Below are 573,705 nucleotides of genomic sequence, written 5' to 3' on the forward strand. Positions count from 1 at the left end.
TAGCTGGAGAACATTTCGTGAGGAGGCAGTGTATAAGTTAATTTGGGTAAGAAGAAGGGCATTTGGGAAGAGCAATGAGAATGAACAATGGGAATGAGGTAGATTGGATATTATGATGTTATTGAGAAAAGGGACAGTACTCCATCTACAACAGAGTATTTCCTTAGGGGACTAGCTAGAGATGATGCTGGAGAGGTAGGAGAGGATAGATTACAGACGGCTTTAAAATCTCTGTAGACCTTAAGCTCCATGTAGACATTTCTATCTTGTTCACCATTATAACTCTAGTACTTACCATAGAGAATGGTACATAGTATATTTCAATGAAATTCTGTTGAATGGATTCATTGTGTAGATGAAGACACTGTGAATGTTGAGGCTTTATCTGGAGATCAGTGGGAATGCACTGGAGGTTTTAGAATATGAAGATGCCATAGTATAAATAGTGTTTTAGGAAAACTGTTCTCAAGGTAATAGGCAGAATGACCTGGAGGAGGTGCAGACCAGATGTGGGGAGAGCAGCTGGGCTATTTGTGTAATCATCCTTTGGGTGAGAAGGGTTAATAATGGACTGAGGATAGCCGGAAAGAAGAGTTATTTTGAGACTGAACCAACTGGATTGTGATTTATTGGCAAGTCTTTCGCCTAGAATCCAGTGAAAAGATGTTGTCAAGATGGATAAATGAGTTAATTTTTGTAGTTGGTAGTTGAATTTGAGAATTTCTATTTTTATTACTTATCTTTTTTCTCGTATTTCCTTCCCCACATGATCATCTGATTCGGCTTTCTTTGATGATGCTCAATTATCCACCAATTTATTATTTTTTCTAGAGCTATTATGTTCATGTGTTCTTTGAATACTTCTGGATTGTCAGACTTATTATACATATCAGGATGGATTTGGGAAGTGCCTACACAGAAAATAACTAGAATATGTATTGTGAGCGTGTACAGAGGACTAGCTAACAGAGAAGGGAGTGAGTGTGAATTGCTGAAACTTGGAATTCTTCTGCCAGTCTTACAGGTTAAATAAGATACTGTGATTGTTCTCAAAGTTTAAAATTCCACCTCTTCAGTTTATAACTTCTGGATCTGGTGGTTTTTGTTATATTGCTTACTACCATCAAGCTCTACCATCAACGTTTATCTTTTGGGCACTAGAAGACTGTTTTTGTATTTTCTCGTTTTTACCCTGGCATATTGAAAAAGTGGATTTGTTTGGAGTGCTCGCCCTGGTGTCCATTCCAGCCCAGCTCTGACACTTCAGAGTAGAAACAGTGAATCAAATGTGTCTACAGGCATTCCTTGAGTGTCTGTTCACCCAAGACGCCAAGTAGGCTCAGCCCTGCTTTGCAGGGCTTTACCTCAAAGGTCGCGGAAGAAAAGTCCATCTCACCCGGACGACTTCGAAGGGGCTCGCTGGTCGCTAATTTTGCTTTGACCGCCGAGCGTGAGCTGCCCAAGGCCTTCTTCCCACTAAGGGCCAAGCCCCCCGGGGCAGTCGTGGTCTTCCTCTCCGGCCACGGGCACCACTTAGGGGAGGGAGCAGAACAGCTCTTTCTTGCTTTCTTTCTCTGGGACCAAAAGCAGGAGGCTGTAAAGCCACTAATAAGAGCAACAATATTATTATTAATTATTTTAAATTAAGAATCCCAGTCGGGGGAGGGGAAGACGCAGACCCTTACTGCACGCCCCACCTCGCTCGGGGACAAAAGCCCCGCCTGGCGCCGCAGCCGAGCCGGCGGCGCGTCCCCAGCAGCCGCTGGACAGGGTGGGCCCGGCCGGGGCGGGGGAGGCGGGGGAGGCCCGGGAGGCCGGGAGGCGGGGGAGGCTGGAGAGGCGGGCCCCGCCCAGCGCGGGCCGCGGGCTGTCAGCGTTGCCGCGCCCGGCGGCGGGTCTCCACGGTCGCAGCGTCCCCGCCTGCCCGCCGCGCTGCGCCCAGCGGGCGGCCAGGTGTCCTGCGGGCGGCGTCCCCGCGCTGCCAGCCACCTCCCCACGGCAGGCGGCGGGCGTGTGCGCTGGTGTGCGTTTCGGGGATATTTTCCTCCCCACGCCCTGCCGGGTTTCTCCTCTGCCCTCCCTGCTTCGGCTCCTGCTGCCTGAACCATGTCTGCAAGGGGTGAGTGGGGACCAGGTGGGCACCGTCCCCCGACCCCGCGCCAGGCCCGGCGGGGCAGGGCGCGGACCAGGGCGGGCCGGGCAGGTGCGGAAGGGCGAGGGGCTGCGGGAGCCGCGCTGGCCCCAACCCGGCCTGAAACTTTGGCAGCGGATCCCTGGGCTCTGGGCGGCGGGGGGTGGAGGGGGGCGTAGAAGGAAGCCCTCGCCCTTGACCTTGATCCCCGGATGTGGGCGAAGCCTGAGGGCCAAGGTCGGTGCCTGGCTCACCTGTGCGAGCCGCACGGCTGGGTTGGGAGGGCGTGGGGGATGGGCTTCCCGTTGCTTGTCCTGCTGGGGAGCCGCCTGAAGGGCTGTCCAGGAGAGAGGAAGAGGTATTTTTTTCCTCCTTTTTGTTACCATTTTGCAGCTTGATTATGGAAGGAATCCAGGGCTTGATGCAGTAAGATTTAAAGCTGCAGTGCTTATACCCCACTAAAAAAAGTAAATTCCCTCTACCTGTACTCCTCTTAGCATTAATCTTCATCCCCCACCCATTTTCTTTCTGGAGTGAAACAATTACTGCAGGTAAAACTGGGTGAAAGTAAAAAAAAAAAAAAAAAAAAAAAAATCCAAATTGCTTTTCAGGCAAGAGTGAGGGGAATGTATTTCTTGCCATCTGGAGCCAGTGGTGATGCTGGTGAGAGTGGGTTAGTCATAGCTCAGTGGCTGCTACTATGAGTGAAATATTAAAGAGATCAAGTCATTGTGCAGTTTGCTAGCAATTAAAATGAGTGACTCGATTGCTTTGCCATAAGCATTTAAGGAAAATATTGATTATCTTTAGAAAGGGTATTTGCAAAGCAATAAGTACCACCCTTTTGATACCCTAAAACTTGTAAGAGGAGTTGCAGAGTTGTTTTTGTCTCTCTCTCTTTTTTTTTTTTTTTTTTTGACTCTGAAGGGTTAACCCTGCTTTTGGAGGGGGGCAGTTAAGGAATTTAATAACATCTGTTGGATGATTTAGTGCTGCTTTTCAGGGTTCGCTCTGGGGCATGTAATGAATAGACTAATTTCTAATGTTTAAATTCCTTTTTAAGGAGACTGGTCTTTGTTGATCTGGCCATATGGTTGGTTGGTTCCATACCTGGAAATGGGGTGGTAAAGGTTAGGTGGAATGACAGAATTTACATTTGTAAATACTGGGCTCCAGAGGTGACGCGAGGCCCCCAGATACTACCTGCCTAATGTTGCCTAATGATTTGTGATTAAAGAAAGAAAAAGGAGGGTGGGACAGGTATGTTTATAGGACTCTGGGTGTGTGTATGGATCTTCCAAGCGACCCCAGCTGTATAATCTCTGAACTGTGTTCTAACACCGAGGCTTTTGGTCCTGAGCTCTGTCCTAAGTACAACAAGGAACATGGGAGGAATATCGCTCATAGGTTGTAAAGCTCTCTGTGGTCAGAGTCCACTTCTGACCCAGCTTTACATCACCCAAACCCCTTAGTACGGTACCTTGCCTACCATAGGAGCCACATAACTACTGGGAACCTGGTATGTCCTAGGAAGCATCAAGTTGATTAAGAAACCAATTCCCCCCACCCCCACCCCCACATACACGTACCTGGAAGTTTCGCCTTGTCTCTGGCCCCTTCTATTATGGGGTCTCTGTGGTTTATCTGAGGATATGAATGAGGATGGCCCCAGGGATTCAGAGGGCTAGAGCCCTGGGTTGGGTTTAGATATTTCCCAATATTTCTCAACTATTTCTTCTTGAACCTTGTTTCAAGAAGGATGATTTGGAGTCAGACATAGACATGTGACCCAGTTGTCTTGTTTTCTCTTCAACTCTGTTAATAATTTTGCATTTAACAGTTAAAAATCTGACTAATAATATTTTTGCAGGGGCAAAAACCCATGATAATTAATATCAGTTATTGCATACTTACTATGTTAGGTACTTTACATGTATTAAATCATTTAATTTTCACAATAACTGTCAAGTAGATACATTATTACCTCCCCATTTCACAGATGAAGGAACTGAGGTATTGAGAGATTGTGTAATTTGCCTGAGCTCAAATAGTTTGTAAGTGGCCGGTCCTGATTTCCATCCAGGTCTGTCTGACTTCTGATCACATCACTTTGTTTTACTGCCTTTTCATTATTAGTCCTTTGAATATTATAGTAAACATCCCAATCATTGATTTACCAAGAAGAGAGAGAAAATGCCCTATACTTGAGTTTAAAGGAGATGGCCTTTGTAAGGAAGTTGGAATTCCCAATACATTCATGGGCATTTGGTAATCACAGAGTGAAGGAAAAAAGGCCACTTGATCCGTGCTATTATTAACTTGCTATTCCCATTCTGTTTCCTCCTACTTCAGTTTTGAGGACCAGAACACCAGAACTTCTTACGTATTACCAACAACTCAGGATTTTTCTAATGTTTTTATGAAGCACTTTTATTTTTATGAATTTATAAAAACAACAACAAAAACTACCAACCAATCAACCAAACAAACAAAAAAAAAACAGTTCTAAGTGATTAGCAGAGTACCTAGTAGAGTAGCTGTTGAATTGAGCTGGTGTGGAAAAATGTCTATTTGCCATTTATTTTTTACAAAAGATGTTAAAACTCTGAACTTTGCTGTGGTTTTCTAATTCAGTATCTGCTCTCACCTATACTCCTGAAAGAAGAGATAAAGCTTCAGGGTCAGAAAGTTAATATGTCTATTTAAATACCTAATTTATAAGTGGGAAGGTCTTTAGACATTTGGAAAGATAAATTTCATTGATCTAAGAAATGATCTCTGCTTATTTCTAATATCTAGGCTTATAGGTTATGGTGGGGTAGAACTATTTTTTAAACATTGAAAACTATTGAATTTCATAAAAAAGTGATTTTATTAAAAATTTTAGAGAGAAAAGATCATTCTTTAATTCATCTGGCCTTTAAGATAGAAACAAGGTCCTAAAATTCAATTCACCATTCAAGCTAACAATAAAAAATATTCTTTAATTTCGTGATAGGGCAAGTTAAGACATTCCCATCTTGTGGTCTTTTAGAATATTTTCATCAAAGGCTTTTAATTTGGTGTTGTATTTTTACTACTAAAGGCCTAAATGGAGCCATCATATCTTGATTTTTGGGTTGCCAACTAGAGGAAATTACCACACTTAGAATAGAGTTTCCCAAACTGGAGAAAATAGTCTAGGTAATCTTTTTAAAATGTTGATTCCCAGGCCTCATTCCAGATCTAATGACTCATAAACTCTGAAGGCAGAGCCCCCAAATCCATGTATGTGAAAAGCTCCCCAGGTTATTCTAAAAACCGTTACAATACAGCAATAAAATCATCTGGAATATTTGACATACTGATGTGAGGGCTCTGTTTCAGATCTACTGAGTCAGAATATTCATGGAGAGGCCTGGGAATCTGAATGTTTAATCGGCCCCCAATGGATTCTTATGTACACGCAGATTTGGCAGCAGCCACTGAATTAGAACTTGTTTCTTCTAATTCAGGGTTCTGTATCATCCAGCAAGTTTTGAAAAAAAGCTGCATATGAATTATAAAAGTAATGTATTACAATTCATTAGTAATATATTAATATAATAAAAATATTTTATATTAGCAAGTTAATGGATATACTAAATATTTAAATTATAAAGTAATATATTATAAATTCAAACAAATATATAAAGTTAAGAATGAGGCATGGCAAGCAGTATGTACTGTGCATACTGCCTGGAAGTTTCTATCTAGTTAGATTTGGTTAAATATAATAAATATTAAGTACCTAGTCTGTACAAGACACGTGGCAGTGTACACATAAGAGATCACATAAGAGATCATGAGCCCACTAGCTTTTCAGAAGCTTGAGTCTTGAGAAGAAAGGTGCAGGTGTGTGTGGGTAGAGTCCATTGCACTGGCAGAGAAAGACCTCAAAGTATGTATGCTCTAGAAATGTTAGATCATAATCTTTGCTTTCAGAACTTCCATAAAACTGGAAGAAATCTGAATGTTCATCCACTGGGGAACGAGTGACTAAGTTATGGTACATCCATATGATGGACTATTATGCAACTATTAGAAAGAATGAGTTAGATCCATAAAGTGTTTGGTCTGGAGCGAGGGCCATGATACATTGTTAAGTGAAAAAGGGCAAGTTTTAGAATAAAGTGTATGTAATACATTATCCCAGTTTTATAAACTGAGAAGAATCCATACGTGTGCATATGTGTGTGCTCGGTGAGCACAGAGAATACCATAGAGCGGTACACACCAAGGTTACCTCAAAGGCAAGGGTGGGGAGAGGAGACAGCTGGCTTTTCTTTGAGTACATCATTGTGTTGTTTTCTAACAAGTAGACATAGTTTGAGAGAAAAATCCAATAAAGAAAAAATGTACAGTTCCTCCCCATTCATTCATTTTTTTCAAGTCAGGAACATAGGTTTTTATTCATTTATTCAACATTTATCGAACACCGTTACATGCCAGCAACTGGTGAACAGGACCCAGTATACATTGTCAAGGAGCTCACAGTTTTATGGAAGAGACAAATACATAAATACTTATAATAATAGGATATGCTGAGAGCAGAGAGAAAGAGAAAGATAATATGGGATATATACAGTATTATGGTGATACAAAAGAGTGGCCCTGAATACAGCTGTGGGGGTAAGGACTGTGAGATCTTGAAGAAAACAGACTTGTGTTCTTGGAGAATGAGCTGGATTCTTAGATGAGCCAGATGACAAAGGATGGGATTGAGGGATGGGCTTTTTCGGGACGGGGCATAGAAAGGAAACAGTACGATGTGTGTTGACCTGGAAAGCATGTTGGTGCAGGATGGCATGCTTGCCAGGGAGAGGAGAGCCAAATCTCAGCTGAGTCAGCAGATGGAAGAGGGTACTTCAGGGAAAGGCCAAGGATGTAGGGAGTTTTGTTTACAAGGAACTGTGGTTCCAGACAGCACAGTGGAAGGTTGTAAGTGGTGGAAGATGTGCAGTCAGAGGGAAGAAGCACAAGACGGAAGGGGATGAGAGGGGAGAGGAAATGAACAGGGATGGGGGCTCTTCATTGTTTCCATGAGTCAGACTGCAGGAATGAGAGAGAGTCGGATGCAGTTGGCCTCAAGTGTCCTCACTTTGGCATTAGGGGCTTTGGTTGCAGACGATGCTGAGTCCTGGGCAGTATCTGCTGAGGGCCGAGAGGCAGTGAGGGCTGCCATCAGCTTTCTAGAGTAGCAGTAAAGCCCTCTGCTGGACAGTGGTTCCTCCACGGTGTTGGGGTGCAGGGGGACTATAAGAATCAGAGCTATACTCTTTTTGCTGACTTCTTCCGCTTCCATGTTTATGGTGGGGCTCAACCAACTTGTCTCTGTTCATTGATAAAGGGGGGACTTCCGTCCTGTTTCTTCTTTCTCTCTCTTACTTCTTCCTGGAATTGGATGGCTGTTATAACTACCAGTTGCATCACCTTTATCAGTTTCTCATGGTGATGCTATAAAGATTAATGCATGGAGGGTTTTTATTTGGTGTCATATAGGGTCCATTTTTCTGGCCTGTATTAGCTAAGTTTTTCTCCTCTGAGTTACAGAGCCTCAAGCGGTTTATCAAACTGAAGACAAGACATTTTTGAAAGCCAAGTTTAGCCATTATTAGTTTTGATATGAAAAAAAATCAAAAGAGCAACACATTACACTTCTAGCACTTGTATTTAAAACAAATGGGTTGTAATTCAATAAATAGATTTTTTTTTTACATAAGAGAAATAGTTTTTGACATCAGTATCTCATAAGTGGGAGAATCATGTTTCAGAAAAGATTTTCAGAAGATTAAATTGTTCCCACATTGTATCTGTAAATAGCATTACCTTTTATTTATTTATTTATTTTTAGTTTTGAGACCTCAGGTAGAAAAGTTTGAGTTAATCATATTTTCTCAGGTTATGGCTCATTGTCATCATCAGTTCGTCCGACTGATGAACTGATCTATCTATCTATTTATTTATTTTATTTTATTTTTTTAAGATTTTATTTATTTACCTGACAGAAAGAGAGAGAGCGAGAGAGGGAACACAAACAGAGGGAGTGGGAGAGGGAGAAGCAGGCTTCCCACGGAGCAGGGAGCCCGATGCGGGGCTCGATCCCAGGACCCTGAGATCATGACCTGAGCCGAAGGCAGACGCTTAACGACTGAGCCACCCAGGTGCCCCTCTATTTATTTATTCTAAAGTTTATTTATTTTTTTAGTAATCTCTAAACCCAATGTGGGGCTTGAACTCACAACCCTGAGATCAAGAGTTGCATGCTCCTCTGACTGGCCCAGCAGGCGCCTCTCCCACTCCTTTTTTTCCACGTAGGCAACTATTCTAATACACTTGATATGCGTGTTCTTGAATTTTATGGATGTTCTGTTTGTATTATGTCTGTGTGTTTCTGAGGATTAGTCAAATTCTTAAATAACTGATTTGATGAACACGTACATGTTTCTGATCTTATTTGGAAGCTTACATCACTTAATATGATAGCATGCCTTATTCTGTTAGGGACTAGTTATATCCAATGAAAAAAGGTTAGTCCTCATCTCAGAAGAACATAAACTGAGTTAGGGGTGTGCGTGTGTATGTGTGTGTGTGTGTGTGTGTGTGTGTGTGTGTGTAAAGTTATGTACACAGCTGACAAGAATAGGATGTGATAAAGATTATCATTTAGGAGTAATCACGCTGGTATGGGAGGGTCAACTAATTGTGGCTGCTGATAACCAGAGCAGCTTCGCTTCACAGAAGAGATAGGATCTGGGTTGGACCCTGGAGGATGAGTATGAATTTGGCAGGCAGAAAATAATGATGCGCATTCCTTCCAGAAGGGACAGCACAGGTGGAAACATGGAGGAGTGAGAGTGCAGTGTATGCGGGGAGGAAGAAGTCTGGGGAATAGGGGGCACGAGATTTGTGGTGAGGGGAGGAAGAAGAACAGGGAGACAAGGGGATGATGTATGAAACTAGTAAGCCTTTACATCAAAGTCTTTTCCTAAATAGAGAACTGCAAATGCAGAGAAGGGAAGTGAGAGGTCTGTTCCTGGTAGCATTTAGGTAACAACTCATCCCTGGTTGTGCAACTGCCCACAATACACATTAGAAATGGTATTTTTTCACCAAATAATGCTGCAGGGAGTTACATTTTCTCCTGACCGCAGTTCTCATTGAGGTAGAAATCTTGCCAAAAGCCCACTCTTGTGTTTCCTTTTATATGGCAGCTTAGGCTGTCATCCTTATCCTTAGCTTCATACTTGCCGCCAGAACATCCCAGTGCTAAGAATGCTGGCACATGGGAAGGTTGAATACAGAAGAGCCAAACAACATGCTCGTCTATAGCAAGGGGAAGGATGAGGCCATTCCCCCGGGAGAAGTGTGTGTTCTTAACTTGATCCTATTTTTATATGCACCTTACCAGCTCCCTCAGTTCGAGGGAAGAACAAAACAGCACTAATTAATGGAGCCCATTAAAATGAAAGATGAAATTTTGTAAAATTTATGGAATATTTCCTTTGAGATGGTAAATTAGTCTTTATCGTCTTTTATGGGAGAAATATTTCTTTTTCATGAGCCTATGGTTTCAGGTTCTTCTCTAACTTCATCTATATTAGTATTCATTGATATAAGTAGTACTAATCACTTGATGCACTTTGACATTCCAGTCACAAATGCTACTTAGTAAGACCTCAAATGTACTTCACTTGTGGCTGCCCATTATCTGCTTAATCCCTGGTTTCCAATGTACTTGGATAGAGAAAGGAAAAGGAATGTGAGTGGTTAGCATTTCACCCTGGTTAAAGTAGCTGTCTCTAGGAATATCATCCTTCCGTCCGTCCGCCCATCCATCCATCCATCCATCCCATAAACATCTGTTGAGCCTTCCTAGAGTTCATAACCATACATAAATCATTGAAAACCCAGCTGTCTAGATTTGTTGTCTTCTGTAGCCCATCTTGTCTACCCATCTTGGAGACAGCATGGCAAGGTTCCACAGGTACCTATGACTCTAGCCTATGGAAAGAACAAGCCCTCCGTTTCCTGCAGGCTCACCTGAGGCACTTCCATTCTTATCTCTTGTTTTCTCACATGCACGTTAGGGGATGCTCTTTGCTGCCTTTGTGAATACCTCATGGTCTAGAGCACAAGTATCATCATTCTGTCACAGACAGAATCACAAACCTGAGGCCAGAACCAACTCACATACAAACTGGAGAGGAAACTGTTTTAAGGGTAAAAAAAAAAGATAGAGAGGGACAGAGAATGATAGAGGAAGAGAGAGAGAGGGAGAATATATGAGAGCAATAGAGGGATTGATGTAGCTACAATAAGATTATTAAAAATTGAAAATAGATTGGATTTGAGTAAAAAAAAAAGGAAGTATTTGCTAGTATAAATTAATTATTACATTTGTTCTTTATTGAGAAGAGAAGCCAGTGGAGTTGCATTTTATGTTAGTTATAAAAGGGAATTCCATTTAAGAAAATATATGCTTTCTTCTCTCCTCTTCCCCCAAGAACAGAAATGTCAACCATTTATCTGTAAATTTCTTGACAGCAAGCAAGAAGATTGTGATGGGCAGTAGTTAACTCTTTTGGCCTTTTGACCTTTCTCACTGATAATCAATCAGATAATATTTATTCAACCTTTCTCCCAAAGTAGCCAGATTTATTCCAATTCTCATCCATTTCTGGACTGATGATACTGATATATTAATTAATGAAGTAATTTAACAAATATTTAATGAACACTCTGGGATAAGGATTGTCATGATTTGGGGGTAGAAAAATATTAAAGGGGGTTGGAATTTGTGATTGAATGAGGCTGGGGCAGTGAGGGGCTGATCAACATTTATTGCTCACATTTAAATATATACTGTGTTTTGCATGTACCAAATAAGTCATCAGACAAATGGGATATTTCTGTGTAGGACAAATGCTAAACCTATGGGATACCGGACAACAGTCAGACAGTAGGGCTATCCCAGGCAAACTGGGACCATGGCTTTCCTAACTGATAGTTTCTAGCCAGAACATGCTTTGGTGAGGTTGTATTCTTTTGTCTCAGAAGATACAATTTTGGTCAATTTCTGAATATCTATTTGTAATATTAGCTACATTGTATATTATCAGCATCAAAATTTAAATTAAATACTGGGCTGGCTATTTCTTCCCCATAAATCTAGCACTTATCTGGGCTGTTCCCTTTCATGGCAACTTGGTATGTTCAGATGTAATTACTACTAGAGACAAACAATAACATTTAGTACAAAGTCAAACCCAAATGAATTTTTGGTGTATTTGTGTTTTCTTTGGGGGGGGTGGTAATTCACATTCTAAAATAGAATTTACCTTCTATTGGGGTAAATTATCTAGTGCAGAGCTATTATGGAATGGAAATGTTTAGTGTCTTTGGTCCCTCTATAGTCATTTTATTTATTTTAATTTTTTTATTTTTTAGAGGGGGGAGGGGCAGGGGAGAGGGAGAGAGAGAATCTTGGAGCCCAACGTGGGCCTTGGTCTTACAACCCTGAGATCATGACCTGAGCTGAAATCAAGAGTCAGACACGTAACCTACTGAGCCACCCACGTGCCCCCACCCACAGTCATTTTAAATGAACGGTTCTTTTTTTCCAGTTAATGCAGTTTCAAAGCAGCTTTAAAATGTTTGATTTACCTATGATTATCTTTGGACTCACTCCCTACTTGATGACTCTCTCCAATGTATTGGAGATGTATTTCCCTAGTACGTTGCATTATTTTATTGGGAAAATTATGTAATATGCATTTACTACTCTAAGGAATTTGTTCATATTTTGTTTTACGATAACTGGATGGGCAAGTCCTTATTTAGTAGATGTACATATAAAATCCTTTGTCTTACTGAGCCCTCCATTAGAATAAAAGAGAAAGCAGGAGTTGTGGGTCAAGCACTCAAAAATTACTTGCTGATTAATTAGAGATCATATGACTTTGGTCCTTTGTTAGATAATTCTTTTTTTCGGGCTTATAAGAGGAAGCACTCTACATACAAAATGATTACTGTTCACATTTTAATAAATTAAAGTTCTTCATACAGTGTGTTCTTTCTGTAGCTCTATGGTATCATTACATATGAAAATAATACTTTGATGGTATATATAAAACTGTTACTCAATTCATAGTTTTTCCTAAAGAAAATACCCTGTCATATGTTTTGCTTAAGACTGTGTCCATGGTCTTTACTCATGCTTTTCTTCTCCAACTTATTGAGAATTCATTTACAAAACACATCCACCACAGGGTAGCCACCAGAGAACTGAATGGTAACAATGCAGGGAAATGAGGATAATGAAGTAAACAGCTATTTCTGGCTTTCAGCTCCAAATAGGAATGAACAGAAGGAGAGGAGTCCCAGAGTCTGGGGGAAGGAGGGAGGGGGGAAAGCCATAATTTTTAAATGTTACAAAAAATGTAGAAAAGAGGTTTAGGTTGGCAATCTCTAATGGATTCCAGGGAGACTTTTGTTGTTGTTGTTCTGTGTAAAACAAGGGAATCTTTATTTTGATTCATTTAAGCAATTGGGTTAAGTAATGAGCATGAGCGTCCGTGATGGTTTAGTTTTCTCACCAGCTCCTTAGTTACTGTTTATTTGAGGAGAATCTATTCTGTGGCTAGACTTTATAGAAATTGTAGAAATATAGTTATAAATCATGTATTCGTGTGTCCAGTCATTCAATAAGTATTAGCTGAACACCTGCTAAGTGCTCAGGTTGTTCTAGGTATTGGGGTAAGACAGCCACTTACCAAATAAACATATAATATGACAGGTGGTGATAAAGGGCTATAAAGAAAAACAAAGAACAAGTAGAAGAGAGAATGCTAGGGAAATGAGAGCAGGGAAGGTGCTTTTTTATATGGGATGATAGTGGGCAGCCTCTGATAAAGTGACATTTGAGCAGGGACCCAAAGGAAATGAGGAGGGTCATGCAAATTTCTAGACAGTGTGTTTTCTAGACAGAGGGTTTTCTAGACAGTGAGACAAATAATGCAAAGGCTTGAGGTCTATCTTGGGGACCAGCAGGGAGGCCAGTATGGGTGGGTCAGAGAGGACAGACGAGAAGGAGGAAGATGAAGTTGCAGAGATGGGGGGGGGGAGGGGATTGTCATCCTTGCAGGTTACTGTGAGGACCTGAGTTTTCCTCTAAGTGAGACTGACTGAGATAGGAGAGCCTTGGGTAGTTCTCAGCAGAGTTGTGACTTGATTTGATGGAATTTAAAAGGATTGCTTGGTCAACAATGTGGAGAATAGGTGGTAGTGAGCAGGAAGACCAGTGAGGAGGCTACTGACCATTATTGACCATTTTTGTAATGGTCAGAACAAGAGAAGATGGTGACTTAGACCAGATAGTAGGAGAGCAGCTGGTGAGAAGTCACTGGGTTCTGCAACTATTTCTAAGGAAGTGCTTATAGGACTTGCTGGTGGGTTGGAAGCATGGAATGAAAGGGAGAGAATTGAGGATGCTTCCTTTTTTCTGTCCCTTTCTTCTCTTTTCTCCCTCTCCTTCCCTCCTCCCCTCCTCCTCCTCCTTCTCCTCTTCCTTCTTCTTCTTCTTCTTCTTCCTCTTCTTCTTCATCTTCTTCTCCTTCTTCTCCTTCTTCCTCTTCCTTTTCCTCTTCCTCCTCCTCCTCCTCCTCCTCTTCTTCTTCTTCTTCTTCTTCTTCTTCTTCTTCTTCTTCTTCATCTTAGCACTTGTGAGTATGGCATGTAATTAACTGTAAGTAGAGGAGCTAGGACCTACAGAGGGATGGGGAAGAGTATAGAAGCAGCAGGTTTGAGGAGCAGGAAATCAAGCACTCTGCTTGGACAAAACATTCTATTATGAGGACATTTATTGTGCCCATTTTACAGAAGAGGAAATGAGGCAGAGAAGAAGTAACTTGCCTGAGACCATCTAGCTAATAAGTGGTTGATCCAAGATTTAAATTCAGGTCTTGTTAAAGCCACAGTATGCTCTACCCACCATAACACTGCCTCTTTATATTAGGCTGAAATATATGCCAAGAAAATAATGTATCTAGTATTTATTTCTTAATTATTTATGATTTCTCATGAGATAATTTTCTGCATTTTTAAACATGGCTTGTATTTAAGGAAAAAAACCTGTTATCACATTGTTGCAAATTTTACTATGTGTCAACATTATCGTTAGCACTGCAAAAATGCTACTGAAACATGAAGAAGCATATGGCATTCATTCATTCATTCATTCACTCATTCACTTTGATGTAATCACTGAGTGCTTGCTATGAGCCAGGCTTAGGGGGGTGGGGGGAGTGGGGGGTCCTAGCTCCTCTACTTACAGAGCTCTCTGACTAGGGAAGGTGAGCGAGCTATGTACAGAAGCTGCAAGGGGCCAATGATGTGATGGTGGTACATGTAAGATGTTGAAGGAGCACAGAGGAAGGACATTGGTCCATCCTGGTGGATATTGGGCCAAAGAAAACTTTACAAGCAAGTGATATTGGAACAGGGCCTTGAAAAATGAGTGGAGTTTGCAAAATGGAGAAGTGGTAGAGAAGTATTCCAAAACAGGAAACAGCATGTTATTAGAATTTTAAAAAATGGTAATTAAGCATACTAAGCATTAAGAAGAAGACATTTGAAGTGAAGTGTAACATACAGGAATGCTATGAGGAAAATTTAAAAATTACCTTCGGGAACATGAAATGTTTAAGCCATTAGAGAGAGCTACCGTGCTCTCGGATAACAAAACACCATCTTGTAAAAATGTTCATTTCCCCTAAATCTCTCTGTAAAAGAAGGGAAATCCCGATTAAAATACCAGCAGACTCTTTTTAAGAGATATGGCAAAATGGTACTGTTCTTCATTTTGCACAGTGAAATATATGAACTTCTGAAACAGAAGTATAATTAAGAGAGATTAGCCTAACTGAATATTAAAATGATATGACACTACAATAATTAAACCAATTTAGTTTGGAGAAAAAATCGAGTCGTGGAAAAAGATCAGTGAACACATCTATATGGAATTTAGTTATAGTAAAGTGGCATTTTTTTTTAAGATTTTATTTATTTATTTGAGAGAGAATGAGATAGAGCATGAGAGGGGGGAGGGTCAGAGGGAGAAGTAGACTCCCTGCTGAGCAGGGAGCCCAATGTGGGACTCGATCCCGGGACTCCAGGATCATGACCTGAGCCGAAGGCAGTCGCTTAACCAACTGAGCCACCCAGGCGCCCCGTAAAGTGGCATTTTAAGATCTGTGTGAAAAGAGAGATTATTCCTTAAATAATGTGGGTACAACTGGCTGTTTAGAAAAAGTCAATATGGACCCCTCTCTTACTCCATATGCACATAAATTCCTAATGTATTAAGTAATTAAGTCTAAAATAAATGAAGCAATAGATGCCCTGGAAGAAGACACAGGTGGTTTATGACCCAAGAATGTTAGAAGGCTCCTGACTGTTTATCAGGATACAAAGCCTTAAAGTCATAAAAGGAAAGGTAGATACATTTAGCTACATAAAAATAAAAGACTTCTGTGTGGTTAAAAATACCACATTCTTCATTCTGGCTTGCGATGCTCACAAGACACCAGCAGAGCTGACCTGAACCCGGCCTCCTGCACCAGAAAAATCCAGCCAGCAGGTAACAAGGAAAGAGGCAGAGACAGGCATGGGATCCCACCAAGGGTCTTTTTGAAAGCTTGGCAAGTGCTTTGACAGCGTTATTAGTGTGAGAGATCACCTGAGGGCCTCACTGAAGTTTCACTCTGTGCACAAAGCAGGCTGGACAAGTCGTGAGGATGGCATTCACTTATTCATTCCATAAACACGTAGGGAGAGTTTGCAGCACTGAAGGGTATAGAGCAAGACTGTAAGGCACAGTCCCTGCCTCAGGAGGCCACGTTGGATCAGGGATTGATATCCCTTTGTGATTGGAAAGTCATGGTCATGTCCTGCCTTCCGGAACATTCACACTCCTTAGGCTAGTCTGGTCTGAGGCCTGAACCCTTTTCCAGACAGTTATAGGAAGGACACTAAGTGGTTGTCTATGTTAAGGTTCATATCAGGCTTCTGTGATCCCGGCATACCTTCATCGTAGAAAGAGAGGTAGCAAGGTGGGAGTGTTCTACTCCTGGAAAAGGTGACAAAGGAGCAGGGGGAGCTGGCCAGAAGTGGCAGGCTAATGAAATCATTTAGCTCAGCCTTCTCTCCTGCCACAGCAGAGCTGTGTAAAGGCGTAAAGGATATTTATTCGCTGGTGTTCAGAACATTGGCTCTAAGTGAGCATCCTACTCGTGTCTCTTGAAGATGAGCCTGCCCTGGTTCCCTGAATCCCTTTGATTAAATCAGGGCCTTGCTTTGGAGGCATCCTTTTGCCCTGACTTCTCTGCTAATAAACATAATTCGAACGTGGTGGTACAACTCTGCTTATCCTCCAACAGCTATGCTCCCCCACCCCAACACCAGACTCTTTCACTTTGGCGTCTGTTAACTGAGCAGAATTGTCTGTAATTGGTGTCTGTTAACTGAGCAAAATTGTCTGTAAATTCTGAGGAGCCAAGGACCACGTGTTACACACCTTTTCCCAGATCCTAGCCCACCTGAGAACCTGAAGCTGAGTACACGTTTACTAAGTAGTTATTGAGAGCATTGGGAGAAACGGGTTGCCATGCACGCAGTCCACAGCTTGGTGGGACAGACACGTGACGGGGGTGGCTGGAGAAGGTTTTGTCCCGGAAATTTCTCAGTACTTCGAGCTGAACTCCTGTAAGTTGGACATGATTTGGAAGTTCATTTCCTCATACGCCTCTGCTCTTAAACCTGACCGAGACACAGCTGTGTTTTTCCCACTTGGGTAGGGAGTGTTTGACATGCAGCTTCTAACGTGATGCGTCGTGTTCTTTGGTGGGCTGCATCCTAGAAGGAGTGAGCCTAGGCACGTCAATGTGGCTGCTGTGGTGGGCAGTCACTGCTCCTGGCCGTGCATTCCGTCTCACTACGTTACATGTACACCAGGCATCCTGAACCTCTCCCCTTGCCCCTGCTCACACCCACCCTCCTCATTCCCACCCATCAGCAGGTGCCAGGATGGGGCGGGGATGCCGGGGTACACATTCGTTATGTTGTGGTGCCCGCTGCATTTCAGCTGTCCTAGCCCCCCTCACAGTGTCCCTCAGCTATTTGTAAGAGTATCCTAAGGCATTGTCTCCCGTGGGTCTGGGAGAAGGTTATGTTCAAACATCCAGCTTGGCTAAAATCCTGCTGCCTTGGTGTACACAGCTTTCTTGGGAACTGCTGTTTTGAGGGGGCCTCTGGTCACTTCTCCCACTCCCGCCCATCTGGCCACTAGTCTCCCTGAACTGGTTTGAGCTAAGCATGGCCAGAGGCTCTTCACCACGGCATAACCAAGACCAAGGTGTAACTTAGAAAACTAACTAAAAGCTTTTTTTTATTATTTAAAAATAATTAACATATAGTGTATTATTAGTTCCAGAGGTAGAGTTTAGTGATTCATCAGTCTTATATAATACCCAGCACTCATTCCATCACGTGCCTTCCTTAATGCCCATCACCCAGTTACCCCATCCCCCCAGCCACCTCCCCTCCAGCAACCCCCAGTTTGTTTCCTATGATTAAGAGTCTCTTATGGTTTATCTCCCTCTCTGATTTCGTCTTATTTTATTTTTCCTCCCTTCCCCTCTGTTCATCTGTTTTGTTTCTTAAATTCCACATATGAGTGAAATCATACGATAGTTGTCTTTCTCTGACTGACTTAGCTCAGCATAATACCTTCTAGTTCCATCCACGTCGTTGCAAACAGTAAGATTTCATTTTTTTTGATGGCTGAGTAATATTCCATTGTACCTATATACCATATCTTTATCCATTCATCTGTCCAGAAAACTAACTAAAAGCATTTTTAGGGGTGCCTGGGTGGCTCAGTCATTAAGCGTCTGCCTTAGGCTCAGGTCATGATCCCAGAGTCCTGGGATTGAGCCCCGCATTAGGCTCCCTGCTCAGCGGGAAGCCTGCTTCTCCCTCTCCCACTCCCCCTGCTTGTGTTCCCTCTCTCGCTGTGTCTCTCTCTGTCAAATAAATAAATAAAATCTTTAAAAAAATAAATAAATAAATAAAAGCATTTTTAATCCTAAAATCTCTAATCTTAACGATCCAGAGAAAGTCTTTTTTTTTTTTTAAAGATTTTATTTATTTATTTGAGACAGAATGAGAGAGAGAGAGAGAGCACATGAGGGGGGGAGGGTCAGAGGGAGAAGCAGGCTCCCCGCCGAGCAGGGAGCCCGATGCGGGACTCAATCCGGGGACTCCAGGATCATGACCTGAGCCGAAGGCAGTCGCTTAACCAACTGAGCCACCCAGGCGCCCCAGAGAAAGTCTTTTTGACATAAAAAAGGAATATACACATATACTTAAATTCAAACAAAAATTTTAATAACAAAATGAGAAGTGATAGGTCCCCACCCCCTAAAGGAACTACTATTATATTCTCTTGAGATTCTCTTCTAGAAAAAAGTTATGTATTTACTAGGACACTAAAATCAATCCATCGATTACCTATAAAACTATGATCTACCTGCCTACTTCCTTAAAAAAAAAACCACTTTGCCTTTTTACATAATATATCTTGAGATCTTTCCATATTAGTACATACAGATATAGCTCATTTTTATGACTGCGTGATGTTCAAGCACATGGTTGTACCTGTACCTGATTTAAGAGTCCTTTATCGATAGATACTTTGCTTGTTTGCTTTAATAGGCTATGCTACACCGAACATCTTTGTGCATATATCTTGTTGAGATTTTTTTTAGAACAGTCAGAGGTATTAGACTGTAACTTTTAATGAGGCTTTACTGATAGTTCAGAGAAACTGGAAAACGAGCATGGTCCAGGGAAGACCTCAAATCCTCCTCTGTGGTTGACTCACCCTGTGCTCTTTCCTGGGCTGCCTCTTGCCTCCCTCCCCCACTCAGCCTCTGCCCAGCTAGGAGCACCTTATTTCTTCAGCGCTAGAAAATGTTACAGACATTTCCTTCATTTATACCAAGGCACAGACAACTTCTAGCCCTGAGGAAAAAATATTTATTTCTCCTTGCTTCATCTAAAGCCAACCTCATAGCATCTTCTGTGATTAATTTCCCCAGAATGATTGACAGCAAGAGATCAATTGCTTTTAGGACAAGATCATCACAGAATAGTCTGGTGCCGATATATTTCTCAAAGGCTGGATTGTTTATTCTTATTCATGGTCTCTTATTACACTCCATCAAAAAAAAAATCTGAAAATTAATTCTTTTTAAGGTTGACTCCAAATGTGCCCCCTTAAAAATTATCCAAATGGCAGGCCCTCTACAATAGGCAGTACAAACCCATGGAAGGATTGGTGATGAAGTGGGGGACCTGCATTCTTCCTTGAGCTCTGTTCTCCTGCTATGTGATGTGATCATGGGCACAGCATACATCAGACCCCCTCTTAGAGCCCTATTCCCTATTCCTTTCTGTTCCCTAGATGACCTTGAAAGACTCTTCCACTTCCAAGTCCTGAAACCAAAAATGAATTTCCAAATCCAATGACTCAATTTTACTTTGACTCAATTCCTGTAATGCTTAACTCTCTGCTGGGGTTTCAGCCCACAGGAGCAGAGTCTGGAAGCATCTTAGGGAATGTTACTTGGGCAGAGGGGTTGGGGAAGGGGCTGACTGTCATTGTGAGTCATGGCACTGAAGTTTTAGGCTCTTTATCACTTTCACTTTTGCAAGAGGTGACTCCTAGTTTACCAGAAACTTCTGAGAGGTCTGTGATGGGTTGGGTGTTTTCAAGACAACAGCAATGAGAAGTTTGTTAGTGAAAGGAGAACATCCTTCTTGAGTCTGGTTGTCTTATACCATTTCAAATGATGATTATAGGGTCATTTGGTCATTTGGGTCAAGGATCCCAAACATAAAACTAACAGAGAGCCTGCTTTGCTCTTTGAAAGGGTCATGTGATGTTCATTAGGTTTGCTGGATGCATTTATTTGGATGCATTGATGGATAAGGCTTAACATAAGAATATCCTTTCTAACTTATAAAAGATTTTGAATGCCAATGTTGTATGGAGTAGAAAGAACCAGCAAAATGTCATCATCTCCTTGGTTTTTTTTTTTTTTTTTACATGCCTCCTACTGTTATTTTTGCTGTAAATCGAACAAACAAAAAATACCAAAGATGTATTTGGCAAAGAGGAAATGCAAATTTGGGAAATGAGGATTGCCTATTTGAGTGTCCATTCAGAACAGTGCTTCTTTACCTCATACAGCTCCTTGACTTTGCAGCAAAGCATCAGTGCCTGAACATTTTTCTTTCTGGAATCAGAATGAATTTGGTAGTAAAGAAAGGGTCTCCACCAAGCACTTCAGTCTTCGGGATCATGATAGTCAAATTATACAACATCTTTCTCAATTACAAAAAGGAGGCATTGATGGATAAGTAAGGGAAGGAAGGCTCTTACACACTTATTGGCTGTGTTATGGTAAACACAATGATTTCTACTTTTGTATTATTCATTGCAAAAGAAAATATCTCTCATGAAATTGATGTTGGGTTGCTAAGTGAAATTTGTAAAATATGACTTTAATGCCAGTTAGGACACATTTATTTTGAAAAAGTATTTTTTACTATCCTATTGATGAGATCATAAAAAAGAGATGACATTTAGTGGAAATATATTTCATTAATAGAATGCCAGAAGAAAATGTTTTATTGGGAATTGTTATCATATGCAATATACTTCTAAAATTTAGCAGAATCCTTCTGGAGGTCATAAATATCGACAACATGAACTATGGCTAAAGGGATGTGCTCTGCCTTCAGCTTTGTTGAGAATATTATCAACAACATTTTAACGTTCCAAACTGTCTCTTTTCAAATATATTTCCTAGTCTTTCTTTGGGTTTTGTATTCTGCTTAAACTAGATTATGCATATATGTGCACTTATTATGGAGAGTGTTTACATTGGCTTTTCTAAAGAAGTTTTGATATTGATTTAATAAGGTTAACAACATCACCAGACTGACAGAGCCCCTCGTGGAGATAATTTGGCAGGCTTTACTTTATTTGGGGAGCAATATTCATGGATACTCTTATCACCCCAATAGTAAAAACAATATCTTGCTTAAACCTGTCCGCCTAGCACCCAGTGCATTCATTCCACAAAAATTTATTAAGCACCTGCTATTTTGGAGTGGTAGATGCAGCATTGCACAAAACATTAAAAAAAAAAAAATCCTTGCCACTGGGAACTTACGAGGAAGCATACATCTTGAGTTGTGTTATTTCATTTATGTAAAAATGGTATTTATGAAATATAAGTAAATTAGGTAGTGAATATCATATGGTGATGAGTGCTCTGGAGAAAATGAAGTAGGGGTGGTGGTAGGGGGCAGAAAGGGCAGGATGGGAGAGATCAGAGAAGGCTTTGTTGAGAAGATGGCATTTAAACAAAGAGGAGGAGAGAGCGCAAGCCATGTGAGAATGTGCAGTAAGGGTTTTCTAGGTGGAGGGAGCAGCCATTGCAACCCCAAGCAGGAATGTGCTGGGAGTGTTCCAGGCACAGTGAGGGGGCTGTAGAGAGATGGTGGGGGTCTGGGGGACAGGTCATGTGCTGTCTTGTGACCCACCATAAGGACTTTGGCTTTTACTCTGAGTGAGATGCGAACACTTGGAGAGTGTTGAGTGGACCAACACGCCAGTTAAACATTGACCTGAACAGAACAGACCTGATCTGTGGCTTTAGGCTTGTTTACTTATATAATAGTTGGTCATCTTTGGGTTTTGTGGTGTGTGTATCTGTGCACGCACCCAGAGCCAGCACGAGGGTGAGGGGTGTAAGCCACGACCATGAGAGTGATACCTTCTTCTCTTTTGTACTCTAGACACCTAACTCCCCTCACCGTCCCCCTGCCCTGCGTGTGTGTTGTTTTAATTTGTGAATAACTGTGTGAATAAAACTTAGCTCTGGCTACTGTTACAATTTGTAGCTAGCAAACAGAGTGTATATCCTGTATTGCAAATCACTTCCATTGTGGGAACAAGAAAGAAGCAAACGTAGCCAACGGATAATGGGCAGCCATTGCCAAACATTTGGCTTAGAGTGCTTGATATAGTCCAGAAGAATAGCTACAAGAGGAAGACAAACCCCTTCCTTCTGTGGTTTCAGAAAGGAAAAGCTGTAAAACTAGATAACCATGCTGTGAAGGGTGTGACTAAGCTTAGAAATCAAGATGTGTGATGATAAATCACTATATTCTCGATATACCCATGGATTTTGGAATGGTACACCAGTGAAATTACTAGGCAGTCTTAATTCTAGCATGTGGTTTGAGCTCGAGACTAATCCCCTGGGACAGAGATTACAGGCAGGTGTGACTGCTGTCAACATCTCAGCTGCCATCCTTGCCTGGTCTTTTGTGATATGCACCAGGGTGTCTTAATTTTTTTTTTTTTTTCCGAATGCAAACAAAATGGAGGGAACAGATGAATTTATTGGACGTGCATACACATCGAACAGAGCACAAGACGGGCACACACAGCAGATATGACTTCTGAAGCTCTGGGGCTATATTAAAACATGCTCAGATAACATTTTCATTGCTGCCTTTTGCATCTGTCTCTGCATATCTGACAGTAGAAGCATAATTTCAGGACTGAGCCGCATTTTCCCCTCTGGATCGCTTTTTTCGTATAGATTGCATGTTGTAACCTGGTCAGCCAGAGACAGTAGCTAATTTCATGTCTGTTTACTACTATGTGTGTTTTCTAAGAACTGAAAGATAACAGAGACAAATGATAGCTAAAAATATAATCAGCCCAATTCTCCAAACTTAGTTCATGACTCCCATTAAAATGAGAGTTATTTGAGGACAGGACTTCACTTGGTCTATAATTTTCCCCCCCATTGTTTTGGCAGTTCAGCAGCTCAAGTGCAATCTTGTCATGGTTTCCAGTGTCTGCTAAAGCTTACTAAGTGATTAAGTTCAGGTAACGCTCTTCCTAAATTTTGACAATGTGTAAAGAAAACAATCGGAACATATGGACAGCAGTTATCAATATCAGTTATATCCTCTTTCTACTTCATTCTGTGTATCATGGCTATTAATTTTCTACAACTTGGCCTTGATTGCATGGCTTCCCTATCAAAAGCTTCCATGACCCCCATTGCCTCTTGAATTACCTTTAGATTCCTCGACCACTGTAATCAAGGCTCCCTTGTGATAACTACCAGAATGTTTTAACTTTTTGGAGGGAAGAGATGAATTTATTTGGCATGTCGACACATTGAGCAAAGTAGAGAGACAGGCACAGACAGCAAAAAACGACTTCCAGATTAATTAATTTTCTGTAGCTTGATTGCATGATTGCAATGACCTCCTTATTGCCTCTTGAATTGCCTTCAGATTCCTCTCACGTGGCATTGAAGGCTTTTCATGACCTGGATAGCTCACTTCACTTTTCTGTCTTTGAAACCTTTGCTTAGATCAAGTTAGATTGTTCATCTTTTCCAAACACAACTATGCTTTTGACTCTGTTTCCACCTGGAATGCCCTTTTTTTCACCCGTTTCTGACAAAATGGTGACTATTTTTTAAGGTCCATTTTATATGCTATGAAGACTTTTCTTTTGAGAGAGACTTCCTCTGCTTTTTTGGTCTCCTGAGTAACAATCTTCCTTACATTATGAAGATTCGTGTGCTTGTTTTAATTGTATTCCTTGTATTTAGAAAGGGAACACTTTTTTTTAAGTAGACTCCACACCCAGCGTGGAGCCCTTTGCAGGGCTTGAGCTCATGACCCTGAGATCAAGATCTGAGCTGAGATCGAGAGTTGGATGCTTAACTGACTAAACCACCCAGGTGCCCCTAGAAAGGAAACATTTTTTAAAAGATTTTATTTATTTATTTATTTATTTGGGGGGGGGTGTGGCAGAGGGGGAAGGAGAGGGACAAGCAGATTCCTCGCTGAGCATGGAGCCCCACATGGGGTTTGATCTCACAACCCTGAGATCATGACCTGAGCCGAAATCAAGAGTCAGATGCTCAACCGACTCCACCACCCAGGTACCCCTAGAAAGGAAACATTTTTAAAGCTACTACTTATTGAGTGCTCACTATGTGCCAGGCAGAGGGGCATTATAGCACTGTAGTTAAGACGAGTCTAGAGCCAGACTGCCTGGGTTCAAATCCCAGCACTGATGCTTACAGCTGGGTGACCCTGGACAAATGCCCTCCACTCTCTGTGCCTTTTTCCTCATAAATAGCAAGTGTCTGATAGGATTGTTGAGAGAATTACATGAATTCACACCAAAAAAGGATTTAGGACAGTGTTTAGCACATAGTAAACACTCATTTAATATTAGTGATTACTGTTCGCAAACATCATAATATTTCATCCTAAGAAAAATTCCAGGGGGTTTATATTATCCCCATTTTCAAGGTAAGTGAGAGTAAAGATTCAGCTAGTAAATGGCAGAGCCAGGATTTGGACCTTGGTTTGTTTGAGTGCACTATGGGTTTTACCCACTTAAAAAAATTTTAACATGGTGCTGTGTACCTCAAAGGTGCTTAATAAATATTTCTTGAGTTGAAATTATGGAGCAACAGAGTATACAAAAAAGAACACGGGTTTTTGAGTTCAGATTTTGCTTCTGCCTCCTACCGGCTGTGTGAATTTCAGGACATACTTAAATCTTCCCTGCCTCAGATTCTCCTCCTTTGTAAAAGGATGGGAATAATAGTTACTCCATAGAGTTAGGGGAGTAAATGTGCAGATTAAGTGAGATAATCAGCATTAGCTGCCTAATGTATGGAAAGTGCTTGATGACTATGTGTTCTTTCCCTCACTTCTATTATTATTATTACTGTTATTATTAAATTATTATCATTGTATTAGCAAGTTAAAATACCACGAGAGACATAATTCTGATAAGACGCATCAACCTTTCAAAAAAAAAGTGCTGGTCATTGTTATTCTAGTAATGGCCATGAAACAGGAGAGGGGGCAGTCTTATGTTAGGGGGCATGATTTAGAAGTTTGGGGTAGGGTTAACCAATATCCTCTTTCAAAATGCAGTGACATGGAAAGGTCTTACAAATGAGTTCCTTTTATCTGATTGTGTTTCTTCTGTTGTGTTTAAAGCAGCCAGCACTGAGGAGAAAAGGGCTTTAGTTTGGAGGAGGAAGCATGAGGGAAAAGTAGTTTTTAAGTTACAAGGACAAACCTAAGCAGGAACTAAAGTTCCATAAAGGAGCCTGGCTAACTGGAGGACTATATGAGGGATGAGAGATAATTTACAGTCAGAATCACCCCAAGATTGGACCATTAACCTTTTAATAACATTTGGGGCACCTGGGTGGCTCAGTCGTTAAGCGTCTGCCTTCGACTCCGGTTATGCTCCCAGGGTCCTGAGATCGAGCCCCGCATCGGGCTCCCTGCTCTGTGGGAAGCCTGCTTCTCCCTCTCCTACTTCCCCTGCTTGTGTTCCCTCTCTCGCTGTGTCTCTCTCTGTCAAATAAATAAAATCTTAAAAAAAAAAATAACATTTGACTGCAACACTGAGCTTCTTTTTCCACCTGCTATCATGGGACAAATCCATCTAACAAAAAAAAAAAGCTTCTCCTTATAATAGGGCCATAAAGTATTTGTGATTAAAATATGCTGCTTTCTAAAAATTCGTAACAACATGGAGTTGATGATCAGTTGATGCCTTAGTCTAGACTTCAGTTTTATTTTCACTCAACTAAAAAATAGCAGTGGAAGAGTTTGGATAATATCTCCATCCTTCTTCTTGGAATCCACCCATTTGGTAACAATTCTACTGTATTATACCCATGTTCCCATTTCATACGGTATCTTCTGATTTAACATGTCAAGCACTAACTTTTTATGAACCAACAGGGCCAGTGTTTCCCTCTGTCTGATGTGCCTCTGGGGTTGAAGACGGAAGGCCTGGGCCTGGCTCTCTGGGTATCTGATCTAGCTGAATCAATCATGTTGTAGTGCCAAGACTGGGAGGCTGAAATGCAGTTTGTTGAAATAATAAGCCCTGCAGTAACAATTTTTACAAATGCTCATAATTTCCCACTCACTTTTCTTCAGGCACGAAAAAAACCCAACCAGCCTGCACAGATGCACGCCCATTTCCTGTACTCCCGTGCTCGTGTAACCCCCCTACTTATCAAGCAAGGGGACCAATAAGAGAAGCGTCAGCATGCCAGGCAAATTTTTTAAATAGTGGTCATCATCCCTTCTCTAATATCCTTGATGTATTTTTAGGGACCACATTAGCTAGGGACTTCTAATCCGGTTTAATTCCCTATTCATTCAACTAAAATTAGTGATGAACGCAGATTTACAAAAGCATCACAAAAATATTCCAAAGAACAAAAGAAAAGTAGGTCATTTTAAGGGTGGGGTGTCCCTGAATGAGAAAAGCTAGCCATTGGTCAGACATACTCTTGGTGGGTGGCCGGATCAGGGGGTTGAGGAAGGCATGAGTTCATAATAACGTTAGAGTGACGCGTAGTACTCTTGGTGAGATGCAGTGATGTGATGCTCCAGCACTCTGAATTTTATGAAAGAATGAATCGAGGGAACTGATTGTAGAGTACATGCGTTCTATTTTCCCTGCTGCTTTTAGTGTAATTTGGATGTTACAGAAAAAAAAAAGCATGATTGTTTATCACCCGCTTCCCTTGAAAAAGATTCCAAAATCCGAGTCATATTTCTATATTGGCCCACTTGAGAAAAATGGGAGGTTGTCAAGTAAGGTTCCTTCTAGATATAAAATTAAATGAAATTTCCAGGTTCTCTCCAGACGTCTGCAAACCTAGGTTGGTATTTTAGCATGAGAGATGTATAAATGCAAATGCATGCCACGTTCCCCCAGGGCCCACCAGCCAGTGAGTACAAATGAGCACGTATTTGTGTAAGTACCCAGATTGTGCTGGCCTGGTGGCCCTCACCTGAAAAACTGGAAGAACTGAGCATTTCCCTCCCCGAATGTTTCTCTCTCCACCTTTCCTGGCAGAGCAAGGGGGTGTCTTACACGTGCTGTGAAGGAGCTTACCGTGTTCTAGTGCAGCCCCTTCTCGATGGCCGATGCACGCGGTACACTTCGTAGCCACCATTGACAGAACGCTCCTGCCACGCCCCGTGCTCAGTGCTTTACACATACTACTTCATTTATGAATGAACGAATTCTCACAGCCACCTCATGGGGTAGGCATTACTATTTCTGTTTTACAGATGAAGAAACAGGCATTGGGATGAAAGATTTACAGGGTTATTCAGTGGCATTTGTCAGAATCACTCCTTTATTGATTCAACAAGTATTTTGGGGGGGAAACCCACTTGGTTCCAGGCAGTGTTCAAGTGTTGGGCCATAGCAGGGAACAGCGCAGTTAGGGGGTCCGCTGTTCCCAGGTTTGTAACCTGTTGGGAGCCGGGGGGTGGAAATTCCACAAAATTCCACAAAAAGTGGGATTTCAGACTGTGATGAAGGGCTATGGTGGAAGTAAGCAGGGTTATGTGTGAGAGAGTGGTAAGTCCTTTTACTGCTTTTTGCAACATTATCATTCATCCGTGGATTGGGCGTCTTTGGAGGTGCCCGGGAAGCCGTGTTGAGAAGGAGCCTGGGAGCTGAGATTGAGGGGAGAAGAAGGAGCTAGCCACCCGAAGATCTTGAGAGCAGTGTTTCAGGCCCAGGAGCAGCAAATGTAAAGGTCCCGACGCAGAGAGGAGCTGGGCTTGTTTCAGGAACAGAAGGTCTGTGTAGCGAGCATACGGTTGCCCGTGGGGAAATCAGAGAGAAGCCTGGAGCAGAAGCAGAACCCAGGCCAGGTCAGGGAGGCCGGGTCAGGTCTTGTGTGCTGGAATACCAGACTTTGATTTTATTCTGGCAGTCATGAAAACCCACTGGAGGGTTTTAAGCAGGGGCCTGCTGTGATCTGACTCATATGGTCAACCTTCCCTTTCGTGGCTACGTGGATTGTGAGTTGCAGGGAGGCAGGCGAGAAATCAGGGATGTAGGGGAGAGAGGATGGTGGCTTGGAGGCAGGGCAGTGGAGGGAGGACAGGCGGACAGATTCGGGGCCTATTTGAGACAGGAATTACTGACGGAGTGGAGTTACAGTCTAGTGAGAGAGAGGCACCTGGAGGAGTGAGGGTTCTGTTTAGGGAGGGGAGAGAACAGGTTTTGGGGTGGGGATAACATCACAGGTTCTGTTAGCACCTTAATTTGAGATGCCCCGAGACTTCCAAGAGGAATAGTCGGGCAGGCAGCAAGACACCCGAGTCTCTGCTGTAGGGAAGCAAGAACTTTAAATTGGGGATTTGTCATTATAAAGTTTGGGCACATTACCCAGGAAGGGCATGTAGATGGAGAACTGCGTCATCTAGAGCCATGCTACTCAAACGTGGTCCACAGCCTGGTGCCTGCCCACACCCTCTTACTGGTCCCCAGTGAGGTAGAAACAGAATGGAGAGGCAATTTTTGGAACTTCAGTAGGGATTACAGCAAAGGCCTGGTCAGTGGCTTGTATTCTGTTTGCCTCTTGCTTTCGTTATTTTGATGATCTATTTTTTTTTTATCACATTTTACAATAGTATTAGTCTGCAGTGTATTGGAAATTAAAACAAAAAACACCTGGTCCTTCTCCCCAGACAGTTGAGGTACACTGCTATGAAGTTTAGAAGTTGAGCAGAGAAGGGAGACATAGAAACAAAGCCTGAGAATAAATGGCCAGTGAGGTAGAAAGAAAACTGATTTTCCTTTGATTTGAACCCAGTCTGTCTGTCTGCCAAGGGCAGGTGATTCACTGCAGTTTCATACTGCCTTCTTCGCTAGGCAGGGACCATAGCCAGGCCCATATATCACCCCAATGGAGCTGTGAGCCCATCAAGAAACTTCTGCTTCCATGTCCAAGTGATGTCTCTTGGTCTCCACACTGGTCCTTCTCCCCAACTTTTTATTTATTTTTTTTAGATTTTATTTATTTATTTGTCGGGGGGCAGAGGGAGAGAGAGAATCTCAAGCAGACTGCCCACTAGGAACAGAGCCCAATACTGGGCTCAATGTCACGACCCTGAGGTCATGCCCTAAGCTGAAATCAAGAGTCAGACGCTTAACTGACTGAGCCACCCAGGTGCCCCCCTGAGACCCAGGTGCCCCCTTCTCCCCAACTTCTTGTCTCACTTTGTCACATGGATCTCCAGAGAAACCCTATTTATACTTGAGGTTTTTTAATGTTTTATAAAGTCCCTGAAGAAAGCAGCTTTTTTCTTCTTTTACTTCAGCCCCTCTTTTTAGGGAGCTCAGACCTTGTCAGTGTGGCACAGCTGAGAACGGGGCCACCCTGTCTCCATTCCCCAGGACTCATCCTCTCCCTGGCATATGGGCCTCTGCACATGAGGCCCATGATGGGGAGCAGGAGGCTGAGGCTCAGCCTGGCCTGATCCTTTACACAAACTGAAGGGTTTGTGTTTTCCAAATATGTTATTGACTAATACAGTTACCAACACGGTTACTAATATAGTTGACCAATAGTTTTAAAAAGGACAGATTTGATTTTTGGAGGTTTAAGAATTCCTCATGCTTTGGAAAAAGGAATAAAAGAGAAGAAGAACTAAAAAAATGTACTATCTTACCTCTTGCAGTGATTTAAAATCAAGTTTAAGAACATTATTATTTCACAGAAAGATCCATGATGATTTTATCTAATTTATGCACGAAATCTGGCAGTGTATCTGAGTTTGGCAATTTGAACTTAAAAAAGTACAAGTGGTTCTACTATTGACTTTTGGTTTCCCTGAGTTCTAAAATATGACACCTTTAATAGCTAATTGAGTCACTTATTCTGAGAATGCTCCCATACGGATGCCCAGGACACGTTGTCCACAAGCTGAATACTATCGAGGTTTCATTGCTTCTAAGTCAACACCAATGGAATATAAATCCTTCATTCTAGAAGCTATTCTAAATCTTCATTTTTGGGCAAAATTTTCTAATGGCTTTAATTGTGCTTTAACCACATTACTGCTATTCCTTATATCCTCACATATAGTAGTAGTAGTAGTAATAATAATTTTAAAAGTGAACTATTTCTTAGTAGTAGCCGTAATGGTAATAATTACAAAAACTAATGTCAACTACACTTCAACTAAAAATAATAATAATAATTATGAAAACCACCATTTCTTTATGTACTTATTTATTTTGAAAACTAACATTTATTGAAGTGCTATATGCCAGACAAGGTTGTAAGATTTTTACCTGGTTAATGAGTTGATCATCCTTGAGGTATGGCTGAGTCTGTTGGAGCTGCTGTTACAAAATACTACAGACAGGGTGGCTTATAGACAACTGAAACGTGTTACCCACCGTTCTGGAGGCTGGGAAGTCCAAGACCAGGGTGCCAGCATGGTCATGTTTTGGTAAGGGGCCTCTTCCTGATTGATAGCCAGCATCCTCACAACTTGGAAAGGAGTTCATTGAGGTCTCTTTCTATAGGAGCACTACTCCCATCATGAGGACCCCACCCTCATGACCTAATCAGCTCCCCAAAGTCCTACCTACTAACACTATCACCTTTGGGGGTTTGGATTTAAACATATGAATTCGGGGGTGGGACACAAGCATTTCCACTGTGGCAAGGTAGGTATGACTCCTTTAGTTAGACGAGGAAACTGAGGCACAGCAAGGTTAAGTAACTGGCTCAAAATCACTGAGTCAGGAGGGTTTTTTCCATATTCACCTTGCTGCTCTGGATGTTTTACTTGAGGAAGTAGGTCATGTGTAGAGGGCAGATGGTAGTATTTTTGTTTTGTTTCACTTGTTAATGGTTGGAAATAAATAATACAGTGAAGGGACCCAAAGATAAATTGTACCTCTCCACATTTTTTGGTGGAACCAAATTGGGCTTTTGGCAGTTGTTAATCATTAGAGATACTTAGGCATTTTGCAATTAACTAACTGATCTGATAAAGTTAATAAACACACCAAATAAGAATATGCAAGGACTTTTGAAGAATGCTTAGCAGAACATTTGCTTTATAATGCAAAATATAAAAATTGAGTACTTTCTTGTTTCTTAGAGCATTCATATTTCATAAGGAGGGAATCAGCTTGAGATAAGCTAGCTTTCTACCAAAATCTATGGGAATGATAGGTAGAAGCAATCTGCTTTGTTCTAATAGTAACCCTGACCGTTCTTATTAAATATAAAAAGTCTACAAGTTATGAATACGTTGTGTTCATGTGTTTGACAACAAGGTAATTTTTCTGTACTTATGTTTTGTTATAGTTTTCCCTACATAATTTTCCATGTTTATAAAAACTTCTAGAGGATTCTTTTCATGACTGCATAGTATTGCAGTGAATGAATGTACCATAATTTGAAGACATATTGCCAACTTGTTTTCCTGAAAGGCTGTATCATTTTAGACATCCATTAACAGTGTATAATAGTGCCCTCACAGTTTCTGGATTTTTAATTTATAATAATCTTTGTCAGTTACTTTCAGGGAACAAAAAAAATTTCATTCGAACTTACATGATTTTGATTAAGAAGGACTCTGACCTTTTCCCATATACTACATTTTGTGAATTGCCTAATTTTTTTTTATGGTGGGGTGTTCATGAGGATGGGGTGGACACTGGAGGATGTCCCTCCATTTCTCTTCCTAAAGAAAAGAAATCAACCATTAAAATTAACCATTTTTTCCCTGATACATGTTGTGCATATATCTTCTCAGTTATTGGCAGGCCTTTTGATTTTAAATCTAGGGCTCTTTCATTATTTTAAAGGATTCATATTAAGAGTAAGCCTATCAAGCTCTTTGTCTCATAGAATTCTTTAGGGTGATTTGAAAGTAGTACACCTTTATTGTTAAGTGGTTTCCAAGATGCTGAGACAGCATCTTCCCTGGTTTGCAATCTGCGTATCACCTCAGAAAGCAGAACCTTTTCTTATTTCAAAAGTCTGTTTCTATATCAGCTCGGTCCAAGAGACTATCCACTTCTAATTGGTATAGTACTAATTTTCTTGTAAGTTTAAAGTTGAAGCTATAGTCACTTCCTTTCCATACCCACAATTTTCCATCTTAACAAGTCCCCTAGGAGGATGCGTGGGAGTTGAGATTTAATCATGCCCGGGTAGATTTCCTCCTGGGTAGAATAAGAAAGACTTCCAGGGGAAGTGATGAAGTCCCCGAGGATTACTTATTTCTACACAGTCCTAAGCAAAGCCACAACAAATTTCCCTAAGAGAATGTAGGGAGGAGGTAAAGCTGCTGAAATCTGTGACTGTCCATTTGTGTTAGTGTTCCTGCTTTTCTTACATATGGGATGAGCTACATGTACAAAAAGCTTAAAATCTCTATTCTTAAAAGGAATTCTTCCTAATAACTAACAAAATGGGTATTTGTAAAAATTTGAGGCACATACTAGCATTTGCCAGGTTTAGTTAAAAATCCTGTAAATGTGGGAGCACCTGCGTGGCTCAGTGGGTTAATCAGGTCGTGATCCTGGGGTCCTGGGATCAAGCCCTGTGTTGGGCTCCTTGCTCAGCAGGGAGTCTGCTTCTCCCTTTCCCACTGCCCCTCCCCCTATCCCCCCTCTTATAAATAAATAAAATCTTTAAAAAATTATCATGTAAATGTGTATTAAACTATCTACTACATCATAAGGGATTCTCCATTTATTGCCTGGAAACACTGTTAAATCATTTTGGTGACAATTCTTTTACTATGTGCTATAATTGCACATTGTATGCTCAGATTAACACTTTAACACATTGGTGCTACCAGGTTTGTTGTTATTTCAGAAATGGCTATCCTTATCCTAGCGGAAAACAGGGAGTCCGTCCGTTATACTCAAGGCCAGTGCATTTACTGCTTCTTTTTACTTTATTTTTTTACCAATAGAAATATGCCTTACCAAGAAAATACCTTGGTTGAACTTCCTTTGAGCCCGTTAGCCTGTATTCAGTTTATTTTCTAGTGTTGAAGCAGGGACCTAACATCGTCTGAATGCCAGCCAAGTTGGCATTTGACCGTCTGCACCGAAGTGGGAAATTGCCATATCCAGTGGATTCATGGGTTTAATGGCAAAAATCTCTTCACTGTGCCAGTTGTTATGCAGATCATTGTTCCCCTTGATTCTGTGACTTAAGAATCAAGAAATTATTATAAAAGCAATGTATGTATAATGCAAAAAGAAAAAAAAAAAAACCACCAAGCAGTACTGAGTGGTATTAAGTAAAAAGAAAAAATATCCCAGCCCATTTGCTCTACCCATCAGCAGTAACAACCTTAAACACTGTTGTTCTGGTGGTAACACCTAAAAACAATGTTGCTCTTTTTTCATTCCCTAACTTTAGACTCCTCAGTAAGAAAGATAAAAGATTTAGTGTACTTCTACCTCGCTTTGCCCTACCTGGTGTTTTATTATTTTTATTGTAAGAGAAACTGTTTTTAATTTGAGAAATTATGCCTTTATCCCAACTTCTTGTTCTGTCAACTAAACTCTGTGAACTCACTAGGATATAAGTGGAAGGACTAGTACTTATAAATCACTCACGGCATTTTTACTCCAACTCCTGAACTCCATCAGCTCTATCACCATTTTCACATTATCAAAATTTGACATTTACATTCTGATGTTATTAAACATACCCTGTTTTGTCTACAGGCTTGTTCTGTCCATTGCAGCCTAGAGAAGGAAATCAACTCCACGTAACCAAATATGTGCTTCTTAAAGAATGTTCAAAGCATTAAGATCAATGGATTTCCTTTTCTTGCAGTCCGCAGTTACTCAAAGTGACACCGCCTTTTTAATTGGTTTCTATTCACATAAGGACTTTCTTGTACCTTCTCTGCCTATCCTGGAGGTTTTAGGAGCCTATTTATTTATTTATTTATTTATTTATTTAGCAAGAGTGGGGGAGGGGGGCGGGGCAGAGGGAGAGAGAGAATCCCAAGCGGACTCCTCGCTGAGCCCAGAGCCCCACGTGGGCTCGACCCCAGGACCCTGAGATCATGACCTGGGTCGAAATCAAGAGTCAGACGCTTAACTGACTGAGCCACCCAGGTGCCCCTAGGTGCCTTTCTTTTTTGCAATTAGAATGTTAGTGATCAGTAAGTCTCTCTTCCCTTCGTTGTCCAGCTATCCCGATTTTACTTACTATGCTTTAGTTTCTGTTTCTTATAGAACCGAGTAGGAGTTTATTTATGAAATTGTTTTTTTTCCTTTTCAGTTTTGAGGTAAAACCCAGCTACAAAAGGGTAAAGGGGCTAGAGAAGACCCTGTGTATCCCTATAAAGTCACCAAAAGCTATTGGCTATCTCTTGAACTCTGTTTTGGTGCAGTCTCTGCATTTTTCCTTTTTAAACCAAGAGACTGAAAGGATTTTGTAATTATTCTTTCTCTTTCATTGAATGCCTGGAGGGGATAAAGTGCTGCATTAGGTTTTGTCCACATTTGCACATTTTTCCATGGATATCCTATTTGGCTTTAAACAAATGACTTTGTTTCTCCAGATGCCTCAAATTTCTCCCATCTCTGATCTGGGAAGCATAATGCTTTATTTTTTTTCCCTATTGAGATATAATTCACATATCATAAAATTCACCATTTTAAAGTGTACAGTTTGGTTATTTTTAGTCAAGTCACGAGATTATGCAACTTAACTACTTTTGGTAAGATATTTTAATATCCATAAAAGTGGATAAAATAGTAGTGTGACTATGTATCCATTATCCAGGATGAGCAGCTATAATTGTGCCTTTTTTTATGAGAACAGTTCTGAGGCTGAACTACTCTTGAGGAAACATTAGCTTTTGAGAAGTGCATTTCCTTTAAAAATGCAAAGTCTTTTATTGTGTGGATATGCAAGTATGAAATCATTCCGTTTTTGGCCAGTGTCTCCTAAGATTATAATCATTCAGATCTGTTTGAGTGTTCTCTGCATTGTGTGGCAACATATTTAGAGATTTTCTTACTGGGTGGCTTTGACCTCTATTTTTTGTGTCTTTAGCACTTCATCTTCAGAATTCTTGGAAAAAGATAAAATTGTGAGATAAAATTCTTAGAAAAAAAATTAAGTGATATTTGTATGTGTTGATCATACAAGGGTAGGATCTTCTTTCATTTAGGATAAGGATTCAGCAGGATATGAACAGGCCCCTTTACAGGGTCAGGATTTGGGGTCCGGGGGATAGCAAGGTTCAGGTTAGGAGTGGTTTGGATTTAGAACTGCCATTGTATTGAAACCAGGAAGTCAGGAAGCACTGAGGGTGACGTAAGTCTCGAAGATCAAGGTAGACTAGCACCTAGAGTTGAAGGGGTCAGATTGGAAAAAGTGGCTCCCCCAAAATAATTAGGGACTGTCCATTTTAGGCCCCATTTTATTTCCTGTGGACGGTAGCTGCCACATCCCACAGATGGATCAGGGACATGCCAGTGTGTCTTCTTTTTCTGGAGTTACTAGATGTTCAACAACATGCAGTTTGAAACTTATTTCAGATATAGATATTTTAAGCATCACTGCATTAAATCAGCTTTTTAAAAGCACAAAGTGGTAAAGTAATATTTCTAGCTACATGTCGATCACTAGATTTAAGGGCATTTTATATTTTTTATAGACTACCCTGTCCAGTGTACTGCTCATCTCAATGCTGTCCCCAAATTCGTGTTTAGATAGCAGTCACTGGATGTACCATTTATATCTTTCCCTGCACAAATATCTCCTTTATTATTTATAGAAAATGGTAAATGAATACATATATTTGTCAATTTTATTGCTTTTTAAGCAGGGACTAAAATAGCACCTTAGAGTTGTTGTTCTTTAATGTACAAGCCAGTTAGCCAACACATTCATCTAATTCTTTGTCTCTGTTTGGCTTGGCTTGATCATCAAACCCCAAAGGGCAATGAGGATTAAATCACTATGGCCCAGTTATTACATTCTTATTTATGAGTTCTTTGCTTAATGCAAATGGTATCTTTGTTTTAGCTCACATCCCAGGGCCAGGCTATTCTTCACAGGTGACAGTCTAATAGTCAACTTCAAAACCAGCGTCTTCTGGTTCTTAGGGGTCACCTTAGGCTTAGAGAAATGGTTGTAGAAAAACACTACCACCTGTCAAAATCTCTTGCAGAAACTCTCACTCTCTGTGTGGGTGCATTATGTAAAAACATTTCTTTGCCAGCAAGTTCAGATGACATACTCCTCCACAGATAGTGAGGCAGGAAGATCTCTGGCCCTCTGTTGGTAAAGAATGTGTGGTTTGATTTTCGAGAGTAATAGAGAGATTTGTGATTACCCATCCATAATTTCTTCACCTAGTCCCCTTAGTGACAGAGGCACACAGACTATGTTGTAATATTTGACTATTGGACTCCTGTTTCAGCTTTGCGAATACAACTTTGACTTGACCACACAGTTTTACTAAAATATCTTTTATTCTAAGACCAATTATTTATATTTATTAATATAATAAAAACTATAAATGAAAAAATAAATGGGATTCCAACTGGCTTCCAAATCCCTGGAACATATTGAAAATGGAAATTTTTTTATTTATCTGTGTCCAAAGGAAATTAAGGACAGTACTTTATTGGCTCTACAGATAACAAAATAAATACTCTTAGATACCTGGGGAAATCATTGCTAGTCAGGCTGAGACCGTTCAGTATTACTCTAAGGAGCCTGCCTTTCTCCCTTCATGCAATTCCCTCTACCTGGAACACAGATACAGGAGGTAACTGGGGGCTTGAACAAGCTTACTAGATATCAAACTTCTTGAGGTCAGGGACTCCAGGATTTATGGTATCTCGGTAAACCTTTGCAGTTTACAATTGCATTGGTGGGGAGAAAAATAAAAAGAATTCCAAAGTTGTACTTGCTAACTTGCCATATTTTATGCAGTCCCATGAACTGCTTTAAATCCCTTCCAGAACCCATGTAAATAGCATGTCCTCACTGAAAAACTATTCCAGGCAAGAACTTTCTAAACTTCTTGAGTATATTTACTTAATTATTAGATATTTACTAAGTTTTTACCAGATGAAAGGCATACTGAAAAGACCTTACCCTCAGGAAACTTAGCGTTTAGCTGTAAAGAGAAGACTTAACCCTTTTGAAAATTCAGGAATCCACGTAACATGACCTGTTGAGGATTTGATGCCATGATAAGTTAAGTCATGGACAAGAAAGCACATAACTCTATTATGTGCCCAGTGGTCAGGGAAGGATTCCCCCCACAGGGAATTGAGCTGGATCTCAATGGGTTGGATGGATTTGGAAGACACATGTGTGAGGAGGGCCTTCCAGAGAAGGAAGAGGAAGGGAGCAAAATGTGGTAGTTGGGGAGAGTAGACCATGTGTTTGGGAGAAACTGAAGACCAATTTGACCAGAATGGAGACTTTCGGAGAGTGAACCATTATAGAAGATTGGGAAAGTGGGTTAGGACCATATTACAGAGGTCCATGAGTGTAATAAGGTTATGCATTTTGGACTTTGTTGTGTAGACAAAAAAACATTTGAAAGGTTTTTGAACAAGAGACTGATGATCTAAGTGGTATTCTAGATTTGGTGGGGAGCTGGCTACAGGATGAATTAAATTAGGTGGTGGGGGGCTGGGGCAAGGAAGAGGTAGGAAGACCAGTTAGAGTTACTGCATCCACCTATTAAAGTCCCAAGGTCCTAAAATAGGGAGTTAGTGGCGAAGAATACAAAGGAGGAAGGAGATGCCAAAACCATTTTACTAGAACATGGTAGCAGCAGGAGTGTTTCTGATATAGGTGGTAGTTGGCAGAAGTACCGGGGCTCCTACTTACTGGGAGCAGACGAGTCCTTTATCTAATTATAAGGAGACTGAATTTGGGTGTTGTAAATCAGTTCTCCCATGCACCACTTGTGTTCCTTGGGTCCTGAAGAAAATGGGGTGTGACATCTCTAAGGATTTATCTCAGCAGGTTCCAGTTTGGTACATAAATAAATAACTTCAGCCCAGCGTGCTACAAGAAGGCTGACTTTTAAATTGTTTAGTATGGCTGATTAAATTAATTCCAGAGACTAAACTTTAGATCTTCAAAGAGCATGTTTTTGCTTGGGGTACAGCATTGCAGTGGCCGAATTACCTACGATCCAGCCACATGAGCATTGGGTTACAATAGTTTTGTTCTAAAGGGCCATTTGTTGGACCTGCTTTGCCTTGTTAGACATACTCAGTCCAAGTATTTGGAATAGTTGCAGTTTTCCTTGCGTTCTTATTTAGAACTCTCCTCCCTCTCTTCCCCACCCTAGCTCCACACCTATATCTACCTCACCCTGTGCCTGGCAGCCCACCAGATCTTCCTAAAATACCACTGAGATTGTGTCCCTCCCTGGCTCAAAAACCTAAATGGTTTTGTTTGCACAGCAGAGTCCAAACTCTGTAACCTCACACACATGGCCCTCTGCAACATGGTCCTAATCCAGTTTTAGGATATATAATATGGGATCCGTGATTCTGGCATATTCTTCATCATTTTATTTATACTAAATGAACACAATAATATAGACTAGAGAATCTGAACGTTAAATGAGATTTATATCACCTGAAGTTCAAATGGAGCCCAAGTCAGTGTAAAAAATTCACTTCCAGGGGCGCCTGGGTGGCTCAGTCGTTAAGCGTCTGCCTTCGGCTCGGGTCATGATCCCGGGGTCCCGGGATCGAGTCCCACATCGGGCTCCCTGCTCGGCGGGAAGCCTGCTTCTCCCTCTCCCACTCCCCCTGCTTGTGTTCCTGCTCTCGCTGTGTCTCTCTCTGTCAAATAAATAAAATCTTTAAAAAAAAAAAAAAAAATTCACTTCCATATTTTGAGTTGTAGATTTTTTTAGTTTTTTTTTTTTTAACTTTTTAAAAAAAGATTTTATTTATTTATCTGAGAGGGAGAGAGAGAAAGAGAAAGCATGAGCAGGAGGAGGGACAGAGGGAGAAGCAGGCTCCCTGCTGAGCAGGGGCTGATCTCAGGTCCCTGGGATCATGACCTGAGCTGAAGGCAGAAGCTTAACCGACCGAACCACCCAGGTGCCCCTAGATTTTTTAGTTTTTTGTTTAAGTATTTGTTACAGATATTTCCGTATATTAAGATAATTAACATAGTTGTATTTTTCAGTGACTGTAACTTCTTAAAAAATTAACTCATTAATAGGTTTCTTTTTTCTAGGAGTAATTTAAAGCAGTTTATAATGATATATAAAATATACTCAAGTAGCATAATTTAAAGTAGGTGAGATAGAAGAACATAGGCGTAAATCTTCATGACCTTAGATTGGGCAACAGTTTTTTAGATATGACACCAAAAGCATGAGCATCTGGGGAAAAATAAATAAAATGGACTTCATCAAAATTAGAATCTTTTATGTTTCAAAGGGCATTATCAAGAAAGTGAAAATTCAACCCACAAAGGGGGAGAAATATATGCAAATCATGTATCTGATAAGGGTCAATTAATCAGAATGTATAAGGAGCTCTTACAACTCAACCAAAGAAACACAAGTAACCTAATTTTAAAATGTTCAAAGGGTTTGAATAGGCCTTTCTCCAAAGGAGATATACAAATGGCCAATAAATGCATGAAAAGGTGCTCAATATCATTAGTCATTAGGGAAGTGCAAATCAAAACAACAAGATACCACTTCACACCCACTAGGATGGCTATAATAGAAAACTTAGAAGAGTGTTGGTAAAGATGAGGAAAAATTGGAACCCTAATGCACTGCTAGGAGACATGTAAAATGGTGCAGCCACTTTGGAAAACAGTTTGGCAGTTTCTCAAAAAGTTAAATACAGAATTACCATATGATCTAGCCATTCCACTCCAAGCTATATAACCAAGAGGACTGAAAATGTATGTCCACACAAAAACCTGTACATGAATGTGCATAGCAGCATTATCACAATAGCCAAAAAGTGCAAACAACTCAAATATACATCAACTGATGAAGTGATAAAGGAAATGCAGTCTACCCATACCATGGGATATTTTTCAGCAATAAAAAGAATAACGTGTTGAAACATGCTACAGCATGGATTAATCTTGAAAACATGCTAAGTGAAAGAAACCGGACATAAAAGTTCACATATTGTGTGATTCCATTTATATGAAATATTCAGAATAGGTAAATTCGCAGAGACAGCAGATCAGTCATTGCCAGGGAGAGGAAGAAATGGTGCAGGACTGCTAACAAATATGGGGGTGTTTTTTGGATGATGAAAATGTTCTGGAATTAGATGTGATGGTTGCACAACTTTTTGAATATACTAAAAACCACTGATTTGTACACTTTAAAAGAGTGAATTACTTTCGGCATATGTATTATATCTCACAAACAAAGTAGGTGAGAGGATTGAGACAAGCCTATAGATATAAATTGGATCTGGGAATAAAATTGGCATTATCCTGTAAAGGTCCATATACTTGCTATTGGTTGGCTATGAGCTTAGCTCTAATTTGTGTGAATTATGGATCAGTTACATAATCCATAGTGTCGTTAGTCCAATGGCTCAGGATTTTATCATGGTGACTGATCAGCCATTGCACTCTAGGTGGAATTTTGTACTTCTTTAGAGGAAACAGCACTCCAGCTATTTATATTCCACGTTTTTCTTCAAGGAATACATTTTTTTGTTTACGTATTATTTTAGAAAAGAAACATAACCCAGCAGTATGAATAGCAAAGCAGTTTTTGAATGAAGAATGAAAAGCCACTGAATTAGGCTGATTTGTTTGTATGAATGTTTACTGATATAATAATACCTCTATTCTCAAAATGTTTATATTCTTGTGGAGTGGCTGAAAGAGAGGAAACTGTTACTTTTTAATTGGCTAATAGTTTTACACAATAATTGTGCTGACCGAGCCAAATAGCATGGCTTTTAACGAGCACAATAGACCCTAAAGCAAAACGATCAGAAAGGAGTTTTGCATAGCAAACTCCTGTTCCATCCAGTGTTGTCTTTTTCCTTATTTCCAATAACTCTGTAGTACAGTCTCATTTTCTCAGGCCTGGGTGTAAGAAACACCCTGGATTTATGTTCAGACTCCATTCCTTAGGCATGCCACATAGTTTCCTATGCTCTATGTCCTGAGGACTTAAAAACTCATTCAGCAGTTTCTGTTACAATCAGGGAATCAGACTCTGCAGGCTACTTCAAGGTTTGCTCCTTTCGGCTGTTTTTATACCCTAGGTAATTAGCTCTGGCTACGATAGACCAGAGTTCTTATACTTCTTCAGATTTTTAAAGAAATAAAAAAATGTTGTAAATAGAGTTGAATTCCCCTTGGCACCCCTCCCAAATCTCTTTAATCCCCTCTCCCCAGAGATCATTGCAATCATGAATGTGTTGCGGCCACCATGCTTTTAGAGTACTCCTGCATATCTTGGTAAATGAACAACCTACAGGACAGCTTCTTCTGTTTCACTCTTTCTATCTAAGTTGGCTAATTGAAGTTAAATTTTTTAAAAAAGCATTTTGTACTATTCTGTAGCTTGCTTTTTTTTGGCTTACTATTATGTCTTTGAAATTAATTCATGTTGATACAGGTTGCTATAGTTCATTCGTTTTTGTTTTTTTTCTGCTTTATAGTATTTTATGACTGTATCAATTTATATATCCATCCTTGGTGTTGATGGACATTTAGGTTTCCCTTCTCCCCAATTTCTTGCTATTATAACATTAATAAACATTCTCATATGTGTCCTTCTGATGCAGTGTGCATCCACAGAAGAGGAACTACCAGGACTTTGGGCTTGTGTCTCTTCGATTTTAATAGATATTAACGATTTGCTCTCCTAAGTGCTTGTCTGGGTTTATATTACCAGCATCGTAAGAGCATTCCCATTTCTTCACAAATTTGCCAACATTTGTCACAGTCAGGTTTGAGTATGAAATAACTCACGTTAGTTTTAACTTGCATTTTCCTGATTACTGATGAATCTGAACAACACTTTTCATACATTTATATAAGATCGTTGGTTTTCCCTCAACTGTGAATTGCCTGTGAATATATTTATCCGCTTTTCAGTGAATTTCTATGTCGTCGTCGTCTTCTTCTTCTTCTTCTTCTTCTTCTTCTTCTTCTTAATTTGTAGGTGTTGTTTATAAATTCTGGGTACTAATATTTATCATATTTTTTTTCAAATCTCTCAACTTGTTTACAGTGGTTGTTTTTGAGCAGAAATTTTAAATTTCCATGTTTTTTTAAACTTTTCCTTTATGGCTTGTGCTCTTGAACCCCTGCTTTAGAAATTCTTTCTTACCCTGAGCTCATTAAAACTGTATTCTCTTCCAAAAGTTTTACAGTTTGGGAGTGTCTGGGTGACTCATTCAGTTAAGGGTACAACTCTTGATTTTGGCTCAGGTCATGATCTTGGGGTCATGGGACATGGGATTGAGCCCTGCGTCAGGCTCCATGCTCCGCGGGGAGTCTGCTTGGATTCTCCCTCTCCCTCTGCCTGTCCCTCTCCAACTCACTCTCTCTCAAATAAATAAATGAATCTTAAAAAAAAAACACAAAGTTTTACAGTTTTGCTTTTCTTATTAGGATTTTTAATCCATTTGGGGGATTACTTGTGTTTATATTATAAAATAGGCATCTAGCTTTTTTTTTTTCCTTTATGCGGGCAACCAACTGACAGGAGACCATTTTATTTAACACTGGGGGAATTCTCAATTCATGGATGGTAGAAAGAAATACTTTTCTGCGTTTGTTTTAGATGTTTGACAAGGTTCAGGACATGCTACCCCAAAATATGACACCTATTTTTATAAGATCATTTTTTTCTTAAGATTTTATTTTATTTGATGTTCCCTAAAACTTCTTACAGATTGCACTCTATCTCATTCTCTCTCTCAAATAAATAAAAAGATTTTATTTTATTTGAGAGAGAGAGAGAGAAACAGCATGAGAGAGGGGAGGGTCAGAGAGAGAAGCAGGCTCCCCGCCCAGCCGGGAGCCCAGTGTGGGACTCAATCCCAGGACTCCAGGATCATGATCTGAGCCGAAGGCAGTCACTTAACCAACTGAGCCACCCAGGCGCCCCAATATGGCACCTTGACATACTATCTTAAGCTGAAAGAATTTGAGAAATGGCAGGTACAGGAAGGACTTTCTGGCCTTCCCTTGAAGCAGGTCACAGGACCTTCGTGTGAGAGGTGTCTCCCTGATACCCAGATGAAAGGAGCATCCTTCTTTCCGAGACAAGGGATGCTGAGAGGAATCGGAACGAAAAAGTCTTGCTGTTTCCTCATTTCCTACACTTAGCTCATAACCTTTGTTCTATTATATTTTCACACAGCCTTCCACTCTTCATCAAACCTAGCAAAAATACGAAACTCATAAATACAGAGAGCAGATAGGTGGTTGCTAAAGGCAGGGAGTGGTGGGCGGGTGAAATAGGTGAAGGGGGTCAAAAGGTACAGACTTTCAATTATAAAGTAAGCAAGTCCTACAGATGTAATGTACAGCCTGGTGACTTAGTTAATAATAATGTATTGTATATTTGATGGTTGCTAAGAGAGTAAATCTTAAATGTTCTTATCACAAGAAAAAATTTGTAACTATTGACGTTAACTAGACTCATTGTACTGGTCCATTTGCAATATGTGCAAATTTCAATTCATTATGTTGTACACCGGAAACTAACATGTAATATTATGTGTCAGTTATACCTCTGTAACAAAGGCAACCTAGTATAAAAAACACTCAGGTTTAACCATTTGGGGAGGTCTCCATTTCCTTATTGAAGGCTCCTGTGTCATGGAGAACTTATGTTAAATGAACCTGTATGCTTTCGTCTTGTTAATCTGGCTTTTGTTATAGAGGCTCAACCAAGAACCTAAGATAGGTAGAACAAAGATGTTTTTCCTCCCTCATATATTTGAAAATCCCATATTCTACTTTTTTGATATTGTATCAAAACACAAACAGAAACTTTTGAATCGTCACTTGAAATTTTGTTGTTCCTAGGGTGAAACTCTTCTTTCCTGGTGAAAGCTTTTAAAATATGTGTTTGTTTGTTTTGGCAGGTGACACCGTGCTTTTATCTTAGTATGCTATCATGTTAGAAAAGATGGCAAGGCAGTGAAATGGGTCTCTTGATTTGTTGATGCCCTGGGACATGGCACCCTCTCAAAGGGAGATAAATATCTTTGATGATGATACTTTGAGATTCTTTAGAATTTGGGGGGGTTGCTTTACTGCTGTTATTTGTATGAATTCACATTTAACGTTTCTGCAAGGTAGACAGAGTTGAATTGGTATAGCTCACAAAAACCTTTTGCCCACTGGCAAAATGAAGCATTTTTGTAAAAACTGCAGAAAATAGCTTTGCAACATACTTGTAACAGCTGTTTTGTTTTGTAACCACAACAACAAATCTCTCAGCCTGTTCCCTAAAACTTCTTACAGATTGCACACTCATATTCTTTGGAGGTATAAAAAAACAACAATTAAATATGGAAATGCACAAAAAAGAAAGGGAACTCAAGTCACACAATCCAGATAGTGCCTGTGGACATTTAAAAACAAGAAATGTGACGTACATACGTGACTTACATCTCAACAGTACTTGCTGAGACTTCTTCCTTCCCTGACATGCAGTGCATTTCCTCCAAGAGAGTTGCTTTGTCTTCTTCCAGAAGAAGGGCACTTCATGTCTCATAAGGGATCACACCCAACACACTAATTTGTTCTTCAGTTTTTAAATGTGATAATCTATCTTGGGGATGTGTCACACATATCTGCGTGTACAGACGTGCTGGGTCCTCATTAATGGCGGTACAATATTTATTGTATGGATGGTCTCCATTTTTTAAAAGATTTTATTTATTTACTTCAGAGAGAGAGAGAGAGCAGGAGTTGGTGGGGGAGAGGGGCAGAGGCAGAGGGAGAAGCAGACTCCCCGCTGAGCAGGGAGCCCAACGTGGGGCTCGATCCCAGGATCTGGGATCATGACCTGAGCTGAAGGCAGACACCTAACCGACTGAGCCACCCAGGCGCCCCGATGGTCTCCATTTTTTTTTTTTTTAAACTGGTTCTGTAGTCCCTATTAATGGGTATTTCTAAGATTTTGTTTCTGTTTTTCTTTTGCTTTTTACATGTCAGGCTGCAGGAAACATCCTTGTACATGTATCTTTGGCCTATCTTTTCTGGTATATCTGAAGGTCAGTTGCCAGTGGTGGGATTTGTTAGTTTACTGGTTATGTGCTTTTTAAAATTCTTCAGTTGTAATACTGGAGACTTAAAAAAATACATTCCCAAATGCTAATTTTGGATTGACGGCCTAAGGCTCATTGAGGAAGCTTCCTTCTTTTTAAAAAAAAATAGCATTGAGTTATTTTGTGTGGTTGGGAGTGGAGGGAGAGAAGAGGAACGAGAAACATAATTTTATTCATGGTGTATCTAAATATATGAAAATGTGAAGCATGTTTTCACTTGATCTGCTGCACTTTGCAGAAAGAGTGCACAGGCTCGTTTGCTGGCAGGAGCATGGCAGGCGTTGGGTATCTGGTGGCTGATTCCTGGTATGGTTCAGGGGCACACTGAGGCCCCACTGCCTGTCTCTCCTGGTGAGGTAACTGCCTTCGCTGCATCTCTGGCCCCACAGCCCTCTGTGAGTCTCTCCTTAGGGCTGAACAGTCCAGGTGAGGGTCTGGCCCTAGAAGGTCTTTGTAAAATGGTCCTGCTGGGCTCCTGGAGGAAGGCAGGACTTCTCACGGCTTCCCAGGCTCTGTTGTGTTAACTGGGGGGGAATACTCTTCACCTTGAAAGGCCTTGAGTGAGTTAAGTACAAAATAGAAACCTTTCAGGGGCGCCTGGGCGGCTCAGTCGGTTAAGCGTCTGCCTTTGGCTCAGGTCATGATCCCAGGGGCCTGGGATCGAGTTCCGAGTAGGGTTCCCTGCTCAGCGGGGAGCCTGCTTCTCCCTCTCCCACTCCCCCTGCTTGTGTTTTCTCTCTCTCTCTCTCAAATAAATAAATAAAAACTTTAAAAAAATAATAGATAGCTTTCAGGGATTGAAGGGAAGGAGAAGGGATCCCTAGGGGATGTCTATTGCCAAAGGCAATTTTACCTGCTTTGTCCTTAGACGGAAACAGGAGGGAAGCTGAGTTTTTCCAGTTTTAAGAATTCCTTGCTTCCAAACAATGTCCACAATAGCCAAAATATGGAAAGAGCCAAGATGTCCATCAACAGATGAGTAGATAAAGAAGATGTGGTATATATATACAATGGAATATTATGCAGCCATCAAAAAAACAAAACAAAAATGAAATCTTGCATTTGCAATGATGTGGATGGAACTGGAGGGTATTATGCTGAGCGAAATAAGTCAATCAGAGAAAGATGTGTATCATATGATGTAACTGATATGAGGAATTCTTAATCTCAGGAAACAAACTGAGGGTTGCTGGAGTGGTGGGGTGTGGGAGGGATGGGGTGGCTGGGTGATAGACATTGGGGAGGGTATGTGCTATGGTGAACGCTGTGAACTGTGTAAGACTGATGAATCACAGACCCGTACCTCTGAAACAAATAATACATTATATGTTTAAAAAAAAAAAAGAAGATAGTAGGAAGGGAAAAATGAAGGGGGGGAATCGGAGGGGGAGACAAACCATGAGAGACTATGGACTCTGAGAAACAAACTGAGGGTTCTAGAGGGGAGGGGGTGGGGGGATGGGTTAGCCTGGAGATGGGTATTAAAGAGGGCACATATTGAATGGAGCACTGGGTGTTATATGCAAACAATGAATCATGGAACACTACATCAAAAACTAATGATGTAATGTATGGTGATTAACATAACATAATAAAATAAAATAAAATAAAAGAAATAGAATGGTGACCTATTTCTTAAATAATTAAACCAAATTTCCTGTAAAAAAAAAAAAAAAAAAAGAATTCCTTGCTTCCAGAAAGATGGTGATAGCTCCCATTTGCAGTGCTTTATACATGGGCTCATGCTCTCATACGCACTTCTCCTTGGATCCTACCCCTGACTCTGTTTTACAGATGAAGAAACTGAGACCCAAAGACATCAACTGACTTACTCAGGGACACACAAGAAGCAAGTGGCGGAACCAGGAGGAATCTCTTATCAAGGACTCTTTCTGCTGGGCAGTAATAAAGACCATGCAATTTCAATACCATCAATAACCCTCCAGAGGTGAAGTGAGGGGTCTTCCTGTTCACAAGTGACTGGAATTTTGAGTAGAGACAACAGCAATTGTTAAAAGATAGTTTTTAGGAAAGAGTAAAATCATGACCCTCCTACAGATCTCAAAATGAACACAGGTCAGAGGTTTTATTTTACTCACTAATTGACAGAGGAACCATGCAGATGTTATAACCAATCTAAAAGAGAGTTGAAAACCAGACAAATTTCTGGATTCCAGGAATACTGAAATGAATATGTTAATGGAGGTGAACTGAGTTTTCCACAGAGTGGGAGGGAAGATAACTGAAGCTCTACCGAACAAGATTGCGTGTCTCTCGGTCACCTGTAACACAAAGAGGTTCAGAAGGACTGAAAGACAATGAGTGGGGCTGGAATCAAAGAACTCTTGCTTGTGTTGTACATAACCAATGCCTCAGTCTTCCAGTGAAACACAAATCCACCTCTGCACAATTTCTGTAGGCATGTCAGATGGGCTGGAAAAGCAGAGGGCTGCCTCCCTGGTAGGTTGGTGATAAGAAGGAGGATGGGCAAGAGTCAGCCGAAGGTAGATTGATGATGCTTTTCAAGACTTTGAAAAGGTCAAGATGCACGCTGACCTTTCCCTCCAGTCCTTTCATGCTTGTCTGGTTCAGCCTTACAATGTAATCCCATCCGAACATGCCCTCCTGGGTGGTGGCCTGGGCTTTCATTTATTCCTGTTTCAGCCATTGACATTTGCTTGCCCTGCGTTCCATTTCCAGAGACCCCAGCTTTCAGCCAGGTTACAGCTTGCTCTTAGATAACCCGAGTATTTTCAATCGGGACCTGTCCCTGGTCATTGTATGTCCCTCCTGGCACCCATAGCTGTCCTCTGCCCATGGTGGCCCGGGTCGTCTCCTGAGCTTGCGTCTCCTGGGACGTCCTGTCCTTTGGATCTGTCACTCTCTCTTCCCCACCAAAATCTGGTCAGACACTTAGAACTACCGAATAGGCGAACCACATTAGAGATGTGTTCTGCTGCCCTGGGGCTGTGCACTGTGCAAGGTGCTGGAGGACCAAGAGCTCGGGCAGGAATTCATGGTCCACTGGCGAGGCGGCCACATCAATAGTCATTACAGCACCGTGGGCTCCATGCTGCGGCCGAGCTTTGTATGCCTCAAGCTATGATTACGGAAGACAGAGGGATTGGCTCAGCCTGAACGAGTCCTAAAGCATGACTGGGAGTTTGCTGGTCAGAAAAGGAGGAGAAGAGATCCAGGTGCTGAGCTCCCCGTCCTCCTGGCCAGCCAGAGACAGGCTGTTGGCCATTCCCTCAGCTCTGCCTCCACCCAAGGATGAAGCATCTCTGCTCCGAGAGGCCTCTTTGGGCACCAGTGGGATTCCTGTAAGCAAACTGATATGGAGATAAAAGAAATCCCAGGAAAATAAGTTGTCTTCCTCCTGTTGTCCCTCAAAATGTGTGTGTGTGTGTGTGTGTGTGTGTGTGTAAATAAATAGGGGAGGGAGCTGTGAGTAAATGACAAGTACTTTTTTTTTAAAGATTATTTATTTATTTATTTGAGAGAGAGAGAGTGCGTGAGCAGGTGGGTGAGGGGGAGAGGGAAAGGATCCCAAGCAGACTCCATACCCAGCGTGGACCCTGATGCAGGGCTCAATCTCGTGACCCTGAGATCATGACCTGAGCTGAAATCAAGAGTCAGACACTCATCCAACTGAGCTACCCAGGCGCCCCTACTTTTTATTTCTTAATTAAGGCTTGTGGATTGATTTAGAAGTTAGATATCTGAAATTTTATCTTTCTGGACTTTTATCAGGAAAAAAAAGATGTGATTGGTTATTGAGATCTGATTATGAGACTTAAAAGTTATCGTCTAAGGTCATGTAGTTATTCTCAGGGCCTGCTTGCCCATTCACTGAGAATGCTCCTCCAGACTGATTTGTCTGCAGAAAGTGGGGAGATACCACTTAGACACCTCCATAGACGTGAGTGCTCAGTGGGGTCCTGCTGGCCAGGTGGAGTCTACCAGCCATCATTCCCGGAACTGTAAAAGTGCTTATTCCTGAGACCCAGGAGATTCCCTTGTGTAGCCTCCATTCCCACGGGTGAAGGTCACCTGTAAGGGAGTTACTGCTAACTGAGAAAGCTGTCCCAAAAGGGATCAGACCAGTAACGTGCTTGGAAAAGAGCACAGTTAATCCCCATTGCCACCAAACCAGACTTTGAAAAGCTACTTGATCTATTAATAAACAGTGTGGCGTCCCTCCTTATCGTAACTGAGCACAATTTCCGGTTAATTTCCAGAACAGCCTTTTATAGGGTAATTGACATATGGTGTGAACCAGATTTATCAGGTGGGCTGACCCTGGCTCAGGACCCTTGAGGAACAGAGTAAGGATTGGGGTCTCAGACATTCTGTGTTTGGTTTAGGCCACTGATGGGAAAAGGTTTTCATTTAGACATACTGTTCATTATCCTTGTTTGTTTCTTTGCACAGTTGGAACTGAAGGTTGAAGGTAAGTGACAGGCAAATGTTCGTGTTGTGTGGAAAGTGGATTTGGTTGTCTTATTTTCTTTAAGATTGAAGTTTTTCATGCTTGCTGTTTTTGATCTGAATGCCTTTCCCTGGTCTTTCCACCTCCTCAAGGAACTGGGGAGAAGGAGTCAACAAAGAGGTTTCAGGATGAGTAGGCATTGTCATTCAGTGTGTACTAGAAGTTGATCTTTCCTAAAGATACCTCCTTGCACTTGCTCATTGACCAGAATGGCCTTTAAGTCACCAAGAAGTCCTGTGAAAGTACATTACTGAAGAAAGGTTAGTTGGACATATCGTGTGGACATTTCATAGACACTTCTTCATGGCTTAATTTATAGGATTCATCATTGAGAATTATTCTGAAGGAATGGAAGATAAGGCAGATAAGTTTGATTAAAGAGTAAAGATTTTGAAAATATGAACCATTGGAAAATGAGATTATTCCCAGAAACGATCAGAATGCTAGAGCAGGGAGGCCCAGACCTCAGCTAGAATGGCCAGCACAGAGCTGCTGGCCTGGTCCCACAGAAGATGGGAGTATGATGAACACAAATATCAACCTCTCTGTTTCCTGCGTTCTGCCCTACCACATACAGACTGACGCAAGGGTGGACGCTCTCCTATCTGCAATACTTAGAATTAGACCGTGTGCCTGATTCCAGCCATGAAAAGACCACTAATCACTCAAAAATACTCAAAGGAGGGGTGAGCTCAATGGCTTGGATAGATTATGTTCACCTAATACTCTGAAGATGTGTGGTGAAGTAGAAAGACAGGATTTGGCCTCAAGCTCAAGGCTCACTGTGGCCATTGAACTAAGTGACCTTGGGCAAAGTCCTGCAGTTCATATGAGAGTAGAGATTCTTCTTCTTGGGGTTGGTTAAGGCTCAACTGAGATCGTTTATGTAAATTGCCCGGTACAATATCGTGGGCATAGTCGGTAGTCAAAAATTGTTTATTAGGCTTTTTATGGAGAAAGCCTAGATATTTAATTGTCAGACTCCGTGGAACTATAGCCAACAGAAATTCTGTCATTTAAAGCAGGGAGATCAATGGCCTTTGCAGGGGGGGTAGGGGGTTAAGGAATCCATTGGTTTTCCATTATCTTACCTACTTTTCATTATATCCCAGGCTGTTCTTGCCAAGTTTGCCCCATGACGGTTGGTCATTATTATTTAATAGCATATGCGTGTGAACAAAAGTTCAAACAGCATGAAAGCCTATTCAGTGAAATGAGCTTCCTGTGACCCCACTTATGCTCCTTGGAGGTAGCCATGTTAACACTTTCCTTTGTTTCCTTCCAAACATTTTTTCCGGTTATTTGTGCACATATGGGCCTTATTCTTTATACAAATGAGAACAGCCCAAACACTCTTCTGTACCTTTGGGTTGTTGGTGTGTTGTTTTTTTTTTAACTTTACATTATTCAATATTGAGTAACACAAAGCTAGATTATTTGGAAAATCTTGGACAAAAAATGGGAAGAGAACTCGTGGTTCAAGGCAAAGAATGAGTGTTGTTTAGAATCTAGGACTTGAGCACCTTTAAAACAGCAAGGGATTTAATTATATTCCTTTGGCTTCTAGTCTGAATCCCTCTGGAAGACCTTCTGGGTTAATTATGGGTCCCAGGGACACTTGGCAGACACAGCTGCTGCTTTGCTGTTCCACAGAAGTAATTAATCATCCAGTCTGAATCAGGAGAGAATGCTCCATTCTTTGCCCTCATTACCAATAGATTTTGGAGAAGGAAAAATTTCTTACAAAATGGAACCACATGTGATTCTTTTTAGAATATACAGCAGGTTATAAAAAAGGAGTTTCCATATTGGGCTTCCTATCATAAAGTAGAGGACAAAAAAGGTGTTGGGGTAGGGTAAATGGTAAATCACTTAAATCGTTGGGGTCATCTATTGATAATTTGGACATTTTATCCAAAGGGATTCCATGTGCATTTTACCTTTTTCCAGTGTCTTATCATAAAATCCTAATTTCAAGAGATAGTACTGGTTCTCTGTTTCAGTGATACTCAACTGGAGGCAGGTTTACCCCCTAGGTGACATATGACAATGTCTGAAGACAATTTTGGTTTTCACAACTAGAGGAAGGGTGCTGCTGGCATCCAGTGGGCAGAGGCCAGGGATGTGGCTTACCATCCTACAATGCACAGAAATCCCCCACAACACAGAATTATCTGGCCCAAAGTGTCAAAGGTGCTAAGGGTGAAGACTCCTAGTTGATGGATCCAGTTCAATGCTCTCTCTGCATGATTTCAACTTTGTTGTTGAGTTTATTTCTTTTTTTTTTAAATTGAGGTATAATGGACTTATAACATTATATTAGCTTCAGGTGTATAACATACTAGTTCAATATTTGTACATATTGCAAAGTAATCACCACAATAATTCTAGTTAATATCTGTCACCATACATAATTATAGAATTTTTTTCTTATGATGAAGACTTTTAAGATCTACTTTCTTACGGTATTATTAACTATACTCACTATGCCACAGATTATATCTTCATGACTTATTTATTTCATAAGTGGAAATTTGTACCTTTTGACGCCCTTCACCCATTTCTCCCACCCTCAACCCCCATCTCTGATAACCACCAATCTGTTCTCTATATCTATGAGCTTGTTTTGTTGTTGTTTTTAAATTCCACATATAAATGAGATCATATGGTATTCACCTTTCTCTATCTGACTTATTTTCATTTAGCATAATGTCCTTAGGTCCATCTATCTTGTTACAAATGGCAAGATCTCATTCTTTTTCATGGACGAATAGTATGCCACTGTGTGTGTTAAAATAATATATATATATTCATCCATCGATAGACATTTAGATTGTTTCCATATCTTGGCTATGATATGGGAGTGCATATATCGTCAAGGATTAGTGTTTTCATTTTGTTCAGATGAATACCCAGAGGTGGAATTGCTGGATCATATGGCAATTCTATTTTTAATTATTTGAGGAACCTCCATACCATCTTCTATAGTGGCTATACCAATTTACATTTCCATCAACAGTGCACAAGGTTTCCCTTTTCTCTATATCCTCACCAACACTTGTTATTTCTTGTCTTTTTAATAATAGTCATTCTAACAGGTGTGAGGTTTTATCTCATTGTGATTTTGATTTGCATTTCACTGATGATTAGTGATGTTGAGTATCTTTTCATATACCTGTTGGCCTTCTGTATGTCTCCTTTGGAAAAATGGTTATTTAGGTCCTCTGCCTATTTTTAATCAGGTTGTTTTTCTTGCTGTTGAATTGTATGAATTCTTTATATATTTTGGCTGTTAACCCCTTATCAGATATATAATTTGGAAGTATTTTCTCCCATTCAGTAGGTTACCTTTTCATTTTGTTGATGGTTTGCTTTGCTGTGCAGAATCAAGTTTGTTGTTTTTGCATATTTCTTAGGACTGCAAACATCCCTTCCAGGTGTAAGATTCTCAGAATCTCTTCATTATCAGTAGATAAAGACATTCGTCCAGAGCACTTCACTTGCTCCTAACAAACGTTGATGGAAAGAATCACAGATGAGGCCTCTCATTTGCTGTAATGTCCCCAGTGCCAGGTCCTACTAGGGTGTCAGTCAACATTGATTTGAATGAATGAATGAGATATTATGATGCTTTGGCATCAGCTAATGGGCTTGCAAAAGTGACCTGAGCAGAAACTTGGCCCTAGCACATACTTGGCTTCGTGGTGACTGTGACTTCCTTGACGACTGTGTTCATCTGGTAGTTTCCATTAATGGAGCTGACCATTTCTCCTCTATTTTCCTGCCATTCCTGTTGACTAACAGCTCCAACCAGTGCAAGCAATTACAGAAGAAATCTATACATAACTGGGTTCTGCCAAAGTAGCAAGTACGTAATGAACTTGTTGTTGAAGACTTACGTAAACACCACTCAGGTAGAAGATCATTTATTCTTGGACTTCTAAAGGATTCAATTTTCCCTTGGATTCCCAAATCATTGATATCATTCTAACTTGGAAAGTTTGCATGACCTTAACAGTTAGCATGTGTGTTCAAGATGAAGTCCATCAACCAGAAGAAAAGTGATTATCCTTAAGAAAACCTCCCTTATAAATTCAGGAGGTAGTGGTTCCCATATAAGAAAATCAGAAGGACATATCTACCTTGGCATCATTTCTTTTTTCTTTTTGAGACCATGGGGAGTTTTTGTTTGTTTGTTCTCTCTTTTTACCAATTTTAGACCCTATCTATGAAAAACCATTAAAGTTTGAATGTATCTACCCTCCTTCCTTACTAGCTTAAGAATGGCAACCAGAGCCAGAGAAACAATTCTAATACCATATGGCCATAAAAGATAGAAGAAGCAAATTGTTTTCCTATTGAAGGACATGCTGGATGATGATGAAAGGTTCTATGTTTTCTCCACTTCTCCTTGGATAGCTACCCCCACCCTCAGCCTAGAGGACTCCAGAAGATTGTCCAAGACAGAAAATAGTGACTCTTGGGGTTGGTGGAAAATGCACTTCTAATGGCACCAGAGACATTTTGTGCTTTGTCCTCACCGTATCCCTGTGTGGAAACACTTGATTCTTTGGGTTGGTAAATAGAGGGAGAAGTGGGGCCAGACAGAACTTCTTTGACCTGACTCCATAGGGAGATGTAGTAGAATTTGACTGCTCTGACCTGTGTTCCTCACTCTTAGGACTAGTTTCAAAGGCAATCTATAACATGTTCATTTTGTTTATGTGTCTTTCCGTATTATATTTCTGTTAACGTTTCCTTGTGCTTGGTATGCAAATGAAAGAATTCAGAAGTATAATATTTGGGTGGAAATGAAAATAGTGTTCAGAAGATATGTTTTCTTTTAGATGTATGTACTTGAATTTTAAGCTTAACTAGCCCCCAACGTCTAAGTATTAAGTATGTTACTGGATGTTTCTTATGGAAAGGAAAGGTCAGAGAGAGGGTAGAAGTCAAGAAGGATGGGGTCCCCTCCGCACTTTGTCTGCCTAGGAGAAATAGCTGTGTGTGAGCAGCCAGGCAGTCTTCCCCACTGGGCTGAGCGGCCGAGAGATCGCAGGTCAGCCGCACTGCTAGCCTGGCTCACTTATCAGGGAGGAGGCATCATTAGGAAATACGTGTCTTTGAAGGAATGCAACTTGTTTTTTGTTTTGTTTTACTAAATATGTTCTTACTAGGGAAAGAGCAGAAGATTCCCAAATTCCCAGGCTTGTCCTTTCCTAAGCAAGTGATTTTACTTGGAAAGAATTGAAGGAAGAGGGTTGGATACTTATTCTAGGTGTGTTTGTAAAAATCAATGGTGTTTGGCTAGCTAATTAGGAGGAAAGGGCAATGCTCCCTAATTACAGCAGCAAAGATGACTGGAATTTTCATTCTTGGCTCTCTCTTCTAGTTCCCTTGGCCTTCAGCCTGTCTGGGAAATCTTTTCACCTTTTCCCTCGTATCACATAAGAAAGTCTGTGCTTCCATGAAAGTTAATAAGTTCATTAAGAACAATATTATCTTAAACATAGGTGACTTTTCAAAGTATTGCAATTTTAGTTGTGGTTTCAGCTTTGGTTTTCATGGGGTTTTTTCTTTCATTTTCCTTTCTTTCTTTCCTGCTTTCTGTCTTTCTTTAGGAATACTCAAAAGTCAACGTTGGAATACTTCTGCCTTCATGGCATAATAGGGAAACAGAGAGGGAGAGAAAGGCAGAGGGAGAGAGAAAGAGAATTTTGAGTATTTTTTAAATTGTTAAATAACCATCCTTTTTCTCTCTACATGATAAACACATAACATGGGGTCAGTTTGTTGACTTCTTATTATAGCAGATGGATAATTGCCTTCTTAAAGGCTTTCCCTCTGTTTTCAGAACCTGTAAAAAGTTTACATAAACTAATCTACTATTGACTGCTCTGCAGGCTGCCTTAAAACAAACCCAAACAAACTCCTCCACATGGGGGTGAAATTCCAAGATAAACGGACGGAGCATTTTATATTCTGTGGTGCTATGTGCGCGGGAGAATGGCACAGTATCCGTAGTCGTTGGGCATGTCCCACTCCGACTCAGGAATCTTTGGGTAACATTAGTCACAAGGATGTCAAACCTCAAGAGTTCCCAAATCTTTTTCAAGTGCGGCTTTGAGCTTCAGATGCCAGGATCGCTGACTTCTTTCAATGCTGGTCGTGGATGGCCTCTCTTTTGAATGGCTATGTTTGGCTCGGGATCCAGAAGTGTTACCATGGAAAAAGCCCTTGAGTCCGTGTCCAAAGACCTGTGTTCTGGGCGCACTGTGATTAGCTGTCTGATCGGCAGCAAGTCACTTAACCACAGCGAACTTTAGTTTTCTCATCTGTAACATGAGATGTAAAGTCTGAGGTCCCAAATGGATGATTTCATGATCTAAATGAAGTTAATTAAAAAACCAGCTCCAACGCTGTGATTCATAAACAGGAAGAGAAGGCACCCAATTGCAGGCTAAACAGCACAGAACAAACCCACTTTAGAGAATGTTCTTTTGGGAAGAATGTTCTGGAAACGTAAAATGTTTGTGAGGGCTCATTATGCTATACTTATAGGACATTTCCCCATAGACATTTCTGGGAGATGATTTTCAGGTCCAAGCTGGTGTGTAGACTAAACACCTTCCAGAACAGAGGGCGGTTAACACAGAGTGGGTGGAAGGCAGCTTCCCATTTTTGTCTCATTTGAGTCCCTTTTGGCTGTCACTCAATCCATTGTGTGTATTTTTTTTTAAGCAGGAAGACACGATGTTCTGTGCAATAATGATATTTATCAATTACTATTGTTTGCATTTAGAGAAAGATGTGTGTGAATTGCTCACTGTTTTTATTACTTTTACCGAAAGGAATGAAGTTTTCTTCAAAGCTGCGCATGGAGGGGAAACAGTCCTGTTGAATGAAGCTGGCTGGTTGAAACAGGAAGCAAGTTATGACTCCCTGAAAGTTCTTTAGTGTTACTCAAAAAAAGATGAACAGAAATGAAAATACTGTGCTTTCTCTAAGAAAATGCCAGTGGTAGGAAAGGTGAGGTTAGAAGCCATATCATTCCCTCCAAGGAGCGGTGGCTTCTTGACAATTTCCTTTTTTACCTTCCCTTTCTCGTCATCTTGCACTTGGTTTTGATTTCTCTGGGATGTGTAGTTTATCGCCAGGTCTTATTTTGGGTACTTAAATAACACCGTCCCATGGCCCTCTTGTTTCTTCATGACAGAGTAAACAGTTGTATAACACCCCTAAAAATGCAAAGGATTTTCGTGGGATCTTGGGCATTCTATCTGAAGGGGCAATAACATGGAAAACCAAACCAGGAAAGCCAGCATGACATTGGGGAGGCCAGCCAATAGAAGGTACACTTAAGTGCAACCAGTCTGACTGAATGTGGCCTATGATAAGCTGCAGTCTTTTTGTTTTAAAATTTCCTATCTTGTGCATTTATTAGATTGGTTTAAAAATCATCTTATACCTCTACATTATAATTTTTAGGTCTTATGAAGGAACTACTGTAGCTTTTAATCATAGCATTAATGCACTTTGTAATTAACATTTTTCCTCTCGTTCTGAAGGAGTGCTGCCTATATTCCTTGTGGTCCTTCAACTCCACTCTCTCTACCCTTTGCCCTGCTTTGTGCTCCCAAAGACTGACCTCTACACTGGCCAGCTTTGGCTCCCCTGACTTCTGCTTCGATCTGGGTCCAGCAAGAGCCCTGAGAGTGGCAGGAAAATATGGTTGGGGTGTTTATCCCCCCTGACCCCTTCCCCAGCAAGCCACCAGTGGTTGTCTGTCCCTCCCTTAAAGGCCACAGCTCCTGTGGGAGGTAGCCCTCTCCATTCAGCTACCCACTTCACATTCTAGCAACTACTCCACCTCTTGCCTCTTTAGGCCTAGAAGTAGTGACATTGTTCCACTGTGGCTGGCCTCTGTGCGGTGCATGTCCCTTGTTAGGTTCACCTAAACCCTTCCCATACCTTGGTAAATATGCCCTTTGTTCACCTCTCTTCAGATGATCCAATTTGAATGTTCCATCTATTTCCTGCCGGGACCCTGGCTGCTATGCAAGTCTAGCATCAGGGCTGGCCGCCCCTGGTCCTAAGAGTGCTGTGTGGGACTTGGGTCCATCGTAAGCTTTACCCTTGGCTTCTGCAGTGGCCCTCACACTGTCACCATGGAAACTGAACATCAAAAGACAGGGAACATACCCAGCTCCTATAAAAGCCATCATTATAGCAACAGAAGGGCTCATGGTAAGTTGAAATGGGATGACTGCAAACAAGAAAATCAACAAAATAAAATATGCAAAACCCTAGTAAAACCAAATTTCGAATGGGAAGCTGGATCGCAGTATCCATTGCCTTGCTTTTAACAACCAGAAATAAGATGATTTTTGTTACTGTTGTTCTTGTGACAGTTGAATATATGATGTCTTGTGGCAGAGACACCATATAGGGGCTAGCGACTCCAAAACGGAAGAGGAATAGTCTGAATATTATCATAATCACTGGTCTGTTCAGCTATGAGCTTACGGGTCATCTTTGAGGAGGACACATCAAAATGTCTTTGGAATGTTATGGAGAGAATGAGGGACAAGCAAACGTTCCAGAGCCTCGCCTTTTCTGTGGAGATCATGGAACCCAAACAGGGTGCAAATAATGGACTCGTGTATTTCCTTCTGTGAAGCCAACGTGTGTATTTTGTCAAGATTGCATTTTAATACAAACCTGATAGTTTCCGAAGGCCAACTGAGTCACTCTAGCTCTGGATCAATTGAGCAGCAGAATCTGTGAAGGGAGTGGATACAGTGGGTATCCTTGACCTGGATAAACCATTACTTTAGAGAGTCACAGATTTTGGTTACTTGATAGTTTTTCTTGCCCAAGGAGATATGTGTGCGTACGTGTGCGTGTGTGCGTTCATGTGTATACATACCTGTGCACACGGTGGAGGTGATGGTATGTGTAGTTATTTTTGCTAAGTCGAGAGAGATCCAGGTTTTATGAAGCCTGAAGCTTATGTAATTTGAGGAGCCTCCTTTAGGTAAGAGGGTGGAAAATTAGGAATACCAAGTTAAGCATATAAGTGAATGTTTATTTAGGATGAGAAAAAAAAAAACCCACAAGAAATGCCAAATTTTTAGAAATGACAATTACCAAATGTCAGAAAATATAGAATAACAGGCAGTTAATAAACATTATATCTTTTTTGAAGATTTTATCTATTTATTTAGGGGAGAGAGAGAGTGCGCGAGCAAGAGTTGGGGGAGGGGCAGAGAGTGAGGGAGAAGCAGGCTCCCCGCTGAGCAGGGGGTCTGATGGGAGGCTTGATCCTAGGCCCCTGAGATCATGACCTGAGCCTAAGACAGACCCTCAATCGACTGAGCCACCCAGGTGCCCCTAATGACAAATTTTTATAATACTTTTCTCCTTACATTTTTGATGGCATACTCTTTGATTCCCTCTTCACGTGACAACAGTTTTCCAATATTTTCCATATACACAAAAGAAAAATACTTTTATCCTTCTTCTAACGTAGTTTGTTCGTTTTATGTGTTGTTACTGCTAGCCGGGATACATAAAACAAGCAATTTCATAGACAGTTGCATTCACTGCTATAGTTTGGGATCTACCCAAAGCGGAATTTTGATAAACTCTGTTTCACGTGTGCCCACTTAAAAATGTCTGCTACATTTATAATTCTATCTGTTTCATTACCGACTATATTCATGATAGGAAAGAACCTCTGATGTTGATGAGGACTGAATCCTTTGCTTCTGATTTTACATGTCTGGTGGTTGGAAGATATTTTCCATAGACCATTTTTCTCCTTTGTACAATTCAAACTTTGTTTCTTTTCTAGTACCCCCATAATTCTTGTGCTGGATGCCATGGGACACATTCTTATCATATAACCTCTAGGCTCATCTCTTCGTGTCATGACAGTGAGAGTCATAAGCATCATAAGCAGTGAGGGTGTTCCTGGAAGTCATTCTTATACTTTGCAACAATAGCTAGCAAAAATGTAACTATACATGGTAGTGACCATGAGCCCTATAAATATATTCCATGAAACTCCAAACTAAATGTTTCTGACTCAGCTGCTCCTTAGCCAGATTCTTAAAATATACCCTGTGCACTTCAATACTAACCTACAGAAGGGGTGTGGGTGGGGGACAAAATGCAGAAAGATGACAGTCTTTTTTTTTTATTGAAGATTTTATTTTTAAGTAATCTCTACACCCAACATGGAGCTCAAATTCACAACCCTGAGATCAAGAGTCCCACACTCTACCAACTGAGCTAGCCAGGAGCCCCAAGAGATGACAGTCGTAAAAGATTCTGATTAAAATATCTTTGAGTATGTGCATGTGTGTGTATTTTTGTGCAAATTTTGTGGGCATATGGCCATGTGAAAAATATTAGGGGTCCTCCCAGGATTTTGAAAGGGGTCTTGCAAGCAAGGGTCCCTGAAGCTTAAGCATAATTAGCTTCATGATAAATCCACTTCTGTTAATTATATTAGAAAGCTTGTCTGCAGGGCGCCTGGGTGGCTCAGTCGTTAAGCGTCTGCCTTCGGCTCAGGTCATGATCCCGGGGTCCTGGGATCAAGCCCCACATCGGGCTCTCTGCTCAGCTGGGAGCCTGCTTCTCCCTCTCCCTCTGCTCCTCCCACTGCTTGTGCTCTCTCTCTCCCAAATAAATAAATAAAATCTTTTAAAAAAATTAAAAAAAAAAAAGAAAGCTTGTCTGCTACCTCACTCACGCATTAAGAAAGTGACCCTAGATTTTATTATTACGTAGAGTTGACTTTTAGGATAGGTGGATTTTATTACCTGTTTATTACTCCAGTTCCTTCTTCCCTTTCTCCCTTCCTTCCTCTCCTTCTTCCCCAAATATAGGAGGAGAATAAGTGTTTAACTCATTTGATGTTCTTTCATTCTCTCTCTCTCTCTCTTTTTTCTTTTTTTTTTTGCATTTTCTCACTGTTTTCTTGTACACCCTCTTGACCTCTTTCTTCTTTCACCAGAAATACACCATTTCATGGGTTTTGTCATTTCTGCCTCTCCTTACCAGTCCCCTGGGGTTTGGGGTCCCTTTCCCTGACCTCACACGTGGCCAGGAGAGGTTTGTGGCAGAGAGAGCGCAGAGAGAGGACTTGATGGGTAGGTGGTGGCCCTTGCAGGGAACTCCCCACTGGTTTTTCGGCAGGGAGGTTTTGTGCCCACGTCAGAGGGGAGCGTGGTGGCCTCCCCAGCACAGGACAGCCTTGGAACGGTACCCGTTGACATCGTTTTGTTGAAGAATGTGCCAGTGGTTGGGTCACGTTAGAGATAGCCCAGCGTGCGTTTCACCCCTGCCATCCTTCTCTGGGTCATTCCTTACGGCTAAGGAAGGTTTTCCTCAGGTTTCCCATCACTGAGACAGTTTTGTCTGCAGCGCCACATGGGGACAAATGCAAGACCCACCCTTAAAGCAGACTTTGAAGGAGGGCCATCGGCGAAGTAGCTTAGTGAAACGTTGAAATCAGGTTGGTAGTCAGTTTGCAGTGACTAGAATTCAGGAGGCCCAGAGTAGTTTCGGAGATTTGTCATCAAAAGCAAAACCAAATCCTGACAACTGGAGAACTTTGAGATCTTATGGTCTCTGACCGCAGCGGCCCTATAATAGCCCCTAGCCGCATGTGGCTTTGAGTACTTGGTGAAGGGCTAGTGTATTTTGATACGTTGCGTTATATGAAGTCATTGTTATTAATTTCACTTGTTTCCTTTTACTTTTTAAATGCAGTTACTAGGAAGATTTATTTATTTTTATTTATTTATTTTTTAGATTTTATTTATTTATTCGACAGAGAGAGAGAGAGAGAGCGTAAGCACAAGCAGGGGGAGCGGCCGGCAGAGGGAGAAGGAGAAGCAGGCTCCCCGCTGAGCAGGGAGCCCCACGCGGGGCTCGATCCCAGGACCCTGGTATCATGACTTGAGCCAAAGGGAGATGCCTCACCGACTGAGCCACGCACACACCCCGCTAGGAAGATTTAAATGACATCAGCGGCTCACATCATATTTCTATCGGCAGAGCTGGCCTCTCATGTGCTGTTCTGTGTGGATGCAAGTATATAGGCTTCCTGGAAGTCTAGGGAGAGGCTGTTTTGGTTTTCCACAGGACTGGGCAGGGTTTTAAATTTTTTTGCTGTTGAACAAAACTCTGAAACATAACGTATCAGAGTAGTAGGTCATTCTTTTTGTATCCAGTTAGGATAAGGAAACCCCGTGGGGGATATTGCACGTCAAACACCAGAACAAATTCTCTGCTTTTAGGAAAATATTTCCCCCCAAAGCTTATCTCTTGTGACCCTTCTTCTGCCGATCATAATTCAGCAGTTGCCTTGGATGTCTGTAGTCTCAGGCTTCATCACACTGGTGTCTGGAAATGGTTCTCTCTCCGCCTCTAGACTGCAAGCTGTACTTGGTCTACCAGGAGAAAAGTAATAGGCGTTGGGATTTGTAATTGCCTGTTGTTTGTGCTTCCAGCATATTGGCAGGTGCATTGACTTGTTTCTCAGGGTCAACTTTGGTATCAGCATTGTCGGGGAACCTGTGTGATAAGAACCCATGGTATAGGATTTACTGATTGATAAGGGTAACCCACAAAACTTTGACAACCAGTTGGTGACTGAGTTGGTATTGCTACTGCTAATATAATATTATTTATGTGACTCAGACAATAGAATGAGCCTTTAAAGAAACAATATGAAGTCTGTCCTAGAAAGAGAGCCTGTGCCTAAATCTGTTTAACTCCCCAAAGGCTTTCTAATCCTTTAGCCTTTGCTGTATTTATTTGTATGTAGTTAGTTTTCTTGTCTCCTTACCTAATTATATGTTGGTTCAGATTCTGGTTGATTGATCGTCAGATTCTAGGGTGACATCAAGAAGGCATATGGTCTTGCACTTGAGATTCAGGTTTGAGGATTTGAGTTTGACTTGGTGACTTTTAAATGGATCTAGTCCTTTTTGGTAAGAATGGTGATTGCCTTGTATTCGAGGTAGCAGGGTAAACCTGACCCACTGGCTATTTGTCTTGGTAAACAACCTGAAGAAATATATTTACAAGCAATTTGATCAACAGCTGTATCCCACCACCCACACCACGGCCCTTGGGCTGCAGTGTTGTGTACACAAAACAAGGTATTTCAAACAATTTCAAATTTTTGTTATGATTTTGAGTTAATCTTAATTTATGGCAAGATCCTAATGGGTGCCCACATTTGACTTCGGGCTATAGGATGATGTCTAGCAAGTATACTTGTTGGCTTCATATCCTGATCTTAAGCCTTTGTCAGTAACCTATTGCTTTAAAACACAGCTCAGGCTGGTATGTTCTAGTGAAGTCAGGATTCTGTCTGTTACCTTGTTTTAGCATTTAAAGAATTCCTACGCTCTCGCCCAGAAGTCTTGAGCATGACATTCCTGCCTAGAGGTCATGGCATGAACCAGACATTTCTCAGCTGATTTTTGAGCTGACTCTGTGCGTGTTTAGTTTAAGAACCAGACGTGGTGCTAAGGAAAAAGGGGAGCTCAAACTTCTATTTCTTATTCCCTCACCATATTGTTTAAGGTCCTTCAGTGAGCTCAAAAATGTTTGGCACAATTACCCAATCTTTTGAAAAAGTCTTAAGACTAGTATACATGAAAGGAATTATAAAGCAGCTTTCCTACTTCGGCTTATGAACTATTCATGAATTTGTCTTTGAGAATCAGAACTCACTGAAGTTGGACTTGATTCCTTATTAGAGTTGGTGATCCACTAAATCTTTATCCTTGGAAACAATTTGTGGATTCTCTTTGTAGAAAGAGCCTATAACAAAGTGTACTTTCACATTCCCAGGCATGCCAGAAAAAAAGACATTGGACCCCACAGCCATTCAGGAAGGGGGAGACTGATTTGCCCTGCCATTAAGTTATCTTTTTCCCCCTCGGACTGACCAAAGGCAGGCCTTGCCAGTGAATCACTTTATTGAAAATAATACAAAAAATAAATGAGCTATAATCAATTTAAGGAAAACTTGAAACTGGGCATTCGGAAATCTCTGACAATGTGTAATGCACATCCTAACTTGTAGTTTAGTAGCTGGCTAAAGCAAATTTATAACCTCCCTTTTTGAAAATATTCTACTGAGAAGCACTATACAGTTACTTTTTCATAGTTTATATGGTAACAATTTAAGCTCTTGTTACTCACTCCAAGGTATCTTAGAGATGTAAGGTTATGAGAGAGAATGTATGTGGCAGAGAGATAGAGAGGGAGAGAGCAGGAGAAGGGAGGGGGGTGGAGAATGGGAAATTGTTTGAATCACCAAGTAACTAGAAAAGCCAAACCACAAAAATGCCAAGTAAACTACAGATGGCAGGTGGCAGCCTGAATTTAGGCATAGAGTCTCACAGGCATAGAATATCCCTATTATTCAAAAGTCGGTCCTTGCTGTTCTAAACACACTGTTGTGAAGTGGGTCATGTTTCATGGGTGCATAAGTCCAATAGCTTTTATTTTCTGGCATTTCTGGGCACGTAAGTATACACTTTACACATTATTTCTACAAAGAGAATCCACAGATTTCTCAGGAGATAAAGATTGAGTACATTGACTCTAAACAGGAGTCAAGCTCATTCTGGTGAGAAGGCATTCAAGTTTCATGTGAGAAACTGATTCTCCAGTAGAGGGTGGTGGTGGACCATGCCCCCAGCCCAGGTTTGGAGCCTTCTGAACTCTTGTTCAAACGAATGAACTGATAAGCTATTTTAATTGAATGTCTTATTATCACAGTACTTCGTGTAAACTAAGACCAAATTCAACGTATAGAGTGTGTAACGTGTAAAGCACAGACCAGGTACTTTGGAGGCGATGAAGATGACTGAATCGTGAGCTGCTTAGGTGGCTCTGAGAGCAGTCTTCCTGTGGTCTTTAAGAGCGTGGGCTCGGGACACAGTTTGTCCCCTGAAGGCAATGGGACCCGAGGGGAAGTTGTTTCATCTTTCTCAGTTTTTGGTTTATCATCTGTAGAATGGGTATAATAATACCTACCCCTTCTTCCACCATTACTAAAAACCTACATCTGTTGGAAAACACACACAGAGACAAACGATCCTATGACGTCAATGTGTTGTAATCGAGGTTAGGTAAACTGCTGTAATAGCAGAGGGTAGAGTGACGAATTAGACTAGGATCTGAAGGGACAGCTTCAAGGAAGAAGGGGTCTGGAGCTGAGTGTCCAAGGTGACTAAAATCCTTTGGATCAGTAGGTAGAGAGTATGTCTGTGAGGGGGTATGAAGGGCATTCCAGGCTGAAGGTACATAGATGATTTTATTTTGTTTATATCTAAGATTGTAGAACTCCTAGTATTTCATGAAGGCTGTTTCATGCATCATAACAATCAAGCTTTACTCAGCATAGATTATTTGTGGTAGAATTTCCCTTATTAGGGTTTACAGATGTCTGAATTAATTTCTCTAGATACTCCTTGAGTTCATGTATTTAAAAGTAATAATGGTATCAGATATAACTTCTGTTTAAGAAATCAACAAATGAAGTAATCATTTAAATAATATTTTTAAGAATGAGTGGTTTGAGAGCTTCTGAATGCCTAGTAGGTGAAAGTGTATTTTAATTGGTGAGGTTGACTTATTATTTATGTGAACATTTCTAGTGATACGGGGTGTTATGCTATTTTACAATGTTTTTATTCTTTCTCATATATTGTTCAATGCATAGTTATGACAGACCATTAAAGACAAGAAATATAGAAAACATTGGTGTTAATATATAAGCGATTGTTTTTATCATTAAAATTTGTAATTCTGCAAACTCTATTCTCAAGTTGATATTCACTAGACCCATAAGTTTTATTCATCTAATTAAAATTCTCCTATAACTCATTGAAATATCTATGGTATTTCAAAAGCCAATATTTTAGAAAGGTCATATATTAGTGATTATCTGTAATTTGTGTTTTTGATTACTAGCAATAAAGACTTCTCTCACGTACAATGTGGCATTTAGAGAGCTTGATAACAGAACACTGAAATTTTTTTTATTTTTTTCTTGCCATTCAAAAAGAAAGAATGAAAAGAATAGAAATCAGCCAGTTGAATTTCTTAAGCTCAAAATATTAGAATTCTAAACATCTGATCTTGAATTGCTGTAATACAAAGTTAAAATTCAGTGTACATTCTTTACTCTGCCTATGTTTGAAGATTTCGGTCATAAACGTGACCAAAATAGTATAATGAACCATCACAGATCCCTGTGTTTGCCCTTTTATAACAGATATAACTGCCTTTGAAAAGTTTATTTTTTACTTTTGGTGGGTACCACTGTAATTCTAAATAATACTTGCACTTTTTTCAACAATATCTCTTAACTACCTTTAATACTCAAGTCCAGAGTTTCATTAGTTTTAAATCTATGATTGGTTGTCTTTTTAACTCTCAATGATAAACTGTTTTTCATCTGGCTTTAAATAATACCTCTCAACTCCCTGTGATATAAAATGAGGGAATTATCCCCTCACTTTCTCCTCTGACCCATTTGTCCTGCCTTCCCACTGCTCTGGGCTGTGCCTCACTTTTATACTGTCAAGGTTTATAATATTTGAAATCTGCTAACTTGTATGCTTTCATATTTATTGTAAGCTGATTTTTAGCTCCAAAAACCAGTAAAAGCATTTATAATATTGAAATTATGTAAATATTCCCAACTGCACAAGTGATATGTGATTGGACCCATAGAAAATGAATTACGATTTTGTGCACTAAGTCTGTTTTACTCTAAGGGAATGTTCTGGCATTTATCAAAACATCATCATCAAAGTGCCCTTTTTTCAAAAATCTTTTTTTTTTTCTCAAAATTATGTTTTTAGTTTGCTTCACATTTGGACTGTGATTTTCTTATACAGATTTTTTAATTTACATAAAGCTTTTAATTCCAATTCTTTTTTTTTTCCTAAGCAAAATGTATGTATCAATAGCATCACCAAGATCTTCCATCCTCTTAATCATACTAACTTGTTGAATGAAATATACTTTCTTGAAGATGCTTTCTTGGAACCCTCTGAACATGTTCTAATTTGGACTCACTGGATTCTAGATCTGTCATAACTGCCATTATGGGATACTCCACCACCCCCATTTGATTCTTAAACTAATTCTACATTTTCTTGGAATCAGTAGCTTTATGTTTGAGGATTAATTTTTCCTTCCTTTTTTTTTTTAAACTTTTTTTTTTTAAGTAGGCTCCACGCCTAGTGTGGAGCCCAATGTGGGGCTTGAACTCACAACCCTGAGATCAAGATCTGAGCTGAGATGAAGAGTTGGAGGCTTAAGACTGAGCCACCCAGGTGCCCCTCATTTTTCCATCTGTTTGAGTTAGTCTTCAAGTGACTTTTTCAGTAAGGGTGCATGAGAGGTAAATTGAATCCTTGCATGTCTGAAAATGCCTTATTATGCCCATGTGCTTGATGGGCCTGGTATAGATATCCAGATTCAAAGCTGTGTTTTCCTTAAAACTCAAAGGGCTTTGTTCTATTATCTTCTGACATCCACAGGGTCTGCCAAGTCTGCTGGCGGCTAGAATCCTTTTACTTTCTTGGTAGCCTGATTTGGTCTCTGATAGATACTCTTGATCTCTTTGTAGATCTTCTCTGTGTCTTCAGAGTTTTGAAATTCCACCAGGACATGTCTTGCTGTTTGTCTTTTACCTTATTTGTCCTGTTCCATATAAAGACCGGTGTCTTCAGATGTGAGGGATTTTCCCTCTACTTTGTTCTCTCTTGCTGAGACTCCTATTATATGGATGCTAGACATCTTCTATCTCTCTTAATTCTTCTTTCATATTTTCAATGTCTTTTTTGTTTTGCTCTACCTTGTTGGCGGTCTTGACATTTTTTCCTAGCCTGTCTGTTGAATTTCTTTTTATTTTCATAATGATTTTTATTTTTATTTATTTATTTTAAGTAGGCTCCACGCTGGCCTCACATCCCTGAGATCAAGACCTGAGTTGAAATCAAGAGTCAGACGCTTAAGTGACTGAGCCACCCAGGCACCCCTAATAATGATTTTTAATTTCCCAAAACTCTCTTTTTCTCTGGCTCCTTTAATTTTTTTCTCATTTTTATTTCATGGGTACAATGCGTTCTCAAATACCTTAAAGGATATGAACTGAGTTTGAGTTTGTGTTTAGGTCCTCTTCTGTTGCATGAATTATATGTTTTCTCTAGAATCCTATGTTTGTATTTTTGTCTTGATCCCACTTTGTGCTGGTTGTTTTCCTTAAATATCTAGTAATTCTTAGTTGTTTCTTCATCTGCGTTAATGAACTAATAAGGAAATTTCTATTTGGGGGATTTATTTTTTCTTTTGTTTCCTTGCTGGTATAATTTCCCATGATAGTTATGTTGGTCTGCATGTACAAGAAGTCTCTAAGATATAATCTTTAATATATTTAGTATATGGATCTAAAATAATTTTTACTTTAAATCGCTTACGTACCAAGCAAAATGGCAAAAATGACCTTTTAAAACCCTAAGGGAGATTATAGAATTTTATATTCATATGAATAGGCTTTGAGAACCAGGTTTAAACATTAATGATGTAAAGATGATGATGATGAGGATAGCCGAATTCCTAAAATTGAAATGTAGGGCAATCTAAATGAAGGAGGTTTATTAGATTGAATGATGCGTGTGGGGTTTCTCTTTCATAGTAATGTGCCACTCTCTCACTTTCATCTGGCTCTGTTCCTGTGACCTCATGGCTTAGGTGCCCATGAACACATCACGTCCAGCCCATCGTTAGAAGCCATTTGCACACACTCGTGTGAAGCCAAAACCTCCTGACACGCTCACTCTGTGTTGCTGTGCCTCCCTCCTACTCGCTGACATTTGCCGGGGCTGGCTCTTGCCTCCTGGCTGTCCTGCTGTACGGGACAACTGTCTGGGAAGCCCGGGGCTGGCTCCGTAGGACCCATCCGCCCCACACTCAGGAGCGTTTGCCCCCAGGCCCCAGACGCTTTGCGGGCCGCCAGATTGCAGCTCTTCATTCCAGCTCGTACCTCTCAGCAGCCGTTCATCTCTGACTCAGACTGTTTTATAAGTGGCACTTAAATTTTTTAAAAAACCCACCTCCGAGTGACCTTACAGAAGCGCATGAGTCGGGGTGGGGAAGAAGACAGGCTGTCTTGGTGGACAGTGAGGCGGAGAGTTGCTCATCTCTGATAGCATGGACCAGAAAAGCCAAGGTCTGACCTGGAACCCCGTTCGCCTCCTTCCTCCTCAGGTTGCCCTGAGTCGTGGGCCTGCGAGATTCAGATTATTAGGAGTTCTTGTTCTTAGTGAACCCAGACTGGATGAGTCCACTTAGCACTAGCACTTAGTGATGATGAATGACAAGATCCAGTCAGCGTGTGTTACAGGTTGAATTGTGTCCTCCCAAGATTCACATGTTGAAGCCCTACCCCCCAGTCCCTCAGAATGTGACCGTTTTGGGAAATTGGGTCTTTAATTTAAGAGGTAATTAAGTTAAAATGAGATCATTGGGGTGGGCCCTAATCTCGTGTGACTGGTGTCCTTGCAAGAGGAGGATATTTGGACACAGAGGAAGAGACAGCAGACACATACAGCAGAAGGACAGCAGAAGGACGACCATGTGAGGACAGAGTGAGCAGGTGGGCGTCTGCAAGCCAAGGAGAGAGGCCTCTGGAGCCAAACCTGCCAGCCAACACCTTGATCTTGGACTTCTGGCCTCCAGAACTGGGAGAAAAGAAATTTCTGTTGCTTAAGCACCCCGGTCTGCGGTATTTTGTTGTGGCAGCCCTCACAAACTAATACAGAATCTTCAGCCAACAAATTCTGATGCTTTCCCTGCTGCCCTCAGGGATGAGAATGGAAGGCATTCTCTGGGGCCTGGGCAAGTAGCCCCAACCTCTTGATTCTAAAACCTGCATCTTTGACTTCAGGATGCTGGTGCTGTCAAGGAAAGACTGTAACTAATCTTGCTGAGTTCTGAACTATTTGGTATCAAACACGGATCTAGATGTCACGAGGGAAATCAGAGAGACTGTAACTGGGAGAATTTCACAGGTGTGTGAGAATAATTGCGTGGGATGTTCGCTGCGATACGCTGATGAGGCCCGGCTGCCACAGGTGATGGCAGTAAAAATCTGGATGTTCTGGTTTGCCAAAGAATCTGACACCCCAGTGAGCTCTTGACCGCTGAGATTAAAATTTGAAGGCCCTTGGTTTGGTTGTGCAAAGCTTCATGAATGGAAAGCATATGGGATTTTCCTCTCCAGCTCTTTGTTCAAAGCATTATCATTGGCATTTCTTTCTTTCTTTTTTTTTTTTTTGAGAGCGGGGGGAGGGGGGCACAGGGAGAGAGAAAGAGGGAATCTCAAGCAGGCTCCACGCCCAGTGCAGAGCCCAGTGTGGGGCTCGATCTCATGACCCTGAGATCATGCCCTGAGCCGAAACCAAGAGTCGGATGCTTAACCTACTGCGCCACCTAGGTGCCCCTATCGCTGGCATTTCTGGCAGCAGAATTCTTTTTTTTTTTAAGATTTTATGTATTTTATTTGACAGAGAGAGAAAGCACAAGCAGGGGGAGCGGCAGGCAGAGGGAGAAAGAGAAGCAGACTCCCCGCTGAGCAGGGAGCCCGATGCAGAGCTCGATCCCAGGACCCTGGGATCATGACCTGAGCCGAAGGCAGACGCTTAACCCACTGAGCCACCCAGGTGTCCCCAGAATTCTTTAATTTGAAAAACTTGAACCCTGACAGACCGAGTTCTGACCTGAGTCTCAGGTGGTTGATTCTAGATAGTTCTGTCACTCTGTGGACTCAGTTTTCCTCACAAAGGGAGATAATCACTATTCCCCATTTCACAGAAATAATTTGGATGTTGTAGGCATTAATTTGTAATAAGAGAGTGGACTTCCGAAGGCCCTTTTTCAGCTTGGCTTTGAGAAAGTGATGTTGCCTCCCTGAGCCTCAGTTCCCTCCTCTGTAAAATGGGGATAGTAATGCCTACTTGAAAGGGTATTGTGAGTACACAGTGAGACATCTGGAAAGTGTTAACCTTGCATTGATCCTTGCATATTTTAAGAGCTCAATAAATGTTAGCCCTTTGATGGTTGATCATGATGATGACATTTTTAAATCTTTGACATTACTAACAAGAGGTGACTTTGTGGCTTCGGATGTCCTCCTGAACTATTATTCTGTCCTATAAAAGGAGCATCTGCCTTAAGACTCAGGTTAGTGAAACTATGTAACCTGAGGGCTAATGGAAAGGGGTGTAGGACTTAGGATAATGTGTGGAGATGAACTATAGAATGAGGTCTTATTCCAGGCGCCTGGGTGGCTCAGTCGATGAAGCGTCTGTCTTTGGCTCAGGTCATGATCCCAGGGTCCTGGGATTGAGTCCCACATCAGGCTCCCTGCTCAGCCTGCTTTTCCCTCTGCCCCTCGCCCTCCCCCTACCCCACTCCTGCTAGTGTGCTCATGCGCTTGCTCACTCGCTCTCTCGCAAAAATAAAATCTTTAAAAAAAAGAAAAGAATGAGGTCTCATTTCTTTCCCCTACAAACAGGGAAATCTCAGTATATGCCACAAAGCAGCCTTTCTCCAGCTTTTATAGGCATGGAAATTGCCTAGAGACCTTGTTAAAAGGCAGATCCTGATTTGGTAGGTGGGAGTGGGGGTGGGCGCAGAGGTTCTGCAGTTCTAAGGAGTTCCCAGGTGATGGCGATGTTGTTGTCCCAGGTGGGCTTGAAGCAGCAAGACCCTAGAATAGACGGTGAGGCTGACCAGGGTCTGGATTTGTAAATTCCACTATTATCAACCAATGGTTATTTTCTGTTGATTTACATTAAACTTCAGAACAATTTTGTTTTCATTTCTCATTTTATCTTATTTTTATTTTTTGAAGATTTAATTTATTTATTTGGGAGAGAGAGAGAGAAATCACAAGTGAGGGTGGAGAGGAACAGAGGGAGAGGAAGAGGGAGAAGCAGACTCCCCTCTGAGCAGGGAACCCAATGTGGGGCTTGATCCCAGGACCCCGAGATCATGACCTGAGCCAAAGGCAGACACCCAACTGACTGAGCCACCCAGGCACCCCTCATTTCTCATTTTAAATTGGCAGGTCTCTTGCTACTTTCCTGTCCCTGGTCTCTCTGTCTAGTACTTAAATGTGTGTTTTTTTTTTTTTAATAAGAAGAATAACTGATAACTAGTATTTATATAAAGGTTACTATGTACCAGGAACTGTTTCCTTAAATTCTCACAACACCCCATAAAGTAGGTGCTATAATTATCCCCATCTTATAGGTGAGAAAACTGAGACACATATAGATAAAATAACTTGCTCAGACCGCTCACCTAGGGGATAGCAACCAGGATCATTTTAGGAGTTATTAAAAGGAACCCTGTGTAAATCAGAGACCCCAGGGATAGCTGGAATAGTTCACTCTAATTTATCAGTTTTTGTTACTTCCACTTTGGTCTCATCATGTTTTACAAAATGCAGCGCTCACCCTCCTGGACCCAGTGACTGTGGTATCTGGAATGCGGTCCCAGATGAACTGCAGAGGCTTGGAATCGTGGAGGGCACCTGGGGCTAGACCCCACACTGAAAGCTCAGCTGTGCTTTGTTAAGCAACCAAACATTGAGAATGAAGGTCACAGCAAGCAGGACACATCCTGCTTCCATCCTAATTTGAGTATAAATTCAACTTTAGCAACCAAATATTATTTTCTATGATTGACATAAAACTTCAGAAAGTTTCATTTTTCACCTTCCATTGGCAGGACTCTCGCTACCGTGCTGCCCCTATCTAGTACTCTAAAAATGCAAAAATAAGAAGGATAAAGATAAGAATAAGAACAAGAATCAGACCACCACAACAACTGCAAGCCTGCACTGTAGGGCTGTGGGTAGTTCTGGTAGGAGCCACATTGTGTAGTCCTGAGCGCGCTCAAGGACAAGGACAGGGGACCTGTTTGTTGGGGACTGTGTACTTGGCAGTTTGGGGAAAGTATGTGCACTGGAGTGCACTGCTCAGAGCCCGTGGCTGGTATAACCCTGCCTTGGCTGCTCACTCATCCTGGGACCCGGGACTAGTCAGTAACTCACTGGCCTTCCTTTTCCTCCTTTGTAAAATGAAAAGATCAGACAGGATGGGAATTTTTGGAAGAGTATGTTTCATTTTTAGCTATGGAACCCTTTCTTCAAATAAAGGTTCATCTGGAAGCTTAGAAAAGGAAGCAGATGAGCCACAGTTTCTTTGGTGGAAGTTGGGGTGGAAACCAGAATCAACCCTTCACCCCCAGTCCCTGAAAAGCCTGATTACTCTGTATATGAGCTTCAAAACACCCAGACTAGATGATCTAAAGCCCCCACCCTCTACCCCCACCAGCTTCCACACCCTCCATGTCTTTGCGCTCAAAGGAATGGAACACAGAGTATCTGGAGGCTTCTGTTTGCAAGAGATACTTGACTGCTAGAGGCGATTTTGTCCTTGACCCCAGTGGTTGGTTTTTAGGAAGCCTAAAAATGTTTAGCAAGACATCCTCAGGTTGACTTATTTTGAAAGTCTTAATGCATGTTCTTGTTTTTGTTGTATCATTAAATTCCCTTACACTCGACTTATCCTCTTGAATTTGGAACAGGGTAGAAAGATTTTTGTTTTGATTTTTTTATTAAATTTATAAAGTTGTGATATATGTAGTTACAAACTAGTCCAACTCCCTTTGGATCGTCAAAGTGGAAAGCAGGCAGAGACAAACCATTAAGATTTTCAAAAGTCAATAGGAAAGTCTTTGGAATAATTGGTTTGCATATGACCATAAGTAAATGGTTGCTTACATTAGAGACTAAGTGTGAATATTTTACTGTCAGTAAACTGTTAATTAGGCAGGGTCATACAGAATGTTAAACTTAAAGTCCCCCAAAGTGAGCTGAAAGTCCCCCAAAGTGAGCTGGGAAGTTGAATCTGAGTCGATGGTTTAAGGGACCATTCTCGTCCTCATTGAAATGCGCCATATTTTCTCTTCCCACTAACTTTGAATGCCGCTTCCAAAGAGGTGGTGGACGTTGAGGTTCCAAAGAGGTTGGTAGAGGTACACGTGGCAAAAGGTATAGGCGAGATGGAATGATGTAGTAACATTGCTGGGGCAGGTGTGGGTCTTCTAGGTGTTTATTCTGTTTTCCTATCCTCCCAACAACAAAAAATTCCATCCAAAATGCAGCCCTCTTGTTTCTAACACAGTAATAAATATCCTCCCTTCTCTAGGGGTGAAGCTATGTGTGCAGTACTTCGCAGTTGCCGTGGTCATCTATCCCTTGTGAGCCAAATGGTAATTAATGTAGAAATCATAAAAATCCAGACTCTAGTAAATCATTATGATTTAACCTAACATTTGATCCTCTTACAATGAAAGTGAGGTAGAATCTTCTCATTCTGCAGTCATTTTCTTCCTTGTAGACTTTATCCTCACCGCTTTTTCAAAAGCACAGGAAGATTGGAATCCCCCCGTTCCTACAGCTTATTTGTGTCAAATGAGTCACTGAAGAGAAATGCTTGTTGTTTTTGCAGGGAATACAGAATGCCCTTTAATCCCCCATAGCCCAGCGAAGGCAGGTGGGAGCGAGAGTCAAAGCAGACAAAGTGGATAGGGAGTGAGGAGGTAACAAGTCCACTGCTTTCAACTCCTTAGCTATGGGGCTGGGGGGATGCAAAAGGCTTCTGATGGCAACCACTAAGTACATTCTGTTTCTACTTCTTCCCTCTTTGTTTGAAAAGGTTTGCATGAATGACGTCTTAGATATTGGTTAATTGGTAATTGTGGATTCTTTCAGCAGGACAACAGGAAGAAGGCTTGAAGATGTTCACACTGAGTCATTGTATCACACCTCACTATAACATGGTGAATACGACACAGAACTGAGTTTGAGTCTCCGCTCCTCTTCCTGTGAGCTGTGACCTTGAGAAAAGTTGCTTTCTCTCTAGCCTTCATTTCCTCATCTATTAAAGAGGGATTAATAACACCCTTCTTCTAAGTACTTAACTTCTAAGATTGCTGTGGGGAATCCAGTTTCTGTGTGCTGGAGATTTCATCTCAAATCCTTTTTGACAAACACTGGCCGAAAAAAAAATAAAGAGAAAATAAAAAGAAACAGAAAGAGAAAAGAAAGAAAGGAGGGAGGGAGAGAGAAAGAGAAGAGGAGAGGAGAAAAAGCTGACAGAAAATACGGGTGAGTTTTGTTATCTCTCAGCTCTTCTGATGTAGACAGAGCAGCTGTTAGTGGCTCATTTTATAGATTTAGAAGACAGCTTGGCAATTTGCCTAGGATCACTGGTGAGCTAGAGCCAGGTCAAGAACTTGGGTCTTCTGCCTCTCCCTGGTCTAGTCAGTGTTGGTTGGCAACTCCCACCCGAACATGGAACACTGCCCTGTACAATGGGCATGAGGCAGGGGGAGCAGTCTGCCATGATGGTTTTCCCCTCATCACCGCCTTAGTGCAGACCAGCGCTAGCCAACGGCTGGGTCTCTTTGTGAATGAGATTAATTCAGAAGAATCTCATGAAAACAGAAAATGACTCAGAAAAAATAATTCTTTACCATCGATAATAAGTGCTTCTCCCCCACCCCCCCATGCACACACAGTTTTCAGTATTTTAGACTTTTTGCAAAAAAGCGTTAGCGGTTTTTGGGTATGCGATAACTCTTATACTGCTAAACTCATGTTTTGCATCAACTCATCATAATTTCAGGTGTGGAGATGGCTTTGGCATTTTCTCTGATATAATGATTCTCCCTGAGCTGTTTTAATGTCTTGGGTAAGTTTTAGCTTCCCGGGCATGGCCTCTGATTCTGACTGCTTGGGCCCAAGCCACAGCTATATCTCTCACATGGGGAGTGATCTTGGGCAATTTCTTTAACTTCTCTCTACTTCAGTTGCCTCATCTTTAAGATGGAGATCATAATGGTGCGTGCCTCAGAGGGTTATAAGAAATCAGCGAGGGAATCTTTGTTCAATGCCTGCAGAGAGTGAGTGCTCAGTACAGGTGGGCTATGAATAGTGATGAGGCTGTTCTGTTTGCAGTTCACGAAGCTGATAGACGTGACCATATGTAATAGGCATTGATATTATCTTAGTAAAGTTGATAAAATTTCATTTCCAGTCATAAAAATAATTACCTGGGATCCACCAGAAACTAGTTCTGCTAGCACAGAGATACTTGGGTGCTATAAAGACCCTTCTAGATTCAGCCACCATCAAGAGCGCTTTGTGTTTAAGAGCGGGGTGAATTCCAAATTCTTCCAGTACTTAAAGTTGATCCTTCCAATGGAGTCACAACTGAGCTTGGATTGGTGCCAACCATCTGGGCTTATAATGAAGTATCAACAGAACATAAGTTCAAAGGGAATGACAAATCAGTTCTTTGCTTTTTACCTTTCTAGTTAAGGTCTGGAAGGGTCTTCTTCCTTATTGAATACGACCTTTTAAGAAATGTAGGTTTCATCTTTCCCAAGGGAATCATTTTTCTTATGGAATTCAATTTGCTTTAAGTTTCTTTCTCTTCTGCTGACTTTGAAAGGTGAGGCCAGGGCCCCGGGGCATGTTTTGTTACTGACACCTGCTATTTCTCTCTCTCAGCTCTGTCAAATATCCCATTATGGTAGGCCTCATCTCCTAGGCCAGGTCTCAACCTGATCTGTTATAAGATGTGCCGTTTGCCTAAGAACATGTAGCATCTCTGGTCCCCGTGTGGCAGCATCACTGGGGACCATACCGTTCCTGCAGATCGAGCCAGGCGCTGTGGCCCATCGAAGCCCCCCAAACAGCAGAACCAAACGTTGCCAGGCAGAATTGACCCACTTCTGCATTGTGTGCGGCCTTGGGCAAGTCCCGAACTTCCTCTGGCTTTAAGATGTTTCATCTCTGACACTACGAAGTGAATTATGTCAAAAATCCCATCTAGTATTCTCCTTCCCTTGATCAGGAGTTTGTGCTAAGTTACTATTTGTGCTGGGGTTAGGGTTCTCTGACCAAATAAATTTAGGAAATGCTTCTTATCTTATTCTTCTCTTACAGAGTCACAAGAAACACGTGCATGTTCATGTCCCTGAGAAGTCCATGGTTAAGAAACCTGTCTAACAATGCTTAATCCAGTATTTCTCAAATATAGGTGAATATGCAAATTAAAGCATTTTTATTCATTAATATTGCTGACTGACAATTGCTTTACTGGGAAGAGTTCCAAAGGGTTCTGAGGGAGAGACTTGTGTTCCAGGGTTCCTAGATGATTGGGTTATGTAAGGCAAAGAACACACAGCAGTATCTCTGGATTTTTTTTTTTTTTTTTTTTTTTTTGAGAACGAGAGCAGGCACGCGGGTTGGGGGTAGGAGGGACAGAGGGAGAGGGAGAGAGAGATTCTTAAGCAGGCTCCAAACCCTGCACAGAGCCGACTTGGGGCTCCATCTCATGACTCTGAAATCATGACTTGAGCTGAAATCAAGAGTCGGATGCTTAACCGACTGAGCCTCCCAGGTACTCCAGTATCTCTGATTTTAAATGACCTTGCAGAAGTACCATTGCCATGTAATTAGAAAATGTTTGTATGTTTTAAACAGTTTTTTGAGCAATTGGTTTGTGGAGTCTAATAAATCACCAGAGTATTCATGCTTCAACTAACAGAAGGCAAATCTGGGGGGTCGTGGCTTGGAAGGAGCTACTTTACTGGCTGACTCCTCACAAAGTCAAAGTTTCAATATCAGCTTGCCCTCGACCCCCGGCAGTCCTGCCTTATGAAAGGCAAGGAACCCGTGCAAGCTGCTTTTCACTAGAGTCCTGGGTTAGCTCCAGGAAATAGTGGCAGCACTACACATGGTTTCTTCCTCCCCCTTTCATGTCAAATCCGCTAGGAATCATAATCTGAGATTTCAAGGGAGTAGGAAAAACTAGCTTCCATTACATTTGAAATGGGGCTAATGAGAATAAAAAAACGCAGTTGTGAAAGGCTTCTATTCCATCGTTCGGTAAGACTCCCGAGACACTAACGGAAAAACATTAGGGTAAAGCATGAAATCACTGTCATGAGAATGTTAGGCATTAGGCGTAAGCAGAAGATTTCAATCAACGTGACTGGCCTTTTGGCAGCAGCTGACATAAGACAGTTCTGCAGATGCCAAGCATTTTATCAATGAGTGGTCCAGTTGGGATCCTTTGTCTGGCGCCTGGTGCTTCGGCCAAGTCAGGAGGACGTTATCAGAGGCACAAAGTTTCAGGCAGTGGCCTGGGCTAGGAGGAGGGCGGATGGGGTAATCCAGGAGTATGGCTGTCCCCAGAGCCACTTCAAAACAAAACAAAAAAAGCCACCTAGACAAGGAAGAGAGTAAGCCAGGGAGGTGCAATTAATCAAACTTGATATTAAACAGTGTGATCATGTAGTCTTTCCTTCCAGCGGGTAGGTTATGGGCTTTATATTAAATTAATATCTCAGAATGGGCGCTGGTGCTTGTGTCTTAATTACAGGAATTAAATTATTTACCCTCACACTTAAAACAATTTATGCCGGTTTCCTCCGACTGCTTGGCCAGTAAATGTATCTGAGGCTGGGGATCTTTGTCCTAAGTGTCTTTTCCCATTTAAACTGTATCTTCGTAATGTTTCCAATTTGCAAAAGCCCTGGTGTTCAAAAATAACTGGGAGAAACGCCGGACTGTGGGTGGCGGGTAATCCAACCCAGCATCAGGGCATTCCTGACCAAAGGGAAAAAATGCCTCTTTCCTGAGCCTTTCCGGATGAGGTCATTGTTTTCAGACAGCCTGTACCTAATATAAACGGGCTCAAAGTCCACGGCTTGCCTCAGACCAGTGTTTTGTCAGGGAACCACATCCAAAGCCATGAGGACTAGTCGGGCTGATAGTAAAAGGAACCTGCTCAGAGTTATAGTATTTTTGTTAAATCCTTGTTTTCAAAAAAGCAATAAGTGCCCATCTGGTGAGACAATAATTCATTAAGTGAAAAAAGGAAGCAGAAGGCTTGGGAAGATCAATCTCTTCTTTTTTGCCTCACGTGTTTGAGTTATTGTGAAATGACAGGACCAAAATCTGGATTCTGGATTGTGCAGAGTGGAGGAAAATCCGAGGAACATTCTGGGCGTGTTTTAATGGCGGCTTCCCAGAAAGGATGATATTCTGCAGGTGTGATGTCAATGAACTGGTGTGTTCTTAGGAGTGGTCTTCAGAATCGGTAGGAGACAGAGTGGAGAGAAGGGGGTGAAGACTCTGTGCACGAGGAAGGAGGTAGAATCATGCAGGAAACTTCTCGTTCTTCCTGAGTTGGCTGGGGCACACCCTCTGGGTGGCACACCCCTCTCTGGAGTCCAGCTCAGCCCACGAACTCCTGGGAGGAAAGCCAGGGCCCAAGACTTCCCTTTGAGGAGTGGATGCAGTCCTTCCATGTGTGCCCAGCCCCCTGGTGAAGAAAAGCTGAAATCTTAGCTCTAAGATTTGTGTGTTTAGTTAATGACCTGGGAACAGACTGAGTTCATGGAGCCTCATCACATGGTTGAAGACAACCAAGGTTTGTTTGTTCATTTTGTAAACTGTGCTGCCTGGGCTAGACCATGTCTTTAAAGATGGGGAGAGTGCAGGCGCATTTCCGGTAGTTGAAATAGTTTTATGCTTATTATAATACGTTAATACTCTATGCACATATTTTTTGTTTAAAATATGTATCTTCGATAGCAACATATTTAAAGATATTATTAATGGGGTTTTAAAATCAACAGGACTGTTTTGTAGTGGGAATCCAGCTAAATTAAATTAAATTAGGAGCGCCTGGGTGGCTCAGTTGGTCAAGGGTCTGCCTTCAGCTCAGGTCATGATCCCAGGGTCCTGGGATCGAGCCCCACATCGGGCTCCCTGCTCAGCGGGGAGTCTGCTTCTTCCTCTCCCTCTGCCCCTCCCCCCATGCTCTTTCTCTCTCTCTCCCTCTCAAATAAAATCTTTTTAAAAAATAAATTAATTAAATTTAGATTGGTCTGTTGGAGCACTTTAAAAAGTGTCTTCAGTGACTGTGAGTGAACCCTGTGATCCCATTTCTGCTCCTGTGCTCTCTTTTTCTTTTATACCCCATTTCCATGACAATACTTCTCTGTTAACATAGCTCTGAGATGAATTCTTTCCTCCTTGGGATGTAGTTTTTGTGCCCCTGCATGGGGTATGCAGGTGCTTTGAGTTTGGATGTGTCCCTCATCCGTCGAATACTTCCCTGATAGTTGTGTTTTGTGGAAGTTTGCTCCCTAGATAGGCTGGCTTCAGGAGGGGGCCAGCGTATCCTGCTCAGCATCCCAGGAACTGGCAGACAGCACCCCAACTTCAGAGGCGGCCCGGCACAGTCTTGCGGGCTACTCCACTGAAACCAGCAGACGGTGTCAGTTCATGCTGCTTCTTTTGATACTGGGCCCTTTAAGATAAGAGATTGTAACTTACTTTGATTTCGGGAGAACAGGCTAGCGCATAATTCCACGTAAGGCAGGTGCGCTCTGTACCGTCCCTTCCAAGCACTCTGCCCGCCGCCGTTTACCGGGACCTCCAGGGAGCTGGCGTTTGCCTTCCTCCCCAGGACAGGTAAGACCGGGGAGCCGAGCTCTGCTGTGCCTCACGTGTTCACACTTGTCGAGAGGGACAGAGGAACTGCAGGTTGGCACCCTCCGTGACTGATGAATAGTTCATGGTGACTTCTTGTGCCAGAAAACTTTCTCTGCAAATGAACCTTATTTTGAAAGAACGCTGATTTAGAACTCCGCGAATGTTCCATATGCTTTATTGACCTGCTTTAGACATTTACTGGGAAGACAAAAGTTGACAAACTTCAGAATAACAAAACGTAAAGCGGAGAGGGGCCCCGTGTGGGCAGTCAGCCGACTCTGTCGAAACTTGTTCCCTCTTATTCTTTCTAAAATGTAACATCACCTGATGTTATAAAAGGCCTCTAGAATGCTCTAATAATCTCTGGGCTCTCCTCAAAGATAGAATCTGAATTTTAATGATAATACTGTGCATCTTAATTAGTATTAATGTATTACTAGTATTTAGAGTTGGAAACTCTGATTCGATGGCTTTTCCTAAGTGAAAGGGATAAAATTAGAATATCTCAAGATGTCTGCATGTCTCTATTTGAATAAAGCCCTCTGTTTTCCCTGCACTGTAAAAAGAGTGGATTTTGGTTTTGATTTTCAGGAAAGATAGGGCAGGTTTTAGAAAGTCTTACATGACAGATTATAAGTAAACAGAGTAAGCCATATATCTGATTATATTCTTTTGAGGTCAAACTGGAAAAAAATAATCTTTCAAAAGAATTTCATTTCTTTTTTCCGTTTTTCGACTACTCGTTCTTTCTACTCCATGGCATATTTTTAAGGGATTTGGAGTCTTTCCACTCGCTTCCAGCTGGAATTTACAGAGAGTGTATCTCTAGAACATTCAACAGTTGACTTGAATCTCGGTCATAATTAAATTGGAAGGCTGGCAGATTATTCTGAGACTCAAAAACAGGCACACCTTATGTTTGGAGCATAAGGACTTTCACTACTCTGCATTGTTTTAAAAGTATTCTCCGTTGGGAAAATTGACGACATGTTTCAATTACCTACTTTTTAAATAGAAAGATATTCTGAATGGATCTATAATGAACAAATTTGACCACTCTTAAATTTTGTCTCTTATTCCTGTAGCTGGGTCCCTGATGCTTTAAAGCTTTAACAAAGCTTTCCCTGCTCCCCCGTCCCTCTTTAAGGAGTACATCATTCTGTCCTTTCTCTCCTCGCACATCTTGAAAGCATTAGCTACTAAGATGACTGTTGATTTACTACCTTCTGCTCTAAACGATATGCTTAGAGCTGGTGTTTGCATATAATTAATAGTAATTTAGGCGTACGAGACACCCAGCCTTCTCCTTTATATTAAAATCTAACTGCTGGGGCGCCTGGCTGGCTCAGCTGGTGGAGCATGCGATTCTTGATCTCAGGGTTGTGGGTTCCAGCCCCACGTTGGGTGTGGAGGTTACTTAGAAATAAAATCTTTAAAAAAAATCTGATGGTTGACATGTACTTCTCCGTCGTAACATACACTTTAAGGGTTGGGGTGACCATCAGGATACCAACTCAGAATACTGGGACTGGGATTTTGCAAGACTTACCTCTAAATGCCATTCCCTTCCAAAAAGGGGGGGGAAATGCAACGTGCTGACGAGCACTCCTTTTAGATTTCATCTGAGAGAATGGAATGCTGGACAGGTTTTTCTGCTTTAAGAGGCCGTCGCAGCTGCCACTGTAAATGAGCTCTGCCAAGGTCAGTGACCAGTGGGTCAATTAGAGCATGACATTGCCAGGGACATGCCCAAGCAGTGGGAGCAGGCTGCGGGAGCACTGGCTACCGGGTTTTCACAGAACAGTCAACAATAGAATGAGCTTTGAGAGGGCTTGTCCCCATCTCCCCTCCTTGTCCCTGTCTCCCCCCGCCCCCCACTGCAGTCGATGCTTGCAGGCTCCCTCTCCTTCTGACTGCACCACGGTACCTTGACCACCCTCAAAGAGCACGTATCTTGAAGATCTTAATGGAATAGAAACTCCCTGAGCCTGGTATTACTCTTCTTTATAATACTTTTCATGGGACTCACACCTCACGCTGACACGTGAATTGAAGTGGTAGACAGCTAGAAGGTGAACTGGACTGCACAGTGCCCTTAGGAAATAGGTCACCACATTAGGGGAGTGTTATTATTTTGTGGAAAGCCCATCTCTTGACTCTTTTTAAATGATTTATTTTTTTTTTTTTTAAAGATTTTATCCATTTATTTGAGACAGAGAGAATGAGAGAGAGAGAGCACATGAGAGGGGGGAGGGTCAGAGGGAGAAGCAGGCTCCTCGCTGAGCAGGGAGCCCGATGCGGGACTCGATCCAGGGACTCCAGGATCATGACCTGAGCCGAAGGCAGTCGCTTAACCAACTGAGCCACCCAGGCGCCCTTTTTAAATGATTTAAATGGTCTGTTTTCCCGATTTTTCCTATGTAAGGTGGTGTTGGCGACGTGAACCCTCAAATGCAGGTACAGATGCATGAGTTTAATTAGCCATTTTACTTCTGAGGCTCGTGGCCTCACCCAAGTCTTTATTATTATTATTTTTTTAACTTTAAAGGAACACTCTAATACTGTGCCTCTCTAATTGGTAACTTCCTCAGGGAGGGTCTGCTGATGTGTCCTAGAGCCCTCCCTGGACTTGGCATTAAAGCAGCTCATTAATGTTCTGTTTGTTATCATTAATTTACTAAGCATCTTTCAGCAGGTGGCAGGCACTGTGCTAGGTACCGTGCAGAATAAGTCTCTGTCATTTGGAAACCATAATCTCGGAAGGATCACTGGCATTATGTGCCAAAGATGAGCTGAGCAAGTCACCTACATGACAAGTTAATAAGCTCCTGAGCAGGGTGAAGAATGCAAGTATAGGACTATAAGATGTTAGGGGAGATAGTCACCACAGGAGACAAGGATGCTGGCGAGGGAAGGCCCAGGGCTCCTTGGGATAGAGATAGAGCCCAGTGGTTTCAAGGGGCACAATCTGACCACCGATCATATCTCACCGTGGCTCCAGCGTGGAGGAAGGTTGCCTCTTGTTCTTCGGAACCATCTCCACAGGGGCCACAAGGGATTGGGGATTTATTTTCCCTTGCTAAAATGGTATTCTCCAGTGAATTTCAAAGTTATTTTTTCTAATGTAAACCTATCATTTCAGACTTGCAGAAGGAAAGCAGGACCCCTCTGGACACGGTGTCAAGCTCTTAAGCTCTAGAGGAAGAGAGATTTGGTTCCCATCACGGCTTTGATATCTACTAGCTGTGTAAACTTGGGCAAGTGTCTTAAGTTCTCCAAGCCCGTTTCCACATCTGTAAAATGGAGCTAATAGTACTGCCTGCTTTACAAGATCATGAGTATTAAATGAGTAGGTTTATGTTTATAAAATCCACAACACAATACCTTATAGCTCCACCTGAGAAGTGTAGATGCTTCCAAATTATTTATTTTGTCGAATAGTGCCTTGGAATCCAAGACCTTGATTCTAGTTTGCTTATTTTTATTTTTTTAATTTTTATGTGTGTATTTTATTTTTAATTATACAAATCATAAGAATAAGATTTCGCCGTAAAATTTCAAACAGTATATTAATGGCAAAAACTTCCTTTGACCACCATCCAAACCTACGGGGTACTACTATTATCAGTTTTATTTATTCATTTTATTTTCATTAAAGTAATTCATGTTCCTAGTTTTACGAATGAAATAGTGTCTTCTCCCATGAACAGGAGACAAAGGAATGAAAGCCAAGGATTCTAGAGTTTTTCTGGCCTGACTCCCTAAGATGACCTGTCCCTCCCTGTTGCTCAGTGTGGCTCTTTATTTATCTATTTCGTAGTTTCTTCTGACACATGACACATTACGGTTTTTGAAAGTTTGGGGTGCCACTTCTAACCTTTATGTTTTAGATATTATCTATTGTCAAGAGCAAAGAAGAGTTAATTAAATCCTGACCTTCCTTTGTAGTAAATCAATAGATAACGTCTACCATGAAAAAAAATATCAAGAGATGGCCACTGAAGCATCTTATTTAGGGAGATGGAATTAAGTACCAGAATAAACAGCTAAAAAAAGTTGAAGGAGGTTGCCTCCTCTGTCTTATTCCATTTCCACCTACAGGCAAAGGGACCTTCCCGCTTGGCACAGCACCTCATGTCATTTTCAGCAGGCATCCATGAGGATTAGTCTCCGGGCAGAGAGAAGATGAGGAGGGGAATGGAAGTGTAACTCCTTCTTGTAAAGACTGTCAGTCCTGTTCAGTCTTATCCTTCATCCCTGCCTTCAGTGGTACCTGGTGCCCCCAATACCAGATCCTTCCTGGTTTGCCCCAGTAGACACCTCTCCCTCCAGCTTAACTTACAGCCTTCCCACTCCTTGCAGGTATCATCCATTCACTTTCTAGCTTCCAAAACTGCATCCACATCTCATGTCTGCAGGTATTCCTCTCTTATTCTTTTGGAGTTTTGTGAAGATGCAGAGATAAACACATGATCAAAGCACTATGTTTAACCAGAAGCTTGAAGTTTTGGCACTCAGTTACTGCCTTATACTCTAATTATCCCCCATTTTATTTCCTTTCCTTCAGCAGAATTATAAGTTCTTTGATATTAGAAACTATGATTTTTATATCTTTCAGAAATTTCCATCATGAGTACGTGGTAGGTGCTCACTAAATCAAATTGATTAGCTATTTATCTTTTGTTCTTTGGCTGGCAAGGGACATTTATATATACTATCTTTAGCAATATAGTCGCGTTTAAACCATGTCACTAAAAAAATTCCAACTTTTTCATTTTTGCCTTTAAGATTTCAAGGAAATATAAGAATTAGCAGTCAGTATTTTCAGGCAGGGTAAACTTGTATCAATTACCTATTGCTGCCTTATACCCATCCCAATTCAGAAACTTAAAACAATGATCATTTATTATGTTTCATGAGTCTGCATACCGAGGGTCAGTTGCTTTCTATGCCATTAGTGGGCAGTGTGGCAGACTTACTCACGTGTTTGGAGGTAGCTCTGCTCCATGCATCTCTCCTCCTCCTCTTGGGACCAGCAGGTTGTCCCAGGCATGTCCTCATCACGGGAAAAGAGAAGGATGAGAGAGCAAGCACAAACATGCATGATCTCTTGAGGCCTAAGCTCAGAACTGACACACGGACACGTCCTCCTTACTCTTCAGGCCAGAGCAAGTCACGTGGTCAAGCCCAGTCTCAAAGTAAGCGGACATCGGAAAGTGACATGGCAAAGGACTTGGCTACAAGGAGGGATTAGTTAGGGTTACTGATGCAGTCTGTCCTATTGTAGCAGTAGCATTGGTAAGAATGAGCCCTTCCTGACACCCAAATAAAGGTCTATGCCCCGTTAACCTGACAGAACTTTTTATTTTTTTATTTTTAAGAAGAGAAAGATAATTTTAACCCACAGGGACCTTACTAACCATACTTGAGGAAATGATCTACAGATGAAGCCAATGAATAAGATGTATGTAGAGCAAAAAAGCTAAGAAAGAGAAGTTTGAATACTTTGTGTGACGAGCCTAAAGCAAACTCTTTGTAAACGACAAGATAACTATTTTAGCCTTTGTCAGCCAAATGGTCTTTCTTGCAACTCACCGTGATTGTAACACAGGAACAGCTGTGGATAATACATAAATGAATGGAAATGACTGGGTTCTAGTAAAACTTTGCAAAGACAGACGGTAGGCATTAGTGTAGGGACCACTGTAGAGCTAGAATATTGAAGGAAATAAGAAGGAGTCAGCTAAGGAAGGCTTTTTGAAAAAGGAACGACTATCTTGAAGGCAGTAAAGATTAATTTAGCTTAACAAGATATGTTTTAGAGAAGTCAGTAAAACCTGTATGGTCATTCAATAGATACATTTCCCAACAGGTTAATGTGGCTCAGGCAGAGTGAAAAGTCCACACTCGTCCACGGTATTACTCGCTACAAATCATTTCTGCCTCTAAAAGCCTGTTTGAAAACATGCTTACTAGGAATGTTAATGTTTTTGTTTAGCTGGAGAATGGGGGGGGGAGGTTTAGAAATAAAGTACAAGAAATACCTAATTAAAATGATTTGATTTTATGCCACTTTAAAAATTGTATTTGACCGATGTGACCCAGATTTGTATAAGGGAACTAAGGGGATTAATAAGGATGATTTATTTTTAACTGTTAAGAATATGCAGGATACAAGTGGGCATTTTTCCACCTCAGTTGTATTTCACTTAGAATTACTTAGCAATCTTCATGGTTTTTTCCCCCTATATTTGAAGATAGAAAAAAAAAAACCTCAGAATACTGTTGGGAAATAAAGGGTCTTTCTTCCTCAAAATCTTCAGTACCTGTTTATTCATTTACATTCAGCCTGTCAGTAGCCTGTACTTGGGTAGATTTCTGCTCATTAAACCCAGATACAGAAGTTTGGAGTGTAGCTTTTTGGAAGGTGGGAAGAAAGAATGCCCTTTGGATAAGAGTCTCAATTCTATTAAATGTTTCCTAAAGCTTCATATCTTTCTTGAGTGTTTGTTTCTTGTTTTTTCTGTCCTTGTGGAAGATGTCAAAATATACATGGAAGGTGGGGACTGGAAGGTATTGTTCGATTTCGCTCATTTCACAGTTATTTTTTGAGCTCTTGCTTCATGCCAGTTACTGTCCTAGGACCTGGAGTTACCACAGTTGAAAGAGCTGATCCCTCCCTTCATGGCACGCACGGGCTGGCTACGGACACGTGGACCACAGCATGTCAGCGTGCCCCCCCGGGAATCCCAGGGGGGAGGGAACCAACCTCCTTCAGAAGTTAAAGAGGGATTTTTTCCCAAGGTAAATGAGCTCCCTCCTGATTTTATATACCTTTGATTAAAATCAAACTGCACCTTAAAAGGATCTAGAATTCTCTTCATAGTCATTATACCTGAGGTTGGCAATAAAATTAAAAGAAATCCTTGGGAGGTTTTGAGAACACAATCATTAAAATTCCCTGAGTTTCTTGGAAAAACACCATTTTCCCAGGTAACATAATCATGTAAGTTCACTCTCACTGTTTCTGATTATTATCTTACATCCTTATGTAAGATACATTTGTATACATGTTTTCCTTCTTTCCTTGGAAAGTTCTCTTTCCTCTATGTCAGTTACTTTCCTAATGTTTTGTGTTGAATTGTCCCCTGCAAAACATGTTGAGTCCTAACCCTCAGCGCCTGTGAATGTAACTCTATTTGGCTGTAGGGTCTTTGCAGATGATCAAGATAAGTTCAGGTCACGGGGTGGGCCCTGATTCAGGATGACTGATGTCCTTATAAAAATGGGAAATTTGGACACAGAGAGAGACACAGAAGTAAAATGATGTGAAGACTCAGGGAGAAGACAGCCATCTACGAGCCAAGGAACACCTGAGGCCACCAGGAGCCAGGGGTGAGGTGGGGTACAGATTGTCCCTCTCAGCTCTCGGAAGGAACGAACCATGCTGACACCTTGAGCTCAGACTTCTAGCCTCCAGAACTGGAAGGCAATACATTTCTGTCATTTAAGCGAATCAATTTGTGCTACTCTGTTAAGGCAGCCCCAGGAAGCGAAAACATTTACCTAATGCATAAAGTCGTTGTGAGCATTACAGAGCTGACGTATATAAATAAATGTGCACCATAGTGACTGTCACACAGGATTGTTTTATGACAGTGTGGGCTTCAGCCTGGGTGGTACCAACGTGGGGCCATCTACCCAATGATGACAGCTCTCCAATGACCATGGATACCTAGGTACCCCTGAGACACAGGGAACATCTGGTTATCACCAAGCAGATAAAGAGGACTTGCTATGGTCACGTGAGAACCACGGAGAGAGCTGTGTGTTCACATGGCAAGGGAGCCACAGAGAAGCTACAAGAAGGATCGGGGCCAGGACATGCCAAGAAACTTTCTAGGATCCAGCCTTCCCATTAACTTGCAGATGTTCTCTCTCTTTATGAAGAAGAACTATTTATGTTTAGTCCCTTTATATTTAGCCTTCAGAGCATTCATATAAATTTCTGACTTGGAAGATTTGGTTGTTGTTTTCCTCCCTCTTTCATACCCATATTCACATTAAGACTAACAATAATTAAGATAGCTAAAAATATATAGATATACATCCTACATGCTGCAATGTATATATATGTATACATTCTACATCCTACAAAAGCTGTTAATCCATACTTTATATAAAGACATATACTTCACAAAAGAGGATATCCAAAATGGCCAATAAGCATATGGAAAAAGTCTCACCATCATGAGTCCTCAAAATGCAAGTTAAAACCCCAATGAGATACCATTATTCATCTATCAGAATGGCTAAAATTAGAAGGACTGATAGCACTAAGTCTTGGTGAGGATATGCAACGACTGGAATTCTGCAGTGCTGGTGGGAGTCTGAACCGAACCAATCACTTTGGAAAAGTGTTGGCTAGTACCTTCAAAAGCTAACACATGCCTACTCTACCCTAGGTGTATACTCAAGAGAAATGAGTGTGTATGTCCACGAGTGGACACATACAGTAATATTCATAGCAGTTTTATTCATAATAGGCCCAACCTGGAAAAACCCAAATGTCCCAAAACAGGATGGATAAATTAGTTGTGGTGTACTGTTTAAAGGGATATTACCCAGGGTGGGAAGAGCTACTGATACACACAACATGGATGAATCGAACAGGCATAATGCTGAGCAAAAGGAGCCACAGAAGAAGAGTACATACTGTGTGAATTATCTCGAGGTTCAAAAGCAAGCAAAACGTCTCCTATGATAAGTCAGAATAGCGGTTACCTGGAGGAAGGGGGTTGCAGTATTGACTAAATACAAAGGAACATACTGGGATGTTAAGAATGTTCTAGATCTTGATCTGGGAGGCAGTTACATGGTTGTACACATGTAAAAATTCACTGAGCTCTGTTCATGAGATTTGTGAACTTTACCATAGATGTATTTCAATAAAAAATTTAACATTAGAAAGTACATTTCTAATTTAAATGACATGGGAAAAATTCTGATAAACAAAAGTTGTGAATTGCACATGTAATGTGATATGAACTGTATAAAAAATTTCATGGGAGAAAACTGAAAGACTATACTGACATATTAACAGTGGTTTATGGATGGTAGGATCGTGTTACTTTATAGTTTTCAGTGTTTCTCAAATTTTCTCTAATGAAATATATCAGAAATGGAAATATCAGAAAATCAAATGGAAGAAACTATAGCTAAGAAAATATGTGACATAACTTGACCCTCAATTATATATCAAGTTTGCAATTTTAGGGGTGAATTAGCAACTCAGACGGGTGAATTCACAGGGTCGTGGAGTTACAGAGGGCTTTGCGGGGCAGTAAACCCAAGGGGGAGGGACAGTGTGGAGGGAAGGATGGTTGAAATCAGGAATGGTGGGTGGTCAGTTAAGCTAGTGTGATGTTTCTTTCAGCCTGGTCTGACTTTGTTTCTATCCACTCTATGGATTCTCTGGACCTTCAAGTTATCTAATTGCTTTTTCTATGACTCTAACATGATGATCTTTTAAACCATTTGTAATTTGTATTTTTCAAAAGCTCCTTTTCTATCCTTTTACATCCTTAGGCATTACCATTTGCTCGGTTCTCTATTTTGAGGCTGCCTTCCCCCCACCCTCCGCTCTGCTTCTCCATATGCCAGTGTGAGTTTAAAAATTGTGCCAAGCAATTCTCTCCTTCTGAAAAAATAAATAAATAAGAGAACCACAGAAACACACACACACACACACACCTCCAAATGATCCATCTGTCCTGTTGAAGACATCCACCACCCACTTCATCCTGGTACAGGCTATTTTTGTTTGCTTTGTCTTGAGAGCTCCTATATTGGAAGCCTTTATAGAGTACTTTGGTTTCCACCAGAAAATGAAAAGCAAGGCACTTTGTTTTTCTATTTTATACCTATTGCAAGGCTGTGCACAAAGAGATATTCAATAAATGCTGATTGAATTGCCTTTATACAGATCATGGTCTATGCTACATTCGGATTTTCCTGGGCACAGTTTTACTGATGGGTGCATATTTATAATTATGAAGTGGATTGTGGAAAGGGTAATATTCTTTAGAATCCAATATTTTTCTAAATCTGTTCTCTGCAAACCTGTATCCTCTTAGGTGAGTTTAATTACTAGATTTTCAAATTATCTGTGATGAATTGGAGGATGAATTGAAGCCTTCTGTGAGTTTTTTTTTTTTTTTTAACTGCTTCTCTTCTTGGCAAGATAAGTAATAGCATTATGCTACGTTACTGGAAATTTTAATCAATAAAATGCATGTGTCTTTAATTAGAATGCTAGGAAATACTGCTGAGTTGGATCATTTTGTTAATGCAATGAGCTGAGACGTTCAAGCATTTATGCACAAAGGGTCAGTTAGAGTAAATTGAGTCTAGATGGGCAATTCCAATATTTTCCCCAGATAACCTACAAGAAGATTCGTTTCAAGGTCCAATGTTCATAAATATTTGTGAAGCATCTCCCCTGAAGCAAACACAGAAATGGAGAAGGCCACCTTTGCTTTCAAGAAATTCATGGTCCAGTGATTTTTTTTTCTCTTCCATCTATTCCTATGGCTCCAGCCTTCACTTTGGTGGACCCTGCCAAAGGTACAGCTCCAGCTTTGACGTTTCCACTGAGACTCAGAGGAACATCCCATTTGCCTGCTAGACACTACTTTGTAGATATTATGATGACATCTTAAACTCATTATTTCAGCTGAAATTAGTTCATTATCAACAAAACTCAATCTCTTTCCTGTGTCTCTTGTCTCAATGGCTGTACTTTCTTTTTCCCTAGTCACTCAGGCTCTATTCTTTGGAGTTCTAACCAAACCCCTCATATCACAGATTTATTTCCTCCTTAGTAAGTATCCACATCTTTGTATTCTGGCCATTTGTCCTTTGGAGTCAGCTGGTATAAACACTGTTCATCCTCAGTGTGGTTGGGTGTATGAATCCATGCAAGAAAGGGATGGCTCCATGAGGTACTCTCTATTTGTGGGAAGATGTTAGAACTGTCTTGTGTTCCTTATCTACTAACAACTTTGTCTTACTCCACTTGCCCCATGGTTAGTCAAGCTTATCTATCTCTCTTCCTATCTCAACCTGGGCTAGGTGCTCTCCTTGTCTTCCTTCTCCCACATGCTGATGCATAATTGACTCCTTTCCCATTCCCACTTCCCTTTTTGATTCAGTCCTTCCAGAGACAGACAGCTCTTCTTCCCCCAAGAACTGCCCCTTCTAATTTGGCACAGTCTGAAGTCTTCCTATCAATACTGCCCACCCAGGCAGCCCCCCAAATCATGGCCTGCCCCAATCAATGACATGGTATCAACAGCAGTAAGCTTTCAGACTCCAAAAGTAGGTATTGCATTTGCTGTCAGTTCCAAAGTTTATGGAATGGGTGTTTACCGTGAGGTAATAACACCCAGATTATGATTGATAGCATATTAGAGAGAAGCTATGCTTCTTGCATCGGGGGAAGTATTAGAGGTAAGACTTAACAGGGAAACATGGATGAATTTCAAAAACATGCTGAGCAGAAGAAGCTAGAGGCGAAGGGGTACAACCTGGATAATCTGTTTATGAAGTTCTAGAATGTGCCAAAATGGTGATCAGAACAGTGGTTGTCTCTGGTGTGGAGGTGGGCATAACTGGGAAGGAGCACAAAGAACTTTCTGTGGGTATGGAAGTATTCTATATCTTGATAGAGATGTGGGTTACACGGGTGAATGCATTTGTCAAAACTCATTGACTTGTACACCTAGGATCTATGCTTTTCACGGTATGTAAATTAGACCTTAATTTTATAAAAGAAAAAGTTTAGGGAAAAATTACAGAGTAGTATGTATAATAGGATCCTACTAGTGATTAAAGATAAAAGATTATATAATGTGGATATAAACAATAATATAATGGAGAAAGGACATGTTCTTCTATTTGTGGCATGGAAGAAAATGTGAGAGACTTTGCTCTGAAAGTGCTACTGGTGTTACACACTTAATTGTTGGGGAACACACGGACGCTTATGTGGTGGCTCAGAGCAGAGATGCCATAATTAAAACCCGATTTTACAAATGAGAAGGTATGACTCTTTTATGTGAAAACTGCCAACGCTTCTCAAAATCTTGCACCCCACCACCTTCTGCCAGGTCCTGAAATAAATCATAACTGTTTGGTTTAAGCTCAGTGGGTGGAGGCTTTACACCAAGGTTTGAAATAACTTATACACAGGTCCCAGACTGCTGACCCACAGGCATGGTCGGCCTGTAAGCATGTGTGTGTGTGTTGGGGGGGGGGGAGCAATAGAGACGGTTGGGCTTTTTTTTTGTTTGTTTGTTTTTTAGCTAGTTGCAAATGTTTGAAATTTGGGAGATTTCACATAAAAATCTGAACATCTGGCAATACTTGGCCTGCATTCCAAACTAGCAATAATTGTCTGGATCTGAGTAGTGGCTTCTTCTTTAGGGAGGGACTGTACTTTACACATATCCTAACACTCACAAGTATCTCAGGATCAACATACGGCCTCAAATGTTGTTTTAATTTCTATTTTTAGTCCTATGAGTCTGATTTCCAGCCTTTGAGTTAGTATGTATAGAGCCCCTCCTAGGGACTAGGAACTGCTAAGGGCTTTAGTAGATACATAGAGGAGATACTATTATTATATCCATTTACAGACAAAGTAATCAAGGTTGAAATCAGTGAAAAACTCACCTGAGGTTACCCAGTAGTAAGTAGTGGAACCAGGATCTGAATGAGGTTTTCTTACTCCAGAGCCCAGGCATGCATTTACCCACCACATTGTTGTTCTTCTTTATGTATTTTTAACTTTGGTTCATCCATTATTTAGTACTTACCTCTGGTTAGTTGAGTTCTTATTAGTTTCCTTATGATTTATTTTGATAGACTAATCCCCGGTCTCCAAACTCTCTTGATTTTGCATCCTAGAGTTAAAAAAGTAAAACAACACATATTTATGTATATTATTTGCTGATAAACAATATACTTGACCTGTATTAATGTGTACATTCTAAAGCATGTGCATACTTTAAAATGTTAAAGAATGAGACCGTATATATATGATCTAGAATTTTCTTTCCACATTGCAATAGATTATCTTTTAGCTATTGCATACCCTATTTTGACAAACGTAGATGAAATGATGCCTAGATGATGATTCTTCTTGAAAGCATCTTTCACATCAGAGACTCCCAATATTGCATCCAGTATATTGTTCCTTCCAGATCAAGGGTGCCGTGAAAGTTACCAGACCATCTCAGACTATGGAGAGACAAGGGTATGTTCCCCTTTGTTAGAAAAATCGTTGTCCGTCTGTAGCCACATTTAAAACACCGTGTTCTAAAACCTTTTATAGCCCTGAAATTCCAAATAGTCAGAGGCATCTTTTATTCATATTACGTTCTTGGATCTGCCTTTGGGGAATTTAGGTTCTCTTCACACATCGAGTTCTGACTGTGGGTTTCGTTTCAAGGGGAGCAATGACCCTTGGGTCTCAGTTTCTCAGTCCGAGATGTGGGGGCTTTGTGTGGCATGTGTCACCCCCTCACCTCTCAGGATGGCTGCCATGATGAACACATTTATGGTTATAAAGTACTTGGACAAAAACAAGTGCTGAGAGAGGCAGTTAATACTGAACCAGGGTAAAAGGTTCCTGTGGCTGTGTGCCAAGTTTTCCCGGTGTTCTGACCCTCTGAAGAAAGAATGGCAGTCAGCAGACTGGAGGCATTTATTTTGTTCTTGCTCAAAGGTAATGCCATTTTATTTCTCTAAATAGAGTTGTTTATAGGTGGATGGTTGGGCTCTTCCTTCCAAGACCTTCCCTGTCTCTTGACCTCCCTTCCCATCATCAGGTGTGTGATCTGAATGAAGCATTCTTCCAGAGCATCCTCTCTTTGGATTGTTCTTTTCTGCCTTCCCCTAATCTGCTTATTTTCTTGGTAAATTTTTTCCTTGAGGTTAGATCGAACTTCGTATTTTCCGTAACCCCACCAGCACCAGGCTGACTCAGTCTTTCCCTCCCATGCACTTTCATAATATCAGAGCATGGCATTGAGAGCATACTGGGGGAACAGGTCTGCCCCCCTTTGCCCTCCCCCCACGGACTCCCTAAGGGAAATGCGTTTTTGTGTGCCGCTGTTGGGAACGGAATAGAAATACATGATAATTGTCCATGTCAGAGGCGAAACCCAAGCCACTTGTCTTTTGGAAACACATTTTAAGACAGAAAATTAAGACGTGCCACTCACCATATCCAGAATCTCTAAGCCAAGCCCCCAACGTCTTACTGCTCTAACTCTACCCTGGGGTGGTATTTACCAAGTTGGGCTACAGTTGGGCAAATACACGCGTGCATCACCTGCTAATTTACGTGCCCTTTGAGGGCCCCTGTCTCATTCACTGTGAAGGCGGCTAACACCTGACCTGTTGTATTGTAGGTGCTCAGGAAATATTTGTAGCATGAAGATAGATCCCTTAAACGAAGGACGGTGAAAAGCCTGACACTGATTTTAATCAGGTGTCCTGTTCCTTATCTATCTTGCATATTTCTTGTGACCATAAAGTACAAGGAGTTCCTCTTTGAAGCCCAAGTTTAAGTCCAGAGGTGAATGATGGCAAAAGACCTCAGTGAGCAGGAGGCCCTGCTTGCAGCACAGTCAGGAAATAGATTATTTGGGGATTGTTGACGTTTTCTAGTAAACTGACAGTGAGCATGAGGTTTGCCAGAGTGAGTCGGAGCTATTCTGTGGTGAGATAGATGAATTATAAATACTTCAAACTGTGTCACTGGAAACACTTCCCTCTGCATTTTTCCTCTGGGAGGGCTGGGAGGGGAGGCTGGGGCAGGCAGGCGCCACACACCTGCTCTGGGGCCCCTCCATCAGCGGACGTGCTGAGAAACGCTGACACCGGGGTTTCCGGGTCCACATTCAGCTATTTATCCCACCAGCAAGGACGGCTTGTCTCCTAATGACCAACCACCGGGACAGCTTCTTGTGGCCTCACCTGGCTTGGGCCTCATGGGCATGTGCCTGTCACTTTGTGCCTTCCAGGTCAGTGGCACTTAGATCAGCTCTGACCTGCAGGAAGAGAATCCCATCCCGCATATGTAGGAATAGGAGATCTCAGGCTCATCACTATAAAAGGTCTTTATTGTCCTCTCCCATTGAAGCAGTTAAGAATGACCAAAGTGTGTGTTTTGTCTTTGATAACCTGCCTTTTGCCCAGGTATTAGATACTCATTTTTCACACTGAGTTCTTACCGGGAATGGTCAAATTCTCTTTACAAGGCATTGAGTACCTAGTATGTGTGGGAGATATGTTGGATATAGGGTGACAAAGGCAAGACTCCTGCCCCCCAGAAGCTTCGCAGCTAGCAGAGGAAATAAAAGTCTACAGATAACCATATCACAGAGCAGGATATAAGAAATACCATGGGAGAGCTGCTACTTTGGGACAAGACAGGCAGGAATTGATTCTAGCTGGAGTAATTCTGGACACCTGGAGGGGGGAGGTCAGAGTTGAGCTGCACTTTTAAGCACAGGTGGCTTTTCAGAAGGATCAGATAGGAGAAGGTTGAGAAATGTCAGGAAAAGAGAAAGAAGCATAGGAATGATTAAGGGTCAGGATATGTTCAGGGTAGAGAGAAGTTTAGAAACTGATCAAGACCAAAGCTGGTGGGTTGTGATATGTGGTCAGAAATGTAGTGCTGGAACCCTATGGAACAGATTCGTGGGGCAGCCTTTTCTAACATACGGGGCTTGGGCTTCTGGATGCCTGTGACCCTCCCAGAGCCTATCCCCGTCTGCGGCTTCTTCCTTGAAGGCATTCCAAGCCTGGCTCTCACCGCCATTTGGAAATCTTGCCTATGGAGAGTATTGTCAGAGAGTAATCTGAGACGCTTGCTGTCTGTTAAACTAATTATGCTTCAGTCCTCATAGTGCCTTGGTGCTCTCAATCCTGAAGGCTCAGCAGATTTTATGTAGTATCTGAATTATTAATGGAGATGATATGGATGAGGGGGCTTGGCTGCTTGTCCTGTTTTGAGCAGGTCTCGGGCGGGTGACATTACGGGAAGAGAGACCGCTGCTTGCTGAGTGATGGACGAAGCAGGCTTTCCCGAGGAGCCCTACCCAGGGGGGAGCCTGTGCCAGTATGCTCAGAAAATCACAGCCTGCTTTGGAGGAAAGGGTAAGACCCCTTAAACAGTGAGCTTTGCAGAAGAGATGCCCAGGGTTGACCATGCAGGCGAAGAGAAGGGCTAAGCTTGAGGCTTGCTGGTCACAGCAAGAGGTGTAGCTGCTAGAGTGGGAGAACCTCCAAGGGGCCGAGGCGCATCTGAAAGTCCGACTGTGCCCCTTGCACTGATCTTTCCCACTTAGAAAGCTGTTTCTCTGCTTCCTCCGTTCTGCTCAGCAGCAGGGATCATCCCGATAACTGGGAGCTACTGCAGGCACTTGCCATGTACTTGCTGAGCTCCTTTGTTTGGTCATTTCTGATTAAAACCAGAACCCAAACTGAAAAGCCAGGAACCCCATTATCACTGATAAAGCCACAGGCTGTAAATTCAGACCATTCCCTTAGAAAACTAAATGCCATAAAGATTCACATTTTAAGGTGGTGGTTTTCTCTCTTAAAATGTTTTTTCTTAGCAAGAAGCAGATAGATCGCAGCAGATATTTTAAAGGGAGAGGTAGGCCTTTGTCTGGGGGAGGAAAAACCTAAATCATAACATAGAATAAAATTAAAGAAAAGTCAGAGTGCATTTCTGGAAAAAATCGCTGCAGGAATTGACCTGTGACTGGTGCATTAAGAAGTAGTGAAGGCATCCAACCTCTGAACACTATGTCACCTCAGAATGCCTGGCTCTGAGGTTGGGGTTCATCTCATCATCGAGCTCCTGCAGCGTGCAGAGTGCTCGGGCCTCTCGGTGCGAGGTGAAGCCACTTGGTGAATTTGTCCACTGATGGTTTCTTTTCACATCCTAGAAGAGCTTGTGCAGGTGCAGTGGAATTGTTACTAGCAGAATTAGGACTGTCCTACCTGATGAGATATGCAGGCCACCAAAATCTGTGGTGAATGTTGCATTTGTAATTAGCATTAGCTTTGTAGTGTAATGCATTCTGATACTTCATCATACAACCCTATAAACTGTCCCCAAACCCACTACACTTCTTTGAAAATGCTATGCCTGTCTTTTTATGGGCCGTGGCAAGAGGCTGATATTCATGTAGCAGTGGGAGAAATGGGTCCATTGAAGGTTCTTTAGGGATCTTCTCCATACTGTGCTTTCATGACTGAAGAGATTGCTCTCAGGCAGATCCCCCTGAAAGCATATCTTTAAGATTGGAGGCTTGGCAGAGGGGACGGGGGTAGGGAAATGGCAGAATGGGGGGAGGGGATTAACAGGTACAAGCTTCCAGTTATAAGACACAGGATGCAATGTACAGCATTATAGGGAATATAGTTAATACTGCAAAAACGTCGTATGGTGACAGGTGTTCGCTAGATTTATTGTGATTACCTCGTAATATATATAAATGTTGACTCACTATGTTGTACTCCTGAAACTAATATTGTATGTCAACTGCACTTCAATAGCAAAATGCAAGGGTCTTTGTTTAAAAAAAAATGATAGGAGGCTTGTCCTCTGCTGGGTGTTTACCCTGAACTGTGTGGAAGAGGTTAAAGAACTCTGGACATCCTGGCGAGCAGAACTTAGTGTCCATTGTCAGTGCTGGCTCCAGCTCCCAAGCAACTGGTGTCTGAGCTTTATCTCTCTCCACCGCCTGAGAAGAGAGCCACCCCTCACATCTCTGTGTAGTCAGATTGTCTTTAAAAGCAAACAAACCTCTGTTATTTTCATCAGCCTTGTCTACGGTCCACATGTAGCTCACTTTCCATCCTGATCTAAAATTCATAAAATAGATCAAACTTCTTAATATAATCCTTTTATTGAAAAATTTAATTTTTCCTTTATTTAAGCTATTGGAACACAATTGCTTCTTGAACTGAATATACGGATCTCTAATCTTGTCAAAAAATTTAGGGGTGGCCTGATTATCTACTGATAACAACAGCTAAGTGTTGAGGTGGAGTCCATGCTATAGAATTCGTTTCAGTGGGCAATGCTTGACAAGTTTGGGGACCCAAAAGGCATACCAGCTTTGCCATGGAATAGTTACACTTTGGCTTGGTCAGGAAGAGGCTGGATTCGAAGAAAATAATCATCTGATCTGTCCGAAGTCTATGTTTGTACATTGTTAATGTATACTAGAGCCCATGTTTAAAGTGGCTGCATCCAGCCTCTCTATAAACACACACACACATTTCACAAATGAGCCATGTGAACACACATAAGCAGATAGAGCTGCTCAGGTGCTTAGTTTGCAAAGAGCAGGTCTATGGGAACCCAACCAGAGGAAGAAATAGAACACATACAGATTATTTCACCCGCTTTGTAAACTGTTTGTAGAGGAAGACCTTGGAAGGATTTATTGTCTGGGGGCAGTAGTGGTCTAGGGCTTAATTCCCCAAATCTGAGAACAGAAATTTCACCATGTGACTGTGGTAGTAGAAAGGCTCCCCTATTTCCACCTTCCCCAGCTCCATCCCAATCTGGAAGGCCTCTGGACAGAATCTACTCCTCCAGTCCCACCGTGCTTCCCATTGGGCTAGAGTCATTCTAGCACATGTGGATTCTCTGGATCTTGAGCTCTGTTGCCAAGTCTTGCATTAAAGATTAGAAACTAGTTTCCTTTCTCTGCTTCATCTGTCTGTAGGTTTTGTGGAAGGACCTGATGACTATTGTAGGAAGAGTCATAACCTAGGAGTCAGGAGACCTGGATCCGCCATGGGCTTGCTGTGTTGTCCTGGGATCCGCCATGGGCTTACTGTGTTGTCCTGGGAAAGTCACTTAACATGTCTGAGACACCTGCCTCATCTTACAGTTAAAGGCCTGGAGGAGATCAGTGCTTCCTGAGTGCTAGTCCTGGTCTGGGGAACTTTGAGGAATATAAGTTCCTGGGCCTCAGCCCCCAACAGGATCGCATTTGGAGGTCCGGGCTAGTGTTCCATAGTCGAGTGCTTCAACAGAAGATTCTTAGGCACAGCGTTATTTGGGAAGCACTGGACTAGATTAGCTCTGAAGGCCTTTCCAGCTCTCTAATTCTGTTCTAAGTGTGTACAGGTTTTAATGAAAGGAAAATGGTATCAGAACATAATGGTCCAGTGACAGGAGAAGGCAGAATGGGTTTTTTCACTCTGACTTTTGACTGTTGTGTCATTTCAGACGGTCATATATTGTGCTTAACCTTCCTGAGTGGGTGTCAGAGGGCAAACGCTCACGGCTAGGGTCGCCCTTGGTATGTCAGCACCCTAGTTGAGTGAGGGTCCTGCTAGCTTGTAACTTTGTGAAAACACGCAGCTACCCTCATGGTAATTCTGCTTCCATCATGTGATTCTGCACTGGCAGAAACCCCACGAAACAACATTAAGAATATTATTCGCATTGGATTAATGGAATAAGGCAAAAAGATTGGCACTAGGAGGAGGGGTTTCCCTCTAGAAGGTGGAAAGGAACGTTGACTGTGGCCTGGAGCTGGATTTATTGCTGGTTGAAGCTGAAGACCTCTCTTGAGGTCTCTCCCGTGAGATCTGAAATACTGAAGAACTTGGAATTATTATCTGAGTTTCTTCTGCTCTACATAAAATATGTGTAGATATCCTTAGAGCTGTTCGCGGTGCTCCTGCCAGGTGATATTAATATATGAGGACTATTGGCAGGTGAATTCTTTTAGATACCGCAGGTATATCCTTCCTCTTGCTCTGGATATTAATCTGGTTTTTGAATATGCATTCACCTCTCAGACTGACATAAGCCTCAGTTCCTGGTAGCTACTGTTTCTATACCCGATCCTCTGTCTATATGGAGCCCTAAGCTCTTGAGGCTAATCACTTAAATACATCTTCCCTAATCTTCTTTACCGGGTGGTGAAGAAGAAAAAAACAAGGAGGAGCCCGGAGAGTTGAAGGGAAAGCATAACCTCTTGGGCTCCTTGGTGTCCGTTTCTCCGTTGTTTGCAATCCATGCCAAGATGCCATCCTTCCTCGGTTTAAAGTGTCTGGGGAAACTGTGCAGCTCTGAGAAAAGCAGAGTGTCCTCTTGTGAGAGAGCCAGCCCGACGGGCTCGTACAGAAGGAGGCTGGTCGTGGAGGACGTGAGCATCACTGGGACCCCCCCAGCTGCTCACAGGCAGGCCACCATCACCCACTTGTTGTATCTGCATCCCGAGGCCTACTGCACCCTGGAGCACTTGTTTAGCTGCTTGGATCCTCCCGGTAAGTGAAGGAGCCCAGTCTGCACACGGCTTTGTGTTTTGTGATTGGCCTCTGAAGTACCATCTAAAGTCATTCTTCCATGCTTCATTCCTCAAAAGAAACACTATCCCTTACACATAATTAACAGGGGGAGGGTAGGAGGAAAGGAGACTGCAACCTGAGTAGAGCTATGGAGCTAAGTTCTGACGATATTTTCATCGATGATTTTATAATCTCAGCAGCCAGTGTTTGCTCTTTCCAAACTAGGAAGCGTGATGAAAAGGAAAGATCTCTAGCCATACTTGCTGTTCTTTCATATGTTAAAGCGTGGATTGAAAAGATATGTTCAAGGCAGGCTCTTGACGGTAGTAAAGAATGACCTCTGGAAAGGCGAGATTTCAATTGTGTTCCCGCCTAGGGTGCAGTCATCTTGTGCGATATTTACAAAAGAAAAAAGAAAAAGAGTTGTAATACTTGGAGAACTGGTTGAAGCTTCTTTTCGGTGAAGCTCATTAGAACATGGTCACCTGTCCATCTGCCCGGGACAGAGAGGGAGAAAGCCCAGCCTGTGGGCAAGAGTGACCACACTGGGGAGTTTGTACACTTTGAATTTATAATTAATGAAGATGATACTTAACTGCTCGCTCCTTGTCCAAATCAGGCTAAAATCAGTACAGGAGGCAAAGGCTAATTAGACATGGTCCCTGAAAAGGAGGAACATGAGCCAAAGGAGCCAGAAAGTTGATGGACATTTGGGTGGTTTTCACCTTTTTGGCTGTTATGAATAATGCTGCTATGACATTCACATACACGTTTTTGTGTGGACATGTCTTTTCATTTCTCTTGGGTCTACTGATAGGAGAGAGGTTGGCAGGTCACATGGTGACTATGTTTAACCTTCTGAGAAGCTTCCAGACTGTTTTCCAAAGCAGCTGCACTTTAACACTCTCATGGGCAGCATATGAAGGTTACGGTTTCTCCACATCCTCGCCGGCTCTTGTTGTTATCTGACTTGTGATTCTGCCCGTCCCAATGGGGATGAAGTAGAAGCTCACTGTGGCTATCCGGAGCTTTGACGGGGACGAGGAGGAGTGGCTGGCCGATCACCGCTAAGGCAGGACGGGGTGGGGAACCTGACAGCTCCTTAGTCCTCGCATTCCCCAACAGTCTCTGCTTCATCCTTTTTGGGGGAGCCTGGAGTGGGCATGGAGAAGCCATGACATCTGCTCCCAGCCACCTTGTAAGCTACCCTACAACTGTCTTCAGAACCAGCTGACCACACCTACCGCTCAAGTATCACGTTTCCATGCTGGTGGAAACCTAAATCCTTTTATTGAGGAGAAAAAGTTTATTCCACATGGGCGCCTGGGTGGCTCAGTTGGTTAAGCGACTGCCTTCGGCTCAGGTCATGATCCTGGAGTCCCTGGATCGAGTCCCGCATCGGGCTCCCTGCTCGGCAGGGAGTCTGCTTCTCCCTCTGACCCTCCCCCCTCTCATGTACTCGCTCTCTCTCATTCTCTCTCTCTCAAATAAATAAATAAAATCTTTAAAAAAAAAAAAAAGTTTATTCCACAGTTAGGGATACAAACTAAACACAAGCACTGGGTATTATATGAAAACAATGAATCATAGAACACTACATCAAAAACTTATGATGTACTGTATGGTGACTAACATAAAATAATAAAATTAAATTAAAAAAAAAACTAAACACTCAGGTTTCTGCTGGAGCTAACACTTTCTTGTGAGTGCTTCCACTGAAAGAGATTCAAATCAGATGTTTTTGGACTGAGCTGTTGATGCTCGTGAAAGAGATAAGGTCTGCCGGTAGGAGAAGGCAGGAAGTCAAGGGGAGACCAGTAAACCGTGGTTGAATGAGAGTGTGCTGGACAATGGCTTGTCAGTAGGTTCAATAACAAGAGAACAAACAGTATCAAAGAGAGCCCTGGCTAGAGGAAAGAGTAACCATTATTGGGGTCTCCATACCTCAGTGAAGACAGATAAGGAAATCTGGGGGATTAGTTTAGTGTGTGGCTTTGGAGTTGGACGTTCCAGAATTTCAGTACCAGCTCTTCTACTTACTAAATGTGTTATTTGGGGAAGTTAGTGTCTCTAAGTCACGGTTTCTCCAACCATAAGGTATGCAGAAGAATGCGTACCTTCTATGATTGCTGTGACCAGGTCCACCTCTAGGATATATGCATCCCTGGGCAAATTTTTTTTTGTGGGGCCCCTGTGTATATGAACAGTTTGAGTCACCCGAAATCAATGTGTCAACAGCCTGATCTTGTACCGTCCTGAGAGAGAAATATCATGCCAGCCTGAGGGAGTGATCACTCACCAAAATCCCCTCTTGGAATCGAGTCAGTTCCAGGGCCCTGAGATAATCCCATCGACAGGAGTCCTGGAGCTTCTCAGGGCATCTGGTCAACCCTCTGCACAGCATGGGAGAGACATAGAGGATCATCAGAGAGAGTTCCAAGGAGCAGGCTGCAGTGCTCCACCTACACATCACTGCTGGCTCTAGCTGGTCCCAGGCACCAGAAGGGGACTTAGACATTTTTGAAGAAGGTATGGTTTAGGGCCAGGAGCCCAGCCAAAGGGCAATATCGATTATGAGGATTAAATGAGAACATGCCTATCAAAACGGTACAGTACAGGGGCACATGTGAGCATCCACTAAATTTTAGCTATAATAGTAATACAATAACATAGTTTATTATTTTAAAAAATAATTATTTCTATTGTTTAGCTTCCACTGCTGTGAAGCAATGAAGGCCCAGGCTTTGTGCCACCGGGGCCCAGAACAATACAGAAAGTAGGATTCCCAGGAAGCCAGCATGTGTGCTCGGAGTATCCTGTTTGGGACAGGTGCTTGGAGGAAGTGCACCCTCCTGCAGCCGTGCATGTTCCTGGACTAGCAAAGCCGAGTGCTCAGGAGCAGCTCCTGGCAGGATGCTCGGAGATATTTGGCAAAGGCCTCCTGCAGCTGCCAGGAAGACTTCAAGATGCTACCAGCTTCCTGTTGTCGTCTGGTGTCAACTCCTACTCTGAGTTGTGCAGGCCTCCATGCTCTTCAAAGTGTCCCTACACAGATCTTTCCTTGGTCGTGCTCAAAACAACCCTCGCAAGTTGATAAGGAAGGAACTATTTTCTCCTTTTAAGAACAGGAAGGGAATTGGCAAAAAGTGGGGACATGGCGACAAAGCCAACATGGAAGCCAATACACAAAATAGCTTCTGCATGTGAATGTAATTCTGTAATTCTGTCTGTGACGGCAGTACCATTCTAGAAGAACCGCTGTCGTTCACTGAGGGCCTGCTATGTCTCAGACATTGTGTCCACTGCTTTATATTTTTTCCCCATTAAATATTCATAATAACTCGACAAAGGGAGGACTCCTTTTAGCCTCATTTTGTAGATAAAGAAACTGAGGCATAGGCTGCTACAAGAAACCTGCCAAAAGTCACATAGGTAGTGAGTGGAAGAGCTAGATTTGGACTTGATGCCAGTTTGGCTCAATACTCAAGTTTAGGGTCTTACTCATGTTGCTGTATGGCCTCAGCCCTACGAGCAGAAGGATAGATCATCCCTGAGATCTGCTGAGCATTGGCACACTTATCATTTTTAAGTAGTAGGACTAATTGAGTACTCTAGCAACTCAAATTTGAGGACTCTCATAAGATAAATTGTTTTCCCCAAGAAAATGAGCAAACATTTCTTTTCCCTGGTTCACAAACACAAGCTATCTATATGGGGTTTTCTCTTGGCTTTACCGTAGAAACTTAGATAAGTTTTTGAACCTGGGTTTCTTTCTGTCTCTGAGCTGCTGTGACTAGTGAAAACGAAAGAGCATATTTAGGGCAAATATCTTCTTGACAAACAAACAAGGAGAGACTGGCACTGTTATCAAACGCCCAAAGGATATCTGGAAAGTGTTCAGTGATTATGTTGTCAGCTGAATCCAAATCCCAAAGCAGAATGTTCTGGACTGGAGACCAGGGACCAAAGTAGACTTGGCAGTCCCCTCCCTGGAAAAATAATTCATATCCCTGAAGATAGGTGTTTTTGCTTCGTTTCAAGCACCTGCTGTGTCCTCCTTATTATGTTTAGTACACCCCTAGGGACTGTCTTCACTTGGGGTGGTCTCCCCAAGACTCAAATACTCAGATTTACCACATGACTGAGGGAACCTCATGGGTGTTTGTGCATTGTTGATTCTTAAAGTGATATCAACCTGTTTTCAAACTCACCATAACATAACACTATGATTCTGTAACTTTCCTTTTCATGTCCCCTTCTCACTCTATTCACTGTCACTAATCCCAATCCCACAGATAGACTTGTATGGCAAAGGGCCAGGGGAAGGGCTTCGATATCAAGGGACTTTGTTGTCTCCTTCAAAGGGCTAGTCTTCAGGACTCTGTGGAGCTTTTCTATCAAATCTTCCTGGTGGCATTGAGATGCTATGTTGGGAAAATGTTTTTAATACTTTGCAAACCTCGGACTCAGTTGTAAAGACCCTCCCTTAAATTTGAGAGAAGTGTTTGATCTGGCCATGAGAAACAATGTATCCCGAGAGATACTGCAAGAAAGAACCTCTGGTTCCTCCCTTCAGCCCTGCTGTCCTGACTGGAGGCTTAGACTCGTGTCTGTCCTGAACACAAAGCAGTAACAGGAATCTGGGGCTTGGGAGGGGCTGGCCTCAGTTTCTCCAGAATACTGGAGTCAAAAGCTTTGACTTTTATTCTACTGGGAATGGAAATGATGGGTGGTGGACAGTTTCCTCCTAAGTCTTGGGAAGGCACCGAAGGAGACAAATGAGAGATTTCATCTGTGTGGTAAATCTTTAGATCATTCGCACTTTTTTTTTCATTCACAGTTAGCAATGACCCCTGTTAGCTTCCCAAGGCTTCCTCTTCCATTAGTTTAATCATATTTCCCAGAATCATAGTTTCAAGCTCTTGACGGTCAGGCCCTGCCTTTCTATCACGTCCTACTGGTAACCCCCAAACGCCCACATCAGGCTTCTTTGTCACAGATATTTGAAGGCCCTTTTCCCCATGGGTCTCTCTCTGCATGACTGTTCTGCTGCCTGGCATAGGCTTCCTGCTTCCTCTGACTCTGAGGCAGGATTCAGTTTAAGCTTTTCCTCCTTTCGTCAGGCTTACCTTCCTTCTCGCCTCATCGTCCTCTGTGCTTCCGCAGCATCCTGGGCATATTTCTGTTAGAGTCGCCCATTTCTAAGCCTCTCTTCTAATGCACTGTGAGTTCCTCTCTCAGGGTATGGAGAGAGCCGCATTCATATATTTTTTTAAAGATTTAATTTATTTGACAGAGACACAGGGGCGCCTGGGTGGCTCAGTCGTTAAGCGTCTGCCTTCGGCTCAGGTCGTGATCCCAGGGTCCTGGGATCAAGCCCCGCATCGGGCTCCCTGCTTCGCGGGAAGCCTGCTTCTCCCTCTCCCATTCCCCCTGCTTGTATTCCCTCTCTCGCTGTGTCTCTCTCTGTCAAATAAATAAATAAAATCTTTAGAGAGAGACACAGCGAGAGAGGGAGCACAAGCAGGGGGAATGGGAGAGGGAGAAGCAGGCTTCCCGCAGAGCAAGGAGCCCAATGAGGGGCTCGATCCCAGGACCCTGGGATCATGACCTGAGCCTAAAGCAGATGCTTAATGACTGAGCCACCCAGGCGCCCCCGCATTCATATTTTTATTTGATTCTAGTACCTCGCTCGGAAAAGCCTGTAAATGTGCAAGTAAATGAATGAATGAATGTTTGCAGAAATCAGATCACTGTGTTAGAACACAAAGGGCATAAAATTGCCCCCCTGCCTTCCAGTAACTGAGGCTGGGTGAGGCTGCGTGGTACAGTGGCTGTGAGTGTCAGGCTATGGGGTCAGACCGCCCTGCCATGTTCAAAGTCCAACACCACTCCTTATTAGCTGTGTGACCTGGACGTGTTACTTAATATCTCTGAGCCTTGGTTTTATCACATGTCAAACGTGGGTGATACAGAAATATTATGAGGACTAAAAGAAAATATAGATATAGAAGAAGAAAATATACCAGCATTTAGTGTAGGTTAGAGTAGGTTCTCAGTCAGTGTGATGCCCCCATTTCTGCTTCTCTCCACCCCCAAAGTGGGAGAAGCCAAATAAATGGTTAGGTAATAAATACCATTAGTTTTCAAGGAAGGAAAGGTAACTTAGCAAGAGAAATTAGGATTTGAGCTGGAAAACAGAGAAGGTATCGAGAAAATACGAACAGAAGGGAAGGATCTCAGTAATATGAAAATAAAAAGAAAAAAATAGAAGACATTTTTCACTTGGTTTCCTTGCCTGACCATGCTTAGTCCACCCTTGTTATTTTGTTTCCTTGTTATTTATTTATTTATTTGGATCCAGGAATGTGGACAAGTAACTATTTTCAAAGGAAATGTTCCCATCTAATTTACTTCCTTGAGTAACTAAAAATGCTGAAATGCTCCACTAGTTTTAATTATATATGCTTGAAAACTAATCTTATTTAGTTGGTTAAGCATCCGACACTTGGTTTCAGCTCAGGTGGTGATCTCAGGGTTATGAGATGGAGCCCCAACTCAGGCTCCATGCTTAGTGCAGAGTCTGCTTGAGATTCTCTCTCCTTCTTTCTGCTCCTCCCACTTGTGCACTCTCTCCCCCCCCCCAAAAATAAATAAACAGATCTTTAAAAAAAACTAATCTTATTTAAAGTCAGAGGGTAAGGCAGTCTGTTTAAATTTATTGTCTGGCATTGTTTTTATCCTGGCTTTACAGAAACCCCTAATTTAGCATCATTTGATCCTAATGATTGTGGAGTATGGCCCTGGGCTCGGGACTATAGACTCCTGTTAACTGAGTGAGTCAGACATGAGTCTGGAATGGCCTTGGGATGCAAGACAAAGGCTGCCAATGGGAAGGTAGCACAGTGTGTGTGCTATTCCTTAGGATGTAGCAGCAGCCAGGAGGGCGAGGACCCCTTTCTCAGCCTTCGGAAGGCCCCACACCAAGAATGCATTCGAGGAATCCTTTGCAGAGTCAGAATTCATGGGCCCTTCAAATTTAAATATGCTAGAACTCCAGATGGACTATGGTATGCCTTAGAATTCTAGATGTTTCTTTTTTTTTTTTTTTTTTTTTATTTATTTGACAGAGAGAGACACAGCAAGAGAGGGAACACAAGCAGGGGGAGTGGGAGAGGGAGAAGCAGGCTTCCCGCGGAGCAGGGAGCCCGATGCGGGGCTCGATCCCAGGACCCTGGGATCATGACCTGAGCTGAAGGCAGACGCTTAACGACTGAGCCACCCAGGCGCCCCGAATTCTAGATGTTTCTTAAAGGGAGAAATAAAGCTTTGATATCGACACCCTCCTAAGGGAGTGGGAGATTGAGGCTCAGAGAAGTAAAATGACTTTCCCAGGGTCCGTCATATCATTCAGAAGTGAGAAAAATTAGGCTTCTTTCTCCCCCATTAACATTGCAGAAGAGAAGATCAAAGTGTTCTCAAATACTGTTTTTAGTTTAGCTTGAGATTCAGCTCAGGTGAAACGTTGCTGGGAAGCCTCTCCAGACTTCCCCTCTTTGGGGGCCCTTCCTGTACCACACAATTGCTGATTCATGGATGGACATATGTGTCTACATGTCTCCCCCTACCAAGTAGTAAGGTTTCTATGAGCAGGAACATGGCCTTGTTTCTCCAGCGTATAACACAGTGCTTGATAAATGAAGGCACTTCATACATTTTAAAAATTCAGACATAATTCACACGCCATAAAAACATACCATTTTAAAATGTACAATTCTGTGGCTTGTTTGGTATATTCACAGGGTTGTATAACCATCATTTCTATCTGTCTAATCCCAGGGCATTTTTATCACCCCTAAAACAACCCTGTATCCATTGGCAGTCACGCCCTGTTATCAGCACCGCCCCTCCCACCCTACCCCCCCCCGCCCAGCCCCCGGCAGCTACCCGTCTACTTTCTGTCTCTGTCTATGGATTTGCCCCTTCTGGAATTTCGTAGCAGTGGAATCATACAACATGTGGCCTTTTGTGTCTGGCTTCTTTCACTGCGCTTAGTATTTTCACAGTTCATCAGTGTCGTATCGCGTGTCTGTACCTCATTCCTTTTTATGGTCAAACAATATTTCATGGTATTGGATAGACCACGTTTTGGTTATGTATTTATTGAATGATGGACATTTGAGTTGTTTCTGCTTTTGGGGCATTGTGAATCTGCTATGAACATGGGAGTACAAGTTTTTGTATGGACGTATGTTTTCAATTCTCTTGGGTATGTACCTAGGAGTGGGATTGCTGGGTCATATGGTCACTCTATGTTTAACTTTTTGAGGAACTGCCAAGGCATTTTCCCCAGTGACTGCACTATTTTGCATTAAAATAGCACTTAATACAATTCTAAATTAAGTCAAAGCTCTTCTGCAAAAGTAGAATAACCAGTTTTCACTAAAATAAAAAATCCCAGACCTTCACCTCTGTTTATATCCTGTATCTTGGCCCTAATATCCCTATTACTTAAAGGTCTGCAAACACATTATGTATGGGAAGGTAGGACCATTACTCTGAGATAGTAATTGGCTGGTTTCCTTATTATGCTGCAGGTGCCCCCGAGTTTTGTTTGGTTGCTGTTTAGAGATCTTTCCTCACCCAAGTTCGGTAGCCAGAGATAGCAACTGAAATGAATCAGAGGACGTCAGAAATGATCTGACTCACAGGGCTCAGAAAAATCCAGCTCACAAAGGTCTACGTGCGGCCCAGTGGAGAGGGAGAATTCTCATGACAGAAAATGGGTCCCCACAGGAAAAAGATAAGCTTGGGAAGAAGAGCCAAATACTTGGAGCCTCCGCCACTCACCCTCCTCCCTTTCTGTCCGTCACTACTCAGATCATTTTGTAAGGTCATTTTTGTCATTGCCAGAATATTCCGGGGTGCTTAACATTTGCTCCTCTTGTGGGACAATTCCCAGTTCTGTTTCATATCACCCTTTTCCCTGAAGTGCTATCATGTGATTCTAGTAAGTAGCTGGATACGTTCATCTGTCATCTTTCCCTCAGGCAGGACCTGTCCTTGAAGGGTACAAACTCTGTAATCACTTGGGAGTCAGCCCTGCTGCCTGATTGTTCAGGTCATCAATAGATCCAGGATTATCCTTGATGAAAATACCATGTGATGTTAATTTGTTTAGTAATACTTCAACTGAGCTTGCTCTAACGTAGATCATGGTAAATTGGTTTACTTTTAAGAGTTTAGAGAGGATACAAGCAGCTGGTTCTAACACATGTTTGGTTAGCTTCTCTGTCTAGGTACCAGGAGTGGTCTAGATCATTTTCTGTCTGAGCAGCTGGTGAGAAGTGGTGAGCCCAATGCAGCAAGCATCCCTTCCCTCAAACCTTTATGGCATTTTCTCAGTATTTCTGATTCCAACCCCCCACTACCTCTTTAGCATGATTTAGGTACTTGGACCGTTCACTGAACTCAAATGTAAGCTCATCGAGGGCTTCCTTAATCTCTAGACCACTTTCAGCTTCTCAGCGGTGATGTTATGCATATTGTAGATGCTCAGTGAATATTTGTTGGCATAATTGATGAGTCAACTGTAATTTATTTCTCTTCACGATTCCCTGATTTTTGCCCACTTTGCTTTCAGTTGCGTGATGCTATGACTTACTGCCATTCTTGGGGCTTTAGTGCTCTTTCCTGGGTGTAAACGTAATAGCCAGCGAAGCGTGCTGGTTAAGGCTCAGCACTCTTACTGTATTTTATTCAGGAAGAGAAAAACTATATTGTGTAATCCAGATCCAAAGCCAAGAACAATTTAAGTTCTAAATATTTCTCTTCCTGTCCTCCCTCTAATCTTCCCAAACCCTAACAAATCCAATACCTATGCAGAGTGTTTTCTATCTTGCTGGGGACTGGTGAGGAGGGAGGAAGAATACCTTCTACCTCTTCAGAAACACAGCCAACCTGACACATGGCGTCTTGTAGTACCAGCACAGTCTCCAGTTGGATTGTAGAAATGTTCATCTCATGGATATGTGTAAATACAATAGGATGTCATTGTAAAATGACTCATTGCCATAGAACTTGATAAATGTTATAAATCACATCCTTCCCCCTAAAACAGAATGCAGGCTAACGGACATTTGGGGTCCTATTTGTTTATGAGGCGGTTGTTAGTTCTCACCCCTGTCCCCAGAGTTAATCCAAGTAGGTTCATTTACATATTCTAAAGGAAGAAGCATTAGCACAGTGTGTGTGCATACAAATTCCATTATGTTTGTACAGTAAAATCCAATGAATCATTGATTCTCTTGAGAAAAAAAAGAGTATATTATGTCTGATGAGCACATTTGGTGACTTCAGAGTATTCTATTTAGAATCTGTCTCTGATTTCAAGTAAAGGACTGTTTGAAAGTGATCAGAGGAGGAGCACCTGGGTGGCTCAGTCGTTAAGCATCTGCCTTCAGCTCAGGTCATGATCCCAGGGTTCTGGGATCGAGCCCCGCATCGGGGTCCCTTCTCGTCGGGAAGCCTGCTTCTCCCTCTCCCACTCCCCCTGCTTGTGTTCCTGCTCTAGCTATCTCTTTCTCTGTCGAATAAATAAATAAAATCTTTAAAAAAAAAAAAAGTGATCAGAGGATTGAGACCAATTTTTCTTTTGTATCATAAAAATATGAATAATTTATATACTCTTTTGTTTTGAACTCCCCCAAAAGCAGACCCTGAGACAAGGATTTGAGGCCAAGTTACTTATTTAGAAGGTGATCCCAGGAAACACTGGTAGGGGAGTGAAGCTAATAAAAGGTGAATTATCAAACTAGTTAACAGTGTGGGAAGCCCAAACTGAACTACTTGGGAACTGGGGGAGATGATGTAGGATATGCCTCAGAGATATCCCAGCTGGGGCATTGATCTACCCACCACCTCCCCATCTGTCATTGCCTGAAAGCAGCTTCTAGGTACATTAACTCACCCATCGCGATGTTTCTAGTAACCAGGTTTGAATTGTAGAAGTGAATGCCAAGGAGATATGAGCAAACAACAGAGGGGAGAATGGATAGTCTAAGAACATAAAGAAGTTTCAAAGGAACCCAGGAAATGCTGAACAGCCAGGCCTCCGGAAGTATAAAATTCCAGTCCCTTCCAGGACCATCGGTTCAGTTTTAGGGAATATCCTATTCTTCTCCCTCCCAGTTGGCTTCCTCTGACACTCTACCCCTCAGAATTTTGGTATCCACATGGCTCTGCGAGGTGGGTCCCTGGCCTGGCCTTACTTGACCTTTTAATACAGGGACCCATCACGGACTGGGACTTTTCTCTATGTCTCTCAGTTCAGATTCCCAAAAGTGAAAACCTATTGGCCCAGCCCATCTTTTTCAAGGCAGAATATAAATTGTAAGTGTTTGGCCAGCTGATGTATGGGTTTCCCAATCCCCCCACCTCTCTTCCAGTGTCTACTAATGATCCAGTCAGCCATGGCCAAGGCGAGCAGTCATATGGCTCAGTGCCTATGCAAAAGGGGGAGAATGGGAACAGAAGAGGGATGGATGGGGCAGGGTCCCCCAAGGCATATGGTTACATCTGGACAAGACTCTGTGTTGATACATGAAAGTCTTGTCATGAGGAATTTCATGCCATTTTCATGAATATATAGACTAAATAACTATAAAGATAAAGTAAAACCCTATGTAGCTAGCCTCTGAACCAGTGTATCATCTTTCTGCAGGAAAGATGCTGTGGAAATCCTAGATAAGAATAAAATAGCAACAATTTCAGTTCTTGAACTAAGAATCTGGAAAAAAATCAGTAAAAAGGCAAAGGTATGTCATCTCCCTTTTCTTAAAGAATGCTGGAGATACATTTGCCTTAACAAGTCTAAGAAACGAGAGCAGACGTATAAAAACAATGATGAGATTGTGCATCATTTCTAAGCAAAGATGAAGCAACTGGGTGATGTGCTTTCAGACTCTTCTAAGAGATGCCAACACTGAGAATCTTGGCCCATCTGGTGCAGGTCACTCTCTTCCTGCTGTGAAAACCAGGACAGTAGCCCTCTGGGACTTGTCTCCTACCCACATCCTGATTTTTGTCAGTCATAATATTGTTTTCACACTGCTCTTTGCCTTCTTTGCTCAGGACATTCCCATTTTCTTCTAGAACCATAACCCAGTAATTGTGGTATCAGGTCCATATTTAATAGAATTCGCTGCTCCTATTAGTGCCTTTACAAGAGCTGCACTCCTGAGTGCATGTTGACTCATTTCGTAATTGGCTAGATGTTGTTGTTAAGCTGTTTTCCCAAGAAGGGTGTGTGGATGTGTATTTCCTGAACCCCCTTGTGTTTGTGGTGGTTTGCCTGTTGCCCGTCTGAACATTTTGACTGCATGTAAGGTTCTTGAGAACCTTTCCTTCTCAAGATTTCCAAGTATTGCCCCATGGTCTTCTACACATCAGTGTTGCTGTTGAGAAGTTGGAGGTAAGCCTGAGCTTTTCTCTTTTTATGGGTTATAGGTTTTTTCTGCCTGGATAATTGGAAAATGATACCCTTTGAAGTTCAGAAGTTCAGGCTAGGACTTGGACTTAGCATTCTACGTCAAATTTTGCCAAGATATTGTATCTATACCCTTTAAATCTGCAAGTTCAAACTTACTTTCTTTTGTTTTTAAGATTTTATTTATTTATTTAAGAGAGGAAAAAGAGCACAAGCTGGGGGAGTGGCAGAGAGAGAGGGAGAAGCAGACTCTCCGCTGAGCAGGGAGCCTGATGCAGGACTCAATCCCAGGACCCCAGAATCATGACCTGAGCCAAAGTCAGTTGCTTAACCGGTTGAGCCACCCAGGCTCATTTCCAGGAAGTTCTTGTGGATTAATCTTTGAATATAGCTTCTGCTTCTTACGTTCTCCACATCTAGGACATAAGGGTTTTTTTAAAAGTCTTATTTTGAACATCTGTTGACTTCTTCTCATTGTTTGAGGTGCTTTGTTCTGCATTCACTGAGATCATTTCAAGCTCGTTCCTATTCTAGGAAATGGATATTGTATCAGTGTCTGTTCTGTTCTTTGGTGTTTCATTTATTGCTGTTGATACCATCTTGGTCCTCAGTGTTCATTCCTTATTTTTATCCTCTTTTCCTTCACCTCATTTTGTCGTGCCTTCATCTCACTCTGAAGCTCTTTTTTTTTCTTTTTTTTTTAATTTCATGCACCAATGCAACATTCTGCATCCATGCCCACTCCCCTTTCCTCTGGTCACCACACAGAAGCCAGGACAATCCTGGCCAGGAAAAGGGCATCAGATAGTACACCTTTCTCTGCTCAAAACCTCCAGGGGCTTCCTGCCTCACTCACTTATAAAACCCAAGGTCTTTGCCAGGACCTGTGGGCCCCAGCACCTCCAGCCTCTCTGGCCCCTATGGGGCCTTGAACATACCAGGTGAGCTCCACCTTATGACCTTCACTCTTACCGTTCACTCTGTCTGGGGTGCTCTTTCCTCAGATGTCACGGTGCTGGCGCTCCCACCCCCACCAGGCCTACTCAGATGACACTTCCTCAAAGAGGCTTTCCTGGGCCACCTGCTTACATTGTAAGTTAAGTCCCCCAGATTCAGTATTTTCAAAAGGCCCCTGATATCCTAAAATGGTTTTGAAAACTGGGGTTTTACCGTATTCAAGCCTGTCCTATTTTGTTGTAAACTGATGAAGAAGTAAGAAGCTAAACCATTACAATCGTTACTGCCTTTCCTCGTACTCGGTCTCAGTGTGGGGCAATTTCATCTCAGATGGAGCATCTCTCATCCTCACCCTGTGCCTGGCACAGAATTTGCAGGGCCCTCTGCAAAAGGAAAATGTGGGACACCTTGTTTAAAGTGCAGAAATCAAATACCATTAAATGTACTAAAATATAGGGGTTCCTGGGTGGCTCAGTTGGTTAGGGGTGCCTGGGTGGTTCAGTTGGTTAAGTGTCTGCCTTTAGCTCAGGTCATGATCCCAGAGTCCCGGGATGGAGCCCTGCATCAAACTCCCTACTCAGCGGGAGTCTGCTTCTCTTTCTCCCTCTGTGTGCTCTCTCTCTTGCTCTCGCTTTCAAATAAAAATAAATAAAATCCTAAAAATAAAAAGGTACTAAAATATAAAGCCTTTTTCCTTAGTCCACACTCTTTCTCACCTTGTCATAGTGTTTTTATTTGCTCCCAAATAAAGTAAAATTTTATTTTTTAATTTCTGAAAAAAATTTTATTTATTAGAGAGAGAGAGAACATGAGTGGGGGGGCAGAGAGAGAGGGAGAGAGAATCTGAAGCAGACTCCATGCCCGACGTGGGGCTCGATCTCACAACCCTGAGATCACGACCTAGCTGAAACCAAGAGTGGGCAGCCCAACCGACTGTGCCACCCAGGCACCCCTAAAGTAAAATTTTAAATTATTAACATGAATTGGACCATTCATGTTTATATTGTGCAGTGCTCATTTTAAATGCAAATAGAAGAGCATTTAGCTCATATGTGGAATCACTGAAATTACACAATCTCATAGATTGTAGATCCATATGTATTTCATTCTTTAAAGAAGAGTGGGATTCTACACACAGCTAACTCAACTATTTTAATTTTGCCTCTTGATGCACGCACATTCTGCCAGGGTGCTCTGTCTCTGCTTGCCGATGGAAGGAAGGGGGCAGTGGATTGTCCTACCTTCCTTTTCTTCTGTGTCATCATTTTCAGTATAAGTGGTTGCCTAATACAAGGAGGTAACATGAGTCAGAAAGGATAGGATAGGGTTCCTTGGTTGGTTGTTTTCCAGAACACCACTGCCTTCTTTTTGCATTTGAAGCAAGTATTCCAATTTGAATAGAAATTGACCTCTCACCACCCCTGTTTATCCAGTGGTAGATGTAACTGCACTTTACCTTGCCTTTGCCCAGAGTCTCCCTGAACTGCATGCATCGTGGGTCCACTGGAGTTCTGTGCTCATGGCGCCCTGTAAACACCATCTGCAGATGGGGCGGCAGGAATGACATCACACGTCCTGCATCTGTCTCATCTGCTCACATGCATGCTCCGTTGTCCCAGCGGATGTCATCTACAAAACACAAGTTCAGAGATAAAATTCTTACAAATATCAATGTGACAAGAGCAAAGCATTAAACCAAATGGAGGACCCTTCTGAGCACGGGTCCTGCATAACCACACAGGTTGCATGCCCTTGAAGCAGCCCGGTCCCCACCACCTCACAAGTGGAGCGTATTATTACTGTTCACAGAGGAGACTGCTGAAACCCAGAGACAGCAAATGGGCCCAAGTTTACTCAGACTATATGGCGGAGCTGGGATTCAAACCCTGCTGTGTTTGATCAGGCTGCCTGTGTGGCCAGTGTGAGAGTGGCGTAACCTACTGGGTAGAGGTAAGACATCAGGAGTTTTGACCCATTTCTAAGTAATTGCGTAACCTTGGACAAGTCTGCCTTAGGGCTTACTTTTCATCTTACATATACATCTTACAGGAAATTGATGCCTATTTTTTCCCCACATGTTCTAGTGTTTTCCAAACAGTGTTGGGTGCACAGCCCCTTCTCTCCTTGCACCGAGAACTGGAGAAACACACTGAGACATGTGTTGAGTGACAGGGGCGCCCTTCTGGTGGCAGCAAATGTGCTAATGGCTGGGCATGTGGCATGCTTCATTTGGCCTGTCCTACAGAGGATGGCTGAAATGTCAGAGGAGAATGAGAGAGAAGTTATTTTCTGGGAGTGTGCCAGAGTGGGCGTGGGCATAATTAGAGTTGTAAGGCTAAAAATGAGGGAGACGAACACAGGCTTTGTAAACCCTGCAACAATTCTTTGATCCAACTCCCCCAATTTTCAGCTTGTCTTCCTATGTAAACCGTAGAAATGCTAGTCCTTGAGAAGGATTCCACAGGATGGGTGATTGAATTGTATTTTAAAAGACGCAATATGTAGATCTGGTATACCATCCTCCCCTGTCCAGCCAAGCATGAGTCCAACAGGCCAAGGTTATGATGCTGTTTACCTAGCAGGGCCTATCATAAGAAGTCCAAGAACTAATGAAGGATAAGGTATCGAGAGAAGATTGTTCTATACAAACAAGGCGAAATGCAACATCATATCTATGATGCCAGGTTTTTTGGAAATGCCAGAGAAGTCAATGTGCATTGAGTGCATCTTGACTCAAAAAGCGTGTGTGTGTGTGTTGAGGGGGGGTGTGGTACAGGGAAAGAGAGGCTCTTTCATGACCTCCATGAAAGGGAAGGCCCAACAGAGCAAAGGGAGGGCCCGTGGTTTTGGATCTTTCCTTGTGTGTGAGTATAATATTATCTCATCCGATTGGTATGGGGATTAAATGAGGTGATAAATGTAAACAGACCAGAATGGTGGCTGACACATTATAAACATTCTGTAAATGGTGACAAAAGTAGTATTGAGAGTTAGTTAAGATGACTACCTGGTTACATTTCTTTTCAGCTTGCTTTCTCTCCAAGGTGAATTATGAGTTTGCATCTTGGCAAATACTTTCAAGCAACTGCTAAATTGACTTACGTATGAGACCGAATTTACTTTTATTTTATTTGAATTAGATTTTTAAATCAGTCTATTTGACTATAAAAAATGAAAAAAAAATGAACACTTATCTGGTATTTTGACTTACTATGATGAGCTAGGGACATTTATTGTTAATATTCATCAAATATTGCATTCCTACTTTGTGCCTATCACTATGTGACTACAGATACTCAAATGTGATCCCTTCCCTCGGAAAGCCTGGAGCCTTTTGCAAAAATAAACATGTAAATATTCAATGCACTGTAGTCAAGCCCAGAGCACTGGTGGCCCTAAGGACCAGGAAAAAGGGAGTGTCGCTAGGGAAACCATCCCAGTTCCAGATGACAGAAAGTGACCGTTGTTCTTCCCCACTACCTGTATTTCTACCTAGAAAATACTAAAGAAAAAAGATAAAGCTAATAATAAGCTTTTTTAAAGGGCCTTTTCCCAAGTAATTCAGAACTATTTCTGTATTTCTTGTGAACTTCTCACATGCCTCCAATTAGGCTAAAATCTGTGAAACTCTTTACTATCAAGAGATCCTTTGAATTCGGGTAATAGGTTCCAGTACACGTGTAGGGAAATGGCTTCTTTCATGCTCACTCTGCAGTTTATATCTTTAGTGGATTATTCATAGGAAGCTTTAAATATACCTTAGTAATTTTTCTTAAGCTGCAAACTATTGCTCAGGTCTAAATTCAGATCTGGCTTCTGAGAAGGACTGGGGGAAGTTTTGCATACAAATGTGAAATAATTCTACTTGAAGAATTCATGGAAAAGAACTTTGCTGGGCATCGATTCCGTGAGATTCATATGGAAAAAATCCTAGGAATTCTCTGTTGAGGACATGAGAGTAGGATCAAGAGGGCTCAGACATTTAGGAATTGGTCTCAGGCTGTATGAAACTCTGGAATCATCACTTGCAATAAATTTCCATTAAGGTCGCAGTGAATGTCCGGATGGTTGTTATTTTAGCCAGCTGAGAGGGGTTGCTTCTCAGATGTGGCAGCATGGTTTATAGCTGTGTTGTACATCTCATATTCATTCACCTCCTGCTTTACAGTCCAGTGGGCTAGGCCTGTGGTCCTTAGTCACTTAAAGAGCTGGCGGCAGCTCCAGCCTCCTCTGCAGAGAATCTGCAACATCAGATCTTGGGTGGGAACCAGGTATCTGCATTTAAAGCACCCCTAGTATATTCATCCCTGGAGATCTGCAAACTATACCCTTAGCGGTCTAGAAAATTGTGAAACCCTACTTGCCTTCATGGAACTCATAGCCTAGTGGTGAGCATGAAGCCATCACCACAATCCCAGATGGTTGGAGTTACTTAAAATGCTGTGTGGGATGTACATGGCTAGCATTTTATTCTATGTATCAGGGAAATATTTAAGTAAACTAATAAACATAGACACTTCCTGGACATGCCTACACCAACCCACCTAATTTGGAGGAAGGAGGCAATATCATTGGAAACAGACCATGGCAGACTTTGAGATGAAGCCAAAGTCTTCCGAACTTAATTTGGATTGGAAAGAAATGGTAGCTCAGGTTTGAGACTCTAACCATATCAGTTCTAGGGTCCTGCCTCCTTGATGTGGCATTCAGAGCCCTCTGTGACCTACCACCCAGGCCTTAGCTTGAGACTTTCCCTCTTCCCTATGAACCATGAGCTTCTTGACACCTTCTCACTCCCTATTACCTCTGCTTGGAATGAATGATCTTTCCGCCTTTCTTCACTGGGCAGCCCTTGCTTGTCCTCTCACTCCTCCCAGAAGCCTTTCCTGGCTCCCAGTTTTGGGTTCAGCACCACCTGGAACCCAAGGCACCCTACTTCTGTCTTTAACACCTTCCTAATTTCATTGAGCACATTCGCGTGTATGCATCCCCTCCGCTAGATGTTAAGCAACTCCGGAGCAGTGGTTTCTCTCTTCTCGTGTTCGAACTGCCAGCACAGTAGGACCTGGCACGCAGTAGATGCTCCAGGCATGTCTGCAGTGAGGGTGATTGATGTAAACATGACATGGAAAGCAAATAAGGAACTCATTCTTGGATTTTCTTTCAGCTGAATTCTGCTAGAAAGGATTTTGCATGCTCTTTTGCCAGTGGGTCCAAATGCATTGAGGGATGTGTGATACCTGGAAACCTGGGGTCCTGAAATTCCTTTTGTACAGGTGCACAAGCAGTAGGCAGTCTGTGGAAGGGAGAGGACAGTGAGGGAGTGGACTCTGCCAGGTGGCTTGTTCTGGTTGCAACATTCCTGTCTCCTTTGGCATCGCTTCTATTGAAATGATGTACTCTTGAGTTTTGGCCAAGAGTGGTTGTATGCTAGCAAAGCTTTTCTCTCCCACAAGATGGTTCCTGTCCTTCAGTCACTTGTGGACAACCCTGGCTTCATTTTGTGAGTGAATGAAAAAGGCGGCAGGGAGTCCGTTTGAGTGAATAAAACAACAAATAAAACCTTGGGCTGGTGTCTATATTGTGAAGTCTTATCTCATTTGGGTGGAATGAGATGGAGATAAGTTCTTTGGAAATCATCTCTAAAAATAGGAATAAAAAGTCCTGCCATCTTGTGAACCTTACATTTTTCAGATTTTTCTTGATTTCTTTTGCTGCACTGTAAAGTAAAAAAAAAAAAAAGTAGAAAATATCAACATTTTGGTTCTGTTCCCTAAGCTTTGAACTATTCGGCCAGAGGCAAGGAGACAAAAACAATTTAGTTTTACTCTCCCACATTCCAAAAATAACTTTAGTAATACCCTCTTTGGTTATCTTAAAAGTGCCGAGTGGGTGCTTTTATCCTAAAGTAGCAGTGTCTGATTGTTGGGGGAACTTTAGCCATATGACTGTTATTTAGCAACTAAATGCTGGTGACTCATTCACTTTGTGGTGCAGGAAAATTCTTTCCATGGAAAATGCAGGAGGGAGGGAATCTCTCTGAACCACTATGTAGTATTTTCCTTTAGAAAAGGCTTCTCTGAAAATGAATAGGCACCGACTGTCACTCAGCGAGCTTAGTCTCTAAAGCTTCCAGAGAGCCTTTCTAAATCAGGGTTTCTGGGCACTTTATCCACCAAGGTATACAAGTAGGTTCAGAAGTAATAAGGGACCAGCTTGGTTAATAAATCTCAGGATTAAAAATTGTCATGCCGAGTAAAAGGGAAATTAAACTAATTGCATTGATAGTATCTGGAACACTTACGTAGGATTGGATTTGGGCTAGAAACCCAATGGTGTTTTCCTGTCATGTACCAATTGGGAGAGGGAAGAAGGGAGAAAGACGAGAGAGCACTGTTCCCTTAGCTTTGAGCTGAATAACACAAAAGCCTTGGAGACAAGTGCCTCAGAGCCTATGCAGCAAAAATATAATAAAATAAATTCACCTGCTAGGCTCACAGCACCAAACCTAATTCCACTTCCCTGAGGTTAATTTTGCTTGTCAGCATCCCTTTATGAGCTCTGAGAGTGATTAGGGGTGGGAGAAGCAGACGAGTGCAGTTTTAGTGCATGAAAATCTGGGAATTTGTAAAGGGCTCGTGCCCTCCGTGCTCTCGAGCCCTGCCCACCTCTCTGGACTTGCGGTGTTGCTCTAACACTCGGCTCGTATGTATGAATGGAGGCTGGAAAAGCTGTTCCAAGGCTCTTCGGCACTTACACTCCAGCTGGCTGCTGACTTAGAAAAAACCTGACCTGTGGGGCTACAGTGGGGGCGGGGAGCAGTGTGGGCAGAAAATGTTTCATAGAAAAGACGATTCAGGGGTTGGAGGGGACTTAGCCCTTACAGTCTGAGACACTCAGGCTATTAATAGTAAAGCCCTGAGTCACAGATGTAGGAATGTCACAGCTGCTTGAGATCTGCTACTGTTACCCATCAGAAAACCAGCAGTAAAGGGCCTCCTAACCCCACTAAACCTCATTCGGGCTATAAACACCCTCCCAGTCAAAGATGAGGCAGGGTGATGGACTGCATTCCTTTCTGTTACCCCGGCTCTCTCAGACCCAACATGTTACAATATTTGCAGTAAATACGGTGTAATACCGGCTGCGAATTCTGGTTGGGAGAGATGCGTGGGCCATCTGCGGCGCTGCTGGAGGGGGCTACGTCTGTCTTTTTGTCTCCTGCTCATCACATTTCTCCCACAGGGTGGGTGTATGTGACGTGTGGCCGGCCGAATGATCTGGGTTCCGGAGACAGGTGCTGGAATGGGGTGGGCGTGGGCTTTGCGAACCCAGAAGTCCTCTGCTCCCCGGAGACCGACCTGTGACCCCGTGGGTCAGAAATCAAAAGCCTTGTCAGCAGCCACTGCGGCTGCGCCAGGCTCAGGGGGGTGCGTGGTGAGGGTGAGGCTGTGAGCCCCCTACTTTGTGGCTAGGGTTCCTCCCTCATACAGACATATCCAAGGGGCTTGTCTAGAAAACTCCAATGAAGCAGAGAGAAAGTGGATGGCGGGAATCCTACCTAACTGGATAAGTCAGATTTTTTGCTTTGATCTGAATTTGATCCTGGAAGGAGCTGAATCCTGAAAGATCCTCTTCCCAGGCTGGCTCTCGTTGTCTCAGTCCCCTCCGGCTTCTCCCCCCATTCAGGAAAACTGTGTTGGGTGGGCCGGAGGTGAGCGCCAGGCCAATCTTTATTCATTATAATTGAGCCTCAAAAGTTGAAGAAAATGAACTTGGAGTCACTGGCATTATTTTTCTCTTTTTCTACTATGGTTAATTTTATTTCTTCAGTGTGTCCGAAAGAAACTGGAATAAGAATTGGGATCTGCAGTAATAGGAAACTAATGAGCTAACAATTGACTAGTTTTATTTATCGAAACAGCCCCTCGGCTGTTCCTCGGCCCCCCTCTTCTGGCAATCATTTATCAGACTCCGGGAGGGAGCGTTCTGCTGCCCGTTTTCCCGGCCTCGGTGCGAGGAATGCAAAGTGGTGTCAGTGACCAGAGATTAGGACAGCGGAATTTTGCATTTGTTACAGCGGCAGCTGTAGCGAGTGGTTTCGGCCCAAGGGCAGAGTCCCCGAGCAGGGCGCGGCCGCCACTCGGCGGCGATCGCGGGGCGGGCGCGGGAGCTCGGCCTCCCGGGATGGGGGCGGGATTTTAGAAAGCAGCCCCGGACTTCGCGAGTGGATGCGGGGGGGCTTTTCCTCGCAGCGTCTACAGCGCGGATCTGTCCGCCCAGGAGCGCTCCCACTCGTAGACTTTATTCCTCTTTCCTTCTGCGCTGCTCGCCAGAGGACCCGGTTGCCATGGTGAAGGAGAAAGGTAATTATAAATATCGATCCCCGTGCATGGTTGCAGAAGTTGCAATGGTGCTGCAGGGCTTGGCCACCTAATGGGGGATGATCAATTGAAAGCCAGGCAGACATATTCTTGGTGTGAGAACCTCCGTATTGTGAAGTCATTAAGAACCTTTAATTTAGCCACGGCGTCTGAAGCACATCCTATTTTCTGGAGTGTTTGCACAGCTGAGCTCCTGGATGTGTGTGTCTTTTGATGGTTATTGCATCTTGAAATTTTTGTTGTGTTTGAGTTGCCTTCCTGCCCCCATCCTAGCCTTCATTCTCTTCCTTACCCCCACTCGAGTCAGTAAGTTAATGAGGATGTGTAATGAAAAGGGTCCTTCTACCAGATTTCTGCTGCGCTGGGACATGCCCAAGCCCAGCTGGGATGGGCTGAAAAGAGAAGCGAGCTGTTTTGAAGGTTTGGGGTGTGCTGTTTTGATCACCTGGCATTTCAGCGGCATCCCTAATCACCCCACCAAACACCTTTATAAAGGATGCGGTGTGTGTCAAAGCTGGCAAATCAAGTGGCAAGGAGAATGTCAAAAGGGGGAGGGTGGGGCACTTTGCGCAGGTGTACATTATTTATGAACTGGGCGTGGTCCTGAAATTCGAGTTAAATCTTTCAGAATTGAATTATAGTTTAAATTATTAGTTTATCTGGAACATGTCAAGGAACACAACAATCCTTGATTTTAATTATCCAGGTTATATATAAAATGTATCTTAAGAAAGTGAAATGTGCAGAACAGAGAGCAGAAAGCGAAAGCCCCTAGTCCCTACTGTGTTGACCTCAATTCCCCCCTCTCTCTGGAGGTAAAATTGTTAATATTGTGTACCTTTCTAGACAGGAATAAGATAGTCAGGAGGAGTATAAAAATGGGACCATTCTATCATTTTTCTGTGACTTGATTTTTTTTTCCTCTTAATAATATGTCTTAGGGACCTTCACCACATGATTTTATGATGTGAGTAGCCACCCTTTAATTTTGCTCTTTGGTAAGGTTGGATTTATTCTGCCACACTTTCTTACTGTGGGACATAATTTCCTCCATAAACACTGATGTCTGTTCTTTGGGGGCTGTCCTGAACCATTTCAATGATTTATCTGTATCTATTTTCACTTAAAGCCCCTATGGGGAATAACTTTTAGGTGAACATGCTGAACTCAAATTGATCCTTGTTGCTGGAAACTCAGTTTGGCTTTATTATACTAATGGATGGCTGAAGAGATAGGATCATGACAGCTCACAGTGCTAAGGCTGCACCTTAGGACAAAGAGAAAGGTGGTTCTGCTCGATCCATTCTGCTCCTGTGTATCTTTCATAAGCACGTGCATTAGCTTTGGTCTTTCACCGAGTAAGTGGTAATTGAGTGAAGTGTTCAGGTGCAAATAAAGATGCTTCTAATGATGTGCCCTCTCTTTTGGGGGATATTTTCAGGAACCCTCAGAGTAACAAATACAGATGTTGATGTTTAATAAAGGCCTCATTTCTTCATTTGTACTTTCTTCTCAACTAGAACAACCCAGCCCTGATTTCCGTTGCTAATGGATTTGAGTATGTGTCCCCAATAGAAGTAATTTGTGCCCAATGAGAAAGGGAATTACAAAAGCCACTTCTTGAGGCCATTCCTGTGGGGCCCGGGAAAGCCCCAGACTTTCGCTGTGTGGTGGATAGATCACAGATCAGTGGTCCCCAAAGAGCAGCTCTCTTTCTAAGTCATTGCAGATGCTTAAAAACTCAGACCGATTGCCCAGGTTCACATTTGCTTCATAACTCAGTAGCCACTCTCCTACTGGAACATTGGCATGGGCCACCAAGGGGTCACATACTAATGTTATCTTAGCCCTTAGCTGCTGATTAAAGGCTGTTCCTTTTTTATTTTGAGGTCGGTGCCAGCCCATGCTGCTGCCTCCCAGCTCTCTAATTGCACCAACCTCAGCCAGCAAGAGAGGTAGGCAGGATTTGGGGCAGGCACACAAGAGCTTCTGTGGAAAGAAAGGAATTCCATCATAGCTTTTAAAAGTGAGAGGGGCCCAGGGGAGCTCGTAGTCCAGGCATTCACCCTAGAGATGAGAAAACAGGTTCAGAAAGGGTAAGTGAATTGTTGGAGGTCACACGGTGGCTCATTGGACCCAGTGTTCATCCTCTGTGTTCCATCAGTGGTGTGAATGGGTCAGTGCCTGCACTTGCCACAGTGTGTTGACATCCACGGGCTCTCTGGCTAGAAGGTGAGCCTCTCAGAAGCAGCACTGTGTCTGCATCTGTAATTCTCCAGTGCACAGCTTACTCAGTACCCGCCCATCGCAGATGCTCAACAGTTAAAACAGGTTGGCTTGTACTCAGAGCTGGGACCTGAACCTGTGTCTTCTCAATCCCGAGACTCTTCTGGTCCTCTCCATTTCTCTTGCTCCCAGAGACGCCTAGCTTCTTCCTCCTGGAGCTGACACAAATCACCCTTGAGCGGGCTCAGATCATGGTAACCTCCCTCCCGAGGAACATGGGGGGCCTTGTGAAGGAGGGACGTAGATTCCCTGTTGTGCTCACCACCTAGAGATGGCTTAGCTCACACTGGTTTGAGGCATCCTTTTGTCTTGCATGCATCTGTCTGCTTTGGGGTGGGCCCTGGCTGGAGAGCGAGCTCGCTGGCAGCTCACACCTCTGCTAGTGTGGAACGCCATTGGCCTACATATTCTGACCCTCACAATCTTTTCTTCTCCTAACCGGTCGCCCATCCCCTTCCTGTTGCAGACACTTATTGATCCAGGAATCTTGATGAAACGGTTATTTCTCTGATGTGTTCAAGGACATCTTACCCTTGCTGTATCCTGTAACAAATAAGTAGGAGAGACTTTTGTGGGTTTATCAGTCAATATCTGTCTTCCTGAATATGCTCTCATCGACCTAAACTCCAGAGGCCCACTATACTCATTTAAAAGCTATAATTGTCTAGCTTATGTGTGTGTTCTAGTGCAAGCCTTAAAAGTACAAGAGGGATTTATTATTTTTGTTAGAGAAAACAAGAATAAACAAATACTAGAGATCAAGTTATGTGAGCACTCATCTAATTTAAATAATGAGGGATACTTATGGTCTGGAAACCATGTGAAAAAATAAGAATTTAGCTGTGAGGGAGACACATCAAGGTAAAGAGGATTTTACATTTAGGGCACACCATTTTTGTTTTGTTTTGTGTCCTGGAAGCTTTTTGAGACTGTTGGATGGCCCGACTTGCTTTTAAGGGAGAGTGGGATCCAATGAAACTCATTCCAGTCCACCCTCAAGGGAGAGATGTTCACCCTCCACCTGACATTCAGGTGAATCTCTCTCTCTTCTCTCTCTCTCTCTCTCTCTCTCTCTCTCTCTCACACACACACACACACACACACGGCAATCTTGTTTCTTGGTAGCTGCTGAGAACAGTGGTGTATTGTGCCTCAAATGTGTCCTACAGACTGGCACCAAAGTAATCCTCTTAGGACACTGATGTCATCATATTTCCAGCTCCAAAACCTTGTTGAGTGACAAGGTAAAGTTCAAGGCTTCCTGCTGATCATTGAGGATTCCTTAAGTCCTGCGCTTACCTCCTCCCCACCCCTATCTAAGCCCATCTTGTTTTATTTTTATTTTTAATGTTATTAAATCTGCCAGTTATTGAACACATACTAAATGACAGGCTTTGTGTTGAGAGCTTTACATACCTTGTCTCTAATCTTTGACCCAGCAAGGTCAGTGGTGTTCCTCCCCTCTAATAGATGAGGAAGAAGAGGCTTGTAGGAATTTAGAAACCTGCCAGAGATCACTAAGCTGGAAAGTAGAGGAGCTGATTTTCTACCCAGGCCTCCCTGGCTCCCAAATCTGTGCTAATTGTACTTCTGCTCCCCTCGCCCCACATTTGTCCTGCTTGAATCATCATGGAGGATATTTCCTATCTCCAGCCTCGGTCACGCTGCCCCTCCTGCCCTCATGGGAAATACCTATATTCTCCTTTTCTGTATTTGTCAAAGACCTAACTCAAGTTCAGCTTCCTTATAATGCTTCTCAAAGGCCCATCCCTTCTGTAAATTCTTCTAGAATTACTCTGTCCACCTAAGTAAACACGAGGGAAATTAAACAACAGTTGAGTCACCGGTGCAACTTAAGAAAGCGCTCTCTCCTCAAGTATTTGTTGACTTCACATCCAGTCTTGTAGAACAACCTTTCCAGGTGTGAAGTGTTGCTGCCTCTCATGGGATCTGCCTCCCTCGATCCCACTCCTCCCAACACACACACAGCCCCCCCTCAGGGGCATGCACACTGCCTGACGTAATTGAAACCCATTTCTGTTCCATCTTTGGGGAGGTCTGGGGACAGTAGATCTCTCTCTGTGGTGTCGTGATTCCTCATGTCCGAGTCACCCCTCAGGCCCCTTTTTAGTGTCTAACAGCCTCTCCTAGATTCAGTTTTCCAACCCTGCTTCCCAGATTAATGCTTCATGCCCTACCCACTCCTGGGCTTGTCTCAGTCCTTCATCTTTTCCTTAACTCGAAAAGCCCCAAGATTTTCAAGGGGATACCAATGACCAGGACATTTTCTAAAGAAGGCCTAAAGAGAAGCTATCCATTAAAGGAGACACCATAATGCTACGGGTTTCAGAATAAATTGTCTTGATTGGTGACTTACACACACAACTCCGTTCTGAACTTTGCATCTTTGGAGGGAAGGGAGCTCCAGTTTTTATCATGTTCTTCTTGAGAGGGGAAAAAAAATCCAAGTGTGAATAGCTCTTACTATGTTATAAATGCAAGTGCTACTCTCCTCGGAAGTATGACTCTGCCCAGCTTACCTTCACTATAGGAGGGCTGTCCAGATAATGGGATTTTCAAAGCTAAGGGAAGGAATTTCACATTAAAAAATAATCCCTTTCCCTGAGCCATCTACTCACTAATGTCTACAAAATGTTTATCCAAAAATGAAAGAAGACTTCATCTGTACACCTAGAGTTAAGGCTGAATGTATAAGTAAATCTGAGAGAAGGAATACTGACTTAAATTTACCTGGAGCTCTTGAGAGCAATTTTTGATGAGGGAGTGAACTCAAGAGCATGGAGACAGTGAGGATCTAAGCTGGAGGTTGAGCCAGCTTCTCCCGGACTTTGAGAGGTGGCTCTGCCTCTTGTCTCTCTGATTACCTGCTCAGGTGACCAGAAAGGATGAAATTACCTGTGCTGATTCACAGAAACCCTCTTTTACAGAACAGCGAATTGACTTTTCCAAATACCCGCAGAAAAGACATCCTAAGGTAGACTCACCCTACCAAGAGGAAAATCTCGGCATCTGATTCACTTTGAGGAGGGGACCCCTCTGTGACATCATGTTCACAGCCCTTGGGGGGCAAGAAAGAGAGTCCTGATATTGTTTGCCTCTAGTATGCTGAAGTCAAAATGCCGAGTGTTTTCCTGAGCCAGCGTTAGAGAGTCAGAGAACTTTTCAGAAGGTTCAGTGATCGGTGAGTGGTGCAGATTTCTCCCATTGTGGTTGAGCCTGATCTGGCCACACCGCAGTAGAAACCAGCCAGCTTCCTATTTCATTGTGTGTTGGTCTGATGGTGACTCATACTGAGAGGTATGTTTATCCCAAATTGGCAGGAGCTGTGTATTCAAGGGCAAATTTTGTTAACACTGGGGAGGGCTTATATTTGTATGCATGACCTCTTTTTTCTGCAACATTGTATTTGTGTTCACACTGACATGATTAATGCTATTATGGTCCAGTGTGCCCTGGGTGGTGGGGGGGGGCACAAGAGGCTCGTGTCTATACCCCATTTCAGTCAAACAGGCTGACTTGTTTGAATACTTGGACTTAACCGTGAAGATGCTGGCTTTCTGAATACTTCCAGGGAAATTACTGTCTGGGGCAGTCATCCTCAAACATCAGTAAGCATCAGAACCACCTGGAGGGCTTGTTAAAACACGGATTTCTGGGCCCTGCTCCCAGAGTTTCTGATTCAGTAGGTCTGGGGAAAGGCCTGAGGTTTTGCATTTCGAGCCATTTCCAGGTGGTATTGATGCTCTTGGTCCAGGGACATGATCTAGGCAATCCATTCTTTCTGTGGGTAAAATGATCGCCCTTTAAGCAGATAAGTGAGAACTTTTATGTAAGTAGCCTCTCCATTCCATTTGACTAACTTTATCTTGTTTACAATGCACAGAAGTCAAAGAGAAAGCAAAGAGCGTTATTTTCATGGACTCTCCCACGGTGTAGAATGAGCCTATAGTTCATAATAAAGCAGACCTTCTGTGAGGCCTTGGCCTTGAGGGGTCTGTAAGTTTCGTATGGTTAGGGATGGCCAGAAACTGCTGTCAACATAGGACACTAGGTGTGCAGAGAGTGGGTAAGGTGGGTGTGGGACGAAAATACAAAGCATCTCTTCCCAGGAGTGACTGGGGCTCAGCCTGGCTTGGAGAAGGCAGCACTAATCTGGAGTCAAGGCAGAGGTGTACCACTCTCTAGGCATCATTCCTAATTCTCGAAGGGTTAAATGAGCCTTTTTACTGGGGTTCACAGAGCTCTTTAGAATCCTTTGGTGAGAGAGGGTTTCAGTAGATATCTTGGCTCACAAAGGCTACAATTCCCTCTTTAGTCTTTGAGGAGCTAAAATATATTATGCATACTTGGAGTGTTTTACTACTACTATATCCAGTCTATCTGTGTTCTTTCTGTTGTTGTTCATTATTTGAGACATTGTGAAGAAAGAAGTTTAAGAAAAATTAAGAAAAACAGAATGGTAGAAAAAGATAGCAAGGTCCTTCCATACTGGACTGTCTGATGGGAAATGGAAGGCTGAGTACCCCTCAGAAAAATGGTGGGGGTGGTGGGTTCCCAGGTCCATGGAAGGTCCCATAAGTAACACATGGCTGGATGAGTGACTGCTCCCTATGTGCGACTCATGGAAACCCTGTGCAGATAGCCATTGAGGAATAGAGTTTGGGGGCCAATGATGGGAATGGTATCAGCTGGAGCCCAGTTATGCTGTACCTGCTCATCTGGAAAACACAAGTAGTTCTGCCATATGTAAAGGTCCCAACCTGAAATGATAAACCATAGCAATGGGCTTAATGATCATATCGTAGATTTTGGGAGGTCTACTCTCTGCAAGGCATTTTGGGGGTAGCCTGAGACTGTGAAAAATTCCTACCTTCAGTAGGTTATTGAATTAACCAGTGTAGAAAGGGGTGCTGACTGAGAATGTGAATCAAGGAGACATAAGGCAGTAGAAAGGGTATAAACAATATTCTGTGGGGCTTCAAAGGAAGAGTTAGTGTCTCAAAGGAATTTTTTTTAAAAAGGCTGTCTAGAAGAGGGTGTATTTAAGATTGGCTTTGAGGGGTCTGTAAGTTTCGTATGGTTAGGGATGGTATTTGATTCAACTGGTATCCATAAGACAGTATCTTCTCCATAGTAACTGCTCAGTGATGCTGAATGAACTAATATGTGAATAAATGATATGTACTGGTTGGGGAGGTAGTTATACTTACTTAAATGTGTGTTCAGAATCCAATAAGAGATAAGCAATCTAGGTATAGAAACAAATAAAATACAGTTCTTGACCCGAATGCACTCATATTCTAGCAAGGAACAGAGACACATAAAGAAGTAGTTATGGTATAATGTGAAATGTATTGGACAGAGAACTGTTAAAGTAATATGGGACACAGTGCAGGGAGTGATTAATTCTGCGGCGAGGTCATGGCAGGCTAGGCTTTGAAGGACGAATAGGAGTGCAACAAGTGGCTAAAGAGGAAATGAGAGAGCGAGGTGGTCAAATTGGCAAAACATAAGCAGTGAAATACAGCCTCTATCTGAGGAAAAACAGCCAGCCACGTTTGGCACGAGCTTCTAGTTGGCCACTTAATACAGCAGTGGATACAAGGAAGGCTAAAGAGAGGGCTTTTGGGTCAGAATGAGTTGAGGATGGTTAGACCTGAAGGTTGCACATACAGATGCCTCCAACAGCCAGGCGGGTGACCTACATGAGTGGAGACGAGGGCAAACTGGACGGTGTGTGGCCCTCGAAAGACAGAAGCTACTCTCTGGCTCCAACCTAGTTCTCACGAAGGGACATGCGCCAAAGCCAGAGCTTCCGATTTTCAAGAGTGACTAGAAATAGGAATTTTTATGTAAACTCTCCAGATGTTTAAATGTTGGCAAATGATTCAACTCTCTCTTCAAAAAAATCTTTGTGTAGGCCAAACAAAACATGTCTGTGGGCAGAACTCAGCCTTGGGGCCTCCAGACTGTGGTCTGGGGCTTAATGCAGCACTCCCCACACCTACCCACAGCAAGGATTCCATCCTCACACATCAAGACCCAGGACTTGTGCATGTATGCATATAAATGGCTGAAATAAAAGTCACAGGCAGCAATGCATTTACTCTATTTTCTATTCTCTTCTATTTTTAAAATATGCTGGCCATGATCCATTGAACTGATTTCATGTTTCAATAGGTCAAACCCAAGTTTGAAAACCATTGGTTTAGAACATCTACACTAAAGTTTTATTGGATGAAAACAGAATGAGGTACTTTCCTGGGCAACCATGCTTCTCTCCTGGGTACTCTTACAGTAGAGCTTAATGGGTATGTTTTGGTTAAGCTGGGTTACTTCCCTTGCAACTGGAGAAGTTTTTTGTTTTGTTTTTTAATTTTTTAATTTTTTTAAATTTAAATTCACTAAACAGAGCATATTATTAATTTCACAGAGGTAGAGGTCAGTGATTCATCAGTTGTATATCACACCCAGTGCTCATCACATCACGTGCCCTCCTTAATGCTGATCACCCAGTTACCCCATCCCTCCACCGCCCCCCCTCCGGCAACCCTGGAGAAGTTTTGACAAAATCATTGTAGAAGCTTTTAGTGATTATTTTATCCTAAACAGAAGTTGGCCAGAGTTTGGTGTCCTCTTTTTGGGTGCTTGATACAATTAAGAACGGACTTAGCTGCTAAACTGAGTAATATGCTACTTAGGTGAAGTTCAGCAGAAAAGCCAAAGGAAACCCCCCATTCAGCCCTCATCAGCTTCTAGGCCTGGTATTTCTGGAACTACTTTTTCATTTAGAAGAATTTTTCCCCCTGATTCTGCATCACCACTTCCTGTCACCATGCTTAGCGGGTTTCCTGCCTTTTGCATCTCAGCCAAGCAGAGAAGGACAAGTTCAGGCTTTGGGCAGTCTGTCATGCATCATGTCACCCCACCAGCCATGCAGAAGCTCCTCCCCTCAGTCTGTTGGGGACCGCGTGCTATATATAGCATTCATTTTTGACCTATCAGAGCATTTACAGAAATATTGCAATTTAGGGGCTTTGAAGAGACTTCACTGTGTCCCATATTACTTTAACAGTTCCTTGTATCCACTGCTGTATTGCTCAGGAATGTCTGAGGGCTGAGCTGTCCTAGCCAGCCTCCGGTGCAGCAGGAAAGGCATGGCCTTGGGTTCGGGGCATGTCTGCCATCACTCCCGTCTTGAGTGAGAGGCACCCCAGCAGTGCACAACAGGACTCTACGTGAGCTTGGACTCTTGAAACAAGAGGCCAAGAGGGGCATCTTGCCATGGAAGGAACTGGTGTGAGGGAGACACCCTCAGGGAAAGGCCATGCCTGCCAGGAAAGCCATGCACCCACAGGGGGGCAGCACTAATATTGTGGTTTTGCATAATAAGTAGGCAGAAAAGGCAGATACTAAACCTGAATCAAGCCAACAAGGCCAGACAGAGAGGGGCAGCTTGCTGGGACAGAGAGCAGCAGATGCAGACTATCAGGGGTCGGGGGCCAGTGCCGGGCAGGACGACTGGGCAGTGTTTGGAGACGAGATGCGAAGGCCCCTTCTTTACAGAGCCTGTGCTTTGCTTCCCTCCAGGGCCCTGTTCTCACCCTCCTATAGCAAAGCAGCCCCTCTGGAGCTGTGTGGCCCGTAGCCTGCGCATCTGCTCTACCCAGAGGCCATGTGCTGCCAGGGGCTGAATGCTGGGATTGGTGTCAGATGCACCACATCTCTGCCCCTTCCCAGAGGACAGAGAGCCAAGCTCTTACCCTGCCGGAGATTCCCCCCCCTTCTCTTTTCCAGTAAAAATCGTACTGAGAACACCCGCTTTTCTCTCCAGGTGGGGGAAGTTTGGTAAGTTATCGGATGAGTTTGAGCATTGGGCAGAATTATTGCTAGATCTACAACAAAAACTGATTAAAAAAATCCATAATAACCATGACAGATTGTTTATCAGAAAGTATGGTGAGCAGGAGAAAAGGAAATGATTAAGTCTGGGAGACAAAATATTGTACAAGAGAGGGAATCTACTCACAGGATGCACCCCAGAGTTTAGGAGAACGATAATTGCATTCTTAAACACTGACCACAGATTTAACTGAAAATTGTGGTATCACCATATTGGTGATGTTTAAAAAGTACTGGCTGAGCTGGTGTAAGCAGTGTTAAGAAACGTAGCGCTGAAGGCCAGAAAAACACCAAACATTGTGGGCTGGCGGGAGGAGTGGAGGGGGCAATTGCCATCATGCGTTATAAGCATACTCTTTTTTTACGCATATAGGCCTATTTAGTTTCTTAAACTTTGATAAAAATAAAAACATGGGAGAAAAACCATACAACCATCTCCGTATTTTATTGTCAGGGTTAATGTAAATGAGATCAGATTTGTAAAAGCTTCAAATGTGGATCTTGCCATGCCGTAAGTAGTCCATAAAGTTAGTTGAAGGTCAGCTGATCTGTAGAGTTTTTTTTTTTTTAAAGTAATAGGGTAGGTGCACAGCCCAGAGCCAAAGGGAATGGCCCAAGATCCCTCTCAGAGAAAATAAGATGAAAATGTAGGTGGTTAGAGAATGAGATCTGTAACAGATGGAGGGCAGCGTTAAAATTCCCTCAGCTGGGATTTCCGGTAGAGACAGGTTCAAAGCCTGAACTTGTGAAGCCCTTTCCTGGATGTGTCCATTTCTCTCTCATTCGTCCCTTGTGGTACAATTATCATTCCATTCGCCTCGGTGGCTTTGTAAAATTATCCCCTAAGCCTTCAGGGTTTTGTAGGTTTACCTGAAAAACAAGTTGTGTTTATGAGGGGAGAACTCTGCAGCCCGACTGTCTGAGTTCAAATCCCAGCTCTATGGTTTACCAGTTGTGTGACCTTGGGCAAGTCATTTAACTTCCCCGTGCCTCAATTTCCTCATCAGAAAATAAGGGTGTTAATAGTACCAACTCCATAGGACTGTTATAAGAATGGAATCAATTAATGAATGTCATGCATTCAAAACAATGCCTGGCATACAGCAAGAGCCCAGTGATTGTTTGCCCTTGTTGCTATGACTACCACTATCCCTCCTGGCTGAGGGAAAGCAGGGGTGACATGTTCACTGTTGTGGAGTTGGGCAATCAGATTAGTTTCAGGACTCAGGCAAGTAAATCAAGCTGAGAGAGATGAGTTAAGGAACCAGGGAAGGCCCACCCGTGTGTGCTGGGCAGTCTCCGTAGTTTACCTGAAGCCGAGCAAGACTGTGAACCTCGGGCGTGCCAAGCTACTCCAGGACCACCCGAGTGGCTTCCCGTGGCCAGTAATTCCTACTGTCCGCTGATAGAACTTCACCAAGGAATTCTTCCGGCTGGGTTCGTGATGCCCACGTCCCCTGGGCAAGCAAGCTGACGACTCCACTTCATCTCTCTCTGCTGTGCAATGAAACGAGATGTCTGATGATGACTTGGTGCCGGAATGTGTAGACCTACCTGGTAAAAGCATGGTTCCAAAGTGCTTCAGGCTGGAAGCTGCATGTGTTCAGGATTCTCACGGGAGGAAGCAGGCCACCTACCAGCAGGTGCCTGCCCACTTCTCCGCATCATCATGTCATGCCCTGGGGACTCTGTAGTTAGCATTTCCGAGGTTCTGGTGCCACTCTCGCTCCTCCGCACAGGTCAGCTCAACTGGAAATTGTGCTTTGTTGTGTGGTTCCCAATCAGAGAGAAATTTAGCCAGATTTGATCTGAGACTGGGCCGTCAGTAAGCTCATGCCTTCAGCTTTTGTTTGTTTTCTGAGTCAGAGACTTAGGCAAGCGTTGTTTCGTATGTCATTCGTTGAGTTTATTGACATCATCAGAATTACCTAATGGATAGACACTATCGTGAACCCAAGATCTTCAGCCCGCTCGCAGTTTCCCTGGAGGCTGTTGCTAAGAAAGAAAACCAGACTCGTGTTCAATGAATGCATGTATTGAACACACATTTATGGAGCACAGACCTGGTGCTGGGACTGGGTGAGACCCTGGGGATATACAGAGAGAAACAGAATGTTTAGATTGTGAATATAAAGAAAGTAAACAGAGATGGGGTGGTGCAAAAGCAGGGAGACTGCCGTTCCTTAGATGCGTTGGGGAAAGTGCTCCGAGAGACGGCATGTAAGCTGCTTTCGGGTGAGACCAGAAGGAGTGGCAGCCGGCCTGGCACGTGGAGATCCTGGAGCCAAGGGAACTGGAGCCTGGAGGCTGGAGGGAGAGCTCCTGGGAACACTGGAGAGGTAGTCAGGGCTCTGGGGCCACCGGGGGGATCCTGGGTTGTGCAAGGAAAGTGCTTGGAGCGATGTGCTCGAATTTTGTCCTAAACGATCATTCTGGTTGCTGTGTGGCAAAGCGATCAAACGGGTGAGTCCCAAGCCCACACTGTTTGAAGATACAGACTCCCTGCGTTCCTCCTGACTGCTCTGTAAACACCCCCTAACACCCAGCTTGGTGAGGGGATCAATCACTTCTAGGCATGTCCCATTGTTTCTAATTTTCTGGGGCCGACATTTCTAAATCTCTGGGGCCGACACTGGAGTTGACGTACCTCTAGGTAAGTGGTGATCGTGAAAGCTCCTACGTAAGCCATGAATGGAGTCTGATGGTGTCTTGATAAAAAAACATTTTTTTTCTTTTTTATGGTCTCTTTCCCAGGAAGGCAGCAGAGATGAAAGGATAATGAGGGCATTTTTTAGGGTGAGGATGTGCTGGTGAAAAACCAGTATATACCTTAGTGGGGAGGATTTTATGCGTTAATAAGGTGAGAGGCATGGGGAGGTTTTGGGTGGTTCCTATCTCCTTGTGTGTATATGGTTGTTCCCTTTGATTGCTGAGCAAACATTGAAAAGCCGAGACTAACAGACACTAGTCAAACCTGCTGGTTAAAATCTATAGAGACAGAAATAGATTGGTGGTTGCCAAGGACTGAATAGGGGAAGGATCGAGGAGTGGCTGCTAATGGGCATGAGGTTTCTTTTGGGGGCGATGAAAATGTTCCAAAATTAGATTGTGATGATGATCACACAACTCTGTGAAAATACCCAGTCACTGAACCGTACACTTTAAATAGGTAAATTGCATGGTATATGAATTTAATAAAGCTATTAAAATAAAACCTGTTTACAGCCCAGTGGGATAAGCTGGAATGGTACACTGAAAGTCATAAGGTTCATTGGATGAATTGACCATTCACTGGGTAGTACCCAGCAGAAAAGCAGGTGTCTGTTGCCAATAGTCTCAGAAGACAACACAACTGGAAATTCAACATATTTGAGTTTGAGGTAGAGCGCATGGGTATTTATGATCAAAGACCTTAAACTGTGTCCCACCATATTCCTGTATTGAAGCACCATGGAAACAGTAATGGCTTCCATTTCTCAAACACTCACTTGGGCTGTTGGGAAAGGTGCTGAGCACTTTACATGCATTAACTCATGTATCCTCCCAAGTATCAAGGTAGGATTTATCCCCATTTTACAGAAGAGGAAATTGAGGCTTAGGGAAGAATGGTAACTTGTTTCAAAATCACGGAGCTTAAGAGGGGTGCAGCCAGGATTCGCACCAAGACTGTCTGACCGGAACACACAGTGACTGGCTCACCACTGGGGGTGACCCCTCCCCGCACACCATCATGTGAGAGCAGAGGGCTCCCAATTTGCCTACATGGTGAGCTGAAAAATAGTGCTCTCTCAGCTCCTAAGAGATAAGCTAGACTATACTCTGGTTCTGTCACTCCTTTCAAGCCCTCCACCTGGGTGGGGGCAGGGGGATAAGGAAGTTTAAAGTTTGTTCCTCAGCCTGTCCTTGGAGGAGGCACAAGGGCAAACCTCTTCCACTGTCTTCTGTTCTGTGATGCCCTTCACTTCCTCTGTGCTTCAACTAAACCAGATTTCCTGATGGTCCCCAAACACACCCCATCCCACCCCTCAGTGTCTAAGAGGCCGTCCCCTTCCTTCCATTCATTTAAGTCCTACCCTTCCTTTGAGGTACAGCTGAAAGGGTCCTTCCTTCTCGAAGCCTTTTTTCTGGTTTCTCTTTCCCCATTTTACAGTTTTCTTCTGGCATGTGATCTGTTCTCTACCTTGTATTCATATTCATTCATTCTCATTCACTTTCTCTGTCTCCGTCTCTCCACCTTCCCTCCACCTCCCTCTATCTACCCAACTAAACGGTAAGCTCTGTGAGGGCAGGACCTGGGGTGTAAGGGAATGTCAAGGGAGAAACTCTGCCCCTTTCCCCTTCTGTTGCTCTTGTCCACGAAGAGACAGCTGTTGTTTCAGAAGACAACAGCTGACTTACCATCACACCCCCCCCAGATGTGTCCCGGGCTCTCCCCCGCTTCAGGCCCTCAGGGCTCAGGGTGCCCCAGCTCTCTGAACTATCCTCCCTGTCACCCTTTCACCTGCAGCCTGCCCCCTAGGGTCAAATCCCACTCTCTCCTCCCTAGAGGAACTTTCTCTACCCCTTTGTCCCAGCTTACTGTTTGCTTCCCTCTTCAGAAGTCCTCCCATAGTGTCTGTGCCTGTCCTATATTCTTCACCTCCCAGGAAAGATCCTGAGTGGTTTTCTCTCTGTGTTGATCAACTCCCCAGGTAGGGTTTCCTGTGGGCTGTGCACATCCCTGGGATGCCCCCCTTCAGAGGCAGGGACGGCATGGCTAGTCTGTCTCTGGAGTCCCCATAGAGCCTGAATGATACGGCACGTGCAGCGGCACTCACTTGGTCAGTATTTGTTCACTCTGTTGATAAATTACGTCCCAAGGACTGGAAGGTTGCATTTAGTTTTCATGGAGGCATATTTTTAATGTCTCTCTGTTCCCTCTCCCCCAATCCCATGTTGGATTTCAAACATATTTTTTCTTTCCCAGTGATGGACTTCACTAAATCTAAATGTTCTTGAACTTCAAGAGATAATCTCTTCTCTCGCACTCAGGCAGATGAACCCCTGAAGTTAAATAAGAGAATGGTCAAACCGCCCAGAGTTGTGCCGGCACCTGGATGACTAGGAGAACGCCTGGCCAGGTGACAAGTGTAGATTATGATGCATGTTTGCCTTTTCTTGCAAAGGTAGCAGGCGAAGTCATGTCCTACGGAAAGCTTGAACGGACCAGAACCTCAGCCCTGGGAGGAGCTCACGTACCGAGAGAGGAGTGCTAGCAGTTGTAAAATCATGCCTGATTCTGCATGTTGGATGCTGGGAACTCAAACTCTTTGCTTTTGTCTCCCCACGGGGCGTGCAGACACCAGAGAGATCCAGGGGAAGGCGAGTTGGTGTGTTTCTTCACAGAGCAGGAGTGGGAGTGCCTTTTTCAAATTCTTATTTCTGAAATTTGGAATTTTCCTGAACTAAGAGGCTCATTTTGCTGTTTACTAGTGTTGTAACCTCAGCGCACTGGTGTGCTGGTGAACGCTTAACAACAGCTCTGGGAGGGGAACGGGGGAAGGCCCTGAGGTGTAAAGTCTGCCAGTTTCCATGGCGTCAGTGCCCCCCGCACCAGCACCCCCCATGGCCTATTTTAAAGGACTAAGGCGGAGTCACTGGCCGCACGGTCGGGCCGGGCTGTGCAGAATGGGCCCTCCACAGCAAGAGCCCGCTCCAGCTCCCCGCTCGTGGGGCAAGTCCCTCAGCATCTCTGAAGCTCAGTTTTCATAGTTGCAGGGTGAGGATAATTTGAAGTTGATGGGATCAAGGGAGATATTGTATTTGAACACCTTGTATAAATTGTGAAGTACCATACCCATATTCATCATTTTCCTTAGTTTGTCTAAAATGATATTTTTAAACTAGTTGGTATTTCCCAGAGTGTCCTGAGCAGTGGGTAGAAGCTGCCAAAAAGAAAAGGCACAGACAGCCGGGAGCTTCGTTACCAGACTTGGGTGTGTACCTCACAAGGACACTTTGACCTATGTCTTGTGTCTTTCTTTTTTTAACCCCTCTAAGGTGTCTGGATTTGGAACTGGGGGGTAGAAGACATTATTGGCACCATGCCTAAGCTGAACCCTGTCCCAGGACCTTAGGCCCAGATGCTAATAGATGGTGATCTTATCTCTAAACTTGCATTCCCAAAATGGCTCCAGGGGGACCTGGTCCCTCCCAGTCTTGAGCAGCCTGTAAAGATGTGGTGTTCTGACAGCAGGGTTCAGACTGAAGCCACTGCCCAGTTGCTTGACTTGATCCATTTCTAAATGGAATTTCTAGCGCAGGGACAATGTGAGATCCCTGGATGACCTTAAAAGGCTCCGTCAGCTCTTAGAAGGGATTTCTGTTACACTTGAGACATGCCTGCTCATACAGGTTAGTGACCATCCCTGCTGACATGAGCCTCTGTGTCATCTGGGAGATGGGACCTGTATTCTTAGTCTCTCTTTACCAAAGCACATGGCAGGAAAGCCGGCCTGGGAGTTAGGGAGCCTACCTCCTAATCTGAAGTCCTTTCTGATTCCTGTGAGGTAGAGGAGCTGGGACTCTAAGCAAATGACTGTGGTCCAAAGTAAAATTACTGACTGTGTCAGAGAAAGGCTAGGAGAGGTCACAGAAGGGTGTGCCTCAATGAGTCATCTCAGCCCGGGGTGTGTCTCGGGAGTCACTCTTGAGAAGGAGGGACCAAGTTGGTTTTATATCCCTTTCCGAGACTCACCTTCCTATAGAGAAGGCAGGTGCAACACATCAGGGCAAAAGCGTCATGTAATTTACAAGGAGGAAATTTCCTGGCCGAATTATTGTAATCCTAGGACTTCTTTGCCTTGTGAGAATCAGATTAACCAGATTTGCGCCTGGGCTGTTTCTATAATCAGGAGCCCAGCTGACCGACTGCCTTTTATGTTTAGAGGAAGAGCGAAGACCTGTTGCACGGCCTCAGAAGGGCAAATCAAGTACCGGGACATCTTACAAGTGGAAAGTGGCAGAGCAGCTAGAACATAGCCGTCCTGCTGCCCGCACCCCCCCTCCCCCGCCACCTGCTGGGAGTGTGTGTGCCAAGGCAGCCCTGCGCTTTGTGCCACGTAATAATCCTGATTAACAAACTAACATGGTATAAAAAAATTAGGTCGTGGAAGCCAATTAAAGAGAAAGATCATTTTGGACAACTAATGAAGGGGTTACAATGTGTAGCTTCAAGTAACTACCACTTGCCACAGCAGGAAATGGACTTTTAGGTAAACTACAAATTAAGCACTCTATGCATTCATTTAAAGTCTGGAGTTTCTTGTTTCCCGGGCTCAATACCAGTGCCGTTTTCTAGCACAAAGAAGGGGAGTAGGAGGTGGAGAGAAGCTGGAGCAGGGAGAAATCGTCTTTGTGATGTGTGTTTACAAGCAAATGGGAACTAAGGGAGTAGAAGCCTAGAAAAGATTCTAGGTAATCCAACAGTTTCTGAAATGTAGACTCCCAGGAGAACAGGATTCCCACCTTGAAGCAGAAACCAACCTTACCAGCAGAATATCATTTCGTGATTGCAAATCCAGATGGATCCTAACCAGAGACCAATCCAGGCCTGTGCTCGGGGTGGAGGCTGCGGGGAGGGCAGACTCCTGAGGGCAGACTGCGTTTCCTCCCTGGATCACCCTTACCCTGGGAGTGTTCTTTTCCCAGAAATTGCTGCAGCCTGGAATAATTTCCTTTTATATGTGAAGTGCTATTTCCCATCTGCTTATTTACTAGCAGGTGTTACCTTTGGGATTACGATGCAGCTGGGTGTTCAGTGCTTCTGAGCTGTGTAATCAGATTTTAGCGAGTACATCACACTAGATTGATTTCCTTCTGTGCTGGGTAAGACTTTCCTGTGGAAATCCCCTACACAGTGCTTCAGAGCATGGGCTTTGGAGTCAGACTATGTCTTAGCTGTGTGATCTTGAACAAGGGATCCAGTTCAGCTATGGTGTTCTCCTTAGCACTACAGGATAATAGGACAGCACCCCCCATAAGGCATTTGTGAGAATTATCTGTGGTCGTGGGTATTAATTGGTTATCTTAATGCCTGGAAACATAGTCAATGTTCAATAAATTGTACCTGCTATAATAATAGAATGGTGCTAGAGAGTTATTTACTGAGATGCCGTAAGTTCAGAATTCTGTGGCTTCATGTGGGAGATGCTCCAAGAATGGTCTTGGGTGGTAACCATGTTTTCCCCTGATCCAGAAATTGAGCTGAGAAGCACAGAGATAACAACTCAGATTATTCGATGTGTGAAATCAGAAGTATGCCAGAAATTTGGAGGAATTAACCATTGCATCGGGCCAGCGTTGATACATTGTGAAACAAAAGCAAAGCCCAAAACAAGAGAAAATCAAATGCTGGGTGACAGTACAGGTTATTTAGTGCAGAAGGATGTGTGGGAGAATGAAATATTTGAACAATATAGCCCAAAGTGAAAGCTTCAGAGAAGAGCCAGGAGCTAGGCTGGGCCCCATGGGTCAGGTTGGATTTGGGCAGGTGGGAAAAGAAGAAACCATTCCAGGTGAGGCACAGAGCTGTGTGTGGAGGCTCTGGGGACGCTGAAGATCATAGATCAGGGAGTGGCCAGAAGGCCCAACCAAAGGGGTATTTGTATATTTACATAAACAAATAATAGAGTATTTTAATGTGCATTCTTTGGGGTTGGACTGCCTGAGTTCAAAACCACTTAGCACAGTGCTAAGTACTCGGCAAATGTAGCTCCTTCTTAGATATCTAAATAGCTAGTGTGGACCGTGTTATTGAAGATCCCTGCAGCTAGACAGACAACTTTAGACTTGATGGGTTGGGACTGAGAGAGCTATTGGAAGTTCTTTTTGTTTTTACGTTAATAAACTTTATTTTGGGGGGGGGCCTGGGTGGCTCAGTCGTTAAGCGGCTGCCTTCGGCTCAAGGTCATGATCCCAGGGTCCTGGAATTGAGGCCCGCGTCGGGCTCCCTGCTCCGCGGGAAGCCTGCTTCTCCCTCTCCCACTCCCCCTGCTTGTGTTCCCTCTCTCGCTGTGTCTCTTTCTGTCAAATAAATAAATGAAATCTTTAAAAAAAAAAATTTTATTTTTTTTAGAACAGTTTTAGATTTATAGAAAATTTGAGAAGTTCGTACAGGGAATTTCCATATACTTGACAATTTCCCACATTAGTAACATCTTCCATTAATATAAAACTTCTGTTATAATTAATGAACCAATATTGATGCAGTATTAACTAAAGTCAATACTTTATTCGTATTTCCTTAGTTTTTATCTGATATCCTTTTTCTGTTCTGGGATATCATCAGGGCACCACATTACGTTTAGTTACCATGTCATCTCAGGCTCTTTATAGCTATGACAAGAGGACTTTCCTCCTTGTTTTCGGTGACCTTGACAATTTTGAAGGGTCCTGGGCAGCTTTTTGTAGAATGTCCCTCAATTTGGGAGTTTTCTCATGATTAGGCTAGGATTATGGGGGTTTTTGGAAGGAAGATCACAGAGGCAAAATGCCAGTTTTGCCCACATCATCTCAGCGTGGCCGTCACTGTTGATGTTGACCTTGAGCACCAGTTTGGGGTAGTGCTCATCAGATTTGCCCACTGTTAAGTCACTCTTTTTCCCCCTGTCCATACTGTCCTCTTCAGAAGAAGTGACCAAGAACAGCCCACACTTAGGGAATGGGGACTTACATGCCACCTCTTCGAGTGGACTACTCTTTGCGGGTTGCATTGGAGAAGAAGGAGCCAGGGAGTAGGAAACTCTCCACACTCTGGGGAAAAGGGGTTGAGGGCAGGATTCGTGTAGCAAAAGAAGGGGGAGCTCAGTTATGTGACAGTGGGCAGAATTTAGTGGGGGAGGAAAAGAGGGCGGAATCAAGGAGGACGGCAAGGTTCCCAGCGGCAGTGATTAGGGGATTGTCTGAGTGTAGACAGCACTGCGGGCACTGACTGCCAACTCCATTTCTTGGCTGTGTCACCTTGGAGGAGTCACTTTGTTCCTCTGAGTCTCCATTTGCCCGTTGTTACCTGGGGTTGACGGTCCCTGTTCTTCCTGCCTCCTGGGTCTCTGAGAGTGAAATGAGAAAAAGCAGTTGTGAGCACTTGGAAAACCATCAGGCACAAAGCACTGCAGTTTTGAAGGCTGGCTAAGGGAGTGCTGGGGTCTTTGGGAGAGGAGGGGGATCTGACTATCTCAGATAACCGGGGGCAAGTTATAACTCACACTGCATACTCTGTCATGGGTTTGTGATGGTTACCTGCTAAGGAGATTTTTGCTTTCTCAGATGTTCTGTTCCTAGGGGTCTAGTTCCATGGTCTGTTGGGCAAGATGAGGCTGGTTCTGGATTGGAAGGAAGGGCTTCGCCTAATCTTTGTGGTGTTCTTACCGCTTGTAGTGGCCCCTGCTTGGGGGCGCTGAAGGTTTCTGGGATTTCCTTACTGATCTCAGTCCCCCAGTCTTATCACCTGCCCTACTTCGTAGGCATTTCAAAAGTAATGCATCCAAAATGGCGCTTTTGACTTCCATCCTTGACTGCAGTTTCAGAGATGTGACTGGCCTTGCTTGCCTGTGACAGTGTGAAACTTTCCAGCTTGCAATGGGCTGCTTATCTGAGTAGTTGGAATCCCTCCAAACTGGATATTACAAGGTGGAGGAATCCCTTTACCTTTCTGGGCAAATGGACTTCTAGCTCTTCATATATATTTCCTCAGTATTCAGAAAGTATGCAACCATGCTTTTGGGATTTCATTGTACTACTCTTATTTTAGCAATGAATTGTTGAACCATGAAAGATTTTGAGCTTGTCTATGCAAGTTCCAGGGCAAATCACTGACTACTTGGTACAGTAGAAAGAGTCAGGAAGCCTGACTGTTAAATGTACGTCTGCCAATAACTTGCTAGTAACTTGGGGCAAGGAACGTAAGCTCTTCACCCCTCAGTCTCCCTATCAGTAGAATAAGTGGGGACCACCCAGGCTTTGAAAGATGGAGGAGTTGTGTAAAAATTAGCAACAGAGCTAGCTGGCGATAAGAGGAGTATGGAATTTACTCTCATAGCCGCATTATAACTGACTCAGCATATTTCAAAAATGTAAAATTGAGCCAATGAACATACATTTGGTATTAACCAAACTGCCAAACGCACTATGTAAAACGAACCTCTTTATTAATCTTTAAAAAGGAAAGAGATTCTTTTGTTGACACTGTTGAGATGAAATGAGCGCTCTCGTTTGGTCTTTGGATTCTGTCAATTCTCTAATAAGAAAAGCCCATTCCAGGGCACCTGGGTGGCTCAGTCGGTTAAGGCTCAGGTTATGATCCCAGGGTCCTGGGATCAAATTCCGCATCAGGCTCCTTTGCTCAGCAGGGAGCCTGCTTCTCCCTCTGCTTCTCCCCATTCCTCCCCCTGCTTGTGCGCACGCTCTCTCTCTCTGACAAAGAAATAAATAATATCTTAAAAAAAAAAAGCCCATTCCTTCACAAGGGGGTGGTTCTGATACATGTTTTCCTGGGCTGATGTATGATGGAGAGTCAAGTAAACGCAAGAGAGGCTCTGCTCATCTCTGGGTGAGAACAAAGGTCACCTCAGGGCATGGAGGACTTTGGAGTGTAATATATATTTCCAAAGGGAAATGCTTGCAAAATGCAAATGCTGATCCCAATTCTGACCTTTGCGACTGGTGCCAGTTGAGACAAAGGGAAAAGCCAAGAAGTGAAATGATATTTTCCTTCCCTCATCATTACTCAGCATGGCTTACTTGCTTAGCTATAAAGAATTCAAGTGTCAAGAGAAACTGCAGTGCAGTTTTCTGATTCAAAAAATGCATTCTTCCTTCTGGCCAAGAGGTCCACTGTGCTCCAATATTGTTTCTGAGGAGGACAGCCTTGTGGATTGCTTCCTTCACTCTAACGTTCCTATAACTTGCTTATCCATACTGTTTGAATTTTAAAGGAAAATAGTTCTTAAACTATCGTATGCATAAGAATCATCTAAGGAGAGTGCCTGGGTGGCTCAGTCGGTTAAGCGTCTGCCTTTAGCTCTGGTCATGATCCCAGGGTCCTGGGATCAAGCCCCACATTGGGCTCCCTGCTCAGCGGGGAGTCTGCTTCTGCCCCTCCCTCCGCCCCTCCCCCCTGCCCGTTCTCGATCTGTCTCTCTCACTCTGCACTCTCTCTCTCTCAAATAAATAAAATCTTTAAAAAAAAAAAAAAATCATCTGGGGAGCTTACGAAAATGATAGAACCCTGATTCCCACCCCGAGTTCAGTGGGGCTGAGGAATCAGCATTTTTAATCTATGGCACGGGGGTTCTGATTCAGGGGATCAACAGAGCTACTTGGAGGAGTATCACTGGGTGTCAAGACCACAAGCGATACTTTATCACACACATGGTGTGTGTTCCCTTCGTCAGTCGTCCTAGCTGTTGCTTTTAGAACTGCACTGGAGCTTGGCTCAATCAGTTATTGCTTGACTTACAACAATTTGTGATTGAGACAAATAGCATGGGAGAAGCCTAAGTTTGGGAGTCAGAAAGACCTGGGTGTAGATCTTCAAGCTTCTACTTATCGTTCCTTGGGTAGGTTGCTCAAGAACTTTTTCTATTTACTTACCTGTCAAGTGGGAATAATATTACCCACATCACCAAGAGGGGGAGGTGGTGGTGAGGAGGGGATAGAATGACTTACAGGTAAGCACTTAGCACCATGCCTGGCATTTAGTAGAGGCTCAATAAATACCACTTTCCTCCATTCTCACAGGCAGCAGGAATTAACTTAAAAAAAAAAAAAATAGAAAAGAAACTCATATTCTCCTCCAGCACTTAAAGCAGATATTGTAAAGATAAACTTTTTTTTCTAAAGATTTATTTATTGGGGCACCTGGGTGGCTCAGATGGTTAAGCGTCTGCCTTCAGCTCAGGTCATGATCCCGGGGTCCTGGGATCGAGTTCCGCGTTGGGCTCCCTGCGAGCAGGGAGCCTGCTTCTCCCTCTCCCTCTGCTGCGCCCCCTGCTTGTGCTCTTTCACTCTCTCTCTCAAACAAATAAAATCTTTAAAAATAAAGATTTATTTGAGAGAGAGAGCACACGTGCACAGGGTGGGGGGACAGAGGGAGAGAGAGAACCTTAAGCAGACTCCCTGCTGAGTGCAGAGCCCGACTCAGGGCTCCATCCCATGACCCTGAGATCATGACCTGAGCCGAAACCAAGAGTCAGATGCTTAGCCGACTGAGCCACCCAGGCGCCCCAAGAGAAACTTTTTTTTTAATGTCCAGGCAAATAGATTTGGGGCCTCGTTACACATCATTTAAAAGTCAATGGTTTTTTAGCAATCTTGAAAGGATGCCCCTCCTTAGTTCCTTTAGGTAATACTGACTTCTGTTTAACCTCTTCTCCGAGAGGTTAAATGAGTTGCCAAATGAAGATCAGGGGTGACTCTCTGGTAGACTAGACGAGCCACTGGCCAGTGCATGCTACCTAACGAGTCAAGAAACATTTGCTGAGCTCCTTTGGTGCATAAATACACATTACCAAGAGAGGTCCCAGGGGGCAGGTAAGGACATGCAGGTGGGTCACAGTGTTGGTATCTTTGGTGGACACTCCCCAGAGCCAGTGCAGAGAACCTGTGGATCAGGTGTGTTTAACCCGAAACCACACCTGTTCCTAGTCAAAATCTCACAAGGACCACCTTGTTTCTCAGAATTTAGCTAGTAATGGATTATTTGGACCGCGTTGTTCAGACTCTTTCCAGGTGAAACGAGAACATCACAGGGGTCTGAGAGAAACAATGCACCATTATACCTGGGGTGTCCAGTGAGCTCCTTGCTGGAACAGGCTTTCTAAATTGAGTCTCAGCATATCGCCCCACATCTCCCCCCGTCCAACCTGGTTTTACTGTTGCAGGAAAAAAAAAAAATCATCTTTGTTCTTTGTGTTGGTTGATTAATTTTAGGTTCACTGTTCTTATCCCATTTTGCGCTCATGAGGATACTTATGTAATACATTTCTGTGTATCACATGGTTCCTCCTCCTGAGGACCCAAATCAGGGAAAAAAAAAAAAATAGTACAAAGTGCCTATCTGCCTTCTCTGGCTGGAGGAACTGCAAGTTAAATGAAGAGCTTTGGTCAGCTGAAAGCCACAATGTCCTCTCCTAGCCTTGCTCAGTCTTTATAAAGGAGAGGCTGTAAATCTTACCCCTGGGGCAGGGTGGTCACAAGAACTTCCATTTTCTAAAGGCTAACCTCTGGAAACTCAAAGAATAAGGCCAGTAAGCCCCATCCTATGATTTTAGAGCCTGATCCAATCCCCTTTGTTTTATAGGAAAAGAAGCTGAGGTTCAGAGAGCTCCACATAGTTATTAGGAACTTCTTTTAAAAAAAAAATTACTGCCCACATTGTGTGTATGAGGAAATGTGCACACAACACGAGGCTCATCCTAGGCCTCCGAGAGGTTAAATGAGTTGCCAGATGAAGATCAGGGGTGACTCTCTGGTAGACGAGACGAGCCACTGGCCAGTGCATGCTACCTAACGAGTCAAGAAACATTTGCTGAGCTCCTTTGGTGCATGAGCATTCTGCTATGTTCTGAGAAGCTGGGGGATGGAAGGAGAAGTACAAATGGGGAGAAAAATATGAACTTTAAGAAATTGCCCCCAGCTTTGAGGAACTTACAGTCTACAGTGAACTCCTTACTGAAAGGTGTTTCTAAACCAAAATAAAGACATATTACAAATACATATTACAAAATATTGAACCAAACAGTATCATATATTTAACAGCCCAATTATGTAATCCTAGAGAAGTTTGGGAGGAAGAAAGAGGGTTGCTGGCTCTCAGAGGAGCAAGCCCAGTGTTTTCTCCACTGGACTGTTAAAGCCACAATTCTCTTATTTATTGTTTATCCTCATGATTATGGCACAGGGAAGGGGCTCAATTCATCCTTCTTGAATCAGTGTGTGGCTCCTTAGATAACATAATTATGGGGCTATTTCTGTATGCCCCTCATGACCCCTTTTGTAGGAATGCTTTCTACTCACATGCATCTCTTGTTGTTTTTTTTTCCAGTGGCCCACCCTCAGGACCCCCACCACCCATCGGAGAAGCCTGTCATTCACTGCCATAAATGTGGGGAGCCGTGCAAGGGTGAAGTACTTCGGGTCCAGACCAAACATTTCCATATCAAATGTTTCACCTGCAAAGGTATGCTGCCTCCAGCTTCCTGCTTTCATGGCATGTCACCATCTCTGTTCACCTCGGGGTCCATCCCTTGAACCCCATGCCAGGCCACCAGGTGATAAGTGAATGTGCTCAGAAGCCCTGGCATCACTTTCCTTCTCTGGTTTGGGTGGGATTAGACTCAAGGGGGAGGCCGATTCCCCCAAAGACCGATGGCCCATACGCCTTCGGTGTTTATTGAGGGTCCTGATCCTGGGAGGAGCGAGAACAGTAAAAACAATGCAGTTTTGTGTTTTGTACTTTATATTTATTTCCCCCCGAAATGAAGGACTCTCATCCCAAAGTCACCTTGTCCCAACAGCCATTATTTATAGAAGGGCTGGCAAGTTTATAAGATTAGGGTTCTAAGTCACTGGATGCTGTGGGGTGATTGGGGAACATGTGCGTGCACGAGCATGTGTGTGTGTGTGCATGCACGTGTGTATTCAGAAGTGAGAATTAATCAACAACACTTGGAAGGTCTCCAAGAAGCTAACAAGTTGAGATTGATTGCCATTAACAAGCCTCCTTTTTGGGGTTTGTAACTGTTGGCATCCTGGCATGAAATACGCTGACCTGTTATTCTGGAGGTAGGGCGGGGCTGAGTGGGAAAAGAGAGGAAGAAGAAAGTGGTTTGTGTATTTATTTGAGGAACAGGTTACTTGAGCTGAGGTCATGTGGGGAGCTCAGGCTGGGTTGAGGGATCCAGGAGGAGAGGTGGAAGGAGAGACAAGATGATGAGCCTGCTTTGTAGCTCACTCTGCCCTCTGCGTGTGTTGGGCACTCTCATCCCTGGGAACTGCATTCCTTCTCAGTGCCTTAGTTTGTGAACTCAGCGTTGCCATCTTAAGCCATCCATCCCTGGCCAGGGAGGCTTTCAAGGAGATGCTACCTACGGACCGTCAAAAACATAAAAATAGGAGGGGCGGGGGCCTATCTGTTTGTTTCAGTGAGGGTAAACTCTTCTGAGAAAGAGCATTAACATATGGCTCAGGTGAGAAGACTTAAGGGGAGGGGAGGACATCAGTTTAGTTCCCATTGAGCATGACAGAAGGCTGTGATGCACATTTTATAGAAAGGGATTCTTTAGTTTTTCCACAAACCGGTAGGAGTAAGTACCAGAAATCTTGTTTTCCAACAACTCAAGTTGGCCATCAAGAAACATAAGAGTCTCATCCAGGGTCCTAACTGCTCTGCCATTCTCTGTGGCTTGAATCCTGCCCTTGCCACTAAGTCGCTCTGTGATCTCAGGCAAGTTACCTGTCCCTCGGTGGCCCCATGTCCTTATCTGGACAATAAAGAGACTAGACCATGTGATACTTAAGTCATCCCGGGTCTGAAGTTTGCTGATTCCATATACACAGAACAATGTCTGTGTATAATAGAGAACCCAGAGGCACTGAATTAGAGCCTCTTAGCATGTAAGAGAAAAATGTTTTCTGGTTACATCCAGATTGGTTAACTTAGAGTTAGGCATTACATTCCGTTTTATTTTTTGCTCATAAATTTCCTGCGACATGGCTCAAGGGGTCGATTTGGTCTGCAATAGATACACAGTCCACAAGCAATGGGGGCCTTGCATGTATTCTGTATTTCTAATTGAAAGTACAAAATGTTAGTCTCAGATGTGGGTAGTCACTGTTCGGCACACTAAGGAATTAGAAGACGTGTTTGTTTATCCCTCATGGGTGGAAGCTTCCTTGCTATTTTTCTCTTCTAGTGTAAATCTAAGGACTGAATGTAAATTATTTATGTTAGAACGTTTTCCCATAGACTTTGTTTCATGCTATGAATGTGCCCCTGAAAAGTCAAATGTTTGTATAAATTGAATCATATTGTAGGAGCGCTTGCTATTTGTAGCAACTATTTTGAATTTAACAAAACTTTACTAAAATAAATGTCTTTTATTCCTGTTTATTTTTTCTCACACTTAATCTATCAATATCTGTTATCTTATGTCCTTTTCTTTAATATCCAAAGAAAGTGACTTAACCTCCTCATTCCTTATACCCTGGCAAGTTCATTCCTTTTCCCCAAGATTCTAGAGTGATGTTGTCCAAGTAGAAATACGGTGCAAACCATGTATATAATTTCTATATTTTTGAATAGCTATATTAAAAAGGTATAAAGGGGTAGGTGCAATTAATTTTCATAATGTCTCTAATCTCTATATATCCAAAATATCATTTCAACATATAATTAATGTAAAAATTATTGAGATATTTGACATTTTTTTCATACTAGCTTAATAGCACATCTCAGGTTGGACTAGTCACATTTCAAGTACTCAAAAGCCCTTTGTAGGGGCACCTGGGTGGCTCAGTCAGTTAAGTGTCTGACCCTTGATTTGGCTCAGGTCATGATCGCGGGGTCATGAGATCAAGCCCCGCATCAGGCTCTGTGCTCAGTGGGGAGTCGGCTTAAGGTTCTCTCTCTCCCCTCTCCCTTTGCCCCTCTCCCCTCTTGCATGCTCTCTCTCTCTAAAATAAATAAATAAATCTTTTTTTAAAAAGCCCTTGGGGGTGCCTGGGTGGCTCAGTCGTTAAACGTCTGCCTTCAGCTCAGGTCTTGATCTCAGGGTCCTGGGATCGAGCCCCGCATCAGACTTCCTGCTCGGCGGGGAGCCTGCTTCTCCCTCTCCCACTCCCCCTGCTTGTGTTCCCTCTCTCACTGTGTCTCTCTCTGTCAATAAATAAAATCTTAAAAAAAAAAAAAAAGGCTTTAATTTTTTGTGCGGTTTTAGGTTTACAGGAAAAGTGAACAGAAAGTCCAGACCAGGGCCATTTCTCATACGTATTCAGACTCCACCTGCCACCATCTTGGTACGTCTTCCTCTCCCTACAAAGACTCTTCTCCCCTTCATCCCTTGGACCTCAATTTCCTGTTCCCTCACTGTCCTGACTCTAAATTTTCATAGAGTCTCTACTTTTTATGAATCCATTAGGATGGTTTCCCAGAGGAAACAAAAGTCTTCTTGAGGAATGCTGTCTTCCTCTTAGCCCACATGGCCCAGACTGCAGCTCAGTCTGAAAACAACAGTTTTGTTTCCTGCCTGTTCCATCTAAAGCAGAGGTATCATGTCCAGATAGTGAGCTAATATCCTGGGAGAAAGGATTTGGGGTGGAGAGCAGTTGCTAGAACAAGCCTGGGCTTTGGGATAAGAGCTGGCCAAGTGCAGAGGAAGAACATTCAGGTTCTGACTCTGATTTCAGAGCCAGACAGCGTTTCTCCCTCAAATTCTCTCCCCTGCCTCCCCCTCTACCCTCCTGCACTCATACATCTTGTTGCCAAAGCCTCATAGTTCTTGAATGGGACCAGAGGCTACTTTCCATAATTAGAAAGAACATCCTAAAATTCAAACACCTACGGGAATAAAAAGCAGAGATGAACTCTTTTACTAGGAATGGGTTTTGAAAGGAGAGGGAGAAAGAGGACAGCGAACATCTTCCATGAGAACCAGACATGTATGAAGGTAGGAAAGGGTCGCTTCGGAGGAACCTAGGGTTCAGAGCACAAACTTAAACCAGTGATCAGTCTCTGAGTTCACAGGATCCAGGGGTGGTGAGCAGGAATTTTGTTGGTGAACCCATCTCCCTAAAATGTCTGACATCTTGGGATCTGATGGTGTAGGAGTTATTTACCCAATTAGTAAATGTTAATTGGACACATACTCCTTGTGGGATATTATGCTAAGTGCTAATAATAGGAAGAGACAGCACACCATGTTTGTCCTCAAAGGACCCATAGGGTATTTGGAGAGACATATAAATAAGCAACATTTATGATATTGGGTAATAAGCACTGTGATGGAGAAATCTATAGGATGCTGCCTGGAGGCAGGGAGACTCCTAGGGGAGATATAAGCATCGTCCTGGTAGAAATAATGTAAGGTAGCAGCAGGTATGATAGAGAATCAGGGGCATATCTAAGAGACATTTAAAGTTAAGGTTGATAGGATTTGGTGGCCGTATGTGAGGAATGAAGAGGATGCAGGTTTCCAGTTGGCCTGCCTGTGTGGACAGATGGTTGCCACCCACTAAGGAAGAACAAGAGCACTGCACAGGGTCGTTCCAGGAGGAGAGTTCAGCTTGGGATACATCGAGGCTGAGGACACATGGTATATTCAGAGTCCAAAAGGTTTAGCACTCAAGAGACAGATACTGGTCTGTGTTGGGAAGAAGGGTGATTTTTAATTTTTTTTTTTTTTATTAAGTTAACTCTACCCCCACCATGGGGCTCAAACTCAGGACCCTGAGGTCAAAAGTCACATGCTTTACTGGCTGAGCCAGCCAGGAGTTCCAGGAAGAAGGGTTTGAAAGTGTTTTGGCATCTAGATAGCAGCTGAAGCTAGATGATGGTGTGTGACATTGCCCTAGGAAAGGACAAAAGGCAGGAAATGAGTAATAAAGAATGCCAAGGATCTGAAGGAGGTAGAACCCAATTTCCATTTGTAACCTTGGGAAACGTACCCACCTGCTAATGAGATGAGGAGAGTGGGAAAGTGTTTCAATTAACACTGGGTTCTATAATTAAAAGAAAGGGAAATCCCAAAAGCTTCTGTTATTCTTTGCAATAACCCAGTGGGAGTAAAATATGACTGCGGGGTTCTGGACGGAGCAGTGTCTTGAGCACTCAGTAGCTTTGTTTCTCATCTTTTCCAATTAGCAGCAATCATCCCAGGTAAGGAGTTTTTCCCTTAATCCTCTCTGTTCATTCTGATATTGATCCAGGGATGTGATTTAATTATCACCTTGTCCTCATCATACTTGTAATAATGCTCAATGAGAGAATAAGAAATCCGTTTTAAATATTATGCAGTTAATATTTAATTAACTATGTATTTAATAATTGATTATTTAATATTTAATTGTAATATATGGCTCATCATATTGATACATTACATTGTTTGTTATAGTTTTTATTATTTATCTTGACCATTTATTTTCAAAATAATGCCCTAGATTCATTTTTCTGCCAAAAAGTTCTAGAGCATTTAGAAAAGATCAGGGACCAAAAAACATAGATAGATAGATAGATCGAATGAACGAACGAAAGAATGAACAAACCAGGGACCAGAGAGAGAGAGAGGATCAAGAAGGGCTGTTGGGCAAATATTTTGTTTTCAGTGAGCCTTTCCTGGACTATCCTGTATAAGATTTTAACTCCTCCCTACATCACATTTATCCCTGCTTTATCTTTTTTTCCTTAACATTTACCATTATATAACATTTTATTCATTTATCTTCACCCTCTACTAGAGAATAAGCTCCTTGAGGGCAGAGACTTTTGTCTGTTTTGTTCACTACTATATGTCCAGTGCCTAGAACAATGCCCAGCATTCAATAAGGTGAATGACTGACTGACTGAATGAATGAATGAACAATAACTGTGTATTTCTTTGGAACTTGAATATTAGTAAATGTTCCTAATGGCATAGCTAGTCAACAAGATTTAACAAGTGCTTAAGGTAATATATGTCCTCCTATGGTTACTAGACAGTAACATCATCTTCCGAAATGGAGGAGTGTAAGGAAAGCTTTCTGTCGTTGATGACAGAGCTGCGTGTCTGCCTGGCAGGTAGAAGAGTTAAGAGATAGTGCTGGGAGCTGTTGGTGAGGATCTTGCTGTTGCTTAGTTTTTTATACTGGTTTAGACCCTGAGCTTTCTCCTTTGGGCTTGCATGGGCAGACTGGATATGGGTTATTTGGGGTCTCAAGAAATAAATTGATAAAACTCCAGTAAAATGGAAGTGGTTTCTTAGATCTCCTAAGAGCTGAGCTTGGGCTTTTAATACCTATTTAGAGAATATTAGTCATTCAGAAATTGATTAAAAGGCAGAATGAACCAGAATACAAGGAAAAGAAGTTTTTTATAAATGTGGTCCCTTCTCGGCAAATGAGAAACCACTTTCATGCCATCTTTTGTTTATAAAGGATAATCCTTTTGAATTTTGTACCATGTTAAAGTGTTACCCAGTCAAATAAACACGATTTAGATTTTTAAATAGTTGAAGTTTTGAATGAAAGCTGGAACAGAGCAAGGGCTCATAAATTCTCCAAAATATACTGCTTAACAGTTCTCTTACTGGGAACTAATTATCCATGGGTCTCTTTTTGTGAGCAGAGATGCTAGTAGCCATTTGTTCTGAATTTTCTTTTCAAGGTAGTTTGTAGAGCCAACAGCCTTGGAAGATAGTGTGTCCCTCTGGAGTAGAGGGTAGGTTTGTTTGCTGTCTAGTATATTAGAAATAATACCTGCCTCTGAAGCAAAAGTTGGACAGATTTGCTTGTGGCTCATTATAAAAGTTTGGGGTTTCCCAAGCTCAGGGTTCTTCAGCTGTGAAACAAACTCATTGCACACGCATGTACTTCTCTTGCCCCTGGGGACTTACGGGGCATGGAAAACCAGTAACAAATACGGAGCTCATGTCACCTGCTGTTAGTAGTAAAGTCTTTCGCTTCTGACCCAGGGCTTTCTGTCTTCTGCCAGCACCTGTAAAACTAGGGCAGGCTCACTTGTTAGCTTGCAAGTAAAATCTCAGGTTCTTTACGGTTCTTGACACCTCTTAGTCCATGTCCTTGAAAGCTTATTTCTTGAGAAAATGTATGCTGAAGTTTACCCAACTTGATCGAGGACGTACACGTTTTCTAAGAAAATGATTTCTACAACAAAGTTGTGGGAGTGTTTATACGGTAGAGGATGGGAAGCTGAGACTGTCCGCAGGCATTTTCAAAGCAAACATTGAACCAGTTATACTGCTGGTTCTTTTCATCTCCTGACCCTGACCCCTTGGAGTGCCCCAGGCTCACTCAGACCTCACCTCAGTGTCCACTTCGTTGGACTTTCTAGCCTGCATACTGCTGTATATAAGTCACCTAGTCTACGGGTTGGTTGGTTGGTTGGTTTTTGCTAGAGCAGCCTGAATGGACTAGACGGCACATTAATCAGATGTTCAAATAATCATACAACTATGACTTACCAACTGTGATCAGTGCAATAAAGGGAAAATAAAAAGCTGCCTGAACAAAGATGTGAGCTTGCAGCAGGAGGATCTTGGTGTGTTTATGGTGGGGAGAGGGGCAGGTGGTCAGGAAAGGTCCTCCCGCCCCCACCTCTCTAAAAAGAGTTTAGGCAGCAAATAAAGGCTAAAATACAACCACCACTATTCTTCCTAGTAATAAAAGTCAACTAAATAGACTCCATTGTTCCAAAGAATAGATTTGTATTCTTTTCTTCCTAAAAGTCACTTGATTTTTGCATAAATCAACCTGGGAATATCAATGCTTGATGGCCTTCAAATCTTTACCATGTGAAATGTTTACAGAGCATCTATCATCTATCATTCACTGTGCCAGTCTTTGGAGGATTGGAAGGGATATATGACATGGGACCTAGTTCTGAAGAACCTGTGATCGGGTGGCAAGCAATGTACTTTCTAGCGGAACCATTGCTGGCAGCAGACAAGTGCCGGCCAATGGTCCAGAGCCCAGGGGTGCTGAGTCAGAGGCTGAGAAGCCACCTAGAGCTCAGTGGTCTGGGGATGTTGCCAGGGCGGGGGAAGCAGCATATGAGAAAGCATGGATGCTCCAGAAAACTCAATAACCTTCCCAGGACTGGAAAGGGGGTGCGTGTTAGTTGTGGTCAGGGGTAGGGGCTGCATTGTTCAAGGCAGCAGATGGTGAAGACAAGGGTATGGCTGGACTTGACATTGGCCTTCGTTCAGGCAAACAACTTCCTACAAAAGTGAATGGAACCATGATGTTCCCATTGTCATTTGAAAGATGGCATTTTAAACATTAATTATAGCAGCTATTCCTTTTCAAAAATGGAATTAGTGTTATATGTTATTTATAGTCACATAGTTTTAAAAAGACTTCTGAACATTGGGTATCTGTGGAAAATTTTAAAAATCATGTAAACTCTTCCCTCAAGATAGCATTGGCAGAGATCGTTATATTGAATTATGTTTTAATAGAGACTGTTGCTACTTAGCGATGTCAGTCTCGGCGATGTGTTAGAGGATGTGGAAAATGTCACCTTTTGATGGCTTTGAAAAAACCCCTTGTCCTCTATAATGTTCAATCATCAAGAGAACCCATGAACATCAAACTTATTTTTAAGGAGTGTATGTAAAACCATTAGAAAATTCAGGGTATAATTTTTACTAATGTCAATGAATTACAGTACGTTTTTCAAGAATTACTCTTCAAAGACTGAGTTTTGTAAAGGGGCTTGGGATAAACATCCTATCTCTAACAGCATCTTCTATATTTGCTATCTTAGGGTCTGGAGGATGTTCACCAGGTCAGGATCATTCCATGTAGAATATGTGCATTTATAAAATGCAAGGATTGTATGGAGTAAGATGCATGAAAATTGTAAGGTGGTGAGTTGGATATACAGATTAAGGATTTTCTGTATTTAGGTTTTTCTAAATTTTTTTTATTAGTTTCAGAAGTAGAATTTAGTGATTCATCGGTTGCATCTAACACCCACAGTTCATCACATCACATGCCCTCCTTAATGCCCATCACCCAATTATCCCTTCCCCCAAACCCCCTTCCCTCCAGCAAACCTCAGTTTGTTTCCTAGAGTTCAACATCTCTTATGGTTTGCCTTCCTCTCAATTTTCATCTTATTTTTCCTTCTCTTCTCCTCTGTTCATCTGCTTTGTTTCTTAAATTCCACAGATAGTGAAATCATATGGTATTTATTTTTTTCTCTGACTTATTTCACTTAGCATAATACCCTCTAGTTCCATCCACGTCACTGCAAATGGCAAGATTTCATTCTTTTGGTGGCCGAGTAATAGTACATTGTGTATACATACCACATCTTCTTTATCCATTCATCTATTGATGGACATCTAGGCTCTTTCCATATTTTGGCTATTGTGGACATTGCTGCTAACTGTTTTCAGTTTTTTAAAAGTAAAATTGTAGGGGCACCTGGGTGGCTCAGTCAATTAAGCCTCTGCCTTTGGCTCAGATCATGATCCCAGAGTCCTGGGATCGAGCCCCACGTTGGGCTCCCTGTTCAGCGGGGAGTCTGCTTCTCCCTCTCCCTGCCACTCCTGCTCTCTCACCCGCACTCTCTCTCAAATAAATAAATAAAATCTTTAAAAAAAATAATAAATAATAAAAGTAAAATTGTATTCTCTAATTTATATGCTATAAGAACTAAGTCTTTATTTTTATATCCCATTTCCAAAGTAAAACTTTAGAACATGGTAAAATTATGAGTTCGATTTTCTTTTCGTTGCAATGTAATCCTGTGATTTGACCTAGACAAAAAAGATCAAGAAAGTAATATTATCACATTGTCCATATCCAAAGAATAAGTGTGCTTGCTATCCTGGATAGAAAAGCCATTTATTCTATCATAAATATCCAAACCATAGATAACATACAGCCTCCTTTGGCTGTACTACGGCTATAATCACCTCTGTGGGTATAGCTGTGAGCTTATCTAACCTACATCTCTTGGTACGTATAAAACAAACTTTTCTCCACTTTGTCCTCCTTAGCTGGAAAAGAGCTGATTATTGATTTCCTTAAAATGACTCACTGTACACTTAAAGACCATTATTACCTTGACCTCTTTTTCTCTGGTCTAATCCCAATCTCATCTACTATTTTTTTTTCCTTAAGTGTTCTCTCTCAGCCCCTTAATTATTCCTGTTGCTACCCTGTGAACCCATTCTGGTTCCTTCTCTTGCACCTAAGATGATGGAGTTCTTAACCAACCACAGCCTTAGTCTCTGTACTTGGGTCCTTCTTGGTACTGCTAAATACAAAGCGCAGCATAGTCTGACCCCGTTATGTAGCACTTGTGCATGGGAATGGTCTCCAGAGTTGTTGAGTTGCAATTAATTTCAATTGCTAATAAAGTTCTGAGTCTTAAAAGACTTGAGAGATTGGGGGAGGGTGGAGTTACTACTTGGCACCACTATCTTGATGCCAATTAGGTGCTTTCAGAAGGAGGGAGGGTTACTGGCTCAAGGTCATGCTGAAATGCTCTTTCTTTATGCTTGCCAAAGGCACTTGGCTCTGCCTACACTGTCTAGACACGAGCAGTATGAAATAGAAGGAAAGGGACAAGAATTTGCCATCTCTCTAAATATTGTGGGAGACATGAAATAGCATGAAAGGTGATCTTTGCCTTCAATAAGCTTACAATTGAGATAAGGAGAAAATCACAATGGTGGTATAAGGTCGAGGACAACATATACTAAATAGGGGTCAAATGTCAGTAATTGTTCTTAGCCCTAAGGAAGTAGAGCTGTAGGGGACTGAGGAGACTGTAGCTTCATCAGGGGGTCGGGCCTAAGTGGGGCCAGGGAAGCAGGGCGGGGTTGGCAGGAGGTGAGTGGAGGTGTCCATCCTGCAGGGCCGTGGGGGGCTCAGTTGGGAGTAAAGCGCTGGTGCAGAGACTGAGATGAACGTTTGGTAGATGTTGAGTGAGAAATATTATTCTCAGTAATACCTTTGTTATTTGAGCTTGTTATAGTTAATATTGTTTGCACATGGAATTTGACAAGTGTTAAACAAACTTACTATATGGTCAAAGATTTTTATTAATAAAAAAGGTTCCGGGGCGCCTGGGTGGCTCAGTCGTTAAGCGTCTGCCTTCAGCTCAGGTCATGATCCCGGAGTCCTGGGATCGAGCCCCGCATCGGGCTCCCTGCTCGGCGGGAAGCCTGCTTTTCCAAAACTCTCTCACTCCCCCTGCTTGTGTTCCCTCTCTCACTGTGTCTCTCTCTATCAAATAAATAAAATCTTTAAAAAAAATAAAAATAAAAAAATAAAAAAATAAAAAAGGTTCCAAAGTGATTCCTTTCCATCTAAAGCTCTTGACCTATTGTTATAAATTCAAACTCTGAATTCAATACAAGCCCCTCAGGTGCCTTCCATTGGGGGCACATTCTGCCATCTGGATGGACCTCTAACTGTCTTCTTTCACAGAAATGATCATTGATTTTGATGAGCATGTAGAAGTGAATGTGAAAAACTATTTAAATATGTTTTTGAAGCTTAGTATTTGCTTCCAGGATGATGCATTAGCAAATAGTTATTTCTGGTGAGTATCTGCCCCCTCACATTATTGTTTGGGTCTCTGCTCTGCTATTTTGAGCTCTGGGCTACGGCAGATGGTACTTTTCAGCTTCAGTGTATGATACTTTCAAACACATTGCTCTCGGTTTCAGAGCAAAAGCAGATTCAATGAGACCCCCACACTGTAATGGAATTTTTGTGGTTTAGGAAGGCCCTATGTCAAAGTCGACCTTTATATTTTCTATGAAGAAACGATTTGAGGAAATGAATAGAATAACAGCTTTGATGAAATAAGATTTTTTTAAAATGTAGTTGGAGGGGCATCTGGGTGGCTCAGTCGTTAAGCGTCTGCCTTTGGCTCAGGTCATAATCCCAGAGTTCTGGGATCCAGCCCCGCATCGGGCTCCCTGCTCCGCAGGAAACCTGCTTCTCCTTCTCCCACTCCCCCTGCTTGTGTTCCCTCTCTCGCTGAGTCTCTCTCTGTCAAATAAATAAATAAAATCTTAAAAAATAAAAATAAAAAAATAAAATGTAGTTGGATAGAGGATGGAGGCAGAGAATAGGACGTATTTGGTATTCACACTACTAATCCACCAGGAAGTGCTTGGGAGCTCCGTACCCTGCATCCATCCCACCCCCAGCTCTAGAGCTTGGTGCCTAGGAGGAGGTAGGCGAGTTGCTGGCCCAGGCAGGGTAGAGTAGGGTTTTGAGCTGGCTAAGGGTAAAGTAGTACTTTTGGAGCACATGGCCCTCATCACCAGAACTGAGCAGGTGCAACCCAGGTCCCAGCCAAGCAGGGCCTCCACCTCACGGTGCGAGTTCAGAAGGGCTCCTCATAGCCTGTGATGGGTTGACCACCTGGCTGAGTGCCAGAGACAAAACCCCGTGCCTGCCCCAAAAAAGAGAAGGAAGGACCCCCCCCCCCCCACTGAGGCTCCTGGCCCCCAGTTAAAGTTCTTGTGTTACTCAAAACCAAATTGAAAACATTGATCACATTTGCTTAGCGTCCCTCCCTCTCTTGCTGGCAGGAATTGATTAAAACACCCACACGAGCAGTAACCCCCGCAGAGATGTTCAGTTCTGATAGAAAAGAAGAAAACATCGTTTGCATTTTCGCCCCAAGCCCATCTCTGGGCAGAGTTTTAAGTATTACCTATTCTGCTCAGTGTTTGGCAATGTGAACCAATCACTGAAATGAACTTGCTGTAACATAAAATGTTATCCGCTGTTTTCAGAAAGTTGGAGAAATAGTTGACACCCCATCCCTGTTCGTGCTGCTAAAATACTGTGCTGTTTTCACCCTTGTTTGACACCTCTGTACTTTGTTCCCCTCCTACTCCATGCTGTTTACAACCCAGGCAGCTCCTGTTAATTTTTTTTTTTTTTTAAGATTTAAGATTTTAAAACATGTCTGTTTCTAATTTCACAGCTTTTATATAACACTGCTGGGACATACATGTTCTTACTTACCCAGATCATGGTTCTCAGTGGTTTGCAGACAATGAGATCAAGAGCATACCGTCAATAAGGCATATGGCTGATGCCTGCCTCGGTGACGGCAAAGCAGGCAAGATTCAGTGGGGCCTTGAGTGGGGCATGTTTTCAATAATTGATCATTGAGAAGAAAGCAATTAATCTCTTCCAATGGCAGCTCTCTCTCCTTTTTTAAGGAAAGGAGGCTGTGCTTTTTCCTGGGCATACGTTAACTATCAACTAGAGCAGAGACAAATGGAGCACCCGAAGTTAAAAATCTAAATATACCCTACTGAAGTTTGACCTCACTCATGGAGATTTTGTGATCATTTAGATGTGAAAGTTTTGCTTTGTGCCACCAGTTAGAAGTATTTGCTAAGCTGTTAATATGAAACCGACCAAAGGTTCCTTAAACCTTTAGATATTTTTGGTTAAAGAGAGTAGCCCCTTTGTCAAAGTGTAATTTTCAAAGGTTAAATATATGACACACAAATATAGAATGAACATGTAGCAAAGATTGATTTAATACATTAATGAGGGAGCCAGCAGGATGGCAAAGCTGGTTCAAAGGAGAACGAAAGGAACAAGTTATAAAGGCATTCAAGAAGGAATGTCAGGATAAGATGTCAGGGTTAGGTGTAAACTGATTAGCAGTCCAATGGGACAACAAAACCTGACACAAATCATTTACATCTCCACTGGACAAAAATCTATAAGTTACCCTTAACTTTATAGGCTGGGCCTTTAATCCATAGTAAAGAGCTTGTCAAACACAAAGCCAGTGCCCTGAGTAATGAAATAATCCTTGTGTGAGCTGTTAATGCTCAGCAGGACATTGGAAGAACATGCTCCTTTCCCTTACCTTGTTTACAAGTTTTGGTTAATTTTTCTTAACTTCTTATTATCTGAGTGACCTTCCACTTACATGAGGTTCCTGGAGTAGTCAGATTTGTAGAGATAGAAGTAGAATGGTGCTTGCCAGGGACTGAGGGAGGGAGAATGGGGAGTTAGTGTTGAATGGGGACAGAGTTTCAGTTTTTTAAGATGAAAAATGTTCTGTGGGTGGATGGTGGTGCTGGTTGCACAATGCAAATACTTAATACCACTGAACCGTACATTGAAAAATGATTAAGATGGCAAGTTTTATGTTATGTGTATTTTACCACAAGTTTAAACAGTTAAATGAGCTGACACATAGGTATATGAAGAAAGACTTAACAATTCTTCATCCTCATCCTCCGTCCTCATTACTAACTTAGTAATCCTATGTTTGTGTTAACTTTTCCTTATTCATAAAAACATACGTGGACCTTCTTTTAAAAAGGAGGTTATTAAAATTCTTTACTCTGTGACATTTGTTCTTTTCACTTAAGGATATATCAAGGACGGGCCTCTGGGTTATAGATATTGATCTAATCCATTCTCTTTAACACCAGCTCCATAGACTGGTTGTGCCATAATTTATTCAACTGTTGTTCTACTGATGGAAATTCAGTTGTCTCCAGTTGTGTTTTGTTTTGTTTGCCAGGATAAACACTATTAGTATAAAAATGTTGTAATACAGGACAGTGAAGCTGAAGGCCAGGATCTCAGTGGTGACAACAAGAAGGCAGAGGACGGAATTGTTCAAAGGAATGTTTTGTTGGGAAAATGGATTGGATTTAGGGGCGAGTTGAAAATTTTGGAGCAAGAGCAGAGAATGAATAGTGCTGGCGTGTTACTGAAAGAGGGAGTTGAAGAAGAACAAGGTTATAGAGGGATGGCACAGAAGCAAGAGGATAATGTTTGTTTCTAAAATGCCAAGCTTGGGGGACCTGGGGGGCTCATTGGTAGGCAATTGATTTTTGGTTTTGGGTCAGGTCATGATCTCACAGTCACAAGATCAAGCCCCTTGTTGGGCTCTGTGCTGAGCATGGAGTCTGCTTGAGATTCTCTCTCTCCCTCTCTCTCTGCCCCTTCCCCGACACATGTATGCTCCCTCTCTCTCTCTCTCTAAAAAAATAAAAAATAAAAAAAATAAAATGCCAGGCTTAAGATAGGCATGCTGTCTGTGCCCGCTGGGCAGCGAAAAATAAGGATCTAAGGCTTGGGGAAGACATCACAGATAGAGACATTGATCATAGTTGATGATAGACAAAGTCATAGTTGAAGCTATGGGAGTAGGGGAGATCTGTTCCTAGGGGCAGCCTTATTCTAGAGGAAGGAGGTAGCGTTCATGGCAGTTACCTGTGTTTAAGAGTCTGGCTAGGGAGACTGAGACGCTGTGATTCGAGAAGGAGGAGGAATGGTGAGTAAAGACCTTTAATGAGCTCTGCGTCTGAGACGTTCTTCAAACGGGGATTTCCTTGTGTATAAACCACCAAAAACAATGGTACAATTGGATAAGCCAATTTGGGCCCCTGCTTTGAACTTATGGACTAGGCCAAATGAAATCTCAGAGGGGCAGAGTTCAATTGTAGTTTGACAACTCTCAACAGCAGTTACAAGGTCATTTTTTAAGACTATATTCGGGGGGCGCCTGGGTGGCTCAGTCGGTTAGGCGGCTGCCTTCGGCTCAGGTCATGATCCCAGGGTACTGGGATCGAGCCCCGCATCGGGCTCCCTGCTCGGCGGAGAGCCTGCTTCTCCCTCTCCCTCTGTCTGCCGCTCTGCCTACTTGTGCTCTCTCTCTCTGTTAAATAAATGAAAATCTTAAAAAAAAAAAAAAAAAAAAAGACTATATTCGGTTTATATAAACCAGGACTTAAAGGAGAGGATACGTCAGTGTCACAATCCTGTGTAAGCAAAACGTCTGCCCAGAGGTGCCCGCGGAAGCAGCGAATAACAGGGAATCTCTAAAACATTACAGCGAGCACTGCTGCTGTCTCCACAATCTACATTAGCTTAAAGATGACCCTGTTGCCACCAGATCTTTTTATAAAGGATCTGTGAACTTTTAAACATACCCATTGATTGGAGGGGGCAATAAAGGCAATTACTGGTAATCCAAATGCATTATTTTGTCCCTTCTCATGGCTTTAAGAAATACCCATGTTTGGAAAAGCAACAGAGTCATCAAAACTGCTGATGTCACTGAGGAGTGACATCCCGGGGAGCCTGCCAAGTTTGACGCTGGATTCAACTTAATTCACACGCTGTGTTCTTAGTCATACCCTAGATACCAGAAGAAGAAGAATCCAAAGAAGTAAAGATGAGGACTCTCACCACAAAGTGCTTTGTCATCTTGTGGGGAAATAAGATACGTTCTCTGGGTATTCTGTGACCCCCACCACCACCAGGGTTGTGTTTGTTGCTGTTGAAGGAATTTGCGGTCCGAGTGCAGTCAGTCCATACCTGACTTCCCCCACCTGCAGGACCCATTTGTTAAGGAAGAGGCAGGTGTGTGCACAGTGGGGGCACTGGCAGGTTAGAGGAGGCAGCAGGTGGTGGATGAGCTGTTTTCCAGGTAATGTGATCGGAGTCGTATTTATAGGGTGGTCATTTTCAGGCGTGATGGACTCAGGCCATCATCTTGGGTTACTTGATTATAAATTGCAAAGAAGGAGATCATAGCTGTGGAGTGTTGATGTAAACAAAGGCTGATGAATCCACAGTGGAAGGCTTGTTTGTAGGTTCGGTGTCACCTTGGATATCTCTAATGGCTTGCAATAGGGAACACTGCCAACAGAGGGTGGGAGAGTTGTCAAAGTATTCAGTCAGTACCTTACTGTGCCCAGCACCAGATCATCCAGAGGCACTGATGAGTCACGGGAACTAATTAGAGGAACACTGGAGGTGTTCCAGTAGGATTCTTAGGAAAGCAAGTTAGTGGTGGAGCTCACCTTCCCCCTGCCCACTGGGTGCCTAGTCCAGCTGTTTGCAGGAAGAATCAGGAAGAATCCGGGATTCTTTGCCTAAGGCCCTTCGGTGTATAGGAGTCACCCAAGCCTGGGCATCGGGAGGGCAAGACTGGAAGTTCCCAGCTGTGTCTGCTGCTTCCCAGTCCTTTGGCAGTGGAAACGCGTTATTCTCAGGGTCTGCCTTAGGCTTTAGTTTTGGACAAGTTGCTGTGCCCTCCTCTGGTCTTGTCTGAACATGTAGGCCACGCCCAAGCCCCTGACACGCTGGGACCTTTGCACTATCTCCATAATCCACAGCTGCACAGTTTCGAAAGAGACACCAAAATCCAGACGCAGCAAGGCATTCCCTTTTGCAGGTACTGAGGTCCCGAATGACAGTTTTCTCTTGGACACGTTCCCTTTTCTTTCCTCTTTTGTCTGTTCATTTTTCTCTCTCCCTATAATATATGAATAATTGGCTTGTCCTATTTGCTGCCCACAGAGAAAATTAAACGTCTGAATTTTTCATAGCTATGGGAAAGTGTTTCCAGAGTGGGGAAAAAATGGACATTGGGCATTTCAGCTCCTGCTTTCGGTATAGTGGGAATTTATTACTCAGCTCAGTAATAGTCTCGGCCCAAACCAAGTAGTTGTGTGGGCAAGCAGTGGATACCTTTCCTAAATCACGCTGCCAGGGATACCTTTGTTCATAACTGAGACAGCACATACCAAGGGCATCTTTCCATCAAAGACTGATTATCTCTGAATCTTAGACATACCACAAAAGTCACTGAGCCCCAGCCAATGGATTTTCCTTGTATGAGATATTGCGTCGCTCCCAAAAGGAGGGAAACAGAAGGGGAGGGAGGCAAGAGAGAACTCAGAGCCCAACAATAAATAGCTCTTTGTACCAGTCCCCTCCCCTCATCCCAAGCCACTGAGATCATGGAGTAAGTTCCCAGCATGCAGGGGAAGGCAGCGGTGCCCAGCAGCTTAGCAGATGTTGACCAAAGGCGAACTTGTCTTTCCACAGTGTGTGGCTGTGACCTGGCACAAGGGGGCTTCTTCATAAAGAACGGGGAGTATCTCTGCACCCTGGACTACCAGAGGATGTACGGGACACGCTGCCACGGCTGTGGGGAGTTCGTGGAAGGAGAGGTGGTGACTGCCCTGGGCAAGACTTATCATCCCAACTGCTTTGCTTGTACCATCTGCAAGTAAGTGGTGCCCTCCCCCAACAGAGAAGCGCTGGGTTCTGCTCTTGAGGCCTGGGATGTACACCTTTTGTCTTGAGTTGCACTGTCTTGAAATATTCTTCTTCTGATGCGCCCTTAGATTTTTAAAAAAATGTTCCTATTGTTTTATCAGTCTTAGTCAAAAAGTAATTTAGTTGGGAAACTTTACACACGAGGTCCTCTACTAAATAATACGACTGATCTTATGTGGCTTGAAACCAAGTGTGAAAGCAGCTCTGGGTCTTGAAACAGTTTGAGCAATGAAAACCTTAGGAGGAAATGGCTTAACTGCTTGGAAGGATAAAGCTTCTTTGGAAGTATACGTTCATATGTGTGTGTTTAAAAACAGTCTCGTTTAGGGGCGCCTGGGTGGCTCAGTCGTTAAGCGTCTGCCTTTGGCTCAGGTCATGATCCCAGGGTCCTGGGATCGAGTCCCACATCGGGCTCCCTGCTCTGCAGGAAGCTTGCTTCTCCCTCTCCCACTCCCCCTGCTTGTGTTCCCTCTCTCGCTGTGTCTCTCTCTGTCAAATAAATAAATAAAATCTTTAAAAAAAAAAAATAGTCTCGTTTACTCTGTAGCAGAGCTGGGCAAACTCTAACCCCATGGCCCAAATTAGCCCCAATACCTGTCTTTGTAAATAAAGTTTTATTGGGACACAGTCACACGCATTTGTTCACATACGGCTGCTTGTGGCTTCTTTTGAGCTACAGCGGCAGAGTTGAGCAGTCGTGACAGACATCGTATGGTCCGCAAAGTCTAAAAAAAAATACTTAAGTCTGAACTCTCGGGGGGAACAGTTGACCCACCTCTGCTCTCTAGGCTTCTATCCTCTAGCAAGGTTAAATCTTAACTGCACAAACCAGCTTGGTTAAAATGATCAGTCAGAGAGAAGAAGGGGAAAGTATGTGAAGTGTGAGTGGGGAAAGGTGGTGGTTTCATCGTTGCTGTGTTTCGCAGACTACACATTACAGAACTTAAGATGGCTTCGCTTGCCGTAACAAGGAGAGTCGCCAACAAGGCTCAGCTGCTTGACTGATCCACCCTAATCGGGCAGTCCGTTCCTTTTGGTGTCCTGTTGCTGGCTCTGTGCTCCATTTGGCTGTAGCTTTGTAAAAATGATGGTTCAGAGGAGGTGTTTTGCTTTGTTTTTCAGCATTTCGTATTTCTAGACCAGAGAGATGTAAACTCTAGAAAGGTAAACTTCATTTTATCTAATTAGCTAACAAGGTAATACTCACAGATGAACCACATAAGATTTAGATGGAGTATTCATGGTAAAATTATTGTAATACTATTTTATGGTTATTAGTCCATTTCTCAAATATATCTTTTTAAATCCTAATTTTAAAATGCTGGATTATTGAGCTGACAATTTTTCTGTATTTAATCCAAAGTAAAGTTTCCTCTTGACCTCTCCCCTTGCCGGCTGTGGCCCACTGCCTGCTTAAAAGCCCTTGGCTGGCATTCGAGAGTCCCAAGTTCTAGTCCTGCTTCCTGGACTATGTGAATTAAGTTTTTCCACAGCAGTTGCTTCATCCATAAGATAGGAGGCTGTGGACTAGATCCCAGTGATTCCCCAAACAAGGATGAGCAGTGGACTCCTCCCCTGGGAAAGGTCTCTTTACAAATGTCTGTTTCTAGCATTTTCCCCCAAACTCTCCTGCTGATCTAGTAGTTTCTAGAGGGCTCCCAAGTATGGGGCTACTCAGCCAGGTGGGAAGGCCCTGGCCCAGATAAACTCTTAAGAGCCCTCCTGATTCTGGCTTTGAGAGATCATTGTTTTAAAGTCGGTGATGATGAATAAACGTCTATTAGTGATAGTCCTCTCTCCGGACGTTTGGGCCAGCGAAGAGGTACTCACTGTTGTTACTAGCATGCTGCTGCTGAAGATGATGATATTCTACCTGAAGTGGAGGCCTCCTTTATGGCTGACGAGCTGCATTCATGTCGAATCTACGTTAACCCTCTTAGCAATTCCGTGAAGTCAGCCAGGAATTAGTGTCCCTAATTATTAGTGACTCTGGGTCTCAGAGTTTAAGGGACTTTCCCCAGACTAACACTGCAAGGCTAAGATTTGAACTCAGGTTTCCTGACTCCAAATCCAGTTCTCTTGATTACACACATTCACACAAATGGCAGAAGGAAGTGAAGCCATGTGGGCAGAGGACACAGTGGACTGAAGGGGGAAAGAACTGAAGAGGGTCATTTATAAAATCACACAAGCCGAAGTTCAAAAGACCTGGCCCCATGTTAAGAACTGGACTCTGGTTTATCCCCTAGTGGATCCAGGTGGGATTCAAGTCTAAACATACAAACTTGGCTCAGAGGCAAGAGAGGAGGCTAGCATGCATTGCAGGGTCTACACCTGAGAGTTAGGGCCTCCTTAAATGCTGAGCCCCAGGTGCCCCAGGTGCCTCACTGGCCTCAACCTAGTCCTGGCCCCGATCAGAGGCAAAAAGCTCGTGCTTGTGCTTCTGGCCCCCTAATTCCTGATGTCCCCTCACAGAGCAGACTGGGGCCTCGTTCAGGTTTCATGGATGAAGCAATAGGCCCACTGGCATCCACCAGAGCATGATTTTTTATTGTTAAAGATAGAGAAGTCCTGTATTGGTGGGTGCCACCTGCACCTGCCTGGGGCCCAGTCTCCTGAGCTGGTGAGTCCAGGCAGGTCACTTAACCTCTCTGGGCCTTATCTGAACAATGGAAAGTAACACAGCACCAGCACCCAGAGAGGAGAAGAGAGGGCCTCAGCTCAGCATTTGTAAAAGGAGGGGGCGGGGGAGAGTAAGACTGTAACTCTCCTTGAGGACCAGCACAAAGCACAGCTGTGGAGTTGTTTTAAGTCCAAATTTACTACCTATGTGTGTGTTATGGTTAATTACCAACCGTTAGGCAGCGGAAGGGCCACTTAAAGGAGGGTTAGCAGCTGTGAAAGTAAAACTCCTGTCAAAGAGCCGGTGTTTGTTCTCAAGTAATTGCTTCTGACTCAGATGTGTGGGGATGTTTTGCGTGTGAGTTTTTCATTTCCTAACAGAATCACACATTTGAAAGCTCATGTTAATGAAGAGTATTGGCAAATTGCCAATTACAAGTAAGCAGACGTGGAAATTGTCCTGTGTGTCTTTGTTAATGACTTTTCTTTTTGAAAAACTACCTGCCCGCTGAACTGGCCAGAGAAGAAACGAGTAACACACATGCAGAGGCAGTATTTTTGCAAACTGTTGTTGACGAATGACGCAAAAGGAAATGATCTCTCTAAAAAGAAGCTAATAGTTTTGTGTTTTGTTTTTTTTTTTTAAGTTTTTAGAAGCTAATCGTTTTTAAATAGGTATTTACAGCACTGTTGTGTTTCTCCACCAGGGATTGGGTCTCCAGCCCTGAAACACCCCGTTCACCCACTCAGATGTCCAGAACAAAGTCTCATTAGGTGCACAAATACCATGTAGGCCTAGGGAAGTGAAGGAGTTAATGCTTGACCTGTAACCAGTTCTCCTGGGGAGGGGCCTTAAGCTTGAATAGGAATTTATGGCATTTAAAATATTCCTTCTTGAAGGGTTTTCCATTTGGAAAATGGAAAATTTTCCTGTGTGTACCTGGCTAAGTGACTTGTTGGAACAATCCCTCCACTAATGAGTAGAGGTAAATCATTCCATTTTACTGTCTGGTTGCTGGTAGAAGCAGTGCGTTCTCCCTTCTCAAAATGAGGCATGTTTATTTGTTTGGACTATATCCAGCTGGCTGGCTTGGTTAGTAAGACTGCATTTCAGACATTCTGGCTAGTGCTCCTCAAAGAAATGGATTGGCACCCGGGGGCAACGAGCAGAAGGAGTAAGGAAAAGAAATTAAATTGCTGGAATAACCTTGAGGGCAATGTCTTTCTATCTCCAGGCGCCCGTTTCCACCCGGAGACCGAGTCACGTTCAATGGGAGAGACTGCCTTTGCCAACTGTGCGCACAGCCGATGTCGTCCAGCCCTAAAGAAGCCGCCTGCTCCAGCAGTAAGTGCCCCAGCCACCCGTTGACATGAGTTCCTCGTAGCTCAAAGGTCGCTTAGGCAAGTGCCTTCCTTCCTGTGAAGCTCTTAGCTAATGCTGAGCGTAGTCGCATCTAAGGCGTTTGTGATTGTAAAACCTGAAGCCTTTGCTAAAACCCGTGCAGTGAGAAGCATCTCCCTTCTGTCAAAAAGGCGTAAATAGGATTGGACATCAAACTGTGCATTTTGAGAGTAAATGAAGGAAGAAGAATGATCAAACTTTCTGTGAGAAATGCCCATTCCCTCATCATGGTGGTTGAGATGTGCAGACATTTGGTGGTGAAGGGATTGATAGCTCTGTGTATTAAAAAAGCTGTCCCCACTGTGCCTAGGGCAAGTGCGGTGATTTATACTTACCCTTAATTCTCTATATCTGTTATCCTTAAATATTTATTCACTTGGAGGGTTTCTGACACTTATTTATTGAACAGATAGTTTGCTGAGCACCTACAATGTGTGATGTTGTTCCTACTGGAGATCCAGGCATGAACAAAAACTCAGCATCCCCAGGAAGCTTACTTTCTAGCAGGAACAGGCAGACCATAAATGCAGACACCAAAATATCTAATATTTAAATTAAAGTAGGAAGAAAATGCAGGGTAAAGGGACTGCATTTATAGGGGGCAATCAAGGGAGACCTCTCTCAAAAGGTGACACTTAGGGAGAATCTGAAGTGTGGGAACAAGATATATATATGCCAGGGGATTTGTCATTCTTTATGGAGAGGTCTTGTGTGACCTGTAGGAATCCAGAGAAAACTAACTTGCTCCCAAACCTTCCCCCTGCTAACTTCCCTCATAGTGTCAGTTGCACTGTTTCTCCTAGTAAATAACATTGGGTAAGTCAGTTACCTTTTAAGTGAGATGTAGTCTGATCTCTGGCACCAAACAATGACGCTCTACTTCCGTTTCCTCCCTGGGGGCATTAGGAAGTAGACCAGAGGTTTGCCTTGGTTTCTGTGGATTTTGCCAATCTTTGGGAGATCTGCAACAAATTCCATTAAGCTCCTCCAGTCTCTCAGTACATAAGAATGAAATAAGACACTTCTGCTCTGGAGGAATTCTGTGCAAGCCATCACAGTGATTCCAAATCTTTTTGTTAAAGAAGAAGAATCCTTATACCTTTGTTCAAAAAGAATGTTCTGACCAAAGCATTTGCATAGAAATTGGATTTGACCTCTGGGAGGAAAGAATAAAATAGATGTATTAGTGCATCTTATTCAACACGACCGGATCCTTAGCATGTGAATTTATATGCCCTGCTGATAAATGCTAGCAGCCTGAGTAGGGCAAGAGCTACAAAGTAAGGCCCAGTCCTAGACCCCTAGGAGGGTTTCAAGTGCTTCACCCTTCTTACCTACCCTGCCCCAAGCAGGTCACTGGGGAGGTGAGCTGGGGTGGGAATAGTCACCCCACTGTGTGGGAGGGCCTACTTCGAAAGTACATTACCAAAAACTTTGGAGGAGTTTTTCAATCTAGTTAAGAAAAAGAGGATTTTGTGAATCCCAGGAAAGAATGATAGCTGCTAATAGGGGATCATGTCCAGAGGCCTATAATAGAAATGGCTATGTCCTCAAATTCTGTAGAGTCCTTTAGTCCAACTTTCTTTTTTTTTTTTTAAGATTTTATTTATTTGACAGAGAGACACACAGCGAGAGAGGGAACACAAGCAGTGGGAGAGGGAGAAGCAGGCTCCCCGCCGAGCGGGGAGCCCGATGCGGGGCTCGATCCCAGGAATCTGGAAGGCAGCTATGCTCACCACTATACCACCAACGCTCGATCCCAGGAACCTGGGATCGTGACCTGAGCTGAAGGCAGACGCTTAACAACTGAGCCACGCAGGCACCCCCCGCCTTTGTTTTTTTAAGTAAACTCTACACCCAGCGTGGGGCTTGAACTCACGACCCTGAGATCAAGAGTCACATGCTCTGCCGACAGAGCCAGCCCAGCACGCCATAACTTTCTTGATAGGTGAGGAATTTAGGGCCCACGGGCATACTTAAGGTCACAGAAGCTGTCCGTTAATAAGGCAGGATTACAGGCAAGCCTTTGGAGTCCTGGTTTTGGGCTCTCTTTTGTTTCATCTCATACTCTTCATTGTTTGATTTGAGAAACAGCAGTGGATCTTTTTAAAGGCTTCCTGTCCTGCCACGCATGCAATTTGGGAACGGGTTTTCTCCTCACAGCGTTACCGAAATGATTATTCCAATTTTTATTAAATGTGTTTTTGCTTTCACTGTATTTTCCATTTTATATGACATACATGTAGACATAAGGAAAAAATAAAAATTGTAAGTGTAAAAATGTATCCTACCCAAATTCATGATACCTTTAATGCTATATGTAATAACAATTGCATGTGCACACATTGTTGGACCAAATCCTATTTTCTCCTTTGCTTTCAATGGATGAAATCTCTTTTCTATGCAACTGTTTTGGTCAGGACAGTTTTATTTTCAACAAGTACTTGTCTGTTTAGATCAGTACTCAACTAACATTTATGGGGCATGTGGGGTGTTAAAAGGAGCTCTTATATATGGACGCACACATGCAAAATGCCCAAGCTGGGCAGGCACACAAATACTAGAGCAAGGGAATTCTCAGCAAGTTGCTGAAATTCACTGGAGCATAATTAGAAAACACTTGGTTGTTATTTGTAATTCTGTGAGAATTGCCCTATACATGAAAACTATCCTGATGTGACTTTAATTCTTATTTTAAAAATGTCTGAAACTTGGCAAATTGCCCTAAATCAAAACGAAAAATGAAATGCCTCTTTGATACCGTTCACAGAGTCGGTGAAACGTATCAGAGAGTCAAGGTCCTCTTTCTCCTTTGGAATGTTCTTTCAAAAAACAAATTTGCTCTTAACTGCAATTTTATTTCACATTCGGTGGCTGGTTTCCCATCTTCACTGCCTAGAGGTGAAAGACAGTGTGAGAGGAAGAGAAGTGAAGGGTGGTCAACAGATCTAAATCAGTGATGGGGTGAGAATTCGCACAAAACAGTGTCTGCTCGAGCTTCCTGGATGGAGGTGCGGTTTCTACTATAGCGGATCGGGGGCTACCCCGTCTGTACTGGTCTGGCTTAAAGAGGACTCCCAGGGACGTGCCTGTGGCGTCACGATGCTTCCTTCCACCATACAATCATTCCTTTAACCTTTATATGTAGTCTTCTTTATCAAGCACTCATACAGTGCTCACTGTGGGTCAGGTCCTATATAACTGGTCCACGAATTTTAACTCAGTTAATTCACAGAGCCACCCACTAGCTTGGTACTAAAACTATCTCCTTCTCACAGAAGAAGAAACAAAGGGCCATAGAGGTTAATTTGCCCAAGATTACACAGACAGTAAGCAGTGGAGCTGAGTTACAGACTGTCTGGCTCCAGGTGCCATCCTGATGTCCCTGATGTCTGTTTCACAAGGTGGGCGTCACTCTCTGCGGAGCCTCAAGCGATGGCCTGGCTTGTCCGCACGTTAACCCGAGTGTCCAGCCTCCAAGGGCTGTGCCCTTTCTACACACCACAGCTGCCTTCCCTTTGTCCCCAGGTTTGATGAATGGAAACCATGAGGAAGTTATTCCTAGAAACTACTTCCATTAAAGATGATCGCCCCTGAATTAGTTAAAACTCTGGCTGCATCTGTGGCTGATGCAATTTGAATTCAATAAGCAATGAACCTTCTATAACATGGAAATCATAGGGGCGCCTGGGTGGCTCAGTCATTAAGTGTCTGCCTTCGGCTCAGGTCATGGTCCCAGGGTCCTGGGATCGAGCCCCACATCGGGCTCCCTGCTTGGCGGGAAGCCTGCTTCTCCCTCTCCCACTCCCCCTGCTTGTGTTCCCTCTCTCGCTGTGTCTCTGTCAAATAAATAAAATCTTTAAAAAAAAAAAAAAAACATGGAAATCATAGTAAAAATTACCTCAAAGGGTTGTGATGAACATTAATTAAACTGCTTTTACTATTAAAAAAAATCAGTTGCCTATGTCCAGCTGATCCATACCTTAAAGATAAAAATTGACGCCCAGGTGGCGCCTGGGTGGCTCAGTCAGTTAAGCGTCTGCCTTCCGCTCAGGTCATGATCCCAGGAGGATCGAGCCCCGCATCGGGCTCCCGGCTCAGCAGGAAGCCTGCTTCTCCCTCTCCTACTCCCCCTGCTTGTGTTCCCTCTCTCGCTGTGTCTCTCTCTGTCAAATAAATAAATAAAATCTTTAAAAAAAAATTTGACGCCCAGAAAACATTAAGTCCAACCAGAAGGTTACGGGCACTCCTCTAAAGCTCGGTTCTTCTCCAGTCTTTGCCAGCAGTTGAACTGGATTCCCATGGGATAAGGAGCCGTGCGAGGGGAGAAATATGTGTGTGGCAACCTTGAGCGTAGGGAATCAGGGTTTGGATTGTCGTTTTCCGCACGGCTCCTTTCTGTTTCAGGCACCTGAGCAGGAGTGGGCTGCTGTCTACAGTTACCCTTCCCATTTCAAAGGGTGTCTGACTGGTGTCTGATTGTGTGTGGGTTTGGTGGATTGACGCGATGACCACCCACACACAAATACATCCAAACCCATCTTCCTCCCTCCTCCCCCTCTGCACAGCATTGTCATTATTCCAACTGCAATTGGAACTCCTACAGGTAGCAGGGCAAGTGCTCGACTTGGCCTGAATTTAAATCATTTCAGATAATCATGTGCATGCTTTCAAAGGGGAGGAAGAACTCTTCTATTATTTTATGTTTCCTTTTATAGTTGCAAGATAATTTTTATCTTATCTTTATATTCCCTCCCCAGAAATCACCTGCAGGTTGAGTGGGATTTGTCTGCTGAGACACCTAAAAGTGGGTGGGGTGGCGATGATCTGACGCTGGTGTCTGAGTGCCCTGGTCAGGCTCCTCTGCCACTTGCTGGCATTCTCTCTACCTTTCCAGCCTCCATTGCCTTATCTGTAAAATGGGATGGTAATCATTACCTTGTAGGATTAAATGAGCCCATATATAGAAATGCTGTATACTTATAAAATAAGATAACTTCCTGTTCAGCAATTAATTTTTGAGTGTTTGTGGGAGACCATCACTGCTTCCTGTGCCTCTTCTTTTTTCACTCTGCTGTTCATGATAGTTGTCTTTATCTGCTCCTTTGATATTTTCCACCAGTATAAAAACCAATGAAGGCAGAACACATCCACACATTATAGCCCATGGATTGTTGGACTTTGACTCATGGGGATGGGTTTTATGGCAGGGTTTCCAACACCAGATCTGCTCCTCCTTGTTTGGACACTTTCTTCCTGTGGGAGAGGATGTATGGGTTTCAGACAGGCTGTGGCTGGTTCTGATCCCAGTTCCACCATGCACAGGCTGTATGGCCTCGAGAGCTCAATCTCTGCCTCCATTTCTTTGCCTACAAAATGGGAAACAATAATAGTTCGTTTTTCAATGGGCTGTTGGGGGGGATTTGTATGAGTAATGTGTTTGAAAGATTCGTGACGTCTAATAAGCTCATCTGTACATTAACCATTATTCTTTATGGAAGTTACAAGACTAGAACTTGAGCTTAGAGATATTTAGAGCCACAAAGGAACAAAAGAAGAAGGCATAGCATGATGGTTAAAAAGATGGCCTCTAGGGGCGCCTGGGTGGCTCAGTCGGTTAAGCGTCTGCCTTCAGCTCAGGTCGTGATCTCAGAGTCCTGGGATCGAGTCCTGCATCAGACTCCCTGCTCAGCAGGAAGCTTGCTTCTTCCTCTCCCGCTCCCCTGCTTGTGACCTCTCCCTCTCTCTCTGTCAAATAAATAAAATCTTAAGAAGATGGCCTCTACATGTCAGAAAGCCTGGGTCAGAATCCTAATCCTCCCTCTTCCTAGCCAGGGAGCCTCGGGCAAGTTATTTGATGTTTTAGAATCTTACTGCCCTCATCTAAAAATTGGAAAATAGCTAGAAGAACCATGAGAGACGATGGACTCTGAAAAACAAACTGAGGGTTCTAGAGGGGAGGGGGGTGGGAGGATGGGTTAGCCTGGTGATGGGTATTGAGGAGGGCACGTTCTGCATGGAGCACTGGGTGTTATGCACAAACAATGAATCATGGAACACTATATCTAAAACTAATGATGTAATGTATGGGGATCAACATAACAATAAAAAAATTAAAAAAATAAATAAATAAAAAATAAAAAAAAAATGGAAATAACTACTTCCAAGGGTTGTAATGAGAGGTGAATGAGATACTGCAAGAGAGGACAGTCTAAATGTGGAGAGGGTTCTTGGAAAAGTGGTACAGGGGAAACATGAATAAACCAAAGGCCTTGTTGTTCAGTGTCCTGAGACATGAACCTGGAAAGGTAGAGTGACAGGGCCAGGGCTCGGGAGGCCTTGAGGAGTTTGACAACGTGGAGCTCCCGAGGATAGCTTTTAATCTGGAGGATGACCAGATGAAAGCCATGTTCTAGAAAGATTAAGGTGGTAATGGTAGTAATGCTATGCAAAATCAATGATTTGGGATCAGGGATCAGGGTTGGGGAGATCACTGATTGTGGGCAGAGGTAATAGCAGAGAGAAAAGATGAAGAATGTGAATGTCCAAGAAAGACTATAGGATGTCATTCTTTCATTCATTCCACAAACATTTCTTTGAGTACCAACGATGTTTCAGCCACCAGCCAAATTCTTTATAGTTAACATAATATATTATTGTGAGACAGTTGTCACAACTGAGAAACTAACATTGGTACGTAACCTATTGCATTTTAGTTGTGTAGGTGTGTGTCCACCTCTACCATCAAGATAATGACCTCATTAATATAAGGACCCTATTTTCTCTCTCTTTCACAAGGTCTAGCACAGAAAGCCCTACATCAGCATTCTGGAAATGGAATCAAAGCCATCTCTTTCTCTAAGTGGGCTAATAACCATCTTCTCTTTTTAGTGGGTCTAGGTGTTCACTGTAAAATAATACAAATATTACAGAAAAGTTCAAAGAAGGAGGTGAAAATCACCTGAGATCTCATCACCAAGATAGCATCTCTATGAACATTTTGGTGAACATTCTTCTGGATTTTGCTAAGTGCTATAGATGTGTACATAAATTCTTCCCATAGCATTCTGTTCACTTATCTTCTTTTCAAAAATCATTTATTGTTTTGAGTGTCACACAAAAGACTGAAAGCCTTGAATTTGCTTAGGCCCCTTGGCAACAGGGCCCGTGCACCCGGTGTCTTGCCAGAGAGCTGTGCTCTGCATTTCTATTAAGGCAATGATTATCCTGTACTTGTGCTAGTTCTTTGCATGTTTCTCTCTCCCGCCAGACTATGAGCTACTTAATAACAAGGACTGTATATATATTTTTTGGTCCTCATGAATCTCACCGTGCACATAGCAAGTACAGGAATGTTCGTTTAGCGAGTGAATTAATGCCATCCCTGGAGGGCCTTTGAGGGACTAAATCTCAGCTCCCAGGTCCAGAATGTTGAGTTCCGACTACTGTTTGAATGAGTGAGTGAAGAAGAGGAATGCAGATGGCTGTTGTGGTTTTGTGAAATCATACAGGCACAGCTCAGGTGCACGGGCGGTAAGGGGGATTGGCATGTTTAAAATCACCTTTATTTTCTTATTTACCAGATTTCTCCCTTATTTAATAAAAGGGGAAGCAGTTATTGCTTCAGATAAATTTGTTGATGACAGTATCACAGATTGGTGTTTTGTTTTAAAGATTTTATTTATTTATTTGAGAGAGTGAGAGAGAGAGTGCGGGAGCGAGCACAAGCAGGGGGAGCAGCAAGCAGTGGGAGAGGGAGAAGCAGACTCCCAGCTGAGCAGGGAGCCCAATGCAGGACTCGATCCCAGGACCCTGGGATCATGACCTAGGCCAAAGGCAGACACTTAACCAAACTGAGCCACCCAGGCGCCCCATGTTTTGTTTTGTTTTGTTTTAAGTAGAAGTGCCAAGGAAGGTATTTCCCCAACTTGAAGTGTGAGGTTGGAGGGAGGGCTCACCGCTCTGGGCATCTCAGGTGCGAGCCCCTGGCCGGGAGGGGCAGGGCTCTAACCTGGTGTGTCAGTTCCAATACTGTGGTCCAGGCTGTGGAGTAGGGTGTTGAGAGAGTTTGGAATATATATAGTAGCCAGAGGGTCATTGCAGAGCAACATTTATATGCAGATTTTTTTTCACACTGAAATCCATAACAATTAGGAGTCAGACATAAAGATCCCAGAGTGACACATTTTTTCACTTCACCAGAGACTCGATCGATCGTCTCGGTTGTAGGAAAGGAACAAAAGTTTCTGCTTTAATAGGGAATGGGTATGATTTATGGGGAAGAAAGTACAAGTGAATACAAAAAGTGCCTTAGCGAATGGAAAGTTAATGACATTTTGTTATTTGCTTTGTTTCACTAGACATGCCTCTTACATAATAAGACCCACACCTTCTAACAACATAGCGGTAAAACCAGGATTTTAATGATTGGACCAGCATTCTTCAGTTGAATTTTAGTTTTTCAGTAGCAGTAAAAATCTAACTATGTATATCAAGAGTTGTATGGCCCTATAGATTGTCCCAGAAGGATATTTGAGAAACTGCTATTACTTGTAGTACTTGTCTCCAGCAGGGAGGGAGAGAAGGAAATTATTTTTACTATATGAAAAAAAAATTTAACTGTATATATATGAATTGCCTATTTAAAACAAAAGTAGATTACAAATAAAATAATGTGGGGTGCCTGGGTGGCTCAGTCTGTTAAGCATCTGCCTTTGGCTCAGCTCATGATCCCAGGGTCCTAGGATTGAGCCCCAGTCCGGCTCCCCGCTCAGGAGGGGAGTCTGCTTCTCCCTCTCCCACTCCCCCTGCTTGTGCTCTCTCTCTCTCTCTCTCTGTGTGTGTCAAATAAATAAATAAAATCTTTTTTAAAAAATAAATAAAATAATGCTAATTTTACAAAATAAAATGAAAGGTCTATTCCAGACTAAAGTCTCAGTGCACTTTGCCCTTTCTGTGACCTTCAGTGTGTGCATATTAAGTGTTTGGTCACATGATGAAAGTCCTGAACGGACTTTCTACCCCTTCTCTTCTTCCCGTCTCTGGAAGGGAGTTAATGAGCTGATGTTTGCTAATGAGTATAGAACCTGAGAAACTGATGTTGAGCTCAAGTGTGATTTCCCCTTTGGCAAGAGCTCATGTATGCTGAGTGACCATAGCCAGTTAAAGATTTATCATACAACTCTTCACCAGGTTAAAGTTTACTACTAAATTAGGGAAACAAGAACGTTAACCCTTCCTGGTACATTTTTTCGTTGAAGTGTAGTTCACATAACAAAACGAACAATTTTAATGTGAACATTCTAGTACATTCACCAGGTTGCAGAACCACAAACTCTATCTAGTTCCAAAACGTTCTCATCCCCCCAAAAGAAAACCCCATGCCCATAAAGCAGCTACTCCCTATTCCCTCCTCCCAGTCTCTGGCAACTACCAATCTGCTTCCATTTCTGCGTTATTTACGGATTCTGAATATTTCATATAAATGGGATACATAAGTAGCCCATTGTGTCTGTCTTCTCCCACTTAGCATGTTTTCAAGGTTCACACAGGTTGTAGCATGTATCAGTACTCCATTCCTTTTTATGGCTGAATAATATTCCATTATGTGGATAAAACATAATTTGTTTATCCGTTCATCTGAATGAACCTTTAGGTCATATCCATCTTCTGGCTGTTATGAATAGTGCTGATGTGCATATGCATGGACAAGTGTTGGTTTGAGCCCCTGTTTTTAATTCATTTGGTCCTGGTACAATTTTAAGAGGGGTTTCCCAAGGGCTATCCCAAATCTCAAAAGCAGGGACTACCAGTTTTCTGAATCTCCCCCAGAAACTGTTGGGCTGGTGTCCACTAATGTTCACAGTGTGGCATGCTGTGGCATGAGCGCCATTGGATGGCCCCAGGTAGCAGCCTTCATTTGGAGCACCTGCCTGCTCCCTTTCCTACTCTTCCTTCCTTCCGCTTTTCTACCTGTTTTCCTTCTCCATTGGTGGCCATAACTTGAGCAGAGGACTACTTAGTCCTGCTGGTAGAAGTCTGACCCCCAGTTTTCTTCACCTTGTCCAGCAGAGTATCTGCAGTGCTGAGGACTCAGGTTTTGAACTTTGACACGTTAGTTCTGTTTTCCTGCACAAATACATGTAACAGTTTCCCTTTTGAGGGATGGCTCAGGGATTAAGCAATGTTTACGAGGCATATATGGATTATACACTGTAAGGAGAAAGAAGAACTGCTCCAAGCCCACAGAGACGTGTGGGTGGAGCCGTGTCCTAGGTGCATAGTCATTCACTCTACCTGTGGGAGGCCCCATGGCAAGGATGCCCAGGCCACTGAGGCTATGGCCTGACTCCTCAGCCATGCAGGTTGGGAATCAGTCTCCTTGAGGCTTCCATGTGGCCACAGCCTTTTCCAAGAGCATCCCATGATTGGGCAGTATTTGGCTTTGTTTCCATGACTCCCAGCTTCTTCTTGCTGTCCTGGTGGCATTTTCAGTCAAAAGAGAATCCTACTTTTGATCTCTGGTGAATCTCTGTGATGTGTGCATCATCAGAAATGATGCTGAGCAACCATGTGAAGCAAATTCAGACTGACAGTTGCAGGGGAGTGGCCCGAAAAGTAGCCTTTGGGCCTGTCCTCCACCGGCTGGGGTTTTGAAATTGTTAGTTGGGAATTTGGCAGTTGTGATTGTACTTATTAGGATGGTGGTTTATTCCATGAATGTAGCCTGCCTCCATTTTTTAGTTATGGTTCTAGAAACATGCACATGAACATGCCTGCGTGCGCACACACACACACACACACACACACGAGTTCTCCTTGATAGGACCTTAAACCTGAAAATGAGAGCAGATGACAAAATAGTGCTAATGTTTTATGCTAATATTTTTTATTTCCCATCAAATAATCTCATCACATCTCCAGGAGATACAAGCATGTTATAATTTTTATTTATGATTTATTTGAGAGAGAGAGAGCAGGGGAAGGAGCCGAGGGAAAGGGACAAGCAGACTCCATGCTGAGCACGGAACCCAGTGCAGGGCTTGATCCCATGACCCTGAGATCATGACCTGAGCTGAAATCAAGAGTCAGACACTCAACTGACTGAGCCACCCAGGCACCCCAGCATGTTAGAATTTTTATTTGTAGTTTATTTGTAGTTCAGAGAGTAGAAGAGTTCAGTATTCAAAGTGCTGCCCTTGTAAGCTCCAGAAAGAGTTCAGGAGATTCTTATGCAAGGCAGTGGACACTGTCTTTAAGCAGATGTTAATGTTCCCAATTTTTATCAGTTTTTAATATCCTTTCCAAAGTACACGTTCTGTTCCATAATGCACAGTCTTAAGTATCTGGCATCCTCACTGCATATAAGGCCCCCATATCATTCACCCTTTTGCAAGCAGGTCATGGGAGACTCAGTGAGAAATAAGGCCTGCTGGAATCAATATCAAGTCCAGTGCTGGGTGCTGTGGCATGTTTATGGGCCATTCAAAGCCATCATCCAAAGGCAACGGGCAGAGATTCTCAGACTCTCCATTCTAATGCTTTCAGGGTGCAGGTCTGGGTAGGTACCAAGTCCATGACAGACTGTCTTCTATTTCTTTGATGTTTATCATCCTGCCTAACATTAGCCATGACGTTCCTGCATAGTGCATAGTGATTTCACAGTCAGTTAATGCAGAGGAAAGGCAAACAATCTGGCTCCTTTTAATTTTCCATTAAGATCCTGGTCATGAATATGGGAAAAACACACAATACTAGTTGAAGGAGAGGACTTCTTGACCTTGAGAATTCATAATAACTCCTAACAGAATTCTGTGAGTACTGGGTTTAGGGATTAGAATTGGAAGTTTCAAATGTGTAAATGGTCTATATTTATAAAAATTATGACCAATGTAACTGAAATTCTGCAAGTATATACGATACACGGTTTAAAAGAAGGAAAGATAGGATTTGGAAGACTTGGAGAAAGGCTTGCTGCCAGGCCTGCCTTCCACTTTCCTGATGAAGGCTGATAATCTGTTGCTATTATGGCCCACGAAAACTTGTTTGTTGCACAGTATTGTTTTCCAAAGATAACAAGAACCTTCATTTAAAAATAGCAGGTCCAAGTCTGCTCTGGCTTGTGATGTTTCCATCGCGGCCATCAAGACAGCAAAGGAAGCAGCTGACCTAAGCAGGGACATGAGCTATTATGGAAAAGTCTGGTTCAAGGTTACATATTTAAGCAGCACATAACCTTTGAAAAGAATTCATTTTTAGTGTTTTGAGATATGAAGTACTTACAGCATTGAGACCCCCTTTTGCCATAGAATGGCAAGTACACTGTACCTGCGTGAACACCCCCCCCACTTCCCCACCCCTGCCAATATTTATCTTGTGACTTCATATTGCTTTTTGGCTGATGGCAGACTAGAATTTCAGAACAGAAAGTGCTTTTTAAAACTCATTCTTTCTTTTTTATTTATTTATTTATTTATTTATTTATTTATTTATTTATTTGACAGAGAGAGAGAATAAGTAGGGGGAGCAGCAGAGGGAGAGGGAGAAGCAGGCCCCCTGCTGAGCAAGGAGCCCAATGTAGGGCTCGATCCCAGGACCCTGGGATCATGACCTGAGCCGAAGGGAGACGCTTAACCGACTGAGCCACCCAGGCGCCCCTTTAAAATGAATTCTTGAGAAGTGCTTAGCCCAGCACGTTTGCAGTTTCACATTGTGTTTTGGTCCTTCTCTATCCTTTCGGATGGTGACCCCACACCCGTGCTATTTGCCATGACATGCTAAAAAAGAACTTGGTGACTTTGTTTTAAATTAAAAAAAAAAAACTGGACTGTGGACTGTCAATATTTGTCAACTCATAAAGGTCTGATTTGGAATCTGACCACACTGAACAGCACAGATGATGAAAGGAAGTTTACATTCAACCATATCCTCTTGTTAGATCGATATTCCTATCACTACTAAATATGATGTGGCCTTTCTGGTCAAGGAAAGGCTTTCAAATACCCAAATCCTTTATATCTTAAAGACCTTAAAACTCTAGGCCAACTCTTATTAAAAAATTAATAATAACATAAGGAGAGTCTAGATTTTTTTTTTTTAATCTATGGGTTGCAAACTGAAGGGCCTACAGAAAAGGCCAGGCTAGTCCCCTGAGTGCACAGGTCAGTTCCAAAGTGACAACAAGTAGCAGTTGACATTTAGACTCTGTGGAGGGATGGGAACCCTAGCAAACTGGAACTATCAGTCCTGTATAAAGTGGGCAACCACCCTGGGCCTCCAAACTGTTATTCCCATGAAGGAATCCACGTGTCCGAGGCTGAGCTGACATGGGTTGAAGGCTTGTGTCCAAGGCAGCTTGTTAACCTGAAAGAATCAGCTTACTCTGCTCTTGTGTCCGTTTTTTCCCTCTCATTTGGATAGAACAGCTATTCTCCCGCATTCTACCTTCACCATTTTATCCCACAGATAATGAGAAATCCATGTCCTGTAGGAAGAGTTGAATGCCAAGATCCGACATCATTAAATTCAGGATCTCAAGTGAGCCAAACTCTGGAACTTAAATTTGGTTTTGGTTTTGATTTGTTTTTTTTCTTGAAGCTCTTTAGATTGAGTCCCGGTCAGGGATAAAGTGCCTGTAGTTAACGGTCTATTAAAAGGATGCCACTTGAATATTTTATAGGATCTCCAAAGTCTTACTCTACTTTCTAATAATAACAATCTAAATATGAAATGATTTTCTTCTGTTTATTTTTCATCCCCATGCATAGCCATGACCTTGTACGCTAATCTCCAGTGATGACAAATAGAGTTTCTGTTTCATTATTATTTTTAAAAAAGGGTTCCAGGGAAAGCTGAAATTTTCTGGAGCTTATAAGGGCAGCAGTTTGAATACTGAAACTTGATTTCTTTTTATTCTTAATTTTTAAAATTTTTTTCAGGGGTGCCTGGGTGGCTCAGTCGTTAAGTGTCTGCCTTTGGCTCAGGTCATGATCCCAGGGTCCTGGGATCGAGCCCCGCATCGGGCTCCCTGCTTGGCAGGAAGCCTGCCTCTCCCTCTCCCACTCCCCCTGCTTGTGTTCCCTCTCTTGCTGTGTCTCTCTCTGTCAAATAAATAAAATCTTAAAAAAAAAAAAATTTTTTTTTTTTTTCAGCAAAGTAAGGAAATACTCAGAACTGACTCAAAATCCCTGGGGACATTTTATAACATCCCAGGACATCAGCAAGCATCAATTACAGGAGGAAAGTCTCTCTCTGGTCCCTTTTACAATTTACATGACAATGATTTATTATTATTAATAAATATTTATTATTTATTTTCACAACAATTCTCTACTTTCACAGTCTCTCTACCCCAGTGAACGCCTTGTGCTCCGGTGCCATCTTTTGCTCATGGACAGCACAAGGGATGACAATCAGGAAGACAGACCTGCGAGTGGAGGTTTAGGTTCAGAGAAGCCCTGTAAGCTGTAAAGGCCCGAGTCCATGTGCCCTTGAGAACAGGAGATTACCGCTGTGCAGTTAATTGGACACCATTCAGCTGTGTGGCTGCGTGCAAAGCTGAGGTCCACCCTAGGCCTGAGTATCCTGAGTGGAAAGTGAAGCATTTGCATCAAACAGTCTTGAAGGTCCCTCTGGCTCTCCGATGTTCTGTGGTCTGTAAAATGCAGATAATCACTGCCCTTCCAGGTTAGCGGGAGCCCCGAGAGTGTGGGCAGGGAGAACGGATGCACCAGACCTTTCAAAAGTTAAAATCTGGAGAGTAACTATAATAATAGTTACGGTAATGTGATGATGATGATGATGATGGAACCACAGAGACCAAAATGCCTTCCCTGGGGGCTGACAGTGGGCCTTGCCTGTTTGTTAAGGGGAGGAGGAAATGCAGGTTTTGTGAGATGATTGCACCTGTGAGAACAGACACTGAGTGTGTACCTACACCCACACTCCGTCCAGTCCTCGTGGCAGCCCAGGAAGTTGGGTCCTGCCAACCTACCCATTCTACAGATGAAGACACTGAAACCCAGTGGTTACCTAGCCTGCCCAAGGCCCCTCGGCTCAGTGTCAGAGCTGGATTTCCACTCCAGGTCTCTTTGCTTCCAGAGTCCTCAACTGCTGGGAAATGCACAATTTGTATATACAACAGGCCAAAGCACACGTGGGACATAACAGTGAACAGCCTTATTTTTCCCTTTTGTTACTTGTATTATCCTTGATCAGAGTTCCCTTTCCCACCTGAGGCGGATCCCATAGCTTTCTGGTCACCTTCAGCTCGTAGAGAAGTCTGGACCAGTTGAAAACTTGATCCTCACATCTGTTTCAGAGCCACACCCTGGCCCAGCTCAGACCCGACCCAAACCAGAGACTGACAGTGGGCACAACATCTTCTTTCGCTCTTTCTTTACCTCCTTCCTGTCCTGTGGCTCCTTTGTGGGCCAGGCAGGGACAAGGGTGATTGGAGGTAGAAGGGAAGAGGTGTTAGGAACCTGGCATTGTCATGCTGCTCTCTCAGCTAACACTGGCTGGAGACAATTTTTATGGGGGTGCACTTTGAGTTCCTTGACAAAAGCATGCAATTTCTGGTTAACCTCTTGCAACAAACTCCCCCCACCTCCCAGCCTCAGGTCCTGCTCCCTTGTAGTCTCCTATGCTCTTACTAATGAAGTCCCCCACCCTCAGTAGACAGCTTTGTTCAGTGGGTTCATTCTAGATGCTTGGGCATGGGTACCAGCCACAAGACATAAGTGCATCCCCCAGTGAGCCAAATGGTGGAAGTGAATGCCATTCCCACTCCATCCTCTCCTTAGCCTGCCATTTCTGCCTCCAGCCAGCTTCCTGCCTTCCAAATCTTCCAAATTCAGCAGGCTCAAGATTTTTCTGTTTATGAGTGCTTCCAAGCTCTAGGACATTAAAATCAGTTTGTTCCAAGAACTCTAACATCAAGCTTCTCTTGGACCCATAGCAGTCCTAGGGCCTGAGATTCCCCACTCAGTAAACTTCTCGGTTCTTCCTAAACTTCCCCCCAGGGTCCTCTAATCCCTGTCACTGCAGAGGGGAGAGAACACCCCCACACTCCTGCTGTGTGGACAGCTCCCTGCTGACTCCTCTATGCATTTTCAAATTTCTGATTTCAGAGGTAAGTGGGCAATAGGGGTTGGTAATCATCAGGTGAATTCCGTCTTTTGGAAAGTCCTGCAAGGATATTCCTGGCATCCTTCTTTAGGAGATGGAATGTTTATCACCATGATCTTCAGCTTTTAAACCATGGCCCAAAATTCCAAAACACTAGAAAAATCCCCATTTTGTATTCTGAGAGCTTTGATCCCAGATGGGTAGCCACTGTGAATGGTGAGGTCCATCTTCATTAATGGTTCTGGGCGTCACTGAAGCATGCAGGCCTAGGCAGGAGGGAGTGGCATTTAGTTACCACCTGGTTTTCTTTTCTAGAGCTCCATGTCCTCAGCCCTCTTCTCTAGAGAGGCATCTTCACAGAGTAAGGCATCTCTTTGGCCCTTACCTTTTCCAAGTGAGAAATTCTAAAAAGGCAGAAATAGTTCTCAAGGAGAAAATAGGTATCCAATCTGATAGGACCTTAAGTGCCGCCCAAGTGAGGACATCTTTCTTGGCTTGGGAACGCAACTTTTCTTGCTGAGAGCCATTTGTCACCTTCTTCAACTTAAATACTCTCAAAGCCCAGGTGTGCATGACCTGATGCAAAAATAAATAAATAAATAAATAAAGCAGACAGGATCCCTGTCCTCAAGGATATTTGTTCCCTTGGAACAAAGTGATACAAATATGGAACCAGGTGTGTAGTTGGGTATTAGTTTAACTCAGACATTAAGTAGCCAAATTCCTGCTCTTCTCTTGGCTCTTGCGCCAAGAATGAAAGACTTGAGGCAAAGTGTTTACGGTTGTTGTGTTTTTCTCTTGCCACAGTTGGTGATTCTTTGTTTTTGATGGAATACATGGCAAGTTGCTAGAGTGTTTGACTTCCTTGATGCTGCTCCATATTCACCTATTTCTGACTTCGGCAATAATTCCAGTGCCAATCGCCAGCTTTCTATATTTACCAGCAGCTGCTTCAGTGATGTGGAAACAATTTTCTCAACAGCTGAAAACCATGAAGATACAGAGTAGGACATTTTGTTCTTTATAAAAGAGCTTAGTTGGGATGAGCATGGGAGGAGTGAACACTCCAGCACGCATCTTTTTGTCTCTGCATCTTTTCCACTTTTCCCAGCATGACATCAGGCTTAGGTGGAGAATTTATGGTTTTGTCCAGAGAGGAATGAGTGAGTAGCCTCTGTGGCATATGCCAGAATACTTGGAATCAGCCAGTGTGGGCCAGTATTCTACTTTCTCGGAGGTGGTCTTTGATTTTCTTGATTTATGTCTAAAGGTTTGGGAGGAAGTGGCTCATCCCCGTCTCTGCTTCCAGCCCCACTTTACCAGCTGCCTAGCTCTAGACATTCAGCATTCGGTGAACACTTCTCTATAAACCATTATCAAAGTCCATTGCAGAACATCTGCCCTCCGTGGGACACTGCAGGGCCCAGAGGATCTGAGAAGTATGGGACACCACCTGTGAGGTCAGAGACTTCCAGACTGCAGGCATTTTGACTATATGACTGAATAATAAATGGTACCCTCTTTATAAAGCCCTCACATGGTGTCTGGTTCATCCAAAACCCTCCGTGCAGAATGATCAGAGAAATCGTTATTGCTCTCAAACTGTGTCTCAGCTGCTTTCAGAGCTCTGGGATATCTGGGCACTAATGTGCTTGTAAAGAGAGCAAGACTTACCATCCAGAAACATGGCTTCTAGTCCCAGCTCTGCTCCCACCAAAGAAAGGTGGAGCCACATTGAGAGGCTAACATGGACCAAACGTTCTAAGTGTTGTGCAAAGCACATCATGTTGGCATTTCACAGATGAAGAAGTGAGGGTTCAGAGACTGTAACTTGCCCAAGTTAATACTCAAGTCCTCCTAATTCCAAAGCCTGGGCTGTTACCATCCCTAGGGCTTCCATCTCCCTAGATCTCAGGGCTGTGCAGGGGGAGACCCTAAATGGCTCTGCCAACCCTCCTGAGCCCAACTGTCTTCAGTTTCTAAAACTGAAAGCCATCTCTGAAATTTATTTTCTGACTTAAAAAATCTACCAACCAGCATCTTCCTTATTATTTTAAATCTTTACTGCCACCTAGTGGGCATGATCTAATCAGAAGAATGAAAAAAATTCAGTTCAACTTGGATTAAAAACTGTCAATTCATCTTAAACTCATCCTGTGCTCCTAACCTTTAAATATTGTATGTATGAGCAAATATCATGGCCTTCCATTTTTATCCGTATAGTAAACTACCAGACGTGAGATCCCCTTTATAAAGTTTTTTGTTGAGATGCTGGGAAACATAAACTCCAGCTTAAAAAAAAAATAATAATGCTTTGTGATCATATAATACACGCTCAGCTAATAATGGGCAATACTTACAGAAATCCTAATTTGCAATAATTTAGAACTTGTATAGCAATTATATTTTTAACTTTATAAATATTTGCTCTTTTTTTTTTTTTTTACATTCTCGTGGTAACAAAAAAATAATTCAAACAACACAGAGGATGTGAAGTAAAAAGTCCTCCACAGAGGAAAATATCTTAGGCATTTCAATTTTTTTTTTTTAGAAATGTTTTATTTACTATACAAGCATGTGTGCAAACATATATATACCCTTCACTAATTTTTTGTAAATGAGCTTATGGTATGCCTCTGTCCCACAGGTTGCTTTTTTTTTTTTTTAACTTAATCTATTTTGGACATCTTTCCATGTCCGCACACAAATTGACTCATTCTTTTTAACAGTACATACTATTCCAGTATTCCAGACTCTACCATAATTAACGTAACCAGCTCCTCATTAATGCCCCCATCAGCTGTTTTCAGTTTTGTTGTTACAAAAGTGCTGCAGGAAATACATGTATTTTCTTCAGGGAATACATACATGGACACATGCCAGACACACACACATGCACACTCATTTGCAAATTTATTTGTAGACTAAAATCTTAGGAAATTGCTGGATCTAAAGGTACATTGATACCCACTGACCAAAGATCACCAGAAACACACCTGTAGTCAAAAAAAAAGGAGGGGGGGGATAGTCAAGTTAACTTAAGCCCCAGCAAGGGAGAACAGCAGGGGAATCGTGAGCATCTCTGAAGGAACTGTCCTAGGATGGGAGCGCTTGCTGGGTGGCATTGAGGAGGAGTCAAGGCAGTGGGAGCAGTTCTGGGCTGGGTTCTGTCAAGACGCAGGAGCAGGTCAGTGAATGGGCATCTCAGTAAGTTTTTCTAGGAGGAGAGAGAGTTAAAGTAGGGCTAGGAATATCACTAGTAAAGATGCAGTCTTCACACATGGGGTTGGAAGAAGGGGGTGTTTCATCATTTTGTGTGCCAAGTGGCCTTGTCTGGGCATTGCTTTATTGCATGAGTGTTTCCTCTAATCAGCAGGGACATGATGGCCAACCTCCCAGCAATGCTGGGTTTCATTTGCTCAGCTGCATTGATTTTAACTGTCTGTGGATGTCTGTGTTGCTTTCCAAAAAGGTTGCATCAATTTACATTCTTCTGGGTTCTTTTAAATACTCAACATCCCTAACAACGAAGTATTCAATCATCAGAATCATGGCAATTATAATAATAGGAAACATTTATAGGGCCACTTCCCACATGCCAGCCTCAGTGATAACCATTATTTCATTGAATCCTCGTCGGAGGCTTGAGCCAGGCACTCATAAGGCCCCCGCTTCCATATGAAGAAACCCAAGGCTTAGAAAGGGGGAGAACCGGCCAACAAGTTGTTGTGCTGGGCTGGGACCCAGGAACCAGGCCAGCTCCTTCCAGAGCCCACGCCCTTTACCACAAAGAAACACTTTCTCCTTCATCTGCTTCACAGGAGCCTGCCATGGAGAATTTAAAGCTAAGGAATTAAGAGCTATTCAACTGATGATCACAGATCTTCAAAAGTGTAGTTTAGGATGATAAAGCAGGAGAGTCCCATTTACAAAAATGAGATTCATGGGCTGCTTTCCAGGAATCCCATATATATTGTTCAGTGAGGCATCCAGCATGAGATGCTCAGCTACTCACATGTGCCCTCAATTAATAGAGGCCTAGGAGAGCTTTCTGAAAATCACAGCCAAGACAATGTAATTAAATGTTCCCTGGGCCAGCTGGAGCTCGGGGGGTATTTCAATCACCCCCAAGGAAATGAACGGAGGAAGGACATCCATCCCCTTGGATCCACTGAGGTTCCTGGAGTTTCCGTGCTGTGTGAGGCTAAGAAAGACTCAGTGCAGGGAAAGGGAGTGGAATGACACGGTGCTTAAGTCACTGTTTGCTGAGTGTGGGATGGGCGCACACCGGGGTTCAGAGCTGGGCTGCGTGCTGGGATTTCACAGAACACACGTGGAGTAACTGCTAACAGCTGCGCTTTTCCAGACTGTGCTGGCTGCGGAAGGGACATCAAGAACGGGCAGGCCCTCCTGGCCCTGGACAAGCAGTGGCATTTGGGATGTTTCAAGTGCAAGTCCTGCGGAAAGGTCCTCACCGGGGAGTACATCAGCAAGTAAGGCTGGGGCCCAGGCCGCGGGATCCTTGGGAGGGGCCCCCCAGCTCCCCCACCGGACATAGTGAGAGACATTAGCATCCCACCATCAATACGAAGTTTTGCTGTAGAACTTCTTTAGTCTTTATAAAAGGAATTTTATTCTGCTGCTGTTGCCATAGTCTGCCTGCAATAAATTTAATGAAATGTGAATCCTTGCCTAATTTAACAATTAGCAAAGCTGACATAAGGTTACACGGTGTGCATTTAGTAATTTTACTTTCCCTCATTTTTTTTTTTTTCCTGTTTGGAACTAGTAAGTAAACCTTTGTCCTCTTTCTAGGCCTTGAATGTATTTGTAGACACCTACCCCCCCCCCCCACAAGACACACACAGGGTCTAAGCCCTGAGCGCATTGGGACCAATGCACAAAACAACCCACCAGGAATGGGTTCATGTTAGAGTCTGATGCTGCGGATAATAGTTAGAGTAAGTGTTGTTGTTGTTGTTGTTGTTGTTTTAATGTAGCCTGGAGAAACTAGTTACAGTGGTTACCTTTTGGTTTTAGGAAAAAAAGAATGAATATGGGCGTCCAGTGGCAATGAGGGAAAATTTTCCCCTATAAACCTTTCTATGCTTTAAAAAATGTTCTCCAACCAGGTTAAATAGCTATTCAAAAGAGTTACGTGAATTTAATTTAAGAACAGAGTGAAACAACAACAACAAAAGTAACATGAGCCCCGCCCCCTAGAAATCCAATTCTGTAGGTCAGGGAGAAGCCCAGACGCCTGTAGCTGAAGGAAGAAACTTCTCAGGTGATTTCTGACGCACAGCCGAAGGAAGAGGAGACAGGAAGGTGCCCGACTGTCAAACTAACGGGGAAGGCTGTGTGGGAGTAGCTAACTGGGCTCTGCGGTGTGCTTTTTGACTCTTCCACTCAATGGCACACCTAGAAAACAACATTTTTACTGTGCTCTGAGGTAAATGAGGAGGTTCTGAGAGGCTGGATGAGCAGGCCCTGCAGCCCTCGGGCCTCCTGAGGGCAGAGGACCCAGCATCTCAGCGCTGCCAGGAGGTGATGACGTGGGAGCTCAAGGAAGCTGTGAGGGGAAGGTGGCCTTGGGGCCTCCTCAGAGGAGGGTGAACGCTGCCGCCACATCTGAAGCCCATCTGGCCTGGGGGGGAGAGGGAATGGAGCCAGTGTCTTGCTAGTTAGTTCTGAGACAACAGGGAAGCAGCAGGGGTAACCATGTGGTGATCTGGCTGTAATCTCTGCGGAGCCGGGAGAACCACAGCCCTCTGTCCACGTGCTGTGGCTCCCCACGTGTGGTCACGTCTGACCAGGTCTCCAGGCGTGCGGACGCTGGGTGGGGGAGAATGCCGGCATGCCACCGTTCTGTGCAGAAGGGCTCCGAGGACTCGGTCCTGGTGTCTTCCCTGCCCCTCGGCCCCCCCTCAAGAGCTGAACGGCGTTCTGTGTTGCAGGGACGGCGCCCCGTACTGTGAAAAGGACTACCAGGGGCTCTTCGGGGTGAAATGCGAAGCCTGTCACCAGTTTATCACAGGGAAAGTCCTGGAGGTAAGTGGCTCCCGTCAAAGCTCCCGTCATGCTCCTCAGAAGCCGTCAGAAGCACAAAAGAGGCCCTTGTTCCATTTCCTCCATCTTCACCGCTGGAGGAAAGCAAGGAGTCGTCGGTGACGGATCGCTCTCTCAGAGATTTAATGGGTCGGGCTGTCTTCACAGGCAGTTTCTACTAAACGTTCATGTGCAGTTGGAATGATGGAGAATTAATCAAAAGTGATAAGGGGACCACTAGGAATTATGGAGAAGGAAGGGTCCTATGAGACTATTTTTAGATGTCAGACAGCACGCGTGTGTGCGTGTCCACGTGCGCTCTCGCGGGTACGGGTGTGCGTGTGAGAGGGCACACTCAGGGAGCAGGGGCTCAGAGCTGAAGCAAAGGAAGGGTGGGTGAAAGGTGAAGGCATACACTTCCCCACCCTTAAAAACCACATCCTGTGTGACCCAGAACACCCTGGGGCCTGGGTCGAGCCAACCCGTCAGGTTCAGGTGTGACTGCCTCCCGCCACAGAGCCTGGTTCCTGCTCTCTCAGCCCCGGCCCCACCAGCGGCTGCCTCTGGGCTGAGCGCAGCCCCTCTTGGGCCAGAGCCCGTCCTGTGGACTTAGGGGCCGGAGTTCAGAGGGAGTCTCTGCCCCACTCCCCACCCCACCCCACCCCCTCCGTGGGGCCTTAACCAGATCTGATAAAAAAAAAAAAAAAGAAAGAAAGAAAAGATTACCTCATATCCGGCCCACATTTCAGGGTGGAGACTGTGTCCTGGGCAGAGGTACGTCAGGACACGGAGCACCTGGGAAGGCAGCCAACTGGTCCTGCAGCTTTGACAGACACCAGGGCACCGAATCGCCATAACCACATGCAAACCTCCCAGCAGGGCGTGTTTCAGAGACCCTGGGCACAAATCTGAGAGGCCCCCGAGTGTCTGTGGGCAGCTGCTGTGGGATGCCCAGTGAGGTCTAGCATAGCTTCCCTAATCCCAGGGCAAGCTCTGGGGGGTCGGGGGGGTTCCTCTCTGGGAGACACAGAAGGGCCCACATTGGCTCTGTGCTAGGACCTAGTGTAGCTAACTGGATTGGGGAGATAAGGAAGTGACTGCCACAAGCTCTTGTCTTTTACCCTGGGGAAGGGGCTTCCAGGAAGAAGGAGCAGCCTCCAGAGGCCCAGAGGCGTAGGACAAGCAGAGCAGAAACAAAAGTCAGATGGGCAGGAGCGCAGGTGGGAGAGATGATGCTAGGGGAGCGGGGAGGGACCGGAGCATGAGGACTTCGAGAGTCATATTCAGGACTTTGGGCTTTATCCTAAGAATGGTGGGAAGCCATTGAAATGACTGTAGTTGGAGTTGAACGTGACTGGATCACATTGCTGTATAAAGAATGCATGGAACGGCGCCTGGGTGGTTCGGTCAGTTAAGCTGCTGACTCTTGGTTTTGGCTCAGGTCATGATCTCAGGATTGTGTTGGGCTCTGCGCTCAGCTCAGAGTCTGCTTGAGATTCTCTCTCCCTGTCCTTCTGCCCTTCCTGCTCGTGCTCTCTCTCTGAAATAAATAAATAAATATTAAAAAAAAAAAAAAAGAATGCATGGGAGTCCTCAGATACACATAGAACCACACCCATAGCAGCTCTGTTCACAACAGCCAGAAGATGGAAACAACCCAGTGTCCGTGCATGGATGAATGGACCAACAAAATGTGGATATACAGACAAGGAATAATATTCAGCCTAAAAAAGGAAGGACTTCTGATACCTGCTACCACATGGATGAACCTTGAAAACATTATGCTAAGTGGAAGAAGCCAGACACAAAAGGCTACATACGGCTTGCTTCCATGTAGATGAAATATCCAGAAGAGGTAAATCCATAGAGACAGAAAGCAGACTGGAGGTTGCCTGGAGTTGGGGGGCGGGGGGTGGGGTGGGAAATAAGAGTAACTGCTCATTGGTACCCAACTGGAGCAATGACATGTTTTGGAACAAGATAAAGGCGGTAAATGCACGACATTGTGACTGTCCTAACTGCTGCAGAATTTTTCACATTTAAATGGTTTATTTTATGGGATGTGAATTTTACCTCGAATTTTTTAAAAAATGGTTGGGAAGGGGGTGAGGGTAGAGACAGGGAGGAGACTACTGCAGAACTCAGGGCACAAAACAGTGGGAGCACTGGCAGGAGGGAAACCCGAGAGGTGGACCCACCCTCCACACACAGTTGGGGGGGAGGCAGAGTTTTCATGGCCTTTCCAGTTTAATAGCTGGCCCAAGTGGGGTCAATGCTGGGCCCTCGGAGAAGCACCCCTGCAGGAAAGCTATTGGAGAAGCTGGTTGTGCCCTATCCAGAGTGCAGCATGAAGTCCAGGTGGTCAGACCACAAGACTCAAAGTGTGGTAGTGTGCGCTCCCCACCTGTCCCCTAAACATGTCTCTCATCCCTCCCCGGAGCTCGGAGGGGGGGCCCCACAGCATTTCCTTTGGGGTTCCCAGGTTTGATCTGCATAAGACTGAAATAAACCCATTGAGTTGGGAGCAAGGGGGAAATTGCATTTTAGAACAACAGTAATAAAATATCAGAACCATCTCCCAGATGTTTGGCTGTAGGAAGAGCGATGGGGAGACACTGAGCATAGCCCCCGGATTTGAGCCAGCCACGTTCACAGAAGGCGTGGATCGAAACAGCTGTCTCAGTCCACGGAGGGAACTGTGTTCCCTAAAAAGAGTTGGGGAGGCAGCAGACAGGGGGTGCTACCGATGACCTCAGATTTAGTTCAACAGCTGTGAGAAGGAATGTGTAAAATACACACCAGGTCCAAGAACATACCATTTTGGAGAAACATCCGCGTACTCCAGCTCCCACCCTGGAGTGGGTGTTGGCGGTAGCTGCAGAAGCTCCTACCCCCTTGGCTTCGGGTTTCAGTGAGGTCCATCTGTCAGGTGGACGTTGTGGAGGCTTTGCACACGGTGCCTGCAGAATTGGGACTTCTGGGAGTCGTTTGTATGGGCTTCATGGTAGAGTCAAGACCCACCCAGCGGGAGTGCCGACCTCCTCAGAAGGGTGTGATCTAGAGAAATGTCCCGCCTGAGTAGCACACTGACATGTGACCAACTTTTGAGTCAGCTTGGCTTGGTTCCCCATGTAAACCCGACAGGTCTCAACACTCCACCCTCCTCCCGTGCCTTCATTCTCAGACCCCATCATTGAAACGTCATGATTGTGAATTTGTAAATGCTTTGATCCCTGCCTTTTGGATTTTTTCCCTTCCATTTTAGAAATGTGGTAAAATGCACCTAACATAAAATTTACCATCTTAATCACTTTTAAGTGTACAGTTCAGTGGTATTAAATATATCCATGATGTGGTGCAACCCTCACCACCATCCATCTCCATGACGCTTTACGGCTTGTAAAGCGGAGACGCTATACTTACTAAACAGTAAATCCTCATTCGCCTCTTCCCCCTCAAGCCCCAACAACAACCATCCTATTCTCTGTCTCGACTACTCTAGGCACCTTATATAGGTGGATCATATAGTATCCAGGTGTGTGTGTGTATGTCTACTTTACTTTGAACAATGTCCTCAAGGTTCATCCGTGTTGTAGCATGTGCCAGAATTTCCTTCAAGACTGAATCATATTGCATTATATGGATATACCATGTTTTGCTTCTCCGTTCTGTGATCCTTATCTTTTTTTGTTACTGTTGTTTCTTCTGATTGGTTGTATCCATAGAGATTGTAAATGTATTAGTTTCCTGAATCTGCTCTAACAGTGGGGGCTTAAAACCACAGAAACTTACTCTCTGACAGTTCCAGAGGCCAGAAGTCCAAACCCAAGGTCACAGCAGGGCCACGCTCCCTCCAGAGGCTCTCGGGGGGAACTCTCCCTTGCCTCTTCCAGCCCGTGGTGGCCTGTGGCTGCATGACCCTGATCTCGGCCTTCATCTTCACATGACCTCCCCTCTGTGTCTTCTCTCTGTGTCATCACTCTCTCTGCCTTGCTGTTAGGAGGACACTTGTCATTGGATTTAGGGCTCACCCAGATAATCCAGGATGATCTCATCTCAAGATCCTTAGCTTAATGATTACATCTGCAAAGGCCCTTTTTCCAAACATTCACCAGGTTCCAGAGATTTTATGTGGACATATCTTCTGGGCCACCCTTCAAATGCACTCCAGTAAAGCTGGGAACTTAGACAAGTATCATCCAGTGACCCTCACTAAGCATCAGAGGTGCCCGATAGCCTCCTCTCTGGGTGTTTTCACCTGAGATGCCTCCAGACACCTGAGGAAGCTTTTGCCTGACCGACTGGGGAGCAGTGTCTTCATGTGTTTTAATGAAAAAGGCTCCATGTGATAGGGAATCCGGGCTCTGCTCTTGGCTCTAGAACTCCCAGCTGTGGGACCTCAGGCAAGTGTCTCAACTTCTTTGAGCCTCAGTTTTTCAGTACAGGCATTAAAAATATATCCAAGCCTTGGACTGCTTGACTCCGAGTTTCCTTGGCTCTTAGGACCCGAGTTCTGTAAATCTCATGTCTTAGGTTTAAGGGGCTGGAGTCAGTGGTTCTTTCTCCTGGAGAGATTTTCCTATAAACTGGCATGGAGCATATGCTCAAATTGTAGCTTTATCATTAGCTGGCTTTCAGTTTTGTTTTCAGCCACAAGATTCTCTTTTTTTGAGAGATCTTGCTATAAATGGTACATCTTTAAGAGCTTATGCTAATTAACCTATAAATTCTGGAGCTTTCTGAAGATGTTTATAACCTGCCTCCTAATTAAGTCCAGAATCAAAAACTTGAGTTTGCCAATAGCCTTCTATCTCTATCTGTATCTCAAAACTCGCCTCTGAAGCAACTTCCTCCCCCTCTCCCCACCCCCACCACCACCGCTCCTCTCCCCTCCTCCTGCTTTAGCAGGCTAACGGTACAGGAAGCTACAGGAGACTTCGGACTTAGATCATAGATGTCAGCAGACATTGGGCATCCCTTTGGTATGAATTTCCTCCCATCTTTGGTGAATGGCCCTTGGAGATCTCTTAACCTGCCAGCTTCATAAAGAAAGAAAAGAGCAACAAAATAATTCCAAAATGAAGGCAGCACCAGGAAAAAAAAAAAAAAAGCAAATGTCAGACTGGAACGAGAAGTGTTGAGGGTAAAGAAAAAGGGTTTGGCCCTTGTCCCCTCCCCCCAGTCTTGGGCTGTTCCATCAGCAAACCAAAGTCTTGAGCTATTCCATCAGCATCTCTCAGCTCTCCTGCACAATTCCCTTCTGCCAGGGACTCTGCGTTTACCCAGCACTCCACTGATTTCTTCGAGATAAATGCTTTCATCCCCAGGGAGCGTGGCTCCCTCTGCAGATGGGGCCTCCCTGAGCAGACACCTGCTAGACTACACGCCTCTGGAGCCTTCCTCTTGCAGCTCTTCTCTCAGGGACAAAGCAAAGCTGTGTTGTCAGCTTTTCTTGGTTGGGTCTCCTATTCTTTCCCTTTCCCTCTTCCCCACGTCACCACACCCAGGAAATCAATCCTCCTGTCCTGGGTGCCTTTCTTTCCAGAAAAGCTGGTGACACGTGTCTTTATGTGGCATGGTGTTTACTTGCCACTCGTGCCCTCTGGGGACAAGCGTGTGATGCTTCAGCCTGTCTACTGCACAGTGTAAGAGTGAGAGCCTCCCATGCAGCCCAAGGCAGGTCCTCTGCCCCTTCAGTGCCTTCCCGTTCACACCTACTGGGTGATGGTGTCCTGTCTTACCTGTTAACTTGAAAACGATGGACGGACAAAAGGACAGGGTGTAGACATGCTTTAGACCCCTCCTGCTAAACTCCTGCTGCGGAGGAAATGGAATCACGACATGATTCAGCCAAATCCTTGTCCTTGATTCTCCCAGGGATTAAAAACAAGTGGCAACATTTGTTTTGTTTAACTTTTTGACTGCTTTTTCATAAAGCCCAGGGACAAAGGTTTGGGATGTTCCTGTGAAATTAATTCACATTATAAAGTGGAGGCCCTTGGCCCCTTCTTTCCTTTAGGTGCGGGTATTCCAAGTTGCGCTGTAAGAACCATAAGCAGTGGGCTGGTCTTGTTCTGGGCTCATCTGTTACGTAGTGAGAAGAAATGCGGTTCTCCCGTGGCACTTGCACGATATAGAATCTGTTTGCAACCATCAAAGATGTCATTTGCAAAAGACAGGCTGAAATGCCACCTGCCCCGTTCTTCCTTGGTTTTTGTCATACACACGCAAAGCAAGCATAGCACCCCGTGTTCTCACCGAAAACTGATTACATTCTTCCCATTCCCACTGTGCTCAAAGGAATTCACGCTTCCACTTAACTCTGAACCCAAATGTTTTTGAGGATTAGGGAGAGGGAAAAGAATCAAGTAATCCTGGTAGTAATGGTTGAGATGGTCTATGTCTCGGGGGACAGTGAAACACCACAATATCCTGCTCTTGTATAATATTTTTAATGCTTGCTAATGATCTCATAAATATTTAATTCGCACAACAGGCCTGTAAAGTGGTCAAGGCAGTTACTATTGACCTCCATTTACAGATGAGGTTACTGAGCGCCAGGAGCTCGGGGGCTAATTAGTAACACACCGCGTTTAGAGGCCAGGTCTCTCAGTTCTCAGAAGATAGGCACATATACACGGCTTCATGATCCACCTGGCAGTAATCATTGCAGAACACGGGCAATTAATTTGCTTCCCTAAATAACTTGCTGAAGGACCAAAATTTGTCATTCCCGGTGAAACAGAAAGTCTTATCTTACTAGCGGCCCTGTTACACCTACTTTCGGGATGATAAACATTTGCTGCTTGTTTGGTATACTTTTTACCCGTGTAAAATGTCATTGAAAGTCAGTGACCCCTCTCATAGAGTCTGCTGGACTTCTGTGTAGTCGTAGCTCACAGCGTCTGGTCTATGCAGTCACAGCTCACAGCGTCTGGTCTATGCAGTCACAGCTCACAGCGTCTGGTCTATGCAGTCATAGCTCACAGCGTCTGGTCTATGCAGTCATAGCTCACAGCGTCTGGTCTATGCAGGCATAGCTCACAGCATCTGGTCTATGCATCCAGAGCTCACAGCGTCTGGTCTATGCAGTCATAGCTCACAGCGTCTGGTCTATGCAGCCAGAGCTCACAGCGTCTGGTCTGTGCATCCAGAGCTCACAGCGTCTGGTCTGTGCATCCAGAGCTCACAGCGTCTGGTCTATGCAGTCAGAGCTCACAGCGTCTGGTCTATGCAGTCATAGCTCACAGCGTCTGGTCTATGCAGTCATAGCTCACAGCGTCTGGTCTATGCAGCCAGAGCTCACAGCGTCTGGTCTATGCAGTCATAGCTCACAGCGTCTGGTCTATGCAGCCAGAGCTCACAGCGTCTGGTCTGTGCATCCAGAGCTCACAGCGTCTGGTCTGTGCATCCAGAGCTCACAGCGTCTGGTCTGTGCAGTCAGAGCTCACAGCGTCTGGTCTGTGCAGTCATAGCTCACAGCGTCTGGTCTATGCAGTCATAGCTCACAGCGTCTGGTCTATGCAGCCAGAGCTCACAGCGTCTGGTCTATGCAGTCATAGCTCACAGCGTCTGGTCTATGCAGCCAGAGCTCACAGCGTCTGGTCTATGCAGCCAGAGCTCACAGCATCTGGTCTATGCAGCCAGAGCTCATAGTGTCTCCTCTCCTTTAATCAGCTGTAGGCTCCACGAGGGCACCTGGCATGGCCCTTGGAGAATACTGTACATGGATGAAGCTGTCTCAGGTTAGACAGCATGCTTTCTTCACAGAGCTCTAGTCTAGGACTCTCTCGAGCTCAGTAGATCGACAAGAAGGTCCTGTGAAGCAGGGCAATATAGGGATACCTGTCATCTTTCCTAATTTAAAATTATAGCTTAACAATAAACTGTAGAAATGGGATATACAGTCATACCTGGTATATCCACACAATATAATATTATTCAGCAAAAAGGGATGAAGTGCTGCTAACACGCTACCACAAGGATGAACCTTGGAAACATGATGCCCAGTGAAAGAAGCCAGGGACGAAAGACCTCATATTATATGATTCCACTCATGTGAAATGTCAATGTCTAGAATAGGCAAACCCACAGAGGCAAAGTAGATTAGGGGTTGCCAGGGGCTAGGAGAATGGGGAAAATGACTGCTAATGGGTACAGGGTTTTTGCGGGGGGGGTTGATGAAAACATTCTTGAATTAGATAGAGGTAATGGTTGCACAAGTCTGAATATATAAAAACCACTGAACTGCATACTTTGAAAGGCTGAATTTTATGGTATGTGAATAATGTCCCAATTTAAATATATATGTATACACACACACACATCGTCTGTCATCTGTCTATGCAGAGACATACAGGAGACAGGGAGCTGGAATCCTGTTATTCTCCATTTTCTTACCTGTGAAATAAGAATACTAATCACCACGTCTCAAGGCTGCAGGATTTGAAAAAAAGAAGTCAGGCAAAACCGCTGACCTAGTTAATAATGAGGGTTGTCCTTCCTTCTGTCTCTCTCCTTTCTTCCAGTCTTTGATGGTTTAACTTATTAGGTAGAAGAACAGTGGGTAAAGGGCAAGAATCGGGGATTCCAGTCAATCACTGTCTTCCTGCAACATTGTATGCCAGGTTTTTTCCCTTCCTGAGCATTCCAACTTTTGGTTGCCTGGGTAGCCACGGGTTGCCATTGCACAGAACTGTGCCCTTGATCACAAACTATGACTTGATTAATATCAGATCTTCCCAGCACAGGAAAGCGAACTCAGGTTTATATTTAATGTATGGTTTATGATGTGTTGGTTGCAACAGCTTATTTGCAAAGAGTAACTTGGTGCTCATATTTTGTCCCCTCCATTGTGAACAGATTTGGAATTGGCCCAGTAGGACATAAGCACATTGACGTGATAAATGATTTGAGGAAAATCTATCTGATTCACCCAAAGTTATCCACTTTCTCCTCCATTAATGACAAGAGGAAATATGTCACCAGGGTAACAGAGGACTATGTTCACAAGCAGTAAAGTTTCAATATTTATTAAATAATTCACCCCATTTCCTGTCAGCACAAATGGAAGGGCTTCCTTATCCGGATATGACATTTTGAAAAGAACTTGTATTTTGAGTTAAAACTATGTTTTGTATTTCAGTGTTAACTTCAGAGAGTTTAGCTTATTGCTGGTGAAGTGTGTGTGTGTGTGTGTGTGTGTGTGTGTGTTGGTGGGTGTGGGAGTGACAGTTGAACCAAGTGGTAGAATGTGACTCTTGCAGAGAAGTGAACAAGTTGTATTGAAGTTATGCTGGTGGCCCAATATTGGGGGCCAAAGAAGAAAATGTAAGATATAGGACTTGTTCTCAGATAGATGAAATGTGCATTTGTAAAAGTAATAGGGTGTTCAAGTCTACACCTACACCCCCTGGAGGGTCCAGGCAACCCCCCAGTACTCAAGCACCCGAGGCTATTAAAGCATCGTCAAAGGTAGAGAGTGATTGTCAGTGGTGGTATTGAACTTAAGAAATGATCAGGATCTGACAGCAGAGAGACAGCCCGCCTAGACAGCATAGTGATGGGATGGGTCTCCTGGTCTGGCCAGTGTTCTGGGCACAGAAGTGATGACCCATGAGAGTTGTCCTTTCTACTCCCCGGGGCCCTAACTGGGCCTCAGAAGGGCTCATGTACCTGTTCTCTCAGGCCCAGAGCACCAATCCTTTCCCTTCCTGCTGTTGCTTACCTGCTCCCATTCCCGGCCCTATTTATGACTTCTTTTACTGCTCTTCCACTAAAGGATGATTATACCCCTTCTTCTACGTGATTGATTCCAAGGTGCCTCACCTGCCCTGCACAGGTGGCGTTCGATGAATTCCAGGGTAATTTCCGTGACCTTCTCTTGGTGGAGCAGAAAAAGATTTTAATCTTTGGCAATGTATATCAGTACACGAAAGCTGAGTGGGGACCCATAGTAGTGTGAGGGCTGAGTAGGAGGCACACACAGTGAATAACCTGGGTTTAAAAGAGTTGTTTGTCAGCTATTAGAAAAACAGTCAGCTTTGGATTTTGAGGCATGGATCATCACTGGTAGGTGCAAGTGGGAAATTATCTCCATTTGCTGCTGTTATTGAAGTCTTAGGTCACTTTTTTCCAGCCTTGTTTGTTACTTTGACTTAATGTGTGATTTGATTTTACTAGTTTAATTGCATGCTTATAATATGCTATTTTCCACTTCAAATAATTTTTGTAAGTAGGCTATACATTTTAGAAACTAAAAATTTTTTTAAAAATTTTTCCATTAAAGACTAGCATTATTTTAGTTTAATTATGAGGTAAACTGGCTTCTGTGGGCTCCCCTGGACCCATTCTCCATTTGGAAGAAAATCAGCCCTATTAGAAAATGCTTGCCATCCACTTGGATCTGCCTATCTGGCCACTGGTGGTTGGCAAGAGAGCCCAGTGGCTTTCTACACCCTTTCTCCAGGAATCTGGGTTGTGCCTCTGGTGGGTATTATGGCAGCCCTTTGAGTCTCAAGCCATCTTCTCTAGCTTCTGGATTCATGACAACACGGACAAAAGGTGGCATCTCAAGCTACCTCTGCTCTATTTTGTCCTTGTGCTTTTGTCCACAAAGCCTTTCCCAGTTCAGCATTGAACTGGGGGGCACAAAGGTCACCAGGACAACTTCCATACTGGGCATAGCTTTCTCTAGGTAAGGATGTGAAATTTGCCACAAAGCCCAGGAGATGAATGCTCCAGGGGACATGGGAGCATTTGGTTCCCTTGGCCCCCAGGCAGCAATGCTGCCCTCCTGCCTGTCCTATTGGGAACAGGCTTCCTTCTCTTTTGTTTTCCACCTGAACATGCTTGCTTCCTGGACCTCATGGCTTCCCACCTTGTGAGGGATACTATGCCAATTCCAGCAGATGGACCTGCTTCGAGCTTGCCAGCTAGTCAGGAAGAATGATGGTTAGGGCCGGGGCCCATACAGCCCAGTAGAAATGAACTGATACAGTAATTTCTCCCCCAAAAGGACACTTTGGAGTAGCCTTACAAATGAAACCGATTTATAAACTACTTATTTTCATGGCCCTAAAGCAAAACTCAAAGCTGCAGGCATCTTGGAAACACGGATAAATCTGGAATCACCTCAAAGAGATCCCTGTGCCCACCCTTTAATTCTTTACTCTTTATTTTCTTTCCCTAAATCACATCCATAGGCATGGACAAGAGACAGGTCAATGGGAAAGGCCTCTTGTTATTGCTCAACAAGGACTGTCCAAGCAGGCAGACTTCTCAAACCTCTTGACTCCACATGGTGATTATTTCTTGGCCCCTTTTACTTGGAAACTCACAAGTTTGGCAATTTGCTCGATAAATCTGAAGATGAACCATCCTCTTTCTCCCCATCTTGGAAGATAGAGAGGTAGTTAAATAAAATCTGAAAGAGGGGCCAATCCTCCAAATACAGGAGAGTAGACCAATGAAATCTGGGGATCAGTGATCCCAGTTCTGATGTCCCAGTACTTCCAGCCATGACTGAGAGCCCAGGTGAGTTTCCCCTTTTCCTTTGTAAGGAGGGTCTCCTTTGCTCCTCTGACAAACAGTTGACTGCCTGCTAATTTCCCAGACGTGGGACAAAGTTCTGGGATCACAGAAATAAAAGCTATAGTCCCTGACCACCAAGGTTTTAAGGCTGGGATCCTACAACTGCTATGCATGAGAATCACCTGGGTACCTGGTTGAAAGTGTCGGTTCCCAGGCCTCACCCAGAGATTCTGATTCAAGGGGGTCTAGGCCTGGGCCCAGGAATCTGCATGTTAACATGCCACCTTGCTCTGGGTGATTCTGGTGGGGGAGGGGGATTGTGGGCAACAGATCACACTGGGAAAAACTGGCCCTATGAGGGTGTGGTGAAGGCACATTCATGGAGGCTTTTGACTCCTTGAGAGAAAAACACGTTAAAAAATGCCCTCTGATTATTATAATGTGCAATCCAGTAGCTTCCTCTTCATCTTAGAAGCACTGCTTTGTTGCTAAAAACCTTACATTTCTTTTTTTTTTTTTATGGTATATTTGAAATTTGCAGTTTAAATTGTCACAGTTTCATTTTATTTTTTAATTTTATTGTTATGTTAATCACCATACATTACATCATTATTTTTGATGTAGTGTTCCATGATTCATTATTTGCGTATAACACCCAGTGCTCCATGCAGAACGTGCCCTCTTTAATACCCATCACCGGGCTAACCCATCCCCTCACCCCCCTCCCCTCTAGAACCCTCAGTTTGTTTCTCAGAGTCCAGAGTCTCTCATGGTTCGTCTCCCGCTCCGATTTCCACCCCCTTCATAAACCTTACATTTTCTTCATCGGTGTTGGGAATTGCTTCCACACATACACAAGAGGTCTTTCTACTAGCTCATTTTATGGGCAAATAATCTTCATGAAAAATTTCCCTAGATCACTTCAGTGGTATTAAAAATGACAAGAGTTGTAGCAGAATCCTGTCCTAGTCCTAAGAAAGGGGTACATCAAAAAGTGCTGTGCTATCAGAGTAGAAGGTTTCTGGCTCCTTCTGTCTGTTCACATATATGAACAGCCTGTGGCTTCACCTTCTGTCACTGGCTCATCTGGGATTTCTGCAGAATGGTTTAGTTGGCAATGAGGTTACGTGTGTAAAGTGCCTGGAATATAGAAGGTCTCTGTTGATTTTTTTGGCTGCAATAAAAGAGCACAGTGTGAACTGTACCAAAAATACGACTCAAGGAAGCTTGATGAGCAAAGTCGTTTTTGGATCACATTTCTCTCTCAAAAAAAAAAAAAAAAAAAAAGACCATGAAAATCAGAAAATTCTGAATAACCAATGGGAATCAAAATCAAGTCGTTCCCGATTTTACTCCATAAAGGATTTCATAATATGTTCCTCAAAAGCAGCACTTGAAGGACAAGGTTACCAGCTGTTAGCTGTGCTCCAATGAAACACCTTTCCATCATCTCAAACCCAGGAAAGAAACTTAAAAAAAGCCTAAGAATCTGGTTTCCGTGCAAGCCTCTGACTCGGGGACAATGCCTGTCAGATGTGTGACGCAGGCTGTAGTTGAGTGACCCTGAAGGAATGGTACTTTCCCCAACCTGCGTTAAAAAAAAAAAAAAAAGAAAAAGACAAAAGAAAAGCTACCCCCCTCCTTTTTGTGGGAACTTGGACTGGCCCGTAGTGGTTTGCTGGTGTGCTGAACTAGTGAGTACAGGGAGGGGAGGAGGCGTGAGAACGCCTGCCCCGCTCTGTTTTCCGGGCGTGTGCGCCCCTCGAGCGGCGCCTTCGCCTGGCTTCGCAGAGAAGCCCGCGCACCTGACCCAGGAGGGCAGGGAGCCCGGTGTGTGGGGCCCGTCCCGTCCGGGGGGTCGGGGCCGGCGTTCACCAGCCTCTTTGCCGCGCTCCCAGCTCAGCACCGCCAGGGAGCAGGAGTAGAAGAGGAGGAACCCTGGCAGAAGGTAAAGCAGGCAGCGCGCGAGGCGTCTGTCTGTCCTCCGCTTTGCAGGGCAGACGTGAGATTCCTGGCTTCCTTGGTGACCCGGGAGTCCCCCCCCCCCCCCGCCCCGACCCTGCCCAGGGTCCTCCAGATGTGCTCAGCTGCGTGCTGGCCGCAGAAGCCGCTTGCATTGGCCTGAACTACGTTTTTATTTAAACTCTTTGGGGTTTTTTAATGATACAGAATGAACTTGGGAGCTTTTTTTCCTTGACACAGTGCTAGAGTGAAGAGCAGGAAAGGCGGGTTATTTGAGAGTTCTAGTTTATTGACCTTTTAACAGTGCTTGTGTTTTTTCAGACTACTGCCCCCAAGACTGAAAGGAAAATGTGGTTTCCAGAGTTATTTTGTTTTGTTTTCTGTGGTTTGTGAAGCTCTGTGGAATTTATATTTGAGATGAAAGGGTTTTGGAGTCCTATTTGGGGGATTTGGTGGTGCAGGGCCTTGAGTAGATCTACCTGTTACTATAAATGTGTGGGTTTTTTTTTTTTTTTAAGAAGTTCCCCATGAATGAAAATGAGGAAGCAAAACGTTCAGGTATTATTCATATTTTGTTATAGCCACAGATTGAAAAGGCTTGTCTGTTACCTGTCCCACCATCTTTGAGCGTGAAGTGAAAGCAACCTAGAGACTCTTGCCTTTGGGTTGAAAATAGTTTTCCTAAAAACTTGCTTCTTAAACTGTGCTCTAAAGTTTATTTTTTTAGGAAAAAAAAGTTTTAAAATATGCTACACTAGCTCTGAAGGAGGAATGAGATGAGGAAAATCTCAACTGTGAAAGAAATAGATTTCTGATTTTGGAAAGGGAAAGAAAAAAAAAAAAAGAATCTAGCCCCAAACCCAGCGCGATAGCAGCTTCATCCGTCACTTAACTGGGATTGGGGATTTAAAAGAAAATTGAGCCTGTTTTCTCTGAGACGGTCTCATGAGGAATGTTAAGAGGATGTGAAGTTATTTAGATTATCCAAACAGGTTCTGACAAGTAAGTGAAAATAACTCATTAAATTATAATTGTTGCCATTCTATAATGGATCAAAAGGCTTGTTGAGTCACGGTGTACTTACAGAATAGGTGAATTTGCTACGGCTCATTGGCATAAATTCCTTTTGAGAAAGCTTTTTAAGACTAAGTATGCGGCCTTGCCGAGTGTCTCATTATAGTTCTTTGAATGCATGTTTTGACCAAATGTTTTCAAGTGGGTGCTCAGCCATTTTTATGTGTCAATGAGTCTAACCCTTGCATCGTGGCTTATCCAGCTGATTCAGGGAATATCGTATCAGGACAACAGATCTGCAGGTTTTTCCCTCCAACTAAATAATAGCTCATTTAAAAAGATGGAAAAGTCCAAAATACGCAGTCCCTGCATCCCAACTCTAGAGGGATGATCATGATTTTGCCTCCTGTAGACCAGAGTTTCTCAGCCTCCGCACTATTAACATTTTGGACGGGATGATTCTTTGTTGTGGAGGATGGTCCTGTGGGATGTTCAGCAGTACCCCTTGGCCTCTACTCATTACTGACCGTAGCCCTCCCTCCCCAGTTGTGACAACCAAAAATGTCTCCAGATGTTTCCAGGTGTTCCCTGAAGGGCAGAATCACCGGCCAGTTGAACCACTGCTGTAAGGAAACCACTTTTGGGACCAGCTGCCACAGAGAGGAAGAGAGGGCTACAAGGAGGGGGGCCAGACCCCAAGGGACAGTGGCTGAGTCAAAGGAACAGTGACAGGACAGGCCTTGTTCAATACAGTTCCTTGGTTGTATAGTAGTCCGACTCCTCTAAAGTGAATCTCATCTTAAGTGCATCCCAGGAATGTACTGTTTTTTTTAAAAAGGGGATCTCATGTAATAGCCCACTTTATAAAGCAAATAATTACCCATAACTTATCACGTCTGCAAATATAGGTTTTTTGATATGTGGGCTCTGAATACATCTGGGCACGCATATTTGGGTTTCTCTTTTGGAACTGAGTGCTTTCATTTCTCTTTTCCTTTCCCCTTCTATGCCAGTGGGTCTCAAACTTTCTGATTTTCCAGGAATTGGGTTTCTTTTGCCAATGAAATAGAATAGTCACAGCCTTTCTCCAGGTCACAGATAACGATAAAGTCCATGGCTGGACTTTTTTTTTTTCATTTACAATTTTTCCTATACCTTTAACACGTGCTGCTGCTTATTGGCTCTCAAAGGTTAGTAACAGATTATAAAGTGAGTGAAGTTGTAGCAAACAAACACTGATACAAAACATCTGAAATAGCTAATTTCTCATAGTTCCACTTCTAACCCTAACCCTACTTCTTTGGGTGGACCCATGTTGCAATTACAGATTTAAATTTTATAAGTATACATTCATAACCTCATAAAATAGTTCTCTTGCAAACCAGTTATGCGTGTTACATTTTCATGGCATTTCTCCAAGAACGTGGTAGGTTGCACTGAGCACCATGACTTCCAGGAGCTACCACCAAACAGGAGGAGACAGGCCACTCTGGGGAACACTCCCCTCAAGCCCAGCTGGGCCGGGGGGGCGGGGGGCGGTGAGTGGCATTTGGCATTGGCCGGACATATCAGGAAATGCCTCTACTTGTTGGAGTCCATTCTTGGTGACAGGGTTGGAGTGGCCCATGGTGTTACCAACAAATTATGTTTTCTGCTTTTTGATTGCAAAGCAAACCTTCCTTTTACCTTGAAAACCGTCCTTTTACCGCTACCTAGAGGTACCAGTGTATCATATCATACATACACCATGTGCTCTCTTAGAAACATTTTCTCATTATTCAATTTCGCTCCCTCCTTCACTAGACCTAAGGCCCATGAGCACAAAGAATGCTAGTATTTTAGGTCCATTTTATCCCCAAGATGCAGCACAGTGTCTACCCATATTGGTTTTGCTCAGTAGTTGATGAATAAGTGAATGACCGTCAATGATTCCCATAGAAAGACCACCCAGGAGGTTGGTCTGTGAGAAGCTCACATGCCATGTTCACATAGTCTGTCTGTAATTTTTTCAAAAGGACAAATCCAGTTCCCATCAAAGCAGCTTTTAATGTTTGAGGCACTACCAGAGGAATCTTTTAAGAATGCAGAAAAAGCGGATCTACGGATTGTAGAATTTGGAATGGGGGAGCTTTATAAATTTTTCTTCATGAGGTCCAGAAATTAAACTTCTGCTGTTACTTAAAATCCCACATGCTAAAGATGCCACACAGATTTAATAACCTAAAAAGCAGACCAACACTAAGATTTAACCCAAAGGCATGCTCTTCTCAACCTCTTTGTTGAAAATTATCTGGTCAAAAGAAAGAACTTGTAGATCACAAATGAAAAAATATGCCTCCTTAACTCTATGTATCCTAACATGACATCCTGGAGTATTGGGGGGGGGGTCTCCTGGGAGGTTGAAATGAGCCCTCATTTCCTGAACCAGGTGTCAGGACTTAGGGTGTCCAAATAAGGCAGACGACTTGAAATGGGAGAGAAGCTGAAGATGGTCTTCATGCTGTTGTGTGTACACAGACCCAAGCTCCATTTTCCTAAGAACAGCTGCTGCTATGAGTCTGTATGAGCAAGAATGAGTCTTACCAGCACCAAGGTGTGGCCTTGGGGAGTGGGGCCCCTAGTAAAAGAGGAAACACACCCTGCTACTTTTCTTGTTCACCAAGCCCAGAATGGTTTTGGCAAACATGCATCTGCGTCCTCCTCAGCATTGCTTCACATTGAGGTCGTGTTTTGCTCATAAACATTAGATGAAGCAGAAATGTTTGCTTATACTTGAGACTGCTTTTATCTTTCCCTCCTGCCAAATAATCCTTTTGCTGGTTTGTCTTGGTTCTCTGCAGCTGGCTTCTTGCATCCGTGCATATATCCGTATACCTTGTCCAAATAAACATACTTGAAAGATAGAGAAATGTGTTTTTGCAAAGTTTAGAACATCCTCTTACAGAGAGTTGAAGCCCAGCTTTCTGCTTTGTTTTGGCAGCTTGTTTAGGATGCAAAGTGTATCTGGTTCTGGCAATAGATTAAAGAAGGGTGTTGGTTCTTACATAACAAAGTTGAGGGCCTGAGGACTGGAGGGGAGGCAGGGTAGATTTCCATGCTTCCCTTTGTGTTTTTTATAGTTTGAAAGCGTGAGAAAAAAAAAATGTTATTGACTGGGTTTTTTGTTTTGACTTTAAATCTCAGAATTATAAAAACCTATTGAAAAATCTTATCTCAGCTTACCCAGCCCTCTATGATTAAGCTTCTGCTCTGCCTCCTGGTCACCTACATCTGTCCCACTCATTAATACCAGCCCCCTGGCCTGCTTTCTGTCTTTCTGTCCCTCAAGACTTGTTCTTTCCATTTCAGGGGCTTTGCACTCGCTGTTCTCTGCCTGGAACATCCTTCCCCCAAGTCTTGGGGTACTCATTATTCACCCTGCCTGCCATTCCTTAGAGAAGCCTCCCCTGATCACTGTAGCTGAAGCTGTCTCCACCTACCCAACACTAGGTCATCGTCTATCCCCTGGACCTGTATTATTTTCTTTATAGTACTCCCCTCCCCCCCACCACCACCCTGCCCCATGATCTAAAATTCTTCTATGCCCGTATACCTGTCTATTCTCTGCCTCCCGTTGCTAGAATGTGAACTTCGTGACAGGGGCAGCCATATCCCCAGCACCTAAAACATTATCTGACGGAGGGTGGTGCTCAGTAAATGGACAGGTTAATGGATGAATGGGAAGGGGTGGTGGGAGGAAGGACTATCTGCTTCATAAAGGCCTCCTCCCCTTTAAATCTAACTGAGTGCCCCTCTTCTGGGATGTCTCCCTGACTCCCCTGCATAGCATCCTTGGAGGATTTTCTCCCTGACACCCGCCTCACTTGGGACATTACACAGCAGTCTTATCCTCTTGTAGGCACTTGTTTCTGGGTCAACCACCCCTCTGCAGGGTAAGCTCCTTGAGGGCAGGAGTATCTAATAAAGTTGTAGTTCCTACCCGTTCTTACTGCCTTTGTACTTTATAAACCTATCTCATTCAAGTCCCTCTTTTTTCCTCAAATTTTTCTTTAAATTCTAGTTAGTGAACACACAGTGCAATATTGGTTTCAGGAGTAGAATTCAGTGATTCATCACTTACATACAACACCCAGTGCGCATCTCAGCAGCTGCCCTCCTTACAACCCATCACCCATCTAGCCCCTCCCCCACCCGCCTCCATCAACCCTCAGTTTGTTCTATCTTTAAGAGTCTCTTATGGTTTTTGTCCGTCCCTCTTTTTTCTTTTTTTCCCTTCACACCCTCCCATAAGTTCTGTTTTGTTTCTTAAATTCCACATATGAGTGAAATCATATGGTAATTGCCTTTCTCTGACTCATTTCGCTTAGCATTATACTCTGTAGCTCATTAAAGTCCTTTTACCAACTCTGCACGCAGTACTCACTATTACTCTCATCCTCGTTTCGCAAATGACAAAACTGAGGCTCAGAGCAGCTGCCCCAAGGCATACAGATGATTACTAGGAGGGTCAGAATTTGAATCCAAGATGTCTGTCTTCAAAGCCACCTTCTACGGCCGCCTTCTCCTCCTCATCAGTGTCTGTCTCACGGGTCCACCATATTTGCCAAATGAATGAAACCTCAGACTTCACCTCCTCCCTCTCTTCCCTACTGTTTGAGCTTATAAATATTATTTATAATATCTGTAGTAATTATATAAGTATTATAAATACGAGCTTGTTAGTTCATCTCTAAGGACAGCTAGCTTGTATGTCATGTCCCTTTTTTGAACTGATAGAGCTTAATTGACTAAACTCTCATTTTTCTTATGTAAACACATCTATTAGTGAAAATTTCAGCTGCCATGTGTTCTTCAACCGAGGGGTGGGGGAAGTTCCACTGGGTGGGTACAAATTTCCGTGAAAAAGCCTAAAAATTCCGAGTGTCAGCATTTCTTCTGCGTTTTTAACATAACCAAGTGCTTCCAGTCGCCTGGCTTGCCTTCACACCAGTCTTTATGAGTTTGGTTGGTCCCGGGATGTTCCTTTGCTGAAGTAGAAAGCCAAGTTCAGGAGCCTTTGCAGACATCCAGATGTAATTCTCTAACCCATTCTAAGATGGCAGAACTGCTGTCTTTACGTAGAGCTGAGGTGGGAATTGTTTACTGTGCTCACGCCCAGGGGTTTCTGCGCTGGTGTGAGTCCCCGGGTGGAAGGGAGGCAGCCTCTGCTGGCATGTCAGCTGCGGGTCCCTCATTGTCTGAGAGCTGAATTTTCCAGCATCTAAGTCCTGATGACAGCTCTAGCAGGGCAGGGTCTGCAGCCTCGTCAGGCTGGTCCGTGGAAGCTTTTCTTGGCGCATAATCAAGTTTCACCCAGGTTTGGGCCAACCCAGCTGATTGCCATCTTCCTCGGTAGGAGGCTTGATAGGCAGGAAGGTGACATCCACACGCTATTTGTGGATGTGACAAAGCTCCAGAGGCCCTCCGGCATTGGGGCAGGACCACTAAGTGCTCAGCTACGGCATGTGTGAGGAATCTGTGGGTGAACCCCAGTGGGCCATCCAGCTTCTCGATCCATCACAAAGAAAACAGCCACTTACTGGCCCTTTAACCATCCCCGAGTGAGGTTGGAGGGACTTTGACTTTTTAACACAGCTTCTCAAGTGCCATAATGGCCTTGGATGCGCTCACTGGTAAGTATGTCTTGTGATTTGCAATTGAACTTGCTGTGCAATGAGAGTATGAGAAAGGAGTTTCTGACTGGTTAATTGTTCACTCATGCCACTCCCAGACTAGAGCCATTTGGTAACTGGGGCCTTGCCTAACCTAAACTCATACCAACAAGAGCTGCAACTCAGTTGGCTGGTTTCCAGACTTGACCTTGCACCAACCAGAAAGATCTCTTCTCCACCTGCTTTTCTGTGTTAAAGGTAGTTCCTGCTCAAGACTCCTAAGAACTAATCATGGCAGGAAAAGTTCCATAGATTTCATCTACTCTGACCTTCTTCAAGTTAAGGACACTAGACCCAAGAAACACAAGAAGGCATAGCCCATTGGTGAGGAAGCCACAAGTGGACCTCAGAGCAATTTGGTACCTCCCCAACCCCCAGCACGCCCCAGGCTGCGCCCTTCACCTACTTCTCTGTTTATTGTACCAGAAAAACCAAAGGACAGCAAACTCTTTCTGTGATGGGCCAGATGGTAAATATTTTCAGCTTTGTGGACCATACTGTTTCTATCTCAACTACTCAACCCTGCTACGTAAAGCCAAAGCAGCTGTGGATACCAGATAAATAGATGGACGTGACTGTCCAATAAAGTTTCATTTATAAAAGCAGGTTGTAAGCCAGATTGGGCCCACAGGCTGCAGTTTGCTAACCCTGATATAAGGTAAAAGTAAATATCTCCGTTCACTCCCCAGCCCCGCTCCCCAGAGGTGGCTATTGATTGAACGTCCAGTCTGTTCTCCCTGGCATGCATCAACATGTTTAGTCACATACATTTTGTCCTACAGAATGTAGAGTTCTGTACCTTGCTTTGCTCCTGTTTCCTATGTACAGATCCACATGGGAGGGTATATACTCTTTTTTACACAAATATGACCACATTGTGCATAGTTTTCTACAGTTTCCTTTTTTTCACTTGGCAATGACTCAGTGTCAGTGCTTTGTTGATTTATGACTCCTTTTTAATGGGGACATGATGGCCTCCATCTCTACCTTCCATCAAGAAATCATACCAAATACAAAAGAATAACTGTATATGTAAATAATTACTGGTCAACAGTCAAAGATAATGTCTTGTTTGCTTCACATTGTCACATGGTGACACTCCATGTTAGCCTTTCTTTTTTTTTTTTAAGGTTTTACTTATTTTTGCAAGAGAGAGTGCATGCGTGTCAGCACGTGCATGCAAGGGGGGAGGGGGGAGGGGCACAGGGAGAAACAGACTCCCCTCTGAGCAGGAAGACTGACTCATGACTCCATCCCAGGACCCTGGGATCATCACCTGAGTGGAAGTCAGATGCTTAACCGCCTGAGTCACCCAGGCGCCCCTCCACATTAGCCTTTCTAAAGGGGGGACTAAGCTTCTGCCTGACTTACTCCCAGTTCAGCACTGCATCCAAGTGGTGAGTTAATAAATGATTTTGCATGACTGAAGGGTTCAGAGCAAGTTTTAGGTTAGCATCGTGGTTGATTATGAGGAGATTTCTGTAAAACCTTGAAAATTCCAAGTGTTTTGTGATGCTGTAGAGTGTGCGTTGTGAACAGGACAGACCCACACCACATACTATGCTGTCCCTTTAGGGCCTGTGCATTTGGAGATGCCCTTTGTTAGTTTCCTAGAGCCACTGTAACAAAGTGCCACAAACTTGGTGGCTTAAAGCAGGAGAAACTTGTACTCTCACAATTCTGGGGGCCAGACAACTGAAATCAAGGTATGGGCAGGTATTGTTTCCTTCTGGAATCTCTGATGGAGAACTCGTCCCTAGTTCTCTCCTAGCCCCTGGTGGCCGCAGGCAATCCTGGGCATTCCTTGGCTTGTGGACATATCATTCCAGTCGTTGGCCTTCCTCTCTGCATCTCTGAATCTATTTGCCCTTCTCTTGCCACCAGAATCCAGGATGACCCTCATCTCAAGATCCTTACCTTAATGGCGTCTGCAAAAACCCTTATTCCAAGCAAGATTACCTTCTGAAGTTCCAGGTTAGACGTATTTTGTGAGGGTCACAATTCAACCCATTCCATGTTCTTTATCTGAAAACCATTGTTCTTCCTTCTCAGGCTTTTCCTCCTGTTTGTGAGGAAAGGGGCAAAAGCCTTATTCTTGTCCTCATCAGAAGCCCTGCTCTCTGAGAACCCTGGGAGCCCGGGGAATGGCACCTGCTGTTAGTCATTTACAAATCTAAAATCAGTTGCAAAAAACTAGCAGCCAGAACTGCCAGGCTTCTAAGAGTTTTCTTGGGAGTTTAGCTAAATGAAAAGCTAATGAGTAAAGTGTTTGCATATCTGATAGTTTCGTTGAAAAGGAAGCTGAAGGAAACTGTCTTTTATTATCCCCAGGAGTTCTTAGTTCAGTGGGTGCCAGGCTCTCCCTGAAATTAACCAGCACTAATTGTTGCCTTTCGAAGTTTGAATCCAGTGTGCAGGCTGGATAACCAATACCATCCTTTGTATAATTTGCATACATTTCATTTCATTCGTATCATTTATCAGGAGAAAGTTATATTACTGCAAAAGTCAAGGACTGTGGCTGGGTATGTAATCTGCTTTTAATAGTTTGAGGAAACAGCTGTTTTTTTGTGTGTTGCAAGGCACTTGGATGCAAAAAGGTTCTAATTTTTAAAATCAAGGAACGGAACGCCTTCTCACTTCAGACTCTGAGACAGCACCTTTGGTCACAAGTAACAGAAACTCCCCTCAAAGCAGCGGAATTCAGGTTGGAGGGCTGCCATAACAAAGTACTGCAAAGTGAGTGGCTTTCAAACAGCAGAAATATATTCCCCCACGGTCCTGGAGGCTGGAAGTCTGAAATCGAGGTGTTGGCAGGGCCAGGGCTGTCTGAGGCCTCCAGGGCAGGATCCTTCTTGCTTTATCCAACTTCCAATAGCCCCAGGCATCGGTTGGCTTGTGGCGACATCACTCCAATCTCTGCTTTCTTGTCACTTGGCAGTCCTCTCCTTATCAGGCGCTCTTCCCTCCTTGTAGGAGGACAGCAGTCATATTGGATTAGGGCCAACCTACTCCAGTACATCCTCGTCTCAACTGATTACATCTGCAGCAACCCTATTTCCAAAGAAGATCACATTCGGAGGTAGTGGGGGTTAGAACTTCAAAATTCTCTATTTTTTAGGAGATAGAATTCAACCCTTGTCACCAGCTAGAGCGGAAAGGGACTAACATCACCCAGCTGCAGGGGGCAGGCAGGACTGAAGCCTGGGCCTCGGGTGCCACTGGCATGCCCTCAGCTTGCCGGCTTGTTCCTGAGTGTGCATTCGTGCCCCCAGACCCACTCTCCCTGTGTGGAAAGGGCGCAGCTGCAGCAGCTCAGAACTGCTCCACTCCGTGGAGGGGGCACTTCTCTCCCCTGCTCACATCGCACATCACGAAGTCCTGGGGAAGATTCTGTTGCACTGTGGTCACCTGTCCAGCCTGGACCCTTTGCCATGGCCAGAGGCAGCCATGGAGAAAATGGCAGCTCCCATGTCGAGAGCTGATGGGGGGTGCGGGGTGGGAATGTGAGCTTGGTGTAGCTGCAGTCACATGTTACTTTTAAGTGACCCTTGTCTTGACTTGCTACTGATGTGATCTTGCGCGTGGATTTGTTCTTTTTCATCCCCTGTGCATTAACCTGGACTAACCCACTTTCGGGTTCTGGGAGATGTCCTCAGATGTATTATTAGATTTTTAATTTCTCTGAAAGGTCAGCTCATTTTCATTCAGGCAGAAAGCACATGGAGACTAGCAATTTCATCTTTAATCCCTAAGGACTGGATGGTGATACGTATCAACAACAGGTACTTTCTGTCTCTCAGTTTTCAAACTAAAGCTTTTAAACGTCTCAACAGGCTCACGCTGGTACAGAAACAGTTTGAAACTCTGCTGGACAGACTGTGGGAAGAAAAGGTACCGTTCCACTGCAACTATAATAATTAATTCAGGGGAATGATTGCATAAATTATCCAAATGGCTCATAATTCAGAAAGCTCATTTCATTTCTTAATTATGTTTGCCTCTAGCTGCTATTGGAGAATAACTTTTTATTCTGAGTCTACTGTGATCAGCATAGAGAAAGCCACCTGAGATAACTAATCTGTAGATAATCCCAGAAGAGATGCCCATACAGCTTCAAGATCGGACATAGTGACCCCATAGTTAGAATCATCTGAGGGATGGCATCGTTTGAAAACTTTTCAGGCTTGTGATGAATTCTCAAGTGTCTCTGCCTTGGAGATTTAGAAGATGACCCAAACTTGGCCATCCCAGTAACTAAGTAGACTCGACCAGGACGCTAATCCTTGCTGTCTCTTTGGTAAGGGATATATTTCTTGGTAGCACCGAGTTCATCACTTTTTTTTTTTTATTCTATTTATTTGACAGAGGGAGAGCACAAGCAGAGGGAGCAGCAGAGGGAGAGGGAGAAGCAAGCTCCCCGCTGAGCAAGGAGCCCGATGTGGGGCTTGATCCCAGGACCCTGACCAGGATCATAACTGGAGCCGAAGGCTTAACCAACTGAGCCACACAGGCGCCCCAGAGTTCATCACTTTTCATAGAAAAATCAATTGCTCATATCAGTGAGCTCTGGAATAGGCAGGAAGTGCTAAAATCCCAGTTAGTGGTTCTTTCGTTCCTGGTTAATGCAGGTCATCCTTCGCTCTCCCCAGCCACCAGAATTAGTGAGGGGCTTTAAATTCACCTTGCCTCTAAGCACACTAGAGCCACAGACTGAGCTGGACTGGTCCTGTTGGCCATTTACTGTAGCTTAGGAAGGAGGGAACTGAAGCATGTTGACCTGGTGAGATTGCTATGATGGAGTATAAACCAGCTCCGGATAAATTGAGTGTGAAATCATTACTGTCGGATGTTGCCTGCCTGTGGGTTTTGTGTGTGTGTGAGAGATAATTACTTTTGCTTGATTTAGGAGGTGGTGGAATACAGGCTATTACTGAAATAAAGCTAATTTCTTTCTGTTCTTAGCCATTATATTGTATGGTAGTGACATTTGAAACCCAGTTTTCTCCTAAGAAATCTGCTTCCCTGCAATAAAGAACCAGTGTTCTTCCCTCTTCTCTTTCTATCTCTTCTTTCATTTTTGTTGTGGAGGTCATCGCATTTATCAGTTAAATGTACAAGGGGTAGGAAATGAACTGTCAGCTGATCGTTGTACCTGGAAGTAACTTTAGATAAAGAAATGTCTGGTTTTCTGGGTCTGTCTTTGTTTGTTGGGGAAACAGGGTGAATGGAGTAGTAATATTTTCTTGACTACAGTGCAAGTGATAGGGAAAAAATGCTAGCATTTTGGTACAGATAGAATGAAAGGGAGAGTCTGCTCATCTTTCTCATCTCAATGTATAGGTCCGCTTTCCATGAAGTCTTCTCTGACCTCTTGGAACATCATTAACCACTGTCTCCTCTTCTTGATCCGTGGCCAGAACGTTTCATTCAATGAACGCTTATTGAGCACTTACTATTTGCACAGATTAGGAGTACAAAGATGAATAAGGCTCCTGCCTAAAGGCTTTTGGCCTCATGCAGACAGGCCTCTGGCCTTAGAGGGTGTGACATGACATGAGTATATCCTAGGTATTTAGCATGTGTGCATTGCACTGGGTTGGCACTCATTTTCTTTCCTCACATCACTAGTACTAGCCCTCTTTATGCACAAGAGAAAATAGCATTTTGTTCACACGTCTGCCTTTAATAGACTGATTACTTTTGATAGAAGTATTCCCCGCCTCCCTGCAATGTTCATCTGAGTCATCTTGTGCTCATCATGGCTGGCCCGCAGCAAGGAAGTGGGGCAGCTGTACTGTCCTAATTGGACAGAAGGCAATTGACTTGTCTTGGATGAGGATTTCCTGGGCTGGCTTTTCTGCTCCAGGAAGACACTGAGAGAGCATCTGTCCACCTCCGATCATTTGTGGATAAGAAAGTGCTGCCACCAAGGTCAAGTTTGAGAGAGTGGCAGAGAGAGAACTGCTTGGTCCAATAAGAGAGGGAGGCCTTTAAATTTTCTGATGCTCCAGGCAGCTGGAGGGGAATATTGGAGAATATAGACAGTGGTTTTCCTGCTGAGAGTTGGGAGTATTTTGTGCAGGTGACCTGTTTGTTGCATACTGAAAGAATGAGAATCACTCTTTTCCAAGAAAGGCACTAGGAGAAAAATTACAGGAAATAGGACTATTCTATTTCTCTATAGAAAGAGGTGAGGAGGTATAAAAAGAGTTTTTAGAGGAAAACATAGCTTAGAATAGAACAAAATCCTAATGTGGCTTCACCAATATAACTTGTTCTCAGAAATTTATTCTGCCATTGCTCTGCAATGCTACAATTTTCCCAGCACTATACTTAGATGACATATTTTTGGTCTACTAGTTTGATGTATAATGCATTCTTTAAACAAGAATATAACATTTCATGCTTGTACTATGTTAGCTGATTGCATAATTATAGTTATAATATACAATTATAAAAGACACAGTCCCTGCCTTCATGGAACCTAAAAGTTAGCAGAAATCAGGGGCACCTGGGTGGCTCAGTCAGTTAAGCATCTGTCTTCGGCTCAGGTTATGATCTCGGGGTCCTGGGTTCGAGCCCCGTGTTGGGCTCCCTGCTCAGTGGGGAGTCTGCTTCTGCCTCTCCCTCTGTTCCTCCCCCCTGCTCATGCTCTCTCTCTCTCAAATAAATAAATAAAATCTTTTACAAAAAACGTTAGCGGAAGTCATAAAACACATGTCTACAAGCTCAAGGCCATTTGAGTGGAATAAATAAATGTTTTCAGAGTATAGAGGAGGGAGGGGATCATGTCCACATGAGACTGCTGAGAAAAAGTCCCTAGAGGAAGCAGCATTTGAACCAAGCTTGGAACACTGGTATTCTATTATATAAAATAGACTATTTTTATAAAAAATACCTAATAGGTGCTCAACACCTTTTGGACTCTGGAAATACAAAAAATGAATGTCCTTGCCTTTATTTTAAAGACTTTTCTATCTAAGTAATCTCTCCACCCAACGTGGGACTCAAACTCACAACCCTGAGATCAAGAGTCACATGCTCTACTGACTGAGCCAGCCAGGTATCCCGCAGTGTCCTTGCTTTTGAGAAGTTCAAGTCTAGCGGGAAAACCTGTTAAGTAACCAGCAGTTACAGCATATAATTTATTGCATTAGATAAATGTGTGTCTATTTTATATTAATGTATAAAAAGTGTATATTTGGAACAAGAAAAAAAATGCAAATAGAAGAGAATGCCTAAGTCAGGGGAGCTGGGGAAGGCTTGTTCTCGTCTAGAAGTGCTCAGCCTGGGCGCAGCTAGGAATCACCTGGGGAGCTTTTTCAAGGTGCTGATGCCCAAGCCCTGCCCCAGAGCTACTCAGTCTCTCTCAAGGGGCCCCTATAACTTTTTAAAGCTGGACAAGTGGTTGAGACTAGATTACAGAGGTTGTTGAATGCCAGGGTTTAGGAAGTTTGACTTTGTCAGTTGGCAATGGACAATGTTAAAGACTTCTTATCTGGAGAGTATTGTGATCCATGGGGTATGTGATAAAAATTATCCTGACATTTAAATGCCCTTAGCTCCGTAAAAGGCCTTGGAGTCTAGGTAGATTAGCAGGAGGGAGAGAGGACTAACCCAAGAGGCACCACTAGCATTTCTTGGCAGAGCTGCTGGTTTGCCTGCGTGGAGGGGCTTTTCCTGTCCATCCGTCTGTCTGTCTGTCTGTCATCAGAGGAGCTGGCTGGCTCTGACTTTTAAGTTTGGTAGACTGTGCTAAGGAGTACTTAGATGCTTGTACTTCAGAACTCAGGCGGGGCTGCTGCCCTGAGGCCAAGTGCAGGCTTGACATCAGCTCTGGTGGCACGGTCTGATACTTTGAAGGTTATGAGCCATATGACTACACAAAATGGAACCCAGAGTTCACAAAATCACGGGTTGATATACATGGCTTAGGCTGTCATCTGGGTCCCGGTGTCCGGGGTCACTGGCTCCGCTCTGGCCAGTCCCCTGTCACCTGATTGTGACCGGTTGAGGTATGGCAGGTACAGTTGGGAGGGAACCTGCCTGTCCGGCACTCCCTGCTTATCCTGGCTCTACTCCCTGAGGCCTGCCCTTCCAGAGGAATCCAGAGGATTCAGCACAGGGGAAGCACCCCGCCCACCCCCCCACCCCCGCCTATAGAGTCTGGAAAGTAAGTCTGCATGTCTGTTTCTTGGTAGGATACAGAAATGCTGTAGTTGTCATCCAGAGGCATGAGCCTTGTCTTCAGTGGGCTCCGATTGGGGGTATTGCCAAACCCGGCGGTCCTGAATTCTCTCATACACCTCCCCTCCTACTTACTTTTCACCCTGTTTTTAATTCCTACTGGCAATTAGAACTGACACTCAGTGATGGGTGGAAGCACCCCTCCCCACTGCTCCCAGTGAACTGATAGAGTCTGGGCTCTGTAGATTCGGGACTGGGAAGCGTGGTTGTTTGTTAAAGGGGGTGAAATTCAGCCACAATGGGCTAGGAAATCAGACAAGGATGTTTTTAAAAGCAAGCTGTGTTTTTCTGACTGCTTTTGTATTGGTTCCCACCCCGAAGGCTCCTCTAACCCTGGGGAAGAAAAACATTTTTAGTCTGATAGCGTGCTTTCGGCAGCCCAAGAGCTGAACTATCTGCAAAGGAGTTGATAACTCAGAGCAATGGTTTTAGTGGAAGTAACATGTGAGGCATCGCCCAGGACTCCAAAGTGAGGCACGGACCACGTGCACGGCTCTGTCTTCCCCGGCTCCTATCAAGTTCTGTAAGAGTTGTTCTAGAATAGAAATACTGAGGAAGGAAAAAGAATGGGATGGGATGGGAAATCATTTGTAATTCCTGGAGAAGGACAGAAATCACAGAACAGGAATGTGCTTTAGAGATAGCAACTTGGTTAAGAAAAGCAGTTGACAAACTGGAATCTTACTGAATTGGGACAACACGTTTGCTGTACGCATGTAACAAACGTCAAATTTTTTAAAAATTTAAATTCAATTAGTCAATGTAGTGAAAACTTCAAAGTTTTAACAAAAAAACAAAACAAAACAACAACAACAACAACAACAAAAACTCCTGCCTTCTGCATGTTTCCTACAAGTTGCAAAGTCATTACTAAGACATTCAGTAAAGGGGACCGGTCCTGTAATCTGATACTGCCATACTCCTTCGCACCGCACCCCCCCCCTTGCCTTAATTGTGCCATTTGGCCACGAGGACCTGGGTATTGATCACTGACACGGAAGCTGGAGCAGCTGACACGGAAGAGCCCCTTTGGATTGCCGTGACACATTCCTGACTCCAGCATGCTCTCATGTTGGAAAGAAGACCAAGAATGAGATCATGAGTAATAAGGAACCTTAAGCGTTTGCCCTTGCGCAAGAGACAAAAATGATCCAATTGGGATTAGGTTTCAAGAGTGTTGAACTTGAAGGCAAATATTTATCTTCTGGTGTTAAGAAAGGAAAGGATGTAAAACCTTTGACCCGGACTGCAGGGTGGTGTCTGAGTTTGGAAAGCAAGTCATATTCAGCCAGAAGCTTGTGCATTTGTCACTGTTCCTTCCCAGGAACTATGTTAATAGTTCTCACCACAGGCAGAATGGCCGCTGACTAGCCCTCCCAGTCAAGGTCACGGTAACATTCCATTGGATTCCAAGAGTCTCTCGCTCTGGGCTTCAACTTCCTGAAGAGACCCCTTGAAAATTCCTTTCAGAGTATAGTGTTTGTAAAGACACTGGCCTAGAGTCATCCAGTGTTTTGGAGCCTGGTTCATCCTCTCCCTCCCTGTGCTGTATTACTCTGAGTGAATTTATGTATCATTCACATTTCTTTTACCTACATGGCAATCCTGCAAGCGAGGCAAGACCAGTATCTTACACCTTTTTAACGGTCTAGAACATACAAGTCTCTTTGGAAAGTACACAGGATTGGGGGAAGTGAGCAGTTGGGTCCCAGTGTATCCATTCATTCTGAAAGTTCAACATAACAGATATTTCAGACATCCACCTTTTCTCTCCCCCTGACATTGCACATATGGAAACCGGGACAGCCTAATAACATGTCTAAAACAGGCCGATTGAGCCCCTCCTAAGGAGTCCCCAGGAACCAAGATCCTTTCCTTGTCAATGATCTCAAATTATCATCACCTCAAGTGAGTCACTGTTGTATGAGGGATAGCCTTACGAAGTTCCACTGGATCTCACCTGAGTGGTTAGCTCCTGTACTCCGTGGTAATTTCTGGAAGGGAGGGAGGATAGAAGCTTCTTATTTTTAAGCTGTCCAAGCCACCAAAGTGATTTTCAGTCTTTCTGACCCTTGACATGTAACAGGTTGTGGGGGGGAGGGGAGAGTGGACTTTATCAAAAAACGTAGATTTGAACCCTAGCTCTGTAACTTTGAAGACCTTACTGAGCCCATAAATAGGCATAAAAGTAATAGGGTACCACACAAAGCCCTGGGTGGGTTAAATGGGAACACATTTAATAAGTGTTCTGCTATAGAACAAATGCAAAGGGTATTATTACCAAGAAAAGTAATGGATAAGAAATGTTTAAGCTCAATCCTGAGAGGAAAAATTAGATCTCTTAGTAGCCACTGAAGTGCTCAGCCTTCCAAACCCAATTCTTGTTTACTCTTTCCAGTGGACCTTGGCCCTAACCAGAAGAAGCCACTTTTGAGGCTTGGTGGCCAAGCCTTCTGCAAAGCGATCCAGCAACGCCAGGCATTGTCTGCTGATTTTGAGTCAGTTTAGGATTTAAATATGAGCATTATTTGCCTTGCATGCACATCTCCCCATCAGTTGAAAGGATAGGGCCAACAGAAGGACAAGGATGAAAGAAGGATTGAAAATTGCTCAGTGGCACTCTGGAGAGCCCGGAATAGTGGAGACCTGAGAGAATTAAGCTACGGTGCGTCTACTTAGAGACCATTTTATGTAAAAAACATCATTCACTTCACAGAGGTTAGAAAAACACTTTGGGAATCCATTTGGCCAAGCGCTCTTAATTTGATCCTTCTTATTTAATTCCTTCAAATTCCTCTAAGATTAAAATTGTAATAAAAGGCAAAACCCCGCCTTGGACAACTGTTTGGTAGTGGCTGCTGAGGTTCAGCATAAACACTCCCGATGACCTTGCCGTACGCTGTCTGCTCCTATGTGTCTGTGCAGCCGAAACTTGTATATAATTCACCAGAAGACACAGGTGGGAATTTTCACAGCAATACTGTTCAGAACACCCAACGCTTTCAAGCTACCCAAATGTCCATCAAGATTGGAATGAATAAATGTAGCATATTTACATAAAAGAATACTACGCAGTCACGAGATGTAATGAAGAAAACTACACGCAGCCTCATGGATAATTCTTGTACCATTGAGTAAAGGAAGCCAGACATATTTGCTTCCATTTATGTAAACTTCAAAACCAGGTAAAACTCGCCTATGGAGTTGGAGGTCAGCATAGTGAATAGAAGTCATGTGACTGGAGGAGAGCGTGCGGGGAGCTTCTGGATGCAGATAATGTTCTCTTTCTTGCTTTGGGTGCCAGTTTTAAGATACGGTGCATTTATGAAAAGTCATTCAAATACAGCTTGTGCGTTTTTCTCAGTGCATGTTATACTTCAATAAAGAAGTTTATGTAAATGAAAAAACAAAGGCAATCCTCTTTCCTACTCCAAAGAAGAGAGAGAAAGAAGTGTATTCAAGACTTCCTACCTACCTTGTAAGGGAGAACAATCTGATATAAAATGTAAAATGCATGGCATTTTTGATAACCAAGAAAAGGAAAGCACCAAACTGGAACAGATTGCAACAATCACAAACAAAGCGCCTGGTCAGGGAATACCAAATTCAGCTAACACCCAAGGAAATTCAACACCAAATCCTCAGGTCAGGGGCTACCCTCTGAACTATGTTGTAATTCCTAATAACTTATCGGAAGAGAATAATGGGATGATGTTATCCGTGCTATTTAATCAGTTCTTAGTTTCAAGGACGTTTGGTACCTGGGAGACATGACGTTGCTATTGTTGCATCTGAAAACAACAGGTAGTCTGAAGCTGCTGGGCCTGGTTTATAAGGATTTAGGATCACATGGTCCCATACCACGAAGATCGCATATGTCAAGAAAGAACATTTAGGACAGTTGGCTTTAAAGGCCTTGGTGTTACTTATAGTGGTTTTTATTTTTTTTTATTTATTTTTTTAAGGTTTTATTTATTTGAGGGAGCATGAGCCGGGGTGGGGTGGGGGGCGGTGGACAGAGGGAGAGGGGGAAGCAGACTCCGTGCTGAGCAGGGAGCCTGATGTGGGACTCGATCCCAGGACCCCGCGATCACGACCTGAGCCAAAGGCAGATGCTTAACCGACTGAGCCACAAATAACATTTGATTACACTGTTGATAGCTGGGGGCAGAAGGGACAGTGAAAGTAAAATTTTTGTTATGGATTTAAGAAATTATCTGGTCTTTCCTTAGCATTAGCAAATTGTAAAATATGAAGGGGCCTTAATTTTGCATGATAAACTTTTATTTGTATTCTTAGAGAAAGAAAAAGAAGTTGAAAGATGATCCTGTAAAGTAGTAAGAGAGAGAGCAGATCTCAAGGGGCGGGGGGAGCCCTCCCTCGTTAACTGAGCTGCCGGGGGCTGGGAAGGCTGTAGGGGGTGGTTCTGCAGTTTGGAGTTGGACAGACCTGAATTCAGATGACAGTTCTATCCCTAGCTGAGTAACCTTGGACAATTTCTCGATCTTGCTAACGTTTGATTTCCTCATCTGTTAAATGGGTGTAACATTTCCCTCTCAGTGTTGCAGGGAGGGTCAGATGGGATATGGTTTATGAGGTGCTTAGCACAGTGTCTAGAAACAAGTACATAATGAAATTGTAGCTAGGGCCCTGAAATTCATCCATTACTTCTCTTTGAGCTGTTGTAATTGTGCAGGTAATGTGGCTAATTGACTTAGAGGTTTTCTGATAAGGGTTTCTGCTACAAATTCGTCAGACGCTTCTGGAGTACTGGCTGTGTGGAGAGCAAGAGAGATCCTAGAGTTATGGAGGTATAGGTGTGGCCCGTGTATTCAAAAGAAAGCACAATCCAATGTGAAAGAGAGAGAAAAAGCTCACCTACACTGACTGGTACCAGATACTTTGCTATCAACTTACCTTTGGTTATTTTTTATAATAATCCTACATGGTAGATTTTCTAATGCCAGTTTTTACAGATGAAGAAATGATTCCAGAAAAGTGCCCAAGGCCACAATGTTTGCAAGGCCAGAATGCAGACCTCCGGGTTCTCTTGGTTCCAAAGCCCATCTCGTTCCATTCCATGTTGCACAGTGGGGTAGGGCAGATGGTCCAGCCATAATAACTGGAGGCAAAAGCAAACACGTCTGACAGTGGGAGCACAGAGCTATGGGGGCACCAGGGAGCAGAGGTTAGTTTCAAATGTAGAGATTCACCTTGATTAGTTTCAGATTTATGTTTTGCCTTCAATGTAGTTATTCGCTCTGACTTAAAATTTGGCAAAATATCCAAGATGGATGTTAATAAAATGTCTCTTCTCAATCATCTTAACCATCTTTTTCCATCACATGGGAATTATTTTTCTAGTTGCCTAGGATTTCTGAAATGAAAAGCAATGTAGGTGTTGTGGTGGTATTGATCCAAGAGAATCAAATTTGTATCCTAAGATCTGGGATGTTTTCTAGTTCTGACACTTAGCTCTATGACCTTGGTCTTGGCACAGCAAGTCATTTGGTCTCTGAGCCTCAGTTTGATCATTATAAACAAGAAGAATGATGTCACCTATTTTGGGCGCCTGGGTGTCTCAGTTAGTTAAGCAACTGCCTTTGGCTCAGGTCATGATCCTGGAGTCCCAGGATCGAGTCCTGCATCAGGCTTCCTGCTCAGCAGGGAGTCTGCTTCTCCTCTGACCCTCTCCCCTCTCATGCTCTCTCTCTCTCTCATTCTCTCTCTCTCAAATAAATAAATAAAATCTTAAAATAAAACAGTAAAAATATTTTTTAAAAATGATGTCACCTATTTCAAAGGGTCGGAAAAGAATCCAATTAAATATTGTGTGTGAAAGCGTACCATCAAAGAACCAGCCTGGAAGAGTCCCAGTAGCTACACTAAGGTGAATGTGGTTGTCCAGATTTTCAGTGCAACTTCTCGTGTGGTCCTGGGCAAGTTACTTAATCTCCCGGTAGTCTGGTTTCTCTTCTTGTACAAAAAAGAATGGTACTTCCTCTGAAGACAGAGAAATAATTATTAGATTAGCAAACTATTTTTTTTAATCCTTTCGTAAATGTTCAAATCTCCAGATAATTGCTAACAATACAATATTATATGTGTATATCTAGCTTTCTATATATAAAGGTACATTTTATTCTGGAAAAAGAATCCGTATTTTTCAACAACTTTCCAAAAGAATCTGGACACCCCACCCCCCAAAGGAATGAGTGTATGTATGCCCTGATGTGTCACTGTGGATAGTGAATAGAAAAGTTCCTCCTGTCTTCCCAGTGAGGTCTCCTGCCCCCGATCTCACTCTTCTTTTTCTTCCCTTCCCTTCCCTTCCCTTCCCTTCCCTTTCCCTTTCCCTTTCCCTTTCCCTTTCCCTTTCCCTTTCCCTTTCTCTCTCTTTGTATGGACGTATGTTACCATGTCTTTTAGCTCGAAACCTAGGAGTAGTAGTGCTGGGTCACATGGTTTATTTATGTTTAACTTTTTGAGAAACTGCCAGAGGTTTCCAAACTAGCTATACCATTTTACATTCTCACCAGCAATGGGTGAGTGTATTACTTTCTCCACATCCTCCTCAACACTTGGTATGGTCTGTCTTTTTAATTATAGCCTCTGTAGCTAGTGTGTAATGGTATTTCATTGTGGTTTTCATTTTATTTCCCTTATGACTTAAGGGTGTTTAAAATATTTTCATGTGTTTTTTCAGCATGCGTATATCTTCTTTTGTGAAGTGTTTACTTCAATCTTGTGCCCGTTTTTTTTTCAACCGAGTTGCTTGGCCTCTTATTTTGAATTTTAATTGGTTTTTATATATTCTGGATACTAGGCCTTTTTTAGACATATGATTTGCAGAAATTTCTTCCAGTCTGTGGCTCATCTTTCTATTTTCTTAATGATATCTTTTGAAGAGAAAAAGATTTTAATTTTGATGACATCCAATTTATCAGTCTTTTTTCTTTTACGAATTATGTTTTTGTAGAATATCTAAGAAATATTAAACCAAAATCACAAAGATTTTCTTTGATGTTCTTGTCTAGAAGTTTTATAGTTTTAGCTTTTATTAGGTCCATGATCCATTTTAAGTTCATTTTACGTGAACTTAACACACCTCATGGTGTGAGGTAGGGGTTTGATTGAATATGTGTATCTAACTGTCCCATCATCATTTGTTGGAAAGACTATCTCCTCCCTATCAAATTGTCTTGGCACTTTACTTAAAATCAATTAACCATGAATGTGGGGGGTTATTTTGGACTTCTCTCTTCTATTCCATTGACCTATATGTCTATCCCAAAGCCAGTCCATGCTGTCTTGTTAACTTCTAGCTTTATAGAAAATTTTGAAATCAGATAGTGTAAGTCCTCTGACTTTATCCTATTCTTTTAAAAAGTTTTTTGACTTTCCTAGGTCCTTTGTATTGCCACATACATTTTAGGATCAGCTTTTCAATCCCTACAAATAATCCAGCTGGAATTTTGGTAGAGATTGCACTGAATCTATAGATCAATTTTTAAAGAGACTGGTTAGGTCCTGTAGGAATGCACACATTTACAGATAACATTTATCTAGCACTATTAAATTGTAAAGACTGCTTTAAAATTTTTGCACTTAATTCCTTGGAAGGAGATGAGAAAGCAATAACCAACTGCAAAAATGTAATATGCATTTACACTGGGATGTCGCCACTTTTTCCATTCTTTACCTCTCATTAAAAGAAGGCAGTTGAGGGGGACCTGGGTGGCTCAGTCAGTTAAGCAGCCTACTCTCAATTTTGACTCAGGTCATGATCTCAGGGTCCTGGGATCGAGTGCTGCATCAGGCTCCATGCTCAACGGGGAGTCTGCTTGAGGATTCTCTCTCTCCCTCTCCACCTCCAACACTCTTTCTTTCTCCCTCCCTCTCCCTCTCTCATAAATGAATATTTTTATAAAATAGAAGGGAGTTGATGCTCTTTTATATCTTGAGCAGCTGGCCAAAGGGAACCAGATCATTGGAAGGCAGTGGTGTATTTCTCTCTGCTCTGTTTTGTGCATCTTCACTGGGGAAGATGAGCTGCCACCACCCCCCCCCCACCCCCCGACACAGCACACATGTTTGGAGCAGAGGTTGCAGCTGGGGTTGGGTGGTTAAGGCTGTCTGGCTGAAGGATGTTCTCATCTGTGCAGGTTGGCTTTGTACCGACTTGCGTAGAGCCCTCTGGGCTTCATGAACGCTGCCTGGGCAAACGGATTTACTCACCTTTGCCCAGGATACAGACTTTGGGCCAAGGCACACCCTCATTATCCTGCCTGTTCAGGATCCTGCATTAGAGAAAAAAAACAAAACAAAAACAAAACCGCTCCTGGAACAGGTGAGTGTTCAACTTGAGATCAAGCCAGTCCAGTCCCATTGGAAGCCTTTCCTGCTTTAAGGAAAAAAACAGCAAACATAAAGAAGGCTGAGTCAGCCCCCACACTGCCTTTCTACAGGAGTAAAACAGGGAACTTACGTGATTCTGCCTCTCCCTTCCCACCCATGCACCTGCCGTGTAAGCAACAGATCCTTGTTACTCTCTTTGGCCTCCTTGTCTACTATCAGGTTTAGGGTTTGGAAACCACCCAGACTGGTGTTTCCCTAGTTCATGATGATTTGTGTACTCATTTCAGTGCTCATAAAACAAAGAAAGAAGCTGATTTCTGGGCCCCACCTTAAGGCCAGTGAACCCATTTTTGAAAGAATCTTGGGTATTGCTTATGTGCAGTAACGTTAGAAAAGTCCTGATCTAGGCCAACACACTTACCTCCAAGTGTTTGCATGTCCTTCATCTAAAGTCACCATCAACCAGAGCTGCGTTTGCAAGAGTCTTGGGGACAGGAAAGCAATTTGTTTATTCCTTTGGGTATTCTAAGCAAATCATCTCTGAATCAAGTTAGAACTTAAAAAAAAACAAAAACAAAAACTGCAACCTAGACCTTGAGAGTTTAACTTCCCCATATGGAAATGACTACATTCAATTATCTTTCAGGGTTACACCCTTGGTTTTTCTCAAGGGTCTATATGAGAAATAACTACTTCAACGTTGCCAACCATCAGCAAAGTTAGTATGGAAGGTAATTTTCCATTTCAGAGCCAAGGTCCCTCTATGAGAATTGTTTGGGTGCTTTTGGAGGGTAGGTCTGGCTCTACTTTTTGGAAGCACTGGGGGCTCTGAGTAAATTGTCCACTTTGAGTGTTAGTTTCTTTGCTTGCAGTCTAAGACTGTAAAATAGCACCTACATCATAGGAATGTTGTGAGGCCAGGCACTTACAGTCTTTGATAAAATGCCTGGCACAGAGCCTGACCCTGTGGAAGTTCAGCCTACAATGACTGTTATTAATTTAGAATAGGAAACCTTGCCTCTCCAGTGACAATTGTATATAGCCATTGTTTCACACAGTGAGACTTTTAATGGCCCGTTTTCCCTTTTGTCCTCATCTGCTGAGAAACTCGGATCACAACAAGTTGGCCTGAGTTTAGAGTCCTGATATTTTCTTTTCCTCTAAGGTTTTTGTCCAGTTGTTTATAGATCATGACCTTCTCTGATAAGAATCTGCAAGTCTTTTTTTTTTTTTTTTTTTGGAAGTAGGTAGGACATTAGTTATAAATGGCTAAAGGTTGACCTCAAGGGCCACCTTCCACATTTCCTGGGCTCGTGTTAGGAGTAGGGCAAGAGAAAGAGGGTAAAGAAAAACTAAAAAGCACAGTTGGTCATCCAGGAGCTAAGCAGATTATCAGGCAAGCAGATTATCTGACCAAGGATGGGTTCTATAATTGCAGTTCTCTTTTGCTACTCCCAGTGGGCTGTTAGAGTCGGCACAGGGCTTAGGGCATCCAGAAATCCTCCTCAGTATAAGGCACTATAGAGTCATTCCCTGCTATCAAGAATTTCCTTTCTCTACCCAAATTGCTTTTCAGTTATCACTGCTGTGTGAGCTTGTAGAGGTATGGGATTTCACACAGATTCATAGAATTTTACAGCTGAATGGGACTTGAAATTGTCTAGTCCAGCCCTTCACTTTTTACAGATGAGGGGCCTGGGGGCTTGGAGAGGTTAAGTAGTGACATCATTGGGGTCTCATGGGTAATACATTACGGAATGGCACCCAGTCTCTTGATTGCAAATATGGTAGTCCTTTCCCAGGGGACCCCCTCATCCGCAAGGAGTTCAGAATTATCTGCTCTGCTAGAGAGTGGATTTAAAAAAAAAATGGTGCATTAAACTAAATCCTGCCTTATAGTAAATGATATTACTCCAGATGGTATTCTAGTCTGTATGCTAAAGTTCCTACTCCAATTTAGAGATTAACCAAATAGTAATAATTACCACAGAAGTCTGACATAATCAGCATTATTAAAGGCAAGCCGTTTTTTGCACTTTGAATGTGTAGGCAGGTGCTTTATAAAACTCAGCTAAATGAGCAAATTGTTTACTTTCCATAGGGTGTAATGCCAGCCAGAATGTAGACTTTTAACATGTGCATTTTGAATATGCAAAAAAGAAGAAAATAAGTTGTAATTTTTTTACATAGCAGGGTAGAAAGATGGGTGGAGAACAGTGATTGTGGAGCTCTGGGGAGCCCCAGCAGCGCATCTGGCCCCACAGGCCCAGGAACAGCTAGAGTGGCAGGGTGTGGGCTTGGGGCCAGGTACCTAGTCACTGTCACTTATGAAGTCACCTGTCAGAACAAAGCCCACACTGTGCTTTAAAAGTTTGTAATCAATAACCTCCTCTCCACAATGAATTGTATGTTTATTGTCTAGTCTTCCATTTTGCTCATGATCTGAAATACTTTTCCTTCTTCTATAAATGACTCCAGTGTAAATGATTTTGATCAGCTATGTCCATGTTGGGGGTTGGTTTGCATATGAACCCACGTCTGTGTTCAGCTCTGATCCCTTTTCCTGGCCCTGTGCATAGGGCTTGACTGTGAACCGTCATGGGTACCAGCATAAGAAGAAACGAAAGAGAGGAGGTGGCTCTCACATGCAAAACAGAGGTTCCCTTGTCCTTGAGCCCCTGACCGCGTGTGGTCCCCCAGGCCCGCACTGCTACAAAAACAGACTTTTGAATGGCTGCGAAATGGACTTTGATTCTGGCTCCTCGAATTACTTGACATGTTCAGCATTCTGAGATGAGCGAGTGCATGGGTCCCAACCGATGTCCCGGGCGTCATGCTGGTATTGTTTCTTAGCAGTGTTTTTGCTAATGGTTTATACACCACAGCCCTGCACCTGGGGCCTTGGCATATTTTCCATCCGCCTTGTATGAGAGTTCGTGTAACAGTTACTCTCCTGTGCCTGTCCTTGGGAAAGAATGGGCACCGAGGGGGCCTTTTACCAGCATCCCAACCTGCGCTAACAAGCCTTCTCTTTGTGAATGGCCCTGGGACCACCTCTGTTCAGAGGATTACTGTTAATTATTGTTATTGTTTCTGTTATTATTACTATATGTACTAGTGTGCTGCACCATTTTCAAAATATCATATGATTGGGGCGCCTGGGTGGCTCAGATGGTTAAGCGTCTGCCTTCGGCTCAGGTCATGATCCCAGGGTCCTGGGATCGAGCCCCACATCGGGCTCCCGGCTCAGTGGGGAGCCTGCTTCTCCCTCTGCCTCTCTCTCTCTCTGTGTCTCTTATGAATAAAGGAATAAAATCTTTGGGAAAAAAAATCATATGATCACTCACCCTAATCACGTCCTGTGAGGTAGTTACAGCAGTGGAGTGCTGTATGTTCAGAGAGCCTGCCCCCTTCACAAGACTGCATCACGCTGGAACTGGATTTGGATCCAGTCAGACCTACCCCAGTGTCTCCACACTGTCAGCTAGTACTTTATGGGACTACATCATAGGCGTTGTTTTTCTGGATGATTTTTTCTCTTGGCAGCATTAGTTTAAACTCTTTCCATGTAAGTTTATTTCATTCCTTTAATGGCTACATATGATTCAATATTTTATTTAACTACTTTCTTATTTAGGTTATTTAGGTTGCTTTCTGTTGTTTTGTTCTTTGCTGTTACAAATAATGTTGAAGATCCTTAATACGTACACTCTTAAGCACAGGTTTGAGAGTTTCTGTAAGATAGCTTTCTAGCAGTGGTATCATGCATCAGAGTATGTGCATATTAAATTTGAGTAAATATTGCCAAAGCTGCCTTCCAAAAAGAATTTTGCTCACCAACAGTGTGTGAGAATGCCTTTTTCCTCACGTTAGTCTTCTCTTTATCTTTGCCAGTTTGGTGAAGAAAAACATCTTTTTTTCTAAATTGGGTTTCCCTGATTCCTGGTGGAGTTGAGCTAATTTTTTATTTTGGGGGTCTTCTACATGTCCTCTGGAAATTGCTTTTTGCCCATGTTCCTACTTATTTTTTATTAGAGATACTCTTTATATATTCTGGATAATAATCTTTTGTATGACATGCATGGCAAGTATTTTTTCTCTGCTACTCTTCCTTTAACTTTTTTATGTCTAGACATTTTTATGTGTGTGCACAGTCGTTATTTGTCTTTATTGTTTCTAGATTTTGCCTTGTTTAGGAAAGCATTCCTACCCCCAAGTATACTAAATTATCTCCTATGTATTCATCTAATATTTCTACATTTTTGTTTCTATATTTAGCTCTGTAACTCTCTAGAATTCTTTTTTTGTAGGTTAAGAATTAAGAATCTAGTTTTACCTCTCTCTAAGTGGAGAATCCATTGTTCTCACCATTAGTGGAATAATCCATTTTGCAACTCATTGGAAATGCCACCTTTATCGTAGACTAAATTATCTTGTGTAGATCTGTGCAACTGGCTTTTCTGAGTTATCTGTTTCACCGATTTATTTTCTATTCCTGGACCAGTATTGAAGAACTTTAATTATTTGAGCCTTAGGATAACTTTTTTTTCAAAGATTTTATTTATTTATTTGACAGACACAATGAGAGAGGGAACACAAGCAGGGGGAATGGGAGAGGGAGAAGCTGGCTTCCCGCTGGGCAGAGAGCCTTATGCGGGGCTTGATCCCAGAAGCCTGAGATCATGATCTGAGCCGAAGGCAGAAACTCAAGGACTGAGGCACCCAGGCGCCCCTTAGAATAACTTTTTATGTCAGGAATGGAAAATCCCCCTTCGTTGATGCTCTTTTTTAAAAAAAAAAAAAAAAAGTCTTTTATTTTGTGCATTTTTTTAAAAAAGATTTTATTTATTTATTTGACAGAGAGAGATAGAGCAGGAACACAAGCAGGGGGAGTGGGAGAGGGAGAAGCAGGCTTCCCGCGGAGCAGGGAGCCCGATGCGGGGCTCGATCCCATGACACTGAGATCATGACCTGAGCCGAAGGCAGACACTTAACAACTGAGCCACCCAGGCGCCCCTATTTTGTGCATTTTTTTCTTCCATATGAACTTACAGAATCAGGTTGTCAAGATCTGTAGATGAAACCCCTATGAGTATTGTGACTGAGAATGCATTGCATTAATAGGTTCATTTTAGATAAATTGACATCTTTAAATATTTAGTTTCCTCATCCAGAAATATTATATGTGTGTTAGCCTTTTATGTCCATCGGTTAAATTCTATAGTTTTCTTTATGTAGATCTTGCATTGAAGGGTTTGTTTGTTGCTATTAGAAATGGAGTCCTGTTTTCCCATTACACTGACTGAATTTGTATTGCTAGTCAATGAGAAAGCTATGGGGTTTTGTGTGTTTATTTTTTATCTAGCTATTTGAACTCTTTCATTAGTGACCTGCATTTTTATTTCTTCTTGCCTTATCACATTGGCTAGGACTAAAACAATGTAGAAAAACTTTGGTGAAAGTGTAAGTCATTGTCTTGGTGCTATCTTTGTTGAGAATGCACCTAATATTGCACCACTAAATATGACAGATACACTGTATCAGTTTGAAGATCTATCTTCCTTCTCCCAGTTTACTGAGGAGTGTGCTTTTCACTGTAGACTACACAAACTTCCTGTCAAGGTGCCTTAATTCTTTCACTTACATTTTCCTTGAGAATCCAGAGATTGTCCTAACTGGCTGGGAACTCTCAGCATTAGCATCCCAGCTGAACTACAGTGGTTTAGAACTTACTGTGACTTTTCTCTTTCTCCTTTCACTCACATTTGGCTCTGGATGGCCTAAGGGAAGGAGCTACTTTGTGTGACATTTCCTATGCTTCCTTCATCCCCTGGGAAAAAAATAATTAAATAATAGTGTGTGAACCAAAACAAGAGCACCACTTCTAGAATTTTCTGATCGGCACCATTCAACAGATTTCATTCCTGGCTTCTATTTTGAAATAAATTTTTTTCCACTTGATTGTCTTGAGTAACCAACCACCATCTCCCACTCTGGTTGCTAAGTGGCTTTTGTAGTTTCTACTGGAGGGTGTGAGAAAGGAATCACTACCTGACCTCTGATTTACTGTTGAGATTTCATGCAAGCACAGGGGGCAGCTACTTCTAACTCTGGGCTCTCAGCACTGCCTTCGTGTGGTTCATGCAAAAGAACTATTTCACACTTGGTTAATAAAATGATTTCATTGCAGAGTATATTTGATAATTTTTAGGTGGTGAAGATTTTTTGCTAAGCTATAAACGAAAAGATTTCATTTTGTCAGGCGTACATTTGGAGCATGACTCTAATGTGACTTGGCACCTGTCTAGAGAATTATCCCTGTGTCCAGTGACATTTTGCTTAGGGGAAGTCAACACCTGCTGTGGTGGCATCTGTCATATTTAGGAATGTGAAATGCTCATGAATAATGCAAGGCCACCTCAGTAAAATGCCTTCTTCAGAAAACAATATAACACTGGCAAAAGACTGTTATAAGCAACATAGAAGAGAATTTGGGGTCCTCCTAAGATGAAAGCTGTGGATTATGTCCTTTACTATGGCTTTTCCCGTCTTGATGTAAGCTAGATAGATTTTATTATTTTTAGACAGTTTAGCTAAGAAAACAAGAACCTGCTAAATATGAGAATCCTTTCTTTTTATTACTTTAGTACAAACCAGTATGAGTCTCCACATCAATTTGGATGTTAATGTTTTGGGGGTGGGGTTTTTTGGAGATGGAGTGGACTCATCTCAGGCACATGGTGTGTAACTAGCAACCATCCAAGAGCGACCAGGCCAAGAGAGAGATGGATGCCAGAAACCCCAAGAAGCGAGGCCCCCCTATCATCCAGGCATCAGTAGCTGGTCTTTGAGCCCCTTCCAGTTCTAATGGGGTCAGCTTCCGCTTCCAGGGCTGTTGGTATAGGAGGTTAGGTCAATGGGACAATTATTTTTCCTGCCTCAGCTGTTTCTCTTTGCCTCCAAATCCCCATGTCCAGGAAAGAGGCTGGGAGCTGTGACAAGGTGTAAACTAAATAGTCCCTACCTCTTCTCTTGCAGGCAGGTGACAAACATTACCACCCCAGCTGTGCACGATGCAGCAGATGCAATCAGATGTTCACAGAAGGAGAGGAAATGTATCTTCAAGGTAAGATGGACTCAAGAATTCAGTAAGTTCTTTCCGCCTGGGGAAAGAAAACCTTGCTTTGTTTGTTTGTTTTCAGAGAAGGAGGCATTTCATTAGCTACAAGGCTTCCCAGATCCAAAATGAATGTGGCCGGAAGTTACCTCATCAGTTAGTATTAATCAGCCAAGCAGTTGACCTGCCAGCCATGAGCCCCTGAGTGTGTTTAACAAAGGAATGTGTTGCTTCTGGAATTAACGAATAGGATTTGATGTTTGGTCCTATGGAGGTGAGGCAAGAGTGAAAATTAGCAACACTTCCTCCCAACCTTCCCCAGGAGGTCTGGGAAACAAGACAAAAGAGAAAAAGCATTTCTAGATGCTGCTTTGTCTTTGCTCCTTTCGCTATCCTGCGAGAAGGGTTTTTTAATGCCTCCAACCTGCTCTTATGCAGGATTTCAGGAAGAAGAAAACCTCATAGTTGGTGAATTGCATCATAGATGTATTTCATCCCATTAAGATGATGTAGCTCTCATATTGAAAGAAAGAGAGGCAGCAAGAGAGTGAGAGAGAACGTACCCAGAGTCCCTGAAAGAGAAATGGAGAAGTTTTTGGTGGCAAAGAAGTATTCATTACCAGAGGACCATCATATTTTTGGGGGTGGTGGGGGGAGGGGCAGAGGGAGAGAATCTTAAGCAGGCTCCATGCCCAACTGGGGGCTCGATCTCACAATGCTGAGATCACGACCTAAGCCGAAATCAAGAGCTGGATGCTTAACCGGCTGAGCCACTCAGGTGCCCCCAGATTTTTTTCTAATTGAAAATCATTTTGAGAAATTTTCTCAGTGTTTAGTAACCATGACTAGTTTTTATCTCCCCTAAAATGCTGAAATTTCTCAGCAAGAAGCTTAGGGGAGGATTCTCTTCCAAACAACACCATCTGCACAAACATTTTACTATTTTTAGCTGGAGAAAGAGTCATTAAATCGACAAGGGCTTATCAGTAAAATTAGCGAGAACCACGGGAGCTGGTGCTCATTCAGTTTGGTAATAACCAGGTCTCATCTGCCTTTGCATTCATTTCTTTGTCTCTCTGCACTTAACACTATGTGTATTTTAATGAATGGTTTGCTTTGCTCTCTGTTTAGTTTTTATACAACGAAAAAAGTCTACGGAAATGATTCTTGAATATTAAAGCAAAGCCTTATCTACTCTTCTGAAAAATGCTAGCTATATGAGAAAATGACAACCCAAATATCCCTTAGTTTTCATGATCACTCTGGAAAATTCTGATGAAAAAAGTCACTGAATTTTAAAGGGCCCAATAAAGGGAAATGACAGGCCCCCAAACCCATGGTCTCATGTGGACTTTATATGACACATTTCTCCGAGGGCAGGCTGTGACTCTCCGTAGCCATAGGCAGGTGTCACTTTGCATTTTCAGCATGGAGCCAATTTATTCTCTATTTGGTCTCCAGGCTTTGTTTTAGATTTTAGTGTGTCGATCATAGCACTCAAAACCAGACACAAGGGCGCATGTCAACACCGTGTCTGCTAGGAACTGAGACTCAAAGGCTCTGGGTGCAGCTCTGCACGTTCACATGGTTCTGGAACCTGAATAGAGAGTGATTTCAAGCTGTGCGCAAATAACAGCACAGTCATACTACAAATAAACAACTATCCGTTAAGATGGGCTATCCTCAGAATTCCAGGGATTGTTGTAAATGTCTTCTGGAGTTGGGCCTTGGCGCTCTTTGCCTGCCCTCTCGACACATCCTTGAAGAATGAGTAGTTCATCTTCCTCAGCATCTGGTACTCTCCCTGAGTCACAGTCCTTGTGTGTCTGACCTCTGGAGAACAGTGTGACACTGTGTGCAAACCCAGTGATCTGGCCAAGGGCTCCCACTCGAACCTTCACAGCGAATGCTGCTTCTGGGCCCACCCTGACCCTTGGCTCTCCACATTAAGAGGATTTCCTGTGCTTTGTAGCCAGCCTCAGAGTAAATGCTAACGCTGAAAAGACTATGTGTCTGTCTGGTTTGTTTGTTTCATTTTCCTTTTTTTTTCTGTTTTTATTGTTTTGGGCTCTGGGTTAAGCAAGATAGGAATGATTGTTAAATAGGGATTAAAGTATTATTCTGATGTAAAAGGTATTATCCTTGTCATGAGTATTATTTTAGCTATTTTAGCTCAGTAGTATAAAATAATTCAAGAGTTACTTTAATTTGGTGACTTTTTAAGTACACACAGATGGTTGCTTGAAGAGATAAAGATTTAACAATGATGTGTGGGAAGTCTGATATTCATACCGAGACTTATTAAATTTATATCATTTACTTGCTGCTTTCAACTTAGTAACTTTATTTGCTAAAGTCTTATCTAGTGCTCCTTCGGTTCTTCTGCCCATAACCATATTTGAATGTGTCCTTAGGTGAACATAGGACTTACATACAGGTCTGACCCACAACTGTATAAATGACATATATATCTAGGCATTCAAAATCATATCAGTGGGCTTGGATTCTTACAAGAGCTTTCTGTGGGATTTAAGTGTTTTGCTTAGTTCTGTGATGCGGGCACCATTCCAGGGAAGGGCTTCATATTCAGAGAAGGTGAGGCATTGACTCAGGGACAGAAAATGACACTTAAGTAGTAATTTCACTCGTTTGAGAGTGGAGATTTTTTGTTTTGTTTTGTTAATTAAAAGGCTAACAGTTAAAGAAAACTTCTGCATTTGTAACATAACTTTCGACCTTTCTACTAGTTGGCTTGGTTTTCCATATCTTTGTAGATGACTGTGTGTAATTGGATCAACAAAAAATTCAGTGAGTTTTGCTTCTGGATATAGACTATTGGGTTTGACTCTATCTCCCTTATCTAAATTGCTTGGTTGTTTTGATGTTCTGTAAACATGGTTTATGCCTTCTATTTAAATTAAATACAGCCTGTAGTAAGCACACAGACATGACTTTTAAAGGATAATAATATGGTCCAAAACAACAGCAACAACACTCAGTCAAGAACTAAACATCTCTTGCGTCACAACACTCTTGCGCCCGTTAGTGGTATCTGTGGTCTAGAATTGTGACCTTTCTAGAGCAAGCTCAGACTGAATGAGGAAAACTCACCTGGAGATTAGAGCTGTCATAATTCACTTGGGCTCTAACACTCCCCCCTGATAGAGAGAGAAGGATATGAAATGTTCTCAGAAGTTCTGGCTTCTTTCCATTTCCTTTAACTCTTTGCGGGCATTGTGTCTTTCCAGGTTCCACCGTTTGGCATCCCGACTGTAAGCAATCTACCAAGACTGAGGAAAAGCTGCGGGTAAGGAAACAGAGCTGTGATGCCAGGTGCATTTGCTGGCTGTCTGTGCCCTCGCCACTAATTCTCAGGACTGGAGTTTTGGGGAAATTACTTTTTCATGACTTTCTTTTTTTTCTTAAGAGCAGATCAGGTTGAAAGCCCATTTGGCCAGGGAAGGAGGTTCCCTTCCCTCGAATGTTAAACCGATTGTGGTTAATGCTTCCAATGCTTGTGTTGGAGAAAGTAAGCCTTGCTTCACTAGTCAGGTTCATAGGAAAGCATTCAAGGGAACAGTCAAACCACACAGATGGGAAAAAATGATTCATCAAGTTCTAGGTCCAACATCTGGTGACCTCACCAGACGTTTTTGTACTTAGTCCATAATGTGCCACCCCGACCCAAACTCTGCATCCATGGTACATTTTACTCACCTCTTAAATCCAAATTCACTGAGTAGCCTCTGTCTCCAGAAGCTGATGGTTTGTCAGATAAAACCTTTAGGGAAAACAATGATGAGCCCAGAAGTGTCAATGTGAATAAGCATCCTGGTAACTTAACTCTTAGGTAACATCAAAATGTTTCAGTAACTGTCCTTGAACATTAAGCATTTGGGTAAAAGGATAGACCCTCTTCACCTCTCACTTCTAAAACCTTCTCCTGGTCTTATTCAGCCCTGACAACACCTCCAGATGACACTATTTTATGTGTTTCAGAAGCAAAGAGCCGTACACGCTTATAAGTCAGTATCATAATCTGTATCCTATTCAGATGCCCCTAGTTTTTCCCTTGGACTGTGAAATATTTTCTGAGCAATAATCATGCTGGATCCCAGTCCACACGATCCCAGTCTCTCGGGTTAGCTGACTTAGTGGTATCCTTGGAAAAACTGTAGTTTGACTGTGTTCCACTTGGCATCTCAGGGAAAAGAATGGCCTGAATTTATTTTGGAAGCCAAACTCTAGAGTGTGATATCAGATCTTCTTAAACTGCCATTAGTAGGTGTAAGCAGCTATGCATTGTAACCCCATTGGCGTCATACTCTTATGGGAAAGAAAAAAAAACCCTATTTCTCAGAATAATGGAGTAAAAATAAAACAAACTGAAAAGGAATTTGTCCACCAATATCAGGATGGTTTTGGTCTCCATTTCAGAATAACAGCTTCAGCTTGAGCATGTGTGTATAACCCTCAAGTCCATCCGCCAGGCAGGTGCACACTGGAACAGTCACCCATGTTGGGCACCACAGTCTGAGATTTTTGAGGAACTATGGATGCTTTGGAAATGGGTTATCTTTATAAAATCCTAGAACATTAAAGGTAGTAGTTGTCACTTTTATCATGAGAATGTAAAATTCATAGCATAGCTTGGGGATGCTGCCCAGAAACCACCCAAGTAGCTAGTGGTTTATACTTTCTCTGCAGTGTTGCTATCAGTTTTTTGAATAATCATTTTCACTTCATCCCTGATGAAGTCTTTTGGGAGATGAGGAGAAGAATGCTAATGAGACCAGACTGCATGGAATGTGTGTTTTTTCTCTGTAAGGATTGCTTGAGTTTGCAGATAGTGTGTCTAAAATGATATTTAAAAAAGAAAGAAAAAAAACCACTCTTGATTGCATCTTGATAGAACTCTCTGGATAAACTTGTGAAAACAACTAGTGAAATACTTCTACTCTTTCTGGCCAAGAAGAGCTGTTAGTTTTTCTTCCTTTAGTAAAGTTTTCCAGAAAATTCCAAAACTTTTCTCCTAAAGCCAACATTCAACCACTTGGGAGGTCAGGCCAACCCTCAGCTTGCTCACCTTTGGGAAGCCCAGTAGTGTGTAGGATGCACACCAGAGGGGAGGAGGTTCCAGTGTGCCCTGAGTGGGGTATATGCTGACGTTGGTGGGGTTTAAAGGGGAATTGGTTTTTGAATAAGGGAATAAATGTTGTTCTCTCTTAAGGGTGTGTCTACAGATCACAGACATTGAGCCAAGATTTCCAAGCCTTTCACAGGGTATCACATCAGTGCAGTTACCATAGCAAAATGAAAATGTTTTAAGAATCTTTCTGCAACCCCACTGAGTAATCCACATTCTTGGTATTTAAGAACTCACAGGCCATTTATAATGATAGATTCTTAAGGACATCTCTCAGTGGCTTCACTGGCTTCTTACTCTTCATATATAAAAATGTCTAAGCTGAAATAAATGGAAGGGAATCATGGGGTGTTAGAATGTAGGTAAATAAACTGTAACTTGAAGACCAGTAAATATGCTTTTACACATGGGCCCTCAAACACACACACACACACACACACACACACACAACTTTAAAGCGATGCCCCTTGACAGTTACTCTCAAATTCATTTTCCCAAAGGTTTTGTTTTGTTTTTTCTGTATAGTGTTTCTAAACTGAAGATATTTCTTTGTTCATTCTTCCCTTTTTTCATGTTTTATGGCAGCTGTCAAATACGCATCGTTCTTCATCCGATTTCTTTTATCCCAAAAGTCTGGTTCGACGCACAGGACGGTCTCCGTCTCTGCAGGTTGGCGCTGTGTCTAGGCTGAGGCTTCCAGCCGCTGTCCTGGCCCCAGGCTTCTGTCGCTTGTCCTCTCCGTGCTGCTTTTCCCACATAACTTCTCTGGCTTCTGCAGAGGCAGATGCTTTTTCTCACCCCACAGAGTGCATCTCACGTTCTGATTCTGGCTGTTTTCTGAGTATTGTTTTCATTTAGAGTACTGGCTAAAGCGTTACCATCATTCAAGTGAGCACATTAGAAGCTCCCCTTTTGGTCTGTATTTACACATTTGTTCGTTAAACAAATATTGCCAGGCACCCAGGTATACTGAGTGCTAGGCTGGATGCTCTAGACCTAGACTAGCAGGGAAGACAGATAAATAATAGATAAATAATTTATAAAATGGTGTAGAAACATATCATAGATCTGGGAACATCAGGTGAGAGAAAGGATCTCAAGGGGCACTTCCTGGGGAAAGTGGACTTTGAGTTGAATTGTGGAGGTTGGTTGAGATGAGCACACGTGTAGATGACGAGAAAGGGGTGGGGCTGGCGAGGAGCAGCATGGAGCCAGGGGAACCCAGTGCTTGGGGAGGGAGTAGTTCGGCTCAAGAAAGCAATAGGGAAGTGAGAAAGGAAATGAGAGGGACCAGGCACCTACTTTGCAGAGGCCAAGGAATTTAAATATACTGTCACGTGCTCTCCCTAAGAATCCCTGTGAGGTAGCTGTCCTTGCCCCCATTTTACAGGTGGAGAGACTGAGACCCATCAGAGTTAAGTAATTTCCCCAGAGTTAGCCCACCGGTAAGCGGAGGAGTGAAGATTGGAAGCCAGGTCGCTGAGTTCGTAACTCGTGCTCTTTCCACTACACCACAGGGAAACTTAGGAAGACAGGAGGGGAGCACTGCATACTGGCTAAGTCTGATGTGTTTGAGAAAGAGAGCAGCATGACCTGTAGGACTGTCCAGCAGCCAGGAGAGGGCTCAGCCAACTCTCCAGAGGAGCAATGAAGCAGGAGATGGTGCTCCTGGAGCATACTTGACCTTCTTCAGGGGTCTCTGAGAATCCGTTGATAACTTTCCACAGCCCTGTCTCGGCCCAGAGGAAACCCATTTTTTTAGCCCTGCTCACAATTCAAGATTACAACATAACACTTTAGTCTGGGCTCTGTGTGTACACCTTTTGTCTGCGCCTGCCAGGACAGCGCCAAGGCTGATGACAGTTGCTGAGTGTACTTTTATTAAAACTTTACCTTCTTTCTTTAAATGGTTTGGAAGAGAGTTAGAGGTATATACATTTATAGACGTCAACCCCCTAAGGTTCTTCATCTATAGGATGAGGTCAGCCCACGGCGCTCCCCAGACATCAGCAGTAAGACTTAATTGCTGATTCCAGGCCTTGGGTGCGTTGTGTTGGTCCACGATACTGGGTTACACTCCCAACTTGTATTTGTCATTGTGATCTTCATTCTGTCCTAAAGCTCATTCAGCTCTAGTGACGGAGTTTTCACATGCAGTGAAGTTACAGTCTCATGAATCCAGTGGAACAGCCGAAGATGGTCCCCACTGCAAATGAGTGTTGCTCAGGATTAGGACCTCTATTTGGCAAGAAGTTGCTTTTTCATAATTTTGGGGTCCTTTTTCCAAAAGTATACTTTATAACTCAAATAGTGTTCTCTTTTGTTAGCCTGAGGCTATAACCAACTGATGCATTTTCATGACTTGAACAAAAATACCGTCATCAAGTGTGAGATTCTTTGGTTTGGTCCAGACCCTTAAGTTTAAAAGATGGGGAGCCTCTTAGGTAGTGGTGGGTTAGAGGAGAGAGAGCTCTGTTTTTTATAACCACTCTCTTCCTATTCTGGTTCAAAAGGGACATCTGATTCCCATTATCTAGCCGTAGATATCAATGAAGTCAGCTTCAGCTCCATCACAGAAAGTTGTAAACAGCTTGGGACCTGGCAGAGAAACAGGCCATTTGACAAGGTCTCCCTTCACGCATTGGCCATTGAGGAATAGCTCACCAGAACTTTTAAGAAGCCTGGAAACGCCAAGGCAATTCTCAAGTCACACAGATATGTTGATCTTTTAGACGCCTTACACCAGCCGCTCATTTCACCAGATAATACCAAACCCTTTTAGTTATTAGGTAAACCAGCTGTACTCCTTGCAGGAACATTCAGCCCTCTGTGCCCTAGAAGTAAGCCCTGGTTTTGTCATGGAGGAAATTGATAGGAGGAAAGTCATTTTATTATTTATATTCTGCAGTTTGCTCCTTTTTTCCTCAGGCTGAGATACAGGTAAAAGAAAATGATGAAGTAGAATTATCTAAGAAAAACATATTCAGTTTTACTTGCTTGGAAAAGTTTTATTTGAATAGTGTCTGGAGGTAAAACTCAGTACTGAACATTTGTGATTTCTGCTATAATTCATCATAGACAAAGCAGATGATATTCCCAGGACCAAGTTTTTATAATCCACAGTGGATCGCTTGCTATATTCTAAAAAGGAGCTTCTCTCATGTGCCTTTGGAGGCTAAAGCATGAACGGACTGCCATACAAAATGGGCATGAGATTTTTTTTCTTTTGAAACTAACATTCACTATTATAACGTATGCATTTGCAAACCTATAATATGCCAAACAAAAACCGTGTGTATATTTTTTAGGAGCTAATTAGAGGTTTTATATATGTCTCGAACAAGGAGATAATGTTATTGTTTTATTAACACCACTACAATACATATGGTTTATTCTAGGCTTTCACTTTATTTGAATATTTTATTCTTTTTGGTGTGTTTTTATCATTCATCAGGATGTATAGGGGTTAATATTTATACTGGAAAGACATTGAGGCTCTTAGCCATAGTAAAGGCCAATGGCATTTGTGAAACTCTCCAGAGAAGGGACGGTGTGCGGGTGAGCCCCTCCTGCTTCCTCTGAAACATAAAAGCCCTTGCTCCAAAGGAGTTAATTTCACCCTTTCTTGGCTTAGCACTGAACATGCGACGTATGCAGATTGTAAAAGTATTCCTTCTTCTGCAGCTATTATCACCACCTTGTCTAGTGAACTTCAACAAAAACCCAAGGCAGGTTCTGTCAATCCCAGCAGCCCTTCCTATAAGGTGTCAATCGCCTTATATGGGCAGTTGTCCCCTGGGGGTTCATCAGCTCTTTCCCATCTGGTTGCCAGTTGCTTGTAGTTTCTCTCCCTTTGTAGAGCGTGGCTTTGGAGGAATGCAAATTAGATGGGTAGTTGTCATACCCCTGCCTCTGCTGAGGGGGGGAGGGCGGGGGCAGCAGAGTGCTCTCCGGCCAAGAAGGGACCCCATGTGCACGGTGGCCCATAATGAAAGTAAATGGAAAATGTTCTTTCTCTGCTTATTCACCAGGCAGAGCTCTGGTAAGTGTTTTAATAGTATCTGAAGAAGGATGAGTGCTATGTGGAAGCATAAAAAGATGTCTTCAGTGTAATTCTCACTTTGTGACTGTGCCTTCTGAGTGGGAGGACAGATGGACCAAGTAAGGCATAGAGGAAAGCTCAGCTGTAAGGTAGAGGACTTTTCAAAAGATTTCATGCAAAAAACAAAGAGACCTGTATTTTCAAGCAGCTACTGTAAGGTATCAAATGCCATTTTTTCTCTTCCTTCTTGAAACAAACTACTTGTCTTCAGTGAGACTTCTCCTTGTTGATTTTTTTTTCTTTTGAGAAAAATAAAAAACCTTTTTGAAATCAAAAGTAGGTACATGAACGTGTGCTGGGGAAATAAATGTAGGTCACAGGGACCCCTCGATGAGAGAGTGAGCGAGGACAACCACATGCAATAGAAGGTTCTTGGTGAAGCTCCCTTTCCTCCTGTTGCCAAAATAAGGATTAAATTCTTTGCCTAATTGTATTAGCAAAATACTCTGAGAGATCACAGCCAGTCTGTAATCCTTTCTGTATCTACTGTGCCTTCTCCACCCTCACCCTGCCTTTTTTTTTTTTTTTTTGCCAAAAATGGCACTAAAAAATAGAACTGAATTTTCCAACTGTGCTTTCAAGTTGGGTTTTTCCACAAGGCATGAGGGAAAAGGTGTTTCGAGGAAAATAAGTAAATTGCATCTGCTTTTAATAACAGATCCTGTTTCCTTTCTCTGTAGAAGTGGGCATACCTTTGAGGATAAATATTAGAAATTATCTTCATTTATAATACAGTTCACCCTTGAACAACATGGGTTTGAACTGGTGGGTCCAACTCATACACTTATTTTTTTTCATAAATACACTGCAATACTATAAATATATTTTCTCTTCCTTAGGATTTTCTTAATTACATTTCTTTTCTCTAACTTACTTTCTTTTAAGAATGTAGTATGTAATACATATAACATACAAAATATGTGTTATTCAACTGTTTATGTTATCAGTAAGGCTTCCGGTTCAACTGTAGGGTATTGGTAATTAAGTTTTGGGGGGAGTCAAAAGTTATATTTGGCTTTTCCACTGCACAGTGGGTCAATGCTCCTAACCTTGGCATTGCTCAAGGGTCAACTGTATAAGCAAGAGAGTAATTTTGTTCATCATAACTCTCATAGAGGCTCACAAAGGCTGCTGACCCATTGGGTTATTGAACTCAGTAATTCCTGGGTCACTGTTGTTAACTTAGATAGGAGAAGGAGTTGAAATAGTTATGTAGGTTAAATAATTGCATATAAGGATCATCTGTGGAAATGTAGATCATCTGTAAAACTTTGTTCTAGCCCAGCAGGGTGACACTAGAGTTAAATTCATGTAAAGAAGAAACAGTCAGTGGGATTTGAAAGAGGGAAGGCACGGCAGTGAGTTGTTGCTTTTCAGGTTAAATGAGTTTCAACTGGAGTGGATTTGAGCTGCTATATTGGAAGACAGCTGTGTGCCTTTTGAAGCGTCTTGGCCATCAGAGACCCTCAGCAAGTTTATTAATAGGGGGAGGGGAGATACAGCCGGAAGAACAAAAGGATTTCTTTTAATAATAAAGTTGTTCATTTAAAATTCAACATTTTTAGAATTCTAGATATTTCGAATTGAAACGTAAAATTCCAAATATTTAAGATTAAAATACCCAAACTAATAGTTGAGTTTTAAAAAGTAATCTTATTATCTTCGTGAAGGAGGGACCTCTAACCTCCGCCGAGTGAGCACATACACTTCGGGAGCCCTTGGGACTGTGGCGGAAAAGCAAGCGATCCGTGTGCGCTGTTTGAGCTTGAGCATGGGTGAAGAGGCAGCGCACCAGGAACCCTTCCGGCAGATAAGAGAGGCCTGTGCAAGGTCTTTGCCATCCGGCATGGGAAGGGCATAAATCAGTAAAGCTAAGACCTGCACAGGAAGTCACCATCTCGGGCGGATACACAATCACTCCACAGAGCTCTCGAAAAGGGGAACGGCATTAGGCAATCTGACTGCTGCCCCGTGGACTGTGATAAATGACCTCACGTATCTGAGTTCTTATGGGAAGGCACACAAGTGCAGAGAGCTCTACGGACATCTCGTCCATGGAGCTCACATTTGAAAGGACTCTTCTGTCATGAAGAGCAAAATAGAGACCGTACTCTCCTTCACTGTGTGAGGTTAAAAGATGAAGAAATCCAATCTAAGGTCTGATGTCTGGAGAATGCTGAAAATGGGTACGCGCCCTGTGCGAGGCAAGGTACTTGAAGCTTTATAGGTGTTGTTTCCTTTGTCCCTATGAACTAGGTGTTAGTACCCTTTGCTCCATTCTAGAAATGAGAAGTTGAAACTCAAGGAAGTCAAAAGAAAAAGGGAGAGAGAAAACGAGAAAGGAAAGAAAAAGAAAAACTCATAGAATGTCACACAACGAGGAGAGCCAGGATTTGAACTTAATCACTTGACTCCAAATCCAGCCTTCTAACCCCTCTCTATTTTACTACACAGAGTCTTATGTTTTATCCCATTATTTCATTTTAGACAGGAAAACAGGACAAAGAAGGGCCATTGTAAGAAAATAAGCAAGGATGTAACTCAACCCATAAGCAAGATGCCTATGGAAGTAGATTTTAAGTAAGGAGATCGGAATGAAGCAAAAGCAAGCCACAGTAAATGCAGTGAAACAAAGAGCAACTTCTGAATCTCCAAGAGATAACCTTGAGCATTTCCCGGTGCTGAATGGTCTGAAGATGCTCACGGCAGACTGGTCTCTACATGAGAGCTGGAGCACCGTCAGATTTGGTGACCGGCTGATTTGACTTTGAACACAGTCTGACTACAAAAATTCAAAATATTTATTCTAGAATCAGAGAACCTGGGGCCAGTATATGCAAAATGGAGGTGGTTCAGATTTGAACACCTTGAAGAACGAAACGGGACTTGACAAGATTTCAGATTGTCGGATAACTCTTAACGACGTTAGCTCTGCCATAGTCATGCTATACATGAACCAGCTGAATACTTCAGAGGAAGCCTGCAGAACTCACAGATCCTCCCATGTGGTGAAGAAAGAAGGTAGAGGGAGCCTGAATGGAAACAGGCTGGTTCAGCCCAGGGACCTTTTCCTTCCGTCGAGTTCCTCATCCCTGGAAGAGAGCGTTACAGACCCCATCCCGGGCATGTGTTCACGTGGCTCGGCAGCTGCATTCCAATCTGCGCGCACAGCACACAAGGGACCAAACTACTTCAGAGCCATCCCCAGGTGCATCATTACAGGGGAGGCAGAAAGTATCTCTGACCTGTATCTGGCGAAAATAGGATGAGTGACATGGGAGAGACCCCAAGGCTCAGTGTGTTCTCTGGCTCTTCACACAATGTCCTAGCTGCTTGTTAATGCGAACAGGGCTTTGTCATAGCAACACCAGGAGCCGAAGATGTCTATCTTGCATTCGCCCCTCTCCTACCCCACCCCAACACGGAGCCACTGCAGGCTTCTTGTGGAGCTAAGAACATTCTCTCCTGCTAGTTGATCTCAAATTTTTTCTTCTATTTTCACCTCATCTGTCCCATAGCTATGTTGATGAGAGAGGAATGGTCATGTGTACCTTACAATATGGAGGAGATTCTAGTGCAGGGGCTAAGAGCTTGGGCTGCATAGTAAGCAGATGACCAACGTTAGCTGCCACTCACATTTTTGTGTTGTTACTTACCAGGTTGCATTTTGCTACTGGGTTGGCACGTATTTGGTCCTGGCCACTTGAGGCTGGAGGACTACCTGTAGTTAATCGTTACCCCACGGAGAGGCATACTGGCTCCATTTTATTAGCGGGTGGTGTCTCTTTTTAAAGGAGGACCACACTTTGGTTGTGTCACTTCTGTATTTTGATTGGGACACAAATCAAGGAATTGGACTTTTTGAGTAGCATTATTATGTGAATCCTTCCTTTCCCAGTAGACTCAGAATTTAGAATTTTCTCATACTGAGATACGCATGTGATTGGAAATTTAAGTCTAGGAAGAAAGTACTTGTATATGGCAGGTGTTGGGGAGGGGGACCAGAAGCAACGAGCCTGCCACCCCTCCACTGTGCACAGTGTGACTTCTCCAGCCCCCTCCCCCCTGGTATCTCAAAGACACAAGAACCATACATTGAATTCCAGTGAATTCCCTGTTAGAGTGAGTCTAATCGCTCTCTGACTTGAATTGGTCAGGTGGGTTCGCTCTCAGTATTTTCACATGTGAATACATAGTGATGCAACATCCTGATTTTTAGGAGGTTCTTTGGCTCCGTTATAGTCACAATCAAGACGCCAAATATCAGTAGAAAAAGTACTGAAGAGGAAAGATCCAATTCCTAACCTAGAACTACACATTCTCCTCTCCAAGAAATATCTGTACAGAGGGGAGCAAGTCTTTCAAGACTAGGCCTTTGGTTTTCTTGGCAGAGCTTTCCAGAATGTGCCAGGCAGAGTGGGAGGCAGTTAACCCTCCCACTGCTCCCACCACCACTCACTCTCAGGGTCCTCTAAGCATATATTATAAAGTCCAGTTTCTTTTATCTTTCCCAGCAGCTGACTGCTAACCTTATTGCAGTGACTCTCTGTGTGGTTAGGCTCACGTCTCGTAATTAACACGAGCCAGGTATCCACAAACTGAGTGTTTACAAATAATAAATCCTAGCTCATTCCCTGAACAAAGATTTATGCCTTCTACGTACCTGTGGAAAACAGCGGGCATACACAGTGGCGAAAAAATAAATCCTGTGAGGGCAGAGATGGTAACTGAAGTTAATGAGGGAGATAGGATGCAAAAAAAAGCAAAAAAACAAAAAACCCAATACACATGGAATTATAAATTTTATTCATGAAGGAAAACTAAGAATGACTCGGACAGAAAATAAGGGTAGCCATTCTGGATTGAAAGATCAGGGAGGGCTTCTTTGAGGAGGTGATATTTAAAGCCAAAACTGGAGGAAGAAAAAAAAATCAAGTAAAATCGAGGACTGGAGCATTTCAGGCAGAGGGAACAGCGAGGATAAGAACCCTGAAGCAGGGACGTGTGCCATGTTCCACGAATGATGGTGGGAAGTGAGAGGGTGGGAGAGGAGAGCCGGATCAAAACCCTGAGGCGCTGGGAGTTGTGATATTAAGTGGTCGCTGAAGCCGAAAGCAGAGTAGTGACCAAATTCTGTTCTTAAAAAATCTCTGTGGGGGCACCTGGGTGACTCAGTTGGGTAGGGGTCTGACTTTTGATTTTGGTTCAGGTCATGATCTCAGGGTCCGGGGATCGAGCCCTGCGTCGGGCTCTGCACTCAGTGCAGACTCTGCTTGTCCCTCTCCCTCTGTTCCTCCCCCACTCATGCTCTCTCACTCTCTCTCAAATAAATAAGTAAAATCTTTAAAAAAAAAAAAAAAATCTCTCTGGTCACTGGGTATCACGTGGATTTGAAGAGGGCAAGAATGGAAGTAGGAAACCCTCAGGCAAGGTCATTGCAATAGTCCAGATGAGCGGAGTTGGAGACTGGGGCTAGGATTGTGGCAACAGAGGTGGAGGGAAATGTGCATGAAGGCAGAGCAAGAAGGTCTTGGAGGGGACGAGGAGGAGAAGGTGAAAAGTCCCCAAATGCATTTTCAAGGCTGATTACACAGCTGGTTCTCCTTTACCTTTCTGTCTAGGTTATATTTTCCCTTACTCAGAAAAGTCACAAATCTTTTTTTAACCAGCTTAGTTTTTAGTAAATGCTAGGGACTCAGGCCAGTCTTGATTCTGAAGCCATGGTCTGAAATCTTACAAGGCACTGTTTATTTTACAGCCTACCAGGACTTCCTCTGAAAGCATTTATTCTAGACCAGGCTCCAGTATCCCTGGTTCCCCAGGTCATACTATCTATGTAAGTATTTATTTCTGGAAAAGACCCTTCCGGGACAGGTAAAGTAGCAGACTGTCATAGTGGGGTGGGTAATCCTAAATAGACTAATTCGAAATTATTTCTATTTCTTTATGAGATCCAGTTTTCATTGTTGAAGATCAGCCTTCTCAATCATGTTTTCCTCTGGGTAATTACATTTATATACAAATGTGACCATCGATGTCAATGACCTATAAAATGCAGTAATACCATGAAGGACTTTAAAAATTGCTGTGGCTAACTTGGATATAGATACATGGGGAATAATTATACGTTTCATAATGCTGATACTGAGTATTCTTAAATTCTACCACAAAGATATTTAAATATTTAATTTACCAAATATGCAGTTCTTGTTTTTGGCCATCTGGGAGGATTCTTTTTGACCATCTGTTTGAGCTTCTCCATCTCTGTAATAAATGTAGGAAAATTATCCTGAAGGTTTACAGGCTTTTCTACTTGGTTTATTCTACACAGACTTTTTCCTAAGTTTTTGATGACTTTTTTTTAAAAAACGACTTGATTAATATATGGTATAAATAGGCAACTTCCTAAAGCAAAATGCTTTTGGTTTTAAAACTGAGCAAAATGTTTTGGTTTTTGTTTCTTTTTAAGGTCTTCACCTTTCAAGCAGAACATGAAATGTACTAAAAAATAGTTCCCCAAAGAGATGAGACTAATGAGAGTAATTTTGCTTTCTGTTTAACCTTGCCAGGCAAAAGTGGACAACGAAATCCTGGATTATAAGGATTTAGCAGCCATTCCCAAGGTCAAGGCAATTTATGATATTGAACGTCCAGATCTCATTACCTATGAGCCTTTCTACACTTCAGGCTATGATGACAAACAGGAGAGGCAGAGCCTGGGAGAGGTAATACATTCTAGAAGCTGTGCATTATACAACAACTTCTCTTTCATCACATGTATAAGCATGACTGATTGGAATCAAAATAAGTCAGAGGGTCCTTTTGATTCCCTTCTATTTGCAGGCTTCCATACCAGGTGCTTTGAGGTATCAGAAACCTATCACACCATCCCTGGCCTCGGGAGGTTACAGAGGGGTGGAGGGGTGGGAGAAAAGAGCAACCAGAGAAAACAACGGGGAAGCATGAATGAGCGCTGGTACCAGGTGGTGGGATAGCAGAGTGGATATACTGGGAAGGAAGTCAAAGTTGTCAGGGGAGATTCTGTGAGCTGGGCAGAGGGAGTGAGGGACCGGCTGAAGTATAGTCATGGGGATCATGAGGAAGAGAACATATACCCTCAATTAGGACCGCTGCCATGTGCAGCATCTTACGATAGTCAGAATGTGCAAGGACAGAATCAGCAGAGAGATCGAGACCACGGTGTGGCACAGTGATGTGAGCTAGGGTTCTGGAATCGAATTACCTGGGCTCGACCTGGGGACTCCACGTGCTGCTTGTATGACTTTGGCCATGTGGCAACCATTCTGACCCTATTTTCTTCATCTGTATCACAGGATGACAGAATCTACCTCACAGGATGTTAGTAAGGATTAAATAAACGATCTGTTAAAGGTTAATATCTATAGAATATCTAGATCATTTATTATCTATTAAAACAAAGCTGTATAAGCTAATCTATTAAAGCAGTTAGAGAGTCAGACTCGTGGTAAATGTTCGGCAAATGACGGCCGCTTTTGTGGTCACTCCCTGTGCTCTTGGGGCTCTTGGGGCTTATTAATGCTCCCCCAACATTAATGGTCCGGAGGCTGGAGCATAGCCTCTCAGCCCCTTGGGGTCCTCCCCATCCCTTTCCAGGGTTGGGGGTTCCCTACCTGGGTGGCGTGGGCTCTGGTCTCTTTCCTCTGGCCTGTTCACCTCACTCTAAATTTTTCCCCTTTTATTTTTAAAATTAGAGTCCTCTACAGACTGATTTGAGTCCAGTCAGAGAGACGTTACCCAAGTACTGGACTGTAATTAGCTGTTCAGTCCAAGGTTAAAACAGACTGTACGCTACCTAACACATCCACACAGGGCTTTGAGATCTTAGATGAAGAAAAGCCATGAAAACATGGTGATTCTGTTCAATTTGTTCTCAATAATACATGTACATTTGATATGTTTTATAATTATACTTATATGTATTCATAATTGTAATATATGTTGTTCTTTTTATTTACTCAATTTTTCAATTTGGGTTTTACGCCAGAGCATAGCTCTGCATTGAAATGGCCCATTGGACAGGAAGTGATATCCATTTTCGTGTAGTGCCCCCTAGTGGTCATATGCATGTAACTGCATCTGCAGCCGCTCAAAGGCGGGGTTGATTGGCCTGGGTTGTGGAGTTGCCACGGGGCCCTGCCTGGAGAGTTGCATAGGGAATAAAGGAAAAAGGACAGTTCCTGAACAGGGTGCACAGCGCCTGGGCCTGGAATAAGTGCACGAGAATTTGCTAATATTTAAGTCATACAAGCAAGGGGGAGGTGAGTTGTTTTATGGTGTTTTGGGTTTGGGGGTAGGTGTCTGTTTCCCAGGGGCTCCGTTTTGAGCAGTAAAGCATCAAGCACTCAAGAGTTTAGGCTTTGAACATTTCAGGGTTTGGAATCAGACTCATATTTACTAACCATACAACTTTGGGAAAAGTACGTATTTCAGTCTCCTTATCTGTAAACTCAAGAGAGTAATATCCACCTCAGAGGTTTTCTGTGAGGATTAAGTGAAATATTTAGATTAGAACAGTCCCTGGCACATAAATGCTCAGCATCATTACCGTCATAACCCGGAATGATGACCTGTGGGTTTCTTGGATCACGGAATCTGATGGAAGGATGCCCCCAGATCAGAAATCAGACATGTTCCCCATCTCTTCCCTAACCCATGAATCTTGCAACTTAGAAAACTTGACACACCATTTGATTATTTATTCCTTTACTTATTAACTTATTTTTCCAAAGAATCCCTAGATTGCCAATTTAGAAACGCTGGAGGAATAAACTTGACGTTCTGTGTCCCCATTTGTGCCTTCAGAAAGCATGAGTAGGGTGGATCCGGAGGCTGTCAGCAGGGTCAGGCCTGGCTCCTGCCTTCAAGGAGCCTGTGTTCACCCAGCTAAGATCCCCCCCACCCCCCACCCCCAGAGACAGTCCGCAGCTGCCCTGAGACCGGGGGGCTTGAGGAATCTGCAGTGCGAGAGAGCCCGGCGGCTTCTTGTGACCTTGGGGTGAGGGGCAAACTGGGATGCTGAGAAATCCACCGTGTCCTTCAGGATGCTTTGTTCGCATTTCATTTCTATTTGAGCACTTTTTGCATTTTAATTGTAAACATTTCATTCATTCATTTAGGAAATATTTGTTGGGCACCTCATACGTGTCAGGAGCTGCTCTAGTCCCTGGGAATACTTAGCTGTAAAGAAGCAGAGTTCTTGCCCTCATGGAGCTTGCAGTGGAAAGGGGGAGATAGACCATAAGCAGATACATAATGCACTTTTACAGGGCATAGTGCTAACGGAAAAACAAAGCAGAGTAAGGAGAAAGCCTGTGGGGCTGGGTTGCTGCTTCAAATAGGAGGGTCACAGAAGGCACTGTGTGTACCACGTGTGAGTGGAGACCTCACCGAAGAAGAGGAGTAAGCCCAGCAGGTGTCTGAGTGAAAGGAACTGCTGCCAGAGGGCACAGCAAATGCAAAGGCCCTGTGGTGAAAGAGGGTTTGATCTGTTCATTGACCCCAAGGAAGCCTTTGTGCCCTGAAGGATGGAAGCCAGAAGGTGAATGTAGTGATGTTGGCAAGCCCACCAGGGCAGGATGCCACAGACCTGGTCATCACCGGCCTGTGTCAGGCAGCAAATGATTTTATGTGACTGCCCTGATGATAATTGAGTCAACAACCATGTTATAAAATTCTGTGTTTCGGTAGACACCGTGACTCATAGTAGTAAACTGAGCATAGTTTGAGCATAGAGGGAAAAATAGTTCCAGTTTGTCTAAATTAAGCATCTAAAGTATGACAGCGTATTTCTCAAAACCCACGGTTCCTAGGCCAGGACATGTGCCAGGCTCCCAGGAGCTTGGTTGTCATATTTCTGCCTGAGCCCCACTTTCAACTTACCGAATCAGAAGACGGGGATGGGCAACGGGAGCAGGCATGTGGATGCAGCATACTATTTCCAGGGGCTTCTGATAAACTAATTAAACTGATAACAAATCAATATCCACTGTGACTTGTAATTCTCTTTTATTCTTCTAGTCTCCAAGGACTTTGTCTCCTACTCCATCAGCAGAAGTAAGTGCCATTGTTGAACATTATAATGGGTGGGATTTGGGAGTGATTTGGACTTTTCCTAGACTGGAGTTTTTAAAGAAGGACATTTAACAAAACAACAACAACAACAAAAAAAACTGCACGCAAAATTCTGATGAATGTAGGATTCCTTACATGTGAGATGACTCTAAGACACAGTAGTCAATGTTTTTTCCAATGAGACTGGGGGTAAAAACAGCCATATAGTAATCTGAGCCTGTGCTTCTACGTGCCTGGTAAGGGTTTGCAGGGAGTGAGGCCACCTGTCCTGCTGGGGGGGGGCTCTCTCCCCTCATTCATATTGAATTGATCTGAATCCCAACGTACTGGATTATCTGAAATGGCCTACAGTGGTCAGAGAGTATTCTGTAAGCAGAGCCATCTTCAGGGGAGGACACTCCTTTTAGTCTCGAATCAGTAGTCTTGTCCCCCTTCTCAGGATAAAGATATCTCACAATGGCTTTTATCCAGTCCACCAGGCCCACTGTTCCCTTGAGAATAACTCCTATGTGGATCACTTAGAGCCATCAGTGATCATTCCGTAGTGAGCCACGGGTCCCCTATCAATCCATACATACTCTTCCACTCTGCAGCATTCAAAACCAAAGACACAGCCCCCAGATTACTTATTCTCACAACCCATTTTAGTAAGGGTTCTTCCGGAAGCTGATACTGATCTAGAAAATCAAAAGTTCCTTCACACTCTCCCTCCTGGTGTCTGTAGTTCCTTGGTTTTGCCCCACCCCTACACCCGACTGCCTACTTGGTGACCAGAGGCCTTAGAAGTACTTTCCATTGTCTGCCTTATTTTTTCCCTTGGCAGAGGGGGAGTGGGGGTGTGGGGGGTGTGTGGCTTAGAGGCTAGTGACCTAAGCTCTGGCTGACCCAAATCTGAGTGTGGTCCAGCACCAACGTCTGACCTAGCACTTTCTTTCATTTAAGCTACTTCAGATAACTATAACCAAGGGATTGTATGTTTAGCATGCTTCTTACTTTTTTGTATTTCCTTATGTATCCAGTGAACGAACTCCTCAGATGTTAAGTCTATCCCCATCTAAAAAAATAATAATAAAAATAATAAATAAGGGGCGCCTGGGTGGCTCAGTCAGTTAAGCATCGGACTCCTGATTTTGGGTCAGGTCATGATCTCACAGTTGTGAGATCAAGCCCCGCATCGGGGTCTGTGTTCAGCGTAGAGTCTGCTTCAGATTCTCTCCCCCTCTCCCTCTCTCTCTCATAAACAAATAAAAATAAAATCTTAAAAGAGTTAAAATGAATAAAAAGTAAAATCAGTAAGTCTTATCTTCAAGCAACTTTCTGGATACTCTATGTAAAACTGGATTGATCTTAGATAACCATTATGATTTAACATAGTAAAAACTGTAGTATTCTGACGGTTTATGACTGAGGGCTGTGAAAAATTAATTTCTGTTAGTATTCTAATCACAACAGAAGTTATGAAGCATTAACTTCTATTATTGGCCAGTTGCAAAGTTGAAGCACGTTGTTTGGGGACTTTTTGTTTTATTGTTTTTAATTTATTGTTCTAGGCGACTGGGATCAAACCAAGGTTTCCTTGCCATTTGCTCTCAACAAATGGCACAGAGCCATGGTTACTGAGGTTTTAACTTAGGCATTTTCCGTATAGTCTTTCAAACTTGTATTTCTGTTGTAGCAGCAGAAACTTCGTAAGACAACTGATTCCTAAAATGTAGAACATTCCTTTCTATCCTTTTCATTGTTTGAACAGTTTTATATTGTGTTTGTGTGAGTATGGTTTTTTTTTTTGTACTTCATACCTAACCTGCTCTTTTCTGGATTTGGACAGAGTGGGCATACTAGTGGTGGTGTTATATTCCACTGCATGGATACACCTAATTTTCTTCATTATTCCCCAATTTGTTGAGGAAGTTTTATCCTTATAAATGGTGGTATTATAAATATCTTTGAGCAAATTTTCCCATTTGGAGATCACTCTTTATTTTTTCCTTGGGATATGTTTCTCAAAGGAGGAAGTAGGATTTCCTGGGTTTGAGCCCACCACCAGCTTGTTCTGCAGGAAAATCAACTTAAGATGTCACCAGGTCAGTGTGATGGACAGTGTAGGTTGGCAGCCAGAACAAAGGGTACGATGAGAGCCGGGAGGCTGGCTCTGAAGCAGGCTCTGCCTGCATGAGCTACACACCTACGCACGGTCTCTTACCTGCTCTGAAACATCCTGCCTTTGTGGAGAAGGGAGGTCTATACCCTGTGTTCTACCTTTGTTATTATGCAAATCGGGTGAAACGATGAACATACTTTGTAACACTGAAAAGCACCGTATCAATGTGGCCATTGGGGTATTCTCTTTTTCCCAGAGCTCTATCAACGCGGGAGTTTACCATTTTACATCTTAAAATTTGGGTAAATGCAAGAACTACGGGTTTCGAACAAAATGCATTAACCACAGAATGCTCCTTTGCATATGTATTGAAGGATATGGCCCTAAAATGTATACATGAACAGGTCAGCATGACAGTTCCCAGGCAGCCTTTGTAGAACTGGCTGTCACTTGGACCCGATGATAGCCTGAGTGTGTGTCTTATGCTCCCGCGTTCTCGCACTTCCTTTCCAGGGCTACCAGGACTCTCGGGACCGGGTGATCCATCGATCCACCAGCCAGGGCTCCATCAGCTCCCCCGTCTATAGCCGTCACAGCTACACTCCGACCACATCTCGCTCTCCCCAGCATTTTCACAGACCTGGTAAGGGTGCCTGTTCCTGAGATTCACTCTATATAATAGTCTGTATTGCAGTGTGATTTTTTTTTCCCCACCACTGATGGTGTATTAAAAATCCAGCTGCCAAATAGATCTCCCCTTTTCCCAGAAAAAAAAAAAGAAAACTCATATCCAACTATAATTTGTGTTATTTTATGATTATATTCATTATGATTTATTAAATAATTACATCTTGACAGTGAACAACGGGAAGCCAGGGAGATTTTTTTTTTCCTTTTTTTAGACTTGAAGAAAATCTCATCACTTTGAGACTTAAAATGAAGATCTCCAAAGAAAATACTTTGATGGGCCTTTTAGGCACATCAGCATCATCTAAAATCCACAGCATTAGTCATTCATTGGTGGGTTTGCCATGTTTCCCCGAACCAGGCACAGGGTGTCACTAAACATGCTTGGTTAAGCACCTTCTAGAAGGAAGTATTATACGCAACCTCGGGGTTGTGTTTGATAACTTTTCAGATCCATTCCAGCCCTTAGATTTTGAACCAGACTTGGAAAACAGAAAAACGTTAGAGAAGTATTATGATAGGCAATATCAAACAGTAGTGGACTTCAGGTGACCTTCATCTGTGCACAGCGTAGTCCCTATCACTATTAGTGGGTGTCTCATGTGTGGAATAGAAGAATGGAGATCCCAGCATGGATCCAGGGCTCCCTGAGAAGTAGATTCCCAGAGGGAGACTCTGGCCTTCTAAACAACACTGGTGGCAGCGAATGTCTAGGAAGACTTCCTTTTAAGCGTTGTGCTTCTGCACAGGCGGATGAGAACAAACTCATTCATGTGCTAACTTATTTGATAAAATAGAACCAGAGGAAATGAACAGAATATAAAAAGGCTGCAATCTGTTCCTTAAAGCCATAGATTTAATGCATATGGAAGATTGATTTTTTACTATATGAGTCTTCAATAATGTATAGTTTTCTCTAGGTCATAAATAGTATTTGTTGAGTTATGTAAAATGAGGGTTTTTCAAGAAATCGATTCTTTTTTTTTTTTTTTTTTCATGTGCAACTATGTTCATTTAATTCATGCTCTGGACCTGGGTCTGGACTTAAGCCCTTGTCTGTGTGGGAGACAAGAAATCCTGTACGCGGCCATCCCTCATATAGGCATGTGCTGAGGTCACAGAGGCCACGGCCATGACCTTGTCAGAATGACGTGGGGCTACAGGGAAATTGTTGTTCCATGGGCCCCTGAATAGTGAAGGGGTGGCCAGCCAGGGACATTATTTCCCTGAAAGATCACGTTGCTGTTGAGCACTGAAAGTTTTCGTCTGTTCCAGTCATGGTTCCAAAGCCAGCAGCCTTTAGAACATTCCCCATTCTAAGTGCTCCTCCTCCTTTTCACAATATATTATGGGCGTGCATGATGCCAATTATTAGGGTTTATAATTATTTTTTTCAAGATCTACCCTTGTCAGGTGAAGCCGGTGGGATTCTGACAGCAGGGCTGTGGTCAGTATAGAAAACCTCTGATTATCCACTCCGCGGGTTCTAGATGCCAGGTGATGGTTCACGTTCCCCATGTCTGGGTTTAGTTTTAATGGTCCATTTTCCTTCCAAGATAACGAAGCTTCCAATCCCCCCGTGCTGCCACCACACAGTTCTCAGGATCCTAAGTAGCTCCTCACCCCCCAGGGAACACAAACAGGTTTTCCTTCTACAAAGGCAAATAAAATTAAACCGCCAGTGGGAGAAGTTGGCAGCTTAAAAAAAAAAAAAGAATATGACCCTTACATATAAGTACTTCTTTTCAAGGTTCTTAAAATGATTATCTTTTTTTTTTTTTTTAACATGTGTTTCAAGGGTTCTGTTTTGTCAGGTGCTTTTTAAAAACAGCTATTTCTGAGTCTAAATGATGTGCCCAGTACTGGCTCAACAGTAGCCGGTGTCATCCTGACAGAGAATGTCCTGGTGGCCATTCCTTCTCACAAAGCCATTTATTCTCAGAGAGCGACTCTGTACCAACCCGAACCTGTTTGCAAATTCTCCCCACTTAGCCTCGCCCTCAGCAGGTGCGTTCTTAACCCTTCTGCCTTCTTCCTTTTTCAGACTCCTGATTAACGTTCTTTGTCTCCCGCCCCCCTTGGAATGATGATGTTGTCCCTGCTCCTGTGTTAATTTCTGTTCTTCTTTTCTGTTTCCACCCGGCCCCGCCCCTGACTCCTTGCCGCACAGAGCTGCTGTCTCCTGGTGTGCAAAGGTTGTCCCACATGCGCACCAGCAGCCTCAGCTCCGCCCACAGCGACTCCCGCCCCAACTCCCCCTTCCGACACCACTTCATTCCCCATATCAAAGGTAAGGAGGCAGGCTTCTTCAGGCAGCATCCCGCAGAGTGGAGATTTATTAGCGCCCTGGGAAGGCTAATAACGTGGATCTCCAAGAGTTAGCTCCCAGCTTTCGACCTCTCCGCATGCCTGCGTGTGTCGTGACCACACCCAGCGTCTTAGAACTGACGTGGCATCTCTCTGCAGGAGAAATACGTCATTTCTAAGGGCTCTAGATGAAAAAACAGGAAGTATGTTTAAGACCATTAGATTTATTACCCACCGCTTAGGAAAAAAACCATATATTATCATTTTGTTTTTCTGCGTGTCAAAAGCAAAATATAATATATAGTTGGGGTGTTTTCCTGGTTTTGATATGTGATGTGGCTCAGCAAATCATACCAGCATTTAGCAACAAATATGCGAAACTTGTCTTAATGGTGATAAGCCACTTAACCACTTAATGATATTAAAACATTTGGGTAGTACAAAAAGATCTGTGGCAGTGTAACTTAAATTTCTCTCCTCGAGCCAACCCTTAGGGTAATCAATCCTCTTTTGACTGGTCCTGATTTCTGCATGATGCAGAAGAAGAGCTTTGCCTTCTGTTTTCTGTTTCGGCCCCACATCCCTGCCCATTCCCTTTATGGCACCCCCATTGTTTTTCCGCGTTGTCTATCACGCTTCTGTAGCAGTCCTCAACCGGGGCTCCTGTTCCCCTCCATGTGTTGGGGGATCCAAGAGCCCTGAAGGGGTGTCAAAGGGGCCATAATTTAAAATACGTATGAGCTCCCAGAAGCATGCTAACTTGTTCCGTAGTCTTGACTTGAACCAAATTAACCAATGACAGTAGATGAAGGAGGGGAGTGGCAGGCAAGCACAGATGCTGTTATTGGACTTGAGACAGACCTAACAGATTCTAACCCTGTGATCCAAGTGCTCACATCCTGAGCACTGCTATTGAGTAGCCAAAATGTTGTTCTAGTTGACTGAGCTTTCATTTGCAGTCTACCCAAGTAATTTTCTTACTGCTCACTTGGATTTCCAGCAACTGAGTCCAAAAATATAGATGTACTGCACTTAATCAGCATGCCGTTATTTTTATGTGTGCTACTTTAGCATTTTCTATGCTGTAAAAATAATGTTGCTGACATGCTTATTGAAGACACACATTATTTGTCACTGGCAAAGAGATCAGTCTTTTTCAGTTGGAGCAGCACTTTCTAAAATTCTTGACAGATTATTTACAATTATTATTGCTATTTAGTATGGGGGGGGCTTTAGAGAATGTTTATAAAACTGTGAGAAATTATTTAAGAACTTCAGAGATGTATTTTAAAGAGACTTTAATATAGAAGCCCATGGCCCAACTAAGATTTGTTTGCTTCTAATATGCAAGAGAAAATGGGTTTTTAATTCAAAATGTAAGCTGCCTTGTTTGGATATTACATGTTTCATCTTTCCGAAGAGATGCTTTTTGTAGGGAGAAAAATGTCACATGCCCTGTAAAGTTATACACAGTTTGTACAAATAACACATCACGAAATATCAAGACTCACAAAACCTTCTGTCTGTGAGGAGCTTTATGGAGAGTTGGAATGCCCAAATGGACACTGGAGTCCTAGGTTTAAAATATTATCTTTGTCCTGTGCTAGCTGTAGAACCTTGGATTATTGACTTAATCTTTTGAGTGTCACTTGCCTCCCTCATCTGTAGAACCTCTCCTAGGTCATTGGGGGTACATGAGGTCAAGTGCCCTGATGTGTAGTAAGCACTCAGCTCACCTTGTCTGTGACATTTTCCCCCTGGGCACGGTGTCCTTAAAGCACTTTTCATTACATCATCTCATTCCATTCTCTGGTTAAGGGGCCCTGGCCAAGGGCTCACACCTAGGGAGCGCTGCACCAGGACCAGACCCCAGGCCTCCCATCCCCTTGTGTGTTTCAGTGTAAATATACATGAAGGATAACTTTGAAAGCAAACTTCTTTTCCATCTCTGTTTAGCTAGAAAATTGCATTCTTGTTAAGGCTAAGACAGACAGCTGCTTTCAGTCATTTAAATTTTTCCTTTTCAATAGGAATACCAAATAGTAATAAAAATTACGTACATTTGTGTGCCCAAATGGTGCCTTATTAAAAATGTAGATATACAGTTGACCCTTGAACAAGTGGGGATTAGGGGCACCAATCCTCTGTGCGGTGGAAAAATCTTTGTATGAATTTTGACTCTCTAAAACTTAACTACTAATAGCCTACTGTTAACCCTTACTGATAACATAAACAGCCAATTAACACATATTTTGTATGTTATATGTATTATAGATTGTATTTTACAATAAAGTAAGCTAGAGAAAAGAAAAATGTTATTAAGAAAATCAAGAGGAAAGTATATTTACAGTACTATACCGTTTACCAAAAAATACCCACGTGTAAGTGGACCCATGCCATTCAAACCCATGTCATTCATGGGTCAGAAGTACATCGTTTTCTGTCTTCAGACTGAATTTGAACTTGTTGACATAAATATTGTGGTTTTAAATTGTAGAGAGCATTAGGCCAAGAGGGATTAGCTTGACCCTGAGCCCACACGTAAAAAACATCTAATGATCTCTCTCCCATATGCCTATAGTTCGTTCCTATAAAATAGTTTACATACATCAGATACAAAATGTAATGTACATAACGGTATATGCTTAGTTTTAAAATCAGATGCGCTTTTTGTTAAACTACGAAATAAATCATGGAGAATTAAAGATACCGCTTTAAAAGCCTAAAATAGTTGAATAAGTAAAAGCTGATTCTTCAAGGAATTACTTCTTAGTTATTCTGAAAAACATGTATCTGTTTCCATGGAAGTCCTCTCCAGCACTTGGAAATTTCAACACGAAGGGCATTTATGGCCATTGGAGAAACACCATCTAAGGCATCTTCAAAATGGAGCTAAGTCCACCATGGCTCTTCATTTAAACATTCACTTTTTATCTTGGAGCTTGTCTTACAATCTTGGGGCCGTTATTTTTAAAACAAATGAAAGCCAGGCAGCCTGAGGATGCCAGGGCAGGTTGTATGTCCTTTTCAGGAATGTGTAGCTAGAAGCAGGGGGCCCCCTTCCCACTCTGGCAACCGGAAGTGCAGCCCTCCCGCCCTCCATTTCCTAAGTCCACATCCCGGTCTTTTTCTGACGCATGGGCCCAGGCCCCAGTGTTCATGGAGCTGAGGATGCTGCATGCGTATAAAGCTAAGATGCCATTCACAGGCTGTCTCTCTATTCTGCTGGCTTCTCCATCCATGTTCTGTAATGTCCATTTTGTTCCCCGCTGTGTCTTTATTTCTGTTCCCTGAACTCCCCTGCAGCCTCATTCAGTGTTGGTATGTCGTTGGGCCATGTGGACAAGTGCGTGCTTAGATTTGAAAAGCTTTTCACTCTGTTCTGGGCTTTGTCTGTGCTATGTTTGCTGAGTTTCTCTTCCCTCCCCTTTGAAATACTGTTAGACATTATGTTCTGTGTCCACGACATATAAATCAGACTTGTGACCAGGAGGGCTACATATATTAAGTCTCTTTGAAAGGAATCTTTGCTGTTCTGCCGTAGAAATGATTTGCTCTGATGCAAATAATTGACACTTGCTGAAGAAAACCATAATGCTTATTGAAACTTGAGACAAGAACCAGCAATCCTGAAACTCTGTCATGAAATTCTAGATGCTGCCAACTTTAAGGTCCCCTCAAAATATTCATTTATATTTTGGAATGTAAGCACTTAGAATCCAGAAAACCAGGCAACACTCCAGCAGGTGCCCCCAGCAGACACATGCTCCGCCATTTTGATTTACTTGTCTTGGGATATGTCACTTGGGCTCTCGGGGTACCAGAAAGAAGATTGAAAGCAAGGACAGAGCATTTGGATATATTAAGCACAGTAAGAATCCTGCAATTGATTGATCTCCCACGACTGAAAAATCGGCTTATGAAGCTGATAGGGAAAGAGCTAAAAATGAAGGCTAAGAAATGTACATACGCGGTAGCTTCTCAGCACAGTAGCTAAGATCACTAACAACTGAGAGTCAACCAATACAAGGAAGGACTTATTTAAGGAACAAAATGGCTATGAATGTGATAGATGCAATATTCTATGACATATACACTATTATCTGTAAACAGTGTCTACATTTCCAAGCTGATGATGATAATGATGATGGTAATATCTTCCGTATATGATCTTTCATCTGACACCATATATATTACTTTGCCTAAGTAATGCACTAAGTGTAAAAATAATGTCTTAGGGCCCTCCTCAGTTATTTCCTTCTAGAATGGAGTTAAAGTTTTACCACTTCAAGATAGGGTGTTTAAGTTAGAAAAAGGAAAAAGGACTCATCTTGAGAATTTTGCTTTTTCTTTTAAAATGCCAAAAAATGGGAGCACCTGGGTGGCTCAGTTGGTTAAGTGTCCAACCCTTAATTTCAGCTCAGGTCTGGATCTCAGGGTCGTGAGTTCAAGCCCCGTGTTGGGCTCCACACTGGACACGGAGCCTACTTAAAAAAAAAATGCCAAAAATGTTTAATGCCTTTGGTATTTCAAGGGCTAAGAATTTGGTAACCAGCAACAGTACTCTGAGACCTTGTTCCCAGTGAGCCATTGTGATGTGTGGAAATCATATTGTGCAGAATCCCTTAGATGGGTGCGTTGTTGAGTCTCTCTTTGCCTAGTGCTTTAAAATGTTTTGTAGGAGGTTTTAATTGATTCTAGCATTAAATCTGTTTATAAGGACTTGAACATAGTAGTGAGGTTTTTTGTTTTTTTTTAAAGCAACTAGAAAGATCAATGGTTGCCGAAATAGGCAGCCAAATAAAGAACTATACCCAACAAGAAACAGCATTCAGCCAGAATTCACCCATCGGGAATTCAGACAGTCACTCCCCAGCCTTTAAGAATCATCACCCATATCTGAGAAGCGATGGGCTCCTACTGCCACTTGCCAGGAGAGCATCTCCATGATAGATTTTTAATACTTGGGCAAATGCTAATGCTAATAACCTTAAACCTTTGCCTCCCATCTATGCAGATATTTTTGTGTGTGCATGCCACTAGGTAATCATCATCAAAACAAATTTAATGGAGTTTCATCCAATTAGATATTGTCACCAAATGTGAGAACATTTCCCTGAGATGTCTGATGTTCTTCTACGCATGCAGGAAGGGTAGAGTTGAAGGGCGGAGGGCAGTGTGGTTCGGAAGCAGGAGCATCCAGTGCTCGGCATATACAGAAAGAGTTTTCAAAAGACAACCTCAAATAAGGCGAGAAAGCGGTCTTTCTAGACCTTCTTTTGAGAATAGTTCACAAGAAGTATTCTGTTTTTCAATTATTCACTCTTGTGAATAAGTTCTGATGTTTACAGGAGTAAAGCATTCCTCTGAAGTGAAATAGTTAAATTGGGGTTATTGAGGATCTAGTGGGAAAGTGCTGAAAAGGAGATGCCATTGTGACCCTGTTGCTCAATACTAGCATCTGTCTGCCTTTATTCAAGAGCAAGGTGAAGGTTAATCCTGCAGTGGTGCTTACTAAATTCGGCCATTAATAGCTCAAGAATTCACAAGTAGGCTATTTTCAGTCATTCATTTGCAGACATTTACAAGGCACCTGGTCTTGGCCAGGCACTATGCTGAGCACAGAAAGATGAAGGAGACCTAATTCTAATTCAGCCTTAGATTTAAAACAAGATTTACTTCTACATGTAAACCACATTCTTCCTTCCCCTGCTTGCCTCTACCTGTGTCTTTTCGTTTTTTTGAGATGTGAACTAGTTATTTCTCATTAGAAGAGTGATAATAAATGAAATAACTTTTTAAAAAAAATTAACCTTTTAATAGATCGGCAGCTTGGGGCAAAGCATCATAATTTTTAGAGGCTAATATCTGATTTAAATAGTAAAGTCTACATAATAATGTATTGGAAGCTAGACGTGAAACTGACTCTCGAGGGAAAAAAGAGAAAAGCTTCAGAACACGATAACCAAAAACCTGGAATCTAAACTGAAGCCAGAAACAAATTCAGATCTCATTTGGAAGATCTTGCTGCCCATTCAGTATAGATCCCGTGCTCTGGTTAACCTAAAAATACACATATTGAGAAATTAAAACTGTAGTAAGCGTGTTATTTTAAAACTCCAGCAATTGGTATCTTTTATACTTTGTGGGCCAGATTTAGAACAGCTTGGCTTACTTGAAGAAATCAACTCGTGCTCTGTTCTCTGAAGATCTATGATTTATTTCATATTGTTAGCATTAATTGATAGATAAATTACACTTTATGAAAACTTACAACTTTTGTGCTTCAAAGGGCACTGTCAGGATAGCGAAAGACAACCCACGGAATGAGAGGAAGTGTTTGCAAGTCATCTATCTATCTGATAAGGGACTTGTACCCAGAATATATAAAAAAGTCTTATGACTCAGGAACAAAAGCAGTCGCACTATAGTTCATTAACTTTTGATAGTCCCCTACACCTTCTGGTGTATTCTTGGGGCAGATGTTTTCTCAGACATGAGGTAGGAGGATACTTTAGGGCAATAGCTGATCTCTGACAGCCCAACACAGGCCTCAGTTCATCCTGGTCGGAAGGGAGTGACATTGGCCTTGGCCACACTCAAGGCCCAGTGCCAGCTAGCTTCTCTGGCCCCTTCCCTGTTCTCTCCTCCAAGAACACCGTGCTGTCCAGCCACAGTGGCCAGGACTGTTGTTCCTACACACCATGGCCCTTCATTCCTCAGGACGTGCAAGCCCTCTAGAGTCTAGGCCTGCTCACACCTCGGCTCACCCGCCCACCTGGTATATTTATTCCTTGGTGCCCTGCTCAGTCTAACATGTTAGCTCTCTGAAAGAATTGATGGCACTCTCGCCTGAGCAAGCATGTCCATATCATAGTCTGTCTCCTTAGGTAGCTTCTGAGACCCACCCCCCTCACGGGCAGGGATGACATCTCATTCATCTCCCTGCCCTCAGTCATAGCTCAGTGCACAGCCATGGTGGATGTCCGGATTTGTTTCACAGATGGAATTGTTGGACTGGGTGGAGCCTCAGTGGAGCCTTGGAAGAGGCAGGTGGCGAGAAGTCCCAAAGTCCCTGGGAGAAAGGGCCTGACTGAATGGGGTGTATTGCACAGCGAGGAAGCAGAGCATTTGCTTCAAGTGCAGGCACTTTGCATTGCTAAGGGGAGGGACTAGGTGATCTCACAGGCTCCCAGACATAGCCTTCCATTCAGAGAAATCTACTCCAGCCTCTGCCATCGTGCCCGAAAGTGACTGTTATTTGGGCTTGCATATCCCGCCCCTTCACATGCTTGGGATTTAATGTCTGACAACTGACCCTGAATCATTAGCAAGTGACCTTCCATGACTCTTAATGTACTTTCCATCTAATCAGTTTGCTGCCCGCTCACAGCCTTCAACCGCATGCCATTGGAATGACTCCTCCTACCGCTAGCTGCTTTTAACCCAGTTCCACGCAAACTCGAGTCTCTCCTGCGGAAAACTAAACCTTATATCACCTTGTGAGCCAAGTTGATAAATTGAGTTTGTTTCTTTTGTTTCTCCTTTTGGATGTACCTCCTTCCGGTTTGTTTTGAATTTTTATTATGCTTGCTTTGTTTTCTTTATTGCTGTCCCTTCTCTTATTTTGTTTTCTCCATTCTTCTCATTGGAGGCAATGAGCCGTCCAGCGGCCGGAACTCCCCTCTCCCTTACCGGCCAGACAGTCGTCCTCTCACTCCAACCTATGCCCAGGCCCCTAAACATTTCCATGTTCCAGGTAGGAGCTGACACGGTCTTTGTCTGGGTGTCCTGTCACGGTGTAGAATGTAGCCCTGTTACCTGTCTCGTCTCATTCCTCACGCTTTCTTCATCGGGATGCACACAGTCGACAAACCCTAAATTGCACGATCTGACCCAGAGGGCCTTTCAGAAGTTTGGGATGTGAAATGCCAAGGATTGTATGGAAGGTTTAAGTTTTCTCAAAATTTTTTGAAGGGGGGTGGGAAGCAGAGAGTGAAGGAAGGAGGGTTGAGTTGCTTTGTTTTGTTTTTATGAAGATTTTAATTTTACCTGTATATGAGTACCCTTTGAAGTTATCACTCTGTGGTTTGGTGTCATTGACTAATTATCACAATGACAATCTACTTATCTTCTCATACTCGAGAATGAACCACAGCATCAGTCAAGAGTACTTTTATTTTTTTCCTGTTTGTCTCCAGTGTGGAGATTCTTTCTATGGACTTTTCAGAGAAGTATAAAATTGGATCAATTGGTTGGTCCTTCTGCAATGTATAACCAACCGACTACCTTCTTAGCCCGCAAAGATATCTTGCAATTTAGGCTTGGTGCTGTAAGCTTTGCTGAAGTCATAAGCATTTGCTGTCACGGTACAAATAGTAATTTGCCATCAAGAACTGGAAAACTCAGAACCCATCAATATTTTAATGTTTAGGTCAACTCAATTTTTAAGGGCAAGATTGGCTATCAGAGGTCACGATATTTTTTTTTTTTTTCCATCGGAAGTACATTGTTTTGTTTCTTTTAAGCTCCTGAAAGTGGTTTAATAAATTACCTATTATTAGGACACATATTTGGAATCTGTAATAGTTTTTTTTCTTTTGCATTCCAAACTTACCTAATAAAATAGAGGAAAGTTCAGTGAGATTCATACCGCTAAGATAGAACTGCCTTTTCAAATAAAGCTTCACTGAACCTTGAAAATCAGTGTTGTACATTTGCAACCTTTTTGCGTGAAGAATGCCCCCACCAAGATACGGTGCCCAAGATTCGGGGGAAGCAGACCTTTTGAAATTTCCTGAGTATTTGCAGTCAAAGCAAAACTGTAGCATTATCAAATGGGGTCCTGTATAAATAGATGAGTAACATTCGGCATCTCTTTTCCTTTCTTTCTTTCTTTTTTTTTTTTTTAATAAATTTGACCTATACAAGTTGGGATCCTCTCAAACATTCTGTCAGCACATCAGACAAGCCTTCCACATAAAAACTGTTTCTATGTTTTAAAAGACTACTCTTAATTATATTACATTGCTTTCCACTGTTCCACTCATTAGTTGAAAAGAAATTGAGCCCCTGGTATCTACTGCGAGCTCAATTTCTAGACAGTAGCAATTTGGGGACCTTCCCCAAACTGGTTATGTCTTTCTCACCACTAGAGTCCCGTCCCTCCACTGCTTCCATTTCTTCCTGTTTTAATCCCACTTTTAGTGAGGTACGTATTTGCAATAAATGGCTCATGAATTAGTTACATTTCTATATATCCTAAGATGTATTACAAAGGATTCCATATCACTTGTCTGTAGTAATTCACTCATTCCTGGAACTTCTTCTTCCCGTAACTTCAATCTTTGTAATACAAAAGTTAACCTTCCGGGTTGTTTTTGTTCAAGAGTCTTCAGTTTGGTTTGCCTCTCGGTTGATCTGTTTTTCCCATCGCTGAACCGGTTCCCATAATCACACACCTTTGCTTTTCATTTCCACAGATCAAGGGATCAACATTTACCGAAAACCACCCATCTACAAACAGCATGGTAAAACCCGCTTTCCTCCGCGTAGCTTTTAAGTAGCGGCGCCCGCCGAACTCTTTGCTGTCCTCTGAAAGGCTTTTCTGCTGCTGCTTTTGAGAATCAAACTGGGGCGCCCAGCATATCATGCCTTTATGGGTTCCTAAGATGAAATTATTGTGAGATTGGTTTTCCTAGAAAGAGAACGCTTAGCTTGGTTAGGAAGCTCCCAGTAATTCACAAACACCTTTTTTTTTTTTAGCATCAAATAATTTAACCAGCCTCTATAATAATTTGGATGAGCTTCTAATTAGTTTAATTAAATTCGTGAAGGCCAGCTACCTAGAAAAATTAACTGGACTAAGCCTACATCAACTCGACTGTCCAATTCCCCAGTTTCTTATGGGCATGCAGATGTCTGTGCCTTGGGGTGGAATGGACAGGACACACTCCAAGTCCTGGCCTTTCCCTCGATGGTTCTATGATATCATGGACACAGTTTCTCTGTCCCTCAATTTTCTCATAGGCAACAACCAGTGAGTTAGGCCAGCTTGTCTCTGAAATCCCTGCAAACTAAAATCCCTACATGGATTTATAATTGTGTTTTCCTTTTCTGGAAATACAGAATTTTTAAACCCAGGAAATCACATTACCATAGGTAAATCACATTTCCCTCCACCATTTTTAGGTCTCTATAAATTAGGTGCTGTAAATCTTTGGGAATGGATAGAAAGCCAATACTGGTCTACAGGTGATTTCAGAAAATCATACACAAAATGTGCCTGGAAATTTGAAGGCTGCCTTTAAAAAATCTAGTTGACATTAATGAGTCCTTAAGGATTAGGATGACATCAAAAGCAAAGAAAGTGGAAAATGCACAAGGAGAAAAATTTAGGCCAATATTCTAGGGGGAAGAAAGACAATGTACATATTATAATGGTTCTAGAACTGTGATTTTTTTTCTTTTCTTTTTTTTTCTTTTTTAAGATTTTACACCATGTGCTTGCTTTTTTTTAAGTTTGTTAACATTGTTTTTGTTTGTTTTTTTTATGGTTTAATGTCTTCTCACCCACTCATTAACATGTGAATGTTTACTGACTTCACCAATTCTAATGCGTAAGTACTGCTTGAAGTCATGCTTTTTTTTTTCTAAATTTAGGAATGAGACTCCAAGAGTTTGGTTTATCAATGTAGAAACTGTTTTTATTACTAAAATCTCTAAGGCCCTGCCTCTCTAAGCAAAAGTAATCAAATAATTAAGATTTAAAGAGAGTAGATCGTGTTAGCTTATTTATTTGAAAGAGACTGGCTTTTTTTTTTCCTGAAATGCTCTCTGACTTGACTCTTTCTTTGTCATCATTAAGAGTAGCTCAGTCAGAGTGCCTTCCCAAAGGACATTGTGCAAAAGAGCAGTTCCATGGAATAGAACAAGACGGCATGCCAAAAAACGGGGGTCTGGGCCCCGAAGCATTTGGAAAATGCTAGATTTAAATAAAGTCACACTTTTTTTTTTCTTTGTAATGCAGAACGTCTCTGTCTTTCATATGCTATCCCATGTTGTCCTTCTTTAAGAAGAAGATGTCCTTTGGAGTGCTTTCCAGGCTGAATGTTTAATTTTTTTCTCATGAGGTTAAAGAGTCAGAGAAACACTACTCCATGCTTGGCCAAGACTTCACCCCTTATGAGTCTATAGGGTGACCTTGGTCAAGTCGCTTCAGGAAACCGAGACCCAGAAGGTTACTACAAGAATGGGGAATTCGAGCTGAGGTTTCAAAAAAATTATTTCCAGATTTTAAAATATGTGAGCCCAGGGAGCGGGGAGAGTTTTATTTAAAGCGTTCTAACTCTATTTTGAAATGTTTAGTAACATCCCAGGCCAGTCTGCCAAATTAGCCAGAATCAGGGTCTGACCATTAAACCTGGTTTGTTTTGTTCCAGCTCTATGATTAGATTTGGAACTCTAAGCCAGGGACTCCTCTAAGCAGAGTCATCAAGAACCCTGTGAACTAAGGTCCTTGCTAGTCTGGCTTTTGTTGTTTTAAAGTTGGATGACTCACTTGTATGTGCAGACCCTTGAGGAAAACAAGGAGTGTTTTGCATATATAAGGCGCCATGTTGAATTCCTACAAGCTGAGCGTGGATTTTCCCATTGCCATATCTCCTAGGACTCAAGACACATATATAATATGTAAGGATTAGAATGAACTGGACAGATGATGGCTAAAATGAACAAACACAAATACACAAAGAGACAAAGCCAGCCCTCTCCTGACTAACAACTATGTCAAATGACAATGTCATGTTTTTAACTTAGTTCTTTAATTTCAAATTGCTAATTCAAATTTCTAATTACTCTTGAAGAGTATTATCTGATGGAACTTTCTGTGATAATGGAAATGGTCTACCTTGGTGCTTCCAGTATGGTAGCCATAAATCACAGGTGACTACTGAGCACTTAAAATGTAGCTAGTGCAACTGAGGGATGGAAGTTTAATTTTACTCATTTGTTGGTTTAATTTAATTTAATTAATTGAAATTTAAGTAGCCATGTGTTGTGAGAGCTAGTATTGGACAGCCCAGCTCTGGAACAGGCATTTCAGATATCGAATGCAGTTTTGCTTCCTGCAGAACATAAAGAAAAGGAGTTGTCACTGGGCACCACTGAGTGGCTGGGCAGTTGATACTGGTCATAAACAGCTTTCTGGAGTTGAAATTTTTGCCAAAAAACAAAACTGTGTAAGTGGGTTGTACCACCATGGCCTTGCAGACAGATAGCTAAGCTCCCCCTGATTCCCACCTAGATGCAGCTGCCTTGGCAGCCCAGAGCAAGTCTTCAGAAGATATCATCAAGTTTTCCAAGTTCCCAGCAGCCCAGGCTCCAGACCCCAGCGAGATACCAAAGATTGAGACGGACCACTGGCCTGGTCCCCCCTCACTTGCCGCCGTAGGTATGCAACTGCTACAGCTAAGCCCCATGGACAAATTGGTAGGAGATTGCAAAATGAAATGCTGTCCAAATATGCAAGAAAATGTGTCCTATTGTAAAGACTTTTAAGGAAATATGACGAGAGGGAGAGAAAAGCACTGAGGTAGTAGTCACATGTGTGCAAAATGCTTCAAAATTACAGAAACCCAATCACCAGAGCCTTGCTCTAACCAACCCACTAAGAGGCAGACAGAACTGGTCTAAAACGGATGGTTAGCGTGGACTCTCAAGAGTTACTACTGCAAAATCAGTAACTCCGGAAGCAGTTGACCCAAAGCCTCCTGCCAAGAACATTGTTCTGTCTAATTAGAGTCTGGTGGGCGGATTTACTGAGTGTCCACAGAGGCGTGACTTCGTCCAGTTAAACTTGTTTTAGACGACTTCTGGGTTGTAATTACAATTCTCTTAACAACCAGTCTTAACATAGAAGCCCTTGCACCTTTCTTGCGAGATCACGTTCTCCATCACTAAGAAGGGCTGACACAGAGTCACAGATGCTCTGAAATACTACTCGTGTAAAGCTCTTTGATTTTCCATCTATCATCTCCATGAAGTCTGTGCTAAAATGTCACATTTGAGCTGTTTCATTCTTTGCTTTGAACCACAGATCTTTGCTTTAGGACTGTGTCTGTGTTTTTACTCTTTTGTCAGTTGTGAAATCATTTGGCCTAAAAAGTCATATTAGCAAATTCAGAAGCTAATACTGAAAATTGAGTGAGTCAGCTTTACAAAGATATAACTATCTCATCACATTTCTGTTGACAACCTTTTAAAAAAGGCCTTCAATTTTCCAAATTTCCACATTTTCTTCATCATGCTTTTTCTCAAGTTATTTTCTGGAATAACTTTTACAAACAATGTAAGTGGATTTTAAAGCAATCTATGTTTATCCAAATACTTGAAGGAAAATCTACTTCCCTGGGTTTATGATTTGCAAGTACTCTATTGTGTTGCCTTAAGATTTATCTGATTCTTGTAAACGTGTGTCTTTTAGTTTTTATTAGTGGAGATTAAAGAGAGAGCATTCACGGTGACATTTATGATTTTAGGAACCAAGAATCAATCACCAGCTTTTCTCGGCCATACTATGCCCCACAGGCAGTTCCTGGAAACTTTGGGGTTCCTAGTTCAGTCTTGCTGCTTCAAGGGGGGCAGAAACAGCTAAATTTAGGGGAAAGGTAAAATTAATATTTTGTTGTTAAAATCATCATCACTAAATGGTTTAAAGCTTTTTGGGTTCCAAAATGAAGAAAAATTCTGGCCCATTAATCAAAATGATAAAAACTGAGACCATTAGTTCAAGTTTATTTTGATTAGATTAGCAAGCTTTCCTGTTTCCTCCCACAGCCAGATTAATCCAAGCAATTTAGGAAAACAATAATTATCTCAATTTTACAACCATTCAGACAGATTCCTCCCTTTCACTCCCTGACTCCCCTTTTCCCAGAAGCTTAAAAACTATAAACGATCTGCTAGATTGGACTAAAACAACTCACTTTTTAAGGGTCTTAACACTATTCATTGACCCATCAGTATAAAACTCTTTTTGTGACCATTTTTTCAAAGGACTGAGGGAAAGAAACATTAGAGACTCGTCTCTTAAAATAAAAATAAAAGCATGCTTCTTAATCAATTAAGGGCAGAAGATAGGGTGACTGTTATGAGGACAAGTCTAAATATTCAGAAAAAGAGAAAACTAGAAGATTGCAAAACGTGTCACAAGGGAGTGACTGTCTTACCTGTTCAATGGTCATGTACATGAATTTGGGTTCCTCCCTGTTTGAAAGCTGACCTCAGGGACATCCAAAGAATAACTCTAGACGCCCCTCCCCGATACTACAGAGGGATCTGGCCAGTGACCCGTGGGATGACTTAGACCCAATCATAACAGCTCACGGAGTCCTAATTGAGCAGGTCAGTTGTTAGGAGGCCAAAATTCATGACTTACTGGATCCCACATTGAATTGGCCTGAAACCCGAAACCCACCAGTAGGGCTGAATTGGTGGTAGGCTTTTTGCCTCGCGGTGTTCACGAATATTGAAGACCACTGCTGATTTTGCCAGCCGGCCAAGTTGAGCACAGGTGGACTAGTCCCGTAAGATCCCCTTGCCATGGGGCTAACGTGAGAAGTTGTCTTTGCTGTGGAATTAGGAGCCGACATGAGACGCAGATCTAGCGGCAGAGAGGAAGATGAGGAGGAGCTTCTGAGACGCCGGCAGCTGCAAGAAGAGCAATTAATGAAGGTTTGTCCTTAAACTACTTTGCTGCAGTCTTCAGTTCAGTTCCCTAGATCTGGGTTTTTTGGATGGATACCATGGGCAAGCCACCAAGTGAATGAGAGGCCATCCCAGCCCTCGAAGGGCTGGAAATCCAGTAGGCGAGAGAAGACAGGCCTGTAGTGACCTGAAAGCAGGGTACTGAGTGCTTAGTGGGTTCCAGAAGAGATGGCCTGGAAGCTGGAGGTCAGAGGGACATGGAATGTTCGAGCTTCTGCCAGGAGAGCCAGACCGCGTGGGGTATATGTGTGCAGCGCATGTTCAAGAGGGCCAGGTGGAGCCAAGCTGTTCACCCACGTGGTGCGACACCTGCCTTCCCTCGTGCAGGGTCTGCTGAAGGAATTCCCTTGGGATTATTTCTCCAAGGCTTTCCTCAGGACTTGTAGGACCTTGTGTGTCTATCTGAGCTAGGATGGAGGGGATAAAATGGACTGCCACCAAGACGTCCTCATTATACCCACCCCACCCCACCGCCGTCACAGCATCCCAGACCAAAAGAAGGATAGTCCATTTTAGCCTGGGGTAGAGGGAGCCAGGACATTATATACTCTCCCACCAATAAGGGACTGATGAATCCCTTCACATGACATTTTCCAAAGCTACTTAATCATATGGGAAATGCACATGATACTAGTTATATGGAGGGAGAGGATACAAAGTTGCATTTATAGCATGATCCCAGTTTTGTATGATATGTGCAGAGAAAAATGCTGGGTGGATATAAATCAAAATGTAAATGGTGGTTATCTCTGAGGGGTGGATTACAGGTTAGTCTTCTTTCCTTCTAGATTTTCTAAAATCTCTGCAATGAGCATGTGTTACCCTTGTCTTCTTGTTTTTAAATAAATCAATCTAATTTCTTTTTAAAGGATACTATCCCCAAACTCCCCTTTGCACATCAAAAATCTCCACACAGTCACACATGCCTCCTGTGGTCACCTGCCGGCACGTTGGGGAGGGCAAAGGAGGGAGAACATTTTTCTGACATGGAGCTTGTCCCACGCTTGGCTGAGAGGGGTTCAAGGTCCCAAACCTGGCCTATCCCTTGAGGAACCACCAGGCCCTGGCACCAAATGCGTTCAAGCCACTCCACGGTCAGGAACTTTCTGCAGGACCTTCTAAAACAGAAACTGCCATTCTGATGATAATTGTGGGCTTCACTCTCATCTTTCTTTTCTTTGTGATAGCTCAACTCAGGCCTGGGGCAGTTGATATTGAAAGAGGAGATGGAGAAGGAGAGCCGGGAGAGGTCGTCCCTGACAGCCAGTCGCTATGATTCTCCCATCAACTCAGGTGAGCAGCAGACCCACCACATTCTCCCAGCGAGAGCCAGCCACCGGCCTGCTGGGAGCCCGTCTGGACTGTTCCAGGAGAGGCGGGGCCATTTCTGGTGGAACCTACAGAGTGTTCTACATGAGCAGAAGCATGAGAAACATACTGCCTGTCAACTTAGCTTATGAAGATGCCACAGTTCTTCCTTAAATGTATATTTTCTTCATGTTGGAGATGGGGGAGTCCTTGGGTGATTTTAGTGTTTACTACATGCAAGCACTTCTGCTAGACATTGTTCCATTTATTTCCACAACATGCCAATGAAGTAGGTGATATTATTATTCCCCTTTTGTAGATCAGGAGACAGGTATAGGAAGTTTAAGTAACTTACCCAATGTCACATTATTAATAACTAGCAAAACTAGGATTCAGGAGTTGAAGCATTATAACCATAGAGCCCACATGCTGAACCGGAATGCCCTGCGACCTCTCCTTGATGCCTCACTGGCATCGATCTTGGATTGGTGGTTTACTAATCTTTAGAGTTCCTTCTGATCCTGTAGTTCTGTTCTATAAGAATATATAGTACAGTATCTACATGAGTCAAGAAACAAAGACTTACAAAGATGAAATACCATGCCAAGGTGTCAAGCTGTGGAGCCAGAATCCAAGCCCAGGTCTGCTTCCCCCAAAGCTCCGCAGTTTATGTGATGTCATGCTGTTGATTAATGGGATATCCTATCCCATGCCTCTCAGGAACTCTACTGTGGTGAGCCAGGAGAGCATGACAACATACATGGTTGGCTTTCAGGTCAGTTATTGCCACTATACCAATTGGAGCATGACCTTATGCATCCACATGGCCCTGGGTTCCAATCATTGCTTAGCTATTTATAAGGTGAGTGACCTTGGACAAGATACTTAACTTCTGTTAGCCCCTATTTCTTCTCCTGTAAAATGGAAATAATAGAATAGTGCTGTTAGGGTTGTATTGAGGATTTGGAGGTAAAGAAGTGCCAAGCACCTCTCCCTTCTCCACTCACTCACTCACTGCATCACCCAAATGTGGTGGCCTTTCGTGAACATTCGAGTCCAATATTTTTTGGGTTATTTTTTTTCTATTTTTCTATGTATCTTCTATTCAGTAAGGTAGAAGATGCATTGCCAGTTTCATTAGAGAATTGGGCTTCTGGGGGCACCTGGCTGGCTCAGTTGGTAGAGCATGCAACTCTTGATCTTGGGATCATGAGTTTGAGCCCCACGTTGGGGGTAGAGTTTACTTAAAAAAAAAAAAAAGCTATTAAGAATTGGACTTCTGATTTCCTTTTTTTACCTTTTCTCATTCAGCTTCACATGTTCTATCATCTAAAACCTCATCTCTCCCAGGCTATGGAAAAAATGGGCTTCATCGGGTAAGATTTCTCAATTCTGAGTTGTTCCCTCTTGATTCCCTCTTCAGTCCTGGTTGAAGTGCTAATATACTGTCTGAATATGTCTGATAATATGATCTCAGTATTAGAATATAATGAAAATTGTAATTCCCCTGATCTGGTGAGTCACTTTGAGTTACAGGCAAAATAAAATATTTCTATTGAGAGAAAGAGAAATTGACTTTAGATGAAAGAATAGCCTGTATCAGCTTGTGGGAAGACTACATTAATTAATTGTGTGGCAAATATTTCCACACTCAAGCTACAAGTAATGACTTGAGCCCTCATCTCTGCTGTAAAAAGATCGGGAACGTTTATGGCTATCACCCTCCCCAAAAACCTTAGAACAAATGCAATTGCATGGCTAGCTGCATGAAAAAATGTATTTTTATTTATTGGCAAAAGATAACTTGCTTACCCAGCACCTGCTGTCATTGGGTGCACTGCAAAAGACAAAGAGGTTTCACAATAGTAGAAGACAAATAATGAAGGTCCAGGAATTCAGCTTGGGAAGAAATTCTGAGGATTTTGTAAATCCTTTCTTCCTTTTCACATGACTCCAAAACCATCACTCTGGAATAGATTGTCTAATGATGTGTTCTTTCTCGTTTCAGCCTGTTTCCACAGACTTTGCTCAGTACAACAGCTACGGGGATGTCAGTGGGGGAGTGCGAGGTAAGGCCCGTGTGCCTGGGCTGCGGACTGACTGGCTGAGATTGAGATGAGACTGTGCAGTCACATCTACATTGGCTGGGTTCATGCTGTCTGACATCCGAAAGCCAGATCACAGCTAGCCTCTGTGAGCTAGTGAAGCATGCATTAAAATCGCAAAGCAGGAGATAGTCCAAGATGGTGCAGGAGTAGGAGACCTTAGTTTTGTTGGGTCCCAGGAATTCAGCTAGATAGCTATCAAATCACTCTGAACACCTGCGAACTCAACCTGATAGCTAAGAAAATATCTGCAACTCTACAAATAGAAAAGTGACCACTTTCTGCAAGAATGACAAGACGGAAAAACTCACCTCAGAGAAGAGAACAAGAGGCAACACTGACCACCAGTGACCTAATCAGTATGGATATAAGTAAGATGTCAGAACTAGAGTTCAGAATAATGATTATAAAGATACTAGCTGGGCTTGAAAAAAGCATAGAAGACACTAGAGAATCCCTTTCTGGAGAAATAAAAGAACTAAAATCTAATCAAGTTGAAATCAAAAAGGCTATCAATGATATGCAATAAAAAATGGAGGTTCTAACAGCTAGGATAAATGAGGCAGAAGAGAGAATTAGTGATATAGAAGACAAAATGATGGAGAATAAAAAAGCTGAGAAAAAAGAGATTAAACAGCTACTGGATCATGAGGGGAGAATTTGAGAGATAAGTGGTACCATAAAGCGAAACAATATTAGAAAATTGGGATCTTAGAAGAGGAAGGAGAGAGGGGGGCAGAATGTATATTGGAGCAAATTATAGCAGAGAACTTCCCTAATCTGGGGAAGGAGCAGGCATTCAAGTTCAGGAAGCACAGAGAACTCCCTCAAAATCAATAAAAAATAGGTTAACACCTTGACATACAATAGTGAAACTTGCAAATCTCAGAGACAAAGAAAATCCTGAAAGCAGCTCGGGACAGTAGGTCCATAACCTACAAGGGTAGAAACATTAGACTGGTAGAAGACCTATCCACAGAGACCTGGCAGGCCAGAAAGGACTGGCATGATATATTCAGGGTGCTAAATGAGAAAAATATGCAGCCGAGAATACTTTATCCAGCAAGGCTTTCATTCAAAATAGAAGGAGAGATAAAAAGCTTCCAGGACAAACAGAAACTAAAAGAATCTGTGATCACTGAACCAGCCCTGCAAGAAATATTAAAGAGGATCCTTTAAGTGAAGAGAGAGCCCAAAAGTAACATAGACCAGAAACTAACGAGACAATATACAGAAACAGTGACTTTACAGGTAATACAATGGCACTAAATTCGTATCTTTTAATAGTTACACTGAATATCAAAGGGCTAAATGCCCCAATCAAAAGACACAGTGTATCAGACTGGAAAAAGAGCAAGACCCTTCAATATGCTGTCTGTAAAAGACTCATTTTAAACCCAAAGACACCTCCAGATTGAAAGTGAGGGGGTGGAAAACCGTTTATCATGCTAATGGACATCAGAAGAAAGCTGGGGTAGTAATCCTTATATCAAACAAATTAGATGTTAAACCAAAAACTATAATAAAAGATGAGGAAGGACACTATATCCTAAAGAGTCTATCCAATAAGAAGATCTAACAGTTGTAAATATGTATGCCCCTAATATGGGAGCAGCCAATTATATAAACCAACTAATAACACAATTAAAGAAACACATTGATAATAATACAATAATAATAGGGGATTTTAACACCCCACTCACTGCAATGGATCATCTAAGCAAAAGATCAACAAGGAAACAGGGCTTTGAATGACACACTGGACCAGATGGATTTCACAGATATATTCAGAGCATTCCATCCTAAAGCAACAGAATACACATTGTTTTTGAGTGCACATGGAACATTCTCCAGAATAGATCACATACTGGGTCACAAGTCAGGTCTTAGCTGGTACCAAAAGATTGGGATCGAACTGGAGGGTGTTATGCTGAGCGAAATAAGTCAGTCAGAGAAAGACATGTATCATATGACCTCACTGATATGAGGAATCCTTAATCTCAGGAAACAAACTGAGGGTTGCTGGAGTAGGGGGTGGGGTGGGGTGGGAGGGATGGGGTGGCTGGGTGATAGACACTGGGGAGAGTATGTGCTATGGTGAGTGCTGTGAATTGTGCAAGACTGCTGAATCACAGATCTGTACCTCTGAAACAAATAATACAATATATGTTAAGAAAAAAAAAAAGAAGAAGAAGATAGTAAGAGGGAAGGAATGAAGGGGGGTGGAATCAGAGGGGGGAGACGAACCACGAGAGACGATGGACTCTGAAAAACAAACTGAGGGTTCTAGAGGGGAGGGGGGTGGGAGGATGGGTTAGCCTGGTGATGGGTATTAAAGAGGACACATTCTGCATGGAGCACTGGGTGTTATGCACAAACAATGAATCATGGAACGCTACATCAAAAACTAATGATGTAATGTATGGTGATTAACATAACAATAAAAAAGTAAAAAAAAAAAAAAAAGATTGGGATCATTCCCTGCATATTTTCAGACCACAATGCTTTGAAAACTTGAACTCAATCACAAGATGAAATTTGGAAAGAACTCAAATACATGGAGGTTAAAGGGCATCCTACTAAAGAATGAATGGGTCAACCAGGAAATTAAAGAATTTAAAAAATTCATGGAATCAAATGAAAATGAAAACACAACTGTTCAAAACCTTTGGGATGCAGCAAAGGCAGTCCTCACAGGGAAGTATATGGGAATACAAGCCTTTCTCAAGGGCTCAAATATACAGCCTAAACTTACACCTAAAGGAGCTGGAGAAAGAACAGCAAATAAAACCTAAATCCAGCAGGAGAAGAGAATTAATAAAGATTTAGAGCAGAATTCAATGAAATAGAAACTAAAAGAACAATAGAACAGATCAACGAAACTAGGAGTTGGTTCTTCGAAAGAATTAATAAGATTGATAAACCTCTGGCCAGACTTATCAAAAAGAAAAGAGAAAGGACCCCAAAAAATAAAATCATGAATGGAAGAGGAGAGATCACAACCAACACTGAAGAAATACAAACAATTATGAGAACATATTAGCAACTACATGCCAACAAATTAGGCAATCTGGAAGAAATGGGTGCATTCTTAGAGATGTATAAACTACCAAAACTGAACCAGGAAGAAATAGAAGACCTGAACAGACCTGTAACCAGCAAGGAAATTGAAGCAGTAATCAAAAATCTCCCAACAAACAAGAATCCAGGACCAGATGGCTTCCCAGGAGAATTCTACCAAACATTTAAAGAAGAATTAATACCTATTCTTCTGAAGCTGTTTGGAAAAAATAGAAAGGGAGGGAGAACTTCCAAACTCTTTCTGTGAGGCCAGCATCACCTTGATCCCCAAACCAGACAAAGATCCTGCCAAAAAAGGAGAATTATAGACCAATATCCCTAATGAACATGGATGCAAAAATTATCACCAAGATACTAGCCAATAGGATCCAACTAGCCAATAGGATTATTCACAATGACCCAGTGGGATTTATTCCTGGGGTGCAAGGGTGGTTCAACATCCACAAATCAATTAGTGTGATACACTACATTAATAAAAGAAAGGACAAAAACCATATGATCCTCTCAATAGATGCAGAAAAAGCATTTGACAAAGTATAGCATCCCCTTTCTTGATTAAAACTCTTCATAGTGTAGGGATAGAGGGAATATACCTCAATATCATAAAAGCCATCAATGAAAAACCCACAGTGAGTATCATTCCCAGTGGGGAAAAACTGAGAGCTTTTCCCCTAAGGTCAGGAACACGGCAGGGATGTCCACTCTCACCACTGTTGTTCAACATAGTACTAGAAGTCCTAGCCTCAGCAATCAGACAACAATAAGAAAAATAAATAAAAGGCATCCACGTCAGCAGAGAAGAAGTCAAACTCTCACTCTTTGCAGATGACATGACATTGTATGTGGAAAACCCAAAGACTCCACCCCCAAATTGCTAGAACTCATACAGGAATTCAGCAAAGTCTCAGGATATAAAATCAATGCACAGAAATCAGTTTCGTTTCTATACGCTAACAGTGAGACAGAAGAAAGAGAAATTAAGGGAGTCGATCCCATTTACAACTGCACCAAAAACCATAAGATACCTAGGAATAAACCTAACCAAAGAGGCAAAGGATCCATACTCAGAAAACTATAGAACACTCATGAAAGATATTGAGGAAGACACAAACGGAAAAACATTCCATACTCATGGATTGGAAGAACAAATATTGTTAAGATGTCTGTGCTACCTAGAGCAATCTATACATTCAATGCAATCCCCATCAGATACCATCAACTTTTTTCACAGAGCTGGAACAAATAATCCTAAAATTTGTGTGGAACCAGAAAAGGCCCTGAATAGCCAAAAGAATGTTGAAAAAGAAAATCAAAGCTGGTAGCATCATAATTCCAGACTTCAAGCTCTATTACAAAACTGTAATCATCAAGACAGTATGTACTGGCACAAAAACAGACACATAGATCAATGGAACAGAACAGACAACCCAGAAATGGATCTTCAACTCTAAGAACTATGGTCAACTAATCTTCGACAAAGCAGGAAAGAATATCCAATGGAAAAAGTCTTTTCAACAAATAGTGTTGGGGGGTGCCTGGGTGGCTCAGTTGGTTAAACAACTGCCTTCGGCTCAGGTCATGATCCTGGAGTCCCGGGATCGAGTCCCGCATCGGGCTTCCTGCTTAGCAGGGAGTCTGCTTCTCCCTCTCCTGCTCCCCCCTCTTGTGCTCTCTCTCTCTCTCAAATAAATAAATAAAATCTTAAAAAAAAAAAAAAATTAAAAAAAAAAATAGTGTTGGGAAAATTGGACAGCCACATGCAGAAGAATGAAACTGGACCATTTCCTTACACTACACACAAAAATAGACTCAAAATGGATGAAAGACCTCAATGTGAGACAGGAATCCATCACAATCCTAGAGGAGAACACAGTCAGCAAACTCTGTGACCTCAGCCACAGCACCTTCCTGCTTGACACATCTCATGAGGCAAGGGAAACAAAGGCAAAAACGGACTATTGGGACTTTTATCAAGATAAAAGGCTTTTGCACAGCAAAGGAAACAGTCAACAAAACCAGAAGATAACCGACAGAATGGGAGAAGATATTTGCAAATGACATATCAGATAAAGGGCTAGTATCCAAAATCTATAAAGAACTTATCAAACTCAACACCCAGAGAACAGATAATCCAATCAAGAAATGAGCAGAAGACACAACAGACATTTCTTCAAAGAAGACATACAAATGGCCAACAGACACATGAAAAAATGTTCAACATCACTCAGCATCAGGGAAATCCAAATCAAAACCACAATGAGATACCACCTCACACCAGTCTGAATGGCTAAAATTTAACAAGTCAGGAAACAACAGATGCTGGTGAGGATGTGGAGAAAGGGGAACCTTTCTTACACTGTTGGTGGGAATGCAAGCTGGTGCAGCCACTCTGGAAAACAGTATGGAAGTTCCTCAAAAGTTGAAAATAGAGCTACCCTATTACCCAGCAATTGCACTACTAGGTATTTACCCCAAAGATACAAATGTAGTGATCCTAAAGGGCACCTGCACCACAACATTTATAGCAGCAATGTCCACAATAGCCAGACTATGGAAAGAGCCCAGATGTCCATTGACAGATGAATGGATAAAGAAAATGTGTAATATATACAATGAAATAGTACCCGGCCATCAAAAAAAATGAAATCTTGCCATTTGCAACGATATGGATGGAACTAGAGGGTATTATGCTAAGCATAATAAGTCAGTCAGAGAAAGACAATTATCATATGATCTCACTGATATGTGGAACTTAAGAAACAAAACAGAGGATCATAGGGGAAGGGAGGAAAAAATAAGATGAAATCAGAGAGGGAGACAAACCCTAAGAGATTCTTAATCATAGGAAACAAACTGAGGGTTGCTGGAGGGGAGGGCAGTGGGGGGATGGGGTAAATGGGTGATGGACATTAAGGAGGTCACGGGATATAATGAGCCCTGGGTGTTATGTAAGACTAATGAATCACTGACTTCTGCTTCTGAAACTAATAATATATGTTAATTAATTGAACTTAATAAATTGTAAAAAATCGCAAAGCATCTCTACTGAAATGAGACCATGAGAAGCAGGGTGTGTAAGAATGAATTCATCGCTCCTGCCACGTGCTGAGCACTCAATGAGAGAGATACCTGGTGTTACAGTGTGCTCTAAGCAAGACGTAGCCAGGCTGTCAAAAATGCACATGACTGAGTGAGAGACAGGGATGGGTTGGGGTGAGGGGAGAGAAGCTTCCAACAATGCATGCTGGAATCAGAGAAGGCAGAAATACCTTCAGAGTGTCGGGGAGAGCTTCCGTGAGGAAAGGGTATTTTAACTGATCACAGCAACTGAAGCAGGCCTTTCGTGGCTTCAGGGGGGCAGGGAGGTAGTGTGTACAGAGACCCCCGCAGAGAGAGGAACGTGGTGCGTGGGAGAATGTCTGGGGAATTGCAATAGGATATGGTATATTAATATGTCCATGTTTTTCTGTGAGCTTTCCCTTCTGATATTTTCTTTTTCTTTCCTTTCTAGACTACCAGGTATGGAACACTGTGTCTCTCAAGTTGGCCACACCAGTAAAACAACCATTGTCCAATGCAGACACGGGTTGCTGCTCCACGGAAGGGTTTCTGTTGAGAAGATCCTTATTTGGGTTGATCTGTCTGGTTCCTTAGTCCATAGATGCGAGGAGCCATGAGGATCAGGCATGCCTGGTGCCAACATCAAGCTGGCTCTGTAGGCCTTGGGGATGTGGCATGAACCAGGCTAGGTGTCGGGGGGGGGCTCTTGCTCTGGCCTCGGAGAGTCCTCTCTGGGGTGGAAGTAGACCAACATCAAGGGCCTGCTCAAATACAGTTTTGCCTTTTAGTCATAACCGCTCGGTACTTTTGGTCCTCCCCTCCTTCCTGTGGTCCCACTGTCTTGGCCAATAGGAAAGAGCTGCTCTGATACCATTCCCTTTTTCCTGGACCCTAAACCTTATAAAATGATGGTGGAGAATGAGAAAAGGGGAAAAAATGCAAAGAAAACGAAGAGTGAAATAACACAATCACTGACGTGGCACTTTTTTGATAGACCGTCTGCTTTCATGCATGGATCCTAAATTAGGAATTAGTCAATAGTTAGTAAGCCAGCATCTGTCCCCAACTTGATGATGAAAGAACAGTATTCCCAGTATTCCTGCTTTTATGCAGCAAGGATCTCATTTTGAAAAATGTATGGTGATTAAGATGACACATCTACAAAACAGTGAGGATTTGAAACCCAAACGGGGAGTTTTGGGAGGCCACAGAGTTGTCCCCACAGCTCCCGGTGCTGTCGTGTGTTCGTCCTTAAACCAGCTTTTCTGTTGCAGACTCTCCCAGATGGCCACATGTCTGGGACGAGAATGGATCGAGGTGTGTCCATGCCCAACATGTTGGAACCAAAGGCAAGTGTAGCCATTCTCTGCTCTCACATGGGGACAGCAAACCGGGCATAATCCTGAAAAGATTTGGTTTTCTCTCTTTCCACCATTCTCAGTGTTGAGGCCTACTTGCTTCCAGGCTGATACATTAGACAAGCCATGTCACAAAGTACCTGGACATTCACTGATTTTGTCACACTGAGTCAACAGGTTTAAGTCCTCACAGGGCGTGGTACTGTGTGTTCGTAGTGAAGGACCAGCACACCTCTCCTATGAGCTTAGTACTCACTTGGCCCCTGCCATGAGCACCACGAGGCATGCCCAGTGCTAAGTGGGGAGCTGCCAACCACTCGAGATAGAGTGACCAAGACATCCCATTTGCCCAGGACTTTCCCAGTGTTAGCACTGGAAGTCTAGCATTCCGGAACCTCCTCAGTCCTGGGCAAACTGGGATGGTTGGTTACCCAAGCTCCAGACCATCCTGAAACTCCAGAGGTGTCCAAGGCTGTACTCCCTAGTGACCATAACTGGGGCTTACTTCAATGTCCTCCACCAGAACACTGCTTCTGGGTCAGCCTGGTTCCGTGAAATCATGAGCCAGTCGTGGAACAAGATTGTTGAACCCTGCAGAGGTACCCTCGCCATATAAACTGTGTTCCTATCATTTCACTTCTAATTTTTACCTTTACCCCCAAGACATAATAAGTTTGTATTCTTTCACTCAACAAAGCCCTCCAAAGACACAGGGCTACGTGAGACATGATGAGTTGAGAAAACATGCAAGAACTGGTCCCTGTCCACGGGATATATGAGGAACACCCATCACTCAGATACCGTAATTATAATGTCTTAGAAGCTCTGTCTTGGGAGTACTAGATTTTAGGGAGATTCTGCTTGTTGATAAAATGGACAGCAGTGTTCTAGAAGAGGTGTTTCTCTTTGCTTCTCAGATATTTCCATATGAAATGCTGATGGTGACCAACAGAGGGCGCAACAAAATCCTAAGAGATGTGGACAGAACCAGGCTGGAGGTAAACTAACTGACCAGTCCCAACCGCAGATACCTGTGCTTTTCCCCCAACTTTCCCCTAAGAAATGTTTCAATGAAGGCAAAAAGAAAAAGAAAAGAATCAACCTCTCGTGGTAGGTAGAACTAAGATAACTCAGGATTGAAAACCCAAATAATATACACTTACGAGATCAGCCTAAATGTGTGGTGAAACCCAGAAGATGAGCCAGGAGACACAGTATGATTTAGTCATCTTCTGCGGAAGCCTGATGTTGCCGTAATTATGGCTGGTGTTGTAGAATGTAATCCCATCCCTCTTCAGATATCCCAGCACCTGGGTTGAGCTCGTTGAGAGAGGGAAGGAAGTGCTCAGTAACGAGGTTTGCCCTGGACAAGTTTCCCTCTTGGCTCTTTCCGCATTGCTTGCTGAAGGGTTATCTGGGTGTACGTGCCCAAGACCTCCTTAGACACGCGAGGCTGATCGTACTTTTCCACTTGAGTGATTTTAATTAAGAAAAACTCTGGCTGCCAGTCTTATAAAGAATCATTACTTTTCCCTGACAAAAGGCAGTACCTTTGTATGTGAAGTCAGTCTGGCACAGAGAATAAAGGCTCTGCTATCCTAAGGGAACTTTTTAGGAGGGACGACAGATGGAATCCATTCTCCTGGTAGACCAGGTGTCCAGCAGAACTGCTGCTGCTGAGCCAGGAGGAAGCCCCAGGGCTCCCCAGATTCCACTCCGGAAGTCTCTGTCTGGCTTTCTTAGTGCTATGGTCCATTTTCCCTGCATCTTCTCAACATCCCAAGGACCTGAAGTGGAGTTGCCTCCAGCGTAACGACTCACCTTCCTATGTCCTATCACCATAGAGCGTATGACAATGATCATTAATACTCTGCCAGCTCTTTCGTCTGCTGGGGAGGGTACCTCACCTGGGCCAAGCAGGGGAGGAGCCAGCTGGTCGAGTGCCTGCTAACCAGCCTCAGAGGTGAACTCCTCTGCCATCACTCTGCCTTGCTCTTCAAAATGATCACTTGTAGACTCAAGAACAAGTCTCAAGGCCATCCGCGTGGCCATCAGGACTGACCACTATTCTTTCTCCCACCCACAGCGCCACTTAGCCCCAGAAGTGTTTCGGGAAATTTTTGGAATGTCCATACAGGAATTTGACAAGTTACCTCTTTGGAGACGCAACGACATGAAGAAGAAAGCGAAACTCTTCTAAGCCCGCCCCCCACACACCCCGCTGTGTAGACAGCAGTTAGGAAAAAGACTGATGTGGCGGCGACACATAGGATGTTGTGTTAAGGCCCAAATTTGATTGGAGAATTTGCAAACTACTGTCCCTCAGCAACAACAAAACGGGAAACCTGATTAAAACACCCGTAAGCCAAATATTGGGCCGACCACTGGCAACACTTGCCAAGAAGTAACGGGGTTGAAATTTCTGTGTTCCCCACACTCGACAGTAGTGTTCACATGTGACCTTTTGACATCACCGTATGTACACAACAGGAGCTACTTCTTTCATTTCCTTTATTGTCTAACCAGAGTGCTGACTGTATGGGTAGGAGCCAGCAAGTGCCCTTAGGATGCCGCGTGGAAAAAAGCAGTTGTAATCATTCCAAAGTAGGAATATATTTATTATGTAGCACCATGGCTAAGAAGGAAGAGCCTGAGGGACATATCCATGTGGTCGCGCCACTTTGCACACCCCTGTCCTCCTGGCCCCATGAAGCCCGGCCTGGGCCCCAGCAGGATAGAAGTCAGAGTCGGGGAACTGGGCAGCTCTGAGTGAGTGGGCTGAATAGCAGCCAAGGTCATTTTTAACAAGCTCCTTTTTCTCTACTCTTTGCTAGGACCTGGTTGGCAAATTACTTAGCTATTACTTAAAAAAAAAAAGAGAGAGAGAGAGAGGGAAAAGGAATGAAAGGAGTATCTCCCTTAATCCTTTTTCTGCAGTAGATTGTACGCTTCATTCTGCCTCCCCACCACTGCAGGCCCCCACTGCAAAGAAAGGAAAGGGAGAAATGATCTCCATTTGTGTGCTGTTAGATGATTTTTGTCCCAGGGCCACAGCACTCTTGGCAAAAAAAAAAAAAAAAAAAAAGGAAGGAAAGGAAAGAAAGAGAGAAAGAAAAAGAAAAATTCTGTGTCCCGCCAATGCAAGTTCTTCTACCCTGCATCCTCTGCTTCTCATCCAGTGTCCTCTGAATCTGATCAAGCCCACATGGATTTTGGATTTTTTTTTTTGAGGTTTTTTCAGTAGTAGCCTAAGGAAAGGCACGCTTTGCTCTTGGAAATCTCTGCAACTCCAGGGTATATTGCCTCAGATTGATTTAATTTGGCCTTTTCAGCTTTCCTTCTTGCCTAGTTCTGTTGACTTCACGGTGTGTGTGTGTAAGTGTGTGTAAGTGAACGCACCCAGCGTAGTTTGGGGAGTCTGCATGTTCTTTTATATTTCACCTCTGCTTGAATGTTTGTCCCGCTGTGCTGCAGCTTCTGAGGGACGTTTGCACACGTGCGCATGACTCAGAGGTCAGGGTTGAGGCTACACCGCACCCGACGGCATCCTTTGTGGAGGGGTGTCCGTGTCAGGAGCCCGCATCCCCCGTGACTCAGGCTCTCAGGTCAGCAGCACAGTGAAGAGCCCAGACGTCAGATCAGGCTGTACATGGACATCGGACTGTCACACCGGAGTCCGAAAATTCAGCAACACCAGATTGGAAGGGGAGCCTAGGATTTCACCGAAACTCGCATGTGAGACCCCATCGTGATTCCTGGACGCCTCTGGCCGTGACTCCAGTGAGCGGTGAGGTGGACAAGGGAGGGTGTCTCCATCCAGCTCCACACATGGGTGGTTTTCACATTTATTCTCGTGCTTTGGGGGCTCTGCCTAGGAATTTAAACTCTGTTTTAAAGCCAAAGGGAAATCGTTTGAATTCTCTTCATACGCCGCTTCTAATTAAAGCTCAGAAATTCTTCCTGCTGCCACCAAATATTCGAATTAGTTAGTAGCCAATCTCCATGGTAAAAAGCAAGTAAAAATCATTCTGAGCCTATGCTGCAGACCTCTAACTGGGGACCCACTCTGTCACCCGGGGGATACGATGGGCTCTCTGAGGGCTTTATGCCTCTCCTGTGCTCTTCCCGAAGGGCTTGGAAATGGCCTGTCCTTTCAGTGCTGCACACTGAATGTTTGAGGACCGTTCTCACAAATACGAGCATGCATGTGTGCACGCACGTGTGCACGCGTGGATGTGTGTGTGTGGATGTGTGTGTTGAACTTACTAACACATTTTGCAAATGATCCTGATGGAGCAGACGTGAGACGACCAGCTCCTCCTTGGGCTGAAGCCCCCAGATTGCAGCTTGCAGTTCGGTGCCTTCAGTGGCCTCTTGCTTTAATTCAGTATTTCTGCTGTTCCACATCTTCACTCTGATCTCTCTGGCAGCGGCAGCCTCAGTATAATGCCTGCGTATCCTAGACCTTGCTTTGCTCTGGCAAAGTGTGAGGAGTGGGGACCATGGTGCATTCCCAGTCATCAACAACAAGGATGGCCAGATGGGTCCCAGTGCTAGGCTGGTGCAGAGAATTTGTTCATTACGGGGATCATAAAGGACCCTCAGTGTTGTCGTTGGTTAATGAGTTATGATCCATGCACATGCCGAGCAAATGTCAGTGTGAGAAAAATTGCAATGATAGTTAAAGATCTGAACCCAAAACCTGCTCCCACCGGCGAAACTCTACTTTTCTCATCTCTTTTGAATTCAGTTCTGCATCCAACTTGGGGGTGGGGGATGGGAAGCTTCTTTCCATATCAAGTTTATTAGCTAATTTAAAACTATACCGTGCAAAAAAAAAAAATGCATTACCAGAAAATGTCAGTAGCCTCGTGTTGCAAGCAGCACGGTGCTATGCTCTGGGGAGGGGTCGTGGGAAACCATAATGCGGACTGGGTTCCCCGGCTCCACTCCCAGCAGAAGGCTCCAGCTGGAGTGATGGGCCATGGGGCAACCTGGTTCTCCCAACTGCCAAATCTAATATATGGCTACAATGGCCTACCCATTTTTTTTTTTTTAAACTGGACTCAGCATGCTTGTCCTCAAAATGTCCAGGCCACTGTGCAGGAGATCAGGGTTCTCTGCTTGAACCCCACTCTGCACTGCACATAAAAATTCCAGTTGTTAATGCAGTCCAAGGCACAGGATTATTCACTCTAGGGGAGGACTTCTACACATGGCAAACTTTCCTGGTCCATACCCCAAGGGCTATATTTTTGAGCACTGGGCTTATTTGTGATTCTTTAAATACACAATACCTGCACAAAGTGAAAGAGGCCTCTGACAACGTGAAAGTTAGTGCTTCCTTTAAAGTTTCTTCCAGAAGAGCCAGGATACCATTTATTCTTCCCGTGTGGTTTAAGATGAGACCTAAAGAGCATTTGAGAACTTGGACAGCCAACCATGCATCTATATTTCGGTTTGCGTTAGTTATGAAATGTCCTTAATGTGACTTCTTTGGTAACTAAAGATAAACTGCCTGTTCTCTGAAACCTCCAACAGAAAAGCCAGGGTTAATGGGTCATACGGTGCACATTCCCTCTGCCACTCTCATCCTCTCAATCCGCTGATGGCCGTCAACTCTACTTCGAGAAGTCTTGCTGGAAATGTTTATAAAACTTTCCCCTCATTTCTTTACACTTTAAAGCAAACACCTTTTTCTAAAGAATTGCTTCTCAGATGATTATATACAATATATATGCTTTTGCAAGTTAAAAAAAAAATGGAATTAACCACTTTTGACTAGGTAGGTCTTTCTAAAAATTCTTTCAAAAAGCTTGGTGTTCGTGTTCTGTGCGTTGAAGGGGCAGGCGAGCCCTCTCTCTGACTGTCAGGAAAGATGGTGGAAGGAAGTGAATTCTATGTAACCCCCCCCCCCCATGTCGTCTGAGGCAAGCTCAGTTTTTACAAATCACCTCTTCTATATTACTGGTCACTGTTTAATCTACACTTCCTAGGCCAGCCTTGACCTGACTTGATCTTTAAAATTATTTTCTTTTGACAAACCAAGTGTTTGTGAGTAAACCCTACAACTCACTCATTAGTACTCCCTTTTGAAGAATGTTCTCTTCAGAAAAAGAGATTATTTCAGGCTTGAGATTTGCTGTGACACCACCTTATAGTGATAATGTACATTAAGGAAATTAGGCAAATATATAATGAAAGAAACTTTTACTTTGGTTTAAAAAAAAAAGACAAAATCACTCTTTCCATTTGCTGCTCAGGAAGCCATGAGGAGATGGTGATTGATATGCTCTGCATATGGACTTTTGTGTTTTTATTTGGGTGAGTTTAATTTATGGCAGATGCCAAAGGAAAGGGGGAAGTGGTCCGTTTCAGCTGAAAGAAATTTCTAAACAGTATATGTAAACACAGCAAAATTAAACAAATGCAACATTTTCTGATGGTTGGTGTAATGGACTGGCAATTGTTATCATGAAATAAAATTCTTCCCAAAAGTGTCTCTCTCAAGAGTGAAGATCCCACGAGTCACTTTCAGAGCCCATTCACCAAAGGTAGCGGAAGACAATACTGTACCCACTACCATTCAGCAAGGTGGTGAGCCACTTAATGATTGTATATGCCTGTCTTTCCTTACGCCATGGAAGAGAAAACAGTTGTCTACAATCTTGATGTTCCTTTTGGGTTCTGTGTACAGACCCGTCCAGTAATAAATGTGTGTGGCATCTGTGAGTTGCTGACAATCCAAATCTCTTGGAGTCCTTTCATTTTAAGTTCAGTTTAATGGAATTTTCTTGCAAGCGTCAGAAGACATCCAGTCAGTTCTTCCTTCCCTCCCCTTTCAGACATATGAGTGTGAGTATTTGGAAGAACCGCTGTGTACAAGATGTGTCCTGTCCCCCGTGAAAGTGAGTGGGTGTGGGTCTGCGCCCCACAGACCACGGACTAGTGTGCAGAGGCAGGGGCGGCCGCCGGCCCCGCGTCGCCGTGCCTGACGTCCCGACCTGCTCCGTGCTCCTGTGGCCGCTCCCCGCCCTGTCCTCTGCGTCGCTGCTGTACACTCACCACTCAGTGAATAAAGTGTGTGCTTTATTCTAGTGACAAACGCCTCCGTGTCGTGTTTCCTTGCTCGCTCCCCTGCACCTTTTAAAGGTCTGTCCCGTTTCAAGAAGTACCGGTCCGACTTTCGATGACCAACACAAAACCAGAATCAAACCAGAGCCTTAGGAATGCATTTTTAGCACACAGGAAGGCTGTTGAGAAGGGGAAATACAACAAATTGCAATGGTATATTCCAGGACTGTTTGTCCAGTAATCCAGACCAAATTGACCAAGTTGACTAAAGTGAAAATATGTATTTTTTAGAGGGAGAGTGTGTGAGCAGGTGTGGGGAGGGGGGAGGGAGAGAGAATCTCGAGCAGACTCCCGGCTCACAGCCCTGAGAGCATGACCTGAGCCGAAATCAATTGTCGGATGCCCAACCCACTGATCTACCCAGGCGGCCCTAAAGGGAAAATATTTAAAAAGAGCTACTGGGCTGTGCTCATCTACCTGGTGTGTGGTTTTGTGACTCAGAGCAGTGACAGTCTCATCATCTTGACAAGAAGGGGGAGTTGAAGTTTGAGGACAAGAGCTTCTGAACCACCATGAGTGTGGGCCACTTACTAAGAAACTGCAGTACGGTGGTAGAAATACGTCTTTCAGAGTTTTGACCTCCCCTGCGTTATCAGACTTTAAGTGAGAAAGTCTTCTAGATTTTGATTTACACGTTATTCTCATTGCCACAATTTTGGGCCTGCTGGAAAATACAAGGATGTATTTAGACTCGAGATGGCCTCTTCTGACCATAGCCATTCCACTGCGTGTCTGTCAAGCCTGTTGTCTTAGTCAATTCAGGCTGCTGTTAACAGACTTCCATGGACTGGGTGGCTGGAATGGCAAACATTCACTTCTTACAGTCCTGGAGGCTGGGCACTCCCAGGTCAAGGTGATGGCAGATCTGGTGTGTGGGGAGAATGTGCTTAGGTTTGTAGATAGCTGTCTTCTGGTTGTGTCCTCACGTGGCAGAGAGAGAGAGGCAGCAAGCTCTTCTGTCTCTTCTTCTAAGGATGCTAATCCCATCATGAGGGCTCCACCCTCATGATCTAATTACCAAAGTCCTTGCCTCCTAATGCCATCCCACTGGGGATTAGGATTTCAACAGATAAATTTGGGGGGCCAGGGGACACAAACATGCAATCCATAACACCTGTCCAGGGGCCACTCACACTAGCATTCATGTGGACCCTCATCACAAAGCCAGAAACTGAGATTGTGCTCCAGACAGTTGGCACCTTAGTTTACTGGTGTAGAAAACAGGTCAGGAGGCCCAGCTAGAGGCCTGTGTTCTATGCACTTCTGTCCCCACCTGCGCCGGCATCACCGCTCTGGGCTCTGATGACCACAGTCAGCGTTTACCTTCAGCCCTCTCTTGAGCTCTCCGTGGCTTTTGCCACTATGATCACCATTTCATTGAAAGCTGACCCCCTATGTCACTTCAGTGGTTAGCCCTCGCACATGGCCCTCGCCTCGTCCACTGCTGTCCCTCCCACAATGCCCCACCTTTGAATCTTGCCCTCCAGCTCTTCCAAACCACTGCGAGTTTCCTGAACATACCATGCCCTCTCCCGCCTCTGCAGCTTTGGCATGGCATTTCTCCCGTACAATGTCCAATTCTTCAAGGAGTTGGAGAGCGGGAGGATCTGGCCCCAGGGACGGGAGGTAATGGCAACACTATTTGAAAGCAGTCATCCATAGCTCTTGGGAGTTACCCATGTGAATTTCCCATGGGCTCCGTTTGTCCTGAATCAAAGACAAGCCTGAGTTCACACCCTCTCTAAGAGCCTGCCTTGATGAGCCCAGCCCAACCTGCCCCAGGAAATTCTTTGCATGCCTATGGTTGAACATCACGTGTGACACTTTTCAAACGTTGCCTAGGACTGCTAGCTTTGCAGAACGGTGGACTGCGGTGCGGTCTCTACTGAGTGCCAGGCTTTATGTGAACCGTATTTCTCAGGGCAGCCCTCCAAGACAGGTCACTGTAGCTCTGCTATACAGGTGAAGAAACCAAAGCTCAGCGCCTATGAAATATGCCAGATCATCAACCAGTAAACTGTAAAACTGGGATTACTGAGGCCTAACTTGAAATCCCATCCTGTTCTCCTCTGTGTCTCCATGACCTTCTGAAGGCAAGGACTGCCTCTCCCACATTCCCAGTCTCCTGGGGTGCGCTGCAGAGAGGAGGTTCTCCATGTGAGACTGGCCAATGCCCTTCACTAGGCGGTGAGCCCCATCACTGCTGCCAAGGTGCTATTATGAGCAAGCTTGGGGGGTACTCACTAGCTCTGGGTCTTAGGCCAGTTATTTCGCCTCCCTAGGCCTCAACTTGTTCTACTGCAAAACGAACAAAATACTAAGACCCTTCAAAGGACTGTTGCTACATTTTAATTCATATTGAGCACCGCACGGTACCCAGGACATAGTAATTGCTCAAGAAACATCAGTGATCTTTATGAAGAGTAATCAGCCACTCAGACTTGAAGAACCCCATATTCTCTGAGCCTCAGTCTCCTCATCAGTAAATGAGGAGTGACTACCTGAGTTCTGGCTACATTCTGGGGTGCTTAGGCTAAAGGAAGCAAGGTGGAGTGCTCAGACACAGGAAAGCATTACATTGATAGGTGGTATGGGGCAATGAGGGTTTCTTGGTACTACTCTAAATAGTTTCACCATTCACGAATTTTAGTGTTTGTTCTGGGCTTTTTCTCCCCCAGTCTTTTATAAATACTGCAGCATGAAACCAAGCCCACAACTTCTTTAATATGCTTTAATAACAGCCCGCTCTTTGTCCAATAATACTCTAGGATTGAAATCCTCTGAAGATGGGCCAGTGAATAGTAATATCAGGAAGTATCACACAGCAGCTGAGTGCTGGCTATGGGGTCAAACTGGCTGGGCTTGGGGTTCCAGGTCCACCAATAATTAGCTGGGTAATGACTAACAATTTGCTTAACTTCTCTAAGCCTTAATTTTCATTTCTATAAAAGAGGAGTAATAATAGCGACCTCAAAGGGTTATTGTGAGCTTCCTGTAGAACAGGGCCTGGCATCATACAAGATGAACAGTCAAGCATAATCTTTTATTAAAAGAAAAAGTCGCTGCCATGTAATAAGGAGCTGTATGTGCCCAGCCCTGAGCTAAGTGTATCATGTGGTTTATTCCTTACAGCTCTTTACATTACCCCTCCACCAGCAGCCCCCAACTCCCCAGTTTCAAGTTCAGCATGTAGGCAAGTGTCATGCAGAGAAGGGCTCGGGTGCCCCCACGGGCACTGTGGCCAGCCAGGGTGGCAGGCTGCTCAAAATAGAAGGTGTCAGCTCGGGGCTCAGCTCCTCCCAAGGGTTTTCGAAGCTGTTGGGCCCCAGTGCTTCCTGGGTCAGGAGGATTTCCCTAAGCTACATGAGGAATGCTTTAGAAACAGCACCTGTGGAAGAGCTGAGACTCTTTTTTCATGAAAGATGGCTTTGCTTCCAGAAAGATCTTTCTGACTGTATTACTTCAAAACAACCAAGGCAGCAAAGGCTGAGCTGCCAGTCCTTACAGTATTTGGGCACATTTCCTCGGCTCCAGAAAGCCACCAGTCCTACTCAGCCCCTCCTGCCCATCGAGGGAAGGGGGTTCCTCCTCTCCGCGGGGCCAGCCCTGCCTGGGTGTGTCACCAGCCCTGCCCTGTTGGACTCGCTCATTGTTGGCCGGAAAGCCCTGGGAAGGGTGGGGACTTGGCGCTGGAGAAAGCCAGGGTGGTCAGAGGACTAGTGCCCAAAACTTCTGGGAATCCCAACTCCGCGCTTGAGAACCTGCCTCCACACCCTAAATTTCCTCCCCTCCCCCTCGCCCGCCCCCACCGCTCCTGCAGTAGGCCAGGACTCTGACAAAAGGTTAGTCTTCCCCCTTCCACTCCTATAGCCCTCAGGGGTGGGCTGTAGCGAGTCAGGGCTCTGGAGGAGGGGATAATATGTCCATAATTAGTTTACTTTCTAATCTCAACTGGATAAAAATGCTCTCTGGGCCCCACCATTGCCATTGTACTAAGTACAATGGCCGCCCCTAGAGAGGTTTTTCCATATTTATTTGTGCTGTCCCCCTGCGGCTGTGTGTCTTAACTCAGCCCTTCCCCTCAGATAAAAAGAAAAGTTGGCTTGGGAAAAACCTCTCCAAAGCAGAAGCAGTTGCTGCTTTGCCCTTAGCATGTTTTAGTGGCGGGACTTCCCAGAATATCCCAAAGGGCCTGGAGGCAGGGCAGAGCCTCGGGCGGCTTCCAGACACAAGAGTTTGGGAATCTGACTCAAGGTACAGGAGTCCAGATGATAAGGAGAGGGTGGACAGTGGCAGCTGCAGACATTTGGTGAGGACCTCTGGAACACCAGGCACTGGGCTAAGTACTTGGTGTAGATTATTTCACTTCTTCTGCTTCTAACCCTTCCCATCCAAAAGCCACATCCCCCCCGAAAGCTGTCAGAGCTCTCCAGGGCCTCCATGTTAGCGCGTGGTTTTCTAACGATTTGCCAAAAGGACCATCTTTGCAGAGACAAATAACACCAGCCTCTCTCGGCAAGGTGGGGCCTGGCCATGAATATCAACACTTTGTTCTAAACTGGACACATGGTTGGCACAGAAAGAGTAGGTCCTTTCGTTCCTGCTTTTGTGTTGGAATACACCTCTCGTAATGAAAGCTAGAAAATGTTCTTGGTGATCACTTCCCATCAGATAGGAGCAAAAATCAGCTGGATTCTCCTGGGGGGTTTTTTTGTTTTTGTTTTTGTTTGAATAGAACCATTACCTCTGTCCTCCACATAAAAACAAGGTGTTTCAGACAATTCACCATAAGTTGCTAATATTTATTCATCATTAATCAAATGGCTTCCACCAAATGTGCACTTCTGTACACATTACCAATGATCCCTTCCAGCAATATGGGTGAGGGGTAACCATGGTGACGCAAATTAGAGGTTGCCTGATTTGGTCCAGGCTCCCTCAGCTCCCTGTGGGAGCAGCCAAGAAGGTTGGGCCCAGGTCTAACTATAAAGTTCATGTTTCAGTCCGTAAGGAGATTCTCATTCGGTAGTTCTAGGGTGGGAGCTGAGAAGCTGTATCTTTAAACAAAACTGGGAAATCTCCATGGGATTCTGATGATACACCAAGTTTGGGATTCTGCCCTACACCTGCCCTGCATGGCCTAGTCTCAGGTCAAGAGCAGAGCTGGTCTGTGACTAACCCGAGCATCTATCACCAGGCCTGGTCACTCCTTGTCACCCGAATTCATGGAACCAGCAGTCAGACAAGGCCTGGAAGTCTGCCCTTGCAGAGAGGCCCAGGGTCCCCAGTGGCCTCCTACAGAGTCACCAGCACTGTCCTTCAGCACCCCTGGAGCCCAGGTCTCTGAGCTGATGAAATCAGAATCCGCTCAAATGGTGCCTCATTTTCAAGAAGATTAAGGAGATTGTCTCCATTGAAAGAGAGAAGCCTGAGATGAGAGAGAACCAGTCAGGCTCACAATCCACTGGCATCTACTTTCCCTTTCTCTGCCCACAACTGTAAGAAACCTCTAAATGTTGAAAAAATGGCCTAGAAATCCTGTTTTTGTTATCAGATGACTTATTTTTTTTTCCCCAGTGTGCTATTTCTTCGGCCTATTGTGTGCTAGCTAGCAGGATAAGTGAAAAGAACTCCAGTCTTAAGTGTTCTACTGAGACAGTCCCTCCAAGGAAATTAGGTAACTGGCTGGAGCGGGAGTAAGAACCAGGAAGCCAGGACTCGTGATGACAAATGCTTCTTTTACGTGAAAGCAGTTGTTTTTATTTATTTACTTTAAGTAATCTCTACACCCAATGTGGGGCTTAAACTCAGGACCCTGAGATCAAGAGTTGCATGCTCTACCAACTAAGCCAGACAGGCAACCCCCTAGTTGTTTTTATTTTTGAACCCCAATGTATGAAAGCATCGATAGTGGGTTGAAATAGTGAACCCCCAAAGGATATGTCCACCCAGAACCTCAGAATATGCCTTTATTTGGATTAAGGGTCTTTGCAGATATAATGAAGGCAAGGATCTGGAGACGAGATCATTCTAGTTTCGGGTGGGCCCTAAATCTAATGATGAGGGTCCTTAGAAGAGACCAAAAAGAAGACACAGAGGGGCACCTGGGTGGCTCAGTTGGTTAAGCATCTGCCTTCAGCTCAGGGTCCTGGGAGGTTGTCATCTCTAAGAACTTTTTGCCTAAGTCATGAGGAGTCTGCTTCTCCATCTCCCTCTGCCCCTCCCCCTGCTCATGCTCACTCTCTCACTCTCAAATAAATAAATTTTTAAAAAGAAGACGACGACGACAGAGATACATGCAAAGAAGCCCATGTGAGGACAGGGGCAGAGATCCTACTTATGTGGCCACAAGGCCCAGGAACGCCAGGAGCCACCAGAAGCTGGAAGAGGAAGGAATCCTCTAGAGCCTTTAGTGGGTGCACGGCCCTACCTACACCTTGATTTGGGACTTTTGGACTCTAGAACTCTGAGAGTAAATTTCAATCTGGGATCCTTGAATGGAGAAGTTTCCTTCCTTCCTCCCCGTGTAGCCTGAACGCAGATGTTACATGAAAACTCACGTTCGGGGGGAAAAGTACAATGAGTGGGACAAGAGAGGGGAACGAGTAAGAAGTGGCCCTGGGAGCTTGGCCCTTATCCTTCCACTGTTGGGCTCACACATTATTTCCATAACCATTGTTACTTTCTACCTGAATGTATTTCAGGTTTTAAAAACCTCCCATCAGAGCACTTTGGTTGGTCGTACAACACTGTATCCCTGGTTTCTGGGTAAAGTGATAAACACTGTTATAGGAAGGTCACATAGGATGAAATAACTTCCTGGAGGTCTGGGCCACCGGGAGGTGGTCAAGTGGCTGGCCACAGTCAGGGCTTGTTGAGTGACTAGAAATGATTTTACTAGTTGTGCTAATTTCCCTTAATTCTCAATGGCATAAGCAACCCTAAAGCCATGCTAATATCTCATTTTAAAATTTCAGTAACTATTCAGTATCTAAAGGGAGAAACGTAATGCTTGGGTTGTGGAAAATATGAACGTGAAACCAATCAGGGGTGGGACTAGGGTGGGTCACGTGAGGGGCAGGGCAAACAGCTGAAGGAGCGCTCCCTCTCAGGATCACGCCCCTGCCGACCCAGAGAAGACACCATCCCTGCCTTCAACAAGCTGAAAGGCTGGAGAGCAACGCAGATGAGTAAACCGTAGATTAGATTTGGGCCCCAAAGCAGATGAAAAGTTCACAAGATAAAAAAGAAATTAAAAGAGACCAAAGACCTAAATGTAGACCCTAAACGTATACAATTTCTAGGAGAAAATTTTCATGATCATGACTTAGGCAAAAAGTTCTTAGAGACAACACCAAAAGCATGATCCATAAAATGTTAAAAAGTAATAAACTGGTCTTTTTTTTTTTTTTTAAGATTTTTATTTATTTGAGAGAGAGAATGAGAGAGAGAGAGCACGAGAGGGAAGAGGGTCAGAGGGAGAAGTAGCCCCCCGCTGAGCAGGGAGCCCGATGTGGGACTCGATCCCGGGACTCCAGGATCATGACCTGAGCTGAAGGCAGTCGCTTAACCAACTGAGCCACCCAGGCGCCCTAATAAACTGGTCTTAATCAAAATTAAGAACTTCTGCTTTTCGAAAGGTATCTTAAAGAGAATGAAATAACAAGCCTCAGTTGGGAAAAAAAATACTTGCAAATCACCTACGTGATAAAGGACTGGACTCCAGACTCGGTGAGAATTCCCACGTACCAAGCACTGGTGAGGATGCAGAGCAACCAGGATCCTCACATGCTGCTGGCAAGGATGCAAAATGCTGCAACCACTTTGGAAAATAGTTTGACAGTTTCTTATAAAGTTAAACATGCCGCTGTCATATGGCCCCGAACCCCACCACTAGGTATTTGTCCAAGTAAAACCAAAAACCTTGGTTCACATAAAAACTTGTACATAAGTATTTATACTGACTTTATTCAAATTGCCAAACATCCGAAATGTTCTTTAACTGGGGGATGGATAAACTAGGATTCATCCACACAGTGGAATAGTACTCAGCAATAAAAAAGGAATAATCTATCGCAACAGCATTGGTGAAGCGCAAATGCACTGTGCGAAGTGAAAGAAGAGTCAGAATCAAAAAGTTACATAACGTTTGATTAGATTTGTAAGACATTCTGGAAAAGGTGAAACTATAGGGACAAAAAACACAAATCAGAGGCTTCTAGGAGACAGGGGAGGGGGAGGGTTGACTACAAAGGGGCACATGGAAATTTGGGGAGTGGTGAAATGTTCTGCATCTTAACTGTGGCGGTGATTTCCTGACTGTAGACATTTGTCAAAACTTATAGAACTGGGGGCACCTGGCTGGCTCAGTCGGTAGAGCATGCGACTCCTAGTCTCAGGGTTGTGAGCTCAAGCCCCACGTTGGGTGTGGAGCCTACTTTAAATCAATCAATCAATCAACCAATCAATCAATCAATCCTTACAGAACTGTACACCCAAAAGGGTGAATTTTGCTATATGTAAATTATACCTTAATTTTTAAAAATTCCCCCAAAAGACAGAAAAGCAGTTTAAGCCAACACATTTTCAATGACAATACTTTTGTATTGGGATCTGGGAGTTGTTATAAAAGAAATGTGATCCACATCCAATCGTAAGAGGCTGATAGCTTTGCTAAAAAGTAGGCACTGTGCTAAGCGCTTGAGATACAATTGTGAGCAAACAGACATTGATCTAATAATCCCACAAATGTAATGGAGGCTATAAGTGTGTGAAGAATTACTTCTGATTAATTCCCAGTTGATTCTAGAATGTCAGCAAAGCCTCCTCTGGGGAAAGCTTCTCTTTGAGTTGCTAGCACTGGGCTCGGGCCGCAGTGGGATGCAGGATGGGGAGCTGAGGGCGGTGCAAAGGATGACTGCTAAGTTTCTGGATTGTGCAACACCGTTGGTGGCCGAACCAGTAGTGTACTTTGGAGAAGGAGCAGATTTGGGGCGGGGAGGAAGATCGTGAATTCAGCTTAGGAACGAGAGTTAAGCTACCGAAAACTACACCTGATTGAGGGCAACACTATGCAGTGGACCCAACAGAAATGAAAACATGCATCCACATGAAAACTTGGACATAAATGTTTATAGTGGCATTATTCGTAATAGACCAAAAATGGAAACAACTCAAATGTCCATCAGCTGATGAGTAGATAAATAAAATGTGATATATCCATACAATGGAGTATTATTTAGCAACATAAAGGAATGAAGTACTGATATCTGCTACCATGTGGGTGAACTTGAAAACATATGCTAAGTGAAAGAAGCCAGACACAAAAGACCATGGAATGGGATGGTCTTTAGGAATATTGTATTATATGACATTTCCAGAACAGGCAAATCTATTGAGTCAGAAAATAGTTTGGTGGTTGCCCAAAGCTGGGAACATGGGGGGAGAATAGGATGACTGCTAATGGGTATGAGGGTTCTTTCATAGAGTGATGAAGATTTTTTTTTCTTTTTTTAAGATTTTATTTATTTGTCAGAGAGAGAGAGAGAGAGAGACAGCACAAGCAGGGGGAGTGTCAGGCAGAGAGAGAAGCAGGCTCCCCGTTGAGCAAGGAGCCCAATGTGGGACTCAATCCCAGGACCCTGGGATCATGACCTGAGCCGAAGGCAGACGCTTAACCGACTGAACCACCCAGGCATCCCTGATGAAGATGTTCTAAGATTAATTGTGGTGGTGGTTGCACAACTCTGTTACTATTTTAAAAACCACTACACTGTACACTTTAAATGGGTGACTTATATGGTATGTCAGTTATACCTCAATAAAACTTTTTTTAAAAGGAAGAAAGATAATCATATAAGGATGTTTTAGATGTTCTATTTAGAATATTGAAATCTAGAAGTCACCCAAACACCCCTTCATGGAAGGATGGTTATAAAAATTATGACATATCAATAAGATACAATTCACAAAACAATTAAAAACCCATCCAATGACAAAGAAGGGCAATTCATTTGGAGAGCTGTAAGTAAAGTTTATTTTATGCAGTGGAGAAAGATGCAATCGATTTGAAGGAGAGCCAAGAAGAGCAAGATCCAGCCAAGTGTCAGCTGGAGAGGCAGAAGGGTGGGAGATTGGCCAAGATGAAACCGGGAGCAAGGGCAGTGCATGTCCAGAGCTCTGACAGATGTGGCCGAGTGGGCTTCATCCCTGGTAGGGAATGGGCAAGAAGCTTAGGCAGGTGGATGTACGTATATGGCTTAGGGGGAGGGGTGTTGAATTTGGTTCTGTGTGCACGGAGGAAGGCATTGGGAGAAAAACAGATTTCTAAGTTCTTAGCTCTTTCTTCCACCTGCTCCTTCACCACTGGCCCCAAGAACTGAGCACTTCTGAATGCACCCACTACCGTTTTTTGAGCACTCCCTCAATGCCAGATATTATGTTCAGTTTTTTGTGTGCTTCATCCTACAGCATCCTTACAACGTGAAGAACCATGCCCAATGGTGCCCATCATAAATGATGGTGCTGGGACTCCAATCTGGACACATCCGTTCTCCAGCCTGCAGCACATGGTTTTTTTGTTTTGTTTTGTTTTTAAGCAGGCTCCACGCCCAACGTGGGACTTGAACCCATGACCCCGAGATCAAGAATCACATGGCTCTACTGACTGAGCCAGTCAGGCGCCCCTAGGACTTGTTTGCACCAAGACATGACCCTGCTAAGGAAAACATTTCTCAGAGCTTCCCAAGCAGTCCCACCTTTACAGCAACCCTAGAGGAGGCCCACCTGTGGGCTGGCCCAGGGATTCTAAGTACTCACTACTTCGGTGTGCCCAGTTATTGTGTGAATTAAGCAATAATAATCACGTGTGGTAGAATTTGAACGCTGTCAGCAGCCCTCAATCCACAAGTCAAACACACTTGCAACTTCGTTCTCTGGAAGGTCCAAGTTGCCACATCTTTATGTGTTAACAGGTTATTCTTTTTCTGAGAAAACTGCTCCTCAAATGCATTGATAATAATACTAATAATTAATAATAAAAGACTGTTGTTCCTTGCCATCTAGGACCTGCCTGTGCTTGGCTCCAAACCCCACGCCATGATCCCTTCTGCTCTGGGACTTTCCAGAAACCACAGTTGAATTACACTTAAAATTCTAACCGAGTGACAGGACGAGATCCCCAGACACTGTATGATTGTAGTGGCCTGGTTTCAAAAGTTCTGCCCTGCTAGAACTATAAAGGATTCCCATTTTCATTTTCTCAGTTGTCTCTGCCAGAAGAAATCGCAGCTACCTGAGGCTGTTTCCAAAAAGATGTTGAGAAGCTGCATTAATTATTCTCTTCTCTCTCCTTCCCTCCTTTGTCTTTTCCCTTCCCTCCCCCTTAAGTATTTTGATCATGAAAGAAAAACAAATATAACTCTGTGATCCAGCAGGAGCACTGAAGCGCACCCATTGTAACAGAGTGTTCAAAATACTCGGAGACCGGCCAGCCATGACCCCAGGTTACAGGATGAACTCGCCTTGATGATTTTGTTCCAGAATGTACCAGCGTGAAATCTTCTACACATATTATTGTGGGCCCCATAAGATGGCAAAGTAATGTGCACCCAGCGGCAGAGAAAGGGAAATACCACTTGTTCAGGCTGGCTGACCATGGGAAAGGAGAGAACAGCTTCTTTAATTCTTGCCTCCTCCATTTGTGGATTTGTGGTCCTGGCCTCGAGTCGTTGGCATCACCTGGGAGCTGGGCAGAAATGCAGAAGGCTGGAAAACAAACAAATAAATAAATGTTTAAATTTTAAAGAGAGAAAAGAGAGAAATGCAGAATCTCTGGTCCCCCCCTAGACTTACTGAATCAGAATATGAGCGTTAACAAGACCCCCAGGTGAGCCCTATACATGTTAGAGTTTGATTAGCATTGGCTTAGTCGTGTGAAAGAAAACCACAGACCCAAAATGGAGTCACTGACGTTAAGGTCCCACGTCAGCAAATCAAGACTTAATACCTAACCTAACGGCAGTTTCAACACCACCACCCCCACCCCCAGGAATGTAACCTTTAACCAATCAACATGGAATTTCCTGGTCAGCACTAGGAAATTTACTGATAGACCCCTTCTTTTCCCCTTAGGAGGGCAACCTTGCCTAAAACAATACATTCTTTGCTAATAATTTCCTTTTTTCACTCCCTCTCTGCTTTAAAACCTTTCCTTTTCTACAGCTCAACAGATCTCCTTTCTGTTTGCTAGATGGGATGCTGCCCAATTCATGAATCGTTCAATAAAGCCAATTTAATCTTTTAAATTATTCAGTTGAATTTTTTTGTGTAACGGTAGATTAGGCTCTTTTGCCAGTAACGATGGAGTTTCTGGTTTCCCCTTTGAGGACCCTGAAGGGCTTTGTGCACTTTATTATCCAACAAAGCACCTGGTACCATGCTCAGTGGAGGGTGGAGCCCTGAGTGGGGGAGTGGGTGGATGGCTGGGTGGTTGAAATCACAACACCAGTTCCAATCCTTGGCACCGACTAGTGCCCTTCTGCATGTTGAGTGATTGCAGAAACAGCTAGTAGCTCTGTTTGAGGTGAATATGATTTTTATTCCCACTTGACTGAGAGGAAACTGGGGTCCAGAAAGGCTAAGTAAGCAGCCCAAAGTCACCCAGCTAGACAAGGGTGCAGGGGAGAGTCCAGCCAGAGCCCATATTCCAGTATTTCTGTTTTTATTACCGCCACCCTCCAGGAGCCTTTTTAGACATTTTGTCCTAATTGCTCCTGGTGATATCATGATTCATAATAAGAAATAGATCTTTGGTCCGAGTCCTGTTTCTGGCACCAATCTCCTGACGAAAACCCTTGGAATTTCCTAAGTGGTAAGAATGATCAAGATGTCCTGATCCATACATGCTCCTTTCAACCACACCTGACTTCCTGTTACTGCGGGGACTTTTGAAAAGCACCTGAGGATGGGGGCTGGTTGCCAGGGGAACCAACCTGGGATTGGCAGCCTGGAGCTTTCAGTCCCACCCTCCCAAACTCTGGGGAGGGAAGAAGGGCTGGAGGTTGACTGGATCACCAGTGACTAATGATTTAATCAACCTTGCCTACGTCATGAGGCATCCAGAAAAATCCAAAAAAGGAGAGGTCTCGCTGAGCTTCCGGTTGATGAGGACATGGAGACGTGGAGACGTGGAGATTGGGGGAGAGTGGCGTACCTGGAGCTTCCATGCCCCTTTCGCAAACCTTGCCCTGTGCATCTCTCCCAGATAGCTGTTCCGGAGTTACATCCTTTTATGATAAACTGGTAATCTAGTAAGTAAAACATATCTCTAAATTTTGTGAGCTGCTCTAGCAAATTAATCAAGCCTAAGGAGGTCTTTGGAACCGCCAACCTGGAGCTGATCAGTCAGAAGCACAGGTGACAGATAGCCTGAACTTGGGACTGGCATCTGAAGAGGGAACGGGGCTCGGGGCAGGCTTGTAGGACTGAACCCTTAACCTGATGCTATCATCTCCAGATAGATATTGTCAAAATTGAGATGAACTGTAGGACACCCAGCTGGTGTCTGAGAATTACTTGGTGGTGTGGGCAACTCCCCTCACCCCCTACACTTTGTAATTGGTGGCCAGGATCTTAGTCCTCCGTGAAATTTTAATGCCACAGACACGTTTTGTATCTGTTTATATTCTCTCTGTATGTGTTTAAGTTTTTTTTTTTTCCACTCTCCCTGAAGAACCAACTTTTGTTCTCTTGGGGATACAGTCACTCCTGTGGATAATGCCTCCATTTTTCATGAATACTTGCAAACACTTACTATGTGCTAGGCTGTCCTTATAGTGAGGAGCCCAGTGTTTGAGGCTCTAGAAAGGCTGTTTTTGAGCAGAACGGGATTGGGGTCTTGGCCAGATGCAGTAACGCCTCCCATCGTGGAGGAAACGGCTGAGACCTTGTGTTTCTCCTTAGCACAGTGGTTGCTGCGGGAAGAGCCGTGGACTATGAGTCCGGAGACCTAGAGTCCCACCCCAGTCCTGCCACTACCTCCTCACGTGGCCCTGGACCATTCCATCTCTCAGCACCTCCGTTCCCAGCCTTGAAACTGAGGGGTTTGAACTAAATTGGCCCTTTTAAGGAAAAAAACAACAACCCTGCTGTGCCTCTAAGGGGAAGCAGATTGGTGAGCTAGAAATAGCACACGGGGCCTACTGGGGAAGCATCTCAGATTAGGGTTACAAAGATGCACCCCGTGCCTTCCAGATGGCCTTCCAATTCACTCCCACTGGCCACAGAGGCTGTTTGGGCAGGAGCTTCATTTTTCCTTTGATACTAAGAAAACCTTGTTTTGAAGAGAGTTCATAATATTGTAATAATGTTGTATGTGACCACTCTCACCGTGGGGAGCATTGAGCAATGCATAGACTTGTCCAATCATTATGTTGTACACCTGAAGCTCCTATAACCTCGTATGTCAACTGTATTTCGTTTTTTAAAAATCTTGTTTCTGCAAGATTGGGCCAATCCCTAAATAATTTCTTCCCACTTGCACCCTTTCCCCCCAATCAATGACTCTGGGGGAGAAGACATAAAATCCCACTCCATCCATCCAACCACTTGAAAGGGACCCAAGAAGTGTGCACAAAAGAGCTGGAAGAAATAGCAGCCAGGCGTGGCAGCCAGGGGGCCATGGTGGTCTGAAACCCAGAACGAGAGTTTGCGGGAGCCCGGCCGTGCTGGATGGAGGAGGACTGAGGCTGAGCTGCTCCTGCTGGTGTGGCACCCGGGCAGCCACGAGAGCCTCCGGGAGCCCACCCTGCTGGGGAAGCAGCCACTGCTAGAAGCTGGTGACTCAGTGTAAGGGGCTGCCAGCCTGCAGCGGGGTCCCCAGACCCACGACAAACCCCTAAACCCAGACACCTGCGGTCTGCCAGCGCTGACTGGCCACCAAGGGACCTTTCCTGAGCTCCTGCTCACAGGATCCTAGAGCCTGTTTGGAGAGAGAAGACCTGAAAGGATCGTCATTCTTTTCTGTCATGGAATGAGAAGTGATCTTAGGGGAAAGTGTTAAGGATTTTGAGAATCCTTTCAATCCTTCAATACTTTCAGGACATGTTGGGAAGACTTGCTGGAGGAGGAAGCCCGCTGAGCTGGGTCTGGAAGGACCAGCCGGGACTCTGCTGAGGGGGGTGGGGAAGGGCATTCTGGAAGGGGAAAAGCAGGAAGAGCTCTCTGCTTCCAGGCATGAATGAATGATTCCTCTCTAAGGTCTTGTCTGGGGACTCCGAGGAACCTGTGGGCCTGCCGGTTCCGGTCCAGCTGCATTTTTGCCTGAGCCTCATCTGGGAAGTGGTGATCTGCACAATCACAAGAAAAGTCAGCAAAGACAATCAAGGAAGGGAATCCAAGGTCAAGACCCTGGCAACTGCCCAGACACCAGAATTCTGGCAAACTGCAGTGGTGCTGTGTGACTTGCTCGGGATGACCTGGGGTTGGACTCCCCAGGGAGAATGGGCAGCTGAGCCCCGAGGAAAGCAGATGGACACCGACCGTGTTTGAGCACCGATGCCAAGCACCCGCTGCTGGTATCCTTGGGCAGGCACGGGCATCTCTCTGCGTTACTGCATCCTTAACATCAGGTCACACAGTTGGATTCGCTATTGATTCCAAGTTTCCATACAGCTCTGAAAGAGTCTACATTGTTGGATTCGGAATCATGGCAGGAAAGGGGAGGCAAAGGGCCTGGAAGTGGGCCGGGAAATGTGTTAGGCAAAGACAAAAGGGAAATGGGGAAAGAAAAAGACAGAACGTGGATACATGTGTCTCCTGAGTTATAGAACCTCTAGGTGGGAAGATGACTGGGGAACTTGTCCTTTTGATCCTCCCACCCCCAACTTAACGGAGAGAAGCCCCAACAGAGAATTGGAGACCCCTACGGGTTAACTAAGCTGTGTGATTTTGGGGGAAAGTGATAAAGGGGATGAAGGAGCCAATCCTTGGTCCCTACTGGAGAGCAGCAGTGGGGGGGGGGGGCACGTCAACATCTGGAGGGTGGCAGGAGCAGGAGAAGCAGCTGGTGGGCTTTTCTACTGTGGGAGAGAAAAGGGGGAAACTAGCTAGCACCACAGAGCTTTAGGAAGAGAGCACAACCTTCGTACCCAGAGTTAGGAAACCCAGCAGCCCTGCCCATCTATGCTCCTAGGAACCAAAGAGGGGACAGGACACTCAGGCCACAGGAGGGGAACCCGGAGGGGCCTTGGACCCTGGGCTGTGAGCCCTTGACCCACAGTGTGGCCTGGACAAGCATACTCATTCCTGGAATCGCTGCCCTCCCTGTATGAAATGAGGTGTCCTACGTCCACTACTCCACAAACTGACATTCTTGAACTCTTTGATCTTCAACTATGTAGGTCTTTAGAGAGTCACCTTGCATTTACTCTACCTCGTAGGAGTGTTTTAAGGAAATGTATAAGAATAAATAGCCCCTTCACATGAACTAAATCATTAGAGGAATATTGACCAGAATAGCCTAGGAGTGTTTCTCTAAGTTGAAATTTTTCTAGAGGTGCAGCTAAAAGCGATCATACTCACCCCTGTTTGTAGACCCATAACCATCGGCTGTGCCGGCTGGGCCAGGGGAGGTGTGCAGGTGAAGATACTAGGAGGGGTGACAGTGGTGCCCATGTTTCTTTTCCCTATTGTCACCTGCTGTAGGTTCTGCGCAGAGCCCAACTCAGAGGGTCACCCAGGAGCCCCATCCCCTGGCCTCCTTGCTCTCCTCTGCTCCATCTAACTACTCCCCTTCCTGTCAGTCTTTGCTTTCTTTCTTGAAGCCAAATATTTTTGTTGTTGTTGTTGTTGTTGTTGTTGTTGTTGTTGTTCTGGAGTATTTCAAACATGCTGGCTGCGAGGCTCAGTCACCTGGGTATTTAACAAACATTTCTACCTTCGAGATGCCAGACCTCTGTTTCCTCAAGTGTTAACACTCTGAGAGGATCGGACCCCCACCAGTGGTCCTCACTCTAGAATATCAAACACACTCATGCAGCAACCACTCAGATTTAAGAAATGTTAACTTTATGCCATATTGACTTCAGAGTCTGAAAGAAGGAAAGAACCCCACTAAGATGGAAATAAAAAATGGGAAATATTAAGTGTTGGAGAGAATGTGGAGAAACTGGAGCCCTCGGGCATTGCTGGTGGGAAAGTAAACCAGTGTGGTGGCTGTGGAAAACAGGATGGTGGCTCCTCAAAAAGTTAAACACTCAGCAATTATACTCCTAGCCATATACTCAAAGGAGTTGAAAGCTCAGAGACCTGAAGGTCATTGATATTTCTATATCAATGCTCATAACAGCATTATTCCCAGCAGCCAAAAGATAGAAACAACCCAAATGTCCATTGACAGATGAATGGATAAACAAAATGCGATATATACATACAGTGAAATATCATTTGGCCTTAAGGAATGGAATTCTGATACATGCTACAACATGAATGAGTCTTGGACATTACACTAAGTGAAATAAGCCAAAGGACACATATTGTATATAATTCCATCTATATGAGGTACCTGGAATAGTCAAATCCATAGAGACAGAAAGGAGAATAGTGGTTACCAGGGGTGGTAGGGATGGAGATTTATCATTTAATGGGGACAGTTTCAGATTGGAATGATGAAAATGTTCTGGAGATGGTGGTGGTGATGGTTGCGTAACATGCATGTACTGAAGGCCACTCAACTGTACACTTAAAAATGGTTAAAATGATAAATTTTATAAATTTTTATTTTATTTTAAAATGATAAATATAAATGTGTATTTTATTGCAACAACAGAAAATAATTCATCCCTTCAAGGCTTGGTTCAAATGGTACCTTCCTCCTGCTTCATCCCAGCCTACATCCAACCACATCCGATATGCCCTTTGGTAATTATTTGTTTCATCAGTCTGAACCAGGGAAGAGATTGTATGTGTGTCTGTGTGTGTGTGTGTGTTTCCTTTACACAGAAACCCCAAGAGGGAAAAAATGGAAAAGCCATTCATTAATTCATTCAACAGGCATGATGGAGCACCTCCCGTGTGGGGGGTGCTATATCAAGCTCCGGGACAGAGGATCAACACGATACCACACCGAGGTCTATGGTACGAGTCAGGGCAGACAGCCAGGGCAGGACTACGCTGGTGGTGAAGGGGGGAGGATGTGGAGGCTGATGGGGGAGGGGGCTGTCCTCAGAGGGGGTGCCTTTTGAGCTGACTTTTGAAGAGTGGCTAGGGATGAAGTAAAAGACAGCGACTGGGATGGCGTGTGACCAGACCTGATTATGAAAGAGCCTGGGTGGGGAAGTCGAGTTAGAGATGTCACTTCAATTCGATTGGCTTGGGCCTTGCCCAGCGGTGACCTTGAGCAATTACTTAAGGTCTCCATGTGTGAAAGGGGGGACAAAAGTATCTGCCTGGATCACTGCGAGAATCAAACAGGATAAATTCTGTAAAGCAAGCCTTCACCCCTCTTCACTGCGTCAGCTGGAGAAGCCCCCTTGTGGTTGAAGAAACCTCTCTGCTGCTGAGAATGTGTTGAGGAATTGCCAGAGAACAAAACGTTCTGCTGTTCGGTTGTGTGGCCCCGATACCTTCAGCCACCCACTCAGAGGGCCCTATGCACCCCCTCCACACCCCAGCGGAGCTCGGTAGGAACGCCCACCACCTAGACTCCGGGGTGGGGGCAGTCAATTTGGTCTCAGGACTGTCTGCGTCAGTCTATCTCGGATCCTGCAGGTCTGGGCTGGGGTCAGTTATAGCACCTAGAGGGTTGAGAACGAGTTGGAAACCAGATCTTCTGACCTAGAGGCCAGAAACTCAATGAATGAGGGTATGAATGTGAGTGGCACATGCGTGGAAGCTGCAAGGCGGCTAAAGCTGCGCCCAGGTTTTGGAGAGAAGTAGTGCCTGAGATTTCTATTGATGGTTTTAAGTAGTATTTTGGTTTTGTTCTTGGAAATGGCAGTGAATTCCCATTTTAAATTCACTCTGCATGCATCTCTGATTAATTTGTGTTTGTCTAGAGACTCTGGGATTTGCCAAGTCTCCGTCGATAAACTAGAGTGGACTTCAGAAGAGGTAATTATAGGGCTGGAGCCGAGAGGGGTGAGGGGAGAGGAGGCCTGCCTGATGGAGGAACCAAGATGCCCCCCTAGCCTGCAGAGAGCCGGCCGGGCGACGGCAAGTGCCTGCACAAATGGCCACCAGAGGACCCGCGGGGTAGAGCCCTGTCCGGTTAGAGCCCTGGCAAAGACTGAGGGGTGTGACAAAGCACAGGGTTTGGAATGGGGAAACCGGATTTTTGAGTCCTGGTTCCAGAAGAGAGCTTACTTGGCTTTGTGACTGGGGCCGGGCCCCTAACTTGTGTCTTCATTTGTAGGATGGGGATAGTTTAATCCCTGTCTTTTGTTCTTAGTGACCTCAGTCAGAGCCAGCCTGGCCCTCAGCCCCTCTGAGAGGGTCATGTCCAACAAAGCCCCTGCTGAGTGGGGCTGGACCTGAAACCTCCTTTGCTGGCCTCTGCTGACTGTTAGAGATGGAATCTGGTCAAGAGTGGCTGGCTACCAGACTTGGGCTTGAGGCTGGTTTCAGAAGTGAGAGCCACACCATCAGATTCTCCCTGAGCATTAGAAAGGAAACCAGGGACCCACTGACACCAGTCTGTAGACACCATGTAGGGACATTTGCAAGAGGAGGAAAGGGAGGGAGGAGGGGAGAGAGGGAAAAAGAAAACACAAAAAGGCAAGAGCACCCTCCATCCTGACCTGGTTCCCCATCCAGCTTGCAGGAGGCCCGCTGAGCATACTACCCGTCCTATGATTCCCTGTAATGTCCGCATTCCTGCCTCAACCTCCACTTTTTCTATTTCTTGAATCCCCAAGAGCCCAGCCCACCTGGAAGAGTGGCTGAGAGAATTAAGTAAAATAATGGATGAAGTTGAGGACTCAGACCCGGGGCTCTAACTCCCCTGGAGGCACCATGGAGCAGCCCTTGGCTGCTTTCTACCCCAATACCCCAGCTTGCTATTTCTGCGTCCAACTTAGGGACACTCATCTTTTGTCCTGCTGGTGTCCTTCCACCCCCAGTCCCAACAGCTGTCCCTTGAGAGTCCCTTGCCCTCCTTGCTCAGGCTCTGTGCAGTGCCTGGCAGCCCCTGGCTCCTAAGAGGGCCTCGGTAGGATCTGAGGGCTGACCGAGCGCAGGAGAGGTGACATTCTCCACCCACCAGGAAACCCTGGTCCATCTCGGCTCTTCCTTCCCCTCACACTCTGTGCTCAGGCACAGAGCCCTAGCGTCACGCTTCCTGCATATTTCTGCGCTCGGTCCTCTCCACCTCAGCCAGGTTTCTGTCGCCCCAGTGACTTCTCCCCACTCGGTGCAACTGCCTTTTGCACTCCACCTCCCACTCAGCCCCCGGGGGACCCAGGGCACTGTCACTGTTCGGGGCTGCCCGTCGTTTGGTTTTCAGATTACCAAACCTCTTTTGGGTCCTCAGGTAGGCTTGCGCCCACCTCCCCAGCCTCACTGTTTTCCACTCCTGGCTTTGCCTTTGTGGCTTTGGTGACAGAGGATTGTGATCCTGAAGTGGCTTTGTCCCCGCTGTCCTTTCTGCCTGGAAGGCTGCACTCACGCCGCCTCTCCTGTCCCCTCACTAGCTCCAACTCATCTCTTAAGACTCGCTCAGCCATCTCCTCCTCTGAGGATTTACAAGGCTTCTCCGGTCTGGTTGGGGACCCTCCACGGGGGGTCCCAGAGTCTCTTGTGCCTTTATCAGAGCACCCACCCGACTGTGTTGACCTTGTTCACCTGTCTGTGTGCTCACGAGCTGGTAACGGACAGCCTGGCCCATGAGTGTCAGGAAAGCTTTGCGAACAAACGTCTGGAAGCAGCAGACCTGGGTTTAAAGCCTGCTCTGTTTTTGTTTTTGCTTTGTTGTTGTTTTTTAGCTGTGTGACTTTGGGCAAGTTGTCTAGTCTCTGTAAACTTTAGTTTCTTCAACTACATGATAGAAATAATAATAATCCCTGCATCACAGGATTACTGGGAAAATGAAAGGCAGAGCGTGTAACAGCCCTAAGCGCCATGCCCCGCTTGTAGGGAGGGCTCCCTGGATGTTAGCAGCTAACACAACTAAGAAAAATATTTCTAAGACCGCCGGGGCAGAAGGTCTCCAAAAATCAGAGCTAACTCTGCTGTTCCGAGAAGAATGAAGAAATCTCTTAGAAAACCGCAACAACAAATCTTCTTCAATGTTCCTGCAAGAAAGTGGGGGAGATGTGCTGAAAAAGCCAGGCATCCTGCACGAACCATGACTGAGATTTTGAAGTGAAAATCAAGAAGTTTAAAGGAAAACATGGATCTCCTTTGGGGGCGGATGAGGTTGAGAGACTGGAGGGACAGATGGCAAAAGGTAAAGGTCAGAAGTGGGGCGCTAGGTGGCTGTGGCGCGGGGTGGACTCAGAGCCACGAGTGAGCGAGCTCCTAGGGAGCAGATGCCACCCCTCCGGGGCGGTCAGGTGCTCCTGGACTTGTCCGGACGACTCTAGGAATTCGAGTCCTCACGAGATCCTAGAACAACGGCTCCCAGGGCGCCTGGGTCCCTGTAGAAGGCAGCAAGTAGACATTTTCAGACGCCCTAATGTGTGTGTTGCGACCGGGGGCGTGGTGGCTGCCCAGAGTGAGTGCTACGGGGGTTGGAGCGATTCCCAAGGAGCGGGGGCAGGGCTCGGGTGTCCCCACCCTCATCCCCCGGTCGCCTCTGGAGGAAGCCAAGGCATTAGCGCGCTGGCCCGAGGGCCAAGAGCCAGGCGCTCTAGGCACGCCTCTGCCTCCCGGGTTCGACCTCAGTCTCCTCCTCCGCGCAGTGGGTTTGCTGCCCCGCGGTTGGAAGAACTGCTCTTGTAGGCCCGCCCGAGCCGGCCCCTCGCCAGAACCTCCCCCAGGGTTCGGGCCCAGCCGAGGCTCGCGCCCTCCCGCCGCCCCCGGGCCCCCGACGAGGAGGAAGGAACCGCCAGGCGGCCGCGGGCGGGGGGCCGGGCCCGGGACGCGCACGGAGCTGGGCGCCGTGGGGCTCGGCGGCGGAGTTTCCCCCGCGGGGGCGGCGCGAAGAGGGGGTCCGAGAGCCCCGGGCGCGGCCGGCGCGCCAGGAGGTCGGGCGGCGAGCGTGACCTCACGGGGAGGGGCCAGCGCGGCGGCCCGGGCGCAGAGCCGAGCGCCGAGAGCGCAGCGCCGGAGCCGAGCGGCCGGGAGCGCACGCCGCGGCCCCGATGGAGCGGTACAAAGGTGAGGGCGCGGGTCCCGGCGCGGCGCGCACGCACGGCACCCTCCGGCCGCACCGCGCCGCCTGGGAGGGCTGGGGCCGGCGGGGGGCGGCAGCGCTGGCGCTCCGCGGCCCGCGGGGACTCAGGTGAGCAGAACCGGCGGCGCCCGCCCAGCCTGGACCTGGGCCGAAGACCCGGGCGACGGCGGCGCCGCGGGCCCGACGACGGGGCTCCTAGGTGGCGGCCGCGGCCCGGGCTCTCGGACCCTCCCGGGCGCGGAGGGCGGGGGTCGGCGTGGCGAGGCTTCCCACCTGTCAGAGGAGAGAGGGTGCGCTTGGCGACCCACCTCTCAAGCGCCGGCCGCCCCGAAAAGATGCGGGAGCCAAGGAGGCCCTGAGTGAGTTCGGAACCGCGGTGCGCTGCTTGGGGGCAAAGGAGCAAGTCGTTGGGTCGTCTGGCCCCGGCGCCCGCCGGAGTGCAGGGCTGCCCGCGGACCCCGGGAAAGAGCCTGAGCATGGGGGGGCGTGGGGGCTGGTCGCGCAGCTCCGCTCCCGCTGGGTTGGGCTGCTCCAGTCCTCCGGCCGCTCCGGTAACCGTCTCTCTCCGAGCCCTTCGCTTTTCCATCCCCAGACAGGGGTCGGGCGAAGTGAAGGGCTGGGGGGCCGAACGGGATGCCCGGCAGGTGGAGCGCGCGGAGGCTCAGCTCCGTGCGCTGCTGGGCAAGTTTTAGATTTGGCCGAGGGCGGGGATCTTGGCCAAACCCTGGTGGGCGGACGAGCCCGTGTCGTGCCCGCAGCCCGGCTCGCGCCGGTGCTCGGAACCCCGGTGCCGGAGTCTAGAAGCCAAGGATTAAAGATCTTTTGGAAAGAGAGTTTAAAGAGCTGCCCCTTAAGCGGGGCGCTGCGGACGCCCCCTACCCCCATCTCATTTGGGAAAGTCTCTTGCGCTCCCTTGCCCTGGACTCGTCCCTGCCAAACCTGCGAGAGGAAATACTGTTTCTATATTTATTTTCCCCTGGGAGAGGGTAATAAAGGAGAATGCTCAGATTCCCAAGGAATCTCATTCCCACTGGTTTCTCGTTTCTAAGACTGACATAAAGGAACCTTCTGGGACTGGCTTGAGTTCCCTAAACTAATCGTGTCTGTTGATTTTTCCCACTGCTTTTTCTCATCTGGGTCACCTGGTTGCAGGTGAGGGTGAAAGATTTACATTTTAGGCAGCACTTCATGCAGAAGGAGAGGGTCTTTGCCAACGGCCCGGGAAGCCGACTGGGGGGGACAGTGTTAAATTACTTGGCAATCTTTGGTTTCTTTCTGTGAACCCTCCCTGGAGCGCCTCTCTCATTTCTAACCGGGTGGGTTTTTTTTCGTCCCAGATTCTGCTGAGATCATGTCAGTTTTGTGCTGGGATGACTGAATGCTCCCTTATGTGGTCTCAGGACACTTGAGGAAGCCACAGCCCCTCGCTTTGTAAAATGGCAGTTTGCTGCTCCCTCTCCCACTCTGCCTGCCCCTCGCCCTTTGGGAGGGACTCTCGCAGGGAATTCAGGACTTAAGCTGGAAGCGGGTGGCCTCTGAGGTCCCTCTTAACTCAGGGTGTGCCTTTTCTGAATTGGGAAGTGAGGGAGTGCTGGCTCGGGTTTGAAGGTCCAGGGTACAAGCTGCTTTCTCAAATCCGCATATTAATCCAAGTTAGGGCAAATTACAACATTGGGGGTCTTCTTTCTAAATGCCCATTATTATCAGAAGCTTTTTGTATTAATAGCTTTTGACTTGGCCCTTGACCTGAGAAAGTCTTTTTAGTTATCTTTTTGTTTTGGGAGTTTAAAATCCTCCCACCCTGGAGTATTAAGGGATTTTTGCCAACTGAAGGAAACTTAGTTTCCATTTCAGTGTGTTTATGTTTTTGGTAACACATGTATCTGCCTCATCATTTTGCAGTAAATCAGAGAGTGATAAGTGGATACAGTTGAGAATTATCTGGATTGCAGAAGCTAATCGAACTCATCTTTTCCTGTTTGGAGAGGGAGTGAATGCTAATGTTTACTAACTATACCTTTCAGCTGAGGAATTTAGGGATCCCCCACCCCCACCCCAGGAACTTAGAAGTCCCCATTCTTTTGAGAAACCGATGACTTGTGTTTTGAACTCTCATTGAATTGAAAAGTTGGTCTGTGCAAAATGAAGCAGGTGGGCCCAGTCTGAGATTAACCAGGGCAGCTCTAACTGGCATCCGTAGTCTTCTCTTGCTCATCAGAGGTTGAAGGTGTCTTTGTTTTTAAGGTAAGATTAAATAATTATGGAATGACTAGGTATCTTTTTAACAACAAAGTAAAACGGAGAAGCAAGATTTACCTGGGCTTTTAGAACATATAAAAATTACGAAGAAGAATTCTCATTTGTGACACTTTTAAATTTTGTTACTGCTTTTTCTCATCTGGGCGCTGTGTTTCTAAATTCCCAATTTTGAGCTCTCCCAAATAGGTAGAATGCCTCATTGTTGTGTCCAGATTCTCAAAAAAAAAAAAAAAAATTTTTTTTTTTTAATTTGTAAGTCTTATAAAGCAGTTGATATAGGAGAAATTGTTTTCCATGTTCCCTAGCCTGTGATACATATTGTGTATCCTCCAATACGAGCCTGTCATTTTTAGGCTCAGCTGATTTTCCATTGTTTTGTAGGATGTAAAGAGAGGTCTGGAGCTAAAGGGTGGTTGGAATAGCACCCTCTGTCTAACGTAGAAACATTTCCAACTTTTCCCCCATCCCATCGAAGTCATTCTGTTAGATAGCCAGGATGCTCTCAAGCAAAAGCTAGGGGTAGGGGTGGGGAGAGACTATGTAGGGGTGTCTTCCCAGAGAGATGGAGCTTTTATAAGAGTTCTCACAAAAAGTGATGGCGGAGCTGCTGTTTCTTGTATGTGAATCTCTTTCGTGTTGTGTAAGCGGTGCCAGCATCTACAGGGGCCCTTGAAAAGGTTCCCATCCTTGGATCTTTACATATTTATGACTCTCATAAGAGCACCCTTGGATCACGGTGCCCATTGGCTGAACTCACACCATGTGGTCAAGGATTCTGGTTCCTACTGCTCTTCCAGCTGGTGAGCGTGTCCAGGGCCAAATGGGACTGACCTACTATCTGTGGATTGCACTTGGACCGTCCCCCCGCGGAAGCGTCCTGAATTTGCATCACACTTGGATCTGAGCAGTCATGGTTGAGCTATGCGCTTTAAGTTGGATCACAGTAATTGGTTGAAGGTGTCATCCTTCTCTTTCTGTTTTTGTTTGCTTGCTTCTGAGTCCGATCACTCCATTCCCGGGAGAGGGCACTTTGTTCTAAGGTACTGCAAGACAGAGATGAGCTGGGAAGAGTCAAGCCAGTAAAAATTCTTGAAAGCCTAAACTGGGAGTGCTGCGATCTGTGGTCAGGGAAGGTTTGAAAAAGAAACACCAACTAAGAGAGATGGGCGGATTGATGATATTCATTTCAGAGGAATCATCTGGATCTTGTGTTTTCCATGCTTAGGAGCTCAGGTTTTTCCCTATTGAAACTGTCCCTCAGGCAGTGGTTCTTAACCTTCGCCACATATGGGAACCATCAGGGGACTTGAAAACAAACAGGGGTACGTAGGCCCCACGCCAGACCTTCTGACTCCGTTGGCTTAGGGACGGGCTTAGGTATTCAGGTGTTCTGATGTGCAGCCAAAATTGAGAACCCCTGAGAAAAGATACGCAGTTACATACCCACCTTCTTCCCCTGGAAAATTAAAAGCAAGCGGGGAGTAAGACTGCTACCCCCTCCACACTCCCGTGATGTGCTTTAACCACATCTGTGGTACCTGCAGAAATCGAACGTGATTCTCCTGAAGCTGTCCTAGGCTTTAAAGGCTGTGGGAACACTGCTTCAAAACCATCTCAAAAGGGATGCTGCCCAATCCCAAGCTCAGGGTTTGCTCGTGGTTGGACTTGACCTTGAGCCTTTTTGACTTTGAAGCTCTTAGTGTGGGAGTCCTTGATGCGTTGGCAGTGGAATGGTCTGAAACCGAAATACGGAGGGGTCCCCTTTGGTGCTGAAGGGCCAGGCTGGGTGGTGGCGGGAATTCTGCTGTGGGCCCTTCCCCTCTTCTGAAGGGGTAGGAGCTCTGGGAACTGGGCTGGAGCCAAGTACAATTAAAGGGCCAGGAGGGGCCAACCAGCTTCAAAGCGTAGGAAGCTGTGCCAGTTTTCTTGCAAATCCCTTTAATGATGGGAAATGTTTCTCCAAAGACTTCTGTCATTCAGCGATGGGAGACTTTCCCCAAGCTGAGGGAGGATGGCACGTCTGCCCAGGCCCCGGCCGAAGCAGGAAGCAGAGCAGTCATGGCGTGAGGACGAAAGCGGTGGCTTGGGAATGCGGAGACCTGTGCCTTCGGTTTCCTTGGACAAGTCGCCGAGCTCTCCAGGCCTCAGTTTCCCCATGTAGAAAACAGCCTCCAGTGTTGGTCTATCCTGACTTTCCAAGCACTCTTCAACGCTCGTTGCTCTGTGGTCACTGAGGAATCTTTGGAGGAGGATGTCTTGAGGAGAGGGAAATGAGGGAGGGAATGTGGATAGCCCAACGAAGGTCAGCTTAGGGTTGTGATTCTTATAAATAAAATCAATTTCCTGGCAAGAGCCGAGAGTCACGGACAGTGGGAGAGAGACTGCCATTGGCCATGTGAGGAATTTGTTCCTCAAGGACTTGTGTGTGAACGCATCTCCAAAGATTGTTAGGGAAGGCCAGAGCCACCCTCCGAAACACAGGATTATTCACTCCCGTTTGACAGACGGGTCAACTGAGGTCTAAAGAGATGAAGCAACAACTCAAAGTCACACAGGATGCAGTATCCCTGAGAACTGAGTTTCTAAAGGGTAGAATTCCTGTTCTACTTAACAGCAAGGGTTTATTTAGAAAGAAGTACTCAAAGCAATTTCAGACCACTTCCTTTTCCGTGTCCCTTTAGCCAGGAAGGGACTAGCTGCTCAGTGAAACGCTCCTCAATCTTCAGGGCCTAGTCCACGTGCCTCCTCTTCCGTGAAGCCTCCCCTGATTCCCTCTGTGTTCCTGCACTACTTGAGGTATAACCTCGTCCACGCCTGGTATATCATAGGTGAATTAATGTCACCTTGTCTTAGATGTCTGTTTCCTCTGTCACATTGAATGCCTTCAAGACTGAAATCTTGTCTTTCTCCTCCCGGCGCCCCTCCCCCTCAGCCCCTGGTACACTGCCAGCACCTAGGTCCCCGGGGCATAACTGGGGCATGAGGGAATGAATGATTCCGGGCATCGGCGGCGCATATCGTCTGATGCTCTGGCTCTCAAGAGCAGACCTGGTTCCCAAAGGGAAATGGAGCAAAATCTCAAAGCCACATCCCATGAGTGGAGACAGAAGCCCACGGCGGTGGCCCTTGGCTTTCCCGACTTGAGCCTTATTTCTGTCTGTTCCAGCACAGGGGTGTTGCTGTCTGCTGGTACAGAGAAGGATCCTGCAGGTTTCTGCTTGTGAGTATGAGCCTGCCTGTGCTCTCTGCAGCAGCTCACCTGGCCTCCAGGGCTCCCGAGGGTGCAGACCTGGCTCTGCCCCTGCTCTGGACCCATGGCTGAGGGATCTTGTGGAGCTGGGCGCTGGCCTGGGCGCTCTGGGGCTCGGGGTTCTAATCTGGCCTTTGCCACTAACTCGCTGTGCGACCTTGGGCAAGTCACTTAATCTCTCTGGGCCTTGTTTCCTCATCTGTACAAGTGAGGATAATGATTACTAACCTGCCTCACAGGCCGCTTGGTGGAATAAATGGTAAGAGCTACTGGCAGATACTTTGAGAAGGGGCAGTGTTAAATGGGTCCAGGGGAACAGCTAGCCTGAGGCCTCTAGGACATGGTTGTGACCCCAGCATTTCCCGCCTTCTTGTGTGTGTGTTGAGGGGGGATCCTCTGTTAATGTGGGCACGAGCTGTGCCCATCACATGCTTTTCCAAGCTGTCGGGAGCTCTGAGTTGGGGAAGCTCAGCCAGTTCCCAGGTAAACTAGCCTCTCCGAGAGAGAACATCTGTGTATTTCTCTCAAGTCAGCTGGAAAGGAGGTGGGCACGGAATTGCTCATTCTCAAGCCTCATATCATGGCCTTGCCTGACTTTTCTCTGATGTCTCGGTAAGTTTATCTAGGAGAAACCCTTAAATTCTAACAAGAACTTCAAGCTGTTTATACTCATTTTCTATTTCTTGGCTCTCCCCTTCTCCCTAGTTAGTCTCCAAATGAAAAACCCCACTGGGGGAGGAAGGGCGAGGAGAATGTATAGAATGTATAGAAAAGTAGGAGCCAGCATTGGACTGGAGTGAAAGCAGAATGAGCCCAGAGCATCTTCATGTCCCATGTCTCTGTGCAGTCCCATACCGGGGAGGCCTGGGGTGGGAGCCGACACCAACGGGAGCCCTGCTCTGCTGTTTTCTCAACACACCCCTGAGTGCTTTTCTCACTTTTTTGAGCCCCTCCCGGGGACTTCAAAGACAGCTGCAGGCCTCTTGGAGTGTGAGCTCTGTGCAGGGGCTCAGCTGCAGCAGATTGCATACTGGCCTTCTGCTTGCGATGAAACCGAGGGAGGACAGTCAGCTGTTAGCTCAGAGCGAGCAGCCTGCTGCTCACAGAGGCATCTGAGCGGGGCAGATGTGCAGCCCTGCCCTCGGATGTGGCTGTCCCAAGGAGAGTGACCAACTATCCCCGTTTGTCTGGGACTTTCCTGATTTTGCCCCTGAAAGCCCCAAGTCCCAGGAAATCCTGTAGTTCTGTGGATGGAGAGGGGAGGTCACCCTGTTCCCAGGCCTCTGCTTTATTTAAAAGGCCCGAAATCAAGAATTTGGTTCCTCCATAGCAAAGATGAGCTAGAGCCAATCATTTCATGTCCTTGGCAAGAAAGTAAGAGTCCCAAGCTTAAAAACCAACAGTTTGTACCTAAGATACATCCCCCATGTGCTAAGTGAAAGAAGCCAGCCTCAGAAATCTTCCACACTGCATGATTCCGTTTATGCGACTTTCTGGAAAAGGCAAAACTAGAGGGAAAGCAAACCAGGCCATTGTTGCCAGGGCTGAGGGAAGGGGTTGACCACAAAGGGGTACGTGGCAAGTTTGGGGAATGATAGAAATCTTTACGGCTCAGATCTTGATAGTGGTAGTGGTTCCATAGTTCCAGGTTTTTTGTGAAAACTCAGAAGTGTATAGTGTGCAGGGCATTTTTCTTCCCCTGTGTGTAAATTATACCTCCAGCAAGCTGACTTTAAAACAAACCCTTGTGGGGCGACTGGGTGGCTCAGTTGGTTAAGTGTCTGACTCCTGATTTCAGCTCAGGTCGTGATCTGAGTCCCACGGCAGGTCCCTCACTCAGCGGGGAGTCTGCTTGTCCCTCTCCCTCTGTTCCTCTCCCCACCCCCCAACACTGGTTGTGCACACATTCTCTCTCTCTCAAATAAACAAAATTTTAAAAATAAATAAAACCCTAGCAGTTTGGGGTGCTGTGGCGATTGAGTGTCCCATTGGCCATCACAGGTTGTAAGCAGAATCTGAGGTCTCTGTGTTTTCCTGTCTTCAGCGATCTAGAGGTATAGCAGAAGGGAGTGAAGAATTTGGGTAGAAAACAAAAAGATGGACTGCTTGACAGCATCCTAAGTGCAAGAGACTTTTTCCATTAGGCCCAAACAGTGTGAGGGTGGAAGCTCACCCTCTATTTAGAGAGAAGGAAAAACCATTCTCCTAAACCCAGACAGCAGATGAGCCCAGGAGGGTCATGGAATAGTGAAGCATTAGCTCTGGGCTCCCACCCTGGGAACTCCGCTGCTGCACACATGGATCTAATGTATTGAATCTGGCCGCCTTCCTGCAAGTCTTTTTTTTTTTCCCCCCTCACCAATAAAGTTGTTGAATTGGAATTGAGTACCCAAATCTGCACCGTAATTCCTTCCTGGCTGACTTTTTGTTTTTGGAAGTCCTGCTTGTCTCTGCTGGCTAGGAATGATTTTGAGGCAGGGAGAACCCATGATTTAGCAAAATAGTGCACCTAGTTCCATATGATGTAAGGGATCGGTCCTCTTGGTTCCAGACAGGGGAAGTCTCCTAGGCACCAGGGCAGGAGATGGGATGTGGGATTCTATGAGAAGAGGAGCACTCTGGTGGTCCTGATGGAATCTGAAGATCTTGGTGGTTTCTGTTGTTTGTTTGCTTAATCAAAACCCGTGTTGAATTGGCTTGTTCCTCAGGCGAGTTGCGTCTGGATCTATAACCTGGGGAGCTGATCCTGTGTCTTCCCATCGTTCTTAAATACAGCGTGTTGAAAGGCTGTAGAACTTCCATCCATGAGAAAAATCTGGGCCTAGATCACGTTCAACCATGAATTACATAGAGTTTCCCGCACGCAACTCTTCTTACTCACGAATCTATCTAAGCCAGTAGTCACGCACAGAGCCACTAGTCGCTCACAAAGGCAGGTCTGTTCACCTGTTCTTAGGGTATTCAGGAAGAATTGCTGGGGCAGTCCTTAGTTCTCATCGTCTCGACTTTGTCGGGGGCTGCTGCAGGGGGAGGGAAAGAGGTAGGAAATATGTTTTGTATGTATTCAAAGTGAAACATCCCTGAGGCAGGGTCAGGCCTAGCTTATCGTGGGTCCACCTAGGAAAGGCGAGGTTTGGGGCAGCCCAATGGTCCACTGCTAGTTCGAGTTCCAGAATGGACAGGCTGCAGAAGCGAAGCTGGGAATGCCTGGGTGGGGAAATTCCAGGTACTTCCTTACCTGGACCGCAGTTGCTGCCACCATCACCCCGGGGCTACCCCGGCCCGCTGGCATCCTTGTGGGTTGTGGGGATGATCTTAGCCTCCCTGTTAGACCAGCAAGTGGGAACCCTGCCATTTCCTTCCATCCTCCACCCCCTTTTTTTCTCCCCCAGTTTTTACACAACAGGATTTATTCATGTTGACTGTATTCAAGTCCCCAGATGGGGGGAGAGAAAGAGATTGTGTTGAATGAGCTTATTGTTTGGAGGTTTCACTGACTCTTTTATTTAATACCCACAGTCCTGGAACATATTGAGCTGATTTACTAAAATTCAAATACGGGTCCTTTTGGAAGGAACTCTGCTAGGGTGCTTGGTACCCCTGATGTCGGGGCTGGGACCTATTGGGTGGTGTGTTTGCTTGGGACAGCGCCTCTTCATCGTTGTGGCCTTGGGTCCACAAGGGGTGGATATTCTTGGTTACAATCCCAGGCTCCTTATGAGCTTGAGATGGTCACCACCCCACCGCCCTTTGCATTGTCTGGCCTTTTGCGGCCTCCCCTCTAGACAAGTGGAAGGAAATAAAGGCTGGGGACGTGGCAGATCTTGGGCTGAAGTGGCGAGTGTCAGACGACCTCACACACTTGCTGCTCGAATGCCCAGTGCAGTGCGGCTGGTCCATGATGGTCATGGTCGAGTTGGATTGTGTGCCTTTTAGTGCGTTTTAGACATGGGGTCCCTGCAGTCGATATCGCTGGAACGGTGGCTGAGCACCCTGGTGTGGGATGGCCTCGTGCAGGTGTCTGCACGGCCGCAGCATAGTTGGACCGTGACCGCTCCTGGTGTCCGGAGCTCTTGGGGATCTCCTGAGAGAGCAGCCGCTGCAGGTCCTTGAGCCGGGGGAGGCTCGTGTCCCACTGGGGATGGTGGAAGCCCATCTCTGGTTCCAGTTCGCAGCATCCCAGATGCCCTAGAAGTGAGCCTGTGGCAGAGTGAGTTGGGCTGATGACAGAACCGTCTCAGGCAAGTGCGAGTGTGAGGTGCTCCAGGCCCCCTCTCGGCACCACACACGAGGCTCGTTCCTGCTCCTGTGCAGGCGGCGTCCTCCCTCCCTCCCTCCCTCTCTCTCCCGCTCCCTCCATGCTCTCCTTTCATTCCCTCATTCTCCCCTCTTGACTTTCTGCCACTCTCTCTTTTTTTTTTTTCTTTCCCTGCCATATCCATTGTTCAGGTCTCCTGAGTCTTGAGTTTAGAAAAGGGATTCCCTCTGAGAACCTGAGGCCAGAAAGACCCAGAAAGAGCGACCCCCCCCCCCCCGGACCCCAGGTCTCTAGTTCTGTCGGGCTTTCGTTTCTAGTAGCCATGGCTAGAATCCTAAGCTTCCCCAGGGGGAGCTGATGACCTCAGAGCCGGGGTGGGGAAAGTGGGGCTTGCTCTCAGCCAAAGAGCATCTCATTCCCTCCTGGCAGAGGCGGCCAGAGTGCAACCCTGTTCAGCATAGCCCCTGGTGTTTCCTCAGGCCCTAGAAAGTGTCGTTCCAGATGGCCTAATGCAAAGAAGGCCGCCTTCTCCAAGCCTCATGGTCCACGCCATTAGCTCACCCCGGGACTTGGCCAGCCATCCCACCGGGCCCAGCGCAGGTTAGTGCCACAGTGGCTCGGATTCCCAGGAAAGAGCATTCCTGGCCTCCCTGTGCGGGTCCTTAAACGGCCCTGGGACCTGCTAACCTCCGAGGGGTGGGGGCTCCTCCCATCGCCCCCCCCCCCCAAGCTCCCTGGCAGTGAGCATCAGAGGAGGGCCTGGCGTCCGCACAGGGGGAGCATGAGAACAGTGCCGCAGTTTGGATAAAAGTTCCAAACATGAGGGCTCAACACTGACGAAAATAATTTTTTCCCATTGACCTCCTGGCTTCTCAGCGGGCAGGCGTCCATCTCCCGCCCATGTGCTGGTGGCTGGGTGTGTGTCCCTGGAAACTGTTCGGGCTGGGAGCAGACCTCTGAGAGTTATGGGGTCCAGGTGTCGCTCTGGGCCCGCCACGCACTGGTTCCCCCGGGAGTGGGGAAGGCCGGGGAAGGCCCGTTTTGTTCTCAGAGGGGGAATTCAGTCTGTGGCTGCTTTTGAGATCAAATCCTTCTGAAGCACGACTCCCTCCCCTGCCCTCGCCCTCCAGCCCTCCGCTTGGACCTGGAGAGACTTCGGGACTGGAGTTCCCTGGTGCATCTTTTAGTGTGGGGGTTTTGGCTTCTCTGACCCCAAGGGGAGGACCGCGGTGCGCCCAGGTTTGCAGGGAGGCCCACGGATGTTGTTGACGTAAGCGCAGACCGGCAGCGAGAGTCGGGGCCCCGCACTCCATGCACTCTGGTCACTCTCAGCCTCAGTTCTCCAGCTCGGCCTGACTCCTGATACCCGCAGGGCAGCTGACTTGGGGGAGGGGGGTCGGGGATTGTGCTGGAAAGCGCCTGTGGTGGGTTGGAGGGATGCAGGGACCCTGATCTGGGGGTCTGTCTTCCTCCCCTCCTGGCATTCTTGCAGCCCTAAACCTGTGTGGCTGGCAGGGTCGTGGTGAACTGGGAAGAGGCTGGTGAGAGCCTTCTCTTCACAAACATCAGACGTGAGTGGGGTGTGTGTGTGTGTGTGTGCGCGCGCGCTCGTGTCAGAGGAGAGGGGGTGTCAGGTGACAATTGGCCCCATTTTCTTCAAACTTCCTAAAGCTATTAATGCCCTCCAAGGGTACGATTGCTGTCTAACAACAAGATTTATTTGTCTGCCCTGGGGAGGCTGAGGCAGCCGGGAGAGAGAAAGTAAGAGTGCCAAGAGACTGCTCTGTTGGGGTGGAGTGACTTCCAGACTCCAAGCTTATTTGTCAAGGCTCACTCAGCCTTGACACCTTGACCCCCCTGAAGCCTTTAACCCCTCACTGCACCGCACACAGCCCTTCTCTGTGCCTTCGTACTTGGTGGCCGTGTGTTCGTGCGTATAGATTCCTTCCCTGGCTGGAAAAAATACGGGCAGTCACATAGCTTGTAACAAAAGATTCTCTACAAATGGCTTTTTTCCCCCTTAAAAAATTTACCCTCACTGACTGTGAAAATGGTTTAGATTCAAGAGGAAACAGCTGGCTGGCGGGGATCCTGGTGGGGTCTTGGGTAAGATTCCGCTGTGTCACCGATGACTTTATTTGGTGCATTTCCGGCGCAAGCACACTTGGCAGTTGGGGAATTTTGTGGCTGAGAACTTTCATCAAGGCAGGGGCAGCAGGAACAGCTTCCAGCGGAGGCCAGGAAGGGAAGGCCTCATTTCATTCAGGACAACCCAGACCTGTCCAGTGGATGTCTCGTATCCGCCTTGGTAGTTTAACTTGGATGCTCACAAACCCTTTTCTTTCTAGAATATTCTGTCTTTGGGTTTCTCTGAGATTTCAGTACATTGCCACTGTAGCTAAGGTGAGCCCAGATTTCTTAAGGCCCCCAAGCCAGGCCCTCTTCTTTGAGTCTAAGGCACCTTGCCAGTGGCTGTGGGGAGAGCGAGCGAGCGAGAGGTGTTATCCCCTGTATTGCCCTGGAGAAAATCTGAGCTCCTTCTCTGCATGGCTGTTTCCTGTTTGTTCAAGCCTCTGTAGTCACTCCTCACTTTGCACTATGTCCCAGCCCTACTGGATTCCTTGTGGTTTTGCAAACTCGGCTTGTGCATGTGCCGTTCTATTGGCCTGGATGTCCTCTCCTTGGGGCTGCCTGCCAAGCTTATTTGTCAAGGCTGACTCAGCCCGGACCCCCTGAAGCCTTTAACCCCTCACTGCACCTGACAGAACCCTCCCTGGCCATGGTCATTGTGTCCACGTTATAGTTGATGGAAAGTCTGTATTCCCAGGAGGCTGTAAAGTCTGGAAGGGTCAATGCCATTATTCCTCTTTGTGTCCACAGCACCTAACCCATGGGTGTGTATTATGAGTGTTCAAAAACTGGCATTGTGGGATTGAGACATGGTTGCCATCCTCAAGTTTTCTCAGAGTTTGATTATATGGAAGTTAAGGGCTTCTTATCACTAGTGGACATCCTGGACAAAGTTAATGCAGTTGGCGAAAAGGAGAGAGAGCTTTACAGTATCCAAAACCCTCCAGGGATTAACATTTAGAACAGACAAGGAATTCCTGCACATCAACCAGAACAAGGCAGAAATTGCAATAGAAATAAAGATGAGTAAAGGATATGAATGGGAGATTACAAGTGAAGGAGCCTCCCCAAAGGTAACGAGCATCTGAAGAAGTGTGGGGCTCCTTTCGTCAGCAGGGACAAACCAACCAAAATGACCACCTGGAAGACTGACGGGAGAGAGAGAGAGAGAGGCTGCAGGCTCCCTAGTATTCTCAGAACGTTCGGAAATTTCTGCACGGGTCCGCACAGGATGGGTCCGAAGATGATCTTTGCAGCATTCTTTGTGGTGGTCGAGAATGGGAAGCAGCCTTGGTGTCTCTGGGGAGAGTGGACAGGTGAACGAAGATGGTGGACACCCATCCAAGTGAATCACCCAGCAGCAGAAGCAGTGGGTTAGCTGTCCATCCAGCACCATAGACAGACCTTGAAGACCTAGTGCTGAGTGAAAGGTAAGAAGCAGAATAGGACATCTGACAATAGCATTTACAGCCATTAAATTCCTACAGTGGTCCACATGAAGCAGGAACACATACACACAAAATGGTACCTATTAGAAAGTTCATCTTGGGGAGCAAGGAATGGGATATAGGGACGAAAGGGAATTTGTAAGAGTTTGCTTATGGTGTGTTGTGGATACCAGAAGCCTACAGATCTGACTTGAAACAGAATGTGCCATAAGAGGGGCAACAGCAGAAGCTCACGCAGTGTGCTTTGGGAAGAGGGGACAGGAGCTTCTCCCCGCCCTTACCCACCCCATGGGGTGGAGTCAACGGGGAGGTCATTTTCCTTATTCATTGCTGGGCTCTTCAAGACCCTTTGCCCCTGAGGTTGTTATAACAGACCACCCTTACATTGGACTCCAAAGCTTACCTATTGTCAGAGCTGTAGTGGTGATTAGCAATCTGCAATTGTCATGGGCGGCGGGGGGGGGGATGCTTGTAACCCACCCTTGGAGTGTGTGGGTTGGTAGAGCTGGCTTCTAAGAATTGAGTATTTTTCAGTTGTCTGTAGCTACTCTGAGCACCTGAGTCCTCTTTGGGTCCCCACTGCCGAGTGTGGGTCATGGCCAAGAGCTTATGGCCACAGGTTTATCAGATTGAGTAGAATGCTTTGGAATTGGATTTTGCCAGGACCTGACAGGAAATGAAGTTATTAGACTCTGTGCAGCAGTTCATTTTTGTTCCTCTCCACTCAGGAGATGGGAATACTCACTCCAAATAGGTGCATCCAGAGAAGATGAACTACCTCCCCTGACCCTGGGTCTGTTTGATCTGGACGGAGTTGGTCCCTGACATTGTTTGTTCTATCTCTATTTTACTTAAGATCATAGTTTTGTGGAGTTTGTCTTTTTAAGATTCAAGGGTTTAGGTGGTAAAGAGCCCTTTGGACCAGGGAGAGCACCACCTGCTTTTGCTTTGCGCGGTGGTATGCGCTGGGAAGCTCCTGGGCCAGGAGGCAGGACCTGGAGCTGCCCCAGGGTCTTATCAGCATGGGCAGAAGAGAGAACTCTTCCCCCCCCTCCCCAGTGGCTCAGCAGGTGGGCAGCAAATCCATTGGTAAAGCCAGGAACTAAATGCTTTCCGAAAACGGAAAAAACCCCTGAGGTTGGTTCTGCTGGCTTGACAGTTTCCCCACTGTTCTTTCTCGTGCACTGGAGTCACTTAGGGACCTCTTTCTTCTGGCTGTTCTTTATCCCACCTGTCCTTTGCTGACGATGTTCATTTTCTGCCCCACGTCTCTGGCCCTGTGTTCCCAATTCCTGGGTCCACTGGAATGTTAACACCTGAGTGATAGAACAATAAAGATCTTAATTTCTGTGAAGTTCAAGTGTCACTTCCAGGGTCCTTTCCAGTTCAAAGGATTTGCGATTTTGCCGTGAACTTGCTCACATCCTTAAATAGTCCCTTGGCATGGGAGAATTTCCAAGTGTTTACGAAATTGGTATTTTCTTGAGCTTCTGTATGTATCAGGTCTTATCTTGGTGTTGAGATCAAGCTGGGTGCACTATTAATGCGGCTTCTGTCCTAATGGAGCTTCCATTCTAGAAGAGGAAGGCAGACCACAAGTAAGCAAATACAGTGTGTTTTTTTTTTTAAAGATTTTATTTCTTTATTTGCCAGAGAGAGAGAGAGAGAGAGATCGAGTGCACAAGCAGGGGGAGGGGTAGGCAGAGGGAGAAGCAGGCTCCCTGCTGAACAAGGAGCCTGATGCGGGACTTGATCCCAGGACCCTGGGATCATGACCAGAGCCGAAGGCAGACGCTTAACCAAGTGAGCCACCCAGGCGTCCCAGCAAATACAGTTCTAAAAAAAGGACAATTTCAGATAGTTGTATGTAACATGAAAAACACAGAATGTCATGAAAGTAATTCCAGGGGAGAGGGGGAGCGGTCCCCATATTAGCCAGGTGCTCAGGAAGAGTTTGTCTGAGGAGATGACATTGGAGTTGAGACGTTAATGAAGAGGAGGAACCTGCTGAGTGGAGAACCGGGGTTGGGAGTTCCAGGTCCAGGGACCAGCAAGTGCAAAGGTGAAGCCATCGTGTGCTAGAATGGGGTGGGCGTAGCAGGGCAGGGGCAGAGCTTGGTCAGCAATGGGGAGGGTGGAGAGAGATGTGGTAGGAGAGCCGGGCTGTGCCTGGGAGGTTGGGTCTTATTCTCAGAGCACTTTACACGTGGGGATATTTTGCTTCCCAAGCACCCAGCCGGGTGACCACTGCCTCTTCCAGATGGGTTGGTTAGCACCATGCAGACTACTTTGGATTCTAAACAGTCTTTTGTGCACAGGAAAAACCCAAGTGTATCCCAAAAGAATATTCCTCTTCATACTTTTCTGAAGAGGTTGAGGTGGTACAGACCTATTGCAGTTTTCCCACACTTGACTGAAGGGGGTTCTGAGGGTAGGATTGGGCATGGAGTAAGCCCACAGACCCACAGCTCATGGGTGGCAGGTGTAGGACAATGGCCTGAGATCCCTGAATGACGTGGGACCATCATCTTTCCCACCAGACAAAGCCAGGGAAGGACTTCTGAACCACTCCATGTCTCCGAATTGCTTCTTCAAGAGGCACTCAGTACTTTCCTCCCTCACTGTTCAGACTGTGGCGGCTCTCGGGTTGAAAATCGCAGCATTTGTGCAGAACTGGTTCATATCCAGCCTGGATTCCTGTGACCTTGGGCAATGACTTGCTATTTCTGAGTGTCTGTTCCTTCACCTGAAAGGGGCTCATTACCCATTTCCTGGGAGGTTTGTAAGGATTGAATGAAATCTTTTACTTCTCAGTAGGTGCCACACACAGTCAGAGCCCCAGGGCTAGTGATTGGTGGTAGGTGGTGGTGCAACAAGACATTGAATTTGCCATGGATCCGCCATGTTTATTTCTGATGCCTAAAACCTTTGCTTCCAATAATACCGCCTTTAAGGCTTCGTGGGGAGGGGAAGCGGATTCCTGAAGGGCTGTTTCCTGTTTCTGAACCCATCAGTATGAGAACGCTGTGCTTCATGAGTCCTCTGTCTCCCCAGCCATCCCCATCTAGAATAGTCACTGCTGTACTCACAGGCCCAGCTTGTTGGGAGGATCAGTGGAAAGCTGCGCATACGACTGTTTTGAAAGCTGGAAAGCACTCAACGTGTATAAAAGTTGATTATTTCAGTGTTGGGTTGGGAATTGCATCGCAGATGAAGGGAAGTCCACGGTGCTTTCCAAGGTGTTTGTTCCAGTTTTCAACCCAGGGGTCTTCACGGCTCTGTCGGTCATGGGAACCCAGGGTTGGGTGGAATCGTGTTTGTGTTTGGCTGATGAAATGAGCAGTTAGATACAGGATCATGGTCGATTGAAGTGAAGTCTCAGGAAGAGATTTGGTCAGGCTGGTGGATCCTTCCATGCCAGGGTGCCTGCCCCAAGATGGGGAGGATAGTAAGCCGCCTGCGTCTGCGGACTAGTGCCCACATGGCCTGGATACCAGTGGCAGCCCCACGAGAACATCTGCTCAGAGACCTCTTGCTGCTGGGTGTCTTTAGCTGACTCATCCCAAGCTGCTACTCCCCAGCCTGGCTGTGGGGTCCCCCTGGGCCCAAGGAAGCCCCAGTCTCCTGGCAGCTGCTGCCTGGTGAGGGCTGGGCTGCTTGGGATGTACTTGTCTTCCCTCTCCTGACTTCCTGCACCACCTCTGTTTGGGGGAGGGCCCCGGCCCCCCCATCAACCCTGACTTTCTTCATCTTCCCTGCTCCGCAGCTGCTGTCTGCTTCATATTAAGTGGATCATCAAGAATCAAGAATGATTACTAAAAATACTACTACTACTACCTTTTACTTTTTATTTCAATGTATGTTCTATTTTTTACCTGTACAAATATCCAGTGAGTTGTGTCAGAAGCGTTGTGACAGCCCTTTTCTTCTTGGGGCCACTGAGGGCTGGAGCCTTTGGATGTCACTGTCACACAGCTCCTGAGCAGGAAATTGTTTCTCCCAGAAGGTGGGTTTTCAGTTCTGAGCCAAGGGCCAGCCTCGCTGCCCGCATCTGACTGTGTCTGTGTCCCCAGCCTGGGTAGCAGCGTCCCTCTCTGGGCATTTATTCTCCCCATCTCGCTCAATCCCTAAAGACTCCAGAGGGATGGTGGTGAGAACTTGCAGAACTGGCTCTCACCCTTCACCAGGCACCTGTAGCCTCCCGGGGGTGGCCAAATACCTGGGAGGGTTCTGATTGGAAAAGCCTCTTAGAATCTTTCGGTGACATTCTTGGCATTGCTTCCTGGGGGAGAAGTCCCCTGGAATGCAAGGACTTGTTCCCCTGAGCTAGACTGAGCTGAGAATGTTAATAAAAGGCTTCCCAAAGCTTTTCCATCAGACACTTTCATCTTCTTCCAGGCCTGCAGAATCAGGACTGGGCGTGGGGGTGGGGAGGCAGGCATCCAGCAGTAAATATTATTATCCTTTTTCTGTGGATGGAGGAAATTGAAGCCAGACACTGAGGCCAGAGGCGGGCCAAACACAAGTTCACAGCCAATGTGGTGGGATCCAAACCCAGCCTGATCGAGCTAGACATGATCTCCATCCTAGACATGAAGCCATGTTTAATCTGATGTTCAGTGGGCTGCAGTCCAGCCATCTTGGTATACTCCTTGGGGGGTGGGGAGGAGGATTCCCTGACGTTGCTCCTAGCTGATGCTCGGCTGTCTCTAGGAGAGCCCTAGCCTGATAAAAAGAGACTTCCCTGAAAGGGAGCTTTTCTGTGTGCTGGGGTTCCAGGTGTTCTGCCTCCCTAGCACATTCCCTGCTAGCCCAGCCAGGCCTTTGCTCATGCTGTTCCTTCCGACAGGGAACATGCCCTCTTTCTCCCTCCACCCTTCCCTGTCACATCCGCCTCCATCCACCGCCCCCTCATCCTGGAAGCCAGCGTCCATTGATCACATCTGGCCCCAGCTGTTCATACTCCATGTGGGACCCAGTCAGCACTTCCCTGGGCTGACACACGAGGGTCTCTCGTCCCTCCTCCTCCTGTCTTGTCCCCACCGCTAGTTTGATAGCTCCCGAGGTGCACTGCGGGATGTTTGGCACTCAGGCGGGCACTCACTTTGTTTCTGCCAATTCCCAGGAGTTTCTGTCCAGTTTCCTCTCTGCCTTGTGTACCAGGCCTTGAGCTTTCACAAGTCTCTGCGGAGTCTCTACCCAGCGCTGCCGTGGGCACGTGGAGGGTTGAGAGGCGGGGCGCGGTCCCTGGCCATCCGGGCACTTCTGCCCGTGGGCCCGGAGCTGGGTGCTAACCGGTGCACAGGAGGCCTTGTTTGCTGTGTGCCCATGCCGCTTTGCACGCCGTGTTTTTAGGGGATGAGTGTGGACTCAGACATGGCAAGGGGAAGGTGAACATTTTCCCCATTTCTCACCATTTGGAAGAAAAGATAAGTTAGGGTGTTCTCACTTGGAAAATAAATCTCACTGCAGGCAACATTCAGCCACACGCCATTCGTGCCCAACAGCTGTCTCTCATTTGCTGGCAAATGTTCCCAGTGATGAATGTCCTGCGTCCACAGTCACAGCCGTCCCTAAATGGAGGCTTTGGACAAGTGCAAGGGGAACAATGGCCCTTCTCAAAGAGCTCTCAGCAGACGCTCCCAGTGAAGTTGGTTCATCACTTGGAGCTGGGTCAAGACCATAGACAAGACACCATTGATTCGGCAAGGAAGGCCCTCTAACAGCCGTAGAGTTGGGCTGAAGGCAGCAAGAAGCTGAGAAAAGGATGGGATTCATGGCCGCCGGGACAGGCCTCGAATTAGCAGGGTGAATGATTCCACCTTTCAAATACCATCTTCAAGAAGTTGACCGATAGCGCGATGGCCCTTCATCTTGATGCATTTGCAGAACCCTCTACGGTCATTCTGGGGTCCCAGGGTTTGGGAGGGGCTCATGCTTCTCGGGCAGAGCATGTTATCATACCCGCTGTTGTTGAAGAAGTGAGAGTACTAGGCTAAGGGAGATGAGGGGCTGAGCCGGGACCTGAACCCCGACTCCTGGCCTCAATCCATTTGAGATGGAGAAAAGAGAAGATGAGCTGGGAAGGCAGGTAGAGCACAAGGCTGCAGCCAGGAGCAGGTGTCCCTGTGCTGCCCGCCTCAGGCTGGGCATCCGCAAGCCCCCCTCCCACCAAGTCCTGCGTCCACTCTCCCTCTCTGGTTGTGTCTCTGTTGACTTCCTAGGACAGAGGTAAAAGGTCTAAACTTCCAAGCTGGCATGGCTCAACTGGGCAAACTCCGTTTTTCTCTCTCCTTGTTATTTTTGTTTTTCCAGTGGAGGTACTTCACATCATTTAGAATAGTGCAGACAACAGCGACACGTTTCTGTTTCTCTCTGGAAGGAGTTCAGTGTAGCAGTTTTACATGTATTTTTTATGGCAAAAGCCACACCTGCTTATTACAAAATATGCATCTGTGGCAGAAATTTATAACCTGGAATGTGAAAATCCCTAGAATTCTACCCTTGATGATAATATCTGTCAAGGATATATTTATCCAAATATTTTTATTCCTCTGCAATCATTCTGCCCTTTTCCTCCCTCTCTCCTGTCCTGCCCTCCCTTTCTCCCTTCTCTTCCTTCCCTTCCTTCTTCCTCTCTCCTCCCTCCTGTTCCTTTCCCTCTCCTCCTTTCCAGCCCCAGGGGTATAAAGTTTTAAAAAGCAAAAGCCAAAAAAAAAAAAAAAACCCAAAAAAGCAAAAACCCAGTTTATCAAGTAGCCTTAAAAATGAGTCCACATGTAAGCAGCCACGTGTGTATATAATGTCCCCCTTTCCCCAGGTGGAACACACTCACCAGTACCCTTCTTTAAGTTCAGGATGTTTCTTGGAGCTCATTCCTGATAGATCTGCTGCATTTTCTGTCCTGCTGCTCAGTAGTTCCTGTATGTGGAGATGGCTTAATCGTTGAGCATCACGTTTCTCTTAGTCCTTTGCTGTAACAAACCATGCCAGCATGAATTTCCTTGCATGGAGCTTATTTCAGACACATGAAGGATTTCTGCAGCATAAAATCTCCGGAAGTAGAATCACTGGGTTGAAGGGGCATGTGCATTTATGGTTTGATTAGATGTTGCCAAAATGTCCTTCTAGAAGTTATGTCCTTTTCACCCTTATTAGCAAAGTGTCAGAGGATCTGTTTCCCTCCACCCTCATAAACACAGTATATTTATTACACTTTGTCATCTTGGCCCATCAGAATGAGCATAGGTATTTCTGCAAGGTTGCTCTTTTTTACTATACATGAAGTTGAACATCTTTTCATATGTTTAAAAGCCGTGTGTGTGTACACGCACTCTGTTCATATGCATTATCTATTTTTCTATTGGGTTGTTGGTCTTTTTATATGTTAAGGAAATTCACCCTTTGGATATGAGTTGCAAATCCCCACCATCACCATCCCCCTCCCCTCCAGTTTCTTGTCTTTTGAATTGCTTTTATGTTTACTTTTCCAAAGTACAGTTTTTGTATGTGTGTGGTCAAATGTTTCTCTTTTATGGCTCAAGGTTTTTTTTTTTTTTTTAATACTTAGTCTCTCTCTAAAATTATACTTCAAAAAACTTTTTCCTTTTTCTGAAAAATAGCTTTATTGAGATACAATTCACATACTATACAATTTACCATTTAAAGTGGACAGTTCAGGGGCGCCTGGGTGGCTCAGTCGGTTAAGCGGCTGCCTTCGGCTCAGGTCATGATCCCAGGGTCCTGGGATCGAGTCCCGCATCAGGCTCCCTGCTCTGCGGGGAGCCTGCTTCTCCCTCTCCCTCTGCCTGCTTCTCTGCCTACTTGTGTTCTCTCTCTATCTCTCTGTCAAATAAATAAATAAAATCTTTAAAAAAAAAAAAAAAAAAATAAAGTGGACAGTTCAGTGGTTTTTAGTATATTCACAGATATGTGCAACTATCACCACCGTTAATTTTAGAACTTTTCATCACCTCAAAAAGAAACCCTGTATCCTTTCTGTTACCCTTCATTCTCTGCCTGCACCTCCCCTCCCCCCAGCCCCAAGCAAACACTAAACTAGTCTACTTTCTGTCTCTCTAGATTTCTGTCTTCTGGACTTTCCTGTTCCCAATGGAATCACATAATATGTAGACTCTTGTGATTAGCTTCTTTCACTTGGCATAATGCTCTCAAGGTTCTGAGTTGTCACATAGTATAAGTACTTTATTCCTTTTTATGGCCAAATAATATCTCATTGTATGTTTAGATACAGATATTATAACACACCTTGTTCATCCATCCATCTGTTGATGGACGTTTGTGTTGTTTCTACTCTCTGGCTATTATGAATAACGCCACTATAAACATTTGTATACAAATTTTTGTGTGGACGTAGGTTTTTGTTTCTCTTGGGTATATACTTCAGAGTAGAATTTCTGGGTCATGTGGTAACTTGATGTTTAATCATTTGAAGACCTGCCAGACTGTTTTCCGAAGCAACTGCATCATTTTACATTCCCACCAGCTATGTTTTCGTCTAGTGCTTTTGTGATCTTATTTTTCATGTTTTAAGTTTTTGAACAATCTGAAGTTCTTCAGAAGGTATGACTAGGGATTAAATGTGTATTTCTCCAGATGGCTATTCCATTGTAACAACAGTGTTTTTCAGTCTTTCCTTCTAGATGTCTTTATCATAAACCACTATATATACTAGGTCCCATTCTATATACTCTAGTCTTTTTCATTGATCTTTTTGTCCATTCATATAACATTGCCACACTGCTTTAATTTTTGAAGTTTTGTGACCTGTTACCTCTTAATTTTTTAAAAACCTACGCATCGCAAGCATTTATTAAACTCTTATCTCTATATAGTGCAGACTTAGAGATGGTATAAATCAAATCCAACATTGTTCCTGCCATCCAGAAGCTTGTGGTAAAGAAGAGTTAGTTCTCACTGCCATACCCTCTAACAAACACATTACCTGAATTATCTTCTTTAACCTTAAAATTCTATGAGGATAAGTAGAGTTTTTCATTTATTCTTCTTTAACCTTATAATTCTATGAGGATAAGTAGAGTTTTTCATCCCTATTGTAGATCTGAAGAAACCAAGTCTTTGAGACAGACAACCCTGAGACAGAAAAAAGACAGACAGGGTTGGCTTTCAAAAAGTTCTGGGTCAGGTGCTTTCGGGTGCCTGTCAGTAGAGAGACTGTCCAAGGCAATGTGGTGGGAAATTCCACCTATGGTCTCCCCGGCAGCCAGTGTCTGCTCCCTCACAGTAGAATGACCAAGATCAGTGAGCCCTCAGAGGAGAGTCCCACGTTTTGGAATGGAAGCCTCTTGAACATAACTTTGGTCATCCCCCAGCACTGACTTGCCATTGAGAACCCAGACCAGTGGGGAAGTGGGGTTAGACTTTGGCTGCATTCTCTTCCCAGATTGTGTGACTCAAGATCCCTGCCAGGGATGGAGTTTTGTCTTGTTTTGTTTTGTTTTGTTTTGTTCAGTTGCAAAAGGATAGCAAAAGTATTTGCCACATAAAACATACAAAGCCTCATAAAGTCTCAACCAATGAAATCATCATCTCTTCCCAGGCAGACTCACTCTCCTGACCTTGGCTGATTTCCACCCTCCAGGGAGTTGTAAGGCAAGGGAACCGATTTACTCAAGGAAGAGACCTACTTAACTTTCACTTCCTCAGACTTCATCAAACACTTGGGGTTTGGGGGTTATGGGATTAAGAGAGCATGATGTGACTGCCCTTGGAAGTGTTGTCTTGTAGGAATGTGGGGTAAACCCATGAGGAACAAGAAGTCTCAAAAGGATTTGGCCTAGAAATGGCAATAAAAATGCAGGCAAAGTTGCCTCGGTATTTCAAAACTCCCACTAAAGGAGAAAATGTCTATCTCTTCCTCCTTCCCTCTGTCTCCCCCAAAGACATTTGTTTTATGGGAAACTCTTGGTAAAATTTTAAGTATTCCACTGGGTAGGTGGGTGATTGTTGCTTACTTTTTATTGTGGGAAAATAGGATATTTAGGCTGGGTCGGTGTAACCAGGTTTTGAAGATTGTGGTTTTGCGGACATCATCGCTGCGGAGGAGCTGGTCTGGCTGGTATAGTCCAACATCTGGTGTGTGTCTTGGCCCAGGACATGACAGGGTCAGGTGCATCTTCACGGGTGGTGCGTCTGGGGCCCCTAGGACCAGTGATGTGTTCTTGGTCTTCCATAGTGGCCAGAACAGCCCTGTAGGCCTAGAGACCAACTTCTTCCTTTATGGGTCCTTTTTGGGGATTTCTTGAATCATAGGGTCTAGGGAAGCTGGAAAATGGGGCCATTACTTCTCTTCCAGGCCCTTAGCTTTGGTCTTTGGGGACTAATTTAATTTCAGGCATCATCTTAGAAGCAGAGATTCTCTGACGATCTGAAAGAGGGTACATTTTGCAGGAAAAGCAAGACAACAGTGCTTTGTGGAGAGAGACTGTTTCTCATGCAGAAATTGTAGTCCATTGTATTAGAAGGTATTCATTTACATCCTGAATCTCCTGGGCTCAAGGGATATAATGAAGACAGTGACAACATTTTTAATATTTATTCATAGAAAGCTTCTCAGCTTCCCCTGGAAAGGGCTCTGATTTTAGTATGTGTCCCAGCCTTTTCTGTATTCCATCCAGCTTTTCATGTAAGCCTCTTAGGCTGATTGGTACTCCTTTCTCTGTGTTTTCCCAGCCCCTGGTTCATTGCTATCTTGCAGAATTGAAATTAAGGCATTTGAGGGCAGAAATGCATCTTACTCATTTTTGTATCTAGAAGAGTATGGGAGCTCAATAATTATTGAGTAATTCCACCATCACACTGGGGAAAACCAGTAACCATTCTCTCCATTAACTGTTACTTTGCCAACACGTTGGTTTTGGAGACAGCATTGACCACGGATGTAGAAGTTGTATTTTCTTGATTAATATCTATGGTGTATGTTACAGTGTCTGATAGAGCAGACAGTCCGTAGATGCTTGTGTCTTTCCTATCCACCACACCTTGATGGGCATAGTGATGGCTTCTTTCTGAAAAGCATGTCATTGTCCTTGGTTGGACTTCACCCGGGGTAATCTAGTTTACAGATTGTGCTTTGTGCCCCATTTGATCTTTGCCTTGAGGGGGACCTCTTTGAAGAGTCTTAGAAAAGGAGTATCTCTGCTAGGTTTTTCAGATAACCTGGTAAAAATATTCCATCTGCTAAACTAATGTGTTAGTTAAGATGAGGTTCCCAGCATTTCATGTTTGGTTGTTCGGAGGTGTTTTTTGACTTGGAAAGTCTGGGGGTAGGAAGGAGGGGGGTAAGTGGAAATTAGGAAACTGCAGGCCAAAGGACATGTTTTATCTGTGTGTTATGACCTTGACTTGTATAAGGCCCCCTAGTGATACTTGAAAACACCAGGTTTTCAACTGGATTTGAGACAACGAAGTATTATGTGGCCCTTTGCCTTCTCTGTGTTGGGAAAGCAGGTGAAGGATGTGCCAAGCCCAGTCCCCTGGGGTTTCTCCACCATCTCCTTCCCACTGCTCCTGGCTCCTGGCTCCGTGGGTGGTGACTTCTGGGGAGGCCTAAAAGTTCCACTGGTTTCTCAGTCTTTGGCTGATTCTTTCTGGGTGGTCTTTTATTCTTCCCATGCTTCTCTATTCTTAAGGCCTCAGTATTTCTATCCCTTGGATAGAATTGAAGTTGTTGTGTGTGTTTTTAATTGAGTGTCGACAGTTCTGGCTATAAGGAGTTCAGCAACCGTGCTATCAGGTCTGAATGTGCAGTGTTGTCTTAGCCCATGTGATTGTTTCAAAATGCTCTTCTTTGTGGTTTTTGAGTTAGGTAATTTGCTGTAATCCTCTTCCAAGAGGAGCAATGATTATAGAGGCTCTTCAGTTCTGAGTAAGAGAAACTGAAGAGTCTCTACCATGCATTAAAAGAAATTCACATTTATGGGATCCAGTGAAGACTCCTTAGATGCTAGTCAGGTGCTACCATTGCAACAACGTCAGTATCAGATTCTGTTATTGATTCTGTCTCTTCTCTAAGTTGAAAGTCCTTGAGTGTGGATAACCTTTCACACGGCTTTGCCTCGCACTCACCCTGCCTACCCCGCTCCACCAGATCTGAGCACAAGGCCAGGTTCACAGCTGATGCTCTTTATAAGATGGTTTATTTCACAAGTCAGAGTGCTTACACAGCAACGAACAAACATGATCCTGCCTCTGGAAGATCTCACCATCTCTCAGTTTAGTGTGTGTGATTCCTTTAAGGGGATGACTTTTTTAGGGGCGTGGGAGGAGCCATACACTTGGCCATATAATAGTTTGTTGTCCCAATTCCAATTTAAAATTTTTATATTTGTCCCCAATTAAACTCTTATGGGACTGAAATATGAAATCAGAAAATTGAAGTCACGTCTCTCTTTGTACGGGCCAGTGGCTTTCGAGGTAAGAATGGTTTTTACAGATGAACATTTGCAAGTAATTGGATGACAGGGAACACTAACTTTGAATCCCAATTAAGCAAAATGTTATTCCCCTCTAAAAAAAAAAAGTGTTCATTCTCATTGATTTTTATTATAAAATACTACACTGGATTATTATTATATTGAATTTTGTCAATAGAAAATTTGTAGATGTGTGTGTTTTCTCTTGTTATTGTAGTAGCTACATAATATTCTCACTTTTGCCTATCAGTCTGCTCTAGGATAGGGGTCAGAAAACTTTTCTGTAAAGAGCAGTTAGTAAATATTTTAGGGTTTGTGGCATATGGTCTGTGTGGCAAGGACTCAACTCTGCCCCTGTAGTGTGTAAGCAGCCATAGATGGTATGTAAACCAGTGGGCGTGGCTGTGTCCCAATAAAACTTTATGGACACTGAAATTTGAATTTCCTATCATTTTCACATGCCATGAAATGTTATTCTTTGGGTTTTCTTTCAACCACTTAAAAAGACATTGGGGAGGGTATGGGCTATGGTGAGCGCTGTGAGTTGTATAAGACTGATGAATCACAGATCTGTACCCTTGAAACAAATAATACATTATATGTTAAAAAAAAAAAAGAAGATAGCAGGAAGGGAAAAATGAAGGGGGGGAAATCGGAGGGGGAGACGAACCATGAGAGACTGTGGACTCTGAGAAACAAACTGAGGGTTCTAGAGGGGAGGGGGGTGGGGGATGGGTTAGCCTGGTGATGGGTATTAAAGAGGGCACGTTCTGCATGGCACTGGGTGTTATACGCAAACAATGAATCATGGAACACTACATCAAAAACTAATGATGTAATGTATGGTGATTAACATAACATAATAAAAAAAAATTAAAAAAAAAAATGTAAACGTCGTCCTTAGCTCAAGAACCATACAGGTGGTGGGCTGAATTTGGCCAGTGGTTCAGTCTGTTGACTCCTGTTCTAGAGGATGAGACCACAGCCTCCAGAAACGCCTGACACGACTAGGTCAGCTCGGAGACTCTAGTGAACCTGAGATCACACAAGACAGAGTAATGTCTGGTCTCGTGACAAACTCCCTTCTCACCCCAGCGGTGAGGCATGTTCCTGTTCCCACCTGCCACACCTTGGGTCTGAGGGAGTTCAACCCACCTGCCTCCCCCCGAGCCTCTCTCGCCACCACATGCCCCTGCTCAGCCCCCCTGTCCCACAGACCTAGTTCTTTAAAATCTGTCTAGGAAAGAGTTTCTTCAGGATGCAGCGTCAGCCCTGGGCCCCTTCCAACCAAAATTTGGAAGGTCTTTCCAAGGATAGAGAAGCTGAAACAGCTGCATGATTTTTTTTTTTCTTCTAGAATCATCCAGTGAGGGGGTGAGTTCAGGACTCTGGCAGCTCCTGTGTACATACTGAGCAGCTAAAGACAAATCTGGGGAACAAATCTGGAGCAAACCCTGCTGCTCCCAAGCCAGTGAGAATGGCCTCCCCAAAGCCACGACTTCCAGCATCCTGCCTTTATTTTGAGGCCAGGGCTGGGGAAGGGGAGCCTCGCAGAGGGTCTTCCGAGACCCACTAGGATTCTCTCTCACTCAGCTGGGTAGCTGAGAAGACCCTCTAGGGAAGCATGCACATCTGCGGCTCCTCGAATGAGCCCGCTGTCCTGACTGTCGGTCCTCTTTGCCCCCGGCATTGCTCTTCGTGCCACAGGGTTAGCCAGCTGTGCTCTCGTCTCATGGAGAGAGTTTCCAGGAACACTTTTTCCCTCTCTGCTTGAATGACCAAGTTTCAGAAAAATCCAGTGATAATGTGCAGCCGTTTCAAATCTGTAACTTTAGCTGGGATGTGTAGGGTCATGTTGCCTGGGAGACTTAGGGGAGGGCATGTTAAGGTCTGCGAAGTAAGCAACAAAATGTCCTCGCGAGCCTGGGATGCGGAGGCAACAGAGAGGCGAGCAAGAGGGCATGTGGCGTTTGTGTGCGATGGTTTCCATCGAGGGGACTGTGTCCTGTTACTCTTGGACACCACGTGCTGCCACCTTTCGAATCTTCTACAGTGCTAGGCAGGTGTGGTCTTGGGTCCCGGACAGCATCTCTATTGTGGACCCAGGTCTTTTTGATCTTACCAGCAGAGAAGGGGCCAGGTGATCTTACTACTTGGCCGTGGGGCCCGTTGGCAGATAACCTGGTGACCAAGGCCTGGAGACTTCCAAGAGGGAGACCGGGGAGTGGAGGCAGAGCTCTGGAGGACTGGCCTTGACCTTTCCAGTTTCTGATTGTCTCTGTTGATCCCCTAGCGAATGTCCCGGTGTTGTCATTTTGGGGCGGCCTGTGGGGCAGGGGGACTTTGAAGAGCTAGCATTGAAAGCGTAAAAGGTGGGGGAGGGAGAGTTAATGAGAGGCATTATGCCTTTCCTGTAATGCAGTTTTGCAAAATAATGACTATGTCGCGTTTTATAAACAAGATCTATTTTTAAACATACATTGCATCCATTCGGTAGAACACCATGTAGCCGTGAAAAAGAACGTGGCACATCCGTATGTTGCCCAAAGTGTTATCTCCAAGGGACAAGTGAAAATAACAAGGCTCAGAATGCTATATGTAGTGTGAGCTTACTTGTATAAGAGATTTATCTGTATTTTTCTCTACATTTTTACATAGAATATTATGCGTAAGAAATTCCTGGAAGTCTACACCGTCCTTTGACAGTAGTGGCCAGGGAGGAGGAGGCTAACGCTGGGGGTTCTGAGATGGGAGGGAAACTTTTCATTGCCTGTTTGTACTGCTGTTTGATTGATTGATACATAGGTCCACACATAGGTATATTTTTACCATGTGCATGCATGCCATTTTCCCAGTAAAAATTTAAATTAATAAAAATAGAAGAAAATGCACCAAAGTAGTCATTGAGAAGGTATTTGGCATCACGAAACCTTCCGGAGCTGGTCACCCTCGGCCTGTTCTGGACATTGAGATATGGAGAATAAAGCAAAAGAAAATACTGGGTTATTTCACTTGTGGCAACCCCTGCCCCTCCCACCCCACCCAGCCCTGTGCAGCTTCCCTTATCTGAGCCATAAATTCTGGGACAAACAATGGCAAGTCAGCCTAGGGCTGGGCTTGGTGTTTACAGAGGGAAAATCTGGGAACCCATTGGAATGAAAAATGGCGCCCGAGGCTTCTGGGCTGGGAGGAGGGGCTCACTAGGAGGCTCTCGAGCCTGTCCACGTGACTGTCCAGGGACCAAGGGAGAAGACCAGTGGTCATTCTGGGGGTTAAACTTTCCAGCTGTCCTGAGATTCTCCATAAAACAGCTCTTAGATTCTTCATCACTCCTGAAGCCCAAGAAGAAACTTCAGTTTGGAACAAACTAATCAAAAATTTTGCTATTTCATCCCCATTAAAGGCAAGGAACCTTTGTTGTTTCTCTACAGAATGTGACTTACTGGGGAGAAGTTAATGTAGTGATTCTTTGGGGGGGGGGGCATTCCATTTTATCTTTTTTCCCCCTGATAAAGTATAGAACTCACCAATATTACTCTCATGCTGGAATCTTATTTAATTCACTAGGTTTATGAGGTATAAAAGGTTGCCTCCCCCCCCCCCCCAAATCATCTTCCCTCTGCTCTTGTGCTGTTTAAAAAAAAAAAAGTAAAGTAAACACAGGGAATTTTCCGTGGCCCAAATACTGACCTTGGTAAATCCTCTTTTTTTGGTTTGTTTTTCCCTGATTGATGAAGGGTCTTGCCCTGCTGGTCTTTCTTCAGAATCAGCATTTACAACTACCACACCAGAAGCCCTTTTATCCCATGATCCGCCTGTTCCCCACTCAGCTGAATCGCTTCTTTCCAAGATGGTGGCCAAATCCTTGCCCTTTTCCTCCCCTTCTCTTCCTCAGCACAAGCCCACCTGGCTTTCTTCTTTGAGAATTGAGTGTGTTGACAACCAGACTGAGAAACGTTCTCAGCATGATTTTAGCTGCTCTGCCCAGTAGCAAATGGGGAGAGATGAGAGAAACAGAGCCAGCCACTTAGAATGTCCTGTCCCTGGGGCCCTGTGGGAGGCCCAGCAGACACTAGTCTGTCACAGGACTACTCCCAGTATTCCTGGATATTCCGAATGTATTCCAAAATCTGTTTCATGGTCCTGGGAAATGCAAAGATTAGTTCAATTATCCCCCTGCTGCCACCTAAGTCCTGACGGCTAGAGAAGGCTGTTTGGAGGAAGCAGGACCTGAGCCGGGTTTTCACAGATGGAAAGGGTTTATAGAGAAGGGGGAACAAAGAGGGAATTCCAGAGGGAGGGAAATAATGCAAGTAGAAGTTTAGAAGTGGGAAGATAGCCACACCAAGGGCGCTCTTGCAAACGTGGAGGCTCCCAATGGTGCGATTTAGAAGTGGCCACAGGCCTCTTCCCCACACCACCCCCCTTATATGCTAAAGTGAAAGCAAGTCTCTGACTGAATTCAGCTGCACCCCAGACATCTGTGAGCAAGCAGATACCAGAACAGTCTTACAGTGTCTTCCTGGGCCTGATGATGCCGCCGCGGCTCTCTGGTGTTCCAGCGTCCCTGAAGGCAGGTGCAAGAGAATGCCAGCGGCAGTGTTCAGCTACCATAGCGGGTGGGGCGACAGAATCTTCCGGTAACGCAGTGAGCACTGTGCTGCATTTTCTCCTGGGCCCAGGGTGTGACTCTGAACGAGAGGCTGCAGTGTTTACCAAGTTCTCCCATCCCGTTCATCCACGGTGCAGGTGCTGGGGGAATATTTCCAGCCATTCTGTTTATCCTGAACACCACTCATTTCAGCAGTGAAATCACGTAGCATCCACAAACCTATCTGAAGCCTTGCAGTAGCGACCTCTGGGGTGTGGACTTCTGGCTGGAATCTTTCAACTCACCAGCAGCCTGTGGTGTGGGATCTGATTACTTTAAACATTGGCTCCGCACCCTGGGGCGTGGATTTAAATTGATCTACACGCACATCCATATGACACTATTCAAAGGAGAGTATTAAAGTGACTTATAGGCAGTTTCCTAGCTAACCTGCCAGGACTCTTGGAGGCCCAAGGATAGAAGTGTTTGGAGTTTAGATAAAACTTGAGAAACTGAGCCCTCTGATTTTCTATTAGTGGTGAGGAGGCTAAGGGTCAGGGAGGTTGATCAGCTTGCCCAGGGTCACCCTGCTTGGTGGCAGCAAAAGAGGACCGTCCTTGATCTCCTCCTGTGACTACCCTCTGCATCCTGCATCTGGGCGAGAGGTGCCCAAAATAACCAGAGAATATGGGTTGGGATGTTAATCTTGTTGGGTATGGTCATTGGTATTAAATTCACGTACAAAGGGTTTATCAGGTAGACACATGGAGGTATTGATGACTATTGCAGTATTTAAACTTACTATATTTTAAATGGATGTGTTTTCAGTACTTCAGCAAAAAAGGAGGCAGAGATGAAATAAAAGGGCAAAACATGTATAACCGATGACGCTCAGCAGTGGGTTCGTGGGGGAGAGGGCTTCGTTTTACTATTCTCTACTTTTTGTATGTCTGAAATTTCCCATTGAAAATTCTTCATAAATTTCACTGAAAATGTTTCCTAAGAAGTTGTTAAAAATCAGACCCAGCCAAGGAAACCGCTATCACAAGGAACACCTATCTATGGTTGCCCACCGTAATCAGTTTCATGAAAGATAGGATTTTGTCCCCGCTCCACCTGGGCCGGTGGGGAAAGCCCGGCATCTGTTGCTGAGCTGTCCTGCCCCCGGGGGCAGGTGCAGCCTCTGGGTCCTCTTATCTGCCACACCACGACTGGCAGCAGCTGGAATCTCGCTCCTGGTGACTCAAGCTTCTTATCGCTGCTGTCTACACGGAGTGCAGTAACGTGTCCCATGTGGGATCCCACATGCCCTGCTTGGGTCTGGCCTGCAAGGGTGGGAAGATGGAGTTAACTTGCCGTTTTGTATTAAGTGTGTGTGCATTCCCATAGCCATCAGCGGCTGCCGTGGATGTTGCAAAACATTCTCCCACAGTTGGAGAAGGGCGGAGAGCAGACTTTCTCCCACCCCCTCTGCCCCTCTCTGCCTCCTTGCCAAGGAGCCGGGAAGGCTTTGGAATAACCTGAAATAAACTTGCAAGTTCAAGCAGAGCCTTCATTCCGCTCTCCCTGGCAATTAACAGTGATTTACTGGAGGTTACATTCTAGTGTGGCCTCTGCCTTCTGTTATCTGCTCCAGGACTGGGCTTCTTATTGGTCAGTTCCTTGCTGCTCTGCAAACAAGCCTTTCACATTTAGCTCTTGTCCACGGCCACATCCTGTCCCCCTGAGTGCTGTATGGTATTGGGTGGCCCATGCTGAAGGAGGGGAGGGGTGTGCAGTGGAGACAGCCCCCAGAGACGGATGGATCAAATCACAGGGTAATTTTCCCCCCGGCGTTTTGGAGATGGAATGCACCCTGAAATTCGTGCTCTGGGGCATGTTTGCAGGGAACGTGAAGTTGGCCGGAGACGAGTCTCCATCCCCAAATGTCCATCTGCAAACAGCCCAGAATGTTCTGTCCTGGCACAGATGGGGTGGCCTGCCTGCCTGCCTTTTGTCAAGAAGACCCCTGTTCACAGGGGAGATGGGAAGTCACCCAAAACTCTGTTCTCCTTTTGGCTCAGCCAGAAAGTGATGTGTGGGCTCCCCCGCATTTGGGACCTTGTTCCCGGGCATGGTGTGGCCCTAACCATCCTTGCTGACCTGCGTGGCCCTGCTGATAAATGTTAATGTGAAAAAAACACCGAAGGAACCTTGATATGTCAAATGTAAGGAGTTCCTCTTACAACTTAGCATCAGGAAAAGGCTTGCCCCTCCCGAAGAACTGGCATCTTTCCTTCGATCAGATAAGAGTAAGTGCCTCCCCTTGTCTGCGGGGCTTTTTGGACTGCCTTGAAAGAGCTTATATTTCATATTCTTTACAGTGGGAGTCTGGCTTTGAGCTATATTCTCTTGCCCCTTCTTTCAGCTTGGGTTTTGGCTTTCGGTTAACATTTTCAGAAATCCTTCAGCTCGTCTGTAGGGCACAAAGCGGTGACCTGACCACAGGCTGCACTTCCCTTCTGTTGCTCATCGCTCTGTGCTTTGGTGCTGAGGTCCCTGCACGGTCCTCCCCACTGCAGGGCCACGTGCTTCCTCTTGACAGAAGCCCCACCAGTCCTGTCTCAGTTGTGTCGTTCACGAGTATCTGAGAATCTTCCCTTTTTGCTAACACATCTTGCTACTGGGGAATTGAGACCTGCGGCCCTTCACTGTAATTCGAGAATCTGCTCATTAGACATTCCTGCTGGGAACATGCTTACCTCTCTCATCAGTTGCAGCCCCAACGATAGAGATCGGCATCCAGAAAATCAAGGATGCTCAAAGACAGATTGTCCCTTCCACTAATTGTGGTCACTGGGTTTGGATGGACCTGGTTAGAAAGCCTTTGTGAGGGTCATGAGCTCTGCGGGGAGCGGGGTGGGGGATGGGGACCATTTCCTTGGAAGCCTATTGTAGGTGCTTTTCTGTATCACACATAAAGATTATGTTCCTCAAACTGGGCCCTAGATGTTATTTGTTTCTCCATGAGGATTTTAAATTTTATATTTTAATTTTAGTCTTAGTTTTTAAAATTTTAAGCCTGTCCTGAATCCTCTAGATGGCCACCTTATGACTTGGAGTTTGTCGCCTCCTATATATTCACTATGAGGCTGGTGCCCAGGGATCACCAAAATACCAGTGCTCACTGGACTCCACAAGGAGTGGAGTGGTGGTGGGGTGACGGGTGGATTGTATGTTAGTTCGGGAATTGAAGAGAACAATATACATGCCTAGACACTTCTGCACATTTTACTTGTATAACATTGCCTGGGTGTGTTACCGAGAGCCAAGCAGGGCTTGGAGAAGTTGGTAGCTTTCTTTGCCAAGATGGGCACAGTGACTTAATAAGTATGTGTACTGAGGACCCACAGGGACTCCCTAGTGCCAACAGGATGGCTTCACCTGGGGAGCAGGGTGACACGTCTTCACCTGGTTGGCAGGGCACTCTCAAGCCTGCCTGGCTCCCCACGTAGGAGTCACATCTGGCCGTTTGTGCTCCAGCTTCTCCCTCTTGGCGGCCCCCACAGCTCTCACGTCTGCCTTCAGCACCGTCTTTGCCCCATCTCCTTTTATCCAGACCCTCCAAAGCCCAGTCCAGACACTGTCTTGTCTTCTTTGATTACCCCAGTCACTCGTCACTCTCCTTTCTGCCCCATAAATCATGTAGACTTAATGCATTGTCACTTGAGTCGTGGGGTGGGGAGTTGGGTGAGTCTGTCCCACCTTCTGGATTATGAACTCTTGGGTCGATGGCAGGATTCCACTTACCCTCTTGATGTAGCTTTGTCTTCTTTCCAAAATGCCTGTCACGGCACCTCCGTCCATTCATTCGCTCACTCATTCATTTAACAAACTTGTATTGAGCACGTGCTGTGTGCTGGCCACCAAAGTTGGCACTGTGAGTCAGTGGTTGATGATCAAGACTGACATGACGGAATATTCCTCATGAACATTACCGGCTGGGGAGTGGGGGGCGGGGGGAGGAAGCAGGGGAAGGAGAGTCAGGCCTCAGACAAGTCTGGACAAATCAAGACTGTCGGGAGAAGAGTCAGGGAAACCCAAGAAACACATTGCAGAGGAGTGTCAACCATTGGTGCCATAGGACTTCCCTCCTCTCTCGCACCGATGCTTTAGTCAATTTGCTTTCCAGGACTCTAGTTCTTAATCCTGGCTGCTCATTTGAATCAACTGGGGAGCCTCCATGTATTGGAACCTCCTGCCTCACCCAAGAGATAGTCTGATTTATTTGGTCTGGGTCATAGATAATAAAACCCATGGCCCAAGGGTGAGCAGGAGGACCCAAAGGGACCCCCCTCCCCCATCCTGCCCCTCTGTAGCCAGCCGGGTAAGTCAGCTCAGCCCCTTGCAGCTATGGGGGGGTGGGGGGTTTGCGCGGTGCTGGGGCCACAGGTGTGAGCGCTCAGAGAAGAGGATTTATTCGTGTGGGCAGCCATGTGCCCTGTTTGGGATTGAATTGTGTCCCTAAAAAATATGTTCAAATCCTAATCCCTGGAAGGTGACCTTATTTGGAAATAGGATCTTTGCAGATGGTAATCTAGTTAAGATGAGGTCCTACGGGATTAAGGTGGGCTCTTATCCAATAAGGGTAGTTGTCCTCATGAGAAGAGGACCGCATGAATACGGAGACACGCGGGGAGAATGTCCGTGAGGACGGAGGCAGAGAGTGAGGTGATGGAGGCCCAGGAAGGCCCAGTGTTGCTGGTGGCCACCGGAAACCAGGAAAGGGCAAGGCAGGATTCTTCCCCAGACATCTGGGAGGGGGCGTCGCCCCATCCCCACGTGGTTTCAGACTTCTCGCCTCCAGGACTGGGAGAGAGTCCGTTCCTGTTGCTCTCAGGCCCTCTGTCCATGGTATTTGGTTGTGGCCTCCCTAGGACATGAACACAGGCCCCAAGGGTCTTGCCCACATGAACGGCGAGGCCAGGACCTCCCCCGCCCCCCGACTTGGGCAGTAGCAGGAGCCCAGAGGCAAACCCGCGGCTGTGACTTGACTGAGTTTGTAACAAAGCAGCGGCCTGCACAGGAGACTTCAGCAAGGGAAGAGGGCCTCACAGGGCGGAATGCAGGTTGACAGCTCGGGTCTCACTCCCTAACCCTTAATCAGGCCCATGGCAACAGCTGCGGCTCCGACAGGCTGCGTTAGCAAGTCAGTGGCGTGGCCCGGCTTCTGCGGGGGGCTGTGGCTCAGATCCTCCTTTGCATCCCAGAGCTGTGTGGCTTTGAGCAAGGCGCTTTCTCTTTCGGGGACCTCAGTTTCCCCATCTGTAACCTAGGGATAATGATATAGGGCACCGAGGGCTGTCGTCAGGAAGAAGTCAAGTCGTGTGGGTGCGGTGCCTTGCTGTCACAGGCCAGTGCGGGACAGCACGTCGGTTCAGTGGTCTCGAGAGAGCAGGCTGAGTGCTGGAGGCCAAAAGTCATCGGGACGAAGCAGGGGAGGCCTCCCTGATTGGGGGTGGGGGGTGGGGGGTGGGAGAGGGTGGTAAGCACCGGATGCCAGGCCAAGGATCTGGGCTTTGATTTCCTGCTGCCACTGTTATTTCTGTGACCTTAGTAAAGTGAAGTATCTTTATGTATTGGTTGATAAAATCTTCTTTGTAAGATTGTGGAGGCCTAAGGGAAGTGAAACTAAGGCACGTAGCCCCCTAGTGCCTCGCGCTCAGTGATGCTGGTTGGAGGCCCACGTGATGAGAGCAGGGGCTCAGCCTCGTGCCTTGGGCTTGGGGCTGCTGGTGGCCCAGGGCGCAGTAGACAGCTGGCCCGACCCGCCTTTGTGGCGTCCGCACCGCAGGCTGCATGTGGGATGGGAAGCCAGCGGGCTCCAGGGACCTTCCAGGAGAGGCAGCTTGGAATTTCTGTGTCTGGCGTGCGTTCCAAGAGTTGCCTCACTCTGGCTCCCAGAAACCCATTTTCCCAATTGGCGGCTCCCGTGTCTAGAACCTGCGCCTGCAAGACAGCTCCCAGTGTGTGAGAGAGGCTCATGGGCACTGTCACCACGTGAGGGGCAGAGCCTGGCAGAGGGCAGCCGGGGCGGGGGGGTGTTCCTCTGCCACGGGCTCTGTGCCCTGTCCCACCTGCACCTGTCTGGTTCCCGCCTGGAAGCCCTGGGCCCACCATCCACTCAGCTTTTCGTGAAAATGGTTGATAATTATTTTTTTAAGACTTTATTTATTCGAGAGAGAGAGAGCATGAGTGGGGAGAGGGGCAGAGGGAGAGGGAGAAGCAGACTCCCCGCCGAGCAGGGAGCCCGAAGTGGGGCTCGATCCCAGGACCCTGGGATCATGACCTGAGCCGAAGGCAGATGCTTAACTGACTGAGCCACCCAGGCGCCCCCTGTTGATAATTACTTATGGCAAATAAGAAGGCTCTCTTGCCAGAATGAATGTTTTCGAATTCAGAAGTCTTTGTCCTGTCTGGTTTTAAATCTAATCAGATTCTTCTAATACAGGGGAGAAATCAGACTTTTTCCAACCAGGTTAATCTTTTATAAGTCTGTTGTTCCTTACAGGCTCTTTGTTTTCTTCCTAAAGCTGTGTTTAAATATTCTGCTCTGGTTCCGTGAGTTGAACGGGGCTGTCTTAGTTTCCCTAGGACTGCTGTGACAAATTACCACCAACAAGGTGGCTGAAAGCAACAGAAGCTTATTCCCTCACGGTTCTGGAGGCCAGAAGCCCCAAATCAAGGTGTTGGCAGGGCTGTGCTCCCTCTGATGACTCCAGGCGAGAATCCGTCCTTGCTTCTTCCAGCTTCTGGTGGTGCTTGGTGTCCCTTGGCTGTGACAGCATTAGCTCTAGTCCCTGTCTCCACACGACCTCCTTCCCTGTGTTTCTGTATCTCCGAGCTCCTTCTCCTTTCTCTTAGAAGGATACCAGTCATTGGATTTAGAGCCCACCCTAAATCCAGGACAATCTCATCTCAAGATCTTTAATTACATCTGCAAAGACCCAATTCCAAATAAGGTCACATTCACAGGAACGAGGGCTTAGGATTTGGACACATCTTCTTGGGGGCCACTATGCAACCCACTACACAGGGCAATCATAACATCTATGGAATAATGCTTTGTGTCTGGTGGTTTTCGTGTGTTCTTTCATTGAATCTTCACACCAGCCCTGCAAAGGAGGTATGATTTCTTCCCACTTCTGTAGGTGGGAAAAGTACAGTTCAGAGAGCTTATCAAACTCATTGAGTTCACCCAGCTGGTTAGTACAGTCACTGAATGCTAACCCAACTCTTTCTACCACCCTGGGATGGTAGAGGAGGACAATTTTTTGACATAAGACAGATTAATGGGAGAAAAATCTAATTTCATATGTACAGAAGCTCATAGACATATGAGGCTGAAAGAAGTGACCAAAGCAGGCAGCTTTCCTACCTTTTAGATAAAGAAACAATTACTTGTGAGGATTTGACAAAACAAAAGGGACTGGACTTGGGGTAGCAAATTAATCAAGAAGTAACAAAGTTTGTTTATCCCGCCTTCTCAGCCTTGAATTCCCTATCTCTTGCGATAAGGATGCTTTCTACCCTCCTGGTATAGGGAGGGTACCTTTGCATGGGAGATTTAGTTCCTGCTTTTGGGGGGACAGGAGGGTCAGAGTGTCCTTCTTGCATCTGCTGTTTCTTAAGTAACTTTAACTCAAAATAATCAATATGCCAAAGTGGCATATTTTGAGGTAGCCTCGTCTGCTCTCCTTCCCTTCATCATAAGGGGGGAGAAAAGCTGTTGTAATAAAAGAAACGGGTTTTTCTGCCATCCACTCACACGTGGAGAAGCACAGAATACTGGGACATGAAGAATACCAGGAATTTTGTGTTGGTGTTCATCCAAAAGGTGCAGAAAAGCTAACATCACTCTAGCAAGAGGACTTACAATGAGGCCTGTTGCTGTATATTGGAAGAGGGCCATTTTATTCGGTGGTACCCATGTTACCCATTTTATTTCGTGGTTGCATCTAAGCGTCCAAGACAAAGAAGGTGCTCCATAAATATTTGGTGAAGAAATGAATGCTGGAAGAAATTCAGGCATGAGAAGCATAATGACAGAGTTGGTTTGAGGCAACACCTCACCATAGGATGTGACCTTAGTTGCCAGATGGAGGTCAAAGTGGTTCCATCACTTTGCGGACGCTTTGTGCCAGGACTGTCCTAGTCTCTGTGTTCAGATGTCCCATGTCAGAGGGGAGTGCTTTTCTTAAGTGAATGCTGTCCTTAGGCCTTCAGTTGAACGTTTGGCAGAATTCCTCGAGGGTAGGCATCTATATTAAACATCAGGTATCAGCAGTTTGAGAATAATCTCGATCGTCTCATTAATCTTTCTGGACTGGGATCAGTTGAGACCTCACAGTAATGCTACAGAATTCTACACCTTCCCAGACAGAAACGTGCTTACCATCTTCAGTCTGGATTCATTTCCTGACACTCGGTCCCATGATTTCACAGGAACAGAATATATGTAAATGGAAGAAATTATTGTACTGACGTAGAAATTTTGCTTGGAGAAGAAAATGCAGATCCAAAGTCCTGAGAACTTTTGAGCCTGAACACACAAGAGACTGTCTAGATCTGTGGGGTTCTGAACTATGTTTATTGGAGTAAATTTGGGTTAGAAAAGTACCGAGAAGGTTTTAGGTTTCAGGATAATAGTGATAAATGTTTAATTCCCAAGCACAACATTTTTCTTGCCTTTTTCTAAATGTCTTTCAAATTGAGCAGGACATCTCCTTGGTTTGCAAAAGCTCTGTGTACTAGTCCTCGTTCTCCAGAGAAGTAAAACGAGTAGGATATATGTCTCCATCTGTCCGTCCGTCCATCCATCCACCCATCCATCCACTTATTTGAGAGATTTGTTATAAGGGATTGGCTCATGTGATTATGGAGACCCGTGGCCATCAGGTTGACACCTATAACTAACCATCACACTCTGTCTCTGTGGCATTTGCTCATTCCTAGCTCAGTAAGGTGGCACTATCCTATATATGAGCCTTTTTGGTGTCCTTGGCAAAGGTATACTCAGTTGAAATGGGAGTGTAAGGGCTAAGGAAGAAATCCAAAAAGGGACTGGTGAGATGAGTTGTTTTCTTAGTTTCTCAGTTTCAGTTGGCCACCTTTGTCCCTTGCCCTGAGCATGGTAGTACCTTCCCCCCCCCCCCACCTCCAATGAATGAAAGAAAGGATGGATAAGGTATCTTATTACAGTGCAGGGAAGGGCTATTTGGGTTTCTTTGACCAGGTCTACACTAAGCAAGCAGATCACTTGTTTGAAACTTTCTTTCTCTTTCTTTCTTTCTAAAGATTTATTTATTTATTTGAGAGAAAGAGTGCACAAGCAGGAGGGGCAGAGGGAGAGAGAATCTCAAGCAGATTCTGCGCTGAATGCGGAGCCCAGAGTGGGGCTCGATCCCACAACCCCAAGATCAAGACCTGAGCCCAAACCAAGAGTCAGAAGCTCAACTGACTGCCACCCAGGCACCCCTAAAACTTATTTCTAATAGCCAGAAGAAGGCTTTGATTAAAACATCATTTGCCAGCCCAACCCCTTCCTTTATCTTTCCATTAACAGGTGTAACTCTCCCCAAGAACCCCGTCTGAGTAGACCCACTGTGCAGGGGACCAGGAAAGTGGATTCGTATCCAGATGACTCATGACTGCCCTTCATGGTGCTGGCCCACGGATGTTCACTTGGCCCCCTCTCTGCCACCTTTAATTTCTTCTCTGTGATGAGCTATGTAAGGCATGTTTACACACAGGGCTCACAAAATACATTTTAGTGGTGGATTATTTTCTATTAGCTAACTCTTTTCAAAGGTGTTTAGTCTTTTTAAATCCAAAAGTCATTTAAAACCCAGTAATAAAGCTGATAACATTTTGCAACGTGGCCACCGATTCTTAATTGCATTAGCAAAATAATTACCATGTGGGATTTACTGGTAAACTTGTCAAGTGTTTGAACAACTCCGTGTCACTCACCAGAGGCTTGAACATAGTGGTCTCGGTACCTGTTGTAAGTTAAATGTATTTCCTGAGTCTCTTATCCTTCTCTTTTACTGTGTTACTGTTCTCATAGGATATGATTTGGTCACTAATGACTTGTATTGATAATAATCAGGTGGAAGTGGGCTAGCAGAGTTTTCTGTATTCATATATAAATCTAAGCAAACAATACCCCCTTAGCTATGCGTTCTCTGCTAGGGTCTGTTTTTAAGTGACTGGATTTTTTTCTGTTTTTAAGTTTTTGCTTCAAAACTTCTGGACATGAAAGAAGAAATTGCGAGGGAGGCCAGCCAAGGTATTGGGGGAAGGATCAGAGTGACTTGAATTCAGATCTGAACTTACTAGTTGAGTGACTTGGGGCAAATTATTTAACCTCCCTGAGTCTGTTTCTTCATCTAGGAGATGATTATATCTACCCTATAGGTTTATTATAAGAGCTCAGCGTGATAAACTTGGTCAGTTATTTGGCTGACTTTATTCTTAATAAAAGCAGTTTCCCTCTTTTGGTTTGTATTCTTTCTCTTTTACTGGTTTATTATTAATAGCATTTTGTGTTCTCTATTTAACTGTAATTCTATCTTCATAGTTTAAGTTTCAGTAGAAAATGACCCATCATAACATCTATTAATCCTTGTGGCTGAATTTAGAGGTCATTGTATTTTTGCTTTACTTTATGCCAAATGACATTCGGAACAATGGTAAGGCAAAACGCCTTTATTTCCAGGTTTTTCTAATTAAGCTTCATGTCTAAGTAAGCAACTCCTGAACCAAGTTTGGGATCCGGAGCTGGGATTGTTCTGGAGATTCTGAATGGGGTCCCAATGACCAGTTTTGAATGGAAAGGGCGGAGATTTTCAGAAGCGTGGGCTGGAAGAAGGGGATACTTCACCAGCCCCCCACCCCCCTTTCCTGTCTTCATTAGTCAAACCTGTGAGCTCCTGCTCCAGGGGATGCCCAAAATGCACCCCAGGATGAGATGCTTGTGCTCAGGAAGTCTGGTTTGAGGTTTGAGACAGGTGGAATTTTAGCCTTTAAGGGACTTGGAAAAATTAGTAAGTAATCTGTTGTCCAAAGAAACATAACGTAGTGCAAATAGCCTCCTCACTATGAGGAAATGGAAAAATCAGCACAGTTGGAAGGAGAGGAGCCGATTGAGAAAAGGCTGATTCGGAGATGTCACGGGCTATAAGAAGCATCCTCAATTTGGTAACACTACAGTTGAGGCAAGGAAATCAAAGAAATGCTTCTGCGTTACATGCAAACAGTTGCAAGATGCAATCTTATTTTATGATTTCAAGGAATACATTCAAATGAGAAATAGGGATTTGCCTGCTTGCCTTCCCCACTGCATTGCCTAGCATGGCCCTAGCAGAATGGGTGCTCAATACATCTTTGAAAAGAGGTTTGATGTACAGCTGGCCCCTAGAAAATACTTTTGAACAGTTGTTATGGGTAGACAGAGACAGGGTGGTGGTGGGACAGGGCAGGGCACATTGGTGGGCTGAAGTGATGACCAGGACTGGGGGCTCTGAAAGCCTGGTTTGAAGGTCAAGGGGAGAGTGTGTGGCATGTGTGGTTGTTGCATTAGAGAAGTTGGTTTTGCCAGAGAAAAAGTGGCTAAGGACAGTTCCAGAGCATTCGGGGCTGGGACCCCAATGTTGGAGAAGTTGGTATAGGGAAGGGAGGTGGGACAGGGAGGAAGGGAGCTGAGGGGGTCCTTTTGAGATGGGCTCAGGAGAGGAAGGGAGATTTGTATAAACAGCCAAATGCAAACTTCAGATGTTCTCAAAAACTGAAATGCACTAGACGAGTCGGAAATCGTACATCAGCAATTTCTTTTGACAAATTTTGGCTGAAATGTTAAGTGAAAACAATGATCTGACTCAAAACTCTGTGATACCTTTACATTGTTTATATAATAGAGCTTCAAGGGTTTCATTTAGAATATTTCTACGATGAAGAACTGGCCCTTGTCCCTGGCAACAAAGTACGGCCTGCACTGAATAACCAAGTCGGCTTCATCGCCATCACGGCTGTTTTCCTGAGGAGAGAACGTCTCTCTTCCTGCCCTCTCACCTTGCTGGAGGACGGCCAGCACATGGAGAAGGTTCTACCTTTCCCAAGCCCTTCGCCGCCACTCCCTGGAACTCTCCTTAAAGAAAGACCTTTATGGGGTGCCTGGGTGGCTCAGTTGGTTAAGCGGCTGCCTTAGGCTCAGGTCATGATCTCAGGGTCCTGGGATCGAGTCCCACATCAGGCTCCCTGCTCAGCAGGGAGTCTGCTTCTCCCTCTGACCCTCCCCCCTCTCATGTGCTCTCTCTCTCTCTCTCATTCTCTCTCTCTTTCAAATAAATAAATAAATAATCTTAAAAAAAAAAAAAAAGAAAGACCTTTATTCCTTCCTCTGCTCTTCAGGATACAGAACGGCTTCAATCTAGTAGGTTTGGAAAGCCGTGGGCAGATAGAGGAAATTGGGCTTTCCACAAACGAAGTGTGTGACTTTGGCCAAGTCTCTTTTCTCTCTCTCTGAACACTGTTTTGTTTGCATCAGGAAGAGGAGTTTTTTCATGATTTTGTAAGCTCCGAGTCTCTGATAGACGTTTCAGACCAGTGCTGTCCAATAGAAAGAGAAAGCAAAATACATAGGTAGTCTTAAGCTACATTTTTAAAAAATTTTAACAAAAACACAGGTGAAATTAATTTTCAGAATATTTTTTTAACTCCATACATCCAAAATACCATCATGTCAACATATGATTGATATTTAAAGAAGACACACTCTTGAGATACTTGACATTCTTTTTGGTTGGAGGGGGGGAAGTGGCACTGGGTTACTGCTAGCACATCTCTCAATTCAGACGAACCACGTGTCACATGCTCGGTAGCTACATGTGGCTAGTGGCCGAAGAATTGGGTGGTACCATTCTAGACCGAAAGTCAGTGAGGCCCCCTCGAAAGCACAGTTAATTTGGTTAACAGACCCATCTGCCCCCAGCAGCTTTGCCCACAGACCTTGCAGCTTTGCACTAATTCATTAAAAGCCTGGTGTGGGTTTGCCACCATCCATGAAGTCTCTCTTAAAAATTGGGCAATTAAAAGTCAATTTTGCGGCCACAAAAGGGAAAAGATCCTGGGAATCCCAAGAAAGGTCCACAGGAAACTGAGAGACCTCTCCTCAATTCCCAAGTCCCCAAACTTGGAAAACCAGAAATTTCTCTGTGAGGTTGGCGCACATGAATTTGGAGGCGTCTAAAATGATGTGAGACCGTTTCTAAACCTATCGAGCCCGCTTGGTAGGAGTATTTGTGCATTTTGCCGTAGAACTATTAATTAATGTGTTTTGTTCCTGAGTGTTTCTCCAGGCCTTGCTGGGGCATGTGTGCCATGTTTCTTTTCTGGAATCTGAAATATACTGAGTTTCAAAACTCTCTGGCTTTGCAGGTTTCAGATAAGAGATCATGAGCCTGTAGTAGTGTTTTTCAAACTTTTTTATTGTGACCTTGGTAAGAAATGTCTCTTACATTGTATCCTAGGACACACATACTCACACACCTAAACCAAAGGTTGTATGAAAGATTTCACTCCTTTACTAAATGCAGTGCATTTTGGTATTTTCTACTACATTGTTGTTGTTTTTGTTTGTTTGTTTGTTTTAGCTCTAGGTCTTGACTCACCGAGTTCGCAGCAAAGCCTGCAAACGTGTCATGCCCACAATTTGAGGGCACTGTGGGCCCTGTACTGTGGACCATGGATACTAGCACAAGGACATAAGCACCAGTCAGAAAAGAGATGGGGGGATGGGCTCCTGGCAAGGAGGCAGCACACCCCCCTCCCACTATCCACCCCCACGCCTGCTGCTGTCCACTGTGGTTTACCTGGACCATCACAGCCATGCCCTCCGTGTTGGTTGGCCGTTGTCAGCAGTTTTTCTGGTGGTTTGGGCACCATGTGGGTCATCCGAAAAAATCACCTGGCCCTGTAGGCTCTGTGCTTGGACCTTTCAAAGGGAGCCATTTTATGGCTTTGGGAAACTGAGGTATGCCTTATAAAGGGGGTGGTTTACATGGAGCCACTGTTTGTTCAGACTTCATTTCCATATTAACAAGGACTATTTGGTCAGCAGTGACTAAAAACCAGCCTATGTGAAAAGGGGAATTTATTGGTTCATGTAGCTGGCAAGTACAAAGTTAGCTTCAGGCATGGCTGGATCTAGGGACTCTAGCAATGTGGGTGGGGCTCTGTATCTTCCTCTAATTATCAGCTTTGTTTCCCTCTGGCTTCCTCCTCAGACTGGAAAGGGGATGGGTCTAGTCCCGCTCCAAGTACACATCCTCATGGTTTGTAATCCAAAGAAGAGAAAGACCTCTTGCTCCCGAAGCTCATCGAGCAAATCCTAAGGGAAATTCTGGCCTTGCTTAAACCCATCACAGTGGCCTGAAGGATGGCCAGTCCTCAGCTACCTCCCCATCTCCTGTGGCAAAGGGGGGGTCAGCCAGATCCGAACCATATGGAATAGGTCCTCCCATTACCAAAAGAAGGGAGAAAGAACGCTGAGTAGACCAAAATAATTAATTTTCATTCCTTATTGATGCCTAACCCCTGCAAGGGACTGATTCCAAGTCGAGGGGCTTCACATAAAGGGATTGTGTACAGCTCTCTGTGTGAGATCTGTTCTTGTCCATTGGAGATGTTCTGTTCTGCAGAAGCAGGTTGGTTTAGCTAGACAGCCATTCAGATCTGTTGGCTTTGTTAAAATTGCTCCTTGGTGTGGGACTTTTGCTTTTCCATTCTTCCTAATGTTAAGGACTATTTTAGGCAGTCTCTCGCGCGCGCGCATGCTCTCATAGCTTAATCAGACTACACCCATTTTATCAGCTGTTTGATCCTCTGGGTCTGGCCCCTGGCACCGGGGAGTCAGGTGGGGACGGTGGGAGATGTATTCTCTCCCAGCTGTGTCGCTCCTGGCCCCGGGGGTTGCAGCCTCCACCCGCGAGGCTCCCATAGGGCTGCGCTGGAGGGCTCCGCGGCCTGAAGTCTGTCAGGTGAAGTGATGGACATCAGACCAAGTGATGGTCTTCGTTCAGCCCTTTCCATGTACCCAGATGTCATGCCCTGCTCTTCTCCCCACCGGGCCTTGGGAGCGCCCCTTGGGTTTCCACGCGTGTCTTATTCCGAAGGCTGTAACAGGTTTCTCTTCACTGCCCTCTGCCTGCCGGTTCTCTGCCCTCACCCGGGGCCTTGGTGACATTTGATCTCAGGCTTCTCGACGTCTTGGTTGGTTTGTTTTCTCTGGGCCTTTCCCCACACTTTGCTTTCATTTGAATGTTCTTGCATTTCACTTTCTGGACAGTCTGTTTTAATAAGCAAATCTTTACCAATGTCAAGTAGATTCACATTAATCGAATAAACTCTAGGCTAGGGGCCAGAAGGACCTGTTGATTCTGAGCTCTGATATTTACAGTGTGCGATCTCCCCCCAGTGAAATGGGGATGGTGATGCCTGCCTCGCAGAATGAACTGAAATTGGATCTGCAGGCTGGCTGGCCCAGATGCCAGCCTCAAACCGTGTGCTGGGTAGTCTGCTCTCCCTTTGCCGGCAAAGGAGACACCCCCCCTCTTCAGTCTGCCTTGATGAAACAATGGGACGTCTTGGCTACACATAACTGAGCGGTACAGGGGAAGGCGAGTTTGAGTCTGGGCTGAAATGTTGGCGTCAGAATCTCCAGGCCCTGTTTTCCCTCTCAGGCAGACTAGGCAGACTGTTCCTAGAGGTGGCCAGTGGGGCCTGGGGCTGATGGAACAGATCGGGGCGCCTGAAGGAGGAGCCCGGCACTGCCTAGGCGGAGTCCCAAGGCTGATGTCCATTGGCTCATCCCTGGTCGTGAGACCTCCCAAAGGCTGGGGGAATGCGATGCTGTGATTGGCTGGGTCCGAGGTCATGTGGCTGCCCGTGGAGGAGGGGCGGGGGTTCTAGTCTCACCCAAACCGCAAACACGGTTGGGTAAAAGGGTTTCCCGAAGGAACATTGGGTACAAGTAAGGGCAGGTGGATGCCGGGGAAGAGGAGGAAAGCGGCAGATAGGCTCTGCCCACGCTCATGGTTTACCCCGCTCATGGTTCGGCGTTGTGCTCTTTGCCCAAAGGAACATTGCCTGGTTGTCTGTGGGGGCAGGCCGCTGGAGGGGGGGCGCTGGGCAGGGGCTGGAGGATAGGCAGGGGGTGGAAAAGAGGCCGAAGGACCCCATAGCCAGCTCACATGTCACGGCCTGCCACTGACTCTTCTCCCTCTGTGTTTCTGGGATCAAGTTTAACTTGTTGAGCCCTGGGCTCGGGAGCTCTAGGAAGCTCTGAGAACCTTCACTTGTTCACTTTCAGCATCGTGTGTTTGTAGGAAGGTCGTTCCCCGGGGGGGCTTAACCCAAACTCCACGTCAGTAGCCCCTGCTGACCTTCTGTGAGGACGTGGTTTCGTAGTCCCGCAAAATCCGACAGCGAGGTTTCCAATCACCTTTTTGAAGCCGCCCTACTAAAATTATAGCGTATGTGGTATGTGTCGATGGGGTGGTGGTGGGGGGATATGTTTATGGTGGCTTTCTATATCCATCTTATAGGAAGAATTTAGGTTTTATTTAGCAACTAACATTTAACTTAGTATACACACTTGATGGGATTATGTGTATGGTCTTTACACAAATCCTAGTAAGTAGGTACTGTTGTTAACCCCATTTTACAAATGAGACAACTGAGGCCCAGAGAAGTTAATTAAGTTCCCCAAGGCCACACAGCCAATATATGGAGAAGCCAAGAGTGAACCAATATTTGGAGCTAAGACTTGGGCACTTTGACTCTGGAACCCAGTACAGGCAGGAAGGACCTGAAGGACACTGCTGCATCTGGACCAGGAACCCTGGGGGTCATGAGGGCAGGGGTGAGACACTCCATTTTCCAGGAGCCCCCAAGGTCCCGGAAGCTTGGGGAGCGAGGAGACCATCGCTCCCCGGCCCAGCTCCCTTGGAGCTCAAGGCAGGGCTCCTTGCCTGAGTGGGCCAGTGGGTCCTCAGTCAGGCTGGGAGGCAGCCTCCTGACAGCTGAGTCCAAGGTTGGGCTGGTGGTGATTTTAGGTTGCTGGGGCTGACTTTACGTCCTGAGAGGCAGAGGCCTGAACAGGATGCAGCCTCCTTCAGGACATCGCTCCGCGGGTGTTTGGTTACTTTTGCCAAATGCCGGAAAGAAACAGGAAATTGGGATGGAGGGTGATTTTTTTTTTCTTCCTGTACACGTTTAGTTTGTGTCCTTTTTCTCGACTACAAATAGCACGTGAAGCGAAAGCCTAGCAGCCGCGGCCACAGCATCTTCTGTCTGTGTAATAACTCACTCTTCTGCTTTGAGGACTAGGGGAGGCTCTGAAGGAAGAATGAAAACTTCCCCATAACCTCTCCGCTGACCGATGACCACTCTTACTTTCCAGCTTCTCTTTCTGTCAGACAGTACTTCCCAATCTTCCAGCGTGACCTTGAGTGACCCCGGACAGCCTCTTGTTCAGAGACTGCGGTGGCTGGCGCCCGCTGTGGGACCTGCCCCACAGAGAGCCACCCAGCTGAACCTTTGCGCCCCACCCACACGGCTGCCCTCCGCCGAGCCTGAATGAAGCCACTCTTCTGGCAGATCACATTTAAGGAATGTCCTAACGGGGCTCGGGAACAAAGACTCTCCCCCTCCCGCCCCCCAGGCCCCAAAGCTGCTTTGTCTGGCCTGGCCCCTGGTGGCTGCTAGAACCTGGCAGGTCTTGCCCCTGCCCTCATGTGCCTCCTGACCTACAGGGGTGCTCTGGGCTTCCTGGCCTCAAGGGGCACAGCTGCCTCCATGTCCTTCCTTCCTGCACCCCTGAGAGAGTTTTCCCACACAGGGCCACCCGGGAGGGAGATGCCTTATGTGCTCCCAGCCCATCACCTGCCAGGGGCTGCCTCTGGTGGTCATTCCAGAGATGTCATCTGACCCAGGTGGGGGACCGCAGTTACGGCCAGGGACTGGTGAGCTCTTGGCCTAGACCTACAGGACAAATGAGCCCAGACCCTTTTATTTTCTTTTACTTTATTTTTTAAAGACATTTATTTGAGCATGTGCATGCAAGCGCGAGCCAGGGGCACAGCAGAGGGGGAGAGAGAGAATCTCAGGCAGACTCTTCGCTGAGCGAGGAGCCCCTCTTGGGGCTCGATCTCACGACCCTGAGATCATGACCCCAGCCAAAATCAAGAGTCGGTTGCCTAATGACTGAGCCACCCGGGCGCCCCGCCCCAGACCCTTTTATAGGCAACAACTCAGGAGGAGCTTTCGTTAGGCTGCGCGTGTGTGGGTCTGGAAGCCCTGCGCTCAGCAGATGTTTGCCAAGCCCTGACTTTGAGTGAAGCGCTGTTTAGGCACAGCGGGGGAACCAGATCAGGCAGCCCTTACCTACACAGGGCTGTCATTTTCATTGGAGACCCAGGACTCGCATTCAGGGGACGAACAGCGAACGATGAAGGTGGGAGAATGGCCAGTAGGCCCCTGTGCTGCTGGGCTGGCTAGACAAGTGGTGCTTCTGGGCAGCCCGAGGCAGAGTGGAGGTGGTCCTTGGCAGGCCGCGGGCCTCTCTGACCCGCTCTGCTCAGTTTGATGTCTTGGGCTGTTACCGTACGAATTTCCGAAGGGCCCTAACAAAGCAGCTCCGCTTGCAGCCGACTCCATAGCTCGGGTTGGAATTCTGCTCTTGGGGAGGTTTGTTCCATTTGCGAGGTCACCAGTGAGCAAGCAAGTCGTGTTATTTTTCCAGCAGTGCAAGCTGCAGCAAAGCATCTGTCCCATCTCTTCAGCCCGCACCACTCATCTGGGAATGCAGAGGGCGGCCCCTTCGTGGGGAAAGTGTTTTAAGTGATGAGACTCCAAGATAGGTGAGAAAAAGCAGATCTTGCAGAAATGATGACAAGCTGACCTTGAAGGTCAGGTCCTGCAAGGGGTGGCGCATGCACAATGCTAGTAAATGAAGCAAAACCCTCTCCTCGTCATTTCTTGAAGATGGAGATTTAAAAAAAAAAAAAAAACCTCCTGGAGTATTTCTTACACTGGAGAAAGTTTTGTGCATTTCTGGCTCAGTCTCCTGGGCTCCAAGGAGGCAGCAATGACAGCCTGCCAGAGGGGTCTAGCCTCTGAGTCTTTTGGGTGCTGATCATCCGTGATAAGAACTTCCACTGTTTAAGTAAGCAGGACAAAACTGAGTTCCACAATGTGTAAACATATAGACATGTTGGTCCTTGCCTTCCACATTCTTACTGTCCAGAAGGGAAAAGACTTTTGGGGCAAAAAGGGATTTTCAGGTGTATCTGACTGCGTAACAGGCATCACCCTAGAAAGTTCTATGTGTAAAATCAGAATTGAGTCCTGTAAAGGACTGTGGAGGTTTGCTTTTTAAGGAATCTTATAAATGTATAAAGTGGGGCGCCTGGGTGGCTCAGTCGGTTAAGCATCCAGCTCTTGGTTTCGGCTCAGGTGATGATCTCAGGGTCGTGAGATGGAGCCCACCATTGGGCTCCGTGCTCAGCACAGAGTCTGCTTGAGATTCTTTCTCTCCCTCTGCCCCACCTCACGCTCGTGTGCACGCGCTTGCGCTCTCTCTCTCTCTAAAAATAAATAAATATATCTTTTAAAAAAATGTATAAAGGAAAGAGACTCTTTATGAAGCAATAATCACGCCTTTATTTATCTCCATGGTTCATAAACTTGGCTGCACATTAGAATCTCCTGGGAAGCTTGAATAGCTCCTGGAGCCTGGACCACACCCAGAGCAATTCCAGCAGGATCTCTGGAAGGTGGACGCAGGCATCAGGAATTTCTTTTTTTTTTTTAACTTCCCAGGTGATTCCATTGTGTAGCCATTGTGAAGAAAATCACTGCTCTTCCGTTTGTAGCCATGCCCCTGAGTGGGCATTAAGTGTATTAAGTGTACTGAACGCAGGCATACTCTTCCAAGTCAGCAGGAAGGTGCTTTCCAGAGCATGACAAACCGGGGTCAGGACACAGGACCCTGCTGTGCTTGCAGAAGCACCTGGCAGAGGAGATATGTGGATCCATGGAGACATTTGGGCTTCCTACATCCATACAATGGAATACCGCACAGCAATCAAAAAGAGCAAACTTCTCATCCATGCAACAACATAGATAAATCTCACGTGCTTTATGTTAAGGAAAAGGACTAGACCACAAAGGCTATGCAGGTTGCCAGGGGAGGAGAAGGAATGAAATATTTCCACAGGGTGAATGAACCTTGAAATTGTTAACGCACCGTGAAAGAAGCCATTCCACAGAAGGACACATATTCCGTGACTCCATCTATGTGAAATGTCTAGAATTGGCAAATCCATAAGGATACCATTGTCAGCGTACTTACTGCCACTAATTTAAACACTTCAAAGTCATTAAAATGGTAAAGTTTATGTTATGCGTCTGTTGCCACTGTAAAAAAAACAAAGAAGAAAAGCCACTTATTAACATGCCAGGCACTCAGCAGGTGCTTGGCAAAGGCTGGCTTGGCACGTGGCACTTGTGAAGAAAGGGGACTTCGGCCTGATGTGTCCCTTCTTAGGTGGAACAAAGGGGCATGTTTTCCAAAAGCTCATTCTTGAGAACTTGAGGATTCGTCTGTGATCAGGAGGAAGGGACTCGGCATTTTCTGCCCTCGGTTGCAACTACGTGGTGCTGGTGCTCGTCACAGAAACTTCTCCCACGTTCTTCACTGTGGTTGGTCCCCAGCAGTTGGGTTCACACGGATAATATGCCCAGTGACTCCATCTTGGGAACTGTTGGGGCAAGGAGCGGGATGCATGTCTTTATACTTAAAGAAGAGGTCTGTTTAGTTTCATGTTTGGAAGGAAAATCATGCTCAATCACGGGTCTTCAGCAAATGCAGCTGAATAAATAAAAATGTGCGCATAAAACAGCAGGGGAACCATGAAGAACAGCTTTTTCGGCATGTTGGGAAGACATTTATGGTTGGGAACCTAGTGACCAAAAAGCAAGACTGCCTCAAGATGAGAAAAACCGGGGGAGGAGGTCATCTGGAGGCAGAGCTTGGCCATGGCCGAGGGCGATGAATCGAGCAGTTGAACCGCCCAGCTCTGCGTGGGCCTTAGAAGCCCCGAACAAGAATCTTATTGATGATTTGTCAGACCCTGAGCAGACAACTCTGAACTTTAACAGAGCCAGGATGGAAAGCCTGCACAAGGGCCTACAGTTTCCAGAATGAACAACACACTTATTTTTCCCTCCCTCTGCTGGAGGACGAGAGAGAGACCAAAATGAGAAGGGGGGAGGTGTTGGGGGGGAAGGGAAATGGGACGGATGCCTTCCAGAGGCTCAATGAAATGGCCACATTCCTCCGAGCTCTGAGGGCTGAAAAATGTCACCAGGGTTGGCACAAATGAGGGCCCTGCTTTTGTTGATTGTTATTTCGGAGAGTCTGGAGCTGTGGCCTATACGACCACAGGAGAACCCCTGGTGTCTGCTGCGCTTAGCACCTTGTCAGAGCCCCAGACATTTCTGCAAAGGCTGACCCTCGACCGGGAAGCGCTCCTGCCCAGCCGGGAATACAGACCAGGCTCACATGGAGATGCCCGTGAACTGGCTTTGGCAGGGAGAAATGTCGGGAGGCAGAAGCTGATTGCTGCTGGTCGTGGGCCGCTCTGGATGCAGAGCTAGAGAGGGACAGAAAGGACATCCCAGCTTTGTGACTCGGGGTCCTGGTCCTGTGTTTCTTCAACTCTGGTGCTTACCCTTCACCTAGCACAACTGTTTTAAGAGGAAGAATGGGGGGTGTCTCTGCTTTCTTGATGCTCCCCACTACCACCACTCGTCTGCCTGGCCTGTCGGTTCCCACAGGACCACAGGCCTGTGTCTGATGGCATTCTGCAGTTCTCTGTCACCCAGGGCATCTTAAGTCCCTGCATCTCATGGAATTATCCCCTTGCCTCTGCATACTACTCATCTAGAGCCCCCCACTGTCGCTTTGCCAAGCATGGTGGAACAGGAGACAGGGGTCATGATCCAGATAAACCTCCCTGACTTCTTGGGAACGGCTCCAGCCGAGGGACTTGGGCGTACTTGGATTTGAGCCCCAGGGCCACCACTAACTGCGGATATGGGCCTCAAGAGCCCGTTCCCATGCCGTGTGCTTGCAGGGTGGTTGGGAGAATTGGGAGTGGTGGGATGCAGCGTCCTGCGTGGTCCCTGGGTGCCATGATTAGGTCACACCCTTGTCATTCTCATCTGCACTAATAATGGTCCCTTGCCCGCCCTTGCCTCCCCTCCTGGTCCCCTGGTCCGCTTCCATTGTCCTCCCTACTGTTGGCAGAGTTATTCGATCTCCAGGCTGTTGGAAGAACCTTGTGCATGGCCCTCCCACGGCATTGCCTAGAGGTCCTGCGGGATAAAGCCTGGACTCAGCAAAGCAAATCAAGCCTTTATGGTCTGCCTGCCTGATCTAATGTCACAGTTCTGGCCTTGGAGCCCGCCATCCGCCCCCCCATGTGCCATCTGCCCGCCCCCCATGCCCCGTGTGCCTCGATGTACAGAGAGACCTGTGGTTTCTCGAATACCCCGTGTGCTTTCAGTTCTTGAGTTGTCTGAACATCTCTTTCCCTTTTCCTAAAATGCCTCTGCCTCTTCCCAGGAAACTCCTATTCATCCTCAGTGGCCGGCTTATAAATTCCTCTTGCAGATAAGCCCCGAGTGTGTCTCGTGGCACCTTCCTGATCCTTGGACACATTCCTGAATCACTTCTCTGCTCACCCTGCGTATTCACTGGGCCTCCGTCCCCAGACATGGAGCTCCTGGAGAGGCTGGGGGACCCCATCTGGGTCAACTTTGTCTCCCCAGAAGTAGGCACGACACTCTTTACCCTTTGGCCCAGTACATATTTGCTTGTTTGAAAATAAACTAAAGCTGTTTTCCAGGAATCAGGCAGCTTTGGGGAACGGCTGAGGATGTGAAACTGAAGAGACACTGGAGTTTTCGTGCTTTTTTCTTTTTTGTAAGCGGAAGTAGCAGCAGTAACAGCCTGGAAGGGTTCAGAAGGTCAGGAAAAGCACAGCTTGAGATCCTAGCTGCTTTGCAAGGCCCGTTCACTTTTCCACATCCCCTGTAGCCGAGTTCAAGGCTCGGTGTCATTTCCTCAGATTTATCCTTTGTTTTCCTTGCTTCGACTTCTTTAAACTCACTGCTTTTTAGCCTGTCGAGTTCCTGCAGCCAACAGGAAAGTCATGAATAGCTGTTCAAAAAAATACTCAAAACCAAACAAAAACAACCTAAGGCCTTACCCTACTGCACCTCTTCCCAGAAGCCTTCCAGGCCTAGGATTCTTGTCTGATCTCCTCTCACTCTTTTTGGTGTGAATTTTTGGTGGCTTGCCTTGGTCTGTAAATCTCTTCCCTTGGGCTGGTCTTGTTCTGCCTCTGAGCTTGCACAAGGCAAGAACCACCCTGTCCTGATCTCCATTTTAATTTCCTGGTTGGTTGAGGCCGAGGGCCCAGCTAAGTGCTGGGCACATCCTGGGGTCCCATGGTCTTGATTGGTGGGTTTTGGGAGCTCTTGCTGGTGCCCTTTCAAATCCCACTCCATTAAGAGTCTAGTTTTAAGTAGACCAGGCAAAAGCCATTGGCTTCTTGGAAACCCACTCTTCCCAATACTGAGAACAGGGCAAGAGACTCTGCTGTTGGCCCAGGGCCCTTTCCCAGGCAGAACTGCCCAAACGTGGCTTCCTTCTTGCCTCATCTTGGCTCTCACTCACCATCTATCCATCTCGTCACTGGCAGAGACAAGGGCCACCTTCCAACCCGCCTCCAGGCCTGGGAGCCAAGCCACCACTGACCGCATGCAGCCTCTGAGCTGCTCGCTGCATTTTACCTTCACTTGGCTTTTGACAAGCCACAGAGGAGTGGACACCTAGACCTCCGTGGAGCTTGCTTCGTTCTTCATCCTTTACCAGGACCCTGAGAGGGAGAGTGGAGGGTTCTCTGCTGCTTCTCCGGCTTTGGCAAACTGGAGTTTCCTTCAGGGGTACCCCTGCCAGGAAGAGAGCGCTCTCGTGACACGAGGCATGTGGGCGAGCTGGCTGACCCCTGTGTTCGATCAGAGAGTCACATGGGCTGGCACTGCCCTCCTCTGAAGCAAGCAAATCCTCACCCCCTTCCCTTCTTCCAGCTCTCCCGCAAGCGATGGCAACATTCATTCCAGGGAGTTTGATTTTGTAGCAATGGCGTTCAAAGGCTACTACCAAAATGAGGTCCAAGGAGGTGTTTGAACAGAAAGAGGCCGCTGGGCTCTCCTTTAGAACCAGGAGAGCACAAGGGCTTCTTTTTCTAATGAAGGGGGTAGGGGGATAATCTGGGGCTCTTGTTCAATCCTAGGGAGCTGGCTTTTGGGGGATGTTGGCAGAATGCCCTACATGGATGGAGACATCCAATGGGCTGTTGCCAGTAGCTCAGTCTTAAGAGTCAGACAGCAGGCGAGCTCTCTACCATGAGCCATGTGGGACCTTCTGGGCCTTCTCTGGGCCCTCAGACCCCTGTCTACAAAATGGGCATAACCATGCTTAGCTCTTCAACTTGTGAACTAGCAGGTGCCTAATGAAGTCATTCATTTATTCATTCATTCCATAAACATTCATTCAACACAGTGTAGGTGCCGAAGGTATAGGACAGATGTGTCTTCTCATTGAGCTAATAGATTTTGTCATTTGTGTTTATAACTTTGTGAAATGGGCAGGGCCTACATGGCCTTCTCCACTTCCCAGGTGAGGAAACGAGCTTGGAGAGATTGTGTGACTGCTCCGCGTTCCCACAGCAGGTGGTACGGGACAAGTCAGGGCTTCTTGCCTCTGCTGTCTTCGGGAGCAGGGCCCTCAGGTGTGGCTCTGGCACTGCATCTAGACCCACGGTTCTCAGTGTTGGCTGCACACTGGAATCACCCGAGGAGGCTTAAGAACTACTGATGCCTGGGGCACCTGGGGGGGCGCAGTCGGTTAAGCATCCGACTCTTAGTTTCCGCTCAGGTCCTGATCTCAGGGTGGTGAGATCGAGCCCCACATCGGGCTCTGCACTCTGTGTGGAGTCTACTTGGGATTCTCTCTCCCTTTACCCTATTCTGTCTGTCTGTCTCTCTCAAATAAATAAATCTTTAAAAAAAAAAAAAAGAACTACTGACTGACTCCTGGGTTCTACTCCCAGAGATTCTGATATCATCAATCTAGGGCGTGGCTTGGGTATCAGGATTTTTTTTAAAGCTCTCCGGGTGACCCCATGCAGCCAGGGTTGGAAAGCACAGTACAGAACCTCAAGGAGCTGGCTGCCATTCCTGAGCATGTTCTGGAGAGCCAGGTGGGCAGCAGAGCCAAGATGATGACCCCATCAGCAAATGCAACATCCTATTCTTAGTAGAGATTAGATCACAAATAGCAACAACAGGGGCGCCTGGGTGGCTCAGTCGGTTAAGGGTCTGCCTTTGGCTCAGGTCATGATCCCAGGGTCCTAGGATCGAGCCCTGCGTCGGACTCCCTGCTCAGTGGGGAGTCTGCTTCTCTCTCTCCCCCCTTCTTGTGCTCTGTCTCTCACTCTCCCTCTCTCAAATAAATAAATAAAATCTTTTTTTTTTTTTTAAGATTTTATTTATTTGACAGAGACACAGTGAGAGAGGGAACAGAAGCAGGGGGAGTGGGAGAGGGAGAAGCAGGCTTCCCGCTGCGCAGGGAGCCCGATGTGGGGCTCGACCCCAGAATTCTGGGATCATGACCTGAGCCAAAGGCAGACGCCCAACGACTGAGCCACCCAGGCGCCCCAATAAATAAAATCTTAAAAAAAAAAAACCCAAAAAACAAAACAAAACAAAAAAACCCAAACAGCAACAACAGCAGTGGTGAATGCCCTGCACCTACACTGTTGTCCTCTGCACTAGCATCTCTGCAAGGCGGTTCCAGTGAGAAACTGACAAGCACTTCTACAATGGTGGAGCCAGTTTGATACCTTGAATCCATGGGACCAGAGCCCTTAGCCAGCTTGGGAGTGATGCTGGACTCAGTTTCAGTTGAGGTGGCTTATTTACTGAAGAAACTCAGGAAGGTTTTATTTTTCTGTTTGCGCAGCCGTGGCTTCTGATGGGTCGTCCATATTTCTGCAGGGGCAGCATAATCACTGTTGAATCACCTTGGAGTGACTCTGTTTCCTTGTCCTTGGGGAAAGGATGAACGATTGGGTCAACCACAGCATTTCTTTCGATGGTTATAGGTTTGATCTGTGTTCAGGTTCTCCAGACCCTGAGCTGTCCTGATTGACTTTTGGTCAAGGAAGCAATCCTGTCTCCAGACTCTCATGGCTTGATGGGCTCGACTGGGCTGTCTGGCCACTGTCGCTCTAGCAAATGGTAGACCTGCAGCTTCAGCCAAGGTTATCCATCTCAAAACCAAGGGCCTGTTTTCCTCTCCCCGGGAATCCCACCTTTTGGCTGGGCCCCCAGGTGCTTCCAGGCCTTCCCCCACTCCCTCCGCCTCAGGACCACAGGGCCCAAGGTGAGGTGAGGCAGGATCTGGGGGTGTATCTGAGCTGGCCCTTTGGAGGGAAGGCAGCGACTATAAAGGGTTCTTCTCTTTTCCGTCTCTAGCCCTGGAGCAGCTGTTAACAGAGCTGGATGACTTCCTCAAGATTCTCGACCAGGAGAACCTGAGCAGCACAGCTGTGGTGAAGAAGAGCAGCCTGGCTGAGCTCCTCCGGCTTTACACCAAAAGCAGCAGTAAGTGTGGCCCGGGGGCCTCAGAGAGGTCCGCATGGGAACAGAAAGATAGTCACGCTCGGGCTGCCACAACAAAGTCCCCCCGACGCGGTGGCTTAAAGAATAGAAATTTGTTTTCTCAGTGTTCTGGAGGCCAGAAATCTGAGATCAAGGCTTTGGGCAGGGTGGCTTCCTTCAGGGGCCTCCCTCTCTGGCTATAGATGGCTGCCTTCTGTCTGGGTCTTCACACCATCTTCCCTCTGTGTGCGTGTCCAAATCTCCTCCTCGTACAAGAATACCGGTCATGTTGGATCGGGGCCCACCCTGGTGGCCTCCTTTAATGTTGATTACCTCCTTAATGACCCTTTCTCCTACCAGAGTCACATTCTGAGGTATCCAGGGCGGGGACTTCGTAGATGAATTTGGGCGGTGGGGGAGGGGAACGCAGCTCATCCCATCACGATAGTGCAGGAGTGATGTGACCTGGATGCGAGCCCCAGACATCTCTGAACACTCAGCACGGCAGCCCTGAGTGTGGTTTTAAAGTGTTTTCGAAGCACTTTTCCTTACTCGTTCAAAGGAGAGAAGGGCTAGTAAACAGTTCGAATAAGAGCCAACGCTTAATTGAGCATTTCCTACCTGCACGCGTATTAACTTGTTTCATCTTCGAGTCACCCCTGAGGTTGGTGCTCCTGTTACAGATTACAGATGAGGTCTGGAGAGCTGAAATCACTTGCCCCGTGGCCCAAAGGAAAACGTAGTTTTAAAGCTTGTAGCTCACAGAACTCTTGAGTGCATAGGGTTTTTTTTTCCCTATCCTTATTGAGGGAGATTTTATACACACTCAAGTACATAGATCTTAAGCATTCAATTCAGTGAGTTTTGACAGTAGTAGACACCTGTGTACCTACCACCCAAAACAAGACAGAGAACGTTTTTATCATTCCAGAAAGTTCTTTCTTGCCCCTTCCCAGCAAATTCCTCCCCGCCCCCACCCTCACCCCAAGGTAACCATTGTTCTGATTTCTCCCACCATGCATGCGTGGTGTTCACGGGTTTGGGCTGTGACGAGTAATAAGGCTGCCTTGAACGTCCTTGTACAAGCCTTCTTGCGGGCATATGGTTCCATTTCCAGTACACTCAGATTTTCTTTTTTAAAAAAAGCCTTCTTGTGAAGTCCTGACAGTTTAGTTGAGTCTATTTTTATGTCGGATGTCTGAGAACTGGAAGTGATATTTTGGGACAGTGAGGGACCATAAGAGGGCATTCGATCCCTCTGCCTGGCGGCAGGAGCAGCTAAAATGCATCCCGAGGAGGGAAGTCGGCCGTCTGCAGCCCTTGCCGCCAGGAAACTCTCCCTCACGTCCAACCTGGACCCACCGTGCTACGTTTCAGGGTCGCTTTTCCTTTTCTTTGTTCCCTTTGAAACTAGTTTTTATTCTCTGAGTGAGACAGAAGTCCTAACGCTGAGGCATGTGCCGTCTGCCTGGCAGCCTTGTCTTCTGCGGGATGAGCTGGCTCTCTTAGCCTTCCGTGAGAGGCATTTTCCTGGAGCCCATTTGGGGCCTTTGCCGTTCCCCCGGCCACCCTGGGGTTCCCAGGCTCCTCCCGGCTCCGTGGCTGGTCAGCAGCGCATCAGAGGTGGGAAGGCTAGGTGGGAAATGCACATGACCAAGCGGGTGAGTCAGAGATGAGTCACCCCGAGGCAGGATCTATGAGTCCAACTCTTTAAGAAGCACACTCCCCAACCGACCGTTTGGATGTGCTCCGACTTGGGGTGTTTAATGCTAGACAGCACCTCCATTGGGAACTGGAAGACCCATGGGATGGGCTCTGACCCCTGGTTCTTGGTTCTGATCACTCTCTCCGGGCCCCCTGGGTGGGGTCCCTCTTTGGGTTCCTGTGCTGGGTAGCTTCCTGTAGGATGAGCTTTGTTTCACCCCAGATCTTTGCATGTTCTGCGCTGATAAAGTCGGGCCCTCCCCCCACCCTCGGCGTCCGCGGCTTGCAGGAGGCGCCCCCACGTGAATTGCCCACAGTGCACCACTCAGACCACCGGAAGTGCGTGCACAGCCTTACCGAGACCCGTGGCTGCCCCTCCTGTTCTCAAGGCTGGTGTCCATTCTGGTCCTCTCCGTGCTCCCTTCGCCAGCACAGTGCTTAAAGCAGCAGCTGACAGCTTTTGTGCACATCCTCTGTCCTGGCACGGGGCCTAACGTAGGAGGCGGATGATGCCACCTAGTTCCCATCCCAAGTCAGCGAGAGAGATGTTGTCCTCATCTTCTCAACAAGAGCGTGGAAGATTTGGAGAGTCGCTTCTTCAAGGCACACGGCTGTGAGTGGCAAAGCCAGGGCTCGGGCGTGGGCAGGCGGCCCTCACCACTCTACCCCCCTCATCACCCCGCGTTCCAGATTCACCTGCACCAGCAGTAATTGCGCTACCCAGGACAGAATCCAAAGCCCCCCTGAAATCAAAGCATTTGTCTTCCTTCTCAGTCTCCCAGGCCCGTCTTCCTGTCTATGTTCCAGAAAATTAGCTCAGCTTGATGGGACTTGTAGGTGGAGGCAAGCTGATCATTTTGAGATAGTCTGTGGTCTACATTGGCTGAGCTGTTGTTTACTCCCACACATTTTGGGCAGAGTATGAGAGAGAGGGTGTGTGTATGTGTGTTTACCCTTTTCAAATTGTCCATTTGGGTTTTCTGATCTTTTATTGTGTGAGCGCAACGAGAATTTTCTATTCTCTTTGCCTTTCATCTGGATGGTGAGGTCAAGGCAGGGTTTGAGGTTTGTTTATCAGGAGCCTGTTATTTGTTCCCTGTTTTCACCTGAGAGGGCCGTGGGTCTCCCAGTGCCCTGCTCAGAGACTCTGGGAAAGTGTCGGCGGGGGGGAGGGGTGCCCCTCGGATGGGAAAAGCTGCTGATGTTTTGTCTATCCAGCTGTAGCAAAGAGGGTCCCTGTCCCTCGTCCCTACTCCTCATCCAGTTCTCTGGGAAAGACTACGCCCTGCACACAAGGGTCATTCCCCAGGAGCCACACGCTTACTCAGAGCACGCTGAGCTCTCCTTTCTAACCATACCTGTGCTGTTATTCCCCACATGCTTGTGTTAACTATCCCATGGGCGTCTGTGTCCCCCACCAATGTTGGGCTGATAAAGGTAGAGACAGTGTCTTCTATTTCGTTCTGTGCTGTATCCCCAGCACCTCGCATAGTGCCGGGTGCTCAGTGCACTTCTGAAAATGAATAAGAGAATGATAGAAAATTCTCCAACCCAAGGCTACTCCCTCCCAGACACGGGACAGCTCAGCAGTCTCCCATTATAGGGCCAAGTTCACTGGGCATTTCCCAGGATTGCAGACGGTTCTGGGAGCCTCTTACTTACCAACCTAGATGGTCCTGAAGTAGCACCCTGAGAATCAAAGCCTGACCAACCACAGCCTGCAGCAGAGTGCCCAAGGCGGGAATCGCAGCCTTGGGAAGTGGCTGGTGGTGCTCATTTTCTCTGCAATTTACAAGCTGCCGTCTTGGGGAGGAAGCACCTGCCCAGAATCTAACAGTTAAAACAATGACAATAATATCTTGTCTTTTTCTTTTTCCTTTTTACAGGAGCATGGGCTTAGTCAACAGTAAGAAAAAAATAAATGAACATAAGATGAACATTGTGCTATTACATTCCTTCAGTTCCTATTTTGATCTTTATCGGCATCATCTGAATATTTTTATATAGTCGTGGTTTGCCTCTGTATTCGGCTTTACGTTATTTTTACATTTAGAATTGCTGCCTGTGCACATTTCCATGTGCTGACAGTTCCCCTACTTTTTCTTCTTTTGCTATTCTGAAACATGATTCAATTGTAGGTCTTAGATATCTCTGTAATAATGGACATAGAGCTACTTTGTTATTTTTCACAGTTCGGTAGTATCCACGGATGGATGAACAGTGATTAGTGGCATTAGGTTTTGTAATTTAAAAAAAAAACCTTATACGGGGCACCTGGATAGCTCAGCTGATTGGGCATCTGCCTTCAGCTCAGGTCATGATCTCCGGGTCCTGGGATCGAGCCCCACGTCCGGCTCCCTGCTCAGCAGGCAGTCTGTTTCTCCCTCTCCCTCTGCCCCACCCCCTCACTCATGCTCTCTGTCCTTCTCTCTCAAATAAATAAAATCTTTAAAAAAAAAAAAACTCATACAACCTTACAATAAACATCCTCAAAATTTTGTTTACAAAATTTTATCTTTATCTTTAGGACAAATTTCTGGCAGTGGAAATGATGGGTTAAAGACGATGAACACTTGAAAAAAAAAAAAAGAATATGAACACTTAAATTATCCTCCAAAATCTCTTCCAAGTTTATCTTTAGGACAAATTTCTGGCAGTGGAAATGCTGGGTTAAAGACGATGAACACTTGGAAAAAAGAAAAAAAGAATATGAACACTTAAATTATCCTCCAAAATCTCTTCCAAAATGTCTGTGCCAATTTACACACTCTCTAGTAATCCATCTATTTTTAAAGGTGACTGTTGTTATACATGTTGATGTGTGATGTTTTTTTCAACTTTTCCCATTATCGAGCCTTTGGGCCATTCCCCATGGTTTAGGCTGTCATTTTTAATCTTTGTTAGTTATTGGGTTAACTTTTCCAAGTTCCTTAATATTTGAGTTTTGTACCCTTGGAAACTTAAGAGTTTGGTAAAAACAGGCAACGTGCATCACAGTTGTTTCCCATGCTAGGCAGACAAGGCACATGGGGTAGCTGTTTTGCTCAGAATTACACGATTAATGGCAGAGCTTGCTGCCCGCCCGTGCAGGGCACTCTTCTTGTGTGCTCTCTGGAGGAGGTATTGACCCGGCCCCTCTGGCTCTCACTCAGTGGAAGGATACCAGTTGTAGTTACCTCATAGTTCCCTCCCATGAACTGCTGCAGGATGAGGTGATGTTGCTGACGGGTTCTGGCAGGGCCAGGCACTGGGGTGGTGATCCCGCAGGCTGAGGGCAGAAGACCCCTCTGGCTGTGTCCTCCCCGTGTTCTTCTGGGTTTTCAGGGCTCTGTTTTTGCAGGCCTTTGGGCTGGAGGCTGGGCGGTCTGTGGCACAGGTCTGACACTGAACTGCCTCCTTTACCCGGGTTTGAATGGGTCCCCTCGCTGGGTAACAGTCTCCAACCAGTGGAGCCACATGTTTCTAGGAAGTGCAAATTAAGGGGCAAAAAAAGAAATGCAGGAGGATTTCTAAGAGGAGGAGCATTAGGATGAGCTTCCTCTGCAGTCTTCTGAAGAAACGGTCTTTGGGGCCTAAGAAACTGAGCAGTGTTGGGAGACTTAACATTTCTCTGCCCAGACAGGTGCTGGAAAGGTAGCCTACACAGAAATGATTTTAGGGGTGCGTGGGTGGCTCAGTCGGTTAAGTGTCTGCCTTTGGCTCAGGTCACGATCCCAAGGTCCTGGGATCGAGCCCCGTGTTGGGCTCCCGGCTCAGTGAGGAGTCTGCTTCTCCCTCTCCCTCTGCCCCTAACCCTGCTTGTGCATGCTCTCTCTCTCTCTGTCTCTCTTTCTGTCAAATGAATAAATAAAATCTTAAAAAAAAAAAAAAGATTTTAAAAGAGGGAAGGGCTATGCTGCTGTAAGGTGCAATCTACAGGGTAGAGCAGGTGCCAGGCAGGGCTCCACTTTCAATTCCCAGCACACTCACCCCTCCAAACCCAGAGCTCATGATGTGGGGGTCTCAGGCCCCCACAATGGCATGGGAACTAAATTTCCAGATCCTCAGTGTGACCTACCTTACAAGAGACATCACTCTGATGAGCCCAAGCAAGTAACTCAGACTAGGGTGAGAATGATGGATATGAAATATTTTACAATTTATTTTCTTTTTTCTTTTTTTTTAAAGATTTCTTTATTTAGGGGCACCTGGGTGGCTCAGATGGTTAAGCACCTGCCTTCGACTCAGGTCGTGATCTCCAGGTCCTGGAATCAAGCCCCACGTGGGGCTTCCGGCTCAGCAGGGAGTCTGCTTCTCCCTCTGCCTCTGCCTCTCCCCCTGCTCGTGTTCTCTCTCTCTCTCTCTCAGATGAATAAATAAAATCGCCAGAAATATTTTACAATTTAAGTGAAATGCTAGGAAATGTAGAGAAATCTGCTTGGTGGAATATGGGGCAGATCTTCGAGGTGCGGGTGCCTTTCCAGTTAAGACTTTTAATCCTGAAGCTATCCTTCTGTACCTATCTTTTCCCTCGCCCTCCCCCCCCACCCCCACCCCCAAGTTAGGAAACTAACAGTCAGCAACTTGGCATTTCTGTTTTTGGAAATTTGTCAACTCTATAATGGACTCTTTCAGTCAAGTCAAAATGTATGCTTTTACTGGAACCCTGGCTAATGACAGTGTCTCGGGGGACACTGTTTCTCTCTAGAAACCATTTCCCATTGTGGAATCACGTGAAACCTTTGTCTTCCAACCTCCCCCTGCAGGTTCTGATGAGGAGTACATTTATATGAACAAAGTGACCGTCAACAAGCAACAGAATGCGGAGTCCCAAGACAAAGGTACAGGCGAGCCCTGCTGATGGCTCGGCCAGCTTCTGGGAGGGGCAGGCATCAGCTTTGGTCCCATCCCCCACCGCCCTTCCTCCCAGCCAGCACCAGACAGCCCAGTGGAGTTATTTCTGGCACTCACATTTTGGTTGATAGTATTTTGGGTTGATGTATTTTGGGATATTTCATCAAGCCACCTCCTTGCCTCTTAAAGGTCTCATGTCCCCTTCGTGGATAAGGAATCTGGCCCTAAAGTCTCTCCGCTTTCCCCAGCATCATCCCGGCAGTAGGAAATCATAGTCAGATGTTCTAGGGAAACAGCTGTTGTATGGTGCTGATTCCACGCCCCAGCTTTATATCTTTTGATAGAAGTCTGGATTTTATGTGTGTCGGTGGGGGGTGGGGGGCGGTAATAGAGGATGGAAATGCTGATGTTAGCACCTGCCTTAATATTCAAAAGTTTTGCTCAACGGTGCTCTCTTGGCAGAACATTGTACCTTACATCAGAAGGACATACTGTGTCTTCCATGATGTCTTCCTCTTCTGCTCTGTTCTGCTCTCCTTTTCTCTGAAAACCTTCAGGAGTGGGTCTGGCAGGACCTCAGGGAGGCCCAGAGGTTTGCAGAGCTGCCTAGTTGCAGAGGAGAGGGATTTAGAAGCCCCATCTCCAAACTCCCCAGCCTGTGGCCAAAATGCAGAGGCTTAGCAAGAGGTGGGGATGCAGTGCTCCAAGGCACTCGGTCCTGTTCAAGGCTTGGCTTCAGGATCCCAGCCACCAAAGCCCCGAGGCCAGATCCATCTGAGTCTGTCTGTCCTGGGGCTGGCTGGGCCGCTGGCTGAAATGGTCAGGCTCAGAAGAGCCTCCGGAGCCTTTTCCTTAAAAGCACACGGAGGGGGGCGCCTGGGTGGCTCAGTCGTTGGGCGTCTGCCTTCGGCTCGGGTCATAATCCCAGGGTCCTGGGATCGAGCCCCACATCAGGCTCTCTGCTCGGCGGGAAGCCTGCTTCTCTCTCTCCCACTCCCCCTGCTTGTGTTCCCTCTCTCGCTGTCTCTCTCTCTGTGTCAAATAAATAAATAAAATCTTAAAAAAAAAAAAAAGCACACGGAGGGCTGGTGGCCAAGTTGTCCAGTGGGGCTTCGGCACCTCCCGTTCCACTGCCAAGCCTGGGACCCAGCAGAAGTGACCCAATGCAAGCTGCCCCTGTGCCCAGGGTCGTTTGCCTTCTGGGGAAACTGGGATGGAAGGAGCTGGAATCACAGGGTCGGTGCTGGGCGCTGCTCAATGTAACGACCACAGGGCAGCTTCTCCGCTCGCTAACGCTCCGCGGCTGGGCCATTTTTGGCACAGGGCAAGTGGAAGAGAGGGTGCGGAGCCTGCCAGAAACCCCAAACCCGTTCCTTCTGAGGAATCTGCCCATGGCTGAGGCACCACATGCACCCTATTCTGGGAGGGAAAACCACATTGGGTTTTCCCTGGGACCACCCACCTGGGTAATTAACACCTGCTCAAATAGATCTCATGGTCCATGTGACCAGACATTCCGGGATAATGGGCCCTGCTGTGAGGCTGGGCACCCCTCACCGAAGCTTTCTCTTGTTTGCTGCCCACAGCAGCCAAGGAGCAGAACCCACTGACCAACGGGGAGCCTGGCCAGCACTCTTCGGCCCCTCAGAAGAGTCTTCCAGACCTCCCGCCACCCAAGATTGTAAGTGTTCATCCGAGACCCCTGATTTCCTGACTGGGGCCCTGTGAACTTCCAGTTGTTTTCACAGGAGTCAGTCCCCCAAGTAGCTGGCATTTTCTGAGCACCTACTGTGTGCAGGACATGGGGCAAGGCACTGGGAGAGAGAGAACAAAAGGATGCCTGCCTGCAGGTGACATCTTTGCCCAGGGCCACAGTACTCAGGATACTAAGGCTAATGGGAGTGGGAGATGCAGGGAGTTAGCAGCCTTCATCAAATGCCGCCATGTGTTGGAGGCTACCAAGGTCTATCCAGCACCATGTGAGGGGGGCCGTGTCTAGCTGTGGTCGCCAGCTCAGGCCACAGTGAACTTCTAGAAATGTAAATCATATCACCTTGCACTTCCTGCTTCAAACCGGCCAAAGGCTTTCCTTGAACTTAGAGGAAAAAATCCGTGTTCCTTAACCCAGCCCCACAGCCTACACGGTCTACACAGCCTGGCCCAGCTGCATCTCCAGACTCAGTGCACCTGCTCTTCACTGGCCTCCTGTTCCTGGATTGGACTGCATGGTCGGTGTTGCCTCAGGGACTTGGTGCTTTCTGGACCCTGGCTCTCCCGTGGCTGCCACCTCCTCACCTCTCAGACTGACAGGCTTTCCTTGACCTACCGCACGAGACATCACACCTCTGTCCCTACCCCAGTTACCGTCCGCCCCATGGCCAATGACCCCTCCATGGCACTTGCCGCCGTCAAAACAGTCTTTGTATTATTTGCCTCCCAGACTAGATGTAAGCTTCCCAGGACAGGGAGAGTGTCTCTCGTTTACTGCTTCGTGGCCTGCGTCTGCACACGGTAGGCCATACACGTGTATTTGTTCATGGGTGGGTGGGTGGACAGAATGAATTAAGGAACCCCACAGATCTGGGTTCAGATCCCAGTTCTGACAGGTACTAGCTCTTTGACCTCGAGCAAGTCATTTAAGGTCTCTGGCCCTTTGTTTCCTGGTGTTTAAAAGACTGTGAATCTGTCTCCTGAGATGGTCTTATTTGACAGGCGAAGGCTATGCATGGCGTGCTCGGTCAGCATTCAGGGAGGTGGGCAGCCGTGTTTATATTTAATGGGTGAGGAAACCACGAATCGGCAGGTTTATAGCGTCTGAATGTTGCACACACAGAAGTGCCAGAACCAGAATTTGAACCCAAGTTCTTTCCTGTCTAGGACCTGGTCGGGGAGGTTTCCTGAGAGGTACGAGGCGAGAAATGGGAAGGATCTCTATAGGTAGCAGGGTCCTGGGGTCAAGAAGTGGGGAGGGTTTCTATGGGCAGCAGAGTCCTGGGTTCAGCTCCAGCTCCTAGATTGCCATCCAGGGGCAGATCTGTGGGCTCAGGTCCCTGCCGAGGGCATCCCGACCCCAGCCTGGCCCCCTCCGTCCATGCCTCCCTGAAGGTGGCAGGGCTCCTCGGGCTGCTCTCACAGCTGGTAGGCAGTTCGGGAATGCTGGGACAGTTGGCACAGTATCCCACTGCATGAAGGCCTCCTGCTGGGGGACAGTTGGCAGAGACGCTTCATCTCAGGCTGGGTGAGCCTTGGTGGCCTGAGCCTGAAGCCCTGGTGTCCCCACTATGCTGACGCCCGAGCAGCGAGCAGCTAGCTGCCCTGGTGCACACAAACGTGGTCCTCCCCACCATGTGTCTAGAGGTGTGACATTTGTCACTTTTTCATATTAAGAACCAGAGGCTCAGTTAAAAGAGCCGACCAAGGGCCCGCCTCTGGAACAGAGCAGGGCCAAGTTCTGAATGCAGGTTCTTGGTCTCCAGGCCCTTCTGCGGCCTGCCTGCCGGAAGCACTTCTTTGCAGCAGAGTGAAGGTATCTGTTCTGTTCTCCCAGTTGCAGGCTCCCCTCACTTTCAGCCCCAGGACTGGGGAGAGGGGGTGTGGCCCCTCCAGGCCAGACCCGTAGCTGCCACGCTAACCAGTGGGTGATGCTATGGTTTTTCTGGTGTGTCTCAGGCGCTGCTGGCTGGGTGTGGGGAGGGGAGGTGGCTGCTCTGAGCTGGAACTTTCCTCTCCGGAATTCAGCATCTGATTCTGATCAGGGCCTTCAGCTCTTGGGCAGCAGAAGCATCGCCGCCTACCATAACCCACCTGGGGCAGCAGCTTCTGGGCCACCACCTGCTGCGGGAGGCTCCCACCAGGCCAGGGTCACAGGCACCGAGTCCTGGGTGGTGCTGACTCGCTCTGGAAATCTGCACTTTGCGGACACGGTCGGGGGCCTGGGACCAGGTCCTAGTGAGCATCAGGCCGCCCTTGTCCCGGCGGCTGCTGGGACTCTGGCGCTGGCATTTCTGGCTCCTTTGTGGGTCCCTGTGGCATGGATGCAAAAGCCCCAAGGGCCCTGTGATCAGCGGCCTTCCCCTAGCACCAACTTCTTGTGTTGGCCATGACTGGGGGGCCGCTCAGGGCCCGGAGAGGCTTGTGTTGACCTCTGAGAGAAACCCAGTGCTGGAGTTGAGAGAACTGTCACCCCAAAATAACACCGCCCCAGGGGGACCTTCATACGTGAGGCAGGTGTTCCTGCGGACGCACTCCAGGCCCCGGAGGGTTCCAGCGAGGCAAGCTGATGCTGCCCTCGTCCTTCCTTGTGGGGTTTCTCTGCCGAGAAGGACAAAGGCTGCTGACCTGACTGCAGCCCTTTCTGGGTCCCTCCCAGTCCTGTTTGGGGTGCCCACCCCCACCCTAGGGGACTCCCACTGGCGGCGTGAGGAAGGCGCAGAGAGAGAGTTCTTCCCCTCCGGCATGCACACGCCTGCCCTCCCGCAGGCCTCCTCTGGCCAAGTCCGGGGGCCACAGCCATAACTCTTTAGTCCAAGCCCCCTGAGGGGCAGCGTCAGGGTGGACTGGGAAACAGCTCAGTCTCCTGGCTCTGCACGAGGAGAATCAAAGCAGGAGGGAGGGAGGGAGCGAGCGGGGCCGTGTGAGGTTGGAGCGACCTTGTAACCTCTCTTCCCGAGACAGAGAAAACCGAGCCCCTTCCCACCCTGACCCCAGAGCCTCAGGGTGCCCTGAAGCTTGTCCACACCTGAGGCCTGGCTCTGGGGTTGCTGAGGGCTGAGACAGAAGCTGGATGTCTGCCTGGGGTCCTTCGAGCCTGTGGCCGGGCCGGGAGGGTGGCCTCCGTCACAGGCTTAGGATGCCCTGATTCTCTGGTGGCTTGGGTCCCCTTCCGTCCCCTACCGAGGCAGTGGGGTAGCAGACAATGCGAGAGGCGACCAGGGCTCTGGAGCAACCTCGTGGGCGTGAGCAGTGACTCAGGCAGCTGTGTGCACAGCCAGATGCTGTGGTCCCTGTAGGAAAAGCAGATGTTCGCTGGCATTGTTTCTGCTCCTGGCTCGTGTAGCCATCTCCACCCCAGCTCCCCTTTGAGGCCCGAACATGCGTTGGCGCTGGGCTTAAGTGAGCTGCTATGGGGAAAGCGGCTTACTCCACACAAGGACCTTGCCATGGTCAGTCTGGGGAGCTAGGGCTGGCCGGATCTGCTCTCCCTGTCCCGAGAATGTTCCACACTGCACACTGGGGCAGGTTGCTCATAACTGCAGAGATGCCTCAGGTCATCTGGGCTACCGCTCTCGTTCAGCTCTCATGTCTACTCTAAATCAGAATTTGCAAACTGTAGCCCCCTGGCCAAATCCACAGCCACTGCTTTTGTAAATAAAGTTTTATTGGAACAGAGCCATACTTCTCAGTTGTGTATTGTCTATGGATGCTTTTGCTCTGCAGTCCCGGAGTTGAATAGCTGAGATCAGAGACTCTAAATGGCCTGCAAATCCCTTAAGTATGTGTTATTGGCCCTTTGCAGATAAAGTTTGCAGACCTCTGGCAAATCCTGCTGAGCAGGGTGGCTTTCTTCCCTGTCCCTTCTTGTAGATTCTGAGAACCTTCTTTCCAGTTGTGAAGTCACATCTCTTCCGCCTCTTCACTTAGTGTCTCCAACCTGGATCATCACAACGATGATGACAATTAAAATAATGCTCCTTTATTCTTAACCCTGAGCAATTAGCAGTTCTCGCTCCGTGGACTTCGGAGAACAGACCATTATACCTGTGTAATTATGTGACTCTCTTCTGGATTTGGGGGGAATCGTTTTATCCTTTAACTTGACTCAAGCGCTTAGGTTTTGTCCCGGCAGCTTTGAGAGCGGAGACTGTCTTCTTTAATGAGGCTGAGCTTGGGCTTCAGCTTGGGCAACACCAAACGTCTCCTCCGTCTCCTCAGGATATAGCTGTTCTTCCTCTACCAAACATGTATGCAGGTGACCTTTTCCCCTTCACTAATACTTTTATATTTTTTAGGTTCGTAAAAATTCCTATGTATTGAATAATAGTGCTGGGCAGAGTTTAATCCTTACAGTGACCCCATGTGGCAGGTATTTCTACTCTCCCCACTTTGCAGTGGAGGAACTGAGGCTCAGAGAGGTCAAGTAAGTTGCCCAGGGTCACACAGCTTGGATGTGCCAGTGTCGGGATTCAGACCCTAGCCCTGGAGATCGGATTCCGACCACTGCCCTACACCGCCTCTTCATTTATAGGTGTTTTCTTACAGTGTCAAGCTTAGGAGACTCTCAGAAAACACTCCCTAGTGCTCTACCCCCAGATAGGACAGTAGGACCCCAGCCCAGGCTGACTGCTCACCCACCATCTCCTGGGCCAAGACCAGGGGAGCTCTCTCTGTGTAGATCCCTCAAATAAACTCATTTGCAGAGGCTGGGGTTTCTAGATCTTCCTTTCTCCTGCCAGCAGGGCAAGGAATCCTCCAAGGCCCAGAGGTCCATCTGAGCCCAGGGTCTCTCTGTTGGCTGCCTTCCTTCCATCTCCTCCCCACCCCTACCACTTTCTACTGCTTTCCTTTGAAGCCCCCCAAATGCCCCGCACAAGGACTTTCCAAAACCAGAAGTCAGAATGTATTTCAGATTTTGCCATTTCTGTTCTCTCATTATGAATATTCCCTTAGCCCTCCTTAGGGGTTGCATGACTCAGGGAGACGCCAGAGACTCGTGTGGATGGATCTTTGCACATTTATGACCTGTATATAGTAATACTCCTGCACCAATCAACTTCTTCTGTTCTCCCCTGCTATTACTCCTAAGATTAGTTTCATAGTCTAATGGAGGAATAGAGGATTTCATGCTCCATGCTTCCACATACCTGCATATATTCTTTTTTCTTCTCAAATTGTGCACATTAGCTCAGGGTCATCTTTGAGACTCAGCTCAAAGATCGTGTCCTCTAGCTGGTGAATGTTCCTCACGCCCTGCGGGTTCCCACAGAACTTTGACCTTATCTAGTAGAACACAACTCAAGATGCACTTGATGGGGAGCCTTGAAGATTCACTACCTAGTTGAATCTTCCCCAGGGCTGACTCCTGAACATCTGGATGCACCCCTCACAGCTGGGGTGCGGGAGCATCCAGTATTTGCTGACCGAACGATTGAACTTACTATGGTAAAAATTTAGGATTTAGAACCCTGGTCATCTCCCTCCATGTGCATTTCACTGCCCCTTGTCATTTTAGAAAGTACATGCTATTTAGAAGCCATTACAGCCTGACCATCTGGACCTTTCGGTGCATTCCACATCATGTACACAACGCTATTTTGTGTGTGTGGTGGGGTTTGAACCTCATCTTGCAGACGAGAATGCTGAGACTTGGCGAGGTTAAGCAGCACACCCATGGCCCTCCACTGGAAGCAAACCAATGGACGTGGTCGCCAGTGGGAGCCGTGGCATTCCATGGTCTCCCTCCCGGCCGGCTTGAAGTCCAGCTTGGCATTTTTTTTTTTTTTTCTTCTAGACTCCCCTCCTTCCACCCAAAGGGTTAATTCCAAGTCGTTCCCAGTGAATCCAACTGAAAATGTTTATTTGTTCATACCACAGATTCCAGAACGGAAACAGCTCTCCATCCCAAAGATCGAGTCTCCAGAGGGTTACTATGAAGAGGCTGAGCCGTACGACACATCCCTCAATGGTACATCCGGGGCCAGGGCTGGGGCTCAGATGGGGACCACCACTGCCTGCACAGAAGCCAGTGCTGGACGCAGAGGGTGGCCTGGGCTGCCGTTTGCAGAGAGCGTGGCCTGAATCGAGAACTGGCCACAGAGCCCTGGGCCTCTGCTCTGGTGGGGAGCTGAGCCGTACCGCAGACCCAGGCTGCCTGTAAGGAGGGGCTTGGGATGGTCCACAGTGAGCTGCTTTACTGTGTCTGAGGCTTTCGGTCTTCCCACCCGGATGATGCTGGATTCAGCACAGAAATGTGTTGGAGGAGAGGTGTGTTGGCCCAGGGGCACTTGGAAGCAAGGGGAATGTGGTCAGGCTGAGCTAGAGCCCTTTCCAGGGTGGCTTTCATTGGACTCGTAGTTAACTGTGCTCACGCTGTATGCCAAGCATGCTTCTAGGAGTCAGGAACTCAGCAGAGCTTGAGAGAGTCCAGAGTCGCAGCCCTTAGACTCTGTGAGGAAAGACAGACAACGAATAAACCTAGGTCATGTCAGGGGATGAGACAGTGTTAGGATGGAAAACACGGGGGCTGGGTTGGGGTGGGAGAGGGTGTTATTTTAGGTAGGGAGGGGCTCTCTGCTAGCACGACCTTGAGCTGATTCCTGAATGAAGTGGGCAGTGGGGGAGGGCAGAGACCTGCAGGAAGAACGTTCTAGACTGCGCAGCACATGCAGAGCTCCTGAAGCAGGAGGGTGCTCGGCGTGCTTTGGGAGCAGCGAGGAGGCCAGTGGGGCTGGAGCGAGGAGAGAGACAAGAGGTGGGGACAAAGGAGTCAGCCACAGGCCACAAGAAGGACTTTGGCTTCTCTCTGGCAAGACCGTAAGCCATTGGGGGGTTACTTAGTGACTGACCCAACTTTGGCATTCGGTGCTGCAGGGGCAGGGCTCACGCTGGACCCCTCTGTCCTCAGCCAGTGGTGCTCAGCCTGGGCTAGTCAGATCAGAAAGGCTCTTGGGGAAGGGATTCGATAGCGCAGAAAGGCCCCACAAATTCTGGAAGAGAGAGAGTGTTGTGGCCTACGCACCCAGGCAGCTGGACTCTGATCCTCTCACTCTGCCCTCCTCACCTCCATCAGCTTCCTTCCTTGCTACGTGAAGGGTCTTTGAAAGCATAAAGCAGATTGCAGATGTAAGAGGCAGGGGTCCTCGGTGGTAGGAATGAACTTGGCTGAAGAGGGTGTTGCCTGCTCTGTAAAGAGCAGGACCAGAGATCACAGGGGACCAGTCCCTTGGAGCCACGTCGGATCCTTCTCTTTCTTCACACTTTACCTACTGCCTCCGGTCGCAGGAACTGTGTGGGAGGTGAGGGCCTGTTTGGGTTGAGGTTATTTTTTTCTGAGAGGCTGGTTTTGTGGGCTTGAACCCGCTGAGCGTGTGGGATGTTGCCGAGTCACCGGCGGGGCCGTGATTGCAGACCAAAGCCGAGGGTGCGGCGCTGCTGTCTGGATGCGTCTGGAAGCGTCTGGAAGGTGGAGGCTGTGAGTCACCACGGCGGGTACCTCCGTGCGTCTTAGACCCTGCTCTCCTGGGTGTGGCCCGTGCCAGCCGGGGCCTGCATCCCAGACGCTCCCGGGGGCCTGTTTTTGGGGCAGGCGCTTCATCTCGTTGTGAACAAGTGGGCTCGAGCTTCTCGGTGTTTGTCTCGGCCGAGAATTCGTGTTGGTTTTAGCCAGGCCTGGGGCGCCACTGTGAGGACAGACTGCAGCCGGCAAGATGGGTAGGAAGCCGTCGGCTGCCTTTCGTCTCCTGCCAGGACAAGGACCGAGGACGACCGGAGACTTGGTTCCACGTGCCACCAAGGGAGGGCTTCACCCGCGTTATCAGCTGGCCTGCCCCTAGTTCCTGCTTGTCGCCCCCAGGGCTATCTGAGCAGGGAGACGGACAGGTCATGGCAGGCGGAATGGCCGTCGGCCACCAGCGATTTGTAGACTTCCCACAGGAGACCAGTCGCCTGGGTGCTTGTCCTGCTTTCTCAGCGCTGTCCCCACACTGCTCTCAAGGGTCAGGCCCCTCTCTCCGAGTGAGTTTAATCAGCGCCCTGGTGGCCTGTGCAGATGGGAGGGCTGGTCCTGCTTGCACGAGAGGTCAGCTACTCGGCCATGAGGTCTCGTGCTGGGGTCATGGCAGCTCCTGGAACAAATAACCCCCCTTGCAGTGTACAGCGACACAACACGAATCTCTGTCTCACGAACAGCGTGGGTATTACTGGTCCAGTAGGGAGTTTAGGCTCCTTCCAGTGTGGGCTCGGCCACCCTGTAAGGCCACAGAATCCTCTGCAGAGAGTGAGCAGAGAACCCCTGTGTGCTTCTTAAAAGTACCAGCCTGAAGTGACTTTTACCCACATTGTGTTGGCGACGAGTAGTTACATGGTCATCTCTGGAGGGGAAGGGGCTGGGGAAAGATGTCCTTGATGGGGCTGGGGCCTGTCCTGAGAAGCCCATGCTTCCGGTGGACAGGTAGCCATGTGACCACATCTGGGTTGCTCTGTGTCTCTCTCTGCACTTGGGTCTGTCCCTCTCTTCATCTTGTCTCTCTCCATCTTGCCTTTCTCTGTGCTTCTGGATCTCACACAGGTCATTCTGGCGGATTTTCCCCCACTGGAGTCCCCAGATGGGTGCAGGTGCCTGAAGGAGTCATTTACGCCACGATCACCTTGGGTACTGCTTGTCCCCAGAGCTGGAATGCCGGTGATTCTGTGCCTGCTGCCGGGCTCTCAGAGCTCGGATGCATGCCCCGAGGGCGGCCTCTGACCTCTTCCCCGCCTTGTGCATGGGTCCTGCATGTGCACGCCGTGTATCACCCTTCCAGAAGGAGAGCCTCACTCTGCCTTCCACAGACCCCTCCAGCGGCATCCGAATGCACGGGCGAAGGACCAGGGCGCTGCACGGTGGTTCTGCCCTGTGTTCCCAAAGACCTCCAGCAGCACACGGTGGGGGGCGGTCCGCCCAGGGACGCAGAAAGGGGATGGAATTACCTGAGCCTCCTGCCTTTCACTCCTCTTCATCCTGTCACCCCTGGAAGCCACGTGTCTGTCCTACATTCATGGCCCTGCTATGATGGCTCTTAGAGATAAATGATAAAATGACAATACATTCGCCCAAGCTTCCCCTAAGCTACTCCAGGTAGTCTGAGGTACTGTGATTTGCTGGTTCTTCTCGGCTTCCCCATAGCCCCCTGGAGGTGGATGGGCAGGTGTTAGAATTCTCCACGGACCAACCCCAGAAGCACAGACAGTGGAGGGATTTGGCCAACTTCTTCCTGCTAAACTCTGTGACCTCCCTCTATTAATTTTTGTTGCAGAAGGAGGCATCCCGATGGTGTAGACTATACCATACTGACAGGACTTTAGTTTTTTAATAAAATCCCCCTGCTCCTATCACCGGATCAGATCAGCTCTCTTGAGTCGGTCCTGTTGCCTCTCGGCACCAATCCTTCCGCACGTAGAATTTTAATTGTGCCTCCTCACTTACCATCATATTTTTTGAGCTACAGACTAGTGTTCAGAGTTCGCAGGGATGGTGGTTGCGCGGCCTGCTCCGAAGCGGGTGCATCACACTTTTCCCGCTCTCCTGCCGCTGACTGTAAATGGCTCTGGAATGAATATCTTGACGCATGTAACCTCCCCCCTCCCTTCTCTGGTTTCCTAGGATCGACTCCCAGGACTGGGGTAATTGGGTCAAAGGGTTTGGGTGTTTCTAAGGCTCTGGCAGCAACAGGCTGCCAGAGTGTTTTCTGAGAGGCGTGTGTGCATTTCCGTTGCTACCGGCAACGGGAGAGTTCGGGTCTCCCATTGGCTACGCCCCTCCTCCCCATCTTTGCTTATTTTGTGGGTGTGAGATTAGGAGCTTGCACAACTTTTCTGTTAAGCTGAGAATGGGAGCAGTACCACACTGGTGTTAGAGAAAGCTGGTTGTTAGACGTAGTAAAACCCATTTTCATTGGCCCTGTAGCTGGATAACCGTGGCAGTGGCCTTGTTCTGCTGTTCTGTATTCTAAGTCAAATGTGGTCTGTCTTCCTAGTGCACCGAGTAGAAGGGGCTTCCACAGAAGGGAAGGCTAAGGGCCCATGGGCTGACTTTTTTCTGAAGGGGATTGGAGGGGAGGTTAGAGGAGGTACATTCACCCTGGCTCCAGAGGACGACAGAACGAGTTTGTAGAAGTTACAGGGAAGTAGATGGTGGCCTGACCTCCCAGTCATTGAAGGAAGTAGCCAGTGGCCAGTAGGTAGTGAGCTCCCCATCCAGAGGGAATTCAAGCGGAGGCTGAAGCAGCAGCAAGGTTCCCACAGACAGGATTCCTGTGTTGAGCCAGGGGGGTTGGACCAGAGGTCCTGAGGTTCTCTTTTCTCCATGTTCTGCTTTTTGGGGTTTTACTGATTTACCTTTTTTCTTCACCTAGTTTTGCTTGGGCTTGAATAGCAGAATGGGGCCTGGAGAACAGAGTGACTCTCACAGGGTACGGTGGTGGGGGGCGGCAGGGAACAGAAACTGAGGCACGGGGAGCGTGCACAGAACTGAACACGGTTTGTGCTTGGTGAGCTTTGGGATCCTCTTGAACAGAACAAATGCATGGGGTTGGCTGGTCGCCGGAGGTGGAGGAAGCGTCGGAGGCGGAAACCAGCACAAGGGGCTGTCGGTGTTGGGAGGTGTGCAGGGGAGGGAGAGCGAGCGGAGTCTGGAGTGGGTTGGGACAAGGGCTGTGACCAAGGCGGACGGCTGCCTTCCCCTCAGAGCCATTTCCTGCTGTGGTTTATCCCACCCTAAGAAACTGCAGCCCCTCCTTTGGGGACAAAACCAGGGACAGAGGCGGCCCCACTGTCGGGGGCCTGCCACGTGCCCAGCTCGGGCTCGCACGGCGGCCCTTCCGCTGGCCCCTTAGAATGCCCGGGTGCCAGGCTCTCGCCACTGCTAAATCCGTCAGGTGAGGATACGGAGGCCCCCAGGCGGGATGGTCACCTGTGGGCAGGGTCTTGTCAGAGGTTTCTCTGGAGCCTGGGATGACAGATTTGAGCAGGAAAAGGGAGAGACTCCTGGTTTGGGTGATTTGTGTCTGTGGCCAGGAAGGGCATCCAAGAAGCTTCACTAAGGGGGCTTGGGGGCCGGGCCTGCCCAGGTCTGTGGCTGGTGGCTGTCAGGCTGGTTCAAGGGCACAGAGAGCCGAGGGGGGGTGGATTGTGGCCTGGAGGCCCCTGGCTGCCCTTCCTCCTGGACCAAGGTTCCCCCGCCCAGCGGGGCCCTGACCGCGTGGGTCTTCCTTGCAGAGGACGGAGAGGCTGTGAGCAGCTCCTACGAGTCCTACGATGAAGAGGAAAACAGCAAGGGCAAGTCGGCGCCGTACCAGTGGCCCTCGCCTGAGGCCAGCATCGAGCTGATGCGCGATGCCCGCATCTGTGCCTTCCTGTGGCGTAAGAAGTGGCTGGGGCAGTGGGCCAAGCAGCTCTGCGTCATCAAGGACACCAGGCTCCTGGTCAGTTGGGCTCCTGTGGTGGTCCCGTCTTCTCTTTCTTGGGGGTGGGGGGGTCGGGGAGATGGATCCTGATACCAGGCAGTTGGAGCCTTTTCTCTCTGGAGGCTTTCTCTCCTCCCTAACCTGAAATCGTGTGCAGGGTGTCTTGTGCAGGGGTAAATGTGCTTCTTCACTAAGAAAGTCTAATGGTTTTCATAGGACTCTGCAAGGGGGCTGGGATCACCACCCCCGGCCCCCAGTCCGGCTGCATAGACGCGGTTTCCGGGGATCTTGCCCCCTGGTCGGAGGGCTCATTCTTCCTCACATGCCAACCTCTGGCCGTTTGGGGCAGAGCCTGCTGCCCGGTCAGGACACCCCCGGCCCCGGTTCTGGCCGCTGCATTCACCTGTTGCAGTGTTGGAATCCGAGGCATTGTCTCAGAAGTCACGGTATTCTGGATTACTGATTAGAAGGCAAAACCCATAAAGGAAACGGAAGATATTACTCTGACCACAGCCCTATTTCCTGTTATTCTAAATTACAATTCAGTTTTATGTCCTAACTTGAAGTTCCTTGGAATCATTATGAGCACACTTTCTTCCCAGGTCACATCGCGCTCTGCTCTGCGCAGATATTCTTTCTGGGAATCCTGTTCCGCAGCCCTGTGAGGGCCCCCTTTAGACCCGTGACAAACAGGGGCCAAGTATTTTGTCTGGGAGGGGAAGCAGGTCCCCTTCTTTTTTTTGCTACAATTCATCTTCCTAACTAAGCAGCTAATGAGCTTGGCCTTCGTTCCCTCCGCACCCCTTCCTGAGGGTGGTAAGCGAGAAACACACACAGGGGGGTCTCGGGGGGTCCTGCTGTGCCGCTGACCCGTCTCTGCAGACCCCGGCCAGGCCTGGTGCCCCTGGCAGAGCGGCACAGCGTTTCTCTTCCCTTCTAGTGCTACAAATCCTCCAAGGACCACAGCCCGCAGCTGGACGTGAACTTGCTGGGCAGCAGCGTCATCCACAAGGAGAAGCAAGTGCGGAAGAAGGAGCACAAGCTGAAGATCACGCCAATGAACGCTGACGTGATCGTGCTAGGCCTGCAGAGCAGGGACCAAGCGGAGCAGTGGCTCAGGGTGAGGGCGGCGCCGGGCTGCCAGGGACACATGCCTGCTCCCCTGCGGGGCTCCCAGGGGCGCCTCAGTTCTGGCGCCCTGGCTTTTTCTAAAAGGGATGACTGTTGTCAAGGGTAAAGGATCTCTAGTCCTTCAACTTCTCAGGGCTCCCGTGTTCTAAGTGGTAGCAGTCAGTCCTCACGAGAGGATCACAGCACCCGCGCTATGCCTGGACTTGGGCTCTAGCTGAGACTCATTTGCCCTTTGGTTGCTGGAGAGGCATCGCCAGCCTCCTTCTTAAAGACGCCTAGACGGCAGGGTCACTGGGAAAGCACTTACCAAGGGCCGTGCGCTTGGAGCAAACAAGCCACCTGACCACACCGGGCGGAGCTGCACAATGTTAGTATCACCATTTTGTAGGGCTGCTGATTAGAGCTCAGACAGAGGAGGTGACTGATCAAGGTCACCTGGCGAGGGAGTGGCAGCATCGGGTTTCAAACCCACGACTGTCCGGCCGCAGTCCTGTTGTCCTACCATCACACATGCAGATGGTCAGGTCTGCCCGCAGGAACGTGGCCCAGCCCCAGGGATGACGAAGCCTGGTGTGCCCCGTGTTAAAGAAAAGCTTGACCAGAAGGTATAAGGTTTGCACCAAGAAGGGGCCCCTGGTTGCCAAGGGATCTCCAAAGCCAGCAGGGCCCCTGGTGAGGCCAGACAGAGCCAGAGAGGTCCCGTCCTTCCTTGGTTCCTGCTGCCCCCTCCTCCATCACAGCCCTGGAGCTGCCCTCTCTCCCCATCCGCCTGTGTATACACACACACACACACGTACCTGCGTGCACCCACCTGCACACACACTTGCAGATAGACACACAAACACCTGCAGGCACCTGTACGCACACACGTACAAATACTTGCATGTACACACAGACACGTGCAGGTGCGCGCTCGTGCACACACACACACACACACACACACACACGATGCTCCTGCTCCCAGTTCCCTGTTCCCAGCCTTTTCCTCTGACTGCTCAGACCCACCTGTCCTTCCTCTGACCCCCAGTCTCCCTCCCCGAGTCACATGCCCTCATCCTGAGACCCCTGCTGCCGGTTTCGAGGACGAGAACGCTCTCAGGAGGCCCAGCCTCTCCGCCGGCCCGCACAGAGTCCTCTTCCTCCCTGCTCGGATGAGCACAGAGGCGGGCCTGGCTGCCAGGGTCTGACTCCGAGAAGCTGCACACTCTTGCGGTTCGGTAGGACTGGTGAGCCTGTGAGGTGGGCTCTCACCATCTACACGTATCTGTTTCGTTAAACCCCAGCTCTACAGGGTGGGACAGGTGGATGGCCATGGGTGGGAAATGCTCAGTATGGGACAAGGACCCCAGAAAAGGAAAGCACGGGCGGGACTCTCCCAGAGAAGACCTCAAGCCTGGATTCCAGGCTTTGCGTGCTTCCCCCGCCTAGGGTGTCTGCGTATGTAGGCCCCAGCTCATGAGGATGGTACCTTCACACATGAGTCCTCACAGCCCCCCCGGCACGCAGGTGTGCCCCATCCTACAGGTGTGGTGACGGGGTCACGCAGCTAGTGGACAGACTTCCCACAGCGCCGTGTTGCGTGTTTGGTCCACCATGTGGACCGAGGTCCCGACCTGGAGTCCATCTAAGAAGTTAGATCTGCTGTATGTTTCCCCATCCCCATAGCCAGTCTTCCTTTGCTTCTTTGGCTTTTCTACGTTTGACCTTGATTCCGTAAACTGCTCTAAGCAGAGACTGGAAAAGGAGGGTCTTTGAAAGTACTCTTGCTGAGTCCAAAGGGCTCTGGATGGGCTGTGTGTGTGTGTGTGTGTCTGTCTGTCTGTCTGTCTGCCCGGGGTTGTTACCCTCTGCCTAGTGTGGCCAGAGCTTCCTCTGACCTGGGTGCCAGTGAAAAGGCTCCTTCTGGAGGAGGGTGGGGAGGACCGCGACAGGCAAGTCTGGAGAGCCAGTCCTGGCCCCGGGCAGTTGGCAGGCCTGCTTCCCGAGCAGCGGGAGGCTCTCCACAGCAAGCTCCATGGCCCCTGAAAAGCCGGGGGCGGGGGGGGACCTTAGCTGATGCAGTTCTTCATCATATCCACAGCTGAACGGCCATCCCTGCCCAGGATGAGGGCAAGGAGGGGCCTCGCAGAGCTGAGGGCTGCAGCTTTGGCCGTCTTTCGGCTTTGCTGTAAAGCAGCCCCCCCGCCCCACCCACCACCAGAACACTTCGGGGTCTGCAGGAGAGGGGGCCGAAGGGACAAGCCTCCCTCCCCTGCAGCCTACCCAGTCCCAGGCCAGGTGCTGGGGGTGGGAGGGAGAATCGCTGTTCCTTGGAAAGCATGCATCCCCCTCTCTCTCACCGCCATCCACTTCCCCTGACCGCGAGGGGCTCCGCTTCAGTCTGGCCGTGAGTCCAGGCCTGAAGGGCCTGCGCGGATGGCTTCTCTCTCCCTTCAGGTCATCCAGGAGGTGAGTGGCCTGCCTTCAGAAGGAGCGTCCGAGGGAAATCAGTACAGCCCAGATGCCCAGCGCCTGAACTGTCAGAAAGTAAGCCCCTGTCCTGCCTGGAAGAGAGTGCAATTCTCTTATCTTCTCTGTAGAAGTTAGAAGTATGAGACTGAGATCTTTGCTTTTGCACTTCAGCCCAGTGAGTAAGAAACGTACAGTGCATGGATAAGGGCCAGTAGCTTCAGGTTGGCAGAAAAACTGATGACGTTGATATTCTCTTGCTTGGGTGCAGGACGCTTTATTGGAACCAAGGTCAGCGTGCCCTCCATTCTTAAGCAGGGAAATTCATGCTATGAGGCTCTTCTTTCGCATTTACTCCTGGTAAAGCTTTGAGGCTGGGAGACTGTCCCCATGTTGATTCCAACCAAAGGGTTCTGTTGCTCATTTCCATGGAGCCCTGGGGCCAGGTGCTGGCAGAGGGGAGGGCTGACCCCTCTGGCTTCGCATGCCAGGTCCCAAGTATCTGTAAACAGGTGCCCTGAAGCCTGGGAGTGCACAGAGCAGAGTGTCACTGCGCCTCACCCTGGGCTCCCAGGCCCCGGCAGGGAAGAAGGCAGAGGGTATGTAGATGTCTCAGGTGGGGAGGAGGTGCTCCCTTCTTCGGGAAGTCACAGGTCATCCCTCATGGAGTTCCCTGGCCAGGTATAGCAGTTCTCGAGCCCCCGCCTAAGCCCCGTCCCGTGGGTTGGGAGTCCCTCAGCGTGTTTCTCAGAGGTCTGGACAAAGTTGTTCTCTGAGAGAAGCTTGGTTGGAATGTTCTGAGTGCTTCACATTCTAACAACAGCCACCACACCCTTCTAGAAACTCACAAGTCCCCTAACAGCCCTGGGGATGTAGACAGGGATATTATCCGTATTTAAACACATGCACAGCAGGGCCCAGAGAGGGTTATAAGTGGGGCACCTGGTCTGGCTAGAGGATGCTCCAGCCAGGGCTCAAATCATCGTCTGACCCTGTGTAGACAAGCTGGCCTTCCTCTGAAGCCTGATGTGTTCATGATGCTGTCAGTTCTTAAAAGCCTTCCTCATGCTCAGGTGGTTCCCAGCCTCATGGTCAGCTTCAGCTGGGATGTCAATCTAAGGCCACCCCCGGGGCTGGCCACAGGCTGCTCTTACGTCGGGTTGAGTAGGCATCTTGAGAACTTGTGAACTTGGATGTGTGGTGGCCCAAAGAAGAGGGTCGTCTCCGGGATGGGGCAGGGAAAGGGAAGGTGAAGGCAGGTCCCCCAGAGAGCCCGAGGGAAGCCTGGCCGATGTGCCATCAGTGACCCGGACTCTGCAGTGACCCCTAGCCTACGTCCGAAAGCTATCTCTTAGTTTCCTTTATTGTGATCCCTGAGGTAACCATTCCCAGACAAGATCACCCACTTGTCTCCCTCTTTTCCACAGCTAGATATAACGGAGAAGTACCTGTCAGCCTCGGAATATGGAAGCTCCGTAGATGGCCACGCTGAGGTCCCAGAGGCCAAAGATGGTACGAGCACTTGTGGCCCTCAGCCTCGGCTTGGGAGGGGGATGGTGTCCCAGGCTGTGAGACGTGGCTGTCTGGCTCAACCCTAATGGGTTGTTAACAGCTGCTTGCAACATGCCTCCAACTTATAAACTGCTTGGAAATAATACAGCTGATAAACCCGAAAGGGAGAGATGAGCAAATCGCGGTCAAGTTTTATGAATTGCCAGGGGTAGAATAGTCTCGCATCTCTTCTTGTTTGCTGACCCTAGACCCATTCTCTTTGAGCCAGTACACTCTGTGAGGATTCTCAAGTGCTGACATAGTCTATAAGAGGAGTTGGTGTGGGGCGCTTGGTGGCTCAGTCAGTTGAGCATCCAACTCGATTTTGGCTCAGGTCATGATCTCAGGGTCGTGGGATTGAGCCTGACATTGGGCTCCAGACTCAGTGGGAAATCTGCTTGAGATTCTCCCTCTCCCTCTGCCCTTCCTGTCTCTGCTGTCTCTCTCTCTCTCTCAAATAAATGTATCTTTTTTTAAAAATAGAAATTATCTTTTTAAAAAATGGAGTTGGTGTCCCCCTCGAGTGTGGGTTTCTAGGGATACCTGACCCTGGACTGTGGCTCCTGGTCTGGGGGGCAGACATGTTTGCACGCGCGTGCACGCATGTGTGCATGTGTGTGTGTGCACACACGGAGGGGCAGAGGCAGCGGGAACGGGTGTGCTGTCCCCGCTTTTCCTCGCGGCGTGTCAGCGGGCTGTGTGCAATGCTGACAGATTTTTCTCTCATCTCGACAGTCAAGAAGAAATCTTCCCCTGGCCTCAAACTGAGCAACCTAATGAATCTGGGCAGGAAGAAATCTACCTCGCTGGAGCCTCCGGACCGGTCCCTCGAGACATCCAGTAAGAACCGGGAAGGCGGCTCGGACAGCGCATGCGGAGGGTTCAGGGCTCGCTTTAAGCATCTCTAGGGCCGGCAGCCCTGCGGCTCCCGTTTCTGTTCCCCTTCCCTGCGGGTGGTTCACTACGCCTCACGGGCCCAGTCTTGCTGCAGTGCTCGATCCTTTGTGCAAGTGACTGGTCCCCGACTGCTGTCCTCCCCGTGGTCTTTGAACAGTTATGGCCTTTGATCAGTCTTGAAGGAGCATGGCAAGCAGCGCGAGGGAAGGGGGACCAGGCAGAGGGAGAACACGGTCCTGAGAGCTCACAGCCCAAGCGCCGTGGTGGCTTCCTACCCCGAAGCCACATGCTGTGTCCCCGCAGCAGCTGTACGGACTCGGGGCTGGAACCTTTCCTGCCCCGAGGTCAGAGGGGGCTTCCTGGATCTGAGCCCTGAAGGTCGGGCAGGGGCTGAGCGGGCTGAGGTGGCGTCCCCCCCCCACCCTGGGCAGGAGCTAGGACTCAGAGATGGGGACAGTGAGAACCATTAAGGGGACGACGGGAGCCCACATTGCTGGTACAGAGGGTGTGTCTGGGTGCCGCTTGGCTCACAGAGGTCATCTCTACTCCCCTCATTCTGTCTTGAGGAAACTGAGGCCTTTCCCAGAAAATACCCGGGGGGAGCCTCTGTCCGGGCCCCCAACCTGGGACTCATGGCTCAGAGCTCTTCCCAGGGCCCGAAGGCTGCTACTGTCCACCTTGAGGCCTTTTCCTCCTCCTCGTGGAACCCGTGTCCCAGCCTTGGGCCCCTTTCCCGAGTCCTAGTCCAGTTCTGGTTTCTGAGGCCGGCAGGGTGGGTGGGTGGAATGGGAGGTCAGCAGATGGGGCCTGCCCTTTGGAGCCCCTTGCTTCTCTGGCCAGGACACCGGGGTTGTGACCCAGCTCTGCCGGCCCCTGCCTGCAGCCTCGGGGGGCACACTGGCACAGAGAGCTGGCCTCAGTGAGTCGCTGCGAGATGTGGCTGGATTATTGCTGAAAGCCTCTCCAGCAGAGAAGCGTGCTCCTGTCCCCTGTGGCTGGGGAAGGGTGACAGAGAACATAGTTGCTCTCCTTCCCAAGACTTGGCATCTGCGCTCCCTGCTTTCTTGACCCAGAGTTCTCTTCGGTCCAGAGAACTGTGATGGGCAAGTGGGGTATTGCCTGGATGAGCCAGAATTCCTAGGGCTTGAGCTTGAATTCTTCTGTGCTACTGTTCGTGTGGCTCTGAGAAACTCATGATCGCCGCTGTATGTTCAGCACTGGATGGGTGGGAACGTGGCCGCGCACTGTGACCTGTCGCATGGCTTCATACCCTGGGCACTGGAGGGGAAGGTGGCAAGTTCCTGCCCTGGAGAAGCTCAGTATCTGCTGGGGGAGCTGACATGGAAGCAGGTCTCACTGTTCTGGGATCTGGAGGTTCCGAAGGGAGGCCGAGCAGGGCGTGCAGGCCCCAGGGAGGGTCAAGTAAGTCTAGCCGCATTTGGGCGGATGAGAGAGAGCCGGCCAAGGGGAGGAGGGCTTTGCAGGCTGAGGCTGAGTGACCGGGTGATGGAAAGGCCGTGTGTCAGGGACGCTGAGGAAGCTAAGGCTCTAGAGGCCGGGGAGCTGACTGCACCTGCAGCGGGGCGACCCCGGCTGGGGACCTGGCTGCACGTGGCCTAAGTGACCAGGGCGGGGAGGGCTGCTTCCAGTGGGGCATGAGGCCGGGGAGCCCCGTCCTGCACACATACCCAGCCTGCTCTGGCCAGCGACACGACTCCCTCCCCTCGGGCCAGACCTAGTCGGAAACGCAGCAGAGCTGTGCGGTCCGCTTTCCAAGGGTCTGGCCGCGCACACAGAGGCAGGGCAAAGAAGGTGCTGAGATTCCCAGCCTCCTTGAGGTGAGAGCGCTCCTCAGGCAAAGTGTGACAGGTCTGGGAATGGAGATTCTGGGGAAGATTCCAGGAGGTCCAGACACGGTGACAGCCGTGGACGCCCTTGTCCCCTCCTGCAGGTTACCTGAACGTGCTGGTGAACAGCCAGTGGAAGTCACGCTGGTGCTCCGTCAGGGACAGTCACCTGCATTTCTACCAGGACCGGAACCGGAGCAAGGTCGCCCAGCAGCCCCTCAGCCTGGTGGGCTGTGAGGTGGTCCCAGACCCGAGCCCTGACCACCTGTACTCCTTCCGCATCCTCCACCGCGGCGAGGAGCTGGCCAAGCTCGAGGTATTCCGGCCTGTTGGGGGGAGGCCGGGCGCGGGGGTCCGGGCTGTTGGCTGCGCTTCACAGACCGTCATCCTACAATCGGAGAGGCGGTGTAGCCCTGCATTTTTTTGAGTTTTTTTTTTACTCTCTTGCATTTTACTTCTTTGCATTTAAAAAAAAATTTCCATTCCCTTTCTGACCTCAGAGCGGTTGGGTTGTAGGAAAGGGACAATGAGCTACTTCCTGCACTGAGGGCAGGAGTATTTATAACTCCCTGAGCTGCTTGAAAAACCTTCTGGGGATTCACAGTGGGTTTGATTTGGTTTGTGTATCACCAGATGGGGCCCCGTACATAGAGAACACGATTGTTAGTGCTTATCTGGGGGAAGAATGAGGTTTGTGATACAATGATGTTTCTCCCACTCCCCACCCTCTGTTTGATGTGATGTTACATTTACAAAAATAAGAGGTGACCTAATGCCTTGCATTGAGCAGGGGCAGGCCTGAGCCAGAGTTCCTGACATGCGGGGAAGCACCGTCCCTGGTTCACCCCGTTCACCTGGTCCTTTCCCCGCTGGAGGTCTTCCTCCAAATTGTGCTCCAATACTGCCCTCTGGTGGCTCAAAGCTCCGCATCCCAGTTGCTTCCCGGAGGGGAGCCCGGGGACAAGCTTGCGTTCATCCACCCAGCTGTCCTGTTGACGGATACCTACTCAGTACAGTAATGTGGTGAACAAGACAGATACGCAGTCATGGAACCTGGATTCTAGTGTGAGACTGAGATGTTATTCAACGAATTACCCAGTTCGTTACCTGCTGGGAAGCCATGGGATGGGTGCTGTGAACTGTGGAAAAGCCCCACGGGCTGGGGGTGCTGAGCGATGAGGCTGGGAGGGTTGATCCTCAGAGCGAGGGGGCGCCCTGGAGGGTTTCAGGGGACGGCGGCTTGCTCAGCTTGGGATTGCGAGATGCTTCCTCCAGCTGCTGGGCAGGGGAAGGGATGGGAGGGCCACAATAAGGGCCACGCTGAGACCAGTAAGGAGGCAGTCACAGTTGCCCAGAGCAGAGAGGGTGGTGGCTGGAGCTAAGGGTGCCCACGTAAAGCTGATGGAAACGCCCGCTGGAAAAGGAACAGGAGACGGAGAGCAGCTCGGTGTCGAGCTCCGCTCACAGCTCTTTGTCAGATGCCTCTCTGATGAAGACCACGGGGTAATGAGGCAGGACAGCTGAGCGGTGTGAGGCCAGCGAGAAGCTCTCCTCGTGAAAGTAAACCTGGAGTCTTCATAGAATTCCCAATGTTTTCTCATTAAAAAGGCAAGAAAGAGTTGGCATTTTAATAGATACCCAGTGTATGTACTGGATTAGACTGCATTGTCCCAGCTCCAGCTTCACCGGGATTTACTTCCTTATTTATCAGAGCCAGCTGACTCGGTGTCGGGTACTTAAGATACTCTTTATCCTAAGACTGGCTTTATTGAAACTGTAGACAAAAATAAATTTGAACTAGGGATCCGGTCTTGTATATATGGATTAGGGTGATAGACTGCCATGTGCTAGTTTATAAAATAGAGGCGTCAACCTCAAATGCATGCTCTCCGGGCTCATTAGCCTTCTAGAAATACGTGTCCGTGAGTTACATTTGGTACTTGGGACAGACGTTCACAGCATCAGCGAGGGGGCAGCCAGGTATCCCCAGGGGCAGGAGATGTTTGGAGGCACAGGGATGATGAGATAAGCTAGTGACGGTGAGGGCGCGTGGCCCCCGCCTCTCTCTGAGGCCTGGGCATCGGGGTGGGGGTGCTGCTGGCCTGGCCAGGAGGGCTGGGCACCAGATGGCACACTCCAGCTCTGCTCCTGTCCCTCTCGGCCTCCTCCAGGCCAAGTCTTCTGAGGAGATGGGCCACTGGCTCGGCCTCCTGCTCTCTGAGTCAGGCTCCAAGACAGACCCGGAAGAATTCACCTACGACTACGTGGATGCCGACAGGGTCTCCTGCATCGTCAGTGCGGCCAAGACCTCTCTGCTGTGAGTGCTAAGGGGCTCTGCTGCATTGCACCCTCCCGTTCCCAGCCACGCTTCAAGACGTGGGCCCAGGCTGGCCTCCCGTGGCCTGTTCCGTCTTGCAGGCGGCAGCTGAGAACCCAGGGTCAGCCCAGTTCTACCCAGCAGCGGGAGGCCCCGGGCCCGGCAGCAGCGAGGAGCTGAGCCAGGCCTGGGGGTGGGGGGCGCACAGCACCCTCGTCCTGGTGGACGCTCTCCAACTCCTTACGGCAGAGTCGGTGCCTTTCCTGACCATCCGCTTTCCTTACTGCTCCCCCGTGGAGTCCTAGCCCACTCTGGAATATGCAGGGTCCATACTTCTGCTTTCCAGGCAAGCGGACTGGGCTCGGGGAGAAGCGCTCCTGGGTTAGGGTGGTGGTGGGGGGAGCTCTCGTGGAAGCTGGCCTAGCCGCCGCAGTGGGATCCGTTTTCCTGTGTACAGAACCAGGGAGGTGCCTGGGCTGGGCTGCCCAAGTGCATCGTGATGACCTGAGAAAGGATTTCGTGGTTGGAAGGAGGTCTTAAAAGGGAGGAATCCGGGCGAGAAGGCAGTAGGATCCGGAGAGGAGGGGTATGGGGCAAGGGAAGTTTGTTTTCCTGGAAGAGAAATTCAGAACTGGGAGTTCCAGTAAGAAGGGCCTGGGAAGAGAGAGAGGAGATAACCCCAAACAAAGTTGAAAATGAGGTCAATGCCAGGGCCCAGGTCCCCCACACAGCCTGCAGCTCTTGCCGCACCTCTTGTTGTCATGAATCCCTGGAGACTGTGGCTTTCACCGCCCTGTCCTCATCCGCCTCTCACTGTGTCTTGCCGGGTCTTCCAGACTGATGCAGAGAAAGTTCTCGGAGCCGAACACTTACATTGACGGCCTGCCCAGACAGGACCACCAGGAGATGCTGTATGACGACGTGGAGACATCAGAGCTGACGGCTGTGGTAAGGACCCAGGCTTGGGCAGCGACCTGAGCTGTCCCATCCTCCCCTCACCAAACCTCGATGCCAGAGATCGGCAGATGGTCCCTAAGACGGGTGGATTCCAAGTCACCTGCAGGGTGCAGGAACCTAGTGCAACAAGGCCATCTTGTGTGCAGTGCACCTGGCTTGGGGACTTGTCTAGCTCAAATAGCTGGTGAACCACCCGGGGCAGGGTGAGGGGTGGGAGGAGTCGGGATCAGGAACAGCAACACCATTAACCTTTGAGGCCCAAACTGATAGTGAACAATCATAGTGACAGCAGGTTCCACTTACTGGGCACGGAACTGTGTGCCGTACTGAGGGCTTCTGTGGATTGTCTCATTTAATCCTCACCGCCCCACAGGGATGTGCACTAGTCTCTTCTCTACAGATCAAGACATGAGATTCAGGAAGAGTAAATATTATGTCCTGGGTCTCCCACCTCCTGAATGGCAAAGCCAGGACTTGAACCCTGGCCTGTTAAGTCCAGCTCACTGGAAGCTTCCCCAGGAGGGGGGGTCCCTGTGAACTCCAGCGCGGGGCACGGACAGGAGGCAGGTCTGGTGCCCCCTCCACAGCCCAGCAGGCAGAGGCGAAGGTGAAAGCCACCTGACTGTCTCTTCTCTGCAGGTGGAAACTCCCGAGGAAGCTGCCCCTGTGACAGAGGCCCCAGGCGAGTCCCAGCCCGACCGAGTGTACCTGGACCTCACACCTGTCAAGTCCTTTCTGCACAGCTCCGGCGGTGCACAGGCTCGGGCCCAGTCCCCGCCGCCATCCCACCCGGACCCCCCAGCTGAGACTCTCCCTGCAGACCCGGGCCCTGCCCCAGATGAGCCCCTGGCAGAGTCTCCAGAGAACCCCGAGTTGCAGGTAAGGCCGTCCCCAGCAGGTAGGCTGGCCCCGCCTTCGCAGCCCCTGGGCCGGCTGAGCCGTGTTTGCTTTCTCCCAAAGCAGATGCCGCGGCAGGAGAGTCCAGAGCCCCAGGAGCCTTCCCCGAGAACCACAACAATCAAAGTCCAGACTGAACAGCAGAAAATCTCCCTCCCGTCGAGCTGCCCCGACACTGCGGCCGTCACCCCGGCTGGGGCCAGCCCACCTGTGAAGGACAGGTTGAGGGTGACCACAGCAGGTGCCTGTGCTAGATAAGAGTTGATGTTTTGGAAATGGCTTTGACAAGTTAGTCCAGCTCCCTCCCTTTCAGACGCAGAAATAGAGGTTCAGAGAGGTGAAGAGACTTGCCCAAGGTCACACAGCAGAGAAAGTGTGGGCCCAGTTTCCTTGTCTGTCCCTGCCAGACTGGCCTGGTGTTCACCTCAACCCACTGCCAGAGCCTCGGGTTGTGTCTGAGCCTTGGCGGGGGGGGGGGGGGAACGTTGGGACGGCCCTTGTGTCCCAGCCTGGCTGACCTGGGGCTTCTCCTCTCTGGGTCCATAGAGATCAAACTTGGCAAGAATAGGACAGAAGCCGAGGTAAAGCGGTACACAGAGGAGAAAGAGAGGCTCGAGAAGAAGAAGGAAGAAATCCGGGGGCACCTGGCTCAACTCCGGAAAGAGAAACGGGAGCTCAGAGAGACCGTGTTAAAATGCACAGGTGAGGGGCCTCCCAGGTAGAGAGGGGCAGGCAGGGGGCTTGGGCTCTCCGCAGGAAGAATCCAGATCTGTGCACCTGCCTGCGGCCCATTAGCCTTCGCCCTGTCCATCTGTGGTGCAGGTGGGTGCTCCCCCGCCCTGTCCAGCATCCCCAGTCTTCATTTCGTTAAGGTGAACAAAAATTTAAGACACTTGCAAAGAAATCAGAGTCCGTGTAGCTGATTTTCCAGATCCTTCCCCCATCACTCAGCAGCCATCTCCTAGAAGAAACTTGCCTTTTAGGGGACCCTCTGAAGCACTTACCTCATTTTCAGAGTCCATCTCAGTGCTTATTTAATATGTAAATTACAGAGTTGCACCCACAAGTGCAAGTGGCGGAAGCAGGTTTGGGGACAACCCCAGCTGATTCCTTGGAAGCTTCGAACGTGATTGTGCTCCCATGACCTTCCTCCACCAGAGTCACCCACTTTCTTTGTCCTAGAACAGCTTTAGTGAGCTACAGGTCACAGCCCATACAACCGCCCCATTTACGGTGTACAACGCCGTGGTTTTTAGAGTCTTCCCAGGTCTGTGCCACCAGCACCAGACACCCTCAGAATATCTCGCCGCCCATACTTGTTAGTGGTCGCTCCCCATTCCCCCCACCCTCCGATCCCTAGGCAACCACTAATCTGCTTCCTGACGGGGGCTCGGTTTCCTTTCGGCCCAGCCGAGACTGCAGAGCTGGGACGTGTGCTCACGAGCATGACCAGAGGCTCATCCCCGACAGTCCTTGCAAACCTGGAGCGTGAGCTGGGCAGAGAGGCAGGGCAGGGAGCCCCAGCCCTTTCTCTCCCATGTGGATTCTCTGGGCAGGAGAACAGAAAACATCCACTACAGTTTATTCTCCTGGCAAAGCGGCCTGAAGATCCTAAGCTAATAAGGCCACAGAGCAAAAGAAAGTAATTCTCAAAGCACAGATACTGACCACTGATCTAGGACTCCAGTTCCAAAACCATCAATAACATCTTCTCAGCTTGTTCTCCATAAATTTTTCTTAAACATCGGCCCCTGTGCCTGCTTGTCCTCAGACAGGGGTGACAGGTGACTGCTCACCCTTGGTTTGGAAAGAAGGCATACGTCATCTTAGTGGCTGTTGGCCCAGAACTCACTGCCAGGGGAAACCATGGTGCCATGTGGCTTCGCTGGAGAGTCCTGAGCCATCCTGTCCTGGTGCTCGAGTACCAACCTGAGCGCTCCAGGGGGAGAATGAAACAGGACTGAGGAAGTGCCAGGGCTGAGGACCACCGCTCCCCATCGGCTTAGGGGAGCCCGGAGTGCCAGAAGGATTGAGGGGACTGTGTGGGGCACAGCCATCCTCCAGGGGTCATTAATAAAGCTGCTCTCTCCCTGGGGGTCTGCTGCAACAAGAGCAGGTATCAAAACAACTGAGAGCCCCGAAGAACCTACCAGAAGGTTCGATACCTCAGACCCATGCCATCTGGTGAGGGCAGAGCTCTCTTCCCCCAGGGCGCTCTCCAGCCTTTGCAGGATGCAGACGTCGGAGGCTGCTCTGAGTGTGGGGAGCCGGAGCTGTGGGCCACACCCGCCGGGGGGGCCGTTCCCTGCAGCCAGCTTAATTCCCTTTGCAGACAAGGGAGTCCTGGCCAGCCTGGAGCAGAGGCTGAAGGAAATCGACGAGGAGTGCAGGGTGGAGGAGAGAAGGCGTGTGGACCTCGAGCTCAACATCGTGGAGGTGAAGGACAACCTGAAGAAGGCGGAGGCCGGGCCCGTGACGCTGGGCACCACGGTGGACACCACCCACCTGGAGAACGTGAGCCCCCGGGTGAGTGGCGGGAGTCGCGGCTCCTCTGCCGCCTGCAGGGCCGCCCAGAGCGGGGCTGGGGGCAGCGGGTCACACGTCCTGCCCCTGGCTCAGGCCTCGCTCTCCTCTTACCGCTACAGCCCAAAGCTGCCGCCCCCACCCCTGCCCCAGACTGTATGCCGGTCAACTCCGCAACGGCGCTCAAGAACAGGCCTCTTTCGGTCATGGTCACGGGCAAAGGCACCGTCCTCCAGAAAGCGAAGGTAAGCGGTCACGCCCAGCCTCCTTCAGGGCCACCAGGGGACAGCTAAGGGGGGGCCCCTCCTCTGCCCCGGGGTAGCACTCCCCGGCTTCGGGCACCGGCTCTGAGGGGGCTCTGCTCTCACGCAGGGGCTCAGGCTGCGCTCCGCCTTTGGCTCAGTCTCTGGCTCTGACCCACCAGAAAGGCGCGAGCGCGGGGTTCAAGCGTTCTGACCAGTCAGCCTGAGGACACTTGATCCTGCAACTGTCCGCCACTCGATTGTCCGTAGGTTCCAGGGCGATCGCCTAAGTTCAGAGACAGGCTGGCCAGTTTTCCAGTCAAAAAGTCAGTGATTCTAAAGGCCTTCTGAAAGAAACAGATTCAGAGAGGTGATAGGATTGGCCTAAAGCCCCCCAGCCAACTGGTGGTGAAGGCTTGGTAAGGTGTAAACGAGGACAGAGGCCGTTACTGGGCTCCTCCCTGAGGCTAGATGGGAAGTGTTCTTAATCTTTTACTCGTCTGCACAGTAAAGAACGTGCCTAGGGCAGCCTTTGCTTGTGGCAAACTCTGCTCCCGATTTCTGTCCTGCCTGCCCTGCTGGACAGATTCCGAGTGACTGGCCACTCAGTCCACACGAGCCTGAGGTACTGCTCCCTCACTTCCGTGGCCGACACTGCACATCACCCCAGTGAGCTCTGCTCTGCCACAGCCTCAAAGCCTTCTTGGCAGGTGCCCCACATCGTAAATAGCCACGGGTGGAAACGTAACCGCCATCTCTATTCCGAAATGCTGCTATGCTTCAGAAAACGATTTCTCCTGACCTTGTTCTGTGTAGATGGAGGTTGCCACAGAGGATCACTAACTCTCTTCTTGGGGGGTGGGGGGCGGTGCTGGTATTTGAATGGCACTCTAGGAATGGGAGAAGAAAGGAACGAGTTAGGAAACAAGCTTCATCTAAAGACTCTCCTGCCATCACGGACCTTGGTGACAATCCTGCTTCATTAAAGTCTTCGTTAAAGCAGCAACTCTGTGCAAAGGTGAGTCTGCTCAGAAGCAGAAGGAAGGACTCTGGTACGCTGGGTGGAGAGCGCAGGCAAAGAGGAGGCTCGGTCTGTTTTCAGAGCCCAAGGAAATAATACAACAAGGGGAAGGCTTCTCTGGAGACCTAATTGCTACTGGATGGAAACAAGACATTGCTGTATTTAGGGGTATTCTGTGTTTCTTCTTTGAAGTTTTCATCAACTGCTTTACCAAGCTTTTTAAGTAGTGAAAAGCATCTGATGGTGGGACTTTGGTGGAAAAGAAATCAAGGTAGCAGGACCCTGTTCTTCTGGTCGTGTGGCTTTGGTGAGCAAGGAGACCTCCACTCCTGACTGTCATCTCTCACCCACGTGTCGACTTCCCTCTAACATTAGCAGGTCCGAATCAGTCTTCCGTGGTTTCCACCTGTGTTGAAGCCATCATGACATGCTTTTTGAGAAACAGGTAACAGGGGAGAATATTTGGGACCAAGCTGAGGTGCTGTCCCCACTAAGTTAAGGACTTTTTTTCAGCCTAAAGCAGGCCTGAATCCATTGCTTTTAAATAAAATTTTAAATGATGCTGTATTATATAGAAAAAAAATGTTTAAAATCCTGTAATTTAGAACAGCGAAAAGTGTCTTTTTCAGATTTAAGAGTATCTCTTTGAGGTCCGACTTTTTACATTACTGTAGGAGGAAAGATATACCCAGTGTTTACAGATGCAGTCCTGTGGCCAGGCCGTTTTTAGGGGAAAAGTTCAAGTTCTGCTTAATGTCCAGGCCCCTTCCAAGAAAAACATGGTGAATTCTGTTTCGGGTTGACGCTCTCCTCCTCCTAAAATTGGCAGTGCTGTTCTTTGTGTCTTCTCTTCTGATACAGTGTTTTGTTTTTTTTTTAATACCGATTGAAACATTTCATCTGTCGTTCCTGCCTCGTTTCTGGGGATTGTCAATCAATCAGCATTCTCTAACACTGGTTCCTGAGAACTAAAGGTCTTTTGATTTCTGTTGTCTTCCTAATCCCAGGGCATTTATTTCCTTTGTCATATACACTTGGTGTCCTTTACCAAGTGAATTAGACTTTTTTTTTTTTTTTTAATAAAACGTTACTTGTATTTTGGGGTTTTCTTGTAGTTCATGGAATGGCTTGGGGAGGTGCCTATAGACGTCTACCTTAAGGGGGAAACATCTTGGTTATTTACACACTGAAGTTCAAAATATGTGTAGTAAAAACTAGTAGAACTGCAAGGTGCGATCCTAGCCGACTTTAAGCCTCCTCAACTCAAGCAGTGGAGGTAAGGCTGGAAGAGGATTTTCCCAGGATAACACAAAGGAAACACCTGTGATCAGTTTCTGCAGCTAAGTGGCTGGAAACCGTACTCCTAGAAGTGAAACAAACACACTCCTAAATAATTCTTGGGGAAAAGAAACGTACCAATACTTGGAAGGTTGCCTAAGGAGTAACTAAGCAAGTTCCATGCATGAATGTCTTTATTTAAAAAAGGACAAAATCTGGCTCATTGAAATGACTAATACGATAAAGAGAAAACCTAAGGCAAAATTAAATAGGAGAACTGAAAAAAAAAGGCCTTTAGTTTGAAGAATATATGTTTTCCATTTTAAAAAGTTAGCATAGTTCTGGTACCAAATATCCAACACAAATCACAGAAGAAAAACCAAATCTCATTTTTTGGACAAAGATGAAAAAACCTTAATATTGGCAAGTGAAATTCAATAGTGTTTAAAGAATCGTGCATCATGACCAGATCATGTTTATCCAAAAAGCAAAGGTGATTCAACAACTGAAAATATGCTAATGGGCCGTTTATGATATGAACAGATTAAATGTGAAAATCATCTCCACACTTCTAATAAAGTATTCCTAACCTGATAAAGTAATCCACAGAAAATAACATAGAATGATGGAGGATCCTTTCAGGTCCAGAAACAGATACCACTACTTTTTAAAACATTATTCCAGAGATCCTAGAAAATGCAAACTGACAAGAAAAAGTACTTGTATAAACATCAAAAGGAAGAGATGAGTCTGATTATAAGTATCTTTCTAGAAAAGAGAATTAGGATTATAGCGTCCAGCAAGTTGGCTGGAATCAGGATCATTCAGAAAATAAAAGATGATTGATGACCTAGCTGCAGTGTTTTAGTTTTTCCAAGGAGAATGTATTTATACATTGCTTGTGTAATTAAAGGCCAGTTTCTTTTAAAAGAAAGGAATTCCCTCTGCTGCTACTGGGGCGCGGAGAGGTTTGAACTATTCAGTGGCACCTTCCATAGAAAAGGTAAAAAAATTAAAAAAAAATGGCTCGAGGGCTGGGGCCTAAAAATACAGCCAGCCTTCAATGTGTAAGTCCAGAACCCACATTTCTGTGTGTTTTTTCTTAAGTCAGAGCAATTCAAATGGGATGTCCAATCATCAGCCCTGACCCAGACAAAGAGCTTACACTATAAAATGATGAAACTGCTGTCAATTTAAAGACGGGAAGGTTCAAGTTGACATCACCTCTCAGTACCTGCCAGGTGGACACGTGACCCCACTCTGATGTCACCTGCTACCACAGCAAAGGTAGTAAGGGAGTGAAAATGACCTTTCCTTTGTAATGTGTAACAACACCTTTGGAGGACCTCTGCTAGGACTTTAAATCAAAGTAGCCTTGAACATTTGCAGGTAAAACATTTACATTATTTATATTAAAAAGAAAAGGCAGGATAAAGTGTCTGGATTTAGGTCACAGCTCTTTGGCAAAGGTTTCACTGAAAACCCAAATCCAAACCACATAATCAAGGGGAAAAAGTGTTTCCTGAAGACCGCAGGGGTGAGTACCTAGTTTGCCAGAAATATATCCCAGCTGAGCCTTCCTGCCACACGGGTCCTCTTAAGTAACCAATATCATTTCTGGAAATATTCCTTTCAAGACTAGACATGAAAAGCAAAAGCACCTAGACAGCATAAGATCGATGCTTCAGAAAGCCAAATACCCTCTAAGTGTCTCTATGCCGTTATTTTGTTAAGAATTCCACTCCTCCTTGTCCTACTGAAAAAGCAAGCAATAAACACCCCACCATTAGCCCCCCTAAGTAATCGCAAGGAAGCCCCTCCAAGGGACTGTAGCTCAGGAGCCGGGCCAAGGTCACGGGCCCCTGGAGACCGGAGCGGTCTGCGCGCTCGGCCCCTCCCCCATAGTCAAGCTGGTTCGTGGTCACATTCCAGTCTGGACTCTAAGTCTTTGCCACCCACAGATCCGGTCACAAATGCCATTCAAGTCCCTTCCCAAACTGAAAGCAAATGCACTCGCACATCTTTGGGAAAAGACGTGTGAAAAGGTCCACAGTTTTTCAGTCTCGAAATGCCGTGGCTCCGGGGGTCCGAGGGACACTAGTGCTCGCCTCCTCCTGAGCACTGCCGTCCCGGCGACGTTCTGTTTAGCGTTTGCTGTGGTCAAGGTGAGCTTCCAGCGGGCCATCGAAAGTCTCTAAGCTCCTTTGTCCGTCCTCGGGGGAAGCTGCCCGAGGACACCGGGGCACGCCCAGGCACAGAAAGTCAGCATTTACTTACACATCAAGGCTTTTCTGCAGCGGCAGTAGTGGCTGTCCCCAAGCAGGACGGTCGCAGTCGGGGCAGCCCCTCTCTGGGGCTGAGGGGCGCGGGCGGGGCCGGCAGGAGCCGGAGGTGGCCGCTCAGAGGACCCCGGGAGACCGGAGGGGGCAGGCGTGCCCTCAGCGCCCGGGGCGCCCAGGCCTCCTGGGTGGGCGCTGGGAGGGGTAGGGCTGCTGCCCTCCTGCGGGGCCGTCTCCTCGCAAGGACCCTGGGAGAGAAGCGACCTTGAGGACAGGAGGAGTGACTGAGCCCTCTTCTCACCAGGGGGCAGCCCGTGGGCCCCCGCGCGTCTCTCCCTTGCTCGCCAGCCCAAGCAGAAGTGCCAGCCCAGAGGCCCTGGCTGCCTGCCCTTCCCGTCCGCCCCCCGGCCTCGGGAAGCCACGCTCTGCCGGCGGCTGAAGACCCGAGGCTGCGAGCGGCATCCGGCCTCCCGCTCCTCTAACTGGAAAGTCACGGGCAGGAGCCACAGTGGGCCCCTAATGCTGCCCAGCACGACTGTCCCGTTCAGACCCCGTCTCTCCCGGGCCGTGACTCCTCTCTGCTCGAACCACCAGCACCTCCTCCCGTCCTCCCTCGGCTGGTGGCCGTTCCTCCCATTTCACCGAGCACAGAGGAACGCTCAAAAACGAACTCCTACCAGCCTCCACCACCCTCTACCCACCTCCCTGCCTCCCCGCCCGCGTCCTGCCTTCCAGCCCTCTGCCTCCACCGCGCTCCCAACCCAGGCCTTCCTGGACACCCTCCTCTCCCAGCTGCTGCTACTGTTCTCCACGATGCCTAGCGCCGGCAGGCTACAAGCTGTGCTCGGTCGCTGCCCGTCTGCCGCCCCCGCGTGGGAGCTTCAGGAGGGCGGAGCTTCTCCCCGTCTGTTCACCGCTATGTTCCCTGCACCCAGAAAGGCGCCCGGGGTGCAGGCGGCGCCCACCACGTTTCCTGCTGGAACCAACCAACCACCGCAGGAGGCCTTCCGCTGAGCAAGCGCCCTCGACCCTGCGTCCAGCTGAGTCCCTAGGGCTCCGCGGTCTCAAGCTCCGCCCCCACCCCCAGCTCCCACAGGCGGAGCCAGCGCCCCACTTACGGTTCCCACAGTGGGGGCCCTGCCAGCCGTCCCGGCACTCGCAGCGGTAGCTCCCGTTCTGCAGGACGCAGGTGCCGTCGTGCAGGCACGGGCTGGGCTTGCACAGGCTGACCGGCCGCTTGGCTTCTACAGGGGAGAACGTGCCCAGCAGGCCCAGCGGGGTCAGCCCCAGGGCCCCCTCCTCTCAGGAAGCCCAGGACAGAGGTGAGGCCACACATGTCGGTGTTTCCGTGGGCCCTTAAGCAGCAGGTTGGAGGTCAGCACACGGTTGGGGGCCCATACTGCTTGGCTAGGTCAGAGACCCACCGTCCACCCAGCTCTCCTACTGCATACAGAGACTCTCTCCCTCTCAGATGTGCTGTGCACACAGCAGTGTTTACTGGGACGAATACACTTTTAAAAAGGCAGAAAGGAGGTCACTGGCAAAAGGATGCCTTGGGGTCAGGCTGGCCTGGCTGCGTGTGTTCCTGGCGCTGTCGTTCACTACACAGGTCAGTGTTAACCCGGGTCCTTAGATTCCTGGGGGAATCTGTAAGTATCTGAATGAGGCCTTCTGTTCAAATGAGGAGCAAAAATTCTCAAGTTTGACCATCCTTGCAACGATGTACCTGAGGGTTCAGGCTGAGTCTCCCCCCCCCGCCCCACCCCCCGGAAGGGGACACTGAAGGGCGGGGACTCCCCCACTCACCTGCACATATCCACTCGAGGAGCTCATCCTGCTGGTACCTCAGGTCTGCGTAGCTTGCCACGTGGATCAGGGAGTCCCGGGGACCCGCGAGCCTCCGCAGCGCCTCCCTCAGGACAGGCCCCACGCCCACCACCAACGCGGAGACGCCGTTGTTCCTCAGCTTCTGGATAGGGACAGTTGCGTCCTCCACCCCCATCCCGCCTGTGAGCAGCACCACGGCCTTGGGGACACCAGGCCGGGCGCCCCTCTGGACAGTCATCACTTTGTCATAGACGTGCAGCAAGGCTGTGCCCGCCGAGCCCACCCCGCCCAGGTAGGGGGCCTGGCTTGTGGCCCGCAGCACCGCGGCACGGGTGAGATGGGTGTCCAGCCTGAAGGCTGTCTGGACCCGGCTGCCGTACACCACCAGGCCGACCTGTGTCACGTCCGGGTTCACGTCAAACTGCAGCGTGAGGCTTCTCACGAAGCTCTGCATCTGGGCGAAGTTCTGAGGCCCCACCGAGGCCGAGGCATCCAACACGAAGAGCAGGTCCAGTGACTGTGCCTGGCAGCCTGTGGGCACCCGCAGCTGAGCCCTGGGGCAGGCTCTGCCCAGCAGAGCCCCTCCTCTGGACCAGGCCAGCAAAAGAGGGACCGCTCTGGGTTGGGCCAACCAGCCTGTCCCCTGCAATAGCCACCCTCCACCCTCTCCTAAAATATTAGGACACGTGAATGCCAGGCTAGACCACATTCCCAGACTCCCTGGCAGATAGGTGTGGCCACGTGTCTAAGTTCTGATTGGATGTGGTTGGAAACTGTATAGTTTCCAAAACCTGTCCTCAAAAGGAAGCTACCTGCCTTCTACTTCCCTTCTCCCCACTTCCTGCTGGCTGAGAAACTGTGACCTTGGACCTAGAGGTGGAACCACAAGGTAGCCAAGCCACCCTGTGGGCTGAGGCCACTCACCTCTGAACTGTGAGAGAAATGAACGCCTACCATCTGTAAGCCACTGAGCTCTGGGGACCCTGTGTGACAGAACTTCGCCTATACCCTCATCCATCCCATTACTGAGCACCTGCCATGCGCCATGCACTATAATCCAGGTGCTAGTTACACCAAGTGGACAAAGTGGGTCCATGCCTCCCCTCACTGGGCTGACGGTCTGTGGGGAGACAGCCATGAAACCTGCGCAGAGTCACAAATACCGTGAGCAGGCATGGGGGGTGGGGGGAGCAGGGTACCAGGAGACGGACCGGCAGGAGCAACAACGAAGTAGACTGGGAGAAGGGGTCAGGGTCTCTGAGGAGTAAGTGTAAGCTGGGGGCTGGGCGGCACGTCGAAGGCAGGGAGGGGGCCTGAGTGGCTGCTCCCCCCACCTTCACCCTGCGCAGGGGCTGTAGAGAAGTCTGAGGCACCAGCCACAGGGAGCTCTCAGAAGCCAGTGGAAGGAGTTCGGGTTTTATTCCACGGCAGAGGGGAGCCGGAGAGAAGGTTTAGGCATGGAGTAAGTGGATCGGATTCACTGGTTTTTAAAAACCGCTCCAGGGCGCCTGGGTGGCTCAGTCAGTTAAGTGTCTGCCTTTGGCTCAGGTCAGGATCCCAGGGTCCTGGGATGGAGCCTTGCATCGGCCTCCCTGCTCTCCCCCTGCCTGCCACTCCCCTTGCTGTGCTGTCAAATAAAATCTTAAAGAAAAAATAAATAAAAACCCACTCCAGCCCAAGGAATCTCTGAGCATCTGGCAACCGAGAGGAGCCTAAGAAGACATGATGACTACCTGTAAGGTAGGGTCCCAGACAGAATCCTTGGAACAAAACCAAAAATCCTTGGTCTCTAAGTAAAACTAAGGAACTCTGAACTAGGCATATGGACCTTAGTAAATAATGATGTATCGGTACGGGCTCATTAATTCTGACAAATGTACCCCGTTAACCTCTTACAAGAGGAACCCCACTACTGCGGAGCACCGGGACCTCACCTGGCCGCGGCCGGCTGCACAGCTTCCGCCGCAGCTCAGGGATTCGGTGGAACAGGTCCTGCGGGCCGGCGTGGACCAGGACGCGCTTCGGGCTGCCGGTGATCTCCTCCAGCTCCGCCCGCACGGCCTCGGTGCCCACTCCCAGCAGGAGCAGCTCTCGGGCCCTCGCGTGACGTGCGGGGCCGGCCACCTCGTCCTGGGACGGTGACTCGGTGAGCAGGACCACCACTCTGCGCAGACGGTCCTGGCCCGTCCTGGCGGCGCTCCCAAAGCCGCGGTCCGCCGCCTGCCGCAGGGCATGGCCCGTCAGGGTGGCGCCGCCGCCGAAGGGAAGGCCGTCGAGGCTCCCGAGCAGGGCCGGCACGTCCCGGTACTCGCCCACGGGCACCGCCAGGGCCAGCTCCCCGCTGTACCAGGCCACACCCACGCGGGCCCGGGAGTCCTCGCTCAGCGACGCCTGCAGGAACCGCTTCACGAAGGCCTTGGCCCGCAGGAAGCCCTCCGGGGTGGTGCCCGCTGAGCTGGCCAGAAGGAAGAGGACGTCGACCCTGCACTCCAGGCTCAGCTTGGGGGCTGCCAGGATCACAGCGGCCCTTGGTCACGCTATGGCCACCGGGAGCGTGCAGGTCACCGTCCCACCCGAGACGCCCAGCCACCCTACCAGGCAGGAGAAACCTCCCTCCCAGGAGGGAGACAGGCCAGAGACGCTGAGGCAGCAGGGGCTGGGGAGCACCGCACGGAGTTAGACGGGACCAGACACGGCTCTCCCTCCGGGTCTCCATCTGACCACTTTTTAAAAATTAAAATGTAACCTAGAACTTTCTTCCCTTACGCTTCTTGTGTCCTGTTTGAGAAATCTGTGTCTACCTCAAATCATGAAGATATGCTCCTTTGTTTCCTTCCAGAAGCTTCACTGCTTTGCCTTTTATATTTAGATCTATGATCCAACTGAAATTGGTTTGTGTGTAGCTTGTGAGGTGGGGGGTCAAGTTTTGGTTCTCCAATATACATCTCCAGTTGACCCAGCACTAGATTTTTTTAGGTAATTACTTAAAAATTTTTTATAATGAATATATATATATATTAAAAAGTTATTGTTTAACAAGCTCCTATGTGTCAAGCATCGTTACAAAGTGCTTTACATCTACCTTATTTAAAACTCTCCTCAACCCTACAGGGTAAACCCTATTATAATCTTCATCTCATACCTTTTTTTTTAATTTTTAAAAAAATTTTTTTGATGTAGTGTTCCGTGATCCATTGTTTGCATATAACACCCAGTGCTTCATTTCATACCTTCAAAACAAAAAAGGGTTTAGGCCCCTTGCTCCTTTTCCTATGAGAGGGGAGACGAGACTCTGCCCAGAACCAGGTCTCAGAGTCGGACTGGGGTCAGCCTATAACTGGGCCCAGCAACACTCCGAGGTGGAGCAGTGACCCACTCTAAAGCCAGTAAGCCAAGAGCCACTGTCCTACCCAGGGCAGCCCAACCCCCCGGAGTCACTTACTCACGGAGCACTCAGAGGCCATTCCACACGAAACATCAGATCAGTGGTGTGCTGGCGAAGTAGGTGGCTCTGAAACTCAAGGGCCCATTTCTACCTAGCAGCTAGCGGGGCGGGAGGTGGATGGGGGAGCCCAGGCTCCACTGCTCCCCAGCGGTCCATCTTAGAAGTCCCGTGCGTACGTACCGCAGTTAGCCTCCCCTCCAAAGGCCGGCGGGCAGAAGCAGTGGTAACTGTCCCGTCCTTCTGGAACACACGTGCCTCCATTCTGGCAGGGCCGCGAGTCACAAGCGCCTATCAGAGAGATGCCCATTAACAGCCTAGCACATCAGCTCAGACTCATGAAGGGGTTTGGCCAGAGGTCTGAGTCCGGCAGGCCCCCCCGCCCCACCAGGGCCCAGCTCCCTCTTTCCCCCAGGACCACTAGGGACCTAGCCACACACCTGTGGCAAAGGGGACGGAAAGCGAGTGAGGTGCACAAAGGAGGGGCTGGCTGGGGGTGCAAAGGACACGCCGTGGTGGGCTCTATCAGGCCCTGCGTGAACTATAGGCTCACAGGGGATGTGCCAATGGCCCCTGGGCTGTTATGATCTGAACTGCATCCCTCCAAATCCCTATGTATCAGTCCTAACCCTCAGTACCTTGGAATGTGACCGCATTTGGAGAGAAGGACTTTAAAGAGTTCATTAAGGCTAAATGAGGTCATAGGATGGGCCCTAATCCAGTCTGACTTATAAGAAGAGGAAGAGACCCCAGTGAGGTGCACAGAAGGCAGGCCACGTGAGGACGCAAGGAGCGGACGGCCTTCGACAAGCTGAGCAGAGAGGTTCAGAAGAAACAGAACCTGCTGACACCTTGATCTTGGACTCTCAGCCCCCACAACCGTGAGAAAGTAAATTTCTGTTGTTTAAGCCCCCAGTCTGTGGTACTTTGTTATGGCAGCCCCGGGAAACTGCATGACGTGACTTCATCACCACCCCCGCCTGCCAAGGAGCCCTGGAGGTGGGGGCCGTGACACTGAACTGGTGTCGGACCCGGGCTCGCTAAGGATGAGGATCTCAGTGGCGTCACAGTGACCGCACAGATGTCGTGAGACTCCGGGAACACCGCGGTGTGCAAGGTGCCATTCCTCAAGTTCTCCGTGGTGGTTCCTAACGGCCTCTGCAGGCCAACACAGCAAAGAGGGAGCCTTTGGCTCCTGGAGCCAACGAATGTGGCCTCCTTCACTCCCTTGGGCACCTTAATTAGCCGCAGCAAGCCCCAGTATCCTCCACTAAAAAGGGATGATGAGAACTTGTTCCACGGTGGATTGCATGAGCTAATCCACGGAAAGTCTCAGCACAAAGCCTGGCATGAAGCCAACACTCCGTAACAGGTGAAGACAGTATGTGTTTTTGGATGTGAGGTCCAAATCTCGGGCAATGTCTCTTTCAAAGGAGCTATTTTACCCAGGGAACCACAGCCCACATCTGAAGTGACCTATCTGTGATCCCTTCTGGTCAATCTCTGAGCTCTGTATCGGTTCCTCTAAGATGCAGGTAATACCACATGACCTCCCTCCCAGAGTTACAGAGAACAGACGGGATCTTCGTGAACTCATGTGTCTTACATTCAAAGGGCTTACTAAGTAGCTGAGTGTGGTTACCACTGGAAGTGGCAATTTTCTGTCCTTTGTACATAAAAATGTTGATATACTACTTGGTGGTCACATCACTGAAATTAAAGTTTTTGAAGGTAGAAATTATTGAGGCTCACTGAGCATCCAGGCCTGCTGTTCTGTCCGCTGGTGTATCATGGAAACAACCGGGGGGGCTCGATAACAGCACCAACACCGGCCTTTTTTTTTTTTTTTTTAAAGATTTTATTTATTTATTTGAGAGAGAGAATGAGAGAGAGAGAGAGCATGAGAGGGGGAGGGTCAGAGGGAGAAGCAGACTCCCTGCTGAGCAGGGAGCCCGATGTGGGACTCGATCCCGGGACTCCAGGATCATGACCTGAGCCGAAGGCAGTTGCTTAACCAACTGAGCCACCCAGGCGCCCTACCAACACCGGCCTTTAACTGAGCAGCTCTTCTGTGCTAGGGACTGTGCTAAGCACCACACATGCATGATCTCATTTCACTGCCCAATGAGGTGCGTCCTGTAAAGGCCCCCTCATCTCGGACGGGGGACTGAAGCTCAAGGACTAGAAGTCACGTGAAGATCATATAGCTGGGAAGGGGTAGAGCTGGGACTCAGACCCAGGTCACTGTGGTTCCAAAGCCTTAGGTGCTCAAACTTTAACTGCTGAGCAGAAACAACCCAACTTTCAGTGTCTCCTGTGTTTCAGAAGCCAGCAATGTGGGAACTTTAAAACAGGATGCCAAGGAGATCACCAGACCCATGGTAGGAAGGACCACTGGCTCTGCTCCCAGGAGATGTGCTCCTTGCCTCATCAGGAGAAGCAAATCCATAAAGGACTGATGCCAACACACTTGAGTGTAATTTCTCTGCTCCCGGGTCAGTGGGATGCACTGGACCCCCAGGTGAGGAGCAGGGAGGCCCACTGGGGAACAGGCTGAATGATGCCTAATGGTATTCATAAGTCCACCTGTTTGCTTGGGACTTCGTAGCTGATGAAGCACTTCTGTGGGCATTACCTACTGAATCTTCACTAGGATCCCATTTATGATACCCCCTATCATACAGAGCAGGGAAATGGGGATTTCAGGCATGAGACAACCATTATCCCTGTTTTATAGAGGAGGAAACTGAGGCTTAAGTGGCCCAGAGTTTGGTGCTGGATGTGAGGCTTTCTATCTGCGAAGCTGGTGCTCAATGCGCGCTCTTCTCTGCCTCTTGTCAATGCAAGGGGCGCTGGTTAGGGAAGGCGATTCCAAAGTCTTCACTCTGTTCTTAGTGAAAAATACTGAGCAAAGGAGGAATGAGTGCAGTAGGGGCATGCTTCTCTGCCCCTGAAATGCCTGTCTCTCCGCCCCAGAGCTGGTTCCCACTCCGCCCTCTGCCCCAGGAGTGCAGACGCCCCTTTAGAAGCCAGCTGAGTCCCAGGGCCCAGAAAGAGCTAGAGGATCCAAGAGGCAGACTGTACCTGGGCAGGTGGTCCTGTAGCACGTGGCAGAGTGGGTTAGGAACACTCTCTTCCAGCTATAACCCAAGGGAGCAAATGGTAGAGATCAAAAGTTTAACAGGAATGCGGAAACCTGGAAGGTTATTTGAGACGCTAAAAGCTAATATAAGATTCCTATGCAGATAGGGGTCAAGAAAGACCACCTTGTTTTCTTTGATTCTACCCCAGCTTTCAGCTGCACACAGAGCGGGGAATGTTTCAAACTACCCAGGAACAGTTTTAAAAAATGTAAATTGACTATCATGTCAGAATTTGGAAATAATCTGTGCTCAAAATTCTATAAACTATGAGAAGAGCTTTCTATTCTGAGTTACTTTCCGGGGCTAGCACCATGCAGGGGTGGGGGAGGGCAGGAAATAGTGGGAATTAGGCAAGTGGATTCTGGCTGTGTGACTCCCCCAGGCTGCCCACCACTGGGGCAGGCTAATTAGGCTCACCTCTAGGGCAGAGTCTTCCCTGGAGCAAAACATCCACTGGGGATAAAAGCCAAGTCAATTACAAAACTCAAGGAGTTGCTGCAATCAGGAGTTTGCCAAGCTGCCAGCTCATTAAAGAGAAATCTTCTCCCTGTCCACATCTACTCCTAGTGACTTCATAAAACTGCAAGTCCTAGCCCAGAAAGCTCTGTGGACCCCTCCCAGTCCTGCACGGGGAATCGACGTTGTTGGAGCAGAGACTGGCCACAGGACTTTGCCTGGATGTGCACATGGCTCCCTCCTGGGCTCCCTCAGGTCTGGACTCTGTGCAAGGCCTTCCTTGCCCACTCTATTTAAAATTGCAACCCTGCTCCCAACCACCACCTCCCCACCCCCACCCTGACCCATCCCTTCATTCCATTCTTCTCTGTAGCTCTTAGCACTACCCAACAGTTTGTTTTAGGCATTCATTGTATTTACTGCTGCCTCCTGCCCCTGGAGTATCAGCTCATGAGGGCAGATTTGTTTCTGAGGAATTCAGGCCGATTCCCCAGGACCTGGGACCGTGCTGGGCACAGAGGAGGCCCTCAGTGAGTGTTTCTTGAATGAGGGAATTGATGAAGAGCTTAGTATAAGTAGGCATCATTCCAGAAGCCTGACTATTAGTGCACACTACCTATTAATTCTCTGCTTGCTCTCCACAGCCCTATGGGGTAGGTACTATTATTAGCTCCCTTTCAAATGTAGAAGGAGGTGGTGGGAGGGTCCCAGCTCATTAGTGGCCATGTTGGAATCAGAAGTTCAGCAGCCTGACTCCAGAATCTGAGCACAAAGCCATGAAGTGTACCTTACCCATCAGCCTCTCCTGGGGCTCCCAACTCTAAACGCCTCTGCCTGGTGCCACTGGGTTCCCCCATCTTTCAAGACGGTTCAAGCAGCCCCTTCTCCATGATGTCCCAGGGAGGACAGGCCCCATCCTGGCACCTGAGACACCTGACGGTGGTCACTGGTCTTCTTGTCCAACGCCCCTTCTGGCCCCTGAGCTTCCTGGGGGAAGCGTCGGTACCTGTCTCCTCACTGCACGTTGCTTGACTCAGAGCGGGCACTCGGAACATGTTCAGTCGGAAACAAACTGCCTCCTTTCACTTGAAAGCTTGGGTTCTGAAGAGGGCCTCTAGTGGCCTCTGACACAGCTCTATTTCCTCTGCCCCATGTGCAGGGCACGGCCCTTCCCTGCCAAGACAGTCTTTGGACTCCCCATCAGCCCAGCATGATGGCTCATGGCTTCTCAGCCAATCCATTTCTTTGCTGTGTCTCCTGAGCTCATCACCGAGAGCAGGCCGAGGGGCAAAGATGCAGCTGGTTCAAACGTTACCCCTGGCTCTCCAGGAAAGGCAAGAGGATGGGATCACCAGTTGCTGACCTGCTGTCCTGCAGGAAGTCTGGATAAAGGGCCAAGGGACAGTCCAGGAATTTTCGAGAAAATGGCTGACCATTCGAGAAAATGGCTGACTCTAGAATGCCTGAGCTCAGCTCTGATGAACACTGCATTCCCCCATGGCCTCCCCAACTGGAATTCAACAAACACCTTAAGCCTTCTGCCTCGCTCAGCCCCGTAAATATGGAAACTACTATTCAGAGGAACCAAATTACCAGACCACTATCCCAAGTCCAGACCACAGCCCCATAAAGACTGGCTTTGCCTCATCTATGAGCCTTCCAGAACAACTGTGACCCTGTCACCCTCGCTCACTACGGGCACCTGGGCAGTGTGTCTACAAAACTCTGCCACTGTGTAGCTGTGACCCTCCCTGTGACCCCACAACTCTGTCCCTGTCTCCCTCCCAGGTCTGATCCCTGTCACACTCCGTGGCCAAGACCCCAAACAGCTGTTCTCCCTGCAGCATGTGAGCCTCCATCTCCACCCAGACATGCCCCCCGGCTCTGACCCCAGACCACGAGGACAAACCTGGAGAAGGGACAGAGCGCCGCCAGCACGGCTTCGGTCCCCCGCGATCCTCTCCAGCACGGGGCACTGCCGACAAGCTCCCTGACCGTCTCTAGCGTCTTGCGCTCACAGGGGTGAGGCTGGACCTTGCAGTCTGTGTCCGCAGGGCACACCGATGGAGAAGACAGGGTTGTGCCTCCTCCCCCCAGCCATGGTTCCATCACCCTCAACCCTGGCCACCCTCTGCCTCTTGCAGGGCAGAGCACACTGGGGCAGGGCCCCTGCTCAGCACTGGCCAGGCAGCCGGGCTCTGAGCATTTCCTCCGCACACAGCTTTTACATCCTTGCACATGTGTGTTCCTTTTACATAACATGCTCCTGGGTAGACCCTGACGATGACAACCAGGAATGCAGAAACCTCACCCCAGCTGAAGCTGACCATGTTGGGGAGCTGACTGCCTCTTCCCCCTGAGAAGGGGAGAGGCGCAGGGGACCCCTAGATCTGGGTCCCAAACCTGGGCCCCTCTACCCCCCAGACACAAGCTCAGGGTTCCCAGCTGAGAAAGCCCACAGGACCTGACACAGAGAGGTTGGGAGAGCAGAGCACCCCGGCGCCCAAGCTGCTAGACCCCATTCCTCTTGCCTTCCACCTTCCTGGGGAGCCTCTTGACCTCCGGCCTCGGGGAACTGTCCCCACCCCACTTGCACCGAGGGCAAGACCCCTCCTTCCCAGCCTGGAAGGCCTTACCTGGAGAGGCAACGGTGCAGACAGCAGCCTTGCTGAGGGTACTTAACAGACCGTTGGTGGCATCCTCTGCCTGCTCGGCCGTGAGCACGTGCTGCTCCTTCGGCTCGCTGGCCAGTGTGTGCAGCTCCTCCCACCTGTCCCCAGGCCCCAGCGGAGAAGTGAGAGCCGCTCCTTGCCCACCCCCCGCCCTCCCGCCCACCCTACACCATACACCCTGCACCATGGGCTCCTTGCAGACAGCAGCACGACCCCACCGCTCCAGAGTCCAGCCAGGCTGCAGCTACGGTCCAGAAGTGAAGCAGAGCAAGACCCCGAGGATGCTCAAGCATGGGTCCTAACGTGTGCCTGCCAGAGTTCACCAGCTCCCTCAGAGGAAAGCCTCCCCCTCAGATCCAGCAGCTCTTACTGGAGACACGGTCCTCACGGATGTAGTGGTCTGGCCGCGTCACCCAGAGCCGATGAGAAAAGTATAACCAGAAAGGAAATGAAGGAAGGTGGTTGTGCGTGGTGGCAAGACGAGAACAAACAAGGCCAGCTTGTGACAGAGAAAAATCCTGAAGAATGAGAGATGGGACGTACGAACTCAAAGGCCAGCAACGTGAGGCTGTGTGGAGGAAGGAGCCAGCACACTTTGAGAGCCAGAGGGCACTGCTCTTAGGGCCCAGGACAGAAATGGCGAGTGGCATGATAACCTGGGCCGTGAAGAAAGCGTGAAATGACGCTGAGAAAGCTTTCTGAGGAGACAGGGTAGTCAGTAATGCGTTTAGAATCTTGCCCATCAGAAATTCATCCAAACAAACCAAGGTTTGGCATTGTGGCCGGAACTTCATTTATCTCTAAAATTCACTTATGTAAAACTCCCCGTTCTCCTCTGAAGCCACGGAAGCCAGACCTTCCCTCCAGGATGAGGACAGCACCTGGCACGCATGGGGGGGGGGGGGCGTTCAGAGGGCCGCTCTCCCAGCCCAGCAGCACATTTTCACAAAAGCCAGAGCTGAGAACCATCAGGGAAGGGGCTCAATGAATACTACCGGGAGGAAAGAGGCAGGTTTTTGATCCCACACAGAGCCTCACCCTGCCCACAGCAGTGGCTCTCAAACTTTGGGGGCATCAGAATCACTGAGGGCCAGATAAACTGCCGATGGAGGCACCTCGCCCCAGAGTTCTGGATTCAACGGGGTAGGGCCCGATCGTGTATGTTCCTAACATGTTCTCACTTGCTGATGCCGCTGGTCCAGGAAACACACTTTGAGAACCACTGGTCAACAGTGACCCGGCCTTTGACCAGCAGTTGAGTGAGAGGAGTCAGGAGGGCCTGGAAACCCAATGGGCTTCCTCAGACGGTTCCTGTGGCTGAGCAATGTCCCCTCTCCTGGCCCAGGGCTTCTCGAGTCCTCGAAGTGAGGGGTACTCATGGTGTGTGGGCCGGTGTAGGCCCCCATACTGTTTCAGAACCAGACAAGCACAGACACTGAGAATGAACACTCAGAACCTAGCTGTCCAGCAACTTGACGGAGTCCTTTTCGGTCTGCTTGAATCAAATAGTCAACATTTGAGCTCAGGGTCTTTGTTTTTTATTTTACTTTCCTAGTAGTTCATTTGTATTGTATTTCTCTAAAGTCTCAGGCCACGATGGATTAACACACAAAGCAAGGCAAACTGGACCCCCGCCAGAGATGGTCTGAGAAGCACTGCTCCCACTAGCAGCTAGAGAAGAAAGCCCAGAACTGGCCACGGATTTCCACCGTCTGGGAGGCTCCAGCTCACCAACAAACTGGGCAACTGTGATGTGCACGGTAGTCTATTCAGCACCGTGGGGGGGGGGGGGGCGGGGTAGGTGAGCCAGGAAGCAACACCCTCATCTCCTCTCTCACCGGGTTTATCTCCTCACGTGTGAGGACACACAAAGAGCCCATGGTAAGGCGGTCTCGCCACCAGTAACAGACAACAGCATGGTGACAGTGGTGACGACCGTCAGCACCACCAGGACGTGGCCCGGAATGTCCCCTTGGTACTGCACATGTTGGTCCGTGGGGGTCTTCCCTCTCTGCACTCACCCCCTAGGCGATCCTCAGGCGATAAATGCCATCCTCAAGTACAAAGTCTCTGTCTATCCTCTCTCTTGTGCCCCGGACTCCAACATCCAGCTGCTGACTCAGCTTTTGTCCCATCTGCACCTCAAACTTGGGTCTGAAACAGAACTCTGCTTCCCTGATTCTTCCCCAGTCCTCCCCATCTCAGGAAACAACACCCCCTCTCCCTGTGGGGCTCAACCCCAAATCCTTGACTCTTCCTTCCACGTTCCATTCAGCGGCCACTCCGAGGCTCTGCCTTCAGAACAGACCCTTGGTCCGACCATTCCTCAGCGGCTCCCAGTGCTTCCCCACTACACGCCACCGTTACCTCTTGTGTGAGCAGCTCCAAAGACTGCCTGACTCGATGCCCCACGTCCCCCAAAATTGCTTCTCCTTCCACCTCTCTTCTCTACCTGGCAGGTAGTGTCATCTTGTAAAACAGTAAGCCGATACATGTCATTTCCCAGCTCGAAGTCATCGAAAGACTTCCCAATCTACTCGCAATAAACTCTCAAGTCTTGACTCTGACCCACAGAGTCTCTAGACCTGACTCCCACCTACCTCTTCTGCCCCATTTCTTGTAATCCACCCCTTGTTTGCGCCTTCCAGACACTCCCTGGCGGACACACTAAGCTAGCTACTGCCTCAGGGCCTTTGTGCTTGCCACCCGCCTGCCTAGCCTGTTCTTTTCCCTGCTGTCTGGAAGGCTTGCTACTCCTTTCACTCAAGTTTCTGGCTCAGAAGTCAACTCCTCTAAAATAGCGGGGCTCGCTAATGCCCATCACTCTGTTAACCTCCTCCCTTACTTTTTCTCTTTTGCACTTTATTTCCACCTGAAAGGACATTACTTGTTTATTCACTCGTCTATCATCTAGTTCCTTTCCTAGAATGGAAACTCCGTGAAGGGCAGGCACCTGGTACTCTCTCTGCATCCCGAGAACTTAGAATAGCGTCTGGCATATCTATTGACTGAGAGAATCAAGAATGTACTAAAGTTAATAAAGAGATTTCTGTGTGCGGGCACAGTACCAGGACCAGAGTCATTTCACTCAATACCCACGACAACGAGGGGCCCACAGAGGCACCTCCAATTTTAAGGTTGGGAGCAGTGAGGACCCGTGGAGAGCACCTCCCAGTGTCTGGAGAGAGGAGCAGCCCGTCACAGCCCCCCACTCTCCTGGCCTCAGGAGCGGGTCTGTGACTCAAGCTAATGAGGAGCCTTTCTTGGATTATTCAGCTGGAATCGGCAAACGGGAGTCTTTTCTCTCCGGGGTGGAGCCGGGCGCTGCCCGCAGCCACGGTTCCAGGTCGCTCTGGGGGCCAGGCTGAGGGAACGGCAGGTGCGCGCGGAGGACAGAAAGGGTCTTCACGGCGTTCAAGGCCCTGGCTCCTGCTCGCCCCAGGGGACCCCCCCCGACCCACCCAGTACAATTAGAGGAGTCCGTGGCTTTCCATTTCCGCCCCCGAGAATCTGAGTCAGGTTTCTGGCGCTGACAAGCCGGTACTCGGACTAGAGACAACGCGCACTCTCAGACTCGAGCTCCCTGCGCTCCGGCCCGATGTACAGAGTGAGGAAAAGACAGAGCCCGGGAAGGACCAGGGTGGTTTGGCCAGATCCCCTCCCGCCCCGTGGCTGTGAAGAGTCTCCACCGTCTGCAGGGCGACCCAGCGCCACCCGGGCTCTTACCTCGGAAACCGGACCCCGACGGCAAATATGGTGACGCCTCTTTCCTTCAGCTGCTCGGCGGGCAGCACCACCTGCCCTTGGGACCGCCCGTCAGTGGCGACGACCAGGATCTGGGGCACGGAGGCATTTCTGCCCCCGGGGAACCCCTTGCGCAGAAGGTATTTCAGGGCGAGGCCTGTGTCTGTGCGCCCTCCTCTGAGCTCACAGGGAAGGAGAAAACAAGGCTGGGCGTCAGTCACCCACGGACGTGACAGCCGCGCTCTCCCAGCAGAGGCCCCAAGTGACAATTCCAGCACGGGACGTGCACTTTCTCACTCCCTGAACCACACTGGAGAGTAGAAATGCACTTTTCCCGTGGACTGAAGGCTCACCCCGCACACTTCTGTTGTGTTACGTGATAGTGTCATTCTCTGGGCACGTCTTTTGACTGTCTTCCCGCGCCCACCCTACCCCCCCGCCTCCGGTGACAGCTCAGGGCTGACAACCCTCATTGTGTGCGTCTCTAACACCCACCTCCCGCCTCCCCCTATCTGTATCATTCCCTTCTTGTTACGGCGGGGGGGGGGGGGGGCGGGATGGAGGGGAGCAGGTCACTGAGCTGAAGAACACCGTGTGCATCTGTAAGAGTGATCGGAGGGCCTGAGGGGGCTCACGTCTGTGATCAGGCCTTCCTGGCTCGCTTTCCAGCTCAGGGTTGGGTGCTGCAAGGCTGAACTGATGGACGACTTCCAGATCAGGGGACGTTACAGCGGTCCCACCTCACCACAGCCTCGTTAGAGGGACGGTCCGCTGAGCTTGGAGTGAAATCTTACAGTAGGACGCTCACATCCTGGGGCGGTGGGTGGGGGAGAACTGCCGGCTCTCAGAGTCAAGTGGGCAGAAAATGGCGATTCCCTACAATGGGTTTTAGGCCAAACCTTTCAGTGGGAGGCAACACCGACATGAAAAACAGCGTTGAGGCTGATGGAATCACGGCGGATATTAACTGTACACACGGAGAAAACCGTTAGATCGTCGTTCTGAAGTGCTAATCACAGACTGTAGATTTGGGGGTGCACAATTATTCTCAGATCACACTGAGCGTCAGTGAAGGCAATGCCTGCCTCGCAGAGGGCCCTACGGTGGTTCTTCTAATGTGCAAACATCCAAGTGACGGGAGGCACGGCCAATCTCTGTGTGTGTGCACGTGTGAATGTGTGTACACTTTTGAAACGCAACGCTGAAAACGCTCCGTTCTCATGCAAGCCCGACGTGGCCCTCCTGCCCGGGCATCTCTCCTGCTCTGTTCTCCTCCAAGCGGCTCCCCAGAGATCCCTCTAGGCTCCTTTCATTTAGTGGTTCCTTCTTCCTCTCGGTCCTCAAAGACCTCTCCATTCAGCAGAGAGGTGAGGGAAGAAGAGCGAGGAGGAGTGTGCTTGGAAGGATTTATGGACCAGGCCCAGAATATTCTTTACTTTTACTGCTTTCTGTCCTAAGTGAGCTCTTAAAGGGCAATTCTCTCTGTGGAGCTCCATTAAGTTAATAAATGTCACAAGAGTGGATAGCTCCCAGAATGAAGACTCTTTGTCTACTATATATCAGCATCTGCATCAATTAGAAAGCCAGTTTTCAGCCCACTGGTGTTTACTGTGGACTCTCTAAAGGGAAGATAGTGAGAGGGAGACCAGGAAGCATAACATGACCCCAGCCCTCAACAAACTATTGGTCTAGCTGAAGAAACAGGACCTACCAGCAAATAATAATTATCAATCAAAGGATGACAATTAATGAGAGTTCTGAGGAGGGCTTCACTGTGGGGAAGAGCTGTAAGGAACAGGCTCCTCAGCAGGGAAAGTGCCTCATGGGGTCTTGGTGGGTCCATGGATTAGGAGAGGAAGAGGCCACCCCAATCAGGGGAAAGGGTGTGAACAAAGACACTGGGGAACACCACCAGCCGAGTCCTGGGTCTAGTGAGCAGAGCCTGGCTTGGGCAAGGGGCTTATCCAAGGGGAACAGAGCACACCAAGTACCCCCAACCCTCTTCACGCTCTGCTGGGTCACACATGAGATACTGAGGACAACCAAGAGGATTTTGACTTCCGAGAAGACTGCCACCTTTACCAAAGCTCGTGTGTGTGTGAAATCTTCCTCTAAGGTTCCTGGAAAGGCAAACTGTTTCCCGTTTCTAAAGGATAATACTCACGCTGAGTTGCCACTTCATGCCAAATATTTCACCTACTCCTGTTACTGAATGTAATCCTTCCAACTATGGTAAAAGGTGCTAATAATACCCTCATTTAACAGATGAGGAAACTGCAGCCCAAGGGACAGTAATACTAAATGCTAATATTTCCAGAGCACTTCTCATGTGGCAGGCACGACCATGTTTTGTTTGTTTTGTTTTGGTGTGTGTGTGTGTGTGTGTGTGTGTGTGTGTGTGTGTGCAGGTGCTAAGCTCCAATAATTCTCACCATAGCTCTCTGAGATACGGGGAGTTCAGGGAAAGGCCTTATCGAAGGTCACACAGCTCATGAACGTGGAGGCAGGACTTGAACCCTGGGCCCTCCACCTCCAGAACCCAGGTTCTTAACCATAACGTCATACAGCCATTCAAGTCACCTGCCTCTCACCCAGCTAGTGGAGGTCAGAACTGGAGTTTAAACAGTCAGGCCGATTCCAAAGCCAGTGGTCTTTCTCTCTCCAGGGGTTGGCAAATTACAACCTGTGGGCCAAATCTGGTCTACTGCCAGTTGTTATAGATAAAATTTCACTGGGAAACAGCCATGCCCATTCAATTATGTAATGTCTATGCAGAGACCACATGGCCGGCAAAGCCTGAAGTATTCCTCGATGGCTCTTCACTGAAAAAGTTTGCTGACCCCCACTCCAGACTATTCTACCCAAATGGTCACAACACTCTCTGTTCATCAAAAGCCAAGGAGTGACCATGGAGCTCCCTGGGCCTTCATGCCCCTGGCAGTGTGCCCTATGAGCCTCCTGGATGTGGGTAGAGAGAAATCAAATGTCAAAGACATGGGAGCCCAGGCTCCCAACTGTACTGGCCTGTGGGGAGTCTGCCCTTCCTATTACTCAGCACACAAATGCCTGCGCTATCTGTCCTCTCCACTTCTGCTCCTTAACCCGCCTTTCCCACTGGAACTCTCTGCAGGCCAGGTGAGATCCCTAAAGACGTCTGAACTCTGGGAAATGAGGAAAAACCCTGCCACCTCTGGGGTCCTTACTCTGTAGAGCATTTCTAACTCACAGTCTGGCTCCAGACAACAGACGTCTGAGGCCAGAGTCTCTCCGAAATTTTTCCAATTCCTCTCGAACGGGACTAAACCAGATTGAAAGTAAAGGCTCACAGACTGACTACTGTCTCGGGGAGTTGTGATTGCAATGCATGGACCTTTTTTGGCAGGGGTGGGGTGCGGTTCCAGAGTCTAAACATTTTGCCACTCAAGTGGGTTAAGAACACGGGCTCCAGAGCCATTGGGGCTCAAATATTAGATCTGAAATTTATTAGCCAAGTAAACTAAAAAAGTTACTTAACCTGAAACTCCGTTTCCTTCCCTGTTAAGTAGGGAAAGTAACAGTAGTGAGGATTAAGTGCTGCACCCGGTGCCTCCTAGTACCTAGTGAGGACTCCATCAGTGATAGTTACCATGATAAACTAACAGTCCTATTCCAAGAAGTTTATCTTTTGAGTTAGTCTCAAATTCCAATGAGTTTAAAAATCTCTTGGGAGGCAGAATAATGGAGATTCTCAGATCCTATCGCCAGAGACTCCAAATTGGTGGTGAGTGTGTGACCAGGCTGAGAGTCTACATTTCAAATCAGCTTCCTCTGCCCCAGGGAGTCTGATGCAGGTAATCTATGGAACAGATTCTGAAAAATAATTCATCAGAAAACTCACTGTAGGTAGAGGGGTTTGATTACAGGTGTTTTTTTCCCTCTCTTTTTTAAATCAATAGACAAAAATCTTGGAATCAGTGTAAATGTATCCTTTTAGAAGAATGATTTAATATACTATGATAGTTCAATTCATTGGGTTATTATATAACCATTAAAAAGGATCAACATGAAAAATAATGCAGCTTTATGCAAAAACAAAACAAAACAAAACACACCAAATAATAAGTTAAAAAAGAAACAAATGCTTTGTAATTATAACTCCTCTAAAAGCTATCTGTGAATGTTACCTGTGGCTTGAAAGACACCACAGATAGCTATAAAAGGCTTTGTGCTAAGGTGAAGTGGTGCTATTTCTGGAGAGCTATCTAAATACAGTAAAACTCTGATAAAGCTACGCATGGGGTCCAAAAAAAATGCAATCACAGAAAATCAGAGCTGCGTTCTTGGGAGATTAGGGAAATGACTGAGGGAGACTGCAGAACCAGTTGGCCAGGAGCTCTGGTCATTCGGAGATTTGGCTGGCCATGCTCTATCTGATTTTATGCTATCACGGGGTGCGATACTTGATTGCAGTATTTTTTAAACTTCTTTTTGCAAAGCAGAGACAAGGGGTTGTCAGGACGGTTCCTTAGCCACCTCAAAACACACTTTCAGGGGATCGCTGTGGTCTAAAAAGGCAAGTATTTGGGGGATTTGGGTAGAGCTGTCCCAATCAGTCCAGCCTTTAAAATTTCACTGCAGAAAAAGGGTAGAGTCCTGGAGAGGTCATCACTCCCACTCAGCCAACATTCCTCTGTACTGATTAATAACAACATCTTAATATTTAGTGTCCTCAGCGACCCTGCAACTGTGGCCAAAAAATTAGTTACTGCCTCCTTGCCTTGTTTGCTACCTCTTACAGTCATCGTAGGACACACGAGCATTAACTACGCACAGCCCGGTAAGAAGAGCTGACCTTGTTCAGACACATGAAGAGGCTTCTTTCTCCACCCACCGTGTCCTCATCTGGCACCTTCTTACTGAGTCTCTGGACTTCCTATGTTGTGAATAATACTCTCAAGCCCTTCATTAGGACTTTCAACACAGCTGAGAGGAGGGTCAACCAACTCTTTAGGGGTGAGAGGGGAGGGGAGGGTGGAAAGAGGTGGAAAAGGACAGCTGGGTGGGGTCTACTGGATGAGCCCCTTGCCTCTGTGGTCCTGGCCAAGTCACCTGTTCCTTCTCAGCCTCAGTAGTCTCTTCCATAAAATAACGGGCTGGAACAGATACTGATGATCTATAAAGTGCCTTTTTGAACCAATTTGCTGCAATTTGCTTAGTTTTCAGAAGACAGCGGGGCCAGATGATGGAATCAAAGTCACCCAATTTTTCACTTTCAGTCCTAAACTTAAACCAACAGGTTACTTTTTCTTCTGCCAATGTTAACATGCATATAATGGGTACAGAGATGTTTTTGTAATAAAATGTTATATCAATAATGATATACACTTCATATATCATAAAATTCACCCTTTTAAAAGTATATAATTCCCTGTTTTTTTATTTATTTTTTTTTAGATTTTATTTATTTATTTGAGAGAGAGAATGAGATAGAGAGCGCATGAGAGGGGGGAGGGTCAGAGGGAGAAGCAGACTCCCTGCTGAGCAGGGAGCCCGATGCGGGACTCGATCCTGGGATTCCAGGATCATGACCTGAGCCGAAGGCAGTCGCTTAACCAACTGAGCCACCCAGGTGCCCATCCCTGGTTTTTTAGTATATTCACAGAGTTGTGCAACCATCCCCGCTAAGTCCAAAACATTTCATTGCCCCCAAAAGAAGCCCTACACCCATTAGCAATCACTCCCTATTCCCCCTCCTCACCATCCCTGGGAGTGACTAATCTGCTTCTGTCTCCACAGATTTGCCTATTCCAGACATTTCATATAAATGAAATCATACAACATGTGGTCTTCTGTGTCTGGCTTCTTTCACTGAGCATCCTATTTTCAAGGTTGATCCATGTTGGGGCATGAATCACGTCATCCTTCCTTTTTATGGCTGAATAATATTCCATTGTTTGGATATACCACATTTGGTTTATCTATTCACTCACTAGACATTTGTGTTGTTTTCATTTTTTGGCAATTATAAACAATGCTACTCTGAACATCAGTATACAAGCTTTTCTAGGGGCATACATTTTCACTTCGTTCGGAGTAGAGTCGTTGGGTCATATGGTAAGTCTGTGTTTACCAGCCAGATTGTTTCCAAAGCTGCTGCACCATTTCACAATCCTACCAGCGGTGCATGAGGGTTCCAATTTCTCCACGTCCGTGCCGACACTTGCTACTGTCTGTCATTTATCTTAGCCTTGCTAATGGGTGTGAAGTGGGAGCTCACCACAGTTTTGATGTGCATTTCCTTAATGACTAAGGACACTGAGCATCGTTTCAAGTGCTTATTGACCATTTAAATATCTTTTCTGGAGAAATGTCTGTTTACAAGGTTTCTTGTTGGGATGATGAAAATGTTCTAAAATTAGATTACAGTAATGGTTGCATAACTCTGGAAAATACACTCAAAATCACTGAGCTGTCCCTATTAAGTGTGTGAACTTTATGGTATTTAAATTACGTCAATAAGGTGCTTTTAAAAGGCTAATGTGCGTAATAATCATAGGGCAGGGAGGCAGTGGGAGAGACCTTTCAAAAGTACAGATCCTAAGTATCTGGTATTTAAGTATCCTAGGCCCAGAGAGGGATTCATTAGGTCTGGGAGGGAACCACAGCCCCTGCATTTTTGACACACTCCCTAGGCAGCTCCGACCCAGACCTTCTGACCAAAGATCTCACTTTAACAAGGGCTGCTCTGGGTATCGGAGCCCAAGACTGTTTCTCTATAGGAGACCATTCTTGGGGGGGTAGAAGGCTCCAAAGAACTAGGAGAGACCAGTGTACACTAACGTCATTTTTAACAAACATTTCAATGTGCTCTTTTCCCTTGTACTTTCTTGCATTTGACTTGCCTCTCATTCTGCTCAGGGCACCCCTGGGCTGGGATAGATAGCCTGAGATGAAGCCACTGGGGGTGCGTATAGGGTACCTATAGGGCCCCCAAAGTTCCTGCTGTGCCCAGTGTGGGGGTGCGGGCTTCCTGAGGACACTGGCAGACATACAGCGGCCCGTGACTGGGAAAAGGGCCGCCGAGTCTAGGGCCTTTGCACCTGAAGTTGGTGGCTGGCTATAAAGGGCTGGGACCACGGACATCTGTGGGACATCAGTGGGACTTCAGTGGGCACACGCACAAAAGGGGCAGCAGACACCACAGAGGATCCAGAGATCAGAGGGGAAGGAAAGGCTTCTTCTGTGTGGGTTTGTGAACGCGTGTGTGTAGCATGCAGATATAACACACTTTCATATACATAAAGATGTATGTGTGTGTATATTAGACATGTATATAAAACATACACAAAATACATGTATATTTACATATGCATATTTGCATATACACACACATCAGCTGACTCGTGATGGGAATAATGTTACGACCCCACTACATACATAATTTATAGGGCAGGTATGTGCACGAGCTCTCCAGAACAGAGTCACACTGGAGGACAATCAACATGAATAGCTATTCAGAAATTTTTAAAGCATTCTTAATAACAGAGGAACACTGACTCTTTCTAGAAGACAAAAACGAGGCTCCAAGAAGTGTGGCGAGCCGTCCCAGCCACAGTGGTGACCAGGGAAATAACTGGGAGAAAGAGCCAGAGTTCTTCCCACCACCCCATGCTCTTGACGGGTCTCGACCTTCACTAGCCACTTGGTCCCAGGTTAACTGGCAACTCCACACAATAGCAGCAAACAGACTTTCTTTTTTAACTTGCATGCAAGTTCCCACCTGGGACACTGTTACGTAATAATAAGGAGCAGTCCTGAGAAGGGAATTCTCGTTACAGACTGTGCACAGCTGGGGTTCCCGAAGCCAAACCACAGCCCTCCCTCGGGCCAATCACACCCTTCTAGGGAGCGATCTTAAGAGCCCCTGGCCTCATCCTAACCATGGCAGCATCTGATCATACATACTTGAAGACCATCCTCTTGATTTTTGCCTTCACTTCCTGTTGGGATGAAAACGAATCCAAGCGGAATTCCAGACGAGGAGCGGAACTGAACTGGAGTGCTCCCACTCTGACCTGCAGTAGGAGACAGAGGGCCCAGGGGTCTGAGAGCGAGGTCAAGTCACAAACATTCCTAAGGGACAAGAAAGGACGAGAAAGGTGAATGACCCTGCCTCCTGCCCACTCAACAAATACCAGTACCAAGGCTTTCTCCAGTGTCCCTGAAAGAAGGTTCCAAAGGCCAGGAGGAGCATCTGGAAGGAAACAGTGAATCTGCCTAGGTGCCGTACTGACAACCGCCAGTTCAAACTTCTCAGCCCACATTCTGGCAGCTCTCCCGGCTGGGCTGTGAGCATCTCTAGGGCAGGGTCTCTGGTCACGCTTCCAAAGGCCTCCCAGGTGCAGGCACTGTTTTCAGCAATCTCACACATTATTTCATTTAACCCACAGAGCGCCATCAATACTCACACGGCTGCTGGAGAAACTAAAACACAGAGAGGACACGGATCTGGCCCAGGGCTAGTGAGAAGGGGAACTGGGCCGTTGGACTTGGTGCCTCCGGCGCTCACTAAGCCTCAGTTACACGGCTTGCCTTCTTAGCCAGCGCGGGCGTGCAGCACCATGCTGCCGACCCAGCCCGGGGCGCCGCAGAAGTGAACGGGTGGGCGCGGGGCGGTCCTTCCAGGCCTGCTCCTGCCACGCTGGGGAAAGGCCAGCTCTCCTGACCGGAGTCACACTGGAGGACATGCAACACTGGAGCCGAAGGGCCTCCCGCAGGGGAAGGAGTCAGAGCCACGGGTGATTCCAAACAGACTTGGCCTCCTCATTCAGGAGGCCATTTGAAAAACTCCAACGCCTTCCAAAACCGGAGAAGGGAAACTGAATAAAGTCACTTTCTGGGCCCTTAGGACACTAGCCTGTCTCGAGCAGAAAAGGCTATACACATTTAGGCCTCCTCTCGAGGGCCCACGCCCTGTACCCAATCACTGGCTCTCCAAAACCCCTGGAGAAACTGCATTCTCGCTACTATGCTCTTAACTAACCCCAATTCTGGCCAAGATTGCAAATAGGCCAAGTGATTCATATTTCAGCAATGAGGCTGCCTTTTACCTACTACTTGAACTCCTTCACTGCTGATCCCTGAACAGGCTTGGTGCTTTGGAGACCATCAAAGCACTCAGCCCCACTGGGCCAGCTGCGTCTGCTCCCAATGAGCACAGCCCAGCAGATCTTGCTTTAACAGGAAGTTCTGAGGAGCTGGTGAGCATCTTCAGTAGAAAGAAATTTAAGTCTTGGGTGGGCGTGTGTGGGAGATGGACACTGGAAAACAGCAGTAGAGAAGCTCAGGAGATTCTGAGGAACAACCCTTTGGAAATCTCCCTTGAAGTCAGCTTGTGATCAAGGTGGCATCTCCAATTAGTGGGGGAAAGATGGTCCAGTCAGTAAGTGATACTGGGACAACTGAACAGCCACCTACAAAATAGAGGATCAATCACAAATGGATTCAAGATTTACACATGTAAGAATGTAACCATGAAAGTTCTAGAAGAAAACTTGAATGTCTTCATAACTTCAAAGTGGAAAAAGACCTTACTGTGCCTTGAAATCCAGAAGCCATAAAGGAAAAGGTTGATAAATCTGACTACATAAAGAAAAGTTCTGGGATGCCTGGGTGGCTCAGTCGGTTAAGCGTCTGCCTTCGGCTCAGGTCATGATCCCAGGGTCCTGGGATCGAGCCCCACGTCAGGCTTTCTGCTCAGCGGGGAGCCTGCTTCTCCCTCTCCCTCTGCTCCTCCCACTTCTTGTGCTCTCTCTCTCCCAAGTAAATAAAATCTTTAAAAAAAAAAGTTCTGCAGAGCAAAACATGCCATAATGCAATAAAAAATGAAGACAAACAGGGGCGCCTGGGTGGCTCAGTCGTTAAGCGTCTGCCTTCAGCTCAGGTCATGATCCCAGGGTCCTGGGATCAAGCCCCACGTCGGGCTCTCTGCTCAGCGGGGAGCCTGCTTCTCCCTCTCCCACTCCCCCCTGCTTATGTTCCCTCTCTCACTGTGTGTCTGTCAAATAAATAAATAAAATCTTTAAAAAAAAAAATGAAGACAAACAAACGTTGTTTGCAGCTCAAGTCAGAGGCACAGGGTTAGTTTTCCCAATATGTAAAGAGTGTCTAGGAATTCATATGTAAAAGACCAACAACACAATAAAAAAATGGGCAAAGTGATCACACAGGAAATACAAATGTCTCTTTAGTATGAGAAAAGATGCTTAACTGTACCACAGGGAGGTGTAGCAAAAAGCTAAATACAATGTTTGCAGGGGAAACTAGCAAGTTCTCAAACATTTCTGGTAAGAACATAAATGTTACTGCATACATGGAGAGCACTTTGTCAATATTATTGAAAGTTACAATTGCAGGGGCACCTGGGTGGCTCAGCATCTGCCTTCATCTCAGGTCATGATCCCGGGGGTCCTGGGATAGAGTCCTGCATCGGGCTCCCTGCTAAGTGGGGAGTCTGCTTCTCCCTCTTCTCCCCCACCCCCGGCTCGTGCTCTCTCACTCTCTCTCTCAAATAAATAATCTTAAAATAAAAAGTTACAATTACATAGGAAATTTATCCTACAGATATACTTCCGTATGTGTAGGAATGTGTGAGATAATGGATTTACGAGCTCACAGTGTATTTGTAATATCAAATGTCTGTCAGTAAGGGATTGGTTAATTAATCCTCAGGAAATCCTTATGATGGAACATTAGTAAGCTGTAAAAAATAATATAGATCTATATTAAGGCCAGGTTACCTATATACCTAGATATGGAAAGACTTCCAAGATAACATGAAGAGGAAAAGGCGAGGGATGGAACAGTGCATATAGCATGATATACTTCATATTGCTTTGTTTGCATGAAGCGATTCCGGAAGCATGCTCATGGAAGCAGGTAGGGACGGGGGCGCCTGGGTGGTGCAGTCGGTTACACGTCCGACTCCTGGGTTTCGGCTCTGGATGTGATCTCAGGGCCACATGCCCAGCATGGAGTACACTTGAGACTCGCTCTTCCTCTCCCTCTGCCTCTCCCTACCATGCGTGTGCGCACGCTCCCTCTCGCAAATAAATAAATAAATAAATAATAGATCTTTTTAAAAAAAGCAAGCAGATAGGAAAACTGGGCAGATGGAAAATGTGAGTAGGGACACTCGGCATTGAATGTGTTTTAATTGAACCATGTGAATGATTACTTGGTTAAAAAAACAACTCCCTTGAGGCCAGCAGCAGCTGGGTCTATTTACTCGACTCAAACAGGAAGGCTACAACATCAAAACAAAACAAGATGGAAATAGCTTGAGTCAGTGGTTAAGGCATTTAATGTAATTGGTGGGTTGGGAGCAAAGCAGTTGCCTTTTATCTTCGGTTTACTGTATGCTCAGGAGCGAGCCTGCCCAGATTGCTCGCCGCTCTATAATCGCTCTGCTCTCCGCTGCAATCACTGTATTAGAGCCAGGAAGCGAACTTCTCGGCTTTTAATTGCTGGGAGGAAGACTTCAAACACCTTCCATCCACCTCCACAACGGAGCATCCATGACAAGCCTTAACTTACAGCGACTTGAAAGCTAAAGTTTTAGAAAGTAAAATAAGGCGCAGATCCCTTGCACATGGAGGAATAAGGAGTCAGAGAAACGCAGCAGCAAAAGCAGAAAGCCTGAAGCACAAATCAGATCGAACCGTCTTCAACGGCTCTCCTGCAAACACCCTTTGCTAGCATCCCAGCAAGTCTGAGCGGCTCAAGGTCCACATGCTCACTCGCTCACTGAAACAGACCGCGCCGCCAACCCCCTTGCTCAACGAGTCTTGCTGCGAGAAAGTTTTTCTCAGGTCCAGCCCAAACAGAGCCCTCTGCGTGCCCAGATTCTGTCTGAATGAAATAGAGCCACTCTGCACCTTCTTTCACCTGAACGTGATAATCAGCTTCCCTCATCTATGGAAGTTTCCAGGGCTCTCACTGCTCTGGCTCCTTGGGGTGGGTACTGCCTGGTTTGCCAATTTCTAACCTAAAAATCAGCCTCCGGAACATAATGCCATATTTTAGATGTGGTCTGGCAACACCGGGTTTTAATTCCCTGAACTCTGGGGACCTGTGGTTGACCAGCCATGAAGTCTTTGTGGTGGTTTTCTTACCCTCTTGGCGGACGCTGAGTTCCATCAGCACCCACCCCTTACACAAACACACACACACAGTGCCACCATGCCAGCTATCCATTTGCCATGTGACAGGGTGACTTCTGAGGGTCACCTCATTCTGACCCAGGAACCACCCACAGGAAGGGACAAAGGTCCTAATGGAACAGGTCCTGAGCTGAGCGTCTAGAGCCCCAATCCTTCCACACTTAGCTGTGTCCTCCGGTTACTGTGTGACCCCAGGCAGTTACTTAGCCTCTCTGAGCCTGTTTCTTCATCTGTAAAATGTTCACCAGTAATCCACACAGCTCTTCTCTCCCAACCTACCATCCTCTGGGGCCTCCAGGCCACCCATTTCAGGACACACACTACCTCACTGCCAACATCAAACGTTCGATCTTTATGGCTCTTTCTCCACAAATAACTCATGAAACTTCATAGGGGAAACACCTCCCTTGAAACGCAGGACCCTGTGCAGAAGGTGGGGACTCAGCAGTCCTTGGCCCCGGCCCTCGGAGGACCTGCGATGGCTTCACAGGTGGAACGTCCAGGCGGCTCAAGCCCAGATGGAATGGTTTCTGCTACGGTGTCTTTGGATGGCCGTGCCGGACGGCCTGCGGTCCAGGACGATGTGCTCACTCTCCTCAAATTACCTGCCATTCTGGAGAAAATCTGGCTTTCATTAAAAGCCACTTTTGCTCTTCAGTCCTAGAGGTTTTTCTGGGATTAACCCAGGAATGTCACCAGAAAACCACTTCCTTCTGCAACCTGTTTGCAAGTAGTCTCTAATTCAAGTTAAGTATGGCTTCTCAGACCAAAACACCCTTCTTAAATTTTGATTTTTGAGTAGGTTCACATGGTTCACAATCCATCAAGTATAAAAAAAGTAAAACGGATGAGTCTCCTCCTGGATTTGCACCCCATCTGCTCAGTTCCTGGCCTCGCTCTCGACAGCAGATCACTGCTCTTAGCCTCTTTACAGATCTCTCCAAGTACAAACATAGACTTTTTACCGCCCTTTTTCATAAAAAGTAACATGTTACATATACCATTTGCACCTTTTCACTCTCATCTGGGTTGAGGCCCCTCCATCCAAGAGAGCTTCCCCATTCACTTTCTACAGCTGCCCCGTGTTTCCCTTATGAATGCACCCTAACGAATTCACCTGTCCCCTGTGAATGGGTGTTTGGATTACCTGAAATCTTTTACGATCGTAAACAACTCTGCAAGGAATAACTGTGTGGTATTTTGCATCTGTGGGAGTATCTGCAGAATAAATTCCTTGGGGTGGAATTCTTGAGTCACAGGGTCCAGGCCTTTGTAATTCGGACAGACGCTGCCAGATTCCCTTCCTAGAGGTGGCACCAGGTTATACTCCCACCAGCAGTGCAAACCCACTTCTACAGATCTGCCACCAGGGCAAGTCCCCAAACCGGATTTTTGCTAATCCAGTAGGTGAAAATGGTATTTCGGTGGCAGTTGTGCTGTTACAGGGGGTGAGGCTGTCTAAGGGCCATCTGTGTTCCAATTTCCGGGAACTGTGTTCGTTGCCCATTTTTCTACTGGGTTGTCCCAAGATGCCCCTTTTAGCAGCGAGAACCACAGTCAGCACAATCTGCTGCTATTTAAGAGCGGCTCTCCAGAGCCAGGAAGAGCAAGAAATGAAGAAACTGGCTGGATTCACTCAGGCAGGAGGAGCTCCTCTCAAGTGAACATATGGGGTGGGAGGTGCACTTCATATTGAGACTCTGGTCTTCCGAGGTAGAGTTTCTGTCTGTCAGCACGCCTTCCCTTTTCCACTGTTCCATGAACACCTCTCCCTAGCGGGGAACCGAGAACGTGGAGCAGCCCATGACTCACACGTGGCCAGATCCTCTTTCCCCTCTGACTACGGGGACTGGTCAAGGGATTGTCACGTGACCCACACCCGCCCCGTGGGAGCCCTCCCTGGGACCTTCTGCCGCGTGTGCAGGGAGAGAAACCCACTTTCTTTTAACTGGGATCACTGGCTTGAGGGGCAGTGCGCGGCAAATTTTCCATGTAAGGAAAGCCTGCGTGGGAAGAAAGCCAACCAAGGAACACAAAACTGACGGAATGAGCCCTTAGATCCTGCCATGCCTAGAACCAGGACCCACCCCCTTGGTCTTCCTGTTCCACGAGCCAGTGAATGTCCTCTTCTTCTTTTTTTTAAAGAGTTATTTATTTACTATTTTAGAGAGAGAAAGAGAGAGTGTGGGCACTCGCGAGCCGGGGAAGGGGCAGAGGGAGAGGGAGAATCCCCAGCCCCCGAGGCGGGCTCAGTCCCTGACCCTGAGACCACGACTCAAGCGGATGCCCAACCCACTGGGCCACCCAGGTGCCCCGTAAATGTCCTCTTCTGCTTAGAACTGGATTTTTGTCACTTGCAACCAAAGATGCCCTAATACAAAGATGACAAGACTTGCACTCACCCTCTCAGGGTTGATGTCCAGAGCGTCACAGACCATGATGGCAAAGTGCTTGGACCTTTCAAAGCTCCCCTTCCCAACGCTGTGCGATCCGTCTATCAGAAACAGGACGTCCACTGCGGCCGAGCACTGCATCACTAGGGGAGAGCGGAACACAGTGGGTGACAGCCCGCTTCCCTGCCCTCTGGTCCCCAGAGGGTCTCCCTCCTGAAGCAGAGTGGAGGCAGAAACAACCCTGGGGTGGATCAGGTTGCTGCTCTTCTTAGCACACGGGTGAAAACACCACAGGAGAAGGTCCCAGCCAGAGGCGCTCTCCTCTGCAGCAGGAAGCACACTCCCCTGCCCGCCCCCCACAGTGGGCACAAAGCTCACCAACAGGCCCCTGTGTGGAAGTCTTTGTAATACGGGAGGAGTCCAACTCAACAACGCGAATGGAGCCCTAAGAGGACAGGCTACTGGGCCAGTGAGGGATACCGAAGAGCCTTGGTCCTAGCCCTTGGGGGCCACGATCTAGTCCAGGATCCAGCCAGATACCCTGGTGCATGAGGCTGCATGACCCCAGAGTTCAAGCGAGGATAGCACTGACTGTGTCTTCCCTACATGCCATGCACTGTCTCCGACACTTTATATGTGCTAATTCTTATAACCACCCTAAGATAGACGGCTATTTTCTAATTTTTTAACAGGTTTATTGAGATACAATTCACATACGAAAGAATTCATCCATTTAAAGTATACAATTCAGGGGGCACTGGATGGCTCGGTTAAACATCTTGATTTCAGCTCCAATCATGATCTCAGGGCTGTTGAGACCGGGCCCCGTGCTGGGCTCTGCTCTGAGTGTGGAGCCTGCTTGGGATGCTCTCTCTCCCTCTCCCTCTGCCCCTCCCCAACTCATGCACGCATTCTCTCCAAAAAAAAAAAAAAAAAAAATTAATTAAAAAAATAACAGAGTAAAATATATAACTCAGTGGCTTTTAGTATATTCACAGATACATTCCATCCTTGCCACAGTCATATTAGGACATTTTCCATCACCTCAAAAAGAAACACTAGACCCTTTAGCGATCAGCTCCCTAGCTCCCCACCCCACCCCTAAATAGATGTATGGTTTTTACTCCCAGTGGAGAGATGAGGAAGAAGGACACAGGGCAATTTAGTAACCTTCCTAAGGCCAAAGTACCAGTAAGCGGTGGAGCTGGGAAGCAAACTCAGGCTGTCTAGCTACAGAATCCGCATCCCACCACCTCACCGTCAGGATGTAGGAGAGTGGAAGTCAGAGAAGCACCAGCGAGAAGGCACCAACCAGAAGGCAGTGACTGAGGGGGATTTCACAGGAGAGGGAGGGACGGACACGCAGGGTCTCTGGGAACAGGCTGGGGTGGCTGGAGCAGGTGGAGTGGAGCTGAAAAGGGTGGAAGACGAAGGAACATGGAGGGAGATGAGGCTGGTTGGGGAGACGGTGGTCACATAGCAGAAGACTCCCAAGCAAGACCAAGAAATTCAGCAACAAGGATTTACCCAAGGTTTTCACCCAGGATGGAGACCTAGGTCAGGCCTGTTGGGGGAAAATGACTCTGGCCACAGTGTGAAAGGAAGATGGGAGTGGGGCAGGAACATTCTGGAGTCAGGCAGAGGCCAACATGGGGGTCTAGAAGGTTGACTGACACATAGGCTTACTTTTGTTAGCCGCTGAAATCTTCCCAATGGTCTCCCTGCTTACGTGGACTTCCTGAAGAGGATGAGACTGGCGTACTAGGAGAGAAGACACCAGAAGCAGTCATCACAAAGCAGAGAGGGGAGGAGTCTTTGTCCACATTATGTGACCAGAACCAATAGGTAGTGAAAGGGAAAACTGGAATGTGGAGGAATTTAAGGACGTTGCATCTCAAAAATCACCAGAAACCCCTCCAATTGTTTCATCAGGTATCTTTGTATTTAAATTTGGGTATTTTGAAGCAAAAAATTAAAAATATACATAGAGGGGGATTCAGAGAGCCTGTTATTCTGATGAGTTTTGCACCTGGTTAGGCATGACAACTGGGTGCCCCCCCGGAGTGCAGCACCTTGCCATAAAAATTAACCTTGGATATGAACATACAATTCACAGACAAGCACAAGGGAAAATGTCTGAACAGGTGACAAAATGTTTTTAACCCAAACAATAAGATACCCTTTTAACTGCGAAATTAAATGACCAGCTTCTTCATTTAAATGTAAATGGGGAAAGATCAAATCAGGAAAAACCTTCCCAGTGGTGGCCCTGAAAACTGATAGAACCCTTTTAGAAAACAATTTGGCCAAATGAATGAAGAGTCATAAAGCAGCTTACAGCCTTTGCCCCTGTAGTATGGCACCTGGGAAGGGATTCGAAGGAAGAACAATTTTAGAGAAGGGAAAAGGTACATCAGGACTCTCCTTTCAGGGTTACTTGTGATGGAGGAATGGTGGAGATAACAAATATCCAGAAAGACAGGGCTATGAGTAAACGCTGATAAATTTGTTCAGTGCAATTAATATGAACAAGGGCTAAGAAGTTTTCGGATAGGAAGTTCGTGAATATATCTTTCATTCTCTTATATGATGTCCAGTAAAATGGTAATGATGGTATGTTTAAAAAGTAAACTCTTGAGAGCAGGGGTAACATGCCAAGGAAGCCCCAGACTGCTGAACACGAGCCAATCGTGATGGAAGTCCTAAAGGCCATGAGGGTGCCACCTGGAGGGCTATTCTGAAAAGCCAAGTGCACTCGATTGATGGCTACCGGCAGAAGTCCACGCGCAGAAGCTTTATAAATATCCACGGGTGGTAGGTAAGCATGGAGGAAATACAGTGAGGTGGGCAGAGCAGGGGAGCAGGCCAGGCAGGGGGCAGATGAAGGAATGTGGGGGGGGCTATTGGGAAAAGGGGTAACGGGGAGTGGGGGCAGGGAATCACGACAGGCAGGTACGTTGGGCCCAAGGGGATCCGTGACTGCCAGGAAAGTCATTAGGAGGGAGAAACCAAAGGAAAAAGTCAGGGTCTGGGGTGGGGATGCCTCTTGCTTGCGACACACACCCCCTTAGTCAGCCACCCCCTGGGCTCGCCCCAGCCCCATCTTCTCTGGCTCCTCTCCACTCACTACTCGCCAGTGCAAACTAACGTAGCTCCCAGTTCTCCCCACCTAACCTTCCAGTGGACGGTTTCTGCTCACCAGATAGGCCCTTACCTCAATCTCGACTCACAGAGGATGGTTCTTGGCCAAAATGCTGAACCAGCCATTAGCCCTGCAGACAAGAGTATGGGACAAAAATCTGACCGTCTGCCACTGCGGTTTTGTCACCAGAGGTAGAAACAAGACAAACTACAAATAAAGACTGCAGACTGGGTTTGCAGGGAGAAAAAAACCCTTCCACTTGCATAAAAAATGGCATGTTGGGACAGAGGCTGGGCAATGGTTCAAAACCCGAAAATTCACTCAATAATTCAGCAAATTGGTCTTCCAGAACACAGAGGCTCTCTGCTTCACTGCGGTCCGAGAGCAAGGTCTTGCCGACCCGTGCAGCCGGCTGCCCCCGCCCATCATGCCGAGCTGCTCCCATCAGCCCAGCTGCTCTAGAAGCTCCCAGGGGCAGGAACATCTCCAGCCAGCCTCTCAAAGCCTAGTCCAGCCCTCTGTGCACCGCACGTACGCACTAAGGTTTCCTGAGTAAGCCATGGAGGACTAAGCAGGGCCCAGGAGCCAAGGAATCTCCAAGGCCCTACAAAAAAACCCCAGAAAAACACTGGTCCTTTTTACAAGTCTTACCAGCAAATTCCCCAGCTGGAGACAGGCCAGCAGCCTCCCCCTGAGGGGAAGGCTGGGACCAGAGAACACTCACTAAAGATGTCACTCAGCGAATGTGTCTTTCTATACCGTGTGCTCAGCTGTTAACGGCAGGTGCCAGGCTTCAGATGAGCCCTCCTTGTGCCTTGGGTGACGTTCCCTCTGCTCCCCTACAAGGTCACCTCAGGACGGTGCAGAGCTTCCCCCACAGAACAGGGAGCTGATGAATGTGTGACTGTTGGTTCCCCTTCCGGGTGGGGCTAAGGAGTGGGCAGGGCGAGAATCACTAATCTAGTCAAACCCTTTCACTTTACAGATAAGAGAGCAGAGGCCTAGTCAGATGATTCCTGTACTTTCTCCTCCCTCAGAGGAGCCCCCAGTGGTGAGGCCAGCCCAGAAGTCAGAAGACAACAGCTGTGCGACCCTGGGCAAGTCACAAGCCTCACCGGGCCTCCCCTGCCTCATCCGTCCAACCCAGGAACGGTCAGGTCAAGTGCTCCGTAAACTGGACAGGGCTGCAGAAGGCAAGTTCTGCAATGAGCTAGAGCAGAACCTGGGCTGTGCCCGAGCCTCCGGGGGCCTCCTTCAGGCCCCGTCCCCAAACATATCTCGTTGCTCCTCAGTCCCCTGACCACGAAGCTACTATGTTACACCACCTACCCACATGGCTTAGAGAGGGGGGCTAGGGGGGCTGAGCAACCACCCACCTTCTTCCAGCCTCTCTTATCTCCCCAGGCGCCAGGGAACAGGCAGGTGGCGGCAGGATTCAACACAGCGGAGGCTCACAGACCACAAGAGGATCCTGAGCTAGACTTGGGCGGCCAGACACTCTGTCCACTTGTTCTTACTTGCAGGACAGCAACCTGCAAGACACTCTGTTTCCTTTCTACCACCTCATTTTAACAAGGCTAGAATTTGGGAGAGGAGTAAAAACAGAGTTGATTTTCTCCGTTATTCGTTCATCTATGCACTTCCGGAACACTTCTGTGTGCCAGGCCTGGTGCTGGGCGCCGAGATCATACAGTGGTGAATACACAATAGGTAGGATCTCTTTCTTGTGGAGCTTCTATCTGGTACAGAAGATGGACGCTAAGTTTTTAAAAATTCACACACAAGTACTACATAGCAGAGGTGCCTAGGGCTACAGGTATTAAGGGCACTGACCTCACCTGGGGGACCTGGAGGAGCTGCGCTGGCTGCTGACGGGTGAGTAGGAGTTTACCGGGGTGGCAGTGTTGTGTGAGGGGTGATCTAGGCAGAGGGGTCACCTGTAAGAACCCCTAGGCAGGGAGGGAGCAAGGGGGCTGGGCGGGATTTGGAGGAATGTCGGCTTTGGCGCAGAGGGAGAGAGTACCAGAGGGCACTCTGAGGCCTGAGGTCAGATAAGCAAGGTCTCTTAAGAGCAATGAGGTATCATTTAAAAATTTTAGGCAAGGGGCGCCTGGGTGGCTCAGGCAGTTAAGCAGCTGCCTTCTGTTCAGGTCATGATCTCAGGTCCTGAGATCGAGCCCCACATTGGGCTCCCTGCTCAGCAGGGAGCCTGCTTCTCCCTCTCCCTCTGAGCCTCCCAGCTGCTCACTCTCGCACGCTCTCTCTCTCAAGTAAATTTAAAAAAAAATCTAGGCAGGGGGTAGGGGTGGAGAGGGGTCCAGGCATGATCAGATTTGCATTGGTTTTTTTTTAAAGATTTATTTTTTTATTTTAGAGAAAGCTTGGGGGTGGGCAGAGGGCAGAGGGAGAGGGAGAGAGAGAATCTCCAGCAGACTTCCCACTGAGTGCGGAGCCCAATGTGGGGCTCGATCTCACGACCCTGAAATGACCTCAGGCAAAATCAAGAGTCAGACACCTAGACAACTGAGCCGCCCAGTGCCCCAGATTTGCATTTTGAAATGACTGTTCTGTGCACAATGGGCTGGAGCAGAACCAGGTGGACCCAGGGAGACCAATCGGGAGACTACTGCAGTGGTCCAAGCATGAGATGATAGGGCTCACACTAGGCAGGTGGCCATGGAGTAGAGAGTTGCAGATGTATTTGAGAGACCTTTAGAAGTTAAAACTGACATGATGTGAAGCAAACCAAACCCCTTAACACCTTACCCCTGACCAAAAAAGCTTACCTCCAGAAAACAGGAAAATGAAGAGGACTTCCAGCAACAGGAAAGAGGGCATGTTGATATAACTATAGGGCAGGACAGGAAAAAAAGCATCAGCAATTAACTCTGTGTACCCCAAGTCACCCCCAAATGAGAAGAAAACTACTCAGCCTTTTTGAGGGCACAAAGATGACCCTAGAGGCTCCTCCTTGCCATAATAAGCATATTAGCCAGAAAAACACCCAAACTCCCTAAAAGTCATGGGAGACTTTGCTCCAATGACTTTGTTTCAAAGGATGGTCTAACATCTTTCCCGGACACCCATCCCCCCACCCCCACAGCTCCTTCACAGACTCCACGAAGGTATGCTCTGCCCGAGGTTAAGAGTCCTGGGTCCTAGTTTGGCCAGGCCCTGACAAGCCACATGACCTTGAGTAAAGTCCCTCCTTCTCAGTGCCTCCATTTCTTATGAGGAGTTAGAGAGATTGAAGATTTGATTTCTAATATCCTCATTTTCTGAAACCTTCTAGCAAGGTCTGGAAGCCTACACTTTCCAAATTATTTATAAAAAGTAATGTGCAACAAAAGTGTTTTTTTTTAATTATTATTGCCTAATCATGTTTATAGTATAGATAATATTCAGTTCCATGGGGCCTGATAACAATTTTTGAGGGAGATAAGGGTGGAAAGTAAGAGCTTTTAGTAAGAACGATAGACTGTAATTTGATTCTATAAGAGCACATACATGAGATATACTTCTGATTTTAGCTGTGAGGCCCAGGAAATAGATCATTCATTATCTTTTCAACCACAAAGATATGATGTACAATTCCGACGGTTACACTTTAGCAAGTGTACTCGCAAGTAATATAAGAGCTGAAAGGGATCATACAGAATGAAATTTATAGACTTTTTCCCCCCAGTATAAGTTAGTGGGGAGAAATCTAAAAATATCTGAACAATAGGTTCTAGAAATTCTATTTTTTGCCTTTTGGGATCCAATACTTATTCAAGGTCTTACCCTCCACATTACATTTGCCCATTAGAAAAAAAAGACAGCCACAGGTAGGTCTCACTGAAGTTTCCTTCTGTTAAACACATAATGTTGACAGTCACTCGGGACAATTCCAAAGAGAAAATCCCAGACAGAGACATGGAAAGGGAAACACTGCAGGGAACCCGCCCCCCCCCCCCCCCAGGTTCCAGAGAAGAGAGCAGAGGGCAAGGTGGTCGGTACAGCATGGGGTACCCACGGGTGCAGCCCAGAGGAACTCACTTCCGCCTGATGCACCCAAATCAGAAAGTCCCTGTAACGTCTTAAGTAAACAACGCTCTCCTGCATTCCTGCATCTAAGAACGTGGAGGAAGGGCCGAGTTTTCATTTATGTATCTTGGGTCTTCGGATCACCCCCCCCCCCCATCTCCACTGGCAGATGTCATTTCTCCAAAACGCGGGGTGGGAGTTTCCTGCTCATCCTCAGCAGCTCACCAAATGCCTTTAAGGTAACCAGCACTAAAATGAATTCTGTTGTCAAACACCCTCCACCATCTCTGCCAGGACATTAAGAACACATCTCCCAGCTGCAGCAACAAAACACAACTTGACTCCTCATTCAGAGGATTCTGAGCAGGCTGGGGAGCAAGGGCCGCATTGGAAATCTGGAGTTCCCCAAGAAATACAGACGCTTTTGCAGGAAAGTTTAAAATGAAAGTCTCTGTGCCTCAAATGACCGTGAGGCTCACATCTTCACCTAACCTAAGTGGCCAGTGGAGAGTGACTATTACAAGAGCGAGAAAGTCAGGAGCTTTCGCAGAGGGGAAGATGGACAGAGAGGATACGGGACGGTGGGGCCGACACAGCTCCTGTTAGCTTCCAGGCCAGCACATGCCAGCAAGACAGACCTTCCCTTCCCCCAAAGACACCTTTTCTTTCCTCTCACTCCATACAACCGATGAAGGACGAGTTCCCACCTGCCACCTGGGAGCCAGGTAAGGGTAAGGCATGGGGACAAGAGGCAGTGCAATGCCGTCTCGTCCTTGGTTAGACTCAGGATGATTTTCTGGGGTCACAGCTTCTGACCCTGGGCACGTGCAGGACTCTGAGGCTTATCAATTTTTTTTTTTTTTTAGAAAAGCAGGAGGACACAGTGGAAGAAGTATAGAAGGTTCCTACCACATAGGAAGGCACTCAGGAAACATGGGGTCCCCTCCCTCTGCTAGGAGACAAACCAAAGCCACTCCATCTCGCTCTCTTATGTGCCTCTGCATGCCCAGGTGAATGTTTTCCAGAGTCTTCTAAGTTTCTGCTCATTAAAACAAAATTTATGTTGGCAATCTGCAAATCAACGCAAGAAGTCAAATGCCTCCTGATAAGTGTGCAGACCAGATGGGGCTGGCTCTGGGACCTCAGCGGTGCTTCCCAACCCTGTGCCCACAGCACGGCCCTTCCTGTCACTCAGCCCACACCAAAACTGCTTGCTGATGCGTGTATCTCACCTGCCAGGTGGCAAAAGCCTCAGGGACGGAGTCTTAGTCTCTGCTGGGGCCCCAGCCACCTGCGCTTGTCTGGCACACAGTAGGGAGATGCGAACTTGCTGGGTACACTAAGCACCACCATGCCGACTTCCAGACGAATCTTTGTGCTCACTACACTCCCTGCATTCTTTTTTATGCCAAGATAAAGGAAACGAACGCTACTTCGGTGCTGGTGAAGTATTAATAGCACTCCTTGCTGTCTGTTCCCACCCATTATCTCAAACATGCCACCCCTATACCAAAAACCTGCTTGCAATACTAATTCCACATTCTAAATACAACCCTGCATCTAAAAACTTTTTTTAAAAAAGGATGAACTGCATAGTAAAAATCCAACAGCTACCACCATCTAGTGAGCAATAAATATACCGCGTGCCTGCCATCGGGGTCTGTACTTCTGCGTCTTCTCCCTCTTAATCCTCACAGCCAGCCAGCAAGTGTGTTATCCCCATTTTACAGATAAGAAAACTGAGGCACAGAAAAGTTGTGTTGCACCAGGTTACACAGCTAATCAGTGGATCGGACTCCCTCTAGTCTCCCAGTGATCTGTTCAACCCACCCCCTCCCGATTCTGGGGGATTAAGGTAGAGGAACAGAAGCATAATTAAAAATCTGCCACCTGAATCTGCCCTTTGGCAGTTTTCCACAAGCTAATACCTGCCAGCAACTCCCACACTCAGCACATAACGTGAGATTTCCAGAACTTTCTGCATTCTTGTGCAAAGTAGTCAGGAGTGGTCTGCATCCTGGGGCAGAAACAGATCTATCCTTCCCAGGTAAGCCTTGTCAAGCTTTTTCCATTGCAAACACCTCATTTGTTCCTTTCTATTCCATTACCCATGCTAATCCCACATTATTCCTGGCTCCTGGGGCGCTCACACATGGACTCAGCTGCTTTTCACCCCCCCACCCCCCCTTCTTCTGGTGCCACGCAGCACCCACCGCACCAGGGACAGCAGGTGAGGGAGGTTGGCTTCAGGACTCATGAAGAAGCGGAGGCCAAAACAAGGCTACTTTTGGGGAAAAAAAGGGCCGACTGGCAAGAGCTGAAGGCAGTTTTGCAGGACAATGCCTGCCTTCTCCTCTATGATCAGAAAGAAGTTCGAGGTGAAAAAGGAAACCCCTTCTACCTCCTTACAAAATGCAATGCCAACCCCAAATATTAATTAGATGAGCCCTTGGCAGCCTCCTCTCAATCGGCGGGATGGAAATCTGAGCCCTTTACAAGAGCAGGCAACACCTGAACAGGAAGACTCTAAAATCAGAGGTAAAAGCGTGAAGCCAGGAAGCCCTTGCTATCTTTCACTATAATACTCACCTGCCTTGGCCTTTTGGCGAAACACTTGGTTCAGGCCCAGGGAAGGTGGACCACACGTTTCTAGTTTGATAGGGCAGGGAGAGTGTTTTAAAAGCCGCTCAGGGAGTCATGCTCCCTCTAAAAGAACCACAAATTGTTAGAACCCAACAGTCTGAGAACCAGAAGTCAGCACCAAGGAATGAATGATGTGCTGTACGGGTTCCCTGGTCAGACGGGCATGAATCTCAGGGTTTCTCACTCTTGCCACCCCTGCTCAGAGACATTTTTAGCCAAGAGGGATTTTGATGTTTGTTTTGATGATATTTGAAAATCCCTTATTTAAATTGTACAGGACCCAAGTTCACTGGATTCTGGGAAGCAGAAGTCTAAGAGAATGCACACGGGACCAGAAGTCCAGAGAGAGAATTCTGGACTCATTCTGCTTCTGACCACCTGGGTGACTCTGCAAGCAACAGCTTGCCCTGTTCATCTAGCACCAGGGGAGAATCTCAGTTTCATAAACTCAGGAACTCAGGCAGTATTGTAAGGATCCAGTGAAATAGTATGTGAATATCCCTCCTAATGGTCCCATACATTCTAAATTACAATGTTAAAGAATTATCATTACATTTAATAAGTTAATTTCATTTAACACCCATAACCCCATAGAGCAGTGGATAGAGCAGACACGATCATTTCTATTTTTATACATGAGAAAATGGTCTCATGGAAGTTGGGACCTAAGGTCAAAGAGCTGGTGAACCACAAGCATAGAATCAAGCCCAGGTCTTCTGATGTGGACAGCTTGGCCATGGAGTGCACAGGAGGGCAAAGAGCAATTGGACATTGGGAAGCCCAAGCATGAGCCTCTCAGTAAATTCCTCCACTTCAGTCTTTCAATTTCCTTCCCTCAAAGATGGAGGTGACATCACCCATCCTATTTACCTGAAAAGGTTGATGCCAGGATCACATGAGACCATAATACAAAAGTGCCCTGGGTGAGGGCAAAGTTTCCTACATGGAGAGCAGGGAAACCCAGTTGAAGAGAAGGGACTTGGGATCAGGAAAGGAAATGAAGGATCCAGGACAGTAATCACACTGAGGGCAGGCCAGCAGGTAATTCTGTGGGTGGGAAAGGAAGAGGTCTGGAGCTGTTTACAAGATGAAGGGTAAACTAAAGAAAGGGACTTCAAGTGCATTCAGCTGTCCCAGGGAACAGGCCTGGGGTGATGCTGAAGCAGGGGTGGGATAGACACCCGCCCCTCTTGTGCAACATCCCCAAGAGACCTTCACTAGCCTTGGGGATGATGGGAGGGATCTGTTTTATTTGCAAAAAAAATATTCTTGTGGGATAAAATTAAAAGTTGGGATAAAAATTAAAAACTTTTGTTACACTCTTCCTGATGATAACTTTTTTTAAACTGATCTGTGAAGTGCAGAAGTACAAAAGTTTGAGGACCACTGCCCGAAAACACCTCACAATGTTGCTGACCCTTCCAATGATATAATTACATGGAATTTTATCTATTCAACAAAAACTAGTAAGCATCTGCCCTGTGCCCAGCACCCTGTCAGGTGATGGGGATACAATGAAAATACTCTGTAAGATACACACAAGACGGGGCAACAGTAGCAAAAGGCTCTTGTATTTTCACCTATTTATCCCTAATGTCATCACTTGCCAATTAATGACTGTGCCATTTATACAGCTCATTAAAAACCTAGGAGTCTGGGTTCCTGGGGGCTCTCTCATTCACTCTTGGGGCATCTTTTGCCCTCTCTAGGTCTGTTTCCTCATCTGTAAAAACATGGACATCTAGGATTCATTTCAGAGGACCAAAGCCTATTGAGGGGGAAGGAAATAGTTACTCCAAGCTCTGGATGGTAGACCAAAAACTAAATTCAAAGAAAAATATGTCACTGATGGTTTTCAGTCCAACAGTCAGGCGTGATGAAGGAAGGAATCCCTCTATCTCTTCCCCAGGATTTGTCTGGGGACCTCTTCTGGAAAATTCTATACCATCAAGAGACAGTTCTGGACTGGATTTCTACAGAAGAAGAGTAGGGGCTATATCCCAGGTGAAGAACAGTCTGTGGAGCCTTGTACCCCCATCAGCAACAAGAAGAGAATGGCTGCAGGCTACTGAAAGCCAGCAGTATCTACAAATTCACTCCCATGGCTTTTGCCAACTGCAGTGGTACCTCGGACATTTCTGACTTGTTCCTTCTCTTGTCTGACTCTTTCCTCAACAAATGCACATTTCTTAATATAATGTCACAATGGAAGCCAAACAGACCTTGAATTTTTACATCTGAAATTATAAAACATTTAAAGGTTGGGGGGGGTTGTTTAATTAGAGAATCTCATAATTTGAAAGTCATACAGGTTCTGATTATTCAGTTCCAAGACACCAAACACAGCACAGGTGTTCCCATTGAAAGGCCCCTCTTGGCTGGAGAGCCACAGATTCCTCAGGGCAGGGAAGGTGCCTCCTCCCTTTTCTGCCTGGGTGCCCACCATGTTTTTAAATCGATGCCACCTGGCAAGTTTCAAAGGTGCAATTCTGAGACCCTTCCATTTACTCTCCCAGCAGGTGGCGAAGTGCGCAGCCCCCCAGGAGGATTCGCTGGGGGCACTCCACTGCTGAGAAAATTGCACAGGAGTCACCTTAACACCTGCATATGCCCTGAAAAAGGCGGGGGGGGGGGGGGCTTGGATATGTCCCCCGAAGTCTTTATTAAAAAGGCGAGTCCCCTTCCGCAGCCTCCAGGTTAAGAGACTGCGACTGTGCCAAGCAGGTCGGGTTTAAAACGTGGTTCCCTCCTCCACCCACAGCCACAGAGCCCTGTTCCCTTACCTGTGCTCCGCGCCCTTTGGCTCTGCGACCCCGTGCCGGGGACCCAAGGGAAAGGCCGCTCCTGCGCCCGCCGCACGCCCAGTCCCAAGACCCCGGCCGGCTCTCCCGGGGCCGTTGGCGGGGAGCCCGGAGGAGGCGTGCGTCAGGTGAGTTCTCCCCCAGGACGCGGGCTTCCCGGTGCAGCGCGCGGGCCTCGCGGCCGAGCTCAGGTGCGGCGCAAACAAAGCCGAACAAAGCCCGCATCGCCGCCCCGCGGCGCGTCCACGCGGGGCAGCACGGGGCCCGCGCATCCCCACCCCGGGAGCGCGAACAAGTAATCGGCGCCCCTTCCGAGGCCGCTGGCGGCGCAGAGACGGCTCGAGCTCTGACTCACCCGGACAAGCGCGGCGGGGAGCGCACGGCGGGACGCGGGCGCCGAGGCTGTTGTGCTGGCCCTCGGGCTCGGCGCGGGCCAGGGGGCGCTGCAGACCGGCAGGAGGGGCGCCCGGGGTGGGAGCCACGTGGGACACCTGTAGCATTCACCGAAGGGAAGCGGCGAGCACGGCGCGGGCCGTGGGAGGTGCATCAGGCGCTTCTGGGAACTGGGCCCGCATCCCTTCTCGCGTTTTTTTTTTTTTTTTTTTTTAACACCGTGTTGGCCTGGTCGTCAAATAAAAGGACTTAACTTCTGCGCGGGGCTCCTGGTCTCTGAGCGGTGGAGCGGGGAACACTGTGCCACCCACTGTCGACTCCGCAGGATTTATTGCTTAGACCCATGCGAAGATGTTGACTTTGGCATCGCTTCTGTTTGTCATGGCAATTGCCATTTACCTGCCTTTGCAATTATTGCAGGTGGGAGGTAAGAGGCAGGCCTTTTTGGCCAGCGTCCTCGATTAAGTCTAGCAGGTGCTGGATTTTTAAAAATCAGACGCCAGCAAGCAAAATGGCACAATGCCTATATACAGTAAGTGCTAAATAAATGTTGGCTATCCCTGCATAATCTAGTTTTCATACTTCACCAGTAAAGTATTATTCATTGCACGTGTGCTCATTGCAGAAAAAGAAAATGCCAGTAAGGAACTTGCAAAACCACACCTATTCCACTACCGAGATAATCACTATTATCATGGTGTATGTTCTTCCAGTAAATTTACATAAGTATTTACATTTTCAGTTCAATCCATACATACTGTAACATAACCAGCTTTTCTATTTCTCTTCTTGTACATCTATGCTTTTAGCCACTACTTAACGTTCTAATGTATTTAACCTATTGTTGAACATTAACTTTTAATCATGCAATTAGATATTCCTGCTTTTGTCCAATTACTTGGAGTAAACTGCAAAAAGGTAAATTTCTGGACCCTATAGGATATATGCAATTTAAGGCTTTTGATGTGTATTGTCAAACTGGAAGATCGTTTCCTCTTTTCCATACCTCTCCCCCCATTATTCTTGTAAATGTCAGTCCCATAGACGTAATTTTTTTTACGCTTTTCCTTTTTAAAAAAATTCTAGGCACCTGGGTGGCTCAGGTCATGATCCCAGGGACCTGCTCAGCAGGAAGCCTGCTTCTCCCTCTCCTCCCCGCTTGTGCTCTCGCTCTCAAATATTAAAAAAAATTCTTAAAACATTTCACTTTGTCTGGTTCTCCCAACATTAAGCTTCCAGTGAAAGTGACCTGTGGCAAGTAAATGTTGCTAACTTCACAAAAGCGGGGGGCGGGGGAGGACTCATTTTTCACCTAATTCCTTCCAGTAACACGTACTGAGCACCCTACTGTAAAAACATAGCAGCATAAGCCATGCAGGAGCACCTATGCAGGGGAACTTAGTAGGTCTAAATGCTTGGCGGAAGGGGTGGGGCGGTGTCCTCTCTACATCTGAATGGGCACTGTCTCATAGAAATGTAATACAAGCCAAATAGGTCATTTTAGATGTTCCCGTAGCCACATTTAAGAAGTGGAAAGAACATGTGAACTTACTATTAGCCTAGCAGATCCCAAATACCTTGTGTAACCAACATAAAATATTTTATACAAAGTCTTCAGAATCCTGTATTTTACATGTATAGCACATCTCAGTTTGGACTAGCCACATTTTAAGTGTCCAATAGCCACATGTGGTGAGTGGCCTGTGCCACTCCAGACAGAGGTTTGAGAAGAGCAGACCAAGTCCTGCCAAAAGTGGAAATTTCCCAGCTGACAGCCCTCTCTGCTGGGCTAGCCCTGGTTGCTAAGCTAACATTTACCAGCATACCTTTACCTAATCAGGTTTACCTTAGACAAGTCAAATTTCAATTCTGGATGTTCCTGACAGTTTGATGGCTTTAATTGGAGGGGGGCAGTTCACATTTCCATTCCATGGTTAAGAAGTAAAAGGCCAGGGCGCCTGGGTGGCTCAGTCGTTAAGCGTCTGCCTTCGGCTCAGGTCATGATCCCAGGGTCCTGGGATCGAGTCCCACATCGGGCTCCCTGCTCGGCAGGAAGCCTGCTTCTCCCTCTCCCACTCCCCCTGCTTGTGTTCCTGCTCTCGCTATCTCTCTCTCTGTCAAATAAATAAATAAAATCTTTAAAAAAAAAAAAAAAAAAAAGAAGTAAAAGGCCAAAACTATAAATACTGGTGGATACACCAGTTGCTTCAAACTTCTTCACATTATAGTCTGCCCCAGATGCCTATCAGATCTAGCGGATATGCATGCAGGGAGCCGGGAAAGGCAGGCGGCCCAGGCTGTGGAGAGTGGGAAGGGGTGGAGGCTTTCTTTATACACAAAGAGGAACTGGGCAGCTACTCCTCTCATCCACAGCAAACCCTCCTTTGTGAAGATTTGTAGACATTTAGAAAATAAAGGCATATGAAGGACCATCATCCCAAAGAGTTTGTGAGCCTCTTGCTTCCAAGAACTTACCTTCATCTTTACAGCCGCAGTGCTTGCTAGCTCCATGCAGTAAGTGCCCTTCCACAACGTGAGCCGCCCTGTACAGCATGTCTCAGGGAACACACAAGGCTGACGACTAGAAGTTTCATGCAGAGATCAATTGGGGACTTCAGCACTCAGTGACACATAGCGGGTGATACCCAGTATTGTGGAATGACCACCTCTTTAGAAGTGAGGCAATCTGGGCTTCCTGATCCAGCTCTCCTGCCTACTGGCTTTGGGACAGAGCAGACGCTTAATGTTTGCTCAGTTTTCTGGCCTACAAAGTTCAATGTTCATGAGTGCAATGGTTTCCAAACCTGTGGACGCCCCAAATTCTCTGTACCTAGCCCCCCAAATGATGAAAGCAAGGTAGAACACGTATGAAAAGACCCAAAGGAGGCTAGGTTATAGAGCTACAAATGTAGACTTCCCAGAACCCTCTTGAGAAGTGAAAGAACAGGAAACACTGCATATTAAAATAGCCAAGAAACCAGCTAAGAGGAAAAGGGCCTGATTCTCAAGTGCTCCACAGGCAGCACATTAAGCCAGAGCAAAAACCATGGAGCCAAGGCGATGACAGAACAAAGTTGTGGCAGGGGCACATGAGCAACAGAAATACTGCATCTCAAAGCTAGAGACCCTTAGGTTTGGGGTAGGCACCAACTGCTCTAAAGGTTAAAGCATACAACCCACTCCCTAAGACAGTGAGAAGAATCACACACAAGGTTATTGGATTTGCTTTTGGGAAATGTGATGCTTTCTGGCTGAATCAAGGAAACGTGGAATGTCTCCAAAGGCAAGGGCTTGGGTAACGTCATTCAATCATTCGATCAACAGCCAAAACCTATTAGCACTCTCCTCCTTCAAATTGCCAATACTTCCAAATTTTGTATCTTCAGTTTTCACACATGGATGACTGCGCCTTACTGTGTTTGTTGAATGCATTTCGAGAGGAATCTGAGCACACCCTTGGGGGCAGAAGGGCTTCTGACTTATAAGCCTCAGTCAGCCTCACTTCCTGGAAGGCTTATCACTACATGGTCTTACAAGAGGCATCACCTCAGGGTCTCAAGATAAAAAGGAAAGCGCAGGAAAATGGCTGAGGCTGGGCAGCTCAAGTCTTCAATGAAACCAATTTCAGGTTATCTGAAAGCTACAGCTGAGGTTCGAGAGGCTTCCTAGGGAAGATGTTCGGCAGTGCCTAAGTAGAAACTTGAGCGACATTCAGGGCAGCAGAAAATGTGTCAGCAGATCTTTGGGTGAGCCTCTGCCACTCCCGCCCTGTGCAGACATGCAGTCGTCTTAACAGTAACTGAATCTCGATTTAATTCTGGCAAAATCACCCTAGGACTCTTAACTGCATGTGTGGAACCATAGGCTGCCCTCCAATTCCCTTCATCTGGAAAAACAAAGCAAAAACCATCCTTGAGAATCCTGTGTACTGAGTAAAGGCTGCTTGGGTGCACAACCCGCTACAGAACCATGTGCACTGGTGAGCAGCCTCGGGGCTCTTCTCCGGCCCGCCCAAGAAGGGATCGATTTGCCTAGCCCCAGCAGGAGCTGTGTCAGCGATGAGCCCACCAGTTACACTAATGGTTTACTGCTCGGGGCTGCCAGCCACTCAGTAGCAAGCCTCATGATCCCTTAATTCCTCTCCTGGAATCTGTTTAGGGCCCTGCAGATAAGGATCCTCACCTACTGGTTTTCTGGAGTGCTTACTATATAGCAGGAGAGCTCAAGTTCAGCATATTAATGACCCTCATTCACAGTTCTGTGACTTTTACATCTCTAGTTGCCCCAGGCAAAAGAATTCTACCAGAAGAAAAGGCAGACTGAATATACCTCCACACACACCTTTATCTCAATATTTACATTCCGTCTGCCAAGGAATAATTTGTTTGGTTATACAGCTTCAGCAATATTGTACTTATCTGACTGAACTACATATACTGAGGGAAACTGAACACCAAAACCAGCAGGTGGGATAGATTATTCATGACCCTAATGAACAATAAACACAGCACACTTACCTTGATCCCAGGCAAGTAGAGAGAGGTCAATAAATACTTGAATCATGTTAATTAATAATGCCAATTAAAGTAGGTCCAGTAGATGATTATATAAAATCCAGATCTCTACTTGTGGAACTAGTGCTATAGATAGCATTTTGGGGAACAAGATAAATAGCTGAACCACCAAGTAATAGTAAACTCTTTGTATTCAAATTTCCAGTAGCATATAAAACCTTGGAATCTGAGAAACTGTGACTTAGATTTTATGTGTTCTTTGACTTGCTTCTCTAATGTTCCACAATGAAAAGGCCAATTTTGTGATTCCATAGTTTTCATCTGCATTTTCATGGTGGCTTCAATTAAACTAAGAATGTACAAACTAAACATCCAGTTTTCCTAGTATGTACAGATAAAAGGAAGTCAGCAAAACAGTGGCCATGAGAACACAAGGCTGAAAAAGTGAAAGGATTTTGAGCAGCATACATTTTCATCCAATAAAAGCACATCAATGTTTGAACAACTTTTTCCATGAGGAAAAATTCCATTTAATCTGGCTGACACATTACCAGTAAAAGAAAAAAAAAAAAAAGTCTAATTTCTTGAGTTGGTGACATCATCTTAGGTTTATCAGAGTCTGATACTTAAATCATGGAAAAATTCCCAAACAGAAATTTACAGGTTAGCAGGAAAAGTCAGCTGGTCCATAATTCTGCATATGTGAGCTTAGGAGAAACTAAAATTACTTTATGTACTTCAAGAAAAATATATACTCTAACTTCAATTTTTAACTTACATTGTTAACTGTATTTGTACTTTGGGAAATGTAAATTCTACCTACAACAACAACGTCTAAGTGGCTACAGATTTGGAAGGGTATGGATGGCAGGAGCAGAAAATAAAGTTCCTTCCCCTTGGAGTGGCGGAGAGACCAAGGACAGACCCTGTGCCCAAAGGCCAAAGGAAGAGAGATCCAATTTAGGATGGAGAGAAAGAAGCTGATGAGCTCAGAGTGGACAGGAAAAGAAGAGCCAGGACTGAAGCAACGACAAGACAAAGAACATTTATTAAGTGGAAGAGGCAGATGAAGACAGCGAGAGCAGGGCACATTTTATTATGAAGTATTTCAAACATACAGAAAAATCCAAAAAAATAAAACTCCTATACATCTATCAACTAGATTTATCTGCTAGTAACATGGAGCCATATTTTCTTCAGTACCTCTAAGTCCTAAAAATTTATATATACAAAAGCCCCTGTGTATCCCTTCCCAATATCCCCCATGAATGTGGTATGAAACTTTCATGCAAGACTTATTTGGAAGGAAGAACTCAGAGGGAAAAATAAAACTACCCAACCCAACAGAAGAGCGGCAAGCAAACAGAAATGGAGGCACAGGAGACAACATTCCCAATCAACAAAGACACAAGATGCTGTCTGTAAGTCCAGCCGTCCCAGTCTCCTTCCTCCTAAGCGTTCATCTCCGAGAGAGACTGCTTCTGAAAGAGAAGAATCAACTGTCATTACGCCTTATACACAAACTCCATCACTATGCTTCTTAATTTCTATCTTAAGTGCAAGCAAACCCAACAATCACTTTTAACTCAAAGTAACACATTCAAGGAATGCACCCCCACCCCAGCGCTGCGTGTTAGCTACAGCCATTTGCACTACCCTCGACGAATGTAAAACGTAGCTGCCGCTCTCCCTTCAGATGGACAATTTTAACATGTGTGTTGAAGTACTTATTTATCACATCTGAGCCACAGCTATCAGTTTTCTGTTCTCGTCACCACAGCACTCCTAGTGGGGCAATTTTACAGTTATTAACAAATTTCTCCAGGAGAGACTAAACACTTCCATTTGAAACATATTTTCTCTGTATCTAGGAAGAACAATTTAAGAGCGTAAATATTCAACTATACTTTCACCAAAATAAAGCAAGTATGCTTAAGCAACCATGCATGCAATTTTTTCTAATATAACCCCTTGGGGCTCCATGCCCTCCGGAACGGATCTAAGGACACTGTAGCAGAGAGGAGCCTGGGGTCTAAGACCGGGGTGGGTGGTGTGTGTGTGTGCGTGTGTGTGTGTGTGTGCGCGTGTGTGCGTGTGTGTGCGTGTGAGGTGTGTTAGAGAGGTGTGTTAGAGAGGTGTGTTAGAGAGAGAGATCTTGTGCAGCTGTGCAACCTCTCAGAGTCTCAGCCTCATCTATGAAATGGGGTCTGCTTTCTTTTCAGGGATATTGTGACGAATAAATATGTGCCTAGATGTTCAAATGCTTTTAAATTAATATATAAGGTGTTCTGTTATATTCTAATGTAGGTAAAATATGTATTCCCACAGTAAAGGAAAAGCCAGTTCAACTACTATGCTTTAAATCAAGTTTTGTTTTTTTTTCAAAGCAAGGTCTTCAATCTATGTAGAAACAAAAGAAAATCTAGCTTTCATCTTGCGTGTGTTAGCACTCTCAAAAGCCTTATGAAAAAGACACGAATAAAAAATATGATTTGGCGCTAGGACTAAATTCCAGAAGTTCATGTCATTGCATGTCCCTTAATCTATGAAATTGTCATTAAATTGAAGATTTTACCTTACCTTTAAATTTTTTTTTTTAATTTAAGATTTTAAACTCAACTACACAAGACAGCAGTCAGTACTGGAACTGAATGTGTTAACAAGGGCTGAAGGTTGTAACTGCAACATAAGTCAGCATTTATTAGAAATAACACAAAACTTGTAAAGCAAATACATCGGGAGTCTCAAAATTGTTACTCTAGCATTAATGACACTCAGCTTAGACCTCTTACTTTCTCAGTAAGAAACAACACAACGGTGCATCACTCCACGGAGAAGACGTCTCGCGCACACAGCAGGGCCCCCCACCTGAGAGCTACCTGCCCACAGAGGTCAGTACAGCCCAGAGCGGGACTTGCAAGTGGGCTGACAGGTTGTGCTTCAGCCAACAAGAGTGCACGGATGAAGTAAATCAAAAGATCCCTTGCTTTTGGCTGGAATTATATCAATTAGACAAGGCAGGAAGGACAATTTAATTTTAATCAGAAATTCTAATTGGCTACTAATCACAAAGTAATTTCTGAGGGCTATCTTGGAACAAAGCACCCCAGACAGTAAAAAAGCAGGGGAAGTGTTGTTTAAAACTCATGAATTATTGTCTGTAAGCACTAGAATCACCACGGCCAAGGCAGAGGAGGTTTTATTTGGAAATGAAATACACTATCAGGGCAGCCCATTTTTCATTCTTGGCCCTTTAGAACCTCTTCACAAAAGGTGCTAAACAGGGGAACCTGGGTGTAGCATCCGACTCTTGGTTTTGGCTCAGGTCATGATCTCAGGGTTGTAAGATCAAGCCCCATCAGGCTCTGTGCTCAGTGGGGAGTCTGCTTAAGAATCTCTCTCTCCCCCTCTCCCTCCCCATCCCACCTCTGTGCACTCTTTCTCTAATAAATAAATCTTTTAAAAAGAAAAGTGCTAAACATTTTTATAGCATTATGCACAAGTGAGTTCATTTCACATCTAGACACAAAGAATTTGAGGCAAAGTTTTATTTCACAACAATTTTTACAAGTCCCTCCATGTTATCAATAACAGGAGCATTCAGAATCAAACAACAGTAAGGTGAGTGGTTGCAACCTGAACACCCCTGGACTTGGTCCCATTAGCAGAGCCAAAGTAAGATTATCAAATTAAATCTAGGAAGACAGCAAAAACATTACAACCAGACCTCAGATCATCAGGTCACAAAATAAAGAACACATCATCAGTTCTACCCTAACATGCCTAGAGATGTCCTGCTGATGGTTACAGAAGTGGTGAAAACATCAAATTTAACTTACTTAACTTTTTAACAATTTTTTCATTTCAATAAATTTATTTTGATTGGTTGGATTGTTTAAGAGGAAGAGAAGAATCTGTTCGTGTTTTTCAACCTATGGGTGAAGAAAAAAATAGTATTATTTAATTTCTAAAAATGTAAGGAGTACACTTTCACTTCAAGGAAATTCTACCCACTTGTTTCCGTAACGCTGTGCAACAGCAATTCATCCTGCACGTCCTTTCTAAAAGCAAATACAAAAAGCCATTAGAGAATACACACCATAACTAACAAAAAAATTAGGCATGGGTTCTAACTATAAAGGACTTGATCGATTAACTTCTCATTTGGGCTTTAATATTCTCTACTACTGCACCCTGGGTTTCACCAAATTAACGGCCCCATCTCCAAGGTTTTAAGTCTTTTGCCTATCATATATGGGATATCTCTTTGGCCAAGGGTAGGCCTGCCAAATAATCATCTCATGAGATATCCATAAGGTCCAATCTCAAAAATACAAACTCCTCTCCTCCTTTGGTCAGGATCGAAATTAAGTTGGAAATAATTCTGAATGCGAGACATTTCTGAAGCTCTCAATATCAGTGCTATCACCAATGTGATCAGCTATGCTGCTGAGCCTAAGCTAAGGAAAATCTGGCCTGGGAGGTCTGCTTCTATCCAGTGGGTCCCCTCAGGGGCAATGTGAGTCGCACCTTGCCACTGGATTTGCAAGGGGGGGGTGATAAAGGGAACGTGACCACAGAGAGTAAGGAAAAACCAGGTCACCTACATTGATAACATCTGTTTTTAATTACACTTATATCTGTCATTAATTAAACTTGAAAAAAATACCTGTACTTAAAGCACTTTGCTTTTTAGATGTGATGTTTTTTGCCAGACCATATGTCACCAGCTTTTCAGCTATATTGATAGTACCATTTTCAGAGCATTTCTCAACCGACACTGTATGGACATTCTTGATAATTCCTTTTACAGAAAGCATTACACTCTGATTCAACATGAAATTTTTAAGTAGTTCTATTACTAATTGAGAGCAGCTTCCATTCAATTCCATTAGTCCTGGGAAAACAACTGAGTATTAATCTTTGAGTCCCTTTAAAAAAGATAAATATTTACATATATCGTCTAAAGACAATAAGCGGAAGTCTCACTTACTTTAGCTGGGCTTAGGTATGCTTTGATATACAATTGCTGTTGCATTAAAAAAAAATCACTCAATAGATATTCACTGATCCCTATTATGTGTCAAGCACTAATCTAGGTCTAGAGGGCATAAAAAAGACAATTCTCTGCTGCCAGGGACATATGTCTGTTATAATGGGAGAAGCAAACAAAATTTTCCAACTCTTTCTCCGAGGCAAAACCAAAGCAGACTACGAGGAAATGAGTGAGCGCTCATCTGCTGGGACCACTAGGTAATGAAATCAGGAGTAAGGGTAAAAAGCTACTTTAGCATTCCCATTCGCTTTATTCAAACACCAGCTGAAGAGCTGAACATGTGCAGATACAGTTCACAGAAAAGTAGTCCCAAATGGTGTCATCTCTGGTCTCTCAAGAGAATGCCGTGACAGAGCGGAGAGACCCTCAGGTAAGGGTCAGATGGCCCAGTTCCCCCGGCCCTGCCACTTTTAGCTATGCAGCCTGGGGCCACACACAATCTCTAAACAACAGTGGGTAACAATGTAATCTTTGTGAGAATGAAATAAGGGATGAAAGATAAGAATTTTTTTTTGTAAACTCTGAAATGCCCATCTGATTCAGACATGGGGCTATAAAACAGAGGAGGAAAAAAAAAAAAACCACACAGATATCCCAATTGGAAAGTGACTTAACTGCCTACCTCCGAGGGAACATTTAATAATTTGGAAAGGAAGCTCCAGGTGGCTGGTGGAAATTGGCTGCACTCTGGAAAGAGGCAGAGTTTCAATGTTTCCATAGTCTGCATAGAGTACTTTCACATCAACATCTGATGCCCCCAGAACAATGGCACGGTACCAGAAGTCATCACCTGAAAATATAATGCAATCTCAGGTAAGAAGTTACATGCAACGACCCCCTCCCTCCCTTAAGATGGTTATTCACAGTTACATTTACATCAGTGAGAAATTCATGCCAACATTTCTGGTTAGAGTCCAGATGAAACAAAAGCATCACCTCTACTCCTTCTAGATCCTACTAAAAAGACAATTACGTGATTAAAAAGAAAAAGGCACAAAACCACAAGGATAGAGGACAAGAGAGAAGACAGTATAATATTGGAAGCTGGAAAGCAGATGGCAGGAATGGAAATGATTTAGCAGAGCTCAACCAAAGCTGGCTATGGGAAAGCAAAGCAACATCTTCCCTGGCATCTTAAATCCCCAAGCCCTAATAATTAATGCATTCCAAAGTAGTAGTAAGAATGGAGCTGAAAATGAGGACTGGGTAAAGAAAGCAAACTTATTTCCCAAGACAACTGAATAGACTTTAGTTTACAAACACATTTATAGGTAATACTTATTTTTAAAGTTGCTAAAGAGGATGATCAGTTTTATGTTCACGTGTTTTAATAAAACTTAGAATGCCCTCCCCATTTCAAGGCATCTGCTCCTGCTCAAGGGCAGAAGACTAGAGGTTTCTTCTCCGGAGAGGATAAACCAGGTAGACTACCGGACTCAGGAACATGAGGCAGCGCAGAGGAAGTTTACCGAGAACACTGTTGGGGGACCTGTGCACACCAAGCAGGAGACCACCATCCCAAGGCAAATGCACTTCAAGATACCAACAGCAGGAGTCCCCAGGGAAATGGCAGGGCCCCATCACCCAATAGTAGAGGCCACCAGTGCACAAGCTCTGCCCACAAAACAGCTTCCAATTAACTTCTAAGTGCCCCATCGAAGTGAGCAGCAAAGGATCAGCAGGCATATGAAGAAAGCTTCCAACATGGCAGAGAAGACCAAACCAAACAGGAACTCAAAGAAACAGGGAGAAGACAGGGACAATTAGAAGAAGGATATTAACACCCCCAGACAAATTGATTTCCATCCTTGAAATAAGAGCAAGTCAGTATTGGGGCGCCTGGGTGGCTCAGTTGTTAAGCATCTGCCTTCGGCTTGGGTCATGATCCCAGGGTCCTGGGATCGAGCCCCGCATCAGGCTCCCTGCTCGGCGGGAAGCCTGCTTCTCCCTCTCCCACTCCCCCTGCTTGTGTTCCTGCTCTCCCTATCTCTCTCTGTCAAATAAATAAATAAGATCTTTTTAAAAAAAGAGCAAGTCAGTATTAAAGACACTTGAAAAGACAAACAAAAAAGCTATTGAAACTAGAGATGTGGTATCAGAAGTGAAACACTCAATAAACTGGAAGATAAAACAGAGGAACTCTCCTGAAAAAATAAGCAAAAAAGGTGAAAGAGAAAAGAGGAAACTTAGCAGAAGAGTTTCAAGTCCAACATTAGAATATTTGGAGTTCCTGGGGCACCTGGGTGGCTCAGTCAGTTGAGCGTCCGACTCGATTTTTAACTCAGGTCATCATCTCAGTGTCTTGAGATCGAGCCCAGTGTGGGTCTCTGTGCTCAGGGGGTAGTCTGCCTGAGATTCTTTCTCACCCTCTCCCCCTTGCCCTTCCCCCTCCCCCCGCTCTCTCTTCAAAATACATAAATCATTTTTAAGACACTGCTCTGTCCAGTGATTTAAGACACTTAACGACTGAGCCACCCAGGTGCCCCTAAATAAATAAATCTTTAAAAAAAAGAATTGGGGCGCCTGGGTGGGTCAGTCGGTTAAGCGGCTGCCTTCAGCTCAGGTCATGATCTCAGGGTCCTGAGATCGAGCCCCGCATCAGGTTCCCTGCTCAGCAGGGAATCTGCTTCTCCCTGTCCCTCTATCTGCTGCTCTGCCTACTTGTGCTCTCTGTCAAATAAATAAACAAAATCTTTAGGGAAAAAAAAAAAAGAATATTTGGAATTTCTAACAGAACAGAAAATGAAAGAAGGGAATAAAAAAATTTCAGAAAACTTTCTCAAAACCAAAGCTCATCAATTCCTAGACTTAAGGGCCCACCCATTAAAAGTGCCCAACACAATGGTAAAAACTAATGCCAAGTCCCATCATGAATTTCAAAACATGGAATGAAGAGATTACTATAAATTCCAGAGAGGGGGAATAAATACGTACAAAGTTTGGAGAATCTAAAGGACCTCTCTTTTGACCAGCAACATCAACAGCTTTAAGAAACCATAAAAGCAGGGCACCTGGCTGGCTCAGTTGGTGAAGCTTGAGACTCTTGATCTCGGGGTTATGACCTTGAACCCCATGCTGGATGTAGAGATTACTTAATAAAAATTTTTTTAAAAAGCAGTACCTTCAAAATTTTAAGGGAAAGATGATTTCCAATCTAGAATTCTATATCTAGGCAAGCTATCCATTAACTATTAAGGTAGAATAAAGACTTTTTCAAACATGGGAGAACATAGGGAGATAACAGAAAATTTATCTTACACATACCTTTTCTCAGCTTCTGGAGGATGGGATATACCCAAATTTTAGAATAAATCCAAAGTAAGGATTTCAGGAAACAAGGTGAGATGAGAGAGGGAGAAACTGAGAAAACATGGTGGGATGGGAGGGAAATCTGTGAAACATGAGGGAGTAGTGTTGAAACAACCCCAGTAAGATGATGAAGGGAAACGTCCAGGGTGATGGTTCACGTCTAGAGGACAAGCAGTCTGGCTAGAAGGTCAGAAGGCAGCAAGCGCTGGTAATAGAACAAAAGCTGATAAAGTACATGAGGTTTCACTGGGAGAATCTGCACCAATGCAGAGAACTGGAGATAATCAGAGAAAGTATACAGAACACAACAATGTTATAGTGTACTATGTGGCTAGGCTGTGAATAGTGTTTATGCAATTCCAAGAAAGTAACAGAAAATACTTATCTAACCAAAAATTGTGACATATTTCTATCAGGAAGAAAGGGAGGGAAAGTGTAGATCCCGTTATCATCCAAAAGAAGAGCAAAACTAAACATAATACATTTAACCGTAAATCTAAATTTAAATTAAAAATTTTTTTAAATGAACTCTATGTGGGCAACAGACCGAAAGCATTTTAAATCCGTTGCTGGCAAGAGGAAGATGAAATTGGCCCACTCACAAACTTTTGGCACATACGGACATTTCTTTAAGATGCCTACAGAGCAATATGCTTCCGGAACTTACAAAACAATTTTATATCCTTTGACTCAGGAATTCCCCAAATTTCTGCCCAAGAATATTCACTCCAAGTGTTGTTATTACAAAAAGAAATTTGTTAACATGAAATATTAAACAACAGGACAATTGGTAAGTGTACCTGATTCAACAAGTCTTTTTAAGGCATTTATTCCTTTTTTAGTACATTCATAAAGTTCTACAAATTATTTGCAACTCTTCCGTATATAAATGTTATTGGTCAACCATATACAGTAGAGTTTCTAGAGCTGACTATCTCAAAGTACTGACAGATTTGTAGTTATCTACCTATATCCTTACCTAAATATAATCTATGGTTATAAAACAGAAAAGCTGGATGACCCCAGCACATGAATTAAACCTACAACCTTGCTTTTAATTTCTTTAACAAAATGAAGTGTGCACCTAATATAACAGAATACACAAGATTTCATGTAAAAGAGAACAAAACATTTCCCCTTTAATATTTTACTTAAAAGAACCTTACTGGTGTATTTGGCACAGCACGCATCTCCAATTTTGGGTCTGTAAGACACTCGGCTTTTCTGAGTATTGCAATATTCTAACAATTCAGCTGTCAATATACACAATCTTTCCTGATCTTCTGAAACATAAAAAAGCAATCTTTTGTGAAGAAATTTTCAATGCTGTTTAGACAGTATACAAAAACAATGTCAAATAGAATCACTCAAAAAAACCTGTTTACATTTATATTTTAAGAATACATAAAACCACTAGTGGTTACCTTGTACAAAAGGGATCTAATACTGGGAAGGAGTAAGATGGAAGCTTCTGGAAAGCTAATTTCTAGATCAGGGTGGTTATACTAGTGTGTTCACACTACAGAAACTTATTAAGTCGTACTTTCACGATTTTTCGGTATACTTTTCAGGAAGTGTGTTATAGTTAATGAGATAAAACAAAGTACTTCTAATTCACCAGGATTCAATAACCCTAAGTCCCTGCTTTCCACTACACAGATTAAAGATGATGATTTGTAATACTGGAGATAGATTTAAGAGCACTTGTTGGTATCACCACAATTTGTGGTCTTACAATTTGAAACAAAGGTTCACTTTCTCAACCTTCAAGTACCTGCAATTATTTTGAATAGCCATCACCCAACTTGCACTAACTCTCCTTCTGACACTAAAGGATAAACTCAAATATACTGAAGAGATTTCTTAATTATAAACTTCCATGAAACAAGAAAACATTTATATGCTACTTTTCTTCAGGATTAGGCCCAGTATAAAACATTTCTCTAAGTTTCTAAGCTATAGTATTATAGACTGATTTATAAAGTACTTTTTCAATGTAACAAATTTTCTTAAAAGGTGTAGATGGTTAGCTTTGTAAATGCAATTCAATATAGATAGTATCTATTTTTTGTGGTAGTATCTATTTTTAAAAAGAAATTATACAGCAATTAAGGAAACTATTTTCTTATAAAAAGCCAGAGATTAGACTGGGTTGGGTAGGTGCTAAATGCAGGGCATTTCCCTTCATGTTCACATTTGTGTTTGTATAACTAAATATGCCTGAAGTGTTATGATGGCCAGTTCTTCCTTAAAACATTGAATAAAACAAAAATCACCAGCCTCCCCCCTTCTCTCTCACTTCCTAAAGAGTTCAGATAAGCGCTTTCATTATACAGTTAAAAAGATAAGCATAAATAAGTCTCAAATTTTGGTTTCTTACCTGGCATCTCATTTGGTAGAGCATAAAACAAGTGTGGGTTTACGATTTCTAATATGGTTGCTTGTACAGTTTTATTAACTGGCAATTCTGTCGTCCTCCACTGCTCAGCTAAAGAGATGGCTGAAAACATACAAAACAGATCTTGTATAAAACAGATCAAAGTTGTTATTCTCTCCCAGCTTATTCAATTTATTTATCAACTGAATCAACATTCACAAATTCCTAAAATGAAAATCTGTATTTTCACAAAACAATCTATTCAGTTTGAGGGATTCTGTGTTACCAAAAAGGCCAATCTAGAATGAGAATCTTTGACCTGCTGCACTCATGTATTATTTCTGTAATATATTTCCAATTCCATAGTATATTTAATATAAACCTTATAACTGATTCACTCTTTAGGGGATACATAACTGTACGATGCAAGACTACCTAATAAATAACTACAATAAAAATGAGTACAGTGTTTAATAAAACCACGTTTCAATAAATTTTTTTTTTTTAAAGATTTATTTATGAGAGAGAGAGTTTGCATGAGTGGGGGAGTGGAGGGCAGAGGAGGAGATGGAGACAAAGAATCAGAAGCAGACTCCACACTGAGCCAGGAGCCGGAAGCAGAGTTCAATCTCACCACCCTGAGGTCTCTCACCACCCTGAGGTCTCTCACCAACCTAAGGTCTCTCACCAACCTAAGGTCTCTCACCACCCGAGCTGAAACCAAGAGTTGGACGCTTAACCAACAGCTCCCCCCAGGCACCCCCAATAAATACTAATTTTAGCAACCTGTTATTAACCTATTTCCACAAAGCATGTTTTCCTACAGAAAAACTGCATCATTTGGCTAGAAAAATTTCATAGCCTATAAAAGCAAAGGATAACACAAATTTAAATAACAAATCAATGGTTTAAACACATTACCTTGAAGCCCCAGGACATCAACTTGAAGATCACGTTTACTAACGGGTCTGTTATTCGTCAAGTCTTTATGTGGCGAACTAGTTTTTAAAACCAGATGTTCATCAATCAGAACATCACTAATTATTCTGGGGTAAGAAGTGGAGAGATCAGTGAGCTCGATTCCCACTCCCTGTCCAGTGATTTCAACCACTCGGGCTTGGAGTTTTATCCCTGCAACGCACATCTGAAATCTTGCTATGGCTTCTTCAGTCCAGTGTTTGTTTCTAGGCTGTATATCTGGCAAATAAGAATAGCATTAAAAAGAATTCTGTGCCCAAGCTGGATTTTTGCCTCAACAGTATCTGGGACTGGTCCTTGTCAAGTGTTCCATTTGGGTCAGTGATTTTGAGTATCTTTTTTTTGCAATGTTCAATTACATTTCTACATCTTCTATGCCTGAGTCACAGATAACACATTTGTATACATACTACTAGGGTTTTGGAGCCTCGGAAATTTTCCTTATTTTCCCCACTAATATATCTTTACCTGGCATTTTTCCAATAGGCAAAAATAGGGTTAGAAGCCACTACTGTGTTCTGTTATATATAAGATGATGAGTTACTAATTATGCTGATAGAAGATCTCAACCATACACCTTCACTTCTGTGGACAGTTTTCTAATGGTGATTTTAAAATCTTATTTTAAACTACTTAACCAAAAATTATTTTTCTGATAACTCTGGCTTATACCCTTATTTTTAGAAGAACTCAAACTTGAGTGTGCATCTCAATTACCTGGAGGGCTCATTAAAACAGATTTCAGGGCCACACACTAGAATTTCCAATTTAGCAGATCTTGGTTGGGGACTAAGAATCTGCAGTTTGAATAATTTCTTAAGTTGATGTTGCTTGTCTGGGGGCCACATTTTTTCTTTCAAAGATTTTATTTACTTATTTGACAGAGAGAGAGAGAGAGAATGCACAAGCAGGGAGAGTGGCAGACAGAGGGAGAGGGAGAAGCAGGCTCCCCGTAGAGCAGGGAGCCTGATGTGGGACTCGATCCCAGGACCCTGGGATCATGACCTGAGCCGAAGGCAGTTGCGTAACAAACTGAGCCACCCAGGCACCCTGGGGGCCACATTTTAAGAAGCATGGACATAAAACATGGTAATTAAAAATAATCTGAAACATACTTAGTGTAGTAAGTAGAAAGAAAACCTGCAAAAGGAAAAATAAAGAGCATCTATGCTGCCAGACATGAGCACTATTAACATTTTGGTATCCAACCTCCCATAATTTTCATGTGCATATGGAAAGACCCACATGCACATATGAGTTTCTTTTATAAAGAAACTTTTCAATAATAATAGCTCTTATAGATATATGCCAGGGAGTGTTAAGTGCTTTATATTTTTCATCCCTTTTATTCTTAATGACTCTTTGAAGAAGATACTATTATTTTCCAGATGAAGAAACAGAAGCACCAGAGAGTTTGAATCATTTGCCTAAGATTCTCACAGTAGGTAGCAGAGTTGGTTCCAGAGCCTGTCCTTGTAATCACAATTTTTTGTACCTCATAAACAATTCTTCATATCAATAACCCATGGTTAACATCACTTTAATGACTGTGTGGTAAGAGGAAACACTTAAATCGAACTCTGCATGTCAGAAAAATTCTGTTTCTAAGAATTCATTTAATCCTCACAACAACCAACTGAAATAGGTACTACTACTGTCAATTATATGGATCATCATTTAACCAATCCTCTGTAATTGGCTATTTAGGTGGTTTTGCTATTATTAACAGCAGTACAGAATTTCCTTGTAGGTAAACTGTGAAATTCCAAGATCATTTCTTTAGGATAAATTATTACGAGTAAAAATGCTGAGATAAAAGGTAGGAATATTTGAAGCTCTTAAGAAATCCTGCAAAACGCCTTCACACTGGTTTTCACTCCCATCTCGAGCACAGAAAAGCAGCTGCTTCCCTACTTTAACATCAACACTGAACATTTCGGCCCGTATCTTCAAAAGTACGTTTCTAAATTGTATAATATGAAGCAGGATCTTCTAGTTCACGTTAAAATTATAGATGTTAATATTTAAAAGTACGTATACCCTAAGTATTAGAAGACAGTTGAGAAAGTTTCTTATTCTGCACCATACCTACTAACCAGCACCGTATTCCTTGAAATGGAAGTTTTAAAAATTTGGATGGGATCATTTGGAGTTCATCTGCAGTAACTTCTTCCATGTTCCCATAATCCACAAAATGGACTTTAATGTTTCCATCCAATAAGATTTCCTTGACTAAAGCACGATACCAATTACCATCACCTATAATTAACACAGAGTTTGTAAAACATGGAACATTATTTCCCCTCTTAACATTTGAAATTTTCATCTTCCAAAAAAAAAAAAATTCTTTGTCTAAAGTAACTAAATAAATTTGCTCTCTTTCTTTTAGATGATGCCTTTAATTTTTCATTCAGAAATCCCCAGAATTCTCAAAATCCATTTTTTAGAATACATCCAGAATTTTTATAGCACATTTTGACATCAGATGTAAATTAAAGATTCCATTCATCATGTATCCAATACACAAAATGTGAAAGTGAAGGGAAGACTTCATAACCTTGAACATATCTGTCAATGTGGAAATCTTACGATACTCTAAGGACAAATTGTTTTACTTGGTATTAGTAAAATAATGTAAAGAGCAAATAGAAAAACACATGCAATGAAATTAAGGTGTTTCATAAAATATACTTTCAAACTAAACATGCACGGGGTGACCAGAAAAAACCATGAACCTGCAGTGAACAGGTTTCCCAATATCTTTTTTTTTTTTTTTTTTTTAAAGATTTATTTATTTATTTGAGAGAGAGAGAATGAGAGACAGAGAGCATGAGAGGGAGGAGGGTCAGAGGGAGAAGCAGACTCCCTGCCGAGCAGGGAGCCTGATGCGGGACTCGATCCTGGGACTCCAGGATCATGACCTGAGCCGAAGGCAGTCGCTTAACCAACTGAGCCACCCAGGCGTCCCCAGGTTTCCCAATATCTAATTTACTTTAATATCAGAAATTCTGGAAAGAAAAGCATTTAACAAATTTTAACAAAGTTGAAGTAAGAAAGTTTCATTTGGAGGTTCCTTGCTACAAAGAGAAGAGAAAACATGATACTTTAAGCATTCATTTAGTCTTGATTGTGAGAAATGTTTGCTTAAACATCAGGAAGAAAATACACATTAAAAAAATAAGGGCTGAATGTCAGGAAACAAAAGTCTCTATCAATGAAGTCATGATTCTATCAACTGCAACTTACCTGCAAAAGAAGCACAACATGGTCGCCCTATTTCGGCCTTAAAATCACTGGGCACCTTCTGCTGGCAATATTCTGCTAATGACTTGTTCAAATCATTGAGTTTCTTTAAAGCTGAAAACAGAATACACATACAGCATTCAATATTTTAGAAGCATGCAGAATACAGATCTTCCTCTAAAGTTGGGAAATGTTCTGATCATGCAATCTCAGGTATATTCCCAAGCAACTATTAAGTACACACCAGATGCTTTTCTCTTTTCCTTATTAAAAAGTTAATTGGGAAAATAAGTCGTTATTAGTTAATGCTCTTAGTAATCCCCTACTATGGCACTGTCATCAGCATACCAGAGCATGAGCTTTGCACAGGGATAAGGAAACTGTGTACAAGCCCGTACAGAAAGTGACATACAAGCTGTCCAGAAGGAGGACACATAAACACTAAGAGGATGCAAAGATGTCTGCTAAGGAAACGCAGAGAGGTGAGCTGTGTGTACTAAAGCTTTTATAGAGAAAGAGTACAGACAAAGAGAGGGTACTCCAGAAGGAAGAAATGGCTCTGAGGCAAAGTACAGAATTAAACAGCCAAAACTTATTTGGCAGGACCAGTTTGGCAAAGCAGGGAAGGTAAACCACTGAAGAACACAATAGCCATGTGCTGGGAAAGATACAAACCATGGAGAGCTTTAAAATGCTGAGGGGCGCCTGGCTGGCTCAGTTAGTTAAGTGTCCAACTCTTGATTTCGGCTCAGGTCACGATCTTAGGGTCCTGAGATGGAGCCCCACATCTGGCTCCCCGTTCAGCGGGGAGTCTGCTTCTCTCCCTCTTCTCCTCCTTCTGCCCCCCACCCCCTGCATGCTCTCTTTCTCAAAATAAATAAATAAATCTTTAAAAAAAAGAAAAAGAAAAGACTATGTGAACTTAGACATAGTGGATAAGACATAGTGGAAAGTACAAAAATCATTTATAATATTTTACCATTTATGCCTACACAAACAAGGATACATACATACAAGCATATTCATAGAAAAGATATTTATTATTTATTCTGAAAAGATTTAGAAAATTGAGAAAGGGAAACTTACTTCCCACTATACGTTCTTTTTAACTTTTGGATTTTGTACATACGCTTGTGTAATCACCTATGGAAATAAAAACTTTAAAAATTTTTAATTTTATGCTATATGAAATAGTGGTCAATCTACTAGATGATTCTGAAAGGAGGGATGACAAATCTCACAAACTTTTTTTTTTAAACTAGAAATAATGGCTTAAAATGGAATAAAATGCAATTAAGTATAACCAAATCTTTCTTATAAGTAGAAATATTCACTTGGCCCTTCTTGGAAAGACAGTACTTTTATTATTCAATAAACTCTTCTTCAGTTATTACCACACCAATGTATTTATAAGAGAAATAAATGAGAAGAGTCCACTTACCATCCTCTTGAAGCACATGGCAATAAAATTCACCAGGACTGTACATCATACAGACCACAACATCTACTGTTTGGTCAACAGCAAGTTCAACCCATGTCCACTCCAATGGACTTAGTTTTGCTTCTATACCCAAGGGAACTGTGAAAAAAAAAAAAAAATGAACTTTTGCAAAATAAATGGTCAAAGTGGGGAGGGGAGGTAGGGCTGGTGAGGAATCTGCTTTTGAAGAACTGTATTTCCAGGGACTTTTAGTGACTTTACAAGAAAGTTAATTTGTATTACAGTTAGCCGAAACTACTTCACTGAATTTCACATTCACATTTCTGATTGATCCCTTCAGCTGCCAGTGACCCATAGGTTTTGTTTTTCAGTTTTCCAACACACTCATAATGTATTTAAATGAATGCTTGATTCAGAAAGACAGAAGACACTCAACATCCACTCTTTTTGAGAGCATGAGAACCCACACAAAGCCATCTAGATTCCAGCATGGACATTATCGAGCAGAGAGCTTACTCACCGCTGGCTTCTTTCATAACACTGGGCTTCTCGGCCAGCACCCCAGTCTCCCGGATGGCAAATCCAGCGTCTTTGAGCGCCTGAGCAATACTGAGGTGAGGTGTCACAGATTCATCTACAAGCTCCACCAGGGAGCTGTTTTCCAGCTTGTCTGCCACTTTCACCGTGATCATTTTGTTCTGCACAATTTTTTTCATCAGACAAATAGCTTCTGGAGTCCAAATTCCTAATGATGGCTTTACTCCTATCAAAGAATTTTTAAAAGAATATTAAAATACTTCTTATAAAAGCATTTAGAAATTCAGCTCCTAATTTCCACAAAGTTAAATTTAAGGAACCTGACAAATACCAGAACCAAAAAGTTCCACCTGAGCAGAAGGATTTTCTAATCATTAAAATGAAGGCAAAATTACAAAGCAAAAACCTATAGAAAACTGCTCTACTTCTATGTATACAAACAATAATTCCATTGATATGAAATGTCCAGAAAAGAAAATCTTGAAGACAGATTAGTGATTGCCTGGGGAGCTAGGATTACTGATGGGGATAAGAAACCTCATCAGGGTGATATCTATACAACTCAGTAAATTTATTAAGAATCACTGAACTGAGACTGAGAATTTTATGGTATGTAAATTATATCTCAGTAAGTTAAGAAAGCCATAAACAAAAGTATCATCAAACAATCCAGAAAGAAATACTGGTCCCTTACAATGACATAAAAAACATCAGCGGCACTTAAACTGCAAAGGCACTTGCAAATCAACAACCCAAGGTTATGCCTAGTCTTTTCATAAGAGCAAGTAACTTATGAAAAAAATGTTCAGTCTCATGGTAATAAAGTAATTGAAATGATTTAGTTTAAAACTTATCAAAATTGACCAATATGAACTAATACAGAGGTATCTATTTGGTGTACCAATGTGTGAAGGAATGGGCTCCCCCGCTATCTTTCTGGTAGGTGTGTAAACTAGTTCTACCCTTTCTGGAGAAAAATCATAACATATATCACAAACATGAAAAGAAACATACCCACAGACACCTCCATTTCACCTGAGGAATTTTGTAGTACAACTAACTATATTTTGCAGGCTATCCTAAGGAAATGATCTTGGATAGGTTGCAAAATGTAGTTAAAAGAACATTGCTATGGGGCACCTGGGTGGCTCAGTGGGTTAAGCGACTGCCTCCGGCTCAGGTCACGATCTCAGGGTCCTGAGATCAAGCCCCAGGTCAGGCTCCCTGCTCAGTGGGGAGTCTGCTTCTCCCTCTGCCCCTCCCCTCCGCTCATGCACTGTCTGAAATAAAATATTTCAAAAAAAAAAAAAAAGAACACAGCTAGTAGCAAAAACCTGGAAATATCCTTCTGATAATAGGATACCAGTTCATGTGAATAGGATACCAGTATATGTGAATGAAGGCTAAGAGGCCAGTTTATTAACATGGAAAGAAGCCCTAGCTCCTGGTGGGATAAATTTTATATACAGTAATTTCTAAGCATATGTTCTAACATACTGTTTTTACAAGGAGGTTTTGCCCTACTTTGTGTAAAGAATCAGCCTCTATGATATTTATCAATAATACAGACTATAAATAGCAAAATTAATACTCAATTTCATAACCACAGGCACATTAAATTTTATTTTATTAGAGATAGCAAAGTAGTCCTGTGTATTTGAACTGTTCTATTAAGGATTATTTTTGAATTAAGAGAAGTTATATCCAAACACATTCTTTTATCTTCTGGGTAGTTTAATTAATTTCAATTCTAATGCTCTTACTTTAGGTTTTAGTATTTTAAGAATACGGGGACCACGAACATTTCATACCTGCCAGCACACACTTTATAGCTTGCATTGGCAATTCCAGCAACTTTGGAGTTATGGGACAGAGTCTTGTCAAACTAAGGATTTCAAAGTTTCCATAATCTACATATCCGACCAGTACAGACTGTTCAGAAGCATAAGCTAAAACAGAGGCACGGTACCACTGACCATCGTCTGAAAGAAGGAGAGATCCGTCTCAAATGATTTTCCAGTGCAGATATACACAAAAACTTTCCCTCCCAAATTCAGAGATGCTCATCTGTAGGTTTTACTTTAATAGAATATCAGGCTTTATTGAACAACGTACGCTTAGTCAGCATTGCTACTTCTGCTGCTCAGAAGCCTTCGACTCCTAGAATCTCCCCTTTATGCACACCTTACTAGACCACTCATGCCCTGGGTGGTCATGACTTACAACAGGCTTTGTCTCCCCCACAGACAGTTAACTCATTAGGACAGAGCATGTGTCTGGGTCTTGTGAACGAATCCACAATGACGCCTTGATCAAACAGGAACAATTTGCTAAGCATCAAGCAGGGCTAATTTTAGAATACCTGGCAGTGAGGGTCAACCAGACCCCACCGACCAAGCAATCTGTTCACTGGAGGCTCACTTGCATCTCCCCTTCTGTGAGGCCACTGACTTGTTTCCCTCCAGCAGGGAAGAACCGAAGCCAGTTATCACAGCTGTGCCATGATGGCTCCGTGCTTCCAGGCCCTCTTGCTATTCCCAGGAAAACTGGTGAAGACAGGATCCTGGAAGATTCCACATTCACATCCTGAGGTCAACATTATCTGCACCAGTCCCCAAAACTAAAGGGCTGATAAAACAACAGAAACTTCCTTTACCAACTCCTCCAGGATTCACAGGCCCTCTTCCCTTGCACACTTGGATTCAGTTTAACTGTACATATTTAAATGATTGGTGTGCTTTAATTGTCAAACTTCAAATGCAGCCATCCAGTGCAAACTGAAGATTGTTTCATTTATTTTTACTTCATTGTAAGTAAAAAAAAAAATCAGTAATACTCTTCCCTCACCTGAGAATTGCGCACAACAGATATCACCAATTGTTGGATAAAAATCTGAGCGTGGAGGCACTTGACCACAGTACTCGCTAAGAGATGCCTGAAGTTCAGCGAGCTTATCTGTAGATACAGATCACATCTTAAACACCAGAAATACAAATCTACACATCATCTTCTTTTTCACATGTTGAGTCTCTTGAAGTACATAGGTTATCCTGACAGCACAAATCAAGAAAATATACTTACGTCCGCTTTGCAGCTGTTGACAAAAGAAGTCTTCTGGAGTCTGAATGTGGGCAACCACACCACAAAACTCATCGCCTACATTCAAAGTTAACACTTTCGGGATTAAATCACTTCTATCCACAACAACTCTGTTTTCAGCTGTCATTTTTCCAACATCCTCAAGATCATCTTGACAAAAAACAGAAAAACCAAGGCATTTTGTTTCATTAATCTACTTTTGCAGCTTTTCAGGCCCAATCATGCTCAACACCTCTAGGCCTTAACACATGTTATTCTTCCTTCCCAGAACACACTCCCAATCCCCCAGCAACCTGGTTATTTCTTGCTCAGTGTAGTGTCACCTTGAAAAGACTTCTCTCCTAACCCAGGTTAGGTGCCCGTCCAGGTGCTCCCAAGGCAGTTTGCGTGCACTTCCTCTCTCATACCATTTTATCATCTCTTCTCTGTGTGTCTGCACTGACCACAGAATACCCTCCATGAAGGCACCTCCACAGACCCTCAGTGAAGCAAATACTGCCCAGAAGACTTTCGTTCCTTCCACTGGATACCTCTGCAACACTTGCTATTATTACTGATAACTTCCTCCTAAAAGCATTCACCCTCCTGTTGCTCTGGCAACTTTGTCCCTATTCTCTATCCACCTCTCCCATCATGGCTTCTCACTCGATGTTGTAGGCCCCAGGTTTTTTTTTTTTTTAAAGATTTTATTTATTTATTTTGACAGAGTGAGAGACACAGCGAGAGAGGGAACACAAGCAGGGGGAGTGGGAGAGGGAGAAGCAGGCTTCCCGCGGAGCAGGGAGCCCGATGTGGGGCTCGATCCCAGGACCCTGGGACCATGACCTGAGCCGAAGGCAGACGCTTAACGACTGAGCCACCCAGGCGCCCCATGTAGGCCCCAGGTTTAGCTCCCCTTTTTTCCCCCGACTCCACACTCTCCCTAAGATACCACCAGCAGTTATGGTTTCAACCATGACTCCTATTAGACCAGTTAAGTGTTCGGTTTTCTCCTCTAGATGGCAAAGAATTACTAAAAACTTTTTGTCAGAGCGGTCATACCAAAATTCATGTTTTGAGGATATCGTGCATGCAGTACTGTAAGAATACAGACAGCAGACAAAAGGTAAAGTCAGAGACAGTTGTTGCAATAATCCGCAACTGGTAAGGATTCCTGAACTAGAAAATAGTAAGGAAAAAAAGGATTTTAAAAAATAAAAAAGTCATACAAAGGATATTCAGGAAGAAGAACCAATGAAGACTTGGCAACCAATCAGACAAGGCAAAGGACAGGAGGTAAGGATAAGGTAGATTTAAAGATGAGTCAACCTTGTTTATACGGAAGGATGCACCTAACCACAGCACCATTAGCCTGGCAATCACCTCTAGATGAATGAGCAAGAGACAATGAAGTATGTCTGCATCCAAAGTAACCGGTAAAGGAACAAAGGAAAGAAGAAAACACGGCAACAAACAACACATAAAACTAGGCAATGAGACAAATGCTGGTAGCAAAACTTCTTGCTTCTCTTGTTATACTACATGGAAAAACCACATAGAGGGAAAATTAAACTAAGGAAATGTTAACTAAAAACCCTTCAACTCGGGGTGCCTGGGTGGCTCAGTCATTAAGCGTCTGCCTTCGGCTCAGGTCATGATCCCAGGGTCCTGGGATCAAGCCCCGCATCAGGCTCCCTGCTTGGCAGGAGGCCTGCTTCTCCCTCTCCCCCTGCTTGTGTTCCCTCTCTCGCTGTGTCTCTCTCTGTCAAATAAATAAATAAATAATCTTTAAAAAAAAAAAAAAAACCCTTTAACTCAAAGTGTCATATTAAGTACTTTAGAGATTTCTGATGATCATCATGTCAGGGGTTAAGACGGAAGACAGGCAGGGAAGACTAAGATTAGACAATGTACTACTACATGAAAAAAAAAGTATCTTTCTTCCATAAAGGTTAAAGAATGCCTATCATTTCCATTAAATGCAACGGTGTGACAGGTCTGCCTTTGTGTGTTTAGTAGAGAAGATATTCTTCAGTACCTAGAGTCACTATACTGTTCAGTATTAATCTGTATACTCACTTGGATCTGCACTTTGCTTCTTAGAATTTTGTCCCTTGGGTTTCAAGCCATATCCCATTTCTATGAGCACATCATCTAAGAGTTTTCCTAAAAATGATTAAGAAAATGTATCCCCACTGAGATATTATACCAAGTATTAGAAGAAAGGTATAAACATGAAACAAATGAATCACAACCATGTGTTCTAGAGATTATAGTTATTAATACACTGGCCTATTTCTTACCAGCTCAGTTTGTGTGCAAAATACAGTTTACTAATGCCCAGCCTTGAAAATGGAGACAAAATTCCCATTGTCATGTGGCAGAAAATTTTATAAAAATATTTCACCTCAAAATTCTGGATAACATTAAAGGTTTAGTTGCCACCTCACTTGCATGCTTAGTATGGCCACCATTTATGAGAAAAAAAATTTAGTGTTAAGCTAAGACTACTTTTTCCCAGACATAAAAGTATGGCTGAAACAAGGGGTAGCCAGCACGACATAAACTTCAAATTCCTTGAAATACCATCCAGAAGCCTGAGTCATAATACGAAACATACACAGCAAAGAAAGAAGATAGATTTTATATTTAATTTCACAAAAGATTTAACTGAATTTTCTACCAAGTCACCAACAGATACCGGGTCTCTAAAAGTAGAAGAGTGATACCTTGGAAACTGAGATGCAATTATTAGCACACGGTCAGAAGTCACTTTTCAAACACAAAGGTTTCCATCTCCACACTTAAATACTAGTCACTTACAGTCTCAATACTAACCAAACGCAGTTCTGTAAAGAGTCTTCAAGGAAAAAGCACTCGTGGTGAAAGCATGGACAATTTCATAAGGAAATTCTTGAATTTTTCTCCATAAATGAGTAGAAATCAGGAATGGTGATCATAATGGCCATATCAAAAGGCTAACACAGTCATCCCCACAGTAAGTCTGCATCTAGCCTTGAAGCCACCAGCTCCATGACCCCATGCCGGGTCTCTGAAAGACTGCCAACTACAAGCGCAGGGTTAAAGCCATACTTTCATCACACCCTGAAGGACTTCCGAGTGGAGCTTACTTGGCCTCATTTCATGTTTCTATTTCTTCTCTGTATAACAGGTGAAGACTAAACAACACATTAAGTGCTCCATCTAAGAAAGATTTAGATCTTACCTGAACCTGGCAGCATAACATCCACAGCAAAGGTAACCACTTCTTCTTCTAAGATGTTGACAATCTTTATAGAGCAGTACTGCTCCATTAACAGTGATTTAATAGTTTTGACACATTCATTGCTCCAATTCCCCTCTGCTGGGATAACATTGGCCACAAAGCACTTTATGGCCTGAAAGATTTTACATGAGTTACTAAAAAATTAGTATTTGAAAATGATTTTTTTCTAATTAATAACATGAAGATTTTTTAAAGATAATATATTTGACACTGAAAATTTATCAGAAATCTTCAAGAATTAAGCAAATAAACAATTTTATGTGTAATTATTTGTCTCTTGTGCTACTCTATCCACAGTGCTTTTCCTTTTGGGACTTGAAGCTTAAGAAATTCATGAAAGAATTATTATCCCTCAAATACATATAAATTCAGGTTGCTTCCAGACAACGTAACAAACATAGAAATGATTGTTTTAAAAGAAGAGATGGATAAGATGTCCCTAAAAAATGCTAAGTTTCTCATCTAAGGAAGTATTAACTAAATAAGGCTTCTTAAATGGATCCAAGAAAGCCAATGAGTATTTATCTGCATTTAGTAAAAGATGAAAAATATACCAATAGGTACTTTTTTATAATACATCACAGAATAGAGCAAATATTGTGACCATCAAAATATTAAAAACAGTTCTTTGGGGACACTATTAGGAATTTAGAAAGTAAAAAAGACTCACACATGGAGGAAATAAGTCAATGTTTCTATTTAGTTGATGAATTCTGTTTACTGGAATTATTTCTTCATTTCCATAATCAATATATAAGACTTGTGCCTTCTTCTGCAGCATATCAATATCTTGTATTATTACTCTGTTCCAGGTCTGAAAGTGGAATATAATGGTGCTCTGCTTCAAAACCATATTTCACAATTTTAGGCTTAAAAACTCTCAGCCAATCTACAGAACATGCAAAGGAAAGGCTACAGTTCTGTTCTGAGGCAGTCAATTAACAAGTTAATCTTTTAAGAATCTGGCTAAGAAATCCCTAAATTTGTCTATTTAGGAGACTTTAATGTGCACAATTATTCCCGGGTTAGTCTAGCCCAGGAGACACTACGACACACTAATGCCTCAGCTACAGAAATAAACACAAGCTGCAGGACTCACCATCAGTCTGTAACTAGCAGAAGAGGGGCCCATAAACAGAGCTGGAGGGGGTCACCCAACAGACTTACAATACCGACAGGACAAGAAATGGGAATGTGACAACAGCCTCTGGTTAAGCCAGCAAATGCATTATTAAAAGCTCTGGTGTCGAGTTATAGGACCAAAGTAAATTAAAACATCATAGTAAATAATTCATTTCATCAGCAGTTACCTGATCAACAGTGTACTTGGCAACACAAACTTCCCCCTTAACAGGAATGTAATCCTCCTCCTGAGCTGTATTTGCATAGGTTTCCTTTAAAGTCGCAGAGAGTTGGTTCATGTATTCTAAAACTTCTGAAGAATATAACTGCACGTAAAAGTCACTTGGGTGTTTGAATTCAGTAACTGTACCCTTTCAAGAGACAAAAAATGTGCAATAATTCACTGAGAACACAAGCAAATGTGAATTTCTTAAAGCTTTCTAACAAGATTGAAAAAAAAGTTTTAAGACAGTTTTTGCAATCAATTTCATCAGTTACATTTTAAAGTTATCTTATAAGCTCAAAGTAAAAACAGAAAACAAGGGAAAAAAAATCTATAGTTCTTTGGATCTCTGTCTATAGAAATTAAACAACAAATACCTTTATTTCCATGGTTTTCCTGAGTTGTAGACTTCTCAAATCAGAAAACATTATTTTATCAGCACAAATGGCTATTTCTTTAGTAACTCCAAGAGGATAGTCACCCTGGGTTTAAAAAAAACAAAACGCATGAGTTACTTAGACAAGCACGTGTTTCAGGGGTACTGTGGCCACCATTTGCTGGAATTAAGGCCAAAATAGCCCCTGAGGCTTGAATAAGAGAGCAGAGAAATAGTGTACACCTTCAAGAGCCAAGGAAACCCACTGTCCAAAGGCAGTGTTCACAGCAATGGGATCACTCAAGAATCAGGCCATAATGGTGATGATAATGTTGAGTTTATAAAATAAAAAGGGGGGTTTAGTGTTTTAGGTTTGCACTTGTTAACATTTTAAAAGAATGAATATTTGAGGAAGTCAGATTTTTTTAAGTAGAAGCTAGGACCAGCTAGAGAAGCCTAAAAATTATAGACGAGCTGAGTACTACTGATATTTTTCAGATTATGAATGATTTAGCCCACACAGTTAACTAAATGGAAGGGGGGTATTACAGAAAAAAATGCTGCTTCGATACGAGGGCAGTATACAAAGAATGCAGTACACAAAGCCAGAGAACGTGTGCATGCGGGGACCACAGAGAGGAGCTCTCTCTCAGGAATCCAATGATTTTACACTGAGACACAGGCATCTCATCTCAAGTCCTTCTGGGAAGTGCTGGGCACACACAATGCTCAAAAATCCCCAATAGTCACCCAATCGATCATTAAGGTGTACAGATTTATTCAACAGGAAACTTTTGTTTTTAAATAAACACTGGTGCAGGGGCGCCTGGCTGGCTCAGTCAGAGGAGCCTGCGACTCGATCTGGGATCTCGTGAGTTCGAGCCCCATGTTGGGGGTTGGAGATCACTTGAATAATCACTGGTGAAATGGAGAAGTCATAAGTATTTTATTTAGCTTAAGTCCTCTTAATTCAATAAAAGGAAATCATTCAAAATTCTAAAGGCAAAAAGTACATCATACCTCATTTTTCACTTGCATGTTCTTTGTTTCAAAAGGTGATTTACTATCTTCACGTTTGTGGAAACTGAAATAAAGCAGTTGATTATAATACTTATAGTACAGAGCCAATTAAGAGTAGGGGCCACAATGATTGAGTCTCAATCATCAAAATCCAGAAGGAGAAAAACAGCTTCCTTCAGAGAGTATCACAGTAGTAACAAAGCAAAATAGTCCAAGGCTGGCTATGCAACAGTCTACCCCCGTGTGCGGGCTTGCCTCTTCCAAAGCCACCTAATTAAAGGGACATACACAGCCATGATCTCCAAGCCCCAGCTTTCTTATCTACAAAATGGAGATAATCCCTACATGACCTCAACAGTTTGGAGGATCGAATGAACTTATAGATGTGAAACTGCTTTGTAAACTGGTATATGCCATGCCAGTAAAATTTTCATATTTTAAAATCACAATTCATGAGGCACTGTGAGAGTTCTACCTTATCAAAATTCAGGAAAGAACACATGATTAAAAGGCATTCTAAAGCTCTAATTATTACAAACACAAACTTAAAAGTTCTAACTCTGAATATGTACTAATAAAATTATATTCATGAAAACTCAGTCCTAAATTTGTAAGCTCTTCATGTCAGATTTGCATCCTTTATGTTACACCTCAGTAAATAAAATAACAACTTCTACATAGTTATGGCCTGCTTACCTCATTTGATCCTTACCACATCAAAAAAAAAATCCTCTTAAATATTCTCTAATGAATAAAAATTATACTTACTTTTGTTGAACAGGTTTGCACACGATGCTGTGTGCTGACCAGTCCCTTCTCTGGCATGCTATGGAGCAATAGTATGTCTGCTTGCACTGTGAACACCTCAGCGATCCTACAGAACACAGCCCGTAACATCACCAGTGTTTTACTCCAAGTATTTGTTGCTGAGAGCAAGACATTTTCAAAGACCAGACATATCAATCACTATTCTATTAATCACATCAAGAAGATTACTTGAAGAGGATTATGCTGTTTATGATTAGGCGTTAAGATTAAATTCTTAAAGCTCTCTCAAATTGCAAATAGGAATGCAAAGGTGAAAATGAGGAGGACAGACTGAAAACCTAACTACCTTAAAGTAGAGCCCAGAACATTATAAAAGGAACAATCAAAGGAAATAGAAAATGTGTGGTAGTGAAAAGAGACTTGTGCAAGCAGACTCTGACATGGCTTATTACCTCGTGCCATTAAAAAAAATACAAAACAAAAAACCAATGAAGAGAATCACACCCAGAAAAACCCGGGAGGTTTTTTAAATAAAGTATTAAAAAATCCTATGAATATACAGGCAGAAAAAAAACACATAAAACAACAACAACAACAAAAAAAACCAGGCTGGCCTCAAATGCTTCTACTCAAAAAAAGAAAAAAAAAAAAAACAACTAAATAACCAAATAGCCAGTAAGCACATGAAATACTGCTCAAGATCATTCACTGGTCATGAGGGAAATGCAAGTTAAAACCACAATGAGATACCAGTACACACCCATGAGAAGGGCTAAAGTTGAAAAGATCAACAGCACCAAATGACAGAGATGTGGAGCACGCAGAACTCATTATCATTGGGAATGTAAAATGGGACAACTACTTAGGAAAATGGCTTGGCTGTTACCTACTCTTTGACTCAGCAATTATACTCGTAGGTATGTTCCCAAGAGAAATGAAAACCTATATCCACACAAGGACTTATACAAAAATGTGGAGAGAGCTCTATTCATAATAGCCAAAAGCTAAACACAAACTTAAAGGAAGCAAAAATGTTCAATAAAAAAACAGATACACTGTGATATAATCATACAACTACTACTCAGCAACAAAAAATAGTGTACATAGAACATGTACTAATATCAAAAATACTATTCTAAAAGAAAAAAAAAGCTTTACACATAAGAATCAATAAGATACCATATATATGAAGTTCTAAAAGTGGCAAAATTAATTTATGGTTAAAAAAAAACCCACTGTGGTTGCCTCCAGCATCCAGAGAGACTAGAAGGGGCTAGGAGGGAACTTTCTAAGAAGATGGAAATATTCTGTATCTTGATAGGCGTGTGAGTTTGTGCATGCCAATGCATGTACATTTTATCACAAACAAAACTACAGGAAATAGTAATCGAGTAAGGAAGCAGCAAGAGTGGAAAGGTATGGATGGATGAACAAGAACTGTGGGCTGCTGGAAGCTGCTGAAGCAGAGAGATGGGTATACAGCACAGATACACTATTCTGTTCATACTTAATATTTTTGAACTTTCCATAGTAAAAATATTTTCAAATGTGTGAAAGAGACATGTTAGGGAAATATGCTTACCAAACAGGCCACAGCGATGGCAAGTTGTTGACCGAAAAGGAGGTCCTAAGGAGTTGAAGAGTGCTGAATTATTTATGGACAAGGAATTCTCAACCAACTTGTGTATTTTTTTTGACTTTGCAGGAGGCACGTTATTGCTAGGCTTCTATTAAGAAAAGAGAATAGCAATATTAAAACTTGGTAGTAATTTTTTTGAAATACTGTATTTGGGATTTCCTCTTCTGGACAGATAAAAGAGATGTACCTTTCCCTATTCCTCCCATTACATGCTACTAAAAAACCCTGGACTTATATATAAACAAACATAAGCTGATTTTGACAAGAAGGCAGCAGACAGGCTAGGAAACTTGGGACCCAGAGAAGAACAAGACAATGAGTTTCTTGATTTTTCGTTTTGCTTCACATATCCCAGACACGGTGCTGGAGAAGTCAGCAACCCAAAATGCCAAACAGTACAGATAATGAAGTCCCCAACAGAAAGTGTACTCTCTTTAGCCAAAAGACCAGGAAACAGGCAGCCCAGCAATACAGAAAACCAATACCTGTTCTACCCTAGACAAACACCACAGAAAATACTGTGGCCCTGTTCTAGAGCAGGGAGCTGGCACTTTATCCCTGGGAGTCTCCCCATAAAGACCATGTGGGGAACCTGGACTTCCACCCAGCAGGTACGAGTGTTCCCCCTACCCCAACCACCATCATTGGGGTGGTGGAAGAGGAGACCCAGTGGACAATCAGAACTTTTCACCACCATTCAAAAGTAATGAGTGTCTCTCAACTCTCCCCCTCTAATTCTCCTCCCTGGCCCACCTACTCTCTTCCCACTCCATCCCACTCCCATATCAGTAAAGAGGCACTCATAACTCCCAGCCAGGGAGGAGGTATCACATGAGGCCTACCTGGAAGCTGGAACTCCCACCCTCACCCCAAAGCAAGGGAGAGCACCATCTTGAGTGCCAACTGAGGCTGAGTGGGGCACCTGGACATCTACTCCCACCTGGCAGCACCCACCTTCCTCTGGTATAGGGTCAGAGGAAGCTAGCTAAAACAAAGTTTAAATAAGATACAGAATTTCATTAATACCCCAAATGTGCCAGTTTCAATAGAAAATAACTTGTCTTACTAAGAAAAAGGAAAATCACAATTGAATGAAAAAAAAAATACCAACATCAAGACAACAGAAAAGTTTGACAAACATTTTAAAGCAGCCATCAATACTTCAATAAGCAATTATGAGCACACTTGAAACAAATGAAGAGTCTCAGCAAAGAAATAGAAGATATAAAGAAGAACCAAATGGAAGTTTTACAACTGGAAAGTAAAACAACAACAACAAAAAACACACAACGAGGGATGCCATGGCAGAATGAGAGAATAGAGGTAAGGATCAGTAAACTTGAAGACTGAACAATAGAAACTGCCAAGTCTAACAAGAGAGAAAAAACAAAGTGGAGAAAAGACTAATTAACAGAGCCTCAGAGACCTATGGGACTATAACAAAATATTTAACATTCATGTCTTTGGAGTCCCAGGAGAGGAAAAAGGCAGGGTGAAGTAGTTCTCAAAAAAAATGCCCCATACTTATAAAATTTGGCAAAAGATACAAATCTACAAATTCAAGCTGAGCAAGTCCCAGACCAAATTAAAGAAATCCGTACCAAGATGCATGTAGTCAAACTTCTTCAAGCTAAAGACAAAAAAGATTAAAAGCAGAGAAAGGGAAAGGACATCTTACTTACAGGGGAAAAAGTAATTCAGAAGAGAATAGATTTCTCAACAGATACCACAGAGAGCAGAAGGAAGTAATACATTTTTCAAGTGCTGAAAGAAGAGAACTGTTAGCTGGGAAACTTATCCAGGAAAAGTATCCTGCAGGAATAAAGAAGAAATCAAGACATTCCCAAATGAAAGAAAACTAAGAATTTGTCACCAGCAGACCTATCCAAAAAGAATGGCTAAAGGACGTTCTCTAAATATAAAGGAAATAAAGGAATGTTGGAACAAAAGGGAAGGAAGAACATATTAAGCAAAAATACAATAAGCATTATAGACTTAATAGAATAGAAAAAAATTGAAGTAAAATGAAACTGAAAAGAGAAATAGACAATACATAATTATAGTTAGAGACCTTAATATCCCTGTCTCAACAATTAACTACATAGAAAATCAGCAAGAATACAGAAGAACTTGAGATCACCATCAACTAATGGATTCTGTTAGACATTTATAGATCATTCTACCCACCACAAAATGGACATTCTTTTCAAGTGCTAACAGAACATATATTAAGACCACACACTGGGCCATAAAGCAAAGCTCAACAAATTTAAATCACACAGAGGGTGTTTTTCAACCACAGTGGTCTCAAACTAGAAATAAGTAACCGTAATTAAATAATCTTCAAACATTTGAAAACGATGTACTTCTAAACAACTCATGAGTCAAAGAGGAGGTCTCAAAGGAAATTAAAAAAAAACGCTGAACTCATAGAAAATGAAAACATAACAAATCAAAATTTGTAAGACACAGTTAAAGGACTGCCAAGAGGTAAATTTATAGCACTAAGTTCACACATTAGAAAAGAGGGAAAGTCTCAAATCAATAATCTAAATTCCCATCTTAAGAACCTAAAAAGTAAGAAAAAAACATGCCCAAAGCAAACAGAAGCAAGGAAACAAAGATAAAAGGAGAAATCAATGAAATTAAAAATAAAAACTTGGAGAAAATAGAAAAATCAATGAAACAAAGACCTGGTTCTTTGATAAGACCAAAAAGGGGGTACCTAGGTGGCTCAGTAGGTTAAGCATTGGACTTCAGCTCAGGTCATGATTTCAGGGTCCTGAGATCAAGCCCCAGGTCAGGCTCCCCACTCAGCAGAGAGACAGCTTCTCCTTCTACCTCTCCCCCCCACCCCGCCTCTCCCCCCCACCCAGCTCCTACACACACTCTCTCTCTCAAATAAATATTTAAAAAAAAGATCAATAAAATCAATCTAGCAAGACTGTTTGAAAAATAAACAAGACAGAAATTACCAATATCAGGAATGAAACAATGTATACCTTACTATAGACCCTGAAGACATAAAAATAATGGAATACTTAGAACAACTCTACACATTCAGATTTCATGACGTAGCCAAAATGGACCAATTCCTCAAAGACCACAAATTATCACAATATGAAAAAGATAATATGAATAGTCCTATAAATATTAAAGAAATTGAATAATCTTAAAACACCAAAAAAATAAATCTTCACACTTACATGGTTTTCACTGAAAAATACCAAATGTCTAAAGAATTAACACCAGTCCTATACAACTTCTCTTTCAGAAAGGTAGTATTACCTTGGTTCCCCAACCACACAAAGATAGTAAGAAAGAGAAAATTATAAACTGCTTATAAAAACAGATGTAAAAATCCTACTCAAAATGATACCAAATATAATTCAGCAATATACAAAATTAACTATACACCATGACAAAGTGGAGTTTATTCCAGGGATGCAAGGCTGGTTAAATATTTTAAAACATCAACAAAGGGGCACCTGGGTGGTTCAGTCAGTTATTCAGCTCAGGTCATGATCTTGGGGTCCTGGGATCGACCCCCACATCAGGTTCCCTGCTCAGTGGAGAATCTGCTTCTCCCTCTGCCTCTCCCCCCAACCCCCGCTTGTGCTCTCTCTTGTGCTCTAATAAATAAAATCTTTAAAAGATAATTAAAAAATAAAAAATCAATGTAATCCACCATATTAACAGGTTAAAAGATCAGGTATCAATGGATGAAGGAAAAGCATTTAGAAAAGCTCAACACCTAGTCATGATCAAAACTATCAAAAAAGTAGGAAGAGAAAATTTCAACAAGTTGATAAGGATCATCTACAAAAATCCCATAGCTAACAATACACTTAATAGTGAAAAGACTCAACGCTTTCCACTGAGTTTGGAAATAAAGCAAGATATCCACTGTCACCATTCTTACTCAACACAGAGCTAGAACTTCCAGCCAGTGCAATAGGCTAAAAAAAAAAAAAAAAAAAGGAAATATAAAGCATATATACTGAAAATAAAACTGTTCCTATCTGCAGAAGATAAAATTGTCTATGTAGAAAATCCCAAAGAACCTACAAAAAAAATTCTCAAGAATAAGTGACTTCAGTAAAGTCACAGTGTACAAGAGAAACATGCAAAACCATATTTATATATATTAACAACGAACCTGAGGATATGTGGAAATAGAAACTATAACAGCATTTACAATCACTAAAAAAAAAAAAAAAACATGTGTAAATATAACTGTGCATAGAACATATAAGCTGAAAGCTACGAAGTGGAAGAAATCAAAGAAGATTTAAATAAATGGAGAGATTACATTCATGGACTGGAAGATTCAACACAGCAAAGATACTGATAATCCTCAATCCTTATACAAGTTTAAATCAATTACTATTGGGACACCTGCGTGGCTCAGTCGTTTAAGTGTCTGCCTTTGGCTCAGCTCAGGTCATGATCCTGGGATTGAGTCCTGCATCGGGCTCCTTGTTCGGCAAGGAGCCTGCTTCTCCCTCTGCCTGCCTCTTCCCCTGCTTGTGCGTGTGCGCACTTTCTCTCCCCCTCTCTCCGACAAATAAAATCTTAAAAAAAAAAAATCAATTACTATCAAAATCTCAGCAAGACTTTTTGCAGATATGGACAAGATTATTCTAAGATGTATACTGGAAGGCATAGGAAATATACTAGCTAAAACAATTTTGAAAAAAAAAAAAGTGGCAGAAATCACTGTACCCAACTTCAAGACTTATTACATAGCACCAGTACTGTGTGATAATGGTGGAGGGATATATAAAAAAATTTTTTTTTAAGATTTTATTTATTTGAGAGAGAGAGAATGAGAGACAGAGAGCATGAGAGAGAGGAGGGTCAGAGGGAGAAGCAGACTCCTTGCTGAGCAGGGAGCCCAATGTGGGACTCGATCCCGGGACTCCAGGATCATGACCCGAGCCGAAGGCAGTCGCTTAACCAACTGAGCCACCCAGGCGCCCCTGGTGGAGGGATATATAGACAGGTCCATGGAAAATAGAATAAATATGCCTAATTTTTGACAAAAGTGCAAAAGCAATTCAGTGGTTCAGTGGAGGAAATATAGCATTTTTAACAAATGGTGGAGAAATTGAAGAAAAACAAACCAAACTTCAAATTAACTCAAAATGGACCACAAATCTAAATATAAAACTATAAAACTTTTTGGAAAAAAAGCCCCAAATTTTCTGGATCTGAAGTAGCAAAGAATTTCTAGACCTGACACAAAAAGCAAAATCCATAAAAGGAAAAGTGATCAGGACATCATTAAAATTAAAAACTTGTGGTCTGCTAAACCACAACTCTGGTAAGAGACTGAAAAGACAAGCTACAGACTGGGAGAAATCATTTGTGAATCACATATTTGACAAAAGATTAGAACTTAGAACATATAAAGAACTTTCAAATCGGAGTAAAAAAAAAAAATCCAAATTAGAAAAGGGACAAAATACATGAGTAAACATCTCATCAAAAATGAAACAGAAATGGCAAATATGCACATGAGAAGATGTTTATCACTAGCCATTAGGGCAACAAAAATTAAAACCACTACAAAGTATCACCACATGTCTATGAGATTGGGAACAATAAAACCACCACCAGCACCACATGCTGGTGTGATGCTGCAGGTATTCTCAGTGGGAACATGCAATGGTATAGCTCTGCTGGAAAATGCTTCAGTAGCTTCATAAAAAACTAAATATGCAATACTCCATGACCCAGAAATTGCACTCCTGGGCATTTAACCCAGGGCAGAAACAAACAAAAACAAAAAACTTATGTTCACATCAACCTTGCACATGAAGGTTTATAAGAGTTTTAACTGTAATAGCCCAAAACTGGAAACCGTGCAGGGGCACTTCCAATATGTGAATGTTAAACCACGGACTACTTTTCAGCAATAAAAATAAAACTACTGATACAACAACCCTAGATGAATCTCCAGGGAATTATGATGAGTGAATATATCCAATCCCAAAAAGTTACATACTGTAGGATTCCATTTATATAACATCCTTGAAATGACAAAACTTTGGATGTGGATTAGATTCGTAGCCTCCATGGGTTAAGGAGGTGATAGGGGCAAGAGGGAAATGGATATGACCATCAAAAACATGTAAGGGAAAGATGGAAATGTTCTGTATCTTGACAGTATCACTGTCAACATCCTGGTTATCATATTATACTAAATTCCGCAGCACATCACGCAGGGAGAAACAGAAACAGCTACACAGGATCTGTATTATTTCTGCATGTCAATTGCAGGGCTGCACTTACAATGGCATAGCTTACTACAATCACCTAAAAAGAACTGATTTTTTTTTTTTTTAAAGATACTAGGATAAAGAAAAGGAAGCTTGACCTTCACTAATATCTGAAAATTGAGTAATTCTTCATTAACACAATACAAAATATGTTTAGAATCTTTTACACCCAAACAAAAACACAAAATAGAAAAAAACCAAAACCTTACACTATTTACTTCTTTGGGTGGTGAACTGTTTCCAACATTTAATGGTGACATTGAGTTTCCTGGAGAGAGAAAACATAAAAGTCAATATTACTTTATTCCTGAAAATGTACAATATCATAATAGATATTCAAATAACAAAGCTATACCATAATAGCCTTAAACCTAAACTACAAATAAGCAACAACCTACTTTTTCTAATGAAAAATAAGGATTTGTTTGAAACTTAATTACTATTCCTCTTATAGTGAATTTATCTCCATTCACTGAGGCAGCAATTCTCAGACTTTTTTGAACCCTGGACTCATTTACACACTTAGAAATTATTGAGAACCTCAAAGAGATTTTGTTTATATGGCCTATGTCTGTCAATATTTATCAATATTAGAAATTAAGGGGCGCCTGGCTGGCTCAGTCAGAAGAGCATGTGACTCTTGATCTCGGGATCATGAGTTCAAGCCCCACATTGAGCATGGAGATTATTTAAAGAAAAAAAAATGTAGGGGCACCTGGTGGCTCAGTTGGTTAAGCATCCAACTCTTGATTTTGGCTCAGGTCATGATCTCAGAGTCCTGAGATTGAGCCTGTGTGGGGCTCTGTGCTGGGTATGGAGCCTGCTTAAAATTCTCTCTCTCCCTCTCCCTCTGCCCCTCCTCCCCATAAAAAACGGTTAAAAAGAAATTAAAATTAGAAATTTTAAACTTCTAAAAATTAAAAACATTCATTTAAAAATAAATGCACTACATTGACATGATTTTTGTTTTTAAACCAACTACATTTTTCAAAGCAAAAAAAAATTGTGAGAAGAGTAGCACTGTTTTACATTTTTGTAATGTTTGGTTTAACTCATGGTAGTTGGATTCACATACCTGCTTTTGCAGTCAATCCCCTGTTGTTGCTTTGGTTGAAGTCTATGAAGAAAATCTGGCCTCTCACAGATACGTGGTTGCAAAAAGTAGTATTTAATAACAGCCTTCTCAGATAATTATGGGTATTTTCCTTTAACATCATGCCAAAACTCAAGTCATAGTTTGAGGGGTAGTTGCAATGTGGAATCTAAAACTTTTTCATAATGTGACACTGGAATCCATTGATTTATCTTGCACTTTAAGTAGATTTTTACCCATGCATGACTGTGCAACATCATGCATTGGTCATTTGGGTAAGACTGAGAAACTCTGAGTTATGCAGATCTTCCAAATGTGGACAGATTTCATTACACAATATTTTAAAAATCATGTGTGTTAGTTAATATCACCACGCATCTCACTGGAAAAGTCTAGGTATTGAGAAGCTGTCACACAGAGTGGCAGATATGGGTTTCCTGAAATTCTCATTTTTGCTCAAAAGCTTGAATTTTATCATTAGCAACAAAATACTGTCAGGTGTTTTCCTTGAAGTGACAGGCTCACTTTGTTCATTTTTGAGAAAATGAATGCGAGATATCTAAATCTGAGTAACTAGAATTTGTCGTTCAAGTAAAAATGATGTTCCAAGAAAAAATTTCCATACGTACAGCTTACAACTCAATCACACACACACTTTTCATACTTCCCTATGAAGCAGAAGTTAGGGGTAATTCCTATTTTCTTACACAAAATACTAAAAATATCTGTACACAAGTGTCAAGATTTAGTAGTAATTCTTAGTGCTTTGTCAAGGACAACCCTCAGTAAGGTTCTGGCTTTGTCTTAACCACAAGTTCACAGCAATGAAAAAACCCAATGACCACTAGCCCAAGCAGGTAGGAGCTAACGAGGCATTACTGGTTTACTCACCTTTGCTTTTGCACCATCGGTGTAAAGTCAGCACAACAAAAAAGGCAAATGATATTTTAGTATTATCGGGAAAATAGTTTTGACCTCTTGGGAAACCCCAGAGGCCCAAAGGCCACGCACCAGAACTACATCACCATAACATTAAAAGATCACATCTGATATACACTCACCAGGCCTCCCCTCCCCATTCAAAACCAGGTTTTTGGAATTAGGACTAAAGGAACAATTTTTTAAAAATCTAATGAAGCAATTTAATATCTTACTGTATCTTTGTGAACATACGATTTGCATAGTATTTTTTAATATGCCAATCTTTAAAAAGGCAGAGTATGTCCTTTCTACATTCCTAGTACAGTTCTCCCATTGTGGGGGGAAAAGCTCATTTGTAGACCTTCTCTCCTCCGGAATCTTTTTTGTGATGAAGCTATTTGGCACCTGGCTTTTGCTTCTAAATCTTTAAATGCAAATGCTATAAGGTAGCTATTTAGTTGTTCTGTTAATAGCACATGAATGTGTGATTACATTCCTGTGATAAGCCAAAGAAACCACCAGAATCAAGAAGTAGTAAGCCTGTAGTTTTCACTCACCTGTTGACAACGTCCTCCTGTCTCCTTTGGATCCAACCACCTCTCCATTGATGCTGTTAGGGTTTGAAGATACTGAATTGTCTTCCTGACTAGCCAAATACTGTTTGGTTTTCTCACACAGCAAAAAATTGTTCTTTTTATTTCCATTCTCTGGGCTTTTCAACCGGAAATTAGGGTGGTTAGCATGTGCTCCAGGACTTCTTAAAGAATCACATGGTGGAAGCTTGTTTTCATTTTTTTCAAAATTAAATGGCTCTGTCATTTTACAAGTAGATGCCTCCAAATTATTTCTTGACATCATATTATGTGGCAATTTAACATTCGAAGAAGTCTATGGAAAGAAGTGTATTTAAAAGGCAATTTTTAATTACAAAAATAGAAGTATTGCAGGCCCAGGTGATTTCTTTTTATGTAACAAGTAATGCTCATGAATAATTCCAAAGCAGAGGTAACCATGATATCACAGCCTGGCCTAAAGGCACAAGAAACAGAAAGATTCTCTATCTGTAAGTACAAACTCCCAAGTTTCACACAATTCAACCACAGACAAAAGACTGACTCAAGAGACATCAAAAGAGTAATCTCAGAATGCGACACCATTTTTTACTTTACAAAGCTTTTGAAACAACAGAATAAAAAAGGACTTTCATGTTTTAAAAAGAAATATTTCCAACCCAGAGCATGCAACTTAATGGTGAAATACAATAGAGGGTATTGTCTTAATCAGGTCATCACCTACCTTTCTAGCCCCTCAGAATCCCTCTACCCGCTCCTACTTTAGACACTAGGCTCCTGAATATGCTGAACCCAGCTCGCAATGCCCTCTCTTCCTCACTGGCCTGGCAAAGTCCTTCCCTCCCAGTCATCCTTCATGGTTTGCCTCAGCTGACCCCTGTTTGCTCTGTTTTTCCCAAGTCCTCTGCTTTGATATCTCCAGCTGAGCTTCTATAAATTGTAACTTGTATCTACTGTTTTTAAGGACTTAACTGCATGCACTTTTCTGTGAAAATAAGGTACATGTATTGTTACAAAGTGCCTCTGAGAAACCTCTATCCAGACTTTATGCTAGCTTGTTGTTTTCCTATTACTCTTAAAAGAATACTAAGTGTCCTGCCCAAGGGAGGTAATAAAAGTGGACAAACTTTTCTTTCTGAGGTTGTGACCTACAGCTTTGTCTGTTGACCGCAGGTAAAACTGCCTATTGTCCCAAAACTGCTCAGGGGGAAAAAAAAAGCCACAGAAAGCTAAACTGGTATGAGTAGTATCTAAATATTGTTTAACATTGTTTTAAAGGGAAGATAAAGAAATAGCAGAAACATCCTCCCTCCTGGTGTCCTAAAAGTTCCATATCATTTGCTTTAAATTAGGCCTACCCTAATCCATGACAATACAGAAAAGATAACGAAATTAAAAAAAAAAAGAAAGAAAGAAATACACAGGCACACTCGAAGAGGGAAACTCTATAGGCCAGATCCTGGGAAGTTCCCTAATTGAAGGCTGCAGATGGGCAGTTACAATGGGAGATCCTGCAGCTGCCAGGGAAAGCACACGTATGGCAGTAAGCACACCCCCCCACACACACAAGGATCAGATCCAGTGAGAAGGAGAATGTTGGGTGCAGTAAGAGACAAATACTACGAAGTTACAAATGGAAAATAACTTCCAGGGGAAACTGGGTGGGGTTAGGAATACTGAGTAACTCCAATGTATAAGAAATATAAAGAATGCACATTAAAATATTAGGGTAACTATCAGAAGAACAAAAACAATGCATAATTTTAAAATTACAGAAGAAAAAATCTCAGTCTAACAGGAAAAAAAAAAGATTCGAGCATGGTCAATGGAAAACATCAAATAAGATGACAGAACGAAACCCAAGTAATCCAATTATCAATGATTTAGTCTCAATTAAAAGAGAAAAAGAGGGAGAAAAACATCCAGCTAGGTGTTATAAAGGCACACATAAAACAAAATTATATGGCAAGTCTGGAAATAATAGAACTAAAACATGTGCTATGCAAATAACCAAAAAAAAAAATGGAATACAAATATTAATAGCCGATAAAAGAGAACTCAATTTTTTATGTGGATGAAAGAAACACTGGAGGAGAGCGATCAGCCAAGAATCAGTGAATCACAATGTCCCTAGATCTATAAAACAAACACTGATTAAAGGAGGAGAAATTGAGGCCACAATAAGGACACACCTGCCTTACACACTTGTCAACAGAGAGAAAACAAGTGATATTTTAGTACCACGATAAACTTGATCTAGTAAGGACCAATACAATCAAGAGCGTTCATTTTTCCAACACTGGGCATATTGGACTAGAAAAGCCACCTCAACTAACTCCAAAAACACTAAAGCCATGCAAAAACACGTTCACCACAGTATATAAATCTCCAACTCAAGTTTTGCTTCCCAGAGAATCAGCCTACAACAACCACATGAGCAGGTAAAGGGTTTTGTTTTTGCTCTTAAAAGTGGTAAAATATCACAAAGGAACTAGCAAACATGACTATATGAAACAAACGATTACAAAAAATAGCAAAGAAGCCAGAAAATAAAGATTAACACAAAGATGGAAAATTCAATATCAAAATTTTAAAAATGTGGGATAAACAGTAAAAACATTCAGATACTGTAGCAGACAATGTAATGGACCCAAAGGCCATCTTCTACCTCTGATTTGCCAGCTTGAGTTAGAGACAATACTGGCCATAATCATTCTTCTGAGCAGAATTTCTCAGAAAGCTCTGTCCTTTCCTGATGAACAGGAACAGACTTGGCTGCAGGATCCCTCACCCCTTTCTTCCTGTAATGTAATCAGGAAGCAATAAGCAAAAAGGAAGAGAGCACACCCTAAGGATGGTAGAGCTGAAAAGTGAAAGCATCTGATGTCTCTGGCGGTATCCTTGAGTCGGAACACCAGCCCTGATCTTCCTATGCTTAGACTCACTGTGGCATCAAATAAACCCAGGAGTTTTCTGTTATTTGCAGCCCAATTGATACAGATACCAATAAAATGTGAGCAAAAGGCATGAACAGAATGCACAGAAGATGAAGATTAGTTGATAAACATAAGGGGGAAAACCTTCAACCTCATTTGTAATAAAAAAATCAAATTAAATAATTATGTATTATATTCTGCCCAGTGTGGGTGTGATTAAAAAGGACACTCACTATTGGGCCTCTGGGTGGCAAAGTCGGTTAAGCGACAAACTCTTGATTTCAGCTCAGGTCATGATCTCAAGTTTGTGAGATTGAGCCCTGCATTGGTCTCTGTGCTCAGTGCAGAGTGCTTGAGATTCTCTCTCTCCCCCCCCCTCCACCCACTCACAGGAACAGGTGCTTGCTCGAAGGCTCTCTCTCTTTCTTTCTCTCTCATATAAATAGATAAGGGGCACCTGGGTGGCTCAGCCGGTTAAACATCTACCTTTAGCTCAGGTCATGATCCCAGGGTCCTGAGATCCAGCCCCAGGTCTGGCTCCCTGCTGAGCAGGGAACCTGCTTCTCCCTCTCCCTCTGTCCCTCCCCCCTGCTCATGCTCTCTCTCCCTCTCTCTCAAAATCTTAAAAATAAAGATAAAATCTTTGGAAAATAAAATGGACACTCATTGCATGGAATATAAATTAGTATGTTCTTATGGGGAGACAATTTGGATATACATACATATACACACCTGCATGTATGTATGTCTATAAATATGTATTTTTAAAAGATTTTATTTATTTTTCAACAGAGAGACAGTGAGAGAGGGAGAAGCAGGCTTCCTGCTGAACAGGGAGCCCGATGCAGGGCTCAATCCCAGGACCCGGGGATCATGACCTGAGGTGAAGGCAGACGCTTAACGACTGAGCCACACAAGCGCCCCTATAAATATATATTCTTAAGGTATATATGTATTTTTTCTTTTCCTTCAATATATATTTATTTTAGAGAGAGAGGCACTCTCAAGTAGACTCCATGCTGAGCAGGGAGTTTGACAAGGGGCTTGATCTCATGACCTGAGCTGCAACCAAGAGTTGGACACTTAACCAACTGTGCCATCCAGGCACTCCAGGTATACATGTATTCTTAAAAGTGTTCTAGCCATTCACCCGGTAACTCTATACCTAGAAATCATCCCATTAAAATAATCCTAAACATTGGGGTGCCTAAGTGGCTCAGTCAGTTAAGCGTCCAACTCTTGATTTCGGCTCAGGTCATGATCTCAGTGTTGTGAGATCAAGCCATGTGTCAGCTCCATGCTGGGCATGAAGCCTGCTTAAGATTCTCTCCCTGTCCCTCTGTCCCTCTGCCCCTGCACCCACTCCTTCTCTCCCCTCTCAAATAATAATAATAATCCTGAACATCAAAAAAGCCTATTTAAAATAGTGAAAAAAAATTAGAGAAAAAAGTTAACTGTGATACCTCTACTAGACAGAATATTAACACTACCATTTAGAATCCTAGTTTTCAAAAACATCGTAAAACATTGTAAGAATAGCAAATGAAAATCAGAAACACTGTATAATAACTGCAAAAAAAAAAAAAATAGCCCCTCCATGTACGCAAGATCAATGAAATACATTAAATTTTAAAAGAGTGTTATGGGGAAGTAGGTTGACAAAAGCAATTTTTAGTCTTTTTCATTTTCAAATTATGTTTTTTTTTTTAAGATTTGACAGAGAGAGAGCACACGCACGAGAGTGTGCAAACACAAGCAGGGGGAGAGGGTGAGGGAGAGGGAGAAGCAGGCTCCCCACTGAGCAGGGAGCAGATGCGGGGCTCGATCCCAGGACCCTGAGATCATGACCTGAGCTGAAGGCAGACGCTTAACCAACCCAGGTACCCCTCAAATTATGCTTAAAAATGAATTACTTTAATAGAAAAAAGCATTTGAAAGATTAAAATATTAATACTGCATTTAAATTAGGCCTATTTTTCCTCAAGTGTGGCTAATCCTAAATCAAGTAAAGGATCAATATTTAAACCACAAAGCTAGGATATAGTCCTTTTCTCAAGACACCAGTGGGACCCTCAATACACAACAGGTAACTCCTGAAATAGCCTTTCCTTTGTCCTTATTTGGTAGGGCTGACAGTCAATCCACAATCAGCTCCTTTCTATCCTGTAGCACAGTTAGCTACAGACAGTTATGTCTGTGTTCTGGATTATTTTAAGTACCTTGAGTGGAGAAACCAGGTTTTATTAGAAACATTAACAAAAAAATACCGATTTCTCATAGCACCTACCATGTTTTGTACGAGGCATTCAAAAGATAATTGTATGACAAAATAATTAAAATGTACTATTGCACTGTTTTCATGACAATCTGCACAGTGAAAATGAAATTCACTGTCTGAAATTACATGTGGCAGTCTTAAATGGAGAATTACATCACGTTATGAGGGTTTCTGAAATTTAACAGCAAAACTTCAAGTCTTACATCCACTCTTCCAAAGTCCAAAAATTAGTAAATAAATTTGACTTCAGAAAAAACAACAATCAGTCTTAGAACTTTAAGCAGCAATTAAAAAGGATTTAAGCTTAAAAAGAGCTCCACCTAGAGTGGAATATGTAGGTTAGAAAGACACCTCACTTGCCTCACCCTATTCAGGAATTTTCATTACAATGCCCAGGGCAAATAGACGTGTAGACCTGTTCTATAACTAGAAGCTTCTAACTTCTTTAATTTTGGACAGCCAACTGTACTGCACTCTTCTTTATAAAATGGTTCACTTCCCAACTGACTGACTCCTGTTGCTGTTTCCATAACCTTTCAAATACCTGAGATGTCTACCATATCCACTTTCCTCCAGGTCCTTCACCAGTTGATGTAACACCTTCCAAGGTCCTCACAAGTCTGGACTTTCGCTAGTTCATCAGAAACCCTCACATAGACATCCTTCTCCTAACTGAGCACAGGACTAAAGATGAGAGCCAACATCCGGTCAGCAGAATCATCATACTACCCCTTACTTTGAAAACTAACTACTTAAAATTACGCACTAGCTTTTGGAGTAGCAACCAGGACTACTGTGAGTACACATAAAACTTGCAGTTACCTAACATCTTTTGGAATTTAATTTTTTTAAAAAATGTGTTTATCATATAAAGATTGCCTTTTTTCTTTTGATTTACAGTCCTATGAATTCTAACACATGTATTTCAACGTTAAAAAACCCCCGTAAGAAAACTGCAATTATCCCTACTTGGCTTCATCCTGTGTCAATCACTGGGCATATGTGAATCTGGAGTGCACAGACACTATTCCATAATGCTGTGCTTCCCAACCTTGGGCTGCTGACTTCTGGTGTCCAGGTACAGGCGTGTTACAGACATCACTGCAAGGGTCATGACACCTCATGGGCTAATCTTACCCAGTTTTAAAACAAGCAGTTTCCCCTATATACAATCTACTATTTTTTTACATGCTACTGGTGATGAATAAAAATGTATTTATAGGGGCGCCTGGGTGGCTCAGTCGTTGGGCATCTGCCTTTGGCTCGGGTCATGATCCCAGGGTTCTGAGATCAAGCCCCGCATTGGGCTCCCTGCTCGGTGGGGAGCCTGCTTCTCCCTCTCCCACTCCCCGTTTGTGTTCCTTCTCTTGCTGTGTCTCTCTGTCAAATAAAATCTTTAAAAAAAAATGTATTTATAATCATCCTCAAATCCAAATTAGTTATATATTTCCTTAACACAAGAGGTTAATTAGGAGGGTCCCCAAATTCCTTCATGTTAAAGGGATCACTGATGTAATAAAAGACCAGTGGAATGGAAGTAACTGCTATAGTTCCACAGGCAAACAGAAGGCCTTGGCTTTGTATTGTCCTTTTGTTCTGTGCTTCATGATCTGACACCAATAAAATGTGAAGCTCCGGAAGGGGCAAACCCTTTCTTGCACTCTCTTGGAATCCTGTTGCCCCTCCATCTGGCCAAGAGCATCCCACAATACACCTGCAACCAGTGACTGTAAGCCCTCTCCTTCCTTCTCAGAATAGAAGCTAGAGTAAAATTAATTCTTACCACAGTGAATTAATTCCTTTAATACCAAAAGTACTTGCAGCAGATACATAGCTATAATTTTCTTTTTCTTCTCTAATGTTTGCTTTTGTTTTCCTGGTAACCACACGCATTCAGAAAGAATGGCTACTCAAAGGAAACATTCAGTTTTTTGGGGTTGTTGTTTTTTTTAAATTTAATTTTATTTAAATTCAATTAATTAACATATAGTGTATTATTAGTTTCAGAGAGAGAGTTTAGTGATTCATCAGTTGTATATAACACCCAGTGCTCATTATATCACGTGCCCTCCTTAATGCCCATCACCCAGTTACCCTATCCCTCTAACCTCCTCCCCTCCCGGAACCCTCAGTTTGTTTCCTATGGTTAAGAGTCTCTTATGGTTTGTCTCCCTCTCTGATTTTGTATTATTTTTCCCTCCCTTCTCCTATGCTCCTGTTTTGTTTCTTAAATTCCACATGAGGGAAATCATAATTGTCTTTCTCTGCTTGACTTATTTCACTGAGCATAATACCCTCTAGTTCCATCCACATCATTGCAAATGGCAAGATTTTTTTGATGGCTAATAGTCCATTGCATACATAGACATTTTCTTTATCCATTCATCTGTCGATGGACATCCGGACTCTTTCCATAGTTTGGCTATTGTGGACATTGCTGCAAACCAAAGAGGTAAAGGATCTGTACTCTGGAAACTATAGAATATTCATGAAAGAAACTGAGGAAGACACAAAGAAATGGGAAAACGTTCCATGCTCATGGATTGGAAAAACAAATATTGTTAAAATGTCTATGCTACCCAGAGCAATCTATACATTCATTGCAATCCCTATCAAAATACCATCAACATGTTTCACAGAACTGGAACAAAGAATCCTAAAATTTGTATGGAACCAGAAAAGACCCCGAAGAACCAAAGGAATGTTGAAAAAGAAAACCGAAGCTGGAGGCATCACAATCCCAGACTTCAAGCTCTTTTAAAAAGCTTTAATCATCGGGGCGCCTGGGTGGCTCAGTCGCTAAGCGTCTGCCTTCGGCTCAGGTCATGATCCCAGGGTCCTGGGATCGAGCCCCACGTCGGGCTCCCTGCTCCGCGGGGAGCCTGCTTCTCCCTCTGCCACTCCCCCTGCTTGTGTTCCCTCTCTCGCTGTGACTCTCTCTGTCAAATAAATAAATAAAATCTTAAAAAAAAAAAAAAAAGCTTTAATCATCAAAACAGTATGGTACTGGCACAAAAACAGACACATCGATCAATGGAACAGAACAGAAAACCCAGAAATGGACCTCAGCTATATGGTCAACTAATCTTTAACAAAGGAGGAAAGAATATCCGATGGAAAAAAGACAGTCTCTTCAAATGGTGTTGGGAAAATTGGACAGCCACACGCAGAATGAAACTGGACCATTTTCTTACACCACACACAAAAATAAACTCAAAATGGATGAAAGACCTAAATGTGAGATAGGAATCTATCAAAATCCTAGAGGAGAACACAGGCAGCAACCTCTTTGACCTTGACAGCAGCAACTTCTTAGGAGACATGTCTCCAAAGGCAAGAGAAACAAAAGCAAAAATCAACTTTGGGACTTCAAGATAAAAATCATTTGCACAGCAAAGGAAACAGTTGACAAAACCAAAAGAACTGACAGAATGGGAGAAGATATTTGCAAATGCTTTATCAGCTGAAGAGCTAGAATCCAAAAATCTATAAAGAACTTATCAAACTCAACACCCAAGGAAACATTCAGTTTTAAAGCTATGGAACTCAATGGTTCAGCAGAACATGAGCTTTAAAGTGGGTCAGACCCAAGTCTGAGCAGAGTCTCATCTTCCTCATTTAGCTATGCTATCTCAGGCAAAATCACTTCATCTTTCTTGGATTCAGTTTCTGTAAAATGTTGCCAATCTTAGTAACTTCCTCATAACTCTGAACTGTGATGATTAAATTCAAGAATGTATGTAAACTACTTAGCACAGTGACCTGTGCTTACTAAGTTCTTCGGAGGCAGCTATTAAACTTTACTTTTAAACCACAAAGAATTTCTTCCTTTCATGTGTAACTACTTTGCACACTGAAATAATCTGAGGATTAAAGCATTCTTACTTCCTTTATTCCTCCAGGTAAGTAAGGGAGACCGGAGCAGATGAAGTAACTTGCCAACCCCCTCAGCGCAAGGGCCCTTACACAGCTGAGCTGAACATCCAGGTCCGATTCCTAGGCCATGCCACTTCCCATTCAATACCCTGAGGGCTCAACAAGAGAACTAGAAGCATCTTCTCATACTCTAGAGGCCAACAGGGCCAACGTATTTATATCAGGGACCCAAGTGCCAAGAAATGCGATTGGCACACAGCAGACACGCTACAAACATGCAACGTGAACCAGAGCCGGTTTACCCGTACCTAGCCAAAGCCATGGTGCATCCACCTTTCCTACAGAAGGTAGGAAGTGGGGGGAAAGTCTATTAAGTGTTAGTGTTGTTTGCACTGCAGCTTTGAGTTAAACAAAAGCACTGACTGAATCCACAAACTAGATTCTTTCAGAGACAAGAGCAAAGAGCTCCTCTATCGGGATGCCAGCGGACGTTCACATTTCGGAGAGTCGTGCCTGGAAGTACTATTTTCCAAACCTACTACAGGGCCCCCCTTTACCCAGGGGCTCAATTCTCACTTCTCTTGCCCCTCCCCGACCACAACCTTCAACCCTAGACCTGCCCTTCCCCAGCCAAGGTTCCAAGGGCTCCTCCACCCTTCCATCCTCTCTCCACTTCCAGGCCCCCGGTGCCCGCTCAACGCCCGACCTCAACGCCCGACCTCAACGTCCAGCGCCCAACGTCCGGTCCCCAACGACCGAAGCCCCGCAGCCCTCACGCAGTCCCTTTCGCTCCCTGCCACGCGCCTGGGAACCCTGACCTGGTAAGAGGCAAAAGGGCCGCTGACCCCGACCCGTCTCTGAAGGCTGGCCGTGGTGGCGTCCACTGGTGTCCGGCAGCCTCGCCGCCCAGACGCGCTCTCTGCGTTCACCCCACCTCCAATGGCTAGCTCTGCGCCAGCGCGGCGCCTGCGCAGTCCGCTCCCACGTGCACACTGCGACGCCCACGCACATCCTCCGCGCGCTGCCTAAACCGCGCTGTGCCCCGGGGGCGGGGGGCGTCGCTGTGCACCAGGGCTCCGTGCTCGCAGTTTCTCCGCCGAGACTATATACTTATTCCAGCTGCTTCTAGCAATGTAGCCCTGCGAACTCGGATGCAGTTCGAGCTCAAAGATGCAGACGGTGTCTCGGTAATGGTCACTTCGGTCGCATTAACCACTTAAAGTCTTACAAGGTTTTTCAAATTAATCCGCTAACTCTGCCTGAAAAGTAAATACAGGTGATCACTTTTTCCCTGACTAAGCACACCTGGTTATATGTTGGTGCCGCTCAAATATTTCTAAACCTTTTTTTGGAGGGGACTAGGGACCTTTCAAACAAATTCGGGAGAAAAATGGTACCCCATGTATTTATCAACTAGTTTCCACATTGTCAACTCACGGTCAGTCTTGTCTGCATCCGTACCCCACGCACACTTCTCCCATTGTTTGGAAGCAAATTCTGACTTGAATCTGTTTTTCTTTGTAATAGGTTTTTTTTAGAACAGTTTTAGATAAAAATTGAGAATTGAGAAGATAGTACAGAGTTTCCCAGATTAACCATACCCAGTTTCCCCTATTATTCATATTACATTAGTAGGGTACATTAACTACAATTAAGGAACCAATATTGATACATTATTACTGAAGTCCAGAGTTTATCTAGATTTCCGCAGTTTTTACCTATTGTCCTTTCTCTGAGCCAGAATTCCATTCAGGATACCACATTATTACATTTAGTTGTCGTGTCTTCTTAGGCTTTTCTTGGCTGTGGCAGTTTTTCAGACTGTCCCTGTTTTGGTGATCTTGATAGATTCCAGGAGTACTGGTCAGGCATTTTGTAAGATGCCCCACTGTTGGAGTTTGCTGTTTTTCTAATGATAAGACTGGAGTTAAGGGTTTTGGGAAGGAAGGCTATAGAGGTAAAGTGCCATTTATCCAGCACCATATCAAGTGTACATCCTGTGAAAATGATTCATGACAGTTGACATTTTCCACCTGTAGGGAGCAGGATGGTGTCACTCGTGTCAAGTAGTGATATAATCAGAAAAGAAGCCAAGGATATTGCAGCTAAGACCAAATATCACCAAAACCAGTATAGACTGGGAGTACCAAGGACTACAACCCGTAAGGCCTAGAAGAACTAGGAGCTGATAATCACTAGAGACAAAAGAGGCCTGCAAAGGCACAAGACTGATTAAACTCTTGTAAAAAGAGGATTTCTACAGCAAACTGCCAGACTCTCTAGACACTGACCCTTCCTCATCTGACCACATTAAAAGGCAACTGCTGTGGACTGTGCCTGATTGATCTCTGAACATAATAGAGATCCTCCACTTTTAAACATATTAAGCAGTAAGTGCCTAGAGCTGGCCTAGACCTGACCAAGTCCTCATAGTAACTGTGCTCACAGACTGACTTGGTTTGATTGATTAAGTTCTTTTTTTTAAAATTTTATTTATTTATTTGACAGACACACAGCAAGAGAGGGAACACAAACAGGGGGAGTGGGAGAGGGAGAAGCAGGCTTCCCGCTGAGCAGGGAGCCAGATGTGGGGCTTGATCCCAGGATCCTGGGATCATGAACTGAGCCAAAGGCAGACACTTAACGACTGAGCCACCCAGGTGCCCCTGATTCATTAAGTTCTTACCCTTATTGTATCTTGTTTGTTGCATAACTTTGTATTGTACTTTGTGTGATGTGTATGAAGCCAAATTAAATGCACAGTGAAATGTCATTGAGTTTAGAATCCTGAACCTGCTTTCAATTGTATTAACCTTACTTTATGAATGAATAAAGCTGACATTGCAGAAAGACACAACTCTTGTACACACCTTTATAACATACTCGAGATACCACCACCTGACTAGTGTTCTTCAGGTTTCTAAAGTTACTCTTGTTTTCCCTCCCTTTGCATATTATACACTTTGGAAGAAAGTTATTACACCCAGTCTACACCTAAGAAAGAGAAGTTATGCTCCCCCTCCTTAAGGGCCAGATACCGAAATTATTTCCAATTTGTTTACATAGGAGATTTGTCTCTTCTCCATTTATTAATATATTTGATCATATATACTGTATATGTATTATTATGAACTCATGTTTATTTTATACTTTAGGTTATAATCCAACACTACCTCATTTCCTTGCTCAAATTTTTCCAATTTTGGTCATTGGGAGCCCTTTGAGTTGGCTCTTGTTATCCTTTGACATATTTCCATCAATGTGGGGTTGTTTTTATTTTTATTTGGGGGCTTTTTTTTTTTAATCACTTTTACTTTTGGGGATATTATATCTTGTTATCTATACATATTTATGTATCTTTAAAAGATAATAACTTTTAAAAGCAGCACCAAAACTTAACAATTAACAATTTAACATTTTCTTAACAACTTCTGAATATCATGAAATTAGTGTTTAAAATATCCAGAGAGTCTCAAATGATTTTTAATAATTGGTATGTTCAAATCAGGCTCCAAACAAGATCCTATATTTGTATTCAGTGATGTATTTTAAAAAGATACTTCCTTTTAATCCTTTTCTTGTAATTTATAAATTGAAGTAATGGCAGTTTTTCTTAAGTTCAATTGTGAGCATATCCCCTTTGGCAAGTATACTTCACAGGTGGTATTGTGTTCCTCTGTAGCATTACATCAGAAGACACTTAATATCTAGTTGTTTCTCTTTGGAGGATACTGAAATTGATCTAGCAGGTTCAAGTGATGTCAGCCCCATCTACCCATTATAAAGTTTTCCACTGGCTTTTTGTCTAATGATTCTAGACTCACTGATGATTGTTACCTAGATCCATTATTTCATTAGGGTTTGCAAACTGCTGATAGTCTGTTTTCTGCATTTATTATCTGGAATTCTATAAAGAACTTTCCCACATTGACTATTTGATTGAGATTCAGTTTGTAACAGGAAAGTTAGGATGCTTGATTCTTTTATCAGTTTTCAGACTGTGATGATTCTTTGGCATCTTCCAAAGGTGACCAGTGATGTTTTAAAAAAATCAACACACATTAATTTTTGACATAGTAGAAGAGTCTCAAATGCTGTTGTTATTATTTTTAATGTTAAATTGTCCTTTGACCAGTGGGCACACTTTTGAATTGTCTCCTGAGTCTTTGACACAACTATTATTTTTCTTCTTTGCTTTCTGATACACATATCTTAGACTTTCTTGCACCTTTCCTGCTCCAGACTTAGAATCAGTCCCTGATTTCCAAGGGGAGTCCAAGTGACTTTTTGTGGGAAATTATATTTAGAAATGATGGAGGATAGGGGTGTGTATTGTGCTGATTGTTATTCCAGGCCTTTTCAGTGGACACTTTTAATGAAAAAAAAAAATACCATGAGTTCATACTGATATTTCTAAATTCAAATTTAGAATTGCAGAATTTTTACTTAATTTCTTTGATTTTGTATTTGTATGTCCTTTCTCTAACAATGAAAATCGTGGTATCCAGAAACATAATTATTAAATGCTTTAAACTAATATATATATTTCAGAAATAACAGTGAAGGTTATTACTAACAATATGAGCTGTGAAAAAGGCTTACATTTTTTCCCCCTTGGAAAAATATATCTCACTAGGAATGTTTGGTCGATTGACTGTTTTAAAGTCAATTTATTACTTCACTGTCAGAAACACTTTAACTGCAAAGTATGTCTCACTGCAGTATTTTCATTTAAGGAGGGAGGTGCCGTTTCCTGTTGAAAAGGAAAGAGGAATAAAGTGACATAACGTTGATTTTTTTTAGTGATTTTTCCCCCCTAGCAGTTAGCGTCAAAGAAGCTTAACAGAACAGGAACAAGCTTTGCTTTACAAACTCTCACGTTGACAACTTGACAGAATTAACTACTTTCACTCATGAGTTGGATGAGTAGGAAGTCCTAAACCAAAGAACATCACTGGAACAACGTAGATTTCAATTCGCAGATTGAACCTTCCCCTTATCTGGACCCGATTAGGCAACTGTATTCAACACACTTTTTCCTCCAATACACTTTTTGTTGCTAATTATTGAGTAGCTCCTGCATGTCAATGCCCACAATGCGAACCGGGACACCCGGCCGGGAGAGGACACTTCCCGCGCTCAAGGCGCTCACAGCCTGGTGCCAGGGACGAACGCACGAACAGTTTATTATTAAACAATGGCAGTGTGCGCCAGGTTGAAGACACGAACGCGGTGTTATGGAAACCCCCAGAATCTCTCCCAGGGATGAATTGTCAGAGGGACAGGTAGGCTCCTCCTGCTAATTCCGCCTACGTCAGGTGCAAGGTTTGCGCATCAGAGCTGGGAAGTCACAATTTCGAATTCTTTTATTGCTTTATACCCCTGACTAATATGAGAAGAGTCAAAGAGTGAGGTGGGTTTATACCCAATGAGAGCGTCCTACAGAAAGAAAGAACAGGCTTAGGGTGGGAGTGGCGTGAGAAACAGGACAGGACTAGCAGGATTGCTGGCTAGCCGACTCAGTCCGGGCATGGGTGCCCAGCGAGTGTGAGCACCGGGCTGGGCCCTGCGGGGGCAGGAGGCGGTACGGCCCCGGCCCCGCCCACTGCAGACAGGTTACACTGGCTCCGAGGTGCGTCGCGTCACACCGCCCGCGCCTCGTTGATTGGCTCCTCCAGGGAGCCCCACCCCCTCAGCTGTAGTGGGGCCGGATTCAGCGTCGCCGCCATCTTTGTTGATGTGTCAGCTCCGCGGGGGTTTGGGGAAGCCGTGGCGGAGGGAGCGCGGTGTCGGGCTTGTCCCTGGTCGCTGTTTCCCCCCCCCTCACCTCCTGGTCTGCCGGACCCCGCTATGGAGAAATTAGGCCCTGAGCCGTAGCTTCAGCGGCCTCGTTAGGGGTGCGGCCTGAAGCTCGGAGAAGTGGGGTGAGTGCTTGACGGGCGCCCGGAGCCGACCGCAGTCGCGGTGGCGGCGCGGAGGGACTGCCCACCTCCCCCGCGGTTCTGCAGGTCCCGGGTCGGCTCTCCGCCTGGCCTCTCTCGCGGGCAGTGGAGGCCGGCGAGCGCTGGGGGACGGAGTTAGGAATCCCTCCCTCTCCCTGCCTTGTTCCCTGGGTCCCGGGCCGACTGCAGAGGAGGCGGCCGAGGGATCTGCGGGGATCGGGGGCCGCGCCTCCGGAGCGGTGCTTGGAGAGCAGCTTAATTTGGGCCGATTGCCTGATCTCCCAGCGCGAACTGCAGCTAAGCCCCACCTGCTCGGCTATTTTTCACTCAGTTGCCTATTTCTCTTTCCGTTTTCAAGTTGACTGTGTTTTATGTTTACTGTTGTGGCGACTTTTTGCCGTCTTACCAACTCTTCCGTTACTGTGATTTTAAGTAACTTAAAGATGGTTCTTTGGGATTTTGGTTTTGAGAGATACTATTATTGGTTTTTATGTTGCCTTTCTTCCAAGGACGTCAGGCATTTGATAAACCTTGGCTGGTAAGGATATTTCAAATTTGTGTCCATCAAACTTGTAACATGGGAAAGCCTCTACGTTTCCCCCAGCAGCAAGACTGGGGATAGCGCAGGTGTAATTAATGCTTAGCTGTTAGCAATTTAACAACTGTAGCTAATATTCACATCTTCGTTTTGTTTAAAGAGGTCTGAATTTAGAGTCGGAGCATCTGGATTAGAATCTGCCTCTTTCACTTGATAGTTTTGTTACCTGTGAGGATTAGTATAGTAAAAATAATGGTGTATACAGTGCCAGGCATTTGGCAGTTTTCTTCGTGTGTGTGTTTGTGATGTTCCTTGATGCCTAGCGTTTTTACTTCTTCCTAAATGATAGGCTGGAAGTTTTTGTAAGAAAAGTGTGCAGTAAATCAGTGGAACAGTATTTCAAAAGGTGTGCTGATAGTCATTAAAAAAAAAAGATTTAGTGTGTAGGTATGCAAATTGTGGGTGTAGCCTTCCTAACTACAAACTACACCTTCATATTTGCGGAGTTAATCTTGTGGGAAAGATTAAGGTTCAAGAGACATTCACAGTGAAACTGAACTATCTCCTTGTGAATAAAATCTCTTCTCTGTACAGCTACTTTTCAAATTTTATTCATCATTGCAAAAATAGAAAAGTGATGATTGGCCTCTTAATTTTATTTAAAATCAGTAAAGGTATTGAGTAGTTCACAAATCTTACAAAGAATTAAAACTCCTTTTTGCATTGTAGTAGGCAAACATATACTCAAGAATCTACCTGGAAATGCCTGGCTTGTGTTTATGTCTGTGTTTTTCCCTGGAAATGCATGGATTGTTTTTATGTTGATGTTACTATTTTTGAAACCATGTCAAATTCAGAATACCAGCATATAAACCTAGAGATTTCTTTAAACAGTGAAGGTTCCAGAGTGTCATTGGTATTTCAGAGTCTTACTGCTAACATGAAAGGAGTGGTATAGCACAGTAACTACTCTGTGACCTTTTAGTTCCTTTACCCGTAAATGCAAGAGTTGTCCTTTAGTACTATTCGATGATAGCATAGCTGATGGCAATTTCTTAGTATATTCAGTTTAAAAACGTCTATTTACATCTATATGCTGACATCAGCAAGTGGGGTAAAACAGTACAGAATACTCTTAATGAGATTAATAGGTCGAAGCAGCCTCTTTTAGAAATTAGAAAAATCATCTTTCCCTTTGAAGAATGACTAGTAATCTGTATTAGTTTTCCAAATTCATCTAACAGTTTCATGTGAAAGAATCCTTGACCTCAAGTTCTGCTTTTTTTCTTTCAATAAAATTTAGGTTTTTCTTTTATCCCTTATTTCTGGCTTTAAATAATAAAGCCAAGGGGCACCTGGGTGGCTAAGTCAGCTAAGTGTCTGATTTATGCTAGGACATGATTTCAGGGTCCTGAGATTAAGGCAGCGTGGAGGTCACTACTCAGCCGGGACTCTGCTTCTCCCTCTTCCTCTCCATCTGCCCCTCCCCCAGCTTGTGCTCGTGCTCTCTCAAATAAATAAAATCTTTAAAAAAATAAAGCTGATTCTTGAATTTCTCATAAACATTCACTAGGCTTAGGGTATTGTAAATGTTATATTTAGTGTTTCAGGGCAACAGTAGGAGGATAGATCATTTAAATTTACAAATAACCCTCTAATCTTATATTTTTTCAGACTTCTTGAACTTTTTTAGCTACTGATATTTAAAAAATCTATTTGGACTAAGTAAACAAAAGGAAAAATACTGACATGAAGGGACAATAGACACAAAGTCAAAATTAAACCCACCAAAGAAAGTATTGATTGGATTGTGAGTATATTTGTCATTAAGACCTGAACTGATAGTCTGCTGTAGGGATGATTATGTAGTAAGTACTAATGAATAATGTTTTTGGTAAACTGTATCATACCATATTAACTGAACGCAGGCGAAAGGTAAGCTTTCAGAATTTAACATTAACCAGAACCCCTTAATAGAAGGCAGACTTACAACTTACCTTTAATTTTTTTATTAGTCTTCCTTTTTGAAAAGGAAACTATAGGTCAATCTTTTTTTTTTTCTTTTAATTTTCAGATTTGGGAAAATATTAGACAAAAATACTTTTTGTATTTCCTGAGACTCATTAAAGTTTATATAGTGAGTGCTCTACAGATAGCTTCAAAATAAGATTTTTGTATTAATAACTTTTTGCTTTAAAACTTAATAGAGTTATAAAATTGCATTGTCTAAGAGTAAACTGATAATATGACAGATAACTTGATAATGTGATAGATGGTATGGCCACTTACCTCTTTTTCCTGGAATCCTGATGGACCCTAATTTCTCTTTCTCCTGTTATCCTGTCACAGGATTTGGTACTATTTGGGGGGGACTCCTGCTGCATCTGTTGCCCTGAGGTTTTTTTTTTTTTTTACGATTGATTGGTTAATTGATTATTAGGGGAGAGAGCACGAGGGAGCAAGCAAGCAAGCACAGGAATGTGAGGGGCAAAGGGAGGGGGGGAGAGAATCTCAAGCCGACTCCAGCACTGAGCATGGAGTCCCATGCAGGGCTTGATCTCAGGACTCTGAGATTACAACCTGAGCTGAAACCAAGAGCCGCTCAACCAATGGCACCACCCAGGCACCCCTTGAGTCTGTCTTTCTGACATCTTTTTTTGTAATGTAATGCACATAACTGTAAAAATTACTCTGCCCTGAGTCTTAGGTGCAAAGCTAAACAAACCCCCACAGGGATAATTGACCTTGGCTTCATAACTCTTTTAACTGATAGGATAAAGGCAACTTTTAAAATCTAGTGGTATGTTTCACAAAAAGGAAACTCATTAAGGTTAAATTTTACCTACAAACTTAATTAGAATGTGAGTACCATACAAAATATTTCTCCCTTTTGATAGAATTTAGAGTTCTTTGAAATTGCTAGCTTAGTCTTTTTTTTTAGTTTTTAATCTGATTTCCATAAATTCACTTGTTAACTTCAGTGTCTGATATTTTCATCATGTGAAACAAAGTTTTCATGTTTGTTTTTTTTTTAAAGATTTTATTTATTTATTTGACAGAGAGAGACACAGTGAGAGAGGGAACACAAGCAGGGGGAGTGGGAGAGGGAGAAGCAGGCTTCCCACTGAGCAGGGAGCCCGATGCGGGGCTCGATCCCAGGACCTGGGATCATGACCCGAGCCGAAGGCAGACGCTTAACGACTGAGCCACCCAGGCGCCCCCCCCCCTTTTTTTTAAGATTTTATTTATTTATTTGACAGTGAGAGAGGGAACACAAGCAGGGGGAGTGGGAGAGGGAGAAGCAGGCTTCCCGCGGAGCAGGGATCCCAATGCGGGGCTCGATCCCAGGACCCTGGGATCATGACCTGAGCCAAAGGCAGATGCTTAACGACTGAGCTACCCAGGCGTCCCAGTTTTCATGTTTCTTACACAGGTTCCTTTCTATTAGTTTAAAACTATGTTTAAAAACTTTATCCAGGAATGTGTTTGTATTTTAAAGCTAACCTCCATCAAAAATCACTTACTTAGGATTGTGATCAGATTATGTTGGACTATGGATGCATTTTTGATGTAATTTATTGCTTCTGATTTTAATTGCCATATCAGAACCTTGTTAGAACTGGTCAGATAAATTATTCTTTTGTTCATGCTGCTTTTAAAGTTTATTTGGGGAATATGTGAAGAACCTTTTAATGTGCTTGGCCTACAAAGGACAGTTAACCATTATAGTGAAGAACAGGAGTGCTCTCACAGACTCAACTTGCTTATCTTAGTGGACATGATTTTAAGAAATATACAGGTGGTGTTTGAGATTCATATGGTATAGTTTGTAACTTAAAACTTTGTTGTTTGTTGTAAATAATATTTATGCTGAACTGAGCCAGATTTTTCTGTTGGATTTAAAACATTTTGTTTTAAATAGCTTCAGGGGGAACACTGACAGATGTTCATATTAAAATGCTGTAAACACAAAGAGTAAAAGATTTAAGATGGAGCTTTTTTTTTTTTTTTTTTTTTTTTAACATAGAGCTTTTATATATATTGGTCCACTATACCTGAATGTAAACTCCCTAACGGATGGGTGTTTTCTCCACTGTCGTGTTCCCAACGCATAGAACAGTGCCTGCACATAATATGCGCAGTATATGTTTGGTGTATTAATTAATAGTTCGGAAATGTATTTGTAACTTGGTACTTTTCTATGAGGCTTGTTTGTTTGATAACCTGTTGCCAAATATCTGTGGATTGGATTCATTTGTATTTGCAGTTTATTGAGTAAGCCTGTTTTTTTTATTGTTTATACTGCTAATTACTAAGAAAAAAGGTAATTGTACTAAAAGCTGTTAAAGACAGTGTTTTTATTTGTAAGGCTCTTAATATGGAAATAATTTGGTAGAAATATGAGTTCTTGCATTAAGAAATAAAACAGAGGAGGATAATGATTGGCTTCAAGGCAAATAAAAAATGTTTCTTGACCAGTTGCCTACAGCTGATGAGCTCCAGTAAGAGCGAAACCAGTTCTCACTTCTCTGATACTGAAGTGTGAATTGGTCCTGTAGTACTGTGTCAGAAACAACTCTGAAAAAAAGTGCTTAAACTGAGAGGAATTTTGTGACTGTTAAGTTTTAAATATAGTATATTCCTCTAATGAGTAAGAGTTGCTAAAAAGTCAAATAACCTGTATTTTTTTTTAACCTCAAAAAAGGAATTGATGTAATCTGTATCTTTATATGTGAGTATGGATTTGATTTGTATAAGCTTCTTTTTAAAACAATCTTGTAAACAAATGTCTAGTTTTATATCCTGTCCCTTTAAACTACTCTTAGGCTATTGGATCCTCAGTAATTTTGATGACAACTACTCCTGTCCCCCAAAGAAAAAACTTGGACATAACCAGACTGGCCCGCATCTGTATGGCCAGCTGGAGGCCCACAAGAGGACTCAGCTGACTGTTTTTTTCCCCCTCTTATTACCTGGTTAATTGTGGATATAATCAAACTCATTGTGGTGCCTCTCCCCCCCACCAATCTTTTGCAGTTACTTAATCTTTGATGATGGCTTTTTTGCATATATACACATAGATTTTCCTTAACCCATCTCCTTTTCCTTTTGTGTCCAACTAGTATTCATTTGAGCATCAGAAAACTCAGTTTGCAAGCTAAGTGGTTACCAGATGTCAATTTATGTGAAGACTTTTTCAAAGGTCAGGGGCATATTACTGATCAACAGTATAGAAAGTACTTGTCTTTTGAAGTTAAACTTTTCTTTAATTTACAAAAGGATAATATATAAAACAGTCTAAGCTGAGGTAATCATAAACACGGGCTTACTGTTCTGTTTTTGTTTTTTTTTTTAACCTAGACGAATATTCAGCAGAATGAGACAAACTTTTATTGTTCTGCACATTACAAGTCTCAGATCATTGTATAAACCCAGTGGACCCCACCCTCATTGAGAACTGAAAAGCATTTAATATTTGCAAGAATGAATGCAAATGTAGTAGAGAATATATTTGTTGATTTATTGTCATTATTGCTGGAGATTGAAGAGGTTTGATTCAGTTCAGAGTGATGTTCCTCCTTGCCAGTACAGAGGTCATTTAAAAGACTGTTCAGAAGTGTCACAGGGAAGGCTGTGACTGTGTGCTTAATGAGTGTAAATGCAGTATGTTTTCATTTACATGAGAGTATTTTTGTACTTACAATGAGAAAATTTGGAGGAAGATGAGGTGTTAAAATTGGACCTTTAAGTATAATTAGGCTCTGGATAGACTGAAGAGAAGGACATTCTAGATGGGAGCAAAGCCATGGAAATGTTAATGTGCAGATTGGAGGAATCTTGAGTAGACTGGTCAGGGACTGGTAGATTATAGCGAAGTCCTAGGATTTTAGGAATGTGTTGAGAGAGAAGACTGGGAAAGTAGTATGATTGGTTTACTGAGGAATTGCAACTCTGAAGTGTAAACATAAAATGGTTTTAGTTTTTCCTTATTGGGTCTCCCATCGTACTGTGTAAAACGCCCCCATCCTTTCCACTTCCCTCTGAAATATAGTCCCCTAATAATGTACTAATTTGATGTCATATCTTTCTGCCACTTTTGATTACTAGAGAAAATTTATTCCAGAAATTAAGACAGGTTTCAATCATTTAAAAAAAACAAGCAACAAAAAACATTAATCCCAAACTCCTTGTTCTACCTGAAGAAAGGTTGAAAGTGTTAATTCCCAGCTGCTTGGATTAAAGAAGAGGTAATTTGGCTCTAAAATATGTCCTTTCTTTTTTTCTCTAGCTAGCCCTTTTGGAGTTGGGGGAAGAAGACCAGCCAGTGGAAGCAGAATTCTTATTACAGGAACCTCTAAAGAGGGAAGAGAGAGCCCTGGCCTCAGTCTGATTCGTCTGGTTGCATTTGGTGGAGGTCTCTGTGGAGGTAGTGTGTGGATTTTTTAGGGGCAGTGTTGTAGCTCCCTGGTCCCTTGTGCTATCGAGGGCCAGCCCACTTCATAGGGCATCTCCTGTTCCCTCTTGGCAGAGCCATTGTAGTACACACTTCAACCCCTTCTCTGAATTGGGTGACACTTGACCTGGTGCTGTCTCAAGTCACTTGCTTATTTCATGGAGTAAGATTGAGAAACCAACATTTTAAGTGTTACAGGTATGAAGTGATTACACCTGGATTGGGTTACAGGTAGGGGACAGTGGCAGTAGAAAGGAGGGTATAATTGGAGACATGAAATTGGTAAAAGAATATGAGGGCAAAGGAAGGAAGGAGTCATGACTAAGAAAAATGATACCATTGGAGCGCCTGGGTGGCTCAGTCGGTTAAGCATCTGCCTTCGGCTCAGGTCATGATCCCAGGGTCCTGGGATCAGCCCCACGTCGGGCTCTCTGCTCAGTGGGGAGCCTGCTTCTCCCTCTCCCTCTGTCTACCACTCTGCCCCACTTGTGCTCTCTCTCTGTCAAGTAAATAAATAAAATCTTAAAAAAAAGAAAAAAATGATACCATTGACAGAAATAGAAAGGATTCACTGGGAGTGCTCAATTATAGGAGCTATAATTTGCTTTGGGATTTATGCCATTTTGAGTTTGAGGTTATCGTGGAGCATCCATTCAAAATGTCTATATTCAGGTGAAGATTTTCATATGGACATAGAGTGACGGCAAGCAGGTAATTTGTTATCTGTAACTCAAGAACACAAGACTGAAAGTAACTAATGTGGATATCAGGAGTTGTTGGTTCAAATTATCAAAGTGGTTGAATTCTAGGAGGGAAAATAAAGTTGAAGAGTGAATTGTGGAGAATATGAAAGCTGGATAAAAAGATAATTCTTTACAATTGATGCTTTTCTCTTGACAAAGCATGGCACACATTCTCTAATGATAGTTTCTTCTTGCTTTATGCTGGAGAGTCATAATCCCTTTATATATTCTCATTTAAATAGATTCTTTATCTATTTTGGTCCGTTGCTATTAACATTGGTTATGATGTTTAAAACCATTTTTAGATTTCTAAATTAAGATTTCAAATTCAGCAACACATTCACAAGTTGTATCTTAAAGTGACTTACTTTAGGGAGAACTATATAGTCTAATACCCCTATCTGAGAATTACTTTACTTTGTCCTTGATTTTGGGATACAGTGTGCTTATGAGGCCTTTTATTAACTTACTGCATTAATTTGTATTGTCTAAACCAAGCCTTTAATACTAGTTGGGGCTTTGTCTTGTATATAACATAACATATGCAGCAAGATAATGATAATTTCTTTTTTTTTTTTTTTAAAGATTTTATTTATTTATTAGAAGAACACGAGAGGGGGGAGGGTCAGAGGGAGAAGCAGGTTCCCCGCTGAGCAGGGAGCCCGATGCGGGGCTTGATCCTGGGACTCCAGGATCATGACCTGAGCCGAAGGCAGTCGCTTAAGCAACTGAGCCACCCAGGCGCCCCGATAATGATAATTTCTATTTGGTTGTTTGGAAATATGTTATACAGATAGTAATTTGTAGTGTTAAGGTCAATGTCTATACTAGTTGATGGCCCAGAGGGAGAGAAAGCAGAGGAGGAAGTCTATATACTTCCTTTCTTAGAATTATTCTTCCCCATTTTCTGCATTCCTAGAATAATGTTCCTCAAATACTAGTTTTATCCTATCACTTCTGTACTTTAATTCAATACCCGAGAATCTACTGTGTGCTAGAAACTATAGTATAATAAAGTATACAAGTCTATCATGATTTATTGTCATAAAATTCACTTCTGCATATCATTCTGAGGATTCTACCTGACAGTCTTCTCTTACCCTTTTTCACCCCCCCCCCCACCAGGACTTTTATCACAGACCGATAAAAACATGTATCTTTCTATTCAAAAATTTTATATTTGTTTTATTTTCCATAAGTACGCCTTCCATCTGAAATTATTTCTTTTCTAGTTTGTCAAAGCTCTGATCTGCCCCCTTTTTTATCCAACCTTATATGACACTGATAACTCATCAACCCTATAGGTGCTTTGTTGATGTGTGATGAAAGAAGATGACAAGTCTTTTTCATCAAGATTGCTGGAATATTTTATATTTATCTGTCTTAGGATAATTTTTGAAGTTGACTAATTTTCAGAAAATAGCTAAAATAGCAACCATCATAATAAACAGCATTAAAATGTATTCTAGTTGTTGAATTAATCAGTGTTTCCTTTATGAGCTGGGCAGTGCATATGGGCTCCATTTGAGTTGCACTGAACATTGTTTATTCTTGATGAGAATGTTTGGAGATACCATGGTACTTCCTGGATTTTTGCCTGGATGGAAAACAAATTCGTGTCAGGGATCTTTAACACCCAGACTTATTTTAGCTCAGCTTTAGGTGCCTGGGCTATAGATAGTTGTGTTTTTTTATTTAGTTTTCCTTCTTAGTAAATTTTTATCATCATTAATGTGTTTTATAATCTTTCTCTTCTAGTGTTTCCACTGCTATCTTATTTCCCCAATATTTTCTTATAGATTCTTGAAATGGTCTTTTCCCCCTCATGGACTGAAGAATTCTAAACAATTGAATTCTAACAACTTAAACTGTAGATATTTCATACCCAACATCTTATGGGGGTGACTAAGGAATGCCAAACTGCAGCTGAAGTGAAGTTGTGTGAATGAATTAAAGGAGGAAAGAGTAAGACTTTGTAGAACCCTACTGATAGCAGCACACTTGGATTGTCTGTCCTATTTGGTTTTTGTTCTCTCCCCCGCCCCCCCCAAAGAAAGTCTTTTAAAAGAGTTACTAGTGGTAAAATTTGTGGCCTCAGTTATTCCACATCATGGAGTTTGTGCAAATACATATGAGGTCTTGGTTTAAAAAACTTTATTTTTTTAAATTTTGATGTTTTGACTTTAGATGTAAAACGAAGATCAGGAACAGATTTGAAGAAATGCAGAGTGAAGTGGTGTCAATCAGCATGTCAGAGACAGAGCATATAGCCTCCATTTCCTCTGATAAAAATATTGGGAAAACATTTGAATCAAAGGAAGACTTCTGCAACTCATTTTCTGTTGATGAAAGCAGCAGCTTAGAAAATGAGTCTAAACTGTCGTCATTAAACTTTGATAAAACGTCATGTCAGCCTAATGAACATAATCAAATTGAAGCACAGGAAAATTGTATTCAGGATCATGGTGGAGGTGAGGATTCTTGTGCTAAAACAGACATATGCCCAGAAAATTCTGAACAAGTAGGTAATTTTCCTGGTGGAGATTTGACAAAGCAAATTTCAAAAACAAATGAAACGGAACAGACAGTAACACAAATATTGGCAGAATTAAGGTCATCTACATTTACAGAAGCAGCGAATCAAAAGACTTATTCAGAAAGTCCCTACGATACAGACTGCACCAAAAAACTTATTTCAAAAATAAAGAACGTTTCAGCGTCAGAGGATTTGTTGGAAGAAATAGAATCTGAGCTCTTATCTACGGAGTTTGTGGAAGAACACCGAGTACCAAATGGAATGAATAAGGGAGAACATGCATTAGTTATGTTTGAAAAGTGTGTACAAGAGAAGTATTTACAGCAAGAGCACACCATAAAGAAGTAAGTTTTTAATTTTTTTGGGTTTTCTCCCCCTGCCGGGATTAAAGATTGAATTCTTTAAAGAAAGGTATCATCTTGTCCATTCTTAATCCCACAATAGACATGCCTGTTGTAGTTGATCAACAGATAATGTATTTACTGAATAATTGAGCAAATGTCAAGTTTGTCTAGTTATTTAATATATGTCTAAAAGAATAAATACTAATGTGAGTTCGTTAAAGATCTAGAAATATAAAGACAACTCAAGTTTTTCAGTTTTGAAAGAATGTAGAGCATAATATTGTCAAAACTATGAGAAATTCAAAAGAAAATGAGAAGTCTTACAATTCAAAAAGATTTTCTTAAAATTTCCATTGTAAATTCATTGGTTTTAAAAATTAAAATTTAGAGAAGAGTTGGTTGGTTATCAGTAATTTAAGAACACATTTTTAGACTTCCCTTGGATTTTTGAAGTTAATTTCTATATTAATGATAGTTTAGTTTTATTTTATCCTTTTCTAATGGTATTATATCGTCCTGTATTTTTATTTTTATTTTTTAATTTTTTTTAAAGATTTTATTTATTTATTTGAGAGAGAGAGAATGAGAGAGAACACATGAGAGGGGGGAGGGTCAGAGGGAGAAGCAGACTCCCTGCCGAGCAGGGAGCCCGATGCGGGACTCGATCCAGGGACTCCAGGATCATGACCTGAGCCGAAGGCAGTCGCTTAACCCACTGAGCCACCCAGGCGCCCCCCGTCCTGTATTTTTATTCTAGATTTTTATATCTAAGTGTTGCAAATGTTTAGGTAGTCTTTTTTTTCTTTTAAGATTTTATTTATTATTAGAGCTTGAGCAGGGAGGAGAGGGAGAAACAGGCTCCCCGCTGAGCAGGGAGCAGATCCTAGGACCCCAGGATCATGACCTGAGCCAAAGGCAGACATTTAACTGAGTCACCCAGGTGCCCCTAGGTAGTTTTTTATAACGTTTAAGAAAGGCAAATAAAACATGCTAGCCTTCCCTAAAATACAGACTGATTCTTTTTTTTAAATGATACTTAAAAAAAAATTTGGAATGGGAGGTATGTATGTAGAGAAAGCGGAGGAGGAAGTCTCTATACTAGAGGAGGGTGACAGAAAAAAATATACCATAATCCAACTATTGCTAGATATGTAACTGGCTTTTTTTTTTTTTTAAGATTTTATTTATTTGACACAGAGGGAGAGATAGAGAGCACAAGCAGGGGGAGAGGGAGAAGCAGGCTTGTCGCTGAGCAGGGAGCCCGATGCGGGACTCCATTCCAGGACCCTGGGGTCATGACGTGAGCCAAAGGCAGTTGCTTAACCAACTGAGCCACCTAGGCGCCCCTGTAACTGGCTTTTAATGATTTCCTTGCTTCTAGTGTTTACTCTTCTAGATTTTCTTACTCAGTGAATCAGTCTTCCGCAAACCAGCTTACCCTTCATTGGTTTATCCAGTGAACTTTAATCTCTTAAGCATCCAGAACTCTTCCTTTTTTCTATTTTTTGTTTTTATTTTAGATTGTGACAAAATACACATAAAATTTACCATCTTAACTGTTTTTAAGTGTACAGTTCAGTAGTGTTAGGTTTATTCACATTTTTGTGCAACCAATCTGCATAGCTTTTTCATCTTGCAAATCTGAAACTCCCTACCCATTAAACAACTACCTATTCCCCTGCCATCAGCCCCTGACAACCACTGTTCTACTTTCTTTTTCTAAAGTTTCCTCTTGTTACTTTATATAAAGTGCAGTCATAGTATTTGTCTTTTTGCAACTGGTTTATTTCACTTAGCAGATGTCCTCAAGGGTTATCCATGTTGTAGCATCTATCAGAAATGCCTTTTTAAGGGTGAATAACATTTTATTGTATGTATATACCATATTTTGCTTTTCCATTCATCTGTCAATGGACGTTTGGGTTGCTTCCACATTTTGACTATTAATAATACTGTGAACATGAGTGTACAAATATCTCTTGAGACTCAAAGCCCTTAATACTACTCCAAAATTAATGGCTGCTACTTTTATTCATATCCTTGCTGGAATGCTGCTATTATGAATAAACTATGTGATTTTGAACTTAGACCATTAGTGCTTTTACCACTTTGGTTTTTTAGGGTAACTTCCTCATTTTCCTATCTGTACCTGTTCTTTCAGAACTTTTTTTTTTTTTTTTTTTTGAGATTGTCCTTGATGCCTCTTCCCACTTACCTTAGATCTGGACTCATCACTTTAATGCCTCTCTTGTAAATTGTAAGATGTTATACATTAAATAATAGCAAATACTTATATGCTGTTAATTATGTGCCAGGCACTTTATATATATTCATGGTATCAGAACAGTCCTCTATGGTATGAACTATTACTCCCATTTTACAGATGAGGTACCTAAAGCACAGAGAGATTAAGAAACTTGCTCAAGGTCACATGCTAGTAAATGCCTCAGTTAAAATCTGAGCCTAGTTAGTCTGGCTTCAGAAGATTTTTCAATGTGGTTATCTGAAATGAACTAGTTAGAAGTTGTTAACATTATCTAAAAATATTAGGAATACAATAGAAAATTCTTTTTTGCCCCATCCTGTCAGAACTGTGGCAGCATGGTAGACTGGGGTAAGCACAGTTTTGGTCAGAAGCCTGCAGCTGGAAGATTCCCACTTCCACTTGCAAATTCTGATTTGTTGTTCATATCAACCTCTCTAAATCAAAATTTGTCATCTCTGTGAAGGGGACGATACCTGACGGAATTGTTTTATAGACATTAAGGCGTTATAAAAATATTAGATACTATTTTAAATAAGTTAATCTTTTGTTATACACATAATAGCATAATTGTGACTCAGGTTAGCTCTAGAACACTAATATTTTTTTTCTTTTGCCTTCATTTAATATTCTATAAAGAAAACTGCCTTTCAGTTCCTTTGGCTTAAATTTTCATGAATGCATCTATTTCCAGTTTTCTTTGTATATACATCCATTGCTCTATTTTCTAACAGTGTGTTGTCCAAGGTCCCAACCGGAATTCTTAATTAAGAACTGTTAGTTGTGCATTGGATGTGACAATTTGAGGGTTTGCTGCCTCTCTAAATTGCTTACTTGTGAACTCTACAGCTAGGATTCTTATGCTGCAGGTAGTTTTCTGCAACAACTTGAGCGTACACCGAATCAAATAATCTAAGTTAAACCACTGTGCCAAAAAGGCTTGAATAAACTTGCATGCTGCATTTTTCTCCTTCCCAAACATTTGCATGATTTGCTTCCTCGCTGTGGTCCTGTGTTCCTCAGAGAGGCCCACCCTGACTACCTTATCTAAATGCACTGCTCAAGGGGCACCTAGGTGGCTCAGTCGCTTGAGCACCTGACTTTGGCTTCAGCTCCATTGGTGATCTCAGGGTGGTAAGGTCTAGCCCATTGTCGGGCTCTGTGCTCAATGGGGAGTCAGCTGGAGATTCTCTCCCTCTGCGTGCGCTCCCCCCCCCCCCGCCCCGACCATGCTCGCACATGCCCTCTCTCTCAAATAAATAAATAAATCTTCTAAAAAAATAAAATCACTGCTCAAGTCACTCTCTGTCTTCTTGCCCTCCTTTAGTTTTCTTAATAGGACATGGTTACTGCCTGAACTTTATTATGTTTATTTTCATTTTCTCCCTTTGAATGTAAACACCATGAGGGCAGGGATGGTTTGCTGACATACTTCAACACACAGAAGAGTATAGGTACATAGTAGGTACCCAGTAAGCATTTGTCTATGATCTTCAAAGTAGGAGAAAGGCCTAGGCTATGGAACTAGACCTAGGTCTAAATCTCAGTTCAACCACTTACTAGCTGTGTGACCTGGAACAAGTGCTGGGCTTCAAGTTTTGTTTTTTTTTTTTAATTCATAAGACATAATTTCATAGACTTACTAATTTCATAAACCTGAATATTAAATAATGCACTTAAACTTAGTAAATATTGTGAAGTAAGTGTTAAGTAATAGCTATTGCTATTAGTAATTCCAAAATATTAGCTGTTAACCTTGTTAGGTGTCATATTTTATAGTTCTGAAGACTTCACAGGTAATTTTTAAGGCTTTATTTGTATTTTTTTAGGGGACTCAAAATGAAGTTTCTGCTTGAACTTTTATATTTTGTTTTATGTATTTTTTAAATTTCTTCTGTAACTATTAATTAGAATATCATTGAAATATTCTTAAAATCTAAAGCAAGATTTTTCACCCTCAGCATTGTTGACATTTGGGGGCATATCATTCTTTGGTGGTGGTGGGACTGTACTGTGCATTGTAAAATGTTTAGCAACATCCCTGACCTCCACCCAAAAGAATCCAGTAGCAACCCCCACCCCTGTTGTGGCAACCAAAAATGTCTCCAGGCAAATGCCTGGAAGGGCTTTGCCTCAGATTGAGAAAACACTGGTCTGGAGGAGTTCAAATACTGAAGGGATGACGTGCATAGCTGAGATACCCAAAGTGGTAAACTTAAAAAAGAGTGTGATTTTCTTTATCTGATTATATTTCACTTGATTTTAAATATACAGATTCCTAGGAAGAAGTTAATAGCCTGACTGCCAGAGAATGTTTTATAAAGCATAATATATCATTACAAAAGGACTACTTAGGAATGTTGATATATTGATCATAAGTATCTATAATCTGCAAACATCCTATTTCACATCTCCGTTTTTAATTATGTTTTACTTATACTGCTCTTTTTATATTTAGGTTAATTAAAGAAAATAAGAAGCATCAGGAGCTCATCTTAGACATTTGTTCAGAAAAAGACAATTTAAGAGAAGAACTAAAAAAAAGAACAGAAACAGAGAAGCAGCATATGAGTACAATTAAACAGGTAAAAAGACAAAAATCTTTAAACACTATACTTCAATTTGTAAAATAAACACATTCCTGAAAATTTGTGTATAAATTGAAGTTCTGTAAGCTAAATTGTATTTTAATTGCAGAGGATTGCTTGGTATGTAAAGCATTCTTTTTTATGAAATGGGAATCATAGCCTGATTTTTTCTCTTATGTAAATTTGTATTTTTCTAGGATATGTGTGAGTATATTCTATATATAATAGAAATCTGAGGAAAAAAGATTTGATTTGGCAGTCAGACTTTCTACCACTTAAAAGAAGAAGCAACATATACCTTAAAGTTTATATCTAGCATTAGAATATTTCTAAGCTTATCGTTTAAGGTGATTCCATTCTCAGTCTTATTGTGTACTACACTGGAAGACTGGCTCTCCTGCTTCAGATTTTATCTGGCTAGCTGGCTTCCCCAGTTTGTCTTTCCTCATTTTCTTTCCTTTTAAAATTTTTTAAACATGAACTCTGATATATGGATCAACAAAGTGAATATTCAGACTAGTGGCAAAGCTGAGCTGCTCTTTATCTTTCTGAGCTGCTTTTTTTCTTCTGTGGATAGGATTAGAAGCATTTTAGCCTTAAAAGTCCTTCCTTTTGTCTCATCCTTCACCAAAAACTATATAATGAAAAAAAACAACACAATAAATAATTGATAATAAAAAATTAAACCAAGTTTCACTTGCTTATGTGTTGGTATACTTAATGCACCATTACATGGTTGGAGGGTGATTGTATTTGTAAATTTTACGTAATCCTGATTTTTACGTGCTTTAGAGCTATACCACAGTAAACCAAACTTAGAATTTTAAAATGTGAAGGAAGCTTAATAATAGATGGAAGACACATTTGGGTAGGCAGGTTATTGCTGGTGACCAGAAACTTCAGACTGAATATATGGGAGAGAACCACGGCTGTTCTTTTCATAAGCTTGTTAGTGGTTGTGCCTTTATTAAAGAGAAAATTGGATTCTTCTTTCCTTCGCTAGCCAGTATAGCAGGATTTTTTTTTTCTTAGTTTTATCTCTAGATCTCCACCTTTCAATATGGCAGCCACTAGCCACATAAATCCTTTGAGCACTTGAAAGGTGGCTAGTCCAAATTAAGAAACGCTGTAGGTATGAAGTACTTAATTTTGAAGACTTGGTCTAAAGTAAAATCTGTCAGTTTTTCAAGTTGATTATCAAAGTGATAATATTTTGGATATATTAAGTTTAATATTCATTTCACATTTTGCTTCTTAAAATGTGCCTACTAGAAAATATAAATTACACATATGGCTTGTATTCTATTGGACTGTGTCACTCTAGGTAATTTTGTTGTAAGGAAAATACGCATATTCTATAAGCTAACATTTAGGGTTTTTTTCAACAGCTTTATTGAGATAGTTTAAATACCATGCAATTCACCCATTTCAAAGTGTACTGTTTAATGGTTTTTAGTTGTACAACCTTTACCACAATCTTAGAATATTTTATCACCACCCCCCACCCCCGCAGTGAAACCTCATATCCATTAGTAGTCAGTCCTTAGGATTTTATGTATACAAGATCATGTCATCCGCAAATAGAGAGTTTTACTTATTCCTTTCCAATCCAAGTGCATTTTATTTCATTTCTTATCTAATTGCCTGGTCTGGACCCTCCAATATGGTGTTGAATAAAAGTGGCAAGAATGGATATCCTTCTCTTGTTCGTGATCTTAGGGAAAAAGCATTCAGCCTATCACCATTAAGTTATAATGCTACCTGTGGGTTTTTCACAGATGCTCTTTATCAGGTTGAAGAAGTACCTTTTTATTCCTACTTTGCTCTGTGTTTTTATCATGAAAGAGTTGAAATGCTTTTTCTGCATTTATCAAAGTGATTGTGTGTTTTTGTTCTGTTGATATGGTGCATTACATTAAATGATTTCTGGATGTTATGCTGGCCTTGCATTGCTAGGATAAATAGCTTTGGGTCATGGTGTATAATTCTTTTTATATATTGCAGGATTGTTTTGCTAGTACTATAATTTCCATTGATCAAGACTTTGTCTATATTCATGAGAGATACGGTCTTACAGCTCTTTTTCTTGTGATTTCTTGGTTTTGGTGTCAGGGTAATACCCCATAGAATGAATTGGGAAGTGTTTCTTCTTTTTTGGGGAAGAGTTTGTGAAAAATTGATTTGGTATTAATTCAAGGCACCTGGCTGCCTCAGTAGCATGTGACTCTTGATCTTGGGGTCATGAGTTTGAGCCCCATGTTGGGTATAGAGATTTCTTAAAAATAATGTCTTAAAAAAAGAATTGAGGGGTGCCTGGGTGGCTCAGTCGTTAAGAGTCTGCCTTCGGCTCAGGTCATGATCCCGGGGTCCTGGGATCGAGCCCCACATCGGGCTCCCTGCTCAGTGGGAAGCCTGCTTCTCCCTCTCCCACTCCCCCTGCTTGTGTTCCCTCTCTCGCTGTGTGTCTCTGTCAAATAAATAAATAAAATGTTAAAAAAAAAAAAAAAGAATTGGTATTCTTTAAATGCGTGATAGAATTTATCTGTGTAGTCTCCTGGGCTTGAATATTTCTTGGTAGGTTTTTGTTGTTTATTTTTTTACTAATTAAATCTCTTTACTTATAGGTCTACTCAGATTTTCTGTCTCTTCTTGAGCTAGTTTGGGTAGTTTGTGTCTTTCTAGGAATTGTCCTTTTATTTCATCCATGTTAAAATGGCCAATTTTTTTATTTCTGTAAGGTCAGTATGTCCCTCTTTTATTTCCATTCTAGTAATTTGAGTCTCCCCCCACCCTCTTTTTTACCTAAAGGTTTGTCAATTTTGTTAATCTTTTCAAAGAACCATTTTGTTGAATTCTCTGTTTTTTCTATTTTCTATTTAATTTTCATTCTAATATTTATTATTTCCTTCTTCTTGCCGGCTTTAGGTTTAGTTTGGTTTTTCTTTTTACAGTGCCTTAAGATGAAAGTTTGGGTTATTGATTTGAGAGCTTTCTTCTTTTTTAATATAGGTGTTTATAGCTATAAATTTCCCTCTAAGCACTGCTTTAGATATATCCCCTAAGTTTTGGTAGGTTGTATCTTTATATTTCTAATTTCTTCATATTTTCTAACTTTCCTTGTGATTTCTCCCATTGGTTATTGAATTTGTTGTTTAATGTTTACGTATTTGTGAATTTCTGATATTTCTTGCTGCTACTGATTCTAGTTTCATTTCATTATGGTTGAAGAACATACTTTATAAGATTTCAATCTTTTAAGTTTATTGAGGTTTATTTTATGACCTAGCATATATTCAGTCCTAGAGAACATTCCATGTGCACTTGATGAGCATGTGTATTCTCCAGTTGTTGGGTGGAATGCTGTATAGATGTGTTAGATCCAGTTGTTTTATAGTTTTGCTCATGTCTCCTATTTCCTTGTTAATCTTCTATCTAATTCTGTCCATTATTGAAAGGTATTGAAGTCTCCCAACTATGAATTGCCTCCTTCATTTCTGTCAGTTTTTGGTTCATGTATTTTAGTGCTATGTTATTAGATGCATATATATTTAGAATTATTATAGATTGACCATTTAATTATTATGAAATATTCCTCTCTGGTAACATTATTTTGTAGTTTATTTTGTATATTAGTATAGCCACTCCTGTTTTCTTATGGTTGTTATTTGCTTGCAGTGTCTTTTTCCATCCTTTTTCTTACAGTCTATATTGTTGGATCTTGTGTTTTTACTCCAGTCTGACGATCTCTGCTTTTGATATGATTGTTTAATACAATTTCATTTAATGTTATTGACAGTAGATTTATGTCTGCCATTCTTTTCTATGTCTCATGTTTGTTTTGTTCCTCTATCCCTCCCTCACTGCTTTCTTTTGCATTAAGTAAATAGTATTTAAATTTCTTTCATATTTTCACTATAGTTTTTTGAGTTATTTCCTTAGTGATTGTTCTAGAGTTTACCATATACATCTTATCAGAATCTGCATCAGCTTTATACTACCTTAATTCTAATGAGATTTAGAAACATTGTTAACATTTACTTTTGATTTCTGTTTGAAGTATATTCATTACATTCTCTATGTTCCCTTTCATTGTTAATATTTATTTGAAGTGTTGGTGGTCTGTTTGGTATAGCTATAAAAATAATCTGGAAATAATTTTCTTTACAGTTAGAATCAAGAATAGAAGAACTCAGTAAAGAAGTTAAAACTTCCAAAGATAAACTAGTAGCTCAAGACATTGCAGCTAAAAATGCAGTTCAGCAGTTGCATAAAGAGATGGCCCATCGGATGGAACAGGTATTTTTCAAATCATTATCATTATTAACTTTATATTCTGGTGACTTTCTTGTTTAATATAAACTAATCTGTTAGACTATTTTGCATATCAGTGGTATCTTAAGAATAGGTAATTATCTTTTTTAAAAATGCTAAAGCAATACATAAATACATGCTAACTACAAAAACATTTTTAGTAAATTAAGGAAGTATACAGGGGCATCTGGGTGGCTCAGTGGGTTAAGCGTCTGCCTTCAGCTCAGGTCATGATCCCAGGGTCCTGGGATTGAGCCCCGCATCGGGCTCCCTGCTCAGCGGAGAGCCTGCTTCTGCCTCTCCCTCTGCTGCTCCCCCTGGTTGTGTGTGCGCGCGCTCTCTCTTTCTCTGTCAAAATAAATACACAAAATCTTTAAAAAATAAAAATAAAAATAAATTAAGGAATATACAGAACAAAAAGTGAAAATCCTCCTTCATTTGTACTTCTCTCTTCCTGCTCCCAAATCCCTGGTATTCCATTCCTTGTTCCAAGGCTAATTATTGATAATTTTGGTTATGTATTTTACCACATATACACGTATAAGTCACACAGGCTTATGTGTATGTATTCATATACTTATTCCTCCTACTTGATTGAAATCTTACTGTGCATCTTTTTGGGTTTTTTTTCCTACTTAATACACCTTGATCATCTTTTTGAGTTGGTATATATGGAGTTCAGAAGAGATCATTTTAAGCATTGTATTATTATTACTGGACTCTTTTTTTTTTTTTAATTGGGACAGAGCTGCATGTGGACGCACTAGCTGGGGGTGGGGGGCGTGTGTAGCACAGAGGGGAGAAGCAGACTCCCAGCTGAGCAGGGAGCCCGAGGCTATTGGCCCAGTCGCAGGACCGAGACCATGACCTGAGCCAAAGGCAGATGCTCAACCAACTGAGCCACCCAAGCTCCCCTGAGCTCCTTAAGTATGGAATCTTAGTCATCTTCATTTCCTAGCACCATGCCTGACTGTTGGCCCTTATGGTGAGTTGAATCAGGAAGTATTAACTGACTGCTAACACTGTTAGTGAGATGGATCCTGTCCTTTCTACCTTGAAGCTACTATCATAGGTAGCTTTCTGGAAGAACTTTAGGAAACAGATGATCCTCATGAGACCTTTACTTCTTTGATTCTTTTCAACATGATCATTTAAAACCTATGCTATTAGTTCCCAAACTTTTTGTACTAATTGAAGAGAAAGAGGATGAGACCTTAAGATGTCAGTTTTAGTAGACTCAAAAATAGCTGATAATTAGAACCATCTGGTAAGCTTTTTAAACAATATGTTCTTTGGAGTTTATTATATTTTAGAATAAAAACAAAATAGTAGTTGGATATATACAATAACAACTCACAGAGTAAAAAATGAGTCTTCTTCCAAACCTTTTCTTCCATTTTTCCCTTTCCCAGAAGTAACCATTGATGCAAGTTTCCTGTGTATTCTTCCCAAAATGTTTGTTGCACAGACAAGCATGTATGTATTCCCGGGACTTCCTCCTCCCATTCCACTCCTTTTTAATAAATGGCAACATGTTGCATTCACCACTATGTTACTGTTCCCTTTATATAGATGAAGAATGTAGGTGAAGTTATTAATAGTAGCTAATATATTGAGATTTACCTATGTGCCAGGCCATGTTTAAAAAACACTTTACAATTTATTTAATCTTCACAATGACGCTAAGAGGTGGGTATTATTATGTAGATTTTGGAGATTATTTCATTTAAATATTTCTACACCTGCTTCATTCCTTTCTACCCCTACCTTTTCCTCTCAATTTTTTGAGAGTTTTCAAGCCTCTAAAAAGGTGAAAGAATAGTAAAATGAACACTAGTTTATCCTTCACGTAGAGTCACCAAACCTGGTAAATTTTACTTAGGAATAGATTCCAACATGAGTGTGCACGTGCACACATATGCGCGCACACACAGTACATTCCCCAGTTTAATTTTATAGCTTGAGGTTTTTCCATTTCTTGGACTAGATAGGTGGAATGAATTTGAACCTCAAACTTACAAGAGGGTGGTAGACTTATAAATTCTCAGGGATTTTACAGCATGTTCCCTTTATGCCCCACATGACCTGGTATTGGGAAATGTCTACAGGGCAATGAAGAGTTCAGGCTTAGCATACCATTCTGGATTCCTGCTTCCTCTTAGCTTCTTTGGCCCTGGGGAGTTTCTCATACTTTCTTGTGAGCTCAACTGTTTATTAAAAGGATGTTTGTGGGGTGTCTGGGTGGCTCAGTCGGTTGAGTGTCCGACTGTTGGTTTCAGCTCAGGTTGTGGTCTCAGGGACGTGGGATTGTGGGATGGAGCCCCGAGTGGGCTTCAGGCTCAGTGGGGAGTCTGCTTCTCTCCCTGCCCATCTGCCCCTCCTCCCCCGCACGTGCGTGTGTGTGCATGCGTGCACGCGCTCTCTCTCTCTCTCTCTAATAAATAAAGAAATCTTTAAAAAATAAAAGGGTGTTTGTTGTATTTCATCTAAAACTTTTGGTGTTTTGAATGGGGATAGTTTATCTGCCATATTTCAAGAAGCAGAACTTCTTACATTTTATCTTAATTTTAACTGGCTGTTGAATCTTACTGATTATCTTATTCATGCTTTCTTTATGTTCATCCAAGTCAACGATAAACATCTTAAACTGGTCAAATCCGAAGACTTACCGGCTCTTCTTCCTTTATCTGTACAGTAGATGGACTTTTTATGGAAGCTTAAGTAGTAGTTACTTTATCATCTTGTTTAATACTCCCAGGAGTTCTGGGAAGCAGGTGCTGCCGTGGTCTGGGTTGAGACCTAGAAACGTGAACTTTTAGCACCCTAGGTTATGCCTTTGCAGCTGATTCATGGATGACTGGGTAACAGGACATCCCTGCTATAGTCAAGAACCTTGTACTAGTTTATCTATTTTAATTGTCTCTTCTGGTTTTTCTGCTTCTCATCTCTCAATTTCAGTGAAGCTTCCATCCTGCCGCCAGTTATCTTACTAAAACAGACATTTAATAAAAGGTTCCAATTTATAAATCTTTTGGGTTCCCATTGCCTATAGGATAAAATCTCAACTCATTAGCATGATAAGAGAAGCCTTTCTTTGTTTGAAGATTTGATCTCTACCAGTCTACTTCATAACTACTTACTCACCAGTCCAACCAACACACCAAATATAAATCCTACAAAATGTCTTGGTATCCTCCAAAAAATCATGCTATTTTATATCTTTAGGCATTTGCACATTTCTTTATATATTATATGTATATATGTTGTTAATGTGATGTTGTATAAATGTTTTGTTTGTATGTTGATCATACTAGGTAGTGAGCTCTTCTGGGACAGAAGCCACAACTTATTCTTCGTGTTTCTAAAAGCCAATATGTTGTCTAAGCATGAGCTTATGAAACCAGACTTCTTTTTAAGTTGACATTACCATTAATTACCTTTTTTAAGGACAGTTATTCAACTATCTAAAAAATATAGCTAATTCTGTTAACCAGTTCAGTACAATTTTCTCAGTCCTTGTCCACAATTACATTGTGAAATCCTCAAGGATCTCTGACCTTCCTATTCCAATGTTTCCCTTAATTTCTCTTGAAAATTAGCAGGCTATTTCAGTGAGGAAAAAAAAATCCCAATTGGACAATTTTAAAAAATATTTGTATGTATAGTATTCTGAGTGTCAACTATATGTGCTTATCACCTGTACCAGAACTTCATGAAACATTCTTTGTCAGTTACTTTTCATCAGAGTTGGGAGCTTTTCCTACATTATCTTGACATTATACCGTCTTCGGGGTGCCTGGATGGCTCAGTCGTTAAGCATCTGCCTTCGGCTCAGGTCATGATCCCAGGGTCCTGGGATCGAGCCCCGCATCAGGCTCTCTGCTCTGCGGGAAGCCTGCTTCTCCCTCTCCCACTCCCCCTGCTTGTGTTCCTGCTCTGGCTATCTCTTTGTCAAATAAATAAAATCTTTAAAAAAACAAAAACAAAAAACCCCACAACATTATACCGTCTTCAATTCAGTTATAGTATTAGTTGGCATTTACCACTAGATACCATTGAAAATCCCTAAAGTTCAAGGTTCCATCTTTTATAACATAAGTATGTGCTCCATCATATTTGCAAATTGTGAATTTAAATGTACTTAAATGAAGGGTTATCTGTAAAAGTTTCATTGCATAAAACTTCAGAATATGGAGTACCAGCTTATATTAATAATTTTAAGAGTGTATAGATGTTACACTTAGTCCAATTAGGTATTTTTTATTAAGTGAAATACTTTATTTTTTCTTTTTTAAAGATTTTATTTATTTGAGAGCAAGCAACAAGCGGGGGGAGGGGCAGAGGGAGAGGGAAAAGCAGATCCCCTGATGAGCAGGGAGCCTTGCCTACAGGCTCAATCCCCGGACCCTGAGTCATGACCCGACCCTTAACTGACTGAGCCACCTAGGCACCCCATTAAATGAAATACTTTAGAAAGCTTTTCATATACAGGAAATCAAATGATTAATTAGCATATGGTTACTTACTTTTTGCAAGGGAGCTAAGATTTTTAGATTTTAGGAATTGTCAGCCATACAGTCAGGGTCCTGGCAGAAAACAGAAACTGCTGATTTGAAAATTTAATAAAAGGACTCTTTACAAAAGGTATAGACAACATTTAGGGGGCCCAAAGGGAAGATGCAGGGTCCTGGGGTGCTTGAGCTAAAGGAATAAGGAGAGGGAACAGGTAGTGCCACTGGGAGGGGCTAATCGTATAGTGAGGGCGCCTGACTTGAGCATTGGCCTTCAGCCAGCCTGTTGTGATTCTGGAGGAGCCAGATCTCACTCTTGGCCTATACTTCTGATCTGCCTAGTGCCGCCTTTTGGCTGACTGGAAGTTCGGAGCACAAGGAAACTTGTTGATATGGTCCATGATAGTCATCTTCTCAAAGCACAGGGTGGGAGAGGAAAGAGTGGAAAGTGGATCTGGAGGAGTAAACAGAAAGCGGCAGCTATGTCAGCCGAAGTTAAAAAAAAGGGGGGGGGGTAAACACAAGTATTAGTGATACTAATTTTGTTTACTGTATCATTTTTCTATAATTTTGAATTTTTCCTTTCATTAAAAAATTTCATGACACAGGTCCTGGGAATGTACAAAAACCAAAAAATACATTGGTAATATTATGGAAAATTATTTATTTTGATTTATTTTGATTTTGATTTGAAAAAAAATTTTTTTATTAATGCTGGATATTTTTTCAAAGGCCAACAAAAAATGTGAAGAGGCACGCCAGGAAAAAGAAGCAATGGTAATGAAGTATGTAAGAGGTGAGAAGGAATCTTTAGATCTTCGAAAGGAAAAAGAGATACTTGAAAGAAAACTCAGAGATGCGAATAAAGAATCTGAGAAAAACACTAACAAAATTAAGCAGCTTTCTCAGGAGAAAGGACGGTTGCACCAGCTGTATGAGACAAAGGTATAACTTGTGGTGGTGTACTTTAGTTGAAATTTATTCTTTTTGCTTTTCCTTATCTAATCAAATACTGATAACTTAATGTGGTTAAAGTCACTATTTAACATAAAGTTGTTTTTATTAGTTTACCTTCTAAGAACGTGAATGCTTTAGTAACTTTAGTATCTCACTACCTGTTGGCAAAAAGTTTTTGCTGGGAAAAAAATGAGATATTGACACATGTTTATTAAATAACTTTTTCTTGATAGATTTTTTTAAAACCTTCTTTTAATATCTATATGTTGAAGAAATGAGTTCCTGCTCCGAAAGAACATTTTATTTTGGTAAAATACATACATAGTAGGATCAAGATGTGAATAGTTTCTCAGCAAGAACTATGTAATTTGACTGGAATCTTATGTAACACTTATTTATCATAGAATAGAATTTATATTTTTCTTGTAGAAAAACATGTTCTTTTTAGATGCTGCCCGAAGAAATTCAATTACTGAGCTATTCAGAGTCCTTGCTGTTAACTAGCAGCCTCATGGCATGGTCTTATTTCTAGTCAGTCATCATTTCTTGATAATGAATGTTATTTTTTTTAATTAACTTTTAGTTCAGGAATGTTGTCATTGTTCTCAGGAATTCTGGAAAAAATTAATTTGTATTTCACCTTAATGCCAGCCAGTTGAGAAGAATCATAGAGATGTACTTGTACTTGCAACATATCCAGTTGTTTGAAATATGTTAATCATCTTATGTCTATTGATTGGATTTAGGATTTTGCTACTCTCTTACCATTTGAACTTTGAATTAGGTTTATGTAGGTCATAATATGCTAACCTCTGAAATATAGTGTTATTAAATTAATTATTTTGAGGAGGTATAAAAGATACACAAATAATTGGTTGATTGTTTAAATGAAAAAATATGACCTAGTGATATTGTTTTAGGAAAGTGAAACTACTAGACTCACCAGAGAAATTGACAAATTAAAGGAAGATATCAACTCTCATGTCATTAAAGTAAAATGGGCACAAAACAAATTAAAAGCAGAAATGGATTTACACAAGGTAAGTACTGTAATGCAGTGGAAAAATTATTAGAATCAGTTTTAAGAGCAAATGCAGGGGCACTTGGGTGGCTCAGTCAGCTAAGTGACTGACTCTTGGTTTCTGTTCAGGTCGTGATCCTCAGGGTCATGAGGTAGAGCCCCACGTCGGGCTCTTTGCTTAGCACGAAGTCTGCTTGGGACTCTCTCTCCCTCTCCCTCTGCCCCATCCCCTTGCGTGTGTGCTTGTGTGTGCGCACTCACGCTGTCTCTAAAATAAATCTTAAAAAAAAAAAAATGCAGTAAAGCTAATGAGGCATAAAGCTTAATTCAGTGACTTCTGTGGGATAGGTTGAGCCTGAATATTTGGTGATTGTGAAAAGATATTTCCTTGTGTGATTTACATATTAAATTAGAATGTTAAATTTTATAAATTGTAAAAAATATCGTTCATTGTTTACAACTCCAAAATTGACTTTGTTCTTCAAGCATTTCTTGGTATCTATATATTACACGTTGTCAGAAATTTGGGGGAAAGAGGGGTAGTACGCAAATTTAGAGAGCCAGGGAAAGTGTCACTGAGAGATGACAGATGGGTAAAGACCTGAAAGAAGGAGGGCAGAGTACCACAGAAGAGAAAGATTTGGAGATCTGCAGTGTGTTCCCTTCAGTTCTTCATTTAGCTCACTACTTACTGATCAGTATATGTGTATGAGAAAGTTAGAGGTGGAGAAAGAACTATCAGAAGGGAGTAGGGACAACAGTTCCTAGGGCTCACAGAGGGCTAGTAGGAACTGTTCATGTTTCCCCCAGCCAAGAGAAAGCCCTCTTAACATAATAGGGCATCTGGTGGCCTTCAGAAGGGTGTTGCTTCAGCAGTGAGGACTAATTAGCCTGAGACTACAGTCTGTTATGGACCCATCTTAGAAAGCTTTGAAAGAAAGCCTCAGATCAAATTGTATCAAATAATGATGTCCCAGAAGAAAGCCCAAAATATTCAAGTGAGTTAAAAAATCTCCAGGACCTAAGAACATAACACAATGTCTGGTATCCAATAAAAAATTACCAGACATGCAAAGAAGCAGGAAAATATAGCCTATAATGAGAAGAAAAGAAAAATCAATTGATAGGAAACAAAGGCAGAAATGACATAGATGAAAGAAGTAGGTAAGGATGTTAAAACAGTTATTATAAAATATATTCCATATATTCAAGAAGATAGATTAAAAGTGTGAATACATTAAGGAAAAACATAAAAGACTGTAAAAAGGCCAAATTGATACAATGTCTGAGATGAAAAATACAGTGGATAGAATTAACAGAAGATTAGATGCTACAGAAGATAAGATTAGTGAACTTGAAAAACATGAAACTTCAAAAACATATATGGAAACATAGCATAGAAAACTATACTAGTGATTCCTAGATTTATAACTTCTATACAGAATTCCATATTCTTATATTTAGGTGGCTACTTGACATCTGATGTCTTGGGTGACTCACAGGCATCTTCAACTGAACATGTCTGAAACTGCCATTGCTCCCCCATCTCAAGAAATGGCAATTCATCCTTATCCTTGAGTTCTCAGTCACCATATCCAGTCCCTTAGTAAATATTCTTGCTCACTTCTTTCAGATCTTTACCCATCTGTCACCTCTCAATGACACTTTACCTAGCTCTCTAAATTTGCATACCTCCCCTCAAACCCCCTTGTGCCCTTACTTTATATTTACTTGTTAGCACTTGTCATTATCTAATATAACATATTTTTACTTATGTATTTTATGTATTACCTGTGATCACTAGAATACCAGCTTTATGAGAGTAGAGATTTTTATCAGTCTTCTTAACAGTAATATTTCCTCGAAGCTTAGAAGAATGCCTTATATGGCAGGTGCTCACTAAATAAATGAAATGTAGTCCCTTAATCAAAATTTTTCTTTTATTTGGTTATTTATTTAGTAATTACTTAGAATTATAGGAATCTCTCAGTTGTTATTTTTTGAGTGAAGTGAGTACCTACTGTGTGCCAAGGTTTTTCAGTTATTGATGATACAGACGTGGGAAAAAAAAGCCATATAGGATTTGGGGCGCCTAGGTGGCTCAGTCAGTTAAGCAGCTGCCTTCAGCTCAGGTCATGATCTCAGGGTCCTGGGTTCGAGTCCCACATCGGGCTCCCTGCTAGGCAGGGGTCTGCTCCTTTTCCCTCTTTTCCTCCCCCTGCTCGTTTGCGCTCGCTCACTCTCTCAAATCAAATCTTTTTTTTTTTTAAGATTTTATTTATTTATTTTGACAGAGACAGCGAGAGAGGGAACACAAGCAGAGGGAGTGGAAGAGGGAGAAGCAGGCTTCTCGCAGAGCAGGGAGCCTGATGTGGGGCTGGATCCCAGGACCTGGGGATCATGAGCCGAAGGCAGACTCTTAACAACTGAGCCACCCAGGCGCCCTCAAATAAATCTTAAAAAAAACCCAAAAAACAAATCAAGTTCTTATTAAAAGACCAGCAACTGGAAGTATATAGCTAGGTACTTAGTTGTATGATAGATGTATCCAAAAACAACATAAAAGAAGTAGTGTGTGAAAAAAGACGCAATTTAGATGGTTCAAAAGATGAAGAGAAACATTCCAAGTGGAGGAAGAGCAAGAGAAAAGGAAAAACGGAGATGAGTATTTGATGTTTGGGAAGACCAGCCTCCCTAGAGCAAAGGCTTATATTAGTGATTCCTTCATAGATTCAGCAAATATTACATGAACAATTAGTATGTGGCAAGGTGTTGTCCAGAAGCGGTGTCCTCAGTGGAGGAAACATGTAATCTACAGAACAGGGTATCAGTTGTTCTAATCCAGGAATGCCCTGGACTCTTTCTGTGGGAAGGCAGATAACAGCTTCTACCCTTTTCTGAAGGGCAGCTACTAGGAGGTGATACCTAAACCCTGATTTCAAATCCACAATAGCTCAGGCCATGGGACTGGATGGGTGATCTGAAGAACTGTGGAAAAAGAGCTACAGAGCAGGGCTTTATCTGGAAAATTGCCACAGGAAGCAGAAAGCCAGTTGAGACAGAAAAGACAACAATGGAAAGGGAAAAACAGTAGTATGTTGTCTTGTAATAGAAACAGAGGAAGGATATCCAGAGAATCAGGAGTGGTCAGAACTGGAGCAGGTAAGTCAAGAATAGAAAATGAGAGAAAGTAATTGAATTTGATGAGAGAGTAGTCCCTACAAACCTTCAGAATTGCTCTTTTAGGAGAGTGGTTAGGAACAGAAACCAAACTGTAGCATGGACCTATAAGACAGTTTTGAATGGATACCATGGCCGTAAAGCAAAGAATGGTCTTTTATGTGTGTGCAGAGAGCGGTTTAACACTTTGTTCCTCTTGTCTTACCAGGTTAATAATTACTTTTAGTGATTTACTAAAAACTATCAAATTTAACCTTATTTAATGGCTATCAGTTAACTGTACAGTCCACTTTGGTTTTTTGTCAGAAGCATAAAGTGTTATTTCTAGAATAGTATCTAACCCCTCAATGGCAGTGCCAGGACTACTGTGGTCATTGTCCTTACCATTTATCACAGTACTGGGCCCAACCTTGTCACTGTCTGTGAAGGACAAACTGTTTTCCTTCTCCAGTGTAGGGAAGAACCCATTTCTCCCTACTGTGTGTTTCTTCCCTCTGAGTCTCGTTTACTTTTACACTGAACACTTCACCTCTGACACTTTGGTCACCAGTTGTGTGGAGGTTTTCCCCCACTACAAGTAATTCTCTGCGATACAACTAGGTGTTGCTACAGTTTCACTTGACTCTGACACATCCACCTGGAGATAGCATTGGATCCCACAGGTTAAGGGCTCAGTCATACAAGAAGGCTCCCCAGCCCCGCAGCATGCACATACTTCAGATGCCAGCCACAAGGCCAGGTGCCCTTGTGACCAGCCAGCTATAGATCAGAAGTTCCAGCGACCCCCTCCTTGGGTTTGAAGATTTGCTTAAAGAACTCAGGGAAGGACTTGGGTTTATCATGTTATTAAAGGGTATGATAAAGGATACAGATGAACAGCCAAATGAAGAGCTATATAGGGCAAGGTCTGGGAGGGTCCCAAACATAGGCGCTTCTGTCCCCGTGGAGTTGGGGAACCTCTTGGTGTGGTTGTATTTGACAGTCTGGAAGCTCTCCAAACCCCATATTTTGGGATTTTATGGAGGGTTCATTATGAAGGAATGATCCATCATCAGCTCCATCTTCAGGCCTTCTTTGGGGGCTGGATTCCAGACTGCTAATCATGACTTGGTCTTTCTGGTGACCAGCCCACATCCAGGAGCCCACCCAGAGGCGCCTCATTAGAACAAAAGACACTCCTGTCACCCAGGAAATTACAAGGGTTTCAAGAACTCTGTGTCAGGAACAGAGGTCAAAATCAGTACTGCAGCAAGAGATGCTCCTAGTGTTCTTATGACTTAGGAAATTACAAGGGTTTTAGGAGCTTTGTGTCAGGGACTGGGGCAGAGACCAATATATATCTTTTCTTATCTCACACTATCTTTTTGTCAATGCAGGAAACCAAAGATAAACTCAAAGAAACAACAACAAAGTTAACTCAAGCAAAGGAAGAAGCTGATCAGATACGGAAAAATTGTCAGGATATGATAAAAACATATCAGGTATGCTTAACTTTTCAAATAGATTAGTAATAAAATGGCACCAAATATCAGTACTCTTGCTTCATTAATGTTTTGTATCTGTAATATTTGAAGTGTGGAATGGATTTGGTAGAACAGTTAAATAAATGACAGGTTATTTCCTGTGTTAAAGTACTTGTAGCTTAACTAGAGATCTTATTAGAGATGTTTTTAACCAAATAAAAACACTAAAAAATATCAGAAGAATGAAGAGTACAAGGAAATTTATAACTTAAAACCCACTGTATATTATATTACATATCTTAAGGGCTATTCTTGTTCGTACAGAATTGACATTTAAAATCTTTCAGTACAGTCATTTTTAGATACCCAAGGTATGCATTTCACAATTTGTAAACTTAACTGCCAAAGCCTTCACTTTCCAAAGTATAAAACTTTAAAAATTCAGTCATACTTTTTTCATTTCCTTCCCATTAGGAGTCAGAAGAAATTAAATCCAATGAGCTTGATGCCAAGCTTAGAGTCACAAAAGGAGAACTTGAAAAACAAATGCAAGAAAAATCTGACCAGCTAGAGGTGAGTGGCTTTGCTCTTTTCATGCCCTGGATTGGGCAATACATACAGAGCGAGAGAAAGAATGAGTACTGTCACCCACTTTGAAGGCCTTTTCGAAGGAATAGGCAATAAATTTTAGGTCTTGTTTAATACATAGTGACTTGTGGTTTCTTTTAAACTTTACAAAAGATGCATCATGCCAAAATAAAAGAACTGGAAGATCTGAAGAGGACGTTTAAGGAGGGTATGGATGAACTACGAACACTCAGAACAAAGGTAAGGAAATCTCTAGTCATGATTTCAGAGGAAGGCTAAATATCTTTAATTTTGGACTCCTTCTAATTTTTTTAAGTGTTAGGGAAACACTTTCATTCCAAAATGAAAGAACTCAGAGGAGTAGAATATTGATTTCCTAGCAATAAAATGGACTCTTTTGTTGAAATGATAATGTCTTCCACTTTGGTCCCTTTGAAGTATTTTCCAGACATTCCTATTTTACAGCACATTTCCTGTTTCTGTCACTTATCCTTGGGCCCCTAACATAAGGCAGTCTTATCAGCAAATTAATTGGAAAGATAGTTGGACTTTAGAACTATAAGTGACAGAAAATAATAGACTTTATATTTCTCCTGGGTAGTCTTGTACAGTTTTAATTTCTAACAATCTAGTATAGTCTTCATTGTAAAAATAGTATCCCTTTTAATATGAATGTGAAATATCATTGTATATCAATTCATTTCTTTAGAAATAGGCTTTTAAGTAACCACCTTGAATTTGCCATCATTTAATAATTTCTAAAGTGTCCTTCATGTGCCTTTCCATTTGTTGTCTGTGCCAGTTCTTTGAGGTAGGTGGGGAAGGTATATCTTGTTTTCAGGTGAGGAAATGGAGATTCAGCAAAAATAATGTGACATGCTAAAACTCCTGTGACTAAATCACAAGAAATCTGAGACTGAACCCCAAGACTGTTAATGTCCCATTATATTTTCTTCACATTAATCCTTATAACTTAGCTTAGATTTTTTTTTTTTTTTTTGAGCAAGAGAGAGAACGAGTGTGCGAACGTGTGAGTGGTGGGGGAGGGGCAGGGGGAGGGAAAGAGAATCTTAAGCAGGCTCCACGCACAGTGCGGAGCCCGATGTGGGGCTCGATCTCACAACCCTGACATCATGACCAGAGCCAAAATCAAGAGTCTTGATGCTTAACCAACTGAGACACCCAGGAGCCCCTAGCTTGGATTATTAATATATAATCAGTATATGAAGTAATTAAGGAACAAGAAAATACTGTTTATAGTCTAACTTGGTTATGAATTTTGATAGGTGAAATGTCTAGAAGATGAACGATTAAGAACAGAAGATGAGTTATCCAAATATAAAGAAATTATTAATCGCCAAAAAGCTGAAATTCAGAATTTATTGGACAGAGTGAAAATTGTGGATCAGATACAGGAGCAGCATCAAAGGTATAAACCAAGCAACTTCTGTTTATGCTAATCAATAGGCTTTTTAATTCTATCTCAAGATTCTGTTATTAAATGTAATTATTACATTAAATAAGAATTTTATAATTTTACTAGCTAAAAAATTTAAAATTCCTGTTTTCATTTGAACTTTTTTGGATTATCTTTGAAGTTGCTATTATGGCTTCTAAAAATCAAAGTTTATATTCCCTAAATATTGGAAGTGGCAATTTATAAAACAGAATGGATTTCAGTTTCTTATTCTTTAATGTTCAAATTATGCTACTATTACTAGTACTTCTAAAAGGTAGATATATATGTACATCTGTATCTTTGTGTGTATTGTAGTGCAAGGTCAGGAGCTGACATTCCTTGGCTTCTTGTAAAACCGTTTAGCTAAACTCTACTCATGACGTCACCTGGCAGAGCCTAAATTCATCCTTAATCCAAATACCTTCTTTTTGATACTGTCCCAGCGGCTGCTGCTCAGTATTGCCAAAAATCCTCACCATCATCCGGGTTGGTGCTGCGACCTCAACTGGAAATGTTAGTGACCTCTAATCCTGCCATATGGCCTTAGTTACAGCCTCTCCCCCACCTCAAAGCATCTATTCCAGATGCTCCTTCTTTGTTCCCACTTCCGGTCTCCCTCTCCTCACTGTTTACTCTTGGCAGGTGATTACCTCTTATTTACTTCACAAGAGAAGAGGGAGCTGCGGGTAACTGTTCTCGCAACCTCTTTCTGTCTCTTCTGTGAACTTGCCTTCATCTGCAGCTATTCTTCTTTCTCTTCCTTCTGTTATTACAGAAGACATGTTCCTGTTCCCCTCTGAACTGAATTGTTCTCTCTACTTCCGTGGATCCCATGCTCTTCTGCCTTCTCAGGATCTTTCTGGACTATTTCTTCTTTATCCTTTATCTCTTACCTCTCTCTACTTTTTGTTTTTCTACATTTCAGTATTAAAAATGTCAAAACTAATGTGATGTCCCCCCCACCTTTCTCATGTCCTTCACAACCAAACATCCTTGTAGAATCATCTGTACTCTTCCTCCATGCCGTCACTTCCTTTGTCCTCCTTTTCCTCTCCACTTCAGTCTAGCTTCTACCCCAACATCCCATTAAAAACTGCTAATGCCTCCTTAAATCTAGCAGACACTTCCCAGAGTAAGCCTTGCTTGAATTTTCAGTATTAAAACCATTAAGCCCATTATCTTTCCTTTTTTTTAAAGATTTTATTTATTTAACTGACAGAGACAGCTAGAGAAAGAACACAAGCAGGGGGAGTGGGAGAGGGAGAAACAGGCTTCCCGCCAAGCAGGGAGCCCGATGCGGGGCTCGATCCCAGGACCCTGGGATCATGACCAGAGCTGAAGGCAGTCGCTTAACCAGCTGAGCCACCCAGGTACTCCAAGCCCATTATCTTGACATGCTCTGTTCCTTTGGCTTCATATCATGCTTTCCTTGGTGTTCCTCCCCACTTTCTGGCCACTCCTTTTCTCAGTCTCCTTGGCAGCCTTCTCCTTGTCATAAAACTCTTTTGTTACTATTTTATCATACTCTGAATGGCCCAGCTATTGCTGTAGTATGCTGTAGGACCTTCAAGTCATTATCTTCAGCCCTTTTAAAGGCTCAGGCCCAGACATACAGGTATCAAAGGCACCTCAGACTTTTAGAATGTCCCACACTGATTCATCCATCCCACCCATAAATATGCTCCTCTGATGTTCCTGAGATGAGTGATGAGTGGAGCATCCACATGATTTTCCAGCCCAGGAACCTGGGCGTCCTTCTTGGTTTCCTTTCCTTCCCCTCATACATCTAACCAGTCACAGAGTATTATTGATGTTAATGCTTCAGTATCTTTCAAGTTCATTTATTTTTCACACCCCTACTACTGCTGCCATTGTTCTTTTATCTGGAAAGCTGCCATAGCTTCTAAATGGGTTTTTTGTTTTATTTTTTGTGGGTTTTTTTTTTTTTGTCTTCCCTTGCAGTCCATTTCCTACACCGAAGTTAGCATAGTCTTTTTAAAAAGGAAATCTCAAAACCTTTCAGTGATTTCCCATTGCCTCAAGGACTGTCCAGTAAGTTCAGATGCCACAGCATGGCTTGGAAGATCATTAGTGACCTTGCTTCTCTCTCTGTGCTTTCTCTTTTCGCACTCCTGGGTTTCAGCAATAGTTGTTTACAAATGTGGATTGATTGTCTCCTATGTGCATGCGCTGTATTAAGTGCTGGGGATATAGTGCTGTCCTTATCCTCATCAGTGTTGAACATGTGTTTGTTAGTACCAACAAGAAAGTCATTCTCGTTCCCTTCCCAGATCTAGCACATCCTGTTTCTTCTACCTGGAACATATTTTGTTGTCCCACTCACTCCTACTTTTTCTTCTGATCAGGAAGTAGCAAACTGTGGTCCACGAGCCAAGTCCAGCCCACTGCCTTTTTTCGTAAATAATTTTTTCTTGGAACACAGCTACTCTCATTCCTTCATGAATTATCTGTGGCTGCTTTCACACTGCAGCAGCAGGGTTGAACACTTGCCACAAAGACCATATGCCGTAGAAACTTAAATTGTTTAAGTTTGGGCCTTTCACAGGAGAAGTTTGCTAGCCCCTGCTGTGTTAGTTTAAACACCACTTACACTAGGTGAGGCAGCCCACTCTGTGCTTTCATCATCGAAAATATTTTATCACACATGTAATCTCCTTAATGGAAATCTTTGAGAGCAGGGCCCATGTCAGTCTTATACTCACAGCTCTTAGTTCCTAGCATATATTAGGTAGTCCTACAAATCCAAATAAACAATTTGGATGAATGAATAAAAGTACATTTATAAAGTATTTTAGTTTGTGAAAATCCCAAACCATTAATGTAATGTCTTTTAGTAGTTTTTTTTTTCTTAAGTATAAACTTTGTTTTTTAGAGGTAAACAAGAAATTGAAAATTTGAAGGAAGAAGTGGAAAGTCTTAATTCTTTGATTAATGACCTACAAAAAGACATCGAAGGCAGTAGGAAAAGAGAATCTGAGTTACTACTATTTACAGAAAAGCTCACTAGTAAGAATGCGCAACTCCAATCTGAATCCAATTCTTTGCAGTCACAATTTGATAAGCTTTCCTGTAGTGAAAGTCAGTTACAAAGCCAATGTGAACAAATGAAACAGACAAATACTAATTTGGTAAGTATACATTTACATTTAACTTTTAAAGTGACATACAAGAAGCACAAATTAAATTTTCCTGTTAGCATAAACCTACTGGTAGTTAAGTTGAGCTTTTTTTTTTTTTATTGGCCTGATTTTCTGGTAATTTCAAATGCTGTGAGAAGTGTCAGTTTTTCCTTCTAACTTGTTTAAAGTGTTCTTTTTCCTTCCTGTATATAATTTATAATAAAATACCTTCCTAAAGTGTTTATGAGAAAGTATTTCACTTTTGAAAATAAGAAAACCATGGTTTTTGTCATTAGTAACTGGAATTACCACGTGTGTGTGTATATATATATATATTTTAAGATTTATTTATTTTGGGGGGGAGGGGCAGATGGAGAGGGAGAGAGAGAATCTCAAGCAGACTTCCTGCTGAGTACGGAGCCTGACACGGGGCTCGATCTTGTGACCCCGAGATCGTGACCTGAGCCGAAATCAAGAGTTGGACATTCAGCTGACTGAGCCACCTAGGCACCCCTGGAATTACTATATATTTTTTAGAGTATTTCAAATACTCTAGATTTTTATAGTTTAAAAATGGTTTAATATTTCTAAGTGATCAGAGTGTCTTCAAGTTACTCATAAAAATAATTTGTTAGTCCAAAATAACCAGAGACCTCTGACATAGACTGTTTTGCATGTATAAAATGGCAAATGCATTAATATGCCCCCTGCATTCCCACGCAAGGAATTTGAGGAGTGCGGGAAACAAAACCTGGTAAGGAACAATTCTGGAAGAATCTACCATCAAGGACCCTGTATTTTCAGGTTTTAAACTATGAGCAGTAATGGAAACAAACAGGTGTTAAAATTGGTGTTTTTTGTTTGATCCCATTTAATATTTAGGAAAGTAGATTGTCAAAAGAGGAAGAGCTGCGAAAAGAGGAGGTCCAGACTCTGCAAGCGGAACTCACCTGTAGACAAACAGAAGTTAAAGCATTGAGTACCCAGGTCGAAGAACTAAAAGATGAATTAGTAACCCAAAGACGTAAACATGCCTCCAGTGTCAAAGATCTTACCAAACAACTCCAGCAAGGTATAAAATTCTCGCACACTTAGACCTTAATGTTGCATCTTTTAGTCATTAAGGATTTATAGAAAAAATATATTTTACATCAGGTTCTACCACACTGATTAGTGCCATATGTTCTTTTTAATGTATTAATGTTTATAAACCAAATCGCTAAACCTCTTGGAGTTCCATGAATAGTCTATTACATCTTCTATGCTAAAGGACGTTTATGCACAGAACCCCAAAATGTGAGAGTTGGGAATATACTTGAGGGCAGTAGTGTCTAAACGTTTTTGATCACATACTCCAATCAGTAAGAAGTATTTAAGCGTTTGTTCTCAGATTTATATGTATTTATTTATAAATTTAAAACATGTATCACTCTATATTAAAAAACATGAAAAATAGAATCTGATTAAAACATAATAAAAATTAAAATTAAAAAATCTTTCCAAAGATCAGATGAAATGTAAGTATAAATGGAAATTCTAATATTTTCTCCCTACACATGCTATGAGTTGTTGTTTTGTGCAGCATCTAGGGTACCTGCAGCCCACCTTGTAGACCTCTACCTTAGAGATCATTGAGCCCTAACCCTTCATCTTAGAAGAAACTGAGACCCAGACAGGTTATGAATGACCTGAACAAATGATTAACAGCTGGGACTGGAACCCAGATTTCTTTCATTTAAAAATTTAAACGATTTAAACTGTGCTATGTGCTTGGATACAAAGATGAGTAAGATATCTGTTCCGACTTCCTAATCTCTTCTGTTCTCACTACTTTGTGTTACTATTGAGTGAAATATAGTATTAAGATAAAAGAGATTTAGCATTTACTTAATATGAATATATTCAGATATTTGCCATAAGAATTGTTTGTTTTTAAAGCTATAATTGAAGGGAAATTTCTGGTATTGTAGAGGTCATCTAAATCCATCAGGACTCTGAATGTTAGGTCACTATGCCTAAGTGATGTCATCATAGTGTTGTTTCTATGTATTTTGTATTTGGCCCGGACATTTCTAGATATCATTTTATATGAATGACAACTATAGCCCTCCTGTCTAAAGTATGTATTCCACAAATTTCTCTTGTGTTTAAGCCATTTTTGCCTGAGCGATTTTAGCAATTAAAATCAGAAATAATGGGGCAAGTGGTCATGATAATTGTCACAAGTAATTTGTTTATTTTTCCTGTAGCACGAAGAAAATTAGATCAGGTGGAGAATGGAAGCTATGATAAAGAAGTCAGCAGTATGGGGAGTCGTTCTAGTTCATCAGGTAAAAAAATTTCTGGTTTCAGTTGTTATCTAGTGATTGATTGTAAAAAGAACTAGCATTTTTTTGTGTTAAAAAGTGTTGATATTTTTTTTCCCATTTTGAGTTATAAAAAGTGGTATTATTTCCAGTTAAATAAGTTCTCATCATTTCCCAGGGTTTCATGTTTGTCATGGGGTTCTAGATGATCTGTCTCCCTACCTCCTATTATCTTACCTGCATCTTCTTTATTCTTTGTGACAATTTCCTCTTCCATTTTTAAATTTAGATTTCTATCCATCCATATAGAGACATTTGTTATAATATGGTCTCTCTTTTTTTTTTTACTTTTATGTTACTTTTAACACCTGAAAACTAATGAAATGATCATCAATATATTTTAAGATTTTTTATATATATACATATGTTTAAATCTTTTAGCTTTCCCATGGTAAATATGCCTGTGGTCTGAAGTGAAAATGAATAGAGTCCATAAAATTATGATTGATATCATTGTGGAAATGGTAATTAGCAAAATATCATGTATTTGTCATTTTAGAGTGCCAGGAATCACGCCAAGCACTTTAAGCATATTATTTACTCTGCAGAATAGTTGTGTGAGGTGTTACAATTCGCATTTTAGTGCTGAGGAAACGAAGGTTCAGAATGGTTCCATGACTTGCCCCAAATCCACAGTGACAGAACTCTCAGACTCTAGAATGAGTGCATGCCATGACACTGCACTCCCTCCCAGGAGTTGCACATCAACTATTACAGTAGTGGGAAGATCACACAGTAGAAAGAACATGGGTTGAAACTACACATAGGTATTTATTTATTTTTTAAAAAGATTTTATTTATTTATCTGACAGAGACACAGCGAGAGAGGGAACACAAACAGGGTGGGTGGGAGAGGGAGAAGCAGGCTTCCCGCTGAGCAAGGAGCCCGATGCGGGGCTCAATCCCAAGACCCTGGTATCATGACCTGAGCCGAAGGCAGACGCTTAACGACTGAGCCACCCAGGTTCCCCTACACATAGGTATTTAGAAGCCAGGTCTGTCATTTATTAGTGCGTGACCTTGAATAGGTGTCTTAAATCTACAAAATGGAGTTGAAAAAAGACTTATGTTTGTAGGATAGAGAGGATCAGAAATTTTTCTCAACTGATGTTGATAAAAGTAATAGCTAACATTTACTGAGTGCTTACTTATATGCACTGTTCCAAGCACTTCACATATATCAACTCTAAATGAGGATAACAATCCTATGAGGTAAATAATAACATTATTCCCATTTTAAGATGAGGTGACCAAGGCACAGAGAATTAAATAACTTGTCCAACATCACGCAGCTAGAAAGTCGAGGAGTAGGATTTGAGCTTTGGGAGACTGGCTTCAGAGCTGAACCCACTCTGTGTTCTGTCTTCTCTGTCTCTCTCTCTGGCTCTCAGTTTCACTTCAGACTTGTTATTCTGACTTTTTCTTGAGTTTCTTGTTTCTCTATTGCTGCTTCCTCATCCGGTTCCTGAGAGACATAATAGGCCCTTTTGGTACTTCTGTCATTTATGTATTCAGAAATAAGAACTCAGGCCAGGTATGACTTGTATTCTGTGCCCGACTCTGTTAGATCGAATATTTGCAGGTTATACTAGAAGAAATAATATGTGACATTAGCAGATGACTCTAGACTGAGTACAATACCCTAAGTGATTTCTTTTTTTTTTTTTTTGGTCTTCAGGGTCCCTCAATGCTCGAAGCAGTGCAGAAGATCGATCTCCAGAAAATACCAGGTCGTCAGTAGCTGTGGATAACTTTCCAGAAGTGGACAAGGCCATGTTGATTGAGAGGATTGTAAGGCTGCAAAAAGCACATGCCCGGAAAAATGAAAAGATAGAATTTATGGAAGATCATATCAAACAGTTGGTGGAAGAAATTAGGAAAAAAACAAAGTATGTATTATATAACACGATCTGTGTTTGAAATACCATTACTTATATGGTAAACTTACTGTTTTCAAAATTAATCATATCAAGAGCCAATCTTTCAAAAAATAATTCTTGTTTTTTAAAGATTTTATTTATTTGACAGCAAGCCCTGCAGGCTGCAGGGCTCAATTCCAGGACCCTGGGATCATGACCTGAGCTGAAGGCAGACGCTTAATGACTGAGCCACCCAGGCGCCCCTCAAAAAATAATTTTTTTAAAATAATTTTTTATTGTTATGTTAATCACCATACATTACATCATTAGTTTTAGATCAAAAAATAATTCTTAATTTTAGTCATTCAGTTCCCAGTCTTTTATTGATCATTTACTATGTTCTAGGTTTTGGGAATACAGAGATGAACAGGTGTTTAAGGTGATCTAGAGTTCAACAGATCTTAATTTTTTTAGGTTACTAAGATAATGTTGGATTTAATAAAAGCACTCTGTTAGCTTTTGATTTTCATGAGATACGGGGTTGTGGATTATCTTTCCTGTTGGGTAGGACATAGTGGGTAATTTATTGGGCACCTGCCAAGTACAAGATTCTGTGCCTATGACTTAAACTTTCATTGATTTCTTAAAACTCAGGGACAAATAAATTAACTGGTGGTGTTCAGGTCACATCACTAAATGTTCCAGAGTCACCACTAATCCAGTAAGTGACAGACCAAGAGCTGGGGATCTGGGCCCAGCTGGGACTAGGTCAGTGTGACCTAAAGTCAAAAACTGGCTTCTCAAGCTCCCAGTAGCTGGGCACCAGGGGCCTTGAGCTAAGAACCGGCCTTTTGAATGGTGACCTTGGGGGCCTCAGGGCGTCCTGGCCCCTGAGCAGGGGGTACTGGCTTTCTGTGAGGTGGGCGGGATGCCTGGTCAGCACAGCCTGGAATCTGCTGTGCAGTGCGTTCCATACACGTTTAATTTGCACTAATGTTCTTTGCTTTGGTACCATGCATGAAACCTTACTTTTTTCTCAGTCACTTTGATGAGACGGGTTTTCATGCACTTTTGTTTTCTATTTCGTCCCCCTGCTAAGTGGCCTCTGGCATGGTTTTTTTTGTTCATCTCACCTGCGGGTTCTCCATCCTGACCCTGTGGCCTGTGATCTTTCCTCTTCATCCCTCCAATGGCTTGTTCTCCCCTCCTAGGAGCTGGGCTCTCTGGGGCTTGGGCCTTCCTTCCTCACCTGGTAAAAAGGAAAAAAAAATTTGCTGTGTAAAATTCCTCTTAAAAATACCATATTCTTTTAAGATATATTTTTTATATATTGCAACTTTTTACCCATGACTTTTTAATTTTTATTTTGAAATAATTTTAGACTTAGCGAAAAGTTGGCCCATGACTTTTAAAAGAAAAAGAAGGGGTGCCTGGGTGGCTCAGTTGGTTAAGTGTCTGACTCTTGATTTCAGCTCAGGTCGTAATCTCAGTGTCGCGAGATTGAGCCCTGTGCCGCCACTTCCCCCCACCCCTGGTCTCCTGCTTGCTCATACATTCGCGTGCATGCTCTTTCTCTCTCAAATCTTTTTTTTTTTTTTAAAGATTTTATTTATTTATTTGACAGAGACACACAGCGAGAGAGGGAACACAAGCAGGGGGAGTGGGAGAGAGAGAAGCAGGCTTCCCGCAGAGCAGGGAGCCCGATGCGGGGCCTGATCCCAGAACTCTGGGATCATGACCCCAGCTAAAGGCAGACACTTAATGACCGAGGCACCCAGGCGCCCCTAAATAAATAAATCTTTTTAAAAAATGAATAAAGTTCTAAGTTAGTAACAAGAAAATAGAAAATATTAACTGAAATGGAGTAATAAAGAAATTGCTCAAAAGTATTTTGATTAGGGGCACCTGAGTGGCTCAGTAGGTTGGGTGTCTGCCTTCAGGTCGGGTCATGTTCCTGGGGTTCTGAGATCGAGCCCCACATCGGGCTTTCTGCTCAGCAGGGAGCCTGCTTCTCCCTCTCCCTCTGCCTGCAGCTCCCTCTGCTTGTGCTCTCTGTCAAATAAATAAATAAAATCTTTTAAAAAATTTAAAATATTTTGATTAAAGTAATAAGGAAAGAAATAGAAAAACAATGTTTATATATCTTTAATGTAAATACCATTTGAATAAAAATGGGATTAAGACATCATCGGGGGGCACCTAGGTGGCTCAGTCAGTTAAGCATCTGCCTTCAGCTCAGGTCATGATCCCAGAGTTCTGGGATCGAGCCCCAAGTCCGGCTCCCTGCACACTGGGGAGTCTGCACTTCTTCCTCTCCCTCTGCCCCTCCCCGCTGCTTGTGGGTGCACACGCTCTCTCAAATAAAATCTTTTAAAAAAAAAAGATACCATGTGAATAAGAAAATTTATTTTCTAACATATTACTGTTATTAACCTAATAGGTACTTGTTTTACGCTAATCATCATCATGCTTATGATTAGTTGACTCTTGTAAATTTTAATGTTTTTAATTCTGCAAGTATATAACTGACAGTGTCATTTTATTTTGCAGAATAATTCAGAGTTACATTTTACGGGAAGAATCAGGCACACTTTCTTCAGAGGCATCCGATTTTAACAAAGTCCATTTAAGTAGACGGGGTGGCATTATGGCATCTTTATATACATCCCATCCAGCTGATAGTGGATTAACATTGGACCTCTCTTTGGAGATCAACAGAAAATTACAGGCTGTTTTGGAGGATACATTACTAAAAAATATTACTTTGAAGGTATCTGTATTTCTCATTTACTTACCAGCCAGTAAGTAAGCATGGCATAATGGTGCCTCTTTCATAGTGTGAGCTAGCCCGTAAATGGACTAGTTCTATAATGCAAGGTAGCCATTTTACCTGGAGATAAAATTTTTGTGTTTTTCTTGAAAAATACAATTTTTTAAGCTAGCAAGGAAAGGAAAAAGCAGAAAATCAGCTTAGCTATTGTACAGACAGTTGTTTATTTTGCAGTGGGTGGCCTTTGACCTGTATAATTAGTTATAATCAATCGCTGAGACTCTATTTTAAGATTAAGGCATTCATTTTCTAATGTATTTTCCAGCTTTACTTTTGCGGCTTTTACCCGACCCAACTATTCTATTTGTGCTATGTTTGGGCCTTGATAGTAAATAAAGTTGTAAATGTAGTAATAAATATATGCACTAAAATTTGCTGCAGCTTCAGTAAAGATTCTGAAATGTACAGGACTTACTTACTGAAAACTGCTGTGCACCTGGTTTGTGCCACAGAGCACTGAAGACTAATCCTCACCCTTTCAGTGTCAAAATTTAAGCAAAAACAGTTCAAACTGAATCTATATACTTATGATACTTAATAGTTCTGTTTTCTTTCCCCCTTTTTCTTATTGGTAAAGGAAAATCTACAAACACTTGGAACAGAAATAGAACGTCTTATTAAACACCAGCATGAACTAGAACAGAGGACGAAGAAAACCTAACACATAGCTCTTGGTCACTAAACACAAAAGCCACATAAGGAGCAGGTGCCACTCTGCCCAGTGTTGTTGGAAAAATTTTCCCTGCTTTGTGTGTCAGCCAGTAAAAAATTGTTTTGCTTCATCTGTATAAAAAAGTATCCTTTTACAATACGAATGCATTGCTGTGTATACTGTAAGAGAATGAGCTTTGATGAAATTTGTGTTTGTATAGTGACAGCCTGTCACTGAATCAGAACAACTGAAATTGCTAATAGTCCTACGAAGTGCTGAACATTATTGCAAGGGCTTTCAAAAATCCCTTCTCCATATTTCTTCCTTTGAAAATATATAACGTCAAAAATGATTCAGCTTTTTAAAATTATGCATGAAAGGACACGTGTTAATCATTCAGTAATATGCTATTTCTCCAACATGAAGAAAACTAAAGTGATTAAAGTTTTCTTTGACATTCCAGTATAACATTTGGTTTTATTTTAGGGATGCCAGTGAGTCCTTAAATCTTAATTTTAATGGAAGCTAATAGGAAAGCCAGCTCTTGGTAGTTAGCAGTTATCAGACATTGCATGTCTCTGTCCGGTTTCCTTATCTGTGCTAGGTACATTTTTTTCAGATTCAAATTGTTTGAGTTAATGTTGAGTTTTTTTTATTTTTCAGTTACACAAAATAGGATTTTAAATAACATGCTCACTTAGATTTGTGGACTTCAGTTGTATTTTAAAATGTGAAATAGATAGTCGTTAGAGCAGAGAGATGAATGATGAATTCTTTGAAACTGGAATACTTTAGTTTTACTAACATCAAATGTAAAGATAAATGTTTAAGATATTTATGAAGAACCAGTTCCCAAGAGAATCCAGCATATGGCTCTGTTAACCATTTCATTTGAATACCATTCTTTACCATTATATAACTATATATTCCAGTGGCGTGATCTTACAGTCCCCAATGTGATGTGTTTCAGTATATTTATTTAAAATACAAAATAATTACATCTCTGTAACCAAAGGAATTTTAGAGCCAAATTTATGTATCCTGATGGATTTTTACAATATTTAAGATGTGCACTTAAATGTTGCCAGTCATAGTATCAGCATTTCTACATCATTGAATTTTGTTCCTTCTTCTTGTAATTTGTAACTTATTATCATTTCTGAGCGTGACTTTTCACATTTCCTTATATTCAGATCATTTCTGTAATAGGATACCTTGGCTAATAGGCAGATGTTGCCACAAGTGTCCCTTTTGTTTTAGATTTTTGCATCATTTTTTTCTCTCCTTAAGAGAAGTAAGCTTTGGGATGATGAATTAACCTTTAAGGAATTGTATGGCTCTAAAAGTTGGGCTCATGGTGGCAATATCCCTTTAATGTGTTTTAACATTTTTTTAATCAACATTGTTTAAAAAGATCATTTACTAAATTTTTGCTAAGGATTCAATGCAGCATCTTATTTTTTCTGTATATCAAGTTATGTCTTGCCATCCAAAAACAAAATCTTTTCAAACTGGAAATATAAGTCCAAAAACACCTTCTTAAAATAGCTATAACAAGTGTTACTCTTACCATAATGTGTCTTGTTCTTTTTACCAATAATAATTTATCAAAATAAAGTAAGAGGGGGTAAGTGCAAACAAATCTGAATTATTTTCCCATTTTTCTAGACGTACTATTGATATTCCTAAAGACTACTTAGAGTAGCCAACATAACTAAATTTCATGACTTCTTCTGTAATGGAGATTCATAGACTACAATATTTGTTTTTTTCCTCCAAGACACAAAATGTGTGAATGGAGACCAAGTAGTGATCAGATCTAGAGTGTCCTATGTCTATACACTTTTTAAAAATATATACATTTTATTACATACAAAAGTGAAACATTCCAATATTAACATGTGTGCTACCACCATTCATTTGGAGAACTCAAATGGTGACACTACTTTAGAGGAAAGCTATTTATTATAAACAATATTCTGACTTTTATTTTTCAAGCTATGGAAAATTTTTGAAGAAAATGCTTTTATTTTCCTTTTGTTCTTCAGTTTCTATTGTATCTTTTTGTGTATGGATTAGAACTGAGCAAAGTAATGTACAAAGAGGTGCATATGTCAGATCTTTATACCAATCACAAAAAGCTGCTAATGTAAGGATTTAGAGGGTCTTCTACTCTTAATATATTGAATATATGGAGAGAAGAATGGTTGTCTGGAAAAGGAAAACGGTCTGGATAAACCTGAGATCTGGGGCAAGATTTATATGTTCATTATTAGTTATACACATCAAAGGCTGTTTTGGCTAGTTAGCACTGTTTTGATTTCTTTGAGCAGGAAATTATTTTTTTTGTGTGTACATCTGCATATGCTTTTCTAGGTTTTAATTTTGAAGTGAATTCTTACTGTGACTCCCTTTTTTCCCATACCACTTCAAACTTTAGCCTGCTCAGTGTTAAGGATTGAAAATAGTGGGTTTGAGCAAAGAAATGGGTTTGAACTTTGGTGTTGTGTGTTTTTTTTTTTTTTAACTTTCTATCTTCATCACCATTTAAAGTGATTTATCTTGAATTAAATTTTATCAGGCTACTAGCATGTTATGTATTCACTTAAAAAACATATGTATTGAAAACCTGCTATTACCAGGCAGCATCCGGGGTATTGTGGTTTTATTGGTGAACAAATCAGACAGGGCACTTGTTGTCCTCATGGTGCTGTGGTCTAGTGAAAATGGCGGGAGGCGGTAGGAGCCACTCTTTGAGGCCCTGCCGCAGAAGGAAGAAGGTTAATCCACTTGTGCAAATAGTGGCCCAGAAATCTCACTGTGGTATGAAGCTTTGGGAAATGAATCCTTGCTCTGGGTTATGCTGAGAGCAGGTGGTCTCACAATGGTCTACACATTCCCTGTCACAGTTTGATGTTTAATTATTCTTTAAGAAGAAAAAAAAATCCAAAGACCGTAAAGAGATATTTGATTTTTGCCCTTTTAGTAAATTGTTAATGCCTACTTGATGCTCACAAAGATAATTCTAATCATGTTTTCATGTGTATTACTAAACTTTGTTTTACCAGCATATTATTTTCTAAAGATTTTTTGCATATAAATTTAAACCAAGATTTACTGGTAGAAAGAAACCAAAACATTAAAAACCATTAATATTGTAAATGCTACTGTGGTGAAAATATTTTTATCAATCATGTTGCTACTCAGTATGGTTAGTTTGCCTTATGAATGTTGACTCTAGTAGCCTGTTTTTCAATATCCTTTTTTAAAACAAAACAATCTTTTTTTGACACTAAGATTGTTAATTTTTAACACCAGTTGGTGGCACTAGAAACCTGAAATTTTTCAAGGCTCTGAACAAGAGAAAATAATTGGAAAAGTATCCAAACATGAAGAATTTTCAGGAAGATAAATGAAAAATATAATTGTATATTAAAGATGTATTTTCTGGGATGGAACCCTTTTTTAAAATGCATATGGCTGTCCATTTTGACTACAATGATGAAACTTGTTTATCTTCCAAAAGTTCATATATATATGTGTGCATTGTACAGATAATCTTTAATTTGATTACACTGTTCATTTTGTAAATGTTTCTGTATAAAATGAAGCTTTTCAAGAGAATTCTATGTATATATTGTACTTATTAAATAGGTAATGCCTGTTTACTAAGTTGTATTTTAGTAGCATCTCTGATTATTTATTTACATACACGACTTGCTAGACAGACTGATTCTCCAGACTGTTGGCAAGGCTGCTTCAGATTGCTTGAATTTTCTTTTTTAAATCACACTAGGAATTTTTGCTTTCCACAATTATCTTTATTATACCAATTATTATTAGAAGTCACTGAACAATAGTAAAGATTAAATTGAATGCCAGGTTCTATTTCAAATTTGTGTTTTAATTGGTAACAAAATTTGACCTTTTACAAAAGGCAGATTTTCACATGCCTGTTTTCACAGACATTTTCACATGCCTGTGTGAAAATTTCTCATTGAACTTGATAAGCCAGTAATATATTCATGTTTTCCACAAATCTATGTACTCACTTGCCCAAATTACCTAGCCTTAATAATAAGAATCTAATATGTTCAATAAAAACCTATCGAAATGGCATTAATTTCATGAAGTTAACGTGTGTGGTAGATATTTCACATCACGCCGTGTTGTTTTCCATTTCTCTCAAGTTCTGGTACACTTAAATTATGCCACATACCTTCATGACTTCACTATTGGAAAGAATCCCCTAAAATCAGGATCCTTGGAATAAGAGTAGAATTAAAAGAATAGAGGAAGCTTACGTGACGTCCTCAATAGTCTGCTTTCCGGTAGCCTACAGATTTGTCTGCAAGGAAAGGAATGTATGCGGGAAGAGAGTGAGTGAGGGAAAGGGACACTGGCTGTGGTGGGTGTTTATTTTATTGTTTATTTTGGCTTGTAGTTCTTAACTGGTCAGTGGACGCTCAGGCATGAGATTGGAAAGACCATTCCGCTGAACTTATATCCATGTCTGTTTTGTTCTTAATAACTCTGCTCCAATCAATGACTGTAGAATGAGGACACACTTCATTAGGACTAGAAGCTTAAGAGGATGCCTGTGTCTGAGGAGGACCAATGCCGTTTTAATGATTGAGAACAATGTGACCAGACTTGACGTCCCTGCCTCTGTAGAGATGCACTGTTAATTCTTACATTGTATGTAAGAGACTTGATTCTTGGTTGTTGTTGTTTTTTTTAAACATGCATTTAAGAAGTATGCTATTTCTGAGGAATTTTCAGCCTTGTTTTACTTTTTGATTGCCCGAAGGCCACGCTGTTTGCCAGATAGACTATCTGCCCTCCTAATTGCACTCCCCAAAAAAGGGATAGTATGTTATATTCCAGAGAGGAATCTCTACCATTAACACATTGCAGAAATAGTTCAATTGTCCATTTAGGATCCACTGAAATAAAAAACATAAGTTATTGATAGTCAACTGCTAGTTGCATTAACTTGGGGAATATATTAAATACACGAGTGGTTTTCCACACCATTTCACCATATAGTCTTTGTTTTTTTGTTTTTTTTAAAAATGTTTTATTTATTCATGAGAGTCACAGAGAGAGAGAGAGGCAGAGGGAGAAGCAGGCTCCCCGCTGAGCAGGGAGCCCGATGCAGGACTCGATCCCAGGACCCTAGGATCATGACCTGAGCCGAAGGCAGACGCTTAACCATCTGAGCCACCCAGGTGCCCTAGTCTTTGTTTTTAATAAATAAAGGCCCAAGGGCAGTAAGTAGTGTGTGTATATTTTCAGCACCCTCCCACTTTGCTCGTCCCGGGAAATATCAGTTAAACTTAACACACTACCTGTCATTTCTTGGGTTCTTTTTATAAACTCTGACTAGGTGAGACACCCGGAAATGTCCATCACCCCAGCTGCCCTTGCTGCAGGTTTGAGCTGTTTCTGCCTTCCCCATGGGAGAAACACTCTCAGTGTCTGTTCTTCCACCAGAGCCCCCTTAGATCCCATCTCCCCACAAACCTGGTCCCCAGGAGCCTGTGCCAATGGAGGGTGCTGTTGGATTTTGTGTATTGTTACTGTGTGAATTTAGGACAAGGTTGGAGGGAGACCCTGCTGAGACAAGCAGGCCAGAAAGACTCTGTTTCTGGCATCCTGATTGGAATTCAGAACTCACTTTGCCATAGAAATATTTTAGGGGCGCCTGGATGGCTCAGCTGGGAAAGTGCCTGACTCTTGATTTTGGCTCAGATCATGATCTCAGGGTCGTGAAATCAAGCTCCATGTCAGGCTCCGTGCTGGGCATGGAGCCTGCTTGGGATTCTCTCTCTCCCTCTGTGCCTCCCCGCTCACACGTGCTCTCTCTCTCAAAAAAAAAAAAAAATTATTTAAATAATGAATACTTTATTCAAAACATGGGTAAAAGGGGCTTTGAGTGCTTGCCTGAAATGTTTCTTACCTTCTTTCTTTACTTTTATGAGGTTCAGTGTCTTCTAAGCTACAAGGCACCAACTTTCAAAAAAAGGTTGAAGCAGAAGCCTGGAAGCCGGGCTCTGTGGTGCGATGACGTTCCCCGTGCTCAAGCTGCCGGTGCCTCCCGAGAAACGGATGATCCAATCTCACAAACTGTTCTGACGTCATAGCGGCTACTGGTATCTCTCGTGTGCCCAAGCTGTCAAGCCCAAATGCCACTGATGGATTTTATTATTTTTTTAAGACTTTTTTTTTTTTTTAAAGATAGTTACTTATTTTCTTTTTAAGATTTTATTTATCCATTTGACAGAGAGAGACAGCGAGAGCAGTAACACAAGCAGGGGGAATGGCAGAGTTCGGAGAAGCAGGCTTCCCGCCGAGCAGGGAGCTGGATGGAGGGCTCGATCCCAGGACCCTGGGATCATGACCTGAGCCGAAGGCAGACGCTTAACGCCTGAGCCACCCAGACGCCCCCAGAAGACACCCTTGTTGAGGTTCTGTGGTGCTTTCAAAGCAGTCTAGATAGCTCAAATACTCCTGAAGCAGATGATTTGTATTTTGATAGAACAGGCTGTTTGCGGACCCTAAGACTAGGCCATGATGCTCAGCAAGACACACAGGTAAACTCTTTTTTTTTTTTTTCATCCTTTCCTAGATGTTCTGCCTCCCTTTGGATTAATTGAATATTTTATATGATGCAATTATATCACTACAGTTGGCTTCTGAGTTATGCCTCATTTTAAAATGTTTTCGTTGCTGCCTTAGGGTTTACAAAATATCTTTAAAATATGAATTGGTTTGTGTTTTCGTGAGTCCTCATTGTGTAGGAGCTGTGCTAATCTTCTGTGATGGACCCAAATTTACTGCTGCTGAAGGGAACCCCTTTTCTGTTTCTTCTGCCTGCTTGAGACGTAGGTGATGAGCAGGAAAGACTGGTAGGCCTTTCAGAAGCACAGATCCCAGAGATGAAAAAGTGCTCCAAGACAGAACATCCAGTCCCAGAGTGACCAGATTTTCAGGTTCCACAGACTAGTAAAATTTCAAAAACAGAATTCTGAGCTGATTGACTTTTATTTTGCCAAGTGGGGATCAAAAAGAATGAGCACTTACCAGCATAATATCATAAAAGACAAGATGTTTTATCACTAAAATAAAAAAAGTGGTTGAAAAGTTCCAACTTTTAAACTGAATGAGTGTAGCTCTTTGAAACACTGCCTATGTTTTTCTCAGCTCGCTGTAGCCTGGGTTGCAAACCACCCACCCGGTGCAACCCCTCATAAGAAAAGCAGGAAAAAGGCCTTCGGGTGGAAAGTGATTTACCTGAGGTCACACGTTAATAAGCCTCCTCCTTGCAGTTCCAGACACTGCTGCCCCTGATAGTGCCTAAAACACGGTGAATTTAATCCGCACACCCTCCTGGTTCCGTACAGCCTAGGAACCAAATGCACTCAGGAAGTTCTGAGGTGGAAGATGTGTGGATTATTGATTTATTGCCTCTCAGATCCCAATGCATTCTTTAATACCTGCTCTGTGATAAAAAAGAGAATTCCTTTAACCATTTCTCCCTTTGAATGAGCATGGTGTCAAGCTTCCTCAGTAGAGGACAATGGAGGCACATTACTGGAGGAAGAGGCTTCTGGAAGTTTCGGGCAGGGGCTGAGTTTCAGACTTGGGAGGATGTCCGGTGGAGACTGCCCCAGCCATCCCTCTGCAACCTTGTAGCACTTGGTGATAACTTTCCGTGGCCTTCTTGACATGGAAACTAAAGCCCCCGCATGGCTACACACAGTTACTTGTCCAGAGAGTCACACGCAGTGTAGCCACTGCACGTCCACACCACTGGCTGCTGGCTGGCTGCTTCCTGGCCAGCACTTCGGAGCGTAGCCTATCTACTGTTTGCCCGGCGACTCCGGACCGGCTCCAGGCTGGCCAAACCAGTGAATGTCTCTGCTACCCAGTGGGCTGAACCACATCTTCCCCAGCAAGGTCTGAACCCCTTCCAGGTTTGTGCTTCCTCGGGTACTCTCCCTCAGCCCTAGTGTACCACCTAGACTTTTCTTATAATTACTCTTTTATCATAGGTAATAATTCTTTGTATTAAACTCTGGCTGAACCTACTGTGTTGTTTCTCTCTCCTGACTGGACCCAGACTGAAGGTGAGAGTGAAGTACTTCGTACAACCTCCTGAAAAGGCACAAAGACAAGACGTTGACCTTTGATACTCAGAAGCTTAATGTTTAACAAAACAAAGATATCATTGCTTCTCATTCTGTCATCTAACAATATATACAGTATCATTATTTATGGGCAAAGCACCATGGGAGTGTAAGTACCCTACTTGGAACAAGGTGGCAAGTGACCAGCACGTAAGATAGCACAGAGGGTGGTGGGAGAGGACCAGCTTCGTGCTGGAGGAGACGGCATGATCTGAGAAGGGCCTTCATGGACAGGTCGCAACATATGGAAGGAAAACTAGGGAATCCAGATGGAAGAAGGCACCATGCCTTTTTGCTCAGGGCACGCTAGGTGTCTCAGAGGTGGGAACAGAAAATGTGTAGAAGGAATAGCTAGTGGTTCTGTTTGGCTAGAACTTAATCTGGATCGTGTGCTTGGCACAGAAAGATGGAGTCAATTTCGCATTGCCAACCTTTATCGTGCTCAACATTTATCAAGCAATGATAAGACCCATAGGAATGGAAGGGACCTTAGGAAGTTATCTAATAGCAGCCAGGCTGTGAATGGCCTTGAATGCCACACACAATAAACTGAGTTACTGAGTTTGCCAGAAAAGTTGCTTTAATGGAAGGCCACAGGTTGGGGTCCCATCCACACTAGTATATTAACTAATCATTATATTAATAACAACAACAAAAACCTTTTATTGAGGCATAGTAATAATACTTTCAGAAAAGTGCACATATCCTAAGTATATAGGTTAAGACATTGCTGGAAACCAAATACAGTTTTGTAACCAACACCCAGTGCTTGCTTGGTCCCGACTGGATCCTGACTGATTCACCCCAAACCCCTCCTCCTGCTCCCAGTCATGACCCATCCTGGAAGGATGACAGTCCTAACTTCTAATAGCATTGATTTATTTTACCTCACTTTTTGGGCCTTCATATGGATGCACTCGTAGAGGAGGTATTCTTTTGAGTCAACATTTTGTTTAAAGGATCATCCATGTTGCTGGGTATTGTTGTAGGTCATTTATTCCCTTTGCTATATAGTATTTTGTTGTGTGGGTATATCACAATTTATCCAGTCTAATATTGATGAGCTTTGGGGGAGTTTCCAGTCCGGGGCTCCTAGGAACCAAGCTGCGATGATATGCTTGTATGTGTCTGTGGCAAAGCAAACGGATGAATATTTAGTGCACATATGCCCCGGCACTAGAATAATTGAGTCACAAGATACACACATGTCTATTTTTAGTAGAAACTACCCAACTTTCCCAATGTGGTTGTACATCCACTAGCTGTGCCTAAGAGTCCCAGTTGCTCTATATCCTAGCAAACATTAATTTTGCACAGACATTAGTTTTTTTAAAGATTTATTTGAGACAGAGAGCGAGCATGAGTGGGGGGAGGGGCAGAGGGAGAGGGAGACTCCCCACTGAGCAGGGAGTCCGACTCGGGGCTCGATCCCAGGACCCCGAGATCATGACCTGAGCCTAAGGCAGACGCTTAACCAACTGAGCCACCCAGGGGCTCCAAGCACAGACATTATTTTTAAAAGGGGACACTGAAATGTGTGGACTAACCAGAGTAGATGACCCAGCAGAGGAAGACTTTGAAAACCATGTTCTTAAGAAATGATTGAAAAGAATCAGGTCTTTTTTTAACCTGGAAAAGAGAGGATTCCGGGGAGATAAGAGCACTGTGTCTGGCAGAGAGGGATTAGATTGGTCTCTGGGGCTCCAACGAAAAGCAGCAATCCCTCCAGGACTTACTGCTGGCGAAGGTAGGGCAGGACTTAATCCCAGGTTGGCCTGTCTTCAATATCCCTATCCTTTTTATTTTTATGTTCATATCAGTTTATATTTTTTTAGACAACTGGAAATATCAACATATAAAAATTGTATATATTTCAGGTGTACAACTTGATATATGTGTATGATGTGAAAAGATCAGCACCATCAAGCTTAATAACTTATCCATCACCTGTACATTGTTGCCATTGTGTGTGTGTGTGTGTGTGAAGATTTAATCCGAGATCTAGCCTCTTAGCAAGTTGCAGGTGTACAATAGAGTATTGTTAACTATCGGCCCTCTGCTGTACATGGCTATTATGTCATCAGAACTCATTCATCCTGCATAACTGAAACCTTGTGCTCTTTGACCAACATCTCCTCCCTTCCTGCTCCCCACCTGCCCCTGGCAACCATCACTCTCCCCTCTGCTTCTACGAGTTTGACTCTTTGACATTCCACATGTAAGTGGAATCATGCAGTATTTGTCTTTCTGTGTCTGGCTTATTACACTTAGCATAATGTCCTCCAGCTTCATCTATTTTGTTGCAAACGGAAGGATTTCCTTCTTTTTTAAGGCTGAATAATATTCCACTGAATTTTACGTTTTCTTTATTCATCTGTACATCAGTGGATATTTAGATTATTTCCATACCTCGGCTTTGTGAATAATGCATCAGTGAACATGGGATCCCAATTATATTTTCCTTGGGTATATATCCAGAAGTGAGATTGCTGGATCATATGGTAGTTCTATTTTTAACTTTTTGAGGAACATCCATAGTGTTTTCCATATTGACTGTACCAATGTACGTTCCCACCAACAGTGCACCAGGGTTCCCTTTTATCCACATCCTTACCAACACTTATTTTTTGTCCTTCTGATAAAAGCCATTCTGATGGGTGTGAGGTGATATCTCGTTGTGGTTTTGATTTACATTTCCCTGATGTTTAGTGATGTTGAGCACCTTTTCATGTCTCTCTTAGCCATTTGTGTACCTTCACAAAGCCCATGTTCTTTCAGCATGGCTGGTTTCTAAAAGTCTGAAGGAGGTCTCTAATACCAAATATATGTTTTAGCTAATAAAAATTTAGATTGGGAAAATAAACTTGTATATCATCATAAATTACTTTGCTGGAAACTGGCGGTATTAGGAAGACAGTGTGGCATCCGTGCAAGACTCTGGAGTCCATTCATTTATTCCCTCATGCAACAAATATTTCTCAAGGGCCTACCAAATGCCCGGTACTGATCTAGAACCCTGCAGTGGAAGAACAGGCTTTATTTGCCAATGGGTACAGCTTACAATCTAGTAGAGGGTGGGAGGAGGAAGAAAGAAAATAAGAAATAAATAAGAAAACAGATGATTTCCAAGTATGCAAAACCTTTGCAATCAGATATATGTGGGTTCAAATTCTTCAAATTGTGACTTTGGACTTTGGACCTACAGCAACCCTAAGCCACAGTTTTCATATCTGTAAAAACACCTATAACATATGTTTGCTGTGTGGATGAAAGGAGTTTATTATATAAGGCATATGGCATGGGGCCTGCTAGAATGAGTAAGCACGCAGTATGTTGTTGTAACTATGAAATAAGTAATCAGTTACACATTTCTTCCCACATACCCATAGAAATCTATATACCTTTTGTTTTTCAAATTTCATTTCAATTTCTAAGATCTGATTATTCGGCCCTAAAGAGAGGATGTATTGGCTACATTAGTTACTATGTATAAATCACCTGTAATAGTGCTTGGCAGATATTAAGTACTTTATGTGTTTATTAAATGAATACATATATGTATGAATGAGTGAGTAAATTCTGCTCTGGATCTAGTTCAGTGAATCTTCTTCATATCAGGGGATCCTTGATGTAATTTTTCATCTCTTTTCACAACAATCTTATATTTCCAACCTTACATAATCATGCCCACTGCACTTCAATTCATTCAACAAATATTTACCGAATGTGTCTGGCACTGTTCTAGATACTGGGAATACCAACAGTGGACATTTCTAGTAAAGTTTAAAACACTATCATGAAGCAATAAATTCAGGCTAAGTGTAATTTCAAAATAATTTGAGAAATTATTTCAAAATATTTTACCCCAGAGAGAGGAATTTGTTTTTTCTTAGTTGGAAACTGGTTGTTACCCAATGTCAAACGGCTTGCTTGAGCTGCTTTCAGTTACTGAGCCGGGGTACCAAGAAACGTGAGCTCTAAGTGCTCAGTGTTTCCCACAATCTCAGTGGCACTGGGGTGGGGAGTAGGGATAAGGAAAAATGAGGAGAGAATGTGAATAAGGTAACACACAAGAGGACACTAAGGTGACGTGGGTCTAGACTGCAGGGACCTAGGGAAAAATAAAAGACGTAACAGGACCGGGTTAGGAAATCCGGCCTCTGACACCTGCCTGCCTCCGAGCATCCTTCCACCTCACTACTTTTTTAAGGACCATGTGGGGAAAGGACCAGAGTCTGGGTAAATCTAGGAAGCATGTGAGCCTAATGGAAACGTGTTGTGAGAAATTATGGTGCTTAGCAAGGTGGTGTCTCCAAGAAATGGCCTAGACTGGAGTCAGACGGAACAGGGCATGTTGAGAAGACATGGATCAGGCGGATCAAAACTAAGCCCATTCCACGGGCGCCTTACTTACCCCAGGGTGCATGTGCTACCCTAAAAGATTCGTGTGAGATCAGAGCTTCGGAGGTATTGATCATGGCCTTGAACAAATCAATTTTAGGTTTTTTGTTTGTTTTTATAGAGAGAGAGCACGTGAGAGAGGGGGTGGGGGGCAGAGGGAGAGAGAGAGAGAGAATCCCAAACAGTCTCCAGTGCCAGCCGGACACTGGGCTCGGTCTCCCAACCCGGAGATCGTGACCTGAGCTGAAATCAGGAGTCCGACACCCAACTGACTGAACCACCCAGGTGCCCTGAACAGGTCAATTTTAATAAAATCAATAAATATGACAACACTAGCCATCGAACACCCTCGACAATGGACTAGGAGCAATTTCCCACTTACCTATCTTTTCTGATGGTTTACACAAGGGCAGAGGCAAATGCCTCCCCTCCAATGTGCTAATTCATTGCTGTATTAATGAAAATAGCAGATGCTCCTCTAAATCAGTTACTGTTTTAGATAACTTATGTTTGTTAACTTATTTCATTCATGCAAAAAACCTGTTTTAGAGATGAAAAAGCTAAGTAAGTTTAAGCAACGTGCTCGAGGTCGCCGAGCCAGCAAGTGGCAGAGTCAGAATTTGCACCCAGGCCACCTGACTAGAGTGCATGCTCTCAGCCAGGACACCAAATCCCCTCATCAACAGGATCCTCAGTCCTAACACTGTCAGGGCACAAAAAAGCACGCACAACCACCACTTGTCGAGTAAGTGATGAATGATAAATTATTCAGTGTTCTCTTAACTACTATTTGTCTAAGCAGTTTGAAGACCAACTACACAATGCCAAAGAAAAAATAACACAGGCACATAAACAATATCACAATAAAGCTCTATACTGGTCACATTTTCTCTGGGTAGTTCAGATTAAGTTGCGCAGCCTAGGGTACAATTTACTCTGCAGGTGATTGAAAAAGGATATATCACATCTGGATTATTATAATATACAAAAATGGCATGTATTTCTTGCCGGTGTATTCGAGTCTCTAGGAAAGCTCTCCACTCCTTGCCAGTTTCTTAGCTAGAAGGATATGGAAGTAGACATTGGCTTCCACAAAGACAAAGACCTGTCCTGGTAGTGGACTGCCTTTTGATATTTGGCCACATTTTAACTGAAAGGAAGCAGAGCTTTGTCATCACATTTTAATACATAGTAGAAAACAACATTGTCTGAGGATGACTTCAAGTTATATTTTTAAGTTATATATTCTACTTATAAATATATTTTTATATTTGAAAAATTTTTGTTTCCCCTACCAAAAAACTCCCTTGGCAGAAATTTTGCTAAAGATCCAATAACACAGAAAAGATTTTTGTGCTGACTACTTTGGTTGATTGATTTGTCAACACCGATTATACAAGCTCTCTGAGCTTTAATGTTCATTGGGTAGGACAGGAGTATGGTTTATCATTTCTAAATTCCATTACAGGGGCACCTGGGTGGCTCAGTCGTTAAGCGTCTGCTTTCAGCTTGGGTCATGATCCCAGGGTCCCGGGATCGAGCCCCACATCGGGCTCCTTGCTCAGCGGGAGGCCTGCTTCTCCCTCTCCCACTCCCCCTGCTTGTGTTCCCTCTCTCGCTGTGTCTCTCTCTGTCAAATAAATAAAATCTTTAAAAAAAATAAAATAAATAAAATAAATTCCATTACATATTGTAAAATAAAAATATTGCCCAGATAGACCCAAGATTTCAAGGCCAAGTACAGCTACTGACCAATTGACATTTCTTATTCTAACCCAATTAATGGACATGGATCAAATATCTGTTGTAAAAGATGCACAGAAGGTACAAAAAATATTCAAGTAGAGATCTATAGATTAATCATATGAATGTGACAAATTACTGCCTGGTACCTAATCATTAAAGAGGAAAATTGGAAAAAAAAAAACAACCTTTAAATAACCTCAAATGATGGAAGTCCAAGTTTTTCTGGAGTATGCTCCCCTTAATTTTATTAATTTTGACCATTCTCATTACTTTATCCTCAGCAAGCATACTTTCTCTAAATGCAAATGAATTCCAGACGACTTAAGGAGCACCCTGAAATGACAAGAACATCTAACAGAATTAGCGATACTTAGCATTAAAACCTTGGGTGGCTTTAAAAAATTGAAAAACACAAAACTGAATGATTTTGTTTATGTCAAATCATTAAAAAAACCATTCTATGTGCACTTGAAAATGTGTAAATTGAAGTATTATTATTATTTTTTAAAGATTTTATTTATTTGACAGAGAGAGAGACACAGCGAGAGAGGGAACACAAGCAGGGGGAGTGGGAGAGGGAGAAGCAGGCTTCCCGCGGAGCAGGGATCCCAATGCGGGGCTCGATCCCAGGACCCTGGGATCATGACCTGAGCCGAAGGCAGACACTTAATGACTGAGCCACCCAGGTGCCCCAATTGAAGTATTATTTTTATGCTGTCACATTTTGCTTGAAGTTTTGAGTTTTGATGTTTGTGTTTTTGTTTGTTTTTGTTTTTTGTTTTTTTATTTTATTTAGTTTTGTCAAAAGAATGGGTTTTAATAATCAGTGAAATTAGGTTCCTAATTTGTTCGCTGGCATACAAGGGGCTCAGTGTTCAAATTCAGATCAAATGAGATGGGCTCGTTTTCAGGTCCTTACACTGTTTCCCACTGACAAGTTCTTCCCCTGGAATGGTTCTGGCAAATTGTAAGCCAGACTTGCTTATCAGAAATGTGCAACAAGTCTTTCCATGTGTTGTTTATTCCCCGGCTACTGATTTTGTGCTAGGAAGTCCTTGACATCACGTGATAGGCAATGCAAATAGGACAGCCATCTCCTGGACTAAAGCTGGTGTTCTTATGGTCCAAGACCTTATATTTGTGGGTAGTGACACCCTTGGACAAACAAATTGATCAGCCTGAAAAATTAATAAAAGAAGTTTTGCACCATCCAAAACTCCAACAGCAGGGATCTGATATGAACTTGAAGAAAGCTGTGGTGAAATGGGTAAGAGAGTGTACACTCTGGAATCAGACCACCTGGGTTTGATCTCTTGATCTAACTGCTTGATCTAACTGCCTCAGTTTCCTCATATGCAAAATGATGACGGGAGAGAGATTGTGGTGTTGTCATGAGATTCAAATGAGATAATGAGCATAGGGTGCGCCATGCACTGTCACAGAGAGTGAGCACTGAACAAATGTTAGCTGTCGTAACGTGGAGAATTCAGAACATTGGCATTGAACATGGCTCTTCCAAGCTTGGGAACAATGCAAGGTCATAGGCAGTAGGCGGAAAGGCTGCAATCATGCAAATGGCATGATGTAATTAAAGACTTGGCCTTATCTTTATAAAAGAATTCCCAAAAAAGTACAAATCGTAAAGGCATAGTCTCAGAGTTATTGTAGAACTCCTTGTGTCTAGTGGTAAAGATAACAAGGATTTGTGTGTGTGTGTGTGTGTGTGTGTGTGTGTGTAGTCTTTGTGCTGTGGATCACGTTATCAGGAAAGAACGAGCTGTTACCCACTACAAGATACCAGGCTCAGTATCCTTGGTGAAGTGGTTTGGGCTCATCACCCAACACACCAGCACAGACCCAGAGTCCAATCTCATTGATCTTCTCTGATGAGCCTCACCAGGTATTTTTTGAAATTGTTTTTTTGAAAAATAAAGATAATTCATCAAAGCCTTGCAGATTAGTCCTATAGAAGCTCCTAGAAAGTTCTGTGGGACTTAAGTTTATGCTCTAAACGCCACTAGGTGGCAGAGGAATGTTATGAAACCCCCAATCATCTCAGCGGTTTGGTGCATCCCCCTTTCCTTCTCATCACTGGGTGGGTGGCCTGTCTGCAGGATCCTGAGAGAACTTTGCTGTAACGTGGACTTTTAGTCCTTGCCCTTCCACATACTCAACCTCCAGAAGAGTCTGTGCCTCTGGACGACAGACACTAGCATCATCCAGCAGATCAGGATTGTAATTGTACTGTTGCCCAAATCCCTAAGCCAAAAATATCAAAAGCTTTCCAACCTTTGAAAACTTTATTTTCAAGTCTGGACATTGGGAAGAAAGGCAACATTCTTGCAGGCACATTGCAGGACACTTGTTAACGAGGATGAGCCCAACACACTGGGATGCCATTTTTCCTCCTTACATCGGGCAGATCCACTTCTCAAACCGCCCCCTCCCCCACTCTATTTCTGTCTAAATCTTTAACTTCTTAACCTCAGAAATCACTCTTTGGGATATTGAGCATCGTTTCTTGTGCTCCAAAATTTGGGAGGCTAGTTTGGACTAAACTTGGGTGATTTAATCAATTGGTCTTATTTTTCATTTTTTAAAAGATAAGGTCCTGAGTCTGAGCTGGAAGGCATTCTTTTTATTCCTGGGGTCTAGCTGTGCTGTACTCTATCTGGAGATAGTTCAGGATGGGTTTGATCAAGCAGCCCTTAGAAGCAGAAAGGAAATCTCCTTCTGGAAAAAGAGCTACTGTAATGTCATGTCATCACCACATGAAGCAGAAATCCAGCAGGTTTTGCTTTATGATTTAGAATAATATTATATTCAGTATAATTTGCTAATAATAACAATACTTTCCCTCTGTTCTTTATAACCATCTGATTAATTGTTCTAATTTCTGGAGAGAAACCAAAGGTAGCTAATTGACGCCCTTGGTTTAAGAATCAAGTCTTCCCCCTCTCTTTCCACATGGCAGTTGCTGACTGGAGATTGGAGCAGGGCCAGCTGAGGTGACAGCAGGGCATGTGGCCTGAAAAGGATTCATGTAAAGAGGCATGATCAGGACCTCACTGTCTCAAAGGACACCTTATCGAGGTGGGAGGGAGTTGAGTTCAGAGGTGGCAACTAAGAGTGTGTCCTCCCACAGGACCCCCTTCCTCCCACCTCTGTCCGAAGCCCTCTATGGGTCCCAGATCTGTCAGGGCCTTCGCCAGACACAGGCGTGTTCTCTTGCTGATGAGCCACTAACCTCTGATGTTAGCTGAGATGCTGGTAAAGCGTTTTCTGTCCATCCAACCCCCTCTGCAAGTGATTGCCTCAGTGGCCATGCGCTCCCTCTGTGAGTGGAGCTTTCCAGCAAAGGATCTGTTTCTTGGCTTTGGGGAGAAAGTGGGAGAGAAAAATCCAGCTTTCCAATAAGGACAAATCAAATTCAGGGGCTTCCAAATTAAGTCCACATACATTTCCTTCTTTATTTCTTCTTATTTTTTAATTTAAATTCAATTCCCCAACATACTGAACACTCATTTCCTTCTTTAAAGAACCCTCTGCCTCGGTAAGCCGGGAGCTGGGTGCTGGGCTCCTCCTGCTTCCCATAAGGGGTGACTGGAAACACAGCCGCCCACTGTCAAGGGCGGCGGGGGCGGAGGGCGCAGGCGGGAGAGCTGAAATGTAGGGGAACAGCCGCACCCTCCATTCTGAGCCTCCCATCTCTGTGACCAGGTGTCCAAGCTGGGCTTTGAAAGATGCCATCGAAGTGGAGAGCGAGTCGGAACAGCTCCCCCTAGGAGCCTCCAGCCACTTCATTCTGCGCGGGCTGCG

General features: G+C 44.4%; 5 protein-coding genes and 2 long non-coding RNA genes across 21 annotated transcripts; 3 read left to right on the forward strand and 4 right to left on the reverse strand.

The window, feature by feature from the left end:
- Positions 1–1,835: 1,835 nt before the first annotated feature.
- Positions 1,836–293,326, forward strand: ABLIM1 (actin binding LIM protein 1). 8 transcript variants are annotated; one of them, XM_036075711.2, is made up of 23 exons: positions 100,783–101,041; positions 148,182–148,316; positions 165,710–165,893; positions 169,801–169,910; positions 190,462–190,588; positions 192,053–192,146; positions 236,009–236,096; positions 239,336–239,394; positions 251,094–251,171; positions 251,905–252,060; positions 255,395–255,430; positions 258,063–258,192; positions 268,198–268,302; positions 270,026–270,073; positions 272,848–272,994; positions 275,185–275,276; positions 276,497–276,602; positions 277,929–277,993; positions 278,626–278,686; positions 285,315–285,322; positions 286,138–286,212; positions 287,139–287,219; positions 288,308–293,326. In XM_036075711.2, exons 1-23 carry the CDS (start codon positions 100,798–100,800, stop codon positions 288,419–288,421), a joined length of 2,343 nt encoding a protein of 780 aa, XP_035931604.1. In that variant the 5' UTR covers positions 100,783–100,797; the 3' UTR covers positions 288,422–293,326. The 8 variants fall into 8 exon arrangements, with proteins under 8 accessions (XP_077933211.1, XP_077933209.1, XP_035931604.1 ...); XM_036075712.2 differs by having other exon boundaries at positions 272,854–272,994; XM_036075721.2 differs by lacking the exon at positions 272,848–272,994.
- On the reverse strand, positions 133,524–134,901 carry LOC118525165 (uncharacterized). Its single transcript, XR_013449429.1, has 3 exons — positions 134,737–134,901; positions 134,410–134,596; positions 133,524–133,969 (listed from the first exon to the last, which is right to left on the reverse strand). It is a non-coding gene; the product is annotated as an uncharacterized LOC118525165 (long non-coding RNA).
- Positions 293,327–315,206: 21,880 nt separating the features above from the next.
- Positions 315,207–409,532, forward strand: AFAP1L2 (actin filament associated protein 1 like 2). 4 transcript variants are annotated; one of them, XM_036075691.2, is made up of 21 exons: positions 315,207–315,669; positions 321,111–321,164; positions 372,786–372,914; positions 379,361–379,435; positions 381,035–381,129; positions 387,039–387,129; positions 389,731–389,814; positions 392,418–392,623; positions 393,546–393,725; positions 396,173–396,262; positions 397,612–397,696; positions 398,471–398,575; positions 400,584–400,795; positions 402,651–402,796; positions 403,633–403,744; positions 404,393–404,632; positions 404,714–404,891; positions 405,197–405,352; positions 406,983–407,176; positions 407,296–407,418; positions 408,310–409,532. In XM_036075691.2, the coding sequence occupies exons 1-21, from the start codon at positions 315,654–315,656 to the stop codon at positions 408,334–408,336; spliced, it is 2,598 nt and encodes an 865-aa protein (XP_035931584.2). In that variant the 5' UTR covers positions 315,207–315,653; the 3' UTR covers positions 408,337–409,532. The 4 variants fall into 4 exon arrangements, with proteins under 4 accessions (XP_035931584.2, XP_077933213.1, XP_035931586.2 ...); XM_078077087.1 differs by lacking the exons at positions 389,731–389,814; positions 408,310–409,532 and adding an exon at positions 408,002–408,212; XM_036075693.2 differs by lacking the exon at positions 389,731–389,814 and having other exon boundaries at positions 315,380–315,669.
- On the reverse strand, positions 365,812–375,132 carry LOC118525159 (uncharacterized). The gene is made up of 3 exons (XR_004912004.2): positions 374,973–375,132; positions 370,038–370,196; positions 365,812–369,374 (listed from the first exon to the last, which is right to left on the reverse strand). It is a non-coding gene; the product is annotated as an uncharacterized LOC118525159 (long non-coding RNA).
- Positions 409,533–409,890: 358 nt separating the features above from the next.
- VWA2 (von Willebrand factor A domain containing 2) lies at positions 409,891–455,187 on the reverse strand. Of its 3 annotated transcripts, none has more exons than XM_078077088.1 (14): positions 454,838–455,187; positions 447,799–447,860; positions 443,557–443,631; positions 441,880–442,013; positions 435,222–435,331; positions 427,260–427,454; positions 423,498–423,631; positions 422,771–422,903; positions 420,347–420,402; positions 417,446–417,553; positions 415,755–416,327; positions 413,800–414,351; positions 413,112–413,237; positions 409,891–412,241 (listed from the first exon to the last, which is right to left on the reverse strand). In XM_078077088.1, exons 2-14 carry the CDS (start codon positions 447,848–447,850, stop codon positions 412,153–412,155), a joined length of 2,337 nt encoding a protein of 778 aa, XP_077933214.1. In that variant the 5' UTR covers positions 447,851–447,860; positions 454,838–455,187; the 3' UTR covers positions 409,891–412,152. The 3 variants fall into 3 exon arrangements, with proteins under 3 accessions (XP_077933214.1, XP_077933215.1, XP_077933216.1); XM_078077089.1 differs by lacking the exon at positions 454,838–455,187 and adding an exon at positions 454,465–454,699; XM_078077090.1 differs by lacking the exons at positions 422,771–422,903; positions 423,498–423,631; positions 427,260–427,454.
- Positions 455,188–462,922: 7,735 nt separating this feature from the next.
- On the reverse strand, positions 462,923–514,666 carry TDRD1 (tudor domain containing 1). The gene is made up of 26 exons (XM_078076907.1): positions 514,572–514,666; positions 506,621–506,768; positions 496,698–497,028; positions 494,336–494,394; positions 487,786–487,930; positions 486,204–486,309; positions 485,436–485,499; positions 484,417–484,521; positions 484,005–484,187; positions 483,365–483,508; positions 482,635–482,806; positions 481,488–481,574; positions 479,412–479,579; positions 479,178–479,285; positions 478,142–478,312; positions 476,314–476,556; positions 475,794–475,931; positions 474,356–474,466; positions 473,198–473,368; positions 471,053–471,328; positions 470,135–470,254; positions 468,921–469,037; positions 465,068–465,235; positions 464,059–464,286; positions 463,404–463,450; positions 462,923–463,321 (listed from the first exon to the last, which is right to left on the reverse strand). The coding sequence occupies exons 1-26, from the start codon at positions 514,664–514,666 to the stop codon at positions 463,229–463,231; spliced, it is 3,798 nt and encodes a 1,265-aa protein (XP_077933033.1). The 3' UTR covers positions 462,923–463,228.
- On the forward strand, positions 511,486–559,679 carry CCDC186 (coiled-coil domain containing 186). 3 transcript variants are annotated; one of them, XM_078077091.1, is made up of 17 exons: positions 511,486–511,726; positions 518,572–518,709; positions 521,667–522,359; positions 527,081–527,207; positions 531,378–531,506; positions 536,765–536,977; positions 537,910–538,029; positions 542,567–542,671; positions 543,128–543,226; positions 543,395–543,481; positions 544,528–544,670; positions 547,594–547,849; positions 548,723–548,912; positions 550,090–550,170; positions 551,885–552,095; positions 554,616–554,835; positions 555,473–559,679. In XM_078077091.1, the coding sequence occupies exons 3-17, from the start codon at positions 521,701–521,703 to the stop codon at positions 555,554–555,556; spliced, it is 2,724 nt and encodes a 907-aa protein (XP_077933217.1). In that variant the 5' UTR covers positions 511,486–511,726; positions 518,572–518,709; positions 521,667–521,700; the 3' UTR covers positions 555,557–559,679. The 3 variants fall into 3 exon arrangements, with proteins under 3 accessions (XP_077933217.1, XP_077933219.1, XP_077933218.1); XM_078077093.1 differs by lacking the exon at positions 554,616–554,835; XM_078077092.1 differs by lacking the exon at positions 518,572–518,709.
- Positions 559,680–573,705: the final 14,026 nt, after the last annotated feature.

The sequence above is a fragment of the Halichoerus grypus genome, chromosome 7 (genome assembly GCF_964656455.1).
Source record: "Halichoerus grypus chromosome 7, mHalGry1.hap1.1, whole genome shotgun sequence".
In the NCBI taxonomy this organism is placed as follows: Eukaryota; Metazoa; Chordata; class Mammalia; order Carnivora; family Phocidae; genus Halichoerus; species Halichoerus grypus.

What these genes read in the sequence shown, in the direction of transcription:
- VWA2 (XM_078077088.1), bottom strand. Translation starts at nt 447,850, where the DNA reads ATGCCCTCTTTCCTGTTGCTGGAAGTCCTCTTCATTTTCCTGTTTTCT. An exon ending in CTACAGGACCACCTGCCCAG is followed by an intron (nt 417,554 to 420,346) that starts GTACAGTCTGCC and finishes TCTCTCTGATAG; the next exon opens with GCGCTTGTGACTCGCGGCCC. An exon ending in CCTCGAGTGGATATGTGCAG is followed by an intron (nt 413,238 to 413,799) that starts GTGAGTGGGGGA and finishes TCTCCCCTGTAG; the next exon opens with AAGCCAAGCGGCCGGTCAGC.
- CCDC186 (XM_078077091.1), top strand. Translation starts at nt 521,701, where the DNA reads ATGCAGAGTGAAGTGGTGTCAATCAGCATGTCAGAGACAGAGCATATA. An exon ending in CAGAAATGGATTTACACAAG is followed by an intron (nt 538,030 to 542,566) that starts GTAAGTACTGTA and finishes TTGTCAATGCAG; the next exon opens with GAAACCAAAGATAAACTCAA. An exon ending in TACGAACACTCAGAACAAAG is followed by an intron (nt 543,482 to 544,527) that starts GTAAGGAAATCT and finishes GAATTTTGATAG; the next exon opens with GTGAAATGTCTAGAAGATGA.
- AFAP1L2 (XM_036075691.2), top strand. An exon ending in CCGGTCCCTCGAGACATCCA is followed by an intron (nt 398,576 to 400,583) that starts GTAAGAACCGGG and finishes CCCCTCCTGCAG; the next exon opens with GTTACCTGAACGTGCTGGTG. An exon ending in GCGGCCAAGACCTCTCTGCT is followed by an intron (nt 402,797 to 403,632) that starts GTGAGTGCTAAG and finishes CGGGTCTTCCAG; the next exon opens with ACTGATGCAGAGAAAGTTCT.
- ABLIM1 (XM_036075711.2), top strand. Translation starts at nt 100,798, where the DNA reads ATGCCATCCTTCCTCGGTTTAAAGTGTCTGGGGAAACTGTGCAGCTCT. An exon ending in ACCGGGGAGTACATCAGCAA is followed by an intron (nt 190,589 to 192,052) that starts GTAAGGCTGGGG and finishes TCTGTGTTGCAG; the next exon opens with GGACGGCGCCCCGTACTGTG. An exon ending in ACCCATCTACAAACAGCATG is followed by an intron (nt 270,074 to 272,847) that starts GTAAAACCCGCT and finishes ATTCCCACCTAG; the next exon opens with ATGCAGCTGCCTTGGCAGCC.
- TDRD1 (XM_078076907.1), bottom strand. Translation starts at nt 514,666, where the DNA reads ATGCAGCAGGAGTCCCCCCCAAATAGTACCAAATCCTGTGACAGGATA. An exon ending in CCATCGCTGTGGCCTGTTTG is followed by an intron (nt 486,310 to 487,785) that starts GTAAGCATATTT and finishes TGTGTTCTGTAG; the next exon opens with GATCGCTGAGGTGTTCACAG. An exon ending in TATAAAGTGTGTGCTGGCAG is followed by an intron (nt 476,557 to 478,141) that starts GTATGAAATGTT and finishes ATTCTTTGATAG; the next exon opens with GAGTAAAGCCATCATTAGGA.